The sequence below is a fragment of the Caloenas nicobarica genome, chromosome 7, assembly GCF_036013445.1.
Source record: "Caloenas nicobarica isolate bCalNic1 chromosome 7, bCalNic1.hap1, whole genome shotgun sequence".
NCBI lineage: Eukaryota > Metazoa > Chordata > Aves > Columbiformes > Columbidae > Caloenas > Caloenas nicobarica.
This window is the reverse complement of record NC_088251.1, coordinates 12461314-13029564: the sequence shown is the minus strand read 5'-3', so window position 1 is coordinate 13029564 and position 568251 is coordinate 12461314. Positions and strand designations below refer to the sequence as shown.

Here is a 568251-nt window from a genome sequence, read left to right as displayed (position 1 = left end):
CAGAGCAAATCAATAAAGCTAAGATACCCACCTTCAAGACAGATTTTTTTTTTCTACTATAAAAGTTTGGATTATCTCTGGTCTTAGCTAGACAGATTAATAATTAGTTACAAGCTTGTGCCTTTTTTTCAAAGGCAGCACCTCTGCAAACAATGACTGAAAAGCTTTGCTCTATAGAGTCCCTCAAGCCTCTGCAGCCAAAGGATTTGCTTCTAGCAGCTGAGTCCATGATGACACTCCTTAACTAGAAAGTGAAGTTTCTTTTGAAGAATACTGTAACATTATTTGATCCACAACATGCGCTCATTCAGGTTTCTGTTTTGGAAACTTGTGTAGAGAGAGAAGGACCAGGCTGTAGGAAGTACAGCAGCTCATCACACTGGAGACAGATGCTACAGACATCTCTGCTTGTGCATTTATCGAAATGTTGGTGTGACTCAGCTTGGGCGTATTGGCAGGACAGTCTACCTGAGAGAGCTCTGTGTAGAGAGCAAGCAGCTGAAACAACCCCAGTTCAAAGGAACTAATCTGAGAGAGGTGGGTACCCCTCAGTGGATTTGGATAGGATTGTTAATGATAAACTTCAGTGAACTGAGATGATTTGGGAATTTCGGGAAGCTGACAGAACTGTGAACTCTGTTTGAAAACCTTCATTAAAATCAGAAGTTTCACAGTTAACACTATACCTGCCATTGTTGTGTTCTTTTGTTTGATCTGTTTCCAAATTTCCAGTATTTAAAATGATGTTTTGAAGTTTTCAAATGAAGCAGCAGTCAATGCCCAATGTCACAGCAACTTTACAGGGCCAGATGGAGGCTCAAACACACAATAGACAGTTACTGTGTCTTCTGAGTTTATGGCTTAGAGACATAGATGTAAATCAACAAAGTATTTGTCTTAAGTGTTACAAAGGGAATTTATGGGAAGCTTTTAATGACCCAAAGAGGAATTTTATTGGACAATAAGGGAGGAGGCAGCAAATGTTACTTGTATACTTGCCTCAAAAGATAATTGTAAATGCCTAAGACCTCTTCCATAATTATTGAGTCAGCTTCTGCCATCTAAAACATTTGAACAACATATGGGTTGGGAAAGCAAAAATACTCCGGTCTTTAAAGTCTGTTCATCTACTAAAGTGGGGCAGCGGAGATATTCACTCTGCTATGTGTTACTTGTTTTAATCTTGCACTTGTCCTCCCACAGAGGTCTGACAGTATCAGAAGCCAAGAGCTACTGGAGGTTTTCTGGCATGTGACAGACTTGATTCGCTTTCTGCAACTTCCCCATATCAAGCTATTTATTCTCAATGTGCTGAAAAAAATGTCAAAGTACACCACCACAAACTCATGTCTCTTCTCAGAGATTATCTTAAAGTGGTAATAAAAACTGAGAATAGAGATGTCTCTAGCTGGAATAGAGAGTGCTGCTTGCTAAACCTAAGTAAAATAAGCCTTTTTTGTGAAGTTTCTCCTGGGAGTTTTGATTTTAGAAGAAATGGAATGTTGAAGAGGAGAGACCTGGAAAATGACACAGAGCAGTTAAACCTGCAGCAGCAGGAGGGAGTGGCTGGTGTGCACGTCATTTCCAGGTCCTGTGCCCACTTCCAGGGCTTTCTGTGCACAAACCCCATACTGTACTGGTGGGGTACAATAGTTGACAAAAGGAAGCTCTTTTTTTAATAAATACAGTTACAAAGGCAATTGCATATTGATGAGATTGAGAGGACAAGACTGAGAGGTTCAAGTTCATGTGCTCATTAGCCAAGCTTGGATGATCTGTCCCTTTGCTCAAGGAGTGAAGGACTTCCTAGGACAGGGACTTTACACACCAACCAAGCATAAACAGGTGGCCATGTCTAAGTGTGCTAGATAAATCTCCAGCCATAAAGCACAGGTTTAAGTTTTGAGCTGCAGAGTGGTTGTTAACATCAGGAGCTTTTGTTCATCTCTAAGAATGCTGTCTACAGGTGTGGTAAGGACATTTCTGCACTGCAGCGGAGCTGTAATTGACAAAACTCTAGGCTGCTAGACTTCTGATGAAAGCTAGCACATTGGAATCAGGGCCTGGAAATAAGGAAAACAAAATCATTTGAATCTCTGAAGAAAGAATCCAGATCAAAGCCCAGAGGAAAACTGTTTTATTACTAAAAGAGGAGGCCAAAAACAATCTCTAGTGTCTGGGGTTGGCCTTTCTCTGTCTCTGCATCTGCCTACTCTATAACAGATAATAGCGTAATAATGGCCATGGCATGGACCAAAAATCTGGTAGTTGCCCTTCTGAAAAAGGATTTAATATTGATGTTACCCCTTCTGCTACATGGCAACATGGAAACAGTAAAAAATGCTCCAGAAAATCAACAGCTCAATGGAGAAAATGCTGCTGTGCTTAACAGACCAAGCTTTAAATCATAGTGGGTTTATTTTTGTTCTGTGTTTTTACATAATAAAGTTGCACTAAAACAACCAGGACTGCTGATGATCCCAGGCCACAGCACTCACAAGCTCCATCTACCACAGTGTGTGGTTCATTCTGGGAAACTGTAACTCCTGGCTAGGTAGATGTGCTGCAACTCTTAAGGCAGCTGCTTCTCAGACCTGTCCAATGCTGACACAGCCCCGGTGATCACTGGAAGGCAGAGTTATTAGTTAAAGGTGTGCAGAGCATTTTGTGGGGCTGGAAGGCATGTCGCCAAGGAAACAGTGGTGTTTTTATTATAGGAAATCATAACTAGGTTTGGATTTCCTGCCAGAGCTCATGTAGAATATTAACAAGGAGGTGCCATTCCCTTAAACAAGGGAGAGGGGCTAAGCAGGAGGCTAAGTGGTGGTGGGTGGTTGCTGTGGATACCTGTAAAACAAGCAAGTAAAAAGGATTCCTCTAGCTGAACTGGAAATTTGGGAGATTTCTGGTTCAGCCAATAACGGCAACACCTACCAGCAATATTTGGAGCTTTCCACAAAAGGCCCTTTTTTGAACAGAGATAATAATAATTATTTTGAATTCCTGTGGATTCATCTTCTTGGGAAGTCTGACATCCGTGGCATTATTCTGGAATACCTGTTCCACCATATGTTCACTTTGCATCTTATTCTGAAACAATTCCTACAGTTGGTCATTAATCACAGGACTTCTTGCTATTGGGCTCACTGTGCTAGGATCACATTGGGCATATCCCCACTCCATCCTTCTGCTCTCTCAAGAACATTTTTGGGGAAACTAGAAACCAAACAGACTTAACACTTCTTTAGATTTTGTACAAGACTTCCTTTATTATAAATAAAGTGGCATGAAAAGATCTATACAAATTCAACAGTGTCCTGCTACAAAAGCAGCGGTTTGAACACAGCATTGTCAATCAAGGAAGACCTTAGATTGGACAGTTTTGGTGTTATTGCCCATGTCAGCTGCATTGCCAAGATTGATCTTCATACTACAGTTTTGCTTCTGAGTTAACATATTACACACACACCCCCAATCCTTAAAAAAAAAAGACAAGTAATAAATAAAGCTATTTGCTACGTAGGATCCTATGAGAACTAACCCCTCAATGACCAGCAGCTAAGCTGTTACAGGTGGGAAAAGTCTAACTTCTTCACCACAGAGAAAACATTGCAAAGGCTTCGCATTAAAAACATCTGGTGGACAAGCACCAAATCCTTCTACTTGAATACTGTATAAAGTTTTGGATCCCTTTGCTGAAAAACATCTTTATACCCCATAAGACCTGTATACAGAGCAACTCAGAGAGAAGCTGTATTCTGTTGTTGCCACATACTAAAGAGTGAACTCCCAACAGTTTCCCTTAGAAAACATTCAGCTCCTGAACAGCAATAATAACCTTAGACCAAGACATTTCCTAAAGGCAAATGGCTCCTGAGGTGATGTTGTAGATCAGCTGCTGCTATCAAGCCACCACCAATTCCATTGCTTTGACAGAACCTATAGTAAAATATTAAAACCACAAGTTGAGGGTGGAGAGAGTGGCTGGAAACCAGCAGAAGGCAATAGGAGTTCATTTGTTGAATTTACCTGGTTAGCAAATAGCAAGAACAGCACTTGGACACAAGAAAGGGGTCTGGGACAGGCAGTTTACCCTTCTCAAGGATCTCTCACAGAGATCTGGGCATTACCCAAGAGATGTTGCGTGTTTGTTACTCACATGCCATGACGCTGTTTGGTTTTAAAAGAACGTTATTCACTTCAAACCACAAAACCCCACCCTTTAAAGCTGCTTCCTATGAATGCCCAGCCAGACTTCAATCAAGGCAGAACTAAACATGGGTGGCACTAAAATGTCTTAGGATATTTTTACTGGCTGACAGCTGATGTAGCTGAACTGTCTTATAAACCTTTTTTATGAAACGTGAGTGTGGCCTTTTACTGATAGGGCTAGTCCTTGGTGGGCAAAGATTTACTACAGGAGTGACAAGGCAGTCCAAGGAATGATACGCTTCACATCATGGCCTCCTTGTACCACTGTAGAGGTCTGATCCAGAGAGATGCTGTGTACCCACATTTCCTCAGACGGGACACGCATATACCTCTGATATATATACTGGTACATGGTTTAACAAAGAAGACCTCTGCCCTGAGGCTTAGTGGAGCACAGCTTATAATCACACAGCACTTCACCCCCTGGATAAGTATAAGAGGGTTCCCTCACATCCTAAATGCACAGAACAAATCTTTTAAAAGGTGCTCAAGGCAAAATGAGAATATCACATGTAGGAAAATTAAGCCAAGCAATGTGCTTTCAGATGAATCAAATCCATAAATTCCTTGGTTCAGCTCCAGCTTGGGTTCAACAAAACCCTGTGGGAACACTCCAGGGTCAGTTTGGGCTTAAGAGAGAACAGGCACACAAACACAGAAAATTAAGAACAAAAGATTTGATCCACTTATCAGTGTAGATTCCCTTTCAGTCTGAGCAGCAGTGCTCAGAGCTGTGTAAAGACAAGTTTAGGCCTGCTTACAAGCCTGTAGGACTGGCATCACAAAGCTTTGTTCTGACATTTTAACAGGGGAGTTACCTTATTCTGTTCAACAGCCTTTTCTTCTCATCCCCTCCCTGCTCAACCTTACATAAAAGTTATTTTTCAACCCTGAATATCATTTCCTGAGAGACCTGGGTCACAAATTTGCTTCTGTTCTTTGGACAGGCTAAATTTAAACTCCTGACAGGAAATGGCAGAGAAATTTTTCTTTCTTTCTGGCTGGGAACACATTTAGAAGCAACTCTGACCACAACTGCTTCAGCATGACCTCCCTGCCGGCAGCCCGCGCAAAGCTGGATCTGCTACAGGCACTGTGCAGTAAACCTGGACAGGTAAAAATGGCAAATTGCTTGGGTTTGCAAACAACTACACAGCTTCTAATGTAGCCTCCAGGCTCCAGTATTCACCCACCCTCCCTGTACCTCTGCTTGTCACTACCTGCTTGCCTTGCCCCATGAGACTGCTCCTACCCTCTTTCCTACTGGGGAAGGCTTGCTTGGTTGTGCTAACGAAAGCTAGGAGCTTAAAGCACTCATTAGCGTTAGCAATTAGTCCTGCCCTGTTGCTCTGCCAGCCCTGGCAGTCTCCCAGGCACTTACCGCCAAGGGTGCTGAACCAAGCACTGATGATCCAAGACTCTTTCCTACTGGCATTACCTGTCAGCCTCTTCTCTCTCGTTTTGCTACCTACCCCTTACTTTCTGCTCAGAAATATTACTTAACCACCCTATAGCTGTGAGGATAAAAGCCAAGGGGAGCAGCAATTTGAGCAAAGAGTTCCCTGTCTCCCCCTGTGCTTTCTTATAAACCAGGTGTGGAAACAGGAGTTGCAGTTTCCTCTACCTTTGTGCATGAAATGTCCCTTGCTGGTGGAAGGACAGACAAGAGCAGACATCGAGGAGGTGATGAAATGTTTTTTATCATGAAAAAGGAGGAGAGGACATATCTATAGAGAGTTTACTTATCAACAGGCTGGATAATAAGTCTCATGCTGTACACTGTCCCTAGCAGTGATCCAGGATTAGTTTTGCCTGGGTATCTGGGAGCAGACAGGATGTGACACAGATCACAAGTCAGCTACAGAGACAGCACTGCCAAGCTCAGCTACATGTGCACCTCTTTCATCCCCTCCTCCTAACTTACAGCCATCCTGCTGGCCTTGGCCTCATTAAAACCATGCTGGGAGAGTCACACTCTCATTTGGAGGGTGATTGTTCCCTCCTGCTACCAGACTGCTGAGATTGGCTTCATTACAGGATAATTTTGGAGAACTGCTTCTTTTATGAAAGCAAAACGTGTAGCAGTCCTTTCTCTCTTGGCTGTTCTCAGCCTTGCTGCCCCGAGGTAAGGAAAACAAACAAATAAACCAAAATGCCAGAACCCAATAATGCTGTTTCTCTCTTTTATCTAAGGTAAAAAAAGGTTCCTATTCATTTATGCATGGAAAATGCCCAGGAATATAACCCACTGGCTATGTTACCATGAATAAAATGGAAGCCTCAAAAGAAATGGTCTGAAGACACAAAACCCACTGCCTGCTCTGCTACAAGCTCCTTAGGGAGCAGAAATGTGCAGGGCTGGTTTTGAAGGACAGGACAAGCCATTTAACCTACTGCTGCAAGTCCTATCAAGAAGGTGCTTTTTTTTTTTTTTTAATAACTATCTTTCAATGAAAGAGCTACAGTTGATTTAATCCATCCAGTCCAGATCTTGCACATGAACCCCCTACCCCATCAGCACCCAGTCTTACATTGTGCTTCCCATTAGGGTTGCAGAGCTCCTGCTGTCTGCAAGCAGACAGGCTCCTGTGATCCCAAGATCCTGTCTCTGATTCCTCCACCCTTTTCTTATCTCCCTCTTCCAAAGGAAATGAAGTATTTGGCCACCACCACCATTTGCCATGCAGGCATCTGAATAAATTAGTCATATTTGTTGCTCACCACCACTGTAGCATGACTGAGACACAATAGAAAAATATATTCTTAGCTGCATAAAACCCAGCCAGCACACCAGTGGAGCAGGAACTTCGATACCACGTCATCCAGTTTTGCCCCATCCTTTCCCCATCCCTTCTCCCTTATTGCAGAAAGCGTGACCCAGGACCTGTTCAGCTGCAGACAAGAAGCTGTACTGGCAAAGTCAGTTGTCTCCAAGAGGCTTCAGAAAGCTGCCCTCTGGACTTGTGCTTAGATGAACAAGTGTTTTCCTGCTGGCTTTGGTTAAAGAGCTTCCTTATGGATCCCATTGGCATGTGCAAGAGGAATGTGCACTGTGTACTCATTTATCAGTGCAGACATGTTCCTGAGCATCTCGTGGAATGTGTCCACTGTCTTCCTGTAAACGTCCCTGTGTAGTACAAAGGGACGGAAAAGGTTGAGAGGCTCAGCCCTCTGGAATATGATGGGGAAGCACAGCTCTGCTGGTATATTCCCATTGCCAATGAAGAAGTGGTAGAGCTTCTTCTCATGCAAACATTTCTCTAGGAATTTCAGCATGTCCTGTAGACGGGCCTCCAACTTCTCTGGGGCCCAGTCCTGACTGAGACGTGCCTGCAGGAGATGGAGCATCACTGTCTTCAGGTGGTAGTTGGTGAGCCCGCTTGGACCTGTGAGGCTGCACTGCTTCCCATGGAGGAAGGAGAGGATCTGAAGGCAGCTGACATGGCAAGCATTAGCAGGCAATGTTTTGGAAACCAGCTGGATGAACCTCCTCTCATACACTGCAAAGGTGAGAAACCAATGATTGCTGGAGGGGAGGTCAGCTGCCAGGCTGCTCCGAGGGAAATGAGAGATGAAGTAAACATCAGAGTTCTCATACTGCACCACAGGGGTGAGATTGAAGGCAATTGATTTCCCTGACCTAAATTTTATCTTCAGGGCTCCTGGTGAGTCCAAGAGGCTGAAGGAAAGGTCGAATTCATACTTGTGGGAGATTCTGTTCCAGGCCTTGGTGACCGCGATCTGGAACCACTTCATGACTTGGTTGGCATCCAGATATTGAGTATTTTTGAAGCACAGGAGGTCTTCCATCTCACTGCTGGGCCTGGTAGTATTGGTTTGGCTATGGAGGAGGCACAGCATATCTTCCCCTAGTTTAGTCTTGTCACAGATGCAACCTGTCACATCCTCATCTGCCCTGCATACCTTGATAGTGCCATAACCTTGTTCATCTGGGGGAAAAGAGTCGCCAGAGCACCAGATCTGGGACCGGAAACAATATGGCTCTGGGGGGGCAAAAGGCACTATCAGATCACAGACAAAAGGTTTACGCACTCTCCAGTTTTCATACATGCTCCCCACACCCATGCAGTCTTCCACTTCCATGTCAGCATCCCGGTTACAAGCACTCCTCAAGGCCTCCAGCAAGTCATCTGCAAAGCCTTCCACCATCTCCCGCATCCGGGCCATGTCTCCAGTGGTACCCAGGATGCGCTTCTCATAGAAGCTGGCCAAGACAGCCTTGTCAGGGAAGGCCACTCCCTTAAATGCTTTCCCCAGGACAGCCATGTCATCCTCTTCTCCTCCTGTGTCCTGCCAATTGCCTTCCTGGAAATCTTGCCTCCAGAGCTCAATCAGCAGGAAGATGACCATGGAAAGGGCAGTCCACATATCCCATCGGACCTTCTCCTCTTTGCTTTCCTTGACTACCTCTGCGGCCTTTTCCAGAGCCTTCTGTGTGGCTTCCTGGGCTGCGATTTCCTGCTCCAAGCGCAACCGCTCCAGCCGAAGGCTCTCCTCCCGCTCCTTCATCTTCTGGATGATTTCTTCCATGTTCTCAGGGACAGTGCCATTCTCTTTAGGGAAGAGGAGCGGGTGGTTAACAATAGCTGTAATCACCACTAGGCACACCCGAAAGATTCCCACGGGCATGGCAGTTCCTTCCCTGGAAGAGAAAAAAAGGCAAAATGACCAATGATTTGGAGTACATTCCCTCAAGAAGAAAAAGGAATCCTTTCTAGCATCTGGCATCCTTTCTAGCATCTGGCATCCTTTCTAGCCCTGAAAAAACTGCTTGAGTCTAGAAGCTCCTGAGTGCATGCCTGTTCCTGCAAGATATCAACCAAGCTTCCCAAAGATACTTTATCGCAGATAATGAGGATGAAATTGTCCTCTTATCAAATTAACTACAAAGAACAGAACTGTGAATGTGCTTGCTACTGTCAACCCACTGTGATGCTGTTGGGGCAGTGTGAGAGGGCATGTTCTTCCTCCCACCTTCAAAGTTCTCAGGACAGAAAGGGAAAGAAGCAGACAGGACCTCCCAAGATGTGAAAAGGCATGGCTGGAGATGACTGCTGCTTTCCCTCAACATATGGCCGATGTTGCAGACGTGGTGATGGCATAGGCAGGGCTGTCCCAGCCACCTTCTGTGTTAAGCATGTCCGAGGACCCACACAGCCTGCCTGGATCAGAGCAATCTTCCCTGCCCGCGCTGGTTATGTGTACTTGGGTGGGAAGAAGCCTGCATGGTTTTGTGCTTCTAAGCAGGCACTAGAGGCAAAGCTCTTCCTGCCTTTCGGCACCAGCAGGATCAGGCTGTGGCAAACCCTCCCAGCCCCCAGGATGCCGCATGACTGTGGTCCCCAGAAAAAGAGCAGAGACAGAAAGATTGCTAAACTGGAAAGGGTTTCCTTTAACCCAGTGGCTGTAAAAACATAAAATTGTTTATTTTTGCTGCTTACTTCACTATTAATCTGTGGAAGCCACTAGTAATCACCATGGCTTTGATCTAAGCCATCTTCCCCAAGCACCCCTTTAAGAGCTGTGCTTGCAGCCAGCTCACTCCTATTTGAAGTGACCTCAGCCTGGCTGTGAGGACACATCCCGGGTCTTGGTGTCACTGTGCTGGCTGCAGGCAGCCATGTGCCAGCCACATGTCACCCCTTGCACAGACCCTTGGCATGACTGGGACTGCTATGGTGTTTTGGAATTGCTTCCTTTGGTTACTGGCTCTGCTGTAGAGATCTCACACTTAATAAAGCTTTCCATGCCATAGGGCTCGTGATGAAACAATTTAATTCCCAGATTTCTGGGACATGGTCCCATTGCTGGGGCACCTGCCTGGCCCTGACAAGGCTTCCCAGAGGTCGGGGCCAGCAGGTGCTCAGGTTAAAGCAGTTCTGTTTCTGGAGGGTTAGCCTTGCTATCAAGATTGCAAGTGCCTGCTCAGGAAAAGGACAATCTGAGGTTGTCACCCACTGCTGTGATGTGACAAGCTCACCAGTCCTTCCTCCTTTCTAGCAACATTACCCCTCAGTCCTAGCATGGGGAGATCAGAAGGACAAGACAGACAAGCAGGGGTATTTCTTCTTCCAGATGGGCAATTTTAACACAGCCCCTTTAATGCCTCAGAAGTGTGTTTGAGAGAAAAGGGTTTCTGTTACAGAAATAAGGTCTATCCATAAAATACCTAATGAATCAAACCAGAAAGAGCGACCTCATTCCTAACAAACCAATTCATCCTGGTGCGGGAATGAGGCTGTTCCACAGAGAGCCAAGAGATGTTGAGGTACCATGTGTGCACTGGGAGCTGAGGGCTGTAATTTTCTCCCCCTGCAATAGCTCTTTCCTGATCTGAACCCAGCATGTTTTGGTACCACAGCAGCCCTGCTGTCCCAGCATTTGGGCAAGAAGGAGAACATCTCCGGTAATTTCATTTATGCCTCCACAGGGCATGCAATAAAGATAGATCCATTCTAGTGGGCCTTGTTATCATTACTGCACAACTAACTGCTGGTTTTTGACTGCAGGAACCTACACCTCCTCAATGTGAGCAGTTACTGTACATGGGAACTGTATCCTTTGGCATGCAACTGTCTTTGCTTACGAGAGGGCTGGGACTGGAATAACAAAGGAAGGGAATAGGATTAAGATTCATTGTCCAAGCAGCAAGAATATTCACATGGTGCTCAGGATAATGTTACATGCCCCTCCCTGTGTAACGTTTACTAACTACCCATTTTTTTAGATCCCATGTACGCAGAGATGCATGCCCTTACACAGACATTGCTTTGGAGATGGTTTGCTGGCTGCTCTTGTTCTTTTTGCATTTACATTAACTCTTAAATTCATCAGACAATGAATTCAAGCTGAATTAATGCTCCAATCTGGGTGTTCCAGTTATTCTGTGAGCTCCATGCCTGGCCACATTTTAAAAATAAACTGGGATCGCCCTGCATTGCAAAGGCCTTTATCAGTTTGCTGGGGCAGGGCAGGAAGCGCTGGCGAGTTCTTTTCCTTAGTTCTACGCTCTTGCAGATCACGTGTGCTTTCCAGGCTTAAAAATAACATGGCCAAGGGCCCAGTGCCTCCTTTTGCTACTCTGTCCTGCTAGACCTCCATCCCTGCACATGAGATGTTTTAGTGTTACCAGATTCCTTCTTAGATGCATTAGGCTGAAAGAACTTGGCTGAAAGAACAACTTTCTTGGGATCTTTGGGTACCCTTCACGACTGTCCTGTGCCCAGCTGCACATGGGCACACCGCTTCCAGAGGTTACCTGCCCCAAAACTCTGCTAGCCAACAGGGTTAGGCCAGACATCCACAAGTCCATCACTTGCTGGCTAAGGTGACTTAGTTCTGAGTCACACTGATGGTCTGGGCTACCCCAGCTGATATTGCAGGAGTAGGTTAGGAAGCATGCCCACAACCTTTTCCCCCAGCAAACTCTACAAGCATCAACCTCTGGAAGAGAGTCAGGATGAAAACTGGAAGTGACAGCTTCTTCAGGTCACATGAATTCACATGAGGCACGTCTGTTTTCAGCCTGAACAGAGGAGGTTTTCCTGGTCAAAACTGCTCTTTTGCTACTGTAGCTATTTACACCAGAAAAAGAAGTCAAACATTAACCCCAGTTAAGGTTTAAGGTTAATCATGTTCAGTGACTGGGGTCAGCGGAGCCTGGCCTTGACAGCAGCAAGGGTGGTGTGGGCAGAGCTTTCCCACATCTCATCAGACACAGCTTTCCTGGCTAATATGGAAAAACTAAATAATACAGGTGAAACCAGTAGCACGGCCTGCTAGGGCGGTCCAGCCTTCCCCATAACAAAGGCTGCTCTTTTCACTTGCTTTTAACTTCAGCCCAGGCAATTTAAGTCTGATAAAAATATTTATGCCTGCTCTGGATGAGACAGCTTTTGTGTGGGGAAGAGGGAGAGAGTCCAAATGTTTCGAAGCTGAGGACTAAAAGAGAACCATCATTGTTTCATCTATGCATTCAATTTAGCAACATTTTAAGCATGAGGGGAAAAAAAAGAAGTATTCATGAGTTTTTGAACAGCAAGTTTCCAAAGTGATCTTCAACCTTTTCCAAATTTCTGGCCCTGCCGTTTTTTTTCTCATTCAAAACACAGACAACGTCCAGGCGTGGTAACAGGCTTTCATCTAGCTACCTTCTGCTGACCCCCTTGCAGCAGTCCCAGGGCTGCAAAATCCCCCCAAAGGAGGGCACTGTGGTCCTTGCTGCATCGCGGACAGGCCACCTCTGTGAGCAGCTGAGCCTGCCCAGGCCCCGCTCCCTGGGCTGGGGGGTTCCTGGGTGAGACAGCACAGACCCACCTTGTGTGCTCCCATGGGCACAGAGCAGGGAAAGGAGCAGCAAGGCCTAGGAAAGATGCTTGGGGAAGGGACGAGGGCTGGGAGCAAACAGATACTTAAAGCCTCAGTGTCTCCATGCAAAGCTCCATTTCTGCTCACTGCTCAGCACATGATGCTGCTTGTTCAAACCCACCTCTGGAACCAGAATTAGTTTCCCTTGCTGCTGCAGTGAGTGGGTGCTTCACCAATTTTAAGACTAACAACCACCTTAAACAACCCTGGGAAGTAAGAGGGCAGGCACCATCCCACTCTGCAGCTGGAGAGCAAGGGCTCAGAGAGATAAATGCAGCTGATAGCCCTGCTGCACAATTAGAAACAACAATGAGCTGCATCCTGCAGCACTTGGTATGTTCAAAGGCTTCACCAAGAGCACCTGCAACCCTCCACCCTCAGCTCCCAAAGAAGCTAAGCCTCATCCTTTCAAGCCTGAAGCAGTCTCCAAGGCCGGAGGATCCCGATCAGCCCCACAGCAGGTCCTGGATGATATGGGGAGCCCCGAGATGGAAAGGGGACACTGCTATCATACAGTTCAGGTTGGTGCCATACAGCCACATGCAGAAGGAGGCCAGCTCTCATGCTAGGCTGATCTGAAAGCCCTTACCTTCAGTAATTTTTGGTTCACCTGCTCACCTGGAGCACGGTTACAGGTAGCATGTTGCAAGGAAGGAGAAGGAGCACATGGAGCTCACAAGCATGTAAGACCTTTGCACAAGCAGGCAGTGGCTTGCCTAAGCTTAGGTGATGGCTGGAGAGCACCCTCTGCATGAGGACTTAGAGAGCTGGCTGAAATCCTCTTGCATTCACACCATAAAAACCAAGGGGTGAGTATGCCTAGAGGGGCTTGCCCCAAAACTGCCTCTGGAAAAGACTCTTCTCCTTTGCCACATTTGGGCTTTGCCAGCCAAGCCAAGGGCTGGAGAGGAAAGGAGCTGGAGCTTTGCAAATGGTCCCTCAGGTGAGACGTAACTCACCAGCCATGGCCACCTGACCCAGCCCCTTGGCACTGGAAAAAAGGCAGAGTTGCAGCTCCTCCCCTGCACAAATGCAGCCCCTCAAGCCAAAAAACTGCTACTGAGCTTTGCGAACCAGCACTTGCTGTGCCTGCATCTCTACAGCAACTGTCTCTGCATCACATGCATTACCCGGGTCCCTGAACAAGTGGCCTTGAAGGAAGATCATCTGCAGAGATTATTGCAAGCCAATATTAAAATAGCCATTGTGCTGTTTCCTGACTGTAGTCAGCCCTGAAGATGAATAGTGCTTGCAGTGCACCTAGTGCAAGCAGATTTGCTTAGTGATGTTTTATGTGGCATGGTGGCAGAGTCCAGCTCTACCTTCAGCTTCTGCCTTGAAGACCTCCTCCTCTTCCTCACCTGGGAGCATCACAGAGCTCATCTGGTGTTCATGTGGGCTGACCTGGGACAGCCACTGCCTTGTGGCAGTGTGTGCTCTGCCCCCCTCGCACCCCGCTATAGGGATTTCCCTGCACGAGCCACAAAGTCCTTTGTAGACATGATGATGCTCAAAGCCATAACAAAGTCCTGTCCTTTCCAGCTAAAATGTGGTCAGCTTCTGATGTTCCCAAGCCTTCCTCACACCCTTTTCCACAGCAGCTTCAGACTTTTCCACCTCCTGCACAGTCTGGCAAAGGAAAAGGAAGAGATTTAAACAGCATCTTGCAACTTGCCTCTGTAGGCTGCTCATGTGCTCTAAGCCCAGATAACCCTCCGTCTTCTCTGAAGACACAGGAGAATATTTCCCTTTCATTACCTTTCTTTCCTCAAGAGTTCCTTATACAGCCATATTTTTCCCATCTTTTTATTCCCTTAAGTTTTGAATCATGGGAAGGAAAACACACACTGGCTGGTATTCAGCAATATACCAGATAGAAGTGAGCTGCAGCTTTGGTTCTTAGATTAGAAAAACCCAAGTCGAGCCACTGAATGCCGTTCAGTAACAGAATACGCCAAGACGTCATTTATGACACACTCAATTGCTTCCTGCAATTTGGCTGACACAAAGGCAGTGAATAGGTGGCTGCCACATTGTGTTCTGCTTTGGTAGGCTGCAAGAAAAGAGGCAATTTGCAGAGATGATGGAAACTACAGCTGTTTGGGAGTTTCTTTCATTGAAAGCTGCCAAGTTGTTGAAACTATAACTTTAATGGGAACAAATACGATTTCTGAGATTCTTTTGGGGAAGGTCCTTGAGGTCTGGAAAGGACTCCATGGCTTGTTTTGACTGGAGAGATTATTAGTCCAGAACAGCCACTAACCTGCACTTGGCACTTTCTTACTGGGAAGATGTGAACCTCAAGTCCAGGGGTTTCAGGCTCACCTCAGCCATACACCCTCATGGCTGAGCTTCTGGGAGCTCCTTGATTCCTCTCCTTGCTGCAACAGAAAACAAATTGCCTTTTGGCCTTTGAATGTACAGTCTGAAAATGCTTCTGATACATTTATGAAAACCTAGTAAAGACAAAAAGTTTGCTGAAAGCCCTTAGCAATGCACTATGTGCTTCCCCAATTTGCAAATACTGTTGCCACCTCTGGAGGTACTCAGAGGTATGTTCAGCTGCAGCAGGAAGAAATTATGTTTTCTCTTACTGGGGACTACAAGCTCTGAATTGTAAGAAATATGTGCAATGAAACAGAAATGGGAATTGCAGAGATGCACATCAGTATTATTGATCCTGCCAAAAACTTGGAGAGGTGCATTTATTTAGTCAACCCCACACCACGCTGCTGTTTTTCCACCATCTCCCCATCAACATTTACAGAGCAGTCAAAAAGTCTTTGCTGGCTCAGGACAGATGGTGAGGGCAGTTTTCCTTCCAGCTGCTATGTGTAAAGCCTCAGGAAAAGACACGTGCTTGATGGATGTTCATGGAAAAAAGCAAGGTACCACTAAAGAGAGCAATATCCTGATGAAGATATCAGACTGGTCTCTGCCATTAGTTGCTGGGGATTTGTTATTCAAATTTTGCCTCTTGCACTGAGAAGAATGAGAAAATTTTCAGGTTTTAATTTTATATGCACATTTTGAAATAACAGAGCATGTTTCTATGCCCTAAAAGCCTGATCACTTACTTGGGACGACAGAAACTTCTGCTGAAGGTTCTCCTCCAAATTCAGGACGAAGTAACATTAATCTAAGCTTTGGTCTCCTTCCCAGCCTCTGAAGTTCCTGGCCTCATCACTTGGTTGCTGCCAGATCAATGCTGTGCTCTGCAGGTTTGACCTGGGCTTTCACAGGACTAGAAGAATTTTGGCAGGACTTCACTCAAACATATCTGGTTCTTGAGACCATTTTACTGAAGAAGTATTTTCTGGGCTGGACAGAGGAAGAGTCCCATTTTGGTGAAGAACTTCAGACCAAAAGCAAGTGAGGTTTCTTTCTAGGTCAGCCCACATTTGTTGGGGCCAGTGGGTTATCCAGCACCCCGGTGTGATGGATGCTGCCAACTAATGCAGCTCCTGAGAGACTTCATGCCAAAGCACTGCCTCTCAGACCAAGAGTTTCAGCGTTCACTTGAGTCAGCAAGGTGGGGCTGTGGCATCCGGTGGGGCTGGTGAAGCGCTGGACCCTCAGGGGGGCTGGAGGGCCCTTGTAGCTGAGGCCAACACTCAGAGCCCATGTACTGAAACACATCCCAGGACGACTAAGGGTTTATTGCACCAGTTTACCCCTCCCACCCCGCTGGTGTATACCTTAGCTCATGTGATCCTGCCTAGCTTTGCCCTGGCACAGGCAGCAAGAGCACAGAAGCTCAGATGAGTATCGTCGGCTGGTTTCTACTCCCCAGGATTAAGAACTCACTGCTTCAGTGAGAACACATCCCCAGATCTGTACAGAGCCATGAAGACCCCCCCACTTCTTGCTCCACCATCAGCTTTGATTCAGCACAGCCCACCCAAAGATCACACATCTCTTGAGCACACAGCCCAGCCAGGGTAACAGGGAGCCACAAAAATGCAATACATAGTCTGAGCGGCACTAACTTGTGCTGTTCTTTCACCCTCTGCAAATTAAGCTTGTGTGCAGGCTATTGGTGGGATGAGCTACGGACAGAGACAGGAGAGTTCAAGCCACAGCAGCTATAACTCATGGTCTGACTTGTCTTCTCAAGCATTCAGTTAATGCTACAAAGTACCAAATTCCAGTTCCCAGCACAGTTGCAGGTGGTTAAGCACAGTCTAGTGAGATTGGGCTCTGTCTTTGGCTCTCTTCTAAAGCCACCAGTGGAAAGGACCAAATGCACCAACGCATGATGTGCAGAGGTCTGGTTGTTGGGACTGGTCCCACAACCATGTTTAAAACCAGAACAAGACAGATAGCCTGCTCAGGACTACACAAGACAAGTATGGCAGAGCAACTGCCTCCCAAAACATGCCTGGAACCCCACCCCAGATTAGCTGCTTGGCCATAGGACAGCAGTTGGACAACGTCACTTGCCTGAAAACTATTGTTTTGCTGTTCAAGAACACATTAGCCTTTTATAACACCCGTGGACATCCTGTCCCGAGCCTGCTGCAGTGCCAACAGGGTCAGTCGCACAGCCTGAGTTAGACATCCTGCCCAACAAATCTGCTGTGGATTTTCGGAAGCAATGTTTTCCTCCTGCGGGTCACCAGATCAGGTATTTCCAAGGAAATGCTGATGCTCATCCTGTGTACAGGACTAGGTTGTCCTCCCTTCCCATGGACAGGCGGATTCGGGGTGGATAAGCACGTGAACGACACTGACATCGCTCTGGAGGCAGAAACTACGGTGCCGCCCCAGGTCCAAGCGAGGAGTGATTTTGCCAGCACCTCTCCAAGCAGAGGAGTGCTTGACTTGCCCTGGAAAGGACAGGGTTTCTCTCTCATGTCTTCCAGTCATTTACTGCCTTTGCCATCAGAAAGCTTCCTCTCATGCCTCATTAACTCTACTGTGGTGCAGTTTGAGCCCCTAGCTTTCCAGTGGCTGCTGTGGGTAAAAGTAGGACAGACTATTTTGTTTCTTCTTGCAATAGCACTCAAGATGTTCAGGTCCTCCCTTCTACCTCAGCTTTCTCTGCACACAGGTGCATTTGTAAGATGTTGCCATAGAATCCCATGACCTACCTTCCCTCAAAGCCTAGACAGTACAAAGTTTTTTTTTCTGGTCAAAAAGGAGTTATTTGCCTTCTAGGGGTCTTTTCCAAAACTCAAAGAAATGTGGCACCTGTTAGATTTTCAGTTTTGTCAGCAAGTGGGGGATTTATCTGGATATTTCTAAGTCACTATTTCTCAGCGTACTCAGGTATCACACCACTGAACAGAACTTAGCCCCAGGAACAGGTAGCCACCATCGAGGACAGCTATAAGAACTGCTAAATAAACACCGAACCACATCACGCCCACAAGGCACTCACTGTTTACTCACTGTTTACTCACTGTAAGGCTGGATCCAAGAGGATGTACCCATGGAGACCAGGAGACAAAGTTAAGAGCATGAGAAGAGTGTTAACTCAGCATCCTACTCGTTGCCTGAATGCGTTGTTTTTCTTTTTGACTGTGCAAGCCAGCTCAGTTCTTGTTGGTAAGCAGCACGTGGGCAATCTGTGCAGCACCTCGGGTTCCCCCTGCTATGGCCAAGAAGGGTTTTTACGAATTGGAACATAGCGCTGGCTGCGAGGGAGGCAGGAGAGGAAAGGTAGGAAATGTGCATGTGGCTCCCACCCACGTACTGAGCTGTTGTGGTAGGATCCTGGCCAGGAACAGCCTGGCTTTTTAAGCCAAATAAACTTTGTCTGTTAATTGCGAGGAAAACAATTGGACTAGACTGAACTTTTGTGGTTTGGGTTTTTTTTTCCCCCTTCCTCCCCCTCAAGCCCAAAATGATGGGACCCTGGGCAATAGCTGTTTGTTCCCTTGTACAATCTTTCATCAGCACAGATGGACACAACCCCCTTGCTGCTTTACCGAAAGCCGCATAGTGTCAACCACAATGTATGGAGCAATGTCACCACACAGATGCTCTCTGGCCTCCACCTGGTGCTCACACTGGGACCCACTCTGGCTGTCACCCTCTCAGCTGCACAACCTCCCCTTGCCCCTGCAGGCAGCCACAGCTCATTGATCTGATCCGGCAGTTTCCTCAGGGAAAGCTGGTGAGGATACAAGAAGGGTTCGATTCCCAAGATGTTTGTTTGAATCTGCACTCCTTTTCCCCACTTAATTCTCAACAAGGTGGAGAAAAATCACAGCAGTGTTGTTAAATCAGTGAGTGGTTACTCCGACTCTCCACATCCCAAGGTAAGCTTATACCCTACATTGCTACACATCCAACTTTACTGTATATCGTACTTTCAATGAAACGGATGTTTCGGTATTAAAAGGGTTCGTGGAAACATTATTAGCCAGTTGACTTCACAGCAGGGATACACCACTCCAGCACATCTAAGAAGAGTACAAGTGGATATTGGCACGGCTCAGACATGAGTTGCAGAATGGTTATGTTTTACATGTGAAACTATCAAGGCCTGTTTCAGTCATGTAGCAATGAGCACTTACAAAGTACAGGCAGTAGAAAGCACAGTAGTTGCCAGACACTTCCACACTGAGATGCTGAACAAAAACATGGCAAAAAGAAGTTGTCATTGCAGGCTGGGAATGTGGTTGATCTGAGATCTTCTACTCCATCACAGTCTTGATTCAGTGAGAAAGTCAGAAGACCTGCAGGTCCAAGTATCTGCTTAAACAGGGCTCAAAAACACCCGATGTGATTGGACGTTTGTGTGATATTGGACTATTGTTTTGCTAACTAGTTACAGCTGTTTGTACTCGAACGGCTGGGGAGGAGCAGTATTTAAAAGCTGGCTATTGTAGCCAAAATGTCACCACGGAAATGAAAACCAATGCTTCATTCCATTGCCTGAAGTCCCTGCTTTTTTTTTTATAAAACACAATATAGTTCCTTAGATAAAGTAAAAAATAAAAACGAAAAACCAAACCAGACTGTGAAAGCCCCTGCAGGGATGGGTAGAGGGTGTTGAAGGAGGAGAGAGCAAGAAATAGCACTTTTACAGCAATACCCTGTTTCCTGATTCTCCCTAGGGTGACTCCCTGATCTAAGCAGAGGCACTCTGCATTGCACACCAGTGTCTGCAGGGAGCATCAGGCCCTCTTACTGCATCACCTGGTGGCTCTAGAAAAGAACAGGAGAAACAACACAAGTGCTTTGGGAAGCAGTAAGCCCAGTCTTGGCTCACTAGTCATAAACCTTAAAACTGCCAAGAGACACGCACACACACAAATATGTTGGCTGCAATGTGCTGCTGGCTAGCCCTGCTTTTCAAAATGAGTCTGAATATATGAAAATCAGAAGAAAAAAGCAAAGCCATACAAGAAAACAAAACTTCCCCACTTCTGTACAATATTTCCGTGAAGCTCACCCTTTCTGCACCCATGGCCACCAACTCAGAGCCATTTTCACCCAAGGGAATGACTCAGAGACCAGCCTATTGCCACATGCACCCATATTTAATAACTTTCATGTGCTATCTGCACAGTCCCTTCTGCTTACCAACAAGAGAAAATATCTTAAAGTTCTTCCTTTCCCTGAAGAGTTTGTAAACTGAATGCTGGGCAGAAAAACTCTGAAAACAGTCATTGGGATAAGAGCAACGTAACACGCACTGCTGTAACAAAAGTACCAAACACACATGTTAAGGCTGTGAAGCCACGTGGTTTTCATTTGGGATGTGTGGGGTCAATGCATATGCTTGCTTCCTTTATAACATAAGCACAACAAAGGAAAGCTTTGTTTCAAAGCCAACGGACAGCCTCTCTGCACACTTAAAGGCTGAGTTAAAACGTAATGGGAACTGTGAGTCAGAGATGTGGGGCACTGCTCATAGGCACAAAATCCCCTCTGCTGCAGCAGGCAAGGAGCAAAGATGGATTCCAGCTCTGCATGGGAGACTGAAAGTGTCCAGGACTAACAGCAAATATAATCCAAGACTGAGCTGAGAGCACGTGTTGTGGATGACTTATGATGCAAACACGACCCTTTCAGTTGACATTTCTTCCTGTAACTCCTTCACAGCCTGAGATCATAACCCTGCACTCATTCCAAGAGCACGAAGCAGCTATGGCTCAACAGGGAGGTGGGATGGACATCAGCCAAGCAACTTCAGACTGTCTTTTGACTTTGGCTGCAGAAGAGTGTGGCCATGATACTTAGACTGAGCAGAGCCAGCTCACTAGGTAGGACCACAGTAGAGTTCTATGTCCTTAAGTCACCTAGTACACCAGATTATTTATGTCACTCTGTGTTACACTAGGAGAGGGTCAGCTGATGGATTCCAGCTACCCAAAATACAGACACCCATTGCATCCTTGCTCCCACTAGCCTGGGAGAAAATGCTGAGGGTCTTCTTCAATTATCATGAATGAGTTGCAGTCTTCAGTGCAGAAGTGGCTGTGCTGCAGAAAATCCAAGTGTTTTCTCTCACATTTCCAACAGTCCCAAGGTATTTGGTTGCTGAACCCCCAGAAACCTTTAGAAATCAAATGCTCATCTGAAACCAGTGGCAGTCATGTATCTGAACATCCAGGAGGGAATAGCTTAGGATCTAAGCATTTTGGGCACAGATACACACACAAGCCCCTCTGGGAAGCACTATTCTGTGAACATCAAGTGTCACAGTTTAAGCTTGAGAACATCTCCTTAACTCCATGTCTGGTACATATTAACATTTGATGACAACTTAAAAAATAGGAGAAAAAAAAGAGGTCTGAAAAAGCAATACAGTCTCCCCGCTCTGCCTACACTCATGGCCTACACTGTGCCTGGATGGTTTCTGGCAAGTTTTTGTCTACTTTGTTCTGAAAAGCTTCCAGCAAATCATCTCTGCCTCCTAAGGCAGTCTAGACTACTGCTTAACTACCTCTACCTGTAGGAAAGTCTCCTTATGACTGCATGTGCTTTCTCCAAAACAAGCTGTTAGCCCTGCTGGGATTCTGACACATACAGGTAGTATCTTGTCTTGGGGAGATACTTCTCTCCCCACAGGCAGCGTGGGAATGGTTTGCTCCCACTCATCAGGTACTCCCCAAGCATCACCCACCAAATCCCCTACAATTTGAAAGAATGGAAAGCAAGGCACTCTGAAGCTGATTTTCACTTGGGTTTGGCCACAGACTCTCTTTCCAATCGATGGCACCCACCATTTCTTGAGGCAACCCAGAGAAAGATGCAGTTGGTTACACAGGTGGCTCAACTGACACCTTACAGCTAATGTCACTTTCTGCTTGGGTGCAAGAACCTTCTCTACGTGCGCTTCCCTCTGGTTTGGAAAGTGAAGGAACAGTACATTTTCCTTTGCCAGGCAACTGAAATAACCATATGAACTGGAAACTGTGCCTAACAGGGCTTAAATTCTGCAACAGTTGGCCTCAATGGTCCTCATCCTTGCCAACACCATGCTTGGTTTTTCCAAGCCACATACATGGCAGTTGGGGTGCATCAGATGTTTTCACTGTAAATGCTGAAAAAGCATCTCTGCCTTGAAGCAAATATCACTGATACAAATAATGTGCTAGATCAGCCAGAAAAACCTGCTTCTGGAAGAGGGATAATAATGAAAGACAGTGAGAGAAAGGAAGAAAGAGAAAGAGCTTCATTTACATACAGGAGGATGGCGATGGGCCAGTTCTCACAGCTTCGATCGGGGCTGGCTGGAGGAACATGCCAGGGAACGCTGTGAGCTGAGCTTTGCGAGAGCAGAGCAGCCGTTTGAACTGACTGGGGTGGAAAGAAGGGGACAGACACCACCCAACACAGACACAGATCCAGAATAAATAAGAAAAAAAAAATGATGTTGAGTACTGAAGTAACAGGTACTCAGAGCTGCAGCAGGACATTGTGGCAGCCAGGACTGCTGCTCTGGTGGCTCCCTCTGCCATCAGCGCCAGTTCTTCCCTTCCCACCACTGCTACCTGCAGAGCCTCCCGTCACACAGTCACACGACGGCACTGCCAGACATCTGTCTCGGTTTCACCTGGCAGTTCTGCTTTCAGCAGGTTTTTCAGGGGTTTTCATACAAACATGAAAACTCTACACAGCGCTGGCGTGTAAAAGCCACGATTTCCCTTCAGGCTGGCTGCCTCTGCTGTCCCCTTGTCATCAAGAGGTTGCCCAGGGACTTCCAGGCCTTTGCTCTCCCACTAACAACTGGGAGAGGTGGGATCTAGTGCTTTCCCAGTCTGGGTAAGATACTTCTAGCAAATTTTCCTTCACAGCAGTAAATGCAGCAGTAGCTGCTGCCATCACACCTTGAACCCGTTGGTTCCCTTCTGCCGTCCCTCTCTGACTAGACCTCAACCGTATCAAGCAGTCAGATAAAGGCAATTTTACACCGAGTGCCAAAAGAGAGAGGCTTTAAACACTGCTCTTCTAAACTGAAGCAATTTCCAAATTAGACCTTCACAATATTTCTACTATCACTTTGCAAGTGCTGTCTGACCCTCATGCTGCTGGGAACATTTACTAAAATATGAGCCACACCGCTTGCCTTCTGGCATTTCTGCTGCAAGACTCAAAATCTCCCAGTGAGAGCCCATCAAGAAGCTTTTTAAAATCACATCAAATCTAGAAGGAAGAATGACCCCCGGAGCACTTACCTGCTACACGACTTTGCAGGTGCTCATTAAACTTCACATTACTACTATCACCACAATGCAGAGAAGATTGTATTCAGTCACTCACAACTGAATCACAGCGAGGAAGTCTGCAAAACACAAAGAGAACAAATGAGGAAGCTCAGGCAGAAGACGAGTTCATAATGCAGTTATCTAAATTAGGGATTGATTAAAAGAAAGATTAACTCACCTCCTTACCTAATAAAATGATCATAAAAGCTCAAGAGACCAGAAATAATCAGCTTTGAAGTGATCAGGGAAGAATTAAAACGCTGCTTCTCCCATGGGAAAGCGTGCGAATTGCACCGCAGGTCCGTCAGCGTTGCAGACATACCAGCGAGCGAGGACATCCCTTCTCTGACTCCATCCTCACCCGCCAGCCCTCTCCTTTTAAAACGGATTAGAGTCAAATTAGCAGCTGCGTAAGTGCAAGGGCTGGGACAGTTTTGTCTGGGATTGGTTTGTCTCAGGAAAAGCATCTAGCTGCTGTAAGCAGCTTGTGAGGTAGAAATACTTGCTCGGGGAGCTGGGTTTAGTGAGCTAATGTGAGAAACAGAAAACACAAGAGAAGAGGCAGGAAATAAGTTTAAGAGCATACAGGAAGCTGTGAAACGCAGAACCACAAAAGATAAACTACCATATTTTCGGAGAGAGAAGTTAAGAAATTTCAGACAAAAGAGGAAACAAAGCAAAGTCCTCCAACCAGAAGGAGAGGATGGGCCCGACAAGCTGGTTGCAGGCAGACAAGGGAGATGTCTCCCTCCCAGCTGCACACAAGTGGGCTGGGGAATAGGAATCCACTGCCCTCATTACCAGCTCTGATCCCCACTTCAAACCCTCCAACTGTGTTGATCCAAAGCCTGATGAAATCATGAACAGCGTGGGCTGAGCTGGGCTTTGGAGCCAGGTCCTTTAAGGGCTCAGTATTAGGTTGACACATCCTTGCTCTCCTGAACCCCTTCACTTTAGCAGCTGTTGGGGAGGGGAAGGCTCAATCTTCCCTCCTCCCACGTACTGGCTCTGACCAGACCATGCGTACAGTTGCACTTCTCCATTTCTGTCTTCAACTGTGAGGCCAAATGGGGCAAATGGGCTCAGCCTTGATCTCCCAGCACCTTGCAGAGCTGCTTGTGCCTCTGCTCAACCAGTGCTGTGACACTACCAGCAGTGGCACAAGAGCAAGACACCCAGTCCCAAAAGGGCTGGATCTGCTCTGTGGATGTTCGTTAGCCCTCAGGGACCACAATGTCTGGTTGCGTGGTGGCTCACGGCCAGTTAAGTACAGCAGGAGGGAAGGAGCTGTGAAGTGCCATGTGAGAACTGCTGCTACAAGACTTACATGCTGTCGCTCATTAAAAAAAATTTTAGATCTCGAAAGAGAGAGTTTAAGTCAGGGCCTCCCTGTACTACATGTGTGCAGATGTTGGAGACACCTTGACTGAACCTTATGGAATGGTCTAAGGCAACTACAAGAAGGTCCCTCTCAGCAGTGGGGTGCCTCTGCGCTGCATCCTCACATGCAGACACAAACCTTCTCTTGCTCCCTTAGAGGCAGTCTGACAACACAGCACAGTGTTTGTTATGGGTCAGCCCTATACAAGTACCTCCTCTCCATACCAGAAGTTAAGCTTGCCCCTGCTCCAGTGAACCTCAGCAACTGGTCTGACCTTCAGGTTGTGGCAGGAAACCCTGTTTATTTGCTGAACCGCTGGCCAGAAGAGCACAGCTCGGAGGTGGACTTGTGTACAGCAGAGTCAAGGTTGGCTCATCCAACTTTGCGTGGCCCATGCGTGTGTAGAAATCAAAATAAGCTGAAAAAAGAGCCCTGTCACAGCTGCACCACTAGGCCAGCTCAGTCCCTTGAGCTGCTTGAAACGTGGCTGCCTCCCTCCCTATTGCTCACGCTGAGGGGTGAGTGGGCAGAAGGTTTTGCTTACACAGCTGAGCCCACATCCCTGCGAAACCTGGAATTCATGGTCAGGCACACAGTGATGCCGCCCAGCACACACTCTGGTCATACTCCCTCCTGCCTGAAAACCAGAGTCCCTACCTCTCTCCACTACCCAGCAATTACATGTGCTGATGGAAAGTATGCCGCCTGGCAGCAAACCTGCCTTTTCCCCAGTATAAATGGATTATAATAACACTTGGGAGAAAAAGAGCTGGCCCACCCAACAGCCCATTTTAAAGGGGATCTGAGGGAACAAGCCAGAAACTTTTTTTCAGCTCCCTTCTCCATTGCACCATTGCTATGGATTGTGGTTCTGCAGAGCAGAGTATGCAGGGCAGAACAACACAGGACAGTAGGGAGACTCATGCAGACTCTTCATGGAATTAATATACTTTATCAGCACTCCCCAGAAGAGCTGCTTAATGTTCACCTTGTTGACAGAGACTGAATTTAGGATACTTTTTGCCAGGGCAGTTGTTTTAGAGAGGAGGCAGTCGTGGTAGGAGAAAGCAATACAACTAGAAAAATAAACCACTCCTTTTGCTGTGTACTCATTGCACTCAGGGAACTGATTTAAGGAATTGGGGAAAAAAAGACAGTAGATCACAATACAATCCCCTAAGTGCATTTCCTGATACCACACTATTGGCACTGATTTATTTGCAGGCACGCTCCAAGACACTGAAACCACAGTCACCAGGTAAACAATCACAAAATCCAGCTTAATGTTGTCCTTACGAAAACCATACAGTTTTTGCTTAAAAAACAAACTCAGAAATTAGTTAGATCAGCTCATGGAACACCAGTGTTGGATTTCTACTGGTCAGATTCCCTCCCCCTGTTACTCATTGCCACATAAGGAGGATCACAAGCACTGTCATCCCTCTGAGACCATAGTGCAGCAGAGGCACACGGGAGCACTTATTGCCATGGAGAGAATCAACAAAAAACAGAAGGGGAGCAGGACATGAAGCTTTGGTGGCCCTAGTCATCAGAGAGCCTGAAACGATAACTCAGGAAAAGCCCAATTGCCCAATCTCAGACCAGGGCTATTTACTCTCACTTATAGGGGAGAGAAAAAAAAAAGAAAAGAAAAAAAAAGTCTCTTCTTAGTATATTTTAACCCTCCAAGCAACAAAAAGAGGAAGACAGGTGGGCAGGGCCAACTGCCTGTGTTCTTGATAAAGAGGTACAATGCCTTTGGTGTGCACAGGTGGCTTCTCCCTTGCAGATGCTGTTGGTACAAACACAGATCTCTGCATTCTGCACACATGAATCGTGTAAAAAAAAAAAAAAAAAAGTGTCATCTACCAGCTGGGAGCGAAGCAGCCCTCAGGCTGATCCCAACACTGACATTGGCTCTCTGACCTTTGGCAAATCAATTCACCTCTCTCCAGATCTGTGGCAATCACACTTAGTATGTGCTTTTCCCATATGGGAGCAGTGTGAAGTATCTATTGTGCTGAAAACAAGATTGAAGAGAAGGCTTTAAGTTTCCATTCCTAATTTCCATGCTGTGCTTTTCCTCAAGGACTGAAGAAACCTCTCTCAAGTATTCTAAGGAAAACTGGGACCAGTAGGTTTTAAAAGCAGGTGTCTATAAGGTAAACAGAATCACTTTAGTCAGAGCTGCAGAAGACCATTCTCATCACCAAACTAAACTCAAAATCCTCACAAAACAAACCATGCTGCACTACGGCTGCTCTCCTCTCCAGGTGCTGCTTGCTCGGAAGCTCAGATCCTTGCCTGGCACCTCATGCCAAACACTCCTGCCTGAAGGAGATGTGCTGGGTATGGTTTAGGTCTATAGCGCTCATTAAAAATACATTAATCGTGATGTTTGCTTAGAGACACTGCTGGAGCTCATCTTGCCTGACCACATAACAGACACCAATAGCAACACGTTTTGTTTTCCTGAAGGATTTTAATACAGCAGTTCCCAAGAGAACTGCTTCAGTGCAAGATTGCCAAGTTGAAGATGCAAAGGCGACTAAGGCTCTGGTTCTGCGTGTCAGTTTTACAACCCATGACTTGCAGTATCCTGGTCCTGACTCACTCTGATATGAACTACAAATACCTACTGGCCATCTTCAAAAAGATGCCCACACACATGAACAGCAGCTCTACTGAAAACATCACTCCTTGTCTCTGCTCATTATAGAGGTATACTGTATCTCAGAAGAAAGGCAAAAAAGGTTTTGCAACAATCTAAGCCCAAGCCCTGTCACACTGAACATGCAGCAAAGCTCAGTGACGCATTTTGCATGGTCTGTACATGCCTGAGACCACCGCTGTCCTCAGGACACCCTGTGCTGTGAGCACCAGCAGGAAGAGGGGTCTGTGGGGTCCCCATTCAGCGGGACTTGGTCCTGCAGAGGTTCCCCATGTATTCCCCAAAGGGAGCTGTAGACAGTCCTGCCGCTGGTGGGGCCCCCAAAAGCTGGCTGCCTTCTGCTCCCCTTGCTTGGCTCCTGCCTGGGCTGCTGGGAGAGGTAAGCCAAAAGATCTGTAGAAACTTTGGTGGGCACCGTAACCCGCCTCAGGGGCCTGATCCGGCCCGATGCCCAAATAATCACCGGGACGGGCCACTTAGGCACTGAGAGAGCACAAACCGCACAAGTTACTCCGTAAAGAGACCCCAGGGAAAGTCACACCAAGGTGACCTGTTGCAGAGGGACACCGGCACCCGCCGCACCCCCTCCTGCGGCTTTGCTCCCCAAAACCACCGCGCAAACACGTGCAAACTACGGCGGCACCGGGGAGAAGCGGGACACCCCCACTTCCCGAGCCCGCCTCCCCACACCCGCCCCCACCGTGTTCTCATGGTCCCCCGGACGGGACTTACCGGGCTGGGGCTCCGCCGGGGCCGCCGCTCCCCGCGGCAGGTCCCCACAGACCGGCGGGTGTCGGGGCGTCTCGCAGCGGCGGCTCCGCACCGTGCAGGAGAGTCCGCCCAGCCTGGCCGGAGCGGGTTTCCTTTCCCTTTTTGTTTTGTTTCTCTCCTCCTTCAAACCAGCCCCGCCAGCCCTAGCAGCCGAACCATCCTCCGGCGGGCTGCAGTTTGCTCTCTGAGCTCCCTCCCGACTTCCCCATCAGCTTCCTGGATAGTTTTGTGCTGAGGGCACCGGGGGCGGAAAGGAAATGCGCTCATTTTGCTTCTCGGATGTATTCTGACCTCCTGGTGGTCGTGCCTGATGGCAGGGAAGGCAGCTGAAACATGTAAACTCGCTTGTAGTTCTTACCAAAGCAAAAGAGCAGATTCCAGGGACGCTAAACCATTTTCCTGCTCAAAGCTGGCACAAGTAGAAACTTGCGAATGTGCCCAACATCCTCTCGAGGTAGAGAAGCAGCAGTAGTTTCCTTGTAGGGGTGAGGGAGCTGAGGCACAGCAGGGTTAACTTAACCAATGATAAAGGCCACTGTGAGGGCTTTAAAAAGTGTCTTCCAACACTGCCCTCATTCTACAGTTAAAGGGCATCTTCTTTCAAATCTAGCGGAGAAAGAAGTTTGCTCAACAACTACCACTTCCACAGAGAAGCTTAAGGGCACCAGATCTGAGCAACAACATAGTAACACGTATCCGGTTTAGGGGAACTATAGATCCTTTTATTGTACCCTTCCACTTTCTATATCATTGCAACAACTATCTTATATTACCACTGCTTTGGCATGTCATGCATTCTCCACCACTGCTGCTTTGATTTTTTTTCCAGCTCAGATGGTGGCCATGTACTGCAGTGGGAGACAATCTGTGTGTTCCCTTGCACTAAGACTTCGCAGTTTCAAGAGGGCACCAGGCAAATGTGATGGCGCAGCTTTGCACTGAAGCCGTCTAGCTAATGAGTGATAACTGGGACTGTTAAATCAGCCTGTTCCTTGAATTTCCTGAAGTGTTTATTGGATTAAGTAACAGTTTTAACGTTATTCAAAGGGTTTGTGTTCATAAATATTTGCATATGGGTATTATTTTCTTAGTGTCTGAATCAAGTTTATTCAGGTTTATTGGCAACCTGGGTGTTGTTAGTACATTCCTTTCTCATTATGCCATGTTTTATGAAAATAATCTCTAGCAAGAGCAGTACTGGAATCTCCCTGCTTCTGCGCTGCAGGACTCGGCCTGTCTTGGTGCATTATTTATTTCCCTTGGGAACTTCACAGCAGCAACAGGAGAGAAAACAGCTCCTTCTCCAAGAGCATGGGTATTCATCACCTATGCCAAAGGAAAATGTTTATTAAATACCACCTGCATAAAGCCTGACAATGTGGTAATTACTGATTCTGACCATGTATGTATATACATATACACATCGAACAATACAAATCATTATAGGTTACAGTGACTATATTTGGCTGCAAAATTTCCCTGGGATACAGGGAAAAGTCCAGATCATTTTTCAAATGAAGGCTCATATCCCAACAGATTGTATTATATATCCACCATCCCATGCAGCATCTACTTTCTAAGATGGTATAAAATTATGATAACAATATGATACATGTAAATGGAAAAGCCAAACCAAGACACATTCATTTTATTTGTATTAGTGTGTTGGTTTTTTTGTTGTTTTTTGTGGTTTTTTTTTAATGCAGTTCAGCACTTTGAAAGAGGAGGGAAAGCTAGAAGCACATATCCTGACAACTCCAGCACATGATTCATTGTTTGAGTATTGCAGCACTGCAGAAGGCTTAAGATCATTATCTTGCTACAGGTAGTAATTTATTTGATAATGAGCCAAGCTCTGATAATCTTACTCAGGACCTGAAGCTGTGAGCAGTGAAGTAACAGTACCACAGTTCCTCACACACTGGGACATAACCTGTGGCTCTGTGACTTGGCTGTTACTGCAGCAGAAATTAAATATAATAATATTATTTCTAAAATGAACTCCAAGATCCTATCAGCAGGGGCAGGACAAGAGCAAGATTTTGGCTGAGAGTTAATTCCAGGTATCTTTCTCAGCTGCTTTCAGACATGTTGGAAGATCAAAGAATCATTTTATCATTTCCACTAGTATTTCTAATCCATCACAAAACTAGAAATATTTTCTTTATTACAAGCAGTAAATAAGAAAATCATCTTGCAAGATCTACAAGGAGAGAATAGGGATACAATAGAGAGGTCATGGGTAGGCAGCAGTGAAACAGGTTTTAGTACATCTTCCAGCTGTCACCTTCGCAAGGAGCACAGGCTGCAGCTGCCAACCTGGAGCACACAGAAGGATCCCACTAACACAGAGAAAGCAGGAATTATAATCTTTCTCCAGTCAGGCCTTGCTGGGGCCCTACTTTTTGTACTGCAAGAGTTTGTGCAAGCCTGAAGGAGACTGCAGCAGGACAGTATTTTAACGGGCACAGCTCAGTGTGACCCAGAAGAGCAGGAGCATGAGCAGATCAAGTAGAGAAGGGAGTGGGGGACCACCTTCCACCCATGAATATTTCACACCTCCTGCCTACCATGCAAGGAAATGAGTCGCCTCCTCACAGCTCACCATATGCTGTCCTCATCTGCTCCTTTACACCCGGCCTTATAAACATCTTGAATCTCTGTGATTTCTAGAGCTTTTCCTGGGTATTAAGATTTCTTTAAATAGCTTCTTCCTCCCAGAGGACTCAAGTGTCAAGTAGTGAAAGATGCCAGACAAATTTTCAGCTAGGAAAATTTCTTCAGAGGAAGATTTGGTGGTTGAGAATGAAAAGGCTGAAGAATACAATATGAATGAGGGAAACAGGAATCAGAGATTAGGGCCTGGATTCTGCTGCTGGAATAGAAACACTGTGGGAAAGCATGGGGGGAAGTTGTTTCTGCTGATGAACACATGATGACTCCAGACATATTTCAAATTCATTTCTAAATACACCCAAATGTTCATGGTTGGGAAGACAGCCATGGATCAGAACTGATAAGCAGGTAATGGAAAGTATCCACTGAAGAAACCTGAGTGCTGTGCAGGGCCAAGTGTGTTTATGTTACCTTGTAGGCTTTTTTTCATAGCCTTTCTAGCAATTTATGATGCTGGGCAGCTAGGATGGGAGGGGGTTGCTTCTACCAGACTTTTCCTCCACATACATAGGAGGAGGAGTCCCTTCATGTCAATCTCCAAAGATGTAGATCAGATTAGTAGCATAAACCATAATACTGGTGGTGGTAAGAGCCTGCAGTGGGCAGTGATGGTGATGGGGATCTACAGAACATTGTCTTCCTCCAGTGATCTTGGAGAATCTCTTGGTTTGGCTTCAAGAAGGGTAGAAGAGGGGAATTTTCTAACAAGAATGGCAGGTCCTTGTAATCCTAGTTGCAGAACTGGGAGGAAAAATTTGGACAGAAAACTGTTCTGCAGTTTCAAACCCTGTCGAGAAATGGCAAGTTCATCTTAGTTCTGGGATTATTGTCTTAATTTTTAGTTGCCTTCCATAATTATAATGCATTTTATTTTTTTATGTAGAGCACGTAATTGTACATTATACACAGGCCACTTGTCATCTTTATTTTCTGTCTCGGAACTAACGGAGCTCTTTATTTGGGTGTTTCTATTAATCGAAATATTTCCATGATTTAACTTCTTATGAAAATGGTAATGAGATATGGTATGCTTCTTCCTCTTGAGATCACCGGCTCAACTCTAATGTCGGACATGATCAAAGGTTACTGCTATTCGATATCTGTTGCATGATCTTTATCAGCAAAGTATAAAGCCTCAATCCAATCTAAACTGAACAACTGTTCATGTTATAAAACTATCATTTAGTTTGAAAATAACTGGAGGAGAGGACATTCAAAAAGAATCCAGTAAAAATGCCAGTTAGATAATTAAGTAGTCAAGTACCACATAGCATTTCCTTGTCACTGGAGAAAAAGAGTTATTTTTAGTAAGCTCTTGTTCCTTTAACACTGATAAGGTAAACTAGGTCCTGGGGTACATCCCAGGACATCGGCCCACTGGCAGCATCTGTAGTATCACTGGTGTTGGAGGCTGTGATGTTGTGATGGATTTCCATACCGCTGGGGAAATTACAAGACTTGCAGTTAGACAAGTAATATTTATGTAACATATTTGTAACACATAAAAAAATAACATTTTAATATCAGAGAATTATCAGACAAATTTTGGTTTCCTTAGTGGTATTATCCCATCATCTGAGTAAACTGAGAGAAATCGTATGCAAATACAGGACCTCATCCGTGAAAACATGTTCACTCAACTGTTATGTCTCTATGTATTAATTAATATTTGTAACACGTTTCTAAACAGGAAAGCTTCGTCAGGGCTGAAAATAGCTTTTGTTCGGGGGGGGGCGGGACACAGTTTATCCAACCAGTGTGGTGGTGGAGTGCCACCTAGTGATGTTGTTCCTTACCACAGCCTGGTGGGAATGGAAACACATTTCAACCCCCTCGCACCCGGGCTTTATCAATTCTTATCGTTACCTTCCAGTGCCCACAAGGCTCATTTTATACTTTCCAGAAGACATGTACTGTCATGGTCCCTGCCCCAAATTGCTTACACTCTCCTGGGTGATGTTATGACGAGATTTTACTCTATTTATTTATATCTCTGCAGTAGCCCATAAATCCTTACAGTCAGGAAGTGATGGCTTATCATTTTCATGCCACTACAGTTTAAAACATGCATTAAATTAACTGTCTGAGGGTTGTGACCTCAAATAAATCAGTGAGCAAATATTTCTTCTCTAGTAACCCTTTCTGCACACATACCAGCTTGTTTACTGTAAAGTATGTGTGTCTCTTGAACAAAGTCAGATATTTAGGGAAATAAATAACAGTCTTTTCAATGAACAGAAACTTTTGGGGTCTGGCTTGTCCCTGCTGTTAATTAAGATTTATTTATTTATTTTTACTTAAGACGATTTATTTATTTATTTTTTTCTACTTCTATGGCTGTGGGAGTTTTTTGCTTTACCAGCAGAAAGGTTTTCCCAGAGCTGGGAACATAGGCTCAGCTTAAAAGGGAGCATTGAAAAGTGATCCCACTTCCAGAGCTCCATCTTGCCTAGAGGTTCACTCTGTGACACAAAGCACATCATTTATAGCCATGAGAGTCACAACACTATTGCAGGAAGGCAGATGTGGTTATTTCCACTTTACTGACGAATATAAAGCACAGGGAATCTTAAGTGGCTGGTCCCAAGCTACGGGAAATTGTTGCTGAGGTCAGAAACCCAGATGTCCTCCTGAATGTCAGTCCAGATCCTCAGTCATGAACTTGTTGAGGCATTCTGTAGGTTTGTTGCAGAATTAACTCAAGGTAAATATTTGTGTCTTGTCACAGATTTGTGTCCTGTTAGCACTTAAAACTACGCTCTGTGAGTTGTGATGTTTTAAGGCATGGTGTCTGGCTTATCAAAAATGGGCATTAGCATGAGTTGTCATGGACTCCTAACAGAGTCACCCTGCTGTGTCTGCGCTGTAGTTAGCTGCAGCTACCCCGACGGTGACCTCGTCGAATTTGAATGAATTCGCCGCAAATGGCACTTTTCATTAAGACCAGCCCATATAGTCACCCTCAGAGGGTCTCACAGGACACAAATCACCAGGAGTTTGAAAAACAGCAGCTCATGGGAATGCTTCGATAAATGGGTATCATTTTTGGACACATTTATGCTGTCACCCACGAGTGCAAATATGAACCTAAAGCACAAAGGTAACCATCTCCCTTCTTGAGTTTCCACTCCTGTTTTTTTGTTAAAGATGTAAGAAAGAGTACAAAAAATGTCAAGGTTATGTTTAAGATGTAAATTTGAAGTTTGTTGGTTTATCATATATTTTTAAAAAAATTCTGATCATATCCCCTTCCTCCAGCGACGTTTTGCCAGGAAAATTAAAGTAATACCTTTTGATATTTCTTTACATGCACAGCTGTTTTGGTTTAAAGGTCTAAAAGTTTGCTCCTCGTGAGAATCTGAAATCCTAGAATCAGGGAATTTATCATTATCGTCTTCATTCTTTATTATGTAAGAAACATCAGTACAAAAGAAAGTGAGGAAAAAAAAGAGTACAAAACTTATAAAAGGAACCTTATTGATTTTTTTTTTAATTAGATGTGTGCTTTGAAACGATTGAAACTATGTTTCGGCCTGTAGGACATTTTGTAAATTAAATCATACATATAGAGAATACATTATAAAATACGTATTATTCTCCAGTTCTAATGGTAAAAGCAGACCATTTGAAAGCATCCATTTGAAATTGCCTGTTTTGCCACATAATCAATAAAACGAAGCATTACAATTCAGGCTTCATTAAACCAGGAAGAGAAGAAGTTTTCCATCGTTATTATTAGTTTCAAGCTGAACTTTAAGGTCACAACCAACATCCACTCTGTTGGGGAGTGTACACAGGGTACAATACATTCCCTGCTCTAAAAATCTGTCGGATGAAGCCATTTGTGACCCCACAGAGATAAAAACAACTGTTTGGAGGGTTATCTGAGAGCGAGCAGCAGCAGATGATGCTTGAGCACAGCTCCTCAAGCGCAGAGCCCGTCCCGCGTTCCCTTGCTCTGCGCCTTGGCTGGTACCACATATTCGCACGTCAACAGTTGGGTGCAATGAGGTGGCAGGAGCCGGACGCCACATGCAATTCGTGCCCCGAGCCCGCAGAAATCTCCAATTATTTCCTTCCACAGGACCGACCCTGCTTCCCTCCGTGCCTTGAGGGGACGTTTGGTTTTCCTGCCGAGCTGCCGACCCCGCTGCTCGGCCCACGGAGCAGCTCCCGGCCTTCCACGGCCCGCACACGGAGCCCGCCGGGCCCTACGGGCGCCCCGCGGCCACAACGGCCCCTCAGGCGGCCCCGGCGCCCCGCCCCGCCCGCCGCCGTTGCCACGTTACGGCGTGGCGGCCTCTGCAGCGCCGCGGCCTCGGGCCGCCCGAGCACCGGCAGCGGCTCCGGCAGCGGCCCAGCCCGGCCCGGCCCCCGCGGGCCCCAGCCCGCCGGCAGCATGGCTGAGGTGAGACCCCCCTCGGCCGCCCTTCCCCGCCTGTGTTTCGGGCAGGACGGACGCTGAACCTCAGGATAAGCCCAACATATCGCCTGTGTCTATATGCCGTATTGATGTCTCGAGTTACTGTTGTGAGTGGGGCTCAATTACATCCTGTGCTAAAAGTAGGAGGGAATAATTACTTGCACACAGGCAGTAGTAACATTTGAATTTTAGGAACACCTGCTACTTTTTAGATTGTGTGTGTGATATCCCTCCCCCCCACGCCATATGCTGTAACTGCCCTTAACCCTATTTATGATCACAAATGCAAACGAGATCAAAACCGAAGGTTTGATTTTGGAGAAGAGGATGCAATAAACCCACATTTGTTGCCATGAGTGGCAGAGCAGGTTTGAAGGGGTCACGCACCAAACTTGGGCCCTGCCATGCACACCGACCTTCTGCGCCAACAGGAGCCTGGGCTTTAATACTCAAGTTGCCTTTGCTGTTTTCCCATCAAAGTTTCTGACACAGAAAACCAAACCAAACCAAACCAAAACCAAACAAACTCAAATAAGAGCCTTGGCAAGGAGGGGGGATTTGGAGCTGGTGTCTCTGCGTTCATGTGTCGCGCAGCCTGACCTTTCCTTCAAGTCACAAGGGTCTGTATTTACTTTTTTAATTTCAGGTCTTCCAGGTAGCGTGAACTTATGTACTTCCCCCCAAAAAAACACAATGAAACAAATGAAATGTGTTGTTTTGCTCTCGAAATTTATTTTTTTTTTAGGATTGTGAAAATTCTCACATTTAAACTTTGTGTTCAATTGGCAAGTAAGGGCCTGAACTATTTTTAAAATAGCAGTCCATGGGTTAAGGGGGGAGCTTTGGGGGGAAATTTGTAAGGCTACGGGAGCTGTGCATCTCACTGCCTCTCCTCTGCGAGGGGGTTCCCTGTGCACCCATGGCCAGCGCTAACAGGAGAGCTGTGTTCCTGGCCAAGTGAGACCACCTCTGAGGTGCGATTATAAGGATATGCCTAAATTTTAGATTGCAGTGTAGAGACGTTCTGGTCAGTTTTGAGCAAGCTTGTGTAATGGCAGCAATGTATCTGTGACAGAATGAAGCATCCCATGGGCTGGCTTATCTTGCTGTTTAGCAGGTCAAGCTCCCTCCTGAGAAGGGGCCATGCTGCCTTCACTTGGTATGATTGTGTTCTCTTGAAGGCTATAATGGAGGCTGATTTAAAGCTGTTTTGAAAAATATTGGTGGAATTTGGTGTCCAGCAACTGATCTGGCAAAATTTGGCATCAGAACTGAGCTAGGTCAAAAATGTCCCCTGTGAATGGTTTAACAGTAGCATAACCTGTGGAGGAAGGACTGGCTTGCATTGGCATTGCTGGAGCTTTCAGATATGTTTATCTGCAAGTGATTTGCTGTCACTGTCTGCATAAAAAGCATAAACTAATTAGACTTTAGAGTGCAGAGAACTGGAGAGAACTGAGGCTAAAATACTGGGCTTCCTGAATAGTTGATGCATTATTTAAACACTATCACAATGATGATATTTTGTAGACCTATCTTTAAAGTAGCTGTAGTACTCAATTACAGGAACTCTGACTGTTAAAGCAAAAGTTATTTCAGTAAAATTGGAGGAGATCTGTTTGAAAAATAGCCTGCGGTGTGCATCTCATGATAGCAAAAGAATCGTTATTTCGGAAAATTTTGTCATGATTTGTTAGTAGCTATTACACACTCAGTATATTGCTTTTTTGTATTCTGGGGTCATAAGTGAGATGTTGAATTCCTCATGTTTGTTGATGATCTATCTCATTTCATTCAGGAAAAGTCTGGCAAACCATATCTGGAAGAAAGTGAATTTGAAGAACTGGAAAAAGAGTTCCAAGATGTCATCAATCTACTTAAAGGAGATCAAACTCTGGAAAAATTCCGAATAGAATATGAGAAGCTCCATGCTGTTATGAAGAAGTCTCATGAAAATGAAAAGCGTCTGATGGAGAAATGCAGGGAGCTGAATGCTGAGCTGGTGGTGAATTCATCCAAAGTAGCTGCGCTCACAAAGCTCACTAAAGATGATCAGGAAACTATATCATCAATGAAGACGGTAAAGTTTTGAATAGAATTAAATATGATCTGAAATTGCTAATGAAAAGCATGGTAATAAGAAAAGCATCTACAAGTACACTTTATTTTTATGTAGAGAACTAGCTGGAGGACTAAGTATAGAGCTGGCATCTCTGGTTCTTTAACCTCTGCTTTGCTACCAACACTTTTTTTCCTCAGCCTGGTATTTTTAGAGGTCTCAGTCAAATTCTGTCTTTATTTGCACTAGAACAACTCCATCAGCTTTCAAGTACCCACTAATAGTTTTTGTTTAAGCTCTCCCTCTGTAAAATAGCACTTTTTCAACTTGATATAGAGTTTTTGATTCATTAATATTTTTGAAGGGCTGCTTAGATATTACCTATTGCCAGAACATTAACAAATCTACTCACTTGCTGAAATATGGATTGTAGTCCTGGGAAGTGTCATCAGCTCATATAAATAAATGTTTCACAGTGTTTTTTTAAAAGAAATCCTATATAGCTTTTCAATGTGTTTCTACCAAATTACTCTGATGTGTTCTTTGTTATTATTGATTTGAACTCTGTCAAATCAAAGCGCTCGACTCGCTAAAAACAGCCAATGTTTTTAGCTGTACAGTGAGGTTTGACTACCAGAAACTTAAAGCTGCAAAATGATCTGCGAAAAGACTGTATTTTGATCTTTTTTCTTTCTGATGGTTTAAAAACTTAGGCTGTGGTACCTGGACAGGCTTTAATTTAGTATTTAGTTGAGAAACCTCCACGCCTTACAATAAAGTGTTTTGTTCCAGTAAAATAAATTCAGTACAGCAATCCAGAGTGATCTATGAGCACTACAGAAATAGAAGCTCTTTGAAATGAAGTTTCTTGTCCTTAGGATTATGAAGAAAATACACTCAGAGTAAATATAAATAGCAGTGCAGTCATCCTGTGGTGGTGGCTTGCAAGCCCATAGTACAGGTCCAAGCATCCTCAAGGAGGAGGAAAACTGCATGGAAAATATTGTTCATTTTCACTGCTGCTAATCAAAACCTGGTAGGTGGGTGTCAGGAACCACAATGGTCCTTATAATTTTCCTTCTGCTATTACATGGCAATACTCTGAGTGTGAACAGTAGTCGAGGCAATCCTTTAAGGTGTTCCCAAGCTGAGGAGACACTGTCATAGTAATGTCATAAAACTGAGGAGCGGAAGAGTAGGAAAAAAAAGAGCCTTGCCAATTTCAGCAGCTGGTTTGAAGCTCAGGCAAGGTTATGGCTTAATGTTACCACTTACTATTGAACCAGCTAATAGATTTTGTAGTGAAAAAGCTGCTTGACAATATGATCCTATTAGAAATAACGTGCAATGTGCAACACGTGACATTTCAGTTCTAGTGGTGTGCTCTGGGCCAAGTAGACAGCACTGATACTTTTTCAGTTTGGTTATGAAAATTAGTCTTCCTCTTAAATGTTCAGGAATTATTTGGATTTTTTTTTTAAATGTTCGTGTCACGGTTTGGGGTTTTGTTTGGTGCAACCTTCATGTTTCATGCTATTCTCCTTTCCGAAGGGAAGTTCCATGACAGCTGTAGTATTTCACTACAATTTAACTAACATTCAAAAAATGTGTTTCACAAGTGCCAAAGGCAAGTGTTGAGGAAAGTTCAAGTGCTGAAATAGCAAAGATGGGATTCTGCAATGCTAAATTAAACAAACAATCTGTTCCACTGTTTCATGATTTATAAAAGATAGGAGAATCCTGGTGGTGCTGCTCCCGTAAAAATGGTAAAGTTGCTTCAAATTAAGGCCCTAAATCTTGGTGACTTGATGGGTCATCAGGGTAACGGGAGTACAGCCTTCCTCTTCTAGGTCATTGTTTCATATAGAAATAAAAATTGCAGAAGCAATTTTTTTTCTCCATGTGAAGCCTGGTTGTAATCAGTAGGATTTGTTTAGGGGCAGGGGTTAACTACACAGATCAGTGGCTGGTAGGACCCCGGTCAATAATAATCAATAGCCGTGAACTGTCTGGTGGTTGTTCAGTGCTCTGGTTTGTAGTTTTAATAAACTGGAAACAATACTCTGCTGTTTACAGTCATATCAAAGGAGCAAAGTGCCAAGCTGAACACCAAGGGAATACAATTTTCTTTTTCATTGATAGGGATGCTGATCCACAAGGCCGCATTGGAAGAATGCCAGAAAGGGAATTTATAGGAGTTTGTACTGCCCTGCTTGGAATTAACCAAGTTTTCAAATCCCAAGGGTATCAATCCAATATACTAAGAAAGCATTTCAGTAATTTTCAGTGAAACTGATGTGATCTTTTGGGATATTCAGTGGAAACAAAGTAAGGCAGTCACACTTTATGAATTCTGCTTCACAGTTTCCAGAGTTCCAGTACTTCCCCAGAAATTTTTGAATGATTCTGACTGCAAACATCCAGTGTACTTCTGTCCTTAATTATACAACAGACCGCAATCCACGTTACCTACCTAACCATGTATACTGCAGCTACCCAGTGATGCTGACACCCTGCATTCTTTCAGTTTCCTTCTCTGTTGAGTAATAATGTGAATATTTTTTCAGCGAAGGCTTCCACCATCAAAAATTTCCTCCTCTTTACTTTTGAAGTTAAAGGAAGCAATCTCTTGGTCCGCTATTCGAAGTAAAAGACACAACCAAGAAACAACTACAACGAAGCCCAGTTTTGCTGACACTGAAGTCAGTAGCAAATTTTTATTTAGATTTTGCTTATTAATGAGGCCATCATATGTGCCTGCTTACTTTATTGAAAAATAGTTTTATCAATATGAATTCAATACAATTGCTTTTACACATCAAAAGCAAGATTAAGTTAAAAAAACAGAGCTTAGGGTAACCTGAAATCACTCCTGATCTGGATGGCCTAGTTGACTTCAGGGAATCACTTTTACGAATACACATCAGAACGAAATACTCACTGAAGCCAGTAAGACCTCTCAGAGGGCATATTGATTTTCTTCACCAGTTCTATCCCCTAAAACTCCAATCGTAATGATTTAGTTCACCAATTTTAATCACAGTCTAATCAGCCAGCAGGAAGCTTTGATTTAAGTAATCAGTTTTAATCTTATTTTCCATTTGCATTTTTCTAGAGAAAGGTTGATTGCCTCTCATTGGTTGGCAAATCTGAAATGTTTATTTACAGCTATATTTTATGCTTTTCTGACAGTCAAGATGATACACTATATCTTCATGTCATTATTTCAGCCTAATGTGCATTTATTTAAATCTCAGAATTGAACATTTTTACATAGGATAATAATGAATGAAAATTTATTATTTACTAGATGATACTTAATACTTTATGTGTGATCATTGCTGCATTTGAATGGAAATTAGAACTCAAAGTGAATAAAATGTAAAAATTGACTTTAATATTTAAAACTGTTTAAATATGCTTGAGACATAAGTGAAAAGCACATATTTCAAACTAAATTTTGAAGCAAGCAATTTATTAAGTAATGAAAATACTGTTTGTAGGTAGTGAATTTAATTGACTATAATTTCCTGCACAATTTCTGAGCAAGTAAAGCCCACTGTTTCACTCTTTAATAGGTTGGGGAAAAAAATGAAGAGCAAACATTCTTGATCCTTAAGTTCCAGATGGTTTCTGAAATTTAGATATGCTGAACTGGTTGAAGAAATAAAATTAAAATGTATTCCCTCTCCAGTTTGAAGAGGCTACATAAGTTATATTTAGTGTCATATTATCAGCAAATTCTGGTAGACTGTTACTTCTGCTAGTTCAATAGCTTGAATTTTTAATTTAGGCAGTAAACAGCTAAGTATTACATTTATTTGATTTAAAAGAGTTCTATAAATATATTAACAATATACCATAATACAGGTGTAATCTTTTTGAGTTTAATGTTAAATAGTGGTTTTATTTGGAACCAGAGATGTTAATTTCAAGAAAGAACTGCTGTAAACAATTTGATATAAACAAAATTATTTTATATTCTTCATTGTGGAGGTGTTTTAATTTTTTTTCCCTGCCTCACTTTCATATGATGCAAGTAGGAGTTGAAAGGGATATTATGGCCTGATGTAGTGATGCTTCTGCCTGGCTCTGCTTGGGGAGACCCTAGATCTAATGTGGAGCTGCACAGCCACACGTGGAGTCTAAATCTGTACCAGTCCATCAAGTCCGGAACTCCACCAGGAGCCAGCTGAGAAAAGAGCATGAGAGAGAGGACATCATGCTGTGATTTGCAGCTCAGGGACTTCTAGTGTCAAAAGAAGCATCTTCGTTATTAACTGAGTCTTTGGGAACTTTTTTTCTAGTCCAGTTGCTTTCTGAATTTATGCATTTTTTTTGTGTAGGATTTCAGAACTGGTAGGAGCTTGCTTTGAACCTGGCAAGGATTAAGCCTGCTGCTTGATTCTTAAGGATCCGATTTGAGGGAAAGCGATGCAGAGGAAGTTAAAAATCAAATGAAAACTCCTCCCCTATCTTTGTGGATATCAAACCCTGGGCTTGTAAGAAGCACACAAGTCTATCATTCAAGTAATTCCATGTGCTGAAATTTGGCATGAGAATCATAGCTCATCTAAATATACAGTTAAAATCAAAATACCATAGGTCTTCACAGATGAAAATCAACAAGAAGGGAGAAAAGCCCAGAGTAACATCTTTTTCTCATCCAAATCAAATTGTATGTTCATTGTCATAACAGTTAATAAGATTTTTACAGACATAAGTGAGCTATTTAAATAGATGGTACCTTTGTGGGCACTGAATTTTCAGTAAATTTTTAGATACTAGTGGGACTGACATGACCACAACCTCATAGAGATTTGATAATGTTCAGATCTATGTGCTAAAGAAAATGTATTAGAGGTTTTGTGGTGTAAATCAACATAGCCTGAATGGCTCAAAATGTTTGCTCTATGCTCATTCAAGAGAAAAGTCAACTGGTGAAGAAAACTGTTGTGAATTTAAGCATGAAAAGGCATAAAAATCTATTTTCTTAATTAACCAAAATGGGAGTCAATTAATTTTTCATTTGTTGTTCATTTTCAACCTAATTTAATTTATGTAAATGTTTTCCATTTTGTTCCTAGGAGATTGAAAAGGCCTGGAAAATGGTAGATGCAGCCTCTGAAAAGGAAGAGAAAGCAAAGGAAACGATTGATTCACTGCAAAAAGAAATTACACGCCTAACCCATTTAGTGGAACAAGGGTCTGGAATGTCTGTGGGACAGGAGTCCAAGTAAGTTTTCCCAGGGGAGAGGGAGAGCCTGATCTGATTTTCTATCATTCTACACCTTGTTTAGCCATTTAAACACTACAAAGACACTGGAAAACTGAAAGAGAGGTCTTTTCTGCCTTTTACTTTTCTCATGAGTGCACATTTATTTGTCTATGTGTTTATACAGTGACCAAGTACAGAATCAGGATCTGAACGAGTTTGTTCAGCATTGGATGAAGCCGAGAGATCAAATAAAAATCAATAATATGCACTTAGTCAGTATTTGTCATATTGTTTTATCTGACTAGAATTTCAGCATGCTTTGTCTTTGAGAATAGGATCCTGTCAACATTTTTACATGTGATGGCAGCAGGGTCAAGTAGCTAAGTCAAGGAAGCAGGAGACTTCATTTCTCTTCTGTTCCCAGATCTGTTATAAGGCGTTATCACTGTCGGTATTCTTGTTCGTATTTTGTATTTATAAATTTTCAAGACTATGAGGGTTTTTTACTGAATACTTCTGTGTAGAGAGACGTACTCTCAGGTGGAGCCTCTAGCTGCTACAGTGTGCAAATAATAATGATCCTCAGGAGCTGGTGAAAAGCCCTCCAAAAGCTAGTGTTTGTAGTATCAGGTCCTCAAGCTGTGCCTATGCTGTAAAATTAAGTGTAAACTCAAAGATGAGATTAAGTACATCGACCCTATGACCTGTGCACTTTTTATTGAGATTGCTGATGGTTGGCCCAGCTGGTTCTGGCTTGGAATTTTCACACCGTGTAAGGTATTTATTTATACTGGATATTCAGGATACTATGGGGCATGCTCATTTCCCTGCGCATTGAGCATCCAGGGTGCATAACCTAGACTCGCGTCTGTGAGCAAGCCCTTTAGCGTGCTCAAATGTTTCCCATCCGAGCAATGTGCCAGCACATAAACCACCTGCATGCATGAGAAATCCACTCCCTCACCTTTTGGCCCTGACATGTTCTGGACCTGTGTAACAGGTTTCCTTGAATCTAAAAGCTTGGTCGCTAAGCCTTCCCTTAGCATAACTCAACCTAAAGGCAGCTCTCTGTGGCTGCTTATTGCATTTTCCTGCAAGAGCCAGGAGCTGTTACTGTGCCGGGACCTCATTCCAGCCATTTCCAGCTGCTGTCCAGGCTGCTGAGACCTGCCTGCTCACCATTTCTTCTTAAATTTCCCTGTGCATTGCCCTCCAGTTGCAAACTTAAATACTGTGTCCAGTAACAAGGCCATGGGACTAGACAACTCCTTTGCAGATTTTCAGTCTTATAGTCTTTTAGAACTGTAAGGCTGGGTTTTAAGGTTGAGCTTGAGCCGCCACGGTTTGGACTTTCTTTCAGAATGTAAATGTGTCCAAACAGCGAGTATGTTTTATTCTTCCATTAGGTGACTGTAAGACATAACCCAGTTAGGTGCCCAGTCAGGTAAGCTGCAGAGAGACCGGTTACAACAATGTGACATTTTTGGTCCACAAGTAATTTTGCAACCAGTGGAGAAGAAGGGATTTTGTTCCCTGTTACCTTTTTGGGAAACGAAAGGTTTCTTCAGACCCATGAGGTTGTGATATAACAAGAAAAAAGTGATTTATTGGACTAGGTTAGCTTTTAAAGCTGCCTGTGTTGAGGGTAGCTATGACCACAGTAGATAGAACATATAATTCAATTGACCAGCAGAGCCTTAATCCAAGAGGAGTTTAAAATGAAACAAATTACTTCTAGACTGTTTCTCACAAAAGATCTTTCTCTGACATAGGAGGAAGAACAGAAGGGGCCTGTGACACTGCTTGACTATTATTTCCTTGCTTTCAGTATCCAGGATTTGATAAGACTTAAAGACGAGATAGCAAAGGAGCGAGACCAACTCTTGTCAGAGGTTGTGAAGTTACGTCAAAGTCTAACTCAAGCCACAGAGCAGCAGCAGGAGGCAGAGAGGGCAAAAAACGAGGCAGATGAAGCCCTTATACAGGTCTGTACAAATCACCAGGTGGTGATTTTAGGCTTTGTCCTGAACCATTCTCCACTCTTGCAATTGATCTCCATTGACTGGTATGCTGCTACCTGTTCTTTCACATCTCAAACATTTTCAGGAGTGCTCAGAAAGGAGTCTGATGTGAATGATTTTTATATTTTTCTCTACTTCTAGGCTATGTCCTTGTGCCCTTTGCAGAGTGTATTGTCATGTACCAGCTGCTTCCATAGCTTTCCAATACTCTAAATGAGGCCAAAGTTCTTTTGCCTGAATCATAGTTCTCTCTTATACTGGAATTTTTTTTTTCCTGGACTGTAAATCCTTATGCCTCCAAAGAACCATTTAGAGCATAGACCTGTAACAGAGATTCTAGGTCCCTTGCTGTTGGCAGTGGTTGTCATATGATGCCATACCATAATTTTAAAGAATGTATTAAATTCTGACTTAAAAGCTAATTAGGCTGTTTTCTCCCCTGCTACTTACAGGAAGCTTTTCCAGAACCTCACTTTTCTAATGGTCACAGGCCTCTTACTTTCTTCTTCACACTGATTCTTGCCTACTGTTTTTCTGCTAAAATAATTTTTCACCTCACCAGTGTCTATAGAGAGCAATCATATTGCATCTAAGCTTTACTTTTTTGTCTCCTCTTTAAGTTAGATTCTCTGTTTTTCTGACCATCTGAGTAGATATTTCTTTACTGATCAATATGTATAGCTCCCTTTAAATGTGTATAGTAGCTGGAGATATAGAAGACTGCAGATCAATAGGATACCCACTGAATGGAGAGAAAGTACAAAAGGATGGAAGATGGGATACAGAACTCTAATGCATCAAAATAGAAAAACATAATAATGATGAATAAAAGAATATAAAGCAGAATATAAATAAGGGCTGGAGCAAGACAACAGGAGAAAGGCAGAAATGCACACTTAAACAAAGAACAGAAAAGAGATAAAAGCAGCATTTAGCTTACAAGTTTTAATTAATCACATTTAGGAAAGTAATGATCAAATGAGGTTTCATGCATAGAACCCATTTCTGTTTCTAACGCAGATGGTTGGGAATGTATTACAAGAGAATATAAATCCTTCATTTTCTGACAGCATTGTGGGCATGGGAGAAAAGAGAGAGGATTGAAACTCCCGTCAAAACTTAGTGAATCTTGCCAGCCTTAATCTTTTGATACTCACTTCATCAGCCCTTAAATTTATGGGAATGTTACAGCATTTGTAACCACCTCCCATTCCCCCAGTATGAAATTATTCTCCACTTCAGACTGCTTAAATGACAATGTCTTTTTGAAGATCGTGTTGAAGACCCTGTCAGTTCTGGCAACTATTCATTTGTGGGCTCAGAGGGAGAGGAATCTTTAAGTGAAGAACATCTTTCAATTGCTGGTCCCTGGCTGAACTGAATATTTCCATGTGGATCAACCCCCTGTGTCTCCCCTCTGTTGATTCTGCTCCATCATATTTTTGGGAGACAGACAGCAGAAGTCACAAGACAGTCTATTAGATATGAGAGAAAGCTCCTCTTTCTCTTTCCTCTCTTTACTATAGGTGTAATAAGTGTTTCTGCTGGTGAGAGAGAAACATCAAAATAAGAATCTTTGCAATATAACATCAAGCCCAAAGTAGTTTTTATGCTGCATTCAGAAAGTACCATTTTGCAAGTAACTTACAACTGCAAATACATTTGTGCGATTGCATTTCCAGAGGAATGCTTTTATGTCTGAACTGTATCAGACCCTTCTGTGTGAGTGAACTGACTGGTGCTTAACAAATTCTTGTCATCAATAAATAGGTTCTCCCATGCAGGATTTTTTGTTTACTTATTTACTTCTGAGAAGATCTGGCATATTCCTTGTAGTAGTGGGTACAGTTGTATAGAGGTTGTTGTTTTCCAAATCAAGCATAGTAGAAGAAGAGGTGAGAGGCCTTGTTTTCCTAAATAAAAGGCAGCAGAACTTGAAACTTTTATCTTTTCTATAATTACAGCTTCAGCTAGAAATGCAGCTACGTCAGAATGAGGTATCACGAGAGGCTCGAAAGAAAGAAAAAATGGAGAAGGAGCTGAAAAGTCTTCAAGATGAAATAGGTAAAAAACAAGCTGAGATCAAGAATTTACAGCAACGTATACAGAAGAACAAGGAGGAACAACAGAAAATGGAACAGCATCTAAAAGAGCAAAAGGTAGGGTACATGGCACACTGTATTCATCAGGTCTAAGGTTAGGGTTAGATGTCAAAATAAGAAGAAAATTGATTTTCCTGAAGGGAGATGGAGGGATATTTATAAGTCAATAAATTTTAATAGATATTTATTTTTTTAAATAAATATTGCTTTACTAATAAATAAATTCGTAAAGCTTGCTGACAGATTTCAGATTGATTTCTTCACAGAAATCAGTAGTGGATCGCAATGATATGGTTAGAGATCATCTTGAAAAGATCACAGCAAATGAGACAAAGTCTGTGAAGCGCATGGATGATCTTATGATAGTAACAGGAGATTGCCAGGTTGGACTTCGATGTATATTGCCAGTTTTGCCACTGGTTGACTGTAGTGGCATTGGTGAAGTCATTTTACCTCCAATTTCTTCTTTCTTCTCTGTCACAATAATTTTTATCTACCTCTCAAGCTTGTGGGAGAGTTTCTGTGAAAGGGCAGGGAACTGTCTTCATAAACTTTTTTTATTGATTTTCCCCATTCTGTTTCTAAAAACTTTATCTGGAAATGTCCTAACATAATGTTCTGCAAGTGTTTGAATTTTCAGGTTTTCAGTCCATTTCCCCTGACTTTGAGAAACTTTCAGAGAAGCAATTTCTGTAAATGGCAGGGGACATCTCATCACTGTAAAACAGTCCTACCTCAAGGGAAAGTTCCTTGGGAGTTATGTGTATCTTGTAAATTTATGACTTTTGTGGCTGTTTCTTCCCTTCAGGTCCTTGAATTTGTGAAGGTAGATGTCTGATGATTTTTGGTCAACACAGAGTCTTAGTAAAATTCTTCACATAAAGCAATACAGAGAAAACTTGATTATTTCTCTGAATATCACTGATTAGATGCAACTTTTGAGGGCAGCTCCATGATCTTCCAGCACAATGACATTGTTTTTAAATAGGATATCTAAAATTCCTGGTTCTCTTCCATTTTTCTTCCTCCTTTCTGTAGTACCTTTCAGCCTTTCTAAATGCAGATTTCAGGGGCATTCAATTGTCTAATCTATCCTGGAAACTAATGGTTCACATAAAGTACTGTGCCTGGGTTAATTAACCAGACTACTGCACTGTCTTTGTTGCCTGTGCTGGCCCGAAGGTGTCTGTGAAGGTCCTGCACTGTCTTTTCTAAAAAGTGTGTCCAAAACCCAGGCTGTCTAACTGTGCAAGAGTCGGGGTAGAGATCTGCAAGAGAAGGTGACCCAGCTATTGCAATGTCATTGGGTTATTGTTTCTCAATTGAAATGTAGTTGATTGTTATGCCTGCTCTTGTTCCACTGAAATTTCTAATAAAATATTCTTGCTTGCATGACAGTGAAGGTGGTTTGATATAGCTACTGTAGGCTTCATCCCACCCATGTCCAAGTGTCAACAAAATATCACCTGAAACACAGTGTTATCCTGACATCTGCAACACAAGAAACAGTACTCCCTGTTTTTACATTCTCTTCACTTCTGTATGCTTTCAGAAGAGGGAGATTCCACTTCTCTAATGTTTGTTAAGGGAATAGTACCTATTAACTTCATCAGTTTATCACACATTAATGTTTGAAATGAAAAATATGATGGTTGTTCTTTCCTCACTTATGGAGTAATATGTGCTAGGGCGGGTAATTTAGATATAATAATTATATTTTTTATATATATATATAATATAATAATTAGGGCAAGTAAGTTAGAGCAGAAGACTGGCAGCTCCAGCATGAAGTATATGTTCTCCATAGAAATCATGAAACTGCTGTTGCGGGCTTTTGACTGAAGACAAATTAGAGAGGAAAATGGTTGTGTTCTGCTCTCAGCAAACCATGTACCCAGAGAAATGTTGTCAGCACATTAATGTAGTATTTGCTTGCTAAGAAACACAACTCCCCTGCCCTCTGCTGATTGAAGTAATTTGAATCTCATACTCATTTTCAGTAATTATATGTAGCAAGTTGTGTTATATGATGCTTGCCAAATACCTAAGAAGAAGTAAAATATTTATCTACCACCTGCAAGAGAGACCTGCTAAACTCCCAGGAAAAAAAAATACACTGGCTGTTATTCATTAGAAATTATCATTTCCCCTAGTCAATATGAACATGCATCATATTTCACATTAGTAATTTCATCAGCAATGAAGAGTGGCTTTTAAGCAGACAACAATCTGTAGCAGCTTTTATCTCCTGGGGAGATGGAAGGTTCTGTCTTCATGTATATGTAGATATTGTAATGAGATTAAAAAGAATTAATAGGATTGTTCTTTAATCTAACAGATCTTGAATGAAAAAGCTAGTAAGGAACTTGAGCAACTGCAGATGAGAAATACTAAGCTTATGCAAGAGAGTGAGCAGCACAGTGTGGTGTTTGAAGAAGTGATGCAGGACATCCAGCACAAGACAGCAGAACTGAAGGTAAGTACCAGAAGGTGCACGCATCCTATCAGCTGGATCACTGACTGCAGCCTTACCACCTAGGACAGGGATGACCTCAGTTCTTGTACTGATAGCTCCCTGTGGTTAGTTCTGGGGGAAATCTGAGGAGTATTTAGGAGTAGATCTGGCTGTCACTTGATGCCATTCTTTCTGTGGCCATACCATGGTGCAGTCTCCAACCTTATCACCTGACAGTGTAGCACCTGTCCTGCTGGAGGAGCTGTGTTTCACGAAACACGTAAAGCAAAATGCTCAATGCACTATGTTCATAAAGGACGTATGGTGCTTTTGACAAGCATGAGGTCTTTTTTTTGATTGTGAGACTTTCAGATACGAGCCACAACTTTATTTCTTACAGTGATTAACATAATCTGAATGTTGCCAAAACCCATTGAAAAATGGTAATAAATTATAACGACAATGTCCTGGATAGCTTCCACTGGAAGGAGTTGCTTCCAACACTAAAATTTCACCTGCACAGTATCAGTTAGGGAAGTCAAATATAAGTAATGAAGGTGGTGTTTACTTTCCAATCTGAATGGTTTTCTTGCCTGTCTTTACATTGTTTAACAGTTGTTTTATACCACTCAAAAGCAGGTGAGTTTCACTTGGGGAAGGATTAAATGCTTCCTGCATACAATTTTTAGGGTACTTTGAGAGCATTTGTGATAAAGGATAATGTATAAGTGTTAGATGTTATTACTCTGTCTACCATATCTTGCATTTTGTATCATCATTGGTGTTAAAACACTAAACATTGGAAAATTCAGGTAGAAAATCATTATATTATCAAGGTTTAGTCAAGTATAGCCAATCCACCTAAATAAAAATGTTGTTTGCCAATAGAGAGGTTTTTTGGGTTTGTTTTTGCTTTTTTTTTTTTTAAATGGGAACTGTTAGTCGGAATGACAAAACCTAACCATTGACAGATTAAAAGCTCAGTTCCTAACTAAGATAACACAGAAGATTGTTATTTGGATCCTTAATGGTAAGAGCTTGTTTTCTGTTGTGTTTTACTAGACAGACTGGAGAGTATTTTTCTTACCTATTTGAGAAACAAATTACTGTCATTTTCAAGTTATCTGGTTTTATCATTACTTCTAGCAATACTATCATTGCTTAAAACTTTACAAACAATGTGTTCAAATGTGACTTGCATTTGGGGCTCTAGAATGTCAAAAGGAGGATTTTGATTCTATGATCTAATCTTAACTTCAGGAAAAGTTGATGGAACTTGTAGAGCCACGCACATGGACCTCTTCCCCTCTGGGAACAAAAAAATAGAAGATGCTCCCCAATTTGTAATTAAGCAAATTGCTAAAGCTCCTAAGAGCCCCAGTCGTGATCTGAGATGCCCTTTTTGTAGGCACTGGGCTTACAGTTTCATCCTGCAGTGTGCTGAGTGCCTCCATTATGGTTTTAGGCAACCTGAACTGTGAAAGTATTCATAAATCTCTTGAAGGTTACTGACAGTAAGAATTGAGGAGATTCACATCCTCCCAGAGGATACTCACATAGAAGGATTCACCATCTTAAAGAGTCAGTATCTGAGGCTGTAAGTGGGACATTGTTTTCTGTGATGGCTTTAAAACCTAACAGTGGCACTGAATTATACAAGAAAGTTATATTTACTTCTTAAAAGGAAAGAGAGAAATTTCTGTTGTGATTATTTGTTGTGTTTCCTGGTAACCAGTTCCTTAACTTTTATGCAGTGTTTTGATTGATTATTTTCTCCTCTGATTGTATAGCAAATGAGACCAACTTTACATTTTGCTTTTTCTTTAAAGCTGTAGGTTATAAAAGAGGTGGAGATAACTGATACCTGCTAATAGGGAAATGCAACCAGATCACACTACAGATATCTTTCTCATCACAGCCACTATCCCTAATACTTAAAAGTAAATTAGAGCTGCCCGTGTTTAATCTGCAGGACTAATTGGGTAGTGCTGTGTGAGGTTTGCAGCTGGGGATTCTTCATTTATCATCTTCAGCCCTAAAGCATAAGATTTGATTATAATTTTCCTTGCCCTAGCTGGCTTTGTTGAAATTATTTTTAATATTGTTCAATTAGCTGATTTTCTTCTCTCAGGTGACCCACAACACTTATACCTTTGCTTCCTGAGTATCATGGAATAAGTATATACCAAGCACGGCATTTTCTTTCTGTGGATATTTTCTCTCCCTTTTCCTTGTTGCTGTTCTGTAGATCAGAGATGATGAAGTGGCTCAGATGCGCCTTGAAATCTCAAAGCTGAACAAAGTTAGAGATGTTCTCCAGAATAAGCTGCGTATTGCAGAGGAGAAAAGAGTTGAGGCAGGACATGAGAAAAGCACCCTAAAAAATCAAATATCTGGACTGGAGAGAGGTAGGTGCCTAACTGAAGGATGGATCTGTCTTCTCATTAGTAATTTATTCATTTAGGGAGTATCCTCCTGTTAGGATCATTCTTCTTTAGTGTCTAGTATGAGACTGTAGAAATGACAGAATCTACAGCAGCATTTTGAAAACCTTGTAGGGTTACAGAATTTTTGTAACATAGCATATGTGGGGTCAAAATACAACAGACATAACTGAACTTTGTGACATGCCAATTTGTGCCATGTCACATAGAATGTGGTCCCCAATGCACCTTCATTGCTCCTGCACTGACCTGTGAGAAAGAAGCAATCTCAGAGTTTACTGAAATCAGACATGGTTAGGACATACTTAATCTCCTGCTTTGATTCTGCTGAACAGTTACAGCCCAGAAATGAATATGTGCAAGTGAGCTGCATGCCCTGAGTTGCAGTGTTAGTGTAGCAGGTTTTAATTAATTTTAAAGTATGGTGAAAACACATATCTCTTCCATTTTTAATACTTTTTTAATAGTGTATGTCCAGTGTTAATCTTGACTCGTAGCAAGTAGTTTTAACTCCACCAAAGCCAATAAAATCTCAGTGCTTCAAAGGAGAACTGGATTTCACACAGAGGGATTATAATAATTCTGAAAGTTCTTGTTTTCGAAAGTGCCTCAGTTTTTGGATGTTCACACTGAAGCTTCTTAAAAGGCTCTGATTTTCACTGTGCTCCGTGATTTCTGAATATGCAACTTGGTTTGAACACTCAAATATAATAAGTCCTTATACAATTAATTACTGTGCCTGAGTTCTTTTAAGTTCTTGTGAGTACCCAAATAAGTATTAACATGATTAGCTGATACCTGAGGTTGAAAAACTTGGTCACAGCTAATCAAACTGTTCATGTACTGTTAAAGCTTTTTAAAAAATCCACTAAGTTGTTTCTGCATTTTTAACAGCTGTACAGTTTGAACCCAGGATTTATTGTCTTTCCTCCTTTTCTCTAGAGTTGGAGGCTGCCAAGAAGCAGGCGGAGATTGACAGGAAAGCTATAGATGAGCTTATGAGGGAAAGAGAGACGATAAGCAAGGTGAGCTTGCATTGGTAATATTGATTAACAAATCTCATGCTTGAGAATGAAATGTCTGTAGTTTAAACACTCACAGCACCACAGAAATGGTGTAGAAAAAAACATTCAAATTTCCTTGAGCAAATGCTTACACTGCTTCTTTTCTGTGCATTTCTTGTGCATAAACACACAAAACCTTTCTAAGTTTTAACATATGAACCGTTATGGAGTTCAAAAATGCCACGTGTGTTCAGCTTTGTTGCAAATCTATTATTTGATATCCAAAGAGTTCATTACATCTGTGCTTTTACGCTCTGTAGCATATGAAGTGTAATATTAATCTAGGCAAACTAAGTCTTTGGTAGTAAAAGAACAAACTGAAATGATGCACCACGTAGCAGCTTGGCAGGCTGTGTTAATACTACTCCTTGCTTTTAGGTCAATTTCTCATACTGATCGTTTTCCACCAGCCCAAGGTTCTTGTGCTGCAGGATAGCATCTCATGTTTACGGGCATTCCTGAAGTGTAATCTAGTAAATTCAGTGCTAAAAGTTGATTTCTGAGGTGCTTTACTTGGTATAGATTCGCTATCCTGTGTTTTGACTCTAGCAGAGACTCAGATTTGGCATGTAACAAATACCTGTTTTGTACAGAGAAAGAAATTTCAAAGTGGGACCAGGGTGCTGATTTTGGAAAGATGATACCATTGTGTTTTCTGTTTAATCCTTATGCATAATTTTAAACCAAGCTTGGTTAATTTACAGTTTGAACTTGCTATTTAGGACATGAGAAGGAAGGGTATTTGGTGTTGTTATTTATTTTACTGTTAGTGGCATGCTTTAGAATCTAGATACATTAAAGCTGGTAAAGTTTTTCCAGTCATTAGTTATATCCACTTGTAAATGATTATATCAGTTTTTTTGTAATGCAGAAACCAGTGTTTTAACTTTAAATCAGAAAAAGCGCTATTTAGCAGCTCTGCTAAAAATATGTTTTTTAATCAGATTTGAGACTCAAGTATTTCAACTGAATGAATTAGATAAAGGGTGATAATATTGGGAAGTCCATAATCCACTTAGACAATGGCATGAATTTGTTATAGTGGTGGCAGTGTTGCCTTTCCAGCTCAAGAGCAATTATTTTCTGTTCCCTGCAGAACTTGGTCAAGGCTACTAGTGCCACTCAGAAGCAGATAGATTTGGTGAAACTCCACGAACAATCGAAGAAGAACTTGGAAGGAGAAATCCAAAATTATAAGAATGAAGCTCAGAAACAAAGAAAGATTATTTACCAATTGGAGAAAGAGAGAGATTGTTTCATCAATGAAGCCAGTGAGCTCAAACAGAAGGTAGGAATAGCTTTTTGTGCAAGTGGTTCTTTCCTGTCTTACACTCAAAACTGTAAAGAAGATATATTCATTTCCTCATGTGCCAGTGGGAGGAAGCTCAGATCACTAGTCTTCATACAGTTTACAAATATTTCTTCTTGTCAGTGCATATTGCCCACTACTGTTTCAGGTCTCTCTGGTGGAACCTCATCAATTGGTGTGTATTCTATGAGACACTTGGAGAACAGCCATGTATTTCTCTTATTCAGTGGTCATTTGGGAAATGAGACTGGGACTGGAGTTCAAACCAAGGCCTCTGACTTCTTCTACCTGAGTCTCACAGTTGAAACTTTTATATGCAGTTGGAAATTAATCTTTGTTCTGTCTTTCCTGCAAAGGACCTTATCTTGCACACTACTGTGTCCTTGAATGGTGTTGAGTCCAGTTGAGAGCTGACAGTACTTGGTATCTTTGTAAGAAACTCAGCATTTTGAAGGATTACTCCCAGTACGTGAAAACATCTGAACACGTTCAGTCTCGCCAGCAAAACAGAAGTTTTCCAGGAACAGCTGTAGAGGAACACTGCGTTAAATTTGTGTTGCCTACTGCCCATTATTATGTACAGTATTATTCCTGAAGGTGTGCTCAGGAACATGGTTTTAATATGTGTCATTAATTGCTGAAGATCACATTGAAGGACCTTCCAAGAAGCTCACTGATTTACTGAGATTAGCTTTCAAGCTGTTTCAACTCACAAGTTATTTGCTGTCTTTTCACTTTAAAATTATCCTCTCCAACTTCATGTGACTGGGGGCGTTTAAATTATTTTTGAACGGTATATGCTTCCTTGTCTGGAATACCTTTTGTCATTTCCCTGGCATAATATTCCATGAAAACGAGATTTGTCTTCATTGCAAAGTTATATTTTGCATTTTTCCCTCATAGTGCATTTCTAACAGTATAGATATGAGTTAAGAATGTTGTAAACTAGGGCCAGGGAGTAATTCATAACACTCAGAACTACAAGGCTCTTGCTTTCAATTCTGATTAGGGTTGCTCACTGTATTTTGAGGGTGAAAATGACATGTTTGCTTGTTTACCTTTTCTTTTTCTTTTTTTTTTTCTCCTGCCACTTTGGTTGCAAATTTTCTGTCACTTCTTATATGGCAGAGCCTCAGTAAATGGGGTTTGACACTTGAGCTGTTTGTATAATGATGCTGGTGTTGTGACTGCAAGTTTCCAAAGGACTTACTCGCTTCCTTGGTTCACTAAAGGAGCAATTCCTGACTCAGTTTGCAGGTGAAGGGCAGCAGGAACAGTTTTGAGCACAGGAGTGAGACAGCAGTCCGGTCCCTGCAGAGGTTCCCTGCATGAAATTACTCATTGTTTGGAAGGATAAGACAGGGCAAAACACAGAGTAGAAGGACAACGTAGGATCAGGATTATTATGTCCACTAGGTAATATTTAGGTTCGGTGTTTGACCTATGCAGATGGGCAACTTGAGAAGCTGTGGTAAAACTACAGGAGCCATTTCACAGCTGGTGGGGAAGGAGCTACTGATGGCCAGTAATCATATGGCTGGTTAGTGCTCTTCTGTCACCTTTTACCATCAAGCCAGCTCTGAAGGCACTTGCTGCACACATTGTGAATTGTGTAAGAGCTGCTGAAGAGCCAAACCCATCTAAGTCTGAAGACTTGTTGGAACTCCTGCATGGCAAGCAGAGCCATGCTGGCTCTGAAAGCAGGCTCGTTATTTACAGCAGGACAGCAAAATCATAATTTACTACCAAGTAACTGATGAACAGAGTCAGCAAAGTTATATCTACAACAGTGAAAGATGTTAGTAGTATGAATTCATGCTACATTTGCTCTTCTAATTGTTGGCCTGGCTGACTGCTCATTTATACCATTTTTAAGCCAGTGTCACTTGTTGAGTAGTCCTACTTCTAGATTAGCCAGCACAAATGAGAAAAAAATCTGGCTCTTTGTTCTTTCTTGTGTAGCATGTATTACTGAGCTACAAATGTTTGTAGAGTATTTCTTTCTTGAATAGAAATTCTTAGATTATTAAATCTTAGTTTCCCTGTGGAAGGTTGAGGCTGCTGAAAAGGAAGCAGTGAAGTATAACCTTCAGTGTCACCTGAAGTGTTCCTTGACTGTGACTTATGAGAGATCACAAAAACAGTTACTAATATGTTGGTTAAAACCAACAAAAAGAACAACGAAACCCACCACAAAAAAACCAAAACAAAACCAACCCCCCCCCAAATAAATGACAATGTTGTTTACAGTTTAACAATATATCCAGGAAAATTAAAAAACATAATTTGTTTTTTAAATTCACATTATCTTTTTGAAAACGTAATGCTCAACAGGCATATCATTAAGACCTTGGCAACAGTTCTCAGAGTGGTTAAAGGTAAGCAAATAAGGATAGCACCATTACCATTATCTTGAGCAGGTTCACTGAACTAAACAGGTAACCAACAGCAGATGATAGTTAAGCATACAGATAAAAAACCTGTCAGGGTAAAGAAGAAAACTATGAATATCTAATACTTTCTGCTTAGCTCTGTCCCCTCAGTGCCAAATCTGAGAGGTGTAGTGTGCAATCAACTAAATCAGAATTGAGGATGCTCAGCCTTCCACAGGGCTCTGTTGGGAAACATTACATGTATCGCTTCTGTGTTTATAAGGGAGACCTATTTGGGTTTAGTCATTCCTGAAAAAGCAGAGTCAGCATCTAGTCTATGAGCACAACTCAGAAAACTTAGTCCATAAGCTTATTGTACTTATATTGTATCAAAACAAAGTAAAGGACTTAAAAATGCAGTGACCTACTTTCAAATCTTGCTCCAGCCTATGATCATCATAGTGCAGACTCAAAACATGCCTTATTGATTTCTTCTCCCTGCTATTACTATTGGCAGGTTGTTTTAACAGAAAAGGAAAAGGTGGGAGTGTGTTATAAACTGAGACTGTGTTTTTGTATTGCACTGTAAGCAGTTTCTGGGATCTTCTGCAGTCAGCTACAAATGTGCTGGAATTGTATTCCTGCTGCTGTAATAAAATTTTCTATATTTAGCTATCCCCTATCTTCAAAGCTGGTTGGAGGTACCTGATAGAATGGTCAATTAATTAAGCTCCTGTCCCATACTTTGATCTCACAAGGCTTTATTGCTAAGCAAGAGACAACTTTGTTGACTGCAAACATTGCAGTCATTGACTATTTGAGGTAAACTTTTTTTTTTGTTCTTCTGCTTTGACAAATGAACATAAATCTTAGCTCAAGCTGCTACCTTCAAAAACAGAGTCAAGAAAACTGAGTATGAAATGCAATTGTAAATGGACTTCTCTCCTGGATTTTGTCCATGTGCTTCCTCAGCTTTTTCTTTAATGCTTGATCTTTTTCCCAGCTTTAAGGGTGGCATTGTTTTTTCCCCTGGGCAGTGAACCTGAAAAATAATGTTCCTGATGTGTACGCTTCTTAATTTTCTTTTTATTTCTTTTAATCTTTTTTCGTTGTAATTTTGGATTCTATTTGAATACTGCTTGTTCGTGTGCCTCAGTTTTCAACTTTGTATGACGGAAGCTTCTTATGTTTTAAAAAAATTAGGAAGCCCATCGTAATGATTAGCAACTATTTATATTTTTGCTCCTTTAATATAGTAAATCTGATGTATTGTTATGGTGGTAACTGTTTAATAAAGATATCTATAAAATTTTGTATTTTCCTTTATTGATACCACATGTGACCCTGTTCTTTCCACTGTCCACAATGCTCCATTCTTTTTAAGTAATCTTCAAATCATTGTTTCTAATCCTTCACAGAAGCAACTAATGTCGATTATCTGTTTATTTAGATCAAGTGTAGGTTACATTAACTGATTTTCTTATTGTCATTATATATCAACTGTTTGTGAACATGTGTTCATTAAAAAACAGTTGGATTGTTAGAATATAAGAGTACATGCAGGGTTTCTTGGAAAATTATGTTTTTATTTATCTTATCATACAGCTGACATCCAAACCAGCATACAAAATCTAGCTTTGCTCTATAAATAACCTAAGGCTATTCTTGATGAAAGCTGTTTATGTTGATTTTATTGAATCTGCTCAATGGCAATATTTGCAGTAGCTTGTTTCTAACTTAAATATGTGCACATATATAAATTTTACTCTTGAACAAAACCTAGATATCAGATTAAAATAAAATGTTCTCCCACATAAGCAATCCAGGAAAGTTAAACTTGTACTTGGACTGAAGTGATTTTTAGCTGTAGCTAAAACTTCGGTTCACAGAGATATGAACTTGTTATCATAGAAGAAAAACACAAACTCTGCCTCATTCTTATAATCTTGTGATGATGACTTAATCATGTTCGCTTCCTTCTTTCTGCTCCAGGTCCTCCAGAACCTGAAAGATATTGAAATACGGGAAATACAGATCTGTGATTATGAGAAGAAAATAGAAGAGTCTGCAATTAAATTAAAACAGCAACAAAACAGCTGTGAAGCTGTGAGAACAGAGAGGAACCTGTACAGTAAACATCTGATGGAAGCTAAGGTAGAAGGATACATTTTTCCTTATGTTTCTCTCTCTGCTCTTGTTTTTTTTTTTTCTGGTCTAGTTTTAATTTGTTAAAAGGAAAGCTCGCTGGGTGAATGGCAGAAGCGGTTTCTTCATTCCTGTGTGTTTTGGGGAAATTAATGTTTTAGGTCCCTGAAAATTTACTTGGAGAGCTTGTATTTGGACTGGAAATAGGAATTCACAGTCATCCTGTGACAATATCCCTGCTTCAAACCACACATAAAATCATGGTATCTGAAGCTACAGAATCATAAAACCCTGTCAGAGAAGAACTGTTTTTCTTTCTATCCTGGCTCCACTCTGTTCTATCCCTTTAGCAGTTGTCTGCATGTATGGAAAATAGGTTATCATGGGAATAAAATTGCCTCCTTAGCCCTGAATGTGTAAGCACGTTACTGTGACTCATGATTTAGAAAGGATAGGGAATGCTTTCCCAGGTGAAATGGAATTTTCTGACAGAACTCAGTGCTTCCACCTCACTTATTCCTTTCAGGGACTGTCGCTTTCCTCAGGTTATGATTCTCTCCATATCTCTTCCTTGGGGATCTCGCAAACAATGCAAGAGAAAGAGAACAGGTCACTTAAGAATATGTTCTGTTATTCTCATGTAAAGATCTAAAATACTACACAAATCCTATTGCAATTGGCAGAGATTGGCACCTTGGACAGCTGTGATTTACAGCTTCAGGTTATTTCAAAATAAGGTTTTATAACATAAACATATATAGTAGATTACAAATGTATATGCTGGTTTGAATAGGTAGGTGTTTTGCTTGAGAAGCAGATGGGAATTAACAGTCCATGTTCATTGACAGGACAAGGGGTAATGGCTTTAAACTGAAAGAGGGTAGATTTGGATTAGATATAAGGATGAAACGCTCCACTGTAAGAGTGGTGAGGCACTGGAACAGGTTGCCCAGTGAAGCTGTAGGCACCCCATCCCTGGAAGTGTTCAAGGCCAGGCTGGATGGGGCTTTGAGCAACCTGCTCTAATGGAAGGTATCCCTGCCCATGGCAGGGGGTTGGAACTAGATGACCTTTAAGGTCCCTTCCAACCCAAACCATTCTGTGATTCTATCCAACTGTGTGCTGAGTTTGATTAGGAATGAACTATTTTGTCCTTTATATTGTATGCTTTACTTGACCTCTGTCTGCTTCTCATCAGTAGACATGGTGTTGGGATTCTTGCCGCTCCCAAACAATCTCTCAGCAGAAATAAAAATTGCAACACTGATGATTTTTTTTCTTATTATAAAAATATAAATTTGCTTACTTATAAAGAACTGGCAGCTATGTGCCAAGTTACAAAATGAAGCAATGAACTCATCAGCCTTTTCAGGTTTTGAATGTTATATGTTGGTATACACAAAGCTGTTAATGGTTCCAGTTGTTAGAGGCTGGTATTTAGACTCTAATAGCTTACTTGGCTTACCATAAAACTCTTTTAGCAAGTCCCATGTGAGAAGACAGCTGACCCCAAAATATCTTTTGGCCAAGGCAATATTATATGTAGCAGTGAAAAAATAGCCATTCATAGGTCAGTAGCAGGTCAGCCAGCTGTGAAAGAAAAAAATAATAATAACAGAAGGCTGTGTTAAAAATTATGGTAAATTATTTTTCCTTTTGGGAAGTAAAGCAAATTTGCACAAGCTTGTTTAGATAAAGCTAGATATATTATTGGATTGCTTAATGTGGAAAGATCCACTGTTGCCCACCTTGCTAGTGGTCTCCAGAATACCATATTCTTCAGCTCAGTGAATTCTCTTAGAAAAGACATGCTGTCTGTCTGTTAATATGATAGAAATATCTGATACATTCATCCTTAAGGTTTCTTTTGGTGTTAGGATCTCATTTGTTTAAGCAAGTTGATCAGGAGACCTGTTCGCAAAAATTGTGTGTTTTTACTGTTCTTCATTAAATAAAGAATTAGGAATGTATTTTGGTGTATGTCTGGGCACCAGTTTTTAAATCTCTCTCATCTTTTACAATATTGGAGAGATTTATACGCTACTTAGCAAAGACAGATTTTAATATGACTTCTGCATTCACAGGCGTGACTGAACATGCAAACAGGTAGGCCTTATGGCATATTGCTACATTTATTTCTGGTTCATTTAATTTGCTGTACATGGGCTGAATAACTGTGGAATCCGGAGGGGGTTTTTTTTTGAGGTCTGTCAGACTACTAATCTGTACTTTCTCAGTACTGTTTATGAAGACTGCCACGACTTAAGATCTTGCTTAAATATGTTAAGCATTTCATGCAAGAAAATATCACTCCTTTGTCAAGTAAATCCACACGTATGGTGGACAGTGTTGAGAGAGCTCTAAGCTACCCTGGTTTTGTACTAAAACAGAATGTATTCACATGAAAGGTTATGATGTCTTCTCTGTGAGAAGGCAGCCTCTGACAGAGGAGTAACAGCTTCTAAAGCTACTTTCATTAGATACAAAAGACCATGTCTGTCTAAGCACTGAATCTATTAGCCTCCATTTCATGACACAACATGTGTCGTCACTTCAATGAGTTAAAACCATTTCTTAATTTTGTATGGGCAGGAACCTCTATGCTGTGAGGAGGAGTGAGTCCTAGTGACCTGATCTCTCTGCATTGCTACCAGGCTTTTTGCTCTGTGTTTTCAGCTTAAAATACATGCTAAATATTCCCATACCAAGGACTTCTCAAGCTCTGAGCACATTCCTTTCCCCCTTGCACCTATGTGCAGGATAGCACATGGGCAAAATAGAGAGAAGCATTTCCTATACTCCCTAGCAGGCATACAAATATCTTACTCATGGGTATGTTCATTTGCCCAAAATCGGCTTCTCTCCAAACATTTGTGCCCAACTGCATAAAGCTTTTTGAAAAAACACATTACTAGGAGCATGAAAACAGATGTGTAGGGTCAGAATCTTATTAATTTGGACTGACTGCTAGTTCTTACCCTGTGTCCAGTGCTTTAAATTAAATGGCTTATTATACTCATAATTTATGACAATTATCTTTGTTGATGTGCCTTTTAAAGGCTTTTGTACAACAATGTCATACTGGCATAAACAAAAAAATCGTAATTTAATGAAACTGTTTTGTTGTGTTGGATTAAAAAGTAATGTCTTGTGATATTTGCAAGAGATCTCTCAAGCACTGTGGTCACGTTTTCCAACATCAAAAGCCTGAACTCCCAAGTACAAACTTCCTCTTTTTTGATCCCTCTTTGTGGTCATACTTCCTGTCCTATTAGGATGAGATAGCAGAAACGAAGAAGAGACTGAAAAGTGTGACACATCAGGTGGATCAACTGAAAGAGGAGATCAGAGAAAAAGATGAAGCCCTTGTGAAAGCACATCTAGAACATCAGCGAACAGAGAAGGAGAAGGAATCATTGAAAGTAAGAGCCTTTACACATACACCTTCTTAAAAAGGATGGTTTCCTTGATTTCACAGACTGCATCATGTTCCTGGGCTGTGATACTTGTTTTGCAGTATTTTACTAAACTGTTCTGTAATTGAAGCACAATTTCTCAGTACCCTTTAGAGGTATTAGTTCCACAAATCTTCTGTGTATCTGACAAATTTAATCTCTGCCTATAATTATAATCAGAAAGGTCCTGGATCATCTGTTCAAAGTTTTAAATCTCCTGGTGAGTGAATGGTTTTAGTAAAAAGTTCATTTTTTTGCTTGCAGAAATGTGGATTTTGCAGATAGCCTGATTCTGGTAAACCTTTTAATATAGACCCTTACAATTCAAGTTTTTATTTTTAAAAACTTTCTTCTCTCTGCTGTTTTTAAATGCAAACCCCATTATATTACACTTCAAAATCTTGTATCCTTGTATGACTAGGAAGCATTATTCTTTAGGGAGTTAGGCAGTGGCTTTTAGTAGATCCCTCTACACAGAAAGTTATTTTAATATTGGGCTATAAAGCAACAGGAATCCATTTTAAATCAAAGGAAATCTGAGCTTGAAGCTCTGATTCTTCTTCTCAGCACTGGCTGCAGCCCATCCTTAGAGAAGCTGTTAGATTTGTGGTGATATCTCAACTCAATTTGCTGCACTCTCAAAAGATTTAAGGTGTTAGTGTCCACAGCAGCTTATTGTTTCTCTTCACTAAGCACTAGAAAAAACAAAACAAAACAAAACCAAACCCCAAAAATCCCCTAAACCAGGAAACAAACAGCACCCCCCAAAAGCAAAAGTCCCCCACCACTTTCCACAATGTTTTCTTTTGTCAGTTTATTGCTATGCTGCAATGACTCCTTGAGTTTTCAGCCCCTCTCAGCACATTACAGTTACGACAAGATGTCAATAGAGCTTTGTAAAAAGGTGATGAATTCATGTTCTTGTACCTGGTCTGTCTCAGAGTTCTATCAGTGATGGAGAAGTCAAACAGCATCTCATTGCCTGTGTGCAGCTTTCTGCCTTAACTACTTCCCAATTCTGCCTCATCACCTCAGAACTGTCTCCCATCCATTTGACAAACATGTGATTGCTACACTGTTTACCCACTCAATTTTTCACTAGCAAGTATGTCCTTACACTGACATCACATTACTGAGTAGCTTCAGGGCATTGTGGTCTTCTACCTGAGTGTCTCTGCTGGATACTGAAGCGGAGGAGAATTCAAAGACAGAGCTGATTGACGCAGGCACAAAAGAACCCAATTATTTGTGTAGCAAGCCGGCTTCAATTTGTCCTGTTTGCACTGATGTGAAGGAAGCAAGCTGTTCCTGGGAAATCAGTTTAAAGAATGCGCTAAAGCGTGGAGGACTGAGATTCATAGGAATGAGATTATACAGACATTGGATTTCTGCTCCCTTCAGTTGGCATAAAGATCCTAAAAATGTGAAATCATGGTAAATGAAACAGAGGAGGCCTGATCCAAGCTACATTAAAACCAGTACAATGCCATCTTTTGGTTTCAGTTGACCTTCATACAGGTTCATGGATCAAATTGCTTTGACAAAGCATCTGAATGTTGAAAAATAAATATCTGAAAGCTGTAAGAGCTGTGGCCCTCCAGGTGTGAGCTGCTGTCAAGTGCTTTCGTATATTTTCATAGATGTTCATGCAGGTATTTTTTTTTAGCATTTTCTAGAAATCTGGAAATCTAGAACCCCTGACTTCTTGTTTCAGCATTCTGTGCCTAGCCCCAGTTATACCTTTTATAAAATTCATACCTTCCTCTAGAAAAAATAAAAACCCCTCTTCACTTACCCTAATATTTCAGAATGTAAACAAGAATTTGGTTTGAGATGCTGGCATAGTTCCCATATAAATTCTTCTTTCTTGCTGAGTGTTCTTTAATTCTTACAAACTCTCTGAACCAACTTCAGATGAGCTGTGCTGATTTACAGTGGTTTCAGACCTGCCCATTTTTTCTGCTTGCACAGTGACTGTGTTTATTAATTTCCTTTGCTCTTACCTAATGTATACAGACCATCATACTGTAGTTTTTAGCATATTTAATCTCATTGAAAGTCCTCTTAGCTTGTGGGGACTTTGTGTGACTTAAAGTATTTATGTTTTTTACTGTACAATGCAGTTCAGATTTATTTTAACTTAGTGCATTCCAGTGAGGAGATTTGTTTATATGAATGTTTGCTGCCAACATCTAATACCACTTCTTGTTTACAACTCGTATTTCTTCTGACATAAGGAGAACATAGAATTTTGATATATTAAAAAAATATTATCCAGCAATGCCAAACGCATGAGCAGTTTTACATTTGTAGACAGCTTTCTCACAGTGTTGATTGCATTTCAATATGAAGTGGCGTACATTTTTATTCGGCTGATGGATTCTGATGAACATCCAACACTGAGTAAGAGAGATATGAGTGTTGTACATATGGGAAAATGAGAATTTTATTAAGGAAAATAAGAAGGGAACAAGCTATTTTATTATGATGATGGAACTCTTCCTGTCTTAAATCAATGTTTTTGCAGGTGCAGCCTTCATCACAGCTTCATTCTTTCAGATTTGGATGATGCTCTTTCTGAAAAGGCAGCTTGAACATCATCCATTATAAGGGTTAGAGTTGTGGCAAGGTCTTTGAGTCAAGGCTTGAAAGTTTTCATATCTGTGAAAATGGACTGTAGTCAGCAAGTTCCATCTTGGATTTAACTAATTGCCTAGCAATGACAGAAATTTTGAGTAATCCAATAAGAATTTATTAGTTTTTATCTACATGCATGCCTTGAATTATAGAGTTCATGACAACTGGGCAGATTCCAGTGTTACTTTATGTTAGTGGTGTGCAGTCACTGGCACAATGCTTTACTCCTCCTGCACTTAGGGACAGCTCCTCTTTTCCCAGTCTTCCTCATCTACACATCCACAAAAAGCCAGTGCTAAACCTCTTTAATTTTGTTCTTCCATGCCTGGTTGTCATCTTTTCCATTAATTCTGAACTGTCTGGAGTTGATGCTAATTTGTATTACATAGCGTAGATTGTTGCCCTTTCCAGCAAGGTGAGCTATCCTTTCTCACATCCCAGCTTGCCTTTGAGCTAGATTTTCATTACATAACAACTCCGTTGAAAAACTTTCCAAACATGACCTGTTTAATTAAAAAAAAAAAAAGCTTCTGAATTACAATTTGAACCACTCTCATAGATAGAAATCCATCCAAATTTCTGTTGTGTATAACATAACAATATCAAAATACTCTTTACAACATTTCTTTATGAGTCTTCATGCTTGCTTGTCTTAGTGATTTGTTCTCAAAACCTAACAAAATATGTACCTCTCAGGAAAACAGGAGAATGTATGAGATTTTAAAAAATCCTAACTCTTAATCCCAGGTTTATGTAATGGGAAATTGTTACTAAGCACAGTTTACCTATATTCTTTGACTTCATCAGGCTGAACTGCTTCAGATGAAAAAACAGGCTCTGGAAACCAAACACTTTATAGAAAATCAGGAGGCAGAAGAGAGAAAACTCCTCAAAATCATTGATGAAGCTGATGCTGAGAGGCTGAAGCAGAAGAAGGAACTCGAGCAGGTAGGAATCTCTGATTTGGCTTTTCAAATACACTGCATTCTGTTCCCTCATTTGTCCAGTCTACTTTTCAGATCAAGATCCTCATCTGCCGTAAATGTGGTATGACTCAAGCTTCATAGTGCCATTGAAACAAAAACGTTAGGATACTGAAGTGAACAGAATATGTAATTTATACTATTGAGGTGATTGAACCCTTATAGGGGAAACTATTAGGCCCTTGCTGTATTTCTTTCACTAATAACAGTGAAACCTCTTAATGCACGTGATTTTTGGCTGATGCAAATATAGTCACAATCCTTTGGGATTGTACTCAGAAACTGTAACTGAGATTATTGCTTTGCCCTGCATGCTTAGGTTATCAACGAGAGAGATATCCTAGGGTCCCAGCTTGTTCGGCGCAATGATGAAGTAGCTCTGCTCTATGAAAAGATAAAAATCCAGCAGTCCGTCTTAAACAAGGGTGAAACCCAATACCGACAGAGAATGGAAGACATCCGACTTCTCAAGCTGGAGACCAAAAAACTTCGGCGGGAGAAGGGAATACTTGGCAGGACTGCAGCTAATGTGGAGGAGCTCAGGTAGAAAAACTGATTGAATACATTTCCATAGTGACTGCATCCATGATTCTGTGTTTGAGACAGAAAGTATGCTTTATGCATGGTAAAGATTTGTATCAACAAACAGTATGCCTTGGAGGAGATTGTTAGATTGTTTGGTTTGACCTCAAACAGAGACTTGATTAAATTCACAGCACAATTTATCAGCGACTAAGAAAATTAAAATACAAGAAGAAGGAAAGGAGGAAAAAAGACATCTTGGGCAAAATTGAAATAGTTTCCATATTTCTCCATGTACGCTGAGGTACTGCCTACAGAATAAAATTGACAGACAGCAGCAGAAGAGTTGTTCATATAGTAGTTTAGTGAGCTACTTCATGGTACCCAAGGCCCAGATTAGTGGAACTGCTTTTTATTAGGCAATCCACAGAGAATGGGGAACATTTGACATATTTATAACAAACCCCTGCACATTTTCAGAGCTCTTTCCTTCCAGACTTACATGTAGATTTGCTCTCTGAGAAAGATTTAGTTAAAGTTTCATTCAAGGTTGTGTTTCTCTAAAACAGAAGTTTAACAGCTCCAGCCTGATTTATCTCCTCCTTCTCTGGCTTAATGTTTCCCTTCTTTTTTTAACCACCCAGTATTTGAGTTATACTCCTTACCTATGGGAAATGATTGTCATTTTCTACAGAATCAGTCTTGGTTTGTAAGAAGAGGTAGCTATGTTTTTAGTAGATAACCGTCATAGTAATTCTATGTAACTACCACAGTTTTGGATGAGATCTTTAGCTTATCTGTATCAGTATAATCCCATGGCTTTCACCAGAGCAAATTAACTTCAGTCCATGGTCGGTCCATTGACTCCAGTGGAATTATGCCAGTTTGATTTGGTGTAACAGAAAAGAGAACTGGGCACAAAACATCAGCAACTGCAGTTTTCATCGACTAACTGCAGACAGGAATAGGATTTGAACTTGCTGCCCAAATGCATTCAGCTGTAAGTCTGTTACAGTATTGAAATGCAGTGATGGTATTGAAGTGTAGTGCGATGCATGCCGTGATGGGTGGGTCAATTCTTGCTAACTGCAGCAGCAATCGCATACTTTAATGAAGTCCAAAACCATCATGAAAACTGCCTGACGAAAGACTCCATTTATCACTTGTGCTGCTAATTAGCTTTCTTGATTTGCCAATTGGAGATGTGGGTTTTTTCCTTTTCCATAACCTTGTCTTACCTCACAGTTAAAAAAAAGGCCTTTTTCTTTCTATTGAGCTAAATGCAACTCCAAGCTTAGCAGGAAATGATTCAGTGGGAGAGTAGGTACATGATGATCCTCCCCTCTCCTTCCCCTTGAGAACATACAGGTTCCACCCACCAAAGTGATAAGGTTGGACCATTGTAGAATGTGCCTTTTTTTTGTCCTGCCCCTTGACCCTCCCATCCCCACCATAGGAGTGTAGTTGTCACAGCATCTTGGGAATGCTCAATCCATTTTAAGTTCAGCAACAAATCACTCCTGAAATTCCTTGAGGAGAGGTAGTAAAAGAAATCAAACTTGTGTACTCTAAAGAACAGTGCCCATCATACTTAGATCCTAGAGTATGTTTTATTTACTGGATTGTGTGAGCCATGTAGATTTAAAACCTTCTTTCAAACACAGGCTGTCAGATTCAATACAGAGGTAACTGGGTATGACTCCATAACTCTAGCTGAATTAACTGGCCTTAATGCACATGGGAGCATGTGAGCATAGAGATCCAGTAGATGTGAAGTAGATTCCCCAGGAACTGATGAAAAGTCCCTTTTTTGAGCCATTCTTACTAAAGTGAGGGAAGAGGTCTGTGTTATGGTTCCACCTGTATGGTGCTATTGATGTTGACTGTTAATCAGAAGAGTCACTTTGCCAGTGCTGTAGTGCATGGGAGAATGGTTTGTTAATGTTTATTAGTGCTCTGGTCACATTGATGTGGTTTTGGTGTGTTGTTTGTGGTTTGGTGGGGGGGGTTTTTGGTGGGTTTTTTTTTTGTTTTTTTGGTTTTTTTTTTTAATGCTGATCTTAAGACAGGAGGTTCAACACATGCGGAAGGAACTGTTGAGGGAACAGACTCGGTGCAAAGTTTTGGAAGAAGAACTGGAGAATCCCTTGAATGTTCACAGATGGAGAAAATTAGAGGTGATGTGTCAGCATTTCAAGTTCCCAAAGCCCGTATTACCAAATCAGTGACACAGTACAAAGCGTTATTTCGTTTACTGTTATGCAAATTATGTGGAGGGGCAGGCAGACTGAAATTTCCATAGTACTAGTGGAATGGTTAACTGCTGAATGGTTTCTTTGCACAATGCAATCAGTGTTATTTCTGTGTCACTTTCTCAATGAAAAGTTGCAGAGGGGTTTGTAAAGAGCCCATCAAATGCTAAAGGGAATAAGAATGCAGAAGGTGAATTTAGAAGTGGGTGATCCCTTAACATGGATGATGAGAAAGAGGATGACAGGAGAAAAATACAATCCTACTCTCACATCTTGCTAATTGGTATAAGGGAAGAAAGCCAGAATTAGAGAATCATAGAACAGGTAGACTGTAGAATGGGCAGACGTGAAGTCAGAAGGTAAATTACATTTGTGAGAAAAGGAAAAGGCTTCCACATAAACAGTGGTGGCCTCCCAAAGATAACTATTTCAGGCAATACGAGTTCGACTGTTATGTAAACAGCAAATCTAAATTTTCACACTATTTGAACCTGCCAACTGAAGGGGAAAAATAAAAAATCTGTCAAGCACAGACCAAATATATGACCACCAATTGGCATCACTGGGTATTTTCAAAGTAAGTCAGAGCCAGCTGAGATATGTCTGTTGCATGGATCTCTGATCTGATGCCAGCTTGGGTTGTTTATTTGCTCTAATAATGAGGGGTAACATGCTAGTCCCTGCTGAAACAGACCTGAATATTTTGGCTGTGCTTACTAGCATGATAGTTAATTTCTGATATTTCTAGGCTGAGCTTAAAGCACAGCTTAAGCACAGCTTAAAGCTGTGTGGTTAGCTTTTCTTATGGAAGGAAGGTAAAATGCAGGATGCTGAACCAGGTTAAAGACATCTAGGTACAATCTCCAGCAGCACCTTATAATAAAAGAAAATCAGGCCAGTCAAAACATTCAGGGTTAGGAAAATGAATATACGAAGAGACTGATAATGGGAAGTGACATCTTTCCATTCTAGGTCACCGATTCATATTTGGAACACAGAAAGTCCAGCAGATGGCAAGATCCATATGAAATAATCCTAATGGGTTTTTTGTTCGAATCCTAATGAACAAACATCCTCATATCACTGCAGTTGTCGCAAATCGGCACCATGATTGGGTAGCACTGTGAGGAAAGAAAAATCAAGGACTGAATGGGTCATGGAGACTGAACCTACTTTTTAGTCTGTTTTACCAGGAAATGATGCTGAATTGATGCTGTGTTGTGAGCACTGCATGAGCATCTGTATTAGTGTTCCATTTATATTTGAACTGATTGGTCAATTTAGATAAAATCAGCTAAAAGATTAAGAGCCACGAGATGCCAAGTTCCCTATAAGCTCAAATATACAGAGGGCAGGACTTTACTTGAGCCTTTACTGCAGTGTGAGTTTAATCCTTATGAGACATAACAAGAGAGGACAAACCTTCCTTTCCATAAAACTCAACTGTCACTGTTTGAAGTTCTTAAAACAGGGGGAAGTACTTGCACTGCTCTTCATTTGTCAGCGGGCAGTTTTAGTTTCTGCTAAAACCAATATACTAACCTCCTTTTGCTTCCCTGCCATGTGGTTCTACCAATCTTTGTTGGTTTGGGGGTTAAGCTCTGAAGGATTATTATTTATGTTATTTGTTTTGAGGAGGATTTATGAGGATAATGGCATTAAACATGAACATGCTCCAACTGATCTTCAGGAGGTAGAGATTACAGGATTGCTTGTCTACCTGCTGTTTAAAAAAAAAAAAAACAAACAAAAAACCCCAAACAACACTCTTCCTCTCCCCATTTGGTACTTGTCACTTTTGAACACTTAGATATCATGGTTTTCATCTGCAAACAAGAAACACAAACTCGTTGTATAATTTTTGAGATTGCTTTGCTCTTGTCTAGGCCAGCGACCCAAGTACCTATGAGCTGATTCAGAAAATACACAGACTACAGAAGCAGCTTATCAGCAAGACAGGTGAAGTGATAGAGAAAGAATTGCTCCTTCAGGTACTGCACATCATTATTTTGTTGTATCTTATTAACGTATTTGACTTACCTTGCATTCTCTGTCTACTCAGATGTGCTTCCTCAATGTTACTTAGATGGATGACTTTGAATTTCTTTTGCGTGCCCCTTAGATAGCTTTAGATGGCAGCACTGACTCACTGAAAGAGAACAAATAGCATCTGACTAGTTGATTTTTACATTCTGGTTACTGATACCTGGACAACTCTTGAAAATAAAACTAAAGGTTTGCTTTAGTTTGTTCATGTCATAAATTAGTCTTCAAGTCAGTGTTAGACTTTTGGAAAGGCTTTTTTGTCCTTTTAAACAGGCCTGTTATGACCAGAACATGAATGAAAATCCTTGTTTGATTCTATTTGTGTGTACCTTGGCTTTTGGCAGAAGGAGTTTGTGTGATTCAGATATGTTGCTGTCTGGGCCATGTTCGACTTCAAGGTCTTTGTGTTGAACTTTGCCAAAAAATAATTTTTGTGACAGCTTACCTTTTTTTAACTGTATCAGATGTCCCTCGACCCCAGTGATACCAATATGATTTATGTTGTAGAATCAAGGAGACACTACATTCCTGTAGTGCAAACATTGCTATCAAATACAACTAAAAATTACTGTCTTTGGGCTTCAAGTGTAAAACTGGGAAATTTATCTCCTCCTCTCTGGTGACTGTAGGGATAGCTACAGTTTGCCAGCTCTATATGTGATTTTAACATCTTGGTCTTAAATACCCTAATAGTCTTGATGCCTATGTTGGATATTGCTCAATGGAGAGTAGAATGTGGCCTGAATCTCCTTCTGTCTTGAGAAGAAGCTCAGCAGATGTTATCAAGGCTAGGTTTGTCTCTGTTCCTTTATTGTTTTGTAGAAAAAAAAAGATCTGCACTTTCATTTGAAGATAATGTATGGTGTATTATGCCTTTGCTTGGAAAAACATACTCTTTGTTGCATAGCACTAAAATGCTGTCAGTGAAACAGTTTGTTCGTTTAAATGAAATGTAGCAAAAATAGTTTTACGTTTACTGTGCTTTACCCATGCACAAACTAAATTCTGTTAGATTTTTACATAGTCTTTGTTGCATACCTTGCCTTACCCTCATAGTGCTCCCATTTAGCCATTATCCTTATTTAGAAGTGAAGGACTGAGATATAGAGGTATTAAGTTGCCTGCCCAATAACATATTTGAAATAATAGGTATTTGAACCTACATTACCATGCTAGCCATTGGCACAATCTTTCTGTGGATACAGTAGTCCTTCTATGGCAACTCAACATTTATTTTTATTATTTTCCTAAACGTAAGTCAGAGTTTGGCTATATAAAATTTAATTATTAAACCTAGAATTGTTAATGAGATCCTTTGTGTCCTTAATTGAGGCACCAATTTCCTGTGCACCAATGCTGAAATGAAGGTCTCCCTCAGAGAAACTGATGGTAAAGGGCCAAAAATAGCATGTTCCACACTCTGTTCAGGGCTTCACCATCAACATTTCTGAGCACTTTTCTCGTTTGTCACAGTGTTTTTGAGTCCTCCACAACGATTTAAATAGGGCTTCTTCATAGCAGGTCGTGGGTAAGGAGACGTAACCAGAGGTGGAGGACACCTCCCAGCTCCTTTCCTCAAATGGCGGTATGTCCTATTGAATGGGCCATTGGTGTAGGGCTCACAAGTTAAGTGCTGAGCTTCTTCTGCTGGATATTTGTGGAAGGCGAAGCTTGCAAGTGTCTGTGTATATGATTTGTGTGTGCATATTACGGAATTAAATTCCCTCACATCAAAGAGCAGTAATAAAATGGAGTGCAAAAAACCAATGTGGATTGAATATTGAGTATTAAAAACACCTTTGGAATTTAGAAATAACCCATGTCTGGAAATGGTTGAGCCCAATCTTGAGCAACCTGTAGCTTTGAGTTGTAGGGTAGTCAGCTTGCTGCATCCTCATACGGAGCCGTAATGTTTGTATAAGGAAAAAATAATTCCATTTGTATTATATGCACTGTAGTTCTGTCTTCTGACTGTTTTGTTTGTTTTCATCTGTCTTTTAAATAAAAGCTGTTTTATGCAGGGAACAAGGTTTCAGGATGAGCTGGATATATAAATGGAAATTTTTGCTAAGTAAGGATCACAATGTATAGATTCATATAGAAAAACGTCTGCTTACTTTATCTGCTCCTGATGTGTATTTGATCATATCCTTTTTACTAGCTTTTTCACTGTTTCTCAACTGTTAGCTCTTTAAAAATGATGCAGCTGTAAAAGCATGCTACAATCCATGCTATATGATTAAAAGAATGATTTGCTGCATTTCAGACAGAAAAAGTTGATTGCTGACAGTACAGGAAGAGCCCAGCTTGACTCTCAAATCCTATACAAAAATATCTTTCTTAACCTGTCAGCAGGGCACATTTTTGTATCAGACATTTACTGAGAGGTATTGAATATGCAACATAATGAATGTTGCTTTTTTAGAATGACTTTTCAGAGTTGAGCTCTATTATAAAGGTATAGAAAGATGTCCCATGTTATAGAACTTATTAAACTCTCGTCTTGTTTCTGATTTATCTGTGCTCTGTAGCCACAGAATATTGGGTTATAACCCATCAGCCCTCATACACCAAAGAAGTGTGGACATCCTGAGAATTTGAAGAGTAGCTGCAAAGCAGGCAGTCATACTTTATCCTTTAACTCAGGCATTCTCACAATTGTGAGCTACTGTGCTGATGAAAAATGCTGTCTTAAAAATCAGATCCAAAGCCAAGGTCTTGAATACTTATGGTCGATAAAAATCCAATGGTATGTTTGCCAAACACAGGAAATGTTACTTCAGGGTTAGCCAACTTCCATGTTTGAGTCATTACCTTTCTTCTGAATTTGTGCAGTTGAAAGATACAGCATTATTCGTTCTTTTCTAAACCATAATACTGTGGGGCTTTGTGGAAAAGTATGTTATGTGTTAACCAAAGGATTTCAATGATGGCTGAAGGTCTTTGTGAACACGTGGTATAAGCAAAATGTCTTGTATAGCCATAAGGTATAATTATTAATAAACAGAAGTGCTCTGCTGAACAAATCCCGACTGCAAAAAAAGCACTTGCTGACTTTGCACATGGGGCAAATCCCTCACGTGACTGAAGCTCTTGTTGCTCTACTGCAAACTGAACAGGGATGTGGTAAACCCACAGTGCAATGTGTTACCTTGCTAGGATTATGATTAGCGTGGTTTTAGGAACTTATCGCATTAAAAGTGAATTATGCACTGCTTTATTTCTTTCAAATGTAGTTCTTTCTCTTCAGACTGAACCACTCTAATTTGATTTTATGTCTGACTGAGTGGAATTTTATTCAGCTGCATGCCTTGGAATGGATAAGTGGGAAGATTCACATTGTATGTCATTTACCTCCGTTGCCAGTCATCTCAGAAGATTGTTCATAAATGTAAAAGAGAGATGTGCAACCAAGATTATTTGTGAAGGGAGGCAAAGATAAATGTGTCTCATTTAAGCCTTGCATGTAGCAGTGAAAGTATTGTTCTTCTGTTCATGTATATTTTAATCATTACTGTTTTAAGTTGTCAACAATCAAAGACCAGGACTGGGCAGTCAGAATGTGATGCTTCCGGAGCTCATAATTTCAAAGAGTGAAAGGGCAAAAGGCATGATTAGCTCATATATCTGACTCAGAGATTACAGCCAGATAACACCCACTTGTCCTTGTGTTGAGCCAAGTTTCGAGCTAAGTTTCAATCCCCCCAAAGAACTGATGGTCCCACTGACAGAGAGTAGGAGGAGCAGAGGGGATGCTGCTGTTTCCAGTATAAATCAGCAGAGTTTCATTTCAGGTATTGTAAGATACAGAGAGGAGAAATCAAAAGGGACTTTTTCTGTGACCTTGGACAGGTTACTTAGCTTTTGCGTGCCTCACATTAAGTAAAAAGGGAATAAAATAATTTCCACTCTTATAGAGGTACATGAATGAATATATTAGAGACATGATGCAATTCAGTAGTAACAATAGCTAGCTGAACATTCAAAATAGGCAAATGTTTTATTTCATTTGTACTAACTTGGTAGTAGAGCTGTTCTATCCAATTTGAGGTTCTTGTTGCTATGGCATCTGAACATATACACAACCTTCTTTATTTCTCAGAGATGGTACTATAGTTTCATAAAGAAACCTGCTCTAGAATAGTGTGTTACCATGTGGGTTTATGCAGGCTGGCAGCTACTGAAATCAAAGTTTTCTCTCAGCTAATGGAGGAGTTTTGGGATTTGCTTCTATGTATTGGTTATACAAATATTTTTCTGCCCATTTGTTATCTAAAATACTATTTTTTCAATCTTCTAACATTTTTTTCCAACCCACTGCATGAGAGCCTGTTCCTTCAGAAAATAGTTTCTTTCCGTAGCTTGGCAGTTTCATGCAGCACGCTTCGGCTGTGTTCTTCATTGCTCTCACAGTGCTCATGTAGCTTCTGTTATACAGCACGTAGTACCGAAAAGTGTGCTCAAATGCCGAATAAGAGATTTTCTCATTGGACAGCCTTCTAGGGAAAATAAAGAGAATACACTCCTGTTACCTGCCTTTATTTTGGTATTTTTAAGGCCTAGTTCGGTTTTATTTTAGGTATTATCTGCACATCTTCAAAATGGCTGAGATTTACCCTCTCAAATTTATAATAGGTATATTTTCTGTTCTGAGTATAGATTCTACTTGGATTTGAGAGTATAACCTACTTATATGTTACATGTAGAGTAGATAGTCTGAGTTGGGGATATTTTTTTTTTCCAGAATTGTCTATTTTCATAAAAATAACTGCAATTCACTTCAGGAAACTAATGACTGTAGAATCCCTAAGAGTCTCTTTTGACCTGCCCATTATTGTTTCTCTGTCATCTTGCCTTTAGAGAGATTTTAGCAGAGGTAGTTTGGGAGAGTGCTTTGTGCGTGCTGAAACTTACAGGTGAACTGCAAAATCCAGTGCAAAATACAATCCTTTCTTTGCTTCTCCTTTATCGTTTATATATAAAGTCAGCCTTTTGAAGGGATTTTTCCATCCAAAAATGAAAAGGGAAATTTTCTTTCTAGCTTTTTACACTTCACTAGGACTTTCTTTTCTATCTCTGTTTCCTGGAGGATTTGATTTCCTCTGGAAGCACTGGATTAATGTCGTATCTTGTGGCTGAAGCTGGCGGTTCTCTCAGCCTGCAATTAAAGGGGTGAGTATATTGAGCTTTAGGCTTTTTCTATGCTTAAAAGTACCATTCCTACTGGCATAAAAAGTCCCTTCTCTGGTTGAGCTTGTATCAGCTCTTGAATGGCAGAAGACTTATTTGCCAGTATAAATGTATCTAATTGCAGAGCCAGTAACTGGCATAGCCATGTCAGCACAAAGAAATTGCACCACTAAGCTAGCAAAACTTCTGACCATTCCATCAAATGGTTCCTGACATGGGAAAAAAAGCATAAAAATGCTTTCCTATCCTTATAAAAACCTAAGTGTTGTTACGTATCTTAAGGAAGATTAGAGAGAGAAAACAGTGTCTAGTGGAGGGTAGATTTTGAGTTTATGACTCTGGTTCTAAATTGGTGGCCTGAATTGAAAGGGATTTATATTGGAATATAGAAATGAGAAATACAGTAAGGACTCAGGCCCAACATTTACCTTTTGGCTTTCATCTGGGCATGAATCATTAAAGAAAAGGTTTACTACACCAGTGATGTGCAGAATTAGGCACTGGTGTGTCAAGGCACAGTCTAAGAGTTGTCTTAATTTAGAATTGAACTCTGAAGAGAATCTTTGTTCTTTTTTCAAATGAAAAAAATAATGTATTCCCATGAACTCCTGAATGTAAGTCAGTTCTAACTAGTGATGAACAAAAAATATTAAATTATCAGTGCAATATTTTGATGCACAACAGTCTACTGAGCTAGTGACATGAAATTAATTTTGGTCCAGTGCCTTGAATCTGATTTGAGTGGAGTCTCCAATGCAGTACCTAATGCATAGAGTCATCCTTCAGGACTACTTTTTCAGGTTCTTTCCTTCTTGTACCATCCTTTTATTTTCCTTTTGTTGTGCTTGAAATGTTCATTACTGAACTAAAGCTTTGACTGGGGTTTTTAAATTTAACTGTTACTGAAAATGTTTTGTATTTTAGTATTGGTGTTAAGTTGAAGGATTAGTGTCCTTTAGTGGTTCTATGCCTGGCACGATGATTTCTCCATACAATTAGAATTTCTCTAGTGCCTTTTGTTCTGCTACTGATGTTATTTTTCCAATTAATTTAATTTTATAGACGTATATATATATATACATTTTTTTTGTCTGATTGTGTATCCAGTAGGGTTCTATGAGTAGGGTAGAACCACTCACACTGAGAAAATTGTAAAATCATGGTGTTAACTCTTGGTGCAACTTACCTGGGCTTGTATGCAATCCTGTGACGATGTAATAACCAGCCACATTTCATAAACAGGAAAGATGAGAGCCACCTGTGAAGGTCTATTGAGGGTCTAGATATCTACCTGAAAGTTTTGTATAAGCCTTAAGAATTCTTGCTCTATTTCTCCTGAGAAAGGAATTGATACCTATTTCTGCGTATTTTTAATATGCTTCTTGGTACATTAGTTTATTTTAGCTCTTCTAATATCAGTCCATCTAGAATTAGAAGATGTTCTATGCTATAGAAACTTACAGCATGATTAACTGCTCTTAAAAGCACACTGACATTTACATTCTTCCCCTCTTCCTACATATGTTGCAATTCAAATAGAACAGCATAAAGTCTTCCCAGGAAAATAGCCTCTTTTTTGTTTGTTTGTTTGTTTTTTGTTCAGAGTCTGTTTGTTTAAACAGGGTTTTGAAAAAACAGGCAGGAAAGGTGCTGATCACTTTATTTTCATCAGGTGAAGATAATCAGCTGCTCTTTAGAATAAGAAAATAATTTTCCAGTAAAAATAGTGCAAATATTTCTGGCACTAAGAAAGCAGATTACTTAGTGATCAAACGAAACATTTTTGGTGAAGAATTCTCTTAGTGGAAGAGTTTAGTTTTTACTGAATGTTTGTGGAACTACATTGCCCTCATAAACAAAAGAGATTTCCCATGATGAATGGTTTTGGACATAAGCAACATGTAAATTTATTTGAGAGATTAGTAGAAAACAGATCAAAATAATTTCTGGGGATCTGCACTATTTTTAGCTGCTCTAATGGTGTTTTAGTCAGAAATATTTGGGTGCAATTTACAAAGATGACAGAGTTGCAGGTGGAATAAAAATCACTTAGGGTTTATAGGTGGCAAATGTACATGAATGCATAATCCTTTTAAAAATATTTTTTTAGGAGAATTGATATATTTACTTGAGTTAAAGCTTGAAAGAGAACTCTAGTGGGTCATCAGATGCCACATCATGCAAGATTGATTTAAGTAAGCAAATAAACCCCTTGATAGATGAGTGTCAAGTATAGATTTGTTTCCTGCATTCTAACACATGTACTCCCAGTCCATTAATTTTAGGACGCATGAGAGAGATTGTTGGCTTGAAGAATACGGTGGTTTGCGGTTGTGTCTTTTCGCCCACACTTCTAACCTGCTGCTGTAGTTCAGCCCTGGTGTTACTGAAAAGCAAGGAATGGTTGTATTGTCTTACTCAGCATGGTGGTCCGGGGTGCTTAGGAGATTGAATTTCATTTCTGCATATTTTCGAGGAGTTTTAGTGAATTTTAGCAATTCGTGTAGCAACTCTTTGGGTCCAGAGCCTTTTGTAGCATGAGAAGACCGTCACTGCCCTGGCTGGAAGCAGTACTTCGGCATAAGTACATTAAAGATTTAACAGTATTCAGATGTTGAAAGGAGGACACCATATTAGTACCCAAGGAACATCCCTGTTATCTGTAATCTGCATCAGAAAAGCAGAAATGATGATCACTGAAATATTTTATTCCAACGCGTTACATCTGGTTTGAACCCAGAAATCCTGAGCATGGATACTGTGTGTCAATAGACTTAAAATATTTTGTGAAATGACCCATTCCTAAAGTTCTTTCTTAGTCAACATTGCCATTAGCTTCAGTGATAGTTAGCTAAAATAAAGCTTGAGTGAAAAGTTCAGGAGTTGTTCCAGTAAATAACAAATAAATGAAAAGAAACTTGTTTACTTCTCATTCCTGTATTCAGCATGTATCTGGGAAGGAAATAAATCTGCTGCGCACCCCAGGGTAAAGTATATTAATCAACCAGTTATCTTGTTAAGGGAAAGTAAATGGCTCGCTGTGCTGACTGAATACATTGCAATGCACAAGCTTTGCGGTGCTGTAAGCAATCCGATACTGACTGTCAGCCATCCAGAAGCTCCTAGAGAAGTTAAAATACTGGAGGAGAGCAACAGCAGCGTAGCAATACATTCACAAGCCCATATTATATAGTGTGGCCCAGAGCCAGCCGCAAATCTTTATTATTCAGGTGTACCCTTTGGCAAGCATTCTTCCATTGAGGCAAGGGTGTTCTGCTCCTCCCTCAGCAGCAAGGTATGGACAATCCACAGCATCCCACTCAGTGATAGATTATTATTTCAGTGATGGATTATTGTTTTGTATGATAGTTGCAACAACAACCACATCAAATCCCAACAAAAAAAAAAAAAGACATTCCACAGGGACAGACTAGATTTTATGTATTTCAGATCACTTGTTTTCATTCGTATAGAAGTGTGAATGGTGCAATGGTGCTGTTGTTGAGACAAAACATGCAGAGACATGCAGCAGCACTAACGCTGTTTTGGGGCAGTTAGAGTCACTCTGGTAGTGTGTGGTCTTTTTTTTTTTTGAAGATACCTTAAAATTGGACACATAAGGACACAAACAGGTATAGAAAGGACTCCGTCCCTCATTCTTCACTCTGAGACAGCCAGACATGAGCTGCTGAGCACACAGGAGCCATGAATCCCATGTAGGGAGACTCTGCCATGTAGGGTGATTTGGTCAGCCAGTTGCTCCATATCCTCAGAGCTCAAGCCCTCCTGTGCCTGTCTTCCTAGATATAGCTGTAATCTTAAACAGGAGGTGGTACATTTGGGCACAGCAGTTGATTTTAGTTGAACATTAGGATTTGCTCTCTTTCCCCTTCCTTTAGTCCTATTTCTGTTTCTTTGAATTTGAAGAAGCAGGCAGGGGGACCTGAAACAGAACTCCTCGAAGGATAGCAGACGGTCAGCTCTAATTACAGTGAGTCTGAAGGAAGCCATATATCAAAACATTCATGATTTCAGAATTGCCGTATGTGTTTCTTAGATGCACTGTTATTTCTTAACAGGTTCCAAAGTGTAACAGGAGACCACTCTTTCTTCCCTGAGGTAATTGGCGTATGCAGGGAAACTCTGCTATGCTGTCAGAAAGATGTATGTAGGCTTTGCTGCCTTGTTAGACAGGTATTTGTAGGTTTAAGTGGGGGCTTGACTTTGAGACAGCTGTTCAGAGGTAGTAATTCCAGAACACCAAAGGACTTGAAGCTAGGTGCTCTCATCTTTCAGGGAAATCTGAGAATCTAAGTCAAGCAGGTGATTAAAGAGATGTGGGTGCCTGACTTAAAGATAGGTATTTCCAGAAGCAGCTCTGTGGTTTCTCTGACCCTTCAAGGTCGTCTGTCAGATCAGTTGGAAGTGAGAGCAGAAGCTGGGTCTGCTGGGAATGCCCATCCCAAACCTCCACCTGCAGGAACAGTTAATCATTAACAGCAGAGCTGTGATAGTTCTCCTTTGATTCATCTGATATTTTAAAATCTAAATGGCTGTCGAATAGCTAAAATACATGGTGTTACACTGCATTAAAATAGAGGTTTTAACTCAAATAGTCTACATTTGAAGAAGAGAATTATTTTTGCTTGAAACCCAGTATATAGTAATTATCAGCCAGTAGAAGATTCCCCATTGTTTCCTTTACAGTTTTATTCACTTAAAATATTTAGATTCCTTGTTGATAAGATTTGTATCAACCTCTGAATCTCCTCCAGAACACTTTAAGACAAACTGCTACTAGAATGTGAAACAAAGGTTTGTTTAGAGCTCTCTTCAGTCCAACTGTCAAGCTGCTGGCACTGTGGAAATAGCTGGAATATTTACATCAATCCATGCCATGTCAAGGGTAATTCTTACCTTCAAGGAATAGCTCGCTTGTCTGTTTATATATGTGCGTGTGTGTTCCTGTTCACACATATAGAAGAACAGGGGATAATTAGTTGATCACCTTCTGCAATGTAAAGTGTAAACACTGTGATTAAATGAGCTACTCTGATTAATGATTTTATAAACTCTTGTGGAATGTCAATAGTAAAAAGGCAATTGCAGCTGTTATTTCAGCAAGAGGCAGCCATGCCTTTTTTTTTTTTCTGGTAGATTGTTATCCTTATGTCTCAGAGTTCAGAAGTTGAAAGGAGTGGAGGATATGTAACTTATTTGCCCATTGGAAAAAAATTTCTGTTTTCCCACACGCTTCCTAAGAAAGATACAATAGTACCATACCTAACAATAATAATAAAAACAGTAACTTGCAATTGCACTTTAGCTGGAAATGTTTGTGCTTTGTTGTTCTGGGAAGATGGTAATAATGCAGCATTCAGCTCTTACTGTTACAAAAAAAGAGTCAAGGGTGAAGACCTTAGAAGATGCTCCAAGGTGTTTTTTCCTCTCTCATTAAGCTGTTTTGAAAGTGCCAGTCAATTTGGTGCAGCCTGCCCTGTGCCAAAGGAAACAGATTTGCTCTTGAGAAGCATTATTATCAACTGGAGGGGTAAGTCATAAGACAGGTTTAATTTAACTCCGTCTAGAATGGTGCGATTTTCACCAAAGGCAGGGAAATGATCCCACACTTTCCTTCAAGTTGGTGACAGCATTTAAACATTAAAACCTCAAGCATCTCATGCAGCATTAGTGTTGCCACATTGTGAAAAGACTTCAGTGCCGTTTCAAACCTGAATTCATTTGTGCAATAAAAAAATCTCCCATTGAACAGTTAAAGGAGGGTTTAGATGATGATGAAAATACAAGCTGTTGTAGGGAACTGCATGCTTGCAAGGTGTTTGCTGATGGATGTGGAATAGACAAGAAAGAGCAGGAGCTTTTGAAAAGTGTTTATTGAGAAAGTTTATACTGCACATTTCAGAGTGCTGGAGGCAACTTTCTTCTGTTGTTATAAAATTCATGAAGGTTACCGTATGCTAATTTTTTCTACATGTCATAAAACTTTTAATCATAGATGTCCTGAGCCAACAGCTACTCTATTAGGTGTACACATCCACACAAATAAGTGTGCAGCTTATACAGCTAGAGTGACTGTGACTACATGTGTATGTCCATGTGTGTATTTAATTCAGATTTCAGTGTCCTTTTTAACGCTTCTGAAAAAGGATCACAGCCCCTTAAGGATGCTCTGCTGCTGCATGGCATCGTAAACAAAATGGCTCTGGAGTTCAGCATAGCGCTGACATTTTGCTTATAATACCAGTAAACAAGAAACCCCCTGCGGAACATTGACTGACTTGTTTTCCTCACCAAAGCCATGAGGAACCGTAGTGTGCTTACAGAGTTACTGTGTTGCTTTCTCCACCTTACTAATTAAAATAAGGATTTTTAGCTAGGTTAAATGTTTTGGGGTTTGCCACTGTACACTACATTGCACACTTTTGCTCTACATCTTTATCTTGTTGGTTGTTTTTTTCTTTAGCTCAATTGGTGGAGACAGGAGCTAATGTAAATGAAACTTAGAGTGAAAGGGTTTGGGATTTTTTGGATGTGGGATTTTTTGGATGTGGGATTTTTTGGATGTAGGATTTTTTGATAATTTGTGTGATAGAAAGCTTTTGGTGCACAATAGGATTTTTGCAGGTCTGGTGGAGAAAACTGTTGATGTGCTGTTCTGCCAGGTAAATTTGTTGACTTATCTACTTGGAAAGACAAGCTGATAAAAATGAGGAAGCTGGGACTTCATGGCCTGTTTCTGCTCTGAATACATCTTCATTAAATGTACAGTCATCCGTCGTCTCTGGCTCAGAACAATACCCTGGGCTAACTAACGAGATGGGTCATTTCAGGAATTTCCTAGTGTCATGGTGAGGGAGAAGATGATATAAAATGGCGTCTTATCTTTAGAGCTAATACCTGGTGCATCGGTCTATCCCAGCATTGCTCACCGTCTCCCACTCCTTGTCAAAGCAGTGAAATGTCTTGGTGTCATTTTGGGATGGGGCTGATAGGGCTGATGGTCCCTCTGGCAGGGAACAATGAGTAAATTGGGCTGTGCTGGTCAGCAGCAACAACTTCTTTTCAAGTAGGATTGTGCTGGCAAAAGTGATTCTTCTTGCTGTAGACCAAATAAACTCATGACCACTGAGTCCTGAAGAATCAACTGAAATTTGCCAAACACCTGCCAGTCCACTGTAGAAGAAAATGATTTTTTTTCTCAGTTTTCTGTAGAGCAAGCAGGCCAGGAGAACTCTGGATTCTGGCTGAGACAGCAGCTAGGTAAATTTAGGGGAAAGCAACAGTCCCCTCCTTTGAATTAACAGGCGAGAGACTTAGGGATGCAGAAAGATATTGTCATGGCTGAGCCTAAAGGCAGATCGATGGGCTCCTCAGAGCTCTGGTGGAAAACAAATCTAAGACACGAAGGGCTGTTCTAAAAATAATGTGGAGTTTTATTCACATAATTTTTGCAGCAGATATTCACAGAGGTGCTGAAATTCTCTTTGGAATGCCTGAAATTTGACTGTAACCCTCAATCTGAGTCTCCCAATGTGCCCTACATAAACAAAATAAATGTGCCGTCATCTCTCCACCATGGCATAAACTTGGCTTAGTTTATGCCATAAACCAATGAAGCTGGTTGACACACGTGCTATAATGGATTGACTTATTCCTGCCCAACGGGTGTAGGATTTCAGGTAGCTTTTTCTCCAGTGTCATTTGCGCAGCCACCAACAGAAATAAATGGAGTTTACTGACTTCTACTTCAGACAAAATAGCATTAACTGACTTCCAGTAGACAGCAAACAGATCAGCTTACCCTCTTGTTTTTAATTACTGCTACATCACTGATCATCATTGCTGAATTACGATTTTCCTGTCAGTGTCGCGATACCTTCTCACCATCTGGCCCCATTGGGTTCTCAGACATTTTAAGGAATATGTGTGCATTCTACTTGTTTCCAAAACAAAAAAGCAACATAGATCCATCTTATGGAGGTTTTAATTTATGCACTACAACTGAAAGCTACTTTGAATACAACTAACACATCAGACAACCCTACAGGTCTTTCTCCATGTTCTATGCTGTGTCTGATAGCTGCCTATTTATAAGATATCTGCATGGAATACACATTGCACAGTTTTTCTGTCCTTGTAATATAGCTAGAGTATTGTAGAAGCCAAAATTTATCTTTATTATTTTGAGCTGATTTTTTTTTTCCCTGGGTATTCCTGATTTCTTACGTGTAGAGATAAAAATACCTGCTGTAAGTAATGCATTTTTGGTGGTAGTATGACACCTACCTTGTGACTGACAGATTTATTCTGGTGGTTGCTGGTTTAAAATTAAGTGAATTTTTTTTTTTTTTTAAATCCTGGAGTAACTTGTCAGAAATTATCAAAATGCCAACCTGTGAATATAAACTTTTGCTGATGAGGAAAGAAGTATTCAGGGTTTTCTTTTAACATTTTGTTGACATATGGTGCTTCTAAACCAGTGACAAATTAATTGACTAGATGTAAAAGAGATGGACAGTGCAGAGCAAGGAAGGACAGGATATGCATTACAAGACAGCTGGTTCTGCCTCTGTTGGGTTATGGAGACAATATACATCGGACAGCTAACGAGTCTCTGTTGCATAAGATAGATTCTCCTTCTAATAGAATTGCACGCTTTGTCTCTAAATGGGGTTATTATACACACCATTGCACAATGTTTGAAAAGCTTGGTTGGCCCTTGTAGTGGGTTAAGAGGGAAATAAATTGGAAAACAATTGCGTATAAGACCTTCAATCCATCACTGCTCCATATTTGTCCAAATTACCGTTACACTCCTCCAAAATACAAATTTGTGATACATTTAGGGGTGGAATGTTAATACCAACTGACCAGGTTTTGACAAGGCAGATTTTTCTTTTGCTGTTGTTTTTAACATGCAGCGAACTCTTACTTCTCAGGAAGAAAAGGTGGTAGTGGAAACCACTTGTGGTGACATTACAACTCTCTACTGAGAATGAATTCTCAATTTAAGTTTTGCCACTATGCAAACTTCTGTGTGAGTCTCAGGAGGTTTTGATTTTTCCAGAGATAAGCTGTGAACAACTTCATTTATAAGGAACTCTTCTTCAGTAATATTCAGAGTTTAAGGGCAATGTTTACTAAAGTAATTTATCATTTGAAGTGCTTCCACTTTTGGGTCCAAACTTGTGACCATTATAGTGCATGGCTTTTAGAAAATGCTGAGGTCTAAAAACTCCTGACTCCTTACACTCTTGAAGACTTGACACCTAGAATCTACATCTTCAAAATAACCAGCCTCTTTTGAAAATTCTGGCTTTCAGTACAGAAGGCTGTAAGTGGGTCCATGGTGTGGTTTCTGTTCGGGCATGGCTATGTCCGATTCCCACAAGTATACAGTTCCAATAGGAAGGAAGAGGAGACACATGGAAAAGAGAAATTACTTGGTGGTAATTGTGCTAGTCAGAGTTGTTGCTGCTTATACTTTTCTTCCCTCTCCCAGTGCCCCTGCAGTTTAACTGAAAGGTTTTACGTGTGTGCACACATGTACATGTGCTTTGCAGGATTTTCTTTGGGAGAAGTTATTAGTTTGTACAGATCTTCCCTGACATTTCTATAGCCTGCTCAAATGCTGTCGGCTGAAGCTGTGATCCTTAATGTAAGGCAGTGTGGCTCATAAGAAGAAAGATTGCAATAAGCACAGTTACTAGTAATTAATCTCCCACCCCTGGATACTTTTCCAGTGGCTGTTTTGTGTTCCCCGTGGTAGAGCATGCTCACTGATGACAGTGTCTAAGAGTATTTCATTCGTGGTTCGAAGTAGCTGGATGTTTCTCTTAATGAGCTCTCCCACTGCTATCACAACAACTTTAAATACCTTATGGCTAGTGAGGGAAGACTGACACACAGCCAGATTTGTTTCTGCAAATACCTCCCTGACTGAGTTGCGTTTTTCAGTGAGGTTGATTTCATCACAGGTTGGGCTGCCACTATTTTAGCTTTATAACAGCTCTTGTATTTTTCTTAGGAAAAGGAGAAACTGTACGTGGAACTGAAGCACGTCTTGGCCCGGCAGCCTGGGCCTGAAGCCGCAGAACAGTTGCAGCTCTACCGGCGCACTCTTCGAGAGAAGACTAAACAGCTGAAAGTAAGAGATTCCCTTTACCTCTGGCTGAGGGGCTGCCAGGATTACAGAATGACTTCACCAGTGATCCTGGGGAGTGAGGCTTCAGGGTGATGTTCTGTGATCAGTGTGCATGCCTTAATATATTAGATCAGGAAAATAAGATTAATACTACATCTTCCCAAGGGAGAACCAATAGTAGTAGAGCTTTTTTTCACATTATGTTCATTTGTTTCATTAATACAAAGGAAAAGTCTTCATAGAATATGAGTGTGCAGCACAATGCTGTAAATGCTTTTTGGGCATGGGCGTTCTAGGACACCATCAGTTTTCCATTAAGCTTATTCTCCTTCCCTTTTCTTGAACTGTTAAGAGCTTTGATAAACAAATCAAAGCTGTTTCATTTTCTTCTTAACAAACTAGTGGGAATATATTGAGAATCCAGCCTTAAATTCTTGTTATTTCTCTTGCAATGCATACACGTATATTAGACTTGCAACTTTTACAGAGACGACAGGAGTAACCTGTCCTAACCCTTTGTCACTAGAAAGGAGGATTTCCTGGTTCTGAAGGAAATCTTGTAGGAAACTTGAAAGCATGATATTAGAAATGATTCTTTGATTGAATAAGCTGCTCTTCCCTTGTTCTTGCCTGCATGAAAGATCAGTCTCCCCAGGAGTTCATCTACTTCTAGAGCTCCTCTCTCTGTTGAAGTCATCATCTCCTGTTCACTGCATCATAATCACGTCTATACTAACCATGAGGAAAAAAATGTAGGAGCAGATGGGCCCTTAGGGAACAAAGAGGCTGTTATGCAAATCTTAGCTTTCCACGGAGAAGAAAAACAATGTAGAAAATGTAAAATAGAAGCCAAAGTCTAGATAAACTGAATGTAATTTGAAGTTTTCCATAAGGTTCCCATTTGTCCTTAATGCAGTCAATTGCTGCTGTGTATTTCAGACACAGTATGCTGTTGTATACTGGCTTGCATGCCATTTTGTGGTGCCAGGTCAAGCTATTCTCCTTCTTAAAGAAGGAAAACACACTATGCGTGCTCCTACTTTTTAAAAAAAGTTTACTGATTCACATGAAAGCAGCATTATATTCCTATTTATGCTGCCTACTACTACTTTGCCTGTATGGATTTAATTACTTCATGTAACAAAGCAGATCCCTGTGAATAAAATCCATTATTATTAAATAAATCCCTGCTTTATTATTTTTAAGACCTTAATTTTGGATTTTCACCCAGATTTGTGTCCCAGAACATTAAGAGCTAATGTATGTATCAACACTATTCCCATAATGCTTGGGGCATATTTTACATATTTTATTGTGGTCCAATGGCATAGCCTTAATTTTTTAAATTGTCCTTAGTTGAGCATAGGTGATCAAATGAAACATCATGAGAGAAAATGAGATGTGATGGAAAATGGTGATGTCTTATATCGTCAAATGTGACAGGAAAGTGCTTGTAAAAGTACTAACGTATGTGTAAGTGAAACTAACATCTCCTGTTTCTGCTTTTTGCCTTTTGTTTGTTAGGTTTTGTCCTCAGAATTGAATATGTATGAATCACAGAGCCAAGAATACAAATATGAAATTGAAAGGCTTGCCAACGAACTTGTGAATGTGAAAAAGAAATATCTGGCTCAGAAACGCAAGGAACAACAGGCCAGGTACGGGAAAATAACAGTTTTGACTACGCAACTTTCTGCATAAACCAGATTTTTTTTAGATCCTTCTTCAGCCTTTTGATTAGAATGTGGTCAAATTTGACTGAGGTGATATAATATTGTTGCCTAATTTTCCTGGATGTTATCATTCCTATTAATTCAGTCTGGTCTAGATTTACCATGATCTATGGCCAGGACAAAGAACATCCAGCAGAGATGCCGCTGACATGTTCTGCAGTCCAATTAAATTATTCATACCAATGAGATGGTGCCCAGAGGACACAGATTAGCATCTGGTCTCTTATGTTGAATGAGAGATCCTCAAGCATTATGAGGATCTCAATGCATTTTACAAGCTAGAATTAAACAGCTTCTGATATGGGGGACAACCGTTCTTCGGGTGGCAATTACATAATCCTGGTCTAAGAATAATGTTGTTATTGTTTCCCAAATGTGGTAGTTGTGACTGATGACTATCCCCTTCTGGCAGCAGATATCATTGCTGATGGTTACAGAGAAGAGGTTCTTGTTCCCTTCCTACATCCAGATGGAGGAAAGTGAGCAATGCTCAGAGTCTGGCTTTGTCAGATATCTTACCCTTTGGGCGTAGAGCCTAAGAACTGTCCTGTTGTTGTCTCTCTTTAACCAATAGCAGTTTGATGACACATCCTTGCTACTCTCAGTCCACAACTGCTCCTCTTGATTAAAAGAAAATGACTAAGATTTTAGTTGCCCAATTTCTGGCCCATTAAAATGATCTAATTTGCAGAGGCCGAGAGATGAGACTATTCTGATAATGAATCTCCAAGCTGGGACACCGAAACTATTAGTCACTTCTGAAAATGGAGTTATTGGGCTTTCCTTTTAAAGAGAGGTTTCTTAGACTTCTGCAGTCAGATGGCATGACCTATTACAAGTCTTTCAGTGTATGCCTTTTGCCTTTTCACCCCTTTCCATCCTCAGCCTGTCCCTTCTTCACATGCCAAAGCCAACAGATCTCTCTGTTGCTGAATATAGTTGAAAGCTGCCTGTATCTATTTCTCCCTTAATCATATTTCAGCCAGTGAACAGTTTTGATGACTAAATTAGCAAAATAGTCAGTGATAAACAGTGACTTTTGTCTATCTGTAAACTGCATAATGTTACCTTAATGTTTGGAATTAGCAACAATTGTGCAGTGCTAATGGCCTTCCTGGAGCTTTAGAATCAATATGTGAGGCTACTATAATGCCTGATAATCCATTTCCAGCAGCTAAGTATCCTCTTCACAATAGTTTTAATGTTTCCATTTTGGACTCTGGCATCATGTTTCTTTCTGATTATCAGATGAGAAGGAATTCACCCATGTTTTGTTATATCCTACCTAGAATTAATTCCTTTCATAACTACTGAAAAAATCCAACTTGTTAGGGGCATAAATGCTTTAAAGTAAAACAAAAATATTGTACAAGGTGATGGTGACTGAACTTGGGTCTGTTAATCATACACAGTGAATGGAATTTTGTGATGCAGGTCAATTAGTGCCGGACTCATTGCACTGTTTAGAGGTTCAGGACAGATATCTGACAGTGCAGCTTGTTGGCTTGTTCGTGTGGGCAGGGATGACTGCAGTCCGATGAGCATGGTGTCTTTGCGACATCTGTGTTTTGGAAGTACATTCAGATGCTGTTAGTGGTGCTTCTGCAGGACAATCGCATCTCTTTTCTCTTACCTCAGGCTTAGAAGCTACCAGCACTGTGCTGGCAGCCCTGGCTTGTGCTTCTCTGTCTCTGTGGCAACTGAGCCGGGCACTGGGCTTTGCTCGCCTCTGTCCCTCATCATTCTGTTCCCAGTCAAACCTGTTGGACCCCATCCTGCTTTGAAGGATATGCACACCCCGAAGCATAACTGGCCATATCGGTCCTGGATAACTGCAGCTTCTGTAATCTCTAGACTGTGCTTTGCATTGCCCAGCAGCCGTGCAAAGGCAACAACCTTGTTGGGCAGTCTTCCTTTTCCAAACTCCCAATTGTGCATGAAATGTCTTTTGCTTTCTACAATAGGGAGAACCTGTTGTGCCGCCAGATCCTTCCCCAAGGAGTCCTTCAGCCATGGCATGCAGCCATTCCACACTCACACTGGGCAGGACAGGCGCTGCCTGCTGTGCAGGTGCTGGCCAAAGAGCCAGGGCATTTGATTAGTACAGTCTCAGGTTGCTCTAAATCCCAGCTGACACAAAACCACTGATTTGGTCTCTATCGTGCTGGCTAATGTTAACATAATGTCTGAAACAAATGTAGGTGGTTTTGCTAATAAAAAGAGGATCCTGTCAGGACAATAGAATTAATAGAATTATTGACTACCCTGGTATGAAAGAGAATTAATACTCTCAGATAACCTCACACAAAGGTATTGTCTAAAGCTGTTATGGATTTGCATAAGACAGTTCTGGTTTGTGATTTAAAGTCTTGATACTGAACTGATACAGCTTTCCATGGGATGCTGAACAAATATAATGAGTGACAACAGGAATTCAGCTTTGTTTTGTGTTCAAGCCAAAAATCCAATGTTTAAGATTTTGGTTATGAATTTGAAATCCTCTTTTTCTGCTCTTAGAGTCTGAGTGTTGTCTTTCCCAGATATCCCAGGCTTTCTTTTTCTCACTGTTCCCATTCACTCCTTCTGCTTCTTGCACCTTTTCCACTTCACTACTTTTCCTAGTTGCTTCTAGCACCAGAGTTTCAGTTTGATCTTGATAAGGATGAGTGACAAAATATGAAGCTTAAATCCACACCAGAGACTTGATCCTGCAGTCCTATATATGTAAATAACTGCAGTGAGGGATGTCACTAGTAACTGGGAGCTTTTGCAGTGGTTCCTTGCACATTAATTCTGCATAATATATTACAGTATTCAGCTGCATAGAATTTTCCTTACTGATGAGCACATCTGTTAGATGTCTCCGTGGGAGCATGAAGAAAAAATGAGCAGGGACTCTGGGCCATTTTCTTTCCCCAAAGTTGGAAGCCCAATGGTGAGATAGGATGAGCCATCTAAATATAGCATGTTAGTTTTAGTGCTGTCAGCTGGCACATCCATTAGTGTTACACTGATATAATTAAAAACATTTATAAATGTTTTTCGTGGTTAAGTTCATCTGTGCCATCTTTTGCCTATTCTCCCTCCTCCATATGGATTAAATTTGGAAAAGGAAGCATAACTAGTCATCCTACAGGGTTTCTCTGAACTTCCTTCTCCCCCGACACAGATATTTAGGGACCAAGAGAAAAGCATTAATTCCAGCAAATGTTTTATTTTCCCTTGCTGTGGACTGAGAAAGGTTGCTAATGTGATAAGGCTGGGTTTTGCAAAAGCCTGGTTACGCTCATGCTTGTGTCTCCATCTCAATGACTGTAAAATAAAAGTAATGGCACTGACCTTCTTTGTAAAGCATTGAGACCTCTGCTGTTACAATAAGTGAGTACTTCATAAAGCTCCACTCGGTTAATTTTAAATATCTCAGGACTTTCCTCTGAAACCTCCAGGTATATCACAGTGAGTCTGAAATACTGCCCTTCGTATTTGTTCTGCTGTGCTTACCTCCCCAACCTCATAAGAGTGGAACCAGCTAACCCTTGTTCCCTCATCTTAAGGCCATCAAATTCAAGCCCTCCTGGATCCTCAGACGGAGCAACTTCCTGGGGCTGTCAGGGCACCCACAGCACGCTGTTAGTTTTCTGGAAAAGTCACAAGCAGGGTAATTATCACTAGAACTTTGTTAGAATGTGATGACACATAACACTGTTTATTCATTAAAATTCAACAAAGAAAAAAATATCTCCCCATTGTGCCTTTGATGAATGTAGCTGCTTGTTTGAAAACAGGCATATACTTGCTAGAATGGGATGGTGATTAGAAATCTGAAGTCATGGAGCTCATGTACAAACTTTCTCTAATGAGGTTCTCTGACCATTTTGGGGAGTAGCACAAAGAGAGCTCATTTATTTCCAGTTTTTAATAATTCCAAAACCCATCAGTAGGCTTGTAATTAGATCCAAACAGACACCTAGTTTTGGCGGTTTAGCCTAACAGGCTTTAATCAACATTTTTTTAATGATCTCTTGGTACGTAGTTGCATCAAAGAAACTTCGGAGGACACAGATTTCCTTGGTTTGTAAACATCTCTGGACTGCAAAATAAAATATGTATTTTCCTTTTCTTTGTTTCTATTCAAAGGGAGAAGGAACGATCCTTGATTGACATGGAGCCTGAGTTTCCACGGCCCAAGTCTGATGTTCCTCGCTTCACGGGAGGAGGCTTTGCTCTCAGCAGACCCCTTCCCAAAGTTACGGCTTAGGAACGGACTCATCACATTCCTGTTCCCAGTTTCTATTTGTGCTGGATTATTTGAGAAAATGTAATTTTAAAAGAAATTCAGTATCAACTTGACCTCTGAAATCACTGTATTGCTATCAGGAAAAGACATTTTATAGTAGAATTAATGTAGTCTTGGCTTACAAACTACAGACCAAATCTGTCCGTATGATGCACTGAATAGTGGAGACCATGCAGGTATTTCTTCTTCAATACTGTGTCTTTATTTAGCACTGTAACACCACAAAATGCCTTAATATGTAACTTTCTCTTTACCTCTGTTGTAAGCACTCATTCCATTTATCCTCTGACTCAAAGCACCTGAAAGAAATGAGAAAACAGAAAAGAAGAAAAATGACAAGGCTGCTGTTTCAAGCCTTACTGAGGAAATGCAAAATTAACAAGCCTTTACTTGGAAGTATACATGTAGCAGGTTTTTTTGCAGGTAGTATATAATAGGGCTTATGCAGTGTTTGCTACAGTTGTTAGTAAGATCAAGGAAGTTTGTGACCACAATGTACATTATTAAGAATGTGATTTCTGTTTACTCTGGTAAACAGAAAGTGACATATTTATGTCTGTTCAACTGGGGAGACAGTATGCACTGACTGGGACATGCTGTTCTCCCACATAAATCCAAGTGATGTAAACTTGGATTCAAAGCGTGGCAAACTTTGCTCTTTAATTTCTAGACACTTGGGCATTTTTGTAACTTTCAGAAATTGTTTTTGTAATGCAGCAGGAGCCCTCCAACCTTTTCAGCCAAAAGAGATTTAATTACCATTCATTAACAAGTGAAATAACAAAGTCACGGCATGAGGTGCTGACGTATAGAAAACTTTCAAGCTGTAAAATAAAATGTTTTGAAACTGATTTGTACATGGAGGATTTTTCCCAGCCCGGGGGATAAAAATACTTGTCCAAAGAGATATACTGATAAATATTTCACATACACTAAAAAACCCTTTGCAAAGATTTTGTTCTTTCCTTTGGTGGAATACATAATTAAATATTAAAGCTACTGTGGGAAACTTTTAATGGAAGTGTTTAATTCAAAGGAATCAAGTTAAATACGACAGGGATCTACTTTGCTTTTGCACTGGGGACCAGAACACTTAGTCATCAGATCCATTGTATTTTTCTTTTGTTCCCAAAATAGCTATTTTTGCTTTTTCTCTGTCAAGTGTATTATGCTAAAGTTACCATTTTAGGGCAGTCATGCTGTCTGAATCATGTCTTTTGTTTACCTGACATGTCCTTATAGTTAGAATAATTGAGAATAACTGACATGGGCACTTGAGTTTGATGGGATCCCAAGTAGGTTCTACTGAAGCTTTTAAAAGCTGGTATTTGTTAAGGTCCTGAGTATCCAGCCTGGAGCTGGACTCTGCTCTGCCTACTGAGAGTGGTAAGTAATTTGTACTGAAATAAATCATCCAAGTCACATTTATTAATTCACGTGAATGAGAGGCACAGTTAGACTCCCAGAATACCATCACACTGTGATGTAGAAGGAACTTGTTTGTTACACTCTGAACTGCACAGCGTACCTCCTAACTCACCCAGAGGTAATCCAAGCCTGTTTACATCTTTCACTCTGTTATCGGGGTTTAGGAGACAAGGTGTTACAGTGATCAGAGCAAAGGGAGGGAAGCCAAGCAGATGGAATCTGTTCCCTAATTGCACATATTTTTATGAATACACTGATAAACCAGATTCTTTTCCTTCTTCAGATGTACTTAATAGTAGCTTTCATTGCACAGACTGGATTATTCTTAGAGTAATAAGCTCCATCCCTAAATGATTCTTGACCTGAATTTTCCAGTCTCTAGAATGGGTGGGATAGTGTTTGTCCAATGACTTGCAAAGCTGAATTCACTTATGTCTAAAAAGCGAAAACTGATTTTTCTCACGCAACATGTTCTTCCAGTCTGAAGGGCTGAGAAGTGAGTGCACTAAGTTCCACCTGCAAGGTACAGGAGCTTTTACTGTGTTCATCCACAATTTCAGGTATACAGATGTGAATGTTTTGGCTTCTGTCTCCAGTTTTATGACATTATTTACTTACTACCAGGGAAACTAAATTCACAGGTTAATTTGGAAAAGCTGGGGGAAGAAAAAAGGGCAAGAAAATACAGTCATCAAATCATTGTCCATAACTTTCAGCATAATCAGGAATAGAATAACTGCAGCCAGCTTAATTTACAGTGCTAGAGAGTCAAACCCATTTCTCAGTTCATGTAATAGCATGGATTAAAGCACACCAAATCCCTTCCCCCTGGTCTATAAAAGTCAGGGAGCTTGAAAAATTGCTCTGGATGTCTGTGAACCCAGCTGATGCTGAGGTGCTTTTAGTGTTCAAGGATTTGGCTTGCACAGCAGGGAAAGGCAGAGCGTTAATGAGAGTATCATTTGTTCAGTCGCTTCTGCATTGTGAGCAGCAGCTCTGAAGTGCTTCTCCAAGGTTTGTTGCAGAATAATGTTAATTGAATTCCAGTCTATGCAAGATGTAAGCCTCAAAGTAGCAGGCATATCTTTAACTTCTTATTCCTCTAAAGATACGTGAAAAGATGGAGACAAAGGGCTATGATCCATGGCACTTAAGTTAAAAGAAATCTTTCTTCACTTTAATTGGTTCAGATTGGAGCTGTAGTAGCTTGCACAGTAAATCTATCCTGAAGTGTTTTGCAGTGAGCAAAGTATGTAATATTGTTCATTTTCAGAGCTCTTTCAATATGCAGATAATATTTTAAGTAATTCCCCTTCTAACTTAAGGTCTGATCTTGTTTGGCAGGTCTATATCCAGTGCTTTGTTCAGACAGGACACAAACAAGACATCGTACACTGAATTATCAAGTTCAAAGGCAGGAGCACGACCCTTCTGGGATCACCTGTCCGCTACCAAAGCACGTGGCACAACAATCCAGTCCTTAATTTACACTCGCTTTGTGAATCCAGAGCAGCAGGAGCACACATTACACACCCAGTAGCGTGTCCTGCTGCCGTAAATCTGGGAACCCTTCGAGTCAACAGCAATGAAAAACAGGTCACAGCTCAGGCTTTGTTGTGTTGAGAGCTATGAACTCCAGAGCAGGCTGGGGAGGCAGAGAAAAGAGTCAATACTTAGCACCCAGAGACAGGAGCTTTTACCAACACCCGGGAGCAGAGGCTTTGCTGCAGGTGGAGCAGCAGGTGCTGGGCCCCAGGGCACTAATTAGGCCTTAATGATCCTGATCAGCTCCACCTGGGCTCAGGAGCACCATTTAACAGGCTCAGCCCTGCTGAGGGGCTTCTTGCAGTCTCCTGTCCTTTAGGGAGTAGCTGCTTCTTGCTGCACCCTGACAGCAGAACATGAAGTATTTTGTACCATTGTTGAAGTACTTTTGAAGAGCAAGCTGCCATAGGACAGAGAGGAATGAATAGAACAGGAAAGGGGGCTCTGGGTGTTGAAAGCCCAGGTGAAGAAGAGGGAAAGTTTCCTTCTCAGCTCCTGCAGAGGATGAACCCTGCTGCGTGTCCCAGAGCACAGCCCACAGGTGGGTTGCCAGTCGCTGTGCAAGTCCACGGTGCCAGGTCTCAGGCTACTGTTTCATATCTTTGTGTTGGGGTGAAACTGTTGTATCCTAAATAAGTTGCAAGGAAGAGCAGAGAGAAATAGGTCCTTAATTTATTCCCTATCCCCCATGTGATGTTACCAGAGGGTAAAGTTAGCAGGAGAGTCAGGAAGAAAAGGCAGGCAGCAAAACCAGCGCCTGCCATCCATGAAACATTAATGACTCTCTCTGAAAGGCAGCCCATCCCAACTGTCTTCACCCAAATTAGAGTCCCTAAATCATGTACATTTGTATTTAGGCACTTTAGCAACTGAGTATTATTTTCCTAGCAGGTGGTTTAGCTGTTGTGCCATCTCCTCTAGCAGAGTGTATTTTTAGCGTATTTCTAAAAGCAGAAGCTTCATTTTGATGCTCTTTCTGTTCTCTACTTGGGTGCTTTTTAAACAAATACTAAGCAACTGCTGTAATGTCGACACCCCCCAGGGTAGGAGCTACACCATGACTGTCTCATGATGTGGCTCGGTTGGTGAGTGTCCCCACTGAGTGCTAATTGGGTAGTGAGTGACCACAAGTAGGATGCCAAGGAGAGGAAGAAGCATTGATTTGTGAAGTAAAGGGGTGCTATTGAACTGAAGAAATAGAGTGCTGAACTCTGCAGACTGCTCTGAAACAAAGGTGAAGATAAGTTTTGCTCTCGTGGTTTGCCTTGGCTAGAAGCAGTGCATTTCTTAGTTGGTTGCATCTAATCGCAGGAATGGGATGGTCACTCTTAGTGTTGGCCTTCCGCAGGCTGGCTGCTGTTGGTTAAGGCTTTGGCAGTATGGGGGGCACTTCCACAGAGACGGTTTTAACTTGGTTTTTCAAGAGGAATTGATATTCTCAGTGCCTTTGTGCATCCAACAGCCCTCGCTCTACTTGCTACTGGGGCTCCTATTTTCTCTGCTGTCTTGCTGGCTTGTGTGGTGCTCATCTCTTCTGCAGTGCCTCTGAGAGGGTAGCGATGAACCAAATCTGTAAGTCATGGGCGAATTGTGGAACTGTTTCTTAATCAGAGTGTATCTGGGGATTTTCTGTTTGAGATCCTTCTTGTTTACAGCCTGAGTGCTTTCAAGGAGACTCCAAAGTTTTCAAGGAGGTACTCCATCCTCCAGGGCTGATGAAAGGCTGGCCAGGATGACCTTTTCATGGCTGGTCAGAGCTTTCTTCAAACAGTGACTTTCCCAGTTATGCATCCTGTGCTGGATTTAAGGGAAGGCTTGCTCCCTTTCTGTGAATCCCAGACCAGCTGTTTTCTTTATTTTTATTATTCTTTCTCATTTTTCACAGAATCACAGTATGTTAGGGATTGGAAGGGACCTCGAAAGATCATCGAGTCCAATCCCCCTGCCGGAGCAGGAACACCTAGGTGAGGTTACACAGGAAGGCGTCCAGGTGGGTTTTGAATGTCTCCAGAGAAGGAGAATCCACAACCTCCCTGGGCAGCCTGTTCCAGTGTCTGTCACCCTCACTGAGAAGAAGCTTCTTCTCATATTTAAGTGGAACCTCCTGTGTTCCAGTTTGTACCCATTGCCCCTTGTCCTATCATTGGTTGTCACCGAGAAGAGCCTGGCTCCATCCTTGTGACACTCACCCTTTACATATTTATAAACGTGAATGAGGTCACCCCTCAGTCTCCTCCAAGCTAAAGAGCCCCAGCTCCCTCAGCCTTTCCTCGTAAGGGAGATGCTCCACTCCCTTAATCATCTCTGTGGCCCTGCGCTGGACTCTCTCCAGCAGTTCCCTGTTCTTCTTGAACTGAGGGGCCCAGAACTGGACACAATATTCCAGATGAGGTCTCACCAGCGCAGAGTAGAGGGGAAGGAGAACCTTTCTCGACCTACTAACCACCCCCCTTCTAATACACCCCAGGATGCCATTGGCCTTCTTGGCCACAAGGGCCCAGTGCTGGCTCATGGTCATCCTGCTGTCCACCAGGACCCACAGGTCCCTTTCCCCTACACTGCTCTCTAATAGGTCATTCCCCAACTTATACTGGAACCTGGGGCTGTTCCTGCCCAGATGCAAGACTACACTTGCCCTTGTTATATTTCATTAAATTTTTCCCTGCAGATATTGTCAGTATTTCCTGTCCCCCACCCCTTTTTTTTTCTCCTTTTTTTCTGGGGTGTGTTTGTGTGACGAACCTCTTCAGCATATGTAACATGCGGAGAGAAAAATGGGTGCAAAGGTTGTTTTGAAGGATGTTATTTTTGCAGGCTGGATCTTGGCAGATCTGACTTCTCCTAGGTTCCAGGAGCCTCCCATCCTGATGGTGGGCACTTTAATCTGCCCAGGTGTGAAGTGGATGTAACAACGACACTTTTAGCCAGTCTTGGCTGTTTAAACTTCACAGTTTTTCACAGCAAGAAACATTTCTCAGTGCTCTTTCTTGGCAGAAGACTAAGCAGTAATTTAAAGCCATTTTAATCTGAAATGAGATTCTCTACATGGGGTTTGAATGCACTTCAAGTGAAGTACGTATTTGCAACTTTTGTTGGTCCCTCTTAATTTTCCTAGTTTCCCTGTAGAAACAAGGTATGTTTGTATAGTGGCAAAACACATACAGCTCAGCCTCATAGAGTGTAGACTGATAACAGCAAAAACAGTATGGGAGTGGTGTTCTTGGGATTGGCACTGGAATGCAGGTGATTAACTGTTTTTTCCCTGCAAAAAAAATGTAAAGAAACTGGTCAGTATCTGGTGCTGTCTCCCCCTCTCCAGGATGAGCCTGAAATTTTATCCTGAGTACAGAGTATTTCTGGAGGGAAAAAAAAGTATGTTTTGTTTTAAAAAAAAAAAATCCAGTGCTGTGCTCATCTCCTGTGGGAAAGCACAAATTTCTAGGCCTGCTTTGGCATTCACGTGATCACGAGTGATCATGCCAGAAGATACCCTGCGGCAGCTGAGCTGCAGGAATTGACCACAGGTATGTTCTTAGCTGGCCCCAGCTGCAGAATAAAATGTGTTTGCTTAAAACATCTTTGTCACTTCAAATGAGAAGGTGCACAAAGTAGCAGTTTAAATAAGCCTATTTTACTTTGCAATCAGGGCAGGCTAGGAGCAAACACATGCTCAGTTACCACATCTCACCTGAAGGGTGGTAACGCACAAACTTGTGAACATCCCCAGAAATGCTCAGTTTAGCTCTGCTAAAGCTGTGCTGCTTCGCAGCCCTGCTCAATGAAGGATGTGCAGAGGCACGTGGTGTGGCTGAATGGCAGGGCAAACTCTGGGGGCTAGCTGGATAATATAATAAATGTTCTCGCTTCCAAGTCCCTGTTTGAGCTGTGTCATCCCCTGCAATTTCTGTGTTATTGTTCAGATGTATTCCCTCTTGGCAGGTTAGGAAAACTCATCATTGGAGTTTTATTTTAACTCGGTGTACACAAGTCTTCCAGAAATTACCAAGTCCCTTGCTTATTCAGACATGAGGCAGGCCTGAAATGTCTCTGACCAGCCTTCTTTAACAGCCCTGCGTTGCTTTTTTTGCGCAGTAGTGAATTATTTGCTAAGTCCTGATGCTTGTACCAGTCCTGAATTTGGAGCAGCTTCAAAAGTCAGCTTTTCTTGCCAAAGTTATCTTCAAAATTCCTTAAAACAACCTCTGTTGTGGCTTGATTTTTTGAGTGGATCATGTTGTCCTTGTTGCAGGAATTAGTGTTTCAATTGGTATGTGGCACAACAGATGAGTTAGAGCTATGTGTATTAACTGGAAGAAGTGAGCAATTAAGTGAACTTTGGTTACAGAAGGCAACAGATCTCTGCTTGAGTACATTAGGTGAGAGATTAGTGTATTTCCATTTGCATCTAATCAGGTGCAATTCCTTCTTTGCTTTTAATATGATATGTGCTTACTGGATCCAAGCCTGATGTTATTTTACTTTTTTCTCTGACTTTTACCATTGATATTGAATGTTGATGGCATGCGAACTGCTCCCAGGCCAATTGCTGTCCCATTGTTGGTAATACAGGATAAGGATCCTGCTGCTCTGGATGGGTGTATTAAGGGTCTGGCAGGAGTGGGAGGGCTCTGGTGGTGGTGGTGTTTCTGGTGGGTTTAGTTGTTGGATCTTGCAGTGGGGAGGTGCTAAGGCAGGATGGATATCCAGGAGACTGCTTCTTTGGGTACAGGGCCGATGTTTGAACACACACCCACCTCTACCTCTGCAGCTCCTACCCAGCTTTTGTGGTGTGGGGAGGTGTCAGAAGGATGTGATCCATAACCCTGGGAGATCTCACATTTCTGGTGGCAAACCTGATTATTGCCTGCCTAATATGGGTCAGATGACTTTCCTCACAAGGCACCAGCTGGCCCTGTGTGCCCAGCTCTGGTGGGGTGTGCAAGGGCTGGATGGAGCAGGGAATGAGCTCTGTTGTCCTTCCCTAGATGTGCAACCTCTCCCTGTGGCTCTGGCCAGCAGCAGATCTGGTGCAGGGATGCTTGTGTCTGGGGCTGTGTGCTCCATTCCTTCTGCACAAGAACAGATGCCTGTGGTTTGCAGAGCTGTCAGTCATGCACTCTTCACAAGCACTGAAATTCAAATCAGGCGATATCAAGGGGAATTACACGCCAGCATTGCTTGTCTGATCAAGAGCTTCACCTTGTGCTCTTGAGGGATGCGTCTTATAATTTACTTCAGGCTGAGGGATAACTGAGGGGTGTTTTTCTTTTTCTTTTTCTTTTTTTTTTTTTTTTTTCTAGCTGCTCTAGTACAAGCTGGCAGCAAACTACCCAAGCCCTCTGCCACCCAGTGCATCTCCCCTATCTCCCCTGCATGTTTCCTCTGCTGGCAGGGTGCAAATTTCTACTGGGCTTTGATCAAGTTTTGCAGCTGGGTTATTGCTTTCTTCATTGTCTTTTATTCCGTGTGCTGTAAGTTCTGATTTCCCTAGCACCATCCCACATCTCAGGGCTTCACCTGCTTTGCCCTCGGTTGCCTCCAGCCCCTGAGCTGATGCATCCAAACAGCCTGGGGTCTGCCTGGGGGAAAGTGGTGCCACTTGCTGCTGTACCATGAGGCCTGGCTTCGGCTTTCATCCAGGCACCTGCACTGCCTGGGTTGAAGCTGAATTTGAGGAAAGCAGAGATGCAGGAGGCAGTGGCCGTGTGCTGCCTTTGGTGCTCTGTGGGGACCACAGGCAAGACAGGTCATGGAGGTTTTTTTGGCTGGAGTTGAGGATAGGAACTTGAGACTTTTATAGCCAAATCTTGAGCTAAAATTAACCTGAGCACAGGACAGATGAGTATCGGGGTCTGTGTTACAGCCCTGCCTCATGGCATCAGACAAAACAGCTTTATCCTGCTCTCATGCCACTGTAGCCTGCCCGATCCCTGCCATCACCTCTGCCCACAGCCTGGGCATGCAGGGCCAGATCCCCATGCTGAGCTGGGCAGAGCTGCCAGAGCACTTTGCTGAATGGCCCCAGCTCACCAGGAGAGGCTGGGTTTGTTGAGCAGCTGGTGGGGTTTAACTTAACACACCTTGAAGTGGAGCTCTGGGAGAGGCTTTGCCCAGGGCTGTGGCAGCACAGGCTGGCTGGCCTCAGGAAAATGCTGATGGGAAAGCCAGCAATTGGAAATCCTAGGGGGAAAAAATATCAACCCTGCCATGGGTTTTATTTAACTCTTGGAAAAACAGTAAGACTGGGTTTGCTGAACAATATTTACCCTAGGAAATGCTGCCATTTAGTTACAGTCCATATAGCAATATGCTGTGGGCAAAATGTTGCTCAGGGAGAAGGTGAGTGTTGGGAGCAGAGATCCTTGGTGTGGATCAGAGACTGAAGTGTTGTCCCTAATTTGAGTGTGTGGTACCTTCATCCCTCTCCGAGCACCTGCAAGGCAGAGAAATGCAAAAGTGTGTTACCATGCAAGGCTTCCAGGCCATGACTTGCATCTTCCCTCATCTTCCTCTGGGCTCATGCTGAGGCTGAAGGAGAAGAGAACTGGCAATAAAGGTGTTGGGTTAATCACCTGCTCAGAGAATGGTTCTTGCCTAGGGTCACAATATGCCATCACCACCAAGTTGTTCACCTGGCCATTGCAAAGCACTTGATCTGCTGAGCTTTATCTGCCCCTCGGGGTGCACAGGGAAACCTGCCTGCCCCACTGTCCTTTGATTCGGTGATGCTGTAGTAAACAGTGGATTTCACAGAGCACATCTGGCTTCAGACATGGTGAGGTCTGTAACAGTATTTCATGTTTCTCTAGCACGTTCCAGGTGAATGTGCTACAGGTGAAGACTACAAAGAATGGGGCCAACACTAACCACATCATAACAACCCTGCTCAGGAGAGATACCTGCATCATGTCTCAGGCAGCTGCCAGCACAAGGTGATTTCTTCCCAGCTGAGTCTGTAGCAGAGCCCCTCGGAGAATTGTTTGAAGTGTGCAGGATCTTTTCATCAGGATGCAAACATCTCAAGTTTTAACCATTGCCCGGCACAGCAGCAATGGGGACAGGCCTCCCAGCCCTGGCACACAGACAAGGCAGTGGAGCAGAGCTGGGAAGGGCCGCTGGGAGATGCTTCACAGCCAGGACCTGAGCCAGGTCCCCCACACCAAGCATCCTGGCCCCGGGCGTCTTTCCCCCTTTCATTTGCTCACAAAAAGGACCTAGTTCCAATACTGAGCCTCAGGCAATCCCTTGCTGGATTAGGATATTACAAGCGTAGCTGCAAATCTACTATGAAGTTTTTCAAGTTGTTACTTTCCCTGTGGAGTCAGCACAGCAAAAGCCATGTCTAGGTGAGATGCTTCATCCCTTTTTTGAATTTTTTCATCTAATACCCTTGTCAAATACTTGCAGGCAGCTACACCTCGAATTATACTGCATTTTTCTTGTGATTGCTTTGTCTGATATCGTGGTGAGTATTCGTATCAAGTCAGTGCATGATAGATGGTTAGATTTATGCCATATGTTGTGATCTGGGGGTATAAACGTATTTAAGTGACTTATTCAGCGTAAGCATCAGCACTGTCTGCTGCTCCCTCGTCAGCATTTCAGGCAGAGAGAGATAAAATAGCAGTGGTAATTGTGGTGATGGAGTGTCACTGGCAAATAATATGAACACCAAGACCATTTTGAGAGACAGATGGAGTATAACTCCTCTGTAATTTCTCTTGAATTATTTTTAGAGTGGGACAGACTGAAAGCCCCTTGAGGAGAAGGGCAGCATGAAAGGTGGGGAGGGCTGGGAGCCTGAGCAAACACTAGGACTTCCAAAGAGTTTGATGTTAAAAAAACCCCAGAACAACAAAAGAAAACAAAACAATGGCAGAGAGAGAAGAAAACTAGAAGTGAAAGATGTGGCAATACCAGAAGCATGAGCCATTTTCCAGGGAAACTGCTCCCCCCAGAATAGGAGTAGAGTTTAGTGAGAGCTGCAGTAATAAATGCAGCTGGCTGGATCATGGGGTTGTAACCACAGCTCAGGGCTGAGGCTGTGCATAAATCACTGTGGTGCATTTACAGCCCTTTTATGCCATGTCCCTCTTTTAAGATTAATTTACTGTGCGGATCAGGTGCCAAAGCCCATTTGCACCCAGCTTCCCTGCTGTGCTTGCAGAATTCAGGGGTGGCAGAAGCTGCCTGTCCTCCAAAAGGACTTCACCCCAGTCCTCATCTTGCCTCCAGGCTAGTATGTCTGCCAGAGGGGTTTGGGCTGTCTGGTTTTGACTGCCTTTAGCAACTCTGCTGCTCCTTGCCTTTTACTTGGTGCTTCCTCACGGGCAAAGTGATGTCTGCAAGCTGGGAGTGCTGAGAAAGGGCTTTGCTGCGGTGGGTGTGAAGCTGTCCTGGTGCCAATGTGATGGGAAGATCTCTGGGATCCATCTCTTTTGGTGAATGCTGGGCATGTCTTGCTCCACAAAAGCACCAATAACCCAGACTGTGGTTTCGTGCCAACCCAGGGTCAAACCCGGAAGTACTGAAGTCCAATTAAAGTTTTGAATTACTTTGTGAGTTTAGGGTTTTGTTCTCCAAGCTACGCCTGTTGCCTTGGTTGGGGAGTACCACATGGGAGAAGTTCCTATGTGGTTTCAGTGGGAAGGTTTTCTTAGGGCTCAGGGTGTTTCCAGATGCTGAGTGGGTGGAGGGGGTGCATGAAGCCAGGCTGTGCAGAAGCAACAGCAGAGAAAGAACAACCATCCAAATCCAAATGGTGTCAACTGGGGAAATTAAAATTAATGAATGAGAAGCACAGGTGCAGTCAGTCTTTCTGGCACAGACAGTGAGCATGACGGAGCAAGCGTGTTTCCTCTGTGATATATGGTTGCTTTTGACAATAAGATGATATTTTGGCTTGCTTGGTGAGCAGGGGATAGAGGTACACTAATGAGGAGTGGGAAGAATTTGGGATGCAAAGCCAGGGACTCCTGGGAGACATGTGAGGAATATTTGCATAATCTCAACATCTTTCTTTAGCCCAAATCTCCAAAGTTTCCTTCTTGGAAACGTCACAAACTATTCCTCTAAATGCTTCATTAACAAGACCCTCCTGTCCCCTTCCTGTGCAGCTGCTCTTTGCACTTCCATAGTTTGTACGAGGGACTCCGCAGCTCTGCTTGCTCACTGTTTCTCCAGGTCTGCTGGAGAGTAGGTCGGATTGTGCCCATGGTGTAGCCCGGTGCCTACTGTTGATCCAGCCGTGTGTGCGTCAGGAGGCTGCGCTCTGGCAGGAGCATGGAGCTGGGGTTAGTGTTGCCTTGGTGTAAACTGGGGTCTGCTGGGGTGCTCTTACCTGTTACTGCTCCTCTCTGAAGCCACTTGTGGTGGCGTTGGCAGGTTTCTGCCTGTGCAATGGATGCCCTCACCATTACACCAGGTCCTGAGCAGCTCAGCTGCAAACACATGGGCAAGGACTGGCCTTTGCTCACTGAACACTATTGCTGTTTCGGGGCAGGTGGGCACTGGGTGCAACACAATTGTTCCCAAGTTATTTCTAGGTTCATGGCACTTGGTAAAACCACCATCAGGTAAAGAAAGCTATGTCTGTACCTGTGCAGTAGCTCAATTTGATGGCAGCAATGGCAGGGGCACATTATAGGAACAGGTGGTGGGAGGTGGAGCACTGGAAGTCCTCTCCTGGGCAGGACAGAACATGTTGCCCAGTGTGTGACCTGCCTGGTGTGGGCTGAGTTTTGAACAAGAGATGGGCCAGGTCCTTTTGCAGCCACCTCCTCCCCAGTGTCCCAGCTCAAGTGTCCAGGCTGATGCACAAAACCTGTGGCCCTGCTTATCGTGCTGGAGTCTGCTCATCTCTGCTGATCTCTGCTGGATGCACAGTGCTTGTCTTGTAATAGCTCTTACAGGGCTATTATTAAAGGTTTGGTGCAAGCTGCCAGTCCTTGAGGAATTGGTTAAGAGTGTTTCCAGTGCAAAACTGGATTTCTCTTTTATAGTGCAATGTGTGAGTGTAATAATTGTATCCTGCATGGGAAAATTAATCTGTGAACTTTGCTGAGAGAGGAGAGACTGCAGTACCAATGTGCTGCTCCTTAGCAGTGCTGCATGTTCAGGATGGGAAAGCTGCTCTGACTTACAGAGCCGAAGGTGTATTTTTTCCCCCCTTCTTCCTAATTTTATTTTATTTTGTTACATTTTTGCAGTTATCCCCTCTGGGGCTATAATTTTTGTTTAATATCTAATTCATTTTTAAAGGCAAAGTCATGACTGTTTTGGAGCAATGGGTAGGTTTTATTTTTATTATTTTTTTAATACAGCAGCCACAAGCAATTTTAAAGCACTGCTTTATTATATAAAATGATCTTCCTTTTTGATTTGATGTTGATACTGCAGCCTGATTTATTTTAGAGGACTGCAGCAAACGGCATAAATGCTTAAAAGATAATTGTGTTGGTGATGGACGTATGGGTAGCATACGCACAGCACATATTTAAAAGATAGGATAGCGAAGCCAGTGTTGATCTGCAGCCAAGATTTCCTGGTGTATACAGAATATAGTCGTAACTACATCATCCTGGAAGGGTCATGATCTTCCACCCTTGATTTGGGTGCTTGACCCAAGGTCAGCCTGGCACCAGATTTAAAGCAGATGAGTGAAGTGTTTGAATTGTGTCTCAGTAACGGGTTGTGTAGGTGGCTAGAAAGGTTTAGCCCAGAGCCAGATGTGGAGGATTTAGGGGAAGAGTTGGGAAGGATAGAGATGCAAGAGCACAGAGGAGCAGTGGTAGACGTTCAGGGCCTGTGTGGCAGGAAGAGGGCTGCAGGAGCAACTGTAAAACATGTACAGATGGATCCTGGGCTTGGTTCCCTGCATCCTCCTCTGTTTTTCCCCTGCCCCTCTGCCATCACTGTGCCACCTCCCATGCAGCAAGGCTGTCCCAGGGATGCTGTATGTTGCTTGCAGCAACAGATTACTCAGCCTCCCTTCAGTTTTCTGATTTACAGTGAAGGCCTAACTGGGTTATGCTGTCCAGCTCTGCTCCAGTCCTGCTTCTGTTGCCCAGTCCTGTGCCTAGAGTTCGCCTTTGTCCACCACCATCAGTCCTGTGCCATTTCTCTGAAGGAGAGAAACAAAGGTGCAGTTGTGGTAGCATCTTCCTGCTGGGCTCTCTTCCCCCATGCCCAGCTGAAGGGTTTTTCTTTGGGTGAAGCTCAGAGGGTCTGGCTGTAGTGTCATTAAACAGGGACAAGACACTGGAGTTATGCTGGGCATTCAAGTGCTACCACCCTGATAGATGCTTTGGTGTACCATCATTAACGTCTGATTTGTGGGGAGGTATATATTGTTGGCAGCATTTATCCTTTGTGCAGAAAGGAATCACAGCTTTTTAGTCAATAATGACTTGTGCCTTCACACAATGTAACTTGTTGGGGAAGCTGTGCTGCCAGCAGGTATGTGCACCCCTCTGCTCTCCCTGCAAGGGCAAGCAGGCTGGTTTTATTTCTTCCTTTTGGAGCAGGACCCACACCCTTGTTCTTTGGCTCTTCTGGCCTTAATGCACAACAAAATATACTTAGTTGTGTGGAACCTGCTGCAAAGAATAGTTCACCAGGAGGAGAGGAAAAGAGATGGTGTGAGGTGGGGCAGGAGGAAGCAGGAGAGCAGAGAGGAGCACCAGGGGAAGAGGAGGGGACGAAGGTATATTTAAGCAAGCAGAAAGATTTCTTTGTGTCTTTGCAGTCTGACTGGAAAGATGGTGAAGGAGAATAGCGCTCCAACAGCACCACTATGGGGGTGAATATTGCTGCCTCTCACATGGTAGGGCTATGCCACCACTGTGGTTGGGAGATGGCTGTGGACCAGCTCTGCAGGGTTTCCCTGTATTGAATGACCCTTGGCCATGGGAGGGCTCGATGCTCTGTCATTTGGTCCCTACTGAAGTTGTTCCTTGTAAGGGAGGTGTTTTTTTTTTTAATTGCCTAGTGGATGAAAAACAGACCAAGTGATGGATGTGCTGGTGATGTTTGTTTGAAGTTTGCATCAAACCTCTTTGGTCTGGAAATCTCTCTGGCCTCGCTCTCACCTTCCAAGCTCACCAGCTTGGAGTGGGGCAAACTGCACCAAAGTAAAGTAAAAAGGTTTGGGTGACTGTGCTCAGCTCAGCATCTCCAAGCCTGAGCTGCCTGTGTTTCTGGCATCCCCAGGGAGCCCCAGTGTGCAGAAGGGGCTGAGCTCTTCAAAGAGCTCCAGTCCTGCAGCTTTGTTGGCCATCGACTCCCATAATCCAGATTTGCCTCCCTGTGCTGGACATCTAGCCACTGCACTGAACATCCTCCAAGCTTTGTCTGCTACAGCCTGGTCTCCTCCAGCTTCTGTGGTGTTATGAATTTAGCAGGGAGTTAACCTCCTCTGCCCCAGCCCTCCGCATCCCCTGAATAGAAGCTCTGTGCAAGGAACTGGATGTGTCTCCTGCTGCTGACATAACCCTGGGGAAAAAAAAAAAATCTGTTTTATGGTGAAAGGGCACCTTTAAAAACTTTTTATGTCTGTATTCAGGGCTTTTCCTTTGGAAACAGGGGATTTGCATAGGACACTAATGGACACATTACTGTCTTTTTGTAGAGGATTTTTTTTTTGTAATGCTTCAGACTCTTACACTATGAAAAGGGGCAGGACTATTGAAACAGAAGGACAAATTCTTGGCTGTCTCCCTGTGAGGTACTTCAGGTTCAGTACAAACTGTCTAAGTAATGGGACACCTCACACAGCTGCATCATTTTACTGACTCCCAATGAGGTGGGACAGCGAATACCTCACCAACCATGGAGACTGTGGCAGTGCAACTTGACATCATCTGGAGAAATAACCTGGCCGTTTAGCTAGCTCAGGTTCCAGTTGCCGTATTGGTTTGTTTGGGGTGTGCAAATTGTAGCGCAATGGGACTGTAGGCAGGATGGCTGATGGTCAGTGCTGGTGTCGGTGCAGCTCTGCTGACTTGCACTGATATAAACTCCAGAGCAGAAGGATTCTGGCCAAAGAGCAGGGAACGAGGATGTTGTGGTGTTGGGTGGGAAACCTGCCCAGTGTCCTGCCCGAGTCAGCCCAGGAGCTGGGTAAATGATAAGGAGCAGTGTTTGTACAGCCCATGGTTGAACTTTTCTCCATCTTCTATCAAACAGTGCCAAGGTGTGTCAGCACATCCCCATCTGCCTCTTCCAAATGCCTGATTTAATTCAAGGGACTTCTCTAACCCCTATCAGACTGAAGTAAAACCTGTAGCTCTCTGTGCTGCCCTTTTTTCATCTCCTGCTGACCTGGTGCAGCTGGATTGTCCTTTGTCATGTCCTGCCCTGTACATCTGCTTGGAAGCAGGATTTGGATGGAGGTGAGGGATAGTGCTTTCTAAACAAGGCACCCTGAGCCCAGGCAACTCATGAGCTTTATGCTGAAGCTGCTGTGTGCGTGCTGGGTGAAATGGTCACTGGAGCCCTGGCACAATCCTCCTTTGTCCAGCATGGCAGAAAGGCTGCAACACAGGAGATGCTCAGTCCTGTGCTGTGGCTTCTCTGGAGGTGGCCCATCCAGGAGAGTGGTTCATGGAGGGTTGCTGGAGCACCCTGAACCCCCGGGCTGCAGTAGGAGTGAGAGGCAGACAGGCACAACTCATGTTGTAGCCAGATGCTCCTGTTTTTTTCCCCTCAGGTAACACTATGCACAAGCAGAGGGAACAGATGCTGCAGCAGATCTGTCTCCAGGCTCAAGGCAGGTGCTGGAGCAGCAGGATCGGAGCCTGTGGTCCTGCTTTTGGTGTTAAAGATGTGACGGGGCTCAGCACGGGGAGCCTCGGTGCTGCGAGCATGGCAGGCGAGGAATGGCTGAGCAGGGCCGCATGCTGGGAAAGAAAATAGCTGCTCTCTGTGCAGCAGCTGCTTTTGCCTTCACCGTCTGGCTCAGGAGCTGCTCCCCGTTGCCACATAATGCAGCAGACGTGCTCTGAGCTGCCTTGTGCTGTGCTCAGCCCTAAGTGCATGGAGAGCTGAGGCCTTTGGCTGGCAGGAGAGCAAACTATGAGAAGGCTCTCATCTTCTAACTTTATTGTTTTCTGTGCTTTGTAGGGGAGCTGTTGGCAGATTAAGACTGAGATGCTAGAACAGATGATTTCATAACTTCTACAGGACCTTCCTCTTTACTTTGATTTCCTCCACCTGAAATGTCTGTCTGGGGAGAGGCTATTCAGCTGTTTCAACCACTGTTCTGATCTGTTGTGCCAATGCCTCTGCTGCTAATTGTTGTGTCTGTGATACAAGTGCAGAGAGAAAGCAGAATCACTCCTCTGCTTCCCTCTGCAAGAAACTGCAGGAAGCAAAATGCCTCCATCTAATTGCTGGAGGTGAACTGGATGACTTTATTTTGCATACCCATGAGGGGCTTGTAAGCTGCTGGACCATTCCCCAAATGTCTGCATGTTTGCAGAGACTGGGGAAGCTTAAAGTGAAACAGGAGCCAGTGAAAACAATGAGTATGAATTGGAGCAACCTGCAAATGTGGGAAAACTCTGGAGAGGAGGCTCTGCCACTGAGCTGTGTGCTGGGGTGGAAAGAAGGACAAAGCTACTTTCTCCAAGCAGCCTGACTGTGTTGCTTCATTACTGGCTTAGCTGGAAGAGCTCTTGGAAAGCATTTGGGTGCAGACAGGAGTTAATTGTGCTGGTTTTCTCCTCAGCCCACCTAATCTTCTCCATTGATGTCTCTGCAGCCTTCCCCTTATCTTTTAAAATTAAGGCTATTGTTTTTCGCGTTGAGGATCTGCCACTAAAGAATTGCAATCTTGGAGGCATATAAACTTTCCTCTGTCACTTTAAGTTAAAAATACAGACAGTCTTTATGAATGAAAAAGAAATTTCATAGAAATGTTGAATGTTATTACAGCTGGCTGGGAGTCTTCTAACTAAATGCTTTTTAGCAGAATATGCAGACTTGTTGAAACAGAAACTCCTCAAATACACATGCTTATTTTAACAAGGCTTGCAACGGCAAGGTGCTCTCAGTTCCACGACAAAATTTCTGGGCAGAAATGGAGGAGAAAGAGCTGGGTCAGCTAATAGTGCCCTGGTGCTGGGATGTTTGCCTCTGACTGGGGATGCTCTGGCCAGACCAACCACTGTAATTTTGGGCGCCTAAAGGAACTAGCTTGGTGGTGGGAGAGGAATGTCCTCTTCAGTTGTCACCGAGCCTCCAAACTGTCTCATGACTTGTCTCTTCTGCACAGAGCCTGTTGTAATGTAATGTTGAACCAGGATACATCAGTGCCTGGAGCCCCTGTGGGTCTTGGGCAGTGGGGGGCAATCAGTGGGTCATTTGCAGCTGCATTGCAATGTGCCAGTTTCTATACAACAAAGATGCTTTTTAAGGCCAAGCTAGATTCCCTCATGAAGGAGGGGTGAAAAGGAGGTGGTGGTAGCTACAGAGAGAATGCCACCAGAAAGGTTATTCTTTGATTTGGGGTTAAAAGCAGATTTCTGTGCATTTCAGCTGTAAGCCCTGTTAAGTGCAGCTCTAGGCAGTCTGGAGCTCTGTGACAAGCACTAATTTTGAGAGATTGTTCGTTGCTGTTGGACAATTACACATGGATCACAGCAGGAATCTGAGCATGGCTAATCTAAATGGCCTGGCATTTTGCTATTCAGAAGTAATGCTTTTGGATTTGTTAATGTTATAGAGCATTTACCCTATACAATAAAAGTTCAAATATTCTCCCCAGGTTTCATTATTTCTCAAGTTTACTCAGTAAAGGTAGGAATGAAATACATGGGCACCAACGTTTGTTTACAATTATCAGAAAATTGCCATTTTACTGTAGCTAGCCACTCCTGTGTGTGCCACCTACAGCACTTGGAAGCAGATGGGCTCTTGTCTGAAACCTCTTCCTGGTGGGTCTTGAATAGCTAAATCTGTGTGCTGGGCCCTGCTGAGTCCCACAGACCGACAGGACCTGCTGATGGCTGGCAGCCCAAGGGACCTGCATCTCAAACAAGCAGCTCTTTGTGAACATGGTGTCCTTGGGACTCTGCATTTGTCCTTGTCAGGTGGAAGCTGTAGGCTAGGTGGCAGAAAGAGAAATTAATATTTCCTGGTAATGTACCACAGGAATAGGAGAAGTTCTGGGGAAAGGTGTAACTGTGCTCTTTGGTGTCTGTCACAACTGAGAGCAGTTCTAACATTCAGAGGCTGCTCTGCGTGTGGATAGCACAGCTTTTCTCACTTAGCAGAACTGCCCAAAGGACAGTGCCATCTGCCATGAGTGCAAGGCCTCAGCCAACCTACAATGTTGCTGCTTGGTGCTGCAAATTCAGCTACAAAAGAGATCATTGGTATTTGGGAAATATTTGACTAGACAGTTGCCTGGAAATCAGTCCCTCTTCTCTCCCCTTGTCTGGGAAACTGATGCGTGGATCAAACATCTGAAAGTTTGGTTTGAGTTGTTCCCAGCCCTCCTGAAGGCAATGATGACGCTGGGAGGTGTCCCACTGCTGGATTGGCCCTGGATTCTCTGATGGCAATTGCAGGAGAAATGTTGGAGTTATCTAAGGGCAGCTCGTGCTGTGCAGTACAGTGCCTTGTTACTACTGTTGCTGCATCCCAGTACTGGATGAACTGGGATCCAGCATCACCATGCATGATTAAGCGGGCTAGTCAATAAAACCTTGGCTAGCGTAAAACAGCTGACTTCAAGGCAGTTGCACTTCCTTGCACCAAAGAATTCAGCCATGAGTATTCAAATTCATCTGGGAGCAGCTTATTAGTACCACCTAGATACTACAGTAGTTGCTGAGCTATAAATACTGAAGGCAGACATAATATTTAACAGGCTGTGTCATCAATTAGCTAATGACAGAAGCATAGAAACGTTGGATAAAAATAATCTGTAATAGCACAATTCTTTTTTTCTTACTCCCTCCTACTCTCCCTCACCCAGAAATGAGCAGCTCTGGGACACCTCATTTTTTACTATTAATAATTTAGGAGCTGTAACGTTCTGTGATAAGCAGTGTCTGATCTGCAAAACATTCACTTTTTCAGATTGCTTTACACTTCTAATCATTTGCAAGAAGCAAAGCTGGAAAAAACGAGGATTTGATGCACAAGATTCTTTCAGGTAATGTGTAGCATGTGGTGCAGCTTTTTAGATGGAGTTTTAGTTTGACAATATGGTGATGGCAACAGCTGCCCATCGTGCCTCAGTGTAATACAAGCAAAGAGCCAACACAGGCACAAGGCATGGAGGGGGCTCCCAGAAAAAAAGCCTTAGTGTTACATTAGTTCCTGGGCTTGGATTTGCAGCTGTGGATCAGACCCCACAAATGCAGCTCAAATCAATAAAAACCTGGACTAACCCTGTCAGAGATGATGCAGTGTCAGAGTCTGGCTGTGCTTTCATCGCACATCGTGCAGCAGAGCCATGATCCACTGCTTGGTGCTACCAAGGGGCAAATGCCCTTATGGATGGAGAACTTTGGCTCCGTGCTGAGCACTGACAGTAGCCCCTGTGTTTCTCCTTGTTCATGCCCATGTGTCAGGGCAGAGGATGAGGCTGTGGTCCCTATGTCAGCACTGAGCAGCCCTTTTGCAGTTTCTTGGTCTACAGAAATGCAGAGGGGTTGAGAGGACTGACCTGCCCATTGCTAAGGAACAGAGCCCCTTTCCCTCTGGATGTGCCTGTTATAACCAAGCATAGGCTTTGTAAGGGATGGATAACTGCAGACATAACTGCATGGCTCTGGTAAGGGCAGAGGGTGGATTTCCTTCATCAGTTTTGATCAAAACTGACTGCCAAGCTTAAAAGGTCATGGAGGAGGAGGATACGACGAAAGGGAGGTGCAGACAGACTGACCCACAGACAGTGTGAGCATACAAACCCTGCTCCTGAAGTTTATCAGCCTGAGAAAACCCCTCGGCAGGTTTCCAGAAAAAAATGGAACCACAGCTCTCCTGAATTTGTATTCCAGCCATTAACCCCCTTATCAAGCTTTTTCTTTTCGGCATGGAAATGTTCTGGATGTGACAGGCTGATGTAAGAGCTGGAGCCTGGGAACCCTTCCCCCCACCCCCTCTAAGTTTCTCTATGTGGTTTATTATAATAATAGCTTGGGATCCTTTGTGTAAAACAGCAAGACAAACAAGCCCTGACTTCCTGCTGGTTTTTAAGTGGGCATCGTGCTGACTGGCAGGTTGCTGTGTTGCTCCCTGTCTCTGAAAGCCTTGGTGCTGCTGTGCGCTTGTGCCACCGCCGAGCTTGTCCCTGAACTTCAAATGCAGCCCTGGGCTCTCCTTTCCCCCCAGCCTCTGGGCAGGGAGCTCCGGTGGCTCTCAGGGGCACAGAGAGCTGCTTTTAATGATGTTTTAACTTGGGTGATGTGTAGGACTGTAATGAAAGTGGTTCCTGTTACTCTTCTCTCTGTCCCAGCTGGTTTTGTTTAGTTTGCTTGACAGTGCTTGCTGCAACAGTTTAAGATTTGGGCCATGTGGATTAAGCCCTGAAGTGGACTTTGTGTGGCACTGGGGACAGGGATTCACAGACACAAACTTTCTGCTAATCTTTCCAGTTGTGTTTGTAGACAGAGAGCAGCCAGCTCCTCTGCAGGGTGATTCAGAGGCTAAATTAAGCTCTTTCTCTGAATCAGCCTCCTGGGCAACTCACTTTGCAGTTCCCATCTCTACAACAGCCTCCAGCACTACAGCTGGGCCAGAGCTGGAAGCCCAGAGCTGGCTGCAAGAAATGGGGGCTTTCGGGTGCTCCATCTCCCTGGGGCCAGGGCTGGACCAGCCCAAGGGAGGCACCTGCCCCCCAAGGGGGAAGGTCTCTGCACTGCCATTATTGCGTTACGTGCTGGTGATTTGGGGAATCTGGGATTCTCCAGAAAATCTGTGATTTGGGGAACCTCCCGATAAATCTGCTTTATATATGGGAGTAGTTATGAGTCGGGAAGCCCCTGCAGAGCCAGCGGCATGACCTGCACTCCCCTAAGCTTGGTGGCTCAAGAGCCAAATGATGGCAAGTGGGAGAAAGGCTGAACCAGATCTTGAGCAGAGAAGAGAAACTGTCACGATGCAGCTCATCTCCACTGAAACTTCCTGCTGTTTTTTAACAAAGTCAAACCCAGTTTGTTTCTATTTAAATAACAAAAGTGCATTGCAAATGTTGAAATTAAGATAGGGTTTGATGGGGATATCCTGAAGTGCCTCAGCTTTTGAAAATGGAAACAAAATGTGTTTATTTTTTGTTTGCTTGCTTCTTTGGGAAATTCTGTTAGTCTTTAGAAACCAAAACAAACTTCCAAGAATTCCATGCTGAATGCTCTCTTTCTTCTTTTTCCCCAGCTATAATGCACACCTGTGTGCAAGAAGCTGTGCTCTTTTCTAGCTGCAGGGAGCTTGTGCTCACTTGCTGGGCAGGCTGGAAAAGCCTTTAAAGAAAGGCTCTGGCTAACTTGTGCCTGTTGGGAATACACAGGCTCGTGGTGGATCAAACCAAGACAGTGAAAACAGTGGTGAATGAGTGGGAGAAAATAGGTGTAATGGGCACAGGTAGTGAGGATAAGGGGATGGAGCTGGAGCTGGCCCGAGGGAGGGCTGGGAAGGGAGCGAGGGTGCGGGGTCCCGCAGGGTCTCACCTCTTGGCCAGGGTGGGAGTTGCAGCTCATTCCCAGGTGAGCTGGTGGTGGCTCCTCTCTCTGCTCCTCCTTCCACTTCTGGCTTCTATGAAGCTCTAGAAATCGCAAGCAGGAGCGATTTAGCATGTCACTGATGAATGCAGGAGGCTCTGTGGTAATTAGCTTACTGCTAATTAGGAAGGTCTTTGGGTATTTCTTTGAAAGAAAACACTGATCCATTTATAACAAGCTACCAGTTGTGAGGCAGTTACCTGAAACATGTTTTTCACTTTATCTATAAAGAATTAACTTAGTTTAAATTTTTAAATCCAAATATGTCAAAGATACCTGTCAAGAGTGATTCATCTTTGTAATTTAAATGTTGTGAATGTATCCTATGAAATGTCTGCAATAAGTCTGTTTTACTTGCTTAAAAAAACCAAAACAACAAAAACCAAAACAACAAAAACCAAAAAACCTGCCAAAGTAAACCACAAAATCAAGCATGACGAACTCCTTAGAGTATAAAAGGGACATTGAATTTTTCTAAAACAGTGACAAACTTCTGAAATCTGAAGGCCTCTGTGCACACATACTTTCATTTAAATACTGTAGTACTCACGGATTTTTGCCTTGTTCTTTTTTAGTATTGACTCCCTTGAGTGGCTGCATGCACAAGTGATGGAGGTGACTCTGGTCTCCTCCTTGCTTGGTTGAGACAGGAGCTGCTCAGGTGTGACATCTGTGACTTTGGAGTTCCCAGTTTGTTGCCTGCAATCAATGTTGGGTTGTTAAACTATGGATGTTTGATAAGAAGCCAAAAAGTGGAAATAGGGCTTGTGTCAAAACTATTTTATGTGCAGTGAGTAGAAATTACTTTAGCGAACACTGTAAGTGAAGCAGAAAGCAATGGTTGAAATGAGGGACCAAGACAAATTTTAAGCAGAGATTCAAAGCAGAGTTGAAAGCTGATCTGAGATGTTGTGCACACAATGTCTGAGCCTTATTTATTTTCAGATATCTCAGCTGTATTATGAACATCCTAATCACAGAGGTCTCTGCCCTCCTAGTCCATGTGGTGTGAGGGCAGCTGCTGTGCCGTGGCCAGTGCTGGTCCCTGCTGCCTCCTTTTTTCTGTGCATCCCCAACCCCTCCGCTTGTAGCAGCAGGTTACTCTCTTTCATTTTGTCTGTGTGCAGCAGAGCCAGTTGGAGCAAGGACCAAGCCTCGGGTACAACCTCTGCAAACTAAGCAGAGCAAGAGAGGGTGAGGTTTGCTGGGGTCAGAGAGGTGTCTCATGTGCTTCAAGCTCTGCACTGGCAATGCTGCTCTCTCTGACTTGAAGGGAGGAAGCTAAATGCCATCTTATTTTCCAAACTTTTCTAACAGTGATGGTGGTGAGCTTGGCTGAAAAAAGACTTCAGAGTTTAAAGGGGGATGAAATATTACTTGTGTTTATTTTAAAAAATACATACCACTTTTTTCAATATTTTCACGGCTCATTAAGTTCTCTTTTATTTTGATTTCCTTCCTAGAAGCTGTATGATGTGCTACTCATTGCTCAAACTCAAAATGGGATTTTTATCTTTGGTACTATCTGTTTAAAATATGTTTTTCAGACAAATTCCTCTTATTTCCACTTTTCTATCCACCCCAGGGCTTAAATAGCTCATAAACAACAACATCAACAAAAATTGTTTTGTTATTCAAATGAGACTTCTTTTCCTCACAGAAAATTCCTTCTTACCCGCAAACTGTGTTTTTAACAATAACAACTGCCTAAAGCTCCCTGATTTTTCTTCATAGGCAATCATTCTAACCAAAACCAAACAAAATAGGGAGCCCATTAAGTGAGAATTGTTTTTGCATACACCTGCAATAATTATTTAGATATGCATATCAAAGTGAATAAGCTGTTGCACAACATAATTGGTTAATTTTGATTATGCAGGAGCATCATTTTGCTGCATTGATAAAGGAAACTCTTGCTTGTAGGCTGGACAGCCACTGATTAGAGATGGGCAGGATAATTCCCAAATATAGAACAGGTGCCTGTGAAGATAGGGCAGCTTTGACATCTGTCCACAGATACTTTTGGTAGTTTTCTACTTGCTGCCCACCTGCCTGTTGCTAGAGACTTCTTGGCATACTTAGAGCTGGCACTTACATAATTATTGGTGTCTTGCCTATGTGTGTGCATATAACAATATCTAGAATTCTTTGAGTGCATTAAAATATTTAAGCCTGACAACAACCTAGTGAGATATTATCAACCTCATTTGGCAGATCATGGAATGAGACATGGAGAGTTCGAGTGATTTGACCAGTGTTGACTTGCTCGTGCAGCAGACTTGTGTTCAGAGCTGCAGTGTGACATCGAGACAGCTGCCATCCCACAGCATCTTTCTGTTTCTGGAGCAGAAAACACTGAAACAGTAATGAGAACTGTTTGCAGATGGGCTCTTCTGGTGGCCAGGTGGTGCTGTGGCAGCTGAGGAATGAGTAGGAGAGGGGAAATCCTCACAGGCAGTGCTGAGGAGAGCAGGTGGATGGGCTGGCTGCTCTGCTTGCCTGGCCTTTGCAATGATGCCTTTTGAGGGGCAGGAGCTAGCACAGAACCGGGGTTCCCAAAGGGAAGATGCTGTGAATGTCATGCCGTCCACCCTGCTCTGGCCCCAGGTTGTCATCAGAAGCTGGGGTATGGCACCAGGTGGCATAAGAGGTGTCCTCAGGTGGTAGCTGCTGGTGTTGGACGTAGGGAATGCCAAGTTGCTGATGTGGGTCCACACAGGGATGTGGCTGTGGGGAGGCTTGTGCCACAGTCACAGGTAAGCGGAGAGTGAATGGGTTTCCTTGCAGCCAGTAGTCTGAGGAAGGCCTGAGTCACTATTTTCCAAACAGCCTGAAGAGTCCAAAGTGTCCTCTGGGCAGAGAAATGATTTCCTTTACCTCTACTAGTCAGAGTGGCAGATGTTTCCCACCCTGTTGTCTGACCTTTGGAGGGATGTGACTGCCCCAGCCCTGCTGATGGAAGGGCTCACTTGAGCTCCCACTGACCTGCTGCATTGCAAGTCAACCAGCCTGAGCAAACACAGCCACAAAATGGGCTTGAAACTTCTCAGGCTGATTTTTCCATCAATAGGACTAAGGAAAACTGCAGGGACCCCTCCACTGGCAGTATTACGCAGGCAGGAGAGCTGGCAGGTGGCAACACAGCCATGGGATGGAAACCCTTTTAATCAGCATGTCTGCCTGCAGAGAGCACCTGTATCCTTCCCTCTGTGTCTCCTGCAACCACCATGATTGATTTCTTGGCAGCTGGAAACCCTTTTGAGCTTAAGTTCTTAACAAGTCAAAGGAGAGCATGGCATCAAAGAAGTGCTGTTGATTGACAAAATTATCCTTGGGATTGTGATATGAAAAGCAATCTTTCAGGTCTGGCTGTAAAAGCAACCCTATTACCAAGGGGTGGGCTGGGGGGACCCCAACCCCAAACAAAGCTAAGGTGGTTGATTGAAAGGCAGCAATACTATTATAGAACAGACAGTGGAATTGGTGGCTGCAGTTCAGTGGCATTTGGTGACAGAATAAAGTTTCCCATCACAGACTCATCTCCTGGGACGAATCTGTGTGTCCCTGTTAGCTGCTGGCTGGTTCAAGGGTCTCACACTGAGGCCCAACTCCAGGCAAGATTTCGGCTGCTGTTGGGCAGAGGAGCAGGTGACTCCTTTGTACCTGTGAGGGTGGTTTGGAGGCTTAGACTGAACAGATCCTAAGCAGAGAGCTGAAGTATTTGTGGTTCACTTTTCCAAGCATTTAAGCCCTTTTGCCTTTCCTTGTTGTGTATTTGCAGCAGAAGAGTTCTCCCTTGCTCTGTGGACAAATGACTTTGGGTGGACACAAATCCAGGGACTTTCAGGTGGTCGCTGCCAAGGCCCTTCAGTAGGGTGGGATGTGGGGACAGACAAACACACCCAACCAAGCCACTGATTTCAACACTACGGTGCTTTTCCCTGTATCTTCATGTTCCCAGTCCCAGTGGGCTTTATGAGCTGGGACACATGGGAAACCTTTTCCCTGGACCCAAGGGGCATGTTTTAGCTGAGAAGAATGTCATGATATTGCTGAAAGGATGGAGAAAGGGAAATATTTTCCTGACTTTCCCTATGTGTTGTCTCAGCTGTGAGGGGGATCAGGCAGTCCTTTTAGTCTGGGCTAATCTGTGAAAAGAAAGTCATGCTCTGCATCTCTTCAATGTACTGGTTTTTTGCCATGGTTGGTGGTGGCATGGAGAAGAGACCTTGTTAATGAGAGCTGGGCATTTTGATGCCAAACCAGAAGGCAACTTCCAACTCATGTAATTTTTTGTGTTTTGGTTATTAAAGCATATGTGGCAGTGGGGTGGATTGTGAGGAAGGTGAACATATGGGAAGAGAGTTTCCATTGGATGTTGCACCAGCTGCTCTTGAATGCTCACTGCAGAATTTGGGAAACAAGAACTGGGAAAGGGAACTGAAATTCCTTGGTGTGCATGCTGACCCCATGGCATATAAGCATCTTTACACAGCACTTTGAGGTTTCTCCACTGACTATTAGCACAGCTTTGGACTTTGTTTTAACTCTTTTAGCTATTCTGTGAAAAGTACTCTGATCTATGGCTAAAAAGCACTATTTAAGAGCTAGGTATTCGCATGATTTTTTTTTTTAATGTGCTCTAATCTTCTGTTCCTGAAGTGAAAGATATGAAGTATGACATGAGATGTAGTACTGCAGGAATTACTCTTGACATGTCTGGATTTGCAGAAGGAAGCATATCTGGACAGCTGAGCCCTGTGGGCTTCTCCAAGGGGGGGACCTTGAGGGTATCTGAGATTTTCCCACTACACTCTTGTTGGGTTCCCTTGTTCACTGCATGGTTAATGCAGTGAAGGTGAGTCTTTTCTCGCAGTTTTGATCATTGTGCTTCCCTGTGAGACCTGGGGTGGGGGTTAAGAATCCAAAACCCAAGTTCTGTGCTGGGAAAGCAGAGCTGTCTCTGAGGCACAAGGGGCAGCAGATGTGCGGTCCCTGGGCATTGCTCCTGGGAGTTAGATGGATTTTGCAGTTTGGCAGGGGGGAAAAGGTGGTTTTCTCTCTGCCTCAGCTGATCCTACCACTGACGCTGCTGCAAGAGTTGCCCTTATGTTTCCTTGAAGGGGCTGGCTGGTCTCTCTAATTGGCACAGGAGTGAAATGGTGCAGCCCATGACTGCTGGGAAAAAAAAAAAAAAGGTCTCAGCTCAGGCAGCAGAATTTCATGGCCTGGGAAATGGAGCTCTTCAGTTTTATCCCTGCCAGTTGGCATAATTTCCACTGCTCCTCTTCTCTTTAGTGTCCCATACCCACAAAGCGTGCCAGCCTGTCTGTTGTCCCACAGCCTCTAATGACCGTCATGCACGTTCAAAGCAGTACACATAGCCTGGTGTGAAACCACATGTGCACTGAAGGGCTTTGGCGAAGCTGTGTCCTCCAAATGCTAAATACTTGTCCACTGCTTGGTGACTTTCTCGATTGACTGTTGCATTCAAGGAGGTGATGATGAGAGGAGAAACAAGCCTGGTATTTATTCCAGAACTGTACAGAGCAGAGCTGGAAGGGACCTTGAGGGTCATTTAACTTTTCTTGTGCTGGATCAGTTTGACCTTAAAGCACCAGCTATATCTGAATGGAAACCAACTCACGTTTGCATATAAAGAAGCTTGCTGAGAGCCAGAATTTCATCGTCTGAAAGTAGGCAAAGACCCAGATCTGCTTTGCTGAAAAAGGCAAACTGTATTTAAAAAGATGTTCTTGAAAATTTAGGCAATTTTCTCAATGCTGTGCAATGTCTCAGTGTAACTTCAAAAATCAATTACTTCCTTTTACACTAAACAATGATTAAGCTGTTCAAACCACTTGGCAAACAAACAGCTGCAACATCTAGAGAATGAGAACTTCTGGAAAGGACCATAGTGATTGCTTAGATACTTTGATTAAATTAGGAATACAGATTTTTGTGTTGTGTGTGTGGTGTGTTTTTTTCCTCCTCTCTTCCAGCTCTGAGATAGGTTATGCAAGAGGCTCTGAACTTGTATTTTACATTCTTGTGCCTACCTCTGAACCCATCTTGTAATAAATATTTGAAAGTTTGACTTAAACTGCTCCAAATGGTTTCTAGATTCCCAGATGAAATGTTAAATTGCCTAAAAGAGGAGGCTGAAGATGAAACAAACTCTGCAGTAGCAAAGCAGATCTGAAGATTACATATTTCAGTAATTGATACAAGTGCCACCTTTCCAGATCCTTCTTATAAGAAAGAATCTGTGTATTAAAGACACAGATTATCTGGGCAGACTCTGTAGCCATAGAAATCAAAGCCAAACTGTCAGTTCTCCCCCAGTTTCTTCTCCTTACCAGGTGGTGAACATCTCTTCAAAAGGAATTTTATTTTCTGTGGGAACCTAGAACAAAATCCTGGAAAACGGAGGCTAATATCCTTGATTTGCAACAGAAAAAGTGGGGGCAGAAAGCAAGATATTTGCCTCATGCAGGGCTGAGTAGTCTGCAGGCAGCAGGGTGATGGTTTGCCCAGACACTGGGAAAGTAACTTAATTCCTTGCCGTTTGGCTTGCTGGTTTGGGAGGGGACAGGAGTCTTTTGTACAAGAAGCTTGCCTCCCTGCGGAAACCGATTCTATCCTCTTTGTAATGGTCTGTTTTTGTAGGCACCACAGCTGTGTTAATTTTGGTTCATACTGGGCTACAGGCTTGGGTTGAAAGTTTAGATAATGCAGCTGCATATATAGGAGACCCAACAGCATGGAAAATTGCTGCTGCTGAGGGGCTGGGGCAAAGCCTGGGCTGTTTGGGGGATTTATTTGGAGCAACCAAGAGGGGATGTCTTTCCTAGGCAATTCAGAGCAACCCTGATAGCAGAGAACAGCTGTGGTAGGAAACTGGGCCACCGCAGGAGCCCCAGATCCTGTATTGCTGCTCAGCAGAGTGGTGCCTGATACATGCGAAAAGCAAACGTGGTCTGGTTGTGTGTCCCGTGATAGTGTATACCTCTGAAAGCTTGTTCTTTTTGTCAGTTCCTTTTTACCTCTGGGTTTCAACTTTCTACTGGTACTTAACTTAATAAAATAATAAATGGCAAAAAATATGTTCTTAGAAATTCATGCCTGAGGCTGGGGCTTTTTCTAAGTAGTTTTGACTCTTCAGAGGGAAGATACTACTAAGCAAAAATTACCATAATTACCTATAGTAACCTGCCTGCCATTTGACGTCTGAAACTTAAAAAGCTTCTGTTGGGATTCTAATGGTTTTTGAAAACATGGTCTCAGTGGCGTAATTAAAAAAAAGGAGAGAGAGGGAGAGGGGAGCAGGAAAGACTGGTGATAAGTCTAAACAAATCACAAAGAGCTGACATAAGGAAAGGTCCAAGAGCATAGCCTGGGAAGTCTGGACTTCATCTTGCCCCAAAATGCTTTTCCCCTGAAGCAAATGGTCCCTGTTGCTCTGGATCCAGTTTGCTGGAAGGGAATTTTGGATCAGGGTGCAGTGTTTCTCTGAGTGTGCAAAATAGACACATCCCCTTTAAGACTTCCAGTCTTGGGAAAACAGATGAGATTTTGAGTAAGTTCACCCTGAGGCAGCAGCCTTGTGATGAACGTGGGTAACACAAATATTTGTATGGCAATTAACTGTGCAGTGCGATGATAATGACACAAATATGTTTTTAGTGGTATTGCTTATAGCAATTTAAGTTGGGGCTGTAAATACATTGATTTCCTGCAGAGCAGGGGGATTCACACCAGAAGTGCGCCCTCTGAGCTTGCAAGCTGTTGTACTGCCACTGCCTCGGTGCGGGGAAGCTGGTTTTGGAGGGGTGGTGCTGATCACACGGGCACATCTGCAGCATGGCAGAGGTTGAGCAGATTGCACCAGGGAAGGTTTTCCCTTGTTCTTCTGCATGCTCAGACTGCTTAGTTGCCCAATGAAATGTGAGAAGATGAGATTTTTTCATAATCCTGTGCTGGAAGAAGCCTGGAAAAGGAGTTCATGTGGACAGCAACATCTAGAAGTGAGTGTGGTGGATTCCTATTGCTTTCTCAATGCTTTCCAATGCATTCAATCATCTGACCATATGAAATCTGTTTGTGCTCTGGTATTGGAGAGGGTTTCTGTCCCAATGCAAATATAGAAACTTGCGGTGTGCTTTCCGAACTTGGCTCACAACTCTACAGGGAAGCACCAGCCACATCCTGGTGTGTGTCTGCACCTGAAGGGAAGCAGCACTTAAGGCCCTGAATTGCAATGTTGCTGCAGTAGCATTTTGCACTACCCCCAATAATGTGGCCAGTTTCCCAGCAATGAGGCCACTGGGAAAGCTTTGCTGTTGGGATATTTGTTGCTGAGGATCTTTGAATGTCTGGCTGCTTTGCAGGCAAATTGTATCACAGTGGGAATTACCACCAAAAATAAAGGTGTTCCATGGCTGGGGACCTCGTGGTACCTGCTCATGCTGCTGTATGTGGAGAGAGGACATCTACAGACTCCAGCCTCAGGGAAACAGCCTGTGTCTAGCCCTACAGGTATACCAGCCAGGGTGTGATGAACAGAGCCATTTGTCCATGCAAGGATGTCATTCCCTATTAACAGCAGCCAGATAGAAGCACTACCTAAGGGGGCAGTGAGGACATGGCTGCCCTTCTCAGCTCTGCACTTTGTACCTGGTCACACAGCACATGCAGGGTTGTGCTGTGACTGTGTCATGTCACGCTTGTGAGTTGGAGGCTGTCACAGGTGACCTGTGTCTCCCAGGCTGAGCTCTACCTTGAGCTCCTCTTGCAGCCTCCTTCAGTGCTGCTGCAAGCAAAGATGCCAGGAGGCACATGGGTCTTCTACAACCTCAAAACTTCTGGCTCAAACAAAAAAAAAGGAGCAAAGAGAACTGCTTGAGGGAGTTTGCACTTCTAAAAGAATAATCTGATTTTGCCCTCAAGGAGGAAGAGCACTGGATTGCAACGGCCTGCCTGCTCTGATGATGGCTAGATATTTCCCTAAGCCTTTTAATGAGAGTAATTATGTTCACCTTTCTCAAAGCTCTGATGTGATGCTGAGTTTCCTGCCTGTCCTTTTTGGCATTTTGTGTGGTGCAAGAAGCAATTTCTTTTCCTTCTGATGTTGACTGATCTCCAGTCGTGTCTGTCCAATGTGTAAGCAAGCTTTTGAGTTTGGCTTCATGAATCCCGCTGTTCTCCCTAAGTCCATGAACGAGGCTGTAACCATGGCAATTCTCTTCGGTTGCTGCTCTGACAAACCATCAATGTGGAAGACTCTGGGTCTGATATCCTTAAAGGGAAAAGCAAAGCTTTCTTTGCAGTGAGAGCTGAAAGCCAAAGAGAAGGAAGGGGTCAAGAAAGGCTTCTGGTTGCTCTTTGACTGTGGCTGCAGAGTGTCTGGGCTAGACATGACGACAGCCCTGGTGGGTCAGAGCAAAGACCTGTGGTGACATTTATGCTGTCACCAGCAGTGACCAGCAGCAAACAGCTGTTAAAGAACAGGGTGAGGAAAGAGTCATATGCTCTCCTTGTGGTGATCTCAGAGGCTTCCAGAACCAGATGTGATGTCTCTGTCCGCAATAGCCCTATAATATGGGCAAAGTCCCATTGCAGCTACAAACAGTTTGCAAAAGCTTTGTCAAATGCTTCAAGCCTCCACTTATCTATATGCAAAAATCCTGGGCCAGGTTATGGTTTCTTTAAGGCTGCGTAAGACCTGTGTGATTCCACTTAACTAAAACAGGGTCACCTCGGCAGTCCTTTCCTATGTTGCTACCATTACAGATGTCATGGCTGCATCCCGCCAAATGTCCTCAGGGCAAATTCCAAGCACAAATGAGAAAAAGTACTTTTTCAGCCAGTAGAGCCAAGCAATCCAGCAACTAGAATAAAGTAGACAAGCAAAAACATGATTTCTTATATCCTGTGGTTTATGGGAGAGAAATAACTTGTCTAATACAAGGAAGTCTAAAATGAGATGCACCAAGTTTAATGGAGGGTGCAGTTCAAGTAGTGCAGCTGAACTGATCCAATATCTTCCTGACTCTGAACATTTTTACTTTCCATTTGTATGTCTTTGGTGGTACAGCTATGTCAGCTTTGATTTTGGTTTTGCTGGTCAGCTCCTACTGAGATGATTAAACTCACGAAGTTGGCAGAAAAATAAACTTGGCCAAAGGTTTTCCCCCAGGATATAATAAAAGAAGCACTTTCTGCCAGATTAGTGAGCTAAGGGTCTGGCACAAGGACAAGGGAGGGAATATGACCATGTGGTGGATAATCAGGTTGGGGAAAGGGAGGAAGAGGGGTAGGAAGACTAGGACTGACTTTTCCAGTAACAGAAAACTTTTAAATAACCTTGTGTGTGGCCGAAACATGCCATTAGCTGTGACACCTAGCACTAGGAGAGATTAATCCATTTCACAGATTTTCAGTGATAGTGACTGGGCCAGGCAGTCTGTATTAAATACAGTCTAAAAGCCCAGCATCAGGACATCTCTGCTTTCTGGGGAATAGATGTGCTTAGAAATATGGATGATTTTTGTCTGAAATTTCTCCCAGAAAGCCTCTACAAGATTGTTTACATGATTGTGCCTTCTTTAACCTAATTATTCAGCAGAAGCCCCATGTGGAGCTGCAGTGTATGCTAGCAGCAGCAGCAGAGGCACTGCTGGTAGACCTATTTTACCTCCCCAAACAGCATTAGATATGGCAAAGAAAGCAGCTGTCTGTGCTACAGTTGTTACAAGCTGTTATTCCCACCTCCTACCTACCTTTTGAGATGATAACGTTGTCTGCAAAATGCTGCAGTATACATACAGTATTTATGTGCTATAAATTGTAGTGCTTACTGTGAAGTGCACTGTGGCGATGGAACTCCCTTTTCTCATTCCCTGTCTATCTGGAAGATGTATTGCATAGCTTGGTGGAAAGGCCCAGCAACTTACACCTGCTGCAGAAATTTCTCCCAGGAAGCCAGACACAGCTTCAGCTACAAGTGACTCGGTAGCTGGGGAAATTACTTTGGGGCAATGGTGTTGGTGGGAACCACTGGAGCCTTGTGACTGCTGTGGATCCTGGAGACCACTCATCTTTTTATTGGGATGAATCAACCTTGTGGACATGCCCCTAGCATCGCATTAAAAACAACGTGGTCTTCCTGTTGCATTCATTCTTCCTTGTGGTCCTGACAAGCTGTCTGGTCAAGAAGGCTCTTCCGTGAATAGTAAAGTGAGAGCTTCCCATTCTGATCCTCATTGCTGGCTGTAGAAATGAAGCAATAAGGAGGCCTTGCAGTGTGATACTATTGCCTGATGAAGGGAGGGATATACGCTGGTTAAACAGTGGGCCAGGGAGCTGTACAGGCAGAAGAGGTTTAGTGTAATTTTAAGTAATCCTGGGATGATCTGGACATTTTTCACTAATGAGCTCCTTGCTGTTGAATGGAATATGGGAGTGAGCATAGCTTGTGCTTTCTCCTACTGTTTTCTAGGGGCTAAATACATTTCTGTGGCTTTTAGTCTTGCATGCTAACTCTCAGGCTGCCCAGCATGTGAGAGGCAGTGTCATGTGCCCTGTGGGATGTGATCTTGCAGATTAGATGTTCCATGGGCCTGTCCATAAGAACCCAGACAAGGCACCCAGAGATGGAAGTGTGATCACCACAGGCTCCATATATAGGCAATGGTAGGAAAGGGTCATACCTTCAGCACCTTGATCAGGCATCTGGACCTGAATACCCATCGTATGACCACTCAGTATAGCAGAGCGTCAGATGTTCCTGAAAGTGAAGTGCTTACTCAGTGTCTTACCATTATGTCCTGCCCATGCCTTGCCTTGGAAGGGGACCTGTCTCATGTTTCTTGCCAGCAAATGCCCAACTACAGCACTAACACAACACAAGCTGCAGGTTAATATCAGCTGGCTGTAATTTCACCAAATTTGAAACTTCAGGAGCCAGGTGCTGGGCTGCCTTCTCCACATCATTCTGCCAAAGCACCTGTTTCTGAGCACTATCTCTTGTGTTTCTGAGCACTATCTCTTGCCTTCCTGAGCACCTCATGCCAAAGGCCATGCTGCCTGCAACCCCTGCGGCAGCTCCCTAAGGTGCAGACTGTGTGTGGATCTGCTTCTCACACCTCCTCTTGCTTCTCTTCTAGCTTTATGCAACTTTCTACCCTCATCTCTTCTCACACTGTTGCTCCTCTCAGCAGCTGAAATAGCAGGAGTGAGTGGTTAATGAACTCTGGCTGAACTGACAGGATCTCTTCATAACGATCCGCATTTCTGCGATTAGTTGTTTGGGTTTTTTTAATTTAATTTTATTTATTTTTAACGGGCTCTGCTCCCAGATTTACTTAGCTGACTGCAATTGCTTAGCTTCATTATTCTGTTGCAATAGGTCTGCTGGCAAGTTTATTAAGCAATAAGGGATGAAAGGCAGCAAGTTTCTAGGTGGTTAGTGTGTATTGTGTAGTGTTGATAAGGTACAAGGTCGGAGGCTCACAGCTTTAATCACTGGAGAAAAGCACCCTGGAGAGACAGGATCTTATTGGTATAATGACATGGAAGTGAGTCATAAAAAAGGAGCTGCTATAAAAACTGCCCGTTCTTCTTTGCCTGGAGAAACTGATGCTTAGGAGGGATTGTTTGTAGAATTGCTCTAATGTCACATCTACAGCTATCTTCCCCTCAAGGATTGTGGACCAGGTGTGAACTTGAAATGGAAATCCCCTGAGCCAGCCCCTTTCTTTATCTGCTAGTCAGAGAGAGCTCCAGTTTTGTTGATGAAATTCATGCTGAGTGGCTTTCTCCCCCTGCAGAAACCCTGGAGATTTCTGGGTCTGCAGGGGACTTGTCAGATCTTATGAAGTCTGGCAAGATGCTGCTGGTGGCCCTGCCAGTGTGCTTGTGGCTTTACCCTGTGGTGCTGCCCCTTCTCACCCACTGGGATCCCATGGATGTCCTGCATGATTGTAAAGAAACAGCATCTTCCTTGGGCCTGAATATAGCTGCAGCCACGCCATTTTGTGCATGTGGACTCTGTTTTCCCTAAACAAGCAGGTCATGTATTGCCGTCTCTCATTCTTTCTTATTCTTACTTGCTGGTGTGAAATCCAACCTCAGAGTCTCTGCTCATGTGTCTGCTTTGTCACTGGTCATTGCTGTGAAATTGGGCAACTCATGTCTTTGCTACCAAAATTCTGGCCTTGCACACACCCTGTATATCTGGGCTAATAGTGCATCCCAACACAATACAGTAATTTCAGGGTGAATTAACAAATTTTGGAGGATTACAGACATAACCTTTCAAAATGCTAAGTAATAATATTGTCTGCCTGTGGAGGCTATTGGAAACTGAAAGATGACATCTGAGGGAAAGATACCATTATAACAATGTAGAAAAGCCAGATGGGCAAGTGATCCACACAGCTTATGTCAAGAAAACAGGAAGCATCTGTCTCTGTGGGGAAAGGAAGAAATAATTAATGTATCCATGTACAGCCCAGGAGATTGATAGCTGTAATTTAGCACTTGCTGTTCAGAACTTCTATCAGCAATGACAAAGTGGCCTGCAGTGTTACCTGTTTCTTAATCGATCTCTTGATTGCAGTATGGAAGCCGCTGGAGTTACTCTCTGAAGACCGAGATCTTATAAAAGGAAGCAGCAGTGACATACAACCATATGGGAGACCATATGTGAGGACAACATCTGCAGAGGGCTTCATCTTTTATTTCTTCTTCCCCTCCTTCTAATCTTATTTAATTGCAAAGGGTTATTGCATTAATATGCAGATCAGCTCAACAGCCATAGCTGAAGAACCCAATATGCTGAATCACTCTCCTGTGGCAGGGAAACCTGAGGAGCGAAGTCCCATGACAGCATCAGAGAAGTAGCAAATTGCTGATTTAACACCCCAGTGTGCAAACCTGCCCCTGTTGGGACGGGATGGAGGATGCACGGGAGATGTGCATTACCTGGTCTTTTGGGATTAATGCTGAATGTTATTGTGGGCAAGCACTTCAGGCCAATGTAAAATTCTGGCATTACAGTGCACTATAAAGTCAGTGCTTGTCCTCATTTTGTAGTTTTCTCTCAGCCATGTTGTGGCAGCAATGCTGTGGTGGCTAGAATGGTCTAAGCCTTTTGTAGGTAGAGTGATTCAATAAGGGCTACTATGGTCAAAAGCTTGTCTGTTCCCCCAGCCCTACATCCCAGATGATTTAATGTAAGAGATGACCTCTACCTACTAGTGTTGCCCCATCTGTACAACACCTTGCAGTGCAACAAGCCACCTTCATTGTGCTGCTTGCTCAGAAAGCAGAGCTTCCAGAGGCATCCTCCTCCTGGGCTGTGGCAGGAAGATAGGTATGGCAGAGCTGGGAATCAGAAATCAGGAGCTGCAGAGACCTCAGGGCAGGGGGTTTCCAGCAACGCAATGAGGAGAGGCAGACCACGAAGATGAGAGAGGGGTTGTCAGGAGGGGAGCACCCAGTGTCGCAGGGTTCAGTCCCTGGACCTCAGCTAAGGATGTGTTTTCCACGAATATTCATCGGTGTAAGCGCAAGGCAGGGTGGTTAAGACACAACCTAAACTCCTTGCCGAAGAATAGCTGTAGTAGAAGCAGGGATGGAGCCCAGGTCTCCAAAATCCCATACCTGTCCTGCAATCCTTGAAGCTGGCTTTGCACACTGAAGAAAGGACTTAAATGATGGGCTGAGGTGACTGGGGAGGGCTGGGCCCATCTGCCTATGAGCCATGCTTCCTGATGGAGCAGATGGGTTATATCCAACAGGGCTCATAATGTTTTGTCCTTGTTTTTGTGTAAGTTAGCAAGCCTTGCTTTTCACCTGACGTGGCCCCCAGATTTGAAATCCAGTGTGGGAGAGAGATTTACTTTAAGGACAGAAAATTGTGGTTTACTGTTTTATAAGTCTGATTCTGTTTATAGCTTTTTCTTGTTCTGTTCAACTTAGTGAAACAGATTTTCATCTGGAGTAAATAATGTAACTGTTCCCTCCAGTGGAACTGTGATGATTCACACCAGCTTGCATTTGGTTCCACTAACCTTAACTCCTCAATGTAATATCTAACATAATTGCCCTCTCATACCCATGTTTTACATATTTGAGACTACTGTGCTGATTTTTATATAACATGAGATAAATTCAACCCTGATAAAACTTCTTTAAGGTCACCCTGCCTCTGTGAGGGATGGAGATGCTCCTTTAATCCTCATGATCTGTCAAGCATGATTTTTCATATGACTCAAACTGGCTGAGTGCATAAGGATTTTAACAGCACAGTGGGTAACTGATATCTCTTTGCTTTAGGATCCCTGATGCCATTTTAGTTTCATGTAGTGCCCAGGCTTTAGCATCATTACTCCAGTGAGAACACCTAGGGAGGGCTGTGGTGGTGGCTCTCTGGCTGAGATGTGCTGGAGACAGCTAAGTGGAAGGCAGTTTTAAAACAGCTTTTGCACCTGCATCTTTTCCTTCGCTGTAACACTTCGCTGCTGTGGTTAAACTGCAAGGATTTCTGGACCAGGGTTATACAAAAACGTGGACATTCACCTGCACCCATCATAGTAAGACAGCTGGACCTGACAGAGGGTAATGGGGAAACACAATGTTTTCTGGATGCAGCTTGAACAGCAGCTGAACTGCACTGATGAGTTTGCTTTTCTTGAATGTCTTCAGTCGCTAAACAAGAAGGGATATGAAAGAAAGGGGGAGTGAATTGACATTATGGCAATGGATACTTTATTGCCCCATCAGTGTTTGTGACACAGCCCTTTAACCAAAAGCTCTCTCTTGCCACATCCTAGTGTGATGGCTTTGTTGCGCAGTGAGGATGTACAACAAATCCTTCTGTGGCTGCTGCAGCAGCTCTGGACAAGGAGCCCTGCCATGGCCCTCTCAGCCTCGGAGAAGATTAGAGTGAGCCAGGGACAGGCAATGAGCTCCAGTAAATTGAACATGTGATGCACTACAGAGCTCTCTTCTCTGAACATCCTCCCTTCACTCAGGAAAGCAAAGTGGTTTGGTGATGGATTTCCTGGAATGAGACACCTGAGAGCAATGGCTTTTCAAGTATAGAAGCGCGCTTTATGGAGAGATTATATTTTTGTTTAAGCTTGCTTGGATGTTGAGATGACAGCTGTGTAGAGATTGCGTGGACAAATGAAGTGAGCGCTAATGCTCAGCAAGAGGGATGTAAGCTTCCCAGGGGGTATGGATTTGCAGTACAACACAAAATCAGATTTCAGAGATCAGCCATGCTGAAAAGATATTGACTGAAGATAAAATGCAAGTACTTACCTGCTCATTTTCTGCAGTGCTTTATTGCTCACTTTTGTTCGGTTTTGCACTAAATAAAGGGATCTTTGTCTTCTGTCTCAGGCAGGGCTACCCTTTGCAGGCCCTTAGAGTTCATCGCTCTTTCCTCATATGGGAAAGCCTAAAATACAAAGGAGAACACAAGGCTTCATTTTCTGAATACACCTACAAAAATAAATTTTCATGATTTGGCCATATCTGCTGTGCACTGGTGTGATCCCCTTCACCTTTTGAGGATTTTTGGCTTCATTTCCTTTTATGGGGTGAGAGATAAAATGAAGCCAAGGAAACGATGTGATCAAGTGCTGCCAGTTGTGCTGTCCCTGGCAGTGTAAGGGGATCATCTCAACCCTCACCCACAGACCTGGCCATGGGCAGGTGCTGTAAAGGGAGCTGTGTGGGTGTAAGCTGTTCTCCATCATGGAGGCCCTAAATGTTTAAGTTGGTTTAAATCGAAATCTGAAGGTCAGGAATTCTTCAGAGGGCCCCAGGATGATCTGCTGGGGAACCTTCCCTATGCCATAAGTGACCACAGGTGTGTGGAGACCGAGTCTAACTGTTAGCCCTGGATGACCCAACTGGTACAGGCTGAACTGCTGGAGATCCAGAAACCAGGGGAGATGGACTGATAGAGAGCCTGGGGAATTGGGACTCTCAGGATTTTAGCCCCTCATTAATACTCAGGTGTGTGGAAAACAGAAAGTTTTTGGGATCTTCCCTGTTCCCATCACAATTTATCTGAAAATGGAGAAAATGAACTGTCTAGTTGTGATGAACAGATAGATCTTGTGGCTGTGTGCTGCTGGATCTCATGCATTCAGGATGAAGATCACTGTGGTTTAAAGCCTTTCTGCAACCTGTGTGGTCCCAGTTCAACCCCTTCTGATGAAGATCTCCTTTCCAAACAATTATTGGATTAAATGGACATTGAAATTGGTCAGGGTGGATGTCCAGCATGGACTAAGGTTGTCCTGTACCTCTGTTGTGAAGACAGGGTCTGATTCCTCATGCTTTCAGCAGGTGCCTTCCAGTGCAAATAAATTCCCTTTGTAAAACACTGGGGAAAGGCAGTCTGGTTGCCACTTCCTACAGGCTATGAAATCAAACTGGCTCCTCTGTAAAGGAAAGCAAAGATATGGGCACAGGTGTTCAGGTGGCTGCAACCTGCTCCCTGCCTCTTCCAAGGCCTATAGGTGAGAAATGCTCCAAAAGGAGAGCAGAAATCCAGAGCTGCTGAAGCAGCTACAAATACAGTTGTTTGACTGTGTGCATGTGCATTTATCTCTCTGCATGTCTGTTTTCCTGGATTTGTCCCTCTCTTTCTGTGTTCAATGCTGGTTGACTAACTTTAAAAAAAAAAAATCATAGAATGATAGAATGGTTTGGGTTGGAAGGGACCTTAAAGATCTTCTAGTTCCAACCCCACTACCATGGGCAGGGACACCTTCCACTGGACCATGTTGCTCAAAGCCTCATCCAACCTGGCCTTGAACACTTCCAGGGATGGGGCATCCACGGCTTTTCTGGGCAGCTGTTCCAGTGCCTCACCACCCTCATAGTGAAGAATTTCTTCCTTATATCTAATCTAAACTAAATCTACCCTCTTTCAGTTTAAAGCCATTAGGCCTTGTCCTATCACTACATGCCCTTGTAAAAAGTCCCTCTCCAGCTTTCTTGTAGATCCTCTTTAGGTACTGGAAAACTGTTATAAGGTCTTCCCAGAGCCTTCTCTTCTCCGTGCTGAACAACTCCAACTCTCTCAGCCTGTCTTCATAGGAGAGGTGTTCTAGCCCTCTGATCATCTTCATGGCCTGTTCTGGACTTGTTCCAACAGGTCCATGTCCTTCTTATGTTGGGACCCCCAAAGCTGAATGCAGTACTCTAGGTGGGGTGCATAAATGATTTGCCAATCTAAACCTACTAATTATTTATCTAGCAAATGTTATTTGCCTCTTTGTGGAGCTAGCCAAATTGCTGGAAAATTGATTTCCCATTAAATTAGTGACCTATCAACAGTCTAAATGCTGCGGGGACTCTATCTGTAAGCTGGAAAGCTGGTGAGAGGAGGAGTAAGAGCAAAGTAAAAAAAACAGGTGAGAGGGTATATGATGATGTCCTCAGTAAGTGATTATCTCATTATTACTTTCACTGATCTTTTTCATGTTTTCTTTGTTTATTTAGCATATAATCCTAAGCTACCAGATAAGTACAAATGAATACTTGGAAAAACAATATTAAATGGTAGGAATCTGCCTGGGGAAATTGTGGAGATGTTGCATCTATAACAAAATCCAGCAAGTTGGGCAGAGCTCTGCCTGTTAGAAGTGTGTGGCATGCATGGCCACAATATCACATAAATATGGCTAGCAATGTTATGGCTCATACTATACAAGGGATCCGTAAATGCCAAAATGCCTTGAACAGCGAGATCTGCTACCGCATTCCCATCTGAGATGGCAAAATGGTGGCTGAGACTAGAATTGGCAGCCTCCTGCCATTGGTGGCAAAACTGTGGGGTGGCACTAGGTTTGCTTCCCTCTCCTTTGGGCCTACTTTGCTTTCCTTCCCCAGAGACCAAAAATGTGTTAATGAGGACTATATCACAGGGCTTTGTGCAGGGAGGGAAGTTTCTGTGTCCGCCTGGACTGTGAGATCTCTCGCATCAGGTTTGCTTCACCGTAAGAGCTATAATGTGTTCTGGGTGTCCTACAAGACTGGTCACCCTCAATATGCTCATCTGGGAAGTGCAAGATCCTGCCTCTATTTCTGCATTTATTGGTCCCCTTTAAATCTGACCAGAGCTGACATGAAGAGAGGGTCATGACTCTATTTCCCTTGAAGCTGAAGGAAGGCTCCTGCTGACCCCAGTAATTGTAGATCAGGTACTTCTTTGTTCTGTTCCTGCAATTAGAGCTTCCACCTACTTTTCCATAGATAGAAAGCATCAACCACCTCAGAAACCCCTGTCCCCACTCCTGACAGCTGGGGTCATGCAGGACTCATTAAAGAAAGTAAATAAAGGACGTGGGCAGGCCTGGCAGCAACAGCCTTCTCATGATGCCAGCAGGCCCTCTGCCAGGTAAAGCTGGACTCCCAGTGAGAGCTTCTCTGAACGCCTTTGGGATGTGTACAGAAGAGTTCTGTGGTGAGATGAAATATTTAAAACCGCTTTGGGTTGGAGCGAGGTGGGGGAGCAGCAGCCTCTTTAATCTGTGCACAGTTTTAAGACTGCGTGTGAATCATTGATGAGGAGGGCAGAGTGTTTCTAAAGCTCTGGCAGGTCATTAAACCTGGTGATGGACTCATTAAACAGGGAGCTACATGGAAAACCCTGGACAAAAGTACTGGACTGTTTCACAGGCGTTGCCCTGTGGAGCACCAGCAGTTTTTACCTGTGACTTTCAGCATATTGTTGCAGTATTTATTAATAAAGGAAAACATCTTAGACCAGTGGATCGTGTTGCATAAGAGGAAATTTGTGAAAGAAGCTCTTTGATCTGTCAGGCAAATGCATAAATTGATAAAATAGTTGGCATTCAGGACTCAGGGTGTTTCTAACCATCTCATTGTGATGCACATGAGGGTTGAGTAAATCACCCCACCAACTCTTTTAACTGGGACTTAACTGGAGCAGGGAAGGGAGTGTTGCAGTGTTAGTGTTCCATGGCTTCAGTGGAAGACAAATAGGAAATACCACTTTGCCAAGCAGTGTCCTCAAACCCATGGGTGTTCACAGCTTCTGCTGGCCTCAGTGCCCACACCACAGTGCTCTTTGACTGCTACTGTACCTCTTATTCTGTGCCTTAGGCATTTTCTGACCCACCTGCAAAGGTGGTATATGCTGTTGAATGGGTTAGATAATTTTCCAGTCCTTGCAATGACAAATGCAGACGAACCCTTCAGTTGGTTTGGATTTTGTTTTCTTTTGAGAGAATTTTGCTTTTCAGTAAGACTGTGCTTATAGAACTTTTCAGTAAAACCACACACTGTAAAACTGTGCTTAACTGCTGGCCATAGACCTGAGTAAACCTGGCCTTATTGCTTACAGTCCCTGTGCTTCGTCTCTAATTGTTAGTTACACAGACCTAGATACTTGGATGGTGTAAACTGGCATTATTCTCTTGGCTTCAGATGAGTTTACAGGATATGAACAGTGATTGTCTCTCATTTACATAGCTGCGTTCCAAACCACTGTGCAAATGTCAGGCTGAGGAGATGGTATCTGCCTTCCTCAGGGGGCTGGACATTGTCCTTCAGCTGGAGAGCAAGCAGCAAATGCCCTTTTCTGCAGAAAGGTTGCAGCTGTCTGCCCTTGCTTCCCTGACCCTCAGGAGAGAATGGAAACAGCTGCAAAGGAAGAAGATCCTTCAAATTTGCAATGTGGAGGGGGAGCAAGGAGTTAGCAATGTGGAAGATGTTTCTGGCTTGAGAGCTCTGAGTTCCTCTTCCCTCTGTTTTGGATGGGCTGAGAATGAAGGAAGCTGGAGGTAGCTTGGAGGAAGGACTTGGCTGGCATGGAAGAGGTGTAGGGATTTCTCACTCGGATGTGGGGTTCAAGGCTCAGGTAAGCCCATGCGTTGCTTGAAACCACAGGTTATGATGAGATGGGAAAGAGCTCTATTCCCCTACTGGGCATGGTAGCTGCATGTTGATGTTTATGCTTTCTAGTTAAACTTTTGTTGGGACAGCTTACTTCTAAAATGTAATTGCTTCTGGCAGAGAACTGACTACTACTTATTGTGTTGGAATCTAGAAGAGAAAGCGAAGAAGAATTAAATAGGAAATTTTACTTCTGCACACAAATGTAGCAAAAATTCTCTAGTTTTGCCCTCAAGTAAACAGTAATTGAGTTGTTCCTTTTGCTTGCTTTGGTTTATTGCTTGAAACAAATAAGCTCCCCCTTGAATGATCCATATCCAGAAATCCTGTAAGCAGTGTGTTCAGTGGAGGTGGGAAGATGGGTGTGTGTGAGCACTTGGGAATCCACAATTGGGTGCAGGGGGTGCAGGGGGAAAGAACAAATGAATTCTGACACTGTAAGTGAAGATTAAGTGGTGAAAAGAGTGCAGCTTCAGCTGGTAGTCATTGCGTTAACAGCTTGGATATTTCAATAATCAGTTTAAAGTTGAGTTTTTCAGGCATGCAAAAAGCTCAGTTCTTCAAGGTGTTGCTCAGAGACACTGACAGTCAAGAGAGGTTATGATGGTGTGGTGTAAAAATGCGTTAATGAGATCCCTTTTGTCTGCTGAAGGAAGAGACAGAGCTGGTGTAGTCAGGAGCAGATTTCTGTTTCTCATGATCCCAAACTCCTGTTCAATTAGGAGCAGAGAAGGAGGCAGCTGTTATTTACCCTCTGCAGAAAGCTCAGTCACTGAGGCTGAACTGCCTCTGGACTTGCCTAGCAGCCTGTGGCTCTCTGGTTGCATGAAATGTGCCTCTGTCTGTCGTCTTTTCCCTTCCAGTTGAAGAAAGTGACCTGCAGTGGACACACAGAGCAGCAAAAGTCCATTATGCTGCTCATCCTCGAGCAGATGTGCTCTGACTGGTGCATGCTGGTCCCTCTGAAGTCAGTGGGGCTGTGGCAATGATCTGTGTGACTCTGCTCTCCTGGCCAGAACTTCATCAGATCTAAATCTGCACGAGCTTCTGGCTTCAGTGGGGCCAGAGTAATTTGTATTGTGTTTTGCAGTGAGCAAGTCAGCAGGCAATTGCCTTGAGAAGAGTTGGCTCCCTTAGGAATCTCCACCTGGAGATATCCAGTTGCTGTGCTGTCTGCAGCACTCCTCTGCCTGTAATTACAGGTGGCAACTCTGTTAGATGCCATGCTCAGAAATAACTCTTTATATCCCACTCAAGCAAAAACATCTTGTAAGAACTGCTTATTCCACTTTGAGGCTATGTGATCCTTCTCTTCAGTCCCTCTCTGATTTCCAATGCTCAATTTGGGAGGGACCCTGTCTCCATTGATTCGTGCAGTGTGTAGTCAGTCTTTGGTTGTGCTTTTTGGAATCCAGCAAAGGGCAGGCTGGGCCCTGACTGCTGTCATCTGTCCCACAAGTGATTGCTGCAGCTGCTCTTCATTTCAGTGCATGGGGAGGTTGAGACTTGATCCAGAGACAGCAGCGATGCTTTGAGATCCAAATGTCTGCTGTGGTTGCATGTAGTAATGGTGTCAATATGGAACGTGCTTGCCTGGGAGAGCTTTTTCTGTCCTTATGCTTGCTCTTTTTTTTTTTTTTCCTGTACCAAAGGTCAGCCTGATCTTTCTGCCAGGAAGAAAACCAGCTGGTAAAGGTGCAGTCACAGGACAGCTATCACTGATAGCCAGCCAATCTCCCATCCCATTGCTTCACCAGAGAAGAAAAATGTGCAAGTTGAATTCCTTCCAGAGGGGAAAATATGGTGTAATTGATATCATTCCATAGCCTCATGTGATTTTTTTCCTATTTCTTTCAGCATATCAGTGTATTAGTCTGAGGTTTTCAAATAGAGCAGGACAGCAGATCATAGAGACAAATGGGAGGAAAGTTCAGGGGAGGAAAAAAACCAAACCAAACAACAACAACACACCCAAACAACTACCACCTTTCCCCAAATCTAAATGGCTGGACCAAGATGTTTGGAAAGGAAGAAAATGCTGAATGTAGTTTACATAGCTAAAGGATATGGAAGGATGCATGCATGCACGCATGAAGAATGCATGCTGGGGAATGTCCTGAAAAGCAGGCCACAAAAGGTTGCTGAGAGCAGTAACGTAAAATTAAGAAAAGAGAAAGTGTAGTCTGGGAAGAATTGAAATTGTCCTGGTGAGAGATCTTTAACAAGCTGTGGGTAATTTCCTCAAGGGAAGTGATAGACTCTCCGTTGCTGGGGTTGTTTAAAAAGCAAACTGGATGAAACAGTAAGAAATACACTCTAAGGATTAATATTCTGTCAATTTGATGGATTAATGACCTAATTGGTCCTTGGTTTCCTTCCATCTCTCATGCCTACTGTTCTGTGAGCAGCAGCTTCCAGTCATTAGGAATAAGACTAGGTGAAAGGAGTAGTGTTTCTGGAAATACTCATTTACTTCCAGTGATTTGGTCTTCTTCCAGACCTCTTGGCCGTGAGAAAGCTTTAGTGCAGTAGGAGATAGAATGGGCGTGGGGCTCAGAGGGTCCCAATATGAGATTTGCTTTCTGCTTTCCCTATAATGCCATGAGTTGGTTCTGTCTCTCAGGACATTCTTCTGAAACCTGACCCAAAGCAAGCTGTTCATACAAAGCCACAATAACTCATTGTCACTCCTACATCTATTGGATGGCCAGCCTACTCTTTCTGCGTGCTCCTTGGGGCTTTTCCAAGGCACAGATAGGCACACAAATTGTTATCACATCAGATTTCATGGTTTTGGGCTATCTGGTGATGCAAAACAGATGGGAAGCTTTGTGAACATCCTTCTCCCTTCCGCACATGTTTTCCATCTACCGAGTTTCCTGTGCTGCTTAACTTCTCAAATGCCCCACCAAGGAATTGGGAACACGGTCAACTAAAGGGGAAGGGCATGATAGATGTCTTTTGGTATTTTTGGTGCCTGGAAAATAGTTTTCATGCTTTGGAGGAAGCTTCAGTGTGCTCAAGATACTGAAGAGACCAAAACCTGTCGTGCACTGGCAGAATATCAAGGTGGTTGAAGGCAAATACAGCAAGATGCAAATACAGCTGGGTCTTGCACCCTTCTCAATTCATCTCAGTAATAATGAAGGGCATCCTTTTTCTTTCCCATTCTCCTTGTCTCTTTACTGTTCCCTTTCTTGCTTTCTGTACCACTTAGGATGTGTGGATCATCACTACATCTACTGTGCTGCTATACTCAGGTTTTCAAGTGCTGAGAAAACCGTCTTGCTGTAGTTTCCTTGTCATCCCTTTCCCTTTGTACATCTGCTGGTAAAGCAGCCTGGGAATAGACAAAACTTTAAATACATTAGACATGCATTTGCATTTGAAGCAGGAAATAAAATATGCTTGACTCATCCTAATTCAGACTTGAAGACTGTTTCCAGATTACCTTCCTGCAATCAAAATTTGACTTTTAAAAATAATTTTAATTGCTGTAGGCTTCCCCCCTGGGTTTAAATGGTGGAGTTCTCAGGGCATTCAGTGAAAACTTCTTCAATTGATAGAGGTGATCTCTGGATTTTATGGTTTCTTTTCAGAGTCTTCAGACCTGATACCTGTGAATTTCTGAGGATAACCAGCCCTTCTAAACTTGAGCAGAGTTACAGAGGCTGAGCCTTGGTTGGAATTGGTCCCAGTATTTCCTGTGTGCCTGAACTCCCCTTGGCCCTGGGCTTTTTCTTATTGTATTTTCAATGGTTTCTCTTCTCAAACTGTTTACAGGTGTCTGTTCTCTTGGAGCTGCTTAGCAGATTGCGTTTATTGCTTTCCACTTGGCCAGCACAACCTTCTCAAATGCCACTTGAAACTGCGGCTCCTATGACTCCCTTTGTTTTACCTTACATTATTTCAGTGCTTACATGTCCTATTCAGTATTACCCAGTTATCAAATTACAAGAAGAAAACTGCAGTGAAGTATGACCACTTAAGTTTATTGGTATGTAGAGCGCAAACCTTATGCTGAAAGGAGATTTTTGCAGGCTGCACCCCTAGCTAGTTCAGGATTTATGCACGTATGGGAAGGGATGTGATTGCACATGTGAAGGAAGACCAGTGCAATTCTTGGGGTCCTTTGAGTGAAGTAGTAGTGGGATTTTTAGCCAGTTAAGACCAGTGATGGAGGGAGATGAAACTGCTGAATGAGTGATCTGCTAATATAAAATGCTGGAAGATTAGAAAAAAACCCCAATGTCTTCTGAACAAAGTGGACTAGAGTCACTTGGAGGGGAATGGTACATAGTCCTGGCTGTGGGCAGCAATACCAGTCTTTGTTCTCCCCAAGTAATTGGGAGGGAAATCAAGGGAAGAGGTCCTGATAAGGAAAGAAAAAAGTTACTGTAATAAATCTGGAAAGCTTCTGAATATCCAGTTATTCAGTGTCCATATGCAGTCCTTTCTCCAGCTGCTAAAACTGAGGAAAAGAGTAGGAGGGCTTTCAACAGGTATTCATTAGCAATTAAAAGGGAAATATCCACTGTGCTGTGTCTATTTCCCTTGGCCACTTCCACTTAATGAATGCCCTTAGAATAGCAGCTCTGCTATTGAGCCAAAGCAAATTCTACCATGTCGGTTAGTTATGTGTGCCCTGCGGACAGAAAACAAAGTGCTAATGCATGATTTATGTATCAAACCAGCGCAGTAACATTAACTAGCTAAACCGCACAATGCGCCTGTTGAATAGAGACTGCATCTCCATAGGCTCAAGTGCTTCTCACCCTGACCCATCTGCTTTGCAGAGGTTATTCCAGCTGTTCCTCACCTCTGCCTTCGGAGGTGAAAACATCCTCTGTGCTGCTGCTGTGATGCTTGAACACAGGGAGGAAAACTCTCTGTGCTCAGCTGCTGTACAACTAATAGGGTGCAACGCTATTAATCATGGATGTCACCAAACTGAATGTACCTGCTGAACTGGGGGATACAGGGAGGTAACAGGAAGAGTCTCTCTAGGTAGGTTTATTGTAGTCAGTTCCTTGATTATGTGAATATATAAATTTTGGGGTTAATGTTTTCTTTTAGAACCTCATAGCAGGTTTCTGGTTCTTCCTTTTGGATTCTGCTAAGGCCTGATTGAGCAGGAATGGGGAAAGCAGACGTGTCAAGAGACTAAATTGGAACTGTAAGCCTGAGAGGGGTGAGACAGTTTGACTTGGAAGTCAGATTATTTTCTTTCTCATGGCTTTTGTACTTTGGTACTATCAGCAGCAGACGAAGTCTGATCATTGTACGCTGGAGCTGGACTATGTTCTGAGCTTGTCTACAGCTCCTGGGTTTGTGCAGGTGCTGCCTCTTGGAAGTGCTGCTGGGGCATGGCCAGCTATAGAACGAGTCTTCAACCTGTGTGGGTTTGTGGTGCAGGGGCAATAGTACATCAGGTGCAAGTAAATGGTATGAGTACTGTATGGGTAATGGCTGTTTATTGTTATTCTGTGGCTGCTATTTGGCAAACACAATGGCTTGACTGTCATAAACAAATCAAATGAATTCTAGGAATGCAGATGGTCGTTCTGTGAACTTTTTGTGGAAGGCACATTACCTGCAATTGTATTCCATTTTCCACAGATCCTTACCTCTTACAGTTTTATTTCTATTGATTCATAGAGTGAGGCTCAGGAAGGCCATGTGTAACCCTTTATTTTGTCACCTTTATTTTGCTGGCAAGGTGTGGCAACAGGATAAAAGTTAAGAATAATCTTCTCTATTGATTTAACATAACTTCTGTTTAGCAAAGAGCAGTTAAATGCAGATATACAGCTCCTCCTGGCTGCATGGTCCTACCACTCCTTAACAAGGGTGAGAGTGAATAGGAATATCAATCCCAGCTGTCTGGGTGCTTCCTCGTTGGAATCTGCACCATTGTGCCATGTTTTAAAAAGTGTGGAGGCTGTTCATTAGTGTCTCTGGTTCTGTGTTGGCTCACTTGGAAATTCTGTCTTTTGGAGTTAGTTCATCTGTAAATGGAGATTGCAGGAGAAGGGAACAGCTACAAAATGTCATCTTCTTTTTGTGGTGTAAGGATGTTCTCTGTTATGCTGACTCAGCACTCAGGGCTGAGTGGCAGACCTGTTCCCGGCTGAGCTGAAATAGAACAGCATTGTGCAGAGCTTCTTGATCAAGCAAATCTTCTTGGTATCAATCTGTGTTGGGATGTTATGTTTTGAAGCTCTTCAGTTTTATATTTTAATGCCCTCGTGATGGCTGTCCCTGCAAAAAGGAACAGAGCTGTGGCATGTTTGGAGCTGGCACAGTGCTTTTCATGATCTTAAGTGTGCCTATTAAAACAAAAAAGGCCATATTGAAAATCAATTTTCTCCTTGCAGGTCTTGAGCAGTTTTGTAAGATATAATAAGATGAGCAATCTGGTTCTGGCAGTGAAAAGAACAGATGCCAAGCTATAATTTCCCTTACCAGAAAATGCTGCAGAGTCACTTTGTGTTGCAGAAATAAGAACCTGTGTTATTAATAGAGGGCAGTTAAAACTTGGAGACCTGAGAACACGCATTTCATCTGTTCTGTGCCATATGGAGGACAGCAGGCAGGGACACATCCTGCTTCAGCCAGGAGAGAGATGACAAGGTCTTGAAGCAGAAGAGGTTGTCTGTACCTTAACTGAGCAGCAAAAACTGTTGGATAACACATCTCGTAACACCAAGAGGTCATGTTTCTGACTGTAGCAACTCTTGCTTGTATTTTTTTGCAGGGCTGGCCTCCATGGAACGTGGCAGAGCAAAGCTGGCATTGCCCATTTGCACAGAGCTGGTAGCTGTGGGGCCCAGACCTGGGTCCTTCACATACTTCTCAGCTGAGCAGGTTTAAGGCAGCGGCCAAAAAAAAATTTCTCTTAAGAGTGATGAAATTTGCCTGTGTGTGTATATTCCTTCTCTTGTCTCTAGAAATATCTATCCTGGATCTGTCACCACCACTTCCTTGTCAAGGTCAGACACCAACCAGCTTCTGGAACAATACAACACCTCTGCCCAGTTATTCTGTGGATACAGATGTGCATCACTTTTAAAGCAGGTGCTGGCTGGTGCAGGGTCGTAGAGGTAAATTTACCTGAATTTAATGCATTTTTATATCCCTGGGCGAGTAAGCCGTAACTCATCTCAAGAGTATTTGACTTCTTCCTTTTTCTGGCCAACTCTCTCATCTCCTTATTAGAATTAATTGTGTTAAGTATTGGGTCACAAATAACCTTTTTTTTTTTTTTTTCCTGGAGGCTGTGGCAGAGACAATGTTGTTCTCAGTATCATCAGATTTGTTCTTCTCCATTAACTGATGGGCTTATTCTTTTCTTTGCTCTCCTCATACTTCTAATGTATTTATAGAGGTTTCTTTGTTGCCTTTATGTCCTTGTTAGTTGTAATTCACTTTATGCTTTAGCCTTTCCGATTTATCCCTGCATGCTTGTGCTATTCCTTTATATTCTTTCTTAGTTGCCTGTCCTTGTTCCTACTTTCTATACACTTGCTTTTTGATTGTTCGGTCTTTAAAGTGCTCCTAATGTAACCATATTGGTTTCAAGCTATGTTCACTATCTTTCCTCTGTACTGGGACAGACTGCTGTTGTGCTTTTGATACAGTCCCTTTCAGCACTACCAGATCTCTTGCGTTCCTCTTTACCTTAGAATATCTTCCCAGAAGACCATGCCTCACAGCTCTCAGTGTGTTGAAGTCTGCTTTTTTCTTCTTTTTTTTGAAGTCTATTGTCCTCATTCTCCTGGTCTCCTTTCCCTTCCTCTGCTCTCTCATGGTCACTTCCACCTGCATTGCCTTCCACCTTTCAGTCCTTAACAGTTTCTCCTTATCAGAATCAAATCTAAAATTCCCTCCTGCTTCCTGTAGTTTCCTTCACCTTTTAAAACAAAGACTTGTCACTTAGACTCTCTGTGTCTTGCTGTGCTGTTCCAAGTAACCAAAATCCTCCTGGAAAGATGATATTTCCACTATTTACCCAGAAAAGACTCATCTACTTTCTTCTCTTGGGATCATTCCTTCCCCCCACTTTCTCTAGAGCAAGAGATCTGAACTAGGGACTGAAATTTCTCCTATTTTTGAGCTTCAAGCAAGCACTGCTGCTATGAAGTGCAGCACCCCCTCCCTTTTTCTATGTTGTTATTCCCCTGAATTTCTGTATATACAACTTTCTGTATTTTTTTTCTATGTAGCCTTATTTCTGATACATAACTTTAAGTATGGAAAGGCCCCAAAGTTACAGACCAAGTATGTGAAAGCAGAACAGGATCCTTTATGATCTGTTCTAGAAATTGCTTTTTCCTCCACAGTGAGCTTTGATCTACTGTGAAACATCTCTGCTTGTTATTGGGAACCAATAGAAAAGCTGGTAAACTAATGCTGGTTTATTACAGCTTTGGTTTGAGTGCTGTCTTCCCTTCTCCTCTTTACCATGCTGTATCAAAGGGTTTATTTACTATACGATTTGAGGCTTCTGATGCTACTTGTTTCTCCAGAGCAGAACTGCCTGGTCAGATACCTCTGGGAATCAAGAGACTTCATCAATTCTCATTTTTCTCACAGTGTCTCCAGTCAGGCCTCTCCTGGCTTTCTGTGAAAACAGAGTCAATCTCTTTCCCAAAGAAAGGTGTATTTGCAAGCTCAGCTGATCTCAAGGGAAGGCTGGTGCAACTGGTTTAGCAGCAGGAACAGCTAAAGGTGGATGTGAAAAGAGGCAAGCATTTGCAGTAGAACTGGTGCATAGTTAAATGAAGGAAACAATACAAACGTGGAGCAGTATTAATTTTTATTGGACCTACAACCCCTTGCACTAGTTCATATATCCATAAGTGTCATCCACCAGCGTAGGACCTATTACTAGGTATTTGTATCTATGAGACCCAAGAGTGTTCATGTAACATCTGGATTTTTTTTTTTTTTTTACCACTGGAAACATCTGCTGTTCCCTTCTTTGGTAGCAACAATAAGTGATTATTCTAGATGAATGATAAAGGAGTGGCATGATGCACACCTTACTAATGACAGAAAATATATTAAGAAGGGAGAGATGAGATGCTTAAGAGCTTCCTATTGCCCTGTGCTTAGGGCTGAGTGCTGGGCTTGTATTTCATTTTTTAACGTTTCAAATAATTTTCAAAATGTTTATAGTGATAGGAAGGGTTCACAACACAGTTCACACTTGGGTCTGGAAGGTTCACATTCTGAGTTTCCTCTTTTTCTGGTTCCCCTCCAGAATTGCTTCAACTTATAAGCCAGAAAGGGAGGGGGAAAATGTTTGGGTTTTTTTTTTCCAGACTCTGATCTGAATAACAGCATTTAGAGATCTGCACTGTTAGTAAAGAAAAAAATATATTTCTAGGTATTTAAACATTTTGCATATTTCGTAATCTTAACCATAATGTAAAGCCAGAAACATACATTGTTCCGGTGCTGTTTATTACAGTGCCTTTAAAACAGCAGAACATTTAGTTCAGTGTTTTGCTCATTTTAGACAATTTCAAAAATAATCCTTTTTCGTAGGTTGTGTGCTATGGTTTCTTACTATCTAATTGTGAGTCATAAAGCACCCAGAATGGGTTGGTTATATAAGTGTTTTGGCTTTGGTTTCATTTTGCAAAAATTAAAAAAAAAACCAACAAACCACAGATGCGCAGAGGAGCATTGAAATTAGGAATTCTAACGGGTTCAGAAGTCAGAAACTAGAAATTTGGGATGCATTACCAATTTTTGATCCTATTACTTTTGAAAGACTTTTTTTTTTTTAAGTCTTACACTCTAAGTATTACTCCTTGTATTACATGTCTTGCTGACTTTGGATGGTTTCCACAAGGCTGTTTGCCTCAAGTGAGAAAGAAATTATTCCATCATAAAAAGCTGAGCAGATCATTTGGTGCTCATGTAAGCTGATTGATTCAGCTAGCGCAGACCACAAGTGAGCCAATGGTTTGACTAGTAGCTGGGATAAGAGTGGTAGGTTCAAGTTTCTACTCTGCTCTAGAGTTAATCCTTTACCAAAATCAGAGGTGTTTGGTACCATAACTCTGAAAAGGGGTTAGGGATGCAAGTGTTTGATTTCGATACCACAGTCTCTGAAGTCCCCACTTGTTAAAGACATGTAAATACCTCTTTCTAGTGTTTGGAGGTTGGAAACCTTGAAGGTTCCTTAGGAATAAGTAGCTGGGACAGAGCATGTCTACAGAAGTAAACTGAGGGGGAGGTACAGGGTATCAACTAGTGGAATAAATTAGTCTCCTAAGCTCACGTGAATGCTCTCTTTTAGATTTAATGTGGCCTTAAATTAGAGGAATGAGTGGCAGGCCTTGGAAACCTTCCAGAATCATGATGTCCATTTGGGAATTCAAAGAACCTTAATTCACATGTGCTGCCTCCATGCCACTTGCTGATTTACCTCATCTTTCCTGAGTGTTCCCATGATGACATGGGTCACAGTTAAGTCTCATACTCAGTTATCTGACCATAATCCTAAGGTTTAGGTTTCCTTGGCAAACACTGATGGCAACAAATTCAAAACCTGTTCTCCACAACTGTAACTGTTGTCAATGTTTCCCCTCCCTGGCTTCATTCCTGCCTGAAGTCTCATTCCCGCCAGCTGTGCCAAGTTAAGAAGAATTATTTGCATCTCATTGTATCTGTATGTCTCTGCCATGCTGACATAGTATGAGCCTCATTCCCTGTCCCACAGAGACATCCTAGCCGTGCTGCATACCTAGGCTGAGAATTGCAGCAGCAGGTTGCAGAGATGTTGAACTGCAGTGCAAAGCCTGTTCTCAGGGAAAAACAAACAAACAGTGAAATGGTCTTTATATTGCCTTTTGCACACCCAGTAACTTTTAACCTAGACATGAAAACAGAAGTTGCTTTTACACACACTCTGGACAAACCAAGGTCAGTATTCAGCTCTGAAGGAAATAATTTGTAGCATTAACAGAGAATTATTAGGGAGGCCTGTATCATCATAGGAGTATAAGCCTGCCTTCTGTGTGCAATAAGATAACAACCAGCCATCCAGGGATCTTTAACCTCTAGAGCTGGCAACATGAGGATGGAAACAGAAAAGCCTTCTTGTTAGAGCAGAGGGATCAGAGGGCGTCTGTGTAATTATTAGGCATTAAATAAAGTATGCTCCTATGTCTTCAAATACCAAGGCACGTGTATAATTAGCTGATAGACTGCAAATGAATAATTATGCAGCAGCAAAAGCCAGAGGAAGGGAGGGATGCTGTTCACCTTCTTTCTCTTCTTACAAGGAAGACTGCTATGCAAATTGCTTATTTTAGTGAAAAGTTGGTTATTTGATGTTAAATGGTACAATGACTATCTGAATGGAGCGGCAGCATTTCACAGCTGGCCCTAGGATTTGCTGTTTTATGAACCGCTGGTGAGATTCATGTAGGTTGGAGATGGATGGTGGTTGTAACTTCAGTTATCTCATGTGGGCTGTGTTTGCACACAGACAGTCTAAGGGATCTGAAACAGAAGCTGCTGCTGAGATTCCTGGAGATCACTCTGCCCAGGGAGATTAGCGGACTGGGGATGTTTGCAAGACTGGGGGTCAGATCCGGATCTGCAGGATGGAGGTTGGGTTTTGTGCTGGTGCAGTTCTGGTGATGTGAGGAATGCTTCAGTATGCCGATTTATACCACTTGTGACGTGGCTGTGAGGTACAGATCCTCACTTCAGTTAATGCGCTGACCATCAGCTGAGCTGCAGTAACTGTGCCTAATGACCAGGTCAAAAGAAAAGTGAAGCAATTAATTTTAATCTCCTTTTATTGCAGTCTAAACTGTGCCAGATAATCTCACCTTTTTTTGTGATGTGTGTTTCAATGGAAGTTTACAATACATCAGATATGTCATGAATTAGATGTCTGTATGAGCCTCTCCTATCCTCATAATTACTGAATCTCTAAAAATAATTTCTCTCTAGACACATAATGTTTCTAGATTTGGCAAAAGTGGGAATGAAATAAATAGAATCAGACACAAGGAACAGAAATCAGATTTTCTTCCAACTCACTCCCCAATTCAGGAATTTTCAAATCAAATAATATAGATAGAAAGGTATTGATTGTCCTGAGTACTGCTAAACCTCCACAGGTTTAGTAATGCAAGTCTCTTTCTGATCTGAAGCGTAATTATTGATTTGTGTTCCAGGAGTGGGCTGTTGGATGGAATTACATGTTTGCTTGCATTACATTATTCAGCCTTTAGATGTCTCCTGCTGCTGAAACAGTTCGGAAAGGGCACTCCATGGTTAACAAGAAAAAGTTAGGGTGTAAGTCTTGCTGAAGCCTCTTTCTGTTACCTTCAATGGGCAGCTTTGAAGGTTTTTTGAGAAAATCTCTAATTACGTATACCATGGTAGTTAACAAGGGTGGGTAGCAATGCTTGTAGTTTCCAAATCAGTTCACCCATTTCTTCCTAAAGCAGCTTTTCTGAATTTTGAAGCTTACAAGTAAGTCTAAATATGACACTTCAATAAAGTATATATGTATTTCTAAAGTTTGAACACACAGAGTTATTCATGACCATAGAATAACAAAGATTTTTTTTTTAACATTATATTAATTTATGGTCTAGAAGAAATAGCATTGACATGCTGGAAGTGACTTTAGAATTTGCCTCTTTAATACGTACGTACATTAAAAATATTTCATATGCATAAAATTTTCCTGTCGAATAATCCTACAGCATTTCACAGATGGACGTACTAAGTAGTGAAAAATAAAACATTAAATTACAACCTGAGAAGTGCGAAGTTTCAGAAAAGTTTGCATATTTTGAAAAAAAACGAAAAGATTGCTCCAGTGATTGTTTTAAAATGAAGTAGTTTTGATTTTCCTGTCCCTCTGGTTTGCATAAAACTATTCCCACCAAAAATACAGGTTTTTTCCTACAAAAATGTTTTGAGAATCTGTTGTATTCAAATTTTTATTTTTTTTGGAAATACACCTAACGTGAGCTAATGTAAATCTGAAAGTGTTGTATAATACACAGCAGCAGCTGAACAGTGAGTGATTACATCACATGGATTTAACTCTTGGGAATTAAGGCTATGAAATAATAAGTCAAAATTGGAGGAAACCTGGGAGAGCTGTGGTTTGGAGGGTTAAAACCTGTTTGGGAGAGGAAGGCTTATACCCTGTTTTTTTTCAGTCAGTGCACTGCTGTTTTGATAATCAGGATTAATGATCTTGGCTTTTAGCTCTCAATCAAAGGGCAATGTGTCCAGCACAATTCATTTCTCCTGCCAAATAGTTGGTTTAGAAACCATTAAATTACATTGAGAATCTCCAGTGTTGCTAGAAGCAGCTACAATTGAAGTTTCTAGATAGGAGTTTCTGGTTGGAGTTGACTAGATAGTTTCCTCATCCTGCTACGTTTTGAGAAAATTCAAAAACTTCATGCTTTGCGAACTTTCTGGATCTTTTGGTGACCCTTTTCTACACCAGAGTGACTGGTGTAACCTGGTGGTAGGAGGTGAGTCTAATGGGCAGCTGAGGAAGTTCTCCCCTGCAAATCATTGCAGAGTGTCCGAGCAGAGCCCATGAAGCTTTAGATCAAAGGCTACAGCTGCCACAAGGATTTCTCAGCTTCAGTGTCACCCATATACGATCCACTTGTGAGGACAAGTTTTCCATGGCCCTCTTTCTCAGACTCTTTTTGTTGTTAAGCACTTGTTTGTGTTGATTCTACAGGCCAGTAGTTGAAGTATTTACCTGCAACAAAGTTGACAAAGGTCCAGGTCTGAAACAGACACAGAATAGACCTCAGAAGAGATTTCCCACAGATTTCCCCTCTGGCAGGTTATGAGGTGTGTTGGGTTGCATGCACATCCATGTCTAGATGCTCACCAGAAATCCTAGCCTGTCAAGATAAGTGGTTTGTTTTTTTGTTTTTGTTTTTTTTTTTTTGAAAAGACAAAGTTTGAATTGATCATTTCTTGTGAAATACAGGTTTTCACTAAAAAATTCCTACCCTGCTCCAGTTTTAACCCTGCTTACCTAATGAGATCTCATTCAATCAAAGTACATACTGACATAGCTGCAAGCACAATATTATCTGTGACAAACCTTAAAGTGTACAAAAGAAAGGGAAATGAACTTAATTTTCTTCTCAGCAGGCTTCCTGGGACACTTTAGTATGTAAAACACAGCATCGTTCATAGTCATTCCTTATCTTCAGGGTACCAGCGCAGAAATTCTAGAGGCCTTCAGAGATAATGCGCAGTTGTGTTTGATAGGAGGCACCTCCTTGACATGTTAGCCTGGGCTCCTCCTACTTCACATTTCCATTATCAAGTAAAATAAAAGAAAGAGGGGAACTCCAAGCACTGAACTCACTGGGAGCAGAAAGGAGGTAACCCAAGAAAGCTTTGTTGTGAAACCTTTTGCTACTTTTTGAATGGTGCCTGGTTAGGGTGGAGAATGCTTGGTCTTACTCAACAGTAGCTAAATTAATTTTTCCCTCTATGCTAGCATTCAGTATGGAAGAAGCCATTTGGGTCCTGGAGGGTAAGGAAAATAGAAGTAAGACTGTAGTACGCTGAATAATTTTACAAATTAAGAATTGTGTTCTTAGATGGTACAAAATGGCATTGTCCACTTTGTATCCAGAGTACTGCAGTGAGAACTGGTGATCTGTTGCTTTCCTGTGTGTTACTCTTAGGCATTTGTTTAGTGCCAATTTTCTCTGTTTATATGGAGAAGTTAGGGATGGTACAAGGGATGTTTCTAATCGACCTCAATGAGGGGGGAAAAATAAAAGTTTGACACGAACAGAGGAATCACTCACACTCTCTCATATGAAGTTTCCAATATCAGTTGAACCTCTGAGTCTTTATGAACCACTGAAACTGTTCTAGAAAAGAAAAAGTAGGTGAAGTAAGGGACTTTTCCAAGGTCATGAACTGAATGTACTAAATTCTGACTATTAGCTGTGAAGAAAGATCTTCTTTCAAGATGCTAATCTTCCCTGGAAGTATGAAATGTTGGAAATCTTATAGGAGGAACAGTTCTTTAAGGGGCTCTGATCTTTCACGTCTAAAAACTTTGGAAGAAGACCTACTTCTAAAGAACTTGAAGGATGTTTTTTTTAATGCCCTTAAGAAAAATTAAGATCTATTGGGATTGGTTTAGATCAAAGTGATCATTCCTGAGGGTATAAAAATAGATTTGGGAAGGTCTTCTACTGGCTATATCGTCTGTAATTTTTTTATTACCTTTGACTTCATACTGTATCCTGGGATGTAAAAACATTGGAATGTTTGGATCTTCTCCTCGGTGATCTTTGTGCTCACTTGTGTTATGGCAAGGTTAGTACTAAGAGGTACGGTGCTAGAATATGTTGCATTGTTAATCAGCTGACCTCTACAGAAGACACGGATATGTGTTACATTACACTGTTGAAGTTACGCCTAAGTTGTAATTTGATTTATTAAGTCTTAGTTTTAGAGTGATCTAAAGAGACATTAAATGCTGATTTTTAGTTACACAAGCAAAGATGAAAGTGCTTATGTATTTAAAGAGTAGCTGGGTTAAATCATCATACTTCTCATGGCAGCTTGATCTTTTCTGTCAGCTGATGCTGTCTTCGTAGTAGCTTTGACTATACTGGAAAACTGTTGTTGATTCACTTCTGAGTCTTTTCTTAGCGAGAAGAGCTTTGTACAGTTCTGAAACATATATGTACAGAAATGGAAGACTTCATGCTTAAAAAAATTTCCCTTCAAAAAACATCACATAGTTTGATTTATCCTTAAGGACTTACAGGCCAGCATTCTCAGCCCAAAGCTCCAAAGATTATGGAGTGTATGAAACTTTCTGATGTTACTCATAGCTATGAAATGTTGAGGAGTTAGAACTGAAGTTGGGACTGTGTTATTCTGTGAAGTCATAAAAATGAAAAGCTTTACAGACCTTTTGGGATTTCACTCTGAGATTGTGACACCAAATCATTGCATAAATGAAGTGGCAGGACAACCAGGTGGTTGATGGATCCTGTGACCTGCATCAGGTCAACAGGATTGTTTCTTCTTTGATGTCATGCAGAAGTGAGAATGAGTGTAAATGATTTTGCTATTGGTTTTCTGTGTGATGCTGGACTAGTCATTTAAGTTTTCCATCTGTAAACTCCTAGTATGTGGAGAATTGAAATTCCCCTTTGTCTCAGCGATTTTGGCTAGAAAACAGAAGCTTGGGTTCAGATCTTGACCCCATTCACAAATGTTCCATACTGCTTCCTATGTAATTTGCTTGGAGCAAAGAGATTTCATCTGCTGGTAGATTACCTTCCTCCCTCAAAAAGGTGGATAGAAAATTACAACAAAACAAGTTCTGTCAGTTCTGGTCTCTTCAGGATCAAATTTCATTCAGGACAATAACAAGCTTTGTCTTCATCTACAGAGCGTCATGTTCTAGCTGAATTGTAGCAAGCATTAGGATTGCCTGGGCATTAAAGAGAGAAGGATGGAGAAGTTTTGGTGTTACTGGTGTATTGAGTAACACATTAACTCTGTATTTGAAGGGAAGCACTTCAGAGTTTGGCTCAGGGGAAGGCATAAATAATTGCAAGAGGACAATGTCGCTGCTGAATAGATTCAAGAATGCTTGGCAGCCATGGGCACTCTGAAGAGAAGTGCAAACAGCTTACAGACAAGTGTCAGGGCACTAATGAGTATTTTATGTACAGAGATGCCAACAGCAGGACTCCAGAAGTTGATGTGGGCAAAATCTCCTCTTTTGTAGGTAATGTTCTACAGGTTTTCATAGATCAACTAATACTTAAATCATCAGTGAGAGCAGGACTGCGACTCTAAACATCCAGCCTCCTATAGACCCCAGATTATGAAGGGTGAGAGGAAGAGGTTTCATCTTGGTCTTATCTCACCCCAGCTTTGTGCCGCAGCTAGCTCCCTTGTTTTCCCTTGTCTATCTTGTTGATTTGGTCATACACCACTTCACAGGCTTCAGGTGTCTTCAATCTGCTTTTCAAATTGGTAAAAAAATTCCCATATTATTGTTTTGCTCCTCATTCCCTTTTCTCTCTAGCTATAGGGACAGTCAGGCAAGCCTTAGTTGAGCTCAGCCTATGGTTGCTATAATTTACCTTAGAACTACTTTCTCTTTCAACCCCAGCATGAAGATCTCAGAGCTGGCAGTAAGCAGAAGATCACAGGTGAGGATGAAAGTCCTTGGAAGACTGAAATGGCTTCTCGTCAGTCCACACTAGGATGTTTTTAAAAACTAGGCCACGAGAGGGAAGCAGGGGGAGCTCTCCAACACATTTGATTAATCTAAGCCAGTGCCATGCTTAGGGAATGTGAATCTCTGCAAATGGTTCTACTGAGGACTGAGAAACTAGTCGCAGATTACATAATGCAATCACACATGCACTCTGCTGTTTGCTAGCACAGCAGTTCAGAGGAATGGCCTTTCACTGCTTGTCCTCCAGAGAGGAATAAACAGGTCAGAAAAACATTGCTCCAAGAGCTACTCAACAGAGGCCCAAAGCTCCAGCTGCTGGAGGAGATTGCTCATCTTTGTGTTGCAGCAGAGTGAGATTTGCATTACAAGGAAAGCTCTGGGAAAGAGCAAGTCTCAGTGGCTTCAAAAGCTGTGCTTCCATGGAGCTCCTTATGGTGTTTTCAAAGCAAGTTGTCTTAGGCTATTTCATGGGTTCTCATCAGCCAGAGAAAGGTTCTGGAGAAAAATTTCTGCCTAAATTGCTGTCGTTGTTAGTCCTTTGGCTGTGAAAGTCATGTAAAAATCTTCTTGGAAGGTTTTTCTGGAGACAAAGGAGGCTTTAAAATCTCCAAGAAAATGTAGAAATTTGTAAGTGAAAAAAACTACCAAAGATTCCAGATAGCCCATGTGATTGGACCCTGTAAATACACTTTATAACAAGCCTCTGTTATGGCAACAATTAATCATGTACCTCATGAATTTCTGAGGCTGCCCCTGGAGCTTGGTGGGAACCGATCTGGTGGTTGAATCCCTTCTGAGAGACAGCAGTGACTTGTTTTCTGTCCACAGGCTTTTGACCTCTACTAATGGTCAGACAGCAGGGAGTTAAGAGCAGAATGGCAAGGAGGGTGCAGAGGAAAGGTCTTTCACCCTGTGTTCCTGAGGTTGTCTTAATTAGAGCATAAAGGGCAAGCAGTTTTTTTTCCTCATATGCACATTGAAAACAATTGTTTGTATGTGTCAAAAACATTTAATTCTCTTCATGGCCTTCTCTGTGTATTGATTTACTCAATTAGTGGTGCATGACGTGTTTATCCCTTTAACGAAACAGGGTGGGATTTTTGACATTTAAAGGGTTGGACAATTCACATGAAACACAGATGCTAAGACAGTATTTTGTATACAGATCCCTAGATCTTTTTTTCACCAAATATTTACAGCTTCTACAAAGCAACCCACCCTTCCCATCTTTGCAATATATTCGTGGTGACAGAAACATACTTTGTTTCCTGTAATTGATGAGGCCCTTGTAATGCCACTAGCTGCAAGGAAAATAATGAATTATATAGAGAATAAAAAAAAATTGTTTGGGTTTTTTTTCTGAAGTGTTGACATCAAATGAAGTGAAACAAAGCTCCTAATGTCCTGTTTCTTCAAAAAAAAAAAAAAAATCTCCCCCTCTAACAGGCAGTTTATTTTTGGTCACCTTCAAAGCTCTTTTTCCTTTGTTCCTGGTAATGGGAGGATGTGCCCCTGAAATGTTGTCTGTATGGAACAAGGCTGGGGTTCGAACTGAACATTTTAAGAAGGATAATCAAACATTTGTGCTGCTGTGTTTTTCCCACTCTACCAACTGTGAACCAGAGACGCAGCTTGATCAGAGTAGCAGGGCTGAGGTCTGGCTTGCTGACTTACTGATTGCACTGCCGTATTGATGCTATCACTTTGTGCCTCTGTTTTCTCTTGTAATGTTGGGCTGCGATTTGCTGTTTTTTCAGACAGATTCCAGAGGAGCTTTCTGGGCTCCTCTGTTTCATTTTCATTGTCCAGAGCTTGTTGTTTGATAGAATTAATATGGTTTCAAACTGGAATGGGCAAAACATTTGAAGAAGCTGTAACAAATGTTGGTCGCTTGCTTTTCTCTTTTTCCTGTGTTTCCTTGCTGTATAGGTTGCTCTCTTGGAAGCTCATATTAGTGGAGAAATGGAGCTTGGATGTTTCTGCCCCGAAATGGTAGACTCTCTGTTAGACTGAAGCAGAATGTAATACAGCTCTTAGCAATATGAGGGCTGTGATATTTCTGGCTGTAGGAAACAGTGCCGACACTTGTTAGCTTGGCATAACTCAATAGTGCTGGCCCTATGTAGTTAAAAATATATGTGACTTGGTAAGCAAAATTTTGCCTCAAGGTTAAAGTGCCAAATTCCAGTAGAATTTAAATATCTATTCGTGAGCATCTTTGGAAACCTCAGCCTCAGTGACCTGATGGGTAGCTTCCATGTATTGTACATTGTTTTACCTGCCCTTCTACTCTTCTTTTTTTTTTTTTTCTTTTTTTTTTTTTTAAAAATAAATTAGGATGATGCTCATCAGAAATGGAATATTCAGTTTCTTGACAGAGGCGTTCTGATCAGAGATTTTTTTTTTTAATTCTTGAAAGAGAGGAAAAAATGCATTTTTAAATTTAGTAAACCTTTTTTAAACACAGTACAAGAATACAAGTGTTGGGCGAACTTAGTCCAATTTGAGTCCTGTAGGTCTCATGCAATGTTGGCTTTTCAGGTTGGTCTATACCTAGGCCACTAGTTCCTGATTTGCTCAGTGTTTAGTCAGTATTTGAGGTCTTAAAGATTGTTTAGTTTAGATGAAGAAAATCCTGGTGGGACCAAGCACTTTCCTGATATGATTGTGTTCATCCACAGTGGGTGGATGCAAACCTTTCTTTTACTTAGTAGTTTGTCCCAAAGCTCCCTCTTTCTTTTGGCATACGTACTCACTTGTAGAACCTCCCATGTGTGGATATACAGTTAGTCTAGCTTCCGAGTCATGACTTCTGTGTCTTTCACTCTCACTAAACAAACGGATGCTTCATGGCTCCCTCATTCCACCCAAATAGAAGAAAGCTACCAAATCAGTCTCCTGGAAAGTGATGTGAGCACCTGTAGATCAAAACAAGACAACAGTGGGACAGAGGATCTCAAATATAACCATATTTGGACCTCGGCTTATAGAAAATAAATGTATTTCTGAGGCTTTGTTTAGGCAGCATATCAAAAATATTTTTGTCTTTCCACTCAGAATACACTTTTTCTCATCCATTTTTAATGTGCTCCTGCTTTTTGTCACAATGTGCTGCATAATATGTGGTGCCCAGCAGAACACAGGACAGATTTCTGTTGTCAGAGAACCTATGAAGGAACCCCAAGACTAAATTATACAGTTAGAGCTGTTGCTGACTGCTGATTGATTTCTGACAGCTTGCTCAGCAAAGGAATAAATTTATTGAGATGTATTAAACTCTTCATCTCTACCTTCCTTCTCTGTTCTTTGAAAGGGTGATCCCCTTACGACTACTGAAAGACAGCACTGTGGAATGAGGGTGTTTAGTGTACGAGGTAGATACTTGCCCTAGCTGTCCACCTGATAGCAGCAGAACTGCTTGGCTGGGTTTCCCTTGCTCTGCACAACCCGTGTCTCAAGGGGATTCCCTTGTGGATTTGAATGCCAGCAGCTATGAGTTTAAGAGCAGAAGGGCTGGAATCCTGTACCTGCTGGGGTACCCATAGCAGAACTCTGGTCTGTGTGCAGGATTAAAGTGACTTCAGGCATCGTACAAGGTCCATGTTCTAAAGTGCTGTAACTTGCTGAGAGTCACTGGGTCTATCTGATTTATAACATGAGGATCCAGTCTGCTCTGTCATCTGAGGACACTTCTAGTCTAGTGAATGTTCAGAACATGGCAAATTCATACAGAAACCCATGAAACGCTTCAACAGAGCAAGCCACGTTCTAAAAACAAAACTGTTCCCTCTTTAACCAGCAGACCTGATATAACACAATGACCCTGATGCTCTTGGGAAGCTTCACTCAATCTTTTGCTAAAGGCAGCTATTCATCCACGCTGCAGCATAATTGCCCTATTTCAAGGCTAGAGCCACCTTCCCTTGGGACAGGTTTCACCTTTGCTCAGCTGAGCATGTGTAGGAGTAATCCACAGGAGCACATGGAAAGCAATTTAAAGCAGCAAATTCCCTGCTGCTTTCAGAATCTGTTAAATTGTGTAGTTCTGGAGTAAAGAGAGGGTACAATGCAACAAATTCTCCCATTCTGAATAGACTTTCTGTTGTTGTGAGCTGACATAGCTATTTTACTCCAATGCTAAATTTCTCCAGTATAAATTTTTCAACGAGGATTTACTTTTTCCTTAACAGCAGTGATAAAAACCCCCCCCACATGATAAAGGTGGGAATTTTGATGAATATGCTCTGTGTTTGTAGTATGGTATTTCCTCTAGCTCAATAGATCTGTGATAAAGTGTAGATACAGAGGACTAATATTTTTCACACTTGCTTAGCACCGATTGATGGAAAGGCTACATCCAGCTTTATGTTCTGTCTGGAATGACAGAAATAGGTCATGAGACTGAGTGAAGTTAATAACTGATAAAGGGTACTGGTAAAATTTCTGCATGTCTCCACCTCAGCAAGAGAGTTTTATTTCAGGCAATAAACAATTCCCTTTGGTTCTTCTTTATCTGCAGTGGGCTGTGCTGATGCTTGACCTACAGAATCACACAGCTTATGCTATAGAAATGAAGGTCTTTGTTCTGGAACCTGCCTGCAAGGTCCAGTGGAAGTGGTCCTCAGACACTGCTATGGTGATCTCTTTCCATTGCTTCAGAGTGGTTAAAAATTTCTGCTAGTTGAAGGTTTCAGCACTCTTCAGTTCAGGGTTGTTTGTGCAGCTGATGAGATTCTGCCTGCTCTTAGTCCTTCATAATATCAAGTAAAATACACATGGGCAAAATACTCTTCAGATGAAAAATTTGGGCTCCTAGGTCTCTCTTGCTACTTACTGCATGTGCAACAAAGCCACAGAGTTGGTTTTATGCATGGCCTGGTGGGTTTAATTGGTTTGACTTTCTGGGGATCTTGGAATATTTTTACCAGTGCGAATGAATGCTTTGTGCTCTCTGAGATGCGTAACTGTTTCTGTCATGCTTAGGAGAAACACCCCAAGTAGTTTGAAAACTGTCATTCATGGAGGACAAGTTTTGGACTGGTTAATGTTGTTCATCTGTGATCAATGGATAGACAGCATTTTGCAAGTGAGTACACTCTGTGCTGCTTTTGGAAGGCTGTGGAAATCATCTGCTGGATTTTTTTGTTTGATCTATTTTACATAACATTCCCAGGCAATTTAACAGATATTAAACCAATAAAGTTCTGTGCAAATAAAATACCATAAATTTCTCCCAACTTTAATAGAAGAGAGAACTATCTTTGGATTTTTAATTTAATGTTCTGCTAGCTGTTAGTACTTACTACAGATGTGCCTCTACTCTAAAATTGGAGAGAAAGATATTTTCTTTCGATTATTTTTAGTCACACTAAGTTCATAAACAATTTGTTTTAATTAAATGTTTATTAAAATATTATCTTCCTCTCCAGCAGATTAACAAGACCTTCTCCAGAGGTGAGTGTAGCCAGCTGTAACACAAAATGTTCATGTTCACAATAAGCTTGTACTGCCCATGGCTCAGCTATGGTTTGCTAGTGGTTAAAGCACACAGCAAAGAAACCAGATAAAATCTGACTTCTGTTCCCTAATCTATTGCCGGTCTCCTGTCTAGGCCATAATTTTCCCTAGCTTGATTTCAGAGATAATCATATTAATTAACCCATTATAAAGAAGGCATTAGTTGAGAACTAAGGATTATTATAATAAATGGCATATGGAACATTAACAAACACTGTGTGATCTTAACGAATTTTGTGTTTTTCTCTCTGTACTCCTAGTTTCAATCATTCATATACTCAAGACATCAGCATCTTGCAATATGGCAAAGGCATTAGCTTAGAAAATTCCTAGCTGCCAGTCAGTGGAAAAAAACCAGGCACAATACCTAAATTAAGCCCTACAATGGCTTCTCATTCATAATTCTTTTGAGTTTAGGCACTACAGCAGAACTCCAATAATTTCTTTGGTGCTAAAGGAGACAGTATGAAGAGTAGCCCTTGCGACCTGCTTACAAGAAGCCCAAGTTAAAGTACAGAGGTGAAACCTGGTCTTTCAAGTCCTTGACTGATGGGCTAATAACCGGGAACTTGCATGTGTTTGTGTCAACAACCAGTTTTGGTTCCTGTTTTCCATCTTACTGTTAGGAAAAAGGGAGGTTCACAAAGGAGGAGCAATTGCCTCAAAACACTTGAGATGTCAGTTGCAGAGCTGGCACCATCTGCCAGCCACAGAGAGCTTTTGATGTGAGATGTTGCCTTGCTGCTTTTAAGCATGTACAATTAAAACTGCTCTGAGCTTAGTGCACCTTCCTCTTTTGTCTCCATTATGTGCAGCTTTCCACTGTAACTGCCATACAAATTGTCAGCCTGACCTCTCCCAGAAGCTGCTCTATTTGGAGGATAATGTTTTCAAAAATCCAGCCTGTAAATTCACACCTGTAAAGCCTTTGGAAACAACAGCGGAGTGATACCTGCCCACCTGTCTTCCAGACTTACAAACCAGGTAGCTTGTTGTCAGAAGCACATGTGTGGTTGTGACTGTGCTCATCCCTTTGTGTAACCAAACCCCAGGCTGAAGCTGCACCTTTGAAATCACTCTCACTGAAGGTGTCTTAACTTTCAAGAAGTTGTGCCAGGAGCAGCAGAAGGAATGAAGACTTTTCCAGGGTGGCTGTGACTCTCTCTTTCTGTCTTTTCCATCCTTATGACTGGGGTGAGGGAGAGGAAGGGCTGAATTTTCTGATGTCTAATAGAAAGCCCTTCCTAGGAGGACAAACTGATTTGGGCATCTCTCCTCCGTCCTATCACTCATCCTCAAATTCTTTTAAGGGGGTTCATGTCTCTGAAGCCTCCACTGGTTCATGAAACTGGTTTGAAAATGACCAGTTAATTCAAAAGCAATAGGGTGGGTGTGAGGAGCAGCTGGTCAAGCACTTCTTAAGAGATTTACAAATTGTAATGTGCATGTCAAAGGGCATATAGGTGAGTGAGTTAATACCACTAACCTGTGCTGCCTGGAGTGAGATCTGTATGCAGAGATTGCTTTCAAACCCAGGGAATTTTCTTTTCCAGATGTATTGGTATTGGACTATGCACTTAGAGGGGGGATATTTGGGTTTACTGTAGCTGCCTTTGCTTGATTATTTGTTTGCTGCAGAGGTGTTACAATAAATTAAAATGAATTCCTGATAGCTGAGATGACGTGAAAATCAACCCTGGCTCTTGTCCCAGGAGGTGTATGTGGGAGCAGGTTTGCCTGGATGCTTTTACTGGTTTACTTTGAATTAAGCACTAGAATTCAGTTCATTTTGCTAAAAGCAGAATACATTGCAGTACTGCTTTAATTTGAGAGATAACAAATGGGCTAGCTCTCAACAACAATTAATTGGGAGGTCCCTCTTCTGCCATAGCAGTCTTTTACTGTGCTGCTGTGGCTGTCTTGCTCCAGAGGGGTCCTTGTTGGACTGTTTGACTCCTCTACCCTTGGAGTAACGCACCAGACAGAGCCGAGTTTGCTTTTGTGAGTAGTATTGCTGGAAATGGTGGGAAGCCAGAAGGCAGGAAGGACTTGGTGGAAATACATTTGCACATGACTAGACCTTCCCCTTAAAGGCAGGGTTGTGGTTATGGTCCAAGTAGTTACTCAGTTAATTCAACTAAGGCACTATGTAGGTGATGGGAGCACTGGTTTTGGTGGTATTTATAGTCTTCTCCCAGTGTTCAATGGATGCAATGAAAGTAAGGCCCAAACTCTTCCAAAAATTTGGCCATGCTAATGTTTTAAGAGGTGCTTGTGCATGTGTTTTGAAGAGTTGGGTTTTTTTTAAAAAAAAAGTCAGTTTTGTTCTTGGGGTTCTCATATAGAACAGAAAGGGACTTCTCACTTGCCTTATTTTGAGAACTGTTTTTCCAAACTCTCTTCTCAGAGTGCTTTTCTGTTCCCTACTCACTTCATGGGCGAATGGAATGAGCTTGTATTAACTAGTCATTTTTTTAATATTTTCCTTCTCATTTGTGTTGTTTTGATGAGAACTCTCTCTCAATTTCAGTTGTTCATCATTGCTTTATAGTGATACAACTGTTAATCTGGTGTTTAACCAGGGGAGGTAATTTATCATTTTCCCCCCGTATCTTTATGTTGGCAGGATAAGCAACCTGGTTTGTGTTCTCTGATTGCTCCAAATTTCCTACAGCAGGCTTCTCCCTCAGCCAATTTTTGCTGTGTTATTACCTCTGTAACTTTTGTATTATTTTATTAAACTTTGTATTTAATGGTGGTTCTTTTATTAGCAGCACTGAGAATTAGACTGCTTTGTCCTAGGTTGGGGACAGCATTTATTAAAAGAAAAAAAAAGTTAAAAAATCATCCAAAGCAGAAGAAAAGCAACATGTTCACACTGAAGGGGCAGAGACAGTTGGCTAACTAGTTTTGCTTGGCACATGGAGTCCTTCTGCCTGCCACCAGTCTGTGCTCTGCCTAGAAATAACAATCTCACTCCCATGTCGCATCCTGATTTGGCTCTGGGGCTCTGTTTGGTAAGATACTGCTGGAATATTTGACATCACTCTTGAGCCTGGGACATAACACTCCTAAATGAAATGGCTCTTATTCCCAGCTCTTGCTGGGTTTGGTCTTTGCTGCCAGGCTATATGCCTGTATTCTGCAACTCATCACTAAGATCTGCTAATATAGAACTTTCTGTTTATTGTCCTTCATATAATTATCTTCTGAACTGTTTTTCTTCAGTGCATCTCCTAAATGGCGTGCCATAAAATATTAGGAGGACAAGTTTTAATCACTCCCTGACTTAAAAGTAAAAGGTGATACTCTCAGTGATGAACAATCCTGACTCTATTAAATTGGTCCTATTTTATGTCTCACTGTGTACCAAATGGATAATAAGCACCACTTCTTGATGGCCAAAGCTGGAACTTTCATTGTCATACCCTAGAGACTTGCTACTCTTCAGTTTCCTGTTAAGAATTATGTAGTCATACTGTGCCAATTGTGTGTTGCTTCTGGTGCTTTCAGAACAGAGGATTTTAGGAGGTATCTCAGCAGCTGTGTGTGTCCAGCCAGAGGAAGCAGGAGCTGCTGTAGCGCTGGGTTTTGCTGAAGTTGGGCACAACACATGGAGAGTAGAGATGGTTTGGATAAATGGTGGGAACTTGTCATGGGGGAAAAAGCTGCCAAGCATCCTGCAGCCTAGCAATGAGGTGAGCCTATAGACTATACCTGTGCAAGAGCTCATAAATAATATGGTGTTCTGGTAGAATGCTCCTAGAGAGAAGGTGGCTGTGTGGGCAACAGTGCACTTGTGCAAAGAGTAAAGCAGAATCCCAGAAATGCCCTCTTTGCTCAATATCATACTATTTGCTCTGCAGGTTTTTATTGTTACTATTAAGTCACTCTATGGGACTGGAAAACCATCTCCTCAGCTGTAGACATTGCAACATTCAGATTTGCTAGGCAGGTCAGAGCAACAATATAGCATTAAAGAAATCAATACAACCTCGACAAGCACATGGCCTGGTCAGTCAATATTGATTCACTACTGACATTGCATAATCCTTTCCTATTTGGATCTGATGGTTTCTAGACATGATTAATTTCAGTGTTTGCAAGGAAGCATGTAACAAAGAAAGAAAGAATATAAATTATTTTGTGAAAGTTACTTATTGAAAGTAAAAATGTTTGGGGCACCAGAGGGGAATTCTGTAGCAAACTGGCAGACTTGTGTATCCTTTTATCATACTGTGGATCTTAATGCTAACTTAGGAACATGTGGGTGAATGGTCATCAAATCCAGTTCCTTCTAGTCATGGCAAACATATTATAGCTATGTGCTCTTCAAGGATGATGGAAGAACATTCATTCTTCATTCTCACTTCATCTCCACAGAGACTCCAGTTCACTGTCACACATGCTTGGTACTAAGTACCCAATTTTTTGAATGGTGAAGTACCAGAGAATACAGGAGACCTCAAGGGCTTTGCTAAAATTCTACATCCCTGCAAAAGCCAGAAATTGAATGTGCTCAAAGGACTTCAGGATGAGGACCACCTCTTATTTAGTAGGGATTCTTTCTGGCAAGGGGCTGAGGAAAGAGTGGGAAATGCAAGGGCTGAAGACTGTAAATCTCAAAGGCTTCTTCTCTGTTTACTTCAGCAGATTCTAAAAAGTTTCTACCTGTTTCAAACATTGTGCAGGATTTGGCCTGGCTTGGCAGTTCTTCTCCCACTTTGTTGCCTTCTACAGTTTGAGGAACATACAAATTGATCAATTTTCCAGAGTATATTTTTCATTCTCAAACTACTTGTCAATTTCTTCATTTTAGATTGTGTTTCTGAGGAAACTCCTAATTCAGACTTGCGTAGCTATTCATCAAGTGAAGGACGTGGATGCAAAATCTATACAGAAAATGGCTTAATGTCTGCCAGCTGGCTCCTTCCTTTCAGGCACCTCATTAGGACTCCGGTTCTCATACAGATACCGTCTGCACCTCTGAATTGCTCAGATTTGTGTGGGGGCAGGTTGGGAATTCTGTGACGTTGGAAAGCAGATAGTAAGGGAATATAAAATGGAAATATGTTTGTAGTTGAGTGTTTCTAGTGCAACCAGAATCTTAAAAGTGATCACATGCATTCAGTGCAGAATTTGTCTGTGTCTGTAACAGCTGAAAGAGCCATTGCTTTCTCAGTTCAAGCCCAAGCCAGGGCATTGTTTAACTGTACAAAAACTCTTCAAAGCAAATAGGAATGGAAACATTACATCTTACCTTAAAAAATTGATTTGAAATGAGTTTCTATTTGTAAAATATTTAAACACTTGCCTGCAGTCACAGGAATACAAGCAAAATTGTGCTACTGCATGAAAATCTTATGAACTAGCACAGAAATGGAGGTCTAGATGCAACTGCAGTTTAGTAGATGACTCATGTAAGTAACTGTAAATTATTCTCCAGAAGAATTACTTACTGACAAACACACTTTATTTTCTGACAATTCCATAATGGTCACATAGGAAAGAAACACATATCTCTATACACATATATATATAACATTATCACTTGAAATATTCCACAGCAGGTTTTGAACCTGCCACAAACCTGACCAGGCCTCTGCATTCACTGAACCTCTCTTTGCTGTTCCATCCTCCTCTGTTTATCTCTTCACCCTTCCACCCAACCCTGCCCCTTTGACCAGGACTGTGGTCTGGGTACTTTTGCGATGCATAAAATTATAAAATCTATGGTTTCTGTGTTGCCAGCAAATGATGCTTTTTGTTCAGGAATTTATTCTCTACATACTGCCTGCCTGAACCCCTTTGCAAATGTTTCTTTTTTTTTCTTTTTTCTTTTTTTTTAAGAAAAAAACTTGTGAGTGGAACGTGTTCAGGGATGGAGTATGCTGGATGGGTAGTGTTGTTGAGGCAGACAGTTAAGTACTAGTCTTTATGGCCAGTCCTGTTCAGATCACACTGACCTGGGCCACATTACCGCAGCCCCCCTGAGGGACACGTCTGCAGCTGTCACTGCCTCCTTTGGCCTCCGGTAGTTTGGGGTGGCCCAGGGTGCGTTTGGGGTGCCCTGTGGCCGTGGCACTGGGTGCGCAGCCACGGTCCTCGGGGAAGACCGAGCAGGGCTTAGTCTGTCCCACCAAGGTGTGTGTGTGTTTGCAGCTGAGAGTTGAGGATGCCGTGGAGCTCAGTGGGGTGAGAAGCAGCAGAGAGCCTGGTGTATTAACATATTGATGTTGTTCTACAACCCAAAGAAGCGAAACTGTGATGTGCTAAAGCTACTTATCTGTTGCTTATGACTACTGCACTACTTCTGTGTAATCAGCCAGAAAACTATCTTAGGAAGCCCTATTTTGCTTCTCTTGGTGTTGAAAAGAAAAATCTCTTTTACAGCAGTAATACAGAAACAGAAAGGAGGAGGTGCTGGGAAAAATTCATTTTAAAATCATCTTCAAGTGGGAGGGTGGGTGCAGAAGGGGCTATAGAATAAACTTACCAGGTTTGATTTGGTATGTGACACAAAAAGGGCTGTAGACACTGAAGACAAATTCCTGAGGACTGGGGATGACGTTACATAGAGTTTTGGAATGCAATGAATCTGGGTCCTCCAGCAGTAATCGTCCATATAAAGGTGCCACAGGGCTTAATGTCATCTTCTCCCAACACTTGCAGGGATGCTGTGTGTGAAGTGGCCGGTGAACTCAACAAAGGACATTTTGACCTTCAGCTGCTTCAGCTGCAGACAGAGGCTTTGGAAAGAAGGCAGCACTGGTCACAGCTGTTGCAGGTGAGTATGCGGTTGCCTGATACTTGCTTCCTAGCAGTTAGGTCCCTCTGGAGCAGCTCACTTATCTTGGTGTTGTATGACAGCAATGGGCCTCCTAGAAGAACAGCTCTTCTTAAATACACAGGTCAGCATCCAGGCTGTGTGGGGAATGCTGCACTCGCCCTCGCATGGCTCCAGGAACGCTTTACTTTCTCAGGAACTGCAGCACGCTGCTGCAGATCTGTATTGTGCTGACACTGTCATTTCTAGCTGGGAAGAGAGAATAGGAAGGAGGCCTGGTGAACAGTACCAGATCTGTAACCCTTAGCTTTGGTCTTTGTAAGCAACAGTCTGCATGCTTGAAATAAAATTCCTGTGTTTTAGGTTCAGCCCCACAGTCCATGCTCCCGTTAAAAGGCGTTATGAGGACTGCATTAAAAAGGCGTGATTAGCGAGGATATATTGCAGTCCCATTGCCTGCAGTCAATGCCATTATTCTTGGCATTCTCCAGGCTTCTGTCTTTTCCTTGGCCAGGAAGCAGTATCTGTGCACCTATAACCTCTGCAGCTGCACCAGGGCAACAAAACTGCTACTGTTGTCAATAATGGCCAGTTATCAAGCTTACAGGCTTGAGTTGGGTCCACTGGTTTGACTGGGATGGTAGAAAGCTGGGAATTCACCATGTCCGTCTCCTGTTGTGCAATCTTCCATGCAGTTTGCAGGCTTGCTGCTGTGTCTGCTGACCCGCTTCCATGAGCCTTGCACATGGGCAGTTCCATGTCCGTCTCCTGTTGTGCAATCTTCCATGCAGTTTGCAGGCTTGCTGCTGTGTCTGCTGACCCGCTTCCATGAGTCTTGCACATGGGCAGTTCTTCAGGACTGTGACCCTGGCTTTAAAGAAGTTGGCTGCTGGAACGGTTGCTCCTTTGAATCTTACCACCACACTCTGTCTTCAGTGGTGCCAGATGCACTGATGCATGCAGAATTAATTGACTGCTTTTAACCACATTACAGCAGCTCACGCAGCATGCTGGATTCACAATTACACTGTGGCCTGTTGCAAGCTTCAGAGAGGCATTAACTTTTCTGTGGATCTCTTTTTACTGCTTGAGCATTGTGCCCTTGTCTCACCTAGCTCCTCCTGGGGGCAAGGGGCAGTTCCAGCTGTATTTCCAGCTGTCTGTATTGACTCATAGTTAATATTTCTCAAGGCTTTTTAAATACAAGTAAAATGTGACTCCTGGGCTTTCTGGGAATACAGGTCTGATTTTTGAGGTTTTATCTTTGTCATTGATCCCTTTCCGGTTACTTCAGCCGAAGGTGGGGAAGTATGAATGATGGAGCAGCTCTTTTTTGTAACTAGGCTGTATGAAAGGGTCAGCTGTTGAGCTGGAATTCTTACAGAAGCCCCAGAAATAGGTTCTCTCTGCTTTTGTGCAGCCAAGACAACTACTCCAGGGAGAATGCTCTTCAGTGCAGTGAATTCGCCTTTTTGCTCTTAGATGTTTTATTCCCCACCCCCCACCAAGGGTGAACTGGACAAAGACTACATAAGGGATGTATCTGGTGAGGTCAAACCCATTGCAGATATTTAGTATGGCCTCTACAGCTGCTCAATTCAAGTTGTAAGAAAGTGATGATAAATCATTCCTGTACAGAGTTTACTTTAAAAGCATTTGAAATAGATGCTGAGTTGACTTGAAGTAGAGCATAGAAGAGGAGAATAACTGACGTTTAGTTTCATCTGATAAGGGTCTTCAGGTCATCATGACATAGTAAATGGGCCTATAATTAAGTGGTGAACACTAACAGAAGAGAGAGAGCCTCCTGTCCTCAGTTGTTAGTGATGGTCTAGCATTGCTTGTAGTTACCGTTTCTTTTTAGATAGTTGTAATGTGGGCAGATAGACTGTTCAGTAACTTGGTGGACCAGTTAGTGGGAGGAAATACATCTTTCATGGTGCAGGCTGAAGAGGAAATGAAAGTTTTTCTAGATGTTTTCGGGAAATATTATTTCCAGGATATCATTATGCTATGAAGAACTATTATCCTTCTTACATATTTCCTAATACAGAGAGAGGACATGCAAATAAAGGTGCAAGAAGGTTGCATTCAGTGGTATGTTCCAGGTTTTTTTTTGGTTAACCAGGTACCACACTGTCTGGACAATACTTTGCATAATGCTATCATTTCAAATCTAGGAAATACAGCTGCCAGACTTCTGAGCATTGAAGAGCAGGGATTAGGTGATTACAAAGTAGTTCTGACATCCTGCTGAAGACAACCTTCATAAGCAAATCTGTCTCTGAGAGGGATGGATCTAGACGTATTATTTTTCTGGTGGTTCGTTTGTTTGGGTTTTTTGTTGTTGTTTTGTTTTTGTGTGGAGTGGAGGTGTGTGTTTGTTTACTTTAGCAGAACAGATGGCTCTACATTTTCTTACTAATAAAGAAGGCCTTATAACCAATTGAGAAGTGCAGCTGTGGGGTAGAGGATGGTCCTTGAACCCAGTGACAAGTCTTTGGGTGGCTGACAAGTGTTTTTCAGAGATGCATGAAATCATGTCAATGTGTACTTATTATTACCTGCTCCCTGTGAAGCACAAGCAGAACACAATCCCAGTAAAGCTACAGGTGCAATGTGGATATATGTTAAATCTAGTTATGATGTGGCACTTCATCAAGTGAGTTTCCTGCAGTGCATAGCTACTTGGACTGCCCTGTGTGTTTGGTTTCTAAGCACAGACTGCTACCGCCTGAGCAGAAAGTATAATTCTGCTTCTCAAGGCAAGATTCACCATCCTCTGTCTTTGGCCTGCAGCAAATGGACAGTTACTAGCAGCGAAAGCCCTTTTGAAAAAGAGCCTTCTGGAAAGCCAAGGCAAGCAACGATGTATTTAATGCTTTTTCCCCATGGTGTGAGGGTGCAATGTGAATGCAGAGCACACCTAAACAAGGAAGGTGGGAGAGTATAATAACATCATGAGGATCTAAATGCCATATACTTGGGTAGAAGTGCTCATTCCTAAGGAAATAAAATCAAGTCTGCTTTTGGCTACATGTCTTGAAACCACTCTCACAAGTCCAGGTTTGCTGGAGTATAGATTTAATGCTTCCTCACTGAACTTTTCTCCCAGTTGACTGATGACATAATTGACAGGCTCTTAAGAAGGAGTTAATGAGTAGAGGCACATTGCAAGGTTGCCCTATAACAGATGGACTGGAACATCATGTGGGGCCGCAATGCAGGAGATGAGTCCTGGCATTGCATGTTCAGCACCAGGGTTCACACCACAGGTTCAGGTTCCCTCATATACAACAGCACATGAGGCTTAGGGTTTAAGAACTCAAGGCAAAATCATGCATATCACGTGTAAGTAGGGTACCTGGGGTATAACCTGCTCTCACCTGTTTGGAAGATCTTTTTTCCCACCTACCCATCAAAGCTCAGCTTAGACTGAACAGTTTCATTCTTCAATGCTTTTCTATTGCTCTTCGGATAGTAGTAATTATCCCGGATGCTGTATGACCATCTACCTTGTAAAACATTCTCTGATATGGGTATGAGGACATAGTCAAAGAGAAACTTGTTTGGGAATTGTAGGTAACTCATGAAATTTGAATCTGAGGTACTGGTCTGTTGTCTTGAACAGTGAAGTTGGCTGGTAGGATTTCTGGTCCTTTTTCCAACACAAAAGGGACATTTTAATTAGAATAATTTACTTGTCTAATTTCCAGGAGAACTCCATGAACAGCCTTATTAGCATACCTCATACAAAGGTGAAGCTCCTCAAGAACTGGAAGAGGTAGAATTGGTAGGGGAAAGAGGGGAACATTTTAAGCTGACATCAGTGCTAAAGATGTGATGCTATAGTCCAGTATCTGCACAGCATCTGTGGGGAGACATAGATGCTTCAAGAGATGATGTAGAGTGACTTAATTCAGTGCTTACAGTAGACATCAGCAGAATGTCAGCCCAAATGAGAGCCTAACTCATTACTGTTTTTGTTTTGGTTTTTTTAAAATCTTTTGTGCCTGGTTCTGTAGGTGCCTTTTAGTTTGCTTGAGGAGGTACCTTGATTGCTAGGGCCACCTCCAATCCCTCCATTCTCCTTTGTGTGTGGAGTTCTTCCACCCCAATTGGTTTCTCCCACCCATCCTTTGTATAGAACTGGGTGAGCAGCCTCCAACACAATGTGCCCAAAAAAGGATTGTGCAGTCGTAAGGTGCTTGTCACCATCACACATCGTTCACAGCAAGGAGATGACTCAGCTGCCACCCCACATGGCTGGAATGTGTCACCAAGTGAACGGTGACATTTTCAAATGCAGTGATTTGGAAGTGGAGTAGAGGGGAGAGGTGGAGTTGGACTATGAAAGGATGTTGGGGAAGATCAATGTTTCCAATAATCTGAAGCTTTTAGTTAAATATACACTTTAGAGAAGTATAATGCTGTCACCTGAGCATTTTGTAATCTATTATATTCTTTTATTTTAAAGTGAAGGGAAAGCAGGTCCAGTAGTTACAGGTTTTGCATATGACTTGAGTAATCTAAGTTCAACTCCCTTTTTTGTAGCAAATTTCTTGAATCTCTCTTACCCCAGCTTTAAAACAAGATTGAAAATGGTGTTTCTTCATGAAACCATGGGGAGATTTCAGACACAATCTATATACATTGTTGTCATGGAATAGATCTGAGTGATGGATTCTGCTGATGCATCAGTGTGAAGCATTTGGAGCTCTTTTGATGGGTAAAACTGTGAAAGTGCAAAATTCTGGAGGACAAAATACATTAGCTATTTATGGTGGCAAAGTTTGGATTAAAAGTAAGTCTATTGTGTTTAGATGGTACACAGACAATGAGTCTCAAGACTCACATGGAAACTAATGCAGGGAAGCAGCTTTTTTTTGAAAGGACAGGCTACTTGAGCACTTCAGGTATTAGAGGTGGTGAAACAGATGTTTAAACCCAAGCAGTTAGTCTGGGTTTTTGTGCAGAGACGTTTATAAGTATAGGAGGTTTTCACTCCCATGGATAAACCTCATATTTATTCTTCACAGCAGTAGGCAGCTTCGTGAATAGCTAAAGGAGGAAAAACTGAGGTATAAACTGGGGTCAAATCCATCACAGCCTTCCTTTGCTACTGTGGGGAAGTCACTTAGATGCAGTGAGCCTTGATTTATCTGTAAACTGTGAAAAATATCCTTATCCTGCCTCACAGTGGTCCTAGGTCCAAATATTAATCAATCAGATTATTTTTTTTTAAAGACCATTTGTATGACATTCTGCTGCCTGGGACACTAGATAGCCTCATTTGTATGTAGCCTAAACCAAAGTTCCCTGATGCTTCAGAGACATTATGGGACCATTTGTTGGTGTTAGACATGAAGTCCTGGCCAGAGTCCAAGTTTAGTGTAATTCCAGCCTGTCTATCAGAAATTCTCCTTTGCATGTTCAGTAGGATCTACTCACATCTGTTATGTGTGTCTATCGTGTGCTGTTAAAAAAGCTGACACGTTTGACCCTAGAGGAGCTGCATGCTATAATTGGTAATTTTTTTTTTTTTTTTTTTTTACAGTAAAGTGATGCATGCCATTTAAGTGTTTTAAGATTCCTTTTGGGAGAAGGAAACATATAAAAGGACAAAAGTGCATTTTGCTTAGAAGGGAAGTAAATATGTTCGTTCTTTGGTAGACCTGTAATCCCGTATTCAGTGCTTAATGAACAGATGACAATGATAAATGTTTGAAGAATATTGTTATCGAACAAATGTTTCAAGCCAGCAGGTGGAAACATGGATTCGGTTAGTGTTTAGGAGTCCAGAAACATGAAAGCAAAGGCATGGAATTAATCTTGTGTGTTAAGAAGTTCAGATCTATGCGGTCAGAGGCATTAGCTGTTTCACTAACTAATTAAACTCACTTCAAAACAAGTTAGAGATCACTATTATCAAAAAGTTGTTCCATAGTCCAACACTCGGGGTTAGAAATGAGTCTTTATTCCCCAGCTAAAATGACAGTGCATGCTAGTTCTTTCCCTAGTGTTAATCACCTAAGATTTGTACAGAGAACAATCATATCTCTTTTCCCTTTTGTTTTTCTAAACTTGGTTTACTTCGTAGGATAGATTTTTTTTTTTTTTTTTTTTTTTTTTTTTCTCTTCCCGATCATACTGCTAGCCCTATTTCATACCACTTCTGATCTTAATAGATCTCTGTGAATGTAGCTGACAGGAACTATCTGGATTGTCCTAAGGGAGAGGTCTTGTAAGGTCTGACAGCTTTCTCTCTTACTGGAAAGAAGGCACCTCGTGTGCTACAATGATGGGTTTTTTTCCCATTCCTGTATTTTGTTTGTGCCATCTGCTGAGCAGCTAATTGGGTTAGCTCCTGGCGTAAAGCCACAACTATTATTAGTCTTTAACTGCTTGCCTTGACTGTCATCCTCCAGTATACTCATGATGATTCCTCCATTCTTGCCATTGGCCAATTTACATTACTTTTAAAGTGTAATTTCATAAGTGGAAACACAGAGCAAGACTGGGTCCTTATGGGAATATGTTAGTAAATTCCCTCCACTTTCATATCTCTCTGTTCAGTACTACCTGTTGCTGCTTCCCCTGTCAGCAGTTCTTGCAACTCCTGACCTAACCCCTTTTTTTCCATCTAGTCTAAAGACTTCCAATTTAGCACCACTTGGATTTCAGGTAGATGAGATTTACTTCAGTTCTTTTGCAGAGGAAGCAGTTACCTTATCAAAACACAGCTATTGTAATATTCTAGATATAGCTTTAGGCAAGTCTGCCTTCAGTTTATCTCTGTCCGTGATTTTTTTTTTTCTTCTTCTTTTTCTTCAGAAAGGTTGTAAAATCCTGCATATGGGTGAGGCCAGAATAGCTGGCCTGTAGCTACCGAGATATAATTTTTCAAATTTCCTTCTAGCAGATAAATAATCAGGAAACCAGTTAAAAGTCCTTGAAGCCAGATTCGTGGGTTCAGATGTGTATTATCTGATCTCTCTGACTGGTACAAGCAGAACAGATGGAGTTTTACTTTTTTTCCATGGAATTGGTAATTTCCTCTCCTGTGTGTGTATTTCCAAACATTGTTTTGTTCCTATTTTCATTATTATCATCTTTAAGAAAAACTGAGGTAAACTATTTGTTCTGTTTTGAGGTCATATCTCAATCACTGTAAAACTTTATCTCACATTTGTTGTGGACCCTTTGTTCTTTTCTTGCTTTCCTTTCAAACATGAAAAAACCCTTTCTATGAAGTCCTCAGTTTCCATTTCTTTTGTCCAACATCAAACCAGATTAGATTTGGCAATTCTTGTTTTGTGTTTCTGTACTACCTGATCCTGGGGCTCACCATTGCTTCTTGTGTCCTTCCTGAAGCACCTGTTCATCCAGCTCTATCAGAACCCTTCCCTAGGAGCCTTTCTCTCCTTTCTGAGGTTACATGATCCAGGTAATCCTTTCACCTTCAGTTTAAAAAGTAGTTACTAAATCTACTATGGAATCAAGTTCCTGGTAACCTTGCTTGTTCTCCTTATTTCTCCAAGTAAGATGAAGAAATATGGTGGTTTGGAAGAGAAATATATACTGGCCCAGCAGAAGCTTAGGTGAGCCTGAAATATTTTGCACCTAAATAAAGTAGCCTACTTAAGGAGGAAAGATAAAGCCTCATATTTATGTGAGATCCAGTGGCAGGGGAGACCATTTCATACAAAATGCCAAATTCAATACCTTCTGTGTGCTAAAAGAGGTAGAGGTGGAGATAAATATTTGAGGGGAGGCACGAGCTGTCAAGCAGGATGAGCATACAGCAAAATGTACCGAGTTTCCCTGCAGGCGTCCCAGCAGCAGTGCAGCAGAACTGCCTTAAAACCTTGATGTCTGGTAGGCATCCGCTGCCAGTCTGCTTGTTTTGGGAAGCTTTTTCTTTTGTGCTTTTCTTTGAAAGTCAAATGTGAGCGTCCTTGTCTTTGTGTCCCAGCAATCCATGCATTGATCTGACAGAGTGAGACCAGCCAAGGAGGAACACCAGTTCATTTCTTTCTGCATGCAAGAATTCTGTTTGGTTGCTTCTGATGCCATGGTGGTGGGCTGTGAACTGGGTCCTCAGCCAGCATAAACTGGGAGAGGTTTGCTGAAGGCAAGCGAGTTGTGCTGATTTACACTCATGGGTATAACGAAGATGGATGTATTAGCCTCTGTCCACGTTCCAGGGCTGGTCCAAACCTGCAAAGAAATATTGGACCAATGCTTATTTGTTTGAAAAGTCTTTTTGACTTGATCATGTTGGATGATGAAGTCCTATTTGCCAAATTAAGAGGGTTTAGATTGGGGCATTCCACAGAGAAAGAGTACAGATACAAAGTAAAAAATCATCCCCACAGGGAAAAGCTGTAGCAGATCAGAATTCCCGCTGACTTGAAGAGGTAGGCAGAGACACAACATTGTTTCCATTTGCAACCTTAGTGCAGACCATCCAGGTTATTTAAACAAAGGTATATTTGTGAAGAAAGCTTGATGTGAAATCGTCGTGTCATCAGTTATTCCCCACTACTGTCATGTTTAGGCTGTTTTCCCTATAACCTGTGTTCATTTCTTGTCTTTGGTTTTAGATTTTTAATGCTACCTTATTGCTTGATGTCTGCACAGTGCCTTACACAGTCTACATGGAGTGACAGCTGTCTCATTGCTCAAGCAAGTATGGGAGGATAGAGATGAAATATTTTATTATGTAGATCCATATAAGGATTTCTAGTAGCCTAAGATGGGGAGTTGTGACTGCATTGTATATAATTTCATTTTTCTGGTAGGACAGTTGCATTTCAAAACTTGTTGTAGCTGCTGAAATGCTGTCCTTGAGTTGCAAATGGAAAATGGTCCTTGGCGTGTCCTGTCTTCTGCCACTGTTGCAGCTCTGGGTGGCAGGCTGTGGTTTGGTGGCAGCTGTGACTGGGACGTGTAGCGTGGGGAGTATCAGAGCTGGAGGGTGGCTCTGGCTGCAGCAGATAGGCTGGCGCAAAGGCGATTGTATCCATTTACCCTTGGCTTGATCCACAACTGGATTTAAACTCTAGGACAAGCAGTTATCAATAAATTTAATATTACAATTAATCCAAGTTAATATTAATTACATAAATTAATTATCCATTTTCTCACTTTGGACTTCCCAGTACACTATAATGCTGAGTGGGGTTTTTTGTTTGGATGGCTGAGAATTCACATCTCTTTCTGGTCTGACGAAAGAGTTTAACTATTGTTTTGTGTGGTCTGATATCAGACACATGGACTAGTGGAAAGCAGGGTAAGATGAAGACTATGATATGCAGTGCTTATTCCACCCTGACATACTGGTTGATGGACCATGCTATTATAATATGAAGCTCTTTAAGCATGGAGGCATGATACTAGGTCCTCAGGTAATGAGCACTGCGTCTGATTGGAGGTCTGTGGAAAGGGACTTGGGAGTCCTGGTAGACAACAAACTCAGTATGAGTGAACAGTGTGCTGCTGCTGAGGCAAAGAAAGCCAATGGGATGCTGGGCTGCATTGCCAAGGGCATCACCAGCAGAGACAAAGAAGACATTATCTTGCTCTACTCAGGATTCATCAGGCCACACCTGGAATACTACATTCAGTTTTGGTCCCCACTGTACAAAAAAAGACATGGACAGGCTGCAGAGGGTTAGGAGAAGGGCCACAAAGATGATCAAAGGAATGAGAAACCTGCTATATGAGAAAAGGCTGAGAGAACAGGGTTTGTTCAAGCTTAAGAAGGCTTAGGGTAGACCTTATCACTATGTTCAAGTATTTAAAGGGTGGCTACAAAGAAGGAGGAGACTCCCTTTTTACAAGGAGACACATGAAAAAGACTAGGAGTAATGAGTACAAGTTACTGCTGGGGAGGTTCAAGTTGGACACAAGAGAGAAAATTTTCACAGTGAGAACAATAAGCCATCGCAATAATCTCCCTAGGGAAGCAGTGGATTCCCCAACATTGAACATTTTTATGATTCAGCTGGACAGAGTGCTGGGCCACCTTGTCTAGAGTGTGCTGTTGACAAGAGAGATTGGACCAGATGATCCTTGGAGGTCCCATCCAGCTTGGTATTCCATGATTGTATGCTACATGGCTGCTCCCACTGTACGTGCAATATAAAGCCGCATATGCCCTCCAGCTCTGTTAACACAGTCCTGGTTTGGTGGCTGCAAATTATTCATTTCTCTTCCTACCCTTTCTATTGTGTGCTTAGCATGAAAAGTGTTTTTGGCAGAGACAATCTCTGTACCACATCCAGTATTATAGCGTTCCAGACGAGGCTGCAGTCTGTAAGTGCTGTTGCAGTACGTCTGCTAATGAGTTGTTGCCAGAGCTAGTAAACCAAATCCTGTGGGTGTGGCTGTGTTTGTATCACAAGGGAGTTCACCCTCTTCTCTCTTACCTGGGTTCCCTGGTTCCCAAATGTGATGCTGACATCAGGTACATGTATCTAGTTGTATAGACAATGGCTCCTTCTCTAAGCTGAACTATTCCTGTCTCAAAAGAAAGGAGAATGTTGTGACTTACCCTGGAGCACCGCAGTATGGCTGGCAGCAATAAAGAAAGCTACAGCAGTGAATGAAGGAAAGTCTTTTCTAGGCAAATGGGAGTTCAGGATACACTCACAATTGAGCATTTGTTTGCTGTTGTTCTTTTAAAATAACTAAAAATTCAGGGAGTGTGTTGGGGGAAGCTACATCGATATGTTGGGTGCTCATCCATCCGGGAGGATGTGGTCTGAGCAGGGTGGACAGTTTCCTTCTCTGTGCAGAACAGAGCAAGGATTGTCTGAGTGTGCAAAAGGCAAAGCACTGATCCTTCAGACCACAGCCTTGTTACTCTGGGCTTTTATGTTTGGAATCACGAGTTTTTTAACTCTGCAATGTGTACTGTGCTGTAAGGCAAAACGGATGAAAAACACAACTGAGGGAATAAACCAAGGCTTTCTCGGGTTTGCACTGATGTTGCCCCTTGATATCTTTGGGGTTTTTCTTCTGAGATTTGCCGTTTCCGTGAAAGCAGGTGGGGAGGTCTGGGACTTTGCTTTCAGAAACTGGGAGAGACTGGGCTTTGAAGGAATATATGCCATCACCCTTAATGTATGTAATAATACCAAGCTGAATTTTTCAGCTTTCAGTATAATGTATTGTTTGATTCTCACCTCTGTGACACACTATTCTTCCACTTAAGAGCAATGTACAACTTGCTTTGGAGCTTTGGTGGGGAAGGAAATGCATTTTCTTACAATGTAGCTGATACTGGCCTTTATTTAGGGGACAAATAGTGAGTAGATAGATCTTCATGGCTTGATCTTATTTGGCAGACTCCATATTCTAGTGATGTTAATGAAAGGAGATGTGGAACCAGATAGTACCCCCAAATTATCTTCTGTCTGTGCCCATATTCATCAGTCTAGCAAGCATTCTTTCTCCCTCACATTTAAGGGTTGCATTGAAGTGCTGCTGTGGTAAGGTCTTCATATCTCTGCACAAGCTCTCACTTCTGCAGGATCTCTCCTTGGTTGGGGCTGGCCAGTGTGTGTGCTTCTGGCTGGTAGCTCTGCCTCGGGCTCTTCCTGTACCCAGTTCAAATGAAAACAAGAAAGGACAGTGCAGTTATTCCACCACCTTCCTTTTGTCTTGGGGCCATCCTGTCTCTTCAGGGATTTTCAAAGTTGTACTGTCTTTCTTTTTCTCATAGAAGTCTTTGTGCATGTTTTTACTGTTTGCAGGAGTTTGGATTCGCTAAAGCAGTTCCTTTGCTAGTGGGCACATTTTTGTGTTTGAAACACAAGCTGTAGAATAAATACCCTATTTGTTTCACCAAGTTTGTTAATGACATTGCATGAAGATGAGCTGCACAGCTGGTGCTAGATGAGGGGTAAATGTGATGAATGGAATTTTCCCCCACTCACATTTGGGCAAACATTCAGCAGGTTTGTTTCATTTGCATACAAGTAGGAGAGTGTGAACACAACTTGTGTGCTGCTTTCTCTTGGTTATTCGCCCTTATTTTTCCTTGTTTGCATTTATTGTAATTACATATGTTCATCTTACCTCCACACACATTAGATGTGCCTTGATAGATTCAGTTTCTAGTGTAAATTTTGAGTAACTGCCTTGATTTTAGTGGAGCTGTTTTTTGGGGACAACTTTCTTGCAGCTTATGGAGTTAGAGTGATGTAAGCCAGCAATGGATCAGGGAACAATGTTCTAGTAGATCTTGACCTCCCAGGAACAGATGCTGGCCTCATTGCCTTTCATGTGCTATTGGCTTAAAGTTGCTCTCTATTGCCCCCCAATACTGTAGGGATCAGAATCTGACTTTCTTCTGCTTCTTCTCTAGGGCTGAACTTGGAGACCTTTACCCATGTTTCTAAGGTGACTTTTAGTTTGGCCACAGCCAGTCACTTTAGAGGCCAGCCCACATCGTGCACATTACACAGACATGGGTTCAGAATTGACAGATCTTCCTGGGAGCTTCCAGCAACAGAAAACACAGAGTAACTAGAGGCTTCTGAATGAATGAATGATTTATTGTGGGGCTGGGTAATGCTATTATTGTGGTGTGGGACAGTGATATTTTTATATTGTCCTGGTCACTAATTCACATACGAAGCCTCAAGCATGTATCTGTGTGGATTAAATGAATGCTGAAGATGTTTTCTGTACTGTGCCACTTGTAGTTCTCTCTCACGATGCAAGGCGTTCAAAGCATATCATTTTCCGTTTCCCATTTGCCAGTGAATGCGTGCCATTTAGTTTGCAATTGGAACACAGCGTGCTGCGTGTGTCTTTGCTAGATCATGAAAAGCGATTCATTTTCTAAATTGCACAAGTATTTGTCACCTTTGTTTTAAAATGGGAGCCATAAGTTTTATGAGGCATGTGAATATATATATATTAGTTTTCTCACACAGGGCAATCAGTTGTATTCTGATCTGACATGGGCTTTATGACCCTGCTCAGGTTGCATTCTGTACTAAATTTTGTCTGTTGAGTCTATATTTAGATTTTAGCTTTGAATTTTTTTAAGGGCACAAAAATAAGGAAAAAGTAGGCATAACAAAGGGGTTGTGCTTCTACATGTTATTCATAAGCCAGGAGATTCAATGAGCTATGCCAATTTGGCATGTTGAAGGTGCTTGACAGTCCATTTCTTATTAAATATGATACGTTTAAAAACTTCAATTTTACACAACTATGGATCTGTTTGATTTATGTGTTTTCTAGGGAGTTTTTAAATACTTGAATTGGCTGAGAAAAGACCACTAACGCTTAATGGGGCACGACAGCGGCCTCATGTGGAATGTCATCTGATGGGGGAGACAGAAAGGGTTATGTTCCTAGTGTTATGTGGGATAAAATGCAAATGAATTAGTAGAACAGATTTCCTTCACACTTCTGGAAATACTTTTTTTTTTTTTTTTAATGTCAGCAAACGTTATGAAAGTCTTGTTATCTCTCACTCTGAAGAAACATGTGCCTTTCTGAAAGCGAAAAGGAAACTCCTCTTGGTTTTTTCCTTTTCTGATCCTACTTTTTTCCATTGAATATTGGGGCAGAGGGGCAGTAATTGTCGTTTGTTGGAGGGGGCTGAGGGAGGGAAATGAGTGCAGTTTGCAAGCAACGCGACTTAACAAGAGTTAATTGGAGTTCATGCGCCAAGCCAGTGCCTTAAAAGAGGCACTGCTTTTCTTTCTGAGAGAATAAACACTTTTGTGCTCTTTAGTTGTCTTTGTATTTTGGTGGTGGGGAAGAAAAAGGGTTCAAGGAAACCCTGTAGGATTCTCGCCTCCCTTTGATTTGTAATATACATGGTATCTGTAGTGTAAAGAGGACTGCAAAACATAGTGCAGAGAAAAATGCTGTTACAGAGTTGAAGTGGGGTTATCTGAAGCACTTAATTTTGCTCCTGGTGCTGTTGGTGGAAATTTTTACTGTTGCTCAAATAAATTGAATTTAAGACACTGCCAAGAGCTGTTGAAACCCCCATCATGGGCTAAGATCACTTTTCTGAGGTTGACTCAAAATGAGCTTTGTCATTTATCACAAAAGAATTGGAAACAATCAGGAAATAGGAAATAAGAGGAAATCTGGAAATGCTCAGAGTAGTAGATGGATAGTGAGGCTGGAAGAGTTCTTGCAGAGGGAAGAAGCTCTCTCTCCAGTCCATTGGGCTGAGTGGTGCTAAACTGAGGAGCGGGCTGGTTTACAGGACCAAGGAATATGTTGGATGGAATAAATACAAGGACTACAGACAGGTTGACCCTGAGCTTAGTTCACTTCTTTTCTCATGGACTGAGTAGATGGGCAGTGGGATCTTATTCTCTAGTGGATTTGTTGGTCTGTTTAAAGCATAACTCTGTGCTTACTCCTCTGGGATTTACTAATCTTAATATTGTTATTTACGAGTAAGGAACAAACTTGACTGGAGATATGGATAAAATATGCACTCTAACATGACAGCCTTTAGAGCAGGGTTATATTATGTGGAAGCTAGGTTTATATTATATCTATACAAAATATTTTCAGCATCTTGCTCTGCCCACACCAGTACATTTTCTAAGATTCAGAGACTATTTCCATCCTATTCCTACCTCCTTTTGTCACCATTAGCCAGATTTTTCACAAGAGGTGTCACTCAGAAGGTCTCATTTTCAAATAGACCAGTTTCCTGTGCATTGTTTGGGGTGTCATAGTATGACTCTAATTTATATACATATTAAGGAGGGTTTACAGTGGATTTAAGAAGCTTTAGCATATGGGACAGGAAGACAAACTGATGATTTGGCTTCAGTTTTTCCAAATACACAATATGCAGAGGATTTTCTGAGGCAGGTGCCCAAGGACTAGTGAAAGCCATTCAGGCAATGCACCTCTTGATGCTCAAAGTGCGAGTCAAGAATTCCTCCACACTTTAACTGGGTTGGAAACAAGTTGTTGTACATGATATTTTCTCCATGATACAAGCCAGGTCATTCATCTCCTCACTTATCAATTAACGGGTTGCTTCAGAGCCCATAGGTCTCATTAGAGCTGGAAACTCAATGCCTTGGTCTATCATAAGCGGTTTAAGATTAATGTGGAGGAAGCTAGCTTTCTTTTAGTACTTCACAATTTGATTTAGCCTAGATATTATTTCCCAATGGAGAAGGAGTTGTTTACTTTGGAAATATCATAAGTGATGAAATATTGAGAATCGATCAATCATTGCCATGACACTTGCACACAGACACCACTGAGATGCAGGGATAATTGCAAAATGTAATGTTCAGGTAGAATTGCTTAGAGAAGTGGTTTGATTAAACCTTGGCAACTAATGAAGGGTGGTGAATCCATACCTAGTAGTTAATATGAGTGCATTATGAAGGAGACATCCAAACTTTTGTCTTTGACAAGTATTGTATCATTCAGAGATATTAGAATGTATAAAATGATACCACCTTTGTTAACATAAACCCCATATCTGCCTGACTTGATTCTGTGTATCGCCAATGTTAATTAAAAGCCCATCCTTTGACTCCTGGAGGGTTCCTTTGAAACGGTGCAACTTAGAACAGGCTTTGGTTTCAAGTTTCTTTCATTCTCATTTGCTTATATTGACAACCAGTATAAATCTTTGAGGGCAAAGAATAAATTTGTTCTCCCTTTAATGGGACCGCTCATGCAAGGGCTTTGGGATTAGATCTTAAATTGGCACCTTTTAAATCTGTGATACAGTTACAAACTCAGTGAGCCATGTAGAGCTCTCAGCTTTCTTACAGCTAGCACTAGCTAGAAATTACTTTCTCCTTTGTCAAAATATGTTTTCTAACAAACATTTAGCCTCCCTGCTAAAAACAGTGCAAAACACTGAACGACAAATTTAGTTTAGCTGAAAATATTCAGCTTTATTTTGTTTTCTAGAGAAACAAAACACAAACAAAAAACAGCTAGGATAAAGTAGATGACATCTGGGGATAAAATCTATTGCTCTGTTTAAAGTGAAATCTTGGGGAGGGGAAGGAAGAGGAAAGGAGCACCAGATAAAGTTTTACGGTTCTAATAACCAGTATGTTTACAGATATACCTCCTCTTTGCATGTCCTCCAATGCAAAATGGCAAGACAGACTAACCAGTGAAAATGCTGCCTCTCCTCTTCACCATCCCCAGTTTTCCGTGCATCATCTCTTGCCTATAAGAAGGAAAACAAAGTCAGATAGCAGATATGTCCCTACTGCTGTCGCTGCTCTTACAATGCAACTGTTGTGGTGACAATTCAAACTGGGGGATGGGGACGGGGAGCAAGTGCACTAGAGTATTCTACAAGGCAATGGACTGCTTCAGTCTCTGTTGGGTTTGTCGGGGATTTGCACACCTAGGATTCGAGGTGGCTTGCATGTCTGAATGTGTTGTCTCTGGAAGAGAAATTCAGAGTTTCTCCCTATGGACAAAGGTGGGCAAGGGGCTGGAGGTGGGTTTCTGTGGCAGGGAAGTGTGTGTTAGAGAAAGTTTATACTGCCATAACCATGTGTGGAATGTCAATAAGTGATTGTGAAATGGCTTGGTTTTCACATTGTACCATGGGTGTTTGACTCTTCAATGTCTCAAGGCTTAGGTTGGAGCTTGTATCTCATTGTTGTCTTGAAGTAGATACACTTTTTTATGCATTCATGAAAAAATGTTTCAAAGCCTATGGAGGTAGATTCCATGAGTGCTGCTGTAGACAGGGTGACCCAGGGAGGCTTTGCTGGAGGAGGGATGAATGTGTCTCACTGCTTGATAGAGACTTCTCTGCAAGATTCTGAGCAAAGCATCATTGATGTCAGGATATGAAGTAGAGAAAGCTGTATGACCGCTCGCCCATGGTTGTTGACCAGGAGTCCACCATCCTAAGGATTTCTGTGGTACTGATTTTCTCCTCAACCACATTTTGTGCATTGTGGGCTGAATGTTAGAAAAGTACCTACTTGTGTCCATCTGCTACTGCTGTAATCTATGACAAAGTTATAAAGTGAATTTACACACTGTCACTTTTCACCAACCTTCTAGCTGACTTTGTTGACTTAACAAAGGGTACTGACTTATATTGGTACCCACAGTGACAATGTGATATAAAGATCACGATTCAAAATTCTGAGATACTTAGTTGCCCTGATTGTTGTTGATTTAAATAGTGGCACTCAGATACTAAAAAAAAAAAAAAAAAAAAAAAAAAAGAAGGAAAAACCTCAGTAACTTCCAGTATGAGACCCTCTTGTTAATGAGAATGTTGTTAATGATCCAGGCTCTAATATTGCATCTGTTGGGAGATATTGGCAAGGAATTGCTGACCATACTTTCTCTGAGTACACCCTTGTAATTAGTTACTATGCAAAACAGTATTAATGTGGCTCCTGCAGGCACCTATGTCCTTCAGTCTCAGCAAGAATAGATCAGTGCACCACACAAGAGGAGGAGGGCTGTAGAATGTGCGGAAAGCCAATTTGCAGGCCTAAGAAGGAATAAGACTTCTCTTCTGAGGCAGCAGAACTGGGAAAGGGAGCATGTAAATAAGGTGAAACTCCCCTTTGGGATGAAGTGCAGTCCCTGTCAGAAATAAAGAAGCTTTAGACCTTTGCTTAGAGCAGTGAGTGAAATGAATTAAAGATGCAGAAGACCTGGCTGTGCCTGTATCAGAAGGTAGAGCAGCATCAAGGATTCTGGGCTTTTTAGTTCACTTTGCCATTGATACTATCTTAGTTTCCCAGCTGAGCCTATTCTAATTTTAACTTTTTTCAATCATTAATTAATCAGTGTCTGACCTGCATTCCCTTTCAAGAGTGATATAGCTTGCAAAACGCTCTGGGATCTGCTGAAGAAGAGGATAAGAATATCACACGTGTTCTGCTGGCTCCTCTTGTGTCAGGGTATATTCAGAGCAGGTGCAGTTGCCAACTCATGCTTTCATTCTGGAGGAGTTTGTTCAGTAATGAATGAGACAGAGAAGCAGATCCTGAGATACCTGCACTCTCTGATACCCTGCTGAGCCTGCTCAGACAGTAATGTAGAATGTCTGTTCTCTCCGAGAGTGTAAAGTACACCATCAAAATGCAGAAAAAAACAGGCCTCTGAGAAAAAATGTGCCTGCAGATATAAGGAAAATGGAGAAATGAAAAATAAAATGAAGCCAGGCTCTTTTTCCTAAAATGAAGAAAGATCTGACATTGCAAATGATGAGAAGCGTGTAAGATAATGTACCAGTTGGGGGCTTCTTTATGAGTTTAACTGGAAAGAGGACAACTAGCAGCAGCATACCAGCACTGGTTTGTAAGAAGGTTGCTAATAATCACATCCCTGTGACAATCATGAGCAGTAGAAATTAGAAAGAGAAGGAAGAAGTTAAAAGTCAGCAATCTTTCTTACATCTAATGATGTCCTCTTGGACATGTGCTTTCTGCTGGGATCTTCTAATGCATCCAGATTCATTCTTGCCGCTGTGTCTGTTACAGACGGTTACTGCTCTAGTGCTGAAAGGCAGTGCCTAAGTTGGGTTTCATAGTTTGAGGACTGTAAAGAAATATATTAAATAGTCATATCATCCAAAACCTCTTTTGAAGAAGTTTGAACAAAACTAGCTTTCTCTCCAAAATTTACCTGACGCTACTGACTGCAAGGAAAGAGGGAAAAGCCAGAATGATGGCTACACCGTCAGTCCCTGCTCCATTCTTTATAGAAATATCTGCTGAAATAAAATGATGTGCTCTTTTTAGCCATTGTCAGGCAAAAGAACAAACGTTTAACCTGAATGTCTGCTTAGAGTTACTTGACTTCAAGGTGATTTGATCAAAAGCTTTATTTAATTGTATGGCAAGCAGCCTCTAGGGATCCCTGACCTCATGTGTGTAATGCGGAAACAGGTGATGACAGCTGTTGAGGGCTATGCCTGTAGATTCTCCCTTCAGTGAATTCATTTTGGGTTCTTGTAAGAATTTATTTTGGATTCTCATGCCCTGCTTCATTTTTAATGAGGAAAGTGAACTTAGATTAAAGTACCAGGTTCAAATATTTTTATTTTGGATGATGAAAAACCAGACATGATCTGGCTTTGTGTGCTTGCTGCCCCGAAAGTCAATTGTATCCTGGCTTGCATAAAAGGAAACATGACCAGCAGGTCAAGGGGGGTGATTCTCCCCCTCTACTCTGTTCTCTGAGGCCCCGCCTGGAGTACTGGGTTCAGCTCTGGAGCCCCCAGCACAAGAAATACGTGGGCCTGTTGGAGTGGGTCCAGAGGAGGACCACGAGAATGATCTGGACTGGAACACCTCTCGTGTGGGGACAGACTGAGAGAGTTGGGCTTGTTTAGCCAGGAGAAAAGAAAATTTTGGGAAGGCCTTATTGTGGCCTTTCAGTATGTTACGGGGGTTTATAAGAAAGATAGAGACTTACTTTTTAGCAGGGCCTGTAGTGAGATGACAAAGAACAATGGTTTTAAACTGAAAGAGGGTAGGTTTGTATTGAGCATTGGAACAAAGAACATAGGAACAAGGAAGAAAATTTTTAGGAGCAGGATGGTGAGATACAGGGACAGGTTGCCCAGAGAAGTTGTGGATGCCTCATCATTGGAAGTATTTAAAATCAGGTTGGACAGGGCTTTGAGCAACCTGGTCTAGTGAAAGATATTCCTGTCTATGGCAGGGAGTTTGACTAGATGATCTTCAAAGTTCCTTCCAACTCATACCATTCTATGATTCTGTAAAATATACCTATGAAGGGCAATGGGGAGAAGAGCCAAAATAACAGAAATAAAACCTTGTTTAGAAAGGAATATAAAGAGTCAGTGGGCATTGCCTTCAAGAGCTTTGCCTAGGTGGCTGCACAAATTTTCAAAGCCTCTGAATAGAAGGAAGTTCTGCTCCATCTTCTCTGTGAGATGGCTTTTGCTGCAGTCATGGACATCCAGCTTAGGCAGAACAGGAGGAGGCTAAAGAAGAGAAACTCCTAGGGCTTTCTTTGTGAAGTCTGGCTGGAGAAAGAAGTAGAGGATCAGCAGCAAATATAAAAGACAGTTCAGCCCAGAGTACTAAGAGCAGTTTTACATTACAGGTGTGTGCATAGCCTCATCTGCAGCTGCCAAACCTGGTAAGCAAAGATTTCATCCCTGTGGTTTCAGCTCAGTCAACAGTGCTACAGATTTTCTGTTTCTGGTACGGAGGGGCCACGTGTCAGTTGCTCTACTACCTGAAGAAGGAGACCTTTATTCTAGCAGGTGTGGAAATCTCAGTCCAAGACCTAGAGGAATCTTGAACTGAGAATCAGAGATGTTAAATCACTTCTGTTGCTGCAGGGAGAGATGTAACCTCAGTGTGAATGGGGGTGTGTGAGCTCCCTCCTGTGTCTACTTGTGTGATAAAGGTGGACCTCAATGAGAAACCTGGGCAGAGAAGACTCTTCAATTGCCAGTTTGGAGTATTTCTGAATCTCCTGTGCTGGTAATGCAGTGATGATGGTAGTATAGGGGAAGGTCTAGAGAGAGGACTAAGAAATATTCTGTTCAGTCTGGGCTGGAGAAAGTTAACTGCAATATAAAAAATGCTATTATGGTATTAATAAGAAATCCACTTGTGGAAAGCACAGTGTCAGGCTGAATGTGCTATTTGTAAAATTTACACAGCAATCCACTAATGCTAATCTGTTTGATTTAATAAAAAACTTCAGTTTAAAAATTTTCTAAAGAAAAATTTAAAGATTTAAAGAAAAGACTGTGTCTGTTAAGGTCTTTGTGAATTCTTTTGTCTCTCCTCCCTCTGATTTTCACTGAGACCAGAAATCTCAGTATTTGAGATCAGTGGCATTTGAAGATCATATTTTAACCCCTTTTTGTCTGTTTTTTTCTTCAGTATATGATAGAAGACTGGAATTAATAACTTCCAGCTGATTTCTTGTTCTGTTTCTGTGTTACCTTCATTGCTGCTTTTGTCACACTGTCAAGCGTCCAGGAGCAAAGAAGTATTTAACATGCAATGTGAGAAAAGGGAAAACACACATGCTCCACAATGGAAAAAAGAACAAAACCCCCTGAAATCTTTAGTTTCTCTGGGTTAAACTGCAAAAGGCAGAAAAGAGTAAAGAGGGGAAGGGCCTTTCATTTCCTCAAAATAAGAAAACAGAATTGGCAATGGTTTGTGACCAAATGAAAGGTTCACATACCTTTAAGTTCCTCCTTTTCTCAAAGCACCTTGAGTGATCTATGAGAAGCTACCGTTCCTTTCCAACAAACCTTGCTTTCAAGTCTCAACTGTTTGTAACTTTGAAATTATCTTAAACAGTTGACAAAAAGCATGTCTTATCTTGGAAATCACCCAAATCTGATTCAGTGTTGTCCTGTTGCCAGCCAGAAGGCAAGTGGTGTCAGTCATAAAACATGGTCATCAGTTTAGTAACTGGGCTGAGATAAATCCCACAGGTATCAAGCTTATGTTTCTCAGCTCCTTACTCAGGACATCCCTCTAAAAAGGAGCAATTGTATAAGCACAGCTATTGTGAGGGGCAGGAAAACTGGGAAATATATTTTAAATTATTAGCTCTGAAGATAAAACCAGTGCTGGTTTGACCACTAGAACTATCACCTCTATCCTGGTTTGGACTACAGTAAACCACTTACAGATTAATAATCATAATAGTGCCTTTCATCTTTTATCAGACCATCTGATCTAACCTGTGGATGGGAAGATGAAAGGTTAATCCCCTGAGCCATCTGCCACCTTCTACCTTTTCTGTCTGAATGCACTGTTTACTTGTCTTGCCTGGCCACTCTGGGCATATATCTCCTGCTGTCTCGTAACACTAATACTGGTTTACATCTGACTCTGTGCAGAGGCCTGCAGCCTCTTTGGACAGCAGCTGCCTATTTAGAGATGCTTACAAGTTTCCTTTAGTGTTTCCTCTCCTCTTCTGGCAACTTCTCTCAGTATAATTTATGAATAGCAAGCATAGCTGGGAGTGATGCGAAGTATCACCACCTCTGAATTCCAGTGATAGGAGCTGGGATAATTAATAATACAAAGCAGGAGTGTTTGCTTTGCATGGAGATCACGTAGCAGAGAAGTGTTATTCTGTATTCTTTGGAAACGGGGAAAGTCAGTCCTAGTCCTTCCCTGTGCTGTTGAATCTGCATGTCATTTTCCTTAGATAATTAAGTAATTCCAGCCTTTCAAGGGGAGAGACTCCCTCCTTTTTCCCTGTTAGCTTGCAGATGTAGTACATGTACCTTGCGGCAAATCAATGTTAACTATATTACCGTGCATTATTGCAGTAATGGAGTAGAGTAAGCCCAAGGAAAAATGTTCAACCCTTGCCGATTGCATTATGAGCATGAGGATCTTTTATGTAGCAGGCTTATTAATTGCACTTTCATTTGTGTCCCTGAATATTAACCCTTTTGAGCTTTAACCCTCCTCGGCTTCAGAGTACCGCTAAAATTGCCAGGTGTTGGACAGATTCAGAAAAGGAAGAATGACGAGAGTGGTCTCTGCAGTGCTGCACTGGAACCTGGACATCTGTAACAAAGCTGAGGAACAGATTTAAACCACCGTCAAAAGAAGGCACCTGTTAAATCATTCAGTAGAACACAGAATAAATATACTTTGTGTTTGAAGAAGCAGATGTGATCAGATGCTCTTTTAAGGGAAAGAGAGTGAAGGGTTTTGGCCCCTCTGCCTGTGACCCACTGGCCTGCTGCATGCTTCTGCATTGCACAAAATACCTGTACAGCTTGTTCCTCTTCCCTCCCCAGATGAACACTCTAATTTGCCCCAGCAGCATTTTTATTTTGTGAAGCTTCCTTAGCTATTCTCATTTGCACTCTACCTGAAGGCAGTTGAATGTGTGCTTTGTCTGCAAGTAATAATCTAGACTTTAGGGTGGGGATTGTCTCTTTGTTCTATTTTCAGGCTTTTCCCTGGAGCTTGATAGGAACTCTAGGCATTGCTAGAGTTTTAATGATTATTAATTTAGTAATTGGCATTTGTATCATGGAAGTGCACACTGCACTGATGCCTGGCCTTTGCCAGCCCACTAGTGAGCAACCGTGTGTCAGTTACATGTTGATCTTTCCACAGGGCCAGTATTATTTTTTCTGATTTCCTGTGGTTGTGTGAAACTTCAGTTAGTCCTCTATGACTTGAAGCTATCAGCCAAGATGGTCTACAAAGGCTGTAATAGCTGCCACTTAGTTTTCTCCTACTTCTTGTCTTAGAGGTGTTAGGACCAAAAATTTACCTGAAACATCTGCTTTCAGAATGTTTCAAACTCCGTTTACATGAGATTTGGGTCAACCTGGCTCCTTTTAGGAGTAAGTTGTTGCTGAATCTGCGCCCAGGGTAACTGGGAGACTGCCAGGACGGGCTTGGTAAGAAGCACTTGCCTACAGCCAGCTGCTTGCTGCTGTAGTTCTGTTATTTTTCTTTATATTAATACTTCCTTTTTGTTTTGCTCTTCCTGACTAAATATACACCCTTCTACTCATGTTGACTGGTATATAAAGTCTTTCCTCAGTGCCGTAGTTCAATTCCTCTCTTGTTTGGGGTTATTCTTAAAAGAAGGGAAGAAAATAGCCATAGGTGAGAATCTTAAAAGGTGGTGTTTGTTGTGGGAGAGAAAACAGCACCAAGCTGTGGCACGTTGAGCATTCTCCTGTGAAGTCCCACCATCAAAGCTGGAGTCCGTGCTGGACTTGTTTCTCTCTAGCTTACTAAGAAAATTCTGCCTTCGCACGCACACACCAATTGCTTTGGATTTAGTTTGAGTAAAGAAGAAACAAAAACCAGCTTCTTCCCCTTCTAGGTCTATCTCAAGTGTGGGGGATGTGTGTGCAAGAGGGAAGGATTTGTCTAGAAGAGATTACAAAGTGGAAAAACTACCTGGGGTGAGAGCAAAATCTTAACTGTAGAGAGCTGTTTCTGTGTCACTGACCACAGCATCTTCATTCTTCTAGTACGCACTCTGCACAGTGGGAAAAGGCCATTTGTGTCATTTTTCTGTCTTGTTTCTGATTTCTACAGGAGAGTTTTTAAAATATCTCCTGTGAAGTATCTGGTTGGCTGGAGGCCATGAAAGAAGTTTTTCACCCTTGTGGATTTGTGGGTTGTTGCTGTTTCTTTTGCCAGTAGTTTGTGGGGACCCGGATGTGGCTGATGTTTGGTGTCCCTCTTTATCTGAAGCTACCAAGTCCTTTGAATTTCTTCCCCGGGGGTTTGTCCCCCAGACTAGAGAAGGAAATAAGTCTGTGAGGATTGCTGAGGACAATAATATCTGGTTGCCCTGGGAACTAGCACTGTGCTGCATGGGAATGTTTGGAGAAGGCATGGTCACCTCTGGTCAGTGACACATCCTCTTAGTTGTTGTTTGTGCTGCATGACTTGCGGCCCTATAGGGACTCTGGTTTACAGACTGAAGGGCTGATTACTCCTTAATGGGCTTTAGGGATGTCACTGTTGCAATCTTTGGATCACAACAGTGATCTCTGCCATAAGACATTTCTAGGACTCCTCTAGAAGGTAAATCTGAGTCAATCAAGAGCCAGTGGGTCTTAGATGGTAGCATCCCTTGGTGGGAGACTGAGAAAATACAAGTAATATTGCACACTCCGCACAACTTTAGTTACACTTGGTAATATTTGGTGTTTCTTCAATGATTGTCCTGTAAATAGGATCCCAACCAGATGAGCTCTTTGATTTCAAAAGACAAAGAGGGGCTGCAGGTTTGAATGTCCTGATCCAGAGCTTTCTAAGTGCTGCTAAGGAGTGTACTTTCAAAAGCTCGGCAAATGCTTCTGAAAATCTAGGATCTTACTGTGGTCCTGGACAATTTGAAATCTGGGAGACAGGGAATCCTGTGCTTCTGACTGGGGTCTCCAAGATAGACATATATGCAACCTGCAGTATACAGTGAATTCAACACAGTGAACTTGTGCACTGCACAACTTTGTATGTGCTGTGAATTAAGGCACTCCTACCACTTTGATAAGCTCTTTGGCATTCCCAATGATGCTGATAATCAGCAGAAGGGGATTTTCTTATGTTGGCTTTAGGACCAACACCAGAACCCAACATTAACTAGGAGCATGATCTAGAACCTGCGGAGTCTCCCCAGAGCATTCAAAACACCTCTGCCTTCTCTGTGCATTGCCAAGTCCTTCACCTGTGCTGCGTGGGTTGTGCATTTTTTGGGCAGCCTTAGCAATGAGTGAACATACTAGAGCTGTCTGAATAGTCCTGGATGAAAGGGCCTCCTCTGTCTCTCACAGACATGGTGTTTGGATAGAAAAAATCAAGAGCAGGGATGCAGACAGGTTGGTCGCCAAACCTGGCATTGCATCTGCTCACACTGGTCAAGTTCTGAGCCTGACGGTGAGATCTGCAGAAGTGGTTCTTCACTCTGCTAAGCCTCTACCTCTTGCAGTTCCAGTGTGGCCTGTGGCGCCTTCTCCTGCTCTGGAGCAGGAGAGTGGTCAGTGGTGTTGATCAAGAGGATAGTGGTGCTGTGATACAGTGAGGGGACCCACTACTTTGTGAGAACCCTGCTGCAAGATCAGCTGTGATCAAATTGTCTCACCACTGTCCCATGACTCAGGATGTGTAAAACACTTCCCTTGGCGTGCTGGTATGTTGTACCTGTGTTGTGTGCTGGGCTGCTGGACTCTCACTTCAGTGTTTAGTGCAGGAGTGAGTTTCCCTCTTGCAGCATCTGCACAGTGGTTTTTTGCAGCCTCTGTTTAGGAGTTTTGCAGCCAGCCTGTCAATGCTAAAAGCTTCCTGCCATGGGCCTGCTGTGCTTCAGAGGCTGTCTGCTGCACACCCTGACTGGCTGTGCTAGGAGAAAATCTGTCCCATAATGAGGGTGGTATTGTACCAGCAGAAATGGTGGGGGCCCTGCCTGCAAGTGATCTTTAGTCTGAGGGTATAGGGACACTTCAGCTTTTAATGATTTCTGTTTAGGCAGCTTCAGGCCTTTCCTTAATAAACAAGACAGCATTATCACAGAGCTGCTTTGTTTTCCAGTGACTGGTCTCACACATAATAAATAAGTTAAAGTTAACTGAAGCAAGCATTGATTTTTCTCTTAGTACATGTGGGATTTCCTCCCTTGGGAGGGCTTGAGTAGTGTGGGAGACCTTCAAGGGAGGGTGCATGTGTGTGAAGAGAGTGCTGTGTAGCTGGGCATTACTTTTTTTTCCACTCTAAATTTTCCTCTTATGACCTCTTCCCCAACTCCCTCCTACACACCCCCACCCCTCATCCTCCCACTTTCTTTCAGGTTCCAGCTCCTACTCAAAAATTTCCTGGGGCGATAGTGACTAGGAGACTCACTCTGGACCTCCAAAAAGGCTGGGGTGTGTGCAGTCCTGCAGGAGGAGAGGGACATGGAGCAATGATTGGCAGAGCTGGGCTACACAGAAAGGATGGGGATACTGGGGAGCAGGTCTACAATGAACAGTGGAGGTAGTCATGGTGAAGTTACTGATATATGTTATAGGAGTTAACTCTTTGGTTTCATATTTTTTTTTTTTTTCCAAGTGAAAGTCAGAATAGGAAAAAAACCCAACTGAATACCCCAGAAGATCAATGCTGCTTTAGAAGGCTTTGGCATGAAATGATTGCCAGCCTTCATTTGTTTCTTTCTTTAGATAGTGTCATTAGACTTCTTCAAATCACCCCCTCCAAACAAACATAACTCCCCCAATTGTCTGTCTTTCCTTAATTGAACCCAGCTCCCCCTTGGTTATAGGCATGTTCTGCTACTTTATATTTGTGCCATAATTTGCCTTCCGGAACATTTACTTGCTTGCTTACTTAGAAATGTACTGCATTGCCTGGTGTTATGGCATATGGTTGCCTTACATCAATTAAAAATCAACATGGCCCAACAGAATATAACACCAACCCCTGCTTCTTTGAATTGGTGTATGCAGCTGGGTAGGGATTAAAGCAGATTGTAATGGATTAGACCAGGGATTAAAACAGCCTGTAATGGATACTGTGGTGAACTTCTCAATTTCTGTTCTTGGATATAGACTGTGCAAATTTGTGTGTTGTCAAATGACATCCTCACTGTCACTGTATCATGGAAGAGGCCAGGTTTTGAAGCAAATCTGATATTCCTGCAACAGGGATGATACAAACTGGAACAGCCCCTCTTCTGTGTGCTGGTGATGGGCACGCAGTTCGCGAATCGTGCAGGAGATGGGGGTGTTGCTCACGTTACCTTTGTCTTCTAGAGAAGGAGCAGAATTAGAGAGCACGGCTGCTTCTCTCTTTGACACTGAGGCCTCTGCTGAGGGCTGGGAGATCTGGAGCGGGGATATTTTAATAGACAGTCCCACATGCACAGCTCAAGTCCCACTGATGATCCTATTATTTAACAGTAATGAGCAGGCATTGATGAAAGGGTTGTAGGATTTTTTCTAGAAACACCAGGTCTTTTCTATGGGTATCTATCTGACTGAGCAATGAGGCCCTGGGGTAATCTTGCTGACGTAGTATGAACTGAATGTCCGTGATTCTCCCTGAGTGTGGCAGGTGTGGATGATATTCACAGGGGGCAATTTGAGCTACAAGTAACAGCTTTTCAGGTTGCAGGGTAGGAGAGAGCTTCTGTTGGGATGGTGACAGTACTGCCCTAAAGAAAAGTGTTGGTGAACATACCTGTGCATGAAACCAATCACATTCTGTGCTATGTTCATGTGGTGACAAAGAGCAATGTGGTGGACACAAAGCAATGCTTTGTGCTGGCAGCATTTGGGAAAGAAGTTATGTTCACAAGTCCTGTTTTGGTATGGGTGGGCTTTGGTCATGAAATTGGGATGATCCCTTGCAAATGAGCGGCTGATCTAGGTGTGAACATGGACAAGGTCTTAAACAATGTCCAGCAAGGCTGAGAAGATAAATGGGACTGGGTGGAGTGCACATTAGCTAAGCAGTGGCAGTTGCTAGCCCCACAGTAGTTTTTACTTTGTGGTGACAGGGGTTCTGGAGATAAAGAGATCTTCAGGAGCAGCAGTGAACTGCTGCTGGGTCCACAGGGACTGGAGAAACTTTAATCATAATGTAAAGACAAGTCCTGCGTGTCCCAGCTGCAGCCTCGCTGTAGGAGGATGACATTTGGTGGACAATGCACCCTAATGGCAAGGTCCAGGGGTGGAATGTGTCCTGCTGATGCCACATATCTGGGGATGCTGTTGATCTAGGGAGACAGTTGAGGTTCTTCCTGTTCCCTGTACCATATTGTTGCTTTACAAGCAGCGGGAGGGTGCAGACTTAGGGCTGGTCTGGCTCTGTGCATGCAGATCAGTGCCTGCCACAGGTGTGTGTAACTTGTGCAATCCCCTCGCCTGTGGTTTTATGGATCGGCTCAGGCTGAGGCCTACGTCACTGCTCCCACACAAATGAAATGTCATCTCCTAAACATTTTGGCAGCGTAGTTTGAAAAGAAGCCGATTCCAAGCCAGAAATAACATCCGTTGGGTTGGGGGCGGGTGATTCGTTTCCCGTGCCCCCACCTCCCACTTTCCCTCTGCGTCGGGATTTACAGCTCACGGGCAGGGCCGTGCCCGTGGGTAGCAGCTCCTCCCCGGCACCGGCTCGCTGAGCCTCCCTCACCCCCTTCCCCCGGAGACGTTAGAGCTTTTCTCTGCAAACCGGCTTGACCCTCCGGACCCTCTTTTCACTCTTGGAGGACAGTCATTTAGCGACAGCTCACACCGTTCGCAGCAGCCAGTGCTGTTTGCAATCCCCTCTTCCTTCTCTGACTTGCTTTCCGCTCTCTCCGGGGGCAGCCGCGCTGCACGGACCCCCCCCAGCCCGAGGCAGGCGCTTTGCAGCGGGATGGGGCTAAGCTCGGGGCACCGGCTAGCGAGGAAACCCCACCGCTCTCCAGCGAGGGCATAGCCATCAACCCATCCTGTCCCTGTCGCGCTCTCCTCCCCTTCCTGGCGGCTGGGAGACCCCCGTTAAATGGGAGAAACTGTGGAGCCGTTCCCTCTCAGGGACTGGGGGTGGCGGGGGGAGACAGCGCGGGGAGAGCGGTGTAGTTGGTGGATCCGTCCTTGGACGGCAAAGAATGGCTGATGTGGTAAGTGGGAGGGAGGGACGATTAACATAACGCTAATTATTGACACTTTTCAAAGGGAGGAGGAGAACGGGGGAAGGTGGTCCGTGGGTTTGAACTGTAGAGAAAGTGCCGACGTGTTGCTGCCCTGAATCGCTCCGGAGGGATGCGGCACAGGCACGGATGGCGATGACAAGGGTGACCCCCGGGAGAATGGGGGACGCCCCGCAGCCGTGCCTGCCTTCTCCCCTTCCCACCATGCCATTATGCACGCCTTGTCCGGGGGCTGAAGCTGCAACGGCTCCCTGGGCTTTGCCAGCAGAAAGCAGGTGTTCTGGCCGGGGAAATGTTGCATCCCTGCGATGGGAGCGGGAGCGCTACATTGGCATGACCTAAAGAAATACTTTTGCCTCACTCCTTCTCCCGACACAGTCCCGAGATGATGCTTCAGTGAGCTGCCTGTAGATACTACCCTTTCTTCGTTCCCCAAATAACTCCTGCTAGTGTCCTTTCCTGGATGGTGGTGAGGTTGCTGGGATTCCCACGCACACGCGCGGGTTCTCATGGCCGGGAGGCTCCGCTCGGGATGGGCACATCCCCATACCGGGAGCCGGTTCTGAAGCGGTGCTGCCTGGATGCCTGACGCTCGTACACACGGGGAATCACCCAGGAGCTACTCATCCCAGCTGCATTCCCTTATGCCCCTTACCCATACCCAGCCTTTGCGCGTACATACGCATGGATATACATAGGGTGAGGGATGCCTACAGTGCTGTAAATACGAGTATATGTAAATATACATCAGGTGAAACAGTGCATGACGGCTGCTTTATCTCAGGCAGAAGCACACATACCAAATCAGGAGAAAAGGCTGGATGATGCTCCAGCTGATTCGGCGCGGTGTCCCGCTCCCGCCCCCGGCCCCGCTCCCGGCCCCCGGCGGCGCCGCGCAGCGCGGCTGGTGACTCGGCGGTGTATTTCAGCGGCGGCGGCGGCTTGGCAAGGCTCGGGGCTCCTCCCCCCGTGTGGTGCTACCCTCTCACTTGATCAAATCCTTGAACGTGAACAGTTTCACTGAAAAGCACTTTTCAAAAAAAAAAAAAAATCCACCAACAGTAAGGAACAGAATCCAACTACCGGGGAGTCAGGTTTGTTTTTTTTTTTTCTTTTTTTGTCTTTCTTTCCTTTTTTTTTTTTTTTTTTAAATTTTTTTCCTGGTCGTCGTCTGAGAGGCTGAGAAAGGGGGAAGAGAAAGAAGGAGAGCGAGAGAAAGACGAGCCTTTTGCAAATAATAATTATTCTAATTAGAATAAGAATCCGGCCCCTTTCTCCTTTTTAAAAAAAAAAAAAGCCCTAAACGCAGCGCCTCGTTCCCCCTCCCTCTCCAAGCCCCCCGACTCGCTCCGCGAAGGCATGGAGAAGCGGACTAACTGCTTTCCGACCTGCCACATCGTTTTTCTCGCCTGGACATGGCTCTTACTTCTCTCTTGGTGTTGCACCGGCGCCGAAATAACTTGCGGATCCTGCTCGCCTCCATCACCCTTCTGGCCGTCCTCCTCGTCTCGCCTTAGGCAGGAGCAGCGACAGCCGCCGCCGCGAGGATTATGGAGCTGGCCGGGCGGCCGAACGCGGGGCTCGGCCGGGGCGGCGGCCGCCGCGGAGCCGCTGCCGGGCGGGGAGCCGGGGGGCCGCACGGGGCCGCGGGGAGCGGCGCTCCGCTCGGCGGGGGCGGGCAGCGGCGCGCCCGGGGGCCGGGGCCCGGCGGCGCCGCGGAGCCGGCGGAGCAGCGAGGGGCGCCGGGCACTGCCGGCGGCCGGCGGCCGGGGGGTGCCCGCGGCCGAGGGGCAGCGCGGAGCCCGGGCTCAGCCCCGTGTGCGCCTGGAGGAGGGGAGAGCGGAGCGGCTGCGAGGGGCAGAGGAGCTGAGGCTGAGCAGCACCACCTTCGCGCTCACCGGGGATGCGGCGCACAACCAAGCCATGGTGCACTGGTCCGGGCACAACAGCAGCGTGAGTATCGCCCCTTCGACCCGACCCGGCTGGGCTGGGCTGGTGCCGCTGCGGCCGGGGGTGCGGGGAGGAGAGGGGCGCTTGGCAGGCACCTTGCTTTTATTGCCAAGGGAAAGGGAACACGGAGCAGAAAAATAGAAAAGTTTGCATGGGAAAGGATGAAGGAGAATGGGAACACCTTCCCACCCACGCCCCGAAGGCAAAGCTGTGATCTCTGAGGCAGGGCGATCGGAGCGCGGCCAAAGGGGCTGGGCTGGCCGGAACCTTCTCCCTTGTCCAGGGGAGACCCCCGGCTCCCCGCTCCGGTCTGTCCCATGTGCCTGCACAGCTAGGTCCCCTTTCTCTCTTCACATGTGATATACACCTCGGCATGCTTCGCTGCCTCTGTGCCAGGGGATGAATGATGTACAGTGGCGGTGGAAAAGCCCTGCTGTTCCCCGCTCTGCATGCTGGCGACAAGAGATCCCATTAATTCGTGAAGGGGTGGAAAACCCCACAGCACGTTAAGGGGCTCTGAAAGGAGGCAGGTAGTGCAAGCACAATCAAAAGTTCATAAAAAATCGATGGCATCTCATGCCGTTTCCCTGAAGTAAAAAATAACGTGTAGCTGAGGTGTCCCTGAAAGCCTGTGGGGCGGTCTGTGCATGTGAGGGGTGTCCCAAAAGCCCACACACCATCGTGCCATAATAGTGCAGGGCCCTCCCTCGCACCCTGCTTTGCAATGCCTGGCAGATGGCTGTGGAAAGAACTTCAATTTTCTTTTAACTTGGTATCAGAAATACTGTTTCCACTCTGATGTAAAGTCTGAGAACAGGTGTAATTTAAAGGACTCCAGGAAACGTTTATATCTGGTGGCGATGTTCCCATTATTCTAATCATTAGCGCTTATCACTGCATTGAAAATGCCTCTTTTATTGTTTTGCCGCTATTGGAAATTGGCATAAAGCAATTAACAGCATTAAACAGATCGGCTGGATTTTCAGATACATTCTTCATGAAACTGATTAGTCATTAAAAAGCAAATTGTCTGTCTGTCTATCTATCTATTTATCTATCAGCTATAGCTCCATAATGTGCAATTCAACCACCTCTATTTTTTTGACTGGAAGTTTTTTTTTCTCTATTTATTTTTACTTAGGCAATAATTCTGACAGCAATGTAGATGTTACTTTGATTCAACCATTTTTTAAAGGCAGTTGTGTTTGCCAGACATGAATTCCACTCTCATTAAAGATGAAAGCAAACATTCAAGAGAAAACAGCTGCATGGTATATTTTAGCAATACACTTGTCTCTATGATTATTTATTTTTAATATAACATGGCATGTAATGAAGAAAACAACCTATATGCCCTCTCTTTTGTTTCATTTTGGTGCTGAATAAAGGCACGTTGAGCAAAAGAAGCTAAAATCCCCCCGCCCCAATCTGTTCCCAGCATGGTTTTCCAATAGTTTTGAGTCTTTCTGGTTAAAGTAGCAGGGAAAACTCCTTCCGTAGGCATTTGCAGGGAAAAGAAACATTGTCTTTTCTAAAATGCCGGTCAGAAAGTGATTTTCACAAAATTCTGCCTCCCACCTTGGGTTCTTTTACAGAAATATGCCATTTAAGTAACTAGTTTCCTTTATTCTTTAACTCCAGGTGAATGAGAAGGGTAATAAAGTAAAATGTCTTGATTGTTCACAACTTTCCATTAAGATTTTGCACCTCAAGATACCATGCATTGAAAGCTTCTAACTCACGAATACAAGCAAAAGCAAAAGATTGGTGTTTATTGCCAGTGTGGTATTCATAGGAAGGAAAAGCGTGTGTGTTAATATATACTACATAGTGTTATCTATTCGTGATTTTTCTAATATGAGGTTTCCCATCTGAAGACTTTCTCTTCTGCCTCTTAGAGAAAACACACTGCGTTTAGCGATTAATTAGATTTTTTTTTAAACACTGTAGAGGGATACTTAGATGCTTGAACCTGGGTCCTTTCATTTTTTAGCAGAGAAATCTGAATCCAGTGTCTGTTTTTCTGCTGCAGTTCAGTTTTTACCTACTCCTACTGTTGGGGTGACTGTGGCACAGGAATGTCAAGCAATTTGCCCAAGGTCACTCAGGGAAATTGTGTGACTTCTTTTGCCAGCCACATTGGTTCCTAGACTCTCACCTCAGCATATAATTTCTTAGGTCACAGTAGATGTAAAGCAGCGGGAAGGTGTACTGAAAATGGACAAAAGATATTAACTCATGTCGTGATTATGCCAGATGACCTAGGAGATCAGGTAGGACATGCCAGGACTGTATAAATGGGGTTGTATAAATGTAGGAGTAGTTACATTTATACAGCCCTAAAATTACATTCAGCCCTTTGAAGGCAACCGGGAGGCTGACGTGGGCCCTGGTGAAAATGAGTTTGACACCCCTGCTGTATGCTGCTGCTTTCAGGCTACCCAAGCATTAAAGAGGCATACATCTCACTTTTACTAATTCCCTGTTACTTAAACAGACTTCAGAACTTAAGCTTTTGTCTCTTATGATTTATTAAAAGCATGATCAATCAACCTTCATGCAATGAACTAGTATATTTCAAATCAGGCATTAGTGGTGGAGAATTCCTTACAACTGGATGGATTTGCAAAGAAGATAAAAGCATGGTAATAAAAAAATCCATTTTTTACTGGGATGTATAGATCTATAGACACTCCACAAAAGGGAGATCTTTGCAGCTGCTGCATGTCCTGTTACCCAGATTGTTAAAAACTTCCTGTGGTTTTATTTTATTATTTTAAGAACAACTCCCTCTCTGTCTCCTATACTCCTTTTCTCCCGCCTCCCTCACATCTCACTTTAACTTATTAAAAAATAATCCCTTCCACTCAACAAACTTTTGTTTTCTCCATTTGCAGATAGTGAGGTCAGGATTAGGATAGAAGCAAAAGGCTGGTGAGATCAGGGAATTTGTGTTCTCTGCTTTGTCCTGCCCTGAGGCTTTTTCTGTGACCTTAGGAAAGACAATTAACCTCTCTGGATCTCCTCTTCCATGTTAAATGAGGATAGTACTACTTAGCTACCACAAAGTGGTGGTGTGGAGCAGAATTCCTTTCTGCTTTGTACAATACCTGAAGATCTTCAAGTGGATATTGTTAGGAAAATGTAAAAATACGGTTCTGTGTAGAAATGAGGTTTGTGTTCTTGGGAAGGGGACTTGGCTTAATTCACTGGGTCTGATATTAGAAAAAGGAGACTTTTACTTGAACTTCAAGTATCAGTCTGCCCTAATAAAAGGCATTTATTGAGAGAGGTCACTAAAGATCTTGAGGGACCTGGTAGAGATCAGATAGTGTTTTCTTGCTAAGGCCTTTCTGAAGGAGGAAGAAATTTTAGTGAAAACTACTCTTGTTCCCAGAAGATCTGCAAGCCATTCTTTTTTTCAAAGCCATTCCACTCTGAACACAGACCATGTACAAATGTGCATTTGGTGAACAGGTGTATCCTCTACACCTGTTTTCCCTCTCTAGGTGGTTGTTATAGCATGAAATGTTTCCTCGTTCTGCTCACTGGATGCTCTCTCCAGCCTTCTCGTGAAGATTATCTGAATCCTCAGATGTTTTTTATTTCTCTCCCTAATTTCTAGGATAAAGACCTGCAAAAATAAGTAACAGCACCTTTAATGTTGTTACAGCTTTAAATCTCAATGTCTTGTTTCTTGACAATAGATTTTTTTCAAGAGATTTCAAGAAGCTACTGTGGATAAAACACACTCAGATCATTCTCCTGATATGATCACCAGTGGAATGGTAAACAGGGACTGTTGTCATTAGGTTTCAGAGTTGACCCTCTGATAACTGTAGCTGTTTATAGGACGTACTTAATCCCGTTCATGCTTTTTCCATGATGGAAGTGCTATGAATTCTGTGGTGTTTTGGGTGGGATTTTTTGTCGCTTTTATGTTTGTTTGTTTGTGGTCTCTTGTTTGTTTTCAATATGAGAAGCAAAGATGCACATTTTTAGCTTTCTTTTGACCTCTGGAATATATTTTCAATCCATTGTGTATGGAGAGGCTTCAGCTTATTATCATAGTATGCTTTAATTATCATACGTACACATGCTTTTTTCTTTCTAGTAACCAGAGACAAACTTCAGACACATAGATGAGGAAATGCACTATAATACTACAGTAAGAGCAGGAGAGGGCTTTTGCCTAAGGCATGTGCAATACTGCAGGTTGCTTCAGCCAGGCCAAGTTCATGTATGATCCTAGAGGCTGGATTTTTCATGCTATAGGAAAGATGTCAGCAGTGCATCTTTTTATCTCAGAGCAGTGCAGAAGATAAACCTGCAGAAGTATAGCGTGCCTGAGTGAGATAGCGGCTACCTGTGCAGGCCACCCAGCTGCATTGATGTTTATGGTGTGATCCAGGCTCTGAAGTTGCGGAAGGCAGGACAAGAGCTGGTGAGAGACAGGACTGGGGTCTCGTTTTTTCTTGTCAGCCAAGCTATATTGTTTTGTCCAGAGGTCCTGTCAGCCTGTGGCTGTCATCTCTAGAGTTAACATGGTTGTGAGACTCACTCCAAGACTGGGAATATGAGATGTCTTTGAGAGAAAACTCTGATAAAGAGGAGGCTAATAGTACTACAGTAGCCTACAGCCACCTGAAGCAGAGTTAGAAAGAAGATGGAGCTTATCTTATTGGTTGAAGAGGATACAGCATGTGGCAACAGCCACAACGTGTGTCACATTGGACACTGGGAAGAGTTTCTTCTCAAAGAAAGTGGTGCAGCAAGGCACCAGAAAGTTTTGAGAATCCCTGGAGATTTCCAAGACTCACATGGACATGATCTGATGGTGACAACCCTGCTTTGAATGGGTTTCCATGATACTTTCCCCCGCTACTACTAATCCTATTCCTTTACCCTGCGCAAGCTCTGAGGGCTGGCAGTGAAAACCGGGTTGTACAAGTTCTCGCAGTGAAGTCTGCCTCTTCCGGGAATGATTCTTCTGAATGCTGTTGGCAGTGTTCTGGTGTGATCTGCTAATGTAGTGGTGGTTTGATGCTGAGACATTACTCACTCCCATGGCGAATTACGAGCTGGGGAGGCTGAGGGGCTTGCTGTGTGCCAGGTAGTTTTTCATTAAGATGCCTAGCAATGCAGGGTGTGATGGGCAGGATGAGGTGGGCAATATTTGCAGCTCCAAATAGTCTACTGTGCTCAAAAGGGTGGAAGAGGAGAAAACGGATCTTTAGGCAGGTAATGCTGCATTTAGTTGTCAGCCATGGGTAACTGCTCCAACGGTCCAGTTGGGTTTCAGTCTAAAATGTTTACTCCTAGATTGCAAGAGGGTGACAGAGCAATCATATTAATTGCACTACATTTGGTAGTGCAATTGGATGTTTTAATTGCTATTCTAGACTGTTTCTTTCTCAAATGTTTTTTGGCTAGGTTGTGGTCGCGTTGCCATTGAAGGTAGGCTGGCCGTGTCACAATGTCTTGATGCATTTCCAGTTCTCCACTATGGTTAGTAATGAAGTTTGCCGCTAAAGTCCTTCTCCAGGACTTTGCCAATCATTTTTAATTAATATTAAAATAGAAGATGGGGAAATAGAAATGAAACTCTTGGATGGAAATTGCTTTTATGTTTGTGTTGTGCCAGTAGAGCAGGAAGAAGGCATCTGGAGAATATTTTTCAGGTTATTCCTCTCCAGAGTGGTTTTATTGCAAAGTCAGGTCAATGTCCAATGGATAGGCCTTGATGTTGCCTGTGGATCCCGTGAAGCTGGCAGATTCCCCAGGCCATTACTCTGCCTAGCACAGCAAGCTGTCGATGTTCTTGTGGCTCAGAGCTCAGGAACAGCACTGGCTCTGTTCTGGGTGCCTGTCAGCAGTTTCCCTTCAGGCCTCAGTACTCAGACTTTTTCATGCTCAGGGATGAGGCCTAGGATTTGTGGCTAAGCTTTCACAGTGATTTAAATGGAAACAGAAACAGATATTTGATTCTTTAATTAATTTTTAATGGAAAAATTCATCCAATTAGATGACAAAGTATTTTGAAAATGGGTGTGAGCAGATAATTGATGTTAGGCAGGAAAGATTTTTTCCCAAAACAGAGGTGATATGAAACATAAGTTTTCTTAAATGCAAGGCTGTGGGAAGACGAAAGTTCCTGAGAGCTTCCAAATTCATAGCTGGATCCATAGCAGAGATTCTAGAAAAAATATGAAAGCAGTCTCTCCTAACAGGCAAAGCACAGGTTAAGGTGTGAAGATCTTTAATGTTAGTTGTACTAAAGGATACTGGAAGCCAGTCTTGCAAACAGTCAAGAATTTACTTGAGTCATACCATAGCGTCATGCTTGTTAAGCTCCCTGGATGTCTGTAGATAGAATGGAGGAGAGCAGTACATGCTTACCTGGTCAGTATTCTCTTACAAATCCGGATTTGTTTCAGGATTGAAGGCCAAGCCTCAGCTCATGGCTGGGATTGGTTCCAGGACAATTGCAAGGAAACCTGTCAGTTCTGGAGTTAAGGCTTTGGTTTGGCTGGGATCTGGTCAAGTTTAGCTTCCTGTGAGAATCTGTGCTTGAAGGTGTGGAGCCCAACTTGCCTCTAATCAAGCAAGTAAATTAAGACATGTTCCTTGCGAAGCACTGAATGCTGTAAATGCAGTTTCCTTCCCTCCTGTGCACAGACAGCCCTTCCCTCTCTCTTGCTGGGCTCTGGGAGGTGGGAGTTTGACCCACACTGGAAGCCATGCTGGAGACTGATGTGGTGATGTACTTGACAGAGCCCAACAGGGATTTTCAGCTGAAATAACCCTTAGATGGAAAATACTGCTTTGCTGAAGCCACACCTTCGCATGCAAGTTTCTTGGTTTGCTTAAACTCCCTGCAGGATTCCAAGGCAAACTAATTCCCAAATTCTAACTTCCCCTTAATGTCCAGGGAAAATTGCAGCATTGTTGTTAATGTTTCATCCATGCGAAAAGAAGGGCATGGCAGTATTTTCTGTCCTGCCTTTATGGGGTATTGTGAGACTGAGGGAACTGAATGAAGTGTGCTCTATGTTTGAAAAGTGAAACCGTGTGGGTGTTAGACATAATTGATAAATAATCTGCTATGGAAAGTTTAGGGTCAGTTCCCAGCCCTGGTTGCCAGCAGACTCCCAGCACACAATAAAAATTAGAAAAGATTTATGCTGAATAATCAAATGTCTCTCTCTTTTTTTTTTTTTTTCCCCTCCCTCTCAGTCCTGAAGGAGACTTGACTGCTCTCCCACTGAAATGAGTGGCAGAACTGTCTTGTTCAAGGATGGTCCCTGACACTGAGGCTGTCACGATGTTTTCTCCCCTTCATATTCTGATATGCAACAAAAATGCTAGCCGAGCAGATCTGCAGAGCAATACAGGGCCTCTGTGCCCAAAATAGCATCGCTTTTAATTAGCCCCAGCGTGATTTGGACGCCCTGGGGTACAGGCTGTAGGAAAGGGTGCCGGGTTGCTGGTGTGTGAAAAGCAGAGCCGGGCGCTAGAGGGAGCGTGGGCATTTGCTAAAGGAAGGAAAACACTGCAAAGGATGGGGAGGGGAGCTGGGGCCCGGGGAATACTCGCTGGCAAGACAGACGCTGCTGAAATATTGATATGAAAACCTGCTTGGAGTCATTGACTTTGTGAAACTCTTGCTGTCTGGAGTTCCCTTTGCGAGAGAGGAAAATAGTCTTAGCCTGCACTTGGCCGTGGTAAAGCCTTTCATCCCCTCCTTGTGCTGCTGATACTATTTCTTAATTGCTAATTGCTGCCAGGCTTTTTCCTCAAGGTGAGAGTCCCAATGCCCAGGGTCTCTCATCTGCCGCTCCCCTCCAGCCTGACTCATGTGCTTGTAAAACCACCAGCACCCCCCCAGCAGCTGCCAGCAGTGCTGCTGGGTTGGAAAAGGGATGACGTTAATTAACTTATACAGTGCCAGGAAGCAGCAACCTGAATCCTGGCTGCCCCTGACTGGAGCCGTGTGTGCTCTCCATCTCCTCAACTGCTGTGCCCCTTTTTGTCCCCAGGACTAGTCCCTGAGGATAGCTGTTGATAGACCCACTTAGCTGCTGATCTTCTCCCTCTCCTACACCAGCTATAGCTGGTAGGTGAGGGCAAGGGAACTGAGCTTTGTGGCCTCTCTCCCTGGTGCCTGGTCTGCAGAGGATACGTTTGTTACAGCAGGTCCCTGCCACTTGGGACTCCACGATATTTTGACCAATTTGAGGATGTTGCACGTCTTAGTGTTTCTGTTCCCCTTTCTTGTGAGTGTGAGGGAACAGAAGGGACTGGAATTCATCCCTGCATGCTAGGACAAAATTACATTTTTCCCCAGGCAAAGTGGTTGCACTTACTGGTGTTATTGGGACTAAAATGGATGTTTGGGACTTGGGAAAAATAGGACTGAACCATGGCAAATCACTTAGGTCAATGATCAGCTAAAGGCTTTGGAATTCGAAAAGCAACTGCTTTGATACTGCTTCAGACACTACGCCAGTCTATAATACGTAGGTACTGGTGGTGCATTTTCAGTGAATGGTGATACTGCTGATATGCTCCAGAAATGTGCTGAGCCCCTTGTGGGGATTTGGTAGGGGATTCCAGTGAGGGGTTAATGAAGTCAAGGCCTTGAGCCCAGAGCTCCAGCTGACTTTCAAGGCAGAGAGAAAAGCATAGGCTGAGTTCAGATGTGCTTCCTTGGGGTGCCAGAGGAGAGCAGGCTGTGCGTGCAGGTTGTCTTCGTGATTTTTTGACTTGCCATTGTGCCTAATAGGGGTGTGCATTGCCCCATACCTTGGCTTCCCTATCTACAGGGCAGAGTTAACTCACACGCAGGGCTGTTGCTGAGGCTTAAAATGGATGGATATTTACAAAAGCAAGAGAATGTATAGAACATGATTATTTAGCTCTTGCCAGAAGTGCTTTAGGACCTCATGGGCACGGGGCAGAAGGAGTGGGAGCTCTAATTGGTTGTTAGCCTTTCCCTATGGTTTGTGCCTGATTGGAAAATCCCCCTCAGCTGTGATCAATATATCAGGTGCAGGCAAAGAGGGCGGTCTGTCTGCAGCCCTCACTTGTTTCTGTGAAAAGACTGAAGGGGGAATTCTTTCTGCACAGGTAGGAGGGTGGATGACTGTGTATTTGTGGGCACTTCTCTGTTCTAGGCTTTCTGTCCTTTACCACCAAATACTGCTAGTTTTGTGCTTACAGCATGATGATGTGATTTTACTTATAAAGCCCTTATACTTCAACTATGTGTTTCAAAGATTGCTAAAAGGAAGATCAGTAGTATTAGTCTTATTAGTCTGGTGTGGTGGTTGTTTTTTGTTTGTTTGTTTTTTGTGAAACTGAGGCATGCAAGAGAGGAGGAATCTGTTCTGGGTTGTGCTGCTGATCAGAACAAAAGCTTGAAGGCAAGTTTTCTGGTTCATGTGCCTTATTGATATGACTCCTTGATGACAAATGACATCTTTTACTTCATCTGCCATGGCTCAGATACTGGCTGTATTTTCTTTTTAGAAGAGATTGCATGAAAGAAAGGAAAAATAGGTGAGAAGAGGAACTAAGAGGGGGAAAGAACAGGACTCTCATGAATAATAGAAAAGTGGAACTTGCTCGGCTAAAATCATTAACAGATTGATCAAGTTAAAGTACTGCAAACTTCTGGCTGGAAGTGATTTAAGAGCATCTTTGTCTGCTGTTCTAATCTCTTTACCAGTGTGGCTTCCCAGATTGAGTTATTTCAAATTGCAGCTCTTTTTGAGCTGGATGAGAATTGACATGGTGAAACTGCAGGAGCCATAAATTTGGGCTTCTATTGGAAATACAGAGACAGGAGAGGGGTCGCATCTGTCTGCTGAGGGGATTGGGAGCTGGGTCTGAATTATGTGGCTTGTTTGTAATAGGTTGGAATAATTTAGGGTGACAGTCATAGCAGGGCACATGTAGGTCTGTATACCTGTTTGTGCAATGTTATTGGGGGTAACATAGGATGCAAAGTTCAAGGGTCTCGTTAGCTTTTGGGATCATTAAGGTGGCTTCCCCACCCTTTGTATTACAGTTCGCAACCCAAAGGGAGAAGTCTCCACCTGGTGCAGGTGAAAGACTCCTGGGTGAGCCAGGCAATTAAATCTTTCTCCTGCCCTCTTGGATGGGGCCTGGGCTGATTCTCCCCATGTTACTCTTCTGCAAGGCGGAGGGCTGGGGCACTATGTGAAGGGCAATGTCCTTGTTCTGCCACCCACAGTGTCTTTCTGTCTTTGTTCCCAATCAGCAAAATGTTGGTAGCACATGACACTGTAGTGTGTGTGTGGATGGGGGTGCAGAAGGGTATCTGGGGCTGAGACCCTGTGCTCCTGGACAGACCTACTATCTGAACTGGCATGAACCCCTGTGTTTGCAGTGGGACAGGGTTTTGCTTCTGTTTGGGCATGGAAAACCTGGTGCAAGACACAAGACTGGTGAGCCTGCCTGTAAAGGAGCGTGGTAACCTTGTGCACAAGAAGCCTTGCTCACAGTGTGTGATGGGAGAAGCAGGTAGGCAGACCTGTGTATCAGGCAGGAGGTCTCTGAAAACCACATTTGCCATCTGGCCTGAAAAAAGGCTTACCTATGAGATGGTGAGACTGCAAATATGATAGCTATGCTACTTGAGAGAATAGTTATTTCAGAAGAGAGTAAATCTTTGTCCCAGTGTGCTTTGGCCACTATTGGAGCAACACCAGCAGAAAGCCCTGCACAGTCACAGTGTCCATATCAGGTGTTACAGAGATATAATAGAGGTGATTCAACAGTTGTTGGCCAGACTTTTCTGGGTAGCTGAGCTTTGAACAGAAGGGCTTTCAGAAAAGTGTGAAATATTGAATATGGCAGAGAAAGGTCTGGCTGGGACACCCCACCAGATTATGATTTCTGCTGAGTGTTTTTGACACTCTGCCCCAGTAGTTGTACTGAACATTTGATTATCTGGCCTGTGAGAGCTATCTGCTCTCCAAAGGATCAGAAAATAAGTGAAATGCCTGGTCATTTTGTTAAGCAGCAGAAGTTAGCCATCACTTATCCTTTAACTGCTTGCCCTTCAGGACTCTTCTATCTCTGTGTTTTCTTTCATCTCCGTGATGATCCCTCATTCTGCTGCCCATTTGGAGGAGTAACTAGTGGCACATGGTGTGTTTGGCTGAGCATTACAGATGTGCTGGAGGGCCAGCTGTGGTCAATACACTGATCAGCCAGAGCCCTGCCAGCTGTAAGGATGGACACTGGGTGGCTCATGGTTCAGGCCAGATATTATTTTGGGACCTGCATCTTCACTCGGCTGAACTTTCAGGAACTCGGTATGTCTGTGACCGTTTCCTCTTAAATGCAGTTCAAAATGGTCAAGAAATTCCAAAGTTATCCCTCCCGTGCTCACAGACAGCATTGTTTGTTTCCTCCAAAGCTGAAACTTTGTTTCTTTTTGAAGACAACCTAAAAACACAGCTACAACATCAGCACTGAGGAGGCCTTAATTTACTTAATTAATGTTACTCACCGTTGTTTTTTGTCAGCCTGCCTGGGAACTCTGTTCCTTTAATCAAAAGACAACATCACTGGCAGTGTGGATTTCTCAGTTTGCTTGTACTGCATCTCTTTGTTCCAGGCTCAATTCTGTCCACCCTTGCATTTAATTAATTTAAGATTATCTTCATTACTTGTTTCTGCCTTGCATGCTACAAGTAACAAAGCCTGCCTTCTCAATTGTGCTGAGGTCTTGTACTGGTGGCTCTTAGCTTTCTGTGTGCTTTATTTTTTTTATTTTTTATTTGTGTTTCCTGTAGTGCCACTGGAAACAGGCAATAAATTGGATTGGGGAGAAGGTGTCTTAGTGAAAACTCATAGAAGGGGGAAAGAGTCAGGTCTAACTCCAGCACTGATGAATGAGATCAGTAGGTAGATGGGCAAAAAATATTAGATCATTTGAGAATGCTATCTCTTCTGTAAAATGGGAGATTCTCTTCTTCTTCCCCAAAGGGAAAAGTTAACGGTCATGAAAGTCACTGACTAGTGGAATCTGTTCTCAGATTGGGGCCTGAATGAGCTTCAGAGATTTCTTCATGCACTCATCCTAGTGAAGACAAGGGTGAGAGGCAAGAGCTGATCCATGGAACATGTGAGGACAGAGGACTGAGTTGATATGTATGTGAAAGCGTGCAGTGCCGCTGTTCCTGTTTCACAGATCACTGGGAAACACCTTAGCTAATGCTGTGCATTCTTACCTGTGAGAGTTGGTCTGTAACATTTATTACCCTTAGTAGCAAACAGGTTTATCAGTACAAAACTTGCTATACCTGTGTTTGTCAAAATGACCTGCATGTGGACACCTGAGAGGAGCATGGGAAGGAACAGAGTGGAGCTTCTTGGGCTTTTTATGTCTTTTAAAATCCCATTTTGATCACTGCATGCTTAGAAAAGAAAATGTGGTTTAGAATTGTAGAAGATACTATGCCTTTATTTACATGTATGCAAGGATATGTGACCTAATAACTGTAGAACTAGGTATATAACTATTTAACTAGATAAAATGTAAGTACCATGTAACCAGAGATTATCTTGGGCTGTAGTCTGACTCTGCCTGCTTTTCCTCTGTTCCCTCTCTACACTATTCTGCTGTAGCTCATGTGCTCTATCCCTTTATACGGGCTCGCAGGGCCCACCTTTCTTCCCCTGATGTGGCCTTTGGGCAGTGGCAGTGGGTCTCTGGTATGAGTCAGGAGTGTACGTTTTTTCTGTGCCTGGCACAGCTGGCTCGTGGCAGCCCTCAGTTACAGACCAGGTTCCTTTGGTTGAACATGGTTGTTCGTGTGCTGAATGTGCAGCTCTCATTTGTGTCCTCCCTGGGTTCAGTTTTGCTCTGGTTTCATCATCTGCAGATCTAACTGATCGTGAGATAGGAGGGAACGATAACAAGGTGGAAAAGAACTGGCCATTGGTTGAGGTCTCTCCTTGCAACCTTTTCTGTCCTGAGCTAAAAGCATTTTTTCAGAAAATGCCTGTGAAGTTGTAGGGTTTTGACAGACAAGTAGAAAACTCTGCTTAATGGTAAACACTTGGGAGCAAGAATGGTGCACTTTTTTTAAACCCAGGTGTATGTACAGCACCTTGCCCAAATCTTGTATCTTTAAAGGATTATGTATATAACAGGGATGACATAACCTTGCTGTTTGTTTTCAGCTACGTATATGGAATTTGAACCCCCTGAAGAAGAGGCAGTGTGGTCTTTCCCCGCCAGCCTGTTCCTACAGACCACAGGTGATCAGTTGTGATGGGGAAGATGTGGCCTTTTCTGTTGTTTCTGCCTTTTTGACGCTGGCCTCTGCCAGTCTCTAGGTTGGCACATTGGTCAGGGTTTTACTCACTTTCTCCTTCCTGAATATGGGGCCAGAAGATGTCCTGTGCCTGTGCCATGGTCCCCTGTGGTGAATTCATGCTGACAGATAGTGCTGGCTACAGGGAAGCTGGTAGCTATTTCAGGTTCATTTTTTATTTAAATGCTCTCCCTCCAGAGTCAGGCTTGTGCTTGACTTATACTGATGCATTTTGAGAGTGGAAAAAAAAAAAGGTCCTCTGAGCAAGGTATGTGCAACTACTGGGAACTTAAGCAGTATTTTTTAATGCTGTACTGCTTTGTCGCTAAGTCTAACTCCTGCTGGGAGAGAAGGGAGGAAAGTGATTATTTGGGGTCAGTGTGCAAGTGTCTGGGATGTGGTCAATTCAGGTTAGATGTGCCATGGCTGAATGATGTCTGGAGTCATCTCAGACAAGAAGTGGGCAGAGAAATGCTGTCAGGAGGCTTTTCTCCTACTTATTTAGGTTGATAGAGTTGAATGGGTCGTTCTCACCTGCCAAGGTGCATAAATTGCTGTCATGCAAGCTAGAACTTTAGGCTGCTGGTTAAATGGTCTGTCTTGCCATTAACTGAAAGGAGAGGAATGGTGTTGGTAAATACATATTACCCTCTCGAAGGAAGCTGTTCAGCTGATGTTTGTGGTCCAAAATTCACTCTGGTTTATGGCAATTTTATGCTGGTGTTGCTCCAATAGAACTCTATTTATACTAGTGCAAACAGGACCATAATGTGAATATTTCTGTGTGCAGTGTACAGCCAGTGTGGGTCTTAAAGTATCTCCTTGGCTTTCTGCCCTTGATTTTTTTTTTCTTTTTTTTTCTTCATTCTTCTTAGCTTTTCTTTCCCATTGTCCTGAGCTTGGGACAGTGGACATGAGTTGCCTGATTGTGAAGAACATGAATAAGCCTGCAACTGGAGGGAGGAAGATTGAGATATTGTCACAGTGTGGGCATGTATCATTCTCCCTGTCTTGCACTGGTGGGAAACTTGGATGTTCAAGTGCAAATTTGCTGTAATGCAAGAGCATGAGCCTGTGATGGTGCCATTAGCAATGCAAATGTTGGTGTTCCTTGGCTACCAGTGATTTGGGCACCTTAAGATGAGAACAACTCAGCTGGACTTGCCAAGTCTCTGTTCTTTTGGAATATTTCTAATGAAAATCTCAGTGTGAAAATATATTCTAAATGCTAGTGTGCTGGTTCTGGGAAAATATGAGCGTCCATTTCTAGTGCATGCGGTATCTCTGAAAGCCTTACAGGCAACTGTGTGCTCTCAGTTCACTGCTTTGCTAACTATCTTCACTGCTCATGAGGGGCTGTTGTTTTGAGAGGTCACAACCACCATCCTGAATGGAAGTTGGAGAGAAGGAACAGTTTGTAATAAACTAGCAAAACAGACTTTGAAAAATTGTGCTACGGTGTAGCCTTGAGCTGGGTTTGCAGACTCTTCTGCTGGGGAAACAGTTGCTATGAGGATTTTTTTTTTTTTTCTCCTTTGGTTGGGTAGATAAATAGTACACAAACTTGGCTAGACAGCCCCAGTACTGTGAGTGATCCCTTTGCTAGACTGGAAGTGCTGTTCTGGATCCTTGCACTTCTGCTTGGAGTAACTTGTCATTGGAATTCTTTCGTCTCTCTTTTGTTCTCTCTTCAATGAAACTGCTGTGCTTGGTTTAAATCCTGGGTATTGTAAAAAAACACTTGCCTTGAAAAGGACCCTTAGCTTGATGAATCAACAGCTTCTGTCAGAGCAGCATGTTTTATTTCAAGGGCTTTTCATCTTCCTGATGCTGGAATAGGACAACAGTAATTCCTTCAAATATGGTGGTGATACACTGATGGAATGTCAGTAAGATGAGAATTAGCCACATGTGCCTTCCCCTTTTCTGGCTGCTGGCAGGCTTGGACAGGATGGAATTTGAAAGCCTTTTCGGTCTGCATGGCTGTGCTTCAACCTATGTTTCACAACAGACAGCAACCAGAAAAGCATTGATACTATGCTAAATTACAAAATGTCACAAGCTATAGAGCTATGTGGTGGAGCAGAGGGTCATCCCTTGAAGAAGTTGAGCAATACAGGAATACAGTCCTTTTAGAAGCAGTTTTTAATGATGATGAGGGCTTCAATTGCAGAGTTCCGCCAAGCAGTGTCCAAACAACACATCAAACAAAAAATGAGGCTGCTTTACTGCATTAGCGAAGGCCGTCGTGGCTTGTGGTATGGCATATTCTCTTGCTGCTTTGCTCATTGCCTGAGCTCCAAATGGCTTTTCCAAATTCCTGTGTTGGCAGTGACCATCTATAGCTGTGCTATGCTGGTCCTTCACTGGTCTGGGGTTTGGGTTCCCTACTAGAACAAGTCCTGCCGGCTCATCTGAGGAGTGCAGCCAGTGCTTTACAGGGTCTTAGTGAAAGCCTAGAGAAATCATCTGGACTTTGGCTCTGGAGTTAAGGGTCCTTAGGTCTTGAGGCTGAATGACTTCAGGCACAAATAGACAGTGCAGTAAAGGTGGCGTAGTTATTAGAGCAAGTTCTCATTAACTCTTCTTCTTGACAGGTTGAATATCTCTAGCTGTTCCCGTCCGTTGTCATACGAGATCTGACTCAAAGCCAGCAAATTCTTTGCATTTCTATTGAGTTTAATAGGTTTTGGATAGGTGCCCAGGAACATAAGATCACATGTGCTGGATGAGACTTAAAGTCCATCTATTCCCAATGTCACATATCTGACATTGCTCAGTAGCACAGCGCTATCTGGCATTGAATTCTATCTGGCATATCTAGCATCTGTATGGAATCAAGGATATGTAGCACACAGGGCTCTGCAGATAACTCACTGCTCTTGGTGTTTTTGTGTGTCTGTGAGGTGGTTGACGGAAGGGAAATAATTTGGGCTTAAGCCCAACCTCCCATCTCCACCCTGATAGGTCTCCCCAGATTCTGACTTGGAGCAAGCATAGACTCTCACTCTGAATTAAAAACAAAAAAAACCCCAAATGAACAAAACAAAACAAACCCAAAACAAAGAAAACTCCCGAATCAACCAACTAAATTAAAAAACCTCAAATCAACTAACCAGATGAAAACCCTCCTATTCCTTCTAATTTTTAAGGAATGTTTTAAAGTGTTTGGTTTTTTTTGGTATAGAAAAGCTGAGGGTTTTTTTTTTAAGTTAAAATGAAACATTTATATACTTACAAAAGAAAATTCAGTGCAATTTAGAAAATATAAAATATGCTGGCCATGTTAAGTAGCTATTTTACTGTACAAAATCATGCTAGAAGATGCTAACCCCTCTGATTTTTCTACTCTATGCTCTGTCTTGGTATGAAGTTGGTGAAAAGATGGTTGCAGTGTTTATTTGCTTTTGTTGGAGGAAAACAGTGAGGTCCGTGCATAAAAATACAGATTATAGTGTCTGATGCAGGCCACATTAGTAAGACTGTGTTGCTTTGTTCTAGTTACAGGAATTACGTTGCTGATATCGGTTTGTCACTCAGCAGAGTGGATGTTTATGTGCTGCTCTGGAGGTGACCAGAAAGTAACAGCTTCTTTTGAGAGTGGTTTGTTTCGAGGAAGTTTTTAAACTGAAAAATTCAAACTGAAAAGTGTGTTTTTGTTGTTTGCGTGTTTTAATAAGGATTTGGCAATATTTTTTGCTAACAATAGCAGCTGACAAAAACTGAAATCGAACTCCCTCTTCTTTGTCCTGGTCAGAAACTCACCAGTTTATGGTTGGGTAGGTTGGGAGGTTGGTGTGTTTAACAGTGGAAGAGGAGTTGCACTTCAGATCTAGATCACTTGAGAGTATTTCCGAGATCCAACAATATATTTTGGCAAATGCTTTCATTTTGCTTAAAGGGCTGGAGGGGAGGGAGTTGTGTGTGTGGCTGGGTGTTGTTTCTTTTTTAACCTCAAAGTTAAGTTGCAACTGAAATGGAGCCATGAATGCCTTTAGAGGCAATGGGGTAGAGCTCATGTGAGCATTAGTTGTGCACGATAGATACGTGTATATGAGCTCATCCTTTAGCCTTTACATTAACCACTGACAAGCTGTTTCCCTCTGTGCCTCAGTTTCCCCATCTATGAGAGGAGATGGACCTCCTTTGCAAAGCCCTTTGAGACTGACTGATAATAAGCACTGTTATCTGTAGCTTTTGGCAGCTGAGGCTTGGACTAAGATGCTTTTTCCTTCTCCTTCCTGCAGAGGGTCAGGCACAGGCCACGGTTCAAGGCAGACAATACATGCGAACTATTCTATAGTGTTTTTCCAATCTTAATTTTCGTGGGTTGCATAAACAGCATAACAAAGCTGTGAGACTTGTGGCCTGTTTGGTTGTGATCCCATCAGTCTGCAGGGGGTTGTAGTCTAAGAGCTGCTGCATGGATGTTCCAGTTGAATTCAATTTATCGTCTACTTTTTGAAACCTAATTTCATTTCTAAATGTGGAAAGTGTATGGAGGAGGAGACTTGTCCTGGTGCTGGGAGGAGAGTCCTAGTCTGATTATTTAAAATGAATTAGTTCTGATGAAATATTTAGCCTTTAAACAACACGTTTAATACGGTGAATTGTATTTTATTTATTAATGGCTGTTGCAATGAGATTTGGAGAGTTCTGCTAAAATGCACTGTTGTGATACTGTGAAATATAGTGATGACTATAATATTTTGTTGAATTATTAATATCCACTGTGCCTACAGAACTACATAAGCGTTATATTTCAAAATTGTTTTTATTCAAAGAGCGATATGTGGGCATTGTTTTGCTTTTTTGCATAGTTTTTCAGACTGTTGTTGTTAAAGGGGCAAAATAAAAGCAGGAAGAACAGTCAGGTGTTGCCACTCTTTTCTCATTATTAAAGCACGCCCAGGAAATGTGTTGAAGATTACTTCTCTTGGCCAGAGCCAGGTTTTACAAAGACAGGTTCCTTGTAGTGGAAAGATTGCAGTTAAAGGGAAAGGTGTGTGGGAAAGCCATGCACAGGGTTGACCTAGACCGCTGTTTCTTTAACAAAACACTCTTGTCTTACTGCTCCTACTCTTTGGCTTCTAGAGAGCACACCTGAGTCTTTCAGAAGAGCTACGTTTATGCAAACTGACAGAACTAGTCTTAAAATAGCATCTAGCATTAAACTGACATAAAATGCATTAAGTGGTAGTAATACTAAAATGAACAAATATACCACCTTGTTGAGAGGGACATTAGTGTCCACGTTATTTTTTAGACAACCTTTTGTAGGTAATCTACTGGAAAATAAGGTATTAGTCCAGTCTTGTTTCTAAAATTCTGCTGACAAGTTTCCCCTGTTCATCCACGTGGGAGGAAGAAGCAGTGACCTAACAGCTGGAAGAGAAGTTCTGCATTAGAATGGATGCAGCTGCCCAGACAGCTACATTCATATTTTGTTCCTGAAGGATGGAATAGATTGTTCTTGGACCATTTAATTACCTTTCTTTTACCCTTTGTACCAGAGAGGTTTGCTCTGTGCTTGCTGTGATCTATGATATTGCAATTTGTCTTGAAAGAGGAGCTTTTGGAAGACATCAGTAAAAGGCACGGTCAAGCAGGAGTCTGAATGACATCTGTCTGAGCTCACTTCTCAGCATTTGCGAGCTGATCAGGAGCACAGTACAATAGATCAGGGTGATGGGTTGTTGACTTGTGTGCTGCAGGTAGCTCTTGACAGCAGGGTGGAAATGAACATTTTCAAACCGTGACACCTAAAAATGTCTATAGCCTGTGGTGCTTTATAGGGGGATTTTTCCAATTCAGGGATACAGTCTCTAGGGAAGGCTTCTGAATTCAAGGCTATTTCTATTGTAGACATGAATGTACATTAGTTTGTTCATGGAAAAGGAGCTTGATCAGATATGGAGAAGGTCTAGGCCACTACTTTGTCTCTGCTGTATTGTCTGTAGCCACAGACTGGGGAGCTGGTGGTAAGAGAAAATAATAGGCTTTTCTCCAAGGATGGCTCTCAGCTTCCCCTGGGCTTTCTGCTGCCTCATTAGTTGATTAGCCTCAAAGCGGTGTCTAGGGAAGAATCAGTGCTCTCAGCCGGGCTCCCTGGCTGCTGGTGAGAAGGGGACCTGTGTCGCTGGGGGATTTGAGTGAGGTTGGTAGAATGCTGCAGGGGCGAAAGGAGGTGGGTGCTTCAGAGGGCCAGGTGATGATCCAGTTGGCTTTGAACAGTCCTCAGAACCATGCGCACAGGGAAGGGAAGCACCGGGGGGCTAGAGCTGACTTCAAACTCCTTTGGTTATTTAACCCAGAAAGAAAATACAATGGGAAGAGGAAATGCACGTTTATTTCCTGCCTGTACTAATGACTTCTGGCAATTATCTACCACCTTCTGCTGAGGCAAGGGGAGATGTAATGGGAGAAGGGAAGGAAGAGAAAACTGGGGTCTTTGTAGTGGTTGGGTGTTTCGGTGAGTTGAAACACTTGGGAGCCAAGTGGGAAGATGGGAGTAAGGAGGTCAAGCGACAGTGAGGTCTGAGTCCAATAGAGCTACAGAAAGTGGTGCCCAGATGAGGACTTGCTGGCCACAGGCAATCTGGCAGGACTGTTAAGCTATATTACACAATCTTTGGGCCACTATATTTCCCCAAGAGTTTTCCTGTTGGAAGGAGAAGTGTGGCCCTGTGAGCTGCCTTTGGTCAGCATGGCTAAATGTTCCTCCATGGTGAGGCCGTGGTGCTCTAAGCTTGCTAGGTGCCAACTCCCATTAATTACATTGTCAGCAAGGCATCAAAATCCACTGAGGAGCTGGAGCATAAAAACTTCTTTCATTACAAATTATCATGGGAGAAATCTTGAAGCTCATGCCCCTGTTTAACCTCAGAGATGTTTTTCTAATAACAAACATACACCACAGTGACTACACAAAGGGATTCCATAGATACTTGGATTTTTTTCATTGGTTTTTCAGAGTGTAAAACCTATTGTGAGAAAATCACTTTAGCTTAAAGGGAGAAAAGTTTGTAGTAAACCAACTTTCACTTCTGTGCAGGGATTTGTCAGAGAGAACTTATGGTAGTAAGTAGATTAATTGAATTTAAAACATAGAAATTGTGTATAACCTATCCGAACTATAAATAGAGGGATGTAAGCAGATGATGTGCTGAGTGAACCCATCATTCTTGACCTCTCTAACTGCTCCAGGTAGCAAACATTTCCCTCTTGCTTATTTGCACATTTGTTTCTGGTGCTTGCTGCGTATTTTTTGCCACCAGACATTGACAGCCTGCTTCCACTTGCTAGAAGACAGATTTTGCTTATCACTGCAAGAGACTGTGATGTGATTATGACCACCCAAGGCTTGGTCTGAAACCTTGCTTCCTGAAATAATAAATGGAGGTTGACTCATCTTTCTTTAGCTTTCAGTTTCATTGTAGTCTAAGACTGTGAAATGCATTTATGTGGTGATTGTCTCAGCAAAGATATCGTCTGTCTTTTCTGAATTTCCAGATGATGTCTTTTTTGTTTTATATCTTTATACACAGGTTACTGGGAACGTGATTGAATGAAATAATTCTTGCTTGCTAGTTTTCCTTACTTAGACTGTAAGAGTGTGAACACAGGGGGAAAATGATCCGCTTGCAGGCATGAATTGCTTGGGAAGAGTGGGAAGGACCAGCTCCTACTTTGTGTGTAACCAGCTGGGTCTGATCTGGACCAGGTGCTGGGGGGTGACTGTCCCTGTGCAGTTCCCTTTGTCTTTGTCAGAGCTGCAGCAAGTCCTGCATGCAAAGAGTAAGTATGAAAAGGTGACTGAGGATTGTAGTGTGACCTGCGCTGCTTCTGATCTATTGAGCTATTCCCCAGTAAGTTAAGCATCCTCTTTCAGTGGTGTTATCCTGCTATCATTTAAATACTGAGTGCAATCTGTAGAGAGTTTGAAGTGTACAGCCTACTGTCTTTTGGTTTTGGTTCAGGCAAGAGAGTGCTGTGAGAGCTTGAGCTTCCTTGGGGGAAGTCTGGTGCTGATCTCTGAGCTGACTGAAAATGCAAACTGGATTTTGGGCGAAGTAAAGCCCAATGGATTTGTCTGGCTTGAGCCTGGGCATGTGCTACTGTCTGCTGGTGTTTAAGTTCCTAGGGAAGTAAACTACAGTAAGCAGTCCAGATATTTTGTGAGGAAACTACATGTTAAAAATGGATGCCAAAGTATTTTCCCCAAAATTGCTTGTGCTCTTTTTTGCGGCTGGAAGAAGAAAGAAAAAAGGAGGAAGGCATAATGAAAAGCTATTGAAATGCTTTATTAACATATTATCTAAGTGACTTTGCTTTCAAAAGAATGTTTTTTTCATGTTTAGGTGGCATCATTGAAAAATATTTGTCCTACTAAAAGTTTATTTTTAATATTTCACATTGCTGTTTACTAGTCTTACGGGAAATGTTAAATTGAGTAAGAATTTTTACTTAAAGATTTCAACCACATGTAGTGCTAGTTTTAAAATGAGAATAAGATCAGTACCATGAGTCTCCATAAGACTCCTGGGAGAGTAGAGTGATTACAAACATACTATTGATTTGTTTTTTCAATGTAATCAGTTCTCCCAAAGCCCTGAAAATTTATTGGAAAATTTCAGTTTTGATCAAAGGACTTTGTGACAGAATACTCTATGAATATTTAGGAGGGGGAATCACTTTGATTTTTTGGTTGTTCAGTGTTGGAAATATGTTAAAAATTTTGAGCAATTTTAAAAATTGTATTATAAATGTTTACAAAAATGGGAGAAAACATTGAAGCTTCAAATAAGAGCACAGATACTTTCCAGTCAGCTCCAGTCATAGATAAATCTGTCAACATTTATAATCTGAACTAGGAAGTTTAAATATCAAGTATCATGTGCTGAATGTTTATATTGAACTGCCTACAATCAATCCATAGGGTCAACTTTTAAAATGTCAGAGGTTTAAATAGGATGTGTTGACAAGAAGCTGAGATTTGCTCAGAGCACTCATATGCAGAACAAGATGCCATTTTTCTCAAATGTGGTACTTGTGGCTGATCAGTTACCTGGTTTTTGCTGGCAAAAATTCTTAAGTTACTGGAGCTGTCTTGAAAGAATTTTGTGTGTGTGAGTGTGGTTGGGTTTGGGGCACTGGAGCTGGTTCTCTGTCACTAATGTATCGCTAGTAGCTTTGACCCTTGGTACTTTTTGCCTTAGTGGAATTTAGTTGTTACTTTTTAATGCTTCTGCAGGAGAGGAAATGGCCTGTCAAATCAGGTGAATTAAGGACTATTTCAAGGGATGATCTGTCCTTGAAAATCGGGAAAGCATTTAACATGTGCTTTCAGAACAAGGCTGCACAATGCATGAGGAGAAACAAAGGGGGTTTTGCCTATTTGTGTAGCAGCTGAGAAATGAAGAAAGGATAAAAAAAGCTTAAAACATTAATGGTCAAGTGGGAGGTTCGGGGTTATTTAACCTTCAAATGTTAGCAGGTTGCTTATCCTACCACTTCTATTGCCTCTGGAAATGTGTAACTGCTTCCTTTCTTCCACCTGTTAGAGCTCGGATCATGGACATGAGCACCATAGCTGTAGGTGTAACGAATGGGATTAGTGAGAGTTGACACCAGCAAAGTATGATGGGTGACAGACATGAGGATGCAGGGATATGATCATGAACAGGGCTGGCATGGTTTGGGGTACAGGACATCCCTTGCTCTTTGGAAAAGCAGTGCCCAGAATAATGAGAACCTGATCACAGCTGGACTCTGTGCCATCATAATACAAGTAAACTACTGCAATACTGGGCTTCAAAGAGCTGAGTCGTGATCCGGTAAGGCAACTGCAGTGTGCCTATCCCTTTTCTTTTCCAGTTCTTCCTGTTGGAGCCATTCACTTGGAAAGACATTAAAATGCTGTTGATCACTTTGGTTTCTGGAGAAAATATATACGAAAATCTGGCTTTCAGTGAAAATGTCCTGATATAATATATAACTCTGTTCAGGGAAATCAACAGGTGAAATCCTGTGAACTGCAAGGTTTGCAGTATCTCACCAGCCACTAATTTTAATGTAAAGTCAAATGACTGCTGTGCTGATTTCTCCGTATCCACCACTTAATGTGACCAGGCTGCAAGAGGAATTTTTCTCAAGCCCTCTGGTGTCTGGGGCTCAGATTGATGCAGGCGACAGTGACAAGAGAAGTGTCTGGCTGGGGACGCCTGGCTCAACTCTGTTTGTAATGGCAGCGACTCAGAGAGACACAGGCAAGAAAACACCCTTTCAAATGGTTCCTCAACTTGTTGGACCATTTGAGTGTTTTCAAGGCAGGCTGTGGAATATTACTCTTAGCAATAGCCAAGGAACCTTGACTTTTGGTACAAGTCTTCTGCATTACATTAGCCAAACTCATCCCCAGCCTGCCAGCCCTTGGTGAGTTTGGTTTGCCACCTGTGGTGTTTTTGTGTGTGTGTTGGTGGTTTTTTTCTTTTTAATTTTATCTTAAGGGTGCTTGTTAGCTAGTGGCCATAAAAAGTACATATATTGAGTCCTTGCTTATGTCACGCTGGGAGATGATACATGTTGAATGTCCCCACTGTGGGAGTCAGACTTCCCCACAGAATGTGAATGCTTTGAGCCTTGAGGACAGCAGTGTCTGTCCTGCCAAGTGTGATCGGGGTCTGTGCCAGCACAGGGGATGTCATGGTAGCCCATACAAACATGACACTTCTGTGACGGTCATGCACTTGAAAGTGGTCTCATTTAAATGAGCAGCTTTACTGCCTAGTTGATAAGGGCCTTTACAAGGGCTGAGAGAGCAGCCTGCTGATCAGTGAGCTGGCATCAGGATTTGATGCCATCTACTTGGTGTTTTCAGGTTCCTTGTTGCCATAAATCTCAGGGGCTCCTTGCAAGAACTGAGGCACTCTGGCCCTTTGGGGATTCTGTTCACAGGTTAATGCCTGCTGTGACGCTGAGAGCTTATGATAGATCAGGCATGTTTGAGTCCAGCAATGGAACATGATTCATTGAAAGTGGAAGCTGAAAGCTTTATGGTGAGAGGAGGAAAAAAGGAGAGGAGCAAACAATGCAGTAAAAAACTTTACCTGGCTTTTCTGCTTATTGTCAGTAAATAATTTACTGTGTTAGTAGTTTAAAGCTCTGATTTTGGATCCAGTCATTTCTGCTTGACTATTTATGGTGCTAATGATCTCTTCCCAAAGAGCCTTCAGTTCAAGCTCAGAACCCTGTGAATGAGAAGACATCCCCCAGGCCTTGACCACCAGCTCTCCCCAGTGCTCTACAAGGCACGATGTCCCAGGTGCTGGGAGAAAAGCTGCCATTCAGGTATTACTCAGTGTGTCGTGGGCTGTGCACTGAAGGAGTTGAACTGCTCTTCTCTGAGTCTCTCGATGTTTGAGAACATGCTGATTAGGAGCAGCTAAAAATAGCAGTGTAGGAGGATGCACGCTGAAAGACTGTCTTAAGTAGGCAGGAGAAAATAGAGACTTTGCTGATTATCCACATATATACACACACACACACACACACACACGCCCCACTAGGAAATTCTGCAGGGAGTTGGAAATGCAGCAGCTTCTTGTGATCTGGAAGCAGCTGGTTGGATTATCTATGAAATGTGCGTTATGACTTCAGTCATCAGCTCCAGCATGTCTGGCACTGTCTTCAGGATTTTTTTCTTCATCTGCCTGGTCTGCCAGAACCCTTTTCCAACCTCTAAAATCTTTGCTTCAGGACATTGTCTTCCAAGAAGTTCCTCCTTGTTTAGTCTTGGAAGCAAACTGCAACTAGCATGTCCTCTGCCAGCCTCATCCCAGTCCTTGCCTGTACACGAGGCTTGTGTGTTCACATCAGCAAGTGTGGTGGCTTTTTCATATAGCGCTGAATGATGCCATGGGGCAGAAAAGTCTAAAAATTTCAAGATGTGTGTGTTCTTGAGGAAGGAATGTGCCTGGGCTTCCTATGACTTCGGTGTGCTCCAAGCATTTCAGATTGACACCTCAACTGCAGATATTTTAAATTTTATGCTGCTGCCCCTGCTTGTTGTCTCGGAGTAAATAAAGCTCTACATGGATCTCTAGCAATTACTTTTGTTCCCTTGTGCCTGCAGTGTATTGAGCTGCAAGGGCAGTTGGCAGAGATGATATACTGCAAGGCATGGTCCTCCATCCATGTTCACCTCCGTCCTTTAATCCCTGTAGCAGCTGGCTGTTGTTTGCCAGTCTCAGCTGTTTAATGTTTAGCATCTACACTCCATTGGTGGATTTTGGTCTTTGAGCTATTACTCTTGATGGGAACTCTTGGGTATTTAAAAGAACTCTCTTAGTATGGATATTTGTGAATTGGGCTGACCAGGGAGGAGTTTAAGAGTTAACTGTATTTTAGGCAGTTGTGCTGGTTCCCTGTATGTCTCCTTCAAGCCTTTAACTCCATAGCAACCACATATGCATCTCTACGTCTTCCCCATCTTTCATCACAGCCTCACTGAAGTGTGCCAAAGGCAGGATATATTGAGTGATGAATTTTTGTAGAGTTGCATCTTCTCATGTGTTGCTGTGGCCCATTTACCCTCTTGGGAATAGAAATGACCCTAAAATAATGAAATTCAGTATTTCTGGAGATGTTTCCCCCTGCTCTCATCTGGTTGCTTTCATCTTGTGACCAAGTATTGTGCATTGTTTTATGGTCATTTCCCTCAAAAATATCAGTTTTTTTTTTTTCCCAGATAATTCACTGCAAGCAAGGGAGGCTGTAGGTATATTTTAACGTAAAACATTAGAGGTATTCATATGCTCAATTTCTGTGTCTTTGAAAAGAAAATGAATAGTTTCAGGTATTCCTCTGGGTTAATTTTCTGGAGAAGGAACAATTAGCAAGTAATTCTGTGTGACTTTTTTTTTTTTTTTCCCCTTCCTTCTGCATTTCTTCTCTATGTCTTTAAATTAATAGCAGGGTCTTCTGTTTAGAATGAAACTGGTTTTGTTTCTAAAGTGTGAGTTGCTTGCTGAGGTGGGGCTAAGTAACACTGACAAGCTCTGAAGGTTTCACCCTGGGGGTAGACTGATAACTTGTGGGTACTTAAACCATAGATAACTGATGCCTTGAGCTGTGGTAGCGGACCATGGTTGTTCTTTTACTCCCTTGCAGATAGGTAGCAAAATGTGTTACCACAAAATACAAGTTAAACCAATTTGCTTGGCCATTGGGACTAGACTGTGAGTGTGCATATGGCCAATTACCTTTGCTCATCTGAGAAACAGTAATTTCTTATGTGTGGTAATTTAATTGTTCATAATTGGACTGTCTGTACCCTGTGATTTCGAAGCATCAGATAGATGGAAAAGCTCAAATGGATCTTTAAACAGATGTGATCCAGGCAGCTGGCAGGGTGTTTTTATAGATAGGTGATGTGGCAGACCTATGCAGATGTAAAATGTTTTCTAATAATCTGGTTTGGACAGGATGGGGACAGAGAGCACGAACTCCTGTAAAATGGCAAGACCACTTTAATTGCTGGAGACATGATGTAATAAGCCAGTTGTCCTTTACGGCCTATGCAAAAAGTGAAGGAAATCACATGGCATTTCTGGTCTCAGAAACAGAGCCACAGCAGGTAGAAATGTTGTTGTTGTTTGTGTGTTTGTTTGTTTGTTCAGCTATAGTAAATTGTCGTGCTGGTCTGTTGTAGCCTCCGCCACCAGAAAAAGCTCAAGGAATCATTTTAGTTGAAAACAGCCAGATACTGCAAGAGTATTAGGGTTAATGCTACATATATGTAGCCTGACCTCATTCTTCCTTAGATGTCTACTAGTCACCACTGTTGCAAAGCAGGATAGTGGGTTAAATGGACACTTGTTCTGACTCAGTGTGGCCTTGCTTATGTTTCTGTGGGACTAGTGAGGCAATTTTAAAACAGCTGACATTCAATGAATCAGCTTCTTTCCTTTAAACAGGTATTCTTACGAGAGACTCATGATCTAGTCTCAACCAAATCTTTTGCCTCAGTGGAATCCTCCTTACTTGGAACAAGATCTGAAATTGTCCATCAAAGGACCCGAAAGGATAGAGGGCCAAGAGCAGGGAGCCAAATCGGAGAATAACATCTGCTTGTTGTAGGACGATGGCTTCCCGGCTGGCCTGACTATTGTGCTTGGTGGGAGACTGCTAGGATGCCAGGGAGGGCCTTTCTGAGAACATGGGTGCTGGAGGGTCTCTTAGAAAAGGGTGCGGGCAGATCAGAGAAGTCTCATACCTGATAGCTCTCCTTCTTCTGGATTTTGGGACAGCACCAAGGTCTGGCAGTTGAGGCGAACTTTTTCCCAGTCAGCTTTTGGTTCAAACTTAACATCCAGCTAAGAGTGATTTTTGTATGGAGTGGCATAGAGCCCTGTATTCGGTGCTTACCAATCCAGCCTGTGGCATGACGGTGTCTCATCCCTCTTGACAAGCCATAATGTTAGTAAGCAGAGCATCAGACCCTTCTGGGGTTGGTCTGATGTCACCTTAATGCCTTGAAGTTTGAGAGAGAAGGAGGAAGAGGATATAGCTTTGGAGGGACTGTGGAATAGAGAGGGAGAAATATGGTTCTTCTGCCTGTACATAGGAGATTTCCTAGCGATCGAGTGTTAAAGTTGCATCTTAAACTGCTCCTTTTAGAAGGAGGACCCAAGAGTTTTCGTCTCCTCAAAAGTATTGCATGAACTTTGCTCACCTTTCCCCAGCTGTGTGCGTTCTGCTGTCTTGTGTATCTCAAGCTGGGCTGTTACTAAAAAGTGCAACAACAATCAATCTTAATTGCTCTGGCAAACAGCAGCTTTTTTTTTTTTTGCCTTTTTTTTTTTTTCTCTAATGGTTTTCAAGGCGTGGTGAAATTCTTTTTCACAAAATGGGACAGAGACAAAGCCAATTTTTAACTCCATGTGGAGTTAGTGATGGTGAGTGGAGTGACTTCTGATTCAGGTCAAGGTTTGCGTGCATGTTGATTTCCCAACTGCAAGCCAGGGAAAAGAGCTGACCAAAAGATGTGAGGGGATTCTACCGTGGCTGTCTGCATCTTGGTTACCTATGTAGGCACAGGGATGCAAAAGGAAGGGGAGCCTTTGTGCAAAGCAAGAGGCTGGGAGGGGAGGAGGGAAAGAGTCTCGGTGAAATCATCTGGGATCTGTTCTCAGGAGCAAGCGTTTCAGAGTGAGATAAAGATGAACAACTTGTATCTTTGCAGTGCCTGAGAGCATAGAGGACACTCATCCAGATATATCTGATGCATTGAGACCCATTCCAGAGAGTCAGTTAGAAGAACCTCTCTCCCCTTCTCCCAAATCAGAATTTTCCTGTAATTCACATTTTCTCTGACCCCTCGTTTCTTCTCCTGCCTTGGCCACCCGTAAGTCCATAGACTCTATCCAGCTGCCTTTATGCATGGGAACAATCTAAGGCCTGCTTGCATGTGTTAAGTTCTTGGTGCCAAGATGACTTTGACATATAGGGCTGTGATGCTGGTTCATTATTCTGATATGTCTTGCTGCAGTTTGAAGATTGATTCGTGGAGGCACTAACCTTATTTCTTTGTTTTTTCGAAATGTTCCTTAACTGCTTTGTTTAGGTGTTTCTGGTGAGCCAGGCTCTATCACTCTCCTAAACACTGGTCACTGCAGCAGCATAACACTCTGATTAAATTAAAAAGATAAACCCAAAATCTCAGACCAGGCAAACTTCATGAATTACTGAATGTTGCTGTCTTCTTGTCTCTTTGCTAGTAAAAAGGGTTTTGTGACATTAATGCTGTCACAAATTGGTGACTTCCTATGACTGTCATTATCTTGCAGTTCTGTGTGACCATTTGGATTCCACTGCACCCACAGGGATCACACAGCTGAGAAGATGCTTAGCATAAAAGAGTCTCAGGGACACTAGTCGAAGAGTTCTGATTTCTTCTACTCTAGAAGATGGTGGTATAGTTATGTTCTTGCTGATTCATTGTAATAGTTCCCCAGAGGAAGACAATTTTCCTATTCTTTGATTTAGCAAAAGATTTTGTTATTGAACATTGAGGCTTTAGGGGTTATAAGGTGTAATCTTGCAATGAAATTCAAATGATTTAAAGAGCTACTATCCCTCAAAAGACACAAGGTAAATGATTTTTTTTTCCTGGATCAACCCTGCCTTAGCTCAGTGTGAAGTTAAAAAGGTTCTGGTATTAGCTGATTAACATTGGTGTAATGTTTAGTCAACTTTCCTTCGTGTTTTCCAAACAACGGTGGTCTTCAAGGTACAGTAACTGCTCATGCAACTCTACTGATCAGCAAAATGAGTTTGTCAGTTTGATGTAGTACTCCATAGTAACTGAAGGTGGCAGAGTTGAGAATGCTCCTGTGACTCCAAGTTTGGAAACTGGTTTATTAACTGGCCATGTAGGTGTGGGAAAAAGTGCCCTTAGCAAAACGTGAGGCTGCTTTCCAATTTGGAGTGTGACAGCTGGTGCAGTTGTGTGCTGTACCCCTCTCTTCCTAGGGACTACCAGCCTTAAACATGTTCGCGGTTAGTTAAAATAAGCAAAGAATGAATTTGTTTTGTTTGGGGAGTTTGGTGACTGGGAATCCTAAAAGCTGGATTTTATTGTCTGTCTGTATTGCTGTTAAACTAACTGATGCTTCAAGGGAAGTTAGAAAAGCCTGTCATTTTAGGAACCATTCTGTTGCCATCTTAGGAGTGGTTTGTATTTCATCTTCTAATTTTTTTTTTGAAGATGTCTGCATAAGAATGGAATATCTCGCTACAAGTCTTACCTACTTGTTCCAGCTATAGCCAGCATAATCTCTCATGTAAAGAGTCTGAAGACTTGATTCTTCAGGCTTTAGCAGAATAAAGATAATTAATAAAGAGAGGATAAACATGAGATTAAAAAAAGCTTTCCAGGGACTTCTCTGAAATCCTTTATGGTGCTGTTGATGGTGATTTTGCAGAAGGAATATATCTGCATTACCATGTGAAAGTCTGAGCTCTGGGGAAGCCCTGCCATGCAAATGCGTGAGGACTTGCAGTAGCTTCATTCCCCAGGTTGTGCAGAGTTAGGGACCCGCTGGTGTGACTCAAAGCTTTGGCACGCTTGGATTTTGCAAAGCGCTTGAAGGAGAGAGCTGCCTGGGAACCGTGCATGTTGGAAGCCTGAATAGTTCAAGCTCTGAAGACTTAGCTACGTGCATGGTGCACTTTGTATTGTGACATATGACAGCTGATGGCAGTTGGCCAAGGACTGGGAGGATGGCTTATGTTTCAGCAGAAGGCTCACTGAAATGAGTGTTCTTCTGCAAAATGTGTTCAATTGCTGGCGTGTTGGTTTTTTTGTTTTGTGGGGGTTTTTTTGTTAATTTGTTTTGGTTTGGTTTTGTCTTTTTGTTGTTTTTGTTTTGATGTGGTTGGTTGGTTGGTTTGTTTGTGTTTGGTGGTGTTGTTGGGTTTTTTTATGTGGTGGGGTTTGTTTGTTTGTTTTTGTTCTTCTACCCGGTGGTAGAAGTGGGGGAAAAGGAGGTGTTCACGTCTCATTTCTCACATGTGTCAGTAATACTGATAGAGGTTGGTTCTCTGAGTATTGAATTCCTGTGTGCCAAACCACTGATATTGACAGGAGTCTTGTTGACCTTGGCACTTGGTGGAATTAGTGATTTGTAGAAACATAATGAGATGATTGTTCTGTGTGATCCATATAGATTGCTTGAGATTGCAGTGATTCTACTGACTGACTCCTGCTACAGCAAGCAGATTGCCACTTGGCTATTGTGCCCAAGCAGATCTGATTCCCCTTTGCTTGCACCACTGCTCTTAGAAGTCAGTGGTATTTTTCTGATGTGGTTGTACATTGAATTATACATGTGCTTTGCTCAGCATTGCAAGTTATTTGTCACCCTATGGCCTTTTTGTTTCCTTAAGACTACCCATCTTGTCCTTATTCCCTAAAGTTCACAACCATCCCAGCTGTAATAAACTACAGACATTTGATTCTGATAAGCTGTCACAAGAGATATCAGTGATGTAAAGATGGTTAGTAGCAATAAGAGATGGAAAACAGAGATGAAAATAAAATATTTTCAGGGAGCTCTTAGCAATTCCCTTGTGATCTTGCTGTTGATCTTGACTGCACAGAAATGACAGCATGTACTGAAACACCTTGCTACAAGGAGGAAAGTAGAAATGGCCTGTTTTCAGGGTGAACTGTGGAGGAAGGCTTGAAACCTGGGGGCTAGCATGAGATTTTTGTCTCCAGAGAAAGAAGGTGTTGGGTTGATTGGCTATTGAAAGCTAGATTTCTACATCCATATTTAAGCAAACAGGTCTGCAAAGAGATCTTTAGAGACATATCAAAATCCTTCATATAGAGAGATGGAAAAATTCAGAGTGACTGAAGCTGCTTTTTATATTACTTTTTTTTTTAACTGGGTACAAAACACATGTATGTGCACACACATGTATACGCAGTCCTTGGAACCCAGACCCTTCTGCTTGAATTCAGATGCCAAATGCCAAGTGAAAAGGTAGATACAGGCACCTAATCCTGTACCTTGTGCTTCACTGATTCTCTCCTTCGGTTGTGATTGAGGGAGGGGGATTAAAAGGAACATCTGGATCCTGCTTGGGGTCCCTGAACAGCTGGTGCTTGGGAACATGTTCCTGGGCATGTGCTGGCTGGAGGCTGGAACCGATGGTCCTTCTTTACCTGGCTGTTCATTTACCCAGTTGAGTTATATTCTTTAGAGAGGAGATAGGGCTGTGGGGCTAAATCATTCCTGTCTGATGGAGTGATAGCAGAAAATGAAATCACTGCAAACACAATTTACTTGGTGTCCTTGATGAGTGCCTGTTAGAGAAGATGATGATTCCCTGTCCTGTTCTTCCAGAGCCCTTATGCACACTGCTCGTTGCACACCACAAGCCTTGGGAAGACGGTGAGGCATGAGGGAAAGTGATTTGTTTCCTGCCAGACGAGGAGGTTATTTCTCCCAGAAAATTTTCTAAGGTCTTGCAGGTTCTGACTCTCCAGCTGGTATCCAAAACAGTGCAGGTAGCATTGCATGACGCCTTATGCATCAAACCTGGAAGAGGAGCAGCCAGGGACCTGAAGTACTTCATGAAGGTTTATGAGTATTCATTTCTCTTGTGTGTTGTTGGTGTCGTGTCATGCAGACGGGAGCAGGTCTGGCTGCCTCCTGCTCAGCTTCCCCTTTTGAAAGAAAAAGAAGAAACACAAATGGATTTTGTCACCTTGCTGCTCTGGGAAGCTGTATGTTTTGATGATTGGACATCAACCATGTATGATCTTGGGACTTCTGATGTTTTAAGATGTAAGGTTCCAAAATACACAAAGACCCCTATGGGAAGCTTTATGGTTTGCAATCCGCCTTGCTCTTTGAGGTTATAGCTTTTTTTACTGTTTGCGTTGTCCTGCAGTTGATTTTTAAGAAGCCAGGTAGGGGGGAAATCTTTTGAGTTCTTCGCTCTTTTTTATTAAAAATCAGCTATTTTTCTTCAGGGCAGGAGGAACTTTAAAATGCCAGATTGGTAAATATATGCTTATTTCACCAACTATTCATTATTCTCATGGATTTCAGTTATTTGCTGCTGTTGCTTTTTTTTTTTTTTTTTCCTTCATTGACCAGTTCTATTTAAGTTACTTTGGGGAGGAAAGTGTGAGGAAGTGAAAGCTTGTTTGAAATGCTGTGGGTTTTTAGTGTGAGTTGGTTTTGTCTTTTTTTTTTTTTTTTTAAATGTTTTACAAAAGTGTTCTTTTGTGTTCAGTTAGGGGGAACCACTTTAGTTTTTCATGGCTGGAAAAAGGACAAAATATTTAGATCAAAAGGGCAGAGAAATGTTTGCTTTTGGTCAAAGAGATATGCTATTAGAAATATGTTTGGAAGGAAAATTATTGACAAGCTCTAATATTTAGGTACTGAAGTGTTTCAGAGTGCTTTCTGTGCTTTATAACTCCTCACATCTATTGATCACTTGAGCTTTCTCTAACCTTAGTCCTTCCAGCAGCTTGGCTGGCAGTATATTACATGTTGCATCCTTTTTAGAAATCCCTCACATAAAACATCTTAGGTTTGGGCAAATGTATTCATAAAGCATAACAGCGAAGGACCTGAAAGCAGAAGGAACAGTGCTGTCCCATTATCACTCCATTGTATTTGGCATTGACTCCAAGCCATGTATTTACCAAGCTTCAGCAAAACACGGGTTATTTGAATCCTGTGTTTTATCTGCGAGTTTTTTAGCATGGACTGGATTTTAGCCCTGTTTGTTACATGATGGTAATGTGACAGTAATAGCATTTTCCATCTTGCAGAATAGTGCATTCAGGAATGTTATGAGCAATTTAGTAGAAACCTCCATGACAGGAACATTTCTTAAATGGAAAAGGTAAAGATTGTGGCTGCACTGTGTTTCCATCTGACCCTGTCTGCTGCCAGCAGAGGCTTTTGCAGCTGGTTGTGCTGCAGCCTGTTCCCGTGGTCTCCTATGGGCCGACACCGACAGCTGATCCATCAGATGGGGAACCCAAAAACCCCAGGCTTGTCTGTGTACTTTTCGGCTCTCTTTTCCTCCCTCTGAATTAATCACCCAGCTTTTCAGGATTACCACAAGGTTTGCAGTGGGAATGAACAGCTGGAGCTGACCAAGGGGCGGATCACTACTGTTTCTGGTGGCAACTTGGGTTTGTGCTGCATCAAAGTGGCTGCATAATCAAGCCCTTGGTTTATTTCTGCACTGACCAGCCGTTTGTGCTCTTTGGTTATGTTATACTTTTATCTCAAAGCTTATCTTCCTTGTCTGCCTTTACAGATCTTTGACTAATGCTTTTTCAACCAAAGCATTTCTGGATGAGATTGCTCTGGTGTTTCCCACCAACTAGGGGTATGCCCTGTCTCAGAAGGTAGTGTTCTATTAGTGTTAGGTTGCCAAGAGCTAATGGGAATTGGGGGGGAATGGGGAACAAAACCAACTCAACAAAAAACCACAAAACCCAAAAAACCCCACAACAAACCACAAAAAACTCACAAAAACCACACACCACAAAACCAAACAACCAGCCAAAGAAAAACCACCCCAAGAAAAATGAAATATTTCCTGCCACTTCCATTCATCTAGTTCTCATCAGTGGCTGGAAGGACTGGGGTCTTTCAGGCCAAAACGGTATAGCTGCTTTGTGATAATGTGCTTATTTGAAGTTTTGAGCGCTCCTGAAAATTGTTTACAAGTCATCTGAAGTTCTGGCCCCCCAAGGTAGTTTTTGTGTTACCCATCCTACTATTGTGACCCAGCAGAGAATGTGAGGAAAACTAGTAGAGAGCTCAGGAGTTTAAGGGTAACTATTGAGAAGCTATGCTTCACTGGCAGCCTGGCTTACAAGTTGGTTAAATGCATATCGGATCTCTTGATTTCAGCAAGTGTTGTGCTGTGCTTATGTGAGCGCTTGCTGGTTGTGGATCTGTTTTTACTTTTTTAGTGTGTGTGATGGGAGTGGTGAGTTTCCCTTGGTTTTCTTTGACTTTTCGGGTATTTTTCAGCTTTCCCAACCTCATCAGATCTACTTCCAGACATTGCTTGTCAAGGAGTGGGTATAGGACTACTATTATTTTAGCTGGACTTGGAACTGAGTCCTTATCCTACTAGAGCTGTATGGTCATCAGGTGGGAGAGTTTGAGCATCTGGTCCAAAAAGGTATAAATACTTTTCCCTCCTGTGTGTTGATTATTATGGAGTTGTTTCAGACTGACTAAATGTTTTGCATTTCAAGCAGTGCTGTGAAAACTGACTGATCCATTTGGCATTATGCATTAGTTGGTCTGTTAGCAGATGTAGGATATTGAATGCTGACTACATTTCCTTCCAGTGAATCATGGGTGCCTATAGCTAGCCAGGTTGTTACTCGTTTGGGATTTAAGGGCTGGTTATAAATATGAGGTCCAATACCAGACTGATGGGTGAGTCTCATGGAAGATAAGTGCCAGTGCTAGCATGCAGAGAAGGTTACTTTTGAGAGGCTTTATTTCACTTTCATCCTGCAGGTGGGAGATGTTCCCTTGGCTCTGATGTGACTGCAGGTAGCCATAAAAATCTATGTGCTTTATCATGAGACAGATAACAAGCTTGGCAGAATTGGACTCAGTGATTGATGGCTTTAAGAAGTTAATTAATTAGAACAGCGTTCTTTGGCCAGTGGTCAGTCTGCTTGTCAATGAGCCGTGTAGCACTAAATATGAGTACAACTTAAAGAAAAAAGCTGTGCAATCCTAAACACGCATCCATCCAAATGCCCACATGCTGGCAAAAACTGTGCAGGAAAATAAAAGCAGTAAAGGCACATTCAAAGTCAAATTTTGTTCAGCTGTGTAAAAAACAAAACAAAACACCAGAAAAAAACCCCAAACAAACAAAAAAACCCCAACCCTGTTGTAATAATCTATTACATGATTTGGGCTTGAGTTTCTTCTAAGATGACTTGGGTTGCAGAGGGTTAGACATAAAAGGGCTCAGAAACACAGAACTGGGGGTATCATGTTGTAATGCTTTGAGTGGCAAAGCTGGCTTAAAAGATTCTTGCCTTTTCTGAAATCCCCACCTCTGGGTGTTGTTCCTCTCAGTTGTGTTGATGCAACTGTTTGTGGGACTGTACTTGTCATGAATTGCTGACGGTCAGATCAAAAGCAAAACTTAAAAGTAGGGGAGGGTGAGCAAAACCTAAATCTAGTCCCAAGAATGATCGTGAGGATATAGATCACTGTAGAGAGGGTGGGAATAAACACAGGCAGAACCTCTTAAGCAGGATTTGCAGCCAGAGATTGTAAGGTGGAATTGCACCTTTATCCATCCCCAAAAAGTTAGTGCTGCAGACAAGTTGTGCATCTGTCAGTGCTAGATTTTTTTGGTGTGACCTAGAAGTGGGAGAAGAGAAACAGCAAATGTGTTCCACATGTTAGAAGACGCCTCTGTTTGAACCAGTTTGTTGTGTTTGAACCTTCAGAAATATTGTTTCTTGCTCTGAGGGACTTCAGTGTTTGGGGAGGTCTTGGTTTCAGGTAGGCACGAGATTATGGGTTTTGATATGAGAGGGCTGCAGGAGTCTCTGCCTTTGGTTACACTGCTGGGACTATCTGGGTGCTCACCTGTGGTGGGGCAAATGGAGAGGTGTGGGCTTAAGAAACAGAATTGGTGATGTGACTTGGTGGCTTAGCAATGCATATGAACAGAGGATTTTCTTAAATAGGCAGAAGAACTGATTTTTTTTTTCTTTTTTTTCTTTTTGTCTCCTTTCCAGTGGAAAGCTGTTGTGGGTTATCTCTTCTGGTTATTAGGAAGGGACTGGGGCTGTGGGGTATTTCAGCAGCTGCAGGGGCAAAGGAAGGAGAGGCTGTGTTCTCTGAGCTAGCCAAGGCCTTGGTCTTTCCCATCTCCTTTCTTTAATGATGAGTTTGTAGACAGTGGCCAACAAGAATCAGCAGTTCTGGTTTTCTGCTGGTGCAGAGCCCTGGGAGGGGTGTGGATCCGTGCATGATCTCCCAAGTAGGCTTGCAGTGGGTCTGTGAGATGGGATGCTCACAGAAATGTCCTCCATTGGAGAAGCTAAGGCAGCTTTACTTTTGTGGCACTAGATTTTCTTCTGGGGTACATCTCCAGAGCGTGTTGTTGATATACATTGCAGTACCTGTCATTAAAGTCAGAGACACTTTTAATAGTGATTTGAATTGCCGAACTGTGACATATAGACTGCAACAGCAGCCTGCAACAGATATGTTGATGTGGCTAGAGCCATCTGACTGATTCATAGCAATTAACTTATTTTGTAAATTGAACATGTTTTTCTATTTGCATATTGTTCATTGGCAATTTGGGATTTTTCTTAGGTTTATTCATTTTTTTCAAAATTATCTCCTATGACTCATTGTTTGTCCATGGCTGACTCATGAACTCTTTCATACAAGCATTTGATATGCCGGTTAATTTGAATTAACTTCATAGGTTATTTGGCATTGGTTTGGTGTCTGATTGGACAAGTCCAAATGCTAAGTTCAGAGTCCTTGAGAGGAGTTCAGATCACTTTGTACATAACTGTGCTCCACTGTTCATATAAATTTGCCTTTTCTGTAAACTCTTAGACAGAAATGTGCTCACTGAAAATATTTTTAAGAAAGATTACATCAAAAGATGCTGGAGCAAGATCAGGGCCAGATCTTTAGTTTGTCTGCAGAGATAGGATAGAACTACTGGACTAAATTTTTGGCAGTCTGTTGTGGTAAGTTTTCTGATGGCTACATCAAGATTGGTAAAAACCGTTTTTCGGGAGTAGCTTATGCAACCTTCCCATTTTGCTGCCTGAGCAAATCTGACTGTAGGCACATGCGTGAGACTGGATGCTGACAAGTTACACTGCTGTAATCACTTGCTACCTCTCATCTGAGTCTTCAGCGCTGAATGATGTGCATCTTTTTTGTGTGCAACTGCTGAACTCTGGGGACACAAGCACCAGTGTCAGCTGAAGCCAGTAACGTCTGTCTCATCCTTTCTTCCTTCAGCGTAGGGCTGTGCCTGTAGCAGGAGGGCAGAAGTGAAAGCGTGTCATCTTCTCAGATGCTCCTCACTCAGGTTAGGCTGGTAATGTGCTCCAAAAGAGATACAGCATGTATGCTATCAGCTGCAAATCTAGCACTGGTTGTGTTACACATCTTGGCATATTAACTTAAAAACTATTTCAATCTGGAGGTAGGTCTGTGTGTCTCAGGAACACTGTTTATTTTTGCTGTAGTGACTGTGTCCTCTGGCAGAAGGGCAGAACAAGCAGCTCAGGGAAGGGAACATCTCAGAACTGCAGGAATTGTTCAAGCTCTTCTCTCAGTACCCCTTTACTCATTTGTGATCTGTTTAATTGACCATAAACTGAGTGTGGGACAGGTCTCCTGTACCTTAGCAATTATAGCGGCCCAGCTTAAACATGCTTTAGTCAATACGCATCATTCTGTTTGTGTCTGGTATTGGCAAAAATGTAGCTTGGCTTCTGACCCCCCTGAAGGTTCCAGCCACTCTTGCTGGGGTTGTGCCTCATCATGGCCTGGCATGGTCTGGCAGAGCCGTGCTGAGGGATGCTTGGAGAGAATTGTGTCTTGTGAAGAAGGAGGAGAGCAATAATGGCTATTTGCAAAAAAACCTGACTGTTGGTGAAAATCAAATCCTGCCTGCTTGCAAGCAAATTTAAAATACTGTAGCAGTGCAGCTCTCTGTAATTGTGAGAGTGAGCCCATTTCCAAAGTGAGGAGCACTGCAGAGATGGCTTAACACAGAGACAAGGCTCATCCTTACCATGTTTTGTAGGCTCAGGGCTTGCCTTGATCTGTAACTTGCTGCTGGTGGCTTGCCTGTTTTCTCCTCCATCCTCTCATCCATCATGGCCTGTCACCTGGCTGTAGGAGCAGTCTGGCAGGCAGAGGTAGGTTAAGCTATGTCAGAGCTTTTTATTATTGAAAGCACGTTCAGCCTGTGGATGTTAATCAATGGTAAATTAGAATGCAATTGATATATTCGTGTGACATGCACATTAATTTTAAATGTGTTTATTGTAATTAGTGCTATTACAATGAATGCCAGAGGAAACAGGGAGTGATTAACCTCACATAAGCTTTGTTATAATTTGTTTAAAAAGTTCAGCTTTAAAATGAGACAATCAAAATGTTGCTGGTTGATAAGGGGAGAAGGCATAGGGGGATGTGTTTGAGTGTTTTTTCCTGATGAGGGTTCATATGGAGACTTTGCCATTCTCCTCTGACTTGCTTGGGTGACTCCTTCTCTACTACCTTCCTTCTTCCTGATTAAGGCTTTAGGCTTGGATCTGTAAAGTTTGCAGTGCAGAAACTTCTCTTCTTCTCTGTAATACTCTGTCATCTGCTCGGTCTGTCTCTGATTCATGGTGTCTCTGTGGGGCTGGAGTGAGAAGCTGTTGGGAGTGCCCCACCTAGCAGGGCCTTGTGTTCAAAAGACCCGTAGAGGATGATGTAAAACCTCTGGTAAAACATGGAATTAGGGTCTCTCCTGGCAATACACAGACACAATGGTGTGATCTCATGTAGCAGGGCAAGAGAAGGCTGAAAAGTCTGTTTGAAACTGAGACTGTCTAGGGGAGGTGTCAACTGGAGAATCCTACTGGAAGTAACGGCGTCCCTCTCTTCTATTCTGGTAATTCCTTACTTGGACTCTGTGTGTTGCTTGTGTTAGAAACCTTGTTTGCTCTCATCCAACCAGTGTTCCCCAGTGACCACTGGTCCGGGAAGAGAGGTATGTGAGCATGCCACAGATGTGGTGAACAGAGCTAGGGCTTAGCCAACAGGCTAGGGGAGGACTAGGACTCCCTAGCTTGTCTTCTGTTTCTCAGAGTCTTCTTGGAGTGTGATGTTAACTATGTCTTCTACAAGTGACAAAAGGGGTTGCTTGATCCCATCTGTAGCCTGTCTGGTCTTGGTTAACCCTAGGGATTAGGCAAAGGAAAAACAAAAATCTGATGTAAAGGTCTAGCAGAAACTTGCCTTATGAAAGTGCTGTGGGTGACTCACTGTACCCCTCCTCCTCTCTGCCAGCCTCTGCTGCCTACATATAGATTCAGTTCTGCTGATGCATCTACGTCCTGGTTAACTGCATTCACAGTGGAGGTTGTTCTAGTCCACCTAGTTAATAATAAATACACCAATAAAATGCACTACCACTTCAGCATTGTTATATAAGTCTAAATCTATAAGTAGATCAGGCTTTGTTCTGTGGACAAAGAACAACTATGAGAGCAGAAATTAAATAGATTAAAGGGACTGGATATTAGAGAGCCTTGTCTGCTCTGTAAAAATAGTATTTCAGTATAGCTCAGGGTCCCTGCTATTTAACTGATTGAGCTTTGATCTTTCCTCCTTATTTCCTCATGAAGTTCTCCTGGTTTCTATGAAAACGCATTCTTAGTTCTGGGTATCTATGTCCTCTGCAGACCTGGCTCAGGAAGGAGCTGGTAGCTGTCCAGTTATGTTGATGCTGTTCTAGGGACTTCATAGTGGAATGGTACGGAAAGGAAGTTTTTGGCACAGATACACCCCTGAGCCCTACTCTGTCTGAGTCTACTCTGTCTGAGTAGACAGAGTGCTTTTGGTACCTGAGTTTCTGCCTTTGCAAAGTGCCGTGCATATGTGTGGACTGACCAGCTGGGAGCCAGGTCTGGGGTTTCTCTGCTGCCTTCCTTCAGATGATGCTGCTGTGTACCAAATATAGTCACCTGGCCTGTCCTCATTCTGCTTCCCCCACCCCGCAAAAGCTATGCCAATCTCTGCGCAGCTCTAAAGAAAATATTGGTAAGCATGTGCTTGTTTTATTTTTCTGCCTGATTCTTCAGTCTGAAGGATGATTGAAACACAGCTCTGAAAAAGGGTGTATTTTCTCTTGTGTGCCTCTATGTTTTCATCAATAGAATATAACCCTTCAGGAATAATGGCAAAATAATGAGCAAGTTGAGAAGAGCCCTGTGAAAGCTCTAGTGGCTGTATCTTGAGTAAAGGGCCTTGGAATCCCACCCTGCAGTTTAATTAGCCCAAGATGATGGGTTTTGGTATGAGATGGGGTTCCCAAAATGCTCTTCATCTTCTCTACAGCTTGTTGAGAGGAAAAGGAAGATGTATTTGGAGAAGAAATATTTGGATTCGTCTCTCTCTACAGATTTCAAAGGTAGAGATGTTTTTCAGGGTTGTCTAAACTGATAACCCCTGTGATGAAGATGGGAGTTTTGCACTGAATTCTGTCTCTACTGCAACATGGTTAGGTTTTATTTGTAGTCTAAAAGCACTGAAAGCATGTGGCTTCATCAGAGACTACTGTTCTTGATTACATGACAGCAATATCCCTTTCTCTGTTTTTGGTGACATACTGTGAGCTCTCTGGTTTTGCTGTGGGGCAGCTTGTTGGGAATACATTTTCCTTCTGGGACAATGTAAATAGTCAGTTTGGCCAGCATCGGTTTTTTTTGAACTTCCAAAACTAGGACAACCATTATGTATAATGGCCAGCCTTCCAGACATCAGCTACTAATAGCTCATGTAGGAAAAGCCAATATGTAGGAAATCCATTTGATGATGACTGCATGATGCTGGTGCAAAACAGCACTTTTTTCTGCTTTTTTTCCATAATTTACCTGCAGCATCCCAGGACAGCTGCCTTCTTCCTACTGGGGCTTGCTTGGCCTATTGGGTTTCCAGGGGAAAACAGAGATTACTTGATCCAGGACTCAATTTCTCCCAGTCTGCTGGGGACACTGCCTATGAGTTGTGGTTAAAGAGTGGTAAATCTGCTGGCTTTGGGGGATGTTTGGGGTACAGGCCATTACCCCTGCTTACAAGATGCTGGGAGAGAAGAGGTAGTTACTGGTCTGTGCTGCTTTCTTGCTGCAGTAAGCTGCCTCAACAGCTGTGGTTGTTGCTGTGGCATTCAGACACATGTAAATGGGTGGGTCCACCCTATTTTGAGACTGGTGTTCTGATGTCTGAGGTTTTGACTCTGACGGAGGCTCAACTGATTTAGCTGGCTCTGCATTTGTGCTTCAAAATGGTAAATGGCTGGGTCAGGGCATGAACTTCCCAGGCTTCTCTGTCTTCAGTGTGACCATAGATTCATATTGTCCACAGCCTCCAAGTGCTACACAGAAGCCAGGGGAGGATCTGTTGTTTGAGCATTAGCCTGTGTTTGGCATTTTCTCAGGGAGATAATTATTATATTTATGCTTATAGGGTATATTTTGCCTTTCCTTTTTTTGGCTGATTTCAGCCAAATTTGGCAAAAAGTCAGAGGCATGTATGTTAGAAAGCCTTTATAATCTTCAGGATAGAAGATGGCCGAGGAAGGGAGAAAGAACTTTGGATTGGGATGGCAGCTACTGTTATCCTGTATCAGACCTGAGGGGATCCAGATGAGGAGCTCGGTGATTAGGGAGGCACTCTGCGCTGAGCAGCCACGAAACACCAAGCAGTAGGGACCAGATGTCTAACACCTTGGTGTCAGGTCTCCACCCTTATGACTGGATGGTGAGTGCTGGTTATGTTGGTACCCTGGAGCTTGTAGATCACCACTTCACCTACAGGGACTATTTGACAAGTCTGCATAGAAAAGGACCCAAGGTTGTAGGTGGAAAGCAGGCAAAACACAGCTTTGTGCTCGGGGAGTGACTGGCATGGGACAGAGGGTTGGTGGTGAGCATCACAAAGAAGGGATCTTCCAAGGAGTGGGGAATTAATGGCTCTGAACACTCTTGCTTTGTGTTGTGTGATAAGTCTGATGGAGGCAGTAAAACTGGGGTGTCTGCAGGGAAGGAAGTCCGGCTGCCTGGGAGGGAGAGTTACACAGCAGAGGGTGGAAGCGCTGGCTGCAGCCCCAGGACGTGTTCATTGCTGGGTTAGGTACTGTCTGAAATACGGGACACAAGGGTGGAGCAGGAGCACTCTGTGCTTTGAAGAACAATGGAGACCAACTTACAGCTGTGTGCTTTATCTGATGACTCACTCTCCTGCTAAAGAGGAGCTTTTGGCTTTTAGTTTTAATCTTGGACATAATAACAGCATGTTGCATGATTCATAATTGACCAATAGGGAACCTGGAAGTACGATCCTGTGATCTGCTTCCGCCAGATTCTTGTACTGCCATGGTGGGTAACTAGTTCAGAAAGTGACTGGGAGGGGGCAGGAAGGGGGGAAGGCTGATGTGAGATCCACGTTCACAAAGGCTGGGTTTATAGCCATCCAGACAACACAGCTGTAGTTAATGTTCATGTTGGACATATGAACCCTGTTTTCTGTGGCTTAAAATGAACATTGTCAAGTATTTATTTATTGCTTTTAATTTCTTTCTTACTTTTTGCAATACGCCCCAGAGGTTCTTCAATTACACTTCTTTCCCCACCAATTTTTTTATCCTATTCTATTTCACAAAAGACAGGGATGATTTTTCTCTTTTTTTTTTTTTTCCCCCTTTCACCTTTTTGTCAGGTCTCATGTGCAATTCCCCTGGGCAATTTAACCACTTTATTGTTCTACCCCTGAGGTAGCTGCATAGAAAATAAATCGTGACTAACTGTAGGAAAATTGTGACTAACTGAAAGGAACTATAAGAGAACATAATATTTTCCTTTCAAAATGAAAATGTACCAGAAACTCCTGGATCCTAGAAAGCATCGAGTCCTGTATATCTTTAATAACTTTGGACTACAGGTAAAATAATACCCTGCAATGTGATCTGAACTTGTGTATTTAGCAAACAATGCCTTATAGGATCTAAATAAGCAAGTGCTATGCAGTGAAGAGAACTTACAAATGCAGACTCTCCCTTGCTTTAGGCTTTTCATCAGTTATCAAAAGCATCAGTCCACATTGTGAGCTAGCTGCTGGGTTCTTTCTTGTAATGAGAGCTGAGTATGAATTATATTATAGAAACGTAAATGGAGCAATCAGAACCTGCATCCTTGCTTTTCCTTCTTCTGCAGCTTCTGTAATGGGAATGAATGGAAATAAATCAGCTTTAAAAAAAAAAAAAAACCAACAACCAAACAACCCATTTTCATTGCTTTTCTGAAAGCTTGCATGCTGGGTTTTGGCAAAAACTAATGTTTTCCACCAAATCGTAAACCCTTGGCAGGGGTGAAGATAAGACTTTGCAGTGGGAACAGCAGAAATGGATTATCATCTGTGACAGTGCTAATGGCTGCTGTTATCATTCTATGTGATAGGAGCTGCAAGGGTAATCAAATGATGCATTGGCATTGATTTGAATATTTTATCCCAATAGTCCAAAGAAAGACAAAACAATTCAAGAGGGAAAGCAGAAAAGGAGACTCAGAATCAACTGCAAATGTTTTCAATGAGGGAAATAAAAAATGAGGTTCAGCACTGAGCAGCCCTCTCAACTCTTAGGGATTGCTGCTCTTGACCTGGCATTGGGCACACAGGCGGGACATGGCTGAAGAAGCTGAGTCTGTTAGTATGGAGCTACTCGGTGCCTGCTGATCTCTGCAGATGTCAGTTTGTCTCCTTCAGCACTAGCTTGACTTAAAATTTCTAGTTGTTAGGTTTCTTTGGAAAAGAAGGAAAGATGTCCACAGCATAACACTGAGACTTCTAGCTCCAAACAGTTTATATTGTGGAGGACAGCGTAGGGATGTGGTCATGGTGACAGTATCTTCTTTCTCTTTAACAGGGGCAAAGATGCAGATTGATACACTGTTCTTTAGCATGCAAAAGTGAGACCAAAGCCAGCCTTGTGAGCACATCTTGTAATTGAATAATGGTGGCATGTAACAAACCCAGTGCCTTATTGATAGGAAGAAAGGTTTAGGTCTTTTGAAACTTCATTAAACTCTCTGTAGTAATTAACCACTGTGCAAAGGTAGCTCTCTGCAATGCTGTCAGCTGGGCTAGTTCCAATTAGATACACTGCCTCACCATACATTATTGACTAATCTAGACTGAACATAGGGCTGCTTAAGAGAAATGACTTGGAGGAAGGGGACCAGGTAATTTTTTTATAAAGGAGTGGTGAGTCTGGTTATAAGATTTCTTCTATGTTTTGTTTCTTGGCTTCGGTTTCCTGGCACGACACAGATTTTCACAATGCCATGAGTGACCAGGGCTGAATATGACAATGGCTGTTTGGGACCGGTTGAAAGATGATCTAACTCAGCATCCTGGCTCCAGGGATGGTGGGTAAGTAGGAGAGAAGTGAAAGGACTGGGGCAAATTGGATTCTTTAGTTGGCTTTTAGCCATCCTTGTATTTAATTTTTTCATCGGAGTCCATTCCTGTTCAAGAGACCTGTGACCTGTATAGTAAAAATGAGCACAGTCTAAGGAAGCAAAAGGGTACTAGATGTACAGGAAGGGCAGTGGTGGGACTGAAGGGTATTAAATCCAAGTACCCTGGTTCTCAGGTACCTTTTCCATTGATATATATTAAATTTTGCTTTAGATCTACCTTTAACATATCTTGTCTACAATACATAACTGCACCCCCTTATTCAATAGATGCACCTTTCCAGTTGTGTCCTTGAGTCTCTTTCCTTTGCTGTGAAAATGCGCTGTTTTCTTCTGCGAGCTCTGCAGAGCTAATATAGCTGTACAAAGAAGATGGATTCTGCTCACCTCATCTATCATCAGCAGCGTTGTCACCCGGGTACTTCTCTGTTGCTGAGCCCTTTATTGCAGGTGTGGATGGGGGAATGCAGATTCCTGGCTAGTGAGGATACATCGCTGGTGCCCTCTCCTGGAGGCAAAGCCGTGCTCTGCTAATGCTCATGAGAGCATCCCCTGTCACCTTTCAGCTTGGAGAGTATAAGGCATTAAGATGGGAACTGTCGTGGGGGATCAGAAGAATGAAGTGTGCAGTCCCATACCTTGTGACAATTACCAGATGCTTCAGAAAAATGCTTGGCATCTGTGGGATAATACACACTGCAGGGAAGTTTCTTCTTTTTCCTAGATTGGTACAGGCCCAGGAGCCTGATGCTTTAAATCTGTACGTAATGCTGTAACATGGCAGTGGTGTACAATCCACAATTTACAGAGTTGTGGCTTGCATAGTTTCCCTTTCAATTGCTGGGGGTGGGGTGGTGAATACATCTGCCACATTTGGCCACCAAAAATCTGCAAAGTGAAATTACACCATTGAGGGGCAGTTCCGCCCCAATTAAAAGCTGTTGAGGTGGTGGGGGTAGGTGTTTTCTCTTGTCCTGTTTTTGTATGGAAGCTGGTCCATGACTGGGCACTATTTCAGTGTGTGCCCATAAAGCTTGTCTTGCTCACTAGGTAGCCACAACCTTTCTTTCAGAGCCGTCATTCAAAATGCAGCCTTTAGCCATCAGGGCGGGTATCCTTAAAACTACCAGTAATGCAAGTAATTCTACATATGTGATCATTTTTCTCAATCATCTTACGTACAGCTTTTCCTCTTCTGGCTATCACAAGTAAGAACAGTGTCTTGATCTCCTTGGTGAGGCAAAGGATGGGTGACCCACTGTTGAAGCTTATGTGTTGAGTAAAGAGAAACTGGATACCAGAGCGTAACATTCCATGTAGCAGCTCCACTAATCCAGATCAAAGGCCTATCTAATCACTTGTATTAGAGAGGACAGATACATGTGCTGAGACCAGGTTTATAAACTGCATTGGATCAGGAGATGTGAGTTCTACCAGATTTGGAAGGGAGATGGGATGGGCTATGTTGACAACCTGGGAAAGAGGAGGTAAGGAAGCAACAGTGTGGGTGTGAACACCAGTGTGGGTGTAGGAGCTGGTACAGTGCAAGGAGGCAGAGGGACAAGGATTAGGTTGCTAGGGCTGCACTGGAGGAGATAGAGACCAAATGGCAGCAGTGGAGTTGGTAGGAGGGGAGGAATTGGTGACAGAAATTGGATGAATTGCTCTGGCATCCAAAGCAGATAGTCGTGTTCTTCCTCTATCTCCTGGCTGCTTCCTTGCAATCCCCAACCCATCTCCTGCCTTGTTCCCACACAAGTCTGTGTTGTCCTGAGGTGAACAGGACTGCCACTGAACAAAGCTTGTTATTCATCTGGGGCAATTTCCTGGTCTATTTTTCTGTGTTGTCGCTCACAAAGCAATATTGGTAAAAAGCAAGTTTCAGTTCATGGAAAAATAGCCTGAAGAGGGATGGATTCCTTCAGCAGCAACATTGGGTCCTGCTGGCTTTGTTTGTGTCAGACTAAGCCCAGTGTGTGAACGTGAAGGTGCACCAAGTCCAAATCTTCCCTTGTCTTTTTTGGGCATGTGGAAATGCCTTTAGGAGCCTACACTGAGGAAACAACCTGAGTGCAGAAGTTACTACCTTAGACCCCCAGTCTGTGTTCTGGTTTTTGTGACTCCCTTTGGTAGCCCCTTTCAGCCATATCTGTGATGTATGTACAAACCCAAGGATGTTTAGCTTCAGGCAGTGTGTGCTGCTGGACAATAAGATGCCTCCTTGGCAGATACTTGTAGTGTTTGTTTGTGAAGAGGGTATGGTGGCATTTCCAGGTTTCTCCTACTACTATAGGAAAGGCTGTGTTAGAGTGGGGTAAGGTGGTCCCATTTTTTGTCACTGAAGGCTAGGAAACAACCTGTGATGCATTACAGAAAATAAAGAAAATTGGCAAATTGAGTGAAGTCATCAGTCACCTGGCAAGGTGGGATACTCTGCTGGGATACTGAATTTTTAAAACTTATGAAAACCATAATAATACTGAGTGTCTATATCTAGCCAGCTGGCTGCAGTTGCTGTGACAGTCACCTCATTTGCAAGAGAACAGTGAGTTGCCAGGATCTACTGAACTTTCAAACAGCAGCAGAGACCAGAAAGTTTTGCTTTAATGGGCTCTATGATGGGCCCAGGACAAAACAACTGCTGCACTTCAAATTCTGCAGGTCCCTTGTCAAATGCTTACTTTTGTTTAGAAATGAGCTCCATTCCCCTTTTTTGTTCTGGGCTTGTTTTTTCTTTTTGAGATTCTTTTTTCTGATCTAGAATTTGAACCTTTATTTTTAACCATGTTTGTGTGTTTATATATGTAAGGGTACACTTTAGAAGTGTTGGATATTTTCTGTTTCAGAATAAAGTTTCTTATCATTTTAATTTGGGGGGTGTCTGGAGAGGGAAGGCAGGTGGGAGGAACGGGGCTGCAAGGCGTATTTTGCTTTAAATCACTGATTTCCAAAGAGATTTCCCCTGTCTTAAAACTATGTTGGTGAGAAGTCATTGCAATCATTTGCTCTCAAAGAAGTCTAACTCTTGGGACAAATCTCTGGAGTGCATCTGAGCTTTCTGTCTATTGAATTCTCTTTGCTGAATATTGATACTGTTGTCTGGGTTACAGAGAGAGATTTGAACTTACAAGTTGTATTAGTTCTTTATTACGTCATCTTAGGTGGTCTTTAATTTGTGCCTGAAGCAGCTGAATCACCTGAGTGTGAGTTGTAAAGCCATGACAGCACTCAGAGAAACAGTTTTTTCTCTCATTAGTAACAGGTTGTTGGAACCAGATGTGAGGCTGACATGGTCTGCTCTGACACAGAAGCAAAGCAATGCCTGGAAAGGGCTACAGTTCTCCTGGAGCTCAGGGTGTTCAGCATCTTCCAGAGACAAGCGATACATCCCCAGTGACTTGGGGTGTGGATGTGGTTGAGCCACTGTAGCAATCAATTTGACCAGACTTCCTTCCAGATTAAACTCAGGGATATAAGCATGTGATTTCTTTTGAGGTCTGGTCCAGTCCCTCCTCTTGTCAGGTATCTTTGTATTTCAGAAATCCTGCCTGGGGGCTGAAAGTATTTTGTAATACTTAGCGTGTGCGCACATGGGGAAGGAGATAAATTATCCTGCCATCACTGGTTTTGGTGATCTGTTTTCCTATTTAGTGGTCTGTAGCTGGACTGATGTAAGCACTTCTATGCCTTAGCCAGTCCGATGTTGCTGTCCGGGTCTGCTTACCAACCTTATTCAGGCATCCCCAGAGCTGTATGTAATCCTCAGCAGAGGTAAGGGAGTATCTTCACTGCTGTTGAATGCTTGAGCAAGTCTGTTCCCATTTGCGCCTTTTGCAAAACTATCCCCTGTCAATAATTTATAAGCACTAGGAAGATCTCATCTAGAAAATTATGTATAATTCTTGTCAGCCATGTTCAAGGAAGAAGAACTGAAAATGGAACAAGACAGGCAGAGACGGGCTACTATGATGACTGGGGAAAAGAGATCCCATCTAACGAGAGGACACTAAAAGCTTGTAAAACTGGTGGAAAGGACAACAGAGATGGGAAGTGCTTGTTCTCTATACATACATTAAGGTCACAAATACTAGGAAGGGAGAAGAGCTGTTGAAAATAGAGGGCGATGTTGGCTCAGGAACAACCAGCTGTTAACTCTTTGTGGATGAGCGGAAGATAAAATGGGAAAAAGGCTTCTGTGCAGAGCAGTGAGGCTGTGTAATGGCATTCTCAGGGGTACCATGAAGGAAATGGAGCATTTTATTAATGGGAGATAGTTGCTGATGATGCTTTTGGAAGATCTTGGCACACAGGAAGTCTCTGCCATTTGTGTGTTCCTAGACAACAGTTGTGGCATACTTTTTGTAGATTTTTGGGGGCCATATTTTTCTAGGATGAATTTAAATGGCAATGGTCTAGTCCTCCAAGAGTTTTCACCTGATCATACTGTTACTATGTGCATATGCAACTCCTGCGTGTAAGCAGCTGCTGCATTTCACTACAGAACAGATTGTTTTAACCTATGGAAGGTGTAAATGGTGCTTTCGGATAATTCTGTACATCAGCCTTGACTACTTTCAAGGTGTTTTGGGGTGAAGAGTGTTTCTGGAAACATAGAGAAGAGGTATTTGTTTCAGGAGATGGCGATGAAGATCAAAATAGCTCTATTTGTTAATAGCATAAAATTATCTTCCCTTCAGAATAGCATGATAATTGGAAAAAATTCCTTGAACATTTAGAAGGTGATCTGGGGCACCTGCATTATTAGATCCCCTCTCTAATGAAGAACCTTTGATTTGCTTTTAAGGAATAGAGCACGGTGTTTGCACTGACTTTGGATGGGAGCACAGGTATTCTTTTCTTCTTTTCTTTGCAAAGGACAGGTGGAAGATGACAAGTAAATGATGATATTGTTATGCTTGCGCTTTAATAGTTTCCAAGGAACTTGCAAGAAAGTGAAGGCAACGCATGAAATATTCATGGTTTGTCTTTGCTCTCATACAAAAGGTTGAAAGCTTTCAGAGCCAGAGTTCAGGGTACATGAAGCATATGGAAATAGTGCCTGCAGCTTTGCCTGAAGGGCTAACACTGACCTTTTTTTGGAGTGATAAATAATTTTTTTTCTCTTATCTCAACTGAGAAAGAGATCTTGTTTCAACACTCAAGATTCAGTTCCTTTATCTGGAGCAGACTTCCTTCTAGATCTCTCTCCTCTACAGCCAACCCCTTTGTTTGAAGGCAAAATAAGGTTTTTGAAGGAAAACATTTCCCGTATGCTGTCTCTTCCCCCTCAGTTTATAGAACGACCACAGCTAGAAGTGTTTCTCTGTAAATGAACAGAAGAAAATAGACATTGCAACAGCAGAACTTTTACAAGTGGTTATGCCCGAGAGGAAACTCTACCTTTCATTACAATGCTGTAGATCTGTAAGCAGGGGGAACATCCAGCTTGCTCCACAACTGTTGTGTGCCTGTTTCCTCTAAGGACCAGGCTTCTCTCTGCTTCTCTCTTACAGGGGTTTCTGGTAACTAAAAAGGCAACAAGTGTCTATGTGTCTGCTGTTTTCCCTTCAGGCCTTTCTCTGTTGCAGCCCTTGATTGACATTAATTCAAGATCGTGTGTTCCTAGTCAGCTGTGATTGACTGGCTCAATGCAAAGAGCAGGCATGTGAGATCATGCAGCTCTGGTGGATGCTGGTCTCTCTGAGCACCCTGTGTCCTGCTGCTCCTCAGTGCTGCCCTTGCCATGGATGGAGAGAGATTTGTGTGCTAGGCTGGAACAGTAAATTCTTGCAGGTTTCCCCATGTGTAAGTCCCTTTAGGGGGTAGGCAGGATGTGGTGATTCGATACATAGCTGGGATCTTGGCACTCTGGCCAGAGCATTGGCAATGATAAGCTGAGCCAAGGAGCACTTTGTTCTGGCTTCTTGACACTGCTGGTGATATCTGGAATGCAAGAAAGCTGGGGAGACTTGCAGGTCTGTGATGCTACTTTGTCTCCAGGTGATTAGAAAGTTAGCCAGGACTTTACCTGGGAGCTGGAGATATGCAACCTCTGGTAGCAGGGTTTAGTGCAGGGACATTCTTGAGCTGGTTAGAGTGTCTAGAACTTGAGTCAGCATTTACCTTCTCATCTGTCCAAGTCCAGATGCATACCGTATATTATATAAGATAGGTACTGCTGTTGCTGTATTGGGTCCCTGCCCTCCCCTGGGTATTTGTACTCCTGTGATGGGATGTCAGAAGGGTTGCTCTTGAGTGATGTGATCAGGGGCTTGTTGACTCCCTGCTGTCCATGTCTGGGTATAGTGGGAGATCCTTTGGTACTTAAAGCTACTCTTACTGGTACTGATACTGAAAGCTGATGTCTTCAAGTGTGGTTGTGGGGTCCTAGCAGGTGAGTAGCTCCAGCCACAGTGTGCTGACTGGCTCTAGCAGCCAGTTCGCTGTGTGAGCAAGTTCCTTCTTTTGGCTGAAATACCCTGCCCAGAGAAGCAGTTGGTTCACTTCAAACACTCATGCCTGTAAAAGGGGGCAAGGCAGTGCTAGGGTGACCAAGTGTTGAGGGAATTGTCTTTCTGAGCCAGCCTTGGAATAGGTTCTTGTGCTCATGCCCTGAATCGCCTCCTGTGAGAGATGATCACCTACTGTATTATCAAAATGGTGATGGTTTATAGCCCTGGTCATCTGAAGCAGTGCCTACAGTGGGCAGCTACAGATGTTTCTTTTACCTGCTTGGAAAAAAACTTTAGCTATGGAGGGAGCCAACTAACAGCTGTGAAATTTTTTCTTTGCCTGCAGAATGGGTGGAGCAGAGTATAACCTCAGTAATGTCACTGGGAACCTGCCCTGACGTGTGTCGGAGGAACCGCCAGCACTATGATCTGTTTGTTTTGGCTTGCAGGAGAGGGAGCCCTTCTACAGGGTGTCAGGGAAACACTGCAGAACTCTGGGGCTGATGTAATTAAATTAATTCAGGGACCAGCACCAGTGGCCTGTTGTTTAACCAGCATTAACATTCAGCTATGAGGGATCATAATGACTAAAAGTATGGTTGCATAGATTTTAATATTGTATTTGGTTTACTTAAAAATAACAAACACATTGGCTTTCAAGAAGCTGAGTTCTCGACTGGAGAGTATCTGCACTTACTGCTGATGTCTGGATTTCTTCTACATATTTTTACTTGTGCAGACTGTCATTAGTTATTAGTTAGTTTGGAGAATTTAATGCCAAGTTGTTCTTTGGATAATGCCATATCCACAGAGGTAATGCTGACTGTTCAGTTTTTAGTACCTCCCTCTCTTTGCATTCGTAATGTTCTCTAAAGGATTCAGCCACCTACCTGCCCTTTTCCATGATCAGGTGGGGCTAAAGGAGGCCAGTAATCATGAAAATCTAATATTTTGAGGTAAAATTAAGGATGGAGTGAGAACAGAATGAATAGAAGTAGAGCGCAGATGGTAAGACAGTACATCCCATCAGTGCAATATAAGAAAAGTGGCAGGAGAGGAGCAATGATGCAGAAATTCTCTATATCTGTGAAACTTTCCTACCTATGATCGTGTGGCTTATGTTTTTCCTGTACTGGAGGACAGGGCGGTGATGGTGACTGGCATCAGTAGCTGAGCCGCTACTGGTGGATATACCAAGGAAATAATACCCAGGAGTTGCAGAGGTTTGCAGATATTCCTCAGCAGTTCAGCTGCCAGCAGTTCTGGCATTTTATAATTCCACTTCCTTTATTAATCTCTGCTTTTTTTTTCTTCTTGTGTGCATGTGCGTGCTCTCTAGTAATGCTGCATCACGCCTGCCCTGCCATCCAGTGCTGCACAACGCTGGAGGTGACATTTGCAAAGTGTCAGCAATCCAGCAGCTTGGAAAGGCCATTCTGCTCTGCTGAGAGTGGATCTCGACACCTAAATGCTATTGTTATAGCCTACTCAGGAAGCCTGAGCCTGGCAGTTTCTAAATGGCAATTTTTTTTTTTCATCTGTATCCTACGATATTCTAATTAGAAAGTTGAATGAAGCGTTTCAGTTGGGGGGAAATAAATTTTTATTAAGATGCACATGTTTTGTGAAGACAGTTTCAGTTTTGAAAACAGCTTCCATTTTTGAAAAGTATTTGGAAAATAAATCCATTAAAAAGCGGAGTATGAAGCAATTAGGAAATACTTTAATTTGTTTTTGCTTCTCAAAAGCAAAAAAAAAAATTAATAGGCTATGAAAACTTAATGGAAAACACTTTTGTAGTAAAATTGAACATTAATTTCATTAAAGAATTTCTGCACTCCCCCGTCCCCCTGAGCTAAAGGAGTTTGAAAGCTTTGGCTGGTAATAGTGGCAAGAGCCTTCCAGCTGCCATTCCAGTACAGGACTTCAGGACTGGGATCCCAGTGGACTTTGGTCCCTAAAGCTTTTGAACCCACTAAGATGAAGCTTGCTGCTGCTTGTGCTTATCTTTATGCAGACTAGTTCTTCTGTGGTTTTGTTCATACAGTTAAGATTTGTTCTGGTGGCTGGAATTTTGTGTGGCTTGGAGAAGGAGCAGAAGAAGTGGTGTAGTTTAGCTGAGATGAATGCCTCCCAGCTTTGAGTTCTGGCTGGTTTCTGTAAATTCATGGGTAGTTTCATTCTAGCAACAATGGAAAAAAAATAGAATATCATGTCTGCTGGCACAAGAGCTTGGTAGAAATTTCAGTTCTATCATCAGCATTTCATTCCTATGACATGTGATTGTTCAGATATATGACTAATCCTCTAACAGTATGGCAATCATTTGACCTATTCATTTTGTTCTCTGATTTGCCACCTGAAAAGCAAAATATGTCTGCTTCTTACTTTTGGTATCAACACTGAAGGTGAGAGAAGAAAAAATTAATTTGATAAGTATTCCATGTGAACAATATTGAGCTCAATTCATCGGGATACTTGGGTGTACTGAATTACTGTGAAATGTGCCAAATCCCAGCTGCCATTCCCCTTGGTGACAAGCAGCAGGAGGAGGGGATGCCGACTAACAACTGATAAGCTTCAGTGTGCTGTACAAGAGGAAGCACAGCAGTAAACTGTGTCAGACTGATGGTAACTTTAGCTGTAAAGTGTGACAATGAGGTGCAGAACTCATCCAAAGCTGCTGGACTGAGTTGCCTCTGCCTTTTTTTTTTTTTTTTTTTCCTTTGAATGATCTGATGAGACTTATTTAAAGGTGGAACCAGAAGGTAAGGAGCTGTGGGAAGAAGCACTCAAAGCTGTGTTCTAACTGATCACAACAGGACCCTTGGACCTCTGAGTGGTGGAGGGTGGGTGAGGTGCTCAGCTGGGCTGTCAGGCCTTGGTGTCCTGCCTTCCTGCCACCCCCTTGGGAGTTCTCATGGAAAATCATGGACAGGTCTACTTTCTGCCCTCTCACTGCACTGCTAGGTGGTAGATGGAGAGGGATGACCTCCTCACTTTATCACTCATGGTCTCTACAGCTTTTGCTGTCTTAACATACAGGCTAAGGTGAACCTCTGGCATATCTGTGGATGGGCGACCTTGTCCATCACCTGAAAGGTCTCTGTCAAGCAGCACAAAGAATGTTTTGAATGGGAACTGCCAAGTTTTGGGGCTTCTTTAAGCTGAGAATTTATAGGTGCAGATATACTTTAATGCCTTGATCTTGAGAACTATTATCACAGGAAGGTGATAGGAAAGCTGGACTTCAAGCTTAGGACAGCCTGACCTGTCCTGAGAAGAGGTGCCACTTGCACACACTTCTGGTACAAGAGCTGGTCCTTCCACTAAAATAAATCTTTTTTTGTGTCTAATCCTCCTAGCTGCTTCAGTTTTGGTCTGTGTAGCACTGCTGGTGGTACTGACATCTTTCCTGCTTGCTGATTTCTCGCCATGTTTTCTTGTCACTGAAGGTAAATGCTCCAAGATAGCCCTGTGAACACTTTTTCTGAGGCTGATGAGCTAATACTGAAGACTCATCATCTTCTCCTTCCATCCCTTTTTGTATGCATCTAATTATGTTTCCTGGGGCAGGATGGATTTGTCATTGTTATTAAGCAATGGAAATAATCTTAATTCAGACTCACGCTCTGATGTTTTCTATGAGAAGTTTCAGTGTCTGTTTTCTTTGCATAATTGGAGGTGATTTGTGTTATTACTGACTTGCAGCAGTGTCTAACCTGTGAATGCATGGCAGGTTGTGTGTGGGGAAGATGTGAGGAGGAAGGAAGTTGCACCGTGTGGGAATATGGTTGTTCTTAATGTCAGTGAGCAAATGGGATCAGGAGGGCTTTGTCAGGGTGACAGTAGTCTCATGCTGTCACTTTTTGTAGTCAGTTGTGACAGCTGGTTTGACTGCAGCATTCTCTTCTCCTCTCCACCTTTCCAAACTTTGTGTTTCTCACATTGTTAGCAGAGAAATGAGCTGCACAGCATCAGTGTCCTCCAGCAGTGTGGTCATGGTGAAAGGGGGACAGCTTGAGCAGTTATTCCCCTTGAGTGAGCATTATACAAATGCAGAAGCTTGTTGATTCAGATCCTTTTGTGTGCTAAGGCTGGGCTGTGGGCTGGACTGGGGGATGCTTTTGCTCATAGTATTTTGCTCTGAGTGATTTTTTTTTTTTTTTTTTTTTTTTTTTTTTTGGCTTTGTGGCTACACAGTGGACTTTCACCCTTCCAATATACCAGTAGAGTCAGGAATGGATATCTCCATTTAGCTAGGAACCAGATCATGTTTAGTGACTTGTTTGGCATCAGACTGAGAGTTTGGGCTGAAACTGAAAACTGGTCTCAAAAAGAGAGAGCTGTGAAGCATTCATTGTTGTCCTCATTTTCATGCCTAAATTTGCTTGAAAATAACTACCAATGTCTCTGTTACTCCAGTAGCAGCAAAAATATTGTAGCCTGGCTCCTGCCTTGTGCTTTTCATCTCTCTACATGTGTCTAAAACCAGCTGGTATGTGTCATGATCACCATGTTACAGAGGAGGAGACTGACAGAAAGATTAAGTGTCTTACTGGTATATGCACAGGTCAGTGAAAGAAGAAACAGGGCAGACTGCCAGATTTCCTGATCTGAAAACTATAGAAAAGAACATTTTGGGAGCTGATCTGTTGGGATATGCTTAATTTCTTCCAAACTCTCACAGATAAACATCTCTAGCGTTCTCTAGATTCTTCCACGAATGTGTTTTTTGTTCCAGGATAAATTGGGTCAGTATTTCACAAGCCCTGCACACGATGATGTTTTCATGCCTGACTTAAGAGGTTTGGCATTGGCCATTTTACCTTGGTTACTGCTTTAAGCTTGAGAAGACAACAGGAGACCATCCTTGGGCTTGTCCTTTTAGCTATGTTGCCACCTGTCCTCCATTCTCTCTGTGGCTGGAAGCAGTTTTCCCAATAGCATATGTCATCACTAATTAACACGATACCAGGACAGCATAGTGTCCCCCTTATAGAGGAAAACCAGCTAATAATGCATGACATCTATCTAGTGCAGTCTGAGCTGGCCTAATCTTGTATTTGTGCCCATGCACTCGTGTTTATGAGCAATGGTTGCTTGGCTCCCTTGCTGCAGTGAGCAAGGACTCCACAAACTAGCAGTCTTTAGGAGTCTTGTAAGGGCAGGACGGGTTTCTCACAGTTTACCAATGGCTTGGCCAATAAAACTAGGAAACCTATGTCAGGCTGTATTTCATCTCCAGGTGCATGGCAGAGGGATGTATATAGTCCTGGCTGAACTGCTGTGGAGCTCCAGGCTGGTAATGGGTGAGGACAGGAGGTCCTGAGTGAGGAGCATTGATGGAGCTGCTTAGGGAACCGACCCAGAGAACAGCAGAGGGCAACAGCCAGCTTCAGCAGGGAGTGGATGAGTGGATGCTTCTTTCCTTGTGCCTGTCTTCTTTTGGCTACCGCTATTAATTTTCCCATGTACTAAACAACTCACTCAAGTACCTTTTTTTTTTTTTTAAATTAAAAAAAAAAAAAGGAACCAATTAATTGCTTAATTTCCCTTTGCCTGGCTCTTCTGTTGCATTGGGGCACAGCAGGGAGGCTGTTTGTGGAGGAAATGCCTGCTGTATTGGCTATTTCTAGGGAATTAAGGACCCTAACAGCAGCTAATCAGCATTTTAGCTGTAGTTTTCAGTATTTTCTCAGTGTTAATGTTGATAATAGATAGCTGGCCTTATTAAAACAAAAAATTATCAAAGCGTGTTTGAAGTGCCCTTAGGTAATTTTGTGTGCCCTTAGGTAATTCTGTTTTCCTAGCTGCTCTCCAACAAACGCACACAGAATTTGACCTTCTGCAGAACAAAATCATGTTACAGAGAAGGACTGAGACAGTGGGAGAGTAGGAAGTAAAAGTTGATGTTAATAAGGTGTGGCAGAGATTTGGCCGTACTGGATCATTTTACCTGTTAAATGCAGTGTGCTTCTTATGGCGCTGAGCAATAAATGAATGTTATGTTTGAGTCATGTAATTCTCTATGCTAGTTCCTCAGTGATATCCAGAGGCAAAGAGGTAGATATCTTTCTGACTCTGAAGGCAGATGATTCGCATTCTGAAGCATGAGATTTGATTACTGTTATCTTAGCTGCTGCAGTTATTGACAGTAAAATTAACCAGCTCTTTTTAAAGCCTAGACTTGTTCTGAATATACCAGCCGTTTAACAGGGTCACCTTTCACTGCTGCAGGAGGCAACGGCATCAGAAGTGGGTAGAGGATTGCATTTCTGCTGAGATCTTCACTCAGACATGATTTCCCAAACACCCAGTGCAGTTGGGCATTGAATTTGTGTGTATGCTTGCTGCGGTCACATGAGCAAAAGTGGCTGATTCCATATGAGAGAAAATGGTCAGTGTGTGCTTGTGAACTTGGTATGGTGTGTGATGTTGTGACAAAAAGATGCCCACAACTCATAAAGTTGCTTTGTAAAATCAAGCCCCTCTGATTTAGCGTACAAGTAGTGATATCAAAGTTGAGAAGTTCCTGCTTTGATTCTGTGTGTTAAGCTGGGTTCAGTCTAAGTACTTTTTTTAAGAGGGTGGTGAGGAATGCCAGATTAAAACAGGAGAAAGTGGTGGCAATTAGGATAGGGAGACTTCCTTTTTGAAGTCAGCAGTTAGTTTTGATGCTGAAGATGTCCTCTTTTAGATCTAATATGTAGATTGTGGTTTAGCTTCTGTGTCTTGGCTGTGGTATTAACACACAAATAGACCTAGCTGAAATCCTGTATATTATGATGAACCCTGGGCTTACTGTGTGTACCTTGTGGCACTTACGTACCAATAGATATCCTTTTGAATTCCAAAAGACTAAGAGGGCTGTCTGTTGTTACTTGGCTGGCCTTAATGTCACATCAGCAGACACGAAATGTGCCGTGGTTGTTAGCACTGGGCTCTTGGTGCTGGTCAGACTTCAAGATGGGCAATTATTTGTACCAAATCAAAGAAGCAAACTGCAGTTGGATGGAATAGTTATCTTTGCTCTATCAAGCTCTTAGAGTGCCAGAGTTTTGTAAAACTGCATCTCTCCACCTCAAGAGAAAGCAGAACAGGAGACTAAGAGATTCCTGACCTTACAACTTGGTGGATGAGTTTGAATATGGTTTCAAATTGTATAGAGAGTATGTCAATTTGAGTTTGCTGAAGTCTATGAAGTCCTGAGGGTTCCAAAGTCTGGGTGTTGGGGAGCTTTAGGAGTATAATACCAGTACCAGATATCAAAAGGACCTGCTTTTGTCTGCTTGGAATTGCTATAATGGTAAGAGTTGTGCAGACTGAGTGCTACTATTTGGAAAGGAACTGCAATACAAGTGATAAAGAGGAGGGATCATAGTTTTATCGGGTTGCAGAACCATTTTCATTAAGGGGAGATAAAGAAGATCTTCCTCTAAATCCTGGTTTTGCTGAGACTTCCTTTGTGCTACAGAGCAAGACACTAGGCTCAAATCCTCAAGGGATTTAGGAACCTGATGCCAACTTAATTTCAGTGGCTGCCAAGTGCTCAAATAGGAATTGGAGCTGTGTGAACCTGATAACTCAGGACCCAGGAAAGTTGCTCAATATAAAGCAGAGGTGGTATGCAAAGAAGCTGCAGTTATTTGTGAAAACACCTTCATTGGGCACAATGATTCCAGAATAAGCTTATTTCTATGAGGTGTTGCTACACTTATTTAAGAATCCATTTCTTGCACCAGTCAGTTCCCTTTGCAGACAATCCATCGTCTCTCTGCAACTTAATTCTCCACCTGTATAATAGAGATAATATTGTGCATTGTTTATCTCAGATCATAAGATCATCTGAGGGCCAAGTTTGGCAATGTTCTTACAAAGACTTGACAATCCATACATTTGATCCTGTTTGGATCTTGAAGTGCTATTTCTGTGTGAGCAATAACTTGCAAAGGTACAGCCCAGAATTTGTCCTCTTCTGCTGAGCTCCTTAGCTCTGATCGCAAAAGGGAAACCAATTGCTCAAAAATATTTTTCCCCAGACACGCTTGCTGTGTTTAAGAGTATCAATCTATATGCTTGGTTTAGCTAAATCCAGCACTCAGAAGAAAAAAATGATCTAGATACTGCCAGAGTCTTTAAACTCAATATCCAAAAGGGAGTTGAAAGACAAAGTTTCTGAAAACCCCATGTAGCTAACTTTCTAGACCTTCTACTCCTTAGCAAAAATGCTGCAGGTTGAACTGCCGATACCAGCAAGTATTTTTCCTTGCATTAGGTTCTCTGGGAGGATGGCTTACTGGACTCTATTAAAGCTGGCGCTGGAGACTGAAGGGCAGCTGAGGTCTGCAAGTCTTGGATTCTGAACTGTCCTCTGTCTTCAGAGGCAGCATTATTGTTTGGGCTGTACAACATTAAAATGCAAAGTGGAGATGTAATGCTGCTGGACAGTTCTGAGCTGCAGCTGATATATTGGCTGTTAGGAGATGCTTACACTGCTAGCAGAGTGCTTGAGGCCATATTTGTGGCACTATGCCAAAACCCTGCAAGCTGCACATTATTAATGGGCAAAGTTCTTGAGGAGCAGAGCACATAAATGCCTTTTGCTGGTCTCACTTCTGCACAAAACTGGGAAGCACTCAGCACCTACTTGACAGCTTGCAGAGCTCGATCCTGGATTCAGAGAGTGCTCTTCCCGGGAAACATCCTCCCTGTTATTAAAGAAAGAAGATGATTTGACAAGTCATGGCACAGAAATACTGCTTTCACATTAGGAGGCCTGGCACAGCCTGTGCAGGCTGCTGGCATCAGCAAGATTCAGTAGTATTAGACACAATGGATGCATCTGGGAAGGCGAAGGGCTTGACGCTTTGGAGATGTGCGTTGAAGAGGTACTGAGGGATGTGAGGCAAAACCCAGTTAGTCCAAAATGTGGCAACTCTACTTGAGAAGTGTTCAGAAGTTACCTTGTCCTGTGGGGTTCAGGAGGTGTGAATTCAGGTCCTGGCTTGGCTGCAGACTTCCCATGTAACTTCAGGGCAGATATTCAAAAGGGACTTGGCATTTACAAAACAAAGTAGCAGTTTCAGTAGTATCAGGCTTTTATTATTTAATGATAATAAAAGAAAATTGAAAATGTTCTCCTCTTTTTAACACCACACATTGCCTCACATTTTGCCTACCAGCACCTCCACTGCCCCTCCATTGACAAACCTGTGCAGAATCACCTGTATTGAGACATGGCAAGAAGTACTTCATGTGCGTGGTGAGATCCATGTGCTGATGACCCCAGGCTGGAGAAGGTTTTTAGACTGGCCCTTAAAGTGACATATTAAAACCTTCTATAAAAAGGGCAGGGGAGAACAACCCACACTCTGGCTTTTTTTTTTTTTTTTTTTAATGTAGTATGGCCAATATAATTTGTCTGGTGGGCCCACATTTGAGAAAGATATTATTCACCTTGAACACTTGTTCACAGAATTAGTGTCCTAAAGATCTGTTATCCTTGAAGGTTTCAGATACCAGAGTTTCTTTAGGGAGTTGGTGACTTAGAGAAGAGCTCCCTCCTCAACAACAGCAACAAAAGGACAGATGTTTTTTCTCTTTTCTTGGAGCCCAAGTAGGATTTTAGTCTGGGATAAATAAATTTAGCTCTGTATTTAGTCTTCTTTGTATAATGCCCTCTACTTGTGCCTGATGCAGTGATGGTGCTGAAAGTATTCCTTTGGCTCATTCCAAATGTGATTATTATCACTTTTAATTATTGATGAAGTAATTATTATCATAGAGTAATTTACTTTGACCTTTTCGGAGCCTGTCTCTCCAAGGGGGCTGAGTTTGTGTTTCTTCTGTGTTGTAAGGAATAACAATGTATTCTGTCCAGCTGGAGAAACCCTGTCTCTGGGTTGGAAAGCACTGACTGTAAAGTACCACCACCACTACTGAACAGCCATCCATGGGGTCTGGAAAGACCAGGAAAACTGTGGAGATCAGCTGTTTGCATTTTCATTAGATTTAGTGAAGCTTCCCATTTTGAGAATGGGGATGGTAGCCATGGAGTCAACCAACCTCATTTGCTATCTTTGACTACTGACTTCCCAGCAACTTTGGAACTCTGTTCTCCTCTATGAACTGAAAGGCCAAAGGTACCTAAAGACTACACTGAAGCTCTCTCTGAGGGTAGCTGGTGTCCTCTTCTGACAGGATTTTTTGTTCCAGTAAATGGGATAAAGCTGACTTTGTGGACCAACAGCAGCATGCTTACTGTGGGCTGTGGATGCCTGAAGCATTTTTTGCAAGGGGTCATGCAAAGAGGGTGCTTTTTGGTGCTGTTCAGTCTCACCTCTGCTGACCCACTGCCACATTGAATCAGTAGTGCTGTTCCCTGGGCACCAGCTGCTTTGCTTTACTGTGGTCACTAGAAGGCAAAAATGTGAACAATCATAAGCTCTGTGCTGTAACAGTCCATGTATTAAAACCATGCTGGAGACCACTTTATAGCTTTCATCACAGCAGAATCAAGGCCCTAATTCTCCCTTGGAGCAGCAGTAAACAACTTCAGACCTCATGAGCATTATATGCCTTTTGGACAGATGAGCTAATTCTTGTTGTGGCACAGCAATGTGTGACCCAGTTTCAAAGGATATAAATTTTTCATGTCTCCTGACACTAGCGAATAATGCAGAGTCAGTCCACTTCTTGGGCTGGCTTTCTGATATTAATAAGCTCCATTTGTTTTTTTCCCAAGTGGGAATGGGATTAGAACACATGCCTTAATTGCATTGAGGTGTGAAAGATGCTACCTCCTTAGAAGAGCGTGAAAAAAGTAAACCCCTTCCTGTCCTCTAACTGAAGACACCAAGCAGGACCCACATGGAAACTGTTTTTGAGTTTTGGACAAGTGACTCTTATGACATTGATCATCCACAGCAATCTTCCTCTGAGGGCGGGTGCGCAGATGCTGTGCTGGTAGGTTTTACTGGAAATATGTGGGTAGAACAAATGGCTGCAGCAAGCAGCCACTGAGCCATGCTGCCTCCTGCTTGTTGTGGAAAAGAGGGATCTGGCTCTAGGCAATATCACCTGGTTGAAGATGGTGTGGTGTGGTGTGGCATGGCACTTTGTAAGAGGAAGCAGTGTGTGCTCACAGCCTTTCTTTGGGTTGATGCTTTATTCATGGAGACTTTTAAGGATACGAAGCTCCTGGTTTTGGCTAGTATTAGCCCATCTCCTAGTTGCCAGCAGTGAGGGCTGTGAAGTCAGGAGAGAGCATCCTCTGTTCTGGCTGTGTGTATCTCCCCTTTCGTAGCACAGGCAAATTGGGCGGTCTGCTGCCCCAGGACCTGATTTTGGGTTGCAGAAAGAAGCAATACTTCCGTAGCCATGATTGGCTTGGACTTGCAAATCTGTTGGTAATGTGGGGTTACCAATGGCTTGTTCCTTCAGGCCAGCAAACTTTCAAAGACTGGTAGGCAAAGATCTCCAGTAGCTAGCGGTAAGTCTCCTTGCTTATATTTTGCTGAAGTAACACTGGCTTATATGAGCTAACAGGTGACTGTATATGGGATGCAAGGTTTGCCAGAGCAGCTGTTACTTTTACACGTGTGCATGAAATTCCAGTATTATCACTCTTGAGGAGTAAAATACTCAAGACTCCTAACCTGATCCCCTCATGAGTGGGTCTTAAGCATTTACACAGCTCTCCCTGCACGCGAAATGTTTGCTGGGAAAATCTACATTCTTCTACCTCCTCTCTGGGCACACATGCCCACTCTTGACCTGGACAAGAGCATGTTCAGGAACAGCAAGTTCCTTACATGAAAAACAAAAATGAATGGTGCAAGAACTGAGTCACCTTATTGTTAGGATAGTGAATTATTTAACTCCAGGCACATGATTAACATATCATTTGTCACAGCAGAGTTTGACAGGTATATTAACCTCATTGAAGCTACTGTTTGCTTGCAGAAGAACGGATAAGGGTTTGTCAGCTTCATACAGCAGGAGGAAGGGCCTCAAACTCAGTAAGATATATGAAACATTAAGGAGAGTTGGGCATTAAGGTGGAGTTCAGGCTGAGTTTCCTTACAAGTAGGAGTAGAAGTAATAAAATATACTTTTATTATTTTAATGACCATGGCATGGCTTGAATTGCAAAGGTCACTCTGAGATCTAGAGGAAGAAAGAAAAGGAGTATGATCAAGGGAACAACTCTTTCCGTCTTCTCTGCCATTATCTTCCACCAAGGTTACATTCTTCTTCTCGTGCCAAATCATTATAACACCGGGTAGGTCTGTAGCATGATTTATCTGTAGTACTTTGTACGTATCCATGATTTTATCTGGGAGACAGTCAAATATACACTAAAAGATCTGGTTTTCAGAGTGACGGGTGTCCACAGTAGCACCTGGCAATAATGGAAGGGTATGTAACAGATCTAGTGTGGACTCTTCCATGCATGAAGATCTTTCATGCTCTCCAGTTCAGGGTGGCATCCCTCCTTGCTATTGTGCAGAAGGATTAGGAACCAGCATTCTTTCCATAATGGTTACATCCCGCTTGTGGTGACACGACACATGCAACTAACCATGGTGTTCTCCTGCTATAGAACTGCTTGGAGTTCTTTTCCGGCCATAGTATCCCAGTGTCTTATGTTCCCTGACACACAGGATGGTTGGACTCGATCTTGAAGGGTCTCTTCTAAGTGGAATGATTCTATGGAGTTTGACCCCTAGATCCTTTGCACAGGTGGAGGTACTAGCAAAAGGAACAGGGGGAGGCATCTAGTGCTGCAGGTAGATCCATGTTCCTTTAGGATATCCAGTAAGACCTGAGATGTGTCTCTAAAGTAGTAACTGGAAACATGGTTGAAGAACAGCTGGGAATTTGATGTTTTTTCACCACTCCCCATGGCCCTTTGTGTGTTAATAGCTGGAGAAATCATGTTTCTCCTTAGGGAGATTGCACTGCTGTGATTAGAGCAGGTTAGGAATTTGCAGATGTTACATGCTATTTCCAGTGCCTGGACCTGTCAGTTTCTTATTCATTATTTGAAGCTTGCTGTTCTCCAAATGATGACCTTTTCTAAAAGAAGAGTGTAGGAAGAGAGCTGGCTTTTCTAAGAAGTGAGTTATACAAAGGGAAGTAAAATACCCTAAGGAAGGAGAAAGAAGAAAAAAAGGAAAAAAAGGGCAGAAATCCAATTTTGAGCGTGGCAGTGGGAGAAGTCAGGAGGCAGTGCTACAAGCCTGGATTAAGAAAACAGCCCATATCGTGTCTACAGAAGGTAAATACTAAGGTTATTACATTAGCTGCATTGGCAACAGAGCTACTCTTGTTATTAATCTGAGGATGCTGATATCACACTGGCTGGAATTTAGGTAATTGTGCCTGTGGCAAATGCTGCTAACAGTTCATGCCTGAGTGAGACTTTTGGGGGAGAAAGCCTGACAAGAAATCCATTACCTTAGATACAGCATTCACTCAACAGCCAAGGTTCTATACATCCATCATTTGCCACAAAGGTTGTGTTCCTGAATCTGAGTGTGTGCTTGAGCTTTCTTTTTCTCATAAGCATTTTTATTCACTTGCCCACATACACAAATACACTTTTTCTTAGCCTTTATGGTTATGCAGAAAATGTCAGAATGTGAACTGAACTATTAGCTGACCCCCCAGGAGTTCAGGCAGCCAGAATGAATAATTTTCAGAGGTTTGAACAAGCTTGTTCATTAAGTGAGGTGTTAACCCTGGAATTTGCAGATGACCAATTAAGCACCCATAATGATTCACAAGTGATGGTGTTAGTTAAAACACCCAGCTAATTTGTCTAGTCATGAACTCATTGTGTTGGAAGCCCTGTGTAGCACAGCACAGAAGTCTTTTGTCTATTTTCTCGTCTTCACTTGTCTTTGGTAGAGTAAAAACATAATATTTAGGAGAAAATAAAGCCCATGCAGAACACTCTGTGAATACAAGTAGTGATGATCATTTATGGTCTTAATTTACCTACTTAGATGGGATCTGAGTTAATTTGGTAATATGTGAGAGTGTCCAGGGCTTTTGTTACAGAGTGTTGGTCTATCTTGCTCTAGGATGTGAAATAATGTATTGCATGGAAACCTCTGCTCTGAATTGCCCATCTGTGGATAGACTTGCCTTGATTACATGTGTGTGGTTGTTTGAGGGTGAATAAGCCGTTGTTACAGTCCATGTCCCCCACCTCTGTTATAGTTAACACTGGACTAGAGGTATCTATGGCAACAATAAATGTTTAACTTGGGCCTGACTGTACTAGAAAGATTTACTGACTTGTGGTCTGTTGGTTGAAAGTTATCTTCAAATACAAAGCAAAGTGCTAGGTGGGCAAATACCACTTGGCATGGGGATGGTAAGTTCTCATCTCCTGTGTAGACAGCCCCATGGTACCATTCAAGGCTGGTAAGGGATGGCCTACTGATACTACCCAAGACCCATGTAAAGATAAGGCCTGACAAATTACTGTTCTGTGAGACTGGGAATGGAAGAGGAAGACCTTCCTGCTTTCTGCTTCATCCCGGTAAGACTATTTTATTATAACTAACAGGAAGAAAATACATCTCTGACTCTAACAAAATTGAAAGGGAGGCCTAAACTAAGAGGTAGGAGAAGTCTGGTACGGATCATGTGAGTTAGGAAGACAGAAACAACCATGAACTTAGGGGCTGTGAGTCAAATTTACTGGCAATCACCTCCTTGTTCTCGAGGTGTTTTTAAACTACTGACCTCAGACTTCAGGTGTCTTGGACATGGCTGAACATTTTACTCAGGGAAGTAACTCTCTAAATGTGTTATGATGGAATGTGTTTACCCTTTTGTACAGGGACACAGAGAATTTACCCTGGTGAAGTGCTATAAGTAAAGTAGCTATTTGAAAGAAGAGTTTTATTTTTCCATTCTGTGTTTGGAGGCAAAATGGAACAGGACATCCAAATGAAGATTGACACACCCATTATCTAAGAGCTAGTAGTCCATTATGTCAAAAGGGCTGGGAAAAAGCAGTCCAGGAGAAAATGCTGAATTCAGGCTTAATATCAAAGCTCTGAGATAGGTAAACTGCTCCCTGGAGGTTTTCAGTGTGGAGACAGGGGAATCAATGGGATCTGTAACTTTCTGGACCATTGTCTTTCCTGAGTTTCATGACCAGATTAATTGAATGTTGGTTAAATCCTAAAGCTTTTGCAAAACTGCCTTTATTCATTTTCCCAAAGGAGTGCATCGGATTTCTTGATTACAGGTATTCTTGTATTTTTGTCTCTTCCCTCATCTGTCCTGGAGCTGATACCTCTGCTATCAAAACAATTAGGAAACTTGTTCTTAAAACACTTTGTTTTTTCAGCAGAGATAAATAGTAAAGAGAATCATAAGCCCAGAAAGATCCAGTTTATCTCTTCTATTGCAAACATTTCCAGATGAGCAAGGGTGGCCAAAGACAATGCCACTGTACATTCCTGGCCCCTTGCAGTTTTGTCCTAGTTGTCAATGGGACAGGATGACAGCAAGTGGTGGTATGAACGGCTGAGGAACTTGGTTTTGCACCTGTAGCAGGCAACTAAGCACTACTTGTCCTTTAATTGCCACTAGAAACTTGACTAGTGAAGGTGATGTGCTAAATATATAACAGGCCAGGTTCATCTTTGGTCAAGGAGGACCCATTTGTGCTGAAATTAATTAATTACAATCAAGGTAAAATTAAATTCTCTGTAAGGAGGCAGAGCAGTTGGTTCAGCAACTAATTAGTTCTTCGGCCTATTGGAAGGTACAGGTTTTGTATGCAAATGTGAAATAGGATCACATAACACCTGGCACTCCTGTGGTCCAGGAGATGGGCTTGCTCCTTATTCAGTAGAGCAAACTGCATGGTCACGGCTGCACCTTCTGTTCAGTGGTAACTGCACAGCCTCAGCCACCCACAGTGCCGAGGAGTAGGAAATAATTAGTTATGAAGCTCATGCAACAGCAGCAGCTTCCATTGCCTGTTGTGTGCCATTTGCAAAAAAATACTCGCACAAAAATATCTGATTTGTTACTACCTAGATTTATGGCAGTGCAATGTTCCTCTTAGCTTTTCTCTTTTTCCGTTTTCTCATTCACTTTGGAAGTCATATATGGAATATTAATTTTTGCCTGAACGATTGCTCAAGAGATGGTACAGAGACAGAGAGGTTGGTGGTTATCTCGAGGGACTTGTAGCCTAGGTATAATAGACACAGAATCAGCTAGGAAAGTACAGGAAAAAGAATGGCATGGTTAGTGCTTAGCAGGCTAGATCCAGGAGTTTAGTAGTACCTGCAACCATTCATGCTCTAAGGCATTTTGGAGACATCATAGTAAAGGAGAGGTTTAGAAGAAACTTAAAAAGAATATATTGTGCAGAAGCTCACAGGGGTGTTTTTTCTAAGTCCAAGGGAAGGCTACCAGGGGGAAGGACTCCTGCATCTAATGTGTGGGCAGGGGAGGCTGGCAGATGGCCAAGGACAAGTGACAGAAAATTCAAGAAGAAGGAAAGAAAGAAGGACGTGCTGCATGTTAGTGATGTAATTTAGGAAGAAATAGGAAGAGATTGAAGGAACTGAAGAGTAACTGGAAAGGAGTTCTGAAAAGATAGGTAGGATTTCAGGGTTGGAGGCTTTTAGCTTGAAGAGTACAGACATTTAGTTCAAACAGTTGGAAAGAGAGAGGGGAGAGAGACAGAGGATAAGTCCCCTAGGGCTTTCTCCCAGAAGTCGAGGGAACACGAGTGGAAGCAGCAGATGTTGAGAATGAGGGAAAACAGGCAAGGCTGGCGAAGTAGGGAAGGGCCAATAACAGGAATGAGGAGCAAAACAGTTAAGTGCCACACAGGGAAACTGTAAAACTTCCCACTACTTGGGATTTCTGTTGCAAAGTACCTGTTGTATCACTGCCTGTTGCCTGCCAGCCTCTTGTTGTTTGTAAAACATGCTCTTACTCTCAGCAGCAAGATCTTTTTGGGGAACTCAAACTTCTAGACTTAGTCTGTTTTATCTCTTTCCGTACTGTGAAGCAAAGAAGGGTATAAAGAGAAGAAAGGTTTCAGATGAGTGCCCTCTATTATAAGCCATTTCTTACCAGCCAGGATGGCAAATAAGTGCCACTTGTACAATGAATTTAATGCATACGTGTGGAGTTGTCAACCTCAGGGGTTTGAGCAGCTTGATCTATTAGTAAATCCATTCTGCACCTTCCTCTACACAAAGTCAGGTGTTAAAAATAAGACCTTTAGTAACTGTTACAGGTCCTCTATTTACAGTGGTCCTTTGCTGCTCAGAGATGGCAATTTCCTTTTGCTTGAAGCGACATACATTCACGTGGTGAAAATTGGAGTTTATACCCCACACTTTTAGATGTGATTGCCTTCTGTGTAAGTTAAAATTCAGCTAGCTGGTAAAGCAGGGGCTTTTGCTAAACTGTCAGCTATGATATTAAATGCCTCTGGGAAAGTTGCAGCACAAGGAGAAAAGGAGAGTGCAGGAAGTATCCTATGGAATTACACTCTTAAGTATGTAATGAAAATCAGTTACAACAGTACCAGTTTTCAGCCTTGTTACCATTATGGATTTCTATGGTGCCATTTTCTAGTTTTATTATATCTTTTGTCAAGAAAAATAACTGCATTGGAACTTTAATACTTGAGAAAGCCTGGAAAAAAATCACTATGAAGTATTCCTTTGGATTCCTTCCTTAGTTTCCATTCTCCTCTTTTCTAAGTCTACTAACATGGCTTTTTTTCTTCTGATCAGCCTTATTTGGCAGACACATAAGTTAATACATGTTTAAACCAACAACATTGTTATGCAGTTTTATGTACCCCCGGTTCTTCCACTAGGTGGATGTATATTTGTAAAGCTATTAACAGAAATATTTTTGTTATAATCAAATACTTCAAAAGGCCCTGATGTGTGCATGGAAATTAAAGCACGAATAAAGAGTTCTTGCCTACACTTACTGTTGAAAGATTTAATCTCTGTGCACCTGTTTTGTGGGCCCTGGGTAACTGCAGCCTGGGAGGTCAAAGAATGGACAGAGCATCCATGTGGAAAGAAGAAAAACCACCAGCCTACGATGTTTTGCTGATGAAAACCAGTTTTTTTGTGGAAATGGAAATAAGGGAGTGTCCTAGACACACAACTGATATGAGTAGTTTGGGTCCACTTCCTAGTTGATAAACATCCACGTAACAAAACCACCAGCGTACTTCATAGAAATCGTTGATGTCAACAGAGAGGCTGACTCTGAATGGTTGTGCAAGAAACGATTCGTGCTCTTACCCTTGGAGATGGGTCCCCCTGAGCCAAGGCTGATGCACACTGGCAGGGAACAATGCATAGGCAACTTGTCCTGTGCTGCATATCTGTTGTGGCGGCAAATAAATGGCTTGTTCTCCAGTCTTGTCAGTCTGACTCTTTTCCTAAACATGAGAGAGCAAATAGAAAAATGGAGAACCACAGTTAAAAAAATGTGGCTGGCTCTGTGTCATTTCTGGATTGCCACAGAGACTATCACATTAAGGTTAATGTCTGAATAGCTTAAGCTACCCAGAAATGAAAAGTCAGGTACAGAAACTCATGCTGAGTTCAGTACCACAAGTGGTGGTAAGAACCAGAACCTGTCTGGTGAGTTACAATGTCGCTTTCCTTTATGGGGATAAATTAACTACATTATGTTCCACATAAATTGCATTAATACCACACAGTTTTGTTAGGGCTGTATATCAGGAAGAACTGTCTTCTCTGCTATGACAAGGTTGCTTTGGCCTTTCCAGATCTTGGCATGTTGTAGCATAACCCAGCTATTTCTCTGCTCTTTCTCCAGCATTGTCATCTTGCCTTCGGTTGTTCTCTTTGCCCAGGGGCTGTGTTTTCCTGTTTCTTCCTGCCTTTTTGTTTCCTTTCTATGTGAGGACAGGGTGACAATGATTCTTGATGCCTGCCATATTTGACAGGAATCCTTTTAATCCTATTGCCGAAATATCTGTACAACTGTGTAGTACTGAATTTGTTCACTAAAATATTTGTTGAGGACCGAAAGCGAGTCAGGTTGGGCTGGAGGAGGGAGAAGGGGAAGATAAATCTAGACTTGGCTCTCAGTTGCTTGCACGTGAACCAGTAAGCTTCTCTGCTGTGTTCTCTGACTTTTATTTTGGGTTATTTGGACCAGCAGACTTCACTGGGTCACCTTTTACTTCTGAAACAAAGCAAGTCAGACACTAATCCAGCCTTGTTATATTAGAAGGGGATCAGTAACAGAACCCTACTTAATACCCTTAATGCTAGCAGTGGGCTTCCTACTCTGAAGTTTGCAAGTCAGGCCCTTTTGCATTGTGTGCACAGTGTACTTGATTCTGCTTTTCCTTCGTGTGCTGTCTCACGGCACCTAGTCTTGGAAGACTTGTTCCTCCTGTGTACTTAGTGCACAAAGCTGGACTACATTTGCTTCTCACTGACACTATTAGACTACTATTGCCTTGCTTCACCCTCTAACGTCTTACTAAGCTGGTTCATTTTCTTTGTCCCATCCCAGACGTGCATTCATCTTTTTCTTCTAAGAGAAGCAATTAGCTCTTGAGAATCTCTCTCCATTTGCACAGCAGTCCTGGCAATGTTACCCTCTCTGTCCTGCCAGCAAATACACAAACATTTACTCAAACTTTTCCCTTTCGGTAGCTTGCTTTCGCTCTTGTCAGTCTCTCCTTTAGCAACCAAACTCCACTGTACACTGAGAATAGGTATTGCAGGAGGAGAGTGTTTCCAGGAAGCAAACCCCCATCAGCTTCAATGAGCAAGATTGTACATAACCTGCAAGATACACGAAGTAATCCTTGCAGTGCACTCAGTCCAAGTAAGGCCTTGGTATTAGCCCTGTGGCCAGTCTAAGTTCACTTAAAGATAATTTGAACCTGAAAGAGAAGAATGAAGATGCTCAAACACAAGGTAACCTGGCTTACAAGGAAATCTTGAATGGATGGAAGTTCTTTAGTTAGAAAAGAGGAAACTGAAGAGGGATGATAAAATTAATGCAAAAGACAGTTGTTAAAGGTTAATAATATTTTCTATATATCTATAAAGTATTGAATGAGAAATCATATGCTTGAAAAACACCAAGAGAAGGTTAGTTCATATGAAAAGGTTTATAATGGTAAAGTGAGGAAAGACTGGTATAGATCCTTTGTAGGCTGTAGTGTTTCTGGCATCGGAGATCTTTAAAAGCAGACTAGGCAAATATCTCTTGGGAGTGATTCAGAGAAAGTAGAATCTGCCTGGAGAATGGAGATCAGTTAGATGGTCTCTCAAGATCTCACTAGTTCGAGTTTGCTTCCAAACCTGAATGATCCTCCAGTTTTGTTACGTGTTGCAGTAGTGGCAGCAGGTTTCAGCTCCAGTTGCATCTCTCTCTGTCTCGCAACATCTTGATTTGCAAGAACTGGTGTGCAGCTTGGTCTTTCCTTCAGGCCTGTTAAATAACAAGAACCTTGGAGGTGGCTTATCATGCTTTTTTTCTGATACAACTACATGTAGGCTTTTGAGACAGAAATACTATATAATTCTGGCAGATAAGACCTGGTATCATTTTCGTGAGTTTTCTTTAAAGGAAATGTACAAGTACTTACTGATTGCTATACATATAGGTACAAGTTTTCACTGTTTTCCTGGAAAATAGGAAGCACTTCAAAACTAGGTCCCTCTAAGCCACTGTAGCTAAAGCAGGTAATTGTATTTTTGCACTTTTGCCTGTGACGAAGTAATTTCTGGAGGATAACACTGCAGCTATAGTGATTACATCTTTACTTCAGGCTGCGGGAAGGATGATAAGAAAAACAAGCTTAAGTAGGCTGTGCAAGGAAAAGCTGCAGTGAGGACTGGATTAAGCCACGCATGGCTGGGGGAGAGATGGGGACTGCTCTTGTGTGGCACTGATGTAGCAACAAGACCTGTGTGGGGGACAGAGGCAGGAGACTGAATCTCCAGCTGAGGAGGAGATCTCAGCAGTGTCAAGACAGCAAGAGGTGGGAGAGCAGTGAGGAACTTCATCTGATTTTGGTGGAGCAGAGCTCAGAGATGGAGTCAGATGGGCCTCTGCTCTCTGCCTTCCCAGTGGTACTTGCTTCTGTTTGGAGAAGGGTAATTCCCAGATGTCCACTGTGATCTGCTGGTAGGAAATACTTTGTTAGGAGAGTGGTATCCTAGTCTAAGCCTGGTAAAGAAGGTTAACTCATTGCCTTTCAGCTAGGGCAAGTAAAAGGCACTTAACATGTCTGAACTGTAACAACATATAGCTGTGGGAGGTAACTCTCTAAGCTGCTAGACTCAGTTTTGCTCATTCCTGACATTCACATGTAAAGAAGCTGGAACAGTGACAGTGCACTGTGAAATCTCCCTCTTCTTTGCGAGTTCTGCTTATTTTTAGTATTCACTGGCATGTCCTCTCCACTTAAGTTGCACACTGTCTGGGTTGTGTTATTGCTCTCTGATGTTCCCGTGAAGTCAGCCAGCCACTACAGCCCCAGTGGGCTGGACATCCAAAAGCTTTGTGCAGGATAGCAATACTACTAACTAGCAGGAGACTGATGCTGCACCTCAGGTGTTCACTTGGAAGATGATTGAGAACATCTGCATAAGAAATCAGACACATGCAAGACAGAGGGGACTTCACATTTCCCTTCTAATAATAACTTTTAGAAACAGCTTGGAATTGTGAGTGCACTGTATTGACTTTATGCGTATCTTTGAAGTGTCCAGACTTTGCATCTGTAGGTGCTACATTCCTTTTAGGGTAACCCAGAGTAATCTTGAATTGTACAGCATCTTGATGACTTCAAGTGCCCTGTGGCAAAGCAGATGTGATCACACTTTAAAGTAAACTTGTTTACCTTATTCGATCCCAACATAGGTTCCTCTTTCAACATAGTGCCCATGTTGGGCAGTCGCTTCATGGGCTCTACAAATGCAAGGCACACCGACAAATTTGTGTGGTGTGCAGATCTCAGGAGCGACTCCTGTAGAGGGGATAGTGAGTCACAATAGGTGGAATGTGAAACTGCTTCTAGGTTCAAAAGATACAGTTTTCTATTTCCGATGTGCTTTAATAAGTAAGTGCTATCTCAGCCAGTCCTGGATGTTGCTGGGAGACACTTCAGGTATAATTAAGAGTGTAGGCTGCAGTTCAAAGCTGGCTATTGTTCATTTTTTCTGCTGCTGTGACAGATAGGCTTTGAGTCACAAAGACATTGCCAAGGTCTGTACTGTCTGTCCATAGATCTCCATAAGGTATTTACTATATGACCATGAAGCTTGGAATGGTTGGACATCCATCTACCTACCTCCAAGGCTGCCTCTTGCCACATGATCCATGGCTACTGCTCAATGGAGAGAGAAGAACATTATGCCCTTGCAGTGAATGAGATGGTTGTATTTAAGAATGCCCCGAGGTGATAGATCTTATCCACACCTTAATCAGGCAACATGAGAACTTAAACTTTCTGGGCATGGTGCAAAATGCACTTGTGTAGCAGGGAAGGAATGACAGTCTTGTGGGTGGAAAGATTTTTGATTCACAGGCTGGTTAAGTCTGTTGTCTGGCAGGTTGGCTGGCAATAAAATGTGGTGAAAACTTGGCCTTCCTGAAATCGGTAGGGATGGGTCTTTTATCTTACACACATTTCTAAATCAATCACCCCTGTGCACAGATGTCCAGATACTGGCACTTACTGAACGTATACGCTTTGCAAAGCCTCATTTATTGCATACCTTTAGTGGATTGAATTCCAGCAGCCTTTGAAAACCATAGTATTAAAAGTTATTTGGGCCAGCAGGGAGGGGGAGTCACATACTATATGGGATAAGAGGTAGAGTTTGCAAGGGTTTCTTTTTTCATGCTTAATTTTTTTGTTTACAGAAAACAAATTACATGATCTGAAATTAAATTTGCATCTGCTTGGTGGAACAAGGAAACCACTTTATTTATATTTTCCAGATTAAATTAAGTGAATGGGTTTTTTTGTTCATTTTGCTTTTTATATTTCAAAGACATGTACCTGATACAATTTAGGTAAACTTAGTTCTGAAATATTATTTTGAAACAGGAAAGCCAAGCTCTGTAAGGAACCACTGTGGAGGCTAGATAGCCTTATCCTTTAGCTGATTTTCTCAGACCTTTTGAAGCCATCTTGCTCCCAGCCCTCCAATAGGAGTTTATTAGGTTGGGCTGAAAATAGGTCTCTACCAGACCTAGGAAGAACCTCCAAATTTGGGGTTTTGGAGTACAGTGCCATATTTCTGCTGCAGTCTAACACCGCAGAGGCAATGGTCCTAGCACGACTTTGGCTGCTTTGTGTGGTACTACTGGGGTGGTGCTGCCCTGCCCGGTTGCCATATCTGGAGAGGATATATAGAGGTATTGTGTATGTGTGCCTCCACATGGAGCTGTCTGGAATCTGATGGTTCATTTGCACTTGTCCCAAGCTGTGTTACAGCCCACTAGACTGTCTCCAGAAGTGGGTTTCCATAAACAGACTATACATTTTTGACTCAATTTGACTTGTCTTTTTTTCCTTTTTGTAAGAAGAATGGTGGTAGAGGATTTTTTTTTTTTATGTTAGCGATCAACTATCTTAAGTTAGAAAAGTGCATTGCATGAACAGGGTCCTCTGGCTTTATTGCTGTGTGATTGCTTGTGCATTGATCAGCGATGTTTCTATTTGAAAGGTGCAGAACACATTAAAATCATAGAGTGATTTAGATGCGGGGTGCAGGGAAGGGTGACTCTGCAGGTCTTCTGGTCCAGCTCCTGCTCAGATCAGCTTCGAAGCTGGATCAAGCTGTGATGTTAGATCAAGTTGCTCAGGGCCTTGTCCACTCAGGTTCTGAAAGCCTCCAAGAACAGAGATCCTCCAGCCTCCCTGGACCCCTGATGTAGCAGTTGATCACTTTGTGAAGCACTTTTTTCCCCTCGTTTATACCTTACCTTGGTACAGCTTGTGTGTCATTGCCTGCAAACAAGGTTGATGCTTGTTGGTGAGACTTGATACCCCTTTTTGCGATGATGAGTCATAAGTGTAGGGGGATTATAGATAAGGGAAGTCAAATAATGCATCCTTGAGCTATTACTATTCCTGAACAGGGCCAGCAGCTTCCAGTCTGAAGGCTGCACAGTGGAACTAAGATTCATTTTCTGCCCGTCTCCCTGTTTCATTAAATTCCTGGTCTCAGCAACAGATTCATTTTGGACTATTTACTGTTCTTGTTGCCGCCTTTGTCACTGGAATGGGATATCAGCATGTTAATGCCTCATATAACCCGTGAATGATGGTAGAGCACTGTCGCTCTTTGACATTTTCAGTGCTCTGTAATTTCATTATCTGGCCATTCTTCCCTTTCCCTGCAGAGTAGTGTGTCTGACATGGTGATTGCCACTTCTAATGTCTTTTTCTGCTACTACTTCCAAAGATTTTCCTCTGTCATTATGGGTGGTTCATCTTTCCCAAAAGGAAGGTAATTCTTCAGATTGAAAGGAACTTTCTCTTACATCCTCAAACTATATTTTCTTTTCTTGTGGCAGAAATAATCAATCACTGCTTCTTTGTGATTTTCATCATGAAGGATTTTATGGTACCATGTTAGATATATAAGCATAACTCTTCACTGTAACATGATCACTTTCTGAGTGGAACAGGGGAGGTCTGATAAAGAACTGTTAGTTCTGCTCTTGTTCTTTATACATCTTATTTCTTCGGGTGTTCCTGGTCTCTACTTGAAAATGGTAATACAAGCTAAACACTTGACAAATTGTGAAAGTGTGTTTTGAAAAGTGTGTGTAAATAGCAGAATGTTTAAAAAGTGTCTCCTCATGGAGCTAGGGAGCAGAGAGATTGCTCTCTGTGGTCCACTTCAGACAATCATCTTGGCATTTCTCAGATTCCTCACTACTGAAAGGACGGAGGACAGTGGCAGTGCCCTTGACTTTTCCTGTCATCCTGTGGTACAAGATTTTTTTTGGTGGGATTTTGTTTTCTTCTGGCTTTTGCAGCGAAGGTCTGAATTTTGTTCAGAGAAGTTAAGAAGTGTCTTGGCATTTGCAGGTTGGGGACACATGAGGCTGTGTGAATTGTTTCAGACAAAATGTTGTCCCTTTTAGTTCTGCTTTCCTATGACAATGTAACAAGCTCATGGAGTGAGTGTATGCAGGTGACTTGTTGAAATCTTGCTTGCTCAACTATTTGGCAAGTGTGTCTGGATATCAAAGATACTAGACATCAGGGCTTGTTTAGGTAACATTGTTAGGGCACTCACTGAATACTTATACTAAACAAGACAAATATGACCAACATTAGCAACAATTCAGTTAATAGCAGGGAATTTTGTAGTATGTTTAAGAGTGAGGATCAAGTGGCTGAAAATCCCAGAGGGTTTCTTATCCATGGGCATGTTAATTTTTACTACAAGTTTTAGAAGAGTGGTAGAAGCAAGTTCAGAAGAAACTTCTCTCAAGGAAATAAAGTTAGAGATGTAAAACCCAAGAAGCTTCATTTGCATGTGCTCTTTTCCTTTGCCCCTAGCTTGGAAAACTTCTCAAAACTGTTACTGGGGTCATTACCTATCTGCTGGTAACTGTTGTTACAGTTTGAAAGGGCTTTTTGTGGAATACTTAGGGTTAAAGGGCACCTTCTCCTGAGTTCCAGCTCTGCTTTGTCATTTGGAAAATCATTTCACCTTTATTTTTTTTCAAGCAAATGATAATATTTGCTGAGGTACCTCGTACAGGCTGAAGGCCTTTGGTTTCATTACTTTGGATCTGTCGGAGTTCTAATTAGTGTTAAATGTTTCTGTTTCTACCTTTACACACAAATTTCTCATGGAGGCATTACTGACTCTCCTGGGTACGAAGCGAGATGCCATTGTGTTGGTTGCTGGACTGTCACACCTGTAAGACTTTGGATTTAGCTTGGATTATGGTATACGTGTTATGATTTCTATCTACACAAATCTCCTGATCCCCTCTCTCTCAGGCATATCTGAGTTCTTCTTGTACACAGATTAATTTGCTGTTAATTCAGGACTCTCCAAGCGGCTAGCGCAGTGCATGGAGATTTACTGAGTGGTGGAAATACAGCTCAGTATTTGGAGCCATGACTGACGCTGTTTGTGGCAAGGACATTTAACTAGACACAGCCTCATGCCAGAGCCCCTGCCCTCGCGCAGGACACACTGAGATACTGTCCCTTGCACTGGAGCTGCCAGTCCTTGGGCTGGTGGTGTTGCCACTTGTTCCCAGCAAGGTACAGCTGAAGTGGACATAGTGCACGGACACGTGATGGGGGTGTTCAGTGTGTTGGGAGATCTGATTTACTGAATGAATATTTAGAGTGAAATCCATACATGCATATATGGCCGAAAGACTTCTGAGGTGGGAAGGAGGGTATGAGTCTACACACCTGCGTAGGGAGCAAAGTGGACAAGAGCCGGCAAGGACCAGCTGGGTGGAGGGGAGAACTGTTTCTGAAATCTGTTAGCCAAAGGTCAGTCTCTGTATGCTGTTGCTTTGTAGCAAAAAGGGACCAACTCTCCCCTCTCTTGACTGACTAGAGAGCAATCCAAAGGAGACCAGGCTCCTTGGACTAGCTTTAACCTTTTTAAAGAGAGGAAACATTTAAATGCAATGTCTAGAAAAAGCTTTATGAAACTGGGTTCTCAGCTGCTGTGAGTAACCTTGCTAAAGAGGCTACCTTGCTTTACAGCTTTAAATCTACTTTGGACAGAGTATTAGCAATTATCCCGTAGGGAACAATCCAGTATTTTCTGGATGAGCTAATAGGCCTCTTCCATCTCTCATTTCTGTTGTGCTGTGAAGATGTGGATGATTGTTATTAAAGGCCATGAGAAGCAACTGGTCAGCTCGTTGCCGAACTGCTATAATTCATGGGTGTTATACATGGGCTGCAGTTAGCTTAACATTGCAATCCATGTATTCTAAATTGTTTTCATAGTGCTTGGCCAATAAAATTACAGGTTTATTATGTTCGTGGAGATCTCTTGTTTAATCAAGAATGCCACACGTGCTGTGAATGCTAAGCTGTTGCTCTAAAAATACCCCTTGTTCTCTTGATATAAGAGCATGTGAATCAAGTTGGTTTTATTTTTTCTTTATATTGAAATGTAAATCCAGTATTCTTGAATGTGAAGGGCTCATGGCACCTTCAAGTACTAGCGATAGCTATTCAGGAGTCCTCTGTGCCATTCTGACTGTAACATTGCTAATTTGAGGCATCAAAAACATCCTCAGTTGATTTTCTGTATTCTTTCTCAGGGGTGAAAAAAATAAGGCAATGGAGCTTAAAAACATTATGTAGCTGCATCTATAGTTAGATATGCAGCTAGACAGTTGTCTTTACGCGTGTGTTTAAAAAAAAATAAGGAGTATGTGAGGTGCTTTGGGGAGTAGAAGCCAAAGACTTTAAATGGAGATCTGAGTGTATTTTAAAAGTCACCCTCTGAAATCAGAAAAGTGGGAACTGAGACTGGGTATGTGTTGTTGTTTTGTTTCAAGTCATCCCTGGCTTCCAAGAGCTAGGGCTTTAAGAAAAACAAAGTGCAACAATCCATGAGAGATGACTTGAGCTCTTTGATGCAGTGGAGGACTGTGGTGCTCTGACAGGTTCAAGGCTGAACCCCTGATGCCTGTTTGCTTTAGCATCAATTTCCTAATGATAGCTGCTCTGACTGCAGTAGTCTTGGCCCAGGTCTGTGGAGCTGTTGGAAACAGTCTTGTGCTGATGTAGTTACTGGAGACACTTGTACCAATTGCCTTTTGAAAGGCTGGAGTGGAGAGTACCTTCATTAAGCTGTCTTGTAGATGTGAATTTACAACAGGTTACACTGTTCCAATAATGAGGTTTGCTGAAGATTATCTTTGGAGCCCTTGCTGTCGATCCTGCTTTACAAGGGCCCAGAAAAATATTTCTGGTTTGGGAGGTGCTTTATTAGAAGTAATTTGTAGATGATCACTCTTGTGAAAGAACAATCATAAAACAGCAAAGGCAAAATGGACCTTTGGATTTGTTCTTTACTGTGTCACAGCTACTTAAGACTTTCTGCTCACCTTTTCCTACCTGTGTATCTTGCTAGGTAAGACAAAGAACCTGTATAGAGTTGACACCATGACACCATCAGCTTGAATCAGTCCTCTGGTCCACACTGCGCTTCAGCCTCTGGTAACATTTGGAACTCTAATCCTTTGCCAGCTCAAGATTTACTCATGAAAAGCCTGTTGCTGTTTGTCTTTGAACTTTATTCACCCATTGGAGTGGGTTCTTGTCGTGATGAACTTGCATAGTCACAAAGGCAGAACAGGAGACTCTTGGATCTAGCTTATATTATAGTCCTCTGTTTTGGAGGCTGTTGTGATTATTAGAATTATTCTTAATCATGGGTTTGCAGCCATCATATCATGAAATTTGGAATGGGTGGTGGGTTTGTTCACTGGAGAATCACAGCACATAGAGAGAACTTGCATGGGACTTGTGGAGATGACCTAGCTTTACCTGAAGAAGAACTGGCAAATTTATTTCCTAGTGCCCTATTTAAGATTTTGTGTTCATGTGTCATGCAAGAATGGGATTGAATTTCACCTTCAGATAAGCTTTGTTGCCTCTCTCTGTCCTTATTGCAATCCAGAGACAACTAGAGACTATTGCTTTTTTCTAGTCTAGGCTCTAATAAAACAGGACAAGCTAGTGTGCCTGGCCCATCTCCAGTACATGTTTTTTGTTTCAGAGCAGGTGCCAATCTTAGGTTTTGTTGTTTAGTCATAACAGATTCTAGAGAGACTGTATGGCAAGGAGTGATAAGGGGGTGGAAGAATGTCTGAAGTCCTTCCTGCTCCTGTGAATTCATGACATTCATGAAGACAGGACCTTGTGATGTGACTGGTGAGGGAGAGGAGAAAAGATTGTTCTGATGGAAATTCAAGGCTCCTGAGATAGTAAAGAGAAGAACGAAGTGATCTATCAGAGACCTTGCATAATGGCCATTACAAGTCTGGTTTAGTCAATTTGCATTCTTTTTTTGTCTCACTGCACAGCCATTCTCTGTTATATTCCTCAAGGGGCAGAAAGATTTTTGGAAGTTTTGAGAAACTTCTAGTTCTCAACTGAGAATATGTCAATGCAGAAATAGTCATTGAGACTATTTGTGTTGTTTAGAACCATTCTGCAGTGCTGGGCAGTTTTTGATATCTCAGTGCAATGTGCAGGACAACCCTGCAGCCAGTGTATGTGAAATAACCTGAAGGTCATCTGGAGACCCTGCAACACAGCAGAGAATATTCATAGAATAGGAGACTCTGTCTCTTCTCCCTTTTCTACCTCCAGGTTTTGAGTCCCAGATGTTCTTGTGATGGTGAAGAGAGTAGGTGCTGGCAGAGCAAAGCACTGAGCCTTCTGTTTAAATCTCTCCTTTGCCATGCAAGACTGAAAGGGATCTATCCTCCTGGGTTATAGCATCTCAAATCCTGATCTTAAAACCAGTCGCAGTTTAAATGTCAGTCAGCAGTCCTAGTTGTCATAACCATGATTCTTATGAGGAAGGATGTAGACAGTGGCTTGAAATGAAGACTATGCTTCAATTTCTCTGTCGGCTAGAGGGTCAAACTTTTTCAGATCTAGACAAAGAATTTTCTAGGTCCCTAGGTAAGAGGAGAGTGATCTCAGAAGGTCAAACCTTCTGAAAGTTTTCTACTGCAGTGAGGGCTGCAGTATGGAGCAAGTAGGTATTTGCATCTGACCAACTTCCCCTGGGACCCACCCAGCTCTAAAAGTCAATAGTATTTCGGATTGCAGTGTTGATTTGCCTCTTTTATACAATCTGTGTGCATAATGTTGACTCTGTACTTCTGAATTTCCTGTCTTTTACAGCTTTGAAGTTCTCAGCCATAATGTTGCATTAAAGGACATTTGAATTCAAGTTCTCAGCTTTTTTTATTTTTTTTAAGTAACAGAACGCTTAAGTCTGTAAGAAAAAATGACCTTGACAGCTTTAACTGTGCTGTTCCACATTCTAAAGTGGGAAAAAGATATTTTCTTTCTTGCAGACCTCAAAAACAAATGAACGGATTTTTTTTTTTAATTTGCCCCCTTGCCCTCTCGCCCGCCCCACTTCCCTTGCAATATTGGGCTGACATCAAAAGTTGTGATTTTATTGTGGTTCCTGATACATTCCTTCATGTTCCACCTGCCCAGCCCTGAAGTTGGTGCCAGGCCTTCACAGGACAATTTTTTGGGGTAAAAAAATTGCGGGTTTTTTTCCTTCCTACAGGGTCAGATTTTAAGCAAATATTTTTTACCAGTCTTTAGGAAATACTTAGATGGGAAAAAATATTCACTTTGTACTATCTGTGTCTTTCTTCCAAAGCTTTATTTCCTTGGCAGGCACAACTCTGGTAACTGGCTGCTTTGGAAAATGGATTATCTGGATTGAGTGACAAACCAGAGCTCTGAATTTGGAGTTGAGGTCCATCTAATGCCTTTAATCTCAGGTCCTGGGTATATCCCAGAGCTAAGTCCATGGAGTATCACTATTGTAGCCTCTTGCTGTCCGGAGGAATCCTTAGCCCTAAGTTAGGTTCTTATGGTAGGGCATCTTAGGGGCCTGCTCTTTCAGCTGACATGGAGAGAGGCATCCCATCAGTGCTGTGAATTCACAGTTTTGAAGTCTTTATGTGGCCAAGCATGAAGGAGGAGAAACCACAGTGTGTTCCTTCTGTGAGACAAGCGGTACAGCACCTGCTCACGTGTCTGTTCCACTTGCTAGGATGTTGCTTTATCTCTGGGTGAGGCTATTTGCAGGCTATTGTGATACAGATCATGTTTGTTCTTTCTTGCTGATGTGGCTGCAATCTGAAATAGTTAAAAGTCAGTTGGAGGTAGAGCTGAACCCCATGGCGTCTCCCTACTGTGAATGTCCATCAACTGGCTCATACAGTTATTTGTGTTATTGGGCAGAATCCAAAGGGCTCTGGCCCAGCGATGCTTAGGGCTGCTCTCTGGAGAGGATGGTCTGCAAGCCTGGATGCCTCAGAAAGAAGGGAGAAGCTGAAACTTGAACTGTCCTCTGTTCTGTTGCACATCATAGAAGCTGTTGCTAGTGTCTTGCATGGGCCAGTTTGCTGCTAGCATACCTGTCCCTCTGGAATCCATAGGAAGAACAGCAATTGTTTTGGTTTAGTGCCCTTAGATTCAGGAGGATGTTACGTACAGCTGGCTCAGTGTGGTGGATGTACACAGAGGAATTATTCTCAGCTCAGTTTCTGGAAATACCTGGTGAGCCAAATTTCACGAAGGTCTGCTTGATTAGGCCTTTCAAAGGAAATAATATCAGGGCTCCAGGGGTGCTTGGCATGTGCAAGGAGCTGTTCCGCACAGGAATAAAGGAAGAAAGTTGCCCAGAGAGAGAGTGTTTTCACAGCAACAGATGAAAATAATTTTGTTTAACTACTTAATGATACAACACAAAGAATTTTTTTTAAAAAAGCAGCTATGTAGCTATGGCACAAGGAGTTCAGGCACTGTAGTGATGATGAAACATATGCACATGATGAATACAGAATAAAAATGAAAATAAATACAATAAAGATGATTAAAATCAGGAGCAAAGATTAGTTCAGAGGAATACCAGTAGGAAAAGGAGCTGCTAGGGTAGAGTTTGACCTTACCGCAGCTGAGTCACTGAGTTTTAAAGTAGGTTTGGGCATCTGCAGATAGGAGTAGCTGCATAAACATAGGTTCAAGGTCGGAAGAGTGCAGTCAATTGGTCCAACCACGTTTTTATTACCTTAATATATAAGTTAATCAGATCATTTAATCTTTGTTGAATCTACAATAATGTAAAATATATGTTAATTGGCTAGTCAGCACTCAAACTATTGCTTCTGACCTTTTGTCTGTGGAGAGCCCTGACTCTTCCCTGCTTGTCTCTTCCCTCCAACACTTTCTGATCCTGTATGTGCTGCTCAGCCTGACTGACCCAAGTTGCCTGTGATAGTTACTCTTATATTCTAAACTATCACTTATATTTTTATCTTATTCTTTCTATAATGATTCTCATATTTCACTTTCCCTACTATTTAGTTATATTTATAAATACGTAGGCATATTTAAAGAATTATGATTAAATCGTGGGTTTATACTAATGATGTTAGAGTCCTTCAAGGTCAGGTAGAAAATGAGGGGGAAAAAATCCAAGTACTGGACTTTTATAACCACAGTACCCATAACAGAACAATTTGTGCGTTTTTGCCCTTTTTTTCCTCTGTGCCTACAGTTGTGACCTGGCAAACTGCAACAATCCTTATTTCCCTGGGCTGTTGCAAGGAAGGGAATAAGCCAAAGACTAAGGTACTTGGATTTGTTGATAATAAGGATCCAGTCGCAGGAGTGGAAGGTCTTTTAACTGACTGTTAAAAGCAGATGCAAGTGCTTGTCTCACAACAGGTACATCCTTCGCTTTCATGGTAACATCTGTGGACCTCCAACTTTTGGACTGGTTCCCCTGGAGGAAGAAGGATATTTTCTCAGAGTAATATTGTTCAAAATTGAACAATATTGTCTCAGAATAAAATTGCCATCACAAATTAGTCTCCCTGCAGGTGGGTGAGCTGGCACCAAAGCTGGGAACAGAGTGTAGAGGCTCCAGTGCCCTTCCCGGTTCTGAGTGCCAGGCCAGTGCCAGGACTGCTCTGCTGATATGGTGGCTCCTCCAGCACCCATGTCCTGCTGTCATGTTGAAGGCAAGGCTCTGTGTTCTACGGAGCACAACAGGTGTGTGTTTTTGTGGCATGGCACCTAATTCCCTGCTGCTGTTCTCCTGAACTAGCAGTGCAGCATTTTCACATGAATCTTTGGGTCATAGACGTGAGGCTGGAAAGGACTTCAACAAATTATTCAGTCCATCTCCTGTCACTGGGAAGAGAAGGAATCTCTTGCCCGTGCTCTGTTCAGTGCCAATTATTTGAGTTTCTAATTGGAATCTGAGGAAGATCAGTAATATTTTTGTATATATATGTACATATATAGAGGAGGGGAGAGAGAGTGTGTGTGTGAGACGAGTGAGAGTTCCTGAGTAGAGCCTGGAGTCTGAAATGGAAGAAGAATAAGCATCCTGAATTTTCTTGAAAAATCAGCTTATAGGACCTTTTTTCTCTCTTGCTTTCAGGAATGGCTTAGACATAAAATTCCCCACATAATTTACTTTCCTTTATGGAACCAGTCAGTTTTGCCTTCAGTCCCCAAGGAAAACCCTCACCTGTCATGGCAGTTTACAACATCTCAAAGGGCTGCTCTGTCTTACCTCTGTCAACCTTATTTACTTAGTTTTAATTGAGAACTGTCACCTGGAGTTCAAGTCATTCCTTCTTTTCAGGTCCCCATGTCAGAAGCTTTAAATTGCCCTTTAGCAGGTATATGACTCCACAAAGTTAAATTGCTGTGCAAAATCTGCTGGTTTGCAGATGGTATCAGAAGATAATTGGAACAAAAATGGAGCCAGAGAAGTAGCTGGGGCCTTGTTTTATTTTCTTCCTGAACTTAGGTAGAGATGTGCACACAGCAACTTTAAAAGGAAGATGAAGGGGAAAAAAAAATTAAATTTCCCAAGTCTTTGGTGGAGGCTTCTTAGCACAGGGGAGGAATTGGGATATATGATCCAGCATTGGTTGCTGAATCAATAAAAATAAATTGTGAGTTCTTTGCTATCACCTCTTATAATGTATGATAGGGGACCCTTAAATCATATCACTACCTGCCAGGAGAGATTGTATTTATGTTTAACTGAGTTACACAGAGATAAAGCTCAGGATTCTGTTATTTTAAGCAATCTAGATGTCTTTTCTGGTGGGAATATGTGTTTATGTGCAGCAAGACCATCCTGAAGAGCTGGGAAAGACTCTGTGGAGCACAGCTGTGCCTTGTCGGGGGTGGGTCAGATGAACTGGGTTTTTTTCTGTCTCTGACTACTCTGACTAGTATTAGTGGAAAGCTGCTGACAGTATTGATGTGCCCACTCTCTCCTCCAGTGCGTTCGTTCCTAATGGTCTGGAATTCTACTTAAATGTCTCCTGTGTTTTATTGCTGTCCTTAAAAAGGTGACTAATACACCACACCTTTCCCAGACACTCTCTCCTGATGCCATGTGGCTAATAGTTCTAATAATATTTAGCTTTTATGAAGTGATTTCTCCCCCCACCCCCCATCCCGAAAAGGATAAAGGCTTTCTTATATGACCTGGTACTGCAGCCTCTGGGACAGAATCCAGCTGCCCTTTAGGGGCTGATAACCTTCCTGGAGGCCGTTCTTTTATTTCTTTAGGAATGAGGTGTTAAGCATGCGTTTGTAATTTTTTTGTGTGTGCACACTAAAGGCAAGCACATAGGTATACAGGAGGTATATTTGCTGAAACCGAAGCAACATTTACCTTTTTTTTTTTTTTTTCCCTCCTATTTCCTTGGAAAAAATGTTCTATGAGAGATATTGTTTAATTTTTGATGTGCAGTGGAGGTGGAAGAGCAATGTGGCTGACTTGCAGATGCTGTATAGCTAGTTCCAATGAATACCTCTCATTTAGGTGATAATTGAAATCTATAGCTTGAGGGGATGAGAATCTGACTCCTTTTCCCATGTTATTGTAAAACACTATGGTCAGATTCCTCTGAGTCCTGGAGGCACTAGTCGTTGCTTTGGTGGTGGTGTTATTCAGGTGCATTCACAACCGTGCCATGGACTTGTATGTGCAAAGCACCTCTGAACATTTCCTAAATCACAGTCCCTGCACCAAAATGTTTAAAACCAAAAGCATGAGAGATCCTGTCAGGCTCAATTCAAAATCATTTCTAGATTTGTGTGAGCCAGAAAGGTAAATCCATTACACTGGAAGAGGTGTCTGTCTCAGCGTTGATGCCAACAGGTGCTTTTTCTCTGACAGGCTGGGCTTGTCCTTTAGTTTCCAAGCAGAGAACGAACACACAAGAATCCCACCCTGTTCCTGCTGGTAGCAGCCTGGCAAGAGCGAGTTGGGCTTTCCTGAGCTGGCTGGTTCTGCAAAGCACTGTAGTGGTTTTGGTTTTTTTCTTTTTCCACCTCAGATTCTCTTTGTTCACTGCAAGCCCTTTAAATGGGAATTTGAAACTGCTGCTTAGATCCCGAGGGCTCTTTTGTGAAGATAATGTGATCTGTCTCCAGCGTCCCAGGGGAATCCATGGGAAGACTCTGGCTCCTGCTTATTCTGCTGCTTCTGATTTACATTGAAAGGGAGGAAGACAGGGGACAGAAGGAGCATACCGTGGCAGTTTTCATACTGGAAATTGAAAAGCAACACAGGCAAAGGAGGATTAAATGAGAATATCTTTCTTTTAGTTACTGGTTCTTGTTTTGAAGACCAATTTGACAGTCTCAGCTGTTTGAGATCACAAGTTCACTGGAACATGTTTTGCTTTGGTGTGTGATCTTGGGACTTGTCTCTTTCAATTTCAGAGGATTCTTGCCTGCAGTGCCTGAAGCCACCCACAGATTGTTTTAATCTCTCTAGAGATTAAAAAAAAAAAAAGTAATTTGCTGCTGCTTAAGTTGGCATCACTTTACTGGTGCAAATGTGTCACTCTGACTTTCAGCGAGCAGGATTTGGTGCGTGTTTGTTGTTAGTACCTCTGATTTTCTTCTTGTATCTTAGTTTGTGCTATTCCTTAACATCTAGTAAGTATCTGAAGATACGTTTTCTTCAGCTACACTCACCAGGCAGGGGAGAAGAAGGTAGATTGTTATTTAATGTGTATGTGTTCTTTTTTTTGCTAATTTTTCTGTTACTGTGGGTGAACTTGTATTGGTGCTTTGTCTTCTGACTGATGCTTCTTAGCTTGAATTAACTAAATGTGTTGAAGTGGATTATTTCAGCTATGTTAAATTTCTGGATAGAGACTCTTTCAGAATAAAGTGGTCTTTAATTTGATTTTTTTGTGATGTATTTGCAAAGTGAATGGAACCAAACTCTTAAAATTTGATTTGGATTCTTTTTCCCAAGTTTTCCTATGTAGAGAAACACTTAATCTCTCCCTGCCTCTGGTTCCTCATCAGTAAAACAAAGGTGAAGTTACTTGCCTTGTTTCACAGTGCAGAATCTGTTAACACCTGTTGAAATTAAATTCCTCACCTGGGAGCTTTGTAATAATGTTATATGCTTCTCACAACTAGAGATGACACTCTTGAGTACTGGCAACTGCACGTAGACCTCTAGGGTAAATGAGGATGGTGATGTTGTGTAGTGCGATCACATGCATGTATGTGTTTTTGAGAGTGTATTTGTGTGAAGCGGTTTTGGTGGGACTAGGGCTATGTAGTGATTATTTTTGAGATCCACTGTACCTTGGTCTAGGAAAATATTTGTACTGGAATGAAGTTAATTTGCTTCACAGCAACCTGTGTCATGCCATGTTTTGAATTTTCAGCTAAACCAGTGTTGGTAACACACCAGTGTTTTAGGTGTGGCCGCACAGTGCCTGCACGGTGTCAAGGATTTTTCTCTTTCTCGCTCTGCCCATCCCAGGAATAGGTGAGGGGCAGTCAAGAGCTTGGGAGGGGTACAGCTAGAACAGCTGACCCAAACTGGCCAAAGAGGTTATTGCCTCCCACATAATATGATCCTTCACAGTAATAACTAAACTGTCTGGAATTATAAGTTTTCCTCACTTGTGCTCTTCTGGTTCTCTCCCCCATCTCCCTTGGTTGGGCAGAGACTGTCTGGGTAGGTTCTTAGCTGCTGGCTGGAGTCAACCCACCACACACTGAAGCACAAATGTATGTTGAGCACGTAAATGAGTTGCTGCCCACCTTCTGAGCATTTATGTGGGAAAAATTGGGCTGATATTGGTGGCTTTTGCCTGAGTTATCTCTGAATCCAGAGATTATATAAATCATAGAATCATTTTGGTTGGAAGACACCCTCAGGATCATTGAGTCCAACCATAACCTAACTCTAGCACTAAACCATGTCCCTAAGAATGTCGTCTAAATGCTTTTTAAACACCTCTAGGGATGGTGACTCCACCGCTTCCCTGGGCAGGCTGTTCCAATGCCCGACAACCCTTTCCGTGAAGAATTTTTTCCTAATATCCGATTTAAACCTCTCCTGGTGCAACCTGAGGCCATTTCCTCTTCTCCTATCACTTGCTACTTGTGAGAAGAGACAGACCTTAGCTTAGCAAATTCATCACCCTGAATAGCTTCATGAGTTCGATCAGTTCATCTTTAGTTATTAATTTTGTGCCTTAAAAATACTCACCATCAAAACCCAAAACAAACAAATAAAAAAACCCAACCAAAAAAACAACCCAACCAAACAAAACAACCCAACCAAAACCAAACAAATAAAAAAACTAACCACCTCCATCCCCGCCCCCCCCCCCCCAAACTCCAAATAAACAAATCCCCAAAACAAAAAGAACAAAACAACCATGGATCTCCATGGAGCAGTGCTGCTGGCTTTTAAGGTCCCCAAGCATTTTAAGCCAATTTGCTGTGAGCAATTTACTCATACTGGTCATACTGTGGTTGTTCACATTTTAAATTTTCCTGTTGGGTGTTTTTCTTCTCACATGGATCAGGGAAAGGCAGATGAAAATTGCAGACAAGCTTCCTGTGGCTGCTGTGTGTGTGGGGAGAGAAAAGGTTGCAAACATCATGGAAATAGGTCTGTGGGCAAGAAACGGAGACCCCAGAATGCCAGAGCAAGCAGGCAGAGAGCTCTCATTTTTCACATGTAAATCTATCTGTGGTCTCTTTGTCGCACTGCCCAGTGCTCATCTCTTTGCTCGTTATTAATTACTGTAAATACGTGGACAGGGCTACTGATGAGCTGTGCTAATGTCTGTGCTGATATGGCAGGATGACTTAGAGAGGAGATGAATCTCATGAAGTGGATTAGTGCTGGCCTTTCAGATGTCTGCTTGAACTGATCACCTGTTCTCTCCGACTGCTGTGCTCTTCTCTCTCTTGTCTCTATTACGAGCATCGCCTGATGCAGGAACATGACTACCTTTGATGTGGCACGTCTTGGTTGTCCTGAAGGTCATTGTCAACCTGCTGAAGGAACTGCAATGCTTTTATGCTCTCATTTGTGGGAAACTGAGTTATAAATTCTACTGTGGGGTATATGCAAAGCACTTTGCCAGTTTAGAATTGGCAGGATCTAGAAGAGGGTTTAACGAACGAAAGTAATTTTCCTTCATAGTAAAATTTTATGGGCATCAAAATTCTTACACCACTGAATACTCTGAAGAGCTGCTGAGCACTTCTGTGATTTATGGGCTCAGAGATTCCTAATAATTGTCTCAACAATTGAGATCTCTTCAGGCCTGTGTTTTCAGTGTGGAATGAAACTTGGGCTACTGTTTCTGGTGATATTTTTTTCTTGCTTCTATGCCAGCAAAGTTGTGTCAAAACTCAAGGCTGCTGGATTGGGCAGTCTTGGAGACCTGCTGGCCTTGTTTTAGAGAAGCAGTCCATCATATTATATCTGGATTTAGTGGTTCAGTACACTATACAGTGAGATGGCAGGATTTCTTGGTGCTGGAGACTCTTAATCTGTGTTGTAGCATAAGCCATTGAAGATAAAGAATTGTCAGGAGTTGGCATTTTTGTCAAGCAAACCTTATAGCAGGGTATTCAGCAGACAATAGTTTCTGAAAAAAAAAAACCCAACAAACCACCATACTGACTGTGGTGAGGCATGTGTGTAAAATAAAGTGCATAAGGAAATTGTTGCAGGAGTGGAACATCACTTGTTACCAAAGAAAAAAAAAGAATCTGATTATCCTTTCTCCATCCCCACTTCTGTCTAGAAAACCAAAACAGTTTATTGAATTTTTTCAGGTCATTTAGTTTTGTGTAAGCTCAGCTTGAAATTGCATTTTCCAGAGGGTTTGTATTGCCTTAAGGGAGCTGTAATTCAGCCTGGCCTATTTCTCCACTCTGTTCTGCAGGCTGTTTCTGCCTTTTTTCATTCTCAACCAGCTGAGCTGCTTGGTGTCCTGAGGGACACCTGTCCTGGGGTGTCCTGGGAAGCGCAGTGTGGCTGTGTGGAGCCTGGCCAGAGGAGGCAGGGGCAACTTCACATCTGAGCTGTATTCCTTAGGGTGAGCAGTATGACCCCAGAGAAAATTGCAGATCGGTGTTAGAAGACTTGAAATTAATTTTGGGAAGATTAGTTTGATGAACAGAAAGAGTTTAATTTGGCACTCTAAGGGTGTTTCCTGTATTTTTATTAAAGAATACCTAAATGTAAGCTTTTGCTGTTTCTGAATCAATATCCCTCTAAATTTTTTTCACTTTTATCTCTTTTTCCCAGAGCAAAATGTTTTCATATTAATTTAGGTTGAAGATTGGACATTTTCTGTGGGGCAGCAGTTTTAGATTTCCCTCAGTTCAGGGGAAGAAAATGTTTATTTTTATTTTGAAATAGTACATTAAATGTAAAATCTCCAATTTTCAATTGAACTCAGCTTTAAAAATGAAAACTGTCAAGATTTTCGTGCAAAATTACTCTGGCACAGAAAAGCCATGGTTGTTTGTTAGTGTTGACAAAAACAAGCTAAGCTTCTTCAAATACAAAGTAGAAATTGGAATCAAATGTCTCAGCTTGAATCAATGAGGGCTTTTCCTTTTTCATTTTCTTTTTTCTTCTGTCAGAATTCGCTTTTGGAAATTATATCCAATTTTCCTTATGTTTTGTTCCATTATTTTTCAACTAAAGCATTCAAATAACAGAATGTCTCAGAAAATCTGACGCTTGCCCACATCTGCCCTTGATATTCCTGCTTCTGGTTTCTTCTTAGCACGTTTGGGGCAACATGATGTGAAGGCCTCAGAATAGCCTCTTGAAATGCTTTGAAGTTTCCTCTGCAAAGCTGTGTCAAAAGCACCCCATGAAAACAACTCGGGAGCCAGCTGTGCCTTTCAGCCTTTGATTTGTGTTTTAACCACATGTGACACGTCCTTAGTACTTACTTACGTTTGCTTTGCGGCCTCACGAGGCAGCGTTGTAGGGAATGTCATTCACAGCTTTTCTTGGGAAAGTTGTGTGTTCAACCTCTCCAATCCCCTCTGGTTTTCAAGCTCCCAAATCATTGCAAGAGTTGCCTTTAGTGAATCTGAAATGTCTTATGTCAAAAGCAAGTGGGGACAGGGTGGAGGCCACCTGGGGTTGTGGTACAAGAGTGTTGCCTGGCCTGGGCATGCATGGTGAGTGATTTGATGGACGGGTTGCTGTAGGTGACTGTACTGAGTATTACCACTGCAATTTTCTGGGACCCTCTGTGAGATTTAACTGCAAAGGGATGCTCATGCTTTTGCTTTTCATGCATTAACAACAGGCAGAGCTGGATTTTTGTTTAGGCATCCTGGCGAAAATCCAGAAAATCCATACTAAACACCATGCTTTTACTTTGGATTTATACCCAGGAGCTAAGTAGAATTCAACTCACTCCTGTAAAGCTGGTGTTAGCCTGGAGTTTGGAGGGTTTATTACAGAAAAGTGACATCTTCAGAAACATAGAACATAAGAGATCTGGGGAGAGACACACAAAAAGCTGGGAGAGTACAGATGTTGCCTTCAGTTGTAATTGCAATTTAAGGTAAAATTGTTCTGTCAAAATTTGACTAGGACACAGAGATTTTGTTATGTTTAGGGCTGGATCCAGGATCCACTGAACTCACCAGAAATCATCCTGCTGTCTTCAGTGTGATCAGGCTCTGAAACTGGAAAACTTACTTTGTGAAACCTCACCATAGTTGTGAACAATAAGAAAGGTATCATTTCTGGCAGGGCAGAGCTTATACTGTGGTACATGGCTTCCTAAAGACTCTTGAGAGGAGTCCTGTCCAAGCTCCTGTGGGAATGAATACAGGGAACATCCTAAAAATGTCGCTCTTGTCAGGTTTTATCTAGGAGCAGACTGCACCGCTTCCCTCAGCTGGTGTCGGGAGAGGAGGTGTCCAAATCCTGGTAGCTGCAGCTTGCAGCTGGCTTATCCCTATTTTTATGGGAAGGTGTGTGCAGGGTTTAAGTTGCAATAAAAACCGTATTGTCCTTATTTCCCCACTGCACAGCGTTGGTTTAGGCTGACATGAGCTCGCGTACGCTGACTCAAATCTGCCTGGCAGGTTTCTTTTCACACCCTGCTGGAAGCAGCTCGGCTTTTATCTTCCTCGTAAAGGTCTCCGCGTGGGGAAATAAAAGGACAAAACGCAATCAAGGAGGGGGAAAGTGAATCCAGTAGAGAGAGGGATGCTCAGAGCATCTATTCTTAAGCCATTAAGTTGGGCACTGACTGCATAGTCACGTACCAAGGTCCCTTACAATTTGAACAGGTTTCTTCCTGCTGACAGTTACCGACTGCTGCAGCCATTGTGATATTGATTAATCCTTTGGCATTTTTCTGCAAAGCTTTAAACTCCTCACCCAGTAGCCTTTCAGCTGGGAAACCCAAATCAGAGATTTGGTGGGTCCCACTGCTGTGGGAGGAGGGAGACATGGCTTTTGTAGTAGAAAAGATCATTGTCACATAAGAAAACACTAACGAAGCCAAACCTTTGGGTTGTATCTCTCATTTGGATCTATCTTTTAGCCAAACTGTGACGTATTTGTTAACAATCCAAGCCAAACCCAAGAATTAAGTAAAAATTTCCCTAGATGCTTTCACAGCCCAAGCAGATGCAAGGGAAATTAGGCTATTCTTGAATCCTGCAAGAGGAAACAATGCTGAAATTTTAAAATGAAGCAATACCAAAATGAAGAGATGTCCCAGTGCTCTTCTTGAGGCTGGTCCCATAGAATCCGAGGGAATGAACTGCGTGAGATTAGTTGTGCTAATGAGCATATACTGAGCAGATACTCAGATCTCTTAACTTCCACTGAGGAGCCTCTGTTCTTTCAGCAGAAGTTCCTATCTGAGCTGGGGACCTTGCACAGGGGCTCACAGGCTATCAGGGTGCACAGGTGCTTTTCTGGGAGAGAAAGGCATCGCACAATGTAGCTGGTAACAAGGAGGATTACATTTACCTGTGAAATCTGGGGTCAGAGCACCAAGGATTTCAGAGGGAAGTAATATTCCCCTGTTGTCCCCCATGTACTGCTTAACTCCCCCCTTCTCCTACCTCGGTTTTGCGTGGACAGGACTGGGAGTGTTCATGGCATACCAGGTAGCCAGTCAGTGAGTCCTGAAGGCTCTGACTCTCCTTGACCACTAAAGATACAGCCGAAGTTTTGTTTTGCTCTGTGTCTAAGCTGAATGTCATGCTCTGTGTCCCTCTATTTTACCACCGCAGAAAGGTTATAGCATGTGGAAATTCTCATGCTTGATGTCAGTGACAGCAGAGAGAGAAGAACAAAGCTCATTTTGGGCAAAACGACTGTTTTGCCGAATGGGGTTTTTCATAATCAAACTTGTCAATTCTTGCATGGAGACTCACCAGTTTGTGGCAACACCTTGAGAAACAGAAAAAGTTGACTAATTTCTGATACGGCTGTTGAATTTAACAAGGGTGCGTCTGATTCCCATCCCTGACGTTGGATAACTGTAGTTGTAGTGTTGGTTGTAGTGTAGTTGTAGAGAGGGCAGCTAAAAATGTTTGATTAATTCCTGTTGTCATGTTTTATTTCAAATGCAAAACATTTTGAGGTTAAAATAAATATTACTGGTTATACGATGCACTAAGCTAATGATTTTTTTTTAACTTGCTTGATCCTATAATACCACAATTTTAATGGATAAATGCTAAGCTCTTTGGCTGATTTCAGATGCCTTGTGTATTGTTACACAGTCTAAATGAAAACTTTTATTTTCTCTTTCTTTTCCCTTTCTCTTCCTCCCTCCCTTACCCCTCCATAGGTGATTCTCATTCTGACAAAGCTTTACGACTTCAACTTGGGGAGTGTTACGGAGAGCTCACTGTGGAGGTAAGTGGGTTGTAGAAATCACAGCGACTGCATGGAGAGGTTGTAAAACTGGAGTCTGAGCAAGGGAAGTGTCCGAGTTGATTGGGGAGGAGTTGGGAGGGAACCTGAGATACCTGGAGTTGCTTTTTGGAAAAGGGACACATGGTGAAGAACACATTGCTTTAATGAAGTGGGGCGGGCGAAGAAGAGCGTTCTTGTTGTAAGGGCATTTCCCTGGCATGCAGAGGAGCTTGGTTTCATTCTTGCCTTTGAGTGTCCTTAGACAAGTCTCTTCATTCCTTGGAGTCTCTGCTGTGAGGCTGGCAACGAGAGCAGTCTCTATAGATGGTATGTGCTTGCTGTAACAGTGTCTAAGATGGTGTACAACACTATGTGATACCATCTTAGCTGACCTTACCCATGTTCCTCAGTCCTGTGAGCTGAGATGGTCATCTTGGCAGTGAATCTGTGTCGCCTTGGGCTGTATAAACAATAACCACTAAAGGACTAGAGATATTACAGTGAGATGCTGGTATCTTCTCTTACCATCCTGCCTGTGGCATGGAAAGGGAATACCTTTAACAGAATTGTTATGAGGTGTTTTTTACTCTAAGGACAAAAAAAAAATAAAAAAAGGCAGCCAGAGACTGGGGGAGACCAAGTGCCTCGTGTCAGATTTGTCTGGTATGTGACAGCTACTGCTTAAGCTGATAGCTGGTGGAACTGTCAATGCATTGTAGCGGTTGCTCCAGGTGTGAGCAGGTTCTTGGCAGATAGTCTCTTGTTCTTCTTTCTTCCTAGCTAATTTAAAAGCCTTTGTTTGGAGCAGACTTTGGGCATGTGCTGCAGGTTTATTCCCATTAATGTATTTAAGGGTTAATTGTTCAGTAGAGCTCTTGAAACTTCTCAACTTGCACAGTACGTCCAAAGCTTAATTGCGCTGTACCATGGTAATCTGCAAAAGTATAAATAACCACGCAGCTAAGAACAGAGAACACAGTCATTTCCACTTACTCTGGTACTTTTCAAGGTATTTAAGTCTTAAAAAACTTGTGCCTCTTTACCTAACAAGTACAAATGGCACTGTGATTATGTTTTAAATGTTTACTGCCAAACAACCTGCTCTGCATAAATAATGGAACAAGCAGGCAAATCCTGTCCTAATACTGAACTCACGGCATTACCTGAGCTCTGTAGAATGGTAATAGCAACATCCCTTTTGGAGTTTTCCCAGAGTGATAGAAATGTAGTTCATCATCAGTACAATTGAATGCATCCAGTACTCAGCCAGCTGGGGAAACACACTCATTTGTGAGTGTTTCAGTGTGTTCTGGGGCACTTCTGTATCTTTTCTGCAGTGAAATAGGGTTCAGTGTAGGGCATAGAAACTCAGAAAAGTTGAGAAGTCAGACCCTCCTGAGGTCTGGGAGGAAAGCTAAGGGTAAGAACTGGTAGGTAGAGCTTCTGGGCTCTAAACATTAGTTTCCCACCTGCAAAATTCAGGATTAAGCCATGTTGTACTTCAGCATGGAGTGTGGAGTCTTAGAAAACAGCTATGAGTTTCTTTGGAAAAGAAAGGATGTTGTAGAAAAGCAAATAGATACTGAGTGTAAGCAGTAAGCCAAGAGAGAGACTGCTTTTCTCAGGATTTTCTGTTCTATTTGCACATTAAGGCCTCTGAATCTTTGCATTATTTAAATCTGTACTTTTCAATATTTTCTTTTATTTTTTGAGACCCTGAAAATTTCAAAAGAGGGAACTGTCTTTTCCAGTGTGAATTTAAGCCTTCTGGCAATAGGTTTGCTTTCCTTAGTTACTTTTTGTAGACTCCTTCAAAGACATCTTTTGAGCCCCCAGAACTGGTGGGTCACAAACTGAATGCAACTGTCAAGTAATTATCAGAAGAAGGTCTGGACGTTTCCAGGTGTGGTTTTTTTAACTCTTCCTGTTTTCTCGGAATATGACACATCCTTTCTGCTAACGGGGAGTCCTGCCCATTTGAGCAGTTGTACTGCGTGATATCTATTCTGAACGCTTGGCAAACACAGTTGCTTCCACAAGAGAGGAGTGGCTTTTGTGGCAGAGAGCAGTGAATCACACAGCCATGCTTCAAAGGATGCTAAGATAGAGCAGAGTGCAATGCAATCTCCAAATATCATCTTGCCTCCGCCTGCTTCATGCATCGAAAGCTTCTTCTCAGTTCTCCCTGGGTTATAGCATGAGAGGCTTCTTTTAATGGAAAACTGAATTGCCGTATAAGAGAAATTTCTAATCCTTGCATCTAAATACAGAGACAACTAAATCAATAAGAAAACATCCTGAATGTAATTTAAAAAGGGAGCAAGAGCAAGAAAGTGGGAGAGAATTAAAAGTTACGTTGGAAGCTGCTTCTATATCAGGCTGATAGGAGTTTAGACAGAGGAAATGCTACTCAGCATGTGAATGCAGGAACACTGGCATAGCTCTAATAAGCAAATCCATGCTTCTGGGGCCAAAAAAACTACAGAAAAAAGGCCTCAGTTTCTACTGAAGCAGCCAGCCTTGAAGCAACCAGCTTCAAGGAAAAGACACACATACTCAGTCACACCCCTCCCTCTTGTGAATGCCATGTTTCTTCTTGGTCACAAGAGATACCTGTCAGTTAAGATTTCGTTTTTATTTTTTCCCACCAAGTTAAGCGGAGGTGATCACTTTCCCCCTATGAAAGGAAGCTACTTTATTGTGGTTGCACTTGCGATGGTGTGAGACATCAGAATTTGTGGGGAGAAGTATTTTTGTGAGTTAGCAAATATAACTGTAAAGATTATTTAATTACTTAAGCGTTTCAGACATGCTAACCCTTCATTAGTTCTCATTGCCTAGCAAAATATCTAACTGGATAGTTTGAGAATCCGGCTGCATCCTGCCTGTTTTAAGTAAATATTTGATTAAGGGTTGGACGTATGTATTCCGTAGAATATTTTTTCTCCCCCACTAACACTTCTTCTCCATCAACAAAAGGAAAACAGTCATCCCTCTTAATCTATAAACTTGTATGGTTTTGATTTGCAATGCTGTTAGAGCACCTCTAATTCCCAAACCCTCTGTAGGCCCAGGTCCCTGCATCAAACTTCATTGCACATGATGAACTGAAAGCACACAGGAGGGATCTGTCATGAAATATTAATTCTCTCTGTAAAGAGACAGGCTGCTTCACAGTTATTGTAGTCCAAGAAGGCATCTGTTGAACAGAGGAGAAGGAGAGGGTTAGATATGCAAAATACAGTGTCTGAAAGGCACCATTCACAGCTAAGGGTTGAAAGGTTGGGGGTTTTTTGGGGGCCTATTTTTCTGTTGAAAATCTCAGGCAAATTTTATTAGGATGAGGAGAAAAGGGGAAGTTGATTCAATGGCTTATTTCTTCAAATGTGTGTGTCCATAAGACTTCCAGATATGACTATAGAAATTGTTATTGTGATAAATGAGTTTTGGTTTCAGGTGTATGTTGTGTTCAAGTGTATTATGTGGGGAGTTCTGTAGGTTGTGTGGTAGGCAGCAAGTACTTACATTAGTTCATCTTGTTGCTGTCCAGTTGTTTCCTTCTTGTGTTATGAGTGTGAATAAAAAGGAATCAGTCAAGCTCCTTTTCTTATCCTGTGGGCCTTTTAGTTTTCATAGGTTTTATGTGAAGGAAGAGCCTTGTGAACATTTCCTTGATTGTTGCTAATCCTGTCTCCTGTTTAAGCTGTACAGTTTTGAGATAGGGTTGTGTGAACATGACATTCTGGGTAAGCATTTAAAGTTGCTATTGTAATATTTAAAATGTTTTCAACTGTTTCAGCCAGTGTGGGTTGAGCAGTTATTTCTGCTAAGATAACTGGAATAAAAGTTTTTCCACTGTTGCCTTTTTTTAGTATACAGGAACAGTTATATTTATTTGGATTGCAGTAGCTAAAGAGACAGCCTCCATCCCAAGGGAGCTTTCAGTCTCAGATGAAGACAGAGACAACAGGGCGATACAGCAGACAGGAGAAGCACAAGTTAGCAGGGCGGTATTTATGATCAATGCAACAGCCATGACTGCAACACATCAGCTAATTAGGCAGTGGGGAGTAGTTCGGATTTTCTTCCAAAGTGCAAGCACTTGCATGTGTCAGCTCTGAGTCCCTGCTGCCATTTTACCCACCTTTGATGGGTCCCCTGGAGTTCCCCTCCTCTGGCTGTGGTCCCAGCTAAATTAGCTGCTGGTACATAATGCCAGCCCACGCATTAACCCATACTCAAAACCATGACTGACTCTTTCTGCTTAAGAGGCTAAAATGCTGATGAAGGAATTTATACATGTATTTTTTCTTGTTTATTAAACAAAAAATTATGTTTTCGTGGCAGCACTCAAAAATCCCCAAGCATTTTTTTTTTATTACTCTTGTGGCTGCTGTGCCTGAAGAGATTTGTCTGTTGTCTTATCCTCTGTGCTGAGTTAAAAAAAAATAAACCATCTTTTTTTTCTTTCTTTCTTTCTTTTTTTTGACACAGACAGCTGCAAAACACAGCAACTGCAACTCCTAGCTTGGAGCTAACGGAGTAAAACCTCTCAGCTTGGTTGCTAGCTGCTTTATGTCCTGCGTTGCTCTTTCATTTAGATCTGTTTGAATTACCAAAGGGCTTTACGCTGTTTCCTCCTATGTCCTTGCCTCTTAAGCCTCTCACAGTCTCCAGAGACCATCAGTATGTCTTGGTGTACCTCTAGCATTTGTTCCTTTGCAAAGTTTCACACCTCACACTGATTTTTGTGCCTTAGGTTCGTGTGTTGCACACGGAGCTGGCTCCAGATGGGGCTGCTCCGTAGGTGTGAAATGGTGAATGCGGTGTAAATGCCATGTTTCCCCTTTGGGCACTGGGACTTAGTCTCCTTGCTTCAAATGTAGCTGTCTCTAAGATAGGTAAGAAGGCAGAGATCGGGAGAATTGTTAATTCTGACTCAAATTTCTGTATCATCCTCTATGAAACAAGGTAAACCTGAAATGGCTCATGACACAGCCAGAGCTTCCTTCAAAGGGAGTTTCTATCCCAGTGGCAATGCATTATGTAGACTGTGGTGCCGAGAATGGTGACTTCTGGTTTCTGCTGCAATATCTTGCTCAGTACTGGTCAGGCTCCACACGTTTTGAAACGGGGCATTGTATTTTTTTCTGGAATATGCTGTATTGAAATGCAGTCTCCAGACAGGCACCGTGACCAGCTGACATCTCCCTGCAGTATTGTCAAGTTTGATTATATTTATTGTTTTTCACTATTATGCTGACAACATGCATCTTAGATACATGTCATTTTCTGGAGGACTGTATTCAGGCATGAAATTAATGGAGCTGATTTTCAAAGTAGTAATGCTTCCTATTATTGTGTCTTATTTGGAACTTTTTAACAACACTGCGAAGTGCAGAAATCCTGTGCTGATGAAGAGAAGGGTTTCTCATGTCTGCAGTCAGCCATCAGGGCATGGAGGGAAGGAGCCAGCTGGGTGTACAAGCACATTCCTGACCTCTCTTCAATTTGAAAACCAGGGTACCCAGAATTTTGGCAACTCCACTGTTGTCATTTGTTAATGTATAAATAGCCTAGCTTGGCGGCGGCTAGTTTTTTCAGGCTATGGGAGCCACTTGTCAAAATCCTTGTGGCTGAGAGCTGCTAGGCACAGACTATGCTGAAGAACTAAGGGAATGGGGAGGAGCAGCAGGTGACTTCAGGTGAGATGAGAGTTGTTCCTCAGGGCTCCCAGCAGCCTGAGCTGTGATTAGTGTTGGTCTTCAGCAGCATCCCAGAACAACGCAGTTCTCAATCTCCAGTATTCTTGCTGATTTGTCTTTTCCCTATAGTGTGTGTTTCAGTTTACCCTGACTCAGTGCAGCCTGGCTGTCAGTCACAGATGCCATCGTGGCACGGGAGCCACACTTGAACTATTTGGGAGTTGCACAGTAGCTGCATGTTGGCGCGTTCATGAGCTACCTGCTGCCAAATGAAGATCGTGGCCATTTAATAAAGAGAAGTTCCTTGGCCCAAAGAGCTAGGTAGTCACTAGCTGTGAAGAATAGAAAACACAGCATTCTTGAGCCGAGTGAAAATTTATTCTTTGCTCTCATGGCTAAATTCCTGCTTATTTTGGAGAAAATGGGTCTTGTTCTCTTGCTCAGGCTGACATACCAGGTTGGGCAGAGGCTTCTGAAATCTCTATTTGTCCAGCTGCACATGTGTTGCAGCAGGCATCAGAAAGTGGGTCCTAGTTAATAAACAGAAACAAGAAAGAAAGCTTTACAGGTGAAAATTATTGTCGAGTATCAGCAAGGAGAGAAATTAACCGGTAAAGGGTATTGCATTAAGTTACACTGTAGGGATGCTAAATATTCACAAAAGGCTATATATATCAGGGCTTTTCTGTGCTTTTTTTGTAACTATTAAGAGTGATAAGGGGGTGGCTTAACTTTCCTGTGTTTGCTGGGTTAGGGATGTATCTGTGACAAGAATGTTAGAAGTTACTGGTTATCAGATGATGATACCATTGACCACCTTATCCCATTGTATAAGTGAAGCCACTTGTAATTAATTATGACCTGATTAGAAATGCTTTTCTGGTTTGATGCGATTTATTATCCTTCCAGTTGTGGCTTTCCAAAGACCTAAACAAATCTTTTATTGTGGACTTCAGGAAATGTGTATAAGGGTTTGCTTGGATTTGCTTGGGCTGTGTGTGGCTGAATGTGAAGATCCATGGGAATTAAAAAAAGAAATCGAGGAGTGGAACAGAATGAACCATAAGCTTAGCCTTCCTCGAATGTCCCAGGCAGTCCCAGGAAATGTCCAAAGCATATATTCTTTGCAGTTCAAAATGGAAGGAGATGCTATCATTACAACAAATGGATGATGTGAATTAAAACTATTTTAAGTGTTTATTTTGGGAACCAATAATGAAAATTATAATAATAGGCTTGTCTTAAATTCAGGGCTATGTTTTAGAGTTAGGTAAACTCAGTAATGGTAACAAAAATAAGATCTAATTCTCTAATTCTTTATTTTGTTCTTTGAAACTTCTCTCCAGAAGTTAGTTATATATTTGTCTCTTTACTGTTGCTTCCCTAGTCCTATTATCCCACAGGATCTTTGCACAAGGGAATAGAAAGGTTCACACCTCTACTTTCTGATGGTTCCTTGCTTTAACAAGTGATCACGTTAATGTTGCCTCAGAGGTGGTGGGGACCAAGTTGGGCAATGCAAAATTATGCAAAAAGTAGTAGCCCAGCAAGTATGAGTTTAAAAGCTTTGGTATGTGTCTGGGAGTGGTGTGTAGATTAAAGTCCCACCTTTCCTTATTAAGATGCCTTAGTCATCTTGTTTCATGAAGCTCATTTGTCTTTCGTGAACCAGCCTTCTGGCTGGTTCATTTGTTGTGTCTCTTAATTGCTCCATCAATGACCTTTCTGTGGGGGCGGGAATATCATCATACAGGGAACCTTTTGGATTTATTAATTTTTTGTTTGCCAAGAAAGCTCTGAGACTAATTGCCAAGACTTCCCAGAAGATATTAGTTTACAAATTTTAATGACACTTATGATTTATTAATGTGCTTCCCCCTGCATCTGCTCATCCCTGTTCCTTGGTGGAAATCCTGCTGAATCGGAGAGAATTAATAAAAACAGAATTGCAGATTGTAATGGTGTTTTAGCTAGGCTGCTAATTAAAACTTTTACCCATATTCGGAACGCTTTATTCATATTTGTAATTGCTCTGAAGACAGAGGTAAGTCTTGGCTTTAACTACATTCCACCCAGAATCTTGATTTGGTGAGGGTGTTGCATGTCAGTCCAGGGTGACAGCACAGAGGTTCACATTTACATGTGCATGGAACTCGCTGTTCAACATGGGCTACACATCTGTGCTTCATCCACAGATCTTCTGTGGCTTGAAAGTGGGACTGCTTTGCTGAAGTTGTTGACCTCCAAACATGTGGCTGTGGGAGGACTGGGCTGGTCAGGAATGGTGGAAGCTGCAGATACGTTTGTGTGAGGAATGTGTTTGTTAAATAGGTCTAGAAAGGTCATGTGGTTGTACATCAGTTTTGATCTCATAGATAACTGGGTTATTTGGGATGTTCCTGTTAATAGGCTGACCTTGGAATTTTTGGATACACTTTGTTTTCTAACTGGAGACAGGGAGGCAAGTAGAAAAGGCAATGTATCAAATTCCAAACTTTTCAAGGAAATAATCTTAGGATAAAGATTGAATTCCAGATAAAACATAGAGAGGGTAAAAGCAAGCTTTGTTTTGTTTTCATTTTCCATGTTTCAAGTAAAAGCCCCAACTAGCCTGCTCTCTTTTCCTCTCTCCCTCATAACTGTTGAATTATTTATACTCCACAAAAGAGCTCCAACAGGAGAGACTGAGAATCTCTCCAGGGAGAGACTGATACTCGTCTTATGTGTGGAAGATCCAAGTTCAAGCCCTTGCTGTGAATGAGTATAAAGGGAAGTACTTTTTTATACCTCGAGTAATTAAATTGTGTAACTCATTGCTACACGATGTTGTGAGGCAGAAATAATAAAAGTATAAATGGATTTCAGAAGTGGATTCAATGAATTAATGGAGGATATTTCTTCTGGTGGCTGTTAAATGTCATAGTGTGGCTGTAGCCTCTGTCTTACAATAATTATTTTATGATATGACATTAAAGGAACAGACAGGTCTACAGCTTCTGGATCAGTGTTGCAGAAACGTCATCTGGTTTTTGGTTTTTTTGTCCTTCAGCAATGAACTATTAGTGTTTTAGGTGTTGTAGCGGAATAGCTGGGATTTTGCTGGAGACGTGACACGCCAAAGTATTTTAGTTGTTTCGGAATTTGGAGATCTCTTAAGAGAGTTGGGGTAGAGAACATGGGAAGAACTGTGCTGTCTGTTATCTCTTCCTTAGAGTTTTCCCAGAGTATTCTGTAGCAAATTAACAGGCAACACAAATTTTTGACCTGACCTACTGTGGCTGTCTTATTTGATGAAGGAATTTGAGTCTTCTACACCACAAGTAGGTTCTCCATTCGTTGCCCAACAGGTGGCTATCTTGGATGCTATCACATTTTCTTAGTAAAGCTATTTTATTGGGCTAAAAGTGTGCTTTGAAAGTGTAGATAAAAAACAAACAAACAAACCCACAAACAGGTAAAAACAAAACAAACAAAAAACCCCACAAACAAAGCCCCCCACCAAAATACCCCCCACAAAAAACCCAACCCAACCAACCAATCAACAAAAAACCCACCAAAAAAACCCCCACCCCAAATAACAACAAAACACAAGCAAGCAAGCAAACAAACCAACCAAACAAACAAAAAGCACCAACACCAACAAAAAACCCCAAACAAACAAAAAAACCCAAACAAACAAAACCCACAAAAGCAAGCAAAAACCAAAACCCACCAAAAACCAGACTATCCTTGATGTAATTTAATTTTCCAGCCAGTCCTTTCAGGAACACAACAGGGTTTGATCATCCTGACAATGGAAACTTAAACCTGTCCAAATCTCTAGTGTTTCCATTCCAGAAAACTAGACGATGGAATGGGAAGTTTCAGGAGTTTAACTTCAAAAGATATTTCTGGTGTTGATACAATTGTGGGGATCTCAGTGTGAATTAATGACATTTGTTGTGAAGAAAAAAAAAAAAAGTGTTTTAGGGAGGTGGAAGAATATGCTTCTCCCTCCTTTTGCAGGTTATATACCCTATATTTAATATAGTTTTTCTGTCCTTGCTAATGAATTTCTTTGATTACGAGCTTCTCAAGAAGGGAGACATCCTATCTCATCAGAAAGAAATTTTAGGCTTGGTTCTTGTTCCCAGCTATGTAGACTTGGGGCTTTGGTGGAGAAATTCAGAGGATGCTTTGCCAAAAACGAATGTGTTTTTGAACATCACAGTCCATATGAAATCATCTCATCAGGGATGGCAGGTAAAGTGTTTGTAGTGCTTTGCCTACTTGTTTGGAAAAGTAGTGAGGCAGCATTCAGGAGGGAGTTTGTAGCCACGAACCTGCTGTTGCAGGTCCTGTGGGTGTTGTGACTGTTGCTGCATCAGCAGAGACGCATCTGTTAACAGGAACTGGCTATTCCATCTCTTCTTTATCATTTGGAGCAGCAATTCCATTGCTCTCATTAGGGAGCTGCTCCTTTTGTTGAGTTATCTCATCTTACATTCTAATTAGATTTCGATGCCGACTGCAAAACTTTTTGCAGGAAGCCACACTTAAGATGAATTTGTTTTGGTCTTACTAATGTCTTTTTCTGATCACTCTCTACTGTGCAGAGGAGTTTCGTTGGCACAGATTAGTAGTGGATGCATTCAGTGTGGATATGTGCCAATATTAATGAAAACCACACATTAAATTAACTTATAAATATGCAAATAGATAATTGCAAAATAAGAACTTTCATAATAAATTACGTAAGAACTTTCATCCTAGATGTGACTTAGTAGGACTCAGCCTGAAAAGAATTGTTCAGGAAAGAATATGATAAAAATATTACAATATTACAAAGTTATGTGGTTTGGAAAGTGTTTCTACCAAAGCAAGTGGGTGGAGCATCTCTCATATGAGGACAGACTGAAGGAGTGGGGACTGTGTAGTCTGGAGAAGAGAAGATGCAGTGGAGGGATCTTATCAATGTGTTGAAATACCTGAAGCGAGGCTACAAAGAAGATGGAGCCAGTCTCTTTTCAGTGGTGCTCAGTGACAGGAAAAGAGACAATGAATGAGCACAAACTGAAACTCAGGAGGGTTCCCTTTGAATATCTGGAAACCTTTTTTACTGTGCAGGTGGCTGAGCACTGGCACAGGCTGCCCAGGAAGGTTGTGGAGTCTCTATCCTTGGAGATATTCAAAAGCCATCTGACTGGTCCTGGGCAACCAAACGTAGGTGACCCTGCTTGAGCAAGGGACTGGGCCAGATGAACTCCAGAGGTCCCTTAAAACCTCAACCATTCTGTGATCCTGTGAAGAATAAAGGAGCATCAGACAAAGGTTCAGAACAAGTAGAAGAATTTGATTTTTAGGATAACATGTAGTATCTGTGGATCTCCTTGCTGGAGAATGTTTTGGTAGGTAAAGTTCTCATGGGTTCAGGTGGAGTCTAGGCGAGTTCCTAGAAGGAAAAAAAAAAAAAAAATCTGTCAAGAATGGTATTGCATGCAAAGATTTTATCTGTGGCTCAGAAAGTCCCCTGGGCTCTGCTCAGCTAGAGATGTGCACTGCCACCGACCCTCTGGGCAGCCAGGGCCAGATCAGGAGCCAGCAGGTTCTCACACTGTGCATTTCTGAGTTGGTGCCACCTTATGGCTTGCTGCAGAATGTGGTTCCCCATCCACACTAAACCTAGGCTTTACATCAGCTTGCATGATTTGTTTCTCTTTGAGTGAGCTGCTCTTTTCCTCTCTCTTCCCCTCTCCCTACTCTTTCAACTTTTTTTTGTTCTTTCCAGTTATGCTTGGCACCAATTCATGCAAATCTTTGATGCTTTGTACAGTGGCTGGTAGAATATAGTGCTTTAACATGGGTTGTGTCTGTTTATATTAGTGTTTTATTATGTTATGTGTTTTTTTTTTTTTTCTAAATGCGCTGCCATTTTATAATGGCTATAAATAATCTAACGGATGGAGAAACATTGTTAAAAAATGTGCAAGAAATCCTTCCATCTTTCTCTTAGTCTGGTCTGTCTCTCTCATTATCTCTGTGGTACATTCATTAAGCTTCTAATGAAGTTAATAAGTGCCCCAGTATCAAGGGGTCATTTTTCCAAATAATATTTACAAAGGGCTACATTTGCCCAGCCTGGAAGGTAGCCTTTGATTTATTTACTTACCACATGTTCTTAATCTGTAAAATCTGTCAGCCTGTTCGTTTACAGTATATGCCTGACCAAGTAAAAATGAAAGCTCCTGTAAACTACTATATCGTGGGAATCTAGTGCATTTTTACATAAAAGATTTCTGCCTCTGAATGAAAACTGTGAAAGATAAGTGAGGCCATTCTGTAGCCAGATTATTAGGGCTTGTTTCTGGGTCTTTGATGGGCAGTTACTTTAGAGAAGTGCCTCTGTAAATATTAGTAGTCACTCATATCCAGTTAACCCTGAAGTTTGCTATCCAGATGCCTGAATCTAGGCTGTCTGCAGGATCTGGGCATTCAGCATCCTGCAAGTCTGGTCAGGGATGCAAATGTGGTGCTGTAGTGAAATAGTTGAGGGCTATTACCTTCTGATAAAACTAAGAATATTGTATGGCATCTGTAACTGGACTGTTACATTTTCTTTTATGGATTGTGTAGTCCAGCACAAAGCGTCAGTGAAGGAAGATGATAATATGAGACTGGAAGATGATAATATAAGACTGGTTACACCAAGATGGCTGGGCTGTTAACATAACCATTGCTGACAAGCCTTACGCCAAAGTCAGGTAGTAGTTTTGCCTGAGCGTAAGTGGGGCAACTATGAACTTTCCTGAGTGCTGATGCATTTAAGATTTGACAGTCTCCAGCTATCTGTGACTACTGCCAGGAATTCAGGGCTTCATAGCAGAATTAGGGAGGCTGAATGGATGTGTGCATCTCAGCTGCGTATCTTCACAGCCCCAGGTCTCGGCAGGGACTTGCATGCCATGGGGTCTGACTTCATACACTGTGTTGTGGAAGCAAGCAATAAGCTGGGACTAGTGCTATCTGTAATTAGTTTGTACAAGCCCTGGGAGGTTCAAAAGCCAGCTGGGGCGGGAATGGGGGGGAAGTATGCAGAAAGGAAGGGCAACCCATTACTGGGGTGTGGGTTCAGACCTCATGGGGGTCTGAAGCTCACAAGGAGTAATCAGCCCCATGGAAAGAGAAATGTACTTAGCATCTGTCCTCTTGCATCCCGTTCTCTGAAATGTTAGAAATTGTAATAGAGATTTGCTTTAAGAAGGAAGCTTGGTTGTTGATTATTGGTCCTGGTGAGGAAGAGCAAGCAGCAGGTTCAGAGCAGAAGTCAGGAACAGCATAGGGAAGAACAGTCCAGACACAGGGAATAGGTCCCAGGGCCCGGTGTGGGAAGAAGAGAATTGTACGACTTCCATCAGCACCAAGGGATGTGTGAGTTCCCTGAGGTCTTCAGCAGACTGTGATCCATCCATGGGTCTCACATCATTACTTCAGGGATGACAAACAAACTGTTGACTTTGAGGTGCCCCAGACACGGGTTTCTGTAAAGCGAGTGTATGGGAGGGCTTGTCCTTTCCTTGAGGTACTTGAAGCTGTAAGCGTGGTTGAGGAAAGCCAAGGCACTAAGATCATCTGTTAAAACGTAAGGTTTCAGATATAGCGTTTTATTGCCATGGAGTAGTTAAAGCTACAGAGCAAGCAGTGGAGCATGGTACATCATTCAGTGTGCCTCTAGCAGAGTAGAGAATAAATGTCCCATGGAAGATTAAAATCCCATTGGTTCTATTATATGTAACCAATAAAGGCAAAAGTGATGTCTATGAGGAACAGAGTTAACACAGCACATCTAGCTTTGTACCCACAAGTGTACATTTTCTGTTTTGTGTAAGGTATGGGAAACAAAGCAAGACTTTTTTCTTTTCTTTTCCTGGAAGAGTAGATTGCAAGGGAGACTGTGGTGATCCATCTCTACCTCTCTGAGGACTTGGATGGTGGTCCGTACCAATGCCACCTCATCACAGGGGCAGAGGGTTGTTGGTCACATCATCTGAGAAGTTCATATCTTGTCCTGTGGCATTTTAATGGTGATAAGTACAAGTCTGTCTGTGTAACAGGACATAGCCCTGTTGTGTAGTGGCATAATAGATACATAAGAAGCCCATATTTTCTCTTTGGAAGTGCTCCTTTTATATAGTGACAGTGCATGTGGTTATTTTGGGGGACAGATGAGGGTGAAGGTGAGTAGGCTGTGGTCTAGCTTAGTTGTTTAGTTATATCTGATCCAGGCAGAGTGCGTGGAACCTGGTGACTGTGGTTCATCATGAAATGTCCTCTATCACATAGCATATCAAAAGAATCAGGGTTGTGACTGTGCAGATATGGGAATAGTGCTTTCCTTGCTATGCAACAGCACTGCAACAGCAAACTTGTTCTTGTGTCTCTCTGCTTCAAGAGTATCACTGGACATGGCACTTTGCAAGCATGCCCATCTTGCAAATAAGGCAATTGATTTGGTACTTGCACTGCTAGGAAGCTTTTGGGGCACGCTTGGCTGTGGCGTTGCTGAGCAGCTCAGGTCTTGTGGAAAAGTGGGTTTTTGAATTCTTCAGCACAGACAGCCCACCTTTGTACTGTTTAAGTGTTTGTATCACTTGCAGGAAGCAAAGGTAAAATCCTTTGTTCCTAGGGTTTCTTTCTTGTGCTACCTTTATCTCAGCTTCAGTGGTCACTGTGCTCCCTCTCCTCCTGTGTGACAAAAACCATTACAAATGCTATGGTAGGCTGTGTTGCAAACTCTTATCTTTAAAAATGACATTCATAAAGGTTAATAACTGGAATGAGCTCTGGCAGTTACTAATTAACACCATTACACAATCAGCTCACATTCTGGCAGCATTAGGCATACTTAATCAGTCAATTATCATTGATCTCGGAAAGCGCTGCTCTAAAGTTAGCATAAGGTGCCTTTGTGAGTGGAGGGAGGGAATTTGACAACACCACAGTGGTCAGGCTGCTGGAAACGTGTGGCTTGAGGGACCGGTGTTGTGTACCTGATTGTGACGGATGGATCTGAATTAGAAATCAGATAGTATAGAATCACCTTCAAACAGATGTGTAAATAGGTTTTACCACTGTCTCTCCGTGCCTTTTGAAACAGTAGGAGTGTTCATGGAGAAAGCTGACTTTGGGGAAAATTGGGTTTACTGGCTTCAATGAATTTCAGTAAATGTGATGGCTTAAATGCTTTCCGAGGGACAGCTGGAGCGTAAGGTATTTTTTTCCTTGTTTTTATTTTTCTTCATGTGATTAATAGTTCTCGAGGTAAGGAAGTTGCAAACAAGATGGGTATGCATGGGATTTCCCTTTAAAAGTGTTGCATAAAGTGGTCTTAATCTCATTAATCTAAATGTTATGACAGCTTTGTGCTCTTTAAGAAACTTGGAGGTGTGGGGCCTTTGCCGTTTGTGCTGGCTCAGAGTGCAGAGGGATCTGGCCTGACTGCTGCATGGAACAGCTGTGGTTTTCGAGCCAGTGTTTTGCTCTTCCCAACTTGAGTGTGGGCAGCACATGCATGTTTTTTAAAACCATCTGTTGTTTGTGCCTGGTCAGGAAGGTGTGCAGTGATGTGTGGCCCACGCAAGCAAGCATGATGGCTATAGTCCAGTGTGTGAAGGAGATTTTCCAGATCTTTATTTGGAAAATGAATGTGAGGAGCAGAGATGATCAGGACTGACGTGTTGGTCTCTGTTCTTTGTGGCTTCACTTCTAGAATTCTGGTTTTTGACTATTTAAGATATAGTCTGCAATGTATGGAAATTCACAGAGAGTTGCATACACCAGAAAAGAATGGGAATGTAATTGGTGGCATGTTGGAACATAAGGGGGGTTCATGATACTGTGAAAGTAAAGAAATTTGTGTAGCTGAAGAGGCCAGGAAAAACGTGAGTTGCACTTGATTCCACTTTGGAATGTGGCCCAGGGCCTCTGTCTATGTAAGACAAGGAAAAATGTATTGTTGTTATTATTTTGGAGTGCATTTTCAACCCTTCCTCTCCTGCTGCTTATTCTCTGGAACTTCCCATTGTGAGCAGATGATCCAGAAAAAAAATCTAGTTAGAAGCCTATAGGCTTGATGTTTCCCAAAAACCTTTTTGTTTTGGTGCAAAAGAAATCTGAGAATATACTTCAGGGCTGACCGAAGTCAGAAATAAATTGATTTCTTTCTGTATGCCTGAACTTTCACCTTTGCTCTTAGTGAAAATTTGCAAGGGATCTTGGGGGTAGGCAGAAGAAAAAACATGTGAGAAGGTCAACTCCGGCTTCAGTTTTTGTAAAAAATTAGCCCAGTGCAAAGGGCTTTGTTTAAAAACTACATTCCCATGCATATGATTCCACAAGTAGTAGAAAGTGAGTGCAAGCACAAGCCATCCCAACTCCTACAATTGCCTTGCCTCCCATTAAATTTATCTCTAAAATTGCGCCCACATACCAGGAAAAGGTTCGCAGGTTGTTGCTATATGTACATACTTTAAAGATTTGTGCTCAATGATTCTTTGATTTTGATGTTTCAAAGTGGAGGGCTAAGATTCACTTGAGCTGCAAATGCTTCTCAGGAGGGTAAAGTAATCTTAGTAGAAGATATGTGAAGAATTTGTTCACTATTAGTGATTGTACAATGATTATTTAACCTGGAGAAAGGAAATATGTAAAGGAACCTATTTAGACATACGTCACTAATGTAGAATTCAAATTCTAAGGAAGTCACAGTATTTCCAGGCACTTTTCCAGGCTTTGGGTCAGGCCTTGTAAAAAGCAATGAAGGGAAACATGTCTTCGTGTATCAGGTACTTAGCCAGAGAAATTCCCCTGGGCAAACCCTGGGGCAGCCCTGTGGAAATCTGTGCCTCAGGAGAAGCTGTAGAAGATGCTGCTTGGGCTGGGTGCCAAGGCAGAGCTCTGGCCTCTGGGTGCAGATGCCGCACTCCAGAGCTCAGACAAGGATTTCCTCCCAAAGCCTCCATTAACACATAACCTGCACAGGGTCTTCTGGAGGTGATAGACGCTCTTGAAGAAATGCACAAGTCTCAGGACTCAGAACTGGTAGATAGCTGTGATGTTCTGCTGCATGACAAATGATGCCTTCTGTGGCGGTAAATGACACCACTTATGAAGTATGCCTTGGTATGGCAAGAAATACTATGGTAACATCTGAAAGTGGTGCTAATTTTTGTGAAGAGGTGGCAGGCCACAGTAGCTCAGTTAAGGAAAAAACAGTTGGATACTTTGTTCTTACAACAGTCCTGTAAGTACATAAACATCTACAGCATGAACCTCCACCCCTCCCCACCAACACCCCAATAGCTATTCTCCAGTTACTGGGTAATTTGCAGCAGTGCAGAGCCAGGTTTTTAGGAAAAACCTCCTTGAAGCTGAGACTGGATTGCCTTGGAAGGTGGGAAGTCTCGGTTTTAAAATACTTTAGGTACGTGCTAGACAGCCTTCTGAGGTAGATGTCTTGTTTTAGTTAGTCTTGCCTTTGGGAGGGAGAACATTGAAGACTTTTTCTTATCCCTGTTTCTGGGACCCAGTGATAGAAGAGCCTCCCACCCATGTCCCTTGGGAAGAGAGTAGCACAAGAGGCATCATACTAGAAGCTGACTATGGAAGGAGCTGAGGGGTTGAATAATTTTTACTTGACTGCATTCCACATATTTTTGCATCTTGTGACCCATCCTACCTTGTCTTGAAATGTCCCTCTTAGAATATTATGTAAATGGGATAGTGAAGCCAGCATGGAAATTGGACAATGTGCAGTAACAAGTGTTAAGTTGGGACTGAGACTGTGTTCTCTGCAGTGCATTAGTTCCAATTTAGATCCCATCAACAAGCAAAATATTGCATCTGCAGATGTGCAGTTTGGCAGGTTGCATGGGTCTGATGGCTTGAGAGCATGAAAAATTGTGATCTCGCCTCTTTGGCCTCCTCCCCAACTAAGTACCCAATAGAGACCATACAGGGCAAAAATCAGCTAGTTGGTGTTGGAGGAGTGCTAGAAATATGCAAATGCTATCAGCACAATGGTGTTCATGCCAGCAATGTGCTGGCTGAATGGCTGGTGGAAAAGTAAAAAGATGTGTTTGAAATGTGAGTGATCTTGAGCAGTTCTCAATCTAGCTGTTTTCTTTCTTAAAGAGGCAAGAAGCTGTGGCAAAAGCCTGTGCTTAAACCACAGTGCTGTTTTGTTTGTAAAACTAGACAATGGAAGATTTTTAGATGTAATACTAGGTGAGTGCAGTGCAGGCAAGGACATCTTGATAGTGATTTCTTTAGCTCATGGTACTAGAGTAGGAGGGATCATGCTAAAAAAGAGTCTCATATGACCTGGTTGACTGGAACAGACTGTTGCTTTGCTTTCTAGTAGTCACCCTGCTTCATGGAGAAAAATATCAAGTGATTAATCACTTGTGTATCACGGAAAGATAAACTTTAGAGAAGGAGTCTTTTGACACTAGAGTCTTCCTCAGAGCAGATACTTTTTGAAAATATTGGGTTACACTCAGTAATCCTAAATTTAAAAAAGTTTGTCTAGAAGCAGCTATGTGGATAAACTGTGAAGCAATAGCAATAGTCACTCATCAATGTGTTTCTATTAAAACAATTCCTAGGTTATAAAGGCAGGAGGAACATTGTAATCACTGTGCAAGATGATGGAGAAGGAAATCACTTGCCACAGATAACAAACAGAGGTTAATTCCCCAGATGAATGCCTGCTTGATCAGCTGTTAGTACAGTCTTGCTGGAACAATTGTCTTTCTTGTTAAAAAAAGAAAAAAAAAAAAAACAAACAAAAAATTGCACAAACACCAAACACAACCAAACAACACCAAAGCAACAAACCCAAAACAAAAAACCAATCAACAAACCAACACCCAAAACATAGAACAAAGTACCCTCTTCCCCAAACTTGTCTAACCTCAGTTTATCAGGTTTTGGCTCTTGTTGTACATTTGTTGACCAGGTGGTAAGGCCCTCTAATTCCTTAGGCAGGAACTTACACCCCGATCAAACACCAGAAGTTTTTCATAAAGGAGCAGGTTTTTCCATTCTTCAATCATTCTTGTTTGGGTGATTCTTTTCTTGTCACATGGCAACAAGTCCAATGTCCTCAAAATTCTCATGTTCCTGTTTATAATGTGGGAAGTCTCAAGAAGACGCTCTTCATAGAAATGCAGCTATGCACGTCCTCAGATTCATAGATTTAAAGCACAGAGAAGAAGTAATGATAATAATCTAGTCATGCAGTGCAGGCCAGAGAATCTTACTCAATAATTTCTACATTGACTCCACAGTGTAGTTTGAAGAACTGCTTGTTGGCTGGAAACATGTTCTGTCTTTACTAATACTTATAGTCTTTCAATTATGTGATCTGATTTGCATTGCTGCTGGGACTGTATTTCATTTTTGATGCTACAGGAAATGGACTTCAGGCTGAGTTGGCCAAATTCAGTGATGCTGAAAGGCGGGCTGGTTTTGCTACACGTCTGAGAGCCTCAGCACCTGTGAAATTTCGTATTGCAGCCATGATTCCTTGAGGATGAAAATCCAAGCCCTGAAGCTCTTTTATTCCTTGCTTTCCCTCTCATGACATTATAATTATTTGCAAAAAGAGCTGAAAGTGTAAAATTCAGGGGGATGAATAAAGCACTAGCTCATTTACATGGAACTCTTTTTTTCTGAGCTGTTTTTACTGGTCTTAAAGGACCCTCAGGGAGTTTTCCTTCTTGAGACTGAGGATTAAGAAGGTTTTGTTTAATTTTCTACTCTGTCAAAGGCTTTGTGGCTGATGACTGTCTCCCTGGATGGGTGCTTATAGACTAACTGGGTGCAGCCTTCATCAGGCTTCACATCATCTGGGAGCTGTTATCAAACTGCAAGTAGCGCTAAGCAGCCCCAGCTCCTCGTCACCAGCCAGGAATGAAAATGCTTAGTACATTGAATGGCAAGTGCTCAGGACACTGCATCAGCATTGCCATAAGAAGGTTGCTGCAGATGAAGATCCTGTCTGTCTTGGCAGGTGTAAGGGCAGCCGTAGGGTTAAAGGCACTGTACTGATCAGGAAAATTAGGTGAGGTGCCCAGCTCCTTTTTTGATTGCTTCTCCTGCAAAAATTTCTCTTGGCTCAAGGGGAACAAAATGAAAATGTGCAAATCCCATGGCTTTCTTCCTTAGATATGGACTGAAATAGGAGACGGTCAACACTAGATCAATGTTGGAAGATTTTATTTGCTGTGGTTGTAAGATCAGGGGGTACAGATAAACTATGCAGCTTTTCTGCAGCAGGAACTGAAATGCTATTTTGCAAAGGCATGGTCTTGGCTGGTCTGACCCTTCTGGCACAAAAGAAAAATGGCTCTGCATTTTGGAACAACTGGCTTGTGTTTCCTCATGTTATTAGTTACCTGAAAACAGCTTTCTGACCTTTGTACAGATGTTTTAATTTCTCTTCCTGGACTAGGATATTTTATTTTAGCTTTGCAACTGTATTATTTACTTCTCTAATGTATTTTTAGGTGCAGTGGTAGGATGTACGCTACACAAAATAATGTACAGTTTATATTTGAATTGGATTGCAGATCCCCATGCATTAAGGAGAAAAAGCTGTCTTCAGTTCCCTGCCATTAAATACTTGTTATGTTGTTTATAGAGTTTTAAAATCAAAAGCTCATCTAGTCATTTCAGCACTAGTCGCCTTCTACCTTTCTGCCTCTCAGTAGGGCATTTATAACCATTTATACTGTGGGGGTTTTTTTCTGTCTAGCAACATTTGTTGCAAGTAGTTTAAGACAAAAAAATAGTTTGCTATCATAAACCTAAAACTGCAGCAAGTCTTAACAACCTTTAGTTATCCTTCCTCAGAGTTCCCTTTAGAAAGAGCGAGCTATTTGGTGAGATAAAAACAAAGACTTGGTGCTATGAAATCTCTGTTTATATTTTGCATATTCTGCAAACATGACTTTATTCCATCAGAGTTTGTTTTGATTTTGGTGTTTTGGTTTTTTTTGTTTTTTTTTTTTTTTTTTGATGAAGCAAATTGTGAGATGTCCCTCAGTTCCATTTGCTTTGTTGAAATAACAGAACTGATGCTGCGGTGTATGTAGTCGATGGCTGGGGTGTGGAAGTGGGGCTGGTGTGTCTGATCCTGTATGTGAAGGGAGGGCCTGAGTGAGAGGCCAGTTTGACAAATTGCTCTTCAGATAACAGCCTCTTCCTTGCGTGTTTGTGCTCTCTTTTTGCTGCATAGGTCTAACATGACTGGTTAGGTTTAGTTGCATTTGAGCAATGAGGTTTCTGTCTCTTTCTCTGGGAGCCAGTTCCATGGCTTAAGTACCAGAGCTGGCCCAAACTTGAATTTTCTGTCTCATAAAAAAGTGATGTTTAAGTTTCTTTGTTCATCTAGACATCTTGATGAAGTATTTCTACCCAGCACTACTGATGATTCTGCAAGTTACACGATTTTACTGAGATTGGGTCCAAAATTTCCTTTATTCTAGTTCCAATTTTTGCATCCATTTTGAAAAGGCAAATAGGATTTTTTTTCTGGCTGAATCCAGCAGGAATTGGATCAAACTTTTAGACCTTTCATAGTCTGATCATTATTTTATAGCCCACCAGTCCTTTCTTTGCCAAATTGTATGCCTAATTATTTTAATCTTACCTGCAAAGAATACACTTCACTCTGGAATACTTAATTGGTTTTTTTCTATGTATTTTGCCCAAATTCTTGTTTGCAAAGTAGTAATAAGACTTGCAGAGAGCAATTATTGTTCTCATCATTGGAGACTAACAGTTTCTCTAGAAGGATGTTCTGTCATTGCCTGGGACCACAGTCAATAAGAAGGTAGGTTTCTGCATCTTGTTTTGCTGCTGAAGATCCTTCTCTCTAGAGATACTTTTCTGGATTCTAGTTCATCTGTTCTTGAACATGGTAGTTACCATGAATCAGGGCAACGTGCTTCTGTGAAAACCCCATTTGGCGAACTTTTGAAAGAGCATCCACAGAGCAGGAGATCTGGGGAGTAACCAGCTTTGGGCATTACCTGGCAAAGGAAGAGCTTGGTGCTGCACTTCAGGAACTGGGCTGGCAAGGCTCATGGTACTTGGCACATGGCTGTGGGCCACCCGTCAGGTCACATGCCGTGGTGAGCATTACGTATCCCTTCAGGTTGCAGAGCAGCCAAGAAAAAAATAGCTTTTATTTCTGCAAACAGCTTCATCTTGGGAATGGAACAGTATGAGTGCAGGAGATTAAGTGTATCCTGGATTGATGACCACCTGTGCTGTGGCACACCTCTGCTTCGTGTCAGTTGTCTCTTGGCTGAGTGGATGAGGGAAGAGTGGCCCAAAGTGAGGGAGCTGTTGAGGTGTGGTGACAATGGGTCTTTGCTGTTTCCCTCCAGTCCACAGACACTGCAGTCAGCATCTTGAGAAAGCCGTACCTGGCAGAGTGCCCCCTCTTGCTTCTGCATCAGTTTGTTCCTGTCTAGAAATATTTTTTTTTTTTTTGACCAAGTGTAAGCTGACATCAAGGATACTTTCACTTCTCTCAAAGGATATTATTTTAAAGGGCAAATAATGCCTACAGCAGGGTCCCCTTCTTTTTGCTAGTGACAAGCTGATTATTTTTCCTGCTATCTTTTGATTTTGCTGTTCCCAAAACTTGCAACTGCGATGAAAACTCCCAAGTGGCTTTTGCCCAAATGCATGCAGGTGAGCTTTTAAATGTGAATTGCCTGGTAGATAAATGAGGATCGCTTGCTATATTTAATTATGCAGTCTTCTGTAATGTGTCTGCAACAAGCATTCATCTTGTGGATAGTAATTATTCTTAGCATGCCCATCCGAGCAAGATTATGCTTTGGTAATTGGTTTTGAATCCTATATCCATTTTATTTTAAGCAGCACTCTCTTTAATCCTTTCTATCAGTGTTTGGGGATTGAAGGTGAGGTGAGCAATGTGGCAGGAGCAGGGAAAGGTTTTCTTTTTCTTTGTTAAGATGCTGCTGAGCTGACACGGTAGAAGTGGAGGACGGTAGCTGGCGAGCACAGATGATGACAAACGAGGCTGCTGGCTCGTTTGTTCTGCACACTGATACGCTGCACACTGAGGCAGCCCAGGCGACGCTGTCAGAGGCAGCCTGTGCAGAGCCACGTGCCATTGCTGGCCCTGGCCTTGCGGTGAAAGTGGGAGACTGTCCCTCTGGTGACATGGGGCCACACTGATGATACCGCTGTTACTCATCTGCAATGGAATTTTATGATTTCTCTTTGTGGCTTAATGTATGGACCAGTGGCCTGGCAGTCTTGGACAGCAGGTGGTCGAATAGCTCTTCATGCTTTTGAAATGGAAGTTATGATTCTTCAGCTAAGTGCCTGCATTGGACAGATCTGACTGTAACCTAGGAAATTGACTGAGTTGTGGCTTTGTTTTCCTTTTCTATGCTTATTTGGTCCCCTTGGTCACACTAGCTATTTTATTTATGCAAATAAGCTAAGAAGATACTTTCTGCAAAATGAAATTAGATAGCTCCATGTTCATCTCCTCTTTTCTCTTCAGTGGCGAAACTGAAGCAGAGGAGTTGACAACGAAATGTTTTCATTATCCTAGTGAGTTCTTCCAGCCAGAGGGAATAACTCTTACTGGGGAGGGGAAAAAGAGTGGATGTTCATGGCGTGGCTTATTGCTGCTGGCAGAACCATGTGTGGAAGCTCTTTTTATTGCCCTGACATTTTAACAGGTCCCTTCAGACTCAGCACAGTGTAGCCCTTTCCCCTGCACTGTCTCCAATCTGTCTGGGTACCTCCAGAGGTCTCTTATTTGAAAGCCTCTCTGGTAACCTGCTTATCCCTCCCCACTCAGCACAGTGCATTTTCTGAGTTGTGTGGAAGGACAGGGAGCAGAGAACCCTTCATTCTCCCAAGCTCCCTACCCTCTAACCTGTGCAGCATTTATGAAGACACTAGACTTGAAGAGTTCTTGTACTAGGGAAACATGGCATCCTCTGCTACGTTGTTCCCTAGAGCAAAGGACGTTGTGTTTACACAGCATAGGTAATAAACACAGCTCTTGGGAACAACTGACATCTCTATTCAGAGGCTGGCTGCTAAAATCCTCAACTCAGCAACGAAAAGCAATCTGTCATACTAAAAAAACCCCTCAGTTACCTGGAGGCAGAAGAGCTGCTTGCACAGTACCCACACCACTTACTACCTCCTCATGCACTGTGCTCATGTCTGCTACCAGTAACCAGCATGTGTTCAGTCCAACGCAGGTACCATGTCAAACCAGATGGATCTAACTGACTAGTTTGAGATTCTTAGCTCCATTTGGAGTCTTAAAAACATGGCAGCTGTCACATGTTATTACAGATGACTGTTAAGGTGGTTTTAATTTTGAGCAGCATGATGCATCTAGCTCCTGGCAGGGAAAAAATAGCATTGTTCCAGTGAACTTTGCCATCCATGAAAGGTTATTCCTACAAGGGTTGATATTCCACTTGCAGAAAGGAATTTATAATTGTTCTTGCTTATACAACAGCAGCAACAACAATGTTCCTATGAAAAGAGCGAAAAGGGATATTAAGAATTCATGTTTTTTGCTCAGGAGAGGTAAGATGGATACGTATTTGAGAACATGGATTTAGCTGTCCACTGTTAGAAATGAGGTCAGGAAACCCTGTGAGAAAAGACTTGACATAGTCACATTACCATGCAGCATTTCAAGGACAGGTTTTAAAAGTGTGTGTGTTTGTTCATGTTTGCTGTGGTTTTTTGTTTATGTTTTTGTTTGTTTGTTTCTGGTGTTTTGTTGTGGTGTTGGTTTAGTGTTTGTATTTGTTGGTTGGTTGGTCTTTTTCTTCTTCTAGGAATACCAGTGTGATTCTCACCATAAGCAGCAGGGATCTAAGGGAATCTTTGAGCAACTCCAAGCCATGCCAGGTGTTTGCAGCCTCTGCAGAGAGAGGCGAAAGGCTTGCATAAACTGAGAGGAGCTGGTCCTGTCTGGAGAAGGCAAAACTGTGTTCCTGGGGTTGGTAGTCAGGGCCCCACTTCCAGAAGTTGTCACAGCTTATTTTGTTACCTAGTTATCCCATTGGTTACTTGTGTTGGTGGGGAAAGCTGTGTTCTGCAGGAGGTGAAATATTGGAGTGCTCTCATCTGTGACACCACATTGACTGCAAAGATGATGGCTCAGAGTTACAGGGTGGTTCAGACCTCACTTTTTCTCCACTTGTTGGGTAGAGAGCCTGAAGCTGGATGTCTGAAAATCAGTGATGTGAGCATGCTGCCTTGCAGATTTAATGAAAAACATCTGCGTCACCTTGTTTATTTGGCCTGATTTTTCCCTCCCCAGGAGGAAATTTTCATCCAGGTTTCCCTGTGTGTCCTGTCTTTGGGACTTGGCAAAAGTTGGATGGGCTTGGGGAGTTATTTCCAACTGAATTCTGTCCTTCATCGAACTAAAAAAAAATCCTTCCATCCTTCTTTTCCTTTGGAAGCAAAACGAACTTTCCAAGGCAGAAGATGAATTTGAGATGCTGCTCACAGGAGGGACGGTCTCTTTCTCATGCAAGTGTGTCTCCACCAAGGGCTGAACACATGGTGAATGTAGCTGCTAGCATTGGGAATAATTATTAACATCCCAGAGAGCTGTGATGGGGGAAGATAAGGATGGGCAAACCAGCATGCTCTGTGTGTGATAGTCACACCATCAGCCTTTAGAGCCAGACAGTCTTTCATTTTTATTATAATTGTGGCATCTCTTTAATTTCCGTGGCATAATGCACTTAATCCGTAATTATAAAATACGCAACTAGCCCTTGGCTTTGCTGTGTTCTTGTAATGTGAGAGTGATTCTGTGTTTTTATTAATTTAACTTTCTACAAGCTAACAGATTGCCATAAAGGAAAACAGAATTTCTCAACCAGTACAGCTAATAGCTGTATTTCAGCAAAGGCCCCATGGTACATGTTGAACAACAACTACCATTCCTGTGCCACTTGCAGTTTTTAATTGAATTTCTATCCCATGGATATCATGTCGGAGCCATTCATCTGCTCCACTAAGTCTTCTGATATTAAACAAGTTCTTCCAAGTTATTACTGTAGTACAAATACTGCTCGACGGTTGATTTGCATTACATATGCACTGGTCTGGTGAAGGTAATGCAGTGCAGAAAAGTTTAGCTTGCTTAGGCACAAGCAAAGGAATCAAATTTTTATGCATAAAGCTATTGTACTGTACCTTTCCACTTTTCTTGTAGGAATGGTAGGATCTGCTCAGCCTGTCCTGCTCATAGTGAGACAGTGACATTGGAAAAATTATTGTACAGCTGTGTGATGGTCTTGGAACCAGCAATGGAGACCTGCCCAGCTCATCAAATATTTAGAGTCTTTGTTCTCTAAGGAAGTGGCTCTTGACAACCCCTGCTTGCAGCACAGCAAAAGTCTTTCTTGTTCCATGGTTCACCATGTTTAGCTGGTGCTGATGAACAGAAGTCATAATGCTTGTGCAAGGAGTGCAGGGTAGATCAGTGCTGGGGCAGAGCTGGGAACAGGTCATTATGTCCTAGTTATGTGCATGTAGCATAGTAAATCACTCCTTGTTTCTGACATAGTGCTCTTGCCTGGAGGCTGTGAGTCTTAGAATTGACTGTCCTGACATGAACTTGGACCAGACTGCCATGGGGTAGGGTCTAAATATCTCTTGAATAATAAACTCTTGATACTTGTGAAACTGTGCTCTCAAGTCTAGTGTGTGGAACTGGGAGGAATCCATAGCTTAGACTTGTTTATCACCTTGCTCTGCCCTTTCGTTTCATCTACATAACCTTTTTGAAAAGAGGAGTCAAAACATTGTGTTTTGTTGAAAGATGTGATTTCAGCCCCACTTTTCCCTTGCCAAATTCAGAGACTTCTTATGTCTAATAGTGTTTATAATACTGGAGCATTACAATCCATGTCTAATGATTTATCTCTGGGTTCTTCTTACTCAATGGTGTCTCTACCTGATAGTATACAGTAGATGAAAGCAGGATGAAGTTTCTATCCAATGCATGGAAAGGGTCTACATAGCTAGACTGTTTAGTAGGAAAGGTCTGAACTGTGTTTACTGGCAGTTAGTAAGAGAAAGAAGAAATGTCTTCATTTGTAGGCTGGAAATGATACACTATCTTGCAAAGCGCTTGATGGGAGTTTTCTCAGGGTTTGCAAAAGTAGTGCAAGTGTGCCACGCTGAATATTAATTATATGGAGATTCTGAAGTGCAAAATTAAAGGTGATTTCCTAGCACACTTCTCCCCTCTCTGCCATTTTCTATGGATTAATATACTAATTCTATTGGGGAATTAATAATTAAGTCACCTGAGAAGTCATAGTGACCCCAGACATCTGGGCTCTGGAATTGCTACCTCCCAGCTGAGGGGCTGGCTATGATGTCCTGTTTCCTTTCTGTTCAAGTCTGAAGCACACGCTTGGTTGGCAGTAGCAGGGTGCAGAGAGGCACTCAAACAATTGGTCTGGTCTTGGTTTGATGTTGTGCAAACACAAAACGGTTGTCAGTGTCTGGCCTTCAGCATATTAACAAGGAGTTCTCAGGAAATGGTAGCACTATTGCTTGTCTGCAGCTTGCTGGTGTGAGGGCAGGGCTGTGCAGGTTGCAGGTAGTCCCAAGACCCCTCCACGCTGCTGATATTTGAAGAGAAGTTGATCTCAATTCTCCAGCCACAGGTTTCGACTAGGAGCTATTCAGTCTTTTTATAGAAGCATTTTGGAGTATAAATTCTCTTAATGGTGTCTAGATTGTGATGACAAGGTTTTAGCTGCACAGTAACTTTTCAGTGATGTAGGGACCGAAGGACATCTGGGCACTGCTGATTGGGGAGTTACTGGAATCTGTTTGATGTATGAAGAAGCAGCTGCCTGAGGATATCCTTGGTGTCTGAGGAGCTGCCATCAAAGGTGTAAGCCTTGCTGTAAGGACAGTGTTTGCTGTATTTACATCCTGTTTTCTGGATCCAGCACCATTCTGTGAGATTCATAGGGCAGCTCTAGGTTTAGTACTTTCTGTCTGGATTCAACCTCCTTTTCGTTTCTGCTGCCCTGTGAGCTATCCAGGCAGCATTTAAAAGCACGTAGCAAAATCCCATTTGGAGAGCCTGTCTAGAAACCACATTCTGAAAACTCTGCCTCTTTATCTTCCTTGTAAGGTTGCAACTCTAATATTAGCTTGTGACAGCGATTATTGATGGTGTCATTAAGGATGAAATCCCATTCCCAGAAACGCATTTAATATTTTCCCCCCTTTTTTGCTACAGGGATACTGATAAGTAGTGGCAGAATGAGATTATTTTTTTCTTTTTTTTTAAAGGAAGAGAGAGGATAGGGGTTAAAAAAGCCCTTGTTTATTGTTTGCCCTTATCCATGAGGGATAGCAATTAATTAATGAAAATGTTTTGTGTGTTAGAGTTATTAAAGTGTAATCTTTACAAAATAATGACTTGTAGCAAACCCCCATCATTTATTTGCTGCATTATCAGCATCAGTTACATAGTAAGGTATGGACAAAGAAATAACCACTTCAGATAGCACTCCCAAAATGCATTTACTGTTGGCTTGAAAAGACAGCTGCTGTTTCAGCATGGTACTCTGATTATTACAAACACATTGCTTTAAAGCTTAGCAGCTGTGTAATAGCTGCATATGTACATGATGTAATATCTTTTTCTGTGTTCACCCTTTCAATAATCACAACACTGAAGTCTAAATATGAATTTTATTGATCCATGACTGTAGCTCATTAACATGGAAGTATTCCCTTACATCTGAGTCAAGCACAAGAAAATATGTCTAAAATGAAGTCTGAGGAAAGGCATTTTTGACTGCATAGACTGTGATTAATAGAAGCAGACACCAGAGAGGTTAAAGAAGTATGGGGCGGGGGAGAGAAGGAAGAAGAGAGAGGAATAAATTGGTGGAAGCTTGGTTAAAGCTTGGCCATTTTCTTGTAGGAGGAGATCTTCTCACCTGTTTGTTTATATTTCAACTGGATAAATGATCCAGGTCCACTGTGGTACTTAGAAGTGGGTGATGGGGATGGATGGAGTGTTCTGAGGAACGTGCTGTACTCTATTGAGGCTTCCAGGTTTGGATGTGATGAGTAGTTTCTTTTGGACATATGCTAGCTGAGGGTCTCATGTTAGAATTGAGCAATCAAACAGTGTACTCAAAGCAGTGGTGCAAATCAAGCAGGTTTCCTGTCCAGACGCCCTCCCAGGAACCTTCTGAAGGGACAGAGGTGGGGGAAGAAAGTTCATCTGCTCTGAGCCATTGGCCACTCATCACTGCACTTATTCTTTGCAGTAAGAGATGCACCGCTTTCCCTACACGTTCTCATGCTCAGCATGTCCCTGGCACTGCACACAGACATCTTCATCACGACTAAAAGCTTTTGCTAGAAATCGTGGCACTGTGTGAGCCTTCTTCTTTTGTTACCTGTATTTCATTTTCTCCTCCATCTTCAGAGTAAAACCTGTAGAGATATGCACAGACAAGTCTGCAGAACTGCCCCAGCAGCCAGTGTTTCAGCAGATCCTTGTTGACTGCAGGGGGCTTTTTTTCAGAGCATTACTATTCAGCTGGCAGGAAGATTCATTCCCAGAATGTGAAAGCTGATGTTAAAACAAACCACGTGCCTTCTGGTAAGGCAGCTAAAAAGTATAAGGAAATGGCCAGTGATGAGCTGCCACTACTTCCTAATTAATCACAGGCTATTGCAATCTACCTGCTAAAAGATGGGCAACTCTTTACGCTGACATTATCCCTGGAGGTCTAATGGTGCCCTCCAGGAGTGTAGTATCATGCTTCATTTTCTCGTTGAATTTTGAAGCATCACGTTGAGTAGAATGAAGAAAAAAAAGCCAGTTCTCTCCTGGTCTAAATAATGTTGCTGAAAGAACTTAAGTGCCACTGCTTTAAGGCTGTCCGGGGGCTGTGAGTGAACCGTGCTGGGTTAGAATACAATTAAAGATACATTGACAATTTAATGAGTTCTGCTCAAGTTTGTTGGTGGTTTTTTGTTTGTTTTTGTTTTTTTTTTTTTAAGCATGAATGCATGGAAAGTGCTGGCAGGAAGCTGAGCAACAGTTGGTTAATCAACAGGCAGAAATGCTGAGTGGGACTGGAGCCCAAGGTCCAGGAAGCATGGCCAAAAGCCTAAGCCATGCTGAGTCACAGATTGGAATGCTAGGATAGACAATTATGTTGATGTACTCTGAGCTCTGGCATAGCACAGGGTGTGGGACCTCGCACACTCCATATGTCAGGGCTGAAAAAAGGTGGATCTGAGTTTACAGTTTGAAATGTCTGCATCTATGTGAACCTTTGTGGGAGATGCCATATTCCAACCTAGGTGGCTGGAACAACAGTATAATATATCACCATGTGTAATGGCCAGAAAGATCACAACCACATAGGAAGCCTGTGGCAAAGTAGGAACCTTGCAGGTCTCCCAAGACACCTTCCAGTGCCTTTAGTACAACAGAGTTCCTTCTTCAGTGAACCTCAGGGTTTGCATCTTAGGTGTCTGATCCTTCTCATGAGTAGTTGAATCATGATTATATCCAAAGATACAAAGAAAATCCATGGTGTGTCTAGAAAAAGGACTTTAATATCTTGGATCACAGACAACTTTCCCTTTCCATTTGCCTTGATAATACACAGGGTGCTTAGGTCTTCAGAAACTCCATTTAGGTAGAAGACATGACTTTAACATGCATAAGAACCACATTTTCAGCACACTACTTCTGAGCAAAGGCATAAGGGATATTTACTCTTCTGTTTCAGGGCCTAAACAAAAATATTCCTTGTCTAATACCTGGAGGAAATACCATCCTGCAGTGTAGTACTGGAGCTAATTCTCAGCTTTAAGAAGTTTACGTTAGCTCTTGAGACAGCCTATCAAGCTAGAGAGATGACTGGTCTCTTCCAGTGCTTCCCTTTCTTTCCTTGCTTCTCAGCCTAAGGTATCCTCTCCATGAGTTTGAAGGGATGTGCATTTCTTTGTGCTACGTTTGCTGTTCTTTCATTAAAATGACAATCACCCAGCCATCTCCTGGGGGACTTGCTGAGGCTGATTGACTTTTCAAGCTGTTCCCACTTTATTGATCTTTTGTCTGAAAAATTTCCAACAGGTTCATTCTCTTAAGACAAAATATTTTGTGCTGGATGAGCTACTGAGCACCAAGCGCAAAAGATGATGGGAAAAGGAAGCTATTCTGAGGTAAAATTAAGCTTGAACCAACTGTGGTTTGAAAGATATTAGGCAGTGAGGTCTTGGGACACAATAGTGCAGGAGTGATCAGTTATGTGCTTTCTGAGCTGCCCACAAATCATAAGCAGTTAGTAGGGGAGAGGGAGTTCTCCACGTGGAGGTTCTGCCATATGGATCACAATCATTTATTAACCTTGATAAAAACCAGGAAGCTTACCTCTTTGGAAAATCTGTGTAGACTTGAGCTTAGACCTCAGTGTCTGCATTTCAAAGACATGCTAACTAGAAGTGAGACCGTTAATCCTCATCCTCAGGGAATGAATAAGACTCACCCTCAACCAGTGCTAGTGTGAAATATCTACATGCAGTGTAGCACTGGATTTAATTGTATTATGAGAGGCTTAATCCAGCTGCTGATCGGACTGTTGCTCCAGCCAAGAAACTGGGTTACAGATGACTGGTTTCTTCAATTTTTGCACTTATATTCCTGTCCTTATATTTCGCAATGAAAATTCTCTGTTCTGAAGAGCTAGAAGAGGATGTAGTGGCATAACCTGTCTGGATGAGATAGGAAGAGTAATTTGGGACCATTCAGAACAACCTTAGCTTATTGCCCTGGGACCCAGCTGTATAACCAGGCCACCCTGCAAAGCAAGTGGTGCAACCTACATAAAGGCATTGCCAGCTGTGTAATCCAGCTCCTTTTCTGTTGTGAATTATGATGTCTGTGTTATGAGATGGTCAAAAAATGTTAGCACATGGTTCAGGAGACTGGAAGAGTTTGAAGCCCCTGTCGTGGATATTTCAGTGGTAACTGGAATGGGTAAGCCTGAAAGTAATTAGGGGAGGGCTGATTATATGTTTTGTTTTATTTATTTATCTATCTTATTGAAATAGAGCTTGTGGGAAAGAACTTGGTGGGAAAATGTCACTGCAAAAGAACTGTCTGAGGAATATTAGCCTGAGACTTATTTGGGTTATTTTATGGCTCCAAATTCTCTTAATTTCTTAAGAAAACCAAACTTATGCTATTACTTTGACTCATCCATGTGGGTTTAAACTTCTGAAGTTTCTTAGAAATGCATAATTCTCACAAATGCAAAATTGTGAAATGCTTGTAAAATATTAACATCCTCTCGTTAATGTTACTATTAGCTTGTATGTTTGTAGATAATACATAGATAAAGTGAGTCCTGACCTCCGTTATGTAAATTGGTGTAGATCTGCCAATATTATTCATTCACTTGAATGTGATAGGGTCATATTGACTTAAACTAATTGTGGATCTGGTGCTGTCTTATTAGTTGTAGAAGAGTAGCATGTAGAGACACTCAGTCACATTGTGACTGGAGGTGAAGATGTGTTCCTCTGTCTAGAAGGGACTTCCTGCATTGCCAGACCTCAACTGTCTCAGGTGGCTGCATCTCATGAGCTTTTTTGGTTTTTTTTTAAACAGTAAGATCCAATCTTTTCCCAGGAAGCTAAGTTAACTAAATGGGAAACTGGAGTGCTGAGGAGCCTTCCCTGGGGTCAGGCAGGATTTCTGTGGTATTTATGCTCAGGCTGTGTGGGTGCACTGCAGGGGACAGTAACCTTTGTGGGCCACAAGTAGGGAAATTGCAGGTAGACATAAGGCTTGTGGGAGAGGGGTCAACTGAGGTAGGGAATGGAACATGTTGCAGACTGACTGTAAAATTTGGTTTGGGAATTGTCTGGGATTTTTAATAACTGTCTCTAAGGAACTAGACTAAACTACCTCCATCATTGCCTTCTTTTTAACTACATCAGTTTTGCAAAGATAGTTTGAAAAAGTTAACATGCATTTTGTTGCATTAGAGATGACTCAAGTGCTTCTAATGTCCCTGCTGTACTGCCTACCGCTGATCCCAAAACAGGCAGATGGTGTGTCAAAGGCAAGTTTCTGGTAACCCCTGGCCACAGCCACCATCCCAGTGGGCATTAGTGGACACCGATGTTGATATCTCCAGCTGGGAAACTGAGACTTCAGTCACCTCTACCCAACTCTTAAAAATATGAGCTGACCTACTGTCAGGGTAGTTTGTATTGCCCAAATTGTACTTATTCTCTAAGTCATTGGGAGGACGACTTTGTCATCCACATCCAGCACAGAAGTACAGAGTTCAGCGATGGGGCAGTTCCATAGTCTTCCCTCGACATTTTAGTCAATACACATTTAAGGGGAGTTCCAGTTTAAATGCATCTAATAGCATGGATGTTGAATTGAAAATTCTACATTCAAAGCGCTTTCCTTTTGCTACAAAGTGATACAGATTAAAATGATTAGCTATTTAAGAGAATCATTACAGAAGCATTTTGAGCTATAGCAATAAAAGTAGAAAAGGGCCTGGGAAGGTCCTTGTTCCTTATTAATAATCTAATTAATATCTGATTAATTAATGAGGCTTTGTCATCAAAGCTGCCTTTTGTCTTTGAGGCTATTCAAGTGTCCTCTAGACCAAATTTCTTGAGTATGTCTTGATAAGGCCATCTCTGCTGAGTCAGTGAAGTGGCTAGAATCAAATCAATATGCTGCCTTATCAGGGATGCATAAAACTCTTATTTGGAAAATTAGAACACATCAGAATCAAGAACATGATAAATATGTCAGATTTCTTAGAACAGGGGTGTCAAACTCATATTCACTGGAGGCCACATCAGCCTCACGGTTGCCTTCAAATTCTCCTACATTTTTACAGTCCTAAAATTACATTCAGCCCTTTGAAGGCAACTGCGAGGCTGATGTGGTTCCTGGTGAAAATTAGTTTGACACTCCTTGTACAGTACAAATGGGAAGTGAGTAATGATGAGATGCAATTCTTCAGAGCTGTGCAAAGATAATATTTTACATAGATTTCAGATCCACAAAGATGATTAAGGGAGTGGAGCATCTCCCTTATGAGGAAAGGCTGAGAGAGCTGGGTCTCTTTAGCTTGGAGGAGACTGAGGGGTGACCTCATTAATGTTTATAAATATATCAAGGGTGAGTGTCACGAGGATGGAGCCAGGCTCTTCTCGGTGACAACCAATGATAGGACAAGGGGCAATGGGTGCAAACTGGAACACAGGAGATTCCACTTAAATACGAGAAGAAACTTCTTCTCAGTGAGGGTGACAGAGCCTGGAACAGGCTGCCCAGGGAGGTTGTGGATTCTCCTTCTCTGGAGACATTCAAAACCTGCCTGGACGCCTTCCTGTGTAACCTCACCTAGGTGTTCCTGCCCTGGCAGGGGGATTGGACTAGATGATCTTTCGAGGTCCCTTCCAATCCCTAACATGACATGTTTTCTTTTTGTGTGGGTTTTTTGTTGTTGTTTTTGTTTTGTTTTTCTGTCAGGTAAAAAGCATCCTTCCTTGTGTGTGACCAGGTCAGCCAGACAGCCTTGCACTGGTAAGGGTGGATCATTATGGGAACTGCCTCACTGTAAGGGAAATTAAGCTCCACTGTTGCAGGCTGGGAACAGGACCTGGGCTCCCCTGGTTGCCTTGAGGCTGGGAATGAAATAGTCTTGGGGAGCTGGGCTAGCAGCAATGAGTGACACCATGACCATGCTTCTGGGAGAGCATTGTAGACTTGTACCCGTTCCCTGCCTCGGCAGTGCCAGTGGTCACCCTGCCTTTCCAGAGCTCCAGCTGGGGCTGGATTAGCTGCAGGGCCAACTCTGTATTTCTGCCTCAAGTATTTGGCTGCCCAAAGCAAAGACTGTGGCTTTGTCTGGTCTAATAAGCAGCCCCAAGAAAGGAACAGTTGCTTCTCTCGGTTATATCTAGATATGAAAAAGGCTTTGGGAGTGGAAGATGCTTTGCTACCAACAGCCAAGTCACCAAGCTTGTGTCACCAAGAGTCACCAAGAGCCAGGAACTAGTCTGAAATCTTCAACAAGCAAGAAAAGTAATAATCTCTAAGAGTTCAGAGAGGCAGGGCCAGAGCATGCTAAATGACAAGGAGCAGCTGTCTGTAAGTTACTGGGACCGGTTTCCAACATGGTGCGGTAATTATTGTGTGGTTGGCCTGGTTCCTGATTTTGGATGCTATGCTCCAGGAAGAACCCATTTAGACATTAGTGCAAAGCAGTGTGGTGGGGTTAGTGCCGAGCTGGCTTTTGCCTGGGTCTTGAACGACTTAGAGTCACTGAGGACATTGGCCAAAGGCGTTGACAGCTGGGGCTACCCCAGGGGATGGTCAAGCTGGACCCTGACTTGGGAGGAGTCTCTTCTCAGTGTGTCATAGCTTCAAAAAGGTCTTTATCCCAGAGAGGGTATTTGAGGAGGAGGAAAAGGAAGGAGAGACAGAAACAAATTGTTTCACAAGCAATGTAACTTTGGCAGCCTGACTTCTTGTGCTGTGCAGTTGAGCTCTTTGTAGTGTGATATGTGAGCTGTGTTTGAATGTTTTCCTGCAGCTGGATGTTCAGAGAGGTGTACCTGCTCTCATGTCTCATGGGATTAGGTTTCATGATGCAGCTTTTTTTCTGAGCGATAATAAGTTTACTCTCCTTTTGTTGGCTGCTGGTTTTCATGAAACTTGTAGAAACTTTGTTCCTCTCGGGTTTTCATTTCTCTGTCAAACTGGGAGAAAATTGACCAGTGGGTAAAAACAAGAAGTTGTTCAGAGGATATAGAGAGGCAGGCACATTGTAGGCAGACAGTTCGCAGGCACATGAGAGGAGAAGAAAATGTTAATCTGGGCTGCGTGTGTGTCTGTTGGTCTCTGAAGTGCACAGAGAATCGGGATATTCTCCTGCTCATTAAAGTGGAGCTGTGCCCCCACATGGTTCTTGGCATGGGGCTGTGGGTCTATGTGTACTGGGATTCTGATCCAGAGAAGAATGCATAAGCTTTAGTATCTTAGGAAAAAGGCTGAGAATTTAAAATCAAAACCATACCTGCTCCTTCTTCACACACAGTCAGAGGGAGTCACAAGTGTAGAAGAGAAACCCCCTGACGGGAGAGCTGGTAGCATGTGTGCTCCAGGAGGTTGACTTGTCCCTCCCAGCCATCCAGTGCTGGCATTTGCAGCTCTTTTGCTCCTGAGAGACTGATACATATTTTATAGCCTATCTCCATAGCTGAGTAGCTGAGACTGCAAACAAACAAAACCTCCTTTCTCTGCCTGACAGAGCCCTGAGATGGAAACCGAGAGAAGGACTCCTCTAAAAGTTATTCAGATGACATTCTCTTTGCTTCTCCACACCTCTACTTCATATCCCTGGGATGCACAATTTTAGTACAATATTTACTGGTTCAGACCTGTTTGTGAGATTCACAGGGAAGCTCAGGCTCAGAACTAGAGGAACAAGATGGATCTTGTGAACTCTGGGTGCAATGAGTTATGACCGGGTTTGGTAGAGAGAAGCTTCTTTGCCTGGATGTGCCCCTTCAGCCCTGCTCTGCCAGGCTGTGGACAGCACTTAGAGCAATGGTTAAAACATGTCGTGGCCCATGAGGAGAGGACAGTAGAACCAAGCAGGTGATTTTCTTTCCCAGCTGTTTGTAATAGAATACGATTATGGGAGAATTTGCAGTCTTCTAGTAAATTAATTACATTATAAACCTTGCTTTTCCAAAGGGAATATGTAGAATTTGGTGCCACAGCCTGCTTAGGGAAAGCCCACATTTATTTTGTTATATGAATATGATGCTTGTGTTGCACTGGATCACGTCTTTCTTCATGTTAACCAAGAGTAGCAAATAGATTCTTCCTCATGGCTGGTAGGAAATGCTAGTTATAAAAACCAAAAAGCTGAATTGGAGTAGACAAAAGTCCATTAAAGACTGGACTACCCCTTGAGTGTTATTGCTTTTCACTGTGCAGCCTTTCTTGGGGCATTGACAGCAGCTTGGTTTGCAGGATGGAAAGCAGGATAGAGGGGACAAGGCAATGCTGTAAGGTCAAGGTATGAGGACATGTGGAACAAAATGCACGGACTGAACTTTTGCAAGTTTGATATGTATAGCCAGAGTCCATTCCACATTGTAACAGTTTCTGTGGTACCAGTGGTGTAATGAGGTGCAACAATTTGGTTTATGACAGTATTGTTAATAACATTTTAATGTATACATACGTGTGTCTGTGGTTAGAGGCTATTTGCCAACATCAAATTGAGGCTGAAGGCAATAACAGCCTTCCAAGATGATGAGACTCCAGTGATGGCTTCAATGGAGCAACTCAGAGGAGAAGCAGCCAGGCAGGGTCAGTTGGCCATAAAAGGCCCAGCCAAAGTTAAAGCAGGCATTTGGGGTGCAACTCATGGAAAGAGTCTTTTATATCACTGAATCATTGTCGTTTTGATATAACTACAACGTTTCTTCCTCTCTGCTCCTTTAATGATGTGCTTTGACGTGAATCCTATTCTGAGCAGAGGAAAAGGAGAAAACAGGGTATCCAGACTGCTTGTAGTGTCAAGCAACTGTAAGCACATGGGGGCTAGTTAATTTGCAGTTAGAAGTCTTTGACTGCAAAGATAAGTAATTAATAAAGGAGACCGGTTCAAGTTAAGATTAAAAGCTGAGCCAGACTTAGGTTGCTAGAATTAGGCAGACAACTTTTTTTTCTTTTTTCGTAAATACTTGTTCAAGAATTAGGTAGTTTGGTGGCAGGAGTTCAGTAGGTTTGAGTATTGAGCCATACACTAGATGATTATAGAAGCTGAAATGGCTGATTGTGGGTGCTTGCTTTTGAAAAAACGAACCATTACCTATGCAAGCTTTCAGCTTCTTCATCCCTAGAAGAGAGAGAATATTTCCCAGTATGGCCCTTGGGACTTCGTTAGTTTGAATGAATTAACATGAGACAAAAGCTTCAGATTCTTTGGATGGGGAAGTGCTGTGGAAATACAGTATATTATTGTGATATCCTTTGAGACGTTTCTGTGAAGCCAGTGGTGACTGTCATGATAATAAAGAAAGCCTTAGAGAAGCTAACGAAATAATGATCCTACTTCCTTTCTAGCTATTCTTTGAAAGGGCAAATGCAATGAGTGATAATGGTTTAATGAGAGAGAGTCATTAGGGCATCCAGCCTGCATCTTTAGAAGTGCAAGGCATTTTGGGAGATTTGAAAATGACTGGGAGAACAAAACCAAAGTAGCTTTGTCAGAATATTAAACTGTTATTTGTATTCTCTTTGAATGCTGATTGAAACCAGTGATCTCTTTCCCTGGCTGGTGGCTGGTACATGTGTAGTCAAGAATGTGGCCGTTCGGAGCTTCAGTGCTGTTGGAAGGGTGAGATCAAGGAAGTACCTCAGTTCTTGCCCTCTGTGTGTTCCCCTCTACTAAGAGCTTAGTGTTACTTGCGGATTCCTGACCTGTTGAATTTGCATCTATAGGAGGCCTCATGTAGTGGAATTAATTGGCCTGGATCATTCAGTTTTATTAACTGAGCTGCCTCAGTTTCAAGGTTAGCTGGAGGAGGAAAGCTGCTAGGTTTTTTTGTGTGGCATTGATATCTAGCAAGACAAGAGCTTCAGATTCTTTGGATGGGAAAGTGCTATGGAAATACAGTACATTATTGTAATATCCTTTGGGATGTCTCTGTGAAGCCCAGCAAGTACCAAAACTGTGCATTAGTACAAAAGAGTATTAAGTGTAAATAGAGCTAGTATTTAGTGCTCTTTTAGTATTAAACAGCTAAACTAGAACACAAGCAAGTTAAGACTTCAAGCACTCCTGACGGCTGAGTGTTGAAAGCAGGAAGGTTGGTTCATCCATTTAAGGAAAGAACCAGTTTGCAAAACATTTAGTAATTGTGACTGAAAGATGCACAGAAGCAAATGTGTTGGAGCCACATCAGTGATAAAACAAGCTTTTGACTTCATGGGTCCTACAACTTGGAAGCCTGAAACCAGCTGTCTGTTTTTGTGGCATGTCCCTTCTGCTGTCATTCTGGACTTCACCAGCAGCAAGGAAACCAGCAGAGGTGGGTGCAGCTTCTGCCATCACCCGGTTTCTGCAGCCGCTGCAGTGGGAGCCTGGAGCTGCTGGGCACAGCAGCTCTGTTCGCTGTGGTGCCAGAAGGGTGACTTGGGCCGCTCCTCTGCCAGACAGGTGGGGAGCAGAGGATTGGTCTCGGGCAGAGCCACAAAGCTGCAGATGCTGGAGACTTGCTGAACTTAGAAAATCAGAAAACTACTGGGGCTAGTTACTGGGAAAGGCACTGAGTTGCTACATGTTCTCTAATAATCTGTATAGTAAAAAGCGTGTGTAGAGAGGAGGGCTGGGGCCATGAATTCTCATCTTAATAGAATCATAGCTATGTCCAGGTAGGCTTTTTGTGAGGGCCTTTCCTTGTCCACCTGATAAGGATTGTGTTTGCTCTGTCCATATGATAGCAGCTGTGTAGGGTCAGAGGCCAGGCTTTCCCCACAGTTTGGATGGGGTGGATGGGCTTTTCATGCAGGTTGTGACACCCCTCCTAAAACAAGCTAGTGCTCATCACTCTTCAGTTGTGGGATCCTGTACTAGGTAGCTGTCGATTTGTCCTGGTAGGAAAAAAATCTTGGTTTTTTTTAGGAAAAGCAGAGTACGAAAACAGCAGGGAAACAAGCAGGGCAAAGTGAGGTTTCCAACATGCCCACAAATGAGGAGGAGGAAGCTACAGAAAACCCTCTCTGACGAAGCGGCCCTTTTCCCCAGTCACGAATGGGTAATGCCACCCCCAGATCATCTGCTCCTCTGAGGGGGATTTGCTAGTGTAGGGGCCTGAATCTGTCTTTTTAACTCAGAAAAATTAAATTCCTGGCACAGAGTAGGATGGGGGTGACTGAGGACTCAAGATGCCAGTTTAGGTACATTTTTATCTAGACCTGAGTTTAGCTGTTACAATTCTGAGCCACATTTGGATGCCCATCTCCAAGTCAAAAATCAGCGTACTTAAATACAACTGTTGATGGGTTTAATTTGGATTCTTCTGTTCTGAAAAGAGAGTTTGTGCTAAGGGTGCTGCTGAGCTCAGTCCTCTGATGTAGATATGATTTGGAACCCCCACCAGTACACGAGAGCGGAGCCTGCCTTCGAAGTCCATGTTCACAGGTGCACCACAGCTCCCCAGGTGTGTGGGATCAATTGATACAGAGACAGACTCCACCCCAAAGGACTCAAGTTTTCTTCTCTTTGCTGCTGCCCACCCTGAATGAAACACAAAAGCTTGAGTTTTAAGGGTAGTAAAGCTCAGTCTGTAACTTTGAGCACCTGTTGACACAATCCTTTCCTTTCCTTCCCCTGAGCTCTAATAACCACAAACTCTTTTTGTCTCCTCTTTTCTCCAGGTCAACAGACTATGGCACTACCTATGAAAAGCTAAATGACAAAGTAGGCCTGAAGACTGTGCTGAGCTACCTTTATGTCAGTCCCACTAACAAGAGGAAGGTAAGGGGGAGCCATCAAGGTGGTAGCTATAGAAACTAAATTACAGCATTCTGTTCATTCTGAGAGGAATTATGATCCTAAAGTGAGATCCGCTGGTAATTCACAAAAGCTTGAATTTGCAGTCTAAGTTGTGCTAATGCAATTCCATGGAATCCAGTAGAACTGTGCCTGTTTTACTTGTGATGGGGACGGAGTGCTTTATCTCCTGCTGAATGTGCTGGAGAAATAAAAGGGTTGCTTTTATTTGCTTCTGCCTGTTACACCTTTAAAGAAGCTGAACTCAACACAAACATTTCTGGCACGCTTGCTTACATTTTGGCTAATACACCTCTCCTTGTCTTCTCTGTCTCACTATTAGAAATACTGAGTAAAACACATTTATTTCTGCATTTGACTCTTTTCCTCTTTATGCTTTGCCTAGCTGGAAATTGGAGGTAAAGAAGTAAATGACATTTTCATTGGTTGCATCACGTAAGGGGGCTGAAAGCAGAGTATGCCTGGGAGAGTGGGTGGGAGACCTAAGGTTTGATTTGAATGTGTAGGAGAGAAGATGAGGTCATAGCTTTCAAACTCCCTGCTCACGCTTCCCACATGATGCAATTAGGGCTGCAGGTGGCTCACAGAGCTCAGCCCAGGAGTTTCTACTCAGTGCCATTTTGGTTTAAAATTATTGCCTGTGTTGATCAAAAGGACGTAGTGGGACAAAGATGCTTTCAGCCACCCACAGAAATCAGTGTGGGAGGGCTGCAGCATATCGCTAATTTCTGGCAGGGGAGTTGTGTTTGGATGGGGTGCAGCACATTCCACTTGATCACTTCCAAACTTCCCCTCTCCCATCTCCATCAGTAGGTTTCCAAACTAGTATCTTGGTACTTGTACTGCTCATATTACTGCTATTGTAGTAGTGGTCAGTCTACAGAGGTTTCAGGATTGATGTTTGTTTGTGTGTAACCTTAAGGCAGCCAGAGCCCTGATTACTATTGGCAACCATATATGTGTATGTATAGAGGAGAGGAAGAATGCAGTGGGCAGGCCACAGCTTATATTTTTTCTGATGCAGAAGCTGAATTCTCATTAAAACAACCTTGACTTTTTCCTGAGCAAAATGGAAGGAAGATGTTTTGTAATGAATGAGCTCTCCTGAGCTTCACACCTCTCCTGTATTCAACATGTTGGGCACTGAAGAGTTAATTCTTCTTCTTCTGTTTCCAGAGCAACTCTGCCCACCCAAAATCAGAGGCAATATGCTCAGTTACAAATTCCACGTCACTGGTGTAAAGTCTCACTCACAAACCAGAGTATTAGGATATACAATTATCTTCTAGCAATTTCTCAAGCTATTGAGCTTTACAGATTAGCAGTCTTTTATCTTTTTTTAATTAATAACACCTACATTCTACATTTCATCATCTAGTGGCATGCAGATCTATCTTTACCTGCTGTTTTCTTATTTTGGATGACAATTTTTAAGAATTTTTTTTGGTGTTATGTCTTAAGGAACTGATTCCTGGACCACCTTCTTCTCTCTATCTAAAAGCCTTTTGAAACTGAGAGACAAGCTGTAAGGAAAACCCATAGGAAACCAGCTTCAGTGCTGGATACTGTGGGAACAACTTGTTTTTCATTTTTCTACCTGTTCTAAATATATGGACACTGTCACTGGGCATGGTTAAAGAGCTGATTTGTCTGAACTCAGAGCTGACTCTGCTGCTTTGACCATCTAAGCAATTCCAAACATCCATGCAGCATTTGAAAAATACCTGGAGAAGGTGTCACTGGGTTGGAGCACCTGGGATTTGCCAAAGTCAATATCAGGTTTACTGTCCACTTACCTCTTACAGATTCATGAGGTTGTGAACTGCAAAAAATGAATTTGGGATGCAATCTTCTCAAAATCTCTCTGGGTGAATACTCTTATGGTGTCCTGCAGGGTAAGCATCATGTTTTTCTTGGGCCCCTGAGAATAATGAATCACAAAGCAGTAGGTGAATCGCAGCCCGGTAGAGAAAGTCCGGATCCTTGTGTTTCGCCTCTAACAGCACAAGCACTGGCTAGTTGAACACGATGCAGTGATGTCTTGTGAGCATCAACAATTGTCTTTGTTCGAGGCAAGAAATGGGGAGGGAGACACCAAAAGTAACACATTCACAGGGCCTTTGCAGACACAGTGAATCATGCAGACACTTACCAGGCAAGATATCTTCTCCTGAGGCATTAGCTCCCAGGTACCGACGGGACCCTGCACGCCTCACAGCTCCTGTCGATTTGTGATGGCTTTGCACACTGTTGCTAGCCCTGTCTGCTCATTAGCGCTTAGAGGATTAGCAGTTACTTGGAGGAGGGGAAAAGCTTTCCATACATTCGTTCCTAATTGATTTACTAGTGAGAAGGATAATTACCTCTCAGCTACCCTGCAGAACTACAGTGGGAATTACCTGTCAGATTTCTTTGAAGGCCCAAAATGCCTCACTTCAGCTGTTAAATAGGAATTATGCATTCAGCCAAATGCCAGTTATATAAACATCATTTACCTGAATTGTGGCATAACTCTGGGCTCACTTATGAGGCAAGAGGATTTAAACGCTGGCTTTTCTTCTTTCTTCTTTTAAAAGAAAAGCTTTTTATTTCTAATTTCTTTTAAAAAAATTTTTGGTGGGAACATTGTAAATTTTTTGGCAGCTTCTACTGTATTTCACTGCTCAGTGCTGCCAGGTCATGGTGGGACACTGGTTTCTCAATGCCAACATCTCTGCTTATTGCAATATGGGGGATCAGAAAAGGCCAGAAATGCAGAGGCTGAGCAGGTGGATGAGGCATGGCTACAACCCATGGTCTGGGAGCCTGTGTCATTCCCCTTCCCTCTTCGTCCCAAGAAAGCCACACTTGATGCACACCTTACCCTCCTGCATTATGTCACTCCAACACCCTTTTCTTACAAAGAGGATTCCTTTCTGGAAGAAATATTGAGTTTAATGTAGGAATAATTTGGTGAAATTCTGGAACACGTGCTACGTGTGGATGTGAGATTTGATGATCTAATGGCTCTTTAGGCCTTAAAATATTTAATTCTCTTTGGGTTTTATTCTGAGCAGCTGCTATGTAACACTGATGCAAAAACAAGTCCTCAGCTTCACATATCACTTGCCTTTCTTTTTCAAGCTCAGAACTTTTGTTTCAGTTTGGTTTATATGTTTAGTCAATTTTATTCATTTCCTGTTCTCTTTACTCTTTGTTGTAAGCTGCTCCTGTGTGTGTCTCCCACCCCTAACTGGAGAGCCTCAGCAGGGTGTTTAACATTACCCCTGTCTGTATTTGGTGTCCTGCTGAGTATTGACATGTCTTTCCTGACACAGCAGACCGACAAATGTTGGAGCAGCCTGGAAGCAGCTGGTCCATCAGTCCTGCTCTTTGCTCCTCGGTGAAACACATCAGCCACTAGTGTTTGTCAGTGGGCAAAATCACCACGGAGAGATCACGGCTTTATCCCTGAAGAGAAAAGAGGCAGCTGAGAGGGGAAGAGTTGAAGAAATAGAATCTCTCTGGTCATCATGGTGATAAATCCAGGACAGCTGGAATTCTCCCTGGGCACCACTTGGCTCTGCTGGTGTTTGGCATTTAGAGGCCAGGTTCAGTCTGCTGACCCAACCTGCTGATTGCTGGTTTTGGAGCTCAGATAAGGGCTGTCCATTTCCTAGACATCACAAGAAAGTATATGGAAAACACACTTTGCCATTGTCTAATTTGAGGTTTCAGGTTTGCAGTTATAATTAAATCAAAATAACAAACATGCAAATACCACAAGAAGTCACTGAGAATACTTCTTCCCAGCATTGTTTCCTCTTGCCTGTCAAGTACCATTGAGAGTGATCAGGGCCAGCTCGGTGATCTGAAAGCACCCATCATTTGAAATGAGACCACCTTGGAGTGCCGACATAATGAAGAGTCAAGCAGGCTGCAGCCCAATGTGAACCCATAGCCTCTGGCTGCACCAGAGCAGAAAAGCTTCCTGCCGTGAGCCAGGACTACTTCATCTTCAGGTGGAGCAGTCGTGCTGCTAATTCTCATCTCCTAAGAACTAACGATCTCAGGGTTTCACACCACTTTGTAACTGTGCATACAGCCTCTGCTGCTGGGAGCTGAAACTGCCAGACTTGTATCTGCTCTCCTGCAGGTGCTAGGGCTGTTTCTTCTTTCACTTGCACACTAGGGGCTTGTATTTGGATCAGGAAAATCTACATTGAGTTCTCATTAATACTATGAAATTCCAGGTGATCGTTACACGGAACAGTCAGACAGCTCTGAAGGCCTGGCGGCCATGGCTTTCTAAAGAGTTACTGTTTTGGGTCCTAGTGAGAAGCCAAGTGCCTGTGGTTTTGACACTTCCACCACCATGAAGATGCTCTAATAGGCAGTGTGTATTCCAGGACACGTTTTCCCCTTCAGTGCATCTGCCCACCCAGTCGTTTGCCTGAGAGGCCACATGAGCAGCATCTGCTTTACCCCATTGATACACAGACTGCAACAAGCCTGATAATTCTGTGGTGAACTTCAGAAAGGAGAAACTTTCATATTTGTTTAGCAGCACCCCTTCTTTACAGATGAATGGGATTTAAGGGCAGATGGCTGAATGCTCAGAAAAGCTGAGACTCGCACAAAGCATAGCTTTGGCTTTTCTCCTCTATAGCCTCTGGTCTGTCTTTAGGGATATGACAAAGGCTGCTTACTCTCTGCTGGGCAGAGATCTCAGTTCCCTGCTGACCTTTAATTTAATGCTATATTTTGGGCATTAGTTACATTTTACCAGAGGCAGATTTTCACAGCAGTGTGGGAATTAAAATTGTTTATTTCTTCAAAAGCACTAAGTGGAAAAGCCTCTTCTATTTTAATAAGAACATTTCTCTTGACTTTTTAAATTCCCATTTTCGTTCTACCTCTTTTTTCTTTTTGGTTGTTGAAAACTTTCTGTTAGAAAATTGGATAATTTCCACAAAAAATTAAGCCTGTGATTCTTTCACTAACTGCCTGCATTTCAAAATGGCACAGCTTGGAGCTGAAGTTCTGCAAGTCCCTATTCGCTAGCCTGGGTTGGCCTGCTGGTTGAGATCCCTCATCTCAAGAACATTTGCTTTCTTCTTGATTGACAATAACGGGATTCATTTAAGAATTGATGCCTCATGGAGGAATGCAAAGTCCTTCCAAAGGATGCAGAAAGAAGAATGGAAGTCACATATATCTGAAGCACTGCTCCTTGCAGACACTGAGGTGCAATTTTAAATCTCAAGGAATTGTTGAACCATAGATTTCATGCGTTACTTTTTCCATTAAATGTTCTGTGAAGAGTGAATATTCTTGGTGAAGGTGGTGTGTAGTTGAAAACCCAGTTTTCACTTTGAAACTTTTATTTCTGCCCTTGGGATTTCTGTGGAGGTTGAGAGGATGGGGTTAAAAAGCATTTAAAAGAAAATGAAGAGAGGAAAAAGGAAGTGAATGACAACTCTGACAAAATCAAACCAAAAAGCACTTGCCTGTATAGAGTACTGCTCAGATGAGATGTGGATAACCAGGAGGTCCTGATTGCATTTAAGATCTGAGGTGCTAGTTGTGATGTCTTAGAAATACCTTCCTTCATGAATTTGCTTTGCAGTTCAATTGGGTGCAGTCACATTTAGCTTTTCTCCTGTGCTGTTACCATCGTTATTGTAGGTGATGACTTGAAGAATTAAAAGGTCTGAAGTCTTTTATGCTGACTCTCTGCACAGAAATATCATCCAGGTGCAGTGACTGAAATGTGGATTCCCCCATTTTTCCCTTATACCAGAACTGAAGCATTAGAGATTTTATTTATAGATAGACCTTCTAGTTAAGGGATTTGAACAGTAGTTGCAAACAGCAGAAAGCAGAAATAAAGTTACGGTGCTCAGTTAAAGAGCTTTGAGAAAATGGTTTTGCAGACTAGTTTCCCAGCTGTCATAAAGTAAAAATAAAGGGCCAGTCCAAATCACTGAAGCTATAAAAGCCAAAGGCGTGTGGCACCTCTGATACCTAGTCATGCCTCAGAACTTGGCCCATCAGAATGAGAAATGTTTAGAGGTATTTGGAGAGTCAGAAGCTCTGAAAGCTAAATCTAATTAGATTTGTTTGTTTCTGTGCAGCTTCTTGGGGATGAAGCATGGCAACTGTTTATGAGCTGGCAGAGAGCAATGCTGCGTTGCAGTTCAGGTTAATGAAGCAAGAATTTAATTGTGACTGTAATATTGAAACTGCAGAGGAATGCATCTACCTGACTGGAATCTTGCTAGCACATTGGGAGTGACAACTCCTGTTACAGTAGTTGGAGATCCTAAATGAGTGCAAGTCGCTTTGACCTCCTCTTTATTTCTTCTTGCTTACTTAGAGAGTGACTGAGAGCAAATCCTGTCCTGGCCTCATGTATCTCCAAAGGGAATTAGTGCTGTGATTAGTGCCTCAGGGCAGAGCCATGGTCAAAACAGATTTTGGTTTTGACTGTATTTCTTAGTCCATTTGATGCCGAAGGGAATTCCACAGCATTTTGTTCTCTCCTTACTCATCAAATGCTGCTGATGAGGCAGCAGTTCCAACATGCACCTGATTCTTGCTAACCCAGCCTGAACTGAGCTGCCATCCTTTGCCACAGCTCCCATTAGTCATCTGCTGCTTTTTCCTAAGATTGCATCCCAAGCTATAAGTGAGAAACTGAGCTCTGGAGTATCCTAAAGCCATTTGGCAGATGGAAGGTTTCGTAGGACCCTTTTTCCTTATTATGCTGACACTGTGATAAACAGCATGTGTTGCAAACTGGCACTTGCTGGTGTGATCTCAGGGAACGTATTTGTAACACAAAGGCAATGGGGCTGAGTTAGAGCCACAGGGCAGGAGTGATAGAACCAGTTGTTTCTACTGTCTTTCATCCCTGATCTTTCCCTGCAGCCCAGTGAAATACAGTTCCTAAACAGCTCTTGGTTTTGCAGCTGCCATTGACAGGGCCTTAATTACCTGAGCTGCAAATGGAGTTGTAATTATCTCTTCCTGAACCCCTTCTCTGGACCTGTTGAGCTGCATGTGATGTTCCCGTGCTTCTCAGCTCTCCAAAACCCATGCCAATCAGTCTAGAGCCTACGTGGGCAGAACCTGCCCATGGCTGTACAAGAAAGGCTGTAGCTCTAAAACACAACACCTGGATGAGGTGAGCTCAGATATTTCTGCTCTGGTTATACCAGTGGGTTGTACAAATGTGACTGCGATCTGCTTAACATCGCAGTGTATTCTGTGTCATAAATACACTTCACGGACAGTCACTGTCAGTCTGCAGAGCTGACAATTTAAATAGGAGGATAAAGATGGGAGAAATAGTATTTTTCTTCACTTACTTGTGAAACAAAGATGATATCCACAAGGCTACCCACAGCATCCATGGCAGAATCAGAGGACTTGTGACGTGACGTGTTTCATCTACGAGATGGACGCCTGAGAGCTGTCATGCATGGGATTCTCTCTACTTTTATGATGAATTCAGCTTGAATTCGTCACCTGAGAAAATAGAGAATTTTTGTAAATGTTTGCAGAACCATGACCAGAAACTATGTGAAAGAGATCTCTTGAGTTGCAGGTGTGTTGTAATACCTGGAGAAAATAATTTTAGGAATTTCTCCTTTTGAGGGGATTTTTGTCTCTTTTAAATTTAGAAAAGTCATATTTACTCTGTAAGTTTCTCTGACCTTTCATACATAAGAAATATTGTTTCCTGATGCTGGATGACTTAGTTTATTAGTGATTTCAACATGGTTCAAGATCAATGAATGGAAGATGTTGAGGTGTAAAGGCAAAATATGGGCGTTATTAGAATACTGTTAAAGTATAGGATCTTTTTCAGTATGCACAAATAGGATTATTATTATTTATTATATTTGGAGCTTGTGCCTCCTTGTGAATCTTTAGTCAAGGGGTTCCTGTGCAAGTGTGCTCTGCCCTGCTGCATCCGGGGGCTATGGGGCCTGGCATGTCAGATGTCACACTGGGACCTGACCTATAGGCTCTTGTGCTTAAAGAAAGAAGAAATCTATCTGTTCATTTGCAGATTTGAAGTTTACTATTTCTGACTTGACAGAAATCATAGAGATAAATGGAGGTCGTGTAGCATCTGTGGTCTGGGATGTGACCGTTTGTCAGCACATACAGCACAGAATCGGGACCCAAGCTAATGAGAGATCCCCAACAGAAGTTTTCCGCTTTCTTAAAAAGGGACAATCTGATCATTGTACTCCAGGGAAGGCTGACTCTCGGTATGCATGAACATGAAAACTAGAGATTCTTGGGGCTTTTTCAGTTAATTCTCTGAAAAAGCAGATGTATTAAAAACCAAAGAAACATAAAACCGCAAAGCCCACTGGACCTAACCCACTGCTCATCAGCTGTTTCTAAAAATAAACACAATTGAGATAATTAACAAAATGCTCACATACGGCATTATTTAATGGGGATGGAGAGAAGAGGGTTAGAAGAGAGATGGGTTTCTGTTTATACCTATCGTAAAGATACTACATTGAAACACATCATTTCAGTGTTTATGAAGAAAAAAAAAAGTTCATATATTATGAAATTCCAGAATTCAGTTTGCCTGTGTGTGCCTTTCTGAATCTGCATTTCATGTCTTTGCACTTACGCATTCCAAGAGCTTTTACTTGCATTTTTCATAGGTTTCCAAGCTCATCTAATACATGTTACTGCTGAAGTATTGAAAGCACATGGAAACCTAATGCAGAATTTAATTAATAAAGGTAGAGAATAAAATGAGGGTTAAGTTGGCTTTATTAAAAATGTTTTGTTAAATAAATTTCATTTTAGTCTTCACAAATATTGCAAGTCTGGTTGATAAAAGTAAGCATGTAGACATAAGATGTTTAAGAGAAATAAGAAAAAACCAAACACTTCCTATTGCCATTTATCTACCAAGGACTGGAACTGTGACCCTGAAATCTCTGTTTAGATGCTGTCTGTGGCTTTGGGAAAAGGTTGGCCAGTTGGATGAAAGCAGACATAGATTTTAGGAAGGGAGAGTCAGAATTCAGACCCTTTGGGTTTGACTTATTTACCAGGCAGACTTCCCTGAGGTTGCTTTGTGTGCAAAAACAGAGTAGGTGAGCACTGTTTGTTTGGCAGTGTTTGTGGTGGTAAATGCAGATATCTACCACTTTAAACATACAATTCCCAGTCCCATCATCCTAAAAAAACCTAAGGTTGGTTGAAGAGAGTGTCACTGCACTTATTTGTCTACTGGAATGCCTGTGGAGTCAGACTGTGAGGGGGAAAGATAGGAAAAACCCAAGCCAATATTTCAGCTTTGTTTTTCTAGGACTTGCAAATAATGTTTTCGGAAAAAAGGCCAGTTTTAGGGTAAGAATCACCTTTGCAGGATACTGGTGCACATCTGTGACAAGGCTTCTGTGTCTGGCTTCCAGAAGTCAGCCCACCTCTCCTGTTGCTCTTTCCGACTGCTTCACCTTGAATCGCTAGAGTCAGGGTCCTGCAGAGTCTTAGGGGATGGTCTGAGGTTGTAAGGAGAGGAGATGGGGTAAAACTGGAAAGGTCACATCCACTTTTAGATCTGGACTTCCCAGAGCTGACTGCTAGTGTCTAATAATGAGGTAGCTGGCTCTAATTTAGCTATTAAGTGTTAAAGGACAGATCAGAAGTTGTTGTATCTAAAATAAAGCTGCGATTTTGCTGCTTAGCATGGCCATTGCTTTTGTGGAGTGGTTGGGGTGGACCTGTGTGAGCTTTCGGAGTGCCCTGCCTTGGCTGCGGGGAGGAAGAGGGGCTGCTCGCATCCATCCCCTCCTGAGGGGCTGCCTGTACTTGACAGCCAGCCTGTCAGCAGGGCGGGCACGGCTGCAGATCCTGATGGCGGGCAGGTTTGTGAGACCTCCTTCCTTTCTCCACCCTCCCTACCTCTCTATGAAACATGGCCACCTCTTTCACTGCTGCAGCTCCAATCATATATTAATTTATGAAGTATGAAAAATGAGGTAGTTTTGAATTAACGAGAAGGGGAATGGTGCTTCACAGACAGCAGGGTAATCAATCAATAATAACGAGTCAGCATGTCCTGTTATTAAAGAGGAGGAAAAATAATAAAATGGGTGGAGAGCAGCTCTTGGAAAAGGGGCAGGTGGGTCCTTTTCAAGACTGCATAATGGTCTGACCTTGATCTTTAGTGATATGAGCTGGTTCGTCAGAATACGGTTATTTTTCTTTAAGGAAAGTAACTGCCCTGCCAACCCCAACCCTCAAACCCAGCAATATTTAGCAAAATGTTTTTTTATTTCATTCTTTTCCAAAGTGAAGAATAAGGAAATCCAGCATTACCCATTGAGTGAATTCTCATTTTTAGTAGACTAGATGAGCAGCGTCTGCAGGGTACATGCTGGCAGTTGATGGGTTGGGAGCCTGTCTCACTTTCTGTGATATGTGCATATCTGCCTCTTACAGTGTAAGTGCAGTAACTCTGACTTCAGCTCTGGTATGATCAAGTCTGTGTAAAATGCTCTCTCCTAAGCAGCACTGTGGATCCTTTTGCCAGTTTATTCCTAAAACAAAGTATCAGGGTTGTGCTGCAGATAAAACCTTTGTCCCTGTACTGGTTTGACGAAAAACTGGTTAATTTTCCTTCATGCAGTTAGAAATCTTTCATAACTAGCTAGCACGGTCGTTGTTTGGACTTAGTTTAAGAACAAGAAGATAACACGCCAGGGCAGAGTTAATGTTTTTAATTGTGCTGGTCTGAGAGCCAAGGACAGTTCTGAGCACTCTATCCACAGGTGTGAGGTGGCTAATAAGGCAGACACGTATGTGCATGGAGGATATGGAAAGGAAAATATGTCATTTTTCCCAAGGCTGCAAGGTATCAGTGACCCTCATGGAACAGGACATGGCAGCTGTGTTTCACAGTCACTGGGGCAGTTGCTCACCTTCTTGGTGTGTAATTGCAGACAAGACTTCTACCATAAACCTGCAAGGACTGTATCATTGGAAGCTAATTTTGCAAATGTAATGGAAAACATCAAAGCCAGTGAGCTGGTAGTTGTGAATCCTGTTCCTGAACCTTCCAATATATTAGAATCCCTGGCATGTGAGTTAGCGTGTGGATCTTGCAGCCACAGCTGGGTGCTACTGCGCAGAGCACTGCAATGCCAGCATGTTTTGTAACTTTAACCTTTAATTTTTGGGGGCCTTAGTCTTCAATCCAGAAAATGGATAGACCTTCTCTTACCTCCTCGGCTTCCTTCAGTGGGGAGCTGTTAAGAAGAGAAGTACATTAGGGACAGTGGGTGACATGAGTAATAGATGCCAGGTTAGTAAATTGAGATAGATCATTAGCATCTGGTTGTGAACATTGATAAAGCTGACTGTTGTCTATGTTCTCTCTGCAATCTGTCTAAAAAGCAGAAAAATAAAGTGTGTAAGCAGAGGAGAAGCAATGATGCATTTAAAATTGTATTCAGGTTTAATGGCCTCAAGGGAGATAGATAATACAATTTTTATTTTTCTAAAGAGTCATGAAACACTCTACTGTCCTCGAAGTAGACTGCTGTATATGGGCTGCAGAAGTTTCCCTCCGTGAGTAACTATTCATGCACATCTCTTTGTTTTCTGTAATGGGGCAACTACTGTGAGTAAACTTATTCCCACACGTAAGTGTTCTCCCAAGTGAGACCGATAATCAGAGGAGTGTTTTTATATAAATGATGTTCTCAGTTCCAGCAGCTGTGGTGCACACAGCCTCTCCTTACTGATAACATTATTTTCTGTAGCTATTTCTGCTTACGTGGTAAGTTACCATCATGGTGAAAATTATGTTGTAGTTCTATGTAGAATAGCAAAACCGTGCATTTACTCAAATAACATATAATTACAACAGTGAATGCTGCTTTTCTCTTTCTGGACACACAGTTTGGGATCAGAGCTGTTCCTAGCATGTCATTAGAAAAAGCTGGTGACCACAAAACAATGTGTCAGATATTGCGACAGTTAGAGATTCCCTATGTAAACCAAGAAGAGTTAAAAGGCATCATACAGACCTGTGCTATGCAGAAATACCAGACTCCAGAGCAAAGCATAATACAGATCAGAAGCTTTACATTTCCCTTCTGCCGATTTGGTGTCTGTTTTTCTGGTGGAAGCACTGGTGGTTGCCTAAGGTCACCAGCTGGGATTCCTTCTCCTTCTGGTTCAGGGCCAGTCATGGAAGTGCTGGTCAAACTGGTTATATCAAAACCAGCCATAAGTGGTGATGCTTGTAACCCATTTGGTGGTTCATAGAGGGGACCTAGGCATGAACATGCTGCGATATGGAAAAGCCATTGACAAAATAGCTGAACAGCACACAACACCAAAGTCACCTCAGGAAAATGGGATGACGGTGGCAGAAGACTTTGTTCTGATGATCTGTGGGGAGCTGGAGAACGTGCAGTTATAACAAGAGTATAATGGGATAGAGTAACCTTGGGTAAAATCTGCCTTGCGTGACAATGAGGTTTTACAACCAAGCATGTGGCTGTTGCCAATCAGTCACTCTTTGCCAGGTCAAACACATGCTTTTTGGATGGCTTCCATCCCCACTGGCACCTGAAATTTAACAAGAAAATGCTTGTTGTGCCTTGTAATTAAAAGTGAAAAGTACATGTGTCCAGTGCCAAAAGACAAGAGAAAGCGGGGAGTCATGTTGTTCTGACCTGCTTAGCAGTAAAACAAAGATGAGATGTTCTGCTTTGTTGGGTCTAGCATGATGGCTTGTTCCACTCCTGTGCATGCAAATTGGATGCAGCCTGGGATTTGGCATTGTGGGCAGGTTAGAATGGCAGACTTAGAGTATCTGAGTTCTTTTCCCAGCTCTGATTTTGCGTAAGCCTTACAGCCATGGTATATTTCCATTTCCCACCTGCCAAGGAGGATGGCAGAGTGGTTTTCCTTGAGGAGCTCTTGCACTGTATCCAATTTAGCCTTGATTTGCTCCTTATCCCCAGGGCATCCTGCAAGGTGCATCTGTGCTCTTGTGCAGCTGCTTGAGGTGGTAATTAAATGAAGTGCTCTCTCCACAGGGTGTGTGAGCTGGGAATTCTGTGATGTGTTTTGTTTTGGTATGGCAATTTATGGCAGGTATGGCTGCAACGCCAAGAGCCTATTTTAATTTTGTACAAATCTAAACAATTAATTGTAATTGTGATCTGGATATAATTAAATATGAGAAACAATAGAGATCAGAAAGATTAACCAAGGTTATTCACTGTAACTATGCACGGAGGGCTGATGTCCATCTTTTTAGAAAAGGCAAAGTAGTGCTGGTCCTCATTTGATTGTGCTTTTACTAATCTCTTTTCTCAGAGTTAATAATGTAAGATATCTCTCCTATGGATTTTCAGTCAGGAGGACAATAGATAATCATTCTTTAGCCACCAAACTGCTCTATCTCAGAGTGTCCCCAAAGTCTTTCTGGCATCTCCATCCCTTTTAATTTTTACAGGAAGCAAATGAAAGAATTACTGAGATGCTGTAATCTTAAATGCGTACTCTTCCCTGACTGAGCCAACTGTATGTACTACATGCTGGGACTATGTATTCCAATTGTATGTTTAGTGCCTGAGTATCTCTAGTACTAGTATCTCATGCATGTAGATTGTTCATCCTCATAGGCCAGATTTATGTGCCCTTGAACTACTAGTTCCAAGTTCTGTTGAAACAAGGCACATATCTGGTTGGTTGTAGCTAAAGCTCTTGGTTTTACTTCTGACTACCAAGATCCTGCTGAGGGGCTTTTCAAGTTAACAGTGAACCTGGGGAGCTTGATCCTGGTGGGGAGAGTGTGCTGTTCAGACAGCAGGTTTATGCTTCCATCATTTCTGGTTGACAAAATGGTCTTGATATCTATGCAGAATATTGTTGTGATACAACTTACAAAATTTATGATTAAACTTGCTCTCTATTTTGAAGATGAGCTGTCTAAATATATACAACAAGGGGGCAGCAGAATTACATATGGCATTTCAGAAGAGGACTTGATACTTATAAAAATGAACAAGTAACGCAGTGATGTCCTCTTTTGTGTTGCAATATCACCAGAACACCCTTCTGGTTTATGTTAAAAAAAAAGTTTTCATTTTATAGATTATTACTTCCTACCTTGTAATTGTCCTCTTCTTTCATGTACACTCTACAAAAGATATTTTATGTAGGACCTGCATGTAATCTGAACAGCATAATGTGCTCTGTTCATTCTCTCTCAGTGCTGGAAAGATTGGTAACTCACAGATGGGCTCCCACTGATGTTAATGTCAGAGATCTATGCTGTCTTCTCAAACAAACTTACCAGAGTAGAGAACTGCAGTGTCCAGCACAGCTGGAGGAGTCTATGGAGGAGGTCCTTCATGGGAGTTGGATGCTTACAGAAACAGCTGTTGGCATCTGGAAAGGTCAGTGAGAAACAATGGGACACTGCAGAGTAGAGGTTGGTCTGTAATTCCTGATAGGAAGTTCTGGAGACAGATTAACATGAAGTGCCTGAAAGGTCTTGAGAGAGCTATTTGGTTCTTTGGTCACGGTACATGTAATGTAGACCCAACACAAAAGTCCCAGGAAAGTCTATTTCATTGCTTTGTTTCTATGGGTGTCTGACTCATTTTTCATTATCCAATAATAAATACAGTAGTGAAAGTCACCTTTAACACTTAAAGATTGCTTGGATTTTATGGGATTGTATTGAAATGAGTGCCAGGGTATAAAAGCCTTATGGTTGAGGTACTTTTATAACACATGCTTCATAAACCCTTATAAAGTGAGTGCACTGCACTTCATCCTTTAAGATTACAGCGTTATGATTCTGGGAGATGGTGATCTGGTGCTATATTCATTAATTAAATCTGTTATTAATGTTAAATTTTGGGCAATAAGAAGTCAAGTTACAAGAAGTTGAAATGGGCTAGGTCCAGACAATTTATCTCTTATGAAGGCTCAGTGCACCTTTACTGCTTGACTGATGCCTACAGGTTATCCTTCTTCCTTAAGGAAGTTTTTGAGCCCATGTGGAGCAAGAGGGAGCCCCAAATCTGGACTACTCTGTTACACAAGGGATTGCAATGAGAGTTTTCCTTTTGGGGTGCAAAGTTAGTAATTATGTGGAAGCTGTTGCCTTCTTCATGGAAGTCTGTTTTAGATTCCCAGAGAGAAGATGTCCCTCTTGTCACAGCTGCTGATCACTAAGTAGTGGAGTGGGTTGTATGTAATCAAACAGGATTTCTCTCTCAAAGAGATTTTTTTTTTATCATTGCCATCTCATATTTTTTTTCTGTCTGACTGATATGCTGGTCTTGGTGACTGGAAAGGCAGAGATTGGCTCCCTTTTCCTTTGATTTTTGCAGGAGTCAGTATATCTACAGGGCAGTCAACAGCTATCCAGCCGTTTCTGAACATCTTCTGTAAAAGTTTGTGTAAAGTTAAGGTATGTTTCCTAAACTAGTGCAAATCATGCAAAGATATTTGTAGCTTAATGCTGATTTATATGGGTGTCGCTTTCGCTGCTAAGTAGACAGTTACTTCTGACATGGGTACATTTTTGTCTCAGATGGCTATGGGCTGATTTAATTAAACTGAAGGGTTTTTTTAATTTAAGTGACACGTGATGAGGGAAGAAGAAACAAAAAAAGATGAGATTGTCTTTGTGATGAGTTGCATCTGTCCTCCATGCGCTTGGGATAGAAGGGCTTCAGGTATGCTTTGCAGCTGTGTTCTGAGAGGTTAAGGTTGTGTCTATACATCTGAGAGCATCCTTTAGCCTACAGGGCAAGTAAATTGCAGTAATGATGTAGGAGAGAGGAAGAATGCGAGGGGAATAAATAACCAAATATTTGCCAGAGAGACATTTCAGATTGTCAAACATTTAATCTAAAATGCTTCAACAGTAAAAAATTACTTTTCACCTAAGAGAGTTCCAAACTATTCACATTGAACATACTTGTGATGAATTGATGTTTTGAAGGAAGAAAATGATTTTTTGTATCTTTAAGCCTTTAAATGTAATTTGATTTTGGTTTTTTTGGTTTTAAAAGGAGGAAAGGATTTCATAAGTCCAAAACAAGCAAAAATCCTCCTTTTGCATTGACATTTCAGCATAAATTGTTGAAATGCTTTGGCTTTTTAAACTCAAAGGTAATAAGAAACTTTGTGGGGAAGCAGGCTTAGCTCCAGAGGTCTTGTGGGACCATTCAATTCTTTAAATGTTTTAAATCAAAATGGGAAAACAAAAAAAAAAGTTTTTTCTTTTTAAAATCAGATTTATGTTTTCTTATTGTTAATGTAGGTGTAGCCTGGATTTAAGAAGGACCTAAAGTGCTCCTGAGTTGAGGATCTAGTGGAAGGAGGCCAAAAAAAAAAAAAGAAGCCTCTTTACATGTAAGCTGAGTACATTCGATATGGAAATTTCTATGAAGCTGTAAACATGAAACCTTAAGTTTCTTTTTTGCAGCGTTGTTTTTGGCAGAACTACCTTTTCAATTGCAGAAGACGACTTAAGAGGCAGTGCTACAGAACAAATTGCTAATACTTTGCTAAGGAGTTGGGTTTCTTTTGTAGCTATGGAAGCCTGGGTGGTTTGTAGTGTGTTTTGTTGGTTTTTTAAAAAAATTATTATTAACTGTTTTGTTTATTTCTTTTTAGAATAGTGCTTTATATAGGTAAATGAGAATGTGACAGGGACCTCTGAAAAGGGCCTCGTATAAAAAGCACATTAAAATGAAGAGGAAAATCAGAAAGCAATACACAATGGTTTATCTACTGATTTCTGGGAACAAAATACATTTATTTTGAACCTGACTTCTATATTAATTTACAGGGATGCTTCCTGCTAATGTAGCTCAGTGGTACCACTGCTACAGGTATTGTCCCTATAAAACTTCTCTGTGCTGATTTAAAAAGATGCGTTTTGGTAATTTACAGTGAAAATTTACGTTGGCTAAAAAAAATAAAAGGATTCAATGAAAACTGATATTAATAAAAATCTCTTTTATGTGGCAGGTTGTTTCATTTTTTTGTCCATAGATAGCTTATTAAAAGCTCCAGCTGTGTATGAAACAGATCTCTTGTGCTGGGATAACACAGAGCCAGGGAGCAAGAGCGGCGGTAAAGCGTTTGAATCTGATGCTGTGGATACAAGTAACATGATGGGGGCGGTTGTTCTTGTGCTTTGGGTGCAGAAGAAGAAGGGTAGTGGTGATGTGCCAAGCAGGCCTGTTAAGGGAGGGCAGGACCATGAAGGATGCTGGAAGAAGGACCGAGTGCCAAGCTCTAGAGGACTCTTTGGTATAACTGCGGCAGACAGATTCAGGCAGATATGAGCTCAGACTCCCTGTAGCTCCAAACCAGTAGAATCTGGGCATGTTCTAGTGTTGTGCCCATGAGAAGTGTGCTGGCTCATTACTGGTGTGGTTCAATACTCCAGATCACAGTCATCTTCGTGCCTGGGCAGCTTGGAGCAGAGGAGTGGGAATGTGTCACCATCTTGAGTCGTCCCCCTGGACACAGCTTACGTGAAACCCGTACTGAGGAAGGTGTTTGCATTAACACAATGACACTCCTGAGATTTTAGTCAGGGCAGCAGGAACTCAGACCTTAGTTACACATCCTGCTTTAGTTTTTATTATATTACCCCAATCAGACAGCTTGCCATTTCAGTGGATTTGTGCTGTGACGTGGTGTCGTTTTCCTTCCTCCCCGCTTCTGCATTTGTTCAGAGCTCTTTTAAGGGTCCTACATGCTCTCCAACAAATCTGAGTGCCTTTAACTACTTCTGTGGTTTGTGTACCAAATACATCATGGCAGGTATAGCTATGACACCTCCCCTCCTTGTTCTTTCTGCCTGCACCCTATGCTGCCTATTTCCTGGGATAAATCCCCTTGAAGTATTTGGAGCCAGATGTGTTTCCTGATCACATGCCAAAGATCTCAGGCTGTACATTGTAGTTTATGTTGGTTTTGCAAGGTGGCCTCTCTGAATCATTTCCCTTCTGTGTACTTCCCCTGCTGGTGTCTGGTGTTCTGCACAACTGGATTTCATTCAGAAGAGCTCTGTATGTGTCATCATTGCCCTGAGAGCTCCTGCTTTAAAGAAGATACACCGTGTACCAGCCTGCTCTCTTCCTCTGCATTCATCCCCTAAGAAGCAACCTGAAGTTCAGTCTGATTTTCAGGTTGGTTTGTTTTGTCTGGTGTGTGCCATTCATTGTCCACTGAATTTTGGAGCTTGAGCTATAGCCTTTAGAGAAAAAGCTATATAGTATAAACCACCTCAGCTTAAGTATGTTGCTCTTAGCAGTAATCAATCGTGCCTCCTCTTCCACTCTCCTCTTAGACTAGAGAAGACGGCAACTGAAAATAATGTTTTATATATGTGTGTATATATTCTAGAATGTAGCAAGGTGAAATGTAATTTCCTTTTTAATAAAGACTGCTATTTAATTTAATAGTATAGAAACTTATTAGATCTTAAAACCCTATAAATTACATTTGACAACTCTCTGGTGTTCCTTTGCTGTTTCCTTATGGCAATTATAAATGGCAACACAGGGTGCTGGCAGAAGTGCTTGTTCTGACCGGAGTTTGTTTATTGGCTCTTAATGAAAAGCCTGAATTTTGGAGCTTGAGCTATAGCCTTTAGAGAAAAAGCTATATAGTATAAACCACCTCAGCTTAAGTATGTTGCTCTTAGCAGTAATCAATCGTGCCTCCTCTTCCACTCTCCTCTTAGACTAGAGAAGACGGCAACTGAAAATAATGTTTTATATATGTGTGTATATATTCTAGAATGTAGCAAGGTGAAATGTAATTTCCTTTTTAATAAAGACTGCTATTTAATTTAATAGTATAGAAACTTATTAGATCTTAAAACCCTATAAATTACATTTGACAACTCTCTGGTGTTCCTTTGCTGTTTCCTTATGGCAATTATAAATGGCAACACAGGGTGCTGGCAGAAGTGCTTGTTCTGACCGGAGTTTGTTTATTGGCTCTTAATGAAAAGCGATTAATCTATATCACTGCTGGGGTGGATCCTTTGCCCTGGCCCCATAATGAGAAGTGGAGGTTTCGGGCCTTTGACAAATATCCTGCTATTTCCCCTGCCAAAAGTTGTCCCCTTCCCCCATAGCTTCCAGGAGAAAAAAAAAAGGGGGGGGTGGGGAATAAAGCCCAGAGGCTCCCACTGTTTTTTTCCTGCTTGCCACATAAAACTGTGGACCATGCCTACCTGCATGACTGGTGATGACCTTTTGTTTTTCACTCTGGTTCAGCCTCCTGTTTCTTTCATCCTCATTTGTGTAGGATCAACCTTGTTTGGGAGGGTGGGTGACAACAGAGATGTTGGGTGTGTTCCTTTCTCAGTTGGAAGAATGGAGAGTTGATATCAGAACTGCATGGAGGGGTGGATGACTAATGTGATGGCACTTACAACAAGGTATGGTGGCTTTTAGACTCTTTCAGTTTCCCTCTAGCTGTTAATTTTCCTAGCTTGGTGGTTTTGTTATTTGATCTTGCAATCACTGTTATGCTTCCAGAGGAACAAATTGCCTGACTTTGTGAACCATCTGGTGGAAACATTACACCTTTTCTATCTCATCTGACCCATTTGTTGAACTATCCACCGAAGCGTTGCAGATGGAGTGTAAAAGGGCAGCATGAATGTTTTGTGTGTGTACCGCATCAGTTCTATGCACTCGTGGGCTGTCTTGTGCTCCTTATCTGAGCGCAGAACTCTAGCACCGACCTTTTAATATACAGCATTAACTCTGTAACCTTCTGCAACATCAGGTGGAAAATCTTCTTATTCCTGAAGTGTTCTTCCTTTTAAATGTAAGATCTCTCTGGAATATCTTGTTGTATTGGCAATATTGCATCCTTCTTCTATTCTGCAGATGCAAGTGATTTTTACTGAACTATGTTACAGTTCTCTGGCACAGGAAATACGCTTTGGATGAACAGGGGACAAAATGATGTTGAAGTCTAAGTCACCAGTGACAGAAAAAGTATTAATATCTTGAAATAATGGGGAAACCTTTCTTGTTTGGAGCAAAATGAAATCCATGTTTTGATCCGATTAGAAAGAAGAAACATACCAAAGCTTCCTTCTTGTTGGAAGCCATTGAGACCTATTCTCAAGAATTCACAGAATCACAGAATGTTAGGGATTGGAAGGGACCTCGAAAGATCGTCTAGTCCAATCCCCCTGCTGGAGCAGGAACACCCAGGTGAGGTTACACAGGAAGGCGTCCAGGCGGGTTTTGAATGTCTCCAGAGAAGGAGACTCCACAACCTCCCTGGGCAGCCTGTTCCAGTGTCTGTCACCCTCGCTGTGAAGAAGTTTCTTCTCATATTTAAGTGGAACCTCTTGTGTTCCAGCTTGAACCCATTACCCCTTGTCTTACCATTGGTTGTCACCGAGAAGAGCCTGGCTCCATCCTCGTGACACTCACCCTTGATATATTTGTAAACATTGATGAGGTCACTCCTCAGTCTCCTCCAAGCTAAAGAGACCCAGCTCCCTCAGCCTTTCCTCATAAGGGAGATGCTCCACTCCCTTAAACATCTTTGTTGCTCTAAATTCCCAGGGAGCTGCCTGTGGGAGGTTTTCCATTTCCCACTCTCTGCACCAGAGCACAACCCAAGTGTACTCTTCCAGGACTTGTGGTGTGGCTGCCTGTGGGAACAGGTGGAGGTTGCTTTATAAGACTGTTAAGGGGTGTTTGTGAGGGATGTCAAAGGAGCTCAGACCTCACTCTGGATTCATACATGTGACTTCACCATGAGACCATGTTCAGTTCTAGTTTTAAAGGCCCTTTTCATTTCTTAATGGGAAGGATCAAAAACCATTTACATTACATTCACTTTCCCTTGGTGACTTCATGGAGTTAACGAGGTGCTTAAGATTAAGCAAGCACTGAAATTTTTTTGCTTGATCAAGGTCCAACATACCAAGAGTCTCACCATTTTTTGAAAACTGATTTTGGTTGTCAAAATTAATGTGTTTCCCTGTTGTAGTCTTGAAGCTGTAGCTCTGTGAAGCTGGATAAGAAAAGTTAACATGGACATACGAATGTAAAAAACTTCAGTGGGATCTCCTCTAGCTGATCATTCTGCAGCTAGCTAAAAAAAAGGCAGTTCCTGGATCTGTTTTCCTGCTGAAAGACAGTTTCTATATTTATTTCAGCTATTGTATCAATAACATGCTGTGTTTAGCACAGCTCTAATTTATTTCCTACTGTTTGCCTTTATTTTATGGTACTGGCATTTGCTTTAATGTGGTGTCGTTTTCTCCAGATGTTAATAAGATGGTGTTAATGTTTCCACAACACTTTTCTTGATAACATTTATGTAGAGCATGCCATCTGATAATGTGGAATCAACCCATTTAAAAATATTGGTAATAATTTTCTAATTAAAATTAGAGTCTCAGAAGTGTTTTCCTCCCTGTACAAATTGAGGTCATACACTTTCCCGCGCTTGGGGAAAATTATGTGTTCGCTGAGTGCATGAATATCTCCTACCGTATAAATTGGAAGCGTGATATATGAGGTCATGTATCAATGTTTGCACACACCCACATAGACTATTTTCAGATGCCAGTGGCTGATCCAGGTAGGCATTCTGTATTTCCAGGGAGGTGTTTCCCCCATTTGTAGCTCTGCAAGCTGCCAAATAGCGAGCCTTAAATCTCAGAGATGCCCTGTTGTGTACATTTGGAGAGAGTATTCCACATTTGGGAAAAGAGCTGGTAGACTGGAAAGGGACCAGAAAAGCCTGGTGTGGCTGTCCGAAGTTGATATACCCAACCAAATTCAGCTTTGATGTCAACATAGTATTCTTCATTCTTGCTGGGCTTTCTGAATTTATCTAGGTAAAAATAAAATAATAATAATGATTAAAAAGAATCACTGAATGTATGAATGAATCATCAAATAAAATGGAAGTGAAAAATCCTATTTGGGAAATCCTATGGGCTGTTTACACTGTAGAAGCAATGTTCTGAACACATCTAATAGGAATCGGTGCTGTACGATCTCACTTTTAAAACGATGTTCAGTTTCACTTTTCCATCAACACTCTTTTTCCTCCATTTTTCTATTTAGATCATGCTTCTCAGTGATCCAGAGATTGAGAGCAGCATCCTCATCAGCTCTGATGAAGGGGCTACCTACCAGAAGTACCGTCTGAACTTCTATATCCAGAGTTTGCTCTTCCACCCCAAGCAGGAGGAGTGGATCTTAGCCTACAGTCTGGATCAAAAGGTGAGCAATTTATTTCATATTTCAATAGTTCTTGAGCCAGGTGTTGAAGGGGATAGTGTCAAGAAGGTCACACTTCCAGAGATGGTGTGCTTTGTTGTGCTCTCACCTTGCAGGTTTAAATGTGCTCAAAACCCACCCAATGACTCCAAAGCAAGCTTGCTAAAGAGAGTGAAGTTACACAGTGATCATGATGAGTATGGAAACTTTAGTAGTGGTGATGTTATCAAAGAGGAAAAGAATCTGTGATTTGACAAATATGGAACTGTTCTAAAAATCTTTTGATTTGTAGGCTGTGGTGATTGCTGAGCTGCCTTTGAGGATCAGGCGCTGGGACTGAGCTGGTCTGTAACAGCTGGCTGTTGCGTGTGACAGAGCGCTCTTTCTGCTTGCAAACTGAACTTGGTTATCTGGAAATCAGTAACAATGACAAACTCCTCTGTGCCACTTTTTAACTCACTTTGCAGTGCCTCCTTTTAGTGAGACAACTCTTAAGTCTGTTACTTTGTCCTCAGCAAGCCTGTTCTTACAGAGCTCTCATCTGCCTTGAAAGCTGCTGAGCAATGCGGGTGCAATGTGACTTGTAAAGTGTCATAACTATAGACCGTGTGCTTCAGTTCTGCAACAGCAGTCCCCACTACAGCCCAAAGCTGAGACATAGACTGGATGATGAAGCTAAAAATTTTAGAAAGCTTAAAAGATGCCAAGCTTTTATCTTTCCTCTCTTCTGTCATCCGTAGACTGGAAAGTAAAAGCATGCTGAATAGCCACTTTAAGTTTTTTGCATTAATCTGTTAAGTATGTGTGTTCTAGGTGGGATTTTCAATTCCTACAGTTATTTTTCAAGTTTTCTGAACTAGTCAGTCTCATATCCCAGCTATAAGGACAATATACCTAAAACATTGTGCCTCTTGTATTTGACAGAATTTCATTTGAAAGGCTAGTGCAAGTCTTTACCCAAGTAGTTGCTGAGAGTATAATCAAACGATCTACTTTCCAGTGTAACCTTTCCATCCCCTTGTTAACAGAATGCTATGGCAGGCACCAGCTGGTTTGCTGCTATGCTACTGGTAATGTTTGAGTGACATTTGCAAGCACAAAGCTATTGTAAATACACTGCTTTCATAGTATCAAGTCCTTACTGTATGAAGGAGTTAGTCAAATGTCAAATAGTTTTGTGCGCTCAGATGTGTTAACAGGGATTTTGAAGTAGGCTAGAAAGACCAATCTATTTGATGTAACAGAATGGTTTGATGCCACTTTCAAACTGGAGGTAAAGCTTTTAAATAGTAATGGTGTTTGTACAAGGCCAGCCCTGAAAGAAACAGACATCTGATGGATGTGAAAAGCCAGATATGGCATGCTGAGTATGTGTTTGCAAAGAGATCCAGCTGTAGTGAGTGTAGAGCATCTGCTTTTGGGTTGAAACACTGTAGTTCTATTTCCAGCACTTCGTAGTCTTTTTGCGATATGTTAGCCACTGGAAAGAGAAATTAAAAGTATTCACATGCACTTGACTATGATGTTGTAATTATACTTCCCTGTTCCAGTACAGCAATAGTGGCTCAGGAACATCTTTCCCTCTGCTCCTTCAAACCAATGCATCCGAGTGCCCACTTCAGCTGTTCTCTTCTGATCACAAGAAAGCCAAGGAAAATGAACTATAAGGTTCACCATGAGGTTTCTCGCATTTTATCCCGGGAACTGGACAAATTTGTCCACGGTGTAAGAGCAAAGATGAGGTGCTCTGCAGCTTGTTCGTCAAATGGAAATGGAGCAACGTGAAGTTTAGGCTTTGCCTTTATATCTGCCTTTGCAATCAAGGCCACTCATAATGCTTTTCTTCAGCGTTCAGAAAGACAGCCTTAAGTGCTGGTGGAAAGTTGATCCTTGAGTGGAACCATGGAGGCAGCACTTTTCCCAGTTGAAGCGTTTGCTTAACATAACCCAGGTTTGTATTGTGCTCAGCCACATCTTCGCTTGGTAAGAGCTGTAAAAGGATTGTCACTCTGGTTCAGGATCATGCAACTTCATTCCATTATAGTTGATACTGAGATAATGGGCTGTGCTGTTAGAGTGTGAAGGCAGCACTATAGGCTGTGACAGCTGTGCTGTGGGAAGTCCCCAGATGAAGTCTTTTGAGAGGCCAGTGTAATTCATGCCTGCCTGTCTGGAAACAGGGGTAGTGCCACAGCTGAGTGGGAACCAGAGGTCAGCCGTGACCTTCTGTTAGGTGTGGGTTAGGCCAATTATAAGAAGAAAGTGTCCTAGAGGCTAAAAAACCCTAAATCCTTAAGAAGCTTCATCAGGTCTTGTGCATCATCGTAAGACTGTTGCAATTGTTCTCCTCTCTTGTTCTGTAGCAGCCAGATTTGGATCTCACCTTCCCACACTGCCATACTGTGCCCTCTGTGCCAGCTGTGATCATGGGATCGTGCGAGTGGCATGATCTGCTGCCGACTGGAAGAGAGACATCAAGATATTAAGAGCTCCTAAAATAAGTGGCTAGAGAGGCTGCAGTAGTGCTCTGCAGTTGTGAGGAGGCTATCCAAAGAGATGCCATGCTGCTGTCAGGGGCTCATTGTCCAGCTGCAGCCTGGTTCTGCTGGTCCTCCTCTGGCCTTTCGTTTTGTGCCCATTTTCCTGTGAGGCAGCCTGAAGTCTCCTGGCACAATATAGGTGGTGCTGGATCAAATAGCGCTTGCTTTCTCACTTCATGTACCCAGGTTTTTGGGATACAATTGCTCCGAAACGCTTTTGATTTAAATGCATGAAAGGTCAATTAAACAGAAAGTTTATGAGTCTGTAACCTGCAGGTAATATTCATCCACAGATACTGTGACAAGGAAGGTGCTGATGAAAGTCAGTGGCTTGGTGTATGTTGAGTGGGGCAGCCACTCCTGCAGTGGGAGACCATAATCTTCCATCTCTCTAAGCTTTAAAAGTGTGTTTGACCTTTAAAGTCTATTTGTAATGACTACTTTAGAGGCAGATTTAAAAATGCAAATAACTTTGAGAACAAATCAAATACATACAGTTTGACTCCCAGTAGCAGAAACAATTAAGGGAAGATGTAATCCATCCTCTCATAACTGTGAATGTGTAAACAAGTTTGCAAGTTTCATTTCATTTCTTAGATTAAAAAACAGCTTTCAGATTAATATTTATTTTATTAATTTTCTTTCCATTACAAGTAATAACATGATGTTGTAAGCAAGCTGTGGTCAACTTGGAAATTAATGAAAATTATCAATCTGAAAATCCATTTTGCATAGTGTGTTATTCCACACAGTAAAACGAAACATCAACAGCTAGTGCCCTACAAATAATTGATTTTATCACTGCCTAGTTCAAAAGATTTTAAAATTGTTTTCTTTATAAAAATAGAAAACAATATTAAATTTTTGTGTGAAATAAAAATAGTCAATATTTTGGATCTTCCTCTTAGAAAGTCTTCCTCTGAGATCTTCTGACCTACAGTTGCATGACCGTGATTCAAGCCTCTTTTTAAATCATTCTTTTATCCTAAGCATCCCTCCTTCTCTCCATTTTAGCTAACTTCTACACATTTGACAAGAATATTAGTCTATTTGTGCAGTTGATTAAAAAAAACCCAACCAAATAAAAAAAACTCAACACATTTTGCATTCTGTCCTCTAACAAAATAATTGTCCCTTCCAAGCTGGTGTTTTAGAAGATGCATTCACTATTTTAAGACTGAGGAATAAATGGAATAATGTAGAACTCGACCATACCCTTGCGTGGAACCATGGTCTTTACACATTGTCTGCAGTTTGGCAGTGGCAAAGTGATAACTGTTTTCAGACTATGGTATCCCAGTTAGTTATTTATCCAGCTAATAGCAACTTCCTACAGGCTTTTAGCTTGCCTAGGAGAATGCTGTGAGACCTCAGACTGAGTGTATTTATTTGTGACATGCAAGGCTCGTCCCCTCTTTCCTGAGCAAGTGATACCTTCCTGTGGTAGTATTCTATTTGTGAATTTTCTCAGCCAGTCACTGTTATGCAATTGTCAGGTGTAATTCTGATCATAAGCTTATGCTTCCAGCTTGTCCTGCTCGCTCTCTCTTACTCTCAGCCTTGATGTTCAGGCCTTGCAGTATGCTCTGTGGAAAGACTTACTGTCCTTCTCACTGTTCCTCCTATAGCCTTGTTGTTGAATAACCCCACTTCCCTAGCTTATCCCTTGCATGGATGTGTTTTTATACCTACTTGTGGACTTTTCCTACCAGTCTCATGTGATTCCAGTTTAAAAGTCAAGCCTCACAGCAATCTTATGTCCAAAAATGACCTTCCCCTTGTTTTAGAGAAAGAGCCCATTTCTTCTCACTAGAACTCTTCCTTGAAACATGACTTCATAGCTGAGAAAGTTAGAGGCTTTCTGATGTTCTCTTCCATCAACTGAAATAATTGACTACAGCATCAGTTCAGTCCTCAAATCTTTTATTACCATTCCCACATGGGTATTGTTCCTCACCTTCTTACTTGGGGCTATTCCAGGGAGCAAGGGAGAAGATTCAGTGAGATGGATCGAGCTCAGCAGGCTTTCTGAAAGATGTTTTGCTGTGTGGCTGCTGCTTGTTTTGTTCATATAAGGACAAATCACAGCCACTACTATTTGTTTCCTCTTTGGAGTATTCAATGAGTTATTGAGGATACTTCCTCAGTATGAGCCAACGCAGCATATCATTCCTGTTCTTAATTTTTGTAGCTGGTTATGACCCTCCTCTGTCTTGCTAAGTCTCTTGTATTATCAAATAAATGCAGTATGGCTGAGCCAAGAAATCTGTTTGTGTGGGCACAAATGTGTAGCAAGTTCATAGACCTTAATGTCTTCTCACAACATATAAAGCATAGACAGAAGGAATTTTTGCAGGGCTTTAAGCAAGCATGGGCGGGTATACTACTCCCCCCTGAGCAGCCATGTGGCATTGTGCAATTATCAGGCCCTGGGAGATTAATTGCATCTTGTGAGTAGAAAATCTTGGATCTCTTCCCAGTAGCTTTGTGTGTGTCTACTTTATTGATAAAATAGTGCAATCTGATGAGTGCACATGTTGGTTCTGTAAATGGCCCCCTGTGGCCTTTGACAGAAGGTGGACACTGTGTAAATGTTACAGGCAATTTGACTGCAAGTCAGGCTGGGTCTCACTAGTAGTGTCTGTATTGGTGCTTGGATACATGAGCCAAAACAAAGGGAAAATGGGGCTTCATCCTCCACTTCTCATGTGTTTTTGCAGAAAATATGTAGGAAGCCATTTGAAATGACTCTCGTATCAAAGTGTGATGGGAAAGGGAATACATGGAAAAGGTGTAATATTATTTGTTGGAAAGTATTGGAAACTGCTTTACGGAGTGCTGTGAAAGGTCAGAGTCTACCAGCATATACATGAGGTATCATTTTCATTGCTGCCATTCATAGTGGCTGGGGATGAATGTCTTGAATCAGTCTTGCATTTCTGATACTAATATTTCAAGTGCCTCATCATTTGTCTCACTTATCCATGGAACCAACTAATTTTCAATAAGCTCAACTTTCCACACCTCAGTACCCCTCTGGGGAATGGATCAGTCTGGAGGTGGAAATGGAGGAGAGTTTACAGTTCCATGGAATTTCTCTTAGAATGACATTGAAACTTCTTGCAGAGCAACATGCATGATTTTTTAATTTTTTTTTTTTAAGAGATAAAATATTAGGGAAACAGGGACAGAGAGATTTTAAATATTTCAAATCACCATTGTTAAGAGAAAAAGAATATGCAAAGAGATAAAGTTCCACCTGTTCCTTACAGGCCAAACTGTAATTTGGAACCCCTGGGAATAGATGAGAGACTAAATAATTCAGTAACAGACCAATTTAAATTCCCCTGCTACACCGTTATGAATTTGAGATAAACATTTGGATAAACAAGCTTGACAATCAGTGGCTTCTCCCTCCACAGAGATTAATCTTCATCAGGAGGTAAACAAAAGAAAGTGGGTGTCTTAATATCTCTTCAGTTGAGGTGATAAATAAAATGTGCAAGATAACATTCTGCTGTATCACCAAGTTGCACCTGGCAGTATCAGGTCTGACTGGGGAGATTCCTTCAGTGTTGGAGATGTGGCAAGTTATCTGAAAATTGAATGTGGTGCATGTCAGAGCCCTGACTATCTTGACTAGACACTGCTGAATTTATCAAAAAGGACCACAGATAACACTAGGACTATGTGGGAAAGTTTTTTTTCAATAGCCTAGACACACAGAACCAGAGCCATGAAGGTAATGCCTCTCTGCTGCCAGGTGAAATTGTCTCCTGAAGTTTGGGCCCAGGCTCCCAGTATGACATGGGGCAGTTCGGCTGTTAAGGGTGGTATTTTTTTTTTTTTTGACAGTGTCCAGTTGAGTGAGGTGCTGCTGCCAAATTTATCCAGTTGGACCTGCTGAGAGGAGGGCAAGGTTGGTTTCATGTAGGCACCTTATTCTAGGCAGTCATCCATCTTCGTCTGGGATCCTTTCTGATGAGCCATTTTTGTAGACTTATACAACAGCCCAAGTTGGAAGAGATCTTGAAAGATCATCTGGTCCAACCTTTTGTGGGAAAGGGAGCCCAGATGTGATTATCTAGCACCCTGTCTAGTCATTTCTTGAAAGCATCTAGTGATGGGGACTCCACTACATCCCTGGTGGGGAGGTTCCAGTGACTGTTGTCACTGTAAAAAATGTATTTTTTTATATTAAGATGAAAGCCCTCCTGATGCAACTTATACTCCTTGCCTCTTGTCCTCTCCATGTGGCTCCTTGTGAAGAGGAGTTATCTAAAGAAATTGAGTCCTTTATACGTGCATGCACATTGAGAAAAAGACAAATCCTCATCTCCTCTTTCCTTGTCATAGTAGGTCACTGAACGGGGACATTAAGAGAGCCCTCAGTGCTCTGAAGGACCCTTGGGCTCTGTGTCTCAGGGGCTGCCAGTGCTACAGGGTGTCAGGCTTAACTCCCCCTCCATCTGCTCTGCCCAGCTTCCCTAGCACAGACACTGGGGAGTTATATTCTCCTTCATTCCCAGTAAGTGCCCCAAGCCCTGGTGTCAGGTGTGCTCTGAGTTGGAACTCCTAATGTTGGACAGTGCAATTCTATGAGAGCAGCTGCTCACTGCAGCCATGCTGAAATTAAGCTGCTGCATGTCCAAAGTGAGATGTGACTCCAGCCCAGGCCTGTAGGTTCTCTTTCTTTAGGAACTGAGGTGTGGGGCTGATGAGGAGAGGTGGCTTGGTGGCTGCCTCACATCTCATTTTGGTATAAATCAGCAGGCTCCTGGAGCTGTCACCTTGTCCTCAGCAGCACTCCTGGTATTCAGATGCTCACACTTCTGACAACTACAGTTACCACTTCTCCTTTTATCAGCAACAGCTCGAGACTGCACCTCTGGAGTAAAACTCAGCTTTTCTTAGCAAGATGTGAACATTATATTTAACAAGGAAAATAAGCTCTTTCTGCTCCCTCATGGATCCTCATGGTAGAATCACCATTTAATTGTATGATGTCAGAGAACACACTGGGGCTAATTTCTTATCATGGCTCATTGATATCTGAAGAGCACAATGGCTGTGGTTCCAGTCCTATGGATACAATACTCAGCTTTGAAATTTATCTTGTACCAGTCACATGGCATTTGAGCACCCTGCAGAGTGAAGCTGGAGGCATGCGTACTGCATTCTTTTCTTCACCCAAAGGAGAAAGAAGTTACTCCTACAGGCCTAACATACTAAGGAATGAAATAAAGTGAGTATGTTGCCCAGCTATAAAGAAACACTTAATGTTTCATGTGTAATACAAGCCATATTGCAGTAACTGCTCTTAGAAATCCCTACCATACCGACTGGTCCATTGTATTGCAGATTCATATTAAGAAGCAATCCCTGCTCCAGAGAGCTTGCAATTAAACGCGAAGCTGACAGAAAAAGCATTGTCCCTGGAGTATCCATAGTGTATTCAGGCACAGGTCATTAAAGTGTTTCATTGCCTAACTACCACTGAGGACTGTAACAAAGTCAGAAACTGAACCCAGATAGAGTCCTGTTCCCATGACTTAACCACAAATAAGCCTTTCATCTCTTTGCCTTTTGAATGCTCTTCTGAGAACATCAGGTTATACAAACATATCATGTGTCCTTTGCTGGACAAGCCACCTGCCAGCAGTTCTCTCAGGCAGGCAGGGCTCCATCAAACAGATAAACTGAAATGTTAGTAAAGTTAAAGAAAACGAAACCAAATGAAAAAAGCCACCACCCACCAAACCCTCGAGACTGGGAATATTTAACGGCAATTTACAGAAGTCTCTTCTTCAATATGGTAATGAACTGAAGAATTGAAATCACTTAACTTCATTTACAAATCATGAATATGTATCAGTGCCTTTAAATGAAAGGACGACTAAAACAGATATAGTGTTTATTCAATTCATTAAAAGGAAGACAATTTATCAGGAGTTTTTTTCCACTCTTAAACTAAAGTTATATGCAAATGTAGGGAAATCAAGTCCTTGCGCTAATTCTGCTGCATGATGAATATTTTTATAATCCTAATTAGAACCAGTCATTTGATTCAGCAATTTCCCACAATCTAGCCAATTTGAAATTAAAATAGATGCCTTGATTACAAAACTCATTAGCAAAGAAGCACCCTTTTCGCTAACCAGTTCATTTGGAATGCACAAACTGAATGAAGTGAGGAGCACTTGTGTTGTCAATTGCCGTAAGTGAAGTGAGCCTTAATTGTTAGCATTGTGAAGTATTTGTATTGCTCCATGTTTCATTGCAGTATAATATATCATTCATTAAATGTAACAAAAGCAGTTTTTAAATGATTCAATTAAGTGGTATTGGTGCATCAGGTAATTTTTATAAAGTCAAATGTCACAATTGTTTGCATTTGAAGTATTGATGGGCATTACTGTCGGAAAGAAGACATATGACTCTGAGTTTATCATTCCGATTATGGTAAGCTTGGCAGTTTTAATAGGAGATGGGAAATTAAATTATGCAGCCCTGGCTCTACTTCAGAAATGTCCAATGAATTTTGTCCTAGCAAAATAGTGAACTTTGGGCTTGTGATGATTTGTCGTGGCAAAAAGAAAGTAACTGCTTGTGAAACTTGATTTAGCTGGAACAGACTTTCCTAATGCCTTTTATTTATGTTATAGATACTTCATGAACAGATTTTACTTTGAGAAGGAAAATATAGAGATAAATGGGAGGAGACACATTTGATGCTTAAATGTGCTCTGCTGCCGAAGAAACCTAGTTCATCATGTAACAGAGCAAGGATCCTCTGGTTTATTCCTGGGCCACACTAAATCATAGATGTATATTGATTTTATCTGGAGCCTAAGTGGGGTGAGAGGTGGTTATAAATATAGTAGATGGGAATAAACATGAAGGAATGAAGAAGGCTAAAGAATAAGAGCACCAGCAGCATGATTTATTTTGCCTGGCTGTAGAGATCTAAAATGTAGCAACGTATACCTATATAAGGTGCAGAGGCTGCGCATAGTGGTTGGTGGTGATCTACTGAATGGTGTTGATTGATTTCTAGAAGCAAATGCAGGTGACTATTTTAGGATGAGGTAAATTGTACCTTAGACTCATTTGTATTGACTAGACCTCCACTGACTGTCAAGAAAGTAATTTCCTTTGCTGAGATGTAAGTATTTGCTATATTACCTGAGATTAGGGGACTTGAAACCAACCCTGCTGTCTGAATGTGTGCAAAAGGGATTACAAGGGATGGGATTCCAATATGATCAAAGCAACAAAAAGCATTAAGTTTCCAAGTGCCTGCTATTGTGCCTACAGGTTATAATAACCCACGCCTTGGAGGAGAGAGCAAACATGACGTGCAAGCAAAGATGGAATTACCAGTCTTTTGCTTTTCTTTATCAGGATTCATTTGTGTAGATGTGACTTACCTACTAGGCTGCTTCAGTGAAATGAGATGAATCCAGAAGGGTTTACTTGGCCTTTTTTCCCTTTTCTGTTTCTTGCTTTTTCTCTCTCTCTCTTTCTTTCTTTGCCTTCCATATTGCTTTTCAAAGCTCCATTTCAGTATTTGCCCGGCCTGATGGCACCATTAAGTCTCCTCTAAAACCTGTTTAGCAGAACTATCAGTGATACCACTTTCAGTTGAAGAAAGAGTGCAACTGTTAACTCCACTCAGCTGTCTGTTGCTGCTGACCGTGGGAGACTTTAGTTTGGTGTCCTTTCCACTCTCATTGAATTGACTCCATGTGGTGCTTGAGTTTAGAAATGTGGCTATTTAGTCCAAAGAACAACAGGATAAGTTTAACCCAAAATATCGCAGCTGAAATAAGAGGAGCCTAAGAACATAAACTTGTATGAGTTGTCATCAAAAATTCATTTTGAATAGCACCACATATAAAATGTAGAGCTTAACAGAGAAAAAAAAGTCAAACCTGACCTCAGAGAAGCCAAATGGTTTAGTCTGGGCCTAATTTTAAGGTTATGCATAAGTGGTTTTGTGGATTAAGGACTGTAAGTATGTAATCCTTTATACATTAGGGTGTGAAGTGCTTATACGGACAGGCTTATTCACTATTGCAAAGTGCCTGCAGGGACATACAAATCATGTATGGGCTCTTAGTGTTGGAATTTTAGGTAGTTCCACTTCTCTTATCTTTCTTTAATGCTTTGGGGTGTTAAAGCCATAGCTCAGGGATGATGGGTCTGCCATCACCTGAAAGTATGACTGTGGGCATGTAGAATTGAATACAGAGGGACACTATTTAAATCCTTCAGATCAAGAGTGCTTTCTGGAATGTGGTGTTTAAGAAACTGTTATGTTTTATTAACCAAGAGGGGTCATGCTTTATCCAAAAGGATTTGGGACCCAGTAGCTCCCATTACTGTCAGTGATTCAGGCAGCTGAGAGCTGTTAGAAATCTGCCCAACAGGGACTGTTCTTTCTGTCTGGGTAATGGCAGCATTAATTAGTATTTGCACATTGCCTTGACAATAAAAGGTCTCAAAGTTTGGAAGTATTGCACATTAGGATGGCAGTGGGCTACTTAAGACAATACTTTCATCTTTAATGTCCTCAAAGATGAATGATTGGGATGAGATAGACCAGTGTCCTTGAGGCAGCCAGCTAGATGGATGATGCTGAGGAGGGAAGGTACAATCTTCCCCACTCATGCATGCACATGCCTATTTGCTACATCATCAGCAACCCACAACTGGGGCAGTCTGTGAGGGTGCTCCTGAGGGGTGTATTTCCACGTGCCAGATCAGGAGCTCACAGTCAGGAGTGGGAATAGCTGGCCTGGGAATGGCAGGCTGTTGTCCCTTGCTCTCAGCTCTGCCCCTAAGGCAGGGGTGTTTCAGCTTCCTCTTAGCAGGTGCTGAACCTCTGGCATAATTGCCTAACCTGAAAAAACTGCTAGTACTTGGAGAGAGGGACATGTGAAGTATCCAGGGGTGGGAATCTTTAGGCACTATACAGCCCTGATCCTGATGCAGAGCCTTGGCTGCGGTTGACAGTGCCAAGGACCAAAGTCTGTGCCAGTGTTTTACTTCTAGCTGCTACTGTAACTATGCTTTCCATTGCAGTTCAGGATGTACAGGACTCAGTCTGGCCATCAGATCCTACAGCCTGGCCCTAGACCATACAGAGCGCCTGTGACTTGATTTCAGTGAGGGGTCTACTTGATTTTGTAGATCCAAGGATGCCCTTGCGACTTTTGCACCATGCGGTTCTTAGTAGCTCCCTTTGTGCCATGGCCAGGAGGAATCACCTGGTTTACCTAGCAGCACTTGCATTAGCACAGTCCTGTTACCTACCACGGTCGTGGAAGGAGATTTAGATGTCTCAGAAATCACAGCCTGATGGTTGCCAATACTGAGGCAGAGTTGACAAGGCAATGAGAGAGGCTGAAGCACAGAAAGGTGGAGCAAGCTATGCAAGAATTAGCCAGCTGACCATTGGCAGTGCTGCAATGTTACCCAGGCTTCCTAAACTGTGTTTCGTTTTGCTCTCCGCTGGCCCATGTGGTCCTGTAGAAATGTTACAGGAGTTCCTTTTCTTGCAACCACATCTCTCCCCAGGCTTCAGGCTGTGGCAGAACTTCCAGTGCGGTTGGAGTGGGGACACCAGGTGGGAATTTCACATCAGCAGGTGCCGTAGTGGTAAATGTGCCACAGGGCAGAGAGGGCCCCTCTTTATACTGTAGCACAGCAGTATACTAAAAAGCTCTTACATTTAACTTCAAATAATTTAGTGGCTATTGTTTGAAACAGTTTTCTGTAATACTGGAAGCTGGTATGTGGCCCTAATTTTGTTTTAGGTTGCCTTTTACAAATAAGTTTGTCTCTCTCTCCTCCCTTTTTGAGTCCCTACAAACCATCCCTGCCTCCAGTGCTTGGTTTCAGCAGGGAAATGAACCATGTTCTGATCTAATAGCACACCTGAGCTGCTTTACAAAAGTTGTGTGCAGTCGCATATGTAGGAGCTGAAATTCAGTGTGGGACCGTTGGTTTTAGCAGGGAAATGATGATTTATATCACTGGAGGGTTTTGCCTGAAAATATGCATGGTATTCTGTTCCCTCAAGAAAACAAGATGCATGTAGTTTATTCCTTCCAGTGCACATGTTTGTTTTTCTTCTCTAAAATCTGCCTGCTGAGAGATGCAGTCTCTGAACTCATCTGCCTGTGTGCAAGCTATCACTTATGTTAAGACAACTATTTATTCCTATTGTTCAACCTTGACATATGAAAATTCACCTATTTTTTTTTTCTTTTTTTCCCCCTCTCCCCCTTTTTTTTTTTTTTTTTCCTTCTGATAGAAACTGCTTGTAATGAATATTATTCTGGGGAATAACGGTGCCAAAGGAATAGCCGTAAGTCCTTTGTTCTCACAGTAGGCACAGATGATTCAAATGTCCCATACACTCCATGGTAACCCAGTGTGTGTTTCAGGTTTTCATGCTCATTGCTTCAGTGGTGAAAAGAGAGACCACTGCCTGGATTTTCTGGTCTGGCACCTCAGAACGAGAAATCTCAAGCTTTTAGAAATCATTAATTGGTCCCTCGAAAGTCATTAATTTGGCAGAGAAAAAATCAGGAAGGTGCTTGAAGAGCTTCAGTTATCCTCTCTCATATTTCTCTGGATTCTTCTGTGGCTTAGAAAAGGTTAGGAATCATGTTTTTCAAATGCTTCCTCACTGTTAATAAAACCAGAAGCTTTATCTTCTAGTTTTTTCTATCTTTTTCTATCTAGAAAAAAAAAGGCAAAAAAGCCAAGGTTTTTGTAATCTCCTGATTCTAGAACTGTTCTCCTGCAGGCCGTCTATGCTTCTAAGAGAGATTTTTGTTCATCATTGTAAATGCTGATCATTTTCAGTTGCATTTTGGTGTGTATTTCTACTGGATCTTCCATGTAGGTTGTCTGGGAGAAGACTGGTGGCCTGTTTGTATGGGATGTGCACATTGCTTGTGTGTATGTTAGAATTTTTGCAGTAGAAGCCCCACAACAGTTTCGTGGCAGTTACAAGAAGTTCTTCCAAAGTAATAAAATTCTTTAGATTTGTGTTCAATTGATTTTTATAGGACCATGGATGGCTATAAAATGAAAGTTAGGGCATGATGCAGTAAAATTTTGGCGGATCCAGAGTATTGTATGATAAAAGGAAGAGCTGAGGCACCAAAATGAAGGGTGATATGTTTGAGAGAAAGACAATTGATGAAACAAACAGCCAAGCTTAAAGCTTTATAGAAAATCCTTGGGATTCTGTAGTGCAAAAGGAGGAAAATTTGATCCTTCCCCCAGCCTCCTACCTTGGGCAGCTCATTTCTGCCAGAGGCTCAGTGATCATAACCTGTCTGAATGTAGATTTGGTAGCATTTTATACTTGCAGTGTTCAAGTGATAACAGCACATCCAAATAACATGTTAGCAGAACATACTGTACCCAAGGGGACTTTCCTGCCATATAGTAAGAGAACAATAATGTCATCAAAAGTTTTGCTGCCAAAACAGGACTCTGGTTTTGTCTTCTGACTAACACAGCACTTGCTTCAGGCCAGTTGATTTCCTCAGATCTCGGTGCAAGTCCACGAGAGTTATGCACACATACCCAACAGCACAAATGTGACAAAGCTGAAAATTCTGCTGCAAAATTGAGTCCAATGTTCCCTAGCCAGATGAGTTGTGTGTTTTCTTTAGTGACAGCGCAGAGAAGGCTGCTTTATTTTTCCTCTGCAGCCTTTGCTTCCCTTATGAATTATGCTGCAGCATCACTGTTGAACATAGGTTAACTTCAAGAATTAAAGTTACCTTATATCAAGTTTCGTGACTTCTTGACTCTAGTTGTTGCCTTGGACACGGTTTGCTTATTGCTGGATTTTTATGTGGTTTTATTTTTTTCTTCACCCTGCTTCATAAAGTGGATTGAATGTAGTTAAAGTTTGAATCATAATAAATGGGATAAATTGCTTAAATATAGACACCACAGAATATACAGAAACCTAGAGAGCTGGCGAAAGGGGTTGGATAAGAGCTTTCTTTTTCTGGCATGATCTGCAATTGCAGATTCATTTATTCCAAAGGTAGAGTTTTCCACTGTTTGATTGCAGGAACCAGCTGATGGTTGAATCAGGGATGACAGTGGAAATGGTGTATGCCCAGCAGCCCTAGGGGATCCCTGAGACATGCGAGTTTCTCATTTGGTGATTTTTCTGGCAGTGATGCCTCAGTGCAGTGACAGTTTCAGCTGCAGCTGTCAAGCTAAATTTTCCCTGATGGTGGTTGGTATTTACAATGATGCTGTTCATTTGGGTTTGTCCTGTAAACATCCATAAGCTGCCCTTCGTGCCAGGGCGTGGGAGGTATTGTCAGTCTCTGCTGCATGTTTGGATTGGGATGAACTGAATCATTGTGAAGTGCAGGGAGGACACAGTCTCTCATCTTCCATGAGACCACTTGCTGTTCAGCATGAAGGAAAGGATATTCCCCTGGAGCTTCCCAGATTTGAAACTCCTTCCTACATGTGCCCTCTGGCTTGGCTGTGTGTGTGTAGAGATAGGTACATGTGTAAGCGAGCTCTGTTTTTCCCTTCAATAGTTGCATGTTGTCTGTGCATGGATTACCAGGGAATTTGGCCAAGGAGAAATTTGGCTAGCGAGAGCTAGACTGAATTACCTCGCAGGATTTGAACAGTGTTATACGAGCAGTACTGGAGAACATCTCCAAGCTCAAAGAGCCCCTGGTAGAGCCCAGAGCTGACTGGGGAGTAGGAGAATAAGGCTGTAAGGAACTGCAAGTTTATTATGCATTCAAGCTCATGGAAGAAAGTTTGCTTTAGTACTTAAGGCATCCCATGAATCAAGATATACAGTCCATTTCTTCTTAAATTTTAGTTCTCTTGATTTATTATAGGACAGGATACGACAAGCATGCAGTAGTGAAGATGGTCTAAAATAATGAATTGTAGAAGATGGTACAACAACCAGGATGCTTAAGTAGGAGATAATATTCACTAAAGCTGCATCCTCAGCACTATCAGAAGCTGAAGTTTTCTACCTCGTTTTTATAATCTTTTTACTCATAGAATTTATTTCACAGTCAGAGTTGTCTTATGGGCAGCATTTGTGTTCTCTTTCTGGGAAAACAAGACTCCCATCCACTCTGGTGACTCTTTCTCTGGGCCTTGGTCCCAGGCAGCACAGAGCATAGGCTGTGTGTGGGGACCAGAATTGTCCAGAGAGGGATTCTCCCAGTGCAGGACCTGTACACTTCTTAAACAGTGCCTTTTCAACCACTATAGCTTCCCAGAAACCTTTCAGGATGGCATTGGGGGCATATTGATGACCAAAAGAGTTGGAGGTAGCATGGTGTCTTGTGGCAGCCTGTAAATGCCTGCTATAAGGCCCAAGAAGCAGAATCCAGCTAGAGTACATCCAGTGAAATGCCAGTTGTGCCATTCTTGCTGACTTAGGAATCTCTTAACAGGCAGAGCTGAGATTATAGGCCTTTGGTCCATCTGCAGACTACACTGCCATAAGAAGTGATGGCCACTAGTGACAAAATGGAAAGGAAATTATTAAAAATTAGCATGTGCAATGCTTGTATTGAACTGTCTTAGGAAGCGTGTCTAGGAAAGTTCTCTAAGCATTAGAAATGTCTGTCTGTGCTTTCTCATGCATGCCAGCCTTCAAAGCTTCCCATTTCCTTGGTGTTACGCTATTTACATACAGGTAGAAAGTTCTGTGCTTCCTTTTTACAATCCCTGGAAAAAATTCTGCACATTCAACTCTTGGAATCTCTCTCCTCTGGTCACTCTTGTTGATTAGCTTTTCCTGACTTCTCTCCAAGTTGTCTGGCACCTGCGCCTCTGATGCATTTCTTGGTTTATGCATCTTTACCTCAGACTCGGTAAAACCTCTGCCACGGCGAGCAAAGTGTTTAGCTGCTCTGCATGCACAGCAGCTGGCTCGTGAACCTGCTGGGCTGATGTGCTAATGCCACTGAGCCAGAGCAAACCCCTCCAGCTTCACGGCTTTGTTATTGTGTGTGCATGGAGGCAGGCTGCAATGGTCTCTGACAGCAGTGAAGGGTGGGGTTAGAGCCAGAAAAATTTCTTCACAGAAAGGGTTGTCAGGCATTGGAACAGGCTGCCCAGGGAAGTGGTTGAGTCACCATCCCTGGAGGTATTTAAGACATGTAGATGTGGTGCTTAGGGACATGGTTTAGTGGTGGACTTGACAGTGCCAGGTTAACAGTTGGACTTGGTGATCTTAAAGGTCTTTTCCAACCTAAACGATTCTATGATTCAATTTATTCAGTGCGCAGCCACGAGCTTCCTCAATCATCAGAAGGTATATATGTTGTATAGCTCGATCTTTGCTCACCCCGATTTTGGGTGTTTATAGGAAACGCGCTTGCACAGTGCAATGCTGTTATTTTCTCACTTTTCCTGGGGATGACAAGAGCTACTTGTCAGCTTTTGAAATCAGGTAGGATCCCAGCTGAGTCCCTCTCTTAGGAAAGGTGTGATTTAGCATTCACTAAAGATTTCGCAGTGATCCCTTCTTTGCATCATAAATCCCTTACATATCCCATGGCCTCAGGCTGAGAGGGCACAGTGTCCTGGCAGAGTGAATGAGGTAGAAGAACGTGGACAGTTGGTGAGATTGCTCTGACTTCGTGAAGAAAAAATGTTGCACAGCACCCTGCAAAGTGGCGCGAAGGTCTTAAGCACCTGTGAAGTTTGTTGCTCTTCAGCTGGTGAGATGAAAACTGCATGAGGCGTGTGGACACCGACCCTCTGCTGGGGCTGGCCCCAAGTGGGAGCAGCTTTACAGCATTTTCACCTGTGTGAGCTAGATTAGTTTCAGGTGTGTGTCTGCTCAGTGTCTGCGGGGTGGTGGGTCACGTAACTTGGGAGCTGCCTTTAGTAACCTCCCTTGCCTGTGAAAATCCTGATGAATGGAAAACCAAAGCTGAATTAGGTGGCAGGAGTGTATGTGTGTTAAATAACATACAGTTTAATCTGGAATAAAATATGTTGCTTTAATTTTGCCAAAATGGCATGTTCTGCTTGAGCCCAAACTAATATTTCTTTCAAGCTACATGAAACCTTTTACAGGGGCAACAATTACATGTCAGAATAAAATGCTGTTCTGAGTGCAGTTTCAAACCCTTTTCATTAATGCCCATGTATATGCTTTCAGAAATGTTGTTTTTTTCCACATAACTCAGCAAAATCTTACGTGAATTTGGAAGGTGTTTTGGTGATGTGTAATCTCTTTCACTTGTCTGAAAAAAACACTCTTTCATTAAACCCCGTTCTGAATAATATAGAGGTTACCCTGCAGATAGTGCCAAAGGGTTTATAAAGAAGAGGAGAAGAAGGGCCAGGCATGTGATTGTAGCTTTATGTCCCGCTCTGGCTAATGTCTGAGCCTCTCCTGCTTTGCTCGTTTTAGTCTTATGCTCAATAAACATAAAAGATTGTTCTGTAATAGCAATAAATGTACCCAGACACTTGCATTGTAATTAAAAGCATATATCACACAAAAAAGCACATTTGAATGAAAAATCTTCCCATTAGACATGTAGTTTCCATTTATTTCCCCTTATTGTTGAACTTTCGGAGTATAAGCAATGAGCGGAGTGTCAGGAGAGGCTTCTAAAGGGGTGTAGTGTGGAGCCCCAGGAGCAAACAAGATGTTCTTCTTGGGCTGGAAGGACACAGAGCTCCTCAGCACATGCTGACCTGCATGGCCCCCTTGGCTGTATCCACATGGTTGGTGGATCCAGTTAGCACAGACCTTGGATGAAAAACTGCCTAATGATTTTTAAGCTGAGAAGAAGCTGGGCAAAGGGACCAGCCTGGCTTGGAGGGAGAAACCTCAGCAGCCATTAGAGCTGATTCAGTCTTTTGTCACTGTTAAAGAGCTGATCACAGGGAAAAAGAGAGTGAAGCAGCAGCTGGGGACAACAGGAGCAGCCTGCAACCCTCCTCTGGCTGAGCCTACTGGATGCCAGTGGAAGAAATACTGGTAGATATATCTCCTGGTGCACCTTGTAGACCCTGGTAGCAGGAAGAAGCTCTGCCACCTCCATCCCATTCCGATCTCTTCACAGTCCATGTTGTCCCTGTCTTCCCTGTTCTGCATCCCTGCCCCTTTCTGTGTCTAGTCTCACTCTCTGCTCTGCATCAATGATGTGGGAAAGCAGCCCCCTGCATGGCATGTTACTTGGGAGTGTTTTCTGATGGTGTATTTGTGTGTTTGGGTTTTTTTGGTTTGCTTTTTGTTTTGTTTTTCTTCCCTTTTTATGTCTTCAGTTTTCAATAAGGCTTGTTAACAAAACACTCATCAGAATTGGGTCAGTGGTAGCATATTGCTCAACTTGAGCCCTGCCCCAGACTGTAGAGCTGATTTTGAAGTAGTTAAAATGTCATGAAGAAAGGAATAAGCAAGCAATCAAAAGAGTTAGCCTTCCCTCAAAATGGCATTTTTATTTATAGTGCCTTTTGCTAAAGCTAAATTATTTAGAAATTATTGAAATGTGTTTTGACTGACCGAAGTGAACACATTTTTTTCTGCAGGTTTTTGGTTTAAGAAAAAAAAAATTGAAAGTAATACTTTGCATCTCAATTCTGAGCCACTCCAGCATTTCTGGGGGTGGGAAGAAAGTAGGAAAGAGAGAGGCTGTTTTTCACCCAGGACTGAAATACACCTTAAGTTCTTTAGTGATACTCATTTATGTCACTGCTCCAGTTGCAGCTGTATCTGGACTCCTTGTTTTACTAGAAACCAGTCACGCAGTAGAAAAGCAAAAGATACACTATGCTCTCAGCAGAAATGGCAATTTTTTTGATTAGTATGTACCAATTAGGCTTACGAGAAATTGAAATGTGAAGATTTTTGAGTGAACCTTTTTCACCAGTTTAAAACACTTTCCTCTTTTTCTTGGAGAAGCAGAGAGCGCCAAGCCTTACTTTGAGCACCAGGTTTAAGCAAACCGCACTGCTGTGAGTGGACCCAGCAGGTGAAAATATTTTTTTAACTGTAAAAACATGAAACATGACATCAGTGCATTAAACCTACATGGCTTCTTTATAAGCCAGGTTTGGGTTGGGGTTGAGCTTTGCAATTACAACACGAAGTCAAACATTTCCAAAGTGTTTGGGCTTTGTGCAGAAGATCCCTGACCAGTTTCTTACTGTAGCGGGATGAAGTCTGAGTTTCTTTTGCCTGAAGGCATACTTTTGCCAGCCAGCATGTGAAATATTTCAGTATCAGATTTTCAAGTGTAAAGAGAACTTTGCAGCTTCTGATACTTTTTTTTTTTCCTCTCTGTATGAGTCAGATGATGGAAATGCATTTAGTATTTAATTTCTCTGTAGACCAGTTTCTCATCAAAACTGTCTGTTTTCAGTGCCTCTACTGTACAACACCTGTAGGGAAATGAGCAAATCTTGTGAGTCTCAGATGTGCAGCAGTCTGTGGACATGTCCTCTTTCCACACCTAAGACAATCTGGCTGAACCATGCTAGAGAAGAACCTTGGGCTGTAATGAGGTCTTTTGATGCAGCCTTTCATCACCTGGAAAGGAAATCAAAGCAGAGAGATAAACTGGTCCATTTGTTTTCATTACAATTACTAGTTTTTACAATTCTGTGTAAACAAAGCCCATAAATATGGTGCTGGTGGACTTCTTTCTCCTAAGCTCAGCTCCACCAGCTGTTTCACAAATCTTTTGGCTCGGGAGGCAGGATTTATTTTTAGGTTCTTTAGTGTGAGCTGTCAAGGATGCCTCACCTGAATTCTGATTTCCAGCAGTTTGTGGCAAGAGAAGAGAGTGAGAAGCATTTCTTTTCCTTCTCTAAAGGTCTAGAAGCACTTTCAAACTTCAGATCTTGGTTCCTCTGAAGCCCCAGCAAATCAGTGTGGCAAGGACAGGTATTTCTCTGGGAGGAGGTGGACAGAACAAGCACAGATTATATCATTCATCTTGAGTTGGTCATCAACTTGAAGGTGACATTAGCCTTTGTGTCCCCTGCTGGTAACTGCTTGACACTCCAGAAGTGTCTCCCTGGACTGAGGGGAATGGTGGAAGAGAGGAATCAGAGGAAGGCCCTGAATCTTTCCTTGAATGCAGCCTTTCCTACTAAGAGTAAAGCCCCTTCCATGGCAAGGGTTGCTCCTGACCTGGTTTCAGCCACCCAGTTGCAATGTTAGACCTGAATCTTGTCCTTATTATGCTGCAAGTAACATGTCCTGCCTCACATGAGAACCTGAGAAAGGGGGCTGCATAGACCGCACAGCTTAAACATTATACTGGTGCTGTAAAAGGGGGGGGTATCCAGCTGTTCTCAAAAAAAGAGGGATGGAAGATAGGCAAGGAAGGTAAGATGGAAGATGTGATATAGAAGTAGGGCGTGTTTCTGCAGTGTCATGCTGTCTTCATGGCTACATCAAATCTGTCTTCTTATCCAATTCTTCTTGATTCTGTTGTCGTTGTTTGATCCTCTGCTCTGCTGAGGCTTTGCAGTTTGCTCTGCTGCCAAAGATACACCATGCCAGTGCTTGAGGGAAACTGATGGCTGCAGAATTCTTGTAGGGGGTCTCCACAAGTAGATTTAGCATGTAGGGCTATGAGAAAGGAGGAAAAACACAATTTTATGACATCTCAAGTGGAAAAATGAGTAAGGGAAAATGGATTATGTGTTGCAGGTATCGGCTGGACATATTTGGGTCAGTCTTAACTATTTGGCAGTTTACTATCCCAGCTTTAATTTCTTGGGATTTGGGGATCTAGTTACTATTTGTATGAATGAGGAGTTATAGGAAGATAGTGTCTCAGGGATTCAGCTGGTGCTGAAAGAAAAAGACACCATTTTCAAACGATGAAAAAATAAAACAGAAAAAAAAAAGAAGGAACACTCCGGCAGCTTGGAATTTCTGTGCTAAATTCAAAAAGTGGAGAGCATGGTGACTAGATGGATCTAACTGTTGGCAGTAGACTTACAGTGGTTGAGTAGGGGTAGATGTTATTTTAGAGTTGAAAGAAATAGAAGATAACAGGGAGAAATACAATTATTACTCACTCATATAATTTCACCTGCTGCAGCAGTGCAGACTCCTTTGGGTTTTTTTGGCTGTTGTTTGTTGTTCTTGTTATTGGGTTGTCTGGGGTTTTCTATAAGTAAGGGCAACCTTGTTAAATCCTTCCTGTGTCTAATTTCACGTGTGGAAAAAAGATCTTTCTTTGCAATGTGTGAAATGAGGACCATCCATTTATACTATACAGAATATTGTTCCAAGATATTTTGAAATGTTTCTCCTGCAGTACTCAGCTGCTTAGTGTTCCTTTAGAGAAAATGTTGATGTTGTCATCTCCTGAAACATTTTCGCTGCAGTTCGAATTTGTTGCATGTGGCTTTCTTCCTCCATGTGATGGGTCATCCCTGGCAGTTGTCACAATGACTTCTCTGTTCTGTGCTCTCAAGGCTGAAAAGTGTTTTGAGTTTCTCCTCCAGTTCATTTTCCTTCTAGGAATGAACTTTCTGACATGTTAATTGTAGCACCTTCTTCTCCTTTTGTAATTTCATCTGTAACACAGAAGTATAGAGAAAAGGCACATGTTGCAATTTTCTGAGTGGTTTACAATATTTTCTCAGCTTTTGAGCCTCTAATTTTTTCCCAGTGATCATGGTCATTTTCCCTCTCTAGAGAAAATCAAAGACCCTGCAACAGACTTGGTTTTCTGAGTTATTCTTTTGCAGACCACTTGTGTGCAGTCCAATTTCCTACAGAAATGTTGACCTAATTTTATTTTTCTTCTGTCCCAGTTTGATGTTTTGGCAGGAACCCTCCACACATCTTATAGATTTTTTTTTTTTTTTTTTTTTTCTTCCCCCCACCAGCTCTGGCTGAGAAGGTGTTAGTTTGCTTTTGTGCTTTTCTGGGATCAGAGCCATCTTTTAATGTGAGCAATTCAAGCTACTGCTTGGGATTGTGCTCTTCTGAGGACATGGCAGGCCAGGCTGATCTGCCCCCCTCTTCCATCATGTTACCATGTGTCAGCTGCTGCCCAGTAATTACCACTGGGCTGACCCTCACCCTGCTTGATTAATATGAATACATCTTTCCATCATCAGCTGGATGTATTGTCTGAGGGAAGTCTAATTTTGTGTGCAATAAATGAATTGTTTCTTTAAGTGCATACAGTCCAGCTGTTCTTCCTCACTTTATCTGACACTATTATTGGCAAGCTCCATATTCACTCCAGGGTTGGCTGGCAGACATGAAACTATTGAGATTCTCCCCAGATGTTTGCTCAGACTGATAGACCTAATTTCATAGCAACGAAGAGTATATGATTGTATATGAGGTTTTCATGTATGTTCCTGATGCCCTAGTTCTTTTTTTGTATTTGAGCAAGAAGGTCTATAAATATCAAAGCTCTCTGAATTTCTTTAATCTGTTGTCTGTTGTTTCTGAATCTATACATGACATGTTCGATGTGCCTCTTGCTGTGGTAAAGTGTATCCAGGCTATTGTATGCTTGGCCTTTCTTCAGCTCATGCTCAACCTTCAGTCTTCTGCCTGCTTCCCCCAGGAAGAGCAAGCATGTCAACCTGGGAACAGGGGCACCTAACATGAAATCCATGTTAACTAAATAATCTGTCTGCAGTGGGGTCACTGTGGACTTATTTTAGTGTCTATGGAGAGAAATGGAGGCTACTAAGGTATGAATAATAAGCAAATTTAGAAGTGTACCGTAGTATGTCAAATGTGCTTTAGAAGTGCCTGTTTCAAACGTGTTTCTTGCCTGTCTAAAAATGACCCTTGGTGACTAGTTCAGATACGAATGACTAACATCAGAGGGTTGAATCTCTTCCTGTAGTTTCCATGTTTTTCCTTCATTCCCTGTTCTTCTCCCCTCTCTCCAGAAGTGGAGTTTAAGCAGGCCAGTTTCTCGCACTGCTCCAGTTCTAAGAACCTTGACTTCTTGAGCAAAGTCATCTTTTTGTATTTTTTTTTTTTTTTGCTAGTTCTCATCTGGAAAACAAAACACCCCAAACAAATTACCCCAGGTCCAAACAAGATAATCCAAGCAAGCCAGCAGGATGTTTCACCCTGAGAGTTTGTACTGAAGAATTGCAACAGCATGGAGACATTTCTCATATGCAACACTGTATGTGCATGTGTGTCTATAACTCCTTCCTTTCCAGCTCCGTAGTTCTGTCTGTGTTTCTGGCATGTTGCACATGTTCATGGCATAGAGTCTGACAGCAGGGATAATACTCTCTCTTTAAGGGGCTTGCTGCTTATCTCAGAAACAATGCCAGTGTTAAATGCTGTGGGTGTTCTTAGAATTTGAGGAAGCAGCATTCTGCCTGTGTTATGTAGTATCCTTGTGATTCAGAGTTGTGCTTGTGAGCAAGACAAGTATGAGTTAAGGTTCTGACCTGTGGTGAAATAAAGTTATCACTTCATCTGCCAGTGTCTTTCCTTGAACAGATTGTGTATTCTTGGTAAAGCACAGGACTGTGTTGGTGTTTGTGATATGTCTGGTGCTACGATCCTTGAGTGTAGAGCATTGTGATGCTGTTTAGATAAACATTTGCTCTTTACCTTCTTGATGGATGGCCTTTTCATTTTTTTTTAATCGTGTGTCTGACTAGGCTTCTGAACATAAACAGATTTTCTCTAGTGCTCAGTACCCATTTTCAAAGGTTGTGCCGATACTGCTGAACTCAAAGCCAGGTGGGAAAGCAGAGCTGCTTCTGGATCCTGCTAATGTAACTGACCAGCCTGATACTATCAGGGTAATACTTCACTTGCTTCATCAGACCTGAAAGCACATTAAAAGTTATCTTTTTCTGACATGCAATGCTGGACCCTTCACTTTCCTGAATCCCATCTGCCCTGTGGCAGTGTTGCATGTCAGTCTGTGGGCAAGCAGAAATTCTAGGATCATGCCTAGTAAAAACCCTTGTTGTATGCTGCAAGGGTGGATGAGATTCATAAGCATCATTCAGGTGGGCTCGGTGGGGGAGTTTGAACATCATATGTTTGTTCTCAAAAGCACCTGGGCTTTCAGGAGGCCCCCAGGCCCTGTCTGCTCAAATAGGTAGAGAGGTTGCTGGGATCAGCTGAGTGGTCTGACTGTGTTTACTGAAATGCCTCTGTGGCAGATGCAGGATTCTGAGTTTATTTTCATGTTAAAAACTGAGTTTTATCACCCTTGCCTTGAGTCAGGACTTTGTTCTGGTTTTGAATGCTGTTTCTGAATTGCTCCTTAGTCAAGCCCTCTGCATGCCATTCTTTAGCTGAGTCAAGGCACAAGACCAGCCCATAGAAACATAAAGGCCTGGAACAGTCTTAATTTTTCATTCATTAGAGTACGTCAGATAACACAGGGGAGTTGAAGAAAGGGTGTACCCCTTACAGTACATCCTCTTGGTACCCTGAAGTCCATTCCTCCTAAACCAATGTGTTGGAGTGCTCTGGGAGGTGGAAATGCCAGAGATTACTTACCACTAAAGAGCCAGAGCAGAGCTTTAAAAAGGGAAAACCTCGGCACCAACAATCCTCATTTCTTTCCATTGTGTAGTATTCAGCTTTAGAACAAATTAATCTGTATTGAAATCTGCTGTACTTGCCACTAAATTTGTTGTCTCCTCTAAAAGCATCTCTTCTCCCATGAAGGGAGATGAACAGAAAGTGTATATGTATATATATTCAATTTTAATGCATACTAGAAAGCTCTTTATTGTATGTTTTATTTAGTAATTCAACATTAACCTTTACATTCACATCTGTAAATAATACTATAAAAGTGAACTGGGCCAGAGAGACCTTTCAGGAATTTGTTCTGTCATACAGCTTTAAGACTCAATCATCTGGTTAAAATGCAAACTGGATGCCTAGAATAAACAGGTGAATAAATAAATAATAGTTCTTGAAATGAATAATATCCTCCTTATCTCTTTATCTGGAATCACCTAAAGGTTGCAAGTTCAATTTAATCCTCCTACTGTCAGTCAGTCTGAACTTTAACAGACAGAAGTGGGGGCAAAAAACCACTCAGTAGCTGGTGTCTGGTTTTTAACTTGCTGGAGAGAAGGATGCTCCCTAAACGAGACAATATGGGAGAGAGGAGTAGTTAGAAAGAAATTGTGCTTCATGCCACTGAGCTACATGTAGCTACTGCTGTCATGCAGTTGCAAAAGAAAAGGAAGTGCTGGGGGCAAAAGATAAAAGAGAATCTAAGGAAATGGATGTATTTTGCTAATCCTTTCCTCTCGTGATGGGAATGTTTAATCCCCGGCAGAACACAGTAAGGACGCCAGTCTCACTTGCACTTGCTTGTGAACAGGAGCTAATGGAGGCAAAGGTGCCTGGAGCTGGTGATTTGTGCAGCACGGTGGCTCAATCTGCAAGTCGTACCCGCAGTCAGGAAATGGAGAGGAGAGAGCCAAGTTGTCTGATGCAACTGATGCAACTCAGTCTGTGTGCAGAGATCCTTGTATGTGTAAAACCATGTAGACAGATTCAAGGAATATGCTGACAGGCACATGCTAATGTCAAGGCAGACCTGTAGTACTGTACAGGTTTGACTCTTGGAGTGTGGATTTTCAATTATTGTTTTTAAAAATCTGATGTTCCTTCAGAAGGAAGGATGCGATGCTATTTGCATAAACATTTGCTGTTTACCTTCTTGATGTACAGCTTTGATGTTGAGTTCATAAGCCTGTCCTTGAATTCGGAGAAGGGATTTTCTTTTTCTGGCTCCTTTAAGTAAAAAAAAAAGATATGCAATGTTTCATTTTGTATCTGTGGAGAATTCCTTTAGGGCCAGAGGCTTCCCTACGGTATTTTTTTTAGAATATTACTGTGAATGGTTGACTGTAAAAGCAGAGGAAGCCCATGTAACATGGGCTTTTAGTGCAGTATCTTACCTTATCTAGTGACAGTGCCAAAGAAATATGGCCAAATCAGAATATTCAGATCATGTCTGATCTCCAGAAGAACATGGGGCAGAAAATCTTTCCTATATTTCTTACCACAAGCCTAGTGATGTTGATTGGAATAAAGTCTATGTACTTGGAGCCTACTTTGACATGAAGATTGGAGGATGCCTGCCTCCATCTCTTTTGCCCTGATGTGCTTTATTCACTGGCAGCTTGAGCTGTCATTGGCAGAAACTGCACTTCCCATTAGCATAAATGCAAAGGACTGATTCTTTTGTCTTTGTACATACAAGTTGCATTAGATACTTGATGGGGTCTGATTTCAGTTTTTGAGTTTCCTTTTGCTAGCTATACAGTGGTTTGGCTGTGTAGTTGAGTACAAACATACTAAGAATTAATCAGCTACCTCAGGCTGTGGACACAGCTCAAACAACCCTTTCCAATCACCTTTGTAAATTGTTCTGTGGTCCAGCTCTGATGTGGCTGCTGGATCTCTGTGGTCAAAGATACTGCCTATTCAAGAAACTTTAGTGTTCAGTGCGAGCACACATAGTTTATCTTCCCAGGCACGCTTAGCCATCCATCATAGCTGTGCCGTAGGTTGTGAACCCTTCTAATCTGAATGTGGACCTGCCTCTGATTTGTAAATCCAGTTACTCAAAATCAAATCAAATGCAGAACCTTTACTCAAATTATATTGTTTTCCCATTAAGGACCTGAATCTGGATATTTCTCAGCTCTGTTATCTACCTCCTTAGACTGCAATCAATCCTTATTTAATTGAGCCAGAATTTATTTCAGATGAAATGTATTTGAAATCATGTTCAAAACACTGCCTGCTATTTATTTCTCTATGATCTAGTTGTAAAGCAGAGTAGTTATGTTTCAAAGTGTATTTTTTTCTGAAGAGCCAAACTTGCCAAAAGTTGGAGAAAAGGAGCTTATGTGGTACTAAGCCCAATGTATATGAAGCATACGTATGTTGGAGACTTAGTGTGGAGTTGCATGGAAATTTGGTTACATTACAGCTGCACCATTTGTTAGCCAGAAACACTCAAAATGATTGTTAGATGGAAAAATTGGCTTTCAAGAAGAACCGCTTCACTATCTTTAACTAATGAGCAGATTGATTTCTAACTTAGCTCAAAATTTAGACCTCGTTCAGAACATAGAAATTGTAAATTAGGAGCAATTTTCTTTTCTTTCCCACACAGAAGAGAGATATAATCCATAACATAAAAGTGAATTGCAGCATGACTTTGAATATAGTCACTACCTACCACATCATAGTCATGTTAACTAATCTGTCTTTCATTGTATTTAATGTTAGGAATTGACATGTCATCAATCTCTTGCTTCCTGTTGGGCTGAAAAAGCCAGGGGGACTGCCAGCTTTGTCATATGGCAACCAAAGTGAATAAGTTGAAGGCTGAAATCAGGAAGCACAAAAATATTTGAAAAGAGTTTGGAAGAACCAACCTGCTTTTGAGTCTCAGCAGCTCTGGGTTAAATGTGAGGGGAGATCACCTTACTAGCCTTCCCTGGCAGCGAGGCTGATCGATAACTGTGCAGGATGACCCATTCCTGTTCTTAATCCAGGCTGATTTTAATTCTTTATTTAGCAGCAGTCCTTACTCTTCTTCCTCAAATTTTATATTTCTCCTCTCTCTCTCTGTCTTTCAGCTGTACAGCTCCATGGACTTTGGAAGAAAATGGCAGCTCATGCATGAGCGGGTCACTCCAAACAGATTTTACTGGTGAGTTATGCCCTCGGGCTTTGCTGACTTCATGCAGGTTGTGGAGGGGAGAAGGGCATCTAACGTGTAGGGTTTGGCTGCTTTATCTGAACACTAAGTACGCCCTTGGTTTTGGTCATCATCAGTGTTAGATGCTCAATCCATAGTATGTACCTTGCAGTTCTATAGCTGAATGTCTCCATGTTTGTACCTCTTTCTTGTCTGATGACAGTGATGTCTTGTAGAGACAAGTATAGGTCTTTTGGTAACTGCAAATCTCCTGCTTACCTACGTACAGTAACACAGAGAAACTGCCCAGTGCTTCAGTGACAGAACTATGATCATTAGACCTATTTTCCAGCCCTTCTGAGAGCTACATTACCCACAAAACAGCCTTTGTGCAAAGCCAGCCGCTCTGACCAGTCTCTTTATGCAACCATTGGGAGAAAGGAAGATTCAAACGCTGCTTTGAATCACTCTCTGAGGAACCAGTTTCTTCCTACTGACTGGTGAAAGCCTAGGATCTGCAAGCAGTTGCTAAAAATCTGCTTTGTTACTATTTTCCTTTCCATTTCCCAAGTGTCAGCCTCCAAAATTGGGAGTGTCTTCAAAACAGATGATTAAACAGATTTAGTTCTTGTTTCCAAGCTCCTCCATTCCAGATGCCATTTTTCCAAAATTCTCTTCACCATGTGAAGGCCCAAGAATTGAATTTAGTGAGAAACAGAAAATCCAGTACTAGTCTTCTGTAGTTGTATCTAGGATTTGGGGATCGAATCAGATTCTTAGTGCTTTACTACATGCCAGAAGATGGAGCATTTATGTGAACATGTAGAATTGCTGGTTTACAGAATCTGTGAATAGTTGAAAAAGTACCTAGTCCTTACAACGAAAAAAGATGGTAATATTAAGAAACCACAGGGTCTTATTTTGAAGAGTCAAAACAAAAAAGGACTTGGATGAATTTACTCCTAATTGCAAAGCATGAGATACATATATCTATATCTAGATATATGATATATAGATATATAACTTAGAGTCAAATTCTCATAGAAATTCTTGCACATCATTAAAAATATGTGGATTCCAGGCCTAAAATATCTATAGATTGGATTTGCAGTATTTCCACACCTTGCAGTAGAGATAGATGCCTCATAGTATTTTCAAATTGTCTAAGTCCTTCTGCAAATCTCTCTAAACAGCTTTAGAGTCCCACATTTAAAACACGGCTTTTTGGCACTAAGTCTGGAGGTTTCTCTCAGTGTGCTTGTGGATTTTGAACAGTCTAAGAAGGTTTTTAAACATCTAGGAGAGGAAGATGTGAGGGTCCTAAGTCACACAGACCTGCAAAATACATCAAAGATCTAGAACCGTGTATGACCATGTCACTGTTTCACATTTCCATAGTGAAGGAAAGGTGGTTATGTTCTCCTGGTTCTGGTGGTGAATGGTTGATTGATTTAATTATCCAAAATCCTTTGATTTCACTGTTCGTGCTGGATGCATGTCACAAAGGTGAGTGTAGATCCTCTCCAGGTATATCCTTCTGTGGAGCAGAATAGCTGTTCCCATGGGATAATTGTACCCTACCCTTCAAATAGCACAGCTGAGCTTAGGGGAAAGGCTTTCTTGGAGAATAAAGTGCAAGGGCTGAGCTGACTTGGGAACAAAGCGTAATCTCTTTCTGAAGGAAAGGCTCTGTTGTTGTGTTTTGTTTTCTACTTTTCTATAACAATGGTTAGTGGAAATTGCCTGTTTTCCTATGTTCATTTGATGCCAAAACCTGTACATTGTTTTCAACAATCTACCTCATTTTTCATACAGCCTTTTGGCTGCACAGTTTGAATGCTGCTTTTAACACTGCATTATATAAAGCCTCTGTTTCAAGTGTCTCTTTCTCTTAGAAAATGTGAAAGTCTTCTATAGTTAAAACTTGTATGGCATAGACCTAAAAATCTTTATTCCGCTCAAAACCAGTAGAATCCCACTGACAATAAACTTGCCAAGAGAGTGAATTAGGTTTTTCCCAGAGTGAGAGAGATTTCAACCAATTCATAGTGCAGGGGTCAGAGATGTTGAAACTTTGGAACATAATAACTCCCCTTAGCTGTCTGATTTTTTTTTTTTTTTTTAAATTTCTTTTTAAAGCTGCAAACTGTGATGTCTTACAAGTTCTGGCCTGTAAGATGTGTACAGAAAAAGAAATGCAAGGAGAACACTTTAGCCTTGGGAATTTTGTGTTTTCTTTTTATTAGGCTATGCAAGAGGGAGAAAGTAGGTATAGCTATGTTTCAGAGGGACATGAGACACTACTCTGTGGAATTCATCATCTTATCAAATACTACATTATCGCACCTCTTAATTAAAACTTCCAGGAAAGGTGAAATAATAACAAAAGCGAGATGCCAAAATCCGAGGTGAGCTGCTCGTTTGTGTTGCTCTGCGTTATTTTTTAGCGGGGGCTCAAGTAAGCATCCTTCATCAAATGGCAAAGTCTTCATCTGATCTGAATGCATCTGGCCCTATCTGGGGCAGCCTTTGTCTATTTTTTTTTTTCTTCAAAGCATGACTTTCATCTCTCAGGCTGTTGAGACTGGGTTTGTGAAGACTATAATCTTTACCTGGTTCATGGGATCAGTCAGCCTGACAGGGAGAGGTCTTATTTTTCTCTCTGAGACCTTTCCAAATAATTATACCTTCGCTGAGAGAGCTCCAGATATAGAGTCTTTAAAGCCATGAGAAAATTACAATTGCATCAGAACTCTTGAGGTTGAGATGTGAATTTTCACTTAGCAGAGTAAGAAAGACCTATCTGGTAGTCATCATAGACAGACAGGTCACTCTGTGCATTTTGCTGTAGCTCTGGCAGGCAGCATCTGTTATGGGTCCCCACCGGTCAAAAATAAAGTCCTAAGCTCTCAACCTGATCTATGGCTTTGTACCCTGGCTGTTGCCTTCAACTCCTTTCCTTAGTCCCAGATTTTGGTGCCAATCACTGGTTTGTAGTTTTGTATTCTCCTCCTGTACGGATGTCACATGCCCCACAGTTAGGGGACATGCCTCTTCAGTTCCTGTGGCCAGCTCAAAGTTTGTGCATGAGCTGAGATTCACTTCATAGTTATAAAAACTGGAATCTGAGATCTCTACTTCTGTAGTAGTGATTCATTTGTTAGCTACACCCACTGATGGCAGTGGCAGAGCTTGAACAGAATGTGTTACTTGATGTGAGTACAGGCATCCAAATTTGGCTCCCATGTACCTTGGCCTCAGAGATTTTAATAACTTAGGATCCTGTAAGGCTGGAAATAGGAACTTACGCTAATGTGATACAGAAATTCCCAGATCACTCGTCACTCTGAAATTACGCAAGATAACTGGAACCAGCATGGGTGCAAAGTTTGTTAAAGAACTACTCAATGTTCTTTTCTTTTAAAACACATTTCTGCAGTTCCCTCTAGGCCCTGTTTATTTTCTCTCACTATAACTTAGACACCTGTGCTATCATGTGGAGGGATATAAAAAATCCAGTCCATATTTCGTACTGTAAGAAATGTTGGGGAAGTTTCCTTGTCTGTAAAACACATGGTGTGTTCTGTGCTGACTGAATTCTGTCTCTGTTCAGATAAGAACTCAAAGCACTTGAATTGTCCTTAAATTACTTTACTGCCTCTGCCTTTTCCTGTGCTGGGACAACGGGACTAAGCAGGTGGGCAAGACGGTTAATGAAGCATTCACTGAACCTTGTTCAGCACTTTGCTGGACCACAGCTCTTCCATGTCATCTTGGGTGGCTCAAACTGACTTTGCCTTGTTATCTCTTAGCTAAGACTGAGATAGGAAATAATTTCTTTTCCTGGCTGGATGTAGTGGGTGAGGTACTCAAATATTGTGATACCAGGTACTACAGCAGTGGATTAAGAACACTGAAGGGCACTAGAGAGTTAAAAGATGTTTTCATGTTATATGAAGACCTTTTATAATCTTATGGCTTACTTCTTTAAAATGTGGAGTTCCACAAGGTAATCTGTGTTTTCTGGCTTTGTCAGCTAAGCGGTTGTGAATATCATCCCCTGTTCATCTGTTTCTGGAGGCCCTGCCTATGTTTGCGGAGCAGACACAGGGGACACCATCCTGTGCAGAGGACAGAGCTGTACTCCTTGGGACACCCATCCTCTTTTTTCGGGTCTCCCCAGGCTGCTCTTTGCTGGGGCGCTTGTTCACGTTTCCTGCCTCCCATCATCACTGGAGAATATGAAGTGCTGGATGTGGGACCGTTTTCCATTTTTTTTTTGCCTGGTACACCTAGACATTTATGCTTTTCTCATTTTTAAATCTTTTTTTAAATGTGCTTTCTGGGATTTGAGGTGATTCTGTCAAAGCCTGGAAGAGGGAACATTGGGGAGTACCCATTTGTGTGGAAGCGAGGGAGAAATCTGCACAGCGTTTCTGATGGCTATGGGGATATTTGGAGCACTGAAGTCAGTGCCCAGGATGATCCTAGTCAGTAAAAGGCACTGAAATACACACTAGTGATGAAAGCTGGGCAGGAGGAGAAGCAGTAGGAGAAGGAAAATAGGATGTGCCCTAGTCTGCTTCGAGGAGCAACATTTAAATCCGCAAATAGGAAAAAAGTGATGTAATGAGCATTTCTCCAGTACACTGCTGATTCCTGCACTGAGTGTCCCCAAAATTTTTTTTTTTCTCTTTCTGTGATAACCAACCAGATTTCTGGTTGATTTGGTATCCATGAATGCCAGCCACAATTGTTTTTAACTCCAAGGATTAAAAACTGGGAGAAGGGAAGAGGCTGTGGATCCACTTAGACGATGCTTTGGAATTACAACTTTTCTGCCACCGTTCTTTTAGACATAAGCCATCAAATTTTGTCTCTGGAGGGCAAGGTTTTTGGTCCTTTTTGACATGATTTTGGATAGGAACAGTGATAACATGTAGCCAGTGTATTTCTACTTATTTGCAGCTTGAGTTTCACGAAGACTATAGCAGAGGCTGGTTTGGATATCTGGGAGTAATGAGCAGAAGATAAGGGATTTACCTCAGTGTTTCAAGAGGTTGTGATCTGGGTTTGGATCTGAAGCTGGACAGAGGTTTGTGTCTGTTTTTATTTCCTTATCTCTGTGACAGCACTGGTATTTCCTAATCTCGGTGCCCATTTGGGTCCACACAGGCTGTTTCAGCAGCAGTTCCATAAGTGACCTTTGGATGCAACTAAGGTTACCTTTACTTTGACTAGTTTGCCAGCAATGAAGTAGTTAGTCAAATATGTGCCTGTCTCTCCTGTAAATCCCACTAATCATTAACTACCAGATGGTGTCACTGGATGGTGCTGGGGAAACATTGCCTGATTTTTTTACAGCCAAGTTTAATGTTAAGAAAACAGTCTTGTAAATGTCAAATTGACTGTTAAGTAATCCTGCACTAGAGCTTTTCAGAATTAAAACCATACTGTACATGGAGCTATGGATAAAAGGAATAATTCCAGTTTAGCAGCCATGGCTAACACTGCCTGTAGATAGCATCATCGAGGCATATACCCAGTGGCTATTCACATAGTCTGCACATGAAGAACTGAACAGAGACCTATTAGTGGAGGCTCCCGTGGGCTAATGACTCATCTGCCTGTGTTAAGGGACTTGCTTCCTGTGCCCTGCGGGTGAGAACACCCGGGAAAAGTTTTTCTCCCAGAGGGTAATGCTGACATAAATCTGGAATGTGTTACTCAGGCCACCACAACCATGAACTGTATTAGGCTGAAGACAAAATTTTCAAATTCTAGCCTCAGGCTCTGTAATAAGAGTGCAGAAGAGATGAGACCTTCTTAAGAGGTCTTGGCATATATTGGAAGATTTCCCTGCAAGGTCACATTACTTAATTAAAGATCACAACACCATGGTGATAAGAAGACCGATTTCGTTTTCTGCAAGTGGGGGAACTGTGAGGTTAGGTATTTTCATTTTGTGTGCCTACAATTAATGCAATTGGCAGCATAGATATTTTATGTTTCCAAACAGTAGGTCATAGCTGACTAACTTGTGATTACATGGTAACTCAGTGGCAGAGATAGAAATAGAATCTGGATATAGAGTTGGATACTTTTTATTGGCTGAAATAGTGTTTATTTTTGTTGAAAAAGTTTCAAGTCAATGAAGATATTTTAGAATTAATGTCAACATTATCGAAATATTTATCTCAAAATTAAACAAAGAAACATCCTGACATGGTTGATTTTTTTTATAATGTTTTTTGAATTTATTTTTAAATTAGAAAAAACCACATATTGCAATATATGAGCTTTTAAAATTAAAGTAGGGAAAGAGTGCAGTCTGAAACAAAGTGTCTGGATAAAGTCAACATAGAGACATCCGGACCCCTCTTTCCATTTTGCCCTGTTGTGATGCAGACCAGATATTAGTCCATAATATCCAAGTTAGATGTTCAGTAAGATTATCATTCTTCATAAATGTGATCAGTAGCATACAAGACTGATCAACAAAGTTTGAGAAACCTTTGTCAGATTTATATTTTGCTTTTGTCCATAAGCATGTTTTTTCCTACACTTAAATGCTATCCTGTTTTTCAACTATAGATTGCTAAGTGTTCTTCTAGGGTTGCTGTGATAGATTTCAAGAATATCTAAGAGTGAAAAATCCTAAATGACCCTAAGAAAAGGGATATCCTTCACTTTCTGTCTCTGGGAAACCCTGTAGGACTGTGCTGTAGAGGCTGCATAGAGCTCGCCTGTTCTGTTTGTGCCTACAGTTAGTCCAATGTTCAGCCTACCATTCCCATTTTTGAGCACAGTCCATGTTGTTTGTTTTTTTAGTGTTTTGTGTGTGTGTTTGTTTGGGTGGGTTGGTTGGGGTTTTTGTTTGTTTGTTTTGTGGGGTATTTTGGGGGGGTGGGTTGTTTGCTTTTTATTTTGGTTTCTTTTTTGTTTGGATTTTTTTTTTCAACTGCTTTATGGGAGTTTGGCATAAATAGTTGGATCTGGGAAAACATCTTTGTAGAAGGTGGCAAAACCCCCTAGTATAACACTGGAGGAGTAATACAGAATATTTTCTAGTTTACCTGGGACTAAAAGCAAAGATACTTGGGTTTCTGGTGTATATTTACACTTTATGCTGACTAATGGCTTCGTACTACAAAGGAAATTTGATACTAGTCTCTGTCCTATGAATTTAACCTCTAAATAGTAGCTGATGTGTTGGAAGAACTCCTAAAGGATGTTCATTGCTTGACTTTGCTGTTGTGTGATGCTCCTCTTCTTACTGCCTGCTTTCCCAGGAAAATAAGCATTTGACTTTTTTAGAGAGTCCTGCGGATGCCAAGCTATTAGGCTCCCTGGGCTCAAAGTTCTATTAGGAAGACAAAAGAAAAGCATACTGGCTACAAGGAGTGTGTGTGATCATGAAGGGTAATAATGTAACATACTTTAAATTCTCATTTAAAACCAGTAAACTACATAATAAATGAACCAGAAGAAAAGAGCCAAATGACACAAAACTCTCATTTCTTATACCACTTCTGAAATTCTGGTTGATATCACAGCCAGAACAAGTTCTTTCATTGACCCATTGAATATACCCTATGGGAGGGCAATTTTGGAATAAATTGCCTTCTGTGAACTTCTCTTTCTAACCTCCTTTTTCTTGAGAAACACAGCATATCTTGCAGAAGGAGGGATTACCTCTTCTCCCCTAACGTAAGTGTGGATGCCCTTACATAAATCCTATCTAGTTTTAGAATTTGTGATTTGTGATTTTAGTGCAATTTGTGATGTTAGCCATATTTATGACTTTAATGTACTGTGGCTGGCAGTGATTTTTTAAAAATTTTTTTGAAGACTGGAAAAATGCGGGTTGAAACATTTCTGTTCATTGGTTTTTAAGTTTAATGCTTACCACTAAATGTCACATATTATGCTGCAGTTAGGGCTTTCAGTCATCAAAAAATCTTTTGCTTTGGTCTCTCATCTGTCAAGTTTCTTTATGTCCTGGGGGCCAGCCACCTCTCTCATTTCCCCCATTGCTAATCTTGGCTCACTTTGTAATCCCCCTCACTCTCTTGTGACTAAGTGTCTGAGACTGGAGCAAACCAGATAAACCACTAGCAAGAAAGATCTAAGCAGGGATTTGTTGAATATTTCATAGAATCATAGAATGTCCTGAGTCGGAAAGGATCCACAGAGATCGTCAAATCCAACTCCTGTCCCTGCACAGGACAACCCCACAGTTCACACTGTGTGTCTGAGGGCGTTGTCCAGTCTCTTCTTGAACGCTGTCAGGTTGGGGCCGTGACACCTCCCTGGGGAGCCTGTTCCAGTGCTCCACGACCCTCTGGGTGAAGAAACTTTTCCTCATGTCCAACCTAAACCTCCCCTGGCACATCTTCCTGCTGTTCAATCAGGTCCTATCACTAGTCGCCAGAGATCAGCACCTGCCCCTCCTCCTCCCCTTGTGAGGAAGCTGTAGACCATGATGAGGTCTCTTCTCAGTCTCCTCCAGGCTGAAGAAACTAAGTGACTTAGCTGCTCTTCGTATGGCTTCCACTCTAAACCCTTCACCAACTTCACCAGTTTCTCCCAATAAAGATTTATCCCTGGACTAGACCTGAATGCCATGTCTGTCTAGACAGTGTGTGGTGGAAGGACCTGTTTCCTTTCTCATGCAACAGGAGTAAGAACTCCAGCCTTCATCTCAGTGTTTCACAGGCCAATGTTGGAAGCTTAAATGCTGTACTGCAGACCGATGCAGGCTGCCTGGACCGACTTCATCCCGTCTCTCCTATTGCACGTGAACTCAAACACAAATTAATTTCAGCCTGTCAGTAACAGTCCCAGAGTAATTCTTTGTGATACTTTGTAAGAAGCAGTGATGAAAGCCAGCCCTCTAATTAATATATTGAATAATGCATCTCTCTGAGGCATATGGGGATTTCCCATACTGTCATAGCTTGGCAAAGCTAATGAAAAGCTAGGCTGCCAGACTGCGGGTAGTATCATATTTTGTGCTGTCTGGCTAGTAAGCAATATTCTCCCACTTTTTTTATTTGTGTGTGTGTGTGTGGAATTTGCCTTAAGTTTTGGCCTTTGTTCTGTAGCATACTAATCTCTGTTTCTGCAGGAATGGGCAGATTTTCATTGTGGGAGAGAACCCTTCTTGCTTTTAGATGGCTTGCAGAGAAATCTTTGGAACTTGTTTTAACTCACCACTTTTCTGAGAAGTTGAGGAATGACATTTTCACATCCTCTGATTGTGGACATAATTTCCAGCCATTTCATTCAGTGGCAAAACACCTGCTGACCTCAGACCTCAGACCGCTGCCCCAGACCTCATCCCAGATGGCCCACTTGGATTTCCAGAGGTGCACCTTTGTGTGGGTTGTTACAGCTCTTATTTCTTTACAGCAGCTGGGGCTGGAAGCATTCTTGCATTGGAGAAAGTTGCAATCTGATGGGGAATTTATCCTCACTAAGTACATCAATAATATCAGGGACCGTTTTTGCTTGAAACTCGATTTTCAGTCATACCTCAAAGCTCTTTGGGTAGATTTTCTCAAGAAGAATCAGAAAAGGACCAGAAAAATTCCAGTTCGTTTCCCTGAACTGACTTCAGCCTCTGAGCCTTTGTAAGTTTGCCGTCCATTAAGCTGAACAAAAACAGTTGTTTTATTTAACAGAAGGAGCTGAACCTGTGCTGTGCAGAAAGAACAGTCTTATCATGGCAAACCAGACAAGATGTTTCTGCATTCATTTAAACGTGAGCCATTTGTGTCACTCAATAACATCCATTAAAGATAAGAAGGTCCCTCTTTATGCCTTCTGCCTGTTGAAAATTAACAAACTCTCTTAAAACGACAATTCATCAGTGGTTATATGAGGCAGAATTCATTCTCGGCAAGAGAAGAAATTGAAACTCCCATCCTTTCGTTCCCAGGCATTCCCCTGAGCCTCCTCTATAGAATGAGAAGAGTTTAATTTGCTATTGTTAAGCATAGTGAGCACGAAGCTACATCAGAACCTGAGTAGGAAGGAGTATCTTATTAGCTGCACTACAGGTTCTTTTAAATAATGTTGATTCAGTAACTTGTCTCTTGCTGATCATATACAGAACAAGGATGAGAAGCCAGTGAGTGAGGCTGTTTTACTTGCGTATTTGGAGTGAGCTAATTGGAATAGGAGCTAGCGGTGACTATCATAGCTCTGTAATTATCTTGCAGATAATTGTCCTCCACTGGACAGAAGGCAATGAAAATGGGATGTAGACACATTTCCATGTTTAGTGAAATACCGGGAGTTCTGCAGCTGAGTTTAAGTGGGAGAAACATACTGACCTGTGACTAGCAGCAAGGACTGAGGAAATAATATTAATAAACCGTACCTGTACACTTCAGAGCTGAATGCTGTAGATCTGGATCTCCTCCCATAGGACAAAATCCTGCTTTTTTTAATTGGAAAAAGAATAAGAAAAACAAACCAAAAATTCTGTCAGGTTTTTGGCCAACGGTTGCAGAAAGATTCTTAGATTTTGCTCACAATATTTTGAATTTTCAGGTTTTGATTGAAAATCTTTGAGGGAAGGAGATGTGTTCCATTATAATATTGATTTTAGGGGAAATCTGAAATAGTGTCTCCCTAAAGCCATTTCTGGATCTGCTGTAGTTTCTCTAGAATTCTTCTGGTTTTTCTTTCTACAAATCACTAGATTTGAACAGTCCACTGACACTTTGGAATTTGCCTTGAGGCTCGAAAACAGCAGAGTATTACTTTTCATTCAGCCTTGTACTTTTATTGCTCATCTATAACAACAGGCTAAGAACAAAGAGAAGCTCTTGATTTAGCTACAGCTTGACCATACATCTTTACTTCTTGACATGTGGGCAGCACAAACCCCTGTTGCAGCGCTCTGCCCTGAGCTTGCTTACTTGAAAAGCGTGGTGCTTTGGGAAGGAGGATGCTTTGGGACTCTGCCGTTGTGAAGAGCTGGGAGTGCTTGTGGTGCTCAGCCCCCTGGGCAGCCTTGTCTCCTTATTGTTGGTGCATCCATCCGACTCGAAGCAAAGGAACCCACAAAAGCTCCATGGTTTCTGTGGTCACTCCCGCTGCAGTGTCACTCTTCCACTGATGGAGACACCTGCAAGTGGCTGTGGCCATTTTATTCATCTCCTTGCCATTCTGTGAGGATGTTTCTTTTTTAAATGCAAACCTGTCATGTCATCAGACGCATGGTGATCTGCAGACCTCCTGTCACTGTTGCTTTTACCCATCATAGCCACGCAGACTTGCCATTTCTACAGACACAGCTTGTTTTGCATATCTGTCTGCTGCCAGAATCCTTTTTGTTTCCTGCTTATTTGTCTTTTCCTCTTGTGGATGTTGGGACAAATGAGCATCTCACTCTCAGTGGCTAATTGAGTACACTTGTTTTATTTTGGGCAAGGAGACACATTGGTAGATTTATGCTTGATGGTCCAGAACAGAGTAGTTTATTCTCCTCTGTCTTTCTCCTCCTTCCCCTTCTTCTTCTTTCATCTCTCTCATCCTTTTCTGGCTGATGGTTAAAAGTTAAAGAACAAAATAAGCCATTTTATTCTATTCAGGTTAGCATTTGAAATGAAGAGAAACAACTGTCACTAAAGGTTTGTGACAGAAATCTAGTTTTTCACATTGCCTTTCTCCAAAATGCATAAACTGACCCACAAATGTATTTTCAAAATGTTAGATGTTATCCAGGGTGATTCTTCACAATATTCTGCAACAGAGAATGTGGAGATTCATCCTTTCTTAATTAATACAGTGTACAATGCCCATAGGCATACAGGGCTCATCAGCATATCGTGTACATTTTGCCTGTGCCAAGTTTCATACTGGCATCCCCTCTTTGGACAATTTATTTTTATTCATCTACTGCTGCATTCATTTATTAAACAATGCTTTCAGTCTAAAGCTTTTCAGAGGCACTATATTCTGCCTAGGACTCTGTTAATAGCTGAATCACTGGGCCTTAGCGTTTCAGGCATGTCATAATTTCAGTCAGAAAATGTTCATACAAATAAGGGCAATTAAACACATAGTAAACTGAGAATCCTTATTTGGTGTAAAACATTGCTTGAACGGGTCATGTTGCTGGGAGATGTTGGGGAAAAGATCTTAACAAACTCAAAGGAATGTTATGAGTCTTCTAAATGTTTCCTTCCAGGGAGGGAAGCAAACTCCAGGGAAGTCCTGGGCTTAGCTGATGGTGTCTCTGAGCAAGGACTTTGCTTTTCCAAAGTGATCAGAAACAGGGCTGATTCGTGGTTCCTGAAAAACCAAAGCAATAATATATAGCAATTCTCCATCTACGTGACTTTCAAAGGAGGGTAGCCAAGCACTGGGCAAACATTAATTAACTAGGCTTCATAATATAGTAGGCACTAAACTAATATTAAACCAAATGCAGGGAAAGAGGTGAAAGTCAATATGCCAGTGACCAATCTTGGAAGAGAAACAAAAACTCTGTGCTTGAGTTTCACAGATCTACACAAATCACAGCTGGTAGAAATGTCATTTCCTTGATTTATTTATTTTTTCCAAAAAGCTGAAAAAACCCACACACTATGTCACCCTCAACTCCCATAAACTATTCTACTCCCAAATTTTCCATTGGGAAACAAAGATTTTTGGTTAAGTAGAAGGAACTATTTATCTGGAGGGGATTCCCCCCGCCCCCTTCACCCACAGTAATTTGGCTTAGATTTTGATCACAAAAATGACTGTTGTACACAAAAATTTCTGCAGTTTAAGTTTCTATTTCTCCAATATTTCTGTTTTTTCCTCTCCTATTCCATAAAAAAGGGATAGCGGACAAAGAACAGTATGAGAATTGAGAATAAGCTAAAAATATGTCATTTTTTTGTTTTAAAAAAATATACTGTTATTCTTCTTTCCTCTAAGGACTTGAAATTTAGAATATTAAAACCAAAATAAAATAGAAGTCCTGCAAAAAATGTGGCTTCCTCCAGAAGGCAAAACAGAATCAAACTCTTCTGTTGGAATATGTTTCAAACTTGTCCACCATTAAGATTGTAGACCTCTAATCCCAGCTAAATCTCCTCTCTCGAAATGCCTTTCTTAAAGCATCACTGTCTGTTTTGGATGCACATGGGACAGAGAGCTGTTCGTATATCACGCACTGAAGCTTTGAGATGTCTTCAAGACAATAACATCTTAAGTTGATGAGCCAATGCTTCATTACTTCCACCATATTCTGGTGCTAGTGCTGCTAGGACCTGGCAAAAAGAAAAGGGGGCAGGGGGAGCTTCTTACTCAATTAGGATAAGTCCCCAGGGCTGCTTTTATATATCCTGGATGGGCTGTACTCTGATGAGTCAGGAGCAGCAGGCTGCCTGGGAGAAGCTTATTTAGTTTGTAAGTAAGCAGCAGGACTGTGACTGCACCTGGTAGCACGCCCGCTCTGAGTGCTGGCTTGACGTAGCTGACAGATCTGCTCCCTGCATGAGTCTCAGTCCCCATGAGAAGTTATTTCAGGCTGGGAAATTAAGATGCCACCTCCAGCACATGCCCTGCCTGCGCCGCTGGCCTTTTCAAACCTTGACAGAACTGTAAGGAACTTCAGCCTTTTACCCACACACATTTTTGAGTTTATTTCATGAAAATCCAGTTGTGTTTATTGGGATTTATAGTAATGGTTGGGGAAGAAGTGCCAGAGGACTTTAAAGGATTAAGACCTATGAACTGAATGAGAACTAGACACAGAATTATTTGTACTTTCTTAGTTTTTAGTATTAGCATACAGGCAAAACCAAAACATGAATCAACAGCAGTTTTGTTCTGTCGATAAATATCCTTTAAAGGTTTTCTTGGGTTCAGTGGCATTTCTTTCCCATTGCCGTTAATTTCTGTGATATGCAGGGTCACCTTCTTCTGTGTACCGGGAAGAGGAAAAAAAAATTCCGTGTGCAGCAGAGCCTGCTGTCCTGTGTGGATTCTCTAGTGATTGGTGACATGGTTGATCCTAAATGTCAGCTTTTCCCTCAAGGAAAGATTGATTTGGACTTCTTTCTTCTTCCTGGCCTGCTATATCCATGAAAAAAACCTGTGTGTAGCAACTTTGTACTTCTGGGACCTGTAATCCACTGAGTTTACAGGTGATTGGTTCAGGCATTCAGCAGGTAGTGGGGATGAGATGCAGGTAGGCGAGTGCACGTATGCACATATGGAAAAACATGCAGAGGCTGTGAACACCAGAGTTTTGTTTCATTTGAGATACCAGGCAGGACACCTTCTTAAAATTCATTGGGATGTTTTAAAAAGGATTGGCTCTGCTGAGAAGAAATTAGCTGAGAATAAACACTTGGCAATTTTTTTGCCTTATCTTGCAAGTGAAGTCTCACAACAATTACTTCTGCCCATGTCCAGAATTGTAGCATCACAGCAATTAGCGCTCGAAAAGATGTAGGAAGCTCCAGGGACCTGGCTAGGACACTTTCTTACTGTAGCTTCCTGCCCAGCTTTTTTTCCATTTCATTTGAAATATGCTATGCAAGGAGATTTTGTCCATAACTCTTCAGAAACTTCATCACATCCTTCTCCATCCAGCAGCATCTCCCCCTGTTCAGCCACAGAGAATGGTGCTGTGTTTATGTGTTTAATAAATACATCCTTTACCGCAACAGTTCGACATTTGTATCTGTTCTTAACTAGGGTAGTTTGTGGCACATTGTCAGTCTGAGGTGTAGAAAGCTTGTGTGCACATTGGCTGTTACACGTGCAGAGTTAATGGCTGATGGACCTAGTTTGAGGCCTGACTGCAGTAAATAACAGATTAAAACACAGAACCCCTCTGACGACCTGAAGGTAACTGCAGTTATTGACACCTAGGTGAATGTAATGCCATGTCAGATGGTGAAGGTAGCCTGTTGGCTCTTGGACCGTATTGGAAATGTAGGTATAATGTAGCAATGGTGCTACGTGAAAAGGCCCAGATCAGTTGACAAGGAATTGTCAGGAATTTTATAATCAGTTTCTGGTCCCATCTGCCCATATAGACATGGCCCTTTTGTTGCCTGGATGAGTTAGTCCCATGCGTTGCTTGCCTGGTACCACACAGAAGTGCTTATTCACTTCTGGGGCAGGATACAATTGAAATTCCAGCAGACTAATTGGCAATATGCACAGATTTGACGGCAGTTGCCTGCAGCAAGAGGATGTGTTTTTCCCCGTTTACATATTATAGCACAATAATTATGCCTTGTTCCTTCCCATTTCTAACCCTTATCTACTGCACAACATCCTGCTAAGTAGTCTCCATCTGTTTCCTCCATCTCTTTACATGAGCAGTGACAATTGCCTTCAGTCTGACATCCCAACCTGCAAAAATTAGTTTCCAAGTCAGCATCTTAGGAAAGTCTCAACCATTGTAAAAGTTTTGATTTTGTTTTAAAGCTAGAGCTAGTGAATGCCATCTTGACTGGTCAGAAACCAGGCACACCCCTGGCAAAAAGCTCAATCCAACACATTCCAGACCAAATTTGAAAGGCTGATCTGTGACCTGATTTTTTACCTTGTCATAAATCCTTGACACAAATGTTGCTGATGTCCAGTGATACCCACCTTCACCCCACAAGCTAATGGGGCCAGGAGATGGAGGAACAGAGCACCTCTTATTCTGTATTGATGGTTTAGGGAGCAAGGTACAATGGCAGGCAGCCTGAATTGCTCAGCATTCTTGATCTAAGATGCTAGAGTAGCTAAATCTCAGCGCTGTCTTTTATCATTGAATGCCTGATGCCTGCAAAATGGGTAGAAAAAAAAGTAAAAGTGGTTTATTCCATGGAAAGGCGGTAGAGTTGGTAGAAACAGTGAGTTGAGGTATGCAGTGGGCATGTAACCCAGAGAGCATGTATCTTTCCTTTTCTCCTTTCTTTGCATATGCTAGCATTTTTCATTTTGAACTACATAGTATCTTATATGAAAACAATTCAGGAGTAGCTACTTACAGTGCAGAATACTTTGTTTTTCCTGTCCTCCTCACTTGCTCTCCCTCACAGTCAGAGATGAAATATTAGCAGAGTAGCCTAGTAAATGTGCATTCAAGCCCAACATTCTTCCTTCAAGACAGAGGTAGTGATCTTGCAGGGTCCTATCCATCCTTCAGCTTTCAAGAACACACAATCCTTTCCTGAAAAGAAGCAAGGAAAGATCTTGTGAAAAACAAGAGCTACCACGAGAACAGAAAAGGAAAAGCAGCAGCAGAAGGCTAGGGAAAAAAGTAACCATTGCTTCCTTCTTAATGGGATTCAGAGGTAGTTTGAATTCTTAATTGGCCAGTGATCCTGTGCCAGCTGCAATACTGGCTGCAGGCTCCGAATTTCAAAAACTGCCTTTGCAGCAGTCAGGGAATGCGTCAGCATGAAAAAATGACCTTTCCTGTCACTTCTGCCTACATCTTCTCAGCATTTTCTCATCCCAGTGGTGATAAATGAATAGGGATGGTAGAATATGTTGATTTAGCATGGTTTCTCACAGCAAGAGAGCCCTTTTTTCCTCCCTACGGCCATCCAGGGCAGCAGCACACCCGGATGCATTTTGTGGACCTTGATTTAATTTTTACTGTCTGGAGTTTGTGCACATACAAAACACAGAGCTGAGCTGTGCATGGTACCTGAGGTGGGACCATGTGGCAGGAAATCTGTTTACAGGCTAAGCTTAGACTTCTGAATGTTGGTAAATACTCATGTCTTTGTAAGCGTCTGAAATAGAGCTGTTTATCAACCAGAGAGCCATGAAACCCCTTGCCAGCCAACCCACTGTGTGGGCTCCACTTAGTTGTAGAGAATATGCCTGGGAAAGGGTAAGTCAGGGGATGCTGAGATCTGTCCTCAGTTGATCAAATAGTTTTGAGCAGTGCATCCTCCAAATGTTCTTCAGAGAGATAATGTATGAGAAAATATAAAGCTGTGAAGATGATGCCTCTTGTTTTGTTTCTGTTCCTGTGTTGCCAGACTTGAGAGGTCGTTGTAGTGAGTTCTCAAGACCAGAGAAATTACTACGAGATAAAGGAATAGCTTTACAGTCTGTGCATGCCTTTTTGCAACTGTGCGCCAGGACCTGCATTCACATCTTGCTTTTTCCACTGCCTGGCTTCTTTGCATTCTTCATGTTAAGCTTCTCCAGATAAATGATGAAAGACCATTTACTGAAAATACCTGTATTTAGGAGCCAGAGCACTGCAAAGCAAAGCTGTGTTCTTTGCCAGTGGGAACAGACGTGAGGTGAGGCACGAAGAAACAGCACTGATTGGGGATTTGTTTTTGCAATCCAAGTTTCTGATAGAAGAGAGCTACTTGGTTTGCGAAAAGGAAGAATGACCGATACATTACTTTACAGGCTTGTTATCTGCCTGCGGATAAAAGGAGCTCATCTGATTTTTGCGTGCAGGAGATTGCTTTGTGAGCTTTTCCACTTGAAGTACAGTATTCGGCGAGCAGAGAAGTACTAGGGGGATGCTGTATGCTGGTCATTTTGTTTTCATTGTCAAAATGAATGAGGAAACAAGTAGATGGCACTGGGAAAAAAACTTCAAGCTAGTATGACATGTTTCGGGAGACTTATCATCTCCTGGTTCTCACTTAATAGATATTATGAGCAGATCTACAAAGCTTGTGTATTCAAATGCACAATGGTAATGAGTATTTTGGATTTTGTTTGAAAATACTTAAGTTCTTCTAATTGCAGTCCCTTTTAAAATGAATAGTGCTGTGGCAGACGGATGTTTCTTATTACCTGGGCCAGGAGTAGGTTTGCCCCAGTGCTGGGGGAGAGGGACGGTGCCCCCTCCATCTGCAGGGGAGGGACCCAGGAGGTGTAATGGGGGCAGGTGACACAGCTGCTGTCAGGACACAGCAGATGGCTCTGGGAGAAGGCTGGTGTCTGGCTTCCAGAAGGAAACCTGGAGAGTGCGGGCTCCAGGGTGAAGCTGGATAATAAATAGGAAGCCTGATGGGAAGGGCTGTGGGGCAGGCCCCTTATGTGTTCCTAACCTACACCTAGAAGTAAAAAGTGCTGAAATTACTGTTTCCTCCATCTCTATTGGCATGTCATACGCAAAGGTTGCAATTGCAGAACAGCTGAAATTACAGCATTTAGGGCAACTTATGGGAAAAAGGCAGAAAACTTCTGCTATGAACTAGAAAGATGTGTGCTGTTTCTATGTGTAATGGGAAATAATGTTGCTGCACACCACAATGTTTTTCACTGACATTTTAAGGAATTTCTGTTTGTCCTACTGTCACTTCTAACTGCGTCCAGATATTTGGAAGATTTGACCCCAATAGTTACACAGTCACAGGGACTCAGGCCTGTTCTGGCATCCTTACCAATAACAAACAGCATTTTTTTTTCCTTGTGGAATCACCCTGAAACTGATGGTAGTGATTAAGGAGCAGACTGTTTCTCACTGGGAGTAGAATGATGAAAGCACTGCCTGTGCAGCTTTGTTTTGTCGTGTTGGGTTTTTTTGGCCACAATTCACAGTGTTTTGTGAATGGACCCGCTATTGATGCGGTGCCCCATTCAACAAGCAGTGCCAGCTTCAGTTACCTACACAGTGGGTCATAATGTAGTTGTTTTGGCATTTGCAGCACTGGCTGATCTTAGCTGAACCCTGGCACGTACGTATTTTAGCCATGGCTTCATTCACTGTGCTTTTTGAGATCAGAGCATCTGTATTTTGTTTGTTCTATTTTTTTTTTTGGGAGGGGGAGATGTTTTAGCTGTTGATGCCCCAAGGATGAAAGCAGCAAAAGATTGTGATAAAAGTGTTTGAGAATATTAGGGAATTGTGAACATTGGCCTGCTCGGAGGGAATCTATTATTTACAGTCTACTGTATCAAATTCAGCTTCCACCAAATTAGAAACTGATTTTTGTCATTGTCTCTTTTTAATCTAACCCTTTGGTTCACTCAGGAGAAGCAGCTCCATAAATCACGTGGACATCTATGGATTTTTTTTTTTTTCCCCTGCCAGCCATTGCTAGGACTAAATGTTCATCTCCCAGTGATTCTTATCTGCCAGGACACTAATAATAACATTTCTGTTCTAGGCTTGACTTTTTCCTCTGCCAGGAGGAAAACTATCTTTGCAATGTGCCTTGCAAAATATTTTAGGGAGTAAAATAACAATGCACAGGAAGATTTGCCTTGATTTACTTGGGTTTCAACTGGTATGATTAAAGAAACTCATCATGCCTTGTTTCATGATTATCCAGGACCATGGCATGGGATCATGGGGTGAATAATGCATACTTTCTTGCTTGCCTTTTTTTTCTTTTTAAATCAGAACTTCACCATGCATGTGTGTGTCATAGTTTTTCTTTTGAAGATGGGGAAACTGAGGTAAGTGGTAGCAAGATTGGCCAGCAAACCAGAGGCAGATCAGGAAACTCAGTCTCTCATGTCACTTATCAGCTAAGTAAAACCCCTTTTAAATTTGCTGTCTATAAGCACGAGACTGCTGTGCCCTCATCTTCCCTTCAGCATCAAAACAGAGTTCTGGTTTTACTGGATTTTGGAAACAGCTTGCTTTGCCATCACAAGAATGATCATTGTAGTCTTGATCTTGTAGACAAAGGTAGGTTCACTCACCAGTGCGTGGGAAGATTTCTGTCTTAAAGGTGAGTATGTGGCCCCTGAGAGCCAGCTGTGCAGAAACGCAAAGGAGACAAGTTGGTAGGAGGTGGAGACCCGCATGCCAGGTGTCACAAGGTAGACTTAAACTGTTTTTGCTTTCCCTCGCCCTCTCTCTGTCTGATTACAGCCTTTTATCTAACTGGCTGCCTTCTCTCTCTCTCTTTCTCTCTCTCTCTCCCCTCACCAGGTCGGTGACCGGTTTGGATAAAGAACCTGACCTTGTGCACATGGAAGCACGGACAGCTGATGGACGTGAGTGCCTGCAGCCAACGCTGAAAAGTGGTCTCTGAGTCACAAATGGAGTGGGAATGGAAATTCACTTTACTCATTTTATCTCCCGTTTTACATTTGAATTGATAGGAAAGATGTGGGTTGTGGCGTTTGATGGGAGGCATACTCTTATCCTTAGCCCAAGGAGGGAAATTCAGAGGCTACAGGGCTTGTGTCTGTGGAGAGACTGGGCAGAAGAACAATCTGTTGGGCTAAGGAGCCATCTACTGTGCTTCCTATTTAGCTGTTTCACTATCACGTATTTTATATGAATCATAAAGAGCTGAGCTACTAGCACTGTGCAGTACAGCCTCTCTGCATTTCCAGGTGTTTGGAACAGCTGGGTTGTGTCTGGGAACCTGAGAAGTTGCCTACAGTCAGATGACTTCTCAGGTCTCTATGCCCCAGGTACCTTTTGTTTCATAGTGAAGAGATTTTTCAGTTTTGCTTATGATATATGAATAGGTGCTCCATACCAAAACATTGCAGGTCTTGAAAAAGTGCCTGGATCTGAAGTAAGAAATAGAAAAGAATTCTTAACTCCTCACTGAAATTATTCTAACCATATTTGCAGTAGAATGGATTTGTATGTAATTAACCTCCAGCAAAGAAGACAATAAGTATTAGAAGTTGACTGTTTCTGCCACTCTCTCCAAAGTGTTTTAGGTGATTCACACAGGAGCTACAGCTCCTGGGGTAGAGCCAGCTTTATTCCAGCTCAGTGCTATGCAGCAATGGGACAGGTGTCCCTTTTATGCTACAAGGACAGTGTAGAAAAGCAGCATAGGACTGAGATAGTAGAGGATTTCTCAGAGGAAAAGGCCTCGTTTTTGCTGGTGGCAAACTTTTCTCTGTTTTAGTCAAGTGCTGCGTAGGCCAGATGCTGTGTGAACAAGTTCCTGTCTATCAGGGTGGCTTCTCTGAGGCTGTGGATCTTCTAAAATCACTCGTTGACCTCCCACTGCTATTTTAGTGATGGCAGCTGAATAAATTAGCAGACAATAAAAGCTCAAGGGTGACAGCGGTTTGTTGAATATGTGGAAAAAGCAAAACAGGCCAGCAGGTGGGTGGGCAAGGTAGGGAGGCTTCTTCAGTGCCTTTGCTGCTGTGTATGCTGTTCCAGGGATGCTGGGGGAAGTGGCCAAAAGCAAATTAAAAAAAACCTGTGTAAGTAAGCAAACAAACTGCTGATGGAGTCTGGTCTCAAACTAAGTTTAAACTTGCTCACCCAGCTATTTGAATATTGGATGTGTCAAGGATATAGATGCTTGATTTGAAAGATGTCTCCCCAGTTTGCAGGCAACTCCCTTCAGGTCTTGTTTGCTTGGGGGTTTGCTGTTTTTTCTTGTTTTAATGTATAAATTCAGCGTTTTGAAATTGGCAGTTGATGGTATTGCGGGTTTCACTGAAAGTCAGACTTAAACCAGCTGTGTCAGCAAAACATGCCCATTGCAAGCCATTGTCCCAGCAGACAGAGGCGAGACCCAGCAGGCTGTGCTGGCCCTGCTGGCATGTCCTGCTGGGGGACAGCACCAAAATGACTCCTCTCCCAGCCAAGCAGAGCACAAAAGAACTGCGTTGCTCCAATTAGAGTTTTTAAGACTTAAAACGATATTAGTTTGTGTTACAAAACATCAACTGCCTCAAAGCTATAGCCTCACCTGGTGTGAAATGGTACAGCTCTGTGTATTTAGGAATGGGAAGCTGAACTTTTCTCCTAGTTGGCTTTGTAACCAAAATGCGCCTTCATGCTCTCAGTGAAATGGCTGAGGCACTTACACCTGCTGGAAAATGGGTCCCTGCAGTTATTTCCTCTTGATCGGAAAGTTTCTGATGAAAGTTTTCCTCAGTAGTGAGGAGGAAGAGGAGGCATTTTTAATGCCACTTAGGTCAGTCTGGTGGCTCAGTCACTTATCTGATGCATTAACAGACATAGTTTTGAGTATTCCCACTGCTCAGTTCAATTCAGGGACAAGAATGCCTGCCTTCAGTGTCCCTGGCCACTTTGAAAGTACATGGTTCTTCTAGAGGGGGGTATTTGTCTTTCCTCTTCTTCTACTTTCGCCCATGCTTTTTATTAAAATAAATAAATAAATTAAAACATGTCTGTGGGGAAATGGTATTTAGGATTTGACTCTTCAACTTGATGATTTTTTTCTGTTTGTTGGTTGGTTTTTTAACAGTAATGGGACTCAAGAACATATCTAATACCAATTCAGACACTAGAGCCTCAAATATGTTCTGTGGCTGGGAACAGGCGGTGTGTGATGCTAGAGTCTCATTCAGTGATAAATGAGCCAGGGCTGTCAATAAGCTCACGGAGCTGGGAGGCAGAAGTCCTGTTCACTGCTCCGTCTATCCTCCAAGATGTCTTGCCCCATGGGTTCTGTCTGTCCAGTCATTAAGAATGGTAGGGTGTCTGAAAAAACATCTGCCCCACTGTCTCGTCTCCTTAAATATTTGCAAGAGCCTGCTAATTCCAGTGCCTAGCTGATCTCAAGCTGTTCCTGTCGATTGTAGCAGATGAAGGTTTTCACTTTTTTTTTTTTTGACATCTTGGCAGAGCTATTGTAGCAGAATAATAATCTAGGCTTGCATTTTTAAATTACAAAAACATATAGGAGCCTTGGGCACTGTACCTTCTGCCTGTGTATAATAGACAGCAACAAGGGCAGGGTTGGATGCAAGGGAACTATTACAAATACACTGACGCAAGCACCCACCCACACTCCTGGGAAATATATACTCAACTTTCTGGTGTCCAGTGAAATAATCTTCTCCTCAATCACAGATACGATGCAATAAACAGTATTTTAATTAAAGGGAAAAGGAGGATAAAAACCTAACCATAAAGACAAAACAAGGTAACTAATTCCTGGGGAGTAATTTACAGTCCTATCAACATTCCTAGACTCTCTTTTCCTTTAGGGAAAAAATTGTTAATGCCAACTAGTTGTTTTCACTGTCCTGTGGTAACCCTTACTGGCAGTTTATGATTTTAAGTCTTGCTTGGCACCAGAACCTGACTTAAGCTGAGCCAATCTGCCAATTCAACTTGTTTCCACCAGCTGCCCTTCTCCACATTAGCCATGCTGGCCAGCCCTGCCTGCTTTTAGCTGCCAGGGAGGAGCTGGCCTTGCTGTCCTGTGCCTCTGTAAGCCACAGTAACTGCACACGGGTTTGCCCTTTGCAGCTTTCAGCACAGTGACAGGTTTGACTGTTTCAGCATCTCCCTTCAGGGACCCGCATCTTTGAGCGTTACCCACCAGAGAGAGCCTCTTGTGCTCCTGCTGCCTGCCAAAGCCTTCATGACTGGCAGGCAAAGAAAAGACTTAGTGGCTTATTGCACCAGTTTATTACTGCAAATTTCAAGCAATTGCTTCGGCTTTATCACTTCTAAGAAGGGTAAAAATACACTCTAAATTCTGAAGATGGGAGACTATGTTAATTGGCAATGGGGAGGTGTTTCAAACTCCTCAACTAGAAAGTGGCTGCACATCTGAGAAAGCCATTCCCTCATCCTAAGTGAGATAAGTTGGTGGGAAGGGTTTGTGCGGAGGTATGGATACTGGGATTTGAGCTGCAGCAAATCCTCCAGGCTGCTTGATGTCTATATTGCCTCATTCACAGATGGGCTGAGAAAGTAGCTGGATGTTGGGTTAAAAGCATGAGAAGTTTTTGAGGCTGTCTTGGAAACAGGGGGCTCTTCTCAACTCCTTTTGCAGTGTAACATAATAAAAAGAACCCAAACTCCCTAATCCTGGTGTTGTATGGGATGATATATAAATTGGAAATAATCCCTAGAGAGAAGCCACCCTCCCTTAATGCATGCACCTCCCTGTGAAGAGTAAGCAAGGCTTTAAAGGCATAACTTGGGCACACGCCGCCCGCCCCTTGGGGCGACCATTCTTCTTTGTGGCTGTGCAAAACAGGGCTGAAAAGTTAACTCCCTTCAGAGAAGAGGGAAATAACAGCTTGGAAGACAGCATGGCCCCTTCTCTTTCAATTGACATTTTCGTTGAGGGGCCCTGTACAAATGGGACCAGAGCTCATGAAGGGTTCATACCCTTCAAGAAGCTTAACCAGGGACTCGGGGTTGTTTCTTGCTTCTAGTCATACACAAATGCGAACTGCATGCTGTCATATTTTCACCTAATTTTTTAATATATTTAAAAGGAATTATTTTTCATTTTTTGTGGGGCAGCAGAAAGGAACACAAGACTTGAACTTGTTTTTGTGTCCAAAGGCAGACAGGTTTGAAGATAATTTTTCTGTGTCTGTGTTTTCTTTCATAGGTCTTGTGTTGTAAAATATACAAAAATAAACAAGAGACTACACAGAAAATTAGTAGTAAGATACCCCCCTTTTTCCACCAGTGACTTCCTGTGAATATAAATTAGGTGCTGTTCTTTGAGTATATTTGATTGCTGGTGTAACACACTCAAAATGACGCATTTCTCAATAGACAGGAAGCTAGTTGTCATGTCAACACTTGTGATTTATTTGCATTTATTTGTGACAGGTTTTTATTCCTCTTCCCATTCTGTCACTCAGCAGCAGCAAATTATCCCATTTTTGGAGGGATAAGAATATCCAGGCGACTGTGTGGGAGAACATACCAGAGGGAATGAGCTTCTAAAAATATGGTTCGTGACCTCTCCTCCTTGTTTTACCTAATTTTAGTGCTACCTCAAAGAACAAGTCAAGGCTGCTGAGCAATTTGGGTAGCATGGCAGTATATAAGATCCCCTCTTTTTCTGAGGAGTTGCTTTTATACACTGCAAAGGTGTCTTAGGTTACATGCTGAGGAGATAAATAGCAGCTCTGGACCAAGTATGTATGTGTCAGGTGATGAAGACCCTTAATTTATCCCAGCTGAAAGTCCAACCTTTCTGCTGCTGCTGGTATTTTATGTGAGGAGAAAGCACAACTCTGATACTCCACTTATTTGGCACTGTCTCTAGGCCAGATATTTTTCACCATATACTTTAATTACCTCCAATAGTCCAAGCTGGCAACAGCATCAGTTTCTGCTGCTTTAGCATCATCAGTGGGACTACATTTTCACTGCTGTGCCAGACCTATGCAACTGCTCTGAACCAGCCATGTAGCCCTTATTAACCTGAAATTCCCAGTGCCTCAACCCAGAATCAGGTCTGCAGCCTTTAAACATGGACCTTCAGTCATGTGACTGGGCACAAACCTTTAATACATTAAAGCTTAGTTGTAATTTGTGACTTTTTAAAGACTATTTTTTAAAAAATTATTATTCTTGTTACCAGTGCCTCTGACTTGCATTCTTTTTGCATTAGGAGTCTGTTGGTGGGACAAAGTTATGGAAGGGGAAAATGTCAGTTTGAGAATCTTGTCTTTAAATCTGGGAAGACAGTTAGCTGAGTGTCAGAGGATTTCAGTCATGCCTTCCAGTGCTTTCCACAGAACCACGTTTTGCTGTCACTGGAAAGACACAGACTAAGGACAATATCAGGTTTTATGCTACGGAGAATCCTGTAAGTAGCTTTGCTAGGCTAGTTACTGTCCTTTTAAACTTCCCTTTTAACCTTTTGGGCTCAGTTTGACAGGATCCTTTTTAAAAGGTGCAGTTGTGAACTAAAATCACTGCACCAGGCTCACTCCAGCCCTTATAAATTCTGTTTTCTTCCTTGATGGTCTGTCCTCACCCTTTGTAGAAAAGTGAACAAGTGCATGAATCCAAGAAGCCTGTAGAAGTGCTGCAGTGTAAAAGATATGACCCTTTTATCACTGTAGTCATCATCTTAGCATTTTTTTTTATTTTCTCCCTAATTTGCACTTTTCAGAAGAGCAGTTGAAAGGCAGAGATGGCATATTTGGATTACATGCATCCAGAGACACAGTGCCTTGAGTGTTCTGCTTCATGAGATCTTCTTAACCTGAGTGAAATAATGCTTAATCCCCCATAACCCCTGGCAACTTGCTGGAGGTGGGAATGTTTCTTCATGCCACTCCAAGCAACTTTCTGTATGTCTGCCTTTGACTTATGTCTTCTTCATATTCTTTTCTCAATCCTGTTCCTTCCCTCAAGCAAGGCTAAGGACCGACAAGGCATCCCATTAGTCTGATGATCTTCTCATCTTCTCTCTAGGCAGAAGCATTTCATGCCTCTTGCAGTGCGTATAACTACTGTTGGGACTTTTCAGCTAATCATGCTATTTCATACCTGTGGCATTTTCACACCTAGCCTATGTTGGCCGTAAAGACTTAATTTTGAAGATGCTTGTCATTTTCACAGCAAAATCAGTTAAACGTAGTAGTACTGGCTTGGTCTTTTTTTTTTTCCCCCTCTTTGTGTCTTACTACCACAATTAAAACCAGTCATCAACACTAGGGTATTTCAGAGGGAGGATGGGGATATAGTTCCCAGCAGAGTAGTGGAGTCCGTAAATTCTGCCTGGGTACCTTTGAAATCTTCTTCTGCTCCGTATGGTCTCATCATCAGTTTTCTGATGCATTTATGATTCATACCCTCCATTCGTGGTTTGAACTCCAGTCTCCTGAGGGATGTCTGCACAATGGGGAAGGGAAAGAGGTGTGGAAGTGTGATGAATCTGAATCCAGAGAGCAGTTAAAGGCCGGAAGTAGATCATGCAATAACATCTGTCTGGTTGGAGATGAAGTTAAGACTTTCCTTATCAGAGACCTATTTTTGAGCTGTCACTGATATTTTCAGACAACAGGCTCCTACCTGGGCATTCCTCATGCATACATGCTCTCCCATTACAGACACCCACTACTTGACCTGTCGGATCCAAGAGTGCTTGGAGACCAAAAGGAGTGGACCATTTTCACGCTCCATTGACGTCAGCTCCCTTGTCGTTCAGGATGAATATGTCTTCCTCCAGGTATGTTGGCTTGATATGAACGTGACATGAATTCTGCTTGTGTGAGGTATTTGCTCTGTGTAAAAGCGGAGGCATTCTCAGGAGAAGTGCATGGGACATAAGAGCTAGGACCCTATATCTGTCTGCTATAGATTGGCTGAGCTATCTGGGACGAAACAGTTGATCTCTCTGCTTATCTCTTGTCCATGGTGAATCTTACATATTTTGAAAATTTATTTATGAGTTGTAGTCATAAGGGCCCATGGGTTTCACAGAAGCTCTAACTTGCTGTTGTTGCTAATTTGACAGTCAAGCAATGCTAATGGAGCAAAGAAAGATTTGCAGTGGGAGGTAGACTATTAGACGTTGTGAAAGATGTTATAGGGCAACTTCAAAGTGGAAGGTGGCTGCAAGTTTCTCAGCTGTTGATGATGGTTTTGGAGATGAGAAAGTGACAGTAATTGAATGAGAAACTACTTGGTTTTGAGATTTTCTGAGAATACATGGGCTGGATGGAACAAGGTCACGTGTCTCCATTTCATACCTGTGGAAGTGTGAGAATGAATAGTATGGTATGGAAGAACAGTTTCTGAAGATGTGCCATTTAGGTGCAAACTGGAAGCCAGGCTGTTGTGGTTCCAGGTTGTATAATAGAAAGCTCGAGAGACACAGAGATTACAGGCATAATGATATTAACTGCTTGTCACCAACGCTGAAGAAGGGGAATGAGATGAAGCTTGGATCCAGGTGGTACAGAAAAGACATATGCTTCCCTTTTTGAGCAAGACTAGGCTATGTTAAGCTGTTAAGCTCATATTTTACTTTCTTAAGGGAACATTTTTCTTGAATGCATCCAAGTTATAAAAAAGTTCTGTTTATTGTGAATTTTTCCTCAGAAATGGGGGTTTAAGTGGAAAGGCTGCTAATTCAGTGCTGGATTAGGTGGACAACTAGATCCAAATGACCTGGGGGACTGCAGTGTGGAAACTACATGCACTTGTGTAACATTGACAGACTTCTCCTTCTGTGGGTAGGGGAGTCTGCTGCTCTGGAGATGACCAAGTGCTTTGGGAGCCACAGCTCCCCTCATTCCCCTATGAAACCAAGCCTGCTGCTGCCTCCTTTGGCATCATGGGGAGACCCACTGCTAGAAAATACTGAGAGTGTAGCTTTTACCACTTAGTCACGATTTGACTAGAGGCAATGGCTTTCCAATCGGTAAATGTGCTGTTCTCCAAGGAGTGTTTTAGAGAGACTCTCTAAATCTGGAGGTTTATGTTTGTGGCTGAGGGTATTGTGGAACATCCAATTCCTCATGGCTAGCATGAGGCCCTACAGACATTTCTCATTCCACAGCTCCCATATGTGTTAAAACAAGGCTGCTCTGTTTAGAAACTTGTGCTTGCAGTGAGGGCATCTGCCTCAAATTAGCAGTGAGCAGCTCAAGCTAATAGCTGCTAATTGCTTCAAGTTAAAAAAAAGTGTGTGTGTATACAAACATAAACATATATGTATATGTAATACTTCAAGTGCCTTAACTGTCCCCAGCAATGTTTTATTATAGCTTAATGGGTGTTTGAACTGAAATTTGTATACCCGCAATTTTAAAAAATGTTAAATATACACACTGAACATTTCTGTTGTGTTAGGCAGGAGACTTTCCAGACTTTCCCTTTCACAGGTTATCTATCACTTTCCCTCTTTTTTGCATCATGCTTGCAGGATTTCTGACTGTCCAGCAGCTTGTCTTCAGCGGCTGCAGAAACTGAGCATGGATTGAGTCCATGTAATACTTGAGTAACACTCAGGCATGGCAGATTCACAGCACACACCTCTCTGAGCTGAAAGCGTGTTATTAGGTAAAGCAAAATAAGGGATTCATTCACTGCTTCCCATGGGCAGGCAGGTGTTCAGCCATCTCCAGGAAAGTAGGGCTCGATCACACATAATGGTTGCTCAGGAAGACAAACACCTTCACCCCGAATATCATCCCCTTTCTTCTTCTTTCCCCAGCTTTATATGCTGAGCATGATGTCATATGGTATGGGATATTCTTTGGTCATCCGGGGTGAGCTGTCCTGGCTAGGACCCCTCCCTGCTTCTTGTGCACCCCCAACCTACTTGCTGGTGGGGTGGTGTGAAAAGGCCTTGACTCTGTGTAAGTTCTGCTCAGCAAAAGCAAAAATATCTCTGTATTACCAACACTGTTTTCAGCACAAATCCAAAACTCAGCCCCACACTAGCTACTATGAAGAAAATGAACTCTAATCTAGCCAAAACCAGCAGAGCTCAGTACGTATGTAGGGGTGCTGATATGTCCTGGGTGTATTAGTCTCACAAGCCATGCGATGTAGCTGCCTATTATGGAATGTGTCAGATTCACTGTGTGCGCAGTGTCTCATGCATATCATTCTGTCTGGATAATCTTGGACAGAAATACAGGAGCCAGCTCTTTTGAATTTCAAATATTAGACAGAGATGAATAAATAAATATCAAATGAAATGTTAAGAACCTGGTGAGGTTTAATAGCTGTGTAAAAGATGGGTGCGTGAGTTCTGATCTGTCTGTGCTGGAACAAATCAGAAGTAATGTTGTGGAGTAGAGAGAGGAACTCATTTAACTTTTTTCATGAAAACAGTAGATTTTTAGTCTAACCCAGTAGTCTGCGTTCCTCTAAAACGAGTGGAGATCATCAGAACCTTCAAGGGAAATTTATCTTCTCCTGTTGCACCTATTGCAGGGTGAGATAGGTCTGTCTCTGAATATGCCTTTCTAACTAGTATTAGAAGGAATTTAAATATAGTTTAGAGAAGACCCTTAACTTTTTGACAGCCGAACTTAGGGAAGATGAATCCCAGCTATTAATATCAACGTGTTAGATTATCTGCATACAAGTATTTACTAGTGAACATCCAATCTAATTAAGTTGATCAACAGGCCTGTAGTCTAAGATTCTTGGGAAGGATTAACCTATGTAACTGTGGACTCAAAGGAAAAGTGCATAATGCATAGGGGAAAGAAGAATATGGAAAATGTTACAGTGCCATTATAAATCAATGATTCCCTATCATGTGGAATCATGTTGTGCAACACTTCTGAAAGGAACTTGCAGAATTGCAGTGCAAAGAAAGAAAATTAGAGTGATCCTATGCTTGAAAATCTTGCCCATTAAAAAGGTATGAAAAGACCAGGACTTGGTTACCAAGCAAAAGAGATAAATAACATAGCACATGATGAAAAATGTAAAAGGTGATGAAGAAGGAAGAAATAGCTACTGAGAGAGTAGGAAGAATTCTTATGTATAAACCAGTAGGTGATCACTCTGAATTTATTGATTGACTTTCTATTTGATTGATCAGTTGTTATTTAAGGATGCCACTAAGATTGGATAATTCTGCATAAATAGGTATATTAAGAGAAAATCTGCCCTCTGTATGTGTAAGTTTTCGTTCAGTTCACAGGATAGCTGTGATGTAGCCAGGAGCCAATATCATTGTCTTCTTGTATGTTTAATGCTTAAAATTCATACAGCTTGCAAAGCAGGCCATTTATTTGTGAGAAAACCTTGGAATATATCAGAATTTATTTTCTGTACCAAAAAGGAGCTAATTCAATGAGCAACTTTGCCATTAAGGTCAGTGTCGGTTGTGTTCAATTATATAGCTGTGCAGTAGTGGAGCCCATACTTTCTCTACAGCTGTAATATACCATTTGCTATAGCTGTACCACACCTTTTCTTATCGATGTCTTTGAGTACTCACTACTGAAGTAGTATCACTTCCTACACACAGATGCAGAGATAACCTGCAACTGTCTATACGATTTGACTTCCCGACAATTATCTGAAATACTATGGTGTTCTCATGTGAAGAGATAAAATCCGGGGATCAGGGATAGTTGTTTAGTTTTTGTGTGAATCTAGTGTATTGATATTTTGGAGAATTTCTATGGTAAAAGTAAATCACAGAGGCAATTCTGGGGAAAATATTTTTCAAGCAAGTCTTGTATCAGGGTTTCTGATGAAATTGCCTAGGTTGCTGAAAAAGAGTCTAAAATGCAATACACTTTAATGAAAATGGGGATTATTTTTCAGGAAGTTCTGTTTTGAGTGAGAAGGTATCGTTTGGAGAAAAACTTCGGTTTTTTTCTTTAAGTAGACAAATAAAATCAGTACTACTTAGTCCTTTAAAGACTAAAGAGAAGGTCAGGAATTATCTCTGTATGTTTCCCTGCCAATAGATAAAAAAGGTCCACTGAAATGCAAGAAAGCATGAGCAGATGTCATCACTGATTAGAGCGAAGGAAGAGGGCCTGGGCCAAAAAAGTCTTAGTACAGTGTTGCTTAATTGTGGTGGTCTGAGAACTCCTAATTGGAATATGAATACAGCAGTGCATTCCCTGGACATCAGCTTTGCTCTGAGACAGTTGTTTCTGCAGAAATCAACATTCTTGTGTACAGACCTACAGCTGCCATAAGGAGATAATTATTACTAACTTAAAGTAGTTGTTCCCAGTTAACTAAAGTTGATGTGCAAACTATCTCAGGTGCAATAGCTCAGTAATTGTGCTGCATGCCTGGAGTCCTGTGTTGGACGAGCTTGGCTGCCAGCAGTGCCTGATGACAAATGCATGTAAGGACTGTATTTGCACACAGATCTCTAATTATTAGGAGAAGGGCAATAATCATGGTGGAACCTTTAAGAATGTGTAGCATGAAGAACGCTGGTAGTACTGTTGTTGTAGTGCTGGTGTCTTAAGGAGGTGAGACAAAGTTTACAGGGAGAAGCACCATTTTTTATGGGGTTGTAATTGATAGAGTTAGAAAAGGGACAGATAAGCTTTTGGGCACACTCAGGAGATCCTAAGGGAACTGAGGAAAGATTTGGTGTCTGAAAACTGTCCTTTCTTTTTTTTTTTCCAGCTATAGATGTAGGTCTTATAAAATATGTTTCCTCTCTCTATTAATCTTGTTGTGTTTTCCTTGTGTAAATGCTTCAGTGGATGGCTTTCCTCCCAGAGGTCATACCAGTCTAGCTCAGCATTTAGTTAATGCTGTCCCCATTCCTCCCTTAAGCTTCTGTCTCTGTCAGCACTTGGAGACCTTCAGGGTAACTGAAGTCTTTTTGCTTTGAATGGGCTGTAAGTTGGTGCAGAGCTGTATGGATGGGTGATCAATACCTATCTTGATTGGTTTTTATGTCTTTATTTTTCTCTGGGATGGTGCAGACTTGGCCATCCCAACAGAGTGCAGCTGAAGTTGATCTGAAATGTAGCTTAGACGTTCAGCACTTTCTATGGCAGTGACAAAGCTACCGGGCAGGGAAGACTCCTCTGAGATTTAGAAGCTGATACCTTGTTTGAATTTGAGGGTGATGCCAGTTTTCTCCAGCAGGCCAAACAAATGCCTTTGGAGATGAACACTGTGAGATCTACCATTGACTGGTGGTCTCACCTCCTGAGGACAAGGAACAAAACCTGCAAGCTCTGATTGAAAATAGCTGGCTGTTTGCTTCAGACACTACTCCATTTCCACTTTACATGGGAAGTTCTTTGCACCATTAACCATGGCAGTACATTAGCACTTTCCAAGGCCTTTGAAGTGGGAACTTGGGTGCCCCTTCCCTTTTTCATTCCCACAGTATAATTTACCAAGGTGTTTAACTGCTGGCTGGAATTCATAAGAGGGTTTTGTCTCTCACCTGGCCTCTCCTGCCATTTCTCCTCTTGGTAAGCTTTCTTGGCAGCTTTCTATGCCATTTCATTTATGATTCTGTTTCCTGGGAACCCTGGGCACTGTACAGCTTTATCTTGACTCCAGATTCCTTGAGGTCAGGTTCTGCTGGAACTTATGATGGTCCCATGTCCAAAAAGCTAAGCTGCTCTGGTGGTTGCCCTATTTTTTGAGGTTGATGTGATGAAGGAAGGAGCATGAGGGAAGCTGAGAACAGAGTGAGTCTTGGCTGTGGTTTACAATCCTGAACAAGAGGGAGCCTGTGGCACTGCCATTGAGGAGAAGGGGATGGTGATTACTCACGGCTTGCACATGGAGCAGTGTGGGACCAGCTACAGTTCTTACAGATGGCAGGAAATCCATGCAGAAAGGGAAAAGTTTAGGTCAAAATGCTCTCTCTTTTTTGATACAGACCATGTGTCTGTCTCTCTTACACCCTTCCAAGTAATTTTGCAATTAGAAGACTTCTGCTTAATTCGGAGTTGCACCGCAGGGCAGTGTCTTAGTCCACTTACTAGCATGAGTGAGAAGGGGCAAACCTAGAATTTCTCCAGATGTTATGTGGTGCAGCTAAGTGGGACTCTTACAATACCTATCTGAATAATTCCTCTGGCTGAGGAGCAAACACTTCTGCCAAAAGCTGTTGAACCAATTCAGTCATCTTTTGCATCAGAAAGTCTCCTTAAAACATACGTAGATGTCACTATTCACTCACAATCACTGATAGCTTCTTATAGAACCTGTGGATAACATTGCCTTTTTTGGATGCCTGGAGTCTCACCAGAGTGTGTCTAAAAATTTCAGCTGAAGTAGTTTGGCAGAAAATGGCTTTTATAGAAAATGCCTTTAAAAAAAAAATCTGAATCATATTCAGTTTTTATCAAAGTGGATATGTTTATGAGAACTTTTTTTTTTTTCCCGACTCAGTAAAAAGAAAAATCTTTATTATTTATAGCTTTAGAGCGGGGGTGGGGGAACATTTATTTCTCTTTGAGGTTTTATAGAGGGGAAAAAAAGTTTGTAAATCTATAAGCTACATATGTTTAAGCTTAGCTCAGAGAAGTAGTTTATTACTATTACTGGTTGTAACTGTGGCTCTTCAGGAAAACTTAGAAGTGCTTATGTTTGGTAGGACGTGAGTGTATGTTTCAGATTTATTGGGTATTTAAGGCTAGGCTAAATGAGCACATTTGCTGAATCGAAGTCAGTTATCAGGTGAGTAGGCTTGAAGCAGCAACCACAGCTGAGATTATGCCAATTCATATGGATTCCTGACCTTAGTTCTCAAGCTGTCAATTTAATAACTTAAGTAGTAAATTTTCCGCTTTTTTTTCTTTTTTTTTTTTTTTTCCCCAATGCAAAATTTCTCAGCAGCGAAACAAGGTAGGAGGGAAGAAATTAAACTTTGATTTCCTGGTCTAGAGCATTCTCTTTATTTTCATAGAAGCTAAATACACTGTCTTCAAATATAAATTTCTTTTCTCTATTTTTTAACTAGGAGCCAAATGTCTTAACAGAAATCAATCCATGCAATTTATTTTTAACTTCACCCTGCTTAGCTACGATTGATTTTTATCTTTGCGATCGATGGTAGAGAAAACGGCTTGGCGGGACAATGGAACACTCTCCAACTTGTAGGGTTTGGTCTTTGAGTCTTTTATTGAAGAAATCATTAAAAGCTTATTATGAAACTAATAGGATGAAGACGTTTAAATGATGAACATGATTACACCTGTTTTACTGGTGAATAATGCTTGCTACAGCTGATCTTGTCTTGCCCCTATTTAAAATGCTGGACAGCACTCCAGTGGGGGAAATTAATCCATACAGATGAAAGAAAGTGCATCCCAGGTGCTAGTTAAAAGCTCTTCTTAAAGCAAGACAGGCAATAAGTAGTTATCTATTTTCCTTTTCACTGCTGGATTCTTTTCATCCATTTCTAGAACTGTTTCATCTTTGCTGGGCCAAGTATCAGATTTTGAACTTAAGTATCTGTTGATTAAAAATGATTAACGTTTTCCTTTATTTATTTATTTATATTTTTTTTTTCTAGGGCTTTTTGTGCTGTACTTTCTTTCATCACTTTCTCCCTTCCCTTCATGTTCTTGGATTTATCAGCAGTGTTGTCGGCAGCAGAAGATGTAAAGGATTACCTTGGCAGACTCATATGTTTGCTCTGAAATCCTTCAAAAGGAGATTTAATGTGTATAGCCATGTTCCTCTCTTAAGTTGGTTTCTGTGTGGGCAATCTGCATTTGCAGCTCTAACTTCACTCGTGTTTTGGTGTAACCATGCACATTATCTGCAGGAGTCGCTTTTGAAACAGGTCCAATATATTCTCTTGAGAATACTCTGTCCCATCATATCTCTGAGGGGAGAGGGAAATGAACAGGGACTGGCCAGTATAATAAATGCTCCTTTGTCTTAGCAAATTTTCAGTGATGGTCTGAGACCCTAAAAAGTGGCATGTTTTCAAAACTTACTGAATTTACCAGGCAGCTTGAGGTACAGAAACACTAATCTGTATGTCTCTGCAGCACAGGGAGGCATATCTCCTCACATTTGGGGAATTGCATATTGCTTTAATGACTGTGCAGAAGGTATGATATTAATGAAAACCCCAGGGAGACAATTCCGACTAGATGGTACCTATCATGATGTGATTTATGCTGGGGCAGTGGAGAACCTCATTACACAGAAATATCTGGAAGATTGTTTATCCTGGCCACAGTGGATAATCAAGAAGGAAGAACGTTACACTAGGCTTGTTCTTCCTCATCTCCTGAATCCCTTGTGACTTGGCATTGGGGCAGGGTTTGGGAGAGGAGGCACAAGTTTTCAATCCTCATGCTGGCAAACCTGTGCAAGGCCTAGACGGTAGTTGGCTCTTAAGAGAACCGAAGTCCCTCACTAAAGGTGTGAGCACAGCAGTCTGCTTGCTTAACTTGCCACTTCCCCATGCTTTAACCCACCATCTGATTTAGTGGATTTTATGCCCATACAAAGGAGAAAGGGTAACTAAGGTTAAGGCAGTGAGGAGGGATGCCAGGGCACCCTGTGGAGGTGGAGAGCACAGATCCAGGATGCTGTTACAATGCTGACACAGTGCATCTCATCTCTTTATTTCTACCAACTTATTTCATGTTACTGGGAAGTCACCCCAGGTAAAAAATGAGGGGTTTATTGTAAATAACGTCAAAAGACTTACTATTAATGAGGAAGTTTAAAATTTGGTTCTGTAATGGACTGAGTCACCATTTACTCTGCTTGAAGTGGGAAGTAAATTACAGGAATCGCAAATGTGTAAACGTGTCTGGTCATTGTGGGTTGATCCACGTTATTATCAATTCTCTTTTGCTTTGAACATTATCAACAGTGTAAAAAGTAGATGACCCATTCCAATAACTGTGCAGGGCGATTGTTATTTTTATAAACCATTCAAGCTGATAAACTGTGTAGAAAAGAGCCCTCTATTCTCTTGCAGCCATTAGCTTAGGAAGTGTCCACCATCTGCACACTGTCACTGTTTCTCCACCAAGGCTGTGCCTCTAATATATCGTGTTTAATTGTCAGCATCAGTGCATGTTCCTTTAGGCTTTCTGTGAGTTCTTTGAGCAGCATGAGGCAGGAGAGGTCTTTCTTAGCCCAGAGTTGTTTCAGAGATTTAGTAGTTCTATATTTGTTACATGAATACCTTCCGTACATTGGAAATTATGGCTCCCAGCATCAGCTAGCCAGGAAGATGAGAATGAAGCCTGGCACTCTGTGGTCTACAGTTCCTGACATCATCTGGGGTGTCTTTAAATTCTGGGACCTCATAACTCATTCTGTTTGCTTTCTGAACTCTTTTAGATGGTACATATTTTTTTAGTTAAGCAGAACATCTATCTAAGAAAAAAAGGAGAAACAAAACCTGCCCTTCACAGAATCACAGAATGTTAAGTATTGGAAGGGACCTCGAAAGATCATCTAGTCCAATCCCCCTGCCAGAGCAGGAACACCTAGGTGAGGTTACACAGAAATGTGTCCAGGCGGGTTTTGAATGTCTCTAGAGGAGGAGACTCCACAACCTCCCTGGGCAGCCTGTGCCAGTGTTCTGTCACCCTCACCGTGAAGAAGTTTCTTTTCATATTTAAGTGGAACCTCCTATGTTCCAGTTTGCACCCACTGGCCCTTGTCTCATCATCGGTTGTCACTGAGAGGAGCCTGGCTCCATCCTCGTGACACTCACCCTTCATATTCAGTCATTAACATGAGAAATGGCTTAGTGTGTTTCTAGACATGTCGCAGAAATTAAGGAGATGAATGGATTCCATGTCAGATTTTCTATAATTCTCTGCAGCATTGTGAATATATTTGTTGTCTTCTATATGTTTGATGTACTCTGTCTCGTTGCAGATCAGTACCGGGGGATGAGTCAGAATATTGAAACTTTCAGGGCTCTTAAAGAGAAACTTCTGATGTTTCTGTTCTTAAGTGTCAAATGATGAGACCATACTTTTGTCTTGAAACAAAATGTGCAAGTATTAAAGTAGGATATCATGAATGGAGGGAGAAAGAAAGAACACAGGTTAGGAAAGATAGATGTGTTTAGTGACAAACACATTTGTCCAAAGGAATCATTTCCACTGGTCAGGAGCCCAATTAAATACATAAAATAGAAATCCAGAAAAACAGATAAGTGATCCAGTCATTAGCAAAGGAGGAAGAAAAAGACAAACCCAGCTAATTCTGTACTGAGCATGACAGAAGAGCTCACAGCAAATAAATGGGTGACATTCATCAAATGTGAACTAAAAGGAGGCATTAGAGGGCAAAACACAATCATAATCTCTGGGATATACAGTGTTGGAGAGTTTGCTCATAGGAAAAGTTCATCAAAATAAATTAAGTTGGGCCTTCCAAAATTCATTCGCTACCACAGTGCTTGCCAAAACTTTATTGAAGGCTTGATCATTTTTCAGAACTGTTATAACCATGGATGTAACTCACGCCAAGATGAGGTCCTGGCTAGGAGAAACTTCACATAGCTCCTGCCAACAGAATTGTGGGTGGCTTCATATTAACTGGCTCAGAAATACCACAGACCACAAAGATTTCTATTTCTAAACCTTTGTCAAGGTTACCTAGTCCAGGTAGAGGATTAGAACAGAGTTTAGCTAATGCATAGTGAACTTGAATAGTGTTTGAACCCTACCTTTCTGCCTTAAACAAACAAACAAAAAATCCAAACAGAACAAAACCTCCAGGTATCATTTTTCAGTGGCATAAAGCCAAAAACCTACGTAAATCTTTTTGAGTGTTGCAGACCTGAAGCAGATCCCGTGTTGGTACAGAGGGGGAATTTGATCACCCCTTGATATTCCTGCTACTTTATGTTCATGTGATTAAGCTGAAGATAGTGTACTGTTCCCAGTGTTAATTAGACATCACAGCATTTACAAAGTATGTAAATATTCATGTCAGCATCTTAAAGATGAGTTGATCATCTTGTCTCAGCCCATCAGAAGAAGTGGATATTGAACCCAGGGTCCTTACAAGTAGTCAGTGGACACATTCAGTCCTATCTGGACTCTGGTACAAATTAGAGCTGGTGCTGAAATCATGAGTGATGTAAAACGAGCTCATGTGACAGAGTGGTATCATGTGAGAATTTGAATCTTCCAGTTGAGGTCAGAAATACCACCAAGAGGAGATATTTAAATATTCCCTGTGCTATTTAGATGATATGACCTAGAAGTGTGGGGTCCTTTGGACAACAAGAGATACAATTACCACTAGTGGAACACTGGAACAGGTTGCCCAGAGAGGTTGTAAATGCCCTATCCCTGAAAACATTCAAGGCCAGGCTGGATGGGACTCTGAGCAACCTGATCCACTTGAAGATGTCCCTGCTCATTGTGGAGGGGTTGGACTAGATGACCTTTAAAGGTCCCTTCCAACCCAAACTATTCTGTGATACTGCAAACATGTATTTTTGCATTTGAGTTAGACTCAGCTTGAAATAACTGCATGGTCTGTTCTCTCCTGTGAAAACTAGATTTTGATACAGCAATATTAGATAGGAAAGATGTCCTTCAGAAATAACACAGCCCTTTCACCATCCTCACAGCTGGAGTGCAGACCCCCAAAATGCTACTGTGCCAGTCCACAGTGCACTTATATGATGTGAAAGTCAAGTGACTCATGTTCTCTCCCTGCCTCTGCCACGGCCTTGTTTTGATACTCTAGGCAAATTGCTTTAGATTTTCCTGGCTATGTTTCCTCTTGACTTTAGCTATATATTGTCTGTATGGAGCTTGTGTGGGATATGGGTAATTTTTCTGCCTTCTTATATGGTATGTGGTATAATGGTGGTGGTTTGTTTTGTGTTTTTTTTTCTTTTGGGAGCACTAAATGTAGCTGTGATAACTTCACAAGTAAAAATGGTGAACAAGCAGAAGGGGAAATCTTAGTGTAGAAGCCTGTCCTATTTCTAAACCTTGCTTTCTTTCCAGTTCTTCAAACTGTCAATAGAAAAGCCTTATCTTGAGTTGATTAGATATCAAATTTCGTGACCAGTAATATTGTGTCCTTTGAATGACAGCTTCTCTAGGGAAGAAAGCCACTATCTAGAGGTAATATCATTACTGAGAATATAATTGATGCTATAGCAATATACCATAAAAGCTCATTCTGAAATATCACTGTCAGATAAAAGGAAGTATATCTAGGAAAGAATCTAGGACCTTTCTGTTAGCTTTATTGAAAACTTAAGAAGCAAAAAAAAATGACATTCTATATAATAGAGAAGTGCTTTATGTATTGTTTTATCTTAAAACCTGCAAGACTGGCACAACAGCAGGATATAGCAAATTCACTGATGTAAGCCTTGCTGTAGGAAGGCCTGAAATGGTACCAGAAAGAACATCCACAGCAGGAGTAAATGACTAGTGACAGGTTTAAAATCCCATATTTTACAAATTGTCAGGGCTAGATTTTATTGATGCATGGCATTTATGTGTAGCCTTTACAGCTTGTTCAGTCCATAAAACCTCAGGTTTGGATGCCTATCAGTTCCCCCCACATCCTTGTTCAGAGACAGTATGATTTCAGAGAAACCATTTTTATAGTAACAAGGAGCATCTCAGAGCTTAGCTCCAGCTTTCCAAGAATGCATTCATTGCATTTACTCTTTGCATTAAACGGTGGTCATGTGGATGTCTTCTTTTAGTCACTGTAAAAGGTTATTGGAAGACAACCCTGGCCCCAAGGAACTTGGAGCACAAACAGACAAGGCTGAGAAGCAGCAGAGAAAAGAGATGTTATCTCCTCCTTGCAGGAGAGGAACAGAAGCACAGAGACCTTAAATGTTTTGCCCAAGGTAGTCATGCTGGAACCATGTAATGAAACCAGATCATCATCTTTCTTTTACTCAAGACCTTAAACTTTAAGCCCACATTTCCCTTCTTCCCAAGATGTTAAAATCAAGCTGGATTTGAAGCACGAGAGACAAAACGGAAAGTTCAGTAGAACAGCCTAAATAACTAATGCTCCGGCCCTCTCAAGTCTGGAATTTCTTTGGCGTAATACAGATGTTTTTATGGACAGCTGTGCAGGTCATAGAAAAGATATCTGTAAGACAGGTTGTCAACCCTTCTTAGAGGTGTCAGCACGGAGTGTTTTGGAAGGGTCATCACTCAGCTTCTTTTGGTGTTTCCACAGGTGACAGCTGGTGGAAGAGCAAATTACTATGTGTCATACAGACGGGAGCCTTTCGCGCAGATTAAATTGCCCAAATACTCTCTTCCTAAGGTGAGTGCACCATTTATGAACACAGAGATGTAATATCTTGAATAGCACAGCCTGCCCAGTGGTGAAGCACCTCGATGAAGTTCCTCTCTGGGGAGCTCCATTTGTTGTGCTACTTGAATGATTATTCTTAAATACAGATTTGGGATCTTTACCTCTCCTTGCCTTTGATTAGTGAGTGTTTCAGGAAGAACAGTTTCTTTTTTCCTCTGTAAAGAGCAAATAGGAATGAACAGGTATCTCAGAAAACAGAGCTCAAACCAACTTCTCCTTGACTAGTCTTCTATAAACACCTTTCCTACCAGTCCTACTCTGCTCTCTATTAATGATTTCTTTATAAGCCTGGCTGTGATACTGAGGGTTCTGGAGAATGGTTAAGATGCTGAGCACTACTGCAGTCTCTGTACGATGGGAGAAGCACAGGGTATAGCAGCTCCAGTGTCCCCATCCTGTGGCTGGATGTTGCCAAGAAGTCGTGGAGGCAGAGTTGGCTCCCTAAAAGCTATGCCTTACCAATGCCTTGAACACACAGAACCACGGTGCGATGCTGTTCAGGAGATGACTGAGATGGCCTAAGAGTAACACTGACTGGCAAACCTGGGAGAGAGGGAAGTTGGTACTTCTCACACAACTGTGCTTGGATTCACCTTCTCAAGCTTTACCTTTCTACCAGATTAGGCAGTGCAAGCCTCAGCAAGGAGAATATGTCCCTGGAATTATATGCAGATTCCATAGTGTAGTCATTGCTTGGGATTGTGCAGAACAAAAAGGACCAACCTTTCCAGTGCCTTGCCTGGGTATAAGTTTCTGGGTAGCAAGATGGGCAGCTGAGGCCACTGCTGCTCTTTGGAGCTTCAGAATGGCTGTTGAGGCTACTGTCATAAAGAGCTGATAATCAACAATAATGCCTCTCCCCTTCCTTCCACAAGTGAAAATTTTGGTGGGATAATTGTAAGATAATTGGTTAGGTTTGCCTTGTGGTCTGGATCTCTACCCTTCTGATTGCCTACAGGATATCTGCAGTCTAGCAGATAAGGCACATTTGCTTCAACTTGTTCCTGCAAACTTAAGAGTTGTGAGAAATTTGCACCTGAAACTCCCGATGTTGCCCTTCAACTTCTTCCCATTTGGGTTGATCACAGTCCACAGTGTTTTGACACCTGCATAGGACATATATGGTTTATTTTGTTTGTAATTCCATGGTGGTGGTGTGGGATTCCGAATGTCTGACCACACATTAACTTTTGAAAACCCTACTGACATTTTTCAGGAGAAAAACATTATTTATGCTGTCACCTTTATGGATTGTCCTTGAAAGCCACCACTCATTAAAAATACAAGTGGATAGTGAGATTGACTGCCCTGTGATCATCCTGTTTTATTGACTAACTCAGTCACAGGTTGCTGGCCTGTTATAAGACATTAGTTGGTGGTCCTGGTTTGGAATTAGTACATAGCATAAAACCAGGGATGCTTATGTCATTTAAAAATCAAAAGTACTTTTAAGCTAGATGTCATGGCAAAGTCTTCTAGCCACGTAAAGGAGGCTTGTTAATGCTGCCCTTAGTCACTAGAACAGTTTTGCTGTACAGTAATAACTATGCTGTCAGCTGTAGATTAATGAACTCTGCTGGAGTTGTACATTTGTGAAGCTGGCAATAGAGTAATGCAATATTTTTACTGCAACTGGTCAAAACAGATTGAAGTAATTGGGTGTTTTGCTTTATTTTCACACTGCTGGAATGGGTTCGGTATGTAACTTAATCTTTAAGGAATTAGAGCTGTTGGACAAGAGAAAACTTCCTGATTTATTTTTCCTTCATTGAGGGAAATGGCAAGTCTCCCACCAATTGCAGTCACTGGGACAGAATTAGGTCCTCAAATGTTTTTTCTCCCCGTCCCACGCTGATAGGCTCTGTTACGTCTAATAGAAATAGCCCCATCTGATCAACCCCAACTTTTCATCTAGGTATCTCATATAGAAGACTAAGTTGCCTCCTAGGCAGGAGGGAGGTATTGAGCTGATCTTCCTCCAGATATTCTTCCCAAAAATCAGGTCACTCCATCCTTTGGGAGACTTCCAGAATTATGGTTTCTTGATGCAGAAACAGTGCACGAAATTAATCGAGGCTCCTTGGCACCCTAGGGAAATTTTAAATAGATACAAATAGATAAATGAAGTCCCACATAACCACAGTGATTTTGCCTCTAGCTGAACTAGTGTTAGCTCGTTCAACAATGGTGGCAAGGATCAAGTGCCTCAATACTCATTACCCCCCTGGAAACCACTTCCATGAATCTGCTTTAAAATAACACTGAGAAACTTCACTGTTAAATCTCTGATATTAAGACTAAATGGAGAAACCCTTGCTGGACCTTCATATCTTAGTCAGGAGCAGGAATCCAACATGTTAGTGGATAGATTATTTGTTAGCCTGTAGGTAGTGGGTAATAGATCTCAGACAAACTCTCAATAGAAAAGTATGTTATTAAAAATCACTACCAGCATTAGCTCAAACTGATCTTCATACTTCAGCCTCAAATAAATGTGAACTCCTAGTTTTTTTGAAACTGCTTCTTTACCAGTTGGAAGCACAAGCACATTAGTTCAGTATGTGGATGGAAATTGTTACTGCTTTTAGTCTGGTACTACACCATCATGTTTAGTGACTATGAGGACTCTAGATTCCAAGGTTGTGAATCTTCCATGGGTGATAAAACTGACTTTCAAATTTATAAATAAAAAATGAATCTGGATGAAGTTCCTTGAAGCTACTAAAAATGAAGGAAGCAAAAACCCTTCGCCCAGCTGGTGATCATTAAAAAAATGAAATACAGAAAAGTCACAATGGTGGTAATTTATTGGCTTGCTCTAACAGAAAATTGTTTAACATACCTATAATTCATCCTCCATCTCCATTCTTTCATAAGTCATGGTGATTACTACATGTCCCAAAGGGCAATGAAATACAGAGATCCTCAGTAATAGGCCTTTTGTCTTCTTTTAACAGGACATGCATATTATCAGCACAGATGAGAATCAGGTGTTTGCAGCTGTTCAAGAGTGGAACCAGAATGATACATACAACCTGTATATCTCGGACACCCGAGGGGTGTACTTCACCCTGGCCTTGGAAAACGTGAAAAGCAGTCGAGGACTGGAGGGAAATATTATCATTGACCTTTATGAGGTATGTAGTAAAGGTCACCCTACAAAGAACAGCAACTGCTTGCTAGTTCAAGCAAGTATAAATCCCTTACCAGCCCTCCAGGATCTTCATTTGTTTTGGGATCAGCCCAGGGGCATTTATTGGATTTGATGCTGAGCTGGCTCATGTGGGAATAGATGCCGTGCATTCTGATATAGGTGTGACAACTGGTTGCTTTCAAGTCAATAACTGGTTAGCTATATGGCATTTCCAAAAGTGAAAGCTGTTATACTTTCTCATCCTAATGTGGATGTCTAGAGAAGGACTCAAAATACTGTTTTTCCCCTTGGACAGCTAGAGACACCTGCTCGCAGGCAGGGAATGTGGATTCCACCTTCATGAGCCCTGAGCAGTTTATGAATTATAAGCAAAAGTTTATAGATGCCATTTGCTCAGAGATAACAGCTAGGTAACTTCTACCCTGAATCATCTTCCATTCTCATTCTTCTGCCAAAACCAGTCCATTCAGAGCCATTGTTCCAGTGCCAGGTTTCTTCAGAGCATTCTGGTTTTGGTGTGTCATAACTTGTTGTACGGAAGATCTGCTGAGGCTCAGGACTCAGTGCTTTGCCAGCAACAAGCAACTAATTGGTAATACTAATAGTAGTGGTTGCAGGCTCACTTGGGATCCCAAGTTCTATTGCCACATGGAGAAATGTGTTTGCAATTACATATAGAAGTTAGGATTATGTTTATTTATCTCAGCCAGAATAATGGCTATTTAACAACATCATCAATTTGTTCATAAAAATCCAGCTAGTTTAAGACAATGAGAGAAACCTCAAAAATAACACATGGATCAGTATAAAGAATAGACTTTCCATTTTGTTTTCACGTAGTTGAACACATTTTCTTGCCCCTGAAAAATGATGTATTTCTTTATTGTGATGAACCAACTACAATAAACATGCATCGTCTCCAATTCCTTGGCAAATTCTGTATTCCCTATGTGTGTATCACAAACTCTTTATCGTTAAATGCTGATAGAGATTTTCACAGAGTCACTCAAGGGGCTTTAGAGTGGAAGGGTTTTTATCCTGGTCGTTGCCAGGAAGTTGCAGATATCCAGCAAGTTCCTTCTTCCTGCCTCACTTTCACAGCTGTGCAACAGAAACCAGATTCAACACAAAATCTTCTTGGGGACATATTGTCAGGAGCACATTCGGCCGGAATGGGTGCTGCTGACAAAAATCAAAACATTTGGAACAACTGGGTTGATTTTGACAGAATTTAGGAGTGGAAGGGAAGTGAAGAAATCAAGTTTGCAGAACATCAGTGTTTCAGCACATTCAGGATTTCCATCTTTTGTGTAAAAGAAAAAAAAAGACCAATACAAAAAGATCCCACACTGCTTCTGATGTGACCTATTGTCTCCAAAGTCATGGGAATCTGTGGAGGGAGTGGGGCAGACTGTATCCTCAGGCTCGCAGCGCCCATGTGTGACATGGTGCATGCTGTACCTTCAAGCCCATCGTCAGCCTGTCTGCAAGCACTCAAGGAAATCCAAAAGTTGTCTCTTTCCTAGGGATTTGCTCTGTGGACATCCTTGTTTTTTTCTTCCAGAGAGAGAAAGATGTGCAGGCATCATGAAGATGTATATGTAATGCATTCACAGTCTTTGAAGGCTGGGTTGAGATGACTTTATTGGTTTTTTTCGGAGACCATCCACTCCTGAGAGTGCACAGATGGGCCTTACTTTTGGCCTGTTCTTCCGATGTATTTTTTCATCTCTCTCCATTTTTCCTAGGTAGCAGGGATCAAAGGCATATTCCTGGCTAACAAGAAGATAGATGACCAAATTAAGACTTTCATTACCTACAACAAGGGCAGAGACTGGCATTTACTGCAGGCACCAGACACTAATCTAAGAGGGGATCCTGTAGTTTGCCAGCAGGTGAGTGGCAGACCTCTTCCAAAGCACAGTTGACTCCTTCACACCTGCTTATTAGTCACTGGGTTAAATAAACTTCCAGTGAAGCTAGGTGGGAGGGATTCTTGCCAGTCAGAGAACTGCAGAGTCCAGGTGCTCCAAAACAGGGCACAGTTTACAGACAATAACTTCAGGTTTGTCTTACTGCCATAATTCAACACCATTCAGTGAACAGCCATTTTACCATAGGCTGTAACCCCTGTATTTCAAAGGAGTGGAGTTTCACTGGTTAATATCTCTCCATATTTTTTTTTTTCTCTTGACCTACTGGGCATTAAGCAAGTTGATTTCTTTTTCTATAGCTTCATAGATTTTAATGGAAAATTCTGATCATCTTTCTTGATATTTTTATGGAACTTAAATCAGAATAAGAAAGTTTCTGGAAAAAGTGCTCTAGATCAGATCATTGGTAAAAAAAAAAAAAGATGTGCTTGCTTATAATGCAGTGTTCCTGCTTCTCTTGTTTTCAGCTACTTTCATGGTGCTTATTCAGGAAATGAACATATGCTGCTATTTGCAGCAGTGCTGAGAACAAGAGGGGTCATTTTCAGAAGGATCAGACCATCTGTGTGCAGTCAACAAGGGTTCCTCTAATATTTAACTTGTTGCATATTAAAGCTTCTGCCTTTTGTTTGTTTCCTGTCAACAGCCCTTTTGCTCATTGCACTTACATCTGCAACTCTCAGAAAATCCCTATACTTCAGGAAGCATTTCCAGCAAAGAGACAGCTCCTGGGCTGCTGGTGGCAACAGGTAAGAACATAAGTGCTGCTTACCGCTCACTCATGCCCCGCTGGGAGCCTGAGAGTATACAAGATGTTTCCTGTTGGTATAAAAAGTTTCAGCTCTGTTTTAGAAATTGCTGAGCTAATTCACATCAACTCCTGTTTGCTATGGGCTAGGAGAAGGCATGTGGCCCCTCACTTTAAAAAAGATCATACCTGTCAGGTGTTTGTTGCTATGCAGTAACCCATATGTAGGTCTAAGCCCACAGGTGCAAGGGATCATTACCAACTGCCATTACTAACTCTTCTCACTTGACGTCATTCCACCAGCTACTGTAGATGTCTACCCATTTACTGCAGTTACCATGAATGAAAATAGGGCCTCTAATCATGGCTATGCTCCTGGGAGATCTCAATACATTCCACCTTTTGAGTAGCAAGTAGAGTTGTCACGAAGTCTGTCAGGTGAAACCTTGACTTCAAGAGTGCCTGTCTTGTGCACAGCACCTACTTCCAACACTGCATTGCTCCCAGACTAGCAGCACTTCATCAACACTGCATGGGTCATTGTTACTGTGGGTTGTTCTGCAAAGGAGTGCTTTGGCAGGTCGCAATGTTTTAATAGTGACCTGCTATAATGCTTTGCAGTGGCAATGGCTGACCCAGTGTAATTAATCTTACAACCATTACAGTCCTTGTGTGCACACAGCATGCAACCTAATCAGGATGGATGGGGCTACCAACCATACCCAGAACTTCCACAGCTCTGTGGGAGCTGCTGTGCTAACAAAATGCTTTCTGAATGGCTGGCCTCTGAAGCATGTAGGCTGCCCTGCCTTTTCACAGGGAGTCTCCTACATGTAGTAAAATATGTCCAAATAGCTTAACTGTTCTTTCTAAGGCTCATTTTATCTCCTTTGTCTTGTTCAGCCTAGCAGTGGCTTGCAACTGTGTCATTTTAGCATATTGTCTATATGAGTTTACACTGTTTCTTCCAGCCTTTTCCATTCTTACGTCCTTCTGTGCTTCCATGTGTCTGCCAGACTAACCCAGAACCTGAGAAACAGGTTCCCTGCATGACATTTGTATCTCAACAAGGGAAACATCATGTGATTTCCAGTTCACTGATCCAGGCCAAACAGGGCAAGATAATTTAGTTTAAACCTCCAAATCTTCCTATGCATAGTCGAGTGGAGTCATCACTCCTGGCAGATCACACATGCTAGATGGATGCTTTGGAGCAAGACCTACTCATGATGCTGTGATTGCAGAGCCTTTTTTCTTTAACCTTTTAGGAAGCAAATAGAGGCAGCAGGACAGTGAGATTCTAGGCATTGATCTAAATTGTTAGTAAATGAGGTTCTTTTCAAGCTGCCAGTGCATGGGATGAATGCTTTCCCAGTCTAACAATTAACCTTTAAAAGGCAGAATATCATTTCTGCCTTACTGCTTTGTACAATAAAAAGCTTAACCTCTTGGGAATATAAACATCTGTTTCCACTCACCAGTTTCACAACAACAGGAATGTCTCACCGTGTTGGAGGATGTGTTTCAGGATAAGTATTGCAACTTACTCTCACAGGCTGCTCAAACTTTCTGTGTCTTACTCTTTGATTTGCAGTGGTACATTTCAACAATGATGGGAAACTTGGACACTTGATATGAGGGCAGAAGTTAGATTCTTGCAAAGAGAAAGATTATGTCTTAGTATTTAATTGTACAGCTGCCAAATACTCTTGACTTGCTTAGAAGTTAGTTATGTTTGATGGGGTTTGAATCCATGTAGCTGAAAGAATGGGGAGAATGAAGATAGGGAGAATGAAGAAAATAATGGAACAGTTTTGCACAGAAAATAGGACAGGAGTAGTAGCAACAGAATCTCAGCTTTTTACTCTTTCCTTGCCAAAATCTGGAAATCCCTGTTTAGAAAGCTGTTTTTCTAGTTTTGGTGTTTAAAATATGATACGAAACTCAGACTTCTGCCTTTAAGTCAGTTTCTAATTCTTAAGGACTTCCACTCATGATAAGACACTGGACTAAACAGACTTTGGATTGACACAGTAGATTTATCCTCGTGAGCCTGGATGTCCCCATGAACTGTCCTTCTACATGGTTGCCTATGACAGTTTTTTCTTGTAACTTAATCTAAAGCAGTTGGTCACTCTTGCTGGTGTCAGGCAAGAAGATTGGGTAGATGGACAGTGTGACATTTCCTATATCCTGAGCACTGTTGGAAAAGCCTTTCTTGAATTGTCCTGCCTCCCTGAGCCAGAAATTTTTTTAAATAGCATTGTCACAACAATGTGGCTAGTTGGATTCCATGATGGTGACAGGAGTGTGTCAACCCACACCTGGGTTTTAATTTCTCATTTTCCAGCATTAAATGTCAGAAATTCAATTAACATTTTCATTAGTGTGTTTTTTATTATGCTCTTGTTGATTCTGTAAATGTGTAAGAGTGCCACCTCTCTCTTTTGCTATTTTTGAAGAGAAAAATACTAGTTCTCCCTTCCTTCCATGGAAATTACACCCACTTTAAAAAGCCTCATTTGGGAGGTATACGAGTGGATCACTAAGCAAAGAATTCATGAGCTTTGAATGAAGAGGTTATGGGTTTGACCACTGTGTGGTGACTGTGGGCCATTATCATTGGAAGGCCTTCTGATGGAGTATCAGTCAGTGTTACACCTGCCTCCTTCCTATAGGACAGATGTTCATACCACCAGAATCCCACCTAGCACTGATTGAAGGTACTGTTGACTAGCCAGCAGAAAAGAAAACAAACAGTTCCTGGGTGATTGTGGAGTCTTTTCTCCGAGCCACAGAGTACTTTGGGAAGTGGAGGGGTGAGAACAAATTAATTTAGAGCAGACCTACATTTTTCAGTGAGGCTGGTCATTGTGGAAATTTTAACTCTGGAAGTAGAAGTGAGATGCTGACCTCATGGCAGTGTGGAGAATAGGCTAATAAGGTCTATTCAGAGCATGCGCAGGGGCTTCCGTGGGCATCTCTCTCTTGCAACTATTGTTAGATGCTCAGAGGTTCCAGAGACCTGGGATTAGTCCAAGTTCATGATTTATACTGTATTAAGATATATCACTGTAAGATTTGAGGTTCTCTCTGCCACCTCAGATCTGTGACCTTGGAAAAAACACAGTTTCAAGCGCTGAGGTAGTGTATCCAATGGTGGTCTGCTGTGCTTTACATGTGGTTGAGGTCTATGTTAGAGCTTTTTGTTGCATCGTTTTGATGTGTGGCACATCCATTCACTAATGCATGGTGGAGGTAGAGTAGTTCACTCTATAAGGCTGTCAGCAGAACAGTTTCCATTATAATGGAAATTACAAAATTAAAATTAAGAACCCTACCATGTAACCAGTCACAATTTGGGATAGCTAGGTCAATGAGAACAATCAATATTGTCTAAAATCTAGTTTCTTTCTCTCTGCTGCAAAGTCATTTGGTCCACCTTCATTCTCTGAACTGTTTCTGCCCCCCGTGAGGTTCATAGCTAAACAAACAAGATTTCCTTCAAGTGGCATTATATTTCATTACAACATAGTCCTCATTAATTGCAAACAATTAGGAAACCAAGGAAGAAACTTTGTTTATTTGGCTGCAGGTTCTGATATCAGTTTGAGCATTTTGACGGAATCTTGAATAGGCTTCCTAGCCCCATAATCATGGGCTTCAGTGGGGCCTGGTTTTCAACTTTAAACTCAGTCATATGAGTAACTTCCCTTTGGATGTTCTCCTTTACACAAGAAGTAGAGACAGAGGTAATTACCTTACCCTTGACAAAGACTGGCAGATGACAGAGATGCAAATCACCAGCCAGAGCACAAAGACTACAAGTTCAGAGATAAAATGTGTATGGAATAAAATATCTGGTAGTCAGTGACAGCAACCACTATTCTGCTGCAATTCTGATTATTTGTATGTACCAAATAGATGTGAGGTTTCATACACAGCTTTTTGAGTGTGTAGGTTCTTGCCCAGAATGTGTCTTCCTTTAGTGGCTTGCAATTATGGACAATGCAATCTGTTGGGAAAATAAGCTGCTAATACTGTTTCTCCCCAGTGTCAAGTTTCAAATGGCACAGCTCTTGTAAATCAATCTTGCCACCTGACCATGGTGTTGTTTGTAGACGAGAATAGAATCAAGAATAGCAAAGAAGCACTGGTTGGGCCAAGGGCTTTTGGTTTCCTGGAAAAATGCAGTCCTGTGTTCATCTGTACAAGAATGACTGACACTTGCTTGTGTTGCAGGCAATATTGGCTCTGAGCTTTCCTACGCTGATGTTGGTGTATTCGTCTCTTCTGATGGTGGAAATTCCTGGAGACAGGTATGTTTTGCAGAGCAAAAGAAAGCATGGAGCCTTTTGCTATCCTTCTTCTGAGTTTTTCATTCCCAGTGAAATGGAGCACTCATCCAGTGCCTGATTTGTTTGCAGATCTTCGAGGAGGAATACAACGTGTGGTTCCTGGATTGGGGAGGGGCACTAGTGGCCATGAAACGCACATCAGTGCCCATCCGACACATGTGGTAAAGAAACTTGTTACCTTGAGAAGGTTTCCTGATGTGGATAAGCTGACAGTGGTGCTGATATATTTTGTGTTAACTGGTCAACATCTGCTCGTGTCTACAAAATGAGCAAATGAGATCATTCCTATCTGCATTTTACCATAATTTTGGTTTTGTTGATTAATACAGTGATTGTTGTACCATTTATATCTCTAAATTGTACCATTTATATAACGGCTACATATGTAATCATACACATGCATGAATTACTCTTTGCACTAGTCATTACTATGAGACTTCAGGTGGCATTTCTTTCCCACAAACACACACATACTGAGTAAGAAGTCCTCTTTTGTGCTTCAGGTATTTCTGAAAGGATGTATCCCTTGCTTCTGGTTTTGTTTACATAACTTGGTATTAAATTGGTAAGATAAATGAAGGGAGAGGAGAGGGCAGTAGGTGTTGATAGGGACAATAGAGATATGTTGTTAATGTTCCTGTCTCCCATAGGATTCCACTATCACTTTCCAGAGATACACTGTAGTAACTGAGTAGAGTTGGGGGTGGAATAGAGCAAAATGATTTCTCAGTAGAAGATACTGTTTTGGTATAAATGGGTTATAACAGTCTAAGCACTAAAGATACTGCTCAAAATTATCCTCTCCTTAACCCTTGCCCTTCTCACTCCTGCACCAGCTAAGCATGGGAGAGAGGCATTCTGAAATTCAGAACTCACCTTGTTTACAGAAAATGTGTGTGGTAGCACCACCATCAGTCTCTGGTCTTGAGCAAAAGAGGGGCATGGCTAATGGACTGACCTACCCAGCTTCTAATGTTGTTTAGAAGTGAACTACTCAGAAATAACCTTCAGAGACAAGTTTTGTGTTCCTGTCTGCAAGTTTGAGTTGTCTCTCAGCTTGATGGTGCTACGCATATATCTATCTCCTGCTCTTCATGCAGAACAGGAAATATGGCCTTCAGTCAAATAGAAAAAGAAAGCAATGGTGTTTGACAGTAGTGATGATGTGGTAAGGTCTCCTCCACCTCATTGTCATACAAAATCTTCCAGTTAGATTGCAGTAATTCAGAAGCTGGAGACCTCAAGACAGGCCATCTTTACCCATCACAAGCTAATGTTCCAGAGATGTACCTTAAGAACATTAATGACTACTTTTTCTAATATGAAAAGCTTCTGGACTTTGTATTCCTGACCTGACAGATAACTCTGTGATGGCTGCAACACAGATTTCTACTAAAGTTTGAATATGTTGCATTTGAGCACATTTCTTTACCACCCGAGCCAATGAAATGACTGCTTTAGTTTTGGTGTGACAGTGGATTGTTAACCACCAGATATATTGGCTCATATTCCTAAGGCTTTGTAATTTTTCTAGGATCTTCTTGAGAGAGGGGGACCAAGAGTTCTCTAAGAGGTGTGTGTGTGTCCACGTGGGATTACAAGCAAGTCATTATACGCAAAATGAGGGTTGTGATCTTTGTCTGGCTTTCTAGTGTTCAGGAAACAGGTTGTTTATTTGATCATAACCAAACTTGTTGCAGTCATAACATAATATAGATAGCTGTACTGAGTCAGAGCCAGGGGTAAGTCTAGGCCAGCCTCCTCTTGCCAACAGCCTTCCTAATGACATATAGAGTAGCATAGTAACAGTGCTGACCCATAATGATGCTTCCAGCAGACTCCGGCTTTCTGTCTGTGGTTAGAATGTGGTGTTGCGTTGACTAGAAACATTCGCTTCTGATAGGTAACTCCTTAATCATGACTACACCTGAAGTGCCCTCAGGAAAGAGGACATCAAGACCATGTCCAAGTCTTTAGACCTAACCAAGTATAAGCCAACACAGGAGAAGCGTGTGTTAGCCAAGCATAGGTGTCACCATCAGTAGGTACATCAGGCTGTGGAAAGTTGTGCTGAGGAAGAGTGAAAGATGAACCATGTACTGAAAGAGCTGTAAGTCATGTATTAACCATTTATGACTGTATTCTTCAACCCAGGTACGACTCTTTTAATTGTGTCTTACCTTGTGAAGGCTCTTTGGATGTAAAAAGCACATTATGGACAAGTGCCTGTACTTAGATTTGGGGGAGGTTTTGGTCACAGAATGATTTTCTGTAGGAGCTGAGAGCCCAGTTTGCCTTTGCCTGCTTTACAGAGGTTCCTTTCAGATGTTCTCCCTTTTCACTAAGTCTCATGAAATGGCATGTGCAGTGCTATAAGTGCCCCACCCACTCTATTAAATAAGTAGTGATTTAGAGCTGTTATCAATAAGCTCCAACAGGTTTCCTCCAAAATTGTACCCTTAGGGACTTTGGAATTTGCTTCATATTGCCTCAGTAGGCACAAGTTTTATGGGCAAGAATGGAACAGATTAAAGGGTACATGTATATCTATTAGTTCTCAGGCTCAGACATTGTACAATAAGTTTCATCTTGGAGGAAAGAGAGGCAGATAATTGAAAAGCCAAGAGAACTTTAGCTAAGCTAATGAAGCATGCTGTTCCTCAGAAATCGAAATGCTATTTAGACAGATAACTATGCAAGCAGAACAGCATATAAATGCGCAGGTGTATGGGAAGATACATACATTTAAATAAATAGATTTGGGGCAGATAAGCTTTTTATATGCTGTTGTACTTCCAGCTTTCTGTCTTTGGTCTATAGTCAGCTTCCTATTCTGGCAGACGTGTGTTGTGATTCAGTTGGAAGTGTTTTGCTTGCTGCTGTAAGAGGCAGATACTTAAGGGATGGTGACTGCAAGCCTTGGCTTTCCACACTAGAGATCTGAGGTTGGTGTAATCCATTTTTTGTAATACATGTTACACTGTCCTCCTGTTCATTTTGTGGCATCTCAGATAGTGTCCCTGATGGCAGGTACTCCCAGTACCTACTTGGAGTGGGGAGAATTCAGTTTCCAGCAAGACCTTCTGAGACAAATCCAGGTGCTCAGATTCATGTGCGCGCACACACACATCCTCCCCCCAAACTTTCCTCACCTGGAAAATAAGAAACTTCTTTTTTACACTCACTTTAGAATGGAAATTGTTTCCTGCTATTCAAAGAAGTCTGTGCCATTACTGTCTTTTTGGTAACATCCACTGAGAGTAATCTTTCAGCTTTCACAGCCCAAGTACCTTGCAGAATAACGGAGAACTGTGTAATGACGCTGCTGGGAGAGGATCAAATAAGCTTACAGCCAATAAACCTTTGCATTTCTCTATTTGTTCTTTTTTTGCTGGTATAATTTGGAGCTGGAATTCCGGGCAAAAATTTTGCAGGAGCAGTTGTGTGGATAGTCTCGGGGCAGAGAGAAACTCAGTTGCTTTCAGAAATATAGATGAGCAGCAGCCCAGGAAGCTGTCTGGCGCACACCCTCCTCTGGCTGTTTTCTGCACTTTTGTGAGCACAGACTATCAGGGTGATGCCAGGGCTGGTGGCTCCCAGAGGGCTGGGAAGGCAGGAGCTGGCAGAGGTCCCTGGGACAATAGGGCAGGATCTCACAGCCAGGGCCCATCCCACCACCAACCCAGGAGTGGGGCAGACCCAGCCCTGGGCATCAGGTGCCTCACTTGGTGACATGGACAGGCTGAGGCCAGACTAGGATGTCAGGCCCGTGGCAGAGCTGGAGCCTGGCGCTCCTGTGGTGTCAGTGGGGCTACTGGACCGTGGATGGGGTGAGGGATGCGATGAGTGAGGCTGGGAAGGACACTAAGTCGGAGGCCACCAGAGTCCTGACCCAGTCTGTCTGCTGGTGTAGCCAGTTAGGCTGTTCATTTGCTTACTCCTTCACAGTTGTCAAAGGTAGAGAGGTTGCTGGGGTGTAGCTGAGAGCAGGGTTTGCTAACCCTCCTCTGCTAATCTAAAAGCCTGTTGTACTAACTCTAATTCAACCAAGACCTTGTCAGCTGGGTTAAGATACACATGCTCTTTGATAAAAACAGAAAGTAAGGCATGTGGTGGTTGTGGATAGGGACAGATGATCAAAAGCCACTGGATTTACCTTGCCTTGCGACTGACAGTATGAACACTCTCAGCCTCTAAGAACGGAAATGCTTTAATTTCAACCAGCGTACAATTTTGCTTTACAATGTAGCAGGCAAAGAACACCCAGACTAACCACTGACTGTGGCTCAGTTTGGCCTCCTTCCTCCACCTCTCTGTAAAATGGAGACTACCTCTGAGATCACATGCAAAGAAGTATTAGTAGGGCTAGAAAGATTGTAGCTCATGCCATATGGCATTGATACACACATGGGTTGAAACATCCAGGAGTTGGACTCAGTGATCCTTGTCGGTCCCTTCCAACTGAAGACATTCTATGATTCTGTGGTGTTGACAGCAATTTTCATGCATTCAGGTCAGGGCTACTTATGCTCTGAGTGATGCCTCATGCGAGGTGCTATTACAGATCCAGGAACAGGACTTGGCAATGCCCCATGATCCCTTGTGGTCTGGTGTACATCTGGATCAAGAATACCCATCTCCTTATTGCCAGTGATTATACTTTCTAGGCTTTGGTCTTCCAAAGTACACAAAGAGCATGAATTAGTTGGCTGGAAAATGGCAAATATTGGTCCTTGTCTATAAATCTAGCTGCTGGAACTTGCAGTTGCTCTACAGTAAATCTTTTTATGTGTATAAATCTTGTCTGCTTCTATCCCAGGGTGAGTTTTGATGAGGGAAGATCCTGGAGTAAATACAGTTTCACATCAACACCGCTTTTTGTGGACGGATCCCTTGTAGACCCTGGCATAGACACCCAGATAATGACGTAAGTACAGCAGCTCTTAATTTTTTAAAAATGCGATGGCAAAAGGGGTGCATGGAGATCCCCAAGTGCATGGTAAGGCTCATGGTGTGCAGTGCAGCATTGTGTAGCTATACACATAGTGTTGCATGAAAGCATGGTGCTGTTTTTTGATTTTTGCTGATTGTCACAGACCCAGTTGGAGTGTCCATGCATCATGGCAAGCAGGTGATGAAGCCAAACTCTTCCCAGTAGTGGCAGGGAGTATAACAAGGAGAGATGGCCCCAAGCTGTAGCTTGGGAGTTCAGATAGCACAGTAGGTAAAGCTGCTTCTCTGGGGAGTGGTGTAGCCATGGTCAGGTTACAGATAAGTTGTGGCATCATAATCCGTGGAAATTTTCAAGCCTTGGACAGATGAAGCCACATCTGCCCTGATCTATAGCCTGTCTTGGAGTAAGAGCTTGGAGTAGTGACATCCAGAGGTCCATTCTCATAAATACTGCTGAGATTGTGTTCCTTGGATCTGATGGCCCAGGGACTGCAGTGCTCTTCAGGTGCCAGAGATCTGTGTGGTTGCACCTAATGTCAGTTCTGTGTTTGCTCCAATCTCAAAAGACAGCTAAGCTGTCTTTTGAGATTGCTGCTGGATATGAATATCCCCAAACCTCATTGCTCACTATCTGTATTGTGGACTGTACATCTGATTTTTAGCTCAAGGTAAAGGTGCTCTCAGTGTGCATATGCAAAGCTGAGCTCAGAATAGCCTCCCTGGTCTGGGGTTTAGTATGCTATGATTCACTCATACCATGGAAGGAAGAGCCTGGGCTGGCATTGAAGGTGCTTGGACCTTCCTCCTCCCAAGACCGCTGAAGCATTGCGTAAGGCTGGTGGAACTGGTGGAGTCATGTTGGGCCAAAAGCAGGCCGGGATCTGAGTTTAACAACTAAGGAAGAGAGGGAAAGCAAGGACTAGATGAACTGTCTTCATTGCTTGCAGAGATGCTTTCTTACCTGTATTTTCTCTGAGCTGGCTGGAACAGCTTTCTGAAAAGGATCAGAAAGCAAGGTGGCTAAGATGCCTTAGACTGAGGCACACCTGCAAAGCATATCTGCAGCAGCATGAAGGAGTGCCTTTGGTTGATCACATCAGACACTTGCAGCACTCCGACTCATGGGCAGAAGACACACTGTAAATTTCACCTTGCAGTCAGTTTGCTTTTCCTGCTTTCTGCACTTGCACCTGAAGTTCCTGCAGATTTTCAGTACTTGCAAGAGAAAAGAGATTCAGGCCCAGTATATTTTCTTCTAGGCTTCAGTCCATCTGCCTACTTCAGTGACAGAAATGCATACATAGATCCCATTGCTGGTGTCACAAGTAGTGATGAATTGAGAGTAGACTACTGGGTAGGCTTGTCATCAATTTCTGAGGAGGCTTGGATCAGATAACAGTTGAGTGTCTTGGGCATTTCTGCTTGTGATTTGAATTTATTCCAACTGGGTTGTGTGATTTGTGTTAGTATGCCTTTCAAAAACCAGACCTACATCAGCCTTACACGAACAGAAGCTACTGTGTGCTGAGGAGTGCCCTATACTTGGGCTCAATTTAGCTACAAGAAAGGGGCTGAGGGAAAATCCTCTTATGGCAAAGAGTCATTTAAGGGGCTTCTTTGACATTTATGCCATGACAGAAGAGCTGTGATGGTGCTGTAGTCTTGGGAGGATCAGGAAGGTGTACTCAACTCCTGCATAGCCCATCTGTATCTCCTGTGCTAAAGTTTCCTCGGAAGGCCAGGCTAGGTAATCATGATTATCCTTTACGCCTAGAAAGCATAGGAGCAGCACTTTTAAGTTTGTTCCCAAACAGTGCTGAGGCAGAACAAGTCAGCCTCCATGTCACAGACAGCTGTTGAGATTTTATCAGAGTAGAGGTAGTATCAGTTCTGGCAAAGTTTCTAGATTTTCCTTTACTCCAAAACCACGCCTTGGCTTTGGCTTTTTCTTCGTAAAAGTGGAGTACTTGTTTGTGTAGAAGAATATATCTCCTGCCTTGCTATCTGCAAATATTACCCCTATTTTTGCAAAGAGCAAAACCCAACAGCATATGATGTACCTGTGAGCCTTTTCACAAGACTGCTGTGAGCATCCCATTGGGGAAATACATGACAATCCCCAGCTGAAGATTACAGCCTCCATTCTGTTCACTCTAAGCATTTTTTTCCAAATGCGGTAATAACGTGGCACTTTCTGTGTTGGTTAATATGGGGCTTTTCTCCAAAATTATTTCTGCAATGCACAATGTGTATGTGTAACTTCACACATACGTGGACAGACGCACACACGTGCAGAGAGACAGATCTGAGCTCAAATAAATCTGCATATCAGCACCTTCATTGGAATCAATGCAGTTAATCAGTTTCAACTATCTGTGGATTTAGCCTATTTACTTTATAAGTCAATGCAGTTTTCTTTTGAGATGAAAGATGCATTTTAGATCTAAGGTTATTGTTACTTATATTTCTGTAATCTTCTAATGGAGAATGTAGGAATTGAGTTATCTTGCTGAATATTGGGTATCAGCTTTGAGTGTTGATTCTTTTTCTTTTGAAATCTTTGTGGGCATATTATTGTTATTGTTGTTGTTATTATTATTTTTATTATTACTGTCATCATTAGTAATTTTTAAAACTTTTCTTAATAGCCTGTTAAAGCCATATAAAGAAATTTCATATTATACTTGCCATAAATGTTTAGAGAAATTCCTGTCCACATCATTAAAAGAACTGAGGACAAAAGGGCCCATTTATAAAGCCCATATGCAAACCATTTTTATGCAGATCACTTAGGTATTTCTTACAATGAGAATTTTAGTGAACTCATCTATAAGGGCAGCATAGGATCATGTTGAGTTTGTGGAAGCTTTGGCTGAGGAGAATCAATGCCTTTCTATTGCTACTGGTCATCCTCTGAACCAAGATAAGACATGGTGGTTGGACGTACATGGATTTTGTGTTTCTGGGTAGAAATGCCAATGATTTCAAGAAGCTGATGAGAGGAGCACAGTTTGAGATTAGCATCTGACGATGATTAGCTGATGATGGGATCAGTGGGAGCTCTTAGAGTAGAAGCAGATCTGACGCCGGGAGACCGAGACTGTGCTCATATTTGTGTGCTGCCAAACTGGGTAGGTTAGTGGCTTTTAAAGATTTTTCTTTCATCCTGGAAAATGCAAAATATTTCATCTAGTGGTCTCAGCTGATTCCTGTCAGGGACAGTTTCTTCCATTGATTTGTATCAAAGTGGTCTGTGTTCACCTATTTCAGGAAAATAATATTCTGGAGAGAATGTGTATTAAATAGTCATTATACTCCAACAATTACTAACATATTACATTATTAACAATATTATCATAATACTATCTTATTAAAATCAGTATATCAGTAGAATGACTATTACTGCCAACCTTCATTTTGTGGCACATCCTGTGAGGGGCTCTCTGGCCTGTAGGAAGCAGCCGCAGTTTTAGCACAGAATTTCATACCACTTCATGGTTGTTATGTGAGGAGTTGCAGTATCTGTCTGTATTGTACAAGCATCCTAAGCTTTATATGATTCCCAATATCTTAGCGTACTTTGAATTGGGAGCTACTTTTAGTGGGGAATTGGACAAGATATCTTGCAGAGGTCTGCTCAAACATAAATTATGGGTTGGGCACGTTCTTAGGTGACCTAATGAATGCCTAGAAAGCACTAGTCTACAAGTTTCTACCTTCTGTCCTGTAGCCCTCACTGGCGAGTGGTGTATCTTTTAATGATTTCACATTCTGATGGGTCATATCTAACATTTCTGCGTTGACAAGCCATAGGGCAGCATGTTACTTGCCTGAGGTTGTCCATCAGGGGAAAGGAATGAGATTGTATTCCCCTTCTAGTCGACTGTGATATACCCAAACAGAAGCAGTATTTGCTCAAGAGAGTTGCTAGTCTATACCATTCAAATCAGAGACAAGATGTTTTTGTGGGTCTAGATTATGGCTTTATGTTGTTCCAGCTCTGACTCGCAATTATTATCCCTGCCACTTCATCTCCAAACCTACATAAAGAGAAATAACCTTTTTGATTCACAGTCCTGCAGAGCTTTGCTATCATTTTAGTAGACCCATTACATGTGTGTGCACAGACACTCATTTATAGATGGGAATCATTATGTTTGTCTGTGCTGATAAGTATATATTTGTGTAGACACACCCACGTGTGTTTGTATAAATATATGTATTTCTATGTGTGTATACTTAATGATCCATATATATCTGTGTATGCATCATTGAGCATTAGTGTTTTCAGCGAGAGGATTTAATACAAGCTGGTCTGCCAACATTGCTGTGACTGCTGCCCTTGGCTTTGTGTATGTTAGAAATGTAATGGTTGTAAATGAATAGGTTATGAGCCCTGGTCCTTTTGAACACCTACTCCTTTACATGGTCATGCAGCTTTATCAGAGATGAAGTGGGAGCATTTTTTTTATTCCAGGAGACCCATAAAATTACTGGCAATCCATCACTGGGTGGCAGAAGAGTGGGGCAAAATTAATAAGTAATTGAGAAATGTTGTAAAAGGTGAGATGGAGACCAGAAGAGGTTTGATGTGACAAAGAGAGCATTAAGAGCACAGGCCATATTGAGTCAGACCAGAAGTCCCCCTAGCTTGGTTTCATGCTCCAGCAGTGGCAAATAGAGAATGCTAAAAATATATATTTTTAAAAATACATGATTCCCTTGTACAGTTTTCTCATTTACAGGTATTTGCAAATAAGTGACTTTCTTGGCCAAATATAGTATTCTTTGTATTTCAAAGATGTTAATGATTTTTTAATATTTTTTGAGGTTTTTTTTCCCCTAAATCCCTTTAAGAATTTAGCAGTCACATTATCCCTGTGGCCAGGAGCTCCATGAGTTAACTTATTCTGAAGAACTGACTGACTTGTGGAAGACACCAGCAAAGTATGTACAGGTCTGAAGGCACCATGGACAGATTCTGATTAGCACTCAGCTGAGATTCGGCAGATTGAGTATGAGAGGGGCAAGAGCTCCCAGGTCCGAACTCCCACCAAGTTCAAAATTACATGGCAGCCAAGAGTCATTTTCCTGTCACTTTCCGATAAGGTGATTATCATCTTTCCTCTTTAAGCAAGGCAACATTGGCTGCCTTCTGCTCAACTCTTGCTGTCACTTTTAAAAGCCGATAGAGGAAAGAAAATTACAAGCTGACACAATGTCCTTGAAAGATTCTGCCCCTTTGGCTAGGGGTAGGGACCTGCAGATCTGCCACCTCCGAGTGGTTGTGCTGAGAAAAGGTGAAAACAGAGAGATGATAGAAAATAGTGCCTTTGCTGCGATGTGGCCAGAGGAGCTTGGCCTTCTCCCTGCTGGGCCAGTCTTCACCCTCCATAGCGTAGCTGGCATCCCTGCTTGCAACCTCAGCAACATGGCAGAAACACACAGAGATTGTTCTTCCTGGAAGGAACTGAGGTTTTTGTCCAACATGTGTAAAGAAAGGCGCAGACACAGTGTTCCTCAATTCCTATGGCCCAGCAGAAGCCTTCAAACTCTCCTGCCATCAATCTGGTCTCTTTTCACTTCACTCTGCTTGAGAAAAAGAGAAAGAAGCTGTCTGAAAAAGAAAAAGACAGATTTTTCTTCTGCACCTTCTGCTGCTGAGCTCAACAGAGGATTTGGTGAACAGGGAATCTGGAGGAAAGATTTCACCAGAGGTCTGTAGAAAGCTATATCCAACTTGCAGCTTTCAGTGCAAAAAACAACAGAAGGGATCACGTACGGGGGCTCTTGTGGTGGAGGATTTTGAAGTCTGCCCTTATTTATTTATCTTCACTTCTTTTGGAAGCCAGTGCTGACCAGTCAGCCTGTGCCTACTCTCAGACCTACCAAAACTGTCGGGTATTTGAGAGACTGGAAGGCAGCTTTCAAAACTCGGTTTATCCAAGTTGCATAGGTACCATTAGATACCTAGAAAGAATGGGTAGGTTTTAATTGTTAGTCTCCATTGTGGTTTTATTTTGCATTTCAGTTTTTCTTTCTTTTTATGTTTATTGCTATATCTTTTTGTGGTGCAACTGGCTTTGTTATTGGCTATGCATTTTACTGCATGCATTTTACTGTGTCCTTGTGAGTTCACTGTACTGTCCTCACTCATGGGCTGTGCAAACTGCAGTGTGTAAACCTACGTAAGGTCTCTTCAGAATGCGATCCATGAAATTAAAATGAATCTGTGAAAATAATGACTGCATACAGACAGAAAAGTAATATTTTGAACATGATCTGAGAACAAAAATTAAAAATATAATTATTAAGTTAGGAAACCAAAATGATTGAGAGGATATTGGCATTTGCTATAGTGAGCTGCATTTCTGTATCATCTCATCTAATTTCAAAACCTTCTGGAAGTAATGAATAGCTGGGACTTTGCAAGAAAATGATCAATGTGCTAATGCCATCAAGTGACTTTACAATGGACAAGAAAATGTGTGTTATAGGAATTCCCATTTTACGCCAGCAGACGATCAGTTTATACCGTGGAGTAAGACAGTTGATTACCCATATCATCATCTTTGTTTGCAAGACTTAAAAACATTATTAATGGTCACAAATTAATCAGTGTCACTTCTTCCTCCCATCTTCCTCCCTGCCAGAGAAGTACTGTATTTGTTCGCCTTTGGATTGCTGCATGAGTTCACCTGAGCAGCTCACAGAGGCACAATATTGATGGTGCTGCTGCTACTTGCAGTATGAGCTGACATCTTTCTGTGGCACCTGAATAGACAAATCAGGTGATGAGAATATCTGCTTAGAGTGATCTTTCTCAGACAGCAGCGTGTGATTTATCAGGCCTTGGGAAGAGGGTGTCTGTGACCTGAGATCAGTTCCCAGCAGTTGTGCCATGTACTCAGAAGATCCCTGGCAGAAGCCATAACACGTGGAGAAGGCATCGGGCTCCGTGGCATGTATTGTCCGGCTTTGGCTTTCCAGGGCAAACATCGCTCTCGTTGGAGTTATACTATTTACAGTAGGTCAAATATGGTGCTAAAGAAATCAACACCATTAGTTGTATTCCACAGGTAGGGAAATCGAGGCAGAACAAGAGACATGCCTATGGTCACTCACTCATCAGGATGTCATGGGGAGAGTCTGACAGTACATCAATTCTCCTGAGTCCCAGATGAGATCTCCACTGTGCAGACTTTTCCCATTTTTCAGGGGGAAGGAGATGCTGAGACATGTCTGTAATGTTCAGACAAGGTGGATGGAGAGCAGGGAGGAGGACTAGAAAAAGGTGTGCTGACTAGAGGCTTTTATTCACTGAATAAAAATCCCTTACAAAAAGAGCACCGGTCTGATCCATGATTTCCCTAAGTAAAAGGACAAGTGTTGCCTGATGACAATACAATCCGGATATTCTCATCTAGAGGCTAATGTGCTTTGTTTCTTGTGCTTTTAAGTAAAGACACATGGATTATCAGTCCTGTGCTGTCCTCCTGCTACCAGCTGGGCTGGACTGTGGGGTGAACAGCCAGGGGTAGGGTGCTGTGCACATGTATGTTCCTCAGAGTCTTTACCTTTCTGTTAGAGCAAGCCATGAAATATTCTGGTGCCCTGATCCCACCAGCCCTCGGGGACTAAGAAGCCATATGGCCCCAGCACCTTTTCAGCTCAGCTTGGCCCTGATCTTGCACGGGGCAGAGGGTGGGACAGCACACCAGCTTTTCTGGGAGCTGGGAAGGCTCAGAGCTGCGTTGGCTGCAGAGGTCATTCTAACAGATGTTTTCATCATTGGGTTGCAGTGACTGATGGACAGCAGCGCTCCAGAGCAGCAGTAGTATAGTTTGAGGCATCTCACATGGTTCAGGTAGTGCTACAAGTCTTTGTTCTGACGAGAGCTTGTGCTTGTATGATCATTGTACATGGTTTCATTCCTTCACAGTCCCTTTGACCCACACCTGTGAAAATTTCCCCACTATAACTGGTCCGCCACCTCCTCATACTGTTGCCCAGCCAGGTACAGATCTCATCCCCTCTTCTGAGCCACCTTCTCTCTCATACGCTGTGCCAGGCAAAGCTTGTCACCCTGCTCCACTGCAAACTGGCCCTGTCACGTATGTTTGGAGCTTACATCTTCAGAGCAATGGCTTTCGCATTTGTGTTGGATATCTCTGGTTGGAAATCCGCTGATTCATAGGATGAAAGATTGGAATGACTGAACATGCTGTGGTTATGCAGCTTCTGGCTAAGGGGCAGCACCTGCATCTGTTGGGACCACAGACCTGTTAGCAGAGGAAACACTCAGATTGCTGATGCCTGCCAGAATATTTTCTAGAAGAGGGAGGCAGCATCTTCAGGTTTTGAAGCTGTCAAAACCTGGTTGTCTTTCATGAATGCTTCGAAGAAGAGAGAGAACACTTCTGAAAAACAGCATTAAAAATTAATGTGCTTTCCCATCCCCCTTCCCAGGTGTCTCACACTCTCTTTCATGTTGCTGGGATTTCTTTTGAAGCAATTGTCATGTAAAGTGGTTTGGGAACATTGGCAATGAATTTTTTAGAGACTGGATTTCAAAAGGTTTGGTTTGTCATTCAGTAATTTCTTATTTCGATAGCACTTTGGTATTTTGTGTGGGGGTTTTTGTGTGGTTTTTTTTATAAAGTCTCTGTCTCCCCCACTGTCTTGTTCATTATTTGTGCAGCTAATGGAGAAATCGAGCCCAAGCTGTAGGGCTGCTTTGTAATTATATGTTCTGCAGTTTACTTACTAATTGCACTTGGCATTACTTGCTAACTAAAGATCATGCTGTACCATGTCATTTGCAGTGGTTTTCCTCTTCTGGCACTTTAAAGGAAGTGTCCATTGAGCTGATGACTGTTTTCCAAAGCTGAAGGAAAAGCGTCTGCCATGATTGTACTGCAGAATTTTTATTGCAAGATTTTGGTTTTTTCTCTGTTTTCACAGAAACTTTTCCCCTGCCCCATCCATCCCTCCTGACCTGGAATCTGGCAATGATACAGCTTTCCATGACCAGTTCAATATGGATTGTCAGTCAGAGAATCTGGCCAATATTTTGAATTTCTCTTCTGTGGAAAATCTCCATGTCACGCATTCAGTTTCACTTGGAGGTGGAAATAAATCACTTCCTTCAGATTTCATCTGCATGAGAAATTCCGTGAAATTCTCATTTGACCCTTCCCCTTGGGAGACAGAATACAGACCAAGATCTTCTTGAACAATTTTGTCATCATGCAAGCTGCTGTCTGCTGTTGGTATATTCTTGGTAGTTTCATTGCTGCTGTTTTTACCCCTCTGAGTAGTAGCAGTAGAATAAGGCTGTATATTTGAGATGGACCATAGGAATTACATTAATTTGCACTAACTGAAAATATAGATCCAAATGGATGGTATATTTTATTTGGAAGAAAATGCATCTCTTCTTTCTAGAAAAAAATGCCATTTTTCTTACTCTTTTTATTCACGAACAGAAGTACAGCAGCCATGAATCACCACTGAGTTGCCCTCAGGCTACTGTTCCTAGTTAACAGGTCAGCCAAAAGCAACTGAATTAAAACCTCCAAAGTGGCTCTTAAAGACCATATTTATTGTTTAAGAAAAAAATTAGACAGTGTTTTTTTTGTTGCCAACTGCCTGCCTTTCCAGTGTCATCTTTCATCTTTTATGTTTCCTTTGTTTCCAGTCTCTTGCTCCCTGCATCATCTCACCAGTCATGACACAGCATAACTCTCACTCTTCCATGCTCCCTAATTACTGATCTGTGTCTCTTTCAATTAGGTTCTGCTTCCTTGTCTCAGTCCCTTTCCATCCAATTTCCAAGTAACCAGTGACCTCCTTTAACGCTAATTCCATCTAATCTCTAATAAAAAACAATTGGGAGGTTACACAGCCCATTTGGTTTTCTCTAAAGTCATGATTTATGTTTAATTCATGGGGAAATAGCTCATCTCTCACTCCCCATTCATAAAGCCTAACCCCGCCAGCGCAATTTGCAACTGTTCCATTGCTGCTTATGTGGGTTTGGCCCTAACATCTCAGCTTGCACATAGGAGCTAGTCTTGCTTTACTGCTACTTTCTTACACACAGCTTGCTTCAGATCCATATTTCATAACAGGCCATCTTTTTGTGTGTGTGCAATCGTCAGCATTTTCTTTTATTGTCTCAAAAGCTATAAATGTCAACAAGTGATAGAGGTACATTTATGTACCAATTCCTTCTGTAAGTGCGAGCACTGAGCCAGGATCTCTAGCATAGGCTCACCATTTTCCCAGGTAATGTAGGACCAGGATAGCCTAGCTGGTGGAGAGAAAAATCCAAACCAAATCAAGGCAACTATGGAAGTGAGAGAACCTCATACAGGGACACAGTTCATGTTCAGCTAGACCTAATTTGTTTGGCTGGATCTTGGCTCTTTCTGTTAGACAATGTCCCCACCTCTGGTCTATGTTACCCAGCACCCTGGATCAGAGGAAATGGCAGCGACTGTTTTGTGTTACCTCCATATAGTCATGCCATGTTCATGCCGAACTAATAATTTCTCTTGGAGCATGGAGCACTGGGGTATAAAGTACAATAACCAGCAGCAAGCCCCAGCTCAGATCTGGCTAGGCTTCTTAGCTCCATCTCTGTGCTGGTTGTATAAGTGCCAGAATAGGTCTCGCAGAAGAGCTTTATTCTCCAGGCTTGCCAAGAGCCACAGGAATGGAAATGCAGCTGAGAGAAATGCAGGTTTACCTGGCAACTGCTCAGGTCCACATCTACGCATCATGCCCAAAAGTTAAATAGCCTTGGAGTTCATGAGTGCAGACCAGCCAAATTTGAATAGCTCTGATTCTTGACTTTTGCATTGATGGGTCCAAGCTGACGTTGCATGGACCTACCCTGGGTGACTCAACATGAGCCCATCTGATACCTATCCTAGATGCCTGTAGGGAGGAACTCTCCTGTCTCTGCTATGCTACTATGTTGAGGGTGGTATTGGCCAAGCCCTGCTTGTGAAACCACATTGGTAGTACTTGCTGGGAAAGTCTTGGTTACTTGGCTAGCTCCTAAAATTGCAGCAGTAGCAATATGTGCTTCTGTTTGATGGACATCAGAGTGAGCACTTCTAGTTGTGGTAGATTAACCACTCAGTGCTCCTGCAGCTGTGATTGCCCAGATCTGAGGCTTGCCCTGGTTTTGGTCAGGTAACTTCATCCCCTCCAGAGGACTAGAAAATAAACAACATACTTGTTTCCATGCCAGAAGGTGGTTGTTCCAGACTGTGCTTCATAGCACTTCTTGAGTCTACCTATCAAATAAATACTTCTGGTGTTACCTGTTAGAGGTACAGATGTAAATAAAGAGGAATGTTAACTGAAATCAGAGGGCAATTTTGCTTCGCTTTCTCCCCCTGTTTCTCACATCCTAGACAGGGACAGGGATTGAATCTATGGGCCAGAGGTGGATGAGTTGTTGTCTTGTGACCCACAATTCATTCTGTTGACCTGTCAGGAATAAGCAGTATTGAATTACATAAAAAGCGCAACTATCAAGAATGCAAGGAATGATAAGGTAAAAGCAATGCAATTTGACAAGAGAACACTGTGTAAATGTAAAAAGCCTTTCAAATAGTTTCTGTACAAGGTTATCCAGTCAGTATATACCACATTTGTAAATTATTGTATATTTAAAAAACTAATGAAAGGTATAATTATAGCAGCATTACCAATCACCTTTTTCCAAAATGACTCCATCATGAATCCATAAGCATTTTGGAATTGTTTTCCAGGTTCCTAATAATTTTTCTGCAAATTGATGACATCCAGCCCTGCCAATAAAAGCCTTGCCTTGTTTCTCCAAAGAAGGGATTGAGGAGCTGCTTCTGGTTTCCTAGCAAAGGTTTCGCTGTGGGTTATGCATAGAGCCATTGAGAAGATGCTGTCCTATTAGCTAAGATTTTATGTGGTGTTTTAACTGGTTATGCTGAGAGACAGAACAAAAATCTATCCTGTCTAAAGCCTGTAAATTACCATTGCTTAGGTTGGAGAACCATTGTTAAATTGAGCTTAGCCAGAAAACTGACTCTGTCTAAATGCCATCTGAGTTCTTGTATTTATTGCTTCTCAAGGACTTCCAAATCAGACTGCCTAGATGGAAAAAATCAAAATATGCTTTTTGTGTTGGCTTCCCAGAGATGGACCTTGAAAAAACAGGTTTCTTTTGTGTTCTATCCTTGCAACAATCAATTAAGAGCTCTCAGACCACGGTAGACAAAGTTATTGAGGCAAAATGTGTAGTACCTTATGTCTCCTTTCCCCCTGTATCATCTTGACAGTTTAGCTAAATTTATTTTTAAAAAAACCCACCTCCCCAATTTAGTGAGCAGACAAAGCAAATGAGAAACAAAGTCACATGGGAATTGGATAAAATATTATAAATGAGATGATATCTTCAAAGCAATGTGAGGACTTATCAGTTGAGTAGGGAAAAATAAACTCCCAATGCCTTTTTCCACCTCTTTCCTTGGGACTCGTTTTATCCAGCCACTCTGGATACAGAAATCCAGATGTATGTACTGAAGCACTTAATGCCAAGTACTTACTGATAGCCTAACACTAGCAGTTTTAAGACATTGCAGATCTTTGCTGTCTGCCTAAATCTCTCTGTTGGGCCTGGCCACCCCAAAACAGATACGGTGGGGAGGGGTCATGTGGATGCACCTTAGTCACTATAGAAAAATATCCAGTGATACAGTTCACAAAACTGCTGAAAGCGGGGTTCAACTGCAATACGTGATTTTGCTCAGTCAAGGTTTGTTCACTGTGGTGGTTTGTCTAGCCATTTTTAATTCCACAACAGATGAGGAGTTCAGTCACTTCCCAAGGAAAACTGAGAGTCCAGTGGGGCCCCACGGATAACATAGCACTGTTTTCCACTATGTTTGTCCGCTCTCACAGAAGTTTCAAATGCACAGCAGAATTATCTTGAAATGTAATGTAACCATCATCATGTTGACTGGTCAATCAAAAAGTGCTGTAGGTGTCTGCGTTGCATTTATTATTGGTAAGCAGTGCTCTCAGGATGCAGTTGCTTGCTGGCTGCTCTGCGTATGAGCAGCTCTTATTGCTGAAGGCTGCATCGCAATGGTTGATCAGGCTTAAGAAGCTTTTTATTTGCAAGGCGGGAGGCGGGGGGGAAGTTTCTACTTTAGGAATCAGGTGACCCAGAACCATCTCTGCAGCACAGAGAAAAACATCCCTGTCTGTTCACACTCCTCTAATTACATTTAGTGTAGTATTGTTTCCATCTAAATTATAGCAATTATATACAAAGATCTTCTTTGAAATCATTTAATTAAAGAGTTGCTAATGCTCTGTGCTTTTGGAATGCTAATATATTGCCTTCCAATTAGGAAACCTTGTTTTTTCCATTAATTACCATTATCATGGAAGAATTTCAATGGTAGAGGGGGTTTTAAGCTTTTTAAAATAGATTTTAAAAGCAAGTGGTTCTGGTGATTTTTGTAAAGCACAAAGAAGCTTTTTGCTCTCTTGCTGGACAGTTAGCTAAGGGTCAATCTGAAGAACAACATTTCCCTTGAGATGCATTTGCTGCCAAAGTGTTGGATTTCTCCAGCCCTGTTATCTTCTGGGTTCAGGCAAGTTTTTGTGTTCGATTATGTTCTCCCCTCCTCTTGCTACATTTTCTGTGTAAGAAACACCCAGGTCAAATCCTGAACTGGTGTAAATCTGTTCGACTGAGTGAATTCTGCCTGCTGAGTTGCTGTTTTTCAGGAATGACATTTCAGTCATGCATCACACCCAGGGCAAGCAGGATTCATGGGAGAGCTGCCCAGCTGTGTGGTAACACTGTGACCAGATGTGCACCCTGTAGGAGTATGTGCTGAAAGCAGCTGTGGCATATGAGCTGGTGGGATTTACCCAGTGCCAAGGGACAGCGGGGACGGGAACTGCAGTTAGAACTCCTACCTGAGTACAGTTTCAGACGCGTTCTGCATCCCCGCTCTGTGCTATTATATTTCCCAGTCCTTTCTTCTCCCACTGAGTTCCCTGACACCCTTTATTGATATGGTTTTCATGGGATGATTTTGGTCCAGGATGTGCCTTCTCTGTTGAGGAAAAGGAATTGCAGTTTCTTCTGTAGCTTTGTTTGAATGAGGTGGTGTTTTCTATCACTGGTACCCCACAATTAGGACTACACTAAGAAATGTTCTGAAGGTCCAGCAACAAGCTGTGTAATAAATCCATTCCTACAGACATGTCCTTCCCCACCTACTCATTTGTAACCTGTGGATGCATTTGTCACAGGTTCCTCTTGTATTGTATCCTCTCCCCTTCTTGTCAGGTTCTTGGAGCTTGCCTCTGTGAGGCAGAACTTGGATACAGAAACATGTCCACAGCAAACCCACAACTCCAGGCTCTCAGCTCTCTCCCTGATACCTATGATCTGAGACAGGTCTAAACGGGAGAACGGCCAATTCCTAGATGGTCTCTGTTTTCATGAAAAACAGCACAATGCAGAGGAATTTTGGTGCAAGCTACAGTCTACAGGATTTGTTTGGGCAGTGAAGGAAGAGCAAAGCCTACAACCCTGTGTGATTACAGTGTAAATTAAGATGAACTAGAGTACAGAATGGCAGCACACTGGGAACACAGCAGGATCTGGATTGCAGTCAGTGCTTGGAAGTTTTCTCTTTTGTTTCTCTTTTGGTTTCATAGGGATATTTGTAAATTATCTGTCTCATTGGTTTTTAGTCTGCAATAATTAAAACAACAAAAACTTAAATCTCGTAAGCAGCTTAAGTAAAAAAGGGGAGTGAAAGATTCATTATAATAAAACAAAGCATTCTTTCTCCGCCCCCTAAATCTCGCAATAAGGGTGATACAGCGACATTTGCTCCTTCATGAGTGTCAGAAAAGATTCAAGTTTCAGTACATATAGAGGGAGGGAGGCTGCTATCTTTGCAGGTCACTTGCCTACAGTCCATATCCCAAATATGTTATTTCGGGTGTTCCTTTCCAACTCATTAAGTGCTAAGTTCGTGCAACATAAAAGCTTGGCAGTAAAGAAACTGAGTCATCTAAGAAAGGCTTTTGATTTTAGACAACTAAACTCATATATTCATCCAAATAACTTCCTTGACATTTTACACATTACTTTCCAGTCTGTTTTTTTATTGTTGTGAGTGATACCTAGCTGTCTGTATTAGATTTGGGGCCCTTGTGCTAAGTACTAGGGGCATGGAAGATTGTCCAACACGACTGTACAAAGAGTCAGGGAAAGGCTAAACAATCCTAGGATGTCACAGGAACAGGAAAATGTTATTTATGACTGAATAACATTTTCTGGCATCAAGCTTGAAGACCGCGTATTGGTTTCTGCAACTGAGTTTCATGAGAAGTTATTTGCTTAATGGAAGCGTATCTCTGGCTGACTCTCTTTATTCTTCTCCCATGCTCAGAGTGTTTGGGCACTTCAGCCTCCGTTCTGAATGGCAGCTGGTCAAGGTGGACTACAAGCCTCTCTTCAGCCGGAGGTGTAACAAGGATGACTACCAAACCTGGCATCTACACAACCAGGTATTCTCTATGAGTACCGAGGGCATGAGGGGAGGTCCTTTTCCCATACTGTGTTGCCAGACAGGAATATATTTGTTCTTTTCAGTAGAGCATGTGGATTTATTGCATCTATCAAGTCACAGTTCTAACCTGTTGATGCTTTACTTGGCCTGAAGCATGTGCATTAATAAACATGGGGCTAGTCTTCTGTGGGCAAGTTAGGGAGATTGTTAACTTCTCTTTGTATGAAAATGTTCTATTGCGCCAGCTGGATCATTTTGCCCTCAGTGCTCAGGGCAATGTAAAACCTCACCTTGTGATTGAATTGTAGGAGGCATTGAACTCTTTGTAGCTCCATCGGTGACTCATGAAAATAATTTTCTTTCACTTTGCCTCTATTTTCCCTACTCAAAAATGAAAATAAAAACATTTATTCATCCTGCAGGTCCTGCAGGTTTCTGCAAAACTCTGGGGACCCCTTGAATAAAAGACACCAGAGAAGACCAAATTATTTCATTTCATTCAAGGGACATGCTTTGCTTTTCATATGCTTTAGCTTATTTTCATGCTGGATATATTTAGGTCCTGAAGCTGGTATAACTGAGAGAGCTCAATACCCTCTGAAGATTACTTATGTGTTACTGGCCACCAGTATGATGTCCCACTCCCTGCAGGGCAACATAACTAGAGCCAGAACTATTGGCACTGTGATATTCCTGAATGAAATCCATGATTTAGAAATGAGTATTAATTTGGCAAGGATGTGCCAGATAACTGAAGTAATAGAATTGAACAATTGAAAATACTTTAAATGGAAGAAAATTGAATGTATAACCAGGCAGCCATCTTGGGAATCACTGTTAGTGGGAAAGAGAAGTGTTTCAATTAAGAGTTTTCTCTTTTTCTTACTTCTATGCAGACAAATTATGTCTGCATCAGAGAAAATTCTGTTTATAGCAACTCACCTAAATGTGATTTTTTTTTTTTTTAGAATAGCTGCTCCCAGTAGTGCTCTTGGAAAACTTTGTGTTCAAAAAGCCCAGTATAACACACCATCAAAATTATTTGAGGTCTATATCAAAGCCAGGTGTATCAAGAAAAGAGGAGGGGAGCCAGGACTCCTGGGTTTCACACCTAGACTTTGTCCCTGCCCTGTGTTTAAGGCTTGAGCACTTCTTCCTATAGTAGATTTCATCTGACATATGGAAGAAACCCTGAAGTACATCCACATTATCTTTTCAGGATAATTCATAGGGCTAGATACATGGGTGAATGCCTTCTGAAATAAGGCGTAACTGGGTGCCTGTGATGGCTTGGGCACCCAGGCATTTTGGGCACATTGTCATTAGCATGCCAACTCAATGCTGAACACACTGCACTCATGGGTCCTCCCAAGGTGGCTTTTGAGCTTGCAAAGCCACAAAAGGGAGCTAGACTCTTAGCTCCTACCTCTCCCAGTGGTAATTGCATGCTTTTGTTGCCTCTTTTGTCTTTTTGACAAAATGCTTAATTTAGGGCCCAACTGCCACTACAACTGTTGGTTTTTCTTTCTCCTCTTGCTCCTTGGCTGCTGAAGGGGGAGCCTTGTGTCATGGGAGAGAGAAAGATCTATAAAAAACGCAAGCCTGGAGCGCAGTGTTCCCTCGGTCGAGACTACTCCCAAAGTGTGGTGTCTGAACCATGTGTCTGCAGTCAAGGGGACTTCGAGTGGTGAGTAGGTGACTCTGGGGACTTTTGCAGGGACTGGTCTTGTAACATTGGCAGAGGCCAGACAAAAAACCTTGGAGAGAAACTGGGTCTCATGCAGCTTTGTGGCTGTGATCGTACCATATAGCATAGATGTGATCCCCATATCTGTTGTGAGAGAGGTGACCCCTTCATCTGTTAATCTCCATGAGAAATCTAAGCCTGGAATTCAAAAGCAGAAAATTATAAGTACTGATTGACTATTTTTTTGGTCCATTATTCTGGAAGAGTGACAGCCAGGAGACTCTTCTGGTCCAAAGCATGTCCCTTACAGGAGAAAGAGGGAATTTCTGTGTCCTCACTTCCAAGGTCATTGAATACTTACGGAACAACCTAGCAAAACATGCACATTTTTATTGTTATTCCTTTGAATTCCTGGGAACCATTTGTTCTTTTTAGCAATGTTGAGAAATTTCTGAAAGGGCTTCTGTAGCATGACTCTCCAGCCCACCCTTGACACATGTTGCTACTTGTCTTGCATAAATGTTGGTGCTTCTAACTTCATGGGGCCATAATTTCCAACCTGCTTTAAGGTCACTTTGAAAGCAGCTTAAAAATAAAATGGGGGGAAAAGGAACCACTGCTTGACATTGTTTTACAGCCAGGGATAGGAGACAGGAGAATGCATAACAGTCAGGATCTCTGCACAAGGAATTCCTGTGGGGAATTCCTGATAGGCAATATTTCAAAGATTTAAGAGTGTCAATAGCTGTGATGTTTGAACTTAAATGATCCGAAAGTCATTTAAATGGAGTTCAAAATACCTTGAAAGTAGATCAGCTGAGAAAACATTTTCATTTTTATAGTAGGTTATCAGGATCAGTGTCTGATTCAGTATCGGTGTGATTCCTGAAAATGTCACTTACCTTCAAATCCTTCTTGAAGAGGTGTGAAGCGTGACATCTGCACACTTACTTGGACTTAGACCAGCTGAGACTTACAATTCTTTTTAGAACATGGACATGCTGAAATGCAGCAAAAATTAATTAAAAATATAGACCAAAATGTTTTCTTGAATATCAGAGTAGTTTGGCTCTAAGAGAGGTTCAGGGATATAGAGCAGAGATTTTAATCGTATCTGGATGGAAGTTTAATTTGTTCCTAATGCCAAAATTACATCTGAGACTTCTTAGCTTGACTCAGGAGATCTTTCCCCTTTGTTCTCATCATGGGAACTTGCAGGATGAACAAACTATCTTACCCTGCAGTATCTGCCCTTGGCATTGGTATATGCATCTGAGCTGAACCAAGCACCAATCTCCAGAGATGCTTATGAATTTGCTCTTTTAAATTTCTTTTTCTCTTTTTTTGTTTTCCTGCTTTGTGCCTCACCAGCTTTCCATTTTCATGGTGAAGCTTGTCTTTTCTAAGCTGTAAGTGGAAAACTGTGGTAGCTAAATTGCCCTCAAGTGCCATTCTGCCTTGAAAAGGGTCCGCATCAGAATACACATTTTCAATCGATAGGTTCCTTGCATGTGTTCAGTATAATTTTTGCTTAACTTTCCCACTAAAATGATAGAATATTGCTGTTAACCTTGTCAGTCCTGCAGAGGAAATGCAGTTAGAGGACAGCAGGCTGGCTTTTGTTTCAGACTGCACTGCCAACAGAATTGTTAGCTGACTTCCAATTGCAAAATTAGTATAGCTGGTGATAGTGAATCAGAAGAATGAGCTTCAGTTTAAGGGTGAGTTTTGATGCCAGTCTGCAGGGCTGACTGGAAGAAGGTGTGAGGCAGTCGGTTTGAATAAAACACTAGCAGCATTAGAAATGGGCACCAAGCTTGATTAGGTGGGCCCATGTGAACCTTATGAAGTTCAACAAGGCCAAGTGCAAGGTCCTTCACATGAACTGGGGCAATCCCAAGCACAAATACAGGCTGGGTGGAGAATGGATTGAGAGCAGCCCTGAGGAGAAGAACTTGGCAGTATGGGTTGATGAAAAGCTCAACATGACCTGACAATGTGCTCTCGCAGCGCAGAAAGCCAATCATATGCTGAGCTGCATCAAAAAAAGCGTGACCAGCAGGTTGAGGGAGATAATTCTGCCCCTCTGTTCTACTCTTGTAAGAACCCACCTGGAGTACTGGATTCAGCTCTGGGGTCCCAATATAAGAAGGACATGGACCTGTTAGACCTGTTAGAGTCCAGGGAAGGGCCACAAAGATGACTGGAGCGCTGAAGCACCTCTCCTATGAAGACAGGCTGAGAGAGTTGGGGTTGTTCAGTCTGGAGAAGAGAAGGCTCCAGGGAGACCTTATAGCAGACTTCCAGCACCTCAGCACCTAAAGAGGACCTACAAGAAAGCTGGAGAGGGACTTTTTACAAAGGCATGTTGTGACAGGACAAGGGGTAATGGCTTTAAACTGCAAGTGTGCAGCTTTATATTAGATATAAGGAAAAAATTCTTCACTGGAACAGGTGGCCTAAAGAGGTTGCGGATGCCCCATCCCGGACAGTGTTCAAGGCCAGGTTGAATGAGGCTTTGAGCAACCTGGTCTCATGGAAGGTTGAGGCCATGGCAGGGCAATTGGAACTAGATGTTTCTTCCAACTCAAACCATTCTATTATTCTATTCTATGACCTTAAAAGTGATTTTCAAAGAGGAAGGGTGGACTTAATCTGCTCTGACTTGTGACTTCTAAAGGATGAGACAGTTATTTAGTCAGTGGCAAGATACAGGTTATTATGGAATATGATTCATCTGCCGCCTTCTACATGTTGATTTTAGACAGGGAGGTGCTGAGAAGTACCTTCTCTCTCTGCTGATTGGAAGAAGGCTCTAGGCAGGGAGCTTATGGAGATACATCCCCCCTGTAGGTGTCTACAACTGGAATGACAGCTCCTAACTCTTTCAGTTGGTTCTTTTGAAAAGGAAAGATGTCCACTTAGCCTTTTCTGGTGTGGTTCACAATTGCCAGTTGTTCTTGGAAGTACTGACTGGCCTGTCTCTTGTGTGTGAACTGCACAGGTTCTGCAGAGTCAGGGAAAGGAGGAGAATGAGCAGCTGGGATTGTGTGAGAACACTGACCAGCAGGTCCCAACAGACAGGCCCTCTGCTTCCCTAGTAAGTAGGTTTGGAGGCTGGTTCTGGTCGCAGAGCATCCCATGCTACTAGGTGTGATGACACCTGCCTACAGGCAGCACAGATGACTGTAGGAGCCCCGCAGCACAAGCTGGGAGGGCTGTGTCCCTCCCATTTGGTCACAGCACCCTTGTCCCTATCTGCCTCATGCTGCAGTGTGATCTGTTTCCTGCTGTTAGATATAAGGCTGATCTGAATTTAGGGGGCAAAGACCATGACCCAAGGCCCCTGTTCAACAAATCCTCATGAGTCAAGATCAGGGGTGACTCTTGTCAACCCTCACAGTCACTTCCAAAAGCAACCCCGGCCTTTTTCTGACAGAGAGAATGGCAGAAGGAGCTCAGAAGTGTTATTAAAATGCTTGCTGATCTTTCTTTTGCCTCCTCCTGCTTCTTTATTTACTCTGTCAAGATAGCTTTCCTGAGAAAGACAGCGCAGCTGCTGGACTTGATTATTTCCTTAACTTATGCAAACCCTGGGGCTTATGAGAAGGAAGGTGGGCAGTGTGCAAGGTTTTAATATACATTTACCAGAAGTTAATGAACAAGCACAGAACCTTGAGGGCATACAGCAATGTTGTCTTTAATTTTATTAAATATTTATGCAGCTCTTTTCTTCTTTGGGGCAAAGTACAGCTCCTCTTGAATATTTTTAATTACCAAGTCACTGCCAGGCATTTTCGACTGTGCAGGTTGAACCCACTGAGAATGATTAAATTGAATGTTGAGAGAAAAAGCATTAGGGAATCTGCAAACCTTTTAGAGTAGCTTGCAGAATTTTTGCCCTCGAAAAAAGAAACAGCAGCAGCCTGGGTCACTGGGAACATAGCACAATTTTGTCTCACCAAAGCTCTTCCTAGAGACTTTCTGTTGGCAATTCAGACTCTGAATAGGGGAAGCATAAAACTCAGACTGTCCTAAAGGGTGCAGAGAGCTTTCAAGGCAGTGGCTTCTGTAGTCTATGTTTCCACAGAGGTTTAGTTTGTTGGCATTTGTTAATCTGCTTCAGTCAAAAATCCAGAATCCTTTTTTATTTGCCCCTTGAATCCAGTCTTCCAATAAAGGCTATGCATAAAATCTGATCCAGAACCTATTAAAACTTATGGAAATCTTTGGATCAATCCTATTGCTTCATCATTGTATTGGCATGCAAAAGCAGCTGTAAAAAGAAGTCTTGGATGAGATTGCGTGCTCTTCCAATCTTTGGTGGTCCAGGGAAGCATCAGTACCCTGAATTACCTTCCCCATGTAACACAGTATCATGTAATCTTTAGACTACCAAGTTGGCTGTGTTGTTTCAGTTTAGTGTTAGAAAAACATCAGCTATGGTTTTCTTTCAGGCCAGTCATAGCTCAGTCAAAGAGTGGGGAGGCCATTAACACACATAAATATACATATCTTGGCTAGTTGTTCGGGATGTGCTCCTAGTGTTTTATATTGTTAACTGCTTCATTGAGAAAAAGTGGCATTAGATCTTGGAATTTGCCTGGTTTGTCATGAAAGCAAAGACTGCAAAAAGCAAGCAAACCAAAAGTACCCCAACAAGTGAAATTATTGGAGATTAATAGGAAAAAAAAATAGCAATACAATTTTCTTTCTGAATCTCTGCCTGTGTTTTGTTACCAAATGAAACACAAGTCCTCCAGCACTCTGCAAGATTGGTAGTTCTGGTGTTGACAAGTATCACATACCTTCTGTGAACTGTGTTCCTGCCTCCCAAACTCTCAATAAGCCAAATCCATGATGTTGTGGCATCCAGCTGAGAGCCACCAACACACACATGCTTTGGGGAACAAAAATGTCACCTAAAACTCTGAGCTAAATCTAGTGAATGGGTACGGTGATGCACTCATGACTTGTCTCTGCAGTGACTATGGATATGAGAGGCACAGCAACAACCAGTGTGTCCCAGCCTTCTGGTTCAGCCCGTCCTCCCTCTCCAAGGATTGCAGCGTTGGTCAGAGCTACTTGAACAGCACTGGGTAAGTGAACCTTGCAATCTCTCTGGTTTTGGTGACCTTGCAGCAGACAGGATAACCTGGATGGTTCTTTTTTTTCTCTGCATTCCACCTGGCTCTTTTCCAGTCTTATTCATGAGGTAATATTTGCCACAGCATCTGTATGGAACATTGTCTCATTCCTCAGAGGCAGGGAGAAGCACATTAACATAAGTGACATGTAGATATTGTATTGCTATCAAGTGATGTATGATCCCTGGAGCCTAGACTTGGAGCTCCCCTTTGCTGCAAAATTAAAACACGAATCAAGAAGGTCTATCTGAGAGACAGATGAACATTTAAAAGGACAGGTTCAAGGTATTTCACATCGTTTTTTGTCGAACCTCTTCCTATCTTACAGCTTCTATTTATAACAGCTTCTGGGGTGGCTGAAATGAGCAATTTTTAGCCTAATTTTTTTTCCCTCTACCATTGTCACTTTGTATATACAATGCCTTGAGATTTCAAGCCAGCTACATGTACTGGTTTCTCTTGGTTTTACCCAGAACAGATTGCAAGTCTTGGTTTATTACGGTAGTATTGCTTTGCACGTGCTATTCTGTCATGTGGGGGATACTCTGAAACTCTGGTTGCACTAGCTGATGCAAAATTGCCATGTTTCTTCTCAGGCAGTCCAGGCCCTGAAGACTTTGCAGGGCTGCTTCTGAGTCATGGGTCCTGTATGCTCGATTGTTATGATGGGGTTTTTCATGGCCAGTTGATGCGGGTGGCTGAACAAAGATGCTGCTGGGAATCTGGAGTCACTCTAACTTCAGAGACCCACTTTCAGCGGAAAGGTTGCTATAAATATGGGACGTAATTACAGGATCTCTGGGCAGGGTGACTGCTTGCAGCCCTCTTGACAGAGAGCAATAAGGGAATAGTTGAGGTCTGTGTCTTTTTAACCAATACTGTATTTTTACTGTCACATTACTAGAAAGGGTTAATCCCCCTCAACAACACCAGGAATAGTCAAGTGTCTTGCTAGTTAGCTAATCTGTTCCAAGAAGAGCCAAGAGAAAAACCCATTCCTTGAATCATTTTAAAATTGGACTGGACAAAGCTCTTGGCAGATCATTCCAAGTGTCTTCTAGCAGAGTAGAGGCAGATAAAATGTAATAAAAAGCATAATTAAAAAGTTGGAATGCAGGGCACAGTCCTGCAGGCATGGGGAGTTGGGGGAGTTCTCTACCTTTTAGCAGTGAAAAATAATTCACCTCCACATTGTGTGTCTGTTCTCAGTGATGCTGCTGAGAATCTCTGGGGAAGTCTGGATTGTGATTTGTTTGGCTTTCTCCAATTTAATAAAGCATTAGATTTCTTTGATTCTTCCATACAGTGAGGGAATCAAGCAGATAGCGCATGTATTAATATGGAGAAACAAAACAAAAACTTTTCCACCCACCTCCTGAGCCCAGTCTCCTTTTGTTACGTTCCCCAGGTACCGAAGGATTGTGTCTAACAACTGCACAGATGGCTTGCAAGAGAAATACATGGCTAAGATGGAGAAATGCCCTGGAAAAGCACCTCGGGGACTGCACATCCTCACCAATGATGGAAAGTTGGTCACAGAGCAGGGACACAATGCCACCTTCATCATACTTATGGAAGAGGTGTGTTAGTGGGCTCAGCAAACCTTGCGCTGTGTGATAGGGCTGGCACTCTTTTCCTTTACCTGTCAGGCTGCTGAGAAGAGCGATCAGGTGGGATCATGAAATGATGAACACTCCTGAGATTCAGGAGAATTTTTGAAAGAGGGCTATACGTGAAACACACAAACCAGTCACATTGGGTCAAGCCAAAGGCATATGTGGCCAGTTTTCTTGTCTACCTGTGATGATGAAGCTGATGCTGAAGAAAGATTGATCTGCTCAAAAATATATTTCCCCACTAGCTTCTTGTGACCTCCAGTGAACTGCAGTTTATGGACTTTGTGAGGCAGAAATGGTGTCTCTATGCTTAATAATTCTGTTTCTGGGATGAAAAGCTTTAGCCAAAGCTTTGCTGGGAAAGGTTAAGAGCACTGGAGAACATTTTCAGACTCATGGGGAGCAGTGAGGGACATTACTGTTTTGCAGTAGGAATTAAGCCTCCTCAAACCACCTCTGAGCTCCCCAGCCCATATCTGTTTTATTTATAATGTGGTACAATTCCCTCTGTAGCCAACAGTAGCATAAATGACACCAGGACATGCTGGTGCCGGAAGCATCAAAATATTGAGGCACTTCTGGCAATCTCTCTGAAACAGGTACCCCTCTGTTCAGCAAACATGTATGACACAGCCTGTGTCACCAAGGCTTGTGGCTTGGTGGAGGGTTCAATAACTAAGGAAGGCACTTAGTATGTATTCAGGTTGACAGGTGGATTTTTCAGATGATCTTATGCCTGTTCTGGTCCGTGATTTGGTGTTTAGGGATATATGTGACTGCACCACAAAAAGCCCTGCTGTGTTTGCAGCAGCTGTGTTTGCCTGCTGGCTTCTGACTGCCCATGGAAGGTGTCATTGGAGGTCCAACAGTGATTCTCCCACAGTGGCTTGCGTTAAATCTATTTTCTTGTTAAACAGAAGGATCAACTCACAACCTCACTTCTAACATCTCTGGGTATCTCAGGAGGGGCAGCCAGGGTGTGAAGTGATGTTGGAGAACCACAAGTACATTTTGTCATCTACTCTGTCCTGTGTACTTCATTTTGGGACAGCAGCTGGAGGCAGCTGGGAGCCAGACGTGTCGTGGTCATGAACATAAGAATAATGACACCAGGACAGACTAGATGCCTGCCTCTGAAGTATGCTGCCTCTGACAACAACCAGCAGCAGGTCTCTAGGGAAACAATATTAGAAACAGTGCAAACCTAGTGTCCCTTCCCCTCCCAGTCCCAGGAGCAGCCTCCTTTGGCAACTTAGATCTTCAAGAATACAAGAAGCTGTTGTAAATCTGAGCGTGCTGCCATGGAGAAATTTTTTCTCATGATACCTCGTTTTATATTTTAATTTTTTTTTCTAAACACACACACTTCTATTAGTTTAAATTCTTATATAGTAACTAAATGTTTCATTGGGACCATACTAATTTGACAGGGCCTCTTTACGTACTTCCTCAGAGGTTTATGCATGCTCTGCTTTTACACAAAGGGGAGTTCTTGTCTACCTGGCTGATTCTTTTATATTCTGCAAACTTGACATGGTAAGACGATTTGTATAGACACTGAGTGGGAGTTCAGAAAAGAACAGACATAATCTAAAAATTAGGAATCTAGTAGTAATTTATTAAGGAACTCAAGCGGAACTGCTGCCTACAAAGAATGATAAACAGATGGGGAATAAGGCAGGAGTCAAGGCAGATGAAGAGTGGAGTCTTTACAAGGCTTTAGAGATTGAAGAGGCAGCTGAATAAATATGCGAGGGCATTCACTCTATGTCCTTTGTTGACAAATAAGGATAGTTAGAAAAACATTTCATTGAAACAGTTTTTTTTCTAAGGGAAGATGATTTTTGAGAACACGTCTTTGCGTGAACAGCTCATTCCACAGAGAGTTGTGTGTTGCACTTGTTTCTTAAAGAACAGACATTTAAAAAGGGAGGGGAAACAAAGCAAAACCAAAACCAACAAACAAAAAACCCACCTAAACCAACAAAAACCCCACCACAAACGAGCAAACAAAACAAAATAAAAACCAAACCAACCAAAACAAAAACACACACCAAAACACACCACACCACTGATTTTGGCAAAACGTATTCCAGTCTTTCAGTGTGAACCTGAGACAAATTAATTTTCATCAAGTACTCCTCATTATTTGGAAGAAATCATTTCTGTAGAAGTCTTAATTATTACATACCATGCTGTATACACATTAACTCCTTCCTCCCTCCACCTTCTCTGGTCTCTGTTTCCTGATGGGTTGTTTTGCACCTATGTCTACACTCACTATCTCAGCCAAACAGCAGTCTTGCAAGCTCTATTATGGAGACATGTGTGGTCTCCATTCAGCCTTCTTACTGTTTCAGACTAGCCCTGATCAGCACCCTGATCAGTTCCTTTCTGCCTTCTAGTACACACCCTCAATATATTGATGTGACTGAGTTTTATGCTGTCCAATGCTAAATGAAGAATTCATCATAGTTAACTGAAATCTAAATTTCTCAGGATTTATAGATTTAGCTTCAGTATTATTGTTCACAGTGGTAATTCAGAATATGTGCATGACAAGGACAACATACAAAGAAATGCAAAATGACTACTGATTTTGCTGTTTTTAGAAATATGGGGCTGGACTGTGATTTGGACTGTGTATACATGCAGGGGAACACGAGGAGATAAGAACCCTTTTTTACCTTTTTCTTTTTTAATCCAAGTTTGAGAGCACAAAGAAATAATAGACTGCCAAATTGCTGTTGTATGGAGTTGTGTTCTTGACCAGATCTATGATCTGGTTTTGCACCTGATTTTTTCTGTGCATCCCCACCTCCCCTCTGAGGGTACGCAGACTCCCCTCAGTTCTAAACGGTTGTTTATAAGGCAGTTCCAGTTACTGAACTCTTGTCTTCTGTTTATGCCATCTCACAGATTCCCTCTTTCAGTAATCACAAGGTGATGGCAAAGCTTTATAACAGGGTTGTAATTGCAAGTAAGCCGAGAAGTCAAGCAGTGACTATTCAAAGAACAAGCCTCAGCAAGTATCTGAGCTCTGCACATCTGCTAGAAGATTGCTAAACTGTGTTTATAGAAAGAGATGGACACATCCATGTCATATTTTTATGCAAACAATTTGAGAGCTTCATTAGAAAGAACAAAAATATAATACATCATGTATATACATTCCACTCTCACCTGACCCAAGCATATGTTGGATGAAATAAAGTCCTTCTGAAATCAGTGGGAGTTTGGCTCTTAGCTTCAGAAGGCCAAAAGTGCAACCACTGTTCTGTCTCTACAGTTTTCGTCAATTTGCTATTGTGGCTTCCAAGCAAGAAAATTTTCCCATGCTGGTCTTGATGGAGAGATGACTTTGAAGGGCAATACTCATCTCCACTCATTCCACTACTCTTCGCCTGCTCACTGATTTCAGTATGCAGAGCTCCAATCTTCGTGACAGCCCCTAGCTCATTCCCTTTCGGTAGTTTAGGGGACTTAAAGCAATAAATTCTGCCTTTTGTATAAATATGGAGAGCAATGATTTTTTTTTCCATTTGAAATGCCTCCATTTCGTTTTTAATTTATATTCATAGACTCCAGAATATCTGGCATCGTGTGTGGAGCTAGCACACTTGGTTTAGTATTTTATATACTGGATACAGAAGTATGGAAAGGAGAAAGAAAACAGGATTAGTGTGATGGGCAGGCTTTGCATTGAAGACACAACTCTCGTAATAGGGTGGAAAGATGATTGCTACTGTTCAGTCATGAAAAACCTCTTCCTGCTTCTCCACTTCAGACCTTCTCATTTCAGATATGATCCTATTGGAGAAGCAAGGAGGAAATAGAAAAGATAATTGTAAGGCATGAGAGAGGAGCTGCTGTGATGAGTTCAAGAGATTTCAGCCTGAGGTCATCAGTGATGAATCTAGTCCAGATCAAATTTTTATCTCCTGTTGAGTGTCTTCCATATTAGATGAACTTGTGGTTGTACTACATTCCCTTGAGAAGTGGTTTTGAAAGGTTTAACAAGCTCTGGGAGACTTCTATCAAATAACTGCATATCCAAAAAGTGTAATTTTACCCCTGCTAGAGAATTTTTTAGTGACTTAACTCTCTGTCAAAAGGATGTTATTGGCTGCTCAATATTATAGATGGGATTTAGTGTCACTACCACTCTAGTCATCTATGTTTACTTTTTGGTTTATACTGTATTTTTTCTAACCATATAACCAAATATCTGTATTTTAAAAACGACATGTAATAACCCTGCTAATATGGGCGTGTACCAGAAGACTCCAAGTATACACTCAAGGCAAACTGACATCTGAAAAATACCATTCCTACATACTAATTTGTTAATGCAGGTGTAGCCTATGAGGAAGATGAAGTCTGAGGGGCATGCTGTGGTCCTGATCATCCACACAGGGGACCTGCTTCAGTGTAGTCTGGCTTCTTGTCTGTGCTCCCAGGTTTCCATCCAAAGGACAAGATCAGGTGCATTCTCAGGACTGGGACCAGGAGCAGAACAGTGTCCTGCCTGTGTCAGCGCTGCCACTGCCACTTACGCAGGCTGATGGCAACTGCCAGTAAAACCGCAGGTCCTGTGTGTCTGGAGTCAGTGGGAGGAATGACTGGGACCGTTTGCCCTTTCATGGGTGTTTCTATCTCTGCAGGAATCTTTGTTGTGCACCTTTGGTCTCAGTTGCTGATCACTTGGGTCAGAACAGCCCATGAGCTATTTAATCCTGATTTAAGGACCTCTTTTTCCATGATCCAGCCAATATTCTGGCTTTATCCTGACTGTCCTGGGATGATAAGAAGTCATGATCCAAAACGGACCTGTGCTACGTATGAATGTGTTCAGACCATATGAAAAATCACTTTCGGATGTGAGGTTCATAGCCAGAATTTAGTCTGCAAACCATATGTTTTGCCGCACACAGGTCAACTTGAAAATCACTGCTCAGGGGAAAACTGGTGCTGTCAGCTCTAAAACTTTTAGGGACTGTCATGGGTGTGTTGTCCCAGGCAATCTTTTCCCGTTGTCTCATCTGTACAGTTTTTCTCGGAAGTCACGGTTTGTTTTGTGCAATACCTGGCCCAGACGCCTTAGTGATATCTGCGAGTTCAGTGGTCTTTGTCAGTGAGCCCAGGGGATGCAGGACCCCGCAGGGTCTGAGCTGGCTGTGAAGAGACTGGCGGTACCTCAGAACTGGCTGTGAGTTACACGGTTGCTTCCCTCCCTTAGATCAGTATGTACTGGAACCATACGTTAGCTTTGACCCTGACCCTGTGCATTTACAGCTATAATGGGGTTTATGAGATGGCCAAGAAATATTTCTGAATTTCCTATTAAAAAAAAAAAAAAGTTAAATTCAGGACCAGGATCTTTTTTCCTATTACTTTGGAATTTCACTCTTATCCTCAATACATCTAGGGATTGGTTTCAGTTTGAGGCTAGGAGCATCTCCAAAAGGTCATATTATTTTCACCAATAGTGAATACAGTGGACGCCTTTCATGAAAGGAAATTACTTGGGCCAACACATCTTATACATAGGCAGAAAGCTACAGATATTTAATCTGAGGTGCAGTTTTATTTCAGTTTAGTGAAATCACTGCAGTGGGCTTTAGCTCTGTTTCAATTAGCCTTGTTTTGCGTTACTTTTATTCAGCTGGGGATGAGTATAAAGTAAGGTTCCAAGAAGCTGAAATAACAGACAATTCTACAGTTCAACTACAGTGGTTTAAAGCATGATTTAAATTAAAACAGTGCAGCTGCTGCCTCTAGACAATACCTGCAATGCTGGAAACTCTTGTCTATTGTTCCATCCTTCATTTAATAGCTGTCATTGACAGTAATCCTAGAAGGAATTTTCTCATCATCTACTCAATTCTCCGGTGTATCCAGGCCCTATCTCTGTGTTGACTGACATTAGACAAAAACTGTCAGTCCTCAGTGTGGGACTCAAGCTGTATAAATTCAGCCATCCTGAAGTTACATGTCTAGGTGAAACTAGTCATCTAGCTTCTCTGTCATCAGAGTACAGGGATGGATATTTGCAGAAGGATGATTCATGCCACCTGTCTCAGTTATCTCAGGATGGGATGTGTTGGTCTCTTGCTGTCTCTCTTTCTTTTTCAGTGACTATACAGGACACCTGGAAAACTAACTTAGACTAGACTTACAGCATCTCAGTGACTAGGTTCTGTTTCTTTGGAACATACTAGAGAGCTACTTTAACCACTGTCCTGTCTCTAGAGCATTCCTGATGCTCCCATGTGCATGTGGTAATTGCTCTCCAGTCAGCATCTAGCCATCCATCAGTGTGGTGCCCCCCATCTCACTGCCTCTGGTGGAGGTACTTGTTGGACACCGCCCATTCAGCAAAAGGCTGTGTAAAGCCCTGGCCACTTCAGTGACACACGAACCTCAGCCATGCATTGATTTAGATGATTCAAATATGGTTCCCTTGATACATGCATGTTTGGCATTATGCCCACCCAAAATCTCTAAACTCAAGATCAGGGAATAACATCTCTTTATAGGTATAAATGTTTGGCTATTCTAAGCATTGCTAGTATGTAATTATCTGGTGTTGACTTAAGTCTGGCCCCTTTGGCAACTGACAGAACAAAGCTAAGCTTTTTTGGTAAATTTATGAGTCTGTGTCCATACTAATAAAATGGAACTGAGAAGTGGGGTAGAGGGCAATATTAATCACTCTTACCAGCCCAGATTCCTAATCCAACCTTCTCTGTTGCAGGGTGATCTCCAGAGGACAAACATTCAGCTTGATTTTGGAGATGGCATTGCAGTATCCTATGCTAATTTCAGCCCTGTTGAGAACGGCATCCGGCACGTGTACAAAAGCGCTGGCATCTTTCAGGTGACAGCGTATGCAGAGAACAGCCTGGGCTCTGACACCGCTGTCCTCTTCCTGCATGTGGTCTGTAAGTACTTCCAGCTGCTGGATTCCTTGAGTGAAAATCTGACCTCACTGAAAATCCCTGCAACTCCGGTGGGGCCTAAAAATACACGCAAACCCACCTACATATGGAACTCATGTTCTTTGAGAGGCTTGGACTTTCAGACACTCTTCTGTCTTGTAAGTAATCTTCACTGAATGAAGAAGAAGGGAAGTTTCTTTTAACACAAGTATATCTGCAGTCCTCACAGATACAGAGAAAAGTTTGAGAATGTTTCTCAGGCTTTCTGAAAGGGTCAGAGACCAAAGAGCATGTGAAAAAAAAAATCCAAATGTGTATTTTCAATATGCTTCTAATACTAAGAGGTTAATATTAATCTACTAAATTTTGAGTCAGTTATTCAGTATTTTGGAATTTACAGTGCTTAATAAATAAAAGCATGCTGTGTGTACTTCCTGGGATATGAAGGCACTGAGGGCTAAGGCGCTACTTTTCATGTTTCATGTGCTTGACACGCATCCCTGACCTTTCCCTCCTGTTTGGTAGATCAGTGCAGTTTCTCTCCATTTGGCACACGAGCAGACTCAAATGTCGAGCCCCAGATGGCTTTCTCAAAGCCACAGGAGAGCAGAGGGTGCAGAATGCAGGATGAGACAAGGAAGATGCCAGTTCTTTGTCCTGCTCCCAGACTACTAGATCTCCTGGGCAGAGAGCTCCGTCTGTATTCAGATGGACCTCATCAGTTTTGCCTCCAATGGTGTCCACAGCCATGTCTGTCTTCCCCCTTAGCCTGTCAGAATGTCTTCTAGCCATTTCTTCTGCTGGGAGAAAGCATGTCAGAAATTTCCAAAACTCAGGAACTTTTGTCTTCTTTTTAATTTCAGGCTCCCTGTGTGAAGGAATAAATGTTCCTTGAAGATTTTATTATGCTCATAATTCCCTCAAAGTCAATCATGGCTGCCTTTAACAAGCTGTTATTAGAGCATTAACAGTTTTTTTCCTTCACCTTGGGCCATTAGCTGAAAAAAGTGATGGTTACCTGGTAATAACAACCAGCTTTGTATGGATTATCTGATTTTTCTCGTAGAAACTGCTTTTTCATGATGATTTTAGAACAGAATGCAAAAAGGGGCAGGTGCTTGGCCTGGTTGTGCTACTCACCCCTCTTCTTCCTCAGCCTCTCAGATCTCTCCTTTGACTTTTATAGCATTCTTATGTGGCCAACATATTATCATTTTCTCTAGGGAAATATTTTGCAAGCATTTACCTTCATGCTAACACTGAAAAAGATGATACTTCAGTATTAGACTTTTAATATAGTTGGATCTGCTAGTCAATATAGGAGGTTTGACCTTGAAGCTCAAATGTACAGACAAAAATGGCTGCTATATAAATTACCCTTGTTATACAATCTGGCTGCTGCTGTAATCCTGTGCTGGGGGGGTGCGGAAAGGCAAAGCAGCCCCTTAACCTCAAGCAACAGTAGTTTTCTATCCTGCAGCTTTACCAATGGTCTGTCAGCCTTTCACCTTTCTGGAATCTCCGGTCAAGCTGCTCATCTCTTCATTTAAAGGAAGTGAAGATATTAGTGGTTTTCCTCTTACATGCACTGTCAGAAAATATTTGAGGGAACCTCCTATTTTCGTGAACCCAGAGTACTTGCTGTGGGCAGATATCAGGAGTGATTTGCTGGTAGAGACCCCTTGGGAAAAAGAGAACAAAAAAGAATAAGTCTTAAGGAGGCAGAGCCAAGAATAGTGTCCCATTGTGCTCAGAGCTGTGTGTTCTGGTGGTAAAAGAACAGCTCTTGCTCTCCAAAAATCCTCGTAGTCCAAGTAGGTGGAGAAGTGATTAATGTCCCCATTTCATGCTTGATGAGCTGAGAGGTAACACAAGAAGATCGTCTCAGTTAAAATCAGCGAATTTCCTACTTCCCGGAATTAATGTCTTATTAGAAAAAGAATTAAATCTTACTCCTTATTTCATGCTTTCCTTCTCACAGTGCTAGTCTATCAGCTTGCTTTGTTTTGTAAGATACCATCTAGAAAGACTCAGTAACACAGTCTAATGTGCAGCAGTTATCAGCTGAAATTCAGTACCAGTAAAACCAAAAAAATCAAACAAGGCGGAAAACAATGGAGATGGTAAAAGCTTAAAACAAACTAACAAGTGAAACCTCAGTATTTTCTACACTTTTTTTTTTTTTCTAGAGAGGAAGTGGCTTTTAATTCTGGACTTCACGCACTGGACTAACTCTGGACATTTGCATTTATCAGACACAACTTTGCATTGATAACTTCGTTATTTTTTAACTCTTTCAGAAACAAGATCTTCTGACAGTTAGATGCTTTGATGCGCCAATGCACACATCTTTCAAATAGTTCCTGACTTTTTGCTAGTGGTAACTGACTCCCTAAAGACTTCTCAAGGTCGGGCCCAAGTCAAAAAGATACCAGGGATTTCCAAAACCATTAATCTTTCTTTTGGAGACATAAAAAACTGTCAGGGTGTATTTAATCAAATCATAAATGCTTCATATATAATCAGTTTTAAGCCATCTTGGCTAAAATGATTTTCCCACAAATCTTGGTAGCTCAGTGGATATATTATCAAGAAAACACCTTTTTTCTCTCTGTGTCCTATCTCTCAAGCTTTCAATAGCAGTTTGCCCTATCCAGGGCAAAGCCAGTTCATTGTTCTCCTTTACACTGCATTTAAACAATTCTTTTAAACACAGTTCTGACCCTGTCTGAAATTAGCACTGTGCAAAATATGTATTTCTGGCTCCCCTAGAATTAAGAGTGAGAAAAAAACAATGTATGCATTTATATTTGTTAATCTGGTATCTTTTTCTGTTGCTTACTGACTGCTAAAATTCTCATGCATTGCTACAATAGACTCTCACTACTGACATATTTATTTGAAGGAAATATCCTTGCTGTTCACAACTGCAGAGGGAGGATTTAACTCAAAGCCTCTAATAATGGACTCTCTCATCCCTCAGGTCCAGTGGAGCACGTCCATCTGAGTGTCCCCTTTGTCGCCATCAGAAATAAGGATGTCAACATTACTGCAGTAGTTTGGCCCAGCCAGGCAGGCACACTCACCTACTTCTGGTGGTTTGGCAACAACACCAAGGTACAATTACCCTTTGGTTCCTTTTTACTTCCCAAGCTTGTTGCACCAAACAAGGAACTCTCCCAACCATAATAAAAACTTCTTGCTTTTGCCTGGTTTATGTTTTAGTTTTTTCATCATCTAAAAAGGGTTTGTCATTATCTGAACTTTAACTTTTGTGAGTTTATTTCCTCCTGTCTCATGTTGTTCTTGAGAGTCATTACTTTTTTAGATCTGGTTAACAGCTCTACTGAGCTTTGAAGACCACTGTTATTACCAGTGTTCACTTGCAACTTAACTGAATATATATATCCCACTATATATGAGATAATACTGGCTTTCACCATAGCATTTAAAAACTGCTGGTGTTCAAATAACCGTGGGAGTTTCCATTATGTACCAGTATGCAGTATATAATGCTGGATTCCAACACAATACTTTAAAGCTGTTGGTGTTCAAATAACCAGCTCTGTCTAGAATTTCAAGCTAGACTCTCAATTAATTGTTTGTGTTCATCTGTGACTATTGTTCAAAGTCTTGGGTGTATTGGAGAGAGAGGTGAGACTTGTTTGTAGTGAATTTTCAAATTATTGGCCAAAAATTATTATAAAGAGCTTTTTTATCAATAATTAGATTTAAGTGAAACTACAAGTTGAGGCCATGCTTTCAAATGGAGAGAGCACGATCGCTTATTAGATACAGTTTTTATTACAGGCTTAAAGAGTGAGACAGCTGACACATAGGGACTGTCCTCCATTATTACGTTGTGAAACGTACAGACAGTAATTTTGCGCTGTAGTATCTGCTGTTATTTACAAAAGCAATTTAAATCACATCATTGTCTACATTATTGAGATGGGCACTGAGGTGAGATCACAATAGAAAAAAAATGAGGATTTTACATGAAATATAGAACTCCAGATAAAAAATAGCAGACGCACCAGTATTTTATTTTCTCTTTGACAAAGCTTCTTGCATTTTAACCTCTTACCCTAGCTATGAACAGGAGCAGGAGAAAAAAAAAAAAACCACCAGTAAATGCTGTGTTTACTGGGATTTTACCTCAAGTTAGGAAGCTCAGTGTAAGAACTCACCTCTTTTTGTGGAAGGATAATCGAGGCACCAGAGAAGCTCAGGAATATAAACCACTAAGTATAACTCGGCAGGTTGCTGTGCCCTGGCTGAGCTGTGGCAACCACCCACATACACACATCGAGTCCGTGACAAGTACCAGAGAATTCCACATAGTTTATACTGCACTGAAATAGGGGGATGCAAGATCACATTACAGTTCTGATAGTTTTGGCTCTGCTCACAAATGGACAGCCATTAAAGCACATGAGACATTTAGGTACTGGTAACTCGGTCATCTGCTTAAGCCATCCAGGTGTCAAGAGTTTTCCAGCCATTGCTTTTGTCTTTCATATAGAAGGTGGTTATGAATAGGCCCTTAAAATTTTTTTTTTAAATAGAAAGTAATCCGTTTTGTCTCCTAGCTGAAATTTCAGACTCAGAGGCAACAGAGTACAAGCAGATGTGGATGTGTTTGGGATGGATGCTTTGGACATAGCTATACATGAAATAGCTGATCCTGGTGATACCCTGGAGTGACTGTACATGTTGTTGAAATCCGTTGAGGTGTGGATTAGTAAAGATGGTGTCACTCTACCTGTAGCCAAATCGAAGGCAAAGCTTTATCTCCAACTACCCCATGAAATGTAGTTAAGCTCTGACAGAAGTATGGTAAAGGATATAGATGTAACAGCAGCAGCCACCTTTTTCTTTTCAGGACAACAATCTGCATCACATCAAAATTTCTTCTGGCATGTTTAACACACGTCAGATCCTTCTTTGTGCTCATTCATGGGCAAACTGTGGTGCTTTTAGTACAGGTGGAAGATGAGCACACTGATTTGTGTGTGAATTACAAGATGAAATGTGTAATATTGTGCACAGTGACTGGTATCGTTAGGTGATATATTGTGCTTCCATGCTGAGGGATTGCAGCTTCTTTTCCTGTTCAGCCTGTGGGCATCCCAGGCAGAACCAGATGTGTCCTGTGTCACTGTGCAGTCTCACTAATGTACACTCTGTGCTGCTGTACAGAAGAATGTTGTCTTAGACTGAAATGATCTGGCTGAGGTTCTTCTCCTGCCCTTCCCACCCTGCTGGAACCATTCTATGACATTTCTACTGTGCTAATTTTTGCAGTATACCCAAAGGCCAATTTGCTTGGATTAACACAGGTCCAGTTTAATGAATGTGTCCAGCTGTCTAATAGGTTTGAGCAAATGAACCTTAAACTACTTGATTTAATTTAGTTTCCAGGTCTTGGTGCTTAATTTAAAATTAAGGAGCTGGCTTAATATTAAAACTCCATGATGGAGGTGAAATCATCCATGATAATGGAATGGCCACCATATACACATATGAAAAGGAAAAAGTGAAATTTTAAAGGCCAGACTGGTTCCTCTTATCTGCTGTTTTGCAGAATCACAACCTGTAATGTCCAGGAAGACTGCTAATATCACTGCAGTTTGATATATGCCTATTCTACTTGTGCAGTATGTGCGTATATCTATGTTAGCTAGGCCTTCAGGACTGGCACAAGCTGACACCCTTGCTGAGTTGCTCTGAGTTCCCCATGATCAAGATTTTTTCTTCTACTGCTTTTTCAGCTCATGGATGAGGGAATCAAAGGAATGTGGCATTCTGCAGTGGGGGTAATGTTTGCCAGCCTGGTCTATGCCAGTGGAAATTTTGTCTACGTGAATGGCATATATGGCCACTGCTGTGAAATTCAGGAAAACTGGTGGTCTAATGGCATGAAGTGTGAGAGCTGGATGGTGAACGTTTAGGGGTTTTCCCCTGGAAACAAACTGGCAATGTGGTGAAGGGACTATAGCAAAGGTACAATGGTTTTATCTGTTCTCTTAGACCTCTAAGTGCTTTTGCAATGGACGCTAGTATCACTATTTCCATTTTAATGGTTTAATCTAAACCAAGAGATTTGTCTATAGACCAACTGTCAGATCAATGGCGCCGCTAAGGCTAGACCTTTGATTTTCAATATGCAAATCTCTCTTCCCAAACGTGGTGCACTTTTCTCATCTAGATGTCTATCAGTGTGAGAGTTTCCTGTGCAAAGAGGAGAGCTGTAGTGCTATCAAGGACATTTTTGTTTGAGAAGGTGCAGATAAAGCCGGTCTTCTCTGCCAGGGATCTGAGCTGGCTAAATGCAGGTCAACCTTACTCTGGAAAGCATTCAGCCACATTCAGACAGCAGTGTCGGCAGGTATTATTTGGCGTTCTTAGCATGGTTTGCCAGCTTACGGTTGGAGCTAGCTTACAGGCTCAAAACGTGGACAAGGCAATGCTGGGTGCACTCGCTTTATCCTGAGGAGAGTTGTTCTGAGTTAGATGGATTTGTGCTCATAAGAGCAAGGGCCGGTTCTGAATCTGAACAATATGGATTGTTTGAGGAAGCATCTGCATCGTTGATTTATGTTCAAATGCTGGTTTGAGCTGGATCGTGTTTTGTACAGATGAGGTAGCAGCTGTGCTGAGTGTGCGTGCCTGTGTGTGTACAACACTGTGTCCTGCAGCACTAAGTCTGCAATTGCTGACTGCGCTCTACTGAGGTGTTCACAGTATAATGGGTTGCAGTTCAGTGGAAGAATGTTTCAGGAAGCATTTACTGAAGTGAGAGAAACCTTTGCCAATGGGACTGTTCTCACTGGGTGGTGTTTGGGCCACATTTAGGCCTTAGCAGGATATGCAAGCTTGGAGCGCCATTTCTGTATTAGGGAGGAAGGATGTCATGGCCTGGTGGATTAATCATGGCTACATTGTGATCCTGAGTTAATCTCATGCTGGTTTTGACATCACCATCTGTGCTTACCTCCTGCAGCCCCTCATCACCTTGGAGAGCAGCATCTCATACGTCTTCGCTGTGGAGGGGATGAACACTGTCACTGTGCAGGTTTCTGCGGGCAACACCCTCATCCAGGACACCAAGGAGATTGCAGTGCACGGTACTCTCAGCCTTCTACATCCAGATCTCTCAGGGGGGTATCTATAGGTGAAGAACACTCAGTCACTGCTAAACCAAAATGAACTCTCTGAACTTCCTAGTGCCTGGAGGAACCTCTGAAGACAAGCTGCCAACAAAGTAGCTCAGATGCTTTGTGATCACACAATACAGAAGTTAATTGGATGGAGCAGCTAGCCAACTTCATAAGCTCAGCACTGTAGTATAGTGGCTGATGTTTCCTCTGCCTAGTGATCTGTCTGTACACTCTGACTGGGAACTCCTAAAAGAAAAAACAGAGCTGTAGCCAGATTGCTTTCCGCCTCCTTCCTAGCTGTGGAAAGAGTCAGGGGTGGCCTGATTACAGCTGCTGTTTCTCTTTATATAGTGACTATATAAACAGGAGGGGTCTGAGAAACGGGGGACAGAAATGACTATTGTTGGCATATCTGGCACATCCTCCACGCTGCAGCTGGAGGTCTGAGTGTGTCCACTGGACTTCCCTGTGGGTCATGTTTGGTATGTTCTTGCCATATCTGTCCATCATGGGCTCCAAAAAGCACCTTTTGACAGACCACAGAGCTCACCCAGTTTGGGGCTTGATAAAGGCTGAGTGGAAGGTCTCTCACAGCAGTTTTGGCCAAGACTTTCGAAATCTCTCCAGAGAATGATTTCCACCCTGGGCTAGTCTTAATTTTCTTCACCCAGTTATTGGCATCCAGCATTTGAGGGTAAACTTTTCTTTGGATAGCAAGTTTTATTGAGACATAGGCTTTAAATAACTGAGGTTATACTGTGTGGTTGCACTACGTGTTTCTTGTTTCAGTAATTAAATATAAATAAATGTCCTGCTGGTGCCTGGAAAACTGTATGCTCAGATTTAACAACCAGCTAAATAGATATTTATTGATTGCCTGGCTGTGAAATGCAATGGATTTTTATAATTTGTTAATATGATTTAGTAATACCCAAACTAGCTATTAGCAAATGTGAGTAACCCTCTACTTGATCACCTTGACCACTGCAAAATGCAGTAATTACTTCTGGAAAACTTGCATCTTTCCACTAGTTTCTGGAGTAAACCTGAATTAAGCGTATCTGAGAGGGGATCGCACAGATGATCTTGATCTTTGTAGTTGTGAAGTAAAGGTCTTGGTAGGTCCCATAAAGTGCTCCTCACTCTCTGTTTTTTAAACACTTTGTAAGAAATGTTGCCATTCTATTTAAAAAATCCAAACTTTTGGGATTTATCACAAACTGATCCAGTTGCGATGTCCAAATAGTTCTATGCAGCGCCATGCTGCAGATCGTCCTGGTCTAAGGAAGGAATCCCTCCAGACCCCCAGTCTGGTGGTTGGTTCAAGTCCGAGTACCTAAGTGAGTGATACCTTTGGTAAACATGTGCTTTGCTAAATTTGTATCCTAATCTGTGTCCTGAGTTATTATGCCTCTAGACAGGAAGGCATGGCTTTCCGGTGTTAGTAGTGGGGAAGATTTATTTAGGTTTTTCTCGCATTGTGATTAACACACCAGAATTTACTCAAAAAATAAACTGGATATGGTACTGAGGGTTCAAAAGTCAAAGACTTTATGTATCAGGCTCTGGGTTAAGCCTTCAGAACTTGAGTTTTCCTGCTTTGATGGCTTGTTTTATTTGAAAATATACTGCACCATCTAGAAAAATCTTGCAAAAGATGCAACATAAATGCTGTGCTGGCACATCCCTGGTATTCTGTGGATTTCCTCATTTATAGTCTTGCTGGTTTATCTTAATCTAAAACTGGTACCTTCTTACAAATTACTAATGGTGCTTATTTGAAGTATCTAGCGATCAGGTGCTTAAAGGTGAGGCAGAGCACATCTCCAAAAACAGAAAGGAGAGTCCTTTACCCTGGGAACTTATATCTCAGTGTGCTTGCCATCCTGAATCTGTGCCTTACACTGGCCCAAATCCATTGTGCGCAGTTGTCATAAGGATTCCAGGCTTGGTCTCTGGTGACACCAGAGGGGAGAGTTGGAATTGGAGAAAAATTTAAATTGTTCTGTACTTGAAGTCTAGGAAGTTTTTCTTCCTTCCTGCAATCAGTCAATTAGGAGGTAATTTTAAAGTGTTTCATTAATAGCCATTGCTTGATTAGCCAGTCATTAGCACCACTGGGTTTTGATTTGTTGGGGGTATTAACCACTCATGGGTTCTCTCCAGGAGAGCAAACAGATAATACCTGCTTTTGAAAACACTACTTTCAGTAAGTGTTTGCTCTGCAAACCGCAATGCATGCAATTGCACAGACTTTCTGAATTTCAGCCACATGCTGCCTTATTTACTGGTCAACTTTCTTGTAAGCAGAATCTAATGAAATTGAGTGGCAAAGTTACAAAGCCCAGAGGCATCATGAAGGGAAGGCATCCTCTCACCTCTCTCATTTTTGCTTCCATTGCTTCTGGAAAAAGCCACAAGTTGGCATTAGGACAAAATGTCCTTTGTGAGAACCTTTACAAGAATTCTTTTCTTGCAAGCTTTCTGTCCTGCTTAGTGTTAGCCAGCACTTTTTCTTCTTTCAGCCTTTCCCCTTTCTCTTAAGATAATTATGGTCTTCCTGTTGTCTTCTGCACCGGTGGATGTACTCTGAACACTGCTCGTTTAATTTTCTCATAAATACTGTTTTTCTATTCCAGAGTATTTCCAATCTCAGCTCCTGTCATTTTCTCCCAACTTGGACTACCATAACCCTGACATCCCTGAGTGGAGACAAGACATTGGCAAAGTCATCAGGAGAGCTCTTGCACAGGTGAGCATCTGTTTTCTTGTGTGTACTGACATCAACTAGGCTGTAAAAACATGCACTTTTTCAACATGCAAGCTTAAAAGAATGAGAAAGAACAGCAGTAATGAAGCTATAATTTTAAATATATAAAAAGCTTCTTAATATGCTGGATCTTTTTACAAAGGCAAACTATATGGGGAATTTTGTGGAAATATTATAATTACTTTTATTAATGTTTCTGTGGTGCTTTTTAGCTTTTAATATCCCTGAGAACTTTACAAATTCTACATTGTAATAGTATCATTATTATTTTTATTTTGCCAAATTGATATTACAGTATCTACTGTTTTCTACTCCAAACATTTGGGTAGTGTTACTGTGTACTGTTAAACAGCTGATCCACTTCATCCCAGAAGACAGACAATGCAGTATGTTGGATGCATGAGAAAAATATTTTTACCTCTTCCTGATACTCAGTCTTCTAATGTAGCTAAGTGTAGCAACTGGTGAATGTTATAGATCTCTACTCCCTTTCCAACTGGGGCAACAAATGAGGATTCAGAGGGAAAATAGACTTACCTTTAAAATACAGGACAAAGAGAGACTTCTGTGGGTGGAAGATGCTGAATCTTCCTTTGGGATTAATTAGAATATGTAAACTAACACTCATATTCTTGCAGGAAAGGGGACAGAATAATTTATGATATCAAATAGCCAGGGACTTTGGTTTTATGTGAAATCAGGAGATGGATTTAGTCAAGCTTTTGTGTTTTCTACATTCTGCCAAAAATCTTGCCTGTTTTGGTTTTGGGTGGTTTTTTGTTTGGGTGGTTTTTTGGGGTTTTTTTGGTTGTTTTTTTGTTTTTGTTTTTTTTGCTTCAGCTACAGCTGCTATTAGAAATGGAAGCTAATTATTTTTACAGGGAAATTACATTCCTGCTCAGGATTTCTCATCTGCAGCCCTCTCAATATTCAGAGTTAATAAAAGTTTCCCTGAGCGTGTAAGGAGATGGAGAGCTGGCATCACCAACCAGAGGAGCTCAACCCACACACCGTGACCATGGCAGGGAGGGAGGGACACAGACTGCCCAGAATGAGTGGCACTCGCTTTGGTTGTCAGCGCATGCTTCTTAAGAACAGGTTTTTGCCTTTTATATTCAAATAAAGCTCATTTTTGTGCACAGAGGAGAAACTTGTAACCTTGCACTCTAGACATACAGTGTTATGGGGTTTTTTTGCACACAGAGGCGAAGAAAATGAGAGGACAAATGGAAATGGCCTCAAGTTGTGCCAGGGGAGGTTTAGGTTGGATATTTGGAAAAATTTCTTCCTGGCTCTTGGTTCAGCAAACCAAGCAGTTCCTGGCACAGCCCTCCTGATCAGCCCCAGTAGTAAGAAGTCTTCCACTGGAGACATTAAGTTATTAATGTACGGTAAATGTGGATCCACCTATGCTGATATTAGAAGGTGATTGCAGGCAATTTCTTCCTATGTCCTTGTCAGTTGCACACTTACAAGTGGTCACACTGAGCCAGGCTCTCTGGATCTTACTTTGGGTCATTCTTTTGTAGCGAGAAGGACTATACGGAAAATTCAGATCTGGAGACACGGTAGGTTTGGACTTTGGGTTGAGATCTTTGGGTCGAGGAGTGTTGTCAAGCCTACATGTACTTCTAGAAATGATGTAGAGTTAATCATTATAAGAACCTTTCTTTCTGACCCACCAAATGGGCAGAACAGCTCATTAGGACCACAACACCTACAGTGGAACTGGCAAATAACTATCTGATGGGAGCAGTTTCCCGTACTGAATGGAAACATCAGTAACAGAATAGCAGCTGGAGACCTCCTTTTTTCTTTTCTTTTAGGTGACGGGTATCCCTGATGAACAGATCCTGGTAGCTGTATTTCCTGGGCTGCCTACTTCTGCTGAACTCTTCATACTGCCCCATAAAAACACAACAGAGAGGAGGAAAAGCAGTGAGGCTGATCTGGAGCAAGTAAGGAAAGAAGGATTCATGGAACATTCATTCCTGTCATACCATTTGTTGATGGCCTCCTTAACCTGTTGCAGCTTTGGAAATAACTTAAAATAAGTGTGATGGAACTGGATGCATCTGGGACCGTGACAGTATAGTTTATGGCATTAAAGAAAATGATTTTCAGAGGAAAAACAGGCTTTTCTAATACCTCACTGTGATATTTCACAGTCTACCAGCAGTGGTTCTTCCTGGATCAGTGGTGTGTCCTTATTACAGTAGTTATGGCCAAAGGAACCTTGAATATGTACTCCTTCTACTCCCTGGAGGAATGCTAATAGGCAGAGACCAAAGCAGCAGATAATATATTGAGGTTTACTAAAAATAAATCAAGCTCTTCAACTTTTATATCATTGGAACAAGACCTCTTCTTTTCTGCAGCAGCGAATGGCGTGTGCAAACTATATTTGGAAGTTACAATATCCATCCATTTAGATAAATAGGTAATTACCATGATGAATAGCAACAGTGATATGCAGGCAAGGGAAGAGCTAGGAACAACGGCACTAGTCTGCTGAAGCTTTCATGCTAGAATTACCAAGTGATTAAATCAGGTCCATAAAGGCGAAGGAGTGAAGTACTGCTGGAAAGGCTGCTTAGCTCTACCTAATATGTGCAGTATTTTTGCTGCATGTAACCTATGCGTGACCTCATCTCCAAGTTACTCTTGGAGAAGTAACTCTTCTGTGATCAAACATTAAATAATTCAGAGCACTGCTGAATTCTGTGGAAGCCCTTGTCACCCACTGAGCAAAGTCAGTCTCCTTGTAGTAGTACACTTGTCCGAGCAACCTAGCAAAGCTCGCTTCTTACATTTATGGTGGTGAGTATGCAGAAGAGATGCATTGTGGTGGGAAGGTTTGGAAGGCTTTTTGGAGAGATCTTCTTGTAGTCATTTGCATCCCGTTCAGTAGGATCTACCCATATGAGAATTCCCTCCAAACATGCTGCTGTGAAAATATGTCATATATCAGGATTATGCAGACATCTCAGATAAGGTTTCTGACCATGAGACCTGAAGTCCAGCGCTCTAATTGTATTTGATGGTCTACTCAGTTGTACTTTGGCACCTGTTGTTGGCTTCTGCTTGAAGAGCTTTGCCCTGGAGAGCAGGCCATCAGAACTACTCAGCAGCTGTGGCTTGACCATCAGAACTAGTCACTTTAGGCAAACCAGATATTAACAAACTCAGGCTCCAGTGTGACATGCCAAGTATGTGCTCTGAAGCAACCAAAGAACACACAGCTGGGTTGCTGAGCCATGAGTAAAATCCAGTCCAATGCTTCTCTTCTACATTAAAGAGAAATACGGCAAGTTTGCCCATTATCTTCAAAACTGGATTGTCTCATCCCCAACAGCCTATTTAAACAGGAGCTACATGACTAGGATTGTCCTGAATCAATGTGAATGAAGAAATGTTACAGGCTGGACTACCTAATTTCCATCATCCACCAATGAAAGACCAATATGTCAGCGATTTCCAGGTGCATTAGATCAAACTCACAGGACATTGGGGAGTGTGAAAAGATCCTTAGTTCTTTTCCTTCCTCCTCTATCTCCCCAAAAAAGAATAAGAATTTGCTGACTTTCCTGGTTTGCTTCCCATGAGAGGTATAACAACATGCTCTGTGAGTCTCAAACCATCTGTAGGGAGACTTGCATGCAGTAGCACTCAGTTCCATCTCCACTTCCTCAATCTCTCACTTCCCTTCTTGTCCTGAATCCAGTAAGAGATGTCACCATTCATAGGCTACATGCATTCTTAAATGTTCTCCAGAGCTTGCTGTTTTCTGTATTGTAACCACTGTCTCTCTTATTTCATCAGGTGGTAGAAATCCTTTTTAATGCTCTCAACCAGAACCTGGTCCAGTTTGAACTGAAGCCTGGTGTTGAAGTCATTGTGTATGTTACTCAGTTAACATTAGGTGAGTGTGGAGTCAAATGCATAGCTCTGGCTCTCCTGATGCTTCAGACAACTCCAGGAGAACCGGTCTACATCAGAGCACTCACAGTTTGGTATGTGCTACTGGGATACGTAGGACTGATCATATTGAGACATTGTCTGTGGTGGAAGCAGGGAGTGTTAACAACAAAATCCAGCAGTGGCATCATCATGCACCAGTTTGTACAAGTATTTAAAGTACCTTTTAAGAGTTCCCTATGGCTTAATTGACTAGTGCATTGATGTTTTTCAAGTGTTTTAAAAATTCAGGTGAATGGTGTTCTATTAAGCCCTCATTGGGTACCTGTGGAATTCAGTGGGTGTATTACTAACTCTCATGGATATTGGATCAGATCCTTATTGCAAAAGGCTTTTAATGTTATGACTAGCCAAGAAGCTTTATAGGGGCAAAGTACTCAGGAAAAGAAGATTTAGGCCTCTTACGGGGAATACATGCCTGAATATTGACTTCTACAAATTAGAACTTATTTAAATTTCAATGCTACCTATCTCCATTTTCACACAGAATAATGAATAGTCACTTCAACCTTCATCACCCCTTTTGCTTTAAACCACCCTAGTGTGAAGCTCTCAGTTACTGCTGAGAATTTCAGCCAGCCTAGTGTGAAGCTCCCAGCTATTGCTGAGACAGTAGCGATGACTACAGAGGAGATGATGGGTTTATTTTTGCCCTTGCTTTTTATGACTGTCCTTGCAACTATCTGAAATGTGGGATCTTGTGCATGTGACATTGCTGATAGCCTCTCCAAAAGATTAGGATTCATGTCCCATGATAATACGGTTGAGCTTCTTTTTACATGAGAATCTCAGAAAGCTAAGAGCTGGGCTAAACCAAGGTTCATGACCTATCCTACAGGTAGTGCCTTTTTGTCTTCACTCTCTGACTGTTGTTTGGGGATGAGAGTCAGATGTCAATAGGTGTAGGCTGGAACGAATTAATTTGCAAAACTGGGAACGAGATCCAAATATCTGCAGTCTCCAGGTTCAGCATCTGGGTTTGTTCTAGTAAGACACTGCAAGGTATGGATTTAGCTTACAGTGCTCAACTCTTCTCACACCCTCCTCCTTGTGGGGGTGCTATATTTGTTTCATGACCATTCCCATAGTGCTTTGACTCGGGTGAAAAAACAGTCACCTCTGTTCCATAAAAGAGGCCGTGGAAGCACTAGAAGCAAAATACTGGCAGGACTAGACTCTTAGGTGTGAAAATTCGGCAATGGAACCAAAAGCAGTTCTATTTGTATAGACTTTGTCCCTGTCTTATTGGTGATAGAAGAGGAATAGAGAACAGTAAAAAACCAAAACCAAATATTTATGCAGAGTGAGAAACATTCAGCTGCTACTTATAATCATTTGAGCATCGTTAGAGCCTTCTCATCAGACTCCGGATTCTAAGCACAGTGCTCAGGCCATTAAGATGGTCTGCTCCGATGAGCTGTGGGAATAGCTGCATAAACAAGGTATAGTAATACACTTTATTTAGCCCACCCAAAAATGTCAAGGATAGATGGATCAAATCTCCAAGATGTTATAATGTAGAGCATGCTTGGGTCCAGGATTATTGCTTTGGACTCTTCCACATTATGAAAACTGACTCAATTAAATGTCTGTGAAGTCTAATACAAGGACAAACCTTGAGGCTTTTCACACAACCGGATCCCTGTCACATGTGAGACAGACATATATCCTTAGAAGATGGGAGTCATGCTGTTCATAGATGCTCCGGAGTAGCTTATCCAAAGGCAAATAGACATGCACTAAGCTACACTTCATAAATTTCATTTCTACTCCAGTCCTTGGAAAAGCCTGAGAATAAATAGTCCAGCATGTTAACACAGGAGCGATCACCCATTCAGCTAGCATGGCTCAGTATGTCTTTTCAGTAGATGTTGGAGTGCACTGTCTTGAAAAGGAGCTTGGCATTCAAAGGACAAGAGAGTAAATTTGTTTCCTACTGACTGGTCCTGCCAAAACCAGAATGCACTATGCGGTGGTGATAAAGCAGATGTGGCGGAGACAGAGTTGAGCTCCAGTCTCTGGTAGTTATGTGTTCCGTAATAATATCTTTCAATAGTAATGCTCTGCCTTTCCTCCTGCAGCACCCCTTGTTGATTCCAGCACGGGTCATAGCAGTTCGGCAATGCTGATGTTGCTGTCTGTGGTGTTTGTAGGCTTGGCTGTTTTTTTAATCTACAAATTCAAGAGGTAAGTTAAGAAACTTTAGGATATGGGAGGAGGACACACTGGGTGGTTTACAGGAAACCTAGGCAGAGCAGTACCTGGATTGCAGATGTAAAGTGAGTTATGCTGGCCTAAGGCTTAGACCAGTATGGTTCCCCTTCCACTACAAACTCAGTGCTGTGAAAGCTCATCAAGAGCTCAGAAATCAAGCTGTGACCTGCTTCAGCAGATCTGTTTGAAACACACCAGGAATGGGAACTCTGTGTGCTTACTGCATACTGAGCTACACAATGCAGACTTAGTCAAAAATCACGATGGATGTCTTCATACCATCTATATCCACCTGGCCAACTGCCTTTGTGTAGCAGTATCTCATTTATATCCTGCAAAGTGAATAGTTTAGTCTTGCAGAGGAACAGCTGTGATATGTTAGGGGTGGAAGACTCAAAGCCAGAAAATTTTGTGTTTAGCATCAAAATGCCTTTGGGAATCTGTGCTGAGATTTTCTTTGCCAGATGTTAATATAAACCTTTTGATTCCAAGCAGCAGGCAAGACCTGCGCTGGCTCATGACACTTTGCTGCTACAAGCTATGAAACAAAATAAGGAATAAGAACGGTCTGTTTGCTGAAGGACTGCCTTATGAGAATATATTTTAGGCAGATGGAGCTCCTTAGGAGGAACTTTGCATTCAGTACTTACTGTGTTAAACGGCCTATGCGCCTAGATCCTGTCCAGTGGCAACATGTTGTATTAGAGGCATAAGCTGAGTCTGACTTTACCAAAATCTGTATATTCTGGCTGTCAGAGAGCAGTGAGCAGCTTGGTAATCCACTTTGCTTTGGCAGTCTCCAGGTCATGTTATGCTACTACAGCTCATAAAACCTATTCTGCTACTTAAGCACCCTGAGCCTTAAGCATAGCAGCAATCAGCCTTGTGCTGTGCTCCAGGGCTGGGAAGACCCTGCCTTGTTAAAATCTGCCTGAAAATGGAATGTATTACAAATCGGGAGTGAGGGGGAAAGTAGTTAAAGCATCGGTTTTGCTTAGCCCAGAGCTCATCAACTTGCTGTCCCCTCTTATCTGTTCTGTCCCAAAGAGAACAAAGAGGTCAAATTGACAGAGTTCAGGATTGAGATGCCCAGAGTGTCCTAAGCTTGATTTTTCAGAACAGAAAGCAACTTTTCAGCTCTGTCTAGAATCTCTGGCTCAATGGATCAGAAGTGAGAGCATGCAAAAATTCCTAATGGAGGAAAGAGGTGAAAACAAAAGCTTTCCTCTGGCTCTCAGTGATGCAGAGGTCCATTAGCAATATGTACTTTTCTGATTAACGGTGATCCCAACCTGAATACAGAACTGCAGCTTACAGGAAAATGCTGTGGGGAGAGCACAGGCCTGCATAAATTTTTAATTCTACAGATTTATAGAATCAGTGCTTTGCTGGTTTGCAAACAGACACGTTGAGTCCATCAAGTTATAGACTCAGCAGGCATGCTAAACACTGCTGCCAAAGAGATGCTTGTTGAGGAGGTCCAGGTGGAAAAGGAAGGAGGGGGGAGAATTAGAGAAATAATCTGTAAAAGGATTGTTTCTTTTTTGGGAGACTGAGCATATAGCAGGTTAATACTATGCCTGTATGGGTGGTGAGTAATAGGGGGGCAATGGGCAATTGGTGTGCATGTGTCTTGGGACACATGTGCTCAGAGATGTGTGGTGGGATGTTGTGGCCACCTCTGTCTGTGCTGGGAGGCACAGCAGGATTAGGTATGGATGGATGCATGCACATACGTATAGCCATCTCAGTTTCTTTTTTCCCTGACTCTCTGAAGTACCTGGAGGCTCTCTGCCTCACAACTCTGAAGGGCTTTTCTCACCTTTTCTCTCAAAGATCAGAAGACTATCACTTCTCTACCACGGCATCGTTTGGAAGCAAAACTAAGTCTTCCAATATCTCCACGCATATTCTCATGTCCACATCTCTACACACCTCCAGACATATTCTGGGCACTTAAATCCTATAGGAATACATTTGTCCTCTCTCATCCAATGTGCGCATTCCCTGTGTAGTGCTCATGTCTTCTAGTGATCTGTAAGGCACGTCTGAAAGTTCCGAAGAGAAGGTAGGAGAAAAGAAAAAGAACATGAGATTTGTTCACTGCTGCTAAACAGCGCAAATATGTCCTGACTTGCTGCTGGTTAAGAACAGAATGCCAAATCCAGGGAACAGCAGTTGTTTGAGTCCAGAACTTCACTGGAGTAAAATCCGCACAGAGCTATTGAATTCATGAGAGTTGAGGCAATTTCCATTGCTTTCAATCCTTGACATATCCAACAGCAGACAGGTTAGCATAAAGAGACAGCATTTTAGATAGCCTCTTTTGAACATATCTTCTTTCTCTCTCCTGTGTGCTTGAAGGAACTGACAAAATTCTCTGAATTTTTCTTATTTTAGCAGTGTGGACTGCCTGGCGCAGTGTCTTTTTAAGGGCATTAAAAAAACCAGCCAGCCACCTTCCAAGAGGCAGCTACACACAGATAAGCCTAGCAACCCCCACGATGCTTAACATTACCTTTCAGTTCACTCATTTTAAACTTGCATTCCTCCAGAGTTTACTATCTAACTATCTGTCTAGGCCTATCTAACTATCTGTCTTACTAATTGATTTTCAAGGATATCTTTCTAGTAGTGAAATTCTCTTGGAAGATTGAAGAAGAAATAACCCATTCTCTTTCTTGGCTTCTTGAGCAGCAAGGGAAAAAATCAGTCCCTGCAAACCTTCATGACTTATAGCATGGAAAATTGTTGTTGCAGTGAAATGGTAAACAAATAGACTTTGGGTGGATGTTATGAGGTACAAGTTCTTTCTGTACTCTGAGGCAGGACCAATTCCTTGTAACTCTTTCTGATGTGGCAATTCCTACTGAGTCAGTCTGGGCCAGTCAACAGAAACAAGCCTAGCATTTTTTTTTTCCTCAGTTGACAGTAGTGCTCAAATTGATTTTTACTTTTGGTTTCCAATGCACCACCGATCATGTAATAAATACTGAGCGAGTTGGCAACTGCAGCTGATTGTGCTTAGTTGATTGGTGTTCTCGGAGCTGAGTGCACAGTGTCAGTGAGCACAGCTTCTCATTTGAAAGGGCAGGACCAGAACATTTAGGTTTACAGCTGGAAGTGCCTTTGGGCATGGGATAGGAAGGCAGTGGCCTGGGATCTGAGCTTTAGGCTGGTGTTGGAATCAGTGGATGCTAATGGCATGTTCCGGGCCAAACATCGCTGTGGTTGATACCTTCCATCACTGCCAGTACTGCATTTGTGGGATTGGTCTCAGTTTAATTGATCTGATTAATCAATGACATGCCAAGGATCCCAGTGTTACAAAATATAACCTCTCGTTTTCCTGTCCTGCACAGGAAAATCCCTTGGATTAACATCTATGCCCAAGTTCAGCATGACAAGGAGCAGGAAATGATTGGCTCTGTCAGCCAAAGTGAAAATGCCCCCAAAATCACTCTGAGTGAGTTCACAGACCCCGAGGAGCTGATGGACAAAGAGCTGGACACGCGAGTGATAGGTGAGAGACAGCCCTTGTCTGGAGCTTGTTTGACAGTCTGGGTGAGGATGTTGGCTCCAGGTACAAGCAAAGCCTGAGGCACTGAGACAGCAAAAAAACTCTCTGCAACATGGTAACAGAAGTTTTTCTTAAAGTTTTTCAGCTTTTCTCACAGTGTTAGACAAGCAGCATAGGAACCTGAAAACAGCAATAGGTATATATGGGTTAGTAATGGCTGTAGCTCACACCTGTGCCTGCTCACGACCCTGTCTCTCCTGTGGAAGGGTCCCAAATTCCCTGAACCCTCAGAAGAATCATCTGAGCCAAGCTTACACTATTGGTGTGCTATCATTACAAGTTAGTATGTCCCTAACAGCATAACGAGTGTACTGCTGGTCAGCTGAGCTGTAGTAACAGGTTTTCCTCATGCTCTATGCTTATTGCAAATACAAAAAAAGATGTGTTACTTTTAAGAACCTTTTCTGTCTTTATACTTATACAAGCACATCCTAAAAAGGAGTGAGAAGCAATACAGACCAAACTATTGAAGCCACTGCACTGACTCTATTCTCCATTTTCTCCTCCACAGGAAGCATCTCAACAATTGCCAACAGTGAAAGCACAAAGGAAATCCCAAACTGCACTAGTGTTTAATAACGAGAATCTACTTGGTCTACAACATTTCTGACTTTTTATTTGTAATTATTATTGTTATTATTATTATTATGAAAAAAAGAGTTATATGTCATTATTATCATTTGGGAGGGGATGGGGTGGGCTTTTTCTGTTTACCAGGGCTGCATTCGTAAATAGCAGGAGCTCTTCATATTTAGGAAATACTCATCAGATTAGGAAGAAAAAGCAAAGAATGAGTCAAGCGTGTAATGAGATTTGAATGCCAGCCTTCTGTTAAATACAGAATGCGAATTAAGTATTCAAATCCAACAGGTAGGTATAGTACCTTAGGCAACATGTTGTAGGTAACGTGTCCCTTTTCAGCCCTTTTCAAAATAAATCACGAATCAGCTACTTGATCCTGCCAGAGGGCTCGGGCTGGGTTGTTGCAACATGCCACCAGCCCTCGCTTTCCAATGACATGCATGTATCAGCTTTTTGCAGGATCTTGCCTCTTTTAATTGCTTTTAATTTCAGTCACCCTTTGGCACTGTTGACTGCTGAGAAAGGAAAAAAAAAAAAAAAAATCAGAGCAAACACAGACGTCAGTGTTGCTTGGACTGTAGATTGTCTGGAGGGGACAGTACCACAAGCAATGAAAGAGCATGCCTGAGTTTATGAATGCAGCCCAAACCCTGTGCATGTGAATAGCGAGGATGCCGAAGGCCTACTGTAGATAATTACAATGTACATAGCTTTTTATTTCTTGGGAAATAATTTAATGTTTAGTAAAAGAAGGTATGTTTAAAATAAGACCTGAACCACACACACACATGCACGCACACACGTGCACACACACAGGTGCACACTCGTACACGCCAGCCAAGCAGGGACCGTGGTGAGCACTTGAGTCACGCTTTGGTTCCAAGTGTGTTCCAGTTGTCTGTCGTATTTCAATCTGACACGGCTATCTATAAACAGCATAGTTTATTTCTCTGTGTATAACTGCAAACCCTTTTTTTTAATATATATATATATAGTATCATTTCCTGTGATGGAGCAGAAAAAGGTATTAGCAGGGACAGACTATGAGTCGGTCATGAATATTTTAATGATGTCCATCATCTATTCACCTCTGTTGTCCATTTATGAGAAGGATCTTGGTGACATCCATTAGGGAAAATGAGGAAAACAAACGTGAATTTATCACCAGCTCAGTGTGAGCAAATATCAGTGTGTTTGCAGTACCCAGTACAACCTCGACTCAATGGTGGGCCAGGTCACAGTAGCTTTGTTCCCAGTGAGAAGTCATGCTTTTAGCAGTTAAGCTGGTGAAATATGCTGCTATTCTGGATGTGGAGGAGTAGTACATTTTGGCTGAACACGACGCATCCAATTAGGGACTGCTCTTTGGAGAGGGGGATGTGGGTTCAGACCTGCATAACTGAGCTACGAAAAATCTTTTTTATGAGTGCTGCAGAATGGCTGCTTCCAATTTTGGATGGGAATGTCACCAGAGTAATTTTTGCATGGTGGCTTGATGTTTTCCAATTAGTATGGAGAGGTTAACAAAGAAAAGGTACTGAAAAAGTACTTTAGGAATCTTCTAGTGCACTGAGTTGGGGATAGCCCCTAGGAGTGGTGGAGTTTTGGGGCAAGGAGGTTGACTTAGTGACAAGTTAGTTTTATCCATTTTGCTTGAATTGATGACGTTAAAAATAGACCTTCTTCTGTAGAGTATCGAGTAGTAAGACCCAGTAGGAGTGGAAGGAAGATTGGAGGCACGTTTGGGAAGATGTTCTAGTGCCTGCATGGCAGAAATGAGGTCAGGTGGCAATGTTTGTTACCAGTTTTTAAGATCTGGATACAGGACTTCACACCATCTTTAATATATCTGGACTGAAATGGGAAGGCTGTGATTTAGGTGTTATTTGCAATCTCTCTGCATTGCAACATGGCAGTTGGCTACAAACCAGCCTCCGCTACATGTGTTCACTCTGTTAATGGGCTGGAATGCCTTTCAGAGGTTATAAATCCTGATGGATCTGAAGGCAGAGAGAAAAGTGGTTAAATACAGTTTCACAGAAAAAAACACAGGAAGCATTTCAAGATTAAAACTGTAAAACTAAAATCATAGAATGTCCTGAGTTGGAAGGGACCCACAAGGATTGAGTCCAACTCCTGTCCCTGCATATGACAACTCCACAGTTCACATCATGGAATGATAGGGAAATGTAGCCAATTACTGTTTTGTGTGAAGTACTAAAGCTAAATATTCCCAGTTCTTCTGCTCCTCCATTTCACTCATGCTTGCAGGCCTTTTCTATTGATTTTAAAATATCTCTCTTCTGTTTCCTCCCTCACTTTTCTGCTCTGGTTCCTAATATAAGATGGAGAGTGGTGGCTGTTTTTTTCTATCTAACCTTGAGTTTCAATCAATCACATGTGCATAAACGGTTTCATTACTGTCTCTGTTCTACTGAAACACCAAAGTAGTTTACAGTAATGGTCCAGTCTGGTGATAGCACTGTTAGCACAAGGCCATCGCTTCCCATTTAGGTAGAGATGGGTGGGATGTATGTAAACAATGGTCCTGTGGGGCTTAGCTAAATTGTGGCCTGATCTCAGTCTTAGCTCATCATTAGGATTTGAGAGACTGCTTTTGTGAGCTGCTGCAGAGGACTGGATGATAAATACTCATTATTTTCCCTATTAACTTTTTCTTTTATAAACCAGGAAATGAAATGAAAATGTTCATTGTTGTTTATAGAGTTTCCTAGTTTTTTCACGGGATTGATCTCATGTTGATTCAAAAAGAAAGGCAGGGGATTACAGTTTTCACAATTTCTTTTCACAACTTTTTACAGTTTTTTACTGTTTTTAAAAAAACAACTTTTCCCTTTAGACTCTTAAATATGGCTGTTAAATGTCTCATAACAGATGGGAGTAAACAAGGAGGAAAAATGGGGAGAAAGTTGCTGAAAAAAAATTGAAACCTTCTCACTTCTCAAAAAGAAATCTAATCTCGATGAACGCTAAGACGTTTCTGAATGATACAGTTAATTTTTGGAGAAACATCTGTCCAGAAAACCATTTTCAATCCCAAATTATCCTGAAGGCACTAGAAAGCAAACCAACAAAATCCATGGAGCCAAAGTTAAATGTCTACGAAACCTGCCTGATTCTTGACTTGGCACAAACTTCATCATCTGTGAGATTTAGTGGGTATCGCTGCCTCTCAGGATGGTTTGTCACTCTGCTGTCTGGACCAGAGGGTGCTCCAGGCACATCTGGAAAGAGCTCCCTGGGATGTACATGGGATCACATCTGCCAGGTCGTACCTGCTGCATTAGGGCACAACCACAGCTCATGGCAGCTGAAAAAAAGGTGGTGTTTGTGACTGAAAGCTGCTCCTTTAGGATACCAGAAGGGTAACTTCTGCATCCCAGTGGGATACCCAGGCTGTATCTATCCATGGGACCTCTGGAATGTTTGGATTAGGTAACCAGTGCTCTCCATCTTTTTTTGGAAGGCACTGAGCTGTGGCGTTGGCACAGACTGGACTATCGGCCACTTCTATTTCTGTATCTCATGCTGGGAAATAATAACTTGGGGATGTCATTAGGGGTTTTTTTCCTGCAAGTTTTACCACTGAGGAAAATGTAATGGAAATCCTTGAAACTGTAGATTATTATTTACCTGAGTAAGGAGGGAAAGAGCCAGTGCGATGAGCAGAATGTAAATACCTCCCATGGTGTAGTTGTGTGTAAACAGCAAAAGAGAGAGAGCAAAAGACTGGGTCAGTGCCCTCTGTCACTGCCAGCCTTGCCCCCATGATGGATTCTGCTGTATTAGCTGTAACTTAGGAATAAAATGTGAGACCTGGAGACTAGATGCAGCTTTTGATTCTGTACGGCTGTAGATCTGATGTAAACATCCAATGGATCCTCTGCTTAGTTTAACCTGTGCTTGAGAACCCGAACACTAAGCCTGGAAGGATCAGAGATGAGGACACAGCAACTGAGGACTGCAGAGGTTTTCAGTTACAGTTGCCATCAGTAAGAGCATGTGCAGGACAGTGTGTATTTTCTTCTGGACTAAGCTTTGGTTTCAGGGACATGCAAAGATATTCTGTTCTCCTCCCTTTCCCTTTGGTCGTTTCCACACACATTCCAGCTCTGACAAACAAAACCAGAATCCCTTCTGTTGATGCTGGACAATGCATTAAATCCAAACCACCACCATGGTTTTAAAGGATTAAATGAGGCAGACAATTGCAATACCTGTATTAAACACAGTAATACAAATGCATGAGTTATATATATACATATATATATATATACTGTTCTTGGTTTTACTGTTCCATTTGAATATTTCTACTGTAAAAAAAGGCAGTGGTTTTGAAATTGTTGAAAATAAATGTATTTTTGTACATCAGAGTTACTCCTGGCTGCTCTTTCAGTCCTTGCTCTTCTCAAATTTTCTCCTGGCAAAGTCTACTCTGTCTTCACTGAATTTCCCTTCCCATATCTAGCCCTTTAAACCTATCAGTCACGTACGGTCATGCCCAGTATATGGAGGATGAGCAAAGATCTGTTATACACCAGGGTTTTTAAGATAAAAAGATAAAACAACTACCTCTTCTTCCTTCTTACTCCAAAAATAGTCTCCTTGCCTTTCCATCCTACAGGCTGATGCTTTTTGGAGCCCCAGAGGTAAACAGGAGCGGAGAACTACCTGCTTATGCAGACAAGGCCATGTGAATCCCCTTCTCCTTTCTAACAGATTTAAGTCTGGAAGAGGCTGTAGTGTGCCAATGTACCCACCATCACCCTCCAATGGAAAAAAAAAAAAAAGCACAAAAAAACTCCCACACTTTTTTCAATCCTTGGCACAACAGACTGTTTAAAAAGGAAAAGAGAGCATGGAAATGTGTCTCTGGATTGGCATCAGCCATCTCCCTCCATGGGCATCCACACACACACACACTCACACCCCCTTCCTTTTACCTTTGGAGGTCCATAAACTGCCGATTTTGGAAGTGTGGAAGAATTACCTGGGAAACATCTCTCCATGACTGTCTCCTCCTTATGCTCCTTCCAAAGTATCCACTACTGGTCACTGGTGGAGGTGAGACTACTGCGTTAAATCTTTTCTCTGACCTGATTCAGCTAATTTTTATGTACGTATTACTTAAGAATGCACCTCGTGTCTGTTCGTTCTCCCTTTTATTATCAATGATCAGTTGCTTCTGGTTTTCCTTTATGTCAGTAAGCTGAAAAGGTCAGGCAACCAAGGACTAGGTTGGCCATCTCTCAGAGTGATGTATGAGAGAGCTCCTACATCACAGAAGACCTCTCAGCTTTTGAAATCTTTGGGTCTGGCCCTCTTTACAGCAATGCCAGTGTAAAATTTCTGTTAATGGAATCCTGAAATGTAAGTTATGAGCAGACAAACACAAATGATGAAATTACTGGGGCTTAAGGAGCTACTACTGAGACTCAGTAATCAACAATGTGCAGAAAACCAGCTAAGTTCAGCTGTGAAGTGAACTGCAGGCACTTAAACATCAGCCTTCATCATAGTCTGGAAACATGGGTAGTAGCTCAGTCTTTGCCTGAATCCAGCAGTTTTTCTCTGAAGGGTGGGCCTACTATTCCCTTTATTAAAGGCAGTGTAAGTATTGTTTGCTACATTAGGCTATTACCAAAGTTGTGCTAAATACCCCTCTATTTGGGATATGGTGCTGCCCAGGAGAAGTGCACCACGACTACTCCTGGAGTCAGCTCATCACTGTCTTGTTTCACTCCTCATTGTGGTGCTCAACAGCACCCTTATGACCCAAGGTTGCCATGCTAGATGTAGGACACCTGTAGAACGGGAGACAAAAATACTGTCAATGCCATTTCCCTCAGGTGTTGATACTGAAAAGTTTGGCTTGGTTTGGGATTGCTAATTAATGATGGTCTTGTGTTTGTTGTGCAGGGAGAATCTTTAATTACTTGTGCAATGGGAGCACCTAGAGAGCCTGTCTGATAACACAACCCCTTGGGCCCACCACTGAATAATAAACCACATTGCAGCAATGTCGGTGACGGAGAGCCCAAGGGCAATGAGGTTTGGTCAGGACTGGCTGCATCCTCACCCACACACTGCAAAATAGGACAGAGATGGAGCAAGGTGCATGCCTGAACCAGCCGAGACTCTGTCTTCACGCTCTTTGGGGCATTGGCCTGGATTGTCCTGCTGTAAGGCACAATCTGATGGACCTTTTGTACTGTTCTGGAAAATGAGTACCCTTCTAAAATCATTAGCCTGAAGAGGCTTATACTCCTTGTTCCTGCTTGCCAGGAGCATGCTCAGCCTTGCCAAGGTAGGAGAGGAGCCTCTTTCCCTTGGTTTAGCCCAGGCCTTGGTGCAACCAGAAGTACTTATGCTTCAGAGAATTAGCCCAACAGAGGATACCTTGTGGTCTAGGTACCTGTGATTGCTGCTGCCCCACTTCTAGTCCTTGTTCTGGGGACAAACGAGAACGAGACATTTCCTACCCAGAACTCAGGGCACCATGCACTTAAACAGGCATTCAGCAGCACTTAGCTGGATTTGCCTTCTGCCCAGGTCTTCCTATCAAAGCACCATTGCATTACTGACATATTATTGTAATAGATTACCTGAGTGCTGATCTGCTGTCGTATGTAATGGTGCTACATCAGAGGACTGACAGGTGACAGGAACCCCAGACTCACAGACAGATCACTTTTCTAAGCTTTATGGGCTGCTTTTTTTTTCTCTCAGACAGAAAGCAAAGGCCAAGAAAGCAGTACTGGACTGCTGCCACAAAGCTTTCAAAGCCTTTAAATATATTTATCTATATATTTTTCCCTTGACCCTGAAACATTAATTAAACAAAGCTGCTGATGTTTCTGTATGAGCCCATAGAGATGGGTTTATTTTGGGTCATGGAGAAGGGAATGATTCTCCAGTGTGAGCTGTTCCATGAGACTAACATGTGAGTGTCTCTGTGCGAGCAGAAGAGAAAGATTTGTCCTTGTAAAGAAAAAAAAAAGTTTGTTCCTGAATTTCAGAGAATTTACTATTTGTAGGTCTCTTGACAGTATTTTAAAAGCAGTTGTGAAGGTGGAGATAGGGCACAGGGTGATGGTGGTATTTGTTGTTGGGATTGTACCCATGATCAATACAAAAGGATTTGCTTTGCCATTACTTTATGCTAGTTCTACCTGTGCAGCACCAATGACATTAGTGAATTTAATCTTGATTTACGCTCGCATTAAGAAGAGTTACATGCCTACTTCAAGGACAGAATAAATCATTTTTAATGCCTTGTTGTGAATGTCAAACAGTTTTCAGGCCAAAATTTAGGGGAGATGGTAATACTAATAGAAAAACATATACAGGGACATAGTAGGGAGGAAGGAAGATGTTTATTAAACAGAAATGTTATGATCTTTGCTTTTAAAAATCCTGTGTTGATTACATGAACCTGGAAGGCAAGAAGGAAAGAAAAACTGGAAAGCAGATGTGAAACTGAGTGAGGAAGAAGAGATGGACCAGGCTGGCTGAGAGCCGGTGGCTGACCAGCTGCACAGTGAGATGGATGCTGTGAGAAAGAAGTGGCTCCTGATACAAGATGTAGGAAATGGGCCTGAAGAGGTGAGTGGGGAAGGGCAGGAGGATGGGAATACAATATGCTGCGCAATATTTGTCAATTCATGAGATTCACTCCTCTTCCCTTGTTGCTAATTGGAGCGTATGCTGAGTGAGGGAATGTGTGAAAATCATTTCCTGGGATGAGACACAAGGATGAGCTTTTACAGGGAGCTATTTAAATTGACCGTCTAGAAATGACTAAGGCAATTGTCTGGGCTAAGACAAGGAATGTAGTTACCTGCAGTGAGCATCTCCTTAAGAGAACCTCAGAGAAACCAGGGAAATCAGAAGGTTTTTTTAGAGTGAAGCAGAGGTCGTGAAAATGAAAGTGAGACAATCTGACAACCTGTAGAAGGCAAAGTCAGCCAGGGCAGCATCTCTTGTTGCCAGACCTGGAAATGTTTAGCTACACTTATGGTTTTTCCAAACTTGCTATATAGGCATGAAATCACACATATACACACACCCCCCCTCCCCGCTTTCAGAGAGGTTCTGGGTCTCCTGAGAGTCCACAGGGACAGTGAAGGACTGAGCTCCATACCATGCCACTCAGGTACCCAGGGACAGATTCTGCTGCCAGCAGGAGAAATATTTCTGTTACTTCAGGAGCACTGCTCCACAGCACGCATGTATGCCCTGAAGTGTCTAAGGCTTATAGTGAGCAAATTTGGGAGTCTAAATCCATTTGTGGCTCTGGACATTACTGCCTAATATTATTGCCTACACTTGGAATAATCTGAGATTCTGTTAGTAATACCTGTGAGACCGTGTTTTTAATCTTTTTCTTAACCTTGAAATGTTCCTGTCAGTTCCACTCTACAGGCTGCTAGAGATTTGAACCCAGTTAGAAGATGCTGAGGGACTTTCCTCTTTGGTTTTTGTATAAAATTTCCCTTCCTTTTGTAGGTTATCCAGCAAAGTCTCAGCATAAGCTTCACCCCCCCCCCCCCATTACTCTTTGGGACTAAGAACAATTTCCAGTATGAACAATATTTTCACTAGAAACAATTTCTCCATTTTTAAAAGGACGTCACAGAGAGGCCAAACGCGTGTACTCCTGTGGCTTTGGTGCAGGAGATCCTGAGAACAGTTTTTGGCATCAGTGGACACATTCACTGTGGGTCAGTCGGTAACTCCTGTGGGCCGTGGGGCACACCCTGCCCTGCACAAGCACTCACATCGCCCCACAACCCCGACACCTTGACAGCTGACAAGTAGGATTTAAGAACCACTGCAAATTATTTATTCATTCAAGATATTTTTGTCTGCCCCTAAACATTAACCGATCCTAAGTAGGGGGAGGGAGTTGATCTAATTTATTTATCTATTCCATTGAGGAATTCTGGACAAAGTTATTTTGACAGCAAGGTGTGAAGGGAACGCAAGGTCTAAACAAACTAGCACAGACTATGTCAGGCTGAGAACCAAGCTCCTGTGTGTCAGCCCAGTGGAAGTTTCTGGGCTTAGGAACTCCCGAGTCAGTCCAATGCTGTTCGCTTTATAAGGTGTGGGGGGGACGAAGGGCAAGACGGAACTGAAGAAAACAGTTCCTCACTTAAATGGCTAATTGAACTTAAATCACTAACCTAAGGTCACGCGTAAGATTCTGGGCTGAGGTGCATCTCTGCATGCAGTTAAGCTCCATCATGCTTGAGACTGAATTTCTGGTCATAGCTGCTGCACAGCAGCAATCCACGAACTGGACTGAATTTCCCCTAAAAAGTGCCTGGCTTGCATTACAACCTCTGACTGTGATGAAGCCAAAAAGGGACACTTGGGTCAGTGGACTGGAAGGTGTTGAAGGTGGAAGCGGATGGAAAAGACTTCAACGGGAGGGTGAGGATTCACTCTGAGCCCAGAATGGTGCTAAGCATTTTGGTGAGGTGTTTTGTTTTGTTTTGTTTGGGTATTTTTGCGGTAAAACTCTGCCTCTAATTTTTAAATCAGAATTAATAGCTAGTCAGCAACACTGGCTTCAGAAGTTGTTATTATGTTTCAACAGATGTTCAGCCAGTCAGATTATTTAATTAGCTTCATGCTCCTTAACCTCATAAATCTGTGAAAGCTGTGACAAGGAAAAAGAAAAGGAATTAATGATAATAAATCAATACCCTAGACCTTCTTAATACAGCCTAAAAAGTTTGGATCAAAACACCATTGAAAAGTTTCAAGAGTGAACTGAATGTCTGTGTCTAGGATATAAATCTCACATGAGCAGAGGTTTGGAGGAAAAGGCCCAGGATTATCACCACAGCATCCTTGGGAAGCAGGGTGAGCCTTTGTGTGTAGGCAGCTGGTTTGGCATTGGAGAGACCTGTTCGTAATCCCTAGCTCTGCCACCGATTTAAAATGTGACTTTCAGAAACTTCATGAAGTCTAGGGGCCTAGAACCCTCACAAAGAAAATTATATAGTCTATATAGTACATGACTATATATAGTTATATATTTCTATGTGTTTGTGTATATACGTATAAGTGTGTGTGTGTGTATAGATATATACCCACAAAAATATGAGGATTTTTCCCAAGATTACTCCAGAGAAGAGGGTCATTGTTTAAGTTACTATTTGGAAAAATGCCTTCTTTCCTCTTTTTGCTTCCTATTGACAAGGATGCCTTAAGAGACTGGCTTCCTGACTGCCGTACCTCTGTTAGTTTCCTTATCTTGGGTAATAGCAGTATCTCCCCTTCCCTCACCCTTATGTTGTACAAAAATCCTTTTTTATTTTGATGAGGTAGGTGGATGAACAGACAGCCTAGGAGGCTGCCAGCACATCTACAAAGCAGCAAGACCACCCCAAATCAATGAAGATGGAAAGTTAAGTAGCAGCTTTGTTGCTTCACCAAAGTTTATCTGAAGTACTTGATGCTATCGCAAGCAATAAGCTCAGTATTCAATGGGTATGAATCTGACCTTGAAAAGTAATCATCCCCTCTCAGGTTTCAAGCAATTCAGTGGGCAAATCCTTCTTGATATACAGCAAGCACCAACCATTGCTGGGATCTTGGGCCAGCTGTCATCAGCAACTGGGCTGGTGTCTGTGCATTTACTGCACTCATAAGTTATACACTTACAGGGTACTCAAGTCAGTGAAGCAAAGTGCACAGTGACCCACTTCATCCTCAGCATGCCTGGAAAAGGAGAGCTTTATTCCCATGTGTGGTATTTTAAAATGTGTTGCCCTCATCTTCATTTCAGAAAAGTACTTTGTTGACAGACTTCTTTTGCTCCTCCAGAGACTGACTTCAAATGAGAAACATTTATAGAGAAAAAACGCCATTTAGTAAGGTGGGGGTTTTTGTTGGTTTTTTCTTTTTGGGGGGGGGGGCGGGGGGTGGGGTGGTACTCTCATTGGCTCCAGCAAGCCATTTTTTGGTCTTTTCATTCCAGCAATTTCATATAACGTACCTCACAATACACCTGCCCTCCATAAACCAGATAAATCAGCAAGGACAAAAACCCAAGCATGGCAGGAATGGATTTGCTCCAGAAACTTCTGAACGTCAGGACTTTGCTCTAAGCTCTGTGCAGTGGAATTTAGGTCAAGCACAGACAATATGGTCATCCCCCTTAGATCTATTAATACAATTAAATGTTTTTTCCCTGCGTGGACCTGGTAACACTTGCTACACAGCGTGTACCAGTCATTGCTCTGGACTGCAGTAAATGGGTCTGCTGCTCCTTCTGTTAGTGCCATGGAAGGAACTAACATCACCTATTGAGTTTGCCTATTTTTTTATAATCAGGTACTCTCCAGTGGTTGTACTGTGCTTTGGTTTTTTGGTTAACCCAATTCCTTTCATCTCTAGCACCACCACCCATTCCTCTGCTTTCCTTTTCACATGGCATCACATCCCTGCTCAGAAATTCCCACCTACGCAGCCAGTTAAGTGGGGAGGTAAAATTCACCCTTGCAAATTCAAAGGTATGGAAGAGGAGAAATCTGTGTGTAGAGAATGGCCATCTTTTGCATGTTTGCATGACCGTCACAAAATTAAAGTTCAAAAAGGTCAAAGCAATGTGACCTCCCTGCTACTGGGGCGTTAATGAACAGAATCTGCTGCATCTGCCTGCAGCTCAGTAACACCCTTTGGCTGAAAGCATCTTCCTCTTGTCAGGCTTTGATGCAACTTGTGAAGAAATGGGCAGGACTCCCCGCTAATACTCCATTTATCTCATTTCCCCTTCCCATCCTGTAGGAAAACAAACAAATTATGTTTGTACTTGTTGCTTTTGTTGCCTCTCTTTAGAAGCTATGTTGCCATTATATAAGCTTTTCTCATCATTTTTTAGCAGGGGCAGAATTAAGAATGAAATTGCAAGGGAGGAAAATGTTAGTAACAGCTCCATTTTAACAGCTCCATTTTTTATTTGATGAGAAGTACCTCCCAGGTAAAAGACGACATTCTTGGATAAATTCCACCTTTTCTGCAGAGCATGAACAGGTAGGCTGAGGTTTTGTATGGTAACCCATCATTAGCACTGTTATTACTGCCAGTAACCAAACAAGCTTCTGTTTTCTAGCAGTTAGAAAGAAACCATTAAAGTATCTTTCAGTGAAATCAGGGAGGCTTCTTTTAGAAGCTCCTCTTTTAGAGCTCCAATGCCCTTTAAAAATATAGGGTTTTTTCTTCCCCTTTCATTTAAGTTTTTTTTTAAAATGAAGAATACGACAGGGATTAAAATGAAAAAGGATCTGGAATCATTTTGACTGAGAGGAAAGAAATATTTGTACATTATTCATCTTACTCTCAGTTATTCATCAAAAGTTTCATTCTTCAACTAAAGTCTTTTCCTTATCTTAAAGCCACTGACATGAATATATATCATCAAGTTAAAAAGATTGAATTACACTTTTCCCGCTGCTGCTAAGATTCATGGAAGCTCAAAGCCCAGCCTAGTCCCTAGGTGTACCGAGCCAGTGCGTTTTATGATTTTCGGAGAACAACGCTAACAGGGTTTGTCTCTTCATTGTGATACGGAGATGATTGAAAATGTGCCACTGTATCGCTTGATAAAAGACCTTTGCCAAAAAGCAGAGCAGCTTTGTCATTTGAGAACATTACCCATGGGGCTTAAGAGACCTACTTGACAGCAAAAGCTCCAGCAGATTTTTTTTTTTTTTTAAGTAGTGCGTTCTCCATTGCCATTGTCGAGCACTCTGAACAAAAGAAGGAGCTGTGATCCATAAAATCTTCCCTGAGTATTCTGTTGCCCTGTGAGTACTGGGGAACAAGTGACATTTTCTTGCTCCGGTTCCTCGTACTCGTTCAGGGGAGAGTCACTCTTGGTTCGTACCGCTCTACCACACCGGCTCGTGGCTTCCTGAGGTGTTGGCTCTTCCTCAGCTTTAACATGAGCACGGGCACAGCGGCACACTGCAGCGCTCAGTGCAGGATGACAGCCCACCCTGCCCGAGTTGACTTTGTAAGTGCTAGGGAGATCTCTGCTGCCACAGTAACACCTAGAGCATGAAGAAACATCATTTAAAGTGGGTTTGGTGTGTCTAATGTGCACAGCCAAGACATGTCCTTTGCAGGATGCACTGGCTCGAGGCAGAGATGTCTGCAGATGCTACTTCCCGCCCATCTGCGTAATGGAAAATACATTGATCTGGGTTTAAGTCCTGCACAGAGATCTGGATCAGTCGCATGCGCACATTGGTCCTGTGACAGACAGGCCGAGGTGTCCAGTGTGCAGGACATGGCTCAGCCTTGCTCTGGGCCGTCTCAGCTGTCACCTCCACCTCCTTACTGCCCACCACAAGGGAGAAAGGGCTCTCCCTGGCACTGCTGCACCAGGGCATACACTTGGTGGCATCAACCCCAAACTCACTGAGAAAGGAAAGTAAGAAGGGTTTGCAGGTGTCCTGAATTTCCTAGTGGGTCTTAGCTGATTTACATTTGACACACGAGGGCTTAATTTTTTTCCCCTGATCTTCCTGAAGATGCATTAAAAGAGCCAGTTCATACTAAGTGCCCTCAAACACACAACAGACAGGAGGCAAGTCCTGAGGCTGTCTCTCATACCTGTGTTGCAGGAGCTGACACTGGTGCAAGGGGTGAGGCAGGTGTTAGTGTTTCTGCAAACGTCTCAGGGCTGCCAAAAAGATGCTGAGACATTCAGCAAGACGAAGCTCAGTGAAGAAAAATCCCCTTATTCCTCACAGCCTAAGAACCATGAATTCAGTTTCATGACACAGACTCTAACTCTTAAATAGAGATAAGTTTTTCACTATATTTGGCACGCATTTCTGGATCCAGGGCTACCAAAAAGTACGTAGTATCAAATACAAGCAACAACAATAGCAACGCAGTATCATTTAATGATATCAAATGCTATTGTACAACTATTTGTTTTGATAGCAGTTCAGACCTAGGGCTGTCATCGGGCATTTCACTGCAAAACAGGTCTATTTTACCCAAACACAGAGAGCCCTCCCCAGCCAGCTTCTGCTGTAGTGACCCACAAGTGCACTTTTCTGCCTGTGCAGGTGGTTGGGCACCCACCAATCCTTGTTTTGCTCCATAACACAGACAGTTTTAAATGATCCGCACTGAGCTGTACATGCCTTTGATGGGAAAATGGACCGCTGCAATTTGAGCAGGGCTGAGCTCTGACTTGCCAAGAGCACGTGGCGATAACTTGAACTGAGGGGAGCCTAGGAGAGGAAGACTGTAATTAAAATCACCACTGACATTCAGGAAGGCTGGATAAAATAATAATAAACTGGTCCAGGAAAAGAAATAGTGACACGGTCATTGTCATTTCAGATTAAATGGATCCTGTTTAATGTGATGGTGAGAAATGCATTTTTAGAAAACATATATATTCTTCTTGTCCTTGGCAATTTAGTAAATGTTGGGTTTGTGTTTGCCTCCCTGAAACCATAATACTTGCAAATTTTGTTGCCTTTTGCTGCTGTGAAGTTCAGAAAAGAAGGCTGGATTTTAAACTCAGCATACGTAGCCCTTTACATACCTATTGCAAGAAACAGATTGTGAGAGGCCCAACAGGAAAACGCATTTTCTGCGATTTGAATATCCTTCATTCTCCCCAAATTATGCGGTAATTCTGGGCAAGAGGTAGCTGGGAAGCGTGGTTTTCTCTGTAGTTGTGTTTGAGCAGCAGGGTTTAACCAGGCAGATGACCAATTAGTGAAGGCAAATAGCACAGGAGCAAACTCTTTTGAACCAGACTGCTGCTGCAAATGAAATGAAGGGTTATTCGGCCTGTGCCCAAAAATAAATGAGGCTGAAGTTAATCCAGCTGTCCTAGCTATGCCCACAGTATTGATACCTGTATACACTATGCCTATGGTAGTTATTTTTAAAAACAGGATAAAGACTATGAGGAATCTAGAGAGGTGTCTGCTTTGAGTTCTTAAATCTCTTAATTTCCAAGACTTGTGCAAAAGCCTAAGGAGGTTTCTAAAGTATACACAAGCAAATACTGAAAAATCTCACATGTGCCACTTCTGCTACCAGAAAATGTACCCTGAGGTATTAAAGAAGAAGGTCACAGTCCATCGGCTACTGAAGCTGCAGGACTGGGAGACTGGTGTATATCAGGGCACTGCTCTGACACCAGTCACTCAGAGAACTGCACTGATTTACGCCAGCTGTGGGCTTGGCCCCCTGCAGTGCTGGACTGACATACACTAGGCCAAACCCAGAAACAATCTCTTCAGCAGCTGCCCTTATTTTACAAGTTAACTTTTTTCACTGTTTCCCCCTTCTGAGCTCCAGAGCTTTCTCTTTCCACATGAGCTGAGCTTTCTTGAAAACGATTGTTTAATGGGAACATCTGGTGTGTGAATGGAAGACTTATTCTTCCTTTTCCCTTCAGTAAATGCTCATTGCATACTTTAAAAGTTGATTTTTTTTTTCCTTCTCCAAGCAGAGAAAAAATTATGGATCATTACTTGACAGAACAGACTGTGCTCTTTAGTTACTTAGCGTGTGATGGTGTAACCTGCAAGCCATGACTTAAGAGCTTTCCCCATAATTAAAAGTTTTCTGCTGTAAAGTCTTGGTTTCTGATTAAAATGTAGCAGTCCTTTCTATTGTTCAATTAGTGCTAATTAGACAGTACCTGTGCACAATACTTCCTGCAATTCAACAACCACGATCTGGGATATTTCTTTTTTTGTGAGGAAAAAAATCTTTTAAAAAAACCCCAAACCCTGAGTTCATTTACTTGTGTGCTATTCAGAGCTGTGGAAAATTTTAAAAAAATGGAAATATAAGAAGCTATTATTAAAAAGTATTTGCATTAATATTTTCCCTCTACTTCACCTCTTCCTATTTGCAATGGAGGCACTTGCTACAAAAAGATGACCTCTGCATGGGCTTTTATAATAACTGGCTTGGCAAACATCTAGTGTTGCTGGTGGACTCATCGGCTCCATAAAGTTGTGTTCATGCACTCCAATGGCTTTTTGGCTAACCCAGCTTTAGCTGAACTCCCCGCTAGCTGAAAATGATTTACAATGATCCAATGGGATTCTGCTGTGGATAAGCCTGGCACAGTGCTGGCACTGGCTGTAAAACTGAAGTGACAGGCATTGATTTACCTAAATGCATTGAAGCCTCCAGAGAAGATAAAATAGCTTCATATTTCTTACCCTAGGATCAAAGCACTGGATAGTTTGGCTAAGAGAGGGCGGAGCAAACTTACAGCATCATGTGGCAGCTTGAGCTAAGAGTCATGAAACAGAAGCCCTTCTCCATTCTTTAGTCATGATTCGGTGTCAACCAAACAGAAAGTGATCCCAAAGCTTAGAAAATGCCATCCAGACCTCTCTGTGTCAGGTAGAATTACCTCTTCCTGCTACTTTGGGTCAAAACTAGCAAGTAAAATGATTTAAAACGGCATGGCTCAGCAGCCCATGCCTCATCCACCTGCCCAGCCAACCATCTGGGAAGCACCAGCTGAATCCAAGAGCTCTGCAGTTGTTCCAGCTCATTCCCAGTTAAGTCAAGCAAGGTGTACAGACCATTTGAAACTGCCTGCACAAGCAGATTGCATGACAAGCACAAAACCGCAAATCAGAAACCAGAGCCTCATTTCCTATGATTGATGTGCCAGGGTACACAAAGTGCTTGTGAGGAACCCCTAGCCTCTTGTGGCCAAATGGGCTTGAGCAAGAAGCATCTTGTGTGTCTGCGCTCTACTATTTTTTTTCCCCTACTCTGCATTGCCAAAAAAGTAATATTTTGAATAAAGATGATAATTTGTTACTTTTTAAATCTACTTGCAGTTCCCTGCAGGGGACCTCTGGGTCCCCTGTAAAAGACCTCTTGGTCTTTTGGCTTCCAGTTGTCTGAGATATTCAGAAAATCTGTGCCACATCAGCTGGGACTTTCAAATGAACACATGTAGCTGCAGGGATAGCCTACAGAGGACTGATTAAAATATACCAACCTGGTGAGAGCTTATCTATCTTGAAAACAACCCACCTCCTCTCTAATTTTGAGGCAGCATGTCCCACTGCCTTCATTCCTGCCTGTCCATTTCTTCTTTTGCTCTGACGAGACACTGTTCTCTGTGTATGCAGCTTGGCCCCACTCCTCTTCCTCTCTACTGCTTCTCTTTTAAAATGCAAACATTCAGCTGTTTATCAGAAGCCTGCTGGTTTCCTAGACATTTTACTATCAGCCTTGTGACACTGGCAATTTGGATCATTTTGCTCTAAGCATATTTCATTGTACAATTATAATATCAAGATTACGTCAGGCGAGTTATACAAATCACACTTTGAATGCCTCTTTGGGGTTTTTGTCTGTGTGTGGTAATGTTTTAGTTTGCTTTAATCAAGCTTCAGTCTCAGAAATAATAGACCACTCATTTATTTTCTAGGTTTAACAACCACCATGGTAACTATCTGAAACCACAGTTACAGATGTTAGACACCTTCCTCCACTATATGAACTCCTGAATTTGCCATGGAAATGGGCTTGATGCGTTAGATACAGATAAAAGAGTGACAGAGGGGCCAAAAGCCAGAGCCACCATTGTCATGGCCAGAAACGTCTCTTTCAGTTTGATTTACTGACATGTGCATTTGAAATAATAGGGCTTAATGACAATAGAGTGGCTCAGATGCTGAAGTTTTCCTCCAAGAAGAGATAGGGAGGGGTGTTCTGACCATAAACACTGGAATTAGTGCTCCCCCAGAATATCCAGATCAGGATTACTGCCCTAAATTATGTTAAGAACTTCTAGCAAAGAGAAATGGCCTGTGTTAAGCAGAAGTTTTATCTTAGAAAAAGGAACAAATGGTCTGTAGGAAGGACTATATCCCTCTTGGTCTCCTCTCTCACTCTCCCCATCCCTCTGGGCAGATCTTTGTTTACCTTGGTAGAGATGAACATTTAGCTGGAGGCGGGGGGCAGGAAATCAAACCCAAAGAATCATGTCCAAACCCTTCACAACTCAATGATTTATTTCTCCAAGTCACTTTATCTGTGGAGCAACTCTCTACATACAGGCTTCTATTTTGCTGTTTCCCCTGAAGGGGCTATTAACTATGTAAACAACTTCAAAACAAAGAGCCTGGGCCATTTCATTAGAGAAAACCATCTCTGCTTCCAAAGGCCTCCTGGGAAACAGGAGGAGTTCATTAAAGCCAGGGTGGTGTAAAAGGCTTTGTGCACATGCAGAAATGGAACCACCATGAAACATTAATGACGTCAATGCATTAGCAAATCTTAAACTAGAGTAGAATTACTCTGTCTCTGGGGACCCGAGTGCACCTCCTTGGATTTTTTTTAATGCTAGGGAAAATGTAGGCTTCAAATTTTAATGTGAAGAGCAAAATACTTGGGTGGTATGAAATGAAGAAGGCCATCAAGCTGGCCCTAATTGTCAGCTGGTGCCTTTGCTCCAGGCAGTGATAATGCCAAGACATAGGCTGCTTAATCACATTGCCAAATAAAGGCTCATCTAATTTCTGTTCCTTCTGATTCAGAGTGAACAGAATCCACTGCTGAATCATTTTTCTTACTTTGATAACTAGCTATGTGTCTTGCCATTTATAAAGCAGCGAAGAGACATTTGGCAGTGTTGCGCCAACAGCAGGCAACTGTTCAGGGCACTATTGATCCCAATGGAAACTACTGTATAGGTCTCTCCTGTGAGTTACGATCTCTACTAAAGTTGGGTGACTTTTCTCCAAGGAATACTTTGTTCAGCAATGGCAGAAAAAGTGCAATTTCAAATGCAGTGAAACCCTGCAGAACAATTTATGCTGAAATCTGCAAACGTGATCAGCCCCAATAAAAATATATCTCCCTCCACAAAGCATAGAAATGATGGCTCAAGTTTGTTTAAAAGTTGCAATTGAAAAGAGGAGAACAAGTCTTACAGAAGAGAAGGAACAAGGCAAGCCTGTGAGATGTTTCCTTCCTAGTGCTCTGCCTGCCTCCAACTGTTATCACTAAACATTTCCCCCAAAAAAGCCCTGGCACGGACAAAATTATAACTAATGCCACAGAAAGTGCATTTTTAATATTTCATTTACTATTTTGGAAAAACAATGGAATTTTAAGAGTTTCTTTATATTTTTAGACACGAGGTAGTACATATCCTGTTTGTCTGAAGGACAAGCACTTCTGGTATGAGGCAAGGCTTTTATTCTGGTTTTAAACTTTAATGTTTGTTAAAAAGTAATAATGCATCTTTGTGGAATGGGTTATGGTGTTAAATATTTAAAGTAATTGCATAAATCTGCCCTGTGTCAGAGGCAAGAGTTCGGGAAGCATGCTGCCGAATTCAGAAAGGGAACATTTTTCTTTTTGAAGTAGATCAAACACCAGTTTGTCCCACCCTGCCTTTCCTCAGCACAAATTCTGCAGAGCAGAAGGTACTTCTGTTCACATTCAATGGAGGAGCTGAGTGTCCCTGCCATAAAGAAGCATCAAACACAGCAGTGTCTTCTTCTCTGTGATCCGTGCATGCCTGGTGCATTGATTTTTCTATGGTAAAAAGCAGAGAAAGCTCTGTCTTCAATGGAAAACTCAGGAAGATATTGTGTCTAACAGTTAAAAAAAACAACAGCTTTCTTCTGTTCTTGAGTCTACACAACACAGTTATGAGAACATACTCAGTCTGAGACTGCCAACCTTTGGGTAATTCACCTAGATGGGAAGTTGGCCACAGGGTTGTTTTTGGCAGACTGGTATCACATGCAGCTCATGGCACTATTAGGAAAGTCTAACAGCCTTAGAGCAGCAGGGGCATATTGATCCTTAGATATCGTGGTGCAAACATGTGCTATCCTTTAGCTCTCTCAAGTGTTACGCCTATCAGATGGTATGAGCAGAGCTGTAGTTACCCATCCTTTCACAACCTTCTCCCAGCAGCTGGAGGGAAGACATGATCCTAGCTGAATATGGCAATTTTCTCAGGTTTCAAAACTGGAGGCTTGACAGTCTCTGTTTTTTTCAGTTCTAATTGAGGAAACCAAGACCTAAGCTTAATTTATATTATTAATAATCAAAGTCAGGTTTTTGACTCCTAAGTTGAAAAGGTCCAGAGGGAGAGCTGGGAGGTTCGTCACTAGCTGGGAGTCTGTACCAGTCCCTGGGCCAAGGGACCAAGCTGCTATTAAACAGAGCAAGTAGTCGGGATTTTCAAAGAGGTTTAGTCTTGTTGTTTGCGCAAATCACAGATTTAGGAAGATAAAAGCCCATGTGTCAAGCCTGAGTCTCCTCATACCCTTTGACTTAAATGGTTGCAATATCTACTCCAGAAACAAGCCTTGTCTTTCTCTGCTAAGTGGTAGACACCACAACATCATCACTTGTTTTAAGAGCTTAAAGTCAGAGAGATTTTTGGTGCTTACTGGAACAGCATTTTCCATCAAAATAATCACAAAAATGCTGGTGGGAGCAGACCTATGGTTGTCTCTGGACCATCCTCCCACTCAAAGTAGGACTTTCACCAACACTAGAGCAGGCCAGCTGTGGCCTCACACAGGCAAGCCTAGAAAGTTGCCAGCGACAGAGATCTACCACATCTGGTGACCTGTTCCTGTGCTGCAGCCACCTCCTTATGAAGAAATTTTGCCTGCTGTCCCACCTGAACTGCCCAAACTGAAATCTGTGGCCACTGCCCTTTGTTTTACTAGAAGCAGCAGCTCTAAGGATCCTTGCTGGGCTGCCTTAAAGCATTTGTGCCAAATACAGGATATTATTTGTAGCTCAGGTGCATTTTGTTGTATCTTACTCATTCCCAGCTAGATCTGTGAGCACACCCTTGGCAATCCACCCTCTCCTGTAGGGCATTGTTAAAATGTACAATACAGGGGTCAGTGCCTTGCCACAAAAAGATTTTTGGCAGAGAAAAAACTTGACGGAAAGAAAAAACAAATACAAATCAGACAGCTCTCCAGGTTGTTTTGTTGTAAATCTAGTGTTCAGATTACTGCCTCCCTCCCTCCCACCCCCAGTTAATTACAGGGCCAGGCTGTGAAGGTAGCAGAAACATTAAAAAAAGCCCATGTGACAGACTCGTTGCCACAGCCAGCTGCCATGCTTGCCCAAAGTCAAGGAAAGGAAACCAATTAGATGGTCTTGCCTTGCACACAGAGGCTGATGCTGCTACTGAGCAGAGAAACAATCTCATCAATTCCCATGGAAGGAGGCAGAATGAGAAAGACAATGGGGAAGGCGAGTGAACGGCAGCTGGTGGAGGGCAAGCAAGTAGCATTTTCCAATTACAGAGCCTAACAGGGATTGGTTTATGGATCTCTCATTCTTTTCACGTTTGGCACCTTTCATCTGAAATCTGGAGGCTGCAGGCAGCACACAAACTAAACTTGGCAACCTCTTATTCAAAGCTGCTTCTGGATGGCCACAATGCCAGTTTTGACAAACACAGTCACTCCTCACTCTCCCATCCCCAGTATTCTTCCCTTGTTTATGTTAACTAATCCTTTTTCTTGCTCCCATTATACAGCTTTGCCTGCCATAATGAGAGAGACCTGCTCATTAGCATCTGAGCCTTCGAAAGCCTTACTGAGGAGACCACTGCACAAGATCATTAGCAAGGAGTAAAATAAAAAAATACTAAGCCCTTCAAAACAACAGCCCTGCTCCCAAACAAATCACAAGCCTGCGTTTTCCAGCTGGTATCTTACCCAGAGACATGCTCTGGAAACTCAGGAGCAGACGTGGCAGTCTTACACTACAAGCTAACCTAGTCAGATGTGTTGTGCAACCCCTCTAGCTCTGAAATGCAAGGCAAGAAGTGGGTCTGTCTAAAAAAATGAGTTGGTTGTGAATCTCACACCTTGTCGGGATCACAGCCGTAGCCAGAATTTGCTAGAGTTTGGGGGGACTACCAGTTGACAGCAGATCTAAGCCCATATTTTCAGAACTCCTCCAGTTTAACATCAAGCGCATTTTCCTTTCCTTTGCAGTCAGAAAAATACCACAATGATGCGGAATAGTTCATTCTCTTCTTAGCAAGGATACGAAAAAGTCCTTGGTCAGAGTTTCCATTCAGGTGCTTTGCTTTTTCTGAAACACTATACCAGTCTGTGCTTTCATTAGTTGTTCTTTTTTTGGAAAAAAACCCAAAACACAACAACCCAAAATGTAATTTAATTACCAGCAGCATTGTGATTAAATTTGGCCTTTTGCTTTCCTTCACAGTCAACCTCCTCAATTCCATCTCCCCAACGCCTCTCTCCGTAGTATTGATTCAGTATTGTTAACCTTTCTTTATTACTTGTTTATGTTCCACCATCAGTTTAAAAACATCAATAAGAGGCTTTTTAAAAAGGACAGAAGCAACAAATAGAGAGACACTGAGGAAAGGTCAGGGATGTAGAAGGAGGCAGTCCCTGCTTTGTGCAAGGAGCAAACAGACGGTACAAAAACGTTAGTGGTCCTGCTGCTGAAGCGAAGGAAGGACTTGTTTATTCTACAGAAATACCCACTACTGGTGCAGCTATTGCAGCAGACACAAATACCTGTTCTGCCCAGTCTGGACTCAGGATTACCATAAAGGGCTGGACCTACCTTCAGGTAATGCAGCAGAGATGATCTGCAAGAATTTTCCTTCCAGGGGTCAGGAAGCTTCAGGTGTATTTGGGTATTTTTACTTCTTATTTGAGCTTAAACCCAATCTGAGGAGATGTGTTAGCTGGCTGTGAAAAGAAGCAGAGTGGCTGCATCAGAGTGGGACTGAGTGCATTCAGCTGTCAGCAATTACCTCCTCAGGCCGGGCACCACCCAGAATCCCAACACAGCTGTATCTGTTTGGGGTTCTGCTGAACTAGGAAAGCACCACAGCTTGGAGGAGCCAGCTCAGGATCCTCTGCCTCTTCCTCTTGACCCATGAAGCCTATCTTCAAGATTCAGATTTTCCCAGTCTCCAGAAACTCTGTCTTGTACTTGAGAGGGTTTTCCCAATGCAGTTGTAAAAAATTACTCTTTTTTTTTTTTTAGTTCTTTTCATGGAAGTCTAACAGCTGTAATACTTGAAGCTTTCAGAAAACAACCTCTTGCAACCTCTTGCCTTGAAAACCTTCCTTCTTTTGCAGGCAGTACAGACACACTGCAGGAATACTAATCAACATGAAGATCTCCATTCCACACATTCAGAGTGTTCTGTTAAAAGAAGAAACAAAAGCAATCTTAGTTGTTAAAGATATATTTCTTGTGACCCTTTAAGGACAGATGTAATATATACCACATATCTCTCTTCAACTCAGAAAGCTGTATAAATAATACATCTTTACTATTCATTCTGAGAGGCAACATTGTGGTTAGAGTACTTCTTGAAGTTTTGCTTTGAAACATAAATGTGATCAGCTAACATCCTTCAACATAATTTGTAGTATTGGCAGGTGAAAAGAATAAAAACAAACAACAGCCTGGAAATAAAACATCTTTGATCCTTATGGTAGGTTAAAAGTGGTCAGGGTATCTGATTCTTATTTTGGTTCTGCAAAGAGGTTGATGTATGCAGGTGAATATTGGGCATTCCTGCACACAGTAGACGTTCATCTCTTGCTATGAAAGTTCACTTGACAGAACAATTTTCACTCAAACTTCATGCACAGACATTTCCTCCCACCTTACTTTTCAGTCTTAAAATGAGATCTTTACTAAGCACAGTATGTTGTTTTGTACAGAAATGATGACTATTTCTATTAGGTTGTAGAAGGGTATTTTATTTTTCTGAGAGGTACCTTCCCGCCTCTAAAGAGCATATCCTGGCTTGGGCTGTTCAGCTACCTCATGAGATCAGTGTTTTTGACATTTAGCACCTCAGACTCCATTTAGCATCCCAAGCAGTAAAGCCCTAGAATGTAAATGCTACTCATTCCTAATGTTCAGCTTTCACCTAGAAATATGGAAAGGCAAGGGACAGCATAATTTTTTTTCCTTTTGCCATCACAGTCACCTGAAGATCTTTACAGGCAGTCAGTAAAAGCATGTTAAAGCTGTCATTTTTTTCTTTTCTTTTGAAGTTCTTTATTACGTCATAGATATTTTAGCCATAGGCATATTTCTTTGCTGCTAATTTACAATAATACTCTTCTGTAAACAGTAACTTGGAATCTGATCCACATTTCAGGAGGGACCATGTGCATCTTGTACACAGCATGTTAGCAACACTTTGGATGTGAGATAGTAATAACAAAAGTTAGTTTATCTCTTCTGGTTGAGGTTGCTTTCAGGTTTGACATTGGCACAGAATTTAGTGATGAAGCTTACCATCCCAAGAACCATATTTTTGGAGCAGTATTTCTGACATGTACTAATTCCAGGTATGACACATAAAGAGAGGAAATTCGTGCCTTCTAGTTTTCTTGAAGACTCGCAGTGCACTTACAAAACCTCATCAGCAGCTAAGTCTGCCACTACTTTTCCATCCAAGTAACTGTTGAGAGGAACAGCGGCTTAACTGTCACAGAGTCAGAGAAGATACCTGTTACAGGTTGCTCTTCATCAGCAAGAGATATACTTACAAATCACACTGCTAGATAACAGAATGGTGGAAAACTAATAGAGCAGTGTGTGTGAGTCTGTCTTGGAGAAATTACAGCTACAGCGTTGTCTCCTTAGTAGAGGGGCCTTTCTTCAATTGGAGAATGTGCAGTTGCAGGGTGAGGTCAGCATTACCCCTGCTATGGGATTTGTAGATAAAACCATTGAAGAACTGTTGCTCTGTGCTTGATTGAAGAACACAGTCACACTTTCAGGGTGACCAGCTTTACAAACGAAAATGAAAAGGGGGACGGTACTTCCTGGGCCATGTGGTAAGGGGATGACCTTGCAATAAGTCATTTGATTCAACACAGCATCTGGGTCAAAGTCTGTGTCTGTTGTTGTCATGATGTGACTCCAGGAATGGGAGTTAAGTGAGAGACACAGGAAAGATTTGATTTTGGAAAAAGCTGGAGCCAAACTATCTTTCCAATATTATCTCAGGAACATGAGTAAAATCCTCTCTGTTGTAGGTTTGCCTCAGCTAAATCAAGATGTCTATGTCCTGGTTTACTCTGGTTACTCTTTATCATTTTCCTGCAAACACTGAAGTAAGAGTTTTCTGCAGCAGCACCCTTACCTAGCTTAGAGCATGACACATGCAAGGGAGAAGAGTTTCTGCCTGAACAGCTTTTCTTGATACTCTTTATTGTCTTATTTGGAAATGAGTTTGTCATCCAATCAGGGAATGAAAATGAAGCCTAAACCAAAAATGAATGATCAGTGGAACACATAAATCTCTTACACCCAGACTGTTACATGAGGGTTCCAGTCCTTGGTGACAGTTCTTTAAGAACCAACCTATTATAACAGACAGGCTGTAAATCTTCATTTGCAAAACCCAAAAAACAACACGAAAAGCTCTCCTTCTTGGTGGTTCTGTAGAACTGCAAGTGCTTAACCTCCAGGAGAGACCGTAAAATAAACAGTTTGCTCAGAGAGATGGTGGAATAAATGGTTAAAGCCAGTGTGAGAAAGCTCCTTTCAGCAGCAGAGAGAAATGACAGCCAAGCCTTTCAAGTCAGTGGTTAACAGTGATTCATGGAGATCTAAGTATCTTCTGTTTAAGGTAACTCTTTACACCAGGGAAGCCAACACATCCTCAACAAAGTCAAAATGCGTTAACAGGGGAGATTAACAACTGATGGTGTTATTAGGGAAGACGTTTTCACCTTCTTTTTACAGACAGTGGTTCTGCCTTTCTTAGATCCCTGGTTTGGGTCATCTTAGATGTATAAGTTCAAGCTGAAAAACACTAAACTTGGACATGTAATGACCCAGCGGAGAGATTATTAGTATGATGGAGGATTAGAGGAACACACTACCAAGGAAAATGAAGATTCACTACCTTATTGTGAAGGATGCCTTTGTAGAAGATATGCCTGGTCTAAATACAAGTTTTGTGTTGGTTAATTACTTATCAGTTAGTAATACCAACGAAATGTCGTAGTTTTGGTATTCAGGTCAGCCTGAATAGGTCCTTCTGATCCTGAAGAATCAATCTGTGAGGAAACCACTGATTACAAGGAGCAATATGAAAGTACAGTCCAGGCTCTTGGCTACACTCCAAAGAACTGGATGCTTAACCAGCTCTTGGCTTGTTAAAGAAACACTTTTACCCCCTCGAACGTATACTAAAGTAACTCAGTGCAGCCTGTAAATACAGACAGATTTTTTTTAATCCTGTGACTATAAGTAATACTTTTAAGAAAGGATCCAAATGATACACAATGAAGTAATTTGCCATAATTATGATTATGTACTATTGATAATTAGTCCAATGAAAAGAAAGGAACCAAGGAATTTTTATGAAATCAATTAAGTGGAAAGAAAAAAGATAAGACACATAATGAGATACTCTAAATAGCAGCTTTCATTTATGTGAACTGTGCCGCAGGGTAGATGGAGCATTTGTGGGTGGGCAGAGGCTATCATGCCTTGGCAGCAAGCTACATTCTTCTTTCCTCGAAAGACCACTGATCGAGATCAGATTGAAGGTAAAAAGATTTGAAATCAGGTGGGAATTAAGAACTTAGAAGAAAACTGTCTTCTCTATCATTACGCTGTAAATTAAGATGACCTCAGGATGTGTGATAGAGGACATTTGAAGACAATGAAGGTAATTTTTGACCAGAGGAAGTATTAAATTATTTTACTGCAAGATATGCATGTTACTTCTGCAAGGGTGGTCAAACACTGGCACAGGTTGTCCTAAGAGGCTGTAGAGGCTCTAGCCCTGGAGGTGTTCAGAACCTGCTACTGGGCAACCCACTCTAGCTGACCCTGCTTTGAGAAGGGGGATGATAAACTTCTGATACTCAGGTAATTTACTTACAAATACATTATATGGATGACTAAACAAACAGTAATTCTAAGAGAAAGAAAATGAAAAAATATAACAAAGAAGGTGAACAGATTAGCAATAACTAGCTCCTAAACTTTAACTATACCAACAGCAATAACTAGCTCCTAAGTTTTAACTACACCAACAATGATTAACTATCCTTTGGATAGACAACTGCTAAGCCACTTCTTCTACCCTCCTGAAGTAACTGTGGAGCGTAGCTTCTCATTTTAAGTTTTGCTGGATAACAAGACCTGATTTAAGCTCATCTGTTCTGTTGCATGGTTTATTTTTTTGCTAGCTGCTCTTTGCTTCACCAGTCTCTATCAGTCTTAGCTTTGCTTCACTCCATTTCTTGACTCACTATATTCTCTAGTTGGCTTTCTGTTTTGCTGCCAGGTTTTGCTACTCCAGCTCCGAGGAGAGAATGGAGAACAATGTACAAGTCACAGCTCAGCTCAAAGGAAATTAGGAAGTAGCTTTTTCTGTTCATACAGCTGCAAAGTCTCCTGCTTCTCTGTGTCTCATCTCTAGCCTTTGAACCACATTGCTGTAGGCAACTGTTTAAAATTAATGGGATGCCCAGACAGAGCTAATTAGCTTAAATTTCTGTACACTTCTATAAATACAAACTTCATCAACTTTACTATATAATTTCTTCTTTTCCAACTATAATTCAAGACCACAAAGCAGCTATGTTTCAGGCCTGTGTTTTCTTCCTTTCCATTCTTTTTTCACCATGTTCACTGTGTACGCTTTTCCTTTTGCTGCCCCCCCCCCTTTTTTTTTCTCTTGGCTTTGTTCCTTCTGAAAATTGTAGGGAAAAATGAGATAAGGGAATCTTGCCTTCATTTCAGTCTTGGCTGCACACGTTTTGTGTGCTTCTAAACCTTTGGCCAGTGGTGACCACATACAGACTCTGGGCAGATCCACTTTTATCAGGACCCTCTGTCCAAACCATTACCAGTTCCCAAAAACCAATTGTACCAGGAGAATGTGACCTCAGTGAGAATTAAAGTTTGAAATAAGCTCATATTATTTGCAGTCTCTTTCTGAGAAAGAAGCAGTGCCTCATACATAGCTGTACCATATTTCTTGAAACACGCTGGAGAGCTTTTCCTCTTAGGAAGGAATATGTAATTGTATGTAATGGTATTAGCTGGTAATCCTTGCTATAATATTTATGTTTCAGGACAACTAGTGGCACTATACAGTCCCTATGTGTACACATAGTAAAAGGAAGTCCCTATCTCAAACAGCATACTGTTTAAATCGACAAGCCAGATGAAGGCAGGAAAAGACTCTCATTATCCCCATCTTAGCACTAGAAATTCAAAGCTTGGGGACGTTATACAAGTGTTTTGGCACCTTAAAGTGGTTTGCTGCTGAACAGAGAAGTGAACAGAATCTCAGATTCATGTTTAAAAATAACTACTTTGGAAAAATTACTTGAAGAAGCACAATCCAGCAGTGGTTGCTCTCCTGGATTCAATTCATTCAGTCTTGTTGGACAAGGTGCCAGAAATAAGACCTATGCAGGCATGACACACACAGAAATACGTGCTATTAGGATAGTATGATAACGTTGTAATTCAATTTAGGTCTCTAATTAGAAAGTTAGGAAAGAGAAAAGTGGAAAACCTGTAATACACAGCTACAAAACATGTTTTTGAGACATACATCTGACTCTGTTTGATGAAAGGATCTTGTTGGCTCCTTTGTTGGGGTATGTTGTGTATCTTCCACAACCAACGATCAACCTGCCTTTCTGTGGAGAGTGCTCAGGTGTGAAGGTGGCTCCCTCTGCGATGCTGGTCCCAGCAATGAAACCCATTCCCACACCGCTCCTGTCCACCACCAGCCCTCCCACCCGCCCAGACAAGTCCTCTTTCTCCTCCAGCAGCTTCCACAGCCTCTGAACCAAACGCCTGTGCTGGCTCTGTTAAAAACCCATTGGATCCGGCTGTTCAGCTGCACCACTGCAAAAACCACAGTTATAAAGCATCTGGAAGCAGCTCAGGTTTTACTCTCCAAGGCAGACCTGAGCAGGGTCTCTATATCCATGTGATATCGCAGTTACTCTGCCCATGATCTGACAACATGAGGTCTTGCTGCAAAGGTCTTTCAACTCCCAAGGGCAAAATACTCTCAGGAGGTCGACAGCATGGCCATCTCCAGCAGCTGATGCACATCACCTTCTGGCTACACAGTTTAGAGAGGGCACCATCTTGACTGAAGTAGCCATATACACAGCTGAGGACTCCTCTGAGCCTCCTCCGAACAGCAGGTTTCAGATCAAAGTGCCTGATATAATGACAGTGCCACACTGCGGCCTGCCAAATCGTTGTTTTCCTACTATGACGATGAGAATGTGTTTCACGTGCCCTGAGGCTGCTTGGATCATATTAGAAGGCTGGTCTGGGTACAGGAAAGCAAACTTTTTTTTTGTTATTTCTCACTGAAAAATGCTAGCTTCTTTCTACATACATAAAGCTGCATTGGCTCTGAAGACTGTGCAGCTGGAAAGGTGAAAGTACACAATCTTTCTGTCAGAGCAATAGTGGAAACAGGAATGCAGTGCCAATGTTCACGATTCCCATAGTATCAAACAGCATCACAGAAGAAAATCCATCAGAATTATGAACCGCAAAAAGGCCACTTTTGCCTTAAGAAGCAGTGGCTTAGCGCAGCCTGGGAGAGCATATCAAGGAACTATTGTTATTTGCTTGCCCTGCTGTTGTATTCTTCCTAGGGGATCTTTTACAGTCTAATTCTACTGTTGGAGATGGTGAGCTGAGAGGGTGAAGCCTTTGGGTGGAACTTTGATGTGGTCCCTTCCGAAAATTATTGCAGCGTCACCCATAATTCTCTTTCAGAACCAAAAAAATAAATGAGTTATCTAAGAAGGCTGAAGAAGCTGTGGTCAGAAACTAAGAACCTCAATGAAAAAAAAAAAAGTAATAAATGATCAGTTTTGTTCCCAAAAGAGTACAGTCTTTTATTTAAAAGCTTTGACCTTGACTTTTCCTTAGTGTTGGTGTAAGCTATTCAAGAGAGCTGCTGTCTTCCATGTCCCATCTAGTACACTTTAAAATGGAGGGGGGAGGATGTTTTAACAGCTGAGAAATGGCAAAATGTGACATCTATTCATACCCATCTCACTCACCATGAAATCACTGTGCCTACATAAATTGGACAGGCAGACAACTTAAAGCACTTTGGAAGGAGACCCTTAGAGACTGAAATAGCTATGCTTTGCTAGCGAGGTGGGACATGGTGTCAGAAAGATTCTGTGCCCTAAGTGTGTGCACAGGAACAGACACCCACTGACAAGTGCAGAACTGCTTTCAGGATCACCTTATTATTATGCAGGAAAACTGGTGGTTTTTGCTTCTTGCCAACAGGCTCATGTGCTTAATGCTGTACGGGAGCAAACAGTTCACAGCATAATGAGTCAGGGAGCAGAGCAGTGCTTAGATGGTCTTTTAATGCTGTATCATTTTAACCCGTGTTGTTGGAGAGGGTGGACACAGCTGGCGTGCATGGCTTTTGCTGAGTGGATTCGGGAGGTGGCCAAACCTGGTTTCTCTAATGCTTACAATGCTCAGCTCCCCAGAATTAAAAATCCATGCAAACAGATTGAAGTGCTTGTGACTTCCAGCCATGTCTGAATTTTAAGAGTAGTTTAGAGAGATGGATTTAAATCCACATCCCAAAGGCAAACACCACCATAAGCTACTGAATTACTCCTGGCCCTTTTTCAGTATGTGTATAACACTGTCTCTACAAGCAAATCCCCAATGTCCTTTCATTCATGCATGCATCCAGGTGGTGTATTTAACCTGCATCATCCTCAAACCTGCTCTTCTCAGCATTTAATAATCCACCATCTGGGTCAGTTTCAGTTGTGGGAATTATTCCCACTGAGCAATGTGCATCCTTGAACTCAGGGCTCTTTGGGCCTCTTCCTTCCATTAGAGACCACTCTTACAGACACCAAACAGTTCCCTGTGGGATCAAATCAATGCTGCTTTGACGTGACTGACATTCATAGCTGCTTCTCTTGGCTGCAGTCATCTTTAGGACGACCTGCTTCGTAACCAAGTATTTTAAAATATGTACGTTTTAAAGTAATTTTAGAAGCATTTAAAAGTGGGTAGATGAGCAGATAGATAGAGGCCCAAGTATGAGGCTTTGACACAGGGTCCCAGGAGACTGGGCTTAGGAGAAAACTTGAGAGCATAACATAAGCAAACCCCAAAAAAACATCATCTGAAATGACCACAGCTCTTTTGTCCCCTTTAGTTTTTTTGATAGGAAAATACCCCAGGAAAGAACCATTAAGCTGCAAAAGCTCTTGCACCTGAGCCATTCAGCCAGTCACAGTGATGAACCCATTGCCACATGCTCCATTGTGCCCAGCCAATATCTGCTTCTCAACTCAATTCAGATACAGAGAGCTCTTGGCCATCAAACCTTGGATTTAAAACCCTCCAGGGGCTCACTTGTCTGAATAATGCATAAGGCTGAGGAAATCTCCACAAGCTGGAGAAAAAAAAAGAGATGAGGTTTGTCAAACTGGCACAAGTGATTTGTTCAGTGCTAATAAGGTGGTGTTGACAGCTGAGCAGAATAACAGTTACAGCTTTTTTTCATGGTTTGAGGCTTGAAGGACGCTGTTTTAAGTTGGAATACTCCATCTCTAAGAGTGTGGGGGTCTTGCCTCTGTTTTCATCGTCACCCTTGACTATTTTTTACTGTCACGACCTGCTATTGGATTTTTTGGGAGGGTTGATCTGTGACTCCAGTTTTGATAGTTCTGGGAGATTCATGAAGTGAATGTTAGTGAATCCGTTGCTGTGCTGGCACCTTGAAAGACTTCACATCTTTCTGGATATCCAAAGCAACATCCCTCACCTCCCTGTGCCTCAGTTTCCTCAGCTACACTGTATAGATAAAATATCTCAGCCTTTTTCTCCCAGCTATACGACCATGTCTCTGAAATCACTCTCTAGCAGGAATATACTTTACTTGAGTTATGGTGGTCCTCCCAAGCTACTGTTAGTTGAGATGCCTTGTGCTGCTGCGAAGAGCAGAGCTTCATGTTGATGCAGCAAGGGAACATGTTATCTCATTAAAAGTGCACCTACAGGCAGAGAAGTTGCTCTTATTAAGTGTTGCACTCTGGCCATTTCTGATGTGTATAATGTCTCTGACACATGGACTAAAGCAAGCTCCTGCTCAACAGGGACCAGCAGAGCTCCAGACAGAAACGAAGTCGTCTCCATTGCATGTGGATTCAAGCAACAACTGTCTCCAGCTTCTCCACCGTAGCAAGTAAGGACTGCTCAGCTGAGCAGTGGGACATGCCTGTGCTTCTAGTCCATTGTTAACGGAAGTCATCAGGATTCCATTTTTCAGTGAATCTGCTTTATTTTTCACCTGTGATGGATTAGCAATCTCATCAATAGAGGAACGGTAGCTTTTTAAGACACTACCTGTATTGCTTTCTATTGAAGTATAATTCCCAGAGAATCCTCTGCGCCCTCCAGTGCTTCTCTATGCTTTTCATCTCCGTCCTGTGAAGTAAGACAGAGCTATGCTGCTCCCATTAAAGAGATCAGGCAGTACATCTCCATGATCCCCACTAACATCGCGAGTGGATCTGGAGTAAAAAAAAGGCATTTTTCAGCTCTCTTCTTCCAGTCCCTCAGCTCCTGCAGACTGCACAGCTCAGTCTGAATTTCAGAGGATTACGGGCTGGAACCCACTTTTGATTATAGTGACATAAAGCTGGAGTCCTCTGGCTTTGAGGGACAGGTCTATTGTGTATGCAAATAGACATATGTTTTCAGAGAGCATTTTTGCTCCCAGCCTGCTGTGCTGGTGTGCAAACCTCCCCCGCTTTCCCCCCTGGCTGCCAGATCCTTTCAATCACTCATTCTGAGAATTTATTTGTAAATGAGCAATGAAGAGAGAGAGAGTAAACAATCCGCTGAGGGGACTGGGACGAACCTGATTAATATTCTGTCCCTTCCCCCAAGTCACAGGGTGGATGACCACAGCCCCATCAGAGAAGTCCCGCCTGCCCAGTTCTTTGGAGAAACAATTATAAAATGCAAATATTGAGAGAACACCTGAGTATCTCACAATCTTCACTATTATTTCCTAGACACGGGTTACATGTAAGAAACAAAGCCTAATAAGCCTTTTTCTCATTAGCCTGGGGTTGCTGTTCAAATAAGATGGGGTAGGGCAGAGAGAAGGCTGAAGTGGATGCTCTTTTTCAATGAGCCAAAATCCACTGAACTGGAGTCAGGCCAGACACAGCCCAGAAACTTCCTACTTGCACCCTTAACTGGCTGGCAGCATCACAGCTCCCCTGCTGGCAGCATCACAGCTCCCCTGCTGGCAGTTGCATCCTGGAAAAGCCTGTTCTCATTTCACTGGAAAGAGAAAGGCTTGAAGAAATTCAAGTTGGGGTGAGGGGAATGAGATCTCCTGGTGTCCAGTCCCTTCTTCCCAGTGAACCCAGGAAAAAGTCACGCAGAGCGCTCATGTGCATCTGTTTCCCAATGAGAACTGGTGCCACCCTGCCTTTCTCTCCTTTATCAAGGTTGGGTTTGAACCAGAGGAAAAACCCTTGCAGACCCTGGATCAGGACCGAGACTCTTCAATGAGGTGATGCATGTTAACGTTATAAAGCAGACATTCAAGGAAATGCATTCTGATATCATGGCCAAAAAAAAGAGGAAAAGACAGCACAATTGATTCCCATACTCTGGTAACACCATTTGGCAAAGAATGACATGAAGACAGAGAGTTTCATGAAGAAGGCAAGCCTGGATTTGTTTAATTATCAGCTCTGCCTTTTGATGGCTACTGCAAAGCATGTACATTATCAAGCAGCAAGAAACACTCCCAAATGAAAAATGCGATAAACTAGAATTTGTTGAGGCATGAATATATTAGTCCAAAATAAACAAAACAAAAGAGGAAAAGAAACATTAGAATGGGTCAGTGGATTCTTTTTACGGTAGGATACTACCATAAAAGTGGTTCTTGCATGGGAAAAATGAAGCCAAATTCTCAGTTATTCATCCTGATGATTGGATGGTATTTTTGCCTTGTAAAGCTGTATCATGCTAATGCTATTGCTGTCATACCAACAAGGTTTACAATTTCCTCCTCAATCTTCTTGCTGTTGTTCTCCATTTTTAAGAGCCTATTAAAATAACCAGATAACTTGCAAAGAAGCTTAGTCTTTTAGTATTCACAAATGGAAATGAGACTCAGGAGGTCTCGGTTTGACTACTGATAGTCTCACTGGTCTCTGACATAAGCTTAAGCAGTGGCTTAGGTTGTGGATATGCAAGTGGGTCAACTCAGTGCCAGACAAGCTGCTTTCATTAGAAACTGAAAATCTAAAGCCTGCGAACACAAGATACAGGCTCAAACTGTTCTAGCTGTGTCCCAGGAATGACAACTTTACCCCTGGATTAATCACAGATAAGCATTTTGTTATCTAGGACATCTGCCTTTTCATACATTTGCCTCCTTCATACACAGTTGTGATGGGGTGATTTGTTGGGTTTTGTACCCTATATTTCATTTCTCAGTTCAGGTGATGCTTACTGTCCATCAATACATTGTATCTTAAGCAGGGAGAAACATTTTCAGACGAGCAGCTAGAGACTGAATCAACTCAAAAATTCAGGGTGTTTTGGGTGAATTATTTCCATCAAAAATTCAAAAAGTGAAAGTAACTTGACAAGAGCCCTGCTGTGCTGACTCAAAGCTTTTGCAGAGGTTCCATTTCTTCTTTTGGAAATAGCAATTACATATCTTTTGCTAATTAATCTTTACAATAATCCCAGAAAACAAAACTTTTAAAATAAACTATGAGTTATTCTTTAGCGAGGGGTTTCCAGTTCAAAAAATAGAAACCTTTTTGACAGCCTAAACTGACACATTTTTTTCTTTGTTTGCTCAGAGGTATAAACGCTTAAAAGAAAAATCAATTGTTTTCTGTGTTTTACGAAGTGAAAGCCGTTAACACCTCGTCTGTGGGTCTGCCCAGTCCAGAGGCTGTGGCTGTAAAAGTGTTTCTCTTGGCAGCTGTTCTGATTTTAGCTGTTCCTCTGTTCTTCCCCTAAGCATCGCATCCTCCTGTTCCTCACCTAAGTAACCACTACCTTGTCACATCATTCCCACCCTTGGCCATGCATTTCTACTCCAACACAGCTCTTTTTGTCATGATCCTCTAAGAGGCTATCTAGATCACAGAGTTGAGCTGGCTTAAAATAACCATTCCTTCCTTTACCCCTTTTTTAAGGTTTAAGGATCAGTTCCTCGAGTGACTGATCAGAGAATGACGTGTTTCACCAGACGGTTACATCAACGCAGCTGAACTTGTATTTTACGTATACGGGATTTCAGTGGTAAGAGGAGAGGTGGTGCTGGAAGAGGGGAGTCGCAGTTGTTACCGAATTAAACACTCTGTAACGGTGGTCTGCAGTCAGAGCTGTGATTGCAGCTTCCTGCACCACTGACTTTCATCTATCACTAACTGTGTAGGTTTGTCAATGCAGGACAAGGCTTAGTATGGACTATTAGAAGAAGAATTTATCAAGTATTGATTCAGCTCCTCCTGGGTTATCCAGCCTTCCCTGACCCTTCTGCTGCTTCAGTTTCATTGTTATTCCTGTCTGAGTAACTGTAAGTGAAAATTAGGGTTGGTAATTTGGGTTTATAATTGGATCTGATAACTAAATAAGTAGGAGTGGGGGAAAAAAAAAAGACAAAATTGTGCTAATCATGAATAATTATAAGCCTAAATTAACAACTCTGTTACCTTTTCTCCAAAACAAACATGCCCTCCTCCAATATTAGTTTCAGAAACTGAAAGGTATGGGTTGCAGGTTCCTAAATAGAACCTAGAAAGAGAGATCATTCTAGCAAGAGTCCTCAGCACTGAGACCTTTCAGAATGAAACTGCTGGACTGGAAAAAGTCCTTGTCCCAGATGCACGGCACAAAAGTTGTAGCTCTGGCAAAAGGCAGTGCCTTGAAACCCCAGCATCTAAGGCAGATGTGTGCTCTGCCAAGTTTTCAGAAATCAGTGAGAGCTCAGGGACAGAGTACAGGGAGAAATTTCTACAATGACTTTCATTCCCTGCTGCAACAGAGCGAGGAAAGTAGGACAAGTCTGAAGAGTTACTGTGAGAGTTAAAAGCAAATAGAAAATCAACCCAAACTTCACCCTCCCTCCCTGCAGCCTTCAGTTGCCATCTCAAGGTCCTACCTGCCTGTCATGCTGAGGAAGAGATTTTGGAAACGCACCTTACCATCCTGTCTATTGGATGAAGCGTGACCTCTTGACAAGTTGCCTTGCATATAATGTAAAACTCTGTTGAATGATTAAGGAGAAAGCCGGGCTGTATGCAGGGTGTGTTGATTCCCAGAAAAGATCTAGGCTTATTTTCAAAAAGACTTTCTATGTGGCTGTGGTTTTTCCACCACCAAGCAGCTCTGTTGCTGTAGCCCTGATCAGCACGGCTGGGAAGCTGTCTGTGCAGAGTGGGCAAGTGAGCAGATATTTTTGTCCTTTTGTTGAACCACAATTATAGGAATCTCATTGCAGGCATTCTGTATTGCAGCTCATTTGTGATTCACAAAATGGAGACTAATTCTCTTTAGATACACAGGGCTGCAAATGTATAATAGCAGCAAGTTTTGTGCTGCATATCTGAACCTCTGTCATGGAAGAATCCATTGAGTGCAGGTGAATGGTCTGTGCATTAACTGGAGTTGGACCTCATACTCTTAGAATTGAAAGAAGCCTTTTGTGTTAAATAGTCACAATGTAACCTGCAAGCCCATGAAACTCTTATGATTCCATGTGTCATTTAGGGACAGAGCTATGATTAACACTTTAGAGAGGGACCCTTGTCCAAAAATTTTTGCACCACTCAGGACAGAGGCATTGCCTCCCACCAACAGAGACATGTTACAGTGCTTTACTATGAATTTATAGATGAGATCTGCATCTTGAATGGTGCTTGGCAGCATCAAAATGTTCTTTCCCAGAAGGCAACAATATTTGGGTAGTCTGGAAATGTTTGAACTGCCACCAATACTTCCATAGCTAGGTGGGTTTAATGGGATATGGGTTCAGAAGCAGCAGTTCATTTGAAGGTGGACATCACCTTGGCTGGAGAAAATGCCTTTACCTCTGCCTTATATTCTTGTGTTTTTCTGTGGGTTTTTTGGTTTGTGGTTTTGGTTTTGTTTGTGCGTTTGATGGTTTTTTTTGTTTGTTTATTTGGGTTTTTGTGTGTGTGTGTGTGTGGAGAGCGGGGGGTTCTGTTTGTTTTTTTCCCACAATGCAGGAACGGAGCCCTCTTTGCTCACTGCAGTGTCCCAGTTTAAGCCTATGTGTTACATTCCTAATAAGAGTTGTCATACAGTGGCAGATCTAATCTATTTTCTTATGAGATTGCAAAAATAAAGGTATAACTACAGTTCAGTGTGTATGACAGAATTCCTACATCCATTTCCAACATTTTACATTACAAGCTATTGGCAAAGAGTCAAGGAAGCAATCAATAACTAGATTGTTCAGCACCCTGAGGAGGGATCTAAACTGTGGAGTGCTGTTACCCGCTGGGACTTGCATGTACAGTCCAGAAATACTGCAGCTGGGTGGGCAGGCAGATAAAAATCATAATCATAGATATCCCAGAGGCAGCTTTTCCCAGTATGTCTTTTTGGAGGGGAAAAAAAAAAAAACAGCCACTCTGAAAGCCTATACATCTTTCTTTGAAGAGACCAGCACTCACGAAGTATTAATTTACAATTTTTGCATCTCCTCATATGGACTTGCAATTGTCTCAGCTCTTAATTCTGCAAGATCCTGGTTATTCCATCAAAATGCCTCTGCTCCTCCCTGTGCAGAGGAACATTTTACTCTTTCTACTCTCCCTCCATTAATATTCACAGTGTCCATCTAGTTGCTGCACCGAGCTACAAGTAGGAAATACCACAGCTGTGTTACATCATGACACTCAGCAAAAACCGGTCACCTGCTTTGATGTCTGCTTCTCAGACCAGCTTTAGCCTTTAGAAATTTGCAATTGCCATGGCTGTTTTCTCTTGACTACATTTTACTTTCTTGTGTCCATTCAAAATATTGTACATGTAACACATTTACCAGCAGTTCATTACGGTAACTCTATATATCCTTGGGCATTGTGCAAAGTCCTAGGCAGACTATAGAAAGATGAAACAAAGCTGGCATTAAAGCTCCACAAATGCTTTTCTCTTGTGAGCAGAGCTGCTGTCCTCCAAGAACACACAGGTCTGGAATACTCTGCATCCTCACAGTGACCACAATACTTGCAAGTGTACTGATAAACAACACGTGCTGAGCAAGAGGTCTCATATATCTCTATGAGACATATATATGTCCCTATTTCTCTGTGTCTCTGTTTCTGTATGTTTGTCTCTATAAATGGAAAGATGGGGTTGAAATGGTTTCTCAGTCCTCCCACTCCTCTTATTTCCTTTTTGTGAAGCTCTTCTCCTCCTCCTTATCCTGCTCTTCAAGCTGGTTGCAAAGTATGCTGAAGCAGTCTGCTCCTTGTCATATTTTAGGAGGAAAATGACATTGATATTGGACTAAATGCAAAAAGATACTTTCCCCTAGTGAAAACTGGCTAATTGATGTCAAATCAAATAACTTTAAAGACCTGTGATGGCTACAAATCAGATCAGAGAGGGCAATACCAGTTCATTCTACTTCACGTGGGGACTGTGCTTTGCAGTTTAAGCGACAGCACTTTGGCATTCAGGGCTTCTTTATAACCCAAACAAATCAAATATCAAATATTTTTTGATCTTGATGCCTTGCAATAGTTGATGATTAAAACTACTGCAGTGAAGCCTGGGAATGGATTATTATTATAAATAGCTGCAGTCTTGCTGTTCTCTGTTCTCTTCTGTGGGTCTGGAGGCTCAAGACAAGAAAAGCTGGGGAGAATATAATAGATACTAACAAGAGAGGTCAAGTGAGACCAAGAAAAAAAGTTATTTCTAAAAGATTAATTTTAAGGATACCAGGCTTCTCTGTCTCTCTACCTCTGTGCTTTAGATTTCGACCTAAAAGTTAACAAAACATAAAGGATATTCTAAAAGCTAAAAACCAGTTTGCCAGTGATGATTCTCTGAATTAGAATCATCCATTGACCTGGATTAAAGAAGCATGGTTTTAGACTGTGCCCACTAACTGTTGCACAGAGATATGCAAGCTCACTTTCCACGGCTTCCTCAGGGTGCGTGAGTTAATGTGAACTCCACTCTGGGTATTAGAATATTCTTTTAAAGAACAACAAGGAGTCTAAAATTAAGCAAAGAAGAATTGTGAGCAGTGATGGCTGACAGAAGGAGTAAGAGTATTTTTTTTTCAATTGGGCAGCTCAACAACTGACAGTTTTCCTTAGACATTGATTTGGACCCAAAAGTTTGAGAGGGCCCCTGACCTTTCCTAATAAGTGTTATGAGTGGGTAGGACACCAGCACTTTCACCCCAGAAGCCTCATGGCTCATCGCAGCCCCTTGCTTGCACTCACCAGCCTGTCTGAGAGGCCAGGTCCTGCACAGGGCACTGCCAACACAGCTGCCAGGCTCTCAGGTGGTGGGTGGCTTGTCATCACTTGAAAAAAGTCACTTCTGTATTTCTGCAAAGAACTGTGAGGATATGTTTTCAGAAGAAAAGATGAAGAATGGTCTGAATACGGAATATAGATACGACTTACCATATCTTTATGAAGATATGGTCCAGGCAAGTTGTTGCTGTGTGGAAATGTCCTGTGTCCCTCTCAGCCTCCTCCCTCGTTTTCGCTGCACAGCAAAGGGCAGTGCTCAGACTAACTCTGAAGCTGATCTGCCCCCAGTAAGTGGTTATTTGTACTCAAGTAACCCCGAGGTTCAAACAACATTAAAAAGGGCTGCAGTTTTTCACCAGAAACAGAAACTTTCCCACTAGAAATAGGTCTCATGGAAAAAAAGCCTGCAGCTGGGCCATGTTTGTCTTCCTACCACAACCAGCAAGGGTTAGAAATCTTACCCCAAAGCCTCTTTCCATCCTGTATTGGAGCGTATGCAACATCAGCAGACACACTGGCAGCAAAATATTTGGCACTCATAACTGTTTTCATGCTTTCCAAAGCTGTGGAAGGGGCTTTTAATCTCTTTTTACAGATCTTTCATATTAATAGTATGATTAAAACATAGAAATGTTTGTACCTGTTTAGACGAAGGTCTGTCAGAGTGTTGTCCCCAGCAGTAGTTATCAGCAGGTGCCTAAGAAAGAATGAGACAAGTGATTTATTATTTTCCCCTAAATCATCCCCCTACTTCATATCAGGAGACTTCCTGAATCTGGTTTCATTTGCTTATCACATATAAAAAAAAGCGGGGGGATAATGAAGAAGAATCTTTCTGAAAAACAAAAAAATTGCAAGAAGAAAATTCTTTGGATGTTTTTTAAGGCAGTGGACTAGGTCTTCAACTGGACTAAATCAGCACAGTGAAGATGAGGCTAATCAACTGATAGCATTGCAGGCAAAAAGATTATTCTTCTTTTCAAAATTTTGTTGAAGTATGTATTTTACTTTAAAAAAATCCGAAACTTTTTTCAGATTTCTATCGATAATGAAAACATAGATGAAAATCACTAATGAAACACATGGAAAACGTTCCAATTTTTGAATAAAACCCTTGCTTAGCAATGTCGTATTACTCTCTTAGGAAGGACAGTCCAAGCTGTATCAAAACCTAAGACCTTTCGGATAGCATTAGCTAGATCTGCTCTGTGGCTCATTTTATTCCAATTCCGTAAGAAGGTACCTGCTGTTGTGCATTTTCAGGAGAAGCATGCCAGGTTTTAAAGCTGGCCTTAATTTCTTCATTGTAGATTATTTTATTAAAAAGAATAAAAGTGGAAGAAAAGGTAAGCCATGTGCTCAGCTGGGTTTAGTATGAATTAACATCATTCCTTGCAGCAGGGACTTTGCATATTCTAAGACAGCCAGGCTGCAAATCATTTCTTTCTCTCTGCAGGATGATTATTACTAATAAAGACTGAATTATTCTCAGCCTGATTGCTGACACACATTTACAATTTATCTCATGGCAAGCTCTGGGTAGAGGACATTTTCAGAACAGACTGGGAGTTAGGCAAAAGAGATTCATATTCAAAGTCATCCCTTTAAATATAGTTAGCAGACAAGGTCCTAAAACTAAGATTAGCTTTTCAGGTTGGTTCCCCAAAGGTTCCCCACTGCTTTTCCACTATTTAGTTGTGGTACTGAAATATCAGCTTGATTTCTTTATTATGCACCCATAGCACACACAGGAGCTGAAGTGGCAGATCAGCTTTGATGTTGGAAACCATTTGTCTTGTAAATGCAAAGGGTTACCAATTAAATAAAACTGGAAAATAGAAGGATGCCTTTTCTGATCTTTACATTACAATACAAACTTAATCTGACACATGAGCAAGAAATCTTACGCTGCAGACGGGTCATGGGTGGCCAAAAGTAGATGGACGAGAAGAGCTTCAAATGATCATTAGTCACCAAGTAGAATGGCTCATAAGAAGACTTTAAAAATATATTCTGAGAAGTCTACAGAATTATCAGCATGCCTGGTGAGCTTGGCTTTGAGGGACTCATCATAAAGAATTAGAAGGACAGCAGGCTAAATCCATCTCAATCACAATATTGACCTGGAAAGATCTTCATTACAAGTCATCCTACCTTTTATTTCCAGGCTTATTCAGTCATCTTGGCCCATTCAATCCTTGCTCCCTCTCCCAAGATTATCCATTATGAGAATCACTTACTGTCTGTGTCTGGTGGTAATTTTTGTGATGTGGAAATATCTTCAGCAAAAAGATCCTGAAGACATCCTATTATTTTAATAACAATTTTTCAGCCCAAAGCAATACAATGTTGCTGTGTCCTGCATGCAAAATACCAGTCTTTGAAATTCTGCAGCATTGAGCTAACAAGCCTGCCTGGCGATGTGGTGTGAAGGGGCAGTAATTTAAAGATCATTTTAAACATTTACTCTGCTTTATTGCAGTGAAGACTTTCCCTTCCCAAAATTTAAAATTTAAAACATGCTTCCTCTGAGCATGAGGGCAATGCTTTTTGCTTTCTGAGATGGAAAAAAGTATTTCCTTGATGAAAAAAATATGATTTTGATTTTAAGCAGTAGGAGCATTTTCCCATTGCATATTTTTCATGCTGTGGAAACTAACCGTCCACCAAACATTTCAAATGTGAATTCTGAAATAGCTCTGCTGAGACATTTTCCTCCTCATTTTGTATTAAAGTATAGCCCTGAATGTTGCGACTCCAAACAAAACTCTCCCAGCATCTGCTCCCCTCAAATATCAGGATATCATCCCCAAATCCCCTATGCATAAAGGTAGCTTTCCATTCCACTTGTTGAACTTGAAAAGCAGGAGGATAAAGTTAATACGCTGGAAATGAACAGAGAAAGAAAGGAATGATATAATTTCATTTTTAAACCTCAGAATGGGGAAAAGGGAAAAAAGACCAAACATAACCTAAGCACATGGTTCATAGACACATACATGAAAAAGTAAAATAGCACAGATTCCTTCATCTAGTGAAAAACTGAACAGGCTCCCTTGAGCTTGGGTATATAACATTGATCTACACCTTCTAAGAATCTAGCCTGGGAAATTAGTGGGGCTCATTTCTCTTCAAAATAAAAAAAAAAAAAAAATCATTTGCCTTAATCCATTTAACATTCAAACATCCCATTAACCTAACTTAAATGCTTTCTTGTAGGTTTTTAATTTAGCACACTGACCCCCAAAATGGAAAGGCCACTTACAATTACAAACCCCACAGTGCAGCCACCACACTCTCTGACTTGCAGACATCCTTATCATTTCAAACATTTTCCTCATCCTGGCAAGCAGGAAACATTTTTCCTCTCTGTGTGTCTGGCTTTTTCTGTTATTGTTCATTAATTTATGTGGCTTGGGCAAACTAAAAGGGAAGGAAAATAAAGGGAAAGAAAAAATAAAGCGAAGGAAAAGTATATATAGCCATTATTTTATTTCCTGAGGGTTCCTGGGTTCTGTAGAAATGATCCAAAGGGAGAAAACCCACTCATAAATTATGCAGCCCAGGGAGGTTTCCCTGCACCATCTGGCAGCTCAGGGCTGCCCTGCCCTTTGGAAGGCAAGGTGAGAGTTCAGGCAGGAGGTGGCTACTGAACAGGCAGGTTTAGTTTTTCTTGAAGGTTCAATAGAAATATCTCTCAGGCAGCTCTGAGATTTCCTGAAAAAAACAAAACATCAGAGTACTTTTCATCATGGCAAAAGGGCCTTTTGAAGAGAGACGGGAGCAAATGCTTTCAGAATGGCCGTGTCATGTTCCTGTCATGTGGAGCGTGCAAGGCATGAGCATAAGCTGGAGAAACAGTCCTAAAGCTCTTGAGATACAAGGACTTTTTTATGCAACCTGTTGATATTCCTTCACTAATGATGGTGCCCTGCATTATGCTGGAGAGAAAGCATCACCCAATGAGGGTAAGGGTAGCTTAGCTAACTGGAAGATGTGTGCAAAAGTAAGTTTTTAGGTACGTAATTATCTATTTAGTCTCTCTGCTCAACTCTGTATAACATCTGTCTCTGGCACCCATTACTCCACTGGGCTCAATGGGCCACTATGTCAGATGAGAGATGGAAAGTGTCCTGTGTGCCCTTGCCCCACAGCTGGTACGAAGAACATTGTAAATGCAGGGTTGTATTTGTTACACAATGCAACAGCATTTGATGGAGCTGTTGCTGTGTGCTCACACAGGTGAAGTGTCCACCAGGCTATCCATCCATGTCAGGTCTGTTCACCTCCACCTGGCTCTGAGGTAACCTCAAGGTTGACCTACATGGAGTTATATGATGAGGGTTTCTGCCTGTTATTACAAACAAACAAACAAAAAGATTAAGCATCTATTTTCTGACTAAAGACTAAGTCTCATTTTAGGTACCTAAGCTAAAATTTGAGATTAGTCCCATGCTAATAGAGTCGAAACTCTGTTTTTGTCTTTCAAGTTGCTTGCACACAGGTGTCTCGATGTATCACAGTATTGCCATGGCTGAAAACCTGCTGCTGGTCCTACACCTGAGCCTGAACAGTTTTCCTCTGCCTATGGACCTCGTGGACCCAAACACAGGTCATCTACTAAAACCAGAGTTGGTTACTGCTGTTTTTCTGAAAGATGGTGTGGTAGGAGTGTCTGTGGGGAACCTGCTGTCTCCTCCCCACATCTCTGGTCTTCCTCACAGTGAAGGACACATTCGTTTCTTGTCTTTGCCTGTGAGAAATACAAACTTGTCTCTTTGCTAGCTTCCTGGTGAACACTCTGCACATCTTACCAGACCAGACTAGACCATTTGCACCAGCTGTTACACACTATAGGAAAAAATCATTAAGGCGGAGAGAAAGTGTGCCAGAAGAGTGTTTTGCTCTAGGACAGTCAGAGGACTCATATCCCAAAGATTGCATTTGACAAGGCACACAGTCAAAATCCCTTTTTCCTTCCCCATGAGTCATTACCCTATAGCAAAGAGCTAGACTCCCTCACTCTGATGTGACAAACTGTGGGTCTGCTGGGCTCATTTCTGGCTCTGTTTTCAGTGGGCAGTTGTGAGCCCCAGTGGCAGGTAGTGCAGCAGAAGGTCAGGTTACCTGGGTAGTTATTAACCTTTCAGAACAACTCAGTTGTCTATGAGGAAGTTATACTGAACCTCATGACGCCTGCCAGAATGGCAGCAAAGTATTGTCCCTTACCACACACATCCACACCTCTTTGCAGCCCCTTCCCCATGGGTTGGTGCAAGAATACAGATATATCTTCTCTTATCCAGGCCACCCAAGCAATTCCGTGCAGTGTTTAATCCACTGAGCAAAAAAATATGTCTATTATTTCTTAGTTTTAGCTCTCCTTTTGAGATAAAAAGGAATTCAATCCACCAAAATCCCAGTGGATCCACCAGCCTCCCAGTCATCTGTCTTAAGAGGGAATGAAATGAATTTAATCTCCATAGATCATATTGCACACCGCATTGCCAGCTGTCTTCTAGCAGGGGCTGCCGTTGCTCAAAGGTCACAATAAAAATCCCTTGATTAAAGAACAACAACAAACACATTTTAAATGGCTAAAACCATAAGACACTGCCATAAAGCAGATTATGTGAAGTAGATACTGTTAAAACAGTTTAAATGCCTCTTTCAGGCTTGAGTTTAGTTATCTCAAAGCATATTAGAGAGAGCAATAAAATTTAATGGCCAGCAGTAAAGTGTTTATGCATGGCCCTGAACACAGCGTTGCCCAACCGCACAAGGTGGTAACTGTGCCACACAGGTCAGTCATGCCCAGCAAACAGAGTCTGGGCCCCCGTTGGAGTTGGCATTAGATCTGCTTGGGGAGAGCTCAGCAGAAAGACCCTGGAGAGCCCACAAAGGGAAAACGAGGAAACCAGTGCTGCTGCAGGGCTGTGAGTGCAGCAGCTCAGCCCTGCATGTCCTGAGGACCCAATTCAGGCAGAAAATCTGTGTCTTGTGTGCATGTGTGTTGTGACACAGCCCCTGAGAAGATAGCATTGAGTTTCAACCTAAAAGCAATTGGTTTTCCAGCCTGGCATGAAGGCTGGAATTCTTCCACGCTGACTTACACAGTCAGCAGGATGCTGGTTTTACAAGGTAATTGCAAGGTTCCTTGACTCCCTCCTCAGTTACGCTGTGGTGTATTCTAGGACACACCAGCATTGTGCCACATCAGAGATGGCGCTGCCGGTCATTTGATGTCACCTGCAACTTTCTGATGGACCAGCACTTGGAATATAAACTTGCCAGTGCATATGGGTATCAGTAAAGATGTGTCCTCACACAAAATACAAGGCTCTCATCCTTCCCCCCCCCAAAAAAAAAGAAAAAAGGGTCACATTCTGTGGGTGAGTATTTACAATGACAACAGAATGGGAGGCATACAGTAGGAGTCCATGCCACTAACCAAGATGCCAGGTTGAGATTCAGAAATCTGATCTTCTTTTTCTGATTTGTCAATAACTGCAATATGCCATGCTGCAAAAGTCACTTTATGAGCGCCCCCCCATCTGTGTTTTTATTCAGACTGTTGGATTTCTGCTTTTCCATGCATTTGTGTAGCACCTAAACGTGATGATTTAGAGTAGACGACTTAAGCATTTCCATCATAAGAAGCAACTTCGGTCTGTCAGTGCAAGAAAACATCTGGAATATAATTGCCTGAAAGGTGTTACATAAAGATACAGGAGGTGGACCGAAATGCGAACTCTTTCCTGCAGTTGTATTCCTTTAATAATTTCATCCTGTTTCCAAAGTGAGCAGATATGCTGCTGGCTTTTTAACACTTTCTTTTGCCTCTTCTTAAGCATGCAATGATCCCGGAGTTTTTGCTTCAGACAGCAGGACAGCTGGATAACCCTGGCTGCATGGTTGCCTGGTGCTGCCTGCGTAACTGCTTGGCCTTTTCAAAACCCAAGAGTTTATTTAATCTCTAGGGCTGTGTTCCCTGTTAGGGACAAAGTCAGCTCAGCAATGGCTTGTGACACAGTTAGCCAAGTGCCTTATTCCCTAGTCTGGTTCCTGGACTCTGTTGTGCTGTTGCTGTGCATTTTCCCTTCCCTCTGTTCACAGGGAGCCCTGTCTCTGCAGCAGGGAGTGCAGCCTGCCCTGGGAGGGCTCCTTCTGCTCCTGCACAGAAAGCAGTACCCTCCCCAGCCTGCCGCTCTCCCAGGCAGGGCGGGATGCTGACACATTTTTGTTGTTGAGTGGGCAGAAAAGGGAAATAAAGAAATGGGCAGTCCCCTGCTCATCCCAGCTGAACCTTCAGAAAACGCAAAAGGAGAGGAGAGCTGAACACTGCCATAAGTAGCAGGCAGCGATGCATATTCAGGATGACTGGAGCAAGTAGAGGTGTATGCATGAGCACAGCTTTTTCTTTTCCTCAGAGCATGCATTACAATATTCCTTAAGTAAGTAAAAAAAAATTGTTTTAGTCAGTTCTATTTGTTTTCAGATGGCAGGTATGGATAGGCAAGGAGGTGAGTAGGAAGGGGGCTTGCATCTTGATTTGCAAACTGGCTTTCATTTTATGCTTTAACCTCCCTCATCTTTGCTAGTCTCCCAGGACTATGCTAGCCTCTCTTGCAGAATAAAGCAAGGGAGGGGTTGTGTTACACACACAATTTTTTTGCCTTCATTATTTTGGCATTGTTTATTACTAGGCAGTCTGCACAGCCCAGGTGCCCAGGGGACCCCTCCAACAAGGTCTGGTGCAGGACTTCAGTGAGATCTGCTGCAGGTTCTTTGCTGATGGGCTGGACTGGTGCATTTGCTCTTTACTGAAACGCTCTGGTGTTTTATAAATAGGAACAGTGAGGCCTGCAGCATGTCACTGCTATATATCAGGAGTTGTTCTCATACTATACTTTAACCCCAGAGCTCAAAGGTGCTGTAGAGCAGTCAATGTTCTCCCTCTAGGTGTTTAAACCAGGCCATGGCCTTACTTCAGGATATTCTGCTAATGAAACTTAAGTTTGGCCATCATCGCTTATCAATACGTTGCTCTGGACTGTGCATTTGCTCATTACCTTCAGTTCTGGCTCAACCTGGTCATACTTAAACTTATTTGACATGTGTAGAATTTTGCTCATGTACCCAGCAATGCAAGTTGCTGATGATTACACGGCTGTTAGGTTTGGCTACTTTCGAGACTGATCAACCAAGCCAACAAGTAATGAATTCTCTTTACAGCTTGCTGTCCTCATTTGGATAAGCAATTGACTAAGCAAGAGGCTGTTTTTAATGCATGCTCATAGTGCACAGCTCAGCTGTTACTCCTCATACGGTACAAGGGAACATCTCACCTTTTTTCCATCAGTTATGCACTGCTTCCCTCTCCATCATGCCATACCTAGTAACTGCAGCAAGAGTTATTTCATTCTTTTTTCCTCATGTATTTGGAGCAGAAACTTACGTGGCTCTTGGCTCAGGTAGATGAACAGTCTCCTGAAATCATCAAATCCTAGGCTCAGGAATCAATGAGAATATAAGGCTTTGAGCTCACCCATTTCAAAGTGACCTATGTCAGGTGATGTACATCTTTTGCTGAATTTTAGTAGATGAGACATAGACAACTTCCAGTCTGTAAATTTCAAGACTTTTTTTTTAAGTCTTAAAAAAGACTACACCTGGAATGGACATACTGACTGTTTAAAAAAAAATAGGCTCTTAAAGCATTAATTAAATCAGGCATAGATGCCTCCCCAGGTACTCTAATCAGCCAGATCATCAGCTAGTATAAATGAGTTAAGACTCAGAAATGCCAGTAGATATTTGCAGATCTGGTCCAAAGGTCTTACCTCACAGCAAGATTCACCTGTTCTCTTCCTCCTGCTAGACAAGAGAAGACTTTTTTTTTTTTTTTTGACCAAATATATATGTGTGAGGGAAAATATATTAATTTCCTAATTTTTAATACAAAGGAAAGCAGATGACGTTTTTGTTTGCAACAAAATTGCCTCAGCATTTGGAAAGCGGGAGGAAAGGGGAAAGTAGGAAAATTTAATAAAAAAGAAAAAGGAAAAAAATAAATAAAAATCCATCCTTGTTGCATAATGTACCTTGTGGAGATTTTTAAGAGCAGTGGAATTACATGTTACTTATTGATAATCACGTTTAACAAAGTGTTCAGTATCTGCTGACACAAGCAGCTAAAGGAGACATAGGTATTCCTCTTATCAGTATTTAAATGTCTTGTAAAATCCCTGCTAACTGGATTATCACCACGCTAGAGCTGTCATTGTGCAGGCCTAGCTGCAGACTAGTATGAGTAACACAAGTGTGTGTGCCTGTGTTTGTATTCAGTTTTGTCCCTCTTTCTCTTCGCTTTAAAGAGAGATCTGGGACATTTCAAATGGGTCTGTGGACAAGAGTATTCCACAGCTAACTGGCAGACAGAAAAATTGGAACACTTTCTCTAACAATGAGAGCTGATGACAATTACAAGCTTTTACTACCTATCCCGGTGATTCAAAAACTATTAGAAACCTTGTGCGCATCCTGAAAAACAGTAGACAATGAAATAATTTTTAAAATCAGTATAGAGGTTCCCCTCTGCTTGAGCCAAGCTCTGAAGCATTAGAATTCAAATTTCTTAAGAACAAACAGCTCCAAACCTTACATTTTAAAATAAATTCATGATCAATTTCAAACGAGGTTCCAGAAAAAAAGGGATTTAAAGAAATAGAATTACTATGCAGCTCCTAGTAGAGTAAAAATATAACCACCACCCCTTTCAAGACTAACAGCAGTGGGAGGAAAAAAAATAAATTGTGTTGATTTGAGGGATGAATATGTTAACCCACACATTATTAAGGAAACGGAAGCTATTTTTGTGCAACTGTAATGAAGGGTGCAATCGGATGAGTTCTTACAAGCCACTTTCAATTAGCTGACACCAGTCAGTACCAGATATTGGTTGTTTATCTGAGGTGGGCTACTGGGGGAGTGGGAAAAGGTGCCTAGTTAGGGTGGGATCTAGTTCATCCTCTGAGTCATGGAAATGACCCTGGAGGATCTGCTTTTCTCAGAAACAAGGAGTGTTGGGGAAAAGGGAAAGGGCACTTGTTAGGACTGAAGAGTAGAGATAGGTTTCATCATGACTCTTCACATCACACTCTACTACTCTCTGATGTATGAGCCCATCTCCCTTTGAAGTCATTAGGAACACTTGGGGCTCCCTTTCAAGTTGTAGGAACTACTATATTAATGGTGTGATGAGCTGCTTTAAACTGAGAGGGTGGTCTTCCTTCTTCATCCTCCTCCTTCTTATTCTTTCCCTGTGCCAACTCATGTGACCCTTGCTGAACTGATTCATCTCTCAAAGCAGGCACAAAGAACCTTACTTTTCACTGGCTGTGGCTTTTTGGATCTCGTCTTGAGTAGAATCAATTCACCGAGGGTCAGGTGAGCATCAAAGCGTGTGCAGATAAGCAAAGAGACCATACAGCAGCACTGCCTTTTCTGGTGTCACCAAGATTAATTTTGTTTGTCTCACCTTACTGCACCTTAAAGAACAGGGAATAAGGCACCATTGACAAATGTGGGACGGCTGGGGGAATAGTTCGTGGGTGGCTGCAGTTGGAGTTGTTTCTGGAGGTGACAGACTTCAGTGAGAAGAGCTATCATACCTCAAACTTTCGCCTAGAGGTTGAGTGCTCTGTGGTAGCTCTTGAGAAGGCTGTGACCATTCTTGTCTGTTGCTACATAGCATAAATATTGCATGTCTGCATTATAAGATTATGAAATTATAATCATTATAGTATTAAACTAGAAAGAAAACTTGGCTAGATGTGATGAAAATGATTTAAAATTAAGAAGAAATGTTCTATCAGTGAATATTGCTAGGAGAATAACTCTGGAGGCCGAAACCTTTTTTTATACAGCTTTACCATCGAGTGAAAACTATACACTTTGGTACAGGCGGTTGTAACAGCTTAGAGCAGTCAAAGAGAAGTTTGATTACTGCAGTCTGATTTCCCTGATACCTTTAATGGATTAGCTGATGTAATGACAAACAGGGAAGGTGCCAGGATTTCAGACATAGATAGAGGTCCACCAGGAGTTTGAATGACTTAACCTAATCATCCTACAGAGGACTCCATCCATAGCAGAGTAATGGCTTCTGAAACTAAATCCATGCTTTAACAACAGGCCCTTGCTTGAGTTCATGACTCCGGTGCAGCTATACTTATTTACACAGTAGTTCCCAATTCTGTTCACAATTAATCTAGCCTGTTTACACCAGCATACTTCCTCATGCAATTCTGTAAGTAAGAACATGATCAGGCCTCTAGAGAGAAAAATCTCTTTATTTCCTAGAGCCACATATTCCCCAACTGCTTGTTATTTCCAGCATCTTCTATTTCTCCTGGCATGAAGGTACATTTCTCACTTTAAATTGACTTCATCCAATCATCTTTGTTTTTCGGCCACTTGTACAGTATTTGTTTCCCCTAGAACACACTCACTGCACCCATTACTGTAATGATTTAGTGGTTTTTAAATCTCTTCAGCCCTCATCAGTGAGCTTTCAGTTTTCCTGCTGCAAAATTTAACACAATCATACCAGAGGAGAGGGTGGAAGAAAGGGAGAAATGACACCTTACATTAAACTGTTCTCCAGGAAAGTGAATTTTACATAGGGATCTATGAACTGGGCTTTTCTACCCTTCCAACATACATAGCCAATTGTTAAATCTTTTTCCAGACCTTAAAAAAATCTAAAAAAAAGTAAATTTTGATTTAATTCCATTTTACGATCAAAATCCTATTTCTACAGGGGCAAGTAAAAAAGCCAAGTGATCCGCCTTCAAGTAACTAATCAAAACTGAAAGCGTGACTGGGGGACATGCAGGATGGCAGAGATTTCATCTCATCTTGAAGATGGACAGAAATTAATAATAGTACTCTCTCTGTGTACCTTTCTCTTGGCATCTCTCACATACATTTATATTTTGCTTCCTTTCCCAATGGGATGTTCGTGTTTTGAGAAATTAGGAAGACTTTCCGTGCAATAAATATTTTCTTGCCTTTGTGTATGTCTTTGGCTATTTACACATTCCTCTACAAAATACAACTCCCCCTCGTGCCCTCTCCCCATGCTGTGGGCTGTGTGACACATGATGCAGAGAGAAATGCAGAGCATCCTTGGAGGATCGTGGGTTTTACAGGACTGCAGTTCAAACCTCTGTTCCCATCTTACTGCATAATGCTGGTAAAAGATATACCCTCCACTGGCTCTTCTAGAAATTTCCAATAATCACTCATCAAGATCTTGGTGCTGGAGGATATTCAAGGGACAGCTTAGCAATGCCTTCCATCTTGTTTAGGTGTTGGCAATGTCTTGCAAGGGAGACTGTCTCCTGCTGAAATATCCCATTTCATAAAGACCACAAGTGGGTTTTAGATGTATTGAAGGAGATACTGCAGGGCTAAGAATTATATTCAGAGAGACAGCTGGATGTGCTAAGTGAAGCTGAGATCAGGAGATATAACAGGAATTCAGCAATGGGCAATGAAACCGTGTATTACCTGAGATTTATACCTTTCTGCAGCTCCTCTATTGCTGGCTTTACTAGGGAAAAAAAAAAAAGATCCCCAAAAAAGTGCTGGGTAAGATATACTGGAGATGTGATCATACCTGGCAATTCTAAGGATGCTGCAGAGGCTGCTGCATCCGGAAAATTACAGAGGTTCTTTTATAATTTCTAAGCATGGGACAAAGTGCTATATTGTTGTAAGATAACTTCAGGAACTTGCTCTAATCAAACCTGCAGGCCTCGCAATTGGCGGTGAATGCAGATTGAAACTGGAATGGGAATTCCCCCTGTCCAGGGGAAAAGAAAGCTACAGGGACAGGAGAGGGTTAAAGCAAAATTCTCCTCTCAGCAGAAGGTGAGGTGTTCAGATGTCCCAGCAATGTATCTTCTGGCCAATTTTAGCTGCTGGCAAGCTCAAATAATTGAAACAGGCAGTTAGATGACAAAAAAAAAGAGAAGCACATTTGGAAAGCCTTTAGCTACTAGAAGAGATGCTCCACAGCCAGAAGCTGGAGCTATGATAAACCAGTTCCAGTCTGGGTTAGTAACCATTGCTCTACATCCATCTTCCAGAGCTCAGACGGGCACTCTGCAGCATGGTGGTACAATGCATCATGGGTCTTCGAAACCTTGCTCAAGCAACCAGTGCTGGTAATACAGAAGGGAGAAATTTTGCTCTCCAAAAGGACTGCCAGAATAAAAGATGTCTTGACCGATGCTTGAAATGGCCTGCAGTTAAGGATGGTCTCATGGCATAAGAGCTCACAGAAACAAGAGCTAATTGACTGGTTTCCTTGTTTCACTCAGTGACTGCTGCATATGAAGTTGCACAAACAGCACCATAGCAGAGGTTACTAGTATATAATGTAAATCTGAGTTTAGTTGGTTCTTGTCAGAGAAAGAAAGGTTACCGTCTTCTGAGATAACGGTGGTCTTGTGGCAAACAGATAGTTCAGACCACAAGAGATGTGGAGAGATGTGAAGACTTCTATGCCCTGAAGTTAAGAAAGTCAGTTGTCTTGTTGTAGGAAAAATGACTTTTTTTTAGTATGGATCTCACCTAACGTATTGATGACAGCTGTTTTAGGATGCCTGAATTTGGTTGGATAACCAATGAATCAGAGTGAGAGAGCTCTTCCTCAGTTCAGAGGCATACTGAAAGTGTACATGCTACAGCAGCACCAGCTGATTGTCATGATGATGGGAGATCCAGACCTCACAACGTGCTTGTTCACAGCAGCAGAAATACATCCTCCTTGACAACAGTTTACATCTATAGGAACATCCCAGAGCAGCTCAGGAATACAAAGGCACACATACTAGAAGTCAGCAACACCTATGCATTAGCAATTATCTATGGTTTAACTGCATCCATCAGTATAATTGAGCTCCTAACAGAATCTATCACAACTACTATCTACAGCACTGCCTATCATTACATTATAGGCCTTTTAGGAAGGGAAGTGAATAGTAACTTCTCTTCTTCAGGTTGCTTCATAAATTTATACGCAAACAACCTTTTTATAAACTTTTTTCTTCTAAACTCAGAAACTTGGTCATTGCTTTGTATCAGTGTTAACCAGTATGAAAGCCCGAGGATGGAGTGAGAAATGAGATCAGTCACTAATTCTGGATGATCAACTTGAGACTGACAACATAGGCTGTATCTGTCTGAAAATTAATATCTACAAAGTGGACTCCTGAATCTGAACTAATCACCCTGAGCCATCTCAGGGTGAGAGGAGAGGAACTGTGTGCAATTTTTCTCAACATGAAACAGACATTTAGAAGTTAGATGGATTGTGTTCCACACGTGTGCTTATTTCTCTCCACTGACTGTGAAGAAGGTATACTAACTAGCATAGGTAAAGATGTTCACACTTTACACGGCTAAAGTTAGGTGAAATTAATTACATCCCTGGGTCTGATTCTGTGAGGCATCAAAGTTTACATATTCCATTGATATGAGCTATAGAGGCTATGTGCTTCTGAGAAATCCGGAGAGCAGTAAAGGGATTCAAGCCAAAAACGGAGACACTCTGGATAGGTAACTGTCCTTGGAAATTGTTGACCTGAAAAAAACCCCCCACATGAAATGTTCATCACCCCACAAGAACTACTTTTAGTAGTAGAAGGTATTCACATTGCTTTACTTGAATTGGTTAACTATATTCTCTAATCCACCCTCCTGAGGAACTTCTAGAGAGATCCCAGCATGTGCATCTTCTGTTTTATGTAGTGTGAATGCACTTCAGTGGGAACTTTGATCCCTCTCACCATCCACAGCAACTCATTGCAGCACTACAAGACAGCTGGGTCAGTCTCAATTACTTTGTATCAGACACAGTTGCTTAATTGGAGACTGTGCTGGAGAAACTTTGTGAACTTGCAGCAAAAATAACCCAATTAAATGTATTTTGCTTCTGAAAATGTACCCAGTGTATGAACTAGCCACCTCCTTCCTCAGCAAAACTTAACAATAACCAAATGAAGCTAACATTTTCCAACTCAACAATTCTCTAATACACAGCATTTAGGTAGGGAATAAAAAAAGGTTTATTAGCTGACCCAGAAATTATGACCAGTGTCCAAGAAACAGCCTATTCCTAGCAGGAGGAGGAAAAGCAAATTGTTCAACTACAAAAGGAAAAGGCAATTGAAGAACTAGATACATTCAGAAATCTGGTTATGGGAGAGGGAACTTTTCATCACAAGTGCTCAGTGACCAAAGCTGTAATGCACTAATAATTATAGATGCTGTTCTATATCTGAAAAGATGCTTTTCACTCCAATCTTTTATCAAAAGCAGGAGCGAATTCAGGAACGGCCCACAGTCTGCACTGATTTCAGTGGTTCTAGTCGGCAGCCTGGATACAGCAATGGCTGAACACTTCAGACTGCATGGGGGCTGAACTTAAACTGTTACTGTTGAAGATGGAGAACTATCACATCTGGGTGACTTCTTGACCATCTCAACTGGGAGACCAATCACAAAGTAGGGTTCAAACCTGTAAAGGAGATGCATGAAGAAAAAGAGGGACTGGGTGGCAAGAGCTTCTAACGTACTGGGTAACAAAATGAACGGAATAAAGCTGATGGTCTGCAGCCTCATCCACTGTGCAAAAAAGCAGAAGAGTGGACACTGGAGCAATGTCTGTAATACTAAATTAACAAACCCCTTATTTGGAACTGAAGCCAGACAGCATCAAACAGCATTTCTAACGGTATTACTAAACTCTTCCACTGCAGAAGTAGGATGGCTGTATCCAAAATGCTTACTGCAACTGTCTCCCTAGAAGCTAAAAATTGTTTTGGAGAGTCCTATATCACCTATGCCAAGACCAGGCCTGGCAATGTTCCTTAACCTGTGTTTAATCTACTGGTACAGACACGTCCTGCGATAGCAGAAGAGATTTCCCAAAGCCCACACCAAAACTGTGACAGCTCCTTCTGGCTCATTTAATTTCTGGTAACAAAAGCTTCACAATAGTGAAAGCACAGATGTGGTATTCTTTGCTTGACTGAGGGGAAAGATTATTGCAGTGTGATAGAGAACTCAAGCAAAATATATTAAGAAGTGCAATCTTTCCAGGACTGAAGCTTCAAGGAAGAACTGTGAGGTTTCAAAGAAAAGACACAGCCCATCTTCACAGCAGCCTAATCCCCATTATCTTCTCCCCAAACTACTCCCTCTATTCCTTCTCCAGGAAACATTTAACAGGTCAGTGCAACCCCAGAATCCTATGAGTTTCATGGAAAATGCAACAGTGTTTGGTGACTTAAAACAACAATGCTGGCAGCATTATGTGCTCTGAGTAAATTCATTGAGAAACGTTTCCCACTATCTTACTTTCAAATAATTCACTTTAATGAGTTCAATCCTATCCAACAAAGCATTCACTCATAAGCTTCCTCTATAGAGCATATGAAAGTTGATGTCAGCCCTTGGATGTGACGATTTATATTCCTGCTCCTTGTCATCACATACTGAGGTCCTTTCTGATCCCACTCAGCCACTCCACTTTCAGAAGGGTAAACCACCCCCTGAGGGCATAGCACAGTGATCCCAGATTTACCTGCTACTTGTGGAGCCACCGTGCCTGCTGACAATAACCTGTACTGAGGATGCTTACTTCAATTTTCGACCCTTCACTTCGATTGAGGGGCTGGATGACAGACAATGTTTTCTGGTTCTTCGCTGTTAACTGTCTGAAACCAGACAGAAATGATGAGGAACTGGAGATTAGCACCTCATGACAATGAATAAGGATCGGCAAATGGAAAGTTAAGCACACACATGGGCTGCTTCATAGACACTTTTTGCAACTATTTCGGTGCTTATGTCTTCTGATTTTAAAGGCAGATGTCAGTTTTGCTTTTCTAAATAAACTGTCCATCTTTACATTTCTAGGCAGGGAAGTTGCATGAGCTTTGTCAGTTGTGTACTACAAAAAATCCTAAATAAATGGACACGCTTGGTGAAGTAGTCAGTGTTTGGAAACTGTATTATATAAGGGAGAGCTTCACAACCTGAAGGAGGAGAATAAAAGAAGGATTAAGTAGATTCAACCAGTTACACTACTTCTGTCATTGAAACCAGAATTAGCCATCAGCTAAGGAGAGCTGACTCTGGGGTCTCTAACACTGCACTATGAACTATTCAGTGAATGCATTCATGCTGTCTGCTGGGTAAGACAATGTTCCCAGGAAGGTTTTGGGGGAAACAGAAGAAGCTGGAAAAGGACCATGCAAGCTGTAGTTATAATAAATGCACCTTTACACAGGCATTTCCTACCTGGTTGTGAAGCCCTAACGTTCCTCATTTAGGAAAGCTACGTTTTCCAAACTAACTTGATATCCTGGGTCAGATTAGGGTCTTATCATACCAGCTCATGGAAAAGCCCTTTCTTACCTTTGATAATTCCTCATCTAAAGTGACAAAGCACATAAAAACTGTCGGAGAAAACAGACGAAGAAAAGATTTGTGACTTGCTAAAGATCATACAAACCTCCTCCCAAATTAGTGTTTAACTCACTGAGACATACTAGCTCCTAAGAGTATGTATTAGGCCATCACACAAAACCCCTCAATCCAAAAGACAACAATTTTTCTTTTTTCTCCTCCTGTACCTGCATTTCTCCTCTTCTATCCCCATTTCATCTGATATTTTAATGACATATTTTACCTCATACTGCTTCTCAACTCTATTTTATTTCTCCCTGGCCTAGTAACAGCATTGCAAGGCTCACATTTCAGTTTTGCCCTGTAGAGAAGCAATGCTGATATGCCTTCCTTCCAGATGTGAAGCAACCCGCTTATGTTTAATGTTCGCTCTTCAGTCACACAGCAGCCTGCATTTAACTACATTTTTATGCATTATAAATGCACATACATTTGAAAGAATAAAATTCCCTCTTCCTGACATCACTTTAAATGAAGCTGAGGTGAGCTCTTGTTTCCCTGAGGCAACCTGACATTTGAAGATCATTTTTAACCATTTCAGTTTTGAACTATACTTTTACACTTCCTAGCTCCTTGTGTTAGTGGGTCTCCAGGCACTCCCCAGAATAAGCACTGCGCAACCCTCCAGACAGCGTGCGAAGGAATATAAATGTAACTTTTATCAGAGGGGGAAAGTGACTGAAAAAGAGAAAAGGCAAATTTATGAAAGGTCTAGTAGGGATTTGATGTCAACTCCCACGGACGCCTGATGCCCAAGACTCTGATCTGCACTGTGCAGTGCGTGCTCCTCATAAACAATTGGTTCCAAGTATAGGCTCCAAGTTGTGCTTTCCTTCTCAGACTTGGATTGTAACTGATAAATCTGCTGCATGCACGCAACTTCACTTCTCATCTCCTGGAACACTGTCATTGCAGGCTGAGGTTTCTCTCTGAGCACCTTCATGTCAACAGCAAGTGTGCGTGACTTTGTTATGTGGGTGACTGAGTCACCCGAACGGACCAGAGGGTGGTACCAAGCCCAGGGGTATCTCACAAACTGACTGGTACTCTCAGGATTCATTCATTCTCAAGGCTGTAGAAGGAGCGCCCATAACCCTGCAGCCCTTTGCCACCTGGTCATTGACTTAGTTGTCCATCTTTTTCACTCAAGGGAAACTCGTTTCCAGAACAAGCCTCCACCTACCCAAGCTACATCCACCGAGGGGTAATAATTCACTGCCTAACCTGAATGTCAGTGGCAAGTGTCTGGGCTCCAAGGCTCGAAGTTCCAGAAAAGCAGGAGATACTGGCTTTGTGTTTTCAGCAAGAGACAGCCCTTGGCATGCCTCCGAGTCCTCTGCAGCCCCTGTAACTCCACTGTGTATGGCACAATGCTCCTTTTGTCTGCACATGCCAGAGACAGGAGTCATTTATCAGGGTTCACACTACTACAGAACTCTTGCTAAAGAAAGGGCAAAATTTTTTAAAGCAAGACACAATTCATTAAACATTAATCTGTGTATTTATGGACAACTTGTTTCAGAATGGGCTTTCAAGCCTCACTTGCAAGTCACAATACATGGTGAATAATCGCAATTACTGTCCACTTAATGAGGCAATGATGTTTTGCTTAAAAAAACCCCACCAAAACGAAAAACAAAACCACCACAAACCCCATCTGCCTTCAAGTATGTTTGTCTGTGAATACTCTCCAGGGCAAGCTGGAAAAGAATTTATGGAGTGACAGCTACTAGTCACGTGATGTGAAATGCAGTATTTTATGGACTGATCCTTTTACATCTCCAAACCTAAGCAAAATTTTTGTTTAATTGGAAAACAGAGTAGACCCACTGCAGGGCATCAGATGGTAAAGCAGCATTGACTATTCTCTTTCAGTTTGTTTAAAGACAGTGCCTCATCATGACAGTGTTGGCTTTGATTTTTGAAAGCATACGAGAAAAACCACTGACAACAGATACTTCCATAATCTAGCAAGCAAAGGCTGATTAGGAATCAGTGACACGGATTTCAACAAATAAAGCATAGAGCGTCTTGCAACAGTGAATGGAATCACTGAACAATGTGACTAAGGATATGGCAGATTTACCAGTATATGAAGCCTTGAAATTCATTTGTTTTCAGTCATAGTTGTTTGTGCAATTTACCACATGGCCACATCAGCACTTCTCCCCAGCATAAGGGAGTGGGAAAGACTGCACAGCCAAAGACAAGACTCTTCATTTTGGCAGTATGCTTACATCAGATTAAAGCTTCCTGCACCCAGAGGAAACACAGAATACTTTGTAGTATAAACAGGATTATTACTCTGGAGGACCTTACTCATTGTGTTTGGAATTCACTCCATACAACTCTGGATGCCTACATCTGAGGTAGTTACTTTAGGCTTCCATGCTAATTACTAAAGGAAAAATAGGGCACAACTCATAACGCTTGGATCAATCACATCTTAGAAGTGCAGTTTCTCTCCACTGACTGTCAAGGATGTTGAGGGTGGCTTGGAGATGTCTGCTTTATGAATCTCACCCTTTGTGTCACTCATGATCTGGTAGCAGAGACAGTGAGGCAATACAAAAGAAATTTCATTCTTATTGATACCTCCTAGGATCCCTGAGATAGTATTATGCAGTTCCTACAAGGTACTTAAGAAGGTAATTTCCTGCAAAACTTCTTCCAAATTCTGTTGTGTTGTGCAGTCAAGGAAGTGAGACAAAGCACTGATCTTGGTTTGGCCACGACTTGAAGCTGGAGGCAACAACTCAATGCTTTGGGGTAGTTATACAGGGGGATGCTTATATAGACATGACTGCATCTTATCCACCTTGCTTCTGGGCAGCTGTCTTGTTCTGGAGCAGAGTCACCGTGGTCTTGATTCACTAGCTTGAAAGCAAACCCTGCTGTGGGAAGGAAGGAAATCTGGATTGGACCCCAGCAAAACGGTCCATCCTAATTTCTTAAGATGTCAGAAAGGGTTTCTCTGAGATAGATATTATGGGCATATTAAGGATGTTAAGGACAATATCATCTAGTCAGAAAGCATAGAAAATCAGAGTTGCTAGAAAACAGACCCCAGACATCTTTGTTGACCTTAAGAAAGAAGCAGTGTCTTTTCTGAACACATTGAAGAGAGGTGGGAAAAAAAGGAAAAAGTAAATGGCAGTTATTTCATTTTTAATCTTTCTAAAAGCAGTTTCAGTATGATATGAATGATAGCAGCATGAGCAGAGATTGTTTCTTTAATAGGATTATTGTCAGCTGCTGGCTGTGTTCATACTACAGCAATGAATTTCCTGCAGTGTGGATACATTTCCATGTTTTATAAGCTACAAGACTGCTAAATGTATTTCATTTTACTTATCAGGTTTGCAGCAGTCTATTTTTTTTCCTATCGGAAAGATTCTATCTGTGGACATTGCACCCACAAGGCTGAGATCCTGATTTTAAGTTCTAAAGGCAGTTTGTTAAAAGTTTGTCACATGGTACTGATTCGCTAGTATCAATCAGGTATGTATAAGTACCTGTCTTGAGGAATGTTACTTATTTCTCTGTTTGGAACTGGAGACTGTGGCCATATCTCTAATTGTAAGTCTTAATTTCTCTGAATTCACTCAAATCCAGTATTCGGATGGAGACAAAGGCTTTGAGCTAGGCTGGAGAAACAATGCAGTGGGACCCCAAGCCTTCCTTACACCTTTAGCACAGTCCCCAATGTGCCCTTTCATATACGCCAGAGAACCTGCTTGGTGGCTGTCCTTTGACATGAAGTCCGCAGTGCTTTGCAATGGTGTTATGGGGGCAAGCACCAGGAAGGAAAAAAATCAGATGGGCTTTTCCTCAACGCCATCTGTGACAAAGGACCACAGCAGTCACAAGGAGCTGCGCCTGTAGGCATCCCATGTAAATACAGAGTGTGTTTCTCCGGGCTGCTCTCAGACTCTTTCACAGATGCCTCAGGTTTGGTATTATTCCTAGTGGTAGATTTCATTTCCCTGAACTGGCAGGCTGCCAATTAATTCTTTGTAGTCTGTATTTAAGCAACAATGATTTACAGTTAAGATGTCTCAGCTAATCATAACGTAATTAATAGTCTGTAATGCTTTTATGTCTTTGAGAAGGAAACATTTCATACCTTGGAGTTTTGGCTGCACTGCAGTGATGGACTGTAGGACATCACTTCTTTTTTATTATAAAGCTATTGCCTTACTGTTTTGGAAACAAGAGAATTTCAAAGAGCTTGAATGTAAATTTGACATTTTGATACACTGCTGGTTACTGCAGCATATTCAGCTCTTAGATAGGATAAGTAAATAAACACCAGTTGAATTCCCTTTGCTGGCATATTGTGCGATTTCCCACTAAGAATGCAGCAGACAATATCAAAGATATTAATTCAGCATTTTTGTATTTATACCAGAACATGAAATAAAAATAAACTCTCTATACTGGAAATCAAGACAGCTACCTGTTTCACCTATTTACTGGGCTGTCCATGTGACCTGGAGGAGCCCCATTACCCTTAGTACCAGGAGTTGTTCTTGAGAGCTAAAGCAGAGATGGTTTGGAAAATGCAAGAAAGTTGACTTCAGACAGCCACAAAATCCTTATGAGAGGGAAACCTGAACTCCAGATGGCCTGTGGGAGCAGGACGGGCTGCAGTCAGCTTTCCCTGGCAGAGCCCAGTGTAGGCAAACCCTTCACAGGAGCTGCACATCTGCAAGACTGTCCTTTGGTGGATCAATCATGTCTGCTGAGATCTTCAGCAGTTTTATGCTACAAGCAATGCCGATTATGTCTATTTTAATCATTCAAGCTCCTGATATTGAACCCACATGTGTCCAGTAAGACCACTTGCAACACAACTGTTAGGTCTTCTAGACAGAGGAGCTTGGAGAGGCTGCAGTGGAAGGCTCTCTAGGCTCCTGCTAGCACAGCTGACCTGATCCTGCTGAGAAGGGGCAGAGATTAAAGACATAACCTGGGGAACTTCATAATATCCTTTACATCATCGTGTGTTGTCCTGAGATGCCTGGTCAGGCTCAGGATGGGATGTGTCAGCAGAAGACAACTCTAGCCAGTGCTGTACGCTCAGGCCAGGGAAGTGGCTCCTGGCAGGCACTGCTTGAAAACTAAGCTCTGGGCCTTTTCAGCAAGGTTTGTTTGGAGGGGCAAGCTTAATTGCCAGAAATACCTTTTCCTGCTGTTTGATGGTTGCCCTTTGGATTAGGCAATTTTTACAGACTCCCTACTGGTTATACTAGGAAGCAATCAGCTGAAGTCTTGCTGCCTCTCTAAAAAATGGTAAAATGATTGGTAAAAACTGAACTCCCTAAAACAGTTTCAGGGTTTTTTTGATAGAAACAAGTAACTGAAAACATGTAAATAGGTTTTACATTTGTGTCTGTTAACAGAAAGATGGCTACCTGGATACTTTTAATTTTCATTTCAAATAAAGTATATGAGTTGTAACTGTTAAAAGACTGGAAGTGTACACATATTTTAAAACCACAGAATGGAAAAAAAAAAAAATCAAAGCAGAAGAAAAATACACCATTGTCCATACAAAATTTTGTAATGTTCTCATACCAAGCCAGTTCAAGAATTTTTCCATCTCATGTCCCTAATTAATACTGATAACTGAAGGCCCATGAGGATCCCTACAAATTGGTTTCACATCAAAGCCTGCAAAGTGTAGAAGTACTGTGAAATAGCCATCTAGAGTTGCAGTCTTCTGCCTTTGCAGAGAAGTGGTGATTCTTTCAAGTTCCAAAGTGAATGACCACTTTTTCATTTGACACATCTGAAGACTACCCGGGAGAGTAGCAATCTGAAAACACATTCAATATTATTCAAAAAAAACATTAGGGATAAGTGAATTTCAGCCCATGGCTCTCTTGGAAGCTGGACTTGCTGTCTGGGCTGTGGATGATTTCATTAGAAGGTACACTGGCTCAGATGAGTCATACAGGGCCCTGCAGCTCTATCTTGGGCAAACTTAGTCATTACAACAGAGAACGATCACATCCCTGAGTCTTTGATTATCTCTGGCCTGATCAGGGAGGAAAAATATCATTTGTGCTGTTCAAAGAAATCAGCAAGAAATCATTTGCTCTCTAAGACTTTTTAAAGAGATTTTTTTTCTACTTTAGTCAGATCTGATCTTACTGGAGGTCTCTCTACTACATAAAAAAAATGCTGTTATATTCACTACAAAGGATGAGATTTCAACTAACCTGTCTTTACTTCATGCAAGTGAGTCATTGGGCAAGGACGTTCTCTGCACAGTGGTGGGTGCCACCCTTCAGATAGCCAGGAGGAGGACACAAAGCCATGGCATGGAGTGACAGTTTGGGTCACTATCTGTCAAAAATTGTTTTGCATTCTCTCTACTGAACTGGCCACACAGGCCTGGGACTCTGATCCTGAGTTCACAGATTTGACTCAGGACTAAACAGTTATCTGAATATTTGGTCCATGGAGAGGTGATGGTGATGAAGAAAGGCTCACAGATGGCAAAGTTAATCATGTTATCATCTTGCCTGCAAGTAACCTCTGAAATGTCTGTCTTTTATCCACACCAGCCTATGGAACAACTAAGGTCAGGTGGACCTTTCGTTAAAAATAACAGTTAGAAATATTTACAAATGGAAAGGGAATACTTTATATTTTTATAGCATAGTTAGCAGAATTACAGACTGTTTTATGATTCCAGCATAAAAAAAATTAATTAAGATCAACTTAATTAATCACTACAGACCCCAGTTAGTAGTCTGTTAGTGTCAGTAGTTTTGGCTTCTCCTTTCTTATTTTTTCCAAAACTGTAGAAGTTCTCTCAAATGCTCAATCTATTCCTGGGCAATACTGTTAAATTTACACACTAAAAAAAAAAAAAAGAGAGAGAGAAAGCAATAACTGCCAAAGAAAATCAACCTTTTTGTTTTCTCATTTACTGGGGGTCACTTTCCTGTCCTCTCCCTTTCATCACAGTATTTTATACTTTTGCACCATTTGTCATGGTTCCTGGGCTCCAAACTCTGACAACAGCAAGTGGGATACAGCCCTCACATTTCTTTAGAGCATCAAGTACAAGTAGGCATCCAACCCACTCTCTGAACCTGGCAGGCTTGTGTCTGCTGAGAACCATTTCCCAACAAAATGTCTTATCTGCTCATCAAACAAAGCAGCTTCTATAACTGGAATAAAAATGAATTATGCCAACCCTCTCCCACTTTTGGTGGAGGGTCATGAACAGAGCTTTGCTCTCTCAGGTCACAGTTCTTAGGTCTGTAGGGCTGGAGCATAGAAAACCTTAAATTTTGTGGTAGGTCTCACAACCTAGGTTAGGAAGAGGAAGGTCTTGAAATTGTCCACAAAGAAGCCAATGGGTATAAAAGAGTAAGAGAACAATTTCTTTGTGAATAGCCTTCAGCTCCTATCCTTACTCCTACACCAGGAGGGGACATGTATCTCTCACTATAGTTCACAATCCAATGCGGTACAGAAACTGATCTTTACCTGCTGTTCAAGAAAAAAAGCAGGAGAGAGAGCTGGGATGGCGAAAGGGAGCAAGGAAACGTGTGCCATTCTCCTGTGTCACGATAGGAAACCGAGGATGGATATGTAAGTAAGTATGACAGCATCCTAAATATCCTTTGCACCTCCTGTGGAAATCAGAAACCCTCGTCCCTGATTCCAGATAAAAGGAACTGTGGCAGCGGTCTGATGTCAATTTATGCAACTCTAGTACCTACAAGAGTAGGTCAACGGCACCTGGATAGTCCCGCCACTGTTTTCCATCTGGTAATGACTTGTGCAGAAATGTCCAGATCTGTTCAAAGGGATAAGCTCTCCAGTGTGAACAGTGAATTTGTCACCCAGGCTCAGGAAGAGCATCACAGAGCAGAGAGAGAGATATAGAAACTCTCCCTGCTCCCTCCTCCTCCATCTTCTAGATCTGACTCTTAAAAGTCACCTCCTCTGTTCACCCAGGGAGCCCCCTTCAACCTCTTGCCCCCACAAACCAGGACAAGGACCGGCAGCCCCTTTCCACATCACTGTGGCATCCCTGCCCTCTATTTAATGCCATTGTTTCCAGACAAAGCAGGCAAGCCAAAAGAAACTTCTATGCAAGAGACAAATCTCCCAAAGGGACACATAGACATGGTTGTCTCCTTTTCAGACCTACAAGCCAAAGGATGTAGTTAGTCTGTGTTTGGAGGAACACATCTGTCACATAGGCATAGCAGCATCACAGACAGAAAGCAGAGATACAGCACACAGCACAAGACATTATCAAATCTCCTCTAAATACCTGTAAGAAAAGGCTTCCTTTCTTCACCCTAGAATATTACTCACCTCACTTGCTGCTCTGTCATGTCTTCTCTACTCTTCAGTGAAAGAGAGGAGGTGGGCAGAGCAGCTCTGTTATCTGAGCTGCCCACCCCTCTGCTCCTAGGAGGGCGGAGGGACATGCTGCTATTAGGGAGCATGGGGCCTGGAAGCAGCAGAAGTTTATAAGCCACTTTTACATTATATTAACTCAGAGTCCACACCACATCATTGCAGATGCCCACCACACTTGTTTGCACAGCAGTTGCTAAAAATACTATTAAAAAAACAACTCATTTTCCTACGGTTAGGCTACGAGAGTCTGTTGCAGACCGAGAACAAAGAAATACCAGAAGACTGGTACGAAGAAAGCATTACAGGCACAGGAAAACCAAACTTACCCTCTCTGTAACAAACAGCACATTTGTGTTTCTCAGCTTCACAACAGCCCGGGTTAAATGCTATCCATACATTTATATCCATATCCAGTGAAGCGAGAGAATGCAAAATATTTACAGTGATGGCACTCAATTCAATTAGCATTGCAGGCAATCAAGCCAGATACCTCTAAAGTCAGAGCTCTGCACTGCCTCTGCTTGGCCACACAGGCTGCTGCAAACCAACACCACCTGTCTTCAATCAGCACATCTATGAGGTTTCCAAACGGCATAAAGGGATACAACCCGATTCCTAAGCAGTCCCCAAACTATGTAAATGCAGAATATGCTCTTCATATACATGTACATATATATGCTGTTATAATATATATAAAAATATATATGTTCTTATACTTATATTATATATGCTCTTATATACGCTCTTCAAGGCTTTCAGTAAGGAAGGTCCCCACATAGGGAAACTAAGGTGTAAGAAAACAATTATCTTATTTCACACAGGATGACTAGGACATCAGTGTCCTGACTCCCCGCTAGGATCTCCTGGAGGACGCCCTGTGCTGCTGCAAACCTGTTGCCCTCCACAGAGGGCAAATGGACTCGCTCATCTCAGAGATAGGACTCCTGCATCACAGGCTATCAGCAAAGCCATTTGGAGGAAAACGGCTTTTTTCAGTGCTCGTGCTCAGGATATAAAGGACTATAATCTCAAACATTAGACAAGGACTTAAATCCCTTGAAAGAAATGAATTTAAGAAATGTATTTAAGGGATTCAGTTGAACTGCACCTTGGAAACACATTTCCCAGCACTTGAACAGCTTGGACCTGGCCCAGGATTCCTTCACATTTGAAAGTATGAGAGTCACTTTAATTATTCAGAAAATGACTATCCATCAAATGACCACATCACAAAACCTTCTGACAGGGTACCACACTCTCCACATTACAAAGATGCAAATTACTGAAAACTGTTGTTGCTATAGGACTTTTTCCCCTCACATCAAATAGGTGAAGGTCATTAGAATTGGAGTGAGGTTTTCTGACTACCATACTAGGTGGCAGAAGTCCTTGGACACATCCCCTGTTGTACCCCACTGATATACACAGGCGAAAGTGTTTTTCTATTCAGGATGCAAGGGAGGTGAGCTGTGGTTGAAAGATGATTGCTTGCAGTCCCCCCCACAAATCCACAGTATCAACAGCGTTAAAATAATACAAACATCATTAGTGACAAAGACAGATTTATTGCCTCCAGCCAGACGATGCTTGTTAAGGGAGCCCTGTACAGCTCCATGACTGGATATGAATTCTAATAAAGTTTGTTTAAAAATACGGTGGTATTCCAAAAGCAATTGTGCAAAACTGGCAATTCTGATTTTAAAAAATCTACTCTTTCTAACTCCTCAGAGACCTACAGGTTTGCTGAGAAAGGCCTTTTTTTTTTTTCTTTTTTAAACACCTCTTACTAAGAACAGAACGAGTCAGAGAATTTCCTTACTCACACTCCCCAACATTGTGGTTCTACTTAAAGGAAGCAATTGTTTATTTATATCTGCATATATTGTGAAGTTGCCCAAATATGCATGCATGCAGAAACCCATGTAGAAAATTTATTTACAGTAATGAGGCATAAACCATGCTCTAATCCCAGAGGAGGACGGTTGCTTGAGTTCCTTCACCAGAAGGTCATGTTCACTTTGAGATGATGCTGTCGGTGCTCCCACCAGTGCTAGATTTTATTGGAAAGAAATAGAATGAATTGGATACTGATCGATATCCTGGAACTCTTCCTGGATATACAGGACTTCTGGAAAAAGTATGACCATTCTGTTACTGAACAATTTAGTCTGGATTAGCCCCCAGGTGTAGAAGGAATCAGTATAAATGGCAACTATGGAAGAAAAATTAAGAAGACAAGGACACAACAATACTGAGTGCAAGGAATGTGATCTGAGGACAGATGCTCCATTCCCCCTTTTGAAACAGACTCATTCTTTGTCCCAGCCATGGATTTTATAGGAGGACCTGGAGTTTAAATTAAAGGTCTGTTGGTTTCGGTGTGGGATTTTTCAATATTATTCACATTAGAGGTAAAGGGGGAAAAAAAAATGTTCACAGAACATTTAGCAATGAACAGCCAACTGACAACTCACCATGCTACCTATGGTGTTGCTTTGTGAGGGCTGCAGTGTGGGAGGCTAAAGCCATGGCTGAGCAAAAGCTCCAACACTTTAATGCCATCCCCACTCTGCCCAAATTGCAGGACAGTCCTACCACTCAGAGCTTCTGGACTTCAAGTGTGATTGTGGGGAGCAAAGTACAGGGGACAGTGGATCAACAGATTAGCTAAGTAAACTGGTTCACTTGAAAAGCTTCTGAGGGAACAGGAAATTAAGATGGGTCTTTAGACTTACCCATATAGGAATGTGGGTACAGTCTTTAAGCTTGGAGCACACCAACAGAGTAAATAAGAAGTTCCTACATCTTTCTTTACACTGCTTTGGAGAGTGTACTTGAAAGAGAAAGAGATGCAAAGTTGCTCGTTTGATTCTGTGTCAGGAGGGGTGTGTTTCAGACTTCAGAGATGCTACAGAAGCAGCTACAACGGTAAATAAAATTATTAGGAACCTGATGTTTTTAACTGCTATTTGCGTGTAATCACTCTCAAATAAATGAAGGGAAAGTAAATGTTAGGAGAATAATCTGCTGCTAATCAAGAGTAATAAAGTGAGCAGCTTCATTTCCTTTCCAGACTTCTCTGACTTCAATGCTGTTTTATCTCCCAGAAGTTTGACAGCAGGAGGAAGCAAAAGGCAAAGTAATGCTATGATGGGAGGTGGGGTGTGTGAAGAAATTCTGGGGTCTCAGGACTCTGGGTCTTGGTCTTTTTCTCTCACTTTACCCAGCTCTGATAAACCTCATCTGTCTAGCTGTGCATTTTGACAGACTGGGATGGGAAATAACATGATGCCGAAGACTCTGCAATACTGGACATGTTGCCTTGACCCTGAGAAATACCCTTCCTTTCTGGAAACTGTACCCTTCTCCGAGAAAAAGTTCAAAAATCTTTTGAAGACAGATGCAAAGAGTCTCACTGATTTTGACGATATTCAGATTACCCCTGCTCTCTAACCACCTAACTTGCAGACTTTCACTTAACAATTAGACCATAATCTATTTATAGAACTGAGGAATAAGCAAATGGAATCAACCTAATTTTTATAACCTCATTTCCATTGATTTTGCTAACTGGAAGAGTGAAATTTTTCTCCTTAGGAGCCCATATTTGGGATCTGAGTAGGAATTCTATTCCAAGGTTATAATTTTAGTACAGTATCTGACATAACTAAGCAGAAGTGACCGTTTGGCTCAACCTGATTGAGTCTTAATAATGGTATCTCCTGTGTACAGCAGTGATGAAGGCACACAATCCTATATAACCACAGGCAAAAACATTTATGCACAGGTGTTTATTATTCAGTTCTACATTGCTCATCTAATCACTTTTGAATGGAAAAGAAAATTCAATTCACTCCAATCACAATACATTGTCGCTGGTAAAATTGAATATAGCTTCAACAATGAAAACAGAACTGCCAGTAAATCTATGCTGGATGTAAACAAGGCGGGGGGGAAACTTTCACAGTTGTTACACAGTATTTTAAACAAGCAAACCTTGATTTTGATAATGACTCTACTCTCAAAGCACCTCATTCTTTTTAATTTATCCTGTCATTAGCCCGTTCAGGAGCAATAATACTGGTAATAAAAGAGGAAACATGAAGATTAGGTGTTTCACGAGAGTCCTACAGCACCACCTCTGAACTTCCTCCTCCCTGTTCTTCTGAACCATCCCTCCACCCCTGCATTCACGCTGTTTCCAGCCAGGGCTGGGCTGTGCTCAGTCCAACACCACTCACACAAGACTAAGGGTCTGCAAGGCAGCATTAGTGACTAATTTGGGTGAGATAATCCCAAACAGCTCTGTGAAGAATAGCTGACCTATCTGACAACTCCAGCTCCATCTGTCTACATGGCATGCCAAAGGCCACGGAGGAAATAAGGTCTGGGATTCAAATCCCTGCTTTCCAGCTTCATCTGTTCTGTCACTTTTTCCAACTTATCCTAAGAACTTCTTCACGTACTCCTCTTCTTGAGCTTTCCCATGGCTCTACAGTTTAACTACCCCTCTTTCCTTCCTCCTCTTTCATCTACCTTTTTGCTGCCTTTGGTATGTCCCAGGAGCTTTCAAAAAATCTGACTTATATGTCAGGGCTTGGTCCAGAGCCAGGTATAATAGTGCTGCTGACAGGTTAAAGAAGAGGAAGGATGGGCTGTGCTGTGACATGACAGCTCCATCCTCACCCCATCCCACAGCCTAGAGCAAGGACACTGAACAGGATGAATGGTGAGATGATTTTTCTCTTAGATTCCTGTGTAAATCCATTTTATCACACTTTTTCATTCATAATTTGGTATAGGCAGAAAACGAAGCAAAGGGTGGAAGATCCAGTATATTTGCTGGTAAAATGTATCACTCAAGAGATCAAACATCTGACACTGTATAGTGGAAAAAATAAACCATGTAGAAGTGAGATCCCAAGGCCCTGGTTTGACAGCTGGGACATGACCCTTGCAGGCTGACTGCCCTTAGTGCAACGTGTTGGGAGGGCAAGCAAGGTTGAGACTTCCCATCCCAATCAGCAATGGGTTTTCAGGGAAGGGGATGTGAGTAGGGGCTAGAACATTAAACTCTTACTTATCAGGGCATTGTGATTAGATAATGACTCTTTGCACTTTCAGCTATGCTTTGGAGCAGTACAGGCTAATCAATCAGGTGATAGGTGCTACAAGGACATTTTGCTTATTGTGTCAGTACTTGCCCACAAATCCTGAGTAGAATTCAGTTTTTAAAAAGCCCTATTATTATTTTTCACACTCTAGCATGGAATACAGACAGATTGGGTGAAGTAGACCTTCATATATACTGTTCTCTTGTCCAGGTAACTATCTTAGTTCATTCTTATCCTTCCAGGGTAATTCCCTTGGGAGGCTGACAAGTAGAGCTAGAACAACAAAATTGGGTCATGGGAAGGACTGTGATGGGAAGAGGTGGATCTAGGAACTCAGGAAACATTTCAAGCTGGATGGCTCCACTGGATGTGGGACCTTCCATGAACAAGAGCTTTCCACACTAACAAGGTTATAAGAGATGGAGAAGCTTCCATCACTCTTCCCAAAGTGGTCGCAGAGACTTGAACTGTCTCTAGTATAACATCTTAGGCTAAACATTTTACACCATTAATGAATTTTGCAATCCATCTTCCTGGAATACCTCCCCTTCTCGGTGTACTTTCAAGTGAACATCAAGTTCTTTGAATCATACCACAGTTTCATTCTTACTTTTTCTTATAAACCAATGTTTCAAAGTCCTACCATGAGAGATATATCGGGGGGGGGCGCGGGGTGAGTTGTCATGTTTTTTCCCCTTTTTCATTTCTTTCCCTTAATAAAGGGTTCTCAGTGGAAAATTCTTATTGATGGAAACTTCCTCACCTGGCTAAGTTTATTTATGGAACCAACAAGGAATTGCTCATCCCAACATCTTTTCTTCATTATGCTTTCCCCTTTGAGGTGGGAGCTGAGGCACAAAATAGTATAACTGCTTTGCTTAATGTGACACAGGAAGTTTGTGGGAACTCTACGTAAATCTGTGGCACACACAGGCTTGAACACAAGGCTCTTCATCTGCTTCTCTCTTTTGTCTCCAGCTTTCCATGAATACACTCAAATAAATTTATGACAGGAAGGAATAAATTTGAAATCCCTATTACAGAATATTTCCAAGCAAGGATTTAGTATTCATCTTATTCTAACCAGACATTTGATGCCTTTCCAGTTGGAGCGCACAGACTTGTAAATGTTGGACCAGGGTCCGGCTTTCAATAGCTTGACGTTTGCAATGGATGGCCTGGGCTCCATCTGCAGATGATGAATAATTCATAAAAATCAAATGGGAGACACCTGTAAATGACAACTAAATTCAAGAAAGACAGCTCCTTCTTTCAGTTTTCAATGATGGATGGAAACTTGAAGTGCACCTGGAACAAAACCTGTAGTGATTATATACTTCTAAAAGTGTTCTTTGCCTTCTTATTCTCTGCAAGTTCTTGTCTCACGGAGTACACAGCTGAGGCTGCAAAGCAGCATTGACATCAAAATAATCAATCACTGTAGTTACTATTTTAATTATGGCATAGGGAGAGATTTCTTCATTTAACTGGGTTGCGAATAATATTGGGCTTCAGGCTCTCATATTGACTGCAGAAGGAAAGTACCTTTTTCAGCTTTTTCTGGAAAAAGCAGTGAGGAAGTTCCAACATTTCCAATAACTGGCTTAGGGACCTGCCCAAGAACTGCAAAACTTGAGTCATTAGCTCTCCTCAGCCTGCCTGGATTTGAACTCACATTTTTCCTAACCTAGGCTTAATCACTGGTTTAACAGACATGGAGGGAGGAGTGAAGGAAGCAGCTTTGCTCTTCTTCCTTCTGAAGCTGAATCACTGTGTGGCTGAAGATACACAAGGTGTAAGACAAGCAAGAGCAATAACCTCTGTGGACTGGAGACATTCTGAGCTTGTGGGGTTTGTACGGTTCAGCCACTGCCAAGCTCTCAGCACTCTGGGAAACAAATGGTGGGCACGAAGGATGCTGAGGTACAAAATGAATATATAGGAATTCTTTCTGCTTTCTTGGATATAGGTAGATTGCAGTTATTCTTCAGGCACCGTGTACTTCAGCAGTGGGACTCCTTGTCATGAAAAACTGGTTATTCAGACTGACTTGGGTTCAAAAGTAACTGTACAAATTAATGTGTAGAAATCCTTGGAGGGCTATGAAATGTGAGGATACTACTTCTGGCTCAAGGAGTGGCTGTGCTGCCAGTCACTGGAAGGCAAGACTTCCTGGCCAGCAGTATCCTGAGCTCACTGCTTTTATTCACATCTAGGCATGGGGATAAAGGAAAGATACCAGGTTTGATGGCCTTGTTGTCTGATCCCTTATGGTCATTCTTACAATTTCAAGTATATCCACACTAATTCAGGCAGAACCAAGGAGCACAAAATCAGTCCCACAATGCACCTTCTTAGAGCAGAGGCTGGATACGCAGAAAAGCCCTTGGGACATGCTTTGTAGGTATAAAGCCAACACGACTACATAGGTCTCTGCTACAGTGACAAGGTTCCCTCTGGGGTGACTGCTCTGAAGGCTCTGCTGTCTTCTCTCCCAACACTCAGCCCTTCTATCGAGCCTGGTACAGCACCAATGCTTTCAGGGAGGGTGTTTCTTGGTTTAACTCACTTAGCTGACTTCCCTGTAGCCCAGTCCAAGAAAGCCAGTTGCCAGAGCTCTGTCTCACTTTCCAAGCCTCTCTCTGCTCCTTGTTGGTTTTCCTTGGCATGGGCCTTTCAGCAGACGTGAGGCGAACACTAGGCATGCGACAGATGTGCTGGCATAGCCAGAAAACACATCAGTGGGAGATCCGGAAGAACAGATGCAACCCAGCAATGACTGCCTGCACAATTCTCTGTGCCCAAAGCAGTGCCAAGTGCCTCAGCAACATGTAATGGGCACCATGCCCTCCAAACAGATAGACATGAGCATTGATAAACCAGAGATCACATCCAAGCATTAAACATAGGCTTGTTGTGGGGCACTTGTCCTAGCCAGACAAGTCAAAACAGATGGCCAGACCTGTAGATCTTTGTTTTACACATCTTAATTACACAGAATATTTACTGATCTAATTGGAAAAGCTCTGTGTTTTAGGACTTTCACTGTGTGCACAACTGAGGCTTAAAAAGATATGTCAAATGTGTGACAGGGGAACAATCGCCCTATGGAAAGAAGCAGCTTATTTCTCTGTCCTTGGCAGATGATGTTTATATGGGAGGGAGCTGGACTATAATTAATCAGATTAAATTCAGAACAGATACGTGCAAGATATCCCAGTGAGAAAGAAAAAAGCAGACTCAGTGAAGTGCAATGAAAAGGAGCTGGCTGTGCAGCCGGGCTGCAGATCAGGCTCTGAGGATTTCTGCAGGCCACAAGATGAATGGCATTCAGCAGCACACTGCTGTTAAAAAGGTGGACTGCTTTCCAAAACAGGCTCTTGGCCGCCACCAATTTGAAGTTCAGGGAAGGTGGTCTCTCTGTACTTAATAACCTTCACCGGACCTCTTTTTTTTCCTGCTGCTGAATTTGCAAAATCTGCACTATAATTATTTCAATGCCCTCATGAGGTCCCACGGTAGGGTATTATTTTAGACATCCTACATTAACAGACATTTAGACAAAATGAAGAAAATCCAAAGGAAAGCAACATGGGTAGTAAGATCTTGGGGAAACAGAGAAAGGCAACAGAAATGAGGGTCTATTTAAACTGAAAAAGTAGCAGAGGTTTGTAATGATAGCTCTCTACAATGTCAAATGCTCTCAACATCGTGGACAGAGCTTACATGTTTTCTGAAAGTGACAGGACATGATGTAGTCAACTTCATTTGTTAGTAGGACATGACAATTTAGGATTGAAAATGAGGCATTTTGCATGCAAACTTGGGGGAGGATTTTAAGACATTAAACTATTAATTACACCAATTAAAACCACCACAGATTCTAAGGAAAGGATGTGATTAACAAGTACTGTTCAACCCCACAAGACAGCAAAGATATTTTTACATCACTGCCATGACAGCGTCATGCTGCCTGTATGATAAATCAGGAAAACCTTTCAAAGGACATTTCGGAAGTCCCTATTTCTCATAACTTTTTCCCCAGTAACTTTTTACAAAATCATTCTTGAAGTTCTAGAACTTTTCTGAAGTATAGTTGTAGCAGCAGCTCTCCTAGGTCACGGGGGAATATTAGAATAAGATGCTTCTGAAGACGAGTAGGGCTGAGCTTTCCTACATGTTGCTTTCTTGCTTGTTCCAGAGATTAATGAAGACAGTTTTACAGAAAAGCATGGCTCACAATTAGCAAGGTGCAGGATTTCCCACATGCATATAAGCTGATGTCAGAAGGGACCTTCATGTCTATCTTGTTTCAGAACAGGCCATTTCACTTAGTAATTTTTGCTCCACGGTCATATTTTAGGGGTTTTGTTAACTTTTTCAATGTACTTGGCCTTGGACAGCTGCAAGTGCTTTGCTGGATATCAGATCCTTTCCTTAGAGAAAGAGACTGAGTAGATATGCCTATACCAATATCGGGTTCATATCTGAAGTGACAGGTATTCAAGAGTAACCAACAGACACACAAACATGTAGAAACACACACACACTCTCCCTGAGATCATCATACAGAGCAAATATTTTCCTCAGTACATTAGCCACAATGCACCCTGGTAAGTCATTGGTTCAGATGCATGGAAAATTGAATATTACAAGTGTGTGTCGTGTTTGAATTAAAAAAAAAAAAAAAAAGAGCCCAAGATCTAATAAGTCTCCTAGCATTTCTGATATTCTCATTTGGAAGTTACAAAGCAGACAAGCTGGATATGTACTAAATTCAAGAACAAATAACCACAAATGAAATGTTAAGAATTCAAAGCCAAAACCATTTGCTAAAAAGCATAAATAGAGCATAATTTCAACTGGTCAGATGCCAAAGTAAATGTAAAAAGAGGCTAAAAAATAAAATCAGAGCAAAAAATGTTATTAGAAATTAAGCTAACTGAAAGTGTGTATTTTCTTGCTTTTGTGATTATCAGAGTCATTTTTTGGGAGAGAGGGAGGTAAGTTTAAAAGGGAGGTGATACGTTTGCATGTCAAAATGGCAGGACGCTCTGGTCAATATCTAATGTAAAGTAAATAATATAATGAAAGTAAATAATATAAAACATATGTTTCTCTTTCAGATTGTGTTTGTAACAGAACAACTGAGTTCTCTGACCAAGTGATATTGTGGAGGATTTAAGTGGTGGTACAAGAGATTAGATGCAGAAAGGATACCTCCATTTGCATTTCTGAAGCACTGTGAGAATATGTCCTAAAACCTAACTTTCTGCATGTCGGGGTGTTGCTGCTGGAGGAGAAATCCTGGGCATGTCTGGAGAGCACTTTCGAAGCAGTTGGGATGCCCAGTCTCAGCATCAGGGTGACCTGGTAGAGCAGATGACCACTGACCATTTGCATGGAAGGTCTGAGGAGGCCGCAGTGGGTGACAATCAGCCACCAAGGACCTGCTCCTGGACACTGCCATGCTGGCACTTCATGGAGTGGACAATGCCATGAGGTTTCATGCCCCATCCTTCTCCCTGAGTGGTGAGAAGTTTAGATCAGAAAGGCCCGTTCATGTGCTAGGGACATGGCTGGGAACACCCTCAACTTTGCTGTCACAGCAGGAGCCACCTCGGGCTGCCCTCGCTTACACAGTCACTACCAGAGCAATTGCTTTCACGAGCGGATGAAGACAAAGGGAACAGCATGGGAAAGAGAGGGGATGGCATAGAGCAGGGTAACTCCATTTCTAACACAGAAGAGAGAGACCCAAGAGAGATTTTTGCAGAAAGGGAGCTCTTTCAGAGGAGCACACGCTGTTTTTAAGGGGCCCAAATGCTCTCTCAAGCTCTGCCTCATCAATATGTAGGAAAGGATCAGAGGCTAACTCTGCTTTCTCATGTCGAGGAGAAGAAAAAGCTTCCTCTATGCTTTCTGGAGTCCTCTTGTCCCATCTTCTTTTAACCTTTCATCATGAAAGAGAATTCATTCTGCAGCCTAGTCTCCTACTGGTCATGAAGGACCTCTATTCCTGTCCCGGCTACATGAATTTTGGAATTAAGATCTGTGTAGGGCTCTTACTGAGCAAGAATATTCACACATGGTACTATCTGGAAAGAAGTGGCTGGTCCTGAATAACTTATTCCAGCAGAATTCGATGTTAAGACAAACTCTTCAGGCAAGAAAAGAACCTGTCATCAAGGAGACTTAAATACAGATGGTTGAGAATTTTTTCCCCAAATATTTTCTTGATTACACAGACATTTCCATTTTAAATTGGATGGAAATCCAGAAAAATCAAGCATTTAGTTTTCTGACATAAACTCAGCATTTTTTCATCAAAACAGTTTTGATTTGTGTTGATCATAGATTCTTCTTTTTAGCAAAATCAAGTTTGCAACCAGATGTTTTTGTAGTTTTAAACAAAATAAGGCGCTGGCCACTGTTAACTGTAAGACATTCTGTTGAAACTTGCTTACTTAAAACATCACTAGGACACTTGCTAATAGAAATACCAGCGCATATTGCAATTGTTGCAATCACCACCACTTGCATTTGCATTGCAAAAACATCCATTGCAGTGCTGATGTCTGAAGGAAAACCTCAGGAAGCGTTAGCAGTAATTACTTCCATGCTACTTTGCATGATTTAAAGACTATTAGGTATTTCACAGGTTATGTTTTAGACACGCCTTCACCTCTCTCAGGTAGAGCCATCTCAAGGCTTCTCACCAAGCAGGCATGTCTGGAGGGAGCTGTGCTGCCCTGGCCGTGTGTTGGCTTCCCCTCTGTGGCAGCCTGACATCATGTGCAAGAATCCAGGGCCACACGCCAGACAGTGTGAACTAGGATCCATGGCCAGTTCAGGTGACAGCAAGGTCTGGGCTGTGGCCAAACGGAAAAGCAAATGCCAAGCTGCAAGCAAAGGCTTTGGTATTTTCCTCTGTGCCCTAGCAGGGAGGCTTGGCCACTGTAGGAAGATGGTGGATACCTTACCTTTGCCACGTGAGTTTAAGAGCATAGTTTGATTGCTACGGCTTGTCTGTGTAGCTCAGATTACCTGGGAGAAAGATAAGGTACAGCTAGTGGAGTAGCTACAGAATTCACAGATGCCTGCAGAGCAGAGCAGTAATAATGCCTTGTGAATCTGTGTTTAACAGGTCCAAAATTTGTGAGGAAGAGCAAGCCAAAAGAAAACCCAAAATCTTACTTTAGGAGTATGAGGAAACACTCTACAGCTCTGCCCGTGCCATTTTGAATTACCAAGTTGTTCTCCAATAAGGTGTAATGGGTAATAAACCCTAATGAAAACAAACAGTACTTTGTGTTTCACAGCCTGTCACTTTGCTTGTTTGCTGCCCAAGAGGAAGGCACTGAGAGATTTCTCACAGAAACAGCTTTAGTCTCCATGCAACTGAGAGAAATACACCCACTAGTCCCACTTCTCTCTTTTACAGATATATTTTCTGTTTTCCTTTCAGGATGAACAGGACAAAAAACATCTACTTGTTCTACATACCTTCAATCTACCTGTTGTTGTGAACACGACTTTCCTCTACTACACACATCAAAATGAACTTAAATTATGGGGGGAAAGCAACAAAGGAAGAAACATTTGGTTTTACTGAGCAGCAGAAGCAGAGCTAAGGGAAGACCTTTCTCAGGAGATGCTCTTGCTCAGATTTGTCGGGGGGGGGTCAGGTGAGGACCCGCTGGCTAAACCCTATTCTCATTTAACACAACCGGGAGCTGAGTCACCCACAGGCAACTGCTGGCTTTTCCCAGGGCTGCCACATGACACTGACATTGTCTGAGTAGGCAATAACCATTTTATAACCCTCTGCAGGCTCCTTCCTAAAGCAATTGCTTAGTTTGCTTGACCTTAGACCTGGCCTTAAATTTACTGACAGGATTAAAGAGACTTATCCTGTGAAAACTCTTAATACTAATGAATCTCAGAGTAATTTGATGATTTCCATAAAACTTCCCCTCCAGGAGTCATGTGAATTTCACGTGATTCACTCTTTTACAATGTATAGACTCAATAATTCTCGTTGTTTGGGGAAAAAGCTGTTAAAAAATGGTCATTGTATCTTAAAGACATAAAACTAGAAGACCCATGAAATACTCTGTAATTAATTTCAAATAAAGAAGCATCACGTAATGTAAAAAAACCACCTAAGTTTCTGGAGCACCTGCCTCATAGGTGCCAATGTTGTTATGCTGTATTTATAAAATGGGTGCACTGGTACCCACAGAGAGTCAGTCCATCACCGAGACAGGCTGAGCTGGTTCCCCAGAGCTGTGTGCTCAGCAAAGGCCCCAGCAGCGTTTGAGCAATTTAGCACTTTCCAGGAAGCCAGACAAACTAACACAGCCTGTTTATTTCCTCTTTTTTTCAGCACTCCCACGCTGGTGCCTCTGTAAAGGAAAATATTGATGGATCTGAAATATGTACGACATAGGCTGGGAGTCCATGGCAGTCGTCCCCTAGCAAGCTGTTTCTGAGGCTGTTTCCTTTAGTGAGACCATGAATTATTCTCTTTCTCTTACCCTTTTTTTTCCTGGTCATATGAATTTGCCACCTGCTAAGGTGCTGCACAATTACAACCACCAACAGCATGGAGAAATAGCAAAGTTTGCTCTACTGTAAGATATCTGCAGAAGATTTCAAGATGCAGTAAAGGAATAATTTTCCCACCTAAAAAAAAAAAAAGAAAAAAAAAAAAAGGAGGAGAAGGAGAATAATATATAGGGCTAACCTGTCAAGTTTTTAAAGTTTCACTGAATTTTTTGTTGATCTATTTAATGTCTAGAAGGCGTCAGGCTTCATTTCTAAGTGACATGCCTCAAGATCCCTATTTATGCACTGAATATTTCTGAACTACATCCTTCATCAGGTTGGCATGAAAGATAGTGACAAAACTCGAGTGAAAACTGTAAAACCCTACTCCTTTTTTCTTGATTTGCAAACAGAACTGAGCTGGGTGGTCTCAGTGGCTGGAAATGGGGACACAGAACCGGTGGGGAGCCAGCAGCAGCTGGAGGGAGCCCTATGGGACATGGAGGAGTCCTGCGGTGGAGAAGTGATCAGGGGCAGAGTGTCAACTCCT

At 42.2% G+C, this 568251-nt stretch overlaps 3 protein-coding genes across 3 annotated transcripts; 2 read left to right on the top strand and 1 right to left on the bottom strand.

Moving 5' to 3' along the window:
* Positions 1-3289: 3289 nt before the first annotated feature.
* ITPRIP (inositol 1,4,5-trisphosphate receptor interacting protein) lies at positions 3290-28276 on the bottom strand. The gene is made up of 3 exons (XM_065639460.1): positions 28052-28276; positions 23238-23344; positions 3290-8875 (listed from the first exon to the last, which is right to left on the bottom strand). The coding sequence occupies exon 3, from the start codon at positions 8860-8862 to the stop codon at positions 7213-7215; it is 1650 nt and encodes a 549-aa protein (XP_065495532.1). The 5' UTR covers positions 8863-8875; positions 23238-23344; positions 28052-28276; the 3' UTR covers positions 3290-7212.
* Positions 28277-34772: 6496 nt separating this feature from the next.
* Positions 34773-91619, top strand: CFAP58 (cilia and flagella associated protein 58). The gene is made up of 18 exons (XM_065639006.1): positions 34773-35174; positions 36988-37269; positions 42336-42484; positions 44295-44451; positions 46452-46646; positions 48928-49065; positions 51293-51452; positions 52431-52513; positions 53649-53840; positions 58226-58387; positions 61654-61800; positions 65278-65418; positions 65773-65996; positions 68041-68152; positions 70114-70218; positions 85512-85631; positions 87153-87286; positions 91499-91619. Exons 1-18 carry the CDS (start codon positions 34773-34775, stop codon positions 91617-91619), a joined length of 3024 nt encoding a protein of 1007 aa, XP_065495078.1.
* A 103759-nt stretch (positions 91620-195378) lies between these two features.
* SORCS3 (sortilin related VPS10 domain containing receptor 3) lies at positions 195379-488449 on the top strand. The gene is made up of 27 exons (XM_065638696.1): positions 195379-195972; positions 290574-290641; positions 330935-331034; positions 353216-353374; positions 381562-381635; positions 401509-401573; positions 408354-408472; positions 421888-421977; positions 424986-425165; positions 426931-427077; positions 427763-427865; positions 432107-432183; positions 432292-432383; positions 437042-437149; positions 452658-452775; positions 454331-454464; positions 459450-459563; positions 461020-461191; positions 467985-468171; positions 471152-471285; positions 475175-475298; positions 477971-478083; positions 479928-480059; positions 481924-482023; positions 484161-484266; positions 487656-487816; positions 488385-488449. The coding sequence occupies exons 1-27, from the start codon at positions 195379-195381 to the stop codon at positions 488447-488449; spliced, it is 3636 nt and encodes a 1211-aa protein (XP_065494768.1).
* The last annotated feature ends 79802 nt before the right edge of the window (positions 488450-568251 follow it).

Coding starts and splice junctions, on each gene's coding strand:
- ITPRIP (XM_065639460.1), bottom strand. CDS start 8,862: ATGCCCGTGGGAATCTTTCGGGTGTGCCTAGTGGTGATTACAGCTATT.
- SORCS3 (XM_065638696.1), top strand. CDS start 195,379: ATGGAGAAGCGGACTAACTGCTTTCCGACCTGCCACATCGTTTTTCTC. Junction 195,973..290,573: donor GGTCCGGGCACAACAGCAGC/GTGAGTATCGCC, acceptor ACCCCTCCATAG/GTGATTCTCATTCTGACAAA. Junction 471,286..475,174: donor GGTTTGGCAACAACACCAAG/GTACAATTACCC, acceptor TACCTCCTGCAG/CCCCTCATCACCTTGGAGAG.
- CFAP58 (XM_065639006.1), top strand. CDS start 34,773: ATGAGGTGGCAGGAGCCGGACGCCACATGCAATTCGTGCCCCGAGCCC. Junction 35,175..36,987: donor CCGCCGGCAGCATGGCTGAG/GTGAGACCCCCC, acceptor CATTTCATTCAG/GAAAAGTCTGGCAAACCATA. Junction 70,219..85,511: donor AGAAAGAATTGCTCCTTCAG/GTACTGCACATC, acceptor TATTTTTCTTAG/GAAAAGGAGAAACTGTACGT.